At 46.9% G+C, this 566,599-nt stretch overlaps 7 protein-coding genes, 2 long non-coding RNA genes and 2 pseudogenes across 20 annotated transcripts; 7 read left to right on the forward strand and 4 right to left on the reverse strand.

The window, feature by feature from the left end:
• Positions 1 to 21,430: 21,430 nt before the first annotated feature.
• TRH (thyrotropin releasing hormone) lies at positions 21,431 to 24,611 on the forward strand. The gene is made up of 3 exons (XM_026501422.4): positions 21,431 to 21,548; positions 22,563 to 22,784; positions 23,450 to 24,611. Exons 2-3 carry the CDS (start codon positions 22,571 to 22,573, stop codon positions 23,962 to 23,964), a joined length of 729 nt encoding a protein of 242 aa, XP_026357207.1. The 5' UTR covers positions 21,431 to 21,548; positions 22,563 to 22,570; the 3' UTR covers positions 23,965 to 24,611.
• Positions 24,612 to 51,973: 27,362 nt separating this feature from the next.
• On the forward strand, positions 51,974 to 80,263 carry RBSN (rabenosyn, RAB effector). The gene is made up of 12 exons (XM_026501423.4): positions 51,974 to 52,107; positions 54,252 to 54,572; positions 58,928 to 59,068; positions 63,511 to 63,611; positions 64,561 to 64,606; positions 64,721 to 64,882; positions 66,892 to 67,133; positions 69,037 to 69,107; positions 73,309 to 73,395; positions 74,495 to 74,597; positions 75,615 to 75,719; positions 76,375 to 80,263. Exons 2-12 carry the CDS (start codon positions 54,425 to 54,427, stop codon positions 77,518 to 77,520), a joined length of 2,352 nt encoding a protein of 783 aa, XP_026357208.1. The 5' UTR covers positions 51,974 to 52,107; positions 54,252 to 54,424; the 3' UTR covers positions 77,521 to 80,263.
• A 3,494-nt stretch (positions 80,264 to 83,757) lies between these two features.
• On the forward strand, positions 83,758 to 93,973 carry MRPS25 (mitochondrial ribosomal protein S25). Its single transcript, XM_026501425.4, has 4 exons — positions 83,758 to 84,025; positions 86,389 to 86,495; positions 92,817 to 92,904; positions 93,614 to 93,973. Exons 1-4 carry the CDS (start codon positions 83,892 to 83,894, stop codon positions 93,804 to 93,806), a joined length of 522 nt encoding a protein of 173 aa, XP_026357210.1. The 5' UTR covers positions 83,758 to 83,891; the 3' UTR covers positions 93,807 to 93,973.
• A 2,074-nt stretch (positions 93,974 to 96,047) lies between these two features.
• NR2C2 (nuclear receptor subfamily 2 group C member 2) lies at positions 96,048 to 200,009 on the reverse strand. 3 transcript variants are annotated; one of them, XM_026501426.4, is made up of 15 exons: positions 199,666 to 200,009; positions 184,706 to 184,789; positions 142,260 to 142,370; positions 122,677 to 122,877; positions 120,851 to 120,953; positions 118,196 to 118,375; positions 117,149 to 117,296; positions 116,315 to 116,408; positions 112,895 to 113,028; positions 111,731 to 111,908; positions 110,413 to 110,534; positions 109,451 to 109,590; positions 106,641 to 106,778; positions 105,384 to 105,489; positions 96,048 to 102,544 (listed from the first exon to the last, which is right to left on the reverse strand). In XM_026501426.4, exons 2-15 carry the CDS (start codon positions 184,763 to 184,765, stop codon positions 102,370 to 102,372), a joined length of 1,890 nt encoding a protein of 629 aa, XP_026357211.1. In that variant the 5' UTR covers positions 184,766 to 184,789; positions 199,666 to 200,009; the 3' UTR covers positions 96,048 to 102,369. The 3 variants fall into 3 exon arrangements, with proteins under 3 accessions (XP_026357211.1, XP_026357212.1, XP_044241022.1); XM_026501427.4 differs by lacking the exon at positions 184,706 to 184,789; XM_044385087.3 differs by lacking the exon at positions 199,666 to 200,009 and having other exon boundaries at positions 184,706 to 186,441.
• On the forward strand, positions 168,600 to 168,912 carry LOC130543637 (cytochrome c oxidase subunit 7C, mitochondrial-like; annotated as a pseudogene).
• Positions 199,157 to 266,087, forward strand: LOC113257214 (uncharacterized). Of its 4 annotated transcripts, none has more exons than XR_008959135.1 (6): positions 199,566 to 201,244; positions 221,347 to 221,417; positions 223,330 to 223,452; positions 224,105 to 224,158; positions 257,482 to 259,649; positions 265,507 to 266,087. It is a non-coding gene; the product is annotated as an uncharacterized LOC113257214 (long non-coding RNA). The 4 variants fall into 4 exon arrangements; XR_007191784.2 differs by lacking the exons at positions 257,482 to 259,649; positions 265,507 to 266,087 and adding exons at positions 236,667 to 237,244; positions 238,190 to 241,182; XR_007191785.2 differs by lacking the exons at positions 257,482 to 259,649; positions 265,507 to 266,087 and adding an exon at positions 199,157 to 199,558 and having other exon boundaries at positions 201,120 to 201,244; positions 224,105 to 224,783.
• On the reverse strand, positions 210,588 to 331,269 carry FGD5 (FYVE, RhoGEF and PH domain containing 5). Of its 6 annotated transcripts, none has more exons than XM_026501429.4 (21): positions 331,139 to 331,269; positions 320,343 to 322,995; positions 280,267 to 280,399; positions 263,308 to 263,366; positions 263,165 to 263,195; positions 243,181 to 243,341; positions 242,759 to 242,915; positions 242,052 to 242,136; positions 240,280 to 240,330; positions 239,627 to 239,685; positions 234,114 to 234,185; positions 232,996 to 233,064; positions 228,685 to 228,768; positions 227,497 to 227,576; positions 225,224 to 225,323; positions 224,749 to 224,886; positions 224,202 to 224,331; positions 223,290 to 223,420; positions 217,194 to 217,322; positions 212,378 to 212,532; positions 210,588 to 212,010 (listed from the first exon to the last, which is right to left on the reverse strand). In XM_026501429.4, the coding sequence occupies exons 1-21, from the start codon at positions 331,149 to 331,151 to the stop codon at positions 211,974 to 211,976; spliced, it is 4,527 nt and encodes a 1,508-aa protein (XP_026357214.2). In that variant the 5' UTR covers positions 331,152 to 331,269; the 3' UTR covers positions 210,588 to 211,973. The 6 variants fall into 6 exon arrangements, with proteins under 6 accessions (XP_026357214.2, XP_048083113.1, XP_026357213.2 ...); XM_048227156.2 differs by having other exon boundaries at positions 239,627 to 239,718; XM_026501428.4 differs by having other exon boundaries at positions 242,052 to 242,139.
• An 8,876-nt stretch (positions 331,270 to 340,145) lies between these two features.
• Positions 340,146 to 345,870, forward strand: LOC130543638 (uncharacterized). Its single transcript, XR_008959136.1, has 2 exons — positions 340,146 to 340,711; positions 342,231 to 345,870. It is a non-coding gene; the product is annotated as an uncharacterized LOC130543638 (long non-coding RNA).
• Positions 345,871 to 378,640: 32,770 nt separating this feature from the next.
• On the reverse strand, positions 378,641 to 448,971 carry CUNH3orf20 (chromosome unknown C3orf20 homolog). Its single transcript, XM_026501430.4, has 14 exons — positions 447,885 to 448,971; positions 447,005 to 447,145; positions 440,529 to 440,648; positions 431,635 to 431,770; positions 430,337 to 430,621; positions 420,440 to 420,589; positions 419,549 to 419,669; positions 413,128 to 413,259; positions 408,711 to 408,825; positions 407,101 to 407,353; positions 391,627 to 391,930; positions 389,134 to 389,241; positions 387,569 to 387,711; positions 378,641 to 378,838 (listed from the first exon to the last, which is right to left on the reverse strand). The coding sequence occupies exons 1-14, from the start codon at positions 448,357 to 448,359 to the stop codon at positions 378,700 to 378,702; spliced, it is 2,622 nt and encodes an 873-aa protein (XP_026357215.3). The 5' UTR covers positions 448,360 to 448,971; the 3' UTR covers positions 378,641 to 378,699.
• On the forward strand, positions 424,349 to 425,154 carry LOC113257216 (pyridoxal phosphate phosphatase PHOSPHO2-like; annotated as a pseudogene).
• Positions 448,972 to 457,699: 8,728 nt separating the features above from the next.
• Positions 457,700 to 481,606, reverse strand: CCDC174 (coiled-coil domain containing 174). 2 transcript variants are annotated; one of them, XR_007191782.2, is made up of 12 exons: positions 481,476 to 481,606; positions 478,745 to 478,849; positions 477,989 to 478,089; positions 475,170 to 475,228; positions 473,062 to 473,239; positions 469,907 to 470,002; positions 468,764 to 468,906; positions 468,300 to 468,394; positions 464,148 to 464,280; positions 462,295 to 462,441; positions 460,337 to 461,206; positions 457,700 to 458,599 (listed from the first exon to the last, which is right to left on the reverse strand). XR_007191782.2 is itself a non-coding variant. In XM_026501431.4 (11 exons), exons 1-11 carry the CDS (start codon positions 481,515 to 481,517, stop codon positions 460,908 to 460,910), a joined length of 1,398 nt encoding a protein of 465 aa, XP_026357216.1. In that variant the 5' UTR covers positions 481,518 to 481,606; the 3' UTR covers positions 457,700 to 460,907. The 2 variants fall into 2 exon arrangements, 1 of the variants encoding a protein (XP_026357216.1); XM_026501431.4 differs by having other exon boundaries at positions 457,700 to 461,206.
• Positions 481,607 to 566,599: the final 84,993 nt, after the last annotated feature.

The following is a 566,599-nucleotide window of genomic DNA, read 5'->3' on the forward strand; positions in this document are numbered from 1 at the left end:
ACATGGAGCCCAACTCAGGGCTCGATCTCATGACCCTGAGATCAGGACCTGAGCCCAAACCAAGAGTCGGATGTTCAACTGCACGTGTCCCCCAGGTGCCCCGAGAACATGTTCTTTATCCAAAGCCTCAAGGATGTTTTAGTCACTCAACAACAACAAAAAAAATTAAACAAGTTTTTAAAATTGTAAGACCAATATGCGTTCACGTTAAAACATTCAAACAGTAGGGGAGGGTGGAGTACTAACTTTCAGCTTCTCTCCCTCCCTCTCATTCTCCGAAGAAAACTATTCTTCAGATGCCTATTGATCACCCATTTGGAGCTGAACGCTGTGTTACAGGGCGCTAGGGACAGGCGGGGAGCACACAGCCACCATCCCTGTGGGGCCAACAGCAATGACCTTGGCTTTATTGAGTGTTTAAGGTGGCCAGGCCTGATCCAGATCCTTATAATGGTACTGTGGGGTGGTACTGTGATTATTCCCCTTTATAAAAGGGGCATGGAGTTTATTGTCCAAATCATGATTTCCCAAAGTTTGTCTGAATTCAGCCTGTATTGGAAGCACCAGGACAAGCCATCGGAAAGGCAGATTCCTGGGCTTCCAACCCTTGCTTCCTGGAGCAGGACCAGGAGCCTGCATTTTGACACATACACTCAGGTGCCTCTGACCCCTGCTTAATTTGAGAACCAACTGTGCCAGCTGTCCTGGGAGATGGAGGGATGAAGAGACAGTGGAGGTGGTGGGAATTTGAAGAGGAAGGGGAGCAGCCCTCCAAGGGAACAGCCAGGGCAAATGTGCAGAAGTGGGTGGATTCACCCTGCTGGGGTCCTCCCAGGTGGTGCTGCTGAGCCCTGGTCCACATCTAACCCCCCACCCCCACCCCAAGGTATGCTAGCCCCTAAAGGCTCACCTCCTCCTTCCCAAGATGTGCAATTATCCCAGCCCCCAGCCTCTGGGTGGTCCCAGCTGCTTCTGTTATAGCTTATTAGTCAAATGGAACATTAATTAAATGTGAGGATAATAGGCCCAGAGATGAAAAAAAAATTGTAAAGCCCAAAGAAGAAAAGACCCTTCCCAGGGCTCCGCAGTAGCTGGAACGCTTAATTGTGTGACAGTAAGGAAGGCTGTCATCCTGATGCCTGCTAGGTGACTCAGGCAGCAGGCCTTCAGATGTGTGTATGTGTTTGGGGGGAGGGGGTCATAGAGATGGTGAACGCAAGGAGCCAGGACCAACCAGGGTCACCGGGCCACCATGGGGTCGGGGAGGCAGGGGCATGAGGCAGGCCATCATACTGAGATAAACCAGACCCTGTGGGAAAAGAAAGTCCAAATTGCCTCCCTCCACCTCTCCTCACCCTCTTGCCAACTTTGCCTGGCAAACTCCTATTCAGTCCTCGAGGCCCAGCCCCAAACCCTCCACTTCTGGGAAGCAGAGTTAATCCTTGCATTCCTCAGGCTGTGACAGCACTGTGACAGTGTTTAAGGTGTCTGTGTTTAAGGTGACAGTGTGTCAGAGTCTGCAAGTTCCTACTACCATGTCTGTTCCAAGCCACCCACAACCAGACTAGCACAGACTAGAGTCGTTTTGTCCACCTCAGGGTCCTCAGAATAAGGCGCAGTCCTGAGCAGGTGTTGATGAACGTTTATCTGAAGAACAAATGAGTTTTGCCAAATCAAACGCTGTGGCTGGTCAGCTCTGGCTTCAAACTCCTCCTTTCAAATTAAATCTTGCCCCCACTTCCAGCCAGTATAAAACAAGTAGACAAGAGCTGTTTGAGCTTCTTTAAGTGACATTCAAGGTCTTTTGTGACCTCACCCTAACCTACCTCTTCGGCAGGGTTTTTTTTAGTATATTCCTGGGAAACCTGCATCAGAATCACCTGGGGCCCATGCCAACCCACGGAGTCAGACTTTTGGGGAGTCTGAGGAGCCCCAGCCTGTAGACAGTGTGGAGGAGTGGGGGGAGGTAGTGATGGGCAGGGGCAGGGGGTGCACTGAGCCCAGATGATGGGACTCTGTTGGAACTCTAAATAGCCACACGTCTCACCAACCCTCAGGCCTACAGTTTTCACCTTTGGTTATCTAAATTAAACACAGTGCTCCTAATGAAACAATGAGAGTTATTACACGCTCTGCTACCTCCTGGCAAAGCCTCTAATTAACTCAGCTATCCTGGGAAGGCACTGAGCACATCCTGTGTGGCCTACCCCCACCCTGCCAGGAGGGAAGGGGCTTCGAAGCTGGAAGAGAGCCTGACTGCTTCATTTCACCAAGGTTCTAGAGCTGGGACTGCTGGGAGGTGGTCAGAGTGGACCTGTGCACAGAACGCCTTCTCCAGCCTGCCTTTCTACCGGCTTTGTGCTCACACATGCCACAATGGCTTGGCAGGTGGGGCCTTCCCAACCAGGCCTAGGCGGCACGTGTGGGCCCTGCTCTGGCCCAGTTTCACAGCCCGCGTGCTCTATCGACTCTCACACCCTGACACCCTCTGCACTTTTAGTCGTCTGTCCCTAGACTGGCCCTCCTCTCATTTCCGCAGCTGGTAAAACCCAGCCTATGTCACCTCCTCCGTAAGACCTGCCCTAACTATTCCCAGACCTCCAGCAGAAGGAGCTTCTCCCTCCCCTGTGCTCTCACAGTAACTTACGATAATCATAGGAACAGAAGTTAACATTCACTAAGCACTTCTATGTGCTGAGCCTTCTGTTTCCTGTCTGGATGCTCACTGCTCCAGGGCCCATGTCCCATTCTGTCCAGCCTGGTGAGCGAGTGGAAAAAATGGGGGGGATGGCTTCTGAGGTGGCGTCGTGTGGTCCCTGGGTGCTCTGGGTTAGTGTGAGAAGCAGCAAAACGGTCCCTGTCTTCCAAGAGACATGAATGAGACCGAAGAGGCCCAGGCAACGGGATCTTGCAGCGAGGGCCCAGGCGTCTCAGAGTGGACCAATGACTGCAGAGCAGGCAGGGGCCATACCAGCGCAGGGGAGAGATGGTGTGGCCGATTGTATTTTCAAGATGGCCGCAAGCCCTCCCATCCCACGGGCCCACACTACAAGGAGATGCTGACACGCCTTTCACGGAGACGTGGGACTGAGGTTCTTCCCCCTTGAATGTGCCGTGTAGCCGTAGCACAAGCATGCTCTGTAACTCCCGTGACACAACTTCCGCCTCATTTGCTGAGGTCACTTGCTCTTGGAACCCAGCCGTGATGCTGTGAGCGGGGCCCAGGTGCCTTGGACAGTCCCCGTGTAGGTGTTCCAGGCCACAGCCAGCTTTAGCTGCTGACCGAGGGAGCCTTCGACGTACCTCCAGCCTCAGCCGCTGCCTGAGGGCAAAGCACAGGAGACCCTGGGTGAGAACGACCTGGCTGGAGGCACCTGGGTGGCTCAGTGGGTTAAGCGTCTTCCTTCCGCTCAGGTCATGATCCCAGAGTCCTGGCATCGAGCCGTGCATTGGACTCCCTGCTCAGCGGGGAGTCTACACGCTCGCTCTCCCTCAAATAAATAAAATCTTTAAAAAAAAAGAAAGAGAGAGAGAATCTAGCTGAGCAACTCTTTCAGAATTATCCAAGAGAAAAACAGATTGGTATTATTTTAAGCCATTGAATTCTGGGGTGATTCCTTACGCAACAATAGAAAACCAACACAGATGGGGACCCCTGGGATTGAGTAGTAGGGGCAGGGAGACTCTGAAATGACCAAGATGAAGTTTCCACTTCTTGGCAGAAAAGGAGTTTGAGATAGAAATGAAGTTCTAATCTAGAAAGTCACAGTCTTTGTATATTTGGGTTTTAGACTAGAAGCCCTTTTTCCAGCTGTGTGAACTTGGGCAAGTCACCTGCGAGCTTCCATCTGGACAAGGGTAAGAACCCTCCAAAGCGGGATGGTCCTAAGGATTCAAGGAGAGGCGGAATGCCTGGAACTTGCCTGGTGCTCCTTGCATGCTAACCCTGCCTTTCCTCATACTGAACGCAGACGGTGGAAGCTCCTGGCCCTCTCCCTCGCTACCTCTCCATTTCCACTCCAGGGTCATGCTGACATCTGGACACTTGTATACAGCTCCTGGGAACACGTGCGCTCCCCACCCCTCCTCCCTTGCTGCTGGAGGGAGCCGGGAGCCAAGAGCCAGACGATCGATGGCCAGCCATGCCTGGATGAGCTCTCTGCTCATTATGAGTGCCTGCCATTTCCATCCCCTCCTCTCTAAGGACAGCTCAGCAGGTACCTGATTCAGAGAAGGTATGAAACAACCAGAAATCTGCTGCTCATCCCCACCCACAGTCTTCCCAGAGCCAGAGACCTGGCTGCTCATATGCCCCTTGGACAGGGCAGGGCATGGAGGAAGATCTAGACCTTCTCCCCAAGGAGGTTTTGAGGCTTCTGGCCAGTCATCCCTGCTGCTGGTCAGTTAGGCTAAATAGTTACTGTTAGTCCAAATAACAATGACCCATTTATTGAGCGCTGGGGTGATGACGAGGCATTTGACAGGTCTCTCTCAATCAATCCCCACCCAGTCCCCATGGTAGGCACTGCAGTAAGGCCAGTTTGATGGACAAGAAACTGAGGAACAAATGAATCACTTTTCCTGGGTGCTAGTTTGGCTAGAATCCCAGGCTCCCCATTCAGGGGCTCTCAAAATAGCCTCCAAATTCAAGCATCATGTTGTCCAGTGTTTGACAGAAGAAATGCGTGGTTCTGATGAAGAGATAGGGGAACAGACTTACTCATTCACTGAGCACCCATGACGTACCTGGCTCTGTTTCAGGTAAAGGGCTGGAGCAATATGCAAAAGGAAGTCCCTGCCCTCACAGAGTTTATCATCTAGTGGCCCAGGGAGGTGATGTCACTTGCTGTGGTCACACAGCCAATAAGTAGCCGTATCTGTGGGCCAACCAGAAGCAGAGGGGGGTGGTCATGGGGGAAGGTTCCATCTGATAACCCAGGCTCAGGCCAGCCAAGGCTGGGAGAGCAGGAACTACTTTGGCAACAGACTGGCCAGCATTCCAATCCCACCACTACCATCTCGTCACCTTGCAGCCCTGGGCAAGTAACTTTGCCCTGGACAAAGCCTCTGCTACCTTCAGGGTGAATGGGGATGGCGAGGCCCGTGGTGAGCTATTTGGGAGGCTAAATGAGATCTGGCAAGTGCTAGGTATTGGCTCTTCGTCTCCCCCTTCCAGTGAGGGTTTTGGGGCTTCTTCCACTTCCTCCGCATGGGCCACCTTGGCCAGGGTCAACCCTAATGAACTGGGAAGACATTTGGGCATACCTTAGCCAGATCAGTCACTTCTGCTTTCTGTACTCTCATCAGTTCATTCCTGAGTCCCCGGGACAGGAGCGGCAAGGCTTTGGTGGAGGTCGGCAGATTGATGGTAAAAGGTTACAGCACACACAGCACGAATTACAAAAGAAAAGATTAAAAGGCTAGCTCTGGCAGTGTGTGGAGCCATCAGAGGTGTGTCTCTCTGTCGTGTCAGCTGTTGCCACAATAATGCAGCATAACAACCCCCCCAAACTCAGTAGCTTACAATGATGATCACTTATTCTTATGGGTCTGCGGCTGGGGTGGCTGGGCTGCCCTTGCTTCTCCTCCTTCCTCTACCAGCAGTGCGGGAGTGGAGGCACTTTCTCACGGCAGTGGCCGAGGCAGAGGCCTAGAGAACAAGTCTCAGGCTTGAACTGGCCCACTTCTGCTCTCTTCCGTTGGCCAAAGCAAGCCAATGGCCAGACCGAAGTTAAAGACCAGGGAAATCCATTCTGGGCATGATGAGGCCTTGGCAAATATTTGGCTGCAGGAAGGGGTGAAGAATTGGGACCAATTGTCAATATACCACGAGGGGAAGTGGGGAGGCCTCTGTAGCCTTCCAGGTGAGCAATAATGATGGCATGGGCCAAAGTGGTAGCAGCGAAAGGGATGAGAAATACCTGTTGGGTGTCTGAACGCTCATACAAGCTGCTATGGATGTTTTTGTCCGCCGCCCCCCCCCCCCAAATTCATATGTTGGAACCCCAGTGCCCAAGCCTTTGGGAGGTGATTGGGCCATGAAGGTGGAGCCCTCATGAATGGGATTCCTGCTCTTATAAAAGAGACCCCACAGAGCAGCCTGTTCCCTTCCACAATGTGAGGACACAGGGAAGTCTGCAGTCTGGAAGAGGGCCCTCTCCTGACCAGGCCGGCACCCTGATCTCAGGCTTCCAGCCTCGGCTACTGTGAGAAATACATTTCTGTTGTTTCAAAACTACCCAGTCTGTGGTGTTTCGTTTTAGCAGCCCGACCAGACTAGGACACATTTGACCATTAATTGCACTCCTGAGAATTCACACTGAATACGTAACCTAAAACGTGCAAACGGACATTGCGATATTCCTTATACTAATGAAGGGCTGGAAACGACTTAAATGTGCATGAAATACAACCCCTGATCTCTAGGGCCTAGGGGAGTGTAGCAAAAAGAGACTAGGGCTTTGGATTTCAATAGGACTGAGTTCAAATCCCTCTACCGCTTGTGAGAAATGTGACCCTGGGCAAGTCACTTCACCTCTCTGAGTCTCAGCTGTGAATGAAGGAAAGGAAAAGTCATAATTATACAGAGCAGGACACAGGTCACTGGTGTCAGGAACGGCTTCTTAGTTAAGTAAGACTCAAGCAGGGGAAGGAGGGAAATGTTTTGCAGATGCAGAGGGAGAAATTAGATGGAAGGGATGGCATGGCTCAAGGCTTGGAGGCAGGGGAAACATGGCCCGTCGGGGTAAGTGGGGAAACTGTAGGGTTGGGGCTGGAATATTGGGAAGAGTGGTGGAGATGAGGAGGGGTAGGGTTGGGAGCTGGACCACAAAGTCTCTGAATTCTGGGTGTAGAGTCAGAGTAGTGGGGGTGGGGTCAGGAGTTGTAAGTGTGGCTCTCCTCTGGGCGTGGCCGTTGCTCTATGGGCCACAATCCAACAAGTGCATGCTCTAGGAGAGTCCTTTTTGGGCCAGCAGACTCTTTTTTGTTGTTGTTTAAAATATAGTCCATTTTCCAATGGATTTTCCTTCCTTTTTGGTTTTAGGGAATCAGCATACATTTGGTGCCCTGCTATTAAACGCCTTACTTGGCTCTTGGTGTCATTGTCCCATTCAGTCCTCACAGCAGCGGTGTGGTAGGGGTCATGACTCCCATTTTCTAGATGGGGTCACTGCAGCTCAGAGAGATTAACGAAGAGTCTTGTCTGAGGTTACACAGCTCCTACCCCTTCCAGCAGGGGCTCTCTGCTTTCTCTTAGAGCCCCTCCAGACGGGGCTGTATGTGTGTTACACCTGTGTCCGCGAGGCTATTATTCTGTATATTGGGGCATATCGGGGGTTTTTATGTGCCCCTCTGTGTGTCTTTGTGTATAAGTAACTCAGTGTGTGTCCCTATTGTGTGTTACTGTGGGTCTGTGTGTCTCTGTATCTTCATATAAGTCCCTGTGAGTGTCTGGGTCCCTGTGTGTGTCTCTGAATGTATTTATCTGTGTATCTAGGACTCTGTGTGTCCCTGTATCTTTGTTGTGTGTTCCTATATGTCTGTCTTATATCTCTGCATGTTCCCGTGTGTTCTCTGTGTGTCTTTGGTGTCCTTGTACGTATCCCTATGTGTGTATTTGTCTGGTTCTCTGACGTATGTGATGACTGTGTCTGCATGTGCTCCTGTTGAATGTCCCCGTGTATCTTTCTTTATGTCTCTGTGTGTCCTTCAGTGTGTCTGAGTCCCTTTATTAGCCTCCGTGTGTGTCTGTCCGTGTGTGCTGAGTGCGTGACATCTTCTCCATCCCCTTCCCTGCACCCTCCTTCCTCACTCATTCCATTCCATCCGAGGAGAGGCCGACCCTGGCCTCTGTGCCCAGCGTGGATTAGCCTGGTTGCTGCGACCTGGCCAAGGCAGCTAAGCACTCAGCCCTCCCTCCCCAGCCCAGAGCAGAAGTGTCAGGGGTGTGTAAAGGGCACTGGACACCCGAGCCCCCACCATCCTGACAGCTGCAGTGAATCCATTCCTGACTTCTCTGCCTACGAACTGAAAAATGACTGTCAGTAATAGCATGGGGAGGGTTTCTCTCTCTGCAGGAAGCCAGCCAGAATTTATTAAACTTTCTTTTTTTAATTTCTTTTAATTTCCCCACCCGTTGGACTTGAGTGGCTCATCAATCACGGGTCGTCTCCGGCGTGAAGCCCATCGTTAGTGCTGCTGCGCGACATCCGGCCATGCCCGTCCCCTCAGAGCGATCAGCGCTCCAGTGTCCTGTACCCACCCTCAGGCTGCGTCCCGGAAAGGGCCAAGCATATCCTTCATCAGAACGTTGTCATCGCTGCGTTCCTCTCCGCACCACAGGACACTGGCTGTCATTGCAAATGGCTATGCCTAGGTTGTGGAAGAGGGGAGCTTACGAATATGTTTATGAGGGGGTCTCCAAGTTCATTGTCAACAGGATGTTTAGAAACCCTCGTGCCGGATCTCTCTATTCGATCCTCCAGATCCACTCTGCAACCTTCCCCACCCTGCTCAAGGCCTGGGAGGCCAGCCTTTTCCAATGGCTCCCTGGGCCCCTGGTCTCCTTAGGTTTGGCCGATGGTAAGTCCCAGAGATCAGAAGGTGGGAGAAGAAAGAGGTTGCGGTATTTAATCCCTGGCTCCCCCTCTTGTGGGGTCCCTCAACTGAAGGTAATAGCTCCTGTCAAGACCCTCTCTCTCCAGTCCCCCCTTTCTCTGGACTCTGGCAACTGCTGCCTGCTCTTGCCCCTTTAAGCTTAGAAGTGCTAGTGGGTCTTCTCTCACCTTCCGTGGGGACTGCACTATCCCTTGTGCGCTCTGCCCATATAAATAAATAGTCCTTTCATTAAATTATCCTCAAACTAGCCAATGTGAGGATGCTACCTATTTCCTAACCAACACAGCCTGTCTTCCCAGACCATAAACAGACACACTTCTGTTCTTTTAAATTAAAAACAAATAAACTACAATGGTTTCTTTTTTAAAATTTATTTATTTATTTATTTATTTATTTATTTATTTGAGAGAAAGCAAGGGCAGGGGGAGGGGGAGGAGGGGGGGCAAGGGCAGAGGGGAAGGGAAAGGGAGAAGCCAACTCCCTGCTGAGTGCAGAGCCTGAGGGGCTCCATCCCAAGTCAGATGCTCAATGCTCAACCAACTAAGTCAGCCAGCTGGGTGCCCCACTGTATTTGTTTCTGATGGCAAAAGTGTCTGTGGCGGTTTGGGGGGGGTGGTGGAGGTTCAGTCAGTTGAGTGGCTGCCCCCTGCTCAGCAGGGAATGTGCTTTTCCCTCTGCCTCTGCTCCTCCCCCTGCTTGTGCTCTCTCTCTCTCTCTCTCTCTCTCAAATAAATAAAATCTTTTAAAAAGGCTATTGGGGAAAAAAGTCAGAAAAAATAAAGAACTGTCACTTACCAAGTTACCTGCTCTGGTTCAGGCAAGCATGATGCCAGGCACATTCCATGTTTCCTCAAAACATCCCAGGGAAGTACATTTTACTAGCCCTGCTGGATACAGATACGGAACGGGGGCTCAGAGCAGTGACGTTACTTGCGCACCCCCGCATAGCAAGGGAGGGTCAGCTTAGGAGTGACAACCAGGTCTATGAGATTCCAGAGGCCTTTCTGTGGCCCTGCCCCCTCCTCAGAAGCCCTTGCTTATCTGAGCATCCTTCGAGACTGTCCTGAATTGCTCTCTAACCCTAAACTCAATACAGGAAAATTAATTTGCTACAGCCGGCTGGGCCCTCAGAGTAGCCCCGGAGATGTACCCGGTCTCAGCCTTTGGCATGACCAGACCCAGGACGCTTGTGATGGATGGCGTTGGCCTACCTCCCACTGTAGCTGTGGGCTAGAGTTCGGAGCTGCCCTTCCTTGTGATTTTTCCCCTTAGAACCTGTGTCCTAGATCTATGCCCACCAAGTGACTCCCGGCTAAATGCGGATAAATGCATCAGAAACGGTGAGGGCTAGGGCCTGGTGGGTGTGCGGGAAGGGAGCAAGTTTCTTGCACTCGGCTGGCTCCACTCCTCCACTTGCATAAGGGGGCCCTACCCACTGAGTGCCTGCCCCTCTTCTCCAGCTTCTCTCATATAGCTCCAATCAGCCCCACTTTACACTTCAAATTTGGTGAGGCATCTCCAGGCCGTAGAGACATGTTCCCACGTGGCACATCATTGATGCTATGTGTCTTGGCACATAGTTGTTCTCCAGTTGTTTATACTGATTCTGTCTTGTCACTCAGCTACCCTGGGGGCACCATAGGCAGGAAACCAGTGCACTTCTATCTCACTCACTTACTCATTCACAGATTTACTAACTTACTTATCCACTCCTTGATTGATTGACTCATTCATTCACTCAATCACCTAAACCACTATTATCCTTAAAAGTTTTCCGGCCTCCCTCTGGCCACAGATGGATGAGACCAGGGGAAATGACCCATGCTTTGGAAGCTCAGGTCAGATGTCCACAGGGCCAGTCTCCATCCCATGACCCTGACCCTGTGAATGGCCTTGACCTTGCTTTGCCTTTTCAGAGACTCACGAGACTTTGGGTGATTTCCCTAAAGAAACACTGCTCAGGTAGAATTGGAGCCCCCTATGAGGTGCAGACTAGGCCAGAAAGCGGCTGGGTGCTTGGTGAACCAGCAGGCAGGACAAAGCTCCCTGCACACTGTCCCCTGCTGGCCAGCTACATTTTCAGCATCTGAGAGGTTGTGCAAGGGTTTGAGTCAAAGACTTGGTCTTCCACTTGGTGACCTTGAGCAAGTTCCCTAACCATTTGGGTCTCAGCTTTCTCATCTATAAAATGGGAATAACAATAATGCTTACATTATTCACCTTTTATGAGGATTTAATGTAATAATGCTGGAAAGCAACTTGCACAAAGACTAGCATGTAGTAACCAATTAGTTGGCTGAACGTTTTAGATTATTATTACCTTCACTGTATAGAAGAGAAAACTGAGTCCTCGAGATGTTAAGCGACACACCTAAGGCCCCCCTCTGAATTAGTAGCAGAATTGGCCCTTGCACACAGGCCTTCAGAGTTTGGGGCAGAGGCTAAGGCCAGGGAACTTGCTTTGGTGCCCTGGCCCTTCTCCCCTGCCCTAGCACGGGACAAACCATAGCCCAGCCCTGGGATACCTTTTCTTTGAGTTTTATCTATTAATCACTTAGGTTGCAAGTGACAGAAAGGGCAGCCCAAACTGACTTAAGCAAAAGAAGAATTCAGCCTGTCATGAACAACCAGTGACTTTCTACTTTCTGGTTCAACTAGCTTTATGGCGGCATCATTCACAAGTAGAATCTTCCTGCAAAGTGGCAAAAATGGACCCCAGCAGTGGTGGGCTTACATCCCACAACCCCAGCACAAAACACTTCTTTGCAAAATAATTTCAGTGAAAGTCTCAGGTTTGAATCTCATTGGCCTGGCTTGACCATACTGCTGTCCTTCCACCAATCCCTATGACTGGGTAGGCTCACGCCTTGACTGGCCAGTCCTTGGTCATGTGGGTCCCAGGGTGGTGTCAGCCCTACACAAACCAATAAGCGCCAGGGCAGAGGAGAGTGGTTCTCCTTTGTAAACCTGGGGTCCTGTCCTAAGAAGAAAGGGCACTGGAGGCTGACCAGACAAAAATAATAGCTGCCTACACAAATGGGAATAAGGAGACTTTCTTTCAAGTTTTTTGGTGAAAATTATTCATGATCACATAGAGAATATTTCTGGCACACCTTTGGGCCTCTGTGTGGGATTCCTTTTTTTCTTATTGTCCTTGATAACCATTTGACTCAGTTGTATCCCCTTTCCCTTCCCAGTTGTCAGCATTCCTCTCCCAACCCCTTCTCTCCCTCCACCTCTCCTTCCTGAAATCACAGCCAGGATTTGAATCTATGACTCTAGATTCTAGTGAGATCCCAGTACAGAGGAGGAGGCCTTATCAGTCAGGATTGCCAAGAATAGAGCCCAACTTTAGTTAAATTAGCTGTAAAGCGAGATTTCTTGCTCAACAGGAAGACCAAAGCATCAGGCTCGAAGCTAAAAGGGGTTCCTGCAAGGGTTCAGGCAGCAGAGACTTTTCCACCATCTTATTCTAGTGCCATTGTGGCAGCTGGCATGTCTCTCCCCCCGCCCCAACAACTCTGGTATCTCTCTACCCAAGAGTCTGAGTCTCAGGAGAGAGTTTCCATAGGCTGGGCCCTTGCCCTGGGAACGGGGCAGTGTGGCCGGTATCCCATCAAGGCTGCATTGGGTGAGGATCAGGCAATTGCCCAGAAGGAAAGGGGTCCTTTTGCTAACTGGAGGTCAAAGGATGGATACAGGTGGCCAAAGCACCCTGGAATCCACTCTAGACTCACAAGTGGGTCCACGGAACAACGAAAAGGAATACTCGGACTTTCAGGAGGGACAGCGGCATCTTGTTGGGCCAAACTGAAAGTCTCAGTCAGGACCCACTAGGCCTCTCCTCCTCCGCCTGTTGCCACCCTGACTCATGGCCACCGTTAATAGCTGGTTAATACCCACTCCCCCACTTGCAAAACTTGAGATGTAAACTCCATGTATTCCGAGGACAAACTCTAATTAGCCCGGAACACTGAGATAGCGCCTGCCGTGGCTGACAGCAAGATAAATATACCTAAATGATCTAGGTGATTTGGAGTTGGTTTTCATTTTTCTCTTATAATAAGAGAAGCGATGGCAGAAGTGGGGGCTTGTTATCTCTGGCGGGCCTGATGGATGACAAGGTGTCTGATCCTCCAGTGACTGTGGCTCTCGGGCAGCAAGCCATCTATCACCCGTCCCCACCCTGACCCACCCAAAGCACTTCCCTCCTCCTCAGAATTAGCATATATCTTCTTGAGATGATTTAAAGATAAGCTTGATATTACTTCAAAAGTCAGAGTCTCACTCTTTCTCTGTTATGGGCTTTGAGACATCAGATTCTGAATTGAAGGATGACTTTAGGTATTTCTTCCTTTAAAACACTTTCTATTAAAAATAAAATGTCCTTTAACTTAGTGAGAAGATGTAATCAAAACATTAAAGACAATGTAGCAAAAGGAAAAAAATCTTCATATTCATCCCCATCCGAACACATTAGCTATTTTCATCTGGGTATATTCCCTCCCAGTGGGGTAGAGTGGAAAAAGCTTTGGTATAACTCTGACCTGAGTTCAAATCCAAGCTCCTGGCTGTGTGACTCTGAACAAATCACTTCACTTTTCAGAGCCTTGGTTTCTTTTTTCTTTCTTTCTTTCTTTCTTTCTTTCTTTCTTTCTTTCTTTCTAAGATTTTACTCATTTGTTTGTTTCAGAGAGAGATTGAGAGCACAAGTAGGGGGAGCTGCAGGGGGAGGGAGAACCAGGTTCCCTGCTAAGCAAAGGAGCCCAATGCAGGACTTGATCCCAGGACTCTGGGATCACGACATGAGCCAAAGGCAGATGCTTAATAGACTGAGCCACCCCGGCGTCCCTGAGCCTTGGTTTCTTTGAACAGGCAGAGTGATTCTGATCTCCTAGAGCTGTGTGAATTGTGTGAATTAAACAAGAAAATGTATTCAGGGCACCCAGGAGTTGGTACCCATCCTCTCAATTCTTATCTGTCATCCTTCTCTGGCATTTACCTTTTCCTCAGCACCCACCTTACACCAAGCACACGGGAGATGATCACAGACTCTGTCCTCAAGGAGATTCTGTTCTATTAACTCATGGCAATTCACCAGACTGGCTAGCAGAGAACAGAGAATGGAAGAGGAAACAGACAAGTTTTGAAGAGGATTGTGAGGATGTCCTATTCACGGGGAGAACATTTGATCTAGGGCCATGGTCTCTTAGCAGCTGGGGTCACTGGTGACCCGCTGGGCCCTGGGATGACCACTAGGCCCCGCCCCAAACTGAGCCACAGATAGGTGTGCCACACGTGCACACACTGACCTGTACGCCCGGGCACAAGCACAGATGCCCATGTGCACACCACACAGACACGGACCCACACACTTGTGTACGTACATGTGCACATGCACCCCACACAAGGCGAAGGTGTACACCGTACACAGAACACTCATGCGTCTACACATACACAGAAGGCAAAAGTGTCCACGAATGTGTGCACACCATACAGACTGGGCCACATGTGTATATGTGCCCACGTGCTCACGGGGCCATGTGTAGCAGATGCAAAGACATGTGCACAAGCAGAGGCACCCACACATAGGTGCGCATGCTCTGTGTCAGCTAAGTGCATCAGACAACACTCCCCCGAAATCACACCTCTGCCTCGAGCTCCATGTCAGCCCTGCACATTCGCAGTGTTCCTGCAGCCCCTGGTGCCCTCCCGGAGCGCAGGCTCCACTCAGCAAACTCCAGCTGGGCAGAAAACAGCTCTTTGGAAACAATCTGGACCACACAGACCTGCAGCTGGCCTCTCGGCGTGGCTAGAAGACCTCACAGGGTGGCACAGGGCCCTGGATTGGTGAGGCCTCATGGCTTCAACTTGTCAACCTAGACTGTAAGTGTGGAAGCCTGGCCTGGCCCTGGGCCCAGACGGGGTAGACTCTGCCCAGTGTGTCACAGCGAGAGGTCAGCCTCAACAATCCCTGGACAGTATCCACCTCTGGACCATGCTGCTCTGGGGGAGGGGAGACAGGAGATGAAGAGTCTGTGCTCAAGAAGGGGAGAGGAAGCAGGTCCGCAAAGAACTTGTGCTCATCTGCTTCCGATTCTGCTTGTTCTGACTCTTCCTATCCTTCAGGGCCTGGCTTCTGCCCCTCTACCTCCAGGAAGCTTTCTCTGATTGCTCTGGCCTTTGGGTCTCTCCTTGTGCACTTCCAAGCCTGCTCCCCCTGTTGTCTGCTCTTTCTTCTGTTAAATATGCTGACTACGTCTTGTGTGGTGATGGAGGGAGGCTGCCCTTGTGCCCTCTCAGCCACAAAGACGTGGCCAGGGAGCTTGTGCTCATTCACTTGGGGATGAATGCATCCATTCTTGTAGTCATTCATGAAAACATGCTTTACTGAGTGCCAGCTATGTGCCAGGAACTTGAAAAACAGCGGGGAACAAGAAGCTGTCCTCGTGAACCTAGGGTTCTGGTGTGGAAGTCGAATAATAAACAAGGAATAAGGAAAGAAATACCAAGTGAACCCAGTGATAAAACCTGGGAAGGAAGAGAGAGCGTGAAGGGCACCTTTCAGCCAGGGTGATCAGAGAAAGCCTCCTGGCATGTCCTTTCATCCGATGTAACTCCAAGACTTGTCTAACAAGCCATCCCTGCCCCCACAGGCTGGATCTGTCCCCCCTCCAGGGCTTTTGAGCACACGGTACACTGTAATGCCACTTATGAGGACATGTTCTCCCCTCCCAGACTGCTAACATCTTCAGAAAAATGTTCCCATCTTGACCTTCTCAGTGACCCTAACACTCAACACATGACCTGCTCAGGGTCATGTTTATGTTCATTTAAGTTGATTAAATTAACAAAAGAACAGATGAATGAATGAATAAATGAATGGGCATTTGCAATAGGCTCTAAAGAATGAGTAAGTGGCTCACAGTGGCAGGTGGCAAGGAGAGGAGCAAAAACATGAAGGTGTGAGATGAGACAGCAGGTTTGTAAAATGGGTTGATGTTGGAGGGGACTGGACATGGAGTAAGGGGAGAGCTGGCAGTAGAGACACCTAGATGGTGCCCACATCATAAAGGGTCTTGAATGCCAGGCTAGGGATTTGATCCTATGAGCAACAGGGAACCATGCAAGGTTTACCGTCCTCTGTATTCCTTGGCACCTATCATATTGCCCAGGTGGAGCTGGCACTCCCTAAACGTGCATGGAACTGAAGGGTCCTGGAGGGAATGGACGGAGCTAGCACTTCTTTGCCAAGAGCTGGGCAGTGACCAAGGGTGGCTAAACGGAATCAGAGTAGTCAGCTGCTGGGAGTCCTCTTGGCACCCAAATTGCACTCTTCCCATCGGGGTCGGAGATCCCCGCGTTAGAGAGTCACTTATTAGGGGCTTGATGTTATTTAGAGGTAAGCCTCCCTAGACTTTCCAGAAAAGACATTACTCTCCTGATGGCAATTTACTGCCCAACAAGACCAGAACAAGGTCCTGGGGTGGGGATGGGGCATGGAGTGTAAGGCAGAGCCCAGCGTGCCAGCCAGAGTTTGGCCACTTCCAGTTTCTTTAGAGAAAACCCTGGCCCCGGCAGTGTGAAGGAAAGACGTGGGGTAGGGCAGTGGTCTTGAGGTTGTTGATGATTCAGTGAGGGACTCAGGCAACCCTTTCCCCTCTCTGAGTCTTGGTTTCCTTATCTGTGCAATGGGGATGTAGGGGACCTGTGTTGTTTTACCTGCTCATGATTCAGCTCTCCCTCTTTAGTAGGTGAACCCCAATATGCCTTTGGAAGACCCCCTCAGTCCATGCTGTCAGATGGGGCTGACCCCATTCCCTAGCCCCAAGGTTGGCCAATCTGAATCATAGTGATCTCTTCAGGAATGCGGATGTGACACAGCCTGGGCCAATGAGAACTGACCCTGGGACTTTGGGGAATGAGAAGGGCTTTTTTGCTTTTAGGGCATCTCAGCTGGGACAACGTGATCCCAGGGATGCCTATGACTACTTCTTCACCTTTGAGGACAGACAGCCTGAGAATGAAGCCATTTAGAGGAAAGTGGAGATAACAAATGGAAAAAAGGGACAGATTCCCAGTGACCTCATTTGAGCCTCTGGAATCTGCCATACCTGAAGCTCTTTCTAAGTCTTTGTGTTCTTGGTTACATCCACCAGTACTTTCCCTTTTCTTTTGCCTGAGCCAGTTGGGCTGTGTTGTCTCTTGCTTGCAGCAGCTAGTAAGGAGGACCACCCAGGAGAGGATCACCCCGGGAGGGGCTCCTTCTTCCTGATGCCTGCATTGTTTCCTGTGGACAAGCTGATTTGGGAGGTGCCAGCACGTGGCCAGGCGAAGCGAAGGAGATGAGGAAGACCAGGGACAGGATGGTGCATGGGGTGAGAGCACACACACCTGGGGCCCCGTGGAGCACACTCATTCCAGAGGCAAGCAGAGCAGAAGGAGAGCCCGAAAGGAGGAGTGAACAAATAGGATGAGAGAGGCAAAGAGTTTCATGAAGGTTCCTCCCTGGCTTGGCTGCTGCCCTCTCGCCCCCTCTGTACACTCATAATTCACCAAGCAGCCAGACTGATGGTTAGAGAATAAATCAGGTCACACCTCTCCCCTGCTTTAAACCCTCTATTTCCCCACTGCCTTGAGAATACATTCCAATCTCCTTACTCTCCACAGCCAACAGAGCCCCAGGAGATCTTACTGCTTCCCACCTTTCTCTTATCTCGTACATCCTCCATCCCCATCTGCACCCATCGTGTGCTCCGGGGCCTAGAACCATGCTTAACACCTGCGCACATACTGGGACTATTTGTTGAGTAAAGAAATAAATCAGTGATTGAAATGAGAACTGAAGAGTTACCAGGGGATTCATCGTTAAGGAATTGTTGCTCGGTTGGATCAAAAGTCTCCAGCGGAAAGGGTAAGGGGAAATCCGGATTAGAGAGATTTCTGGGGGTGCCTGGGTGGCACAGTCGTTAAGCATCTGCCTTCAGCTCAGGGTGTGATCCCAGTGTTCTGGGATCGAGCCCCACATCAGGCTCCTCCGCTAGGAGCCTGCTTCTTCCTCTCCCACTCCCCTGCTATGTTCCCTCTCACGCTGGCTGTCCGTCTGTCAAATAAATAAATAAAATCTTTAAAAAAAAAATAGAAAGATTTCTGGAATGAGTTTCTATGGAGAAAAAGCAGATACGAAATGGATTTTTCTTCCTGGAATTTTTATCATCTTGAGGAAAAGAAGTCCTTCATTATTTTGACAGCAGAAACAGAATATAAAGGAAAGAACCGAGTATATAAAGGTACCATTTTCTGTAATTAAAAAGCCACCGTATCATAGATTCTCAAACCTACGCATGTGATAAAAGTGCATAGAACTCTGTGCACACAAACACAAACGCCAACAAGTAAAACCAGGGAAATCTGAATAAGATCAGTGGATTTCATCAAAGTCAATATCCTGGTTGGGGTCTTGTACTATAGTTTACAGCATGTAACCATTAAGAGAAGCTGGGTCGAGGGTACCCACAACCTCTTTGTATTATTTCTTAGAACTGCATGTGAATCTACAATTATCTTGAAATAAAAAAGTCTAATTTAAAAAACCACCATGAAAAAAAATTAAAATGTAATTTGAGTGGGGTTACTTCAAGCCCTTCTGCAGCTCAGGGTTGAAAAAGACCCTAAAACATCCTGGAGACATCTCTGAACAGGGAGCAGAGAGACTTTGAGAAAGAAGACAGGGGAAATCAGGGAAGGCAGAGTCTGGAAAATTAGGATCCACCCTGAGCAGGAAGGGGTGTGTGTGTGTGTGTGTGTGTGTGTGTGTGTGTGTGTCTTGGGGTGGGGATGGGCAGGCACCGGGACTTAGAAATTAGTGTACAAACTCACCGTTAAATTATCCCATTATTCATTTTCAAAAGCACAGCTTTATTAAATCGATGAGCAACGACAGTATTGAGAAGCAAGCACATTTGTATCATCAGAGGAAAACATATGCGATATAATGACTCGACTCTCCGCTCCATGAGAGACCAGAGCAGGATCCTGACTTGTTTTGCTGGATCCCTGGTTTAAAACCTACATTTTGAATAATTTCAGTGGCTCTGGGGCTTAGGGACTGTCCCTAGCTGTCTGGTACCTGGCTTTGGGTGATGAGGGCGAGGAGACTGTAGCCCAGAGTGTTGTGGGGAAGTGGGCTCTGGATTGGTTAGTTGGCATATGAGAGGTGAGTCCTTTATGACCTCTAAGAATTGGCTAACCCTGGGAGAGGCAGTGTCTCCAGAGTCAGCCAGATCCCCAGAGATCAAAGCATCAGAAATTCAGGGCAACACAGCGCCCAAGGTCTAGAACAGGTCCTGGTACTTTCTAGGGGCTAAGTGAATATTTGCTGAGGGAAGGAAGGTAGAGAGGGAAGGAGGGAGAGAGAGAGCCTCAGATGCCTGTCCCATCCCCTCTGGGTCCTTGGGCAATGTGAGAACTCTCCTCTCCCCTCCCCAGCCCTCCAGGAATTGTCCTCCAAACCGGCAACTCAAATCCCTGATTATAGAAACTCATCCAATGGGCTCACCAGGGGGCGATGTTGCAGCCATCTCACCCCACCAGGCAGCTTTTCTCGCCATCCAGGCTCCTCACTCCTTTTCTGCCTCGGACTCCGATGAGATTTTATTATTACTTTGTTTTGTTGGTGCTGCTTGTTGGTTTGTAGATGGGTAATGCTGCAAAGAGGGAACATTCAAACGGCACTAAGGGCTGAGAGTGAACAGCAAGCCCCCCACCACTGGCCTCCCCTTCCCCAGCTGCCCAGTTCCCTCTCTGCGCTGGACTCCTGCATCCCTCTGGGGAAGTCTCTGCTGAAGAGTACAACCCAGCTCTCGTGCATACACATGGCGTACACACTGTTCTCCGCTCGGCTTCTTTCACGTAACAATACATCCTGGAGCTTTACTCCACATCCATACATAGGGAAACTCCTCATGCTTCAAAGTCAGAACAGTACCCATAGTTTTGGATGGGACCTCGTTGATTTAAGCAGACCCCTCATGCCAGACAGACATCCAGGCTGTTTCCAGTTCTGGCTTCTACAAACCACGCGGCACCAAATACCCTGTGTGGACATCCTCGCGCACAGAGCCGGCTACCTGCAGGAGGTCTTGCGGAAGGTATGCGTGTGTGTTGAATTTTCAGCTTGCCACCCACAGACAGTCTATCAATTTACAGCTTTTCCTTATATATGAAGGAAAACAGGTCTGACTGTCTGTCCGATTTAATGCCCAGTTAGGACGGCAATTCTTGAAATCCTGGAGTCCGGCTGGGAGATCAAGCCTGGGGCTTCAGGTCTGCAACCTACCCCAGCCAACTTTCTGACCCCCCGGGGGTGCCTGGGAGTCAGGAAGCAGATCAGGTCATCTCTATCGGCCTTAGCTTCCTCATCTAAAAATAAGGACAGGACTCTAGCTGGTGATCTGAAAGTTCCCTTCCATCTCCAACTTTCAAAGTCCTTCTGCTTCCCCAAGCCTCTGTGTCTCTATTTATGAAGTGGGACTAATAGTCTCTACCTTGTTTATTTTGCCAGGTGACGTGAAGATGCAGTGATATGGTAGAAAGGAGTGACAATTAAACACTTTTGGAATCCCTTGCTAGACCACTGCATGGCCTGGGGCATTCTGCTGAAACAGGAGGTTGAAGATGTACTGCATGGGGAGGTAGGCTACTGTTGAGACTATCCTCAGGTAGGAGATGCCTTCACGGATGTCCTTCCCTCTGCCTAAAATGTGGCTCCCTAAGTGGGCCTGGCTAACTTCTGTGTCTCTAGGACTGACCAAGGAGCCTGGCACACTGTGGGTGCCCCTTAAATGTTTCAGGGTGGAGGCTGTGCTCAGGACTAGATGTGGCCATGTTCTCTTCCAATGTGATTTTTGGGGACTGATTGAGGGACAAGCTCCTTATTTATGCTTTTCTCCTCCCTGCATCTCCTCTCCTCTGCCTGGATGGGGTAGGTCCCAACAGACTTCTGGCCACAAAATCCAATGTCCCCCCTTGGTGACTTGGGGCAACCACACTCAGCTCCAGCTGGCTGTCGTCAGGAGGAAATGCAGATCCACTCTTTTTCATGAGATATTCGAGAGAAGCCATAAATCCAAATTTTTCCTGAGTTCCCCTGATGTTTAAATGTTAAGCTATTCGATCTTTTTTTTTTTTTTTTCAAATCACCATGGAACTCAAACAGAACCATCTGTAACTTAGTGGTAGCCCTAGGCTACCAGTTTTGGAATTCTGAAAATTGTCCCTGTCTCCCACTGTACAGACGAGAAAATTGAGGCCCAGGGAGCAGGAGGCATTTGCTGGAGGTGACATGGTCAGGATCAGAGGTCTGGTCCCATTTGTCCCCTACTTTTCTCCTCTGTCCTCTCCCCCTCCTCTTTCTCCTTCTCTCTCTGTCTCTGGGTACCTCTTTCAGTCTTTGTCTCTATCTCCTATTCTTTCCTGTGTGTCTCTTTTAACTGTGTAATTCTCTCACTATCTCTCTGCTTCTCTCTGTCCCCTCCAGGAACGTTCTCCGACAACAAACCTTCGGAGCTGGGTGCAGAGGCGACCCGGCGTCAGCACTCGCCCCCACCCTCCCAGCCTCGGGCTCGCGCCCCGCCGCCCCCGCCACCCCCGCCCCAGATTTCCGGCGGAGCTGGCAGGCGGCGGGCGGGGTACCCACGGGGCTGGCTGCCGTCAGCGCCCCTTCCCGGCGGCCGCGACCCCTCCCCGCTGACCTCACCGGCGCCGCCGCCCCGCGCAGATATAAGCAGCGGCCCCGCGGAGAAGCGGGCAGCCGACGCCCGGGTCCTGCGAGCGCTCCCGGCCTCCTGACCCGCAGACTCTGGACTCCCAAACTCCGAACTCGGAACCCCAGCATCCCGGACCCGTCCCGCGGAGCTCTCGCCGGGCAGGTAACCACCTCCGTCCCCTCTCCCCACTCAGGGGGCGTCCTGGAGTCCTGGGAAGGGGGCCCTCCCCGCCCGCTACCGGGTGAGCCCCCTGGAGAAGCCGCGGCTTTTGTCCCCCGAGCGTCTCCCGGAGCGTGGCGTCCGCGCACAGGCGGGGCGCTGCGCTCGCCCCCCCGGGTCTTCCACGGCGCGGGCCGGGGACTCGACCGGGCAACTGGTGGCGCGGGCACATGGTGGCGTTCGCCCCTGTGCGCCCTAGCCCCGGCTTCTGGAGCTGCTCGGCGCCGAGCGTCGGTAGGATGGAGCCCTGCCTGGACGGCAGCTGTGGGTCCGCGCCGGGACGGTGGGGCAGAACTGGGCGGCGAGTGTGTCCGGCGTTATAGCCTGAGAGTTAGAATCCAAATCCAGATGTGAGAAACAGATTTTCGCGTCGGACTTGAATCTTAGCCTTAGAGTTTCAGGCTCACCTTAGAAACCATTTTACCGTTGAAATTGGGGATTTTAGAGGTAGAACTGGCTTCCTAGCTTGGCCATAGAATCTTAGCATTAGAAATGGAATCTTAGCTTTGGAATCGGAACATTGACATTAGAATTAGAACGTTGGAAAGGAGCGTTGGACCGAGAATGTGGTGCAGGGAAGAGTCTCAGCCTGCGACGGGGCAGTTAGCATTGTGACCCTCGGGCGCTCTGGGCGATTACACTCCTGGCGAGCCAGCCCTGCGCTCAGTGACACTGAGGAGTAGCGGTGACGATGGGGTTCCCACGGCTTCCAGGCTGGCGCGGCAGAACTGGGCCAGCGGCCTGTCACTCCAAACATCTCTATGGGTGAGGACAGTCAAAGCCCGAGGCTGCCGCCGCCCCACCCTAAGGTGGCAGGTGGTCCTGCCCACGGGAGGATGTTTGAATGGTTTGTTACCCAGCTTGGGGACCCGCTGGGACAGGAAAGGGGGGAAGATGGTGCTGGCTGGGAGAGGGGTGCCGCACGCTTATGCTCTCTCTCTGTCCTCCCAATTCCAGACGCCGAGATGCCCGGCCCTTGGCTGCTGCTCGCCATGGCCTTGACCTTGACCGTGGCTGGTATTCCGGGAGGTCGCGCACAGCCCGAGGTGGCCCAGCAGGAGGCAGCGATGGCCCCCGAGCACGCGGGTCCGGACGACCTCCTGCGCCAGGCCCAGCGCCTCCTATTCCTTCGCGAAGACCTCCAGCGGCTGCGAGGGAACCAGGGCGATCTGGAATCAGGTGAGGGGCGGGTGTGTCCCTCCCATCAGAGGCCCTGAAGACGGCTGGGGGAAACCAAGACACAGAAGTGGGGAGCGACTTGGTCATCCAAACGCATGCCTTCCAGAAGCTTAGAAGTTCTTGACCATAACCTTAGCAGGATCATGAGTTGACCCTTTCCTGAAACCAGATTTCTCTTCCATGTTGGTCCTGGGAATGTTTCACAGAGAGCAGACTTTCAGTGGGGAAGATTCTGTGCAAGGGAGAGAGAAAAGGTCTCTGCATGTGACAGTTCTAATTACTACTTACTAGGTGCATATATGCAGGGCACTGTTCTAAGCACTTCAAACACCTATCACACTATTTGATCTTCCTAACAAGCTCTTAGATCCATATTGTTATTACCCCTCATTTTGCACAGAAGAAAACTGAGGCTCAGAGAAATTAAGTGAGTTGCTTATGGTCACACAGCTAGGGAGTGGCAGGGCTGGGACTGGAACCAGAGGTCATGCCTTTGACCATCTGTGCATGTGTGCGTGTGTGTGGCTGCGATTTCTGAGAGGCTGTGATTTCTGCAAGGCTGTGACTCTGGATGAGTGCTGCAGGGAATGTACCTTAACTAGGAGCAAGGCTGGAGGGGGTGCTCAGGGGCAGAGGGTCCCTCACTGGTCTCTTTCCTTCCTCAGAGGCTCAGATCCTTCAAACCAACTGGCTCTCCAAGCGTCAACATCCAGGCAAAAGGGAGGGGGAGGCAGAAGAAGGGGTTGAAGAGGAGGAGGAAGAAGGTGGGGCTGTAGGCCCCCACAAACGGCAGCACCCTGGCCGGCGGGAGGATGTGGCTGCATGGTCCGATGTAACCCTGCAGAAGCGGCAGCATCCTGGCCGGCGCTCCCCCTTGCTGGGGTACACTTTCACCAAGAGGCAGCACCCAGGTAGACGGCTGGTGGATTCCAAGGCCCAGAGGAGCTGGGAGGCAGAAGAGGAGGACGAGGAGGAGGAGGGGGGGGAGCCCATGCCTGAGAAACGCCAGCATCCCGGCAAGAGGGCCCTGGGAAGCCCATGTGGGCCTGGGGCAGCTTGTGGTCAAGCCAGCCTCCTGCTGGGGCTCCTGGATGACCTGAGCAGGGGTCAGGGGGCCGAGGAGAAGCGGCAGCATCCTGGGCGGAGGGCAGCCTGGGCCAGGGAGCCACTGGAGGAGTGAACCCATTTTCCTATGAAGTTTAGGGTCTAAGAATGTCTTAAGCCCTTGTGGGCCCTATTCCTTTGTGAACCCCCTCTTTCCTTCCTCCTTAGATCCCTGACCATACACCTGAGCCTCACCCCTTATATACAACTCCCTGGCCTTGTCTCCCCTCCCCCTTCAGGGACATGAGAAAGCGAGCCTCTGAGTTAAAACCCCATATTACCCCACTTTCCACTGTTGGCAAGGGGGAGATCCCAGAGTCACTCTCCCTGCACCCCCTCAGGCTGATCCCCTTCCTTACCTCTGGCTAAAATGACCCTTCTGTGTCCTCTGAGGGATCCCTGGAGAGAAGCAGGGTAACTCTGGGTCCAGCAGCCAGTGAGGTCAGGGTGGGATTGAAGATGTGGTATCCAAATCCAATTTCGATCCTCCCCTTCTCGGGCATCCTTTTGTGGGTGGGCAGAGCCCTGTCCCATGGCTGTGCTCTGCTTGGGCGAAGCATTGCAGGGAGGGGCATCCTGTGCTGTGCTGTGTGGTGGCCGTGGGAATAAATATGTACAGGCATATGGAAACAGCCCTGAAAGCTGAACTTGTATATAACCCTCTAGAGTCTTCCCCTGTCCGTGATAATCATCCGAATGATAATAAAACATGAATCTGCATAATCCTGGAGCTCTGTGGTTGCAGTTTTCTCTCAGCTGGTGTGGGGTTTCTCTTTTTAACATTGAGTGGGACAGGATTAGAGCTCCCCAATTCTATTGAGAAAGGGCATCAGGGACTCTGGGTTTGTAATCGTCATGGTTCGACGGCAGGAATCAACAGCCTGTGTCATCCAGCAGCCACAATGAGAACAAAGGACCAGGCTGTAGCTGGGGACTCCAACCAGGGGCCTTCTAGGCCTGGGCAGGGAGGCAAGATGGGTGCAGGACAAGAGGGGGTGGTGGGGACTGGGGCAAAATGAAGAGGCCAGCTAAGTGAAGACACTTAAATCCAAAAACTTTAACATTGTGTGACTCGAATAATAACAACAACAACACATACACAATACTTATTATGTGTCAGGCACTGTCCTGAGCACTTTACACATAACCTTTTTATTTTTTTTTTTTAAAGATTTTATTTTTTTAAGTAATCTCTATACCCAACATGGGGCTCAAACTCACAACCCCAAGACCAAGAGTCACAAGCTCCACGGACAGCCAGCTGGGTGTCCCTATATTAATTCTTTTAATCCTCACAACAGTCCTTCTAGGTATGACTATTATGATGCCCATTTTCCTAATAAGGAAACCAACAGAAAGGTCAAGTAACTTGCCTGAGGCTGAATTTGGCCTACTCATTGCCAGTTTGCAACCTCTGATTAGACTGAACTTCCGAATTTCCTAGGCCTTACGCTGAATTAGACCACCATTTGTTTGGTGGATGGATGAGCTATTCGGTTTTTCTGCAGACAGCTTTTGGTCACCTTCTTGGGCAGTGGAAGGAGGGGCTAGAAGGGTGTCTGAACCCTAGCTCCTCTCCTTGGGGAGCTCACGGTTCAGGTGTGGTCAGGACAAAGGAAGACTTGGGCTTTGTAAGATGCGTTTACACCCATATTTTCAATATTATTCCCCCAAGCCCTCTGAAATATTAAGCATTTGATGGATTTGCTGGGTTTTCTCACTTTCAGATGAGAGAACCAACACAGAGACTAGGGCCTCGCCCCAGGGCGCATGAAGCATGTAGGGCTGGCCTTCCTCTACACCTGGCTTTCCACCCCACTTGGCTGCCTTAAGACACCCATTGTTGCCATCAGGGCAAGTGCAGCCCCAGTAACACTCCCTCTACTCACAGCTCCCCTCTGAAGGTGAGTGAGTGTCACTCCCCAGTGAGGCAGTTAGAGCCATGTCTCCCTTACCCCTTTCTTCCTGCCTTGGAAGCCTGGGAGGCCACATGTTGAGATGGCAGAACGCATGATGGAGGGATTCTGGACCCCAGAGTCACCAGATGGATGTTAGACACTGTGCACCCATCAGACTTCTCATGTGTATTGTCACTTGTTTTGAGTGTATTAATACAAGTAAACTTGTATTAAGTCACGAGATTTCAGGGTTTACTTGTTACCACAGCAAACTTAGCCAATTCTGACTAATACAGATGCCTTCTTCCAGGGTCTCTCTCCACTGAAATCCTTCCCATCTTTCCCTTCTCGTATGTATCTGCCTTCATCAAAGCTGCTTAGATCAGAGCCCAGCATGAAGTAGGTGTTCAATAAGTATTAATTGAGTAGATGTGGAAAGCTTTAGGTCACTTCTATTTTAGTTCCCCAGCCTGACTTCCTGGGGGTCCCTGCCCTTAAAGGGCTCCCTGTCCAGTGGGGAGACAGACAAGCAAACAGATGATGGTCAGTTAGTATGAGAAGTGTTGATTTTGGTGAGCAAGGCATGCAAGGAGAGTGCGGACAAGGGGTCCTTGGGTGAAGCAGCCTTCCCAGAGGGGAAGCATCCAAGCCGAGTCAAAGAATAAAGCAAAGGAAAGACATTTCAGGCAGAAGAGAAGAGCATTAGCAAAGGTCTAGTGGGAAGAAAGTGTTCTTGGAGTTGCTACCCTTCAAAATCCGAGGTATTTGGGGTCCTTCTTCTCCTCTCTCACCCTACCCTCTAGCCCTGAAGGGGATGTACCTGGGCCTTGTGCCTTATCCAGTCCTCCCTCTCTCCCCGCCCTGGTTCAGTCCAGTCCCCACATAGGGACTCACACTGCCATGGCTTAGATGTGTGAGAAAGCAGGGTGGTTTGGGGTGGAATCAGGGAAGCCTTCATGGGGGAAAGGGCACTTAAGCAGAGCTTTGAAGGATGAAAGAAAAAAAATTTCCTGAGCACTTCCTCTGGGGCCAGACATCAGGAAAAGCACTTTTATATCTACTGTTGGACACACAATAGGTGATCTGTAAATATCTGTTGAATGAATGAATTACCCATCATAGTCATACCCCGGTTTAGAGAAAAGGAAACCAAGAGAGAAGTAAAGTGACTTCTCTAAGTTCATGAGTCTGAAACTTGGGGGTTGTCTTTATGCTTCCCCTCCCCTATCACCCGCATAAAATTTTTACCATGTTCTGTAGATTTTATCTCTTAGACAAGTCTCAAATCCACCACTTCCTTCTAGGTCCTGGGCCATGGCCAGGCATGACCAGGCATACTCCGACCCTGGCCACCATCATCCTTGGCCATCATCATCTGGAGACTTCAGTGGCCTCCTCACTAGTCTTTGGCTTCCACTCTTGTCCCCCAAACCTACTCTCCCCACACAGCCAGAAGGACCTTCTCGAAGTGCAAATCTGATCTCGGCAACCACCTTGCTTAAGACCTATCAGTGGCTTCCATTTCACCTAGGATAAAATCCAAGTTCCTTAGCACAGCCAGGATGGCCTGCCCAGTTGGCCTCTATTGTGTTACCTGCACACAACTCAGGGCCTTTGTTCATGGTATTCCCTCTGTATAGAGCCCTCTTTTCTCCTACTCTTGATATTACCTGTGTTCCCTTCTGTGTGTCTTCCTGCATTGTGGAGGTTGGAAAGCAAAGACTACATTTCCCAGACTCCTTTGCGGCTAGAGTCTTGGCTGTGTAGTAAGTTCTCCACATGGATGCTCTCGTGTGAGATTTGGAAGGCTGCTTTAACCATCCCTGCCGAAAAGCAGGGCTATAGTGAGGTGTGATATTTCTGCAACAGCTTTCTGGTGTCCAGACTCCAGCTTTTGGAAGTATCTAGAGTCAGTTGTTGGTAGCAGCTTTCAGGCCAGCTGTTCTTTTCTTTTTAAACAATTTTATTAGGTGTATATTTTATGTATCATAGAATTTAACCATTGCAGGCATACAGTTCAATGATTTTTTGTAAATTTTTGTCCATTTTCAGACTCCCATGATAGTACCGCTTACAATGACTCTCTCTATACTGTCAGCCCCAGACAACCACGTAATCTACTTTTTCTCCATCAATCTGCCTTTTCTAGGCACTTTATACATATAGAATCATACAGTATGTGGTTTCTTGTCCCTGGCTTCTACCCATTAGCACCTTTTTGAAGTTCATCCATGATGCAGCGTGTTTGAGTAGCTTGTTCCTTTTTATTGCTGACTGGAGCTCCAAGTAATGAATTCTCGAACGCCGTAATCCCAGTGGTGGCCTCCGCATTTCCCACCTTCCTGACCGGAAACAGAGGAAACAGCTTCCCTGGCAGGTGGCTTCTGTGGTATCACTCTGCAAGCCTGCTCCTCCAGCTCTTGACAATTTCATAAACACCTAACTCCAAGAGTGAGCCTCAAAATGTTCAGCAACTAGGGGGCCGCCTGGGTGACTCAGTCAGCTGAGCATCTGCCTTGGACTCAAGTCATGATCCCAGGTTCTGGGATCGAGCCCCACATTGGGCTTCCTGCTCCACGGGGAGCCTGCTTCTCCCCTCCCTCTGCCTTCCGCTCCCCCTGCCTGTGCTCACGTGCTCGTTTGCACGCGCTCTCTCTCTCTGTCAAATGGATAAATAAAATCTTTTAAAAAAATATTCAACAACTGGTCCAAGACAGGCATCAGCCAATCAGGACACACATCCAATTGCAGTGGATGGATTCAGATACACCTGTGAGGCCACAGCAGTGCCAGGAGCTGAATGCCAGCCCTGCTGTGTTCACTCTTTCCGCTTAGCATTTCCAGAATGGTTTCTGTTTGTTCGGCTGAATCCTGATGATTCACGCTAGGTAACCGCTACTCCTCCTTAACTGTCACTTCTGACAACACTTTGTCGGGATGTGACACTGCATCCCTCCTGCCCCCCTCTTACAGTATCACAGTTTGTAATTATATCTGTCTTAGGCTGGGTGCCCCCAGCACAAGACCCCTAGACAAGGACTTGAGTCCAAGTGGTTTCCTTGGAGGGTGGTCCCAGGGGGGCAAGTGGTTTCCTTGGAGGATGATCCCAGGAAGCGGTCTGGGAGTTGGGGAGTGGTTGGGAAAAGGGAGGAAAGTGCATGTGGAATGCGGTGGTGAGCAGGTTTTCCTTGGGAAACTGTAGAACAGGCCTCAGAGTTGTCCCACTGGATGGGGTGAGGAAGGTGGAGATTTCCCGATGATTCCCTTTGATCAGGGGCTGAGGGCTGCTCCTGGGGATGTTAACTCCCTAGTGCTTCTAGCTTGCCCTATGTGCCGGCCCCAAGAAGGAGGCCATTGTGTAAAGACTCTCAGGAGGCCATTATGTGTCCTGCAAAGGTGAGAGCTGAGGGGACGAGGTGAGGTTCCAGGAGCATCTGATACAGTCTTCTTGATGATTTTTTTCGTAAGAGGCTCCTCCTCCCCCAAACTCTGTGCTCCGTGCTCTGTGAAGCAGGGACCACGGCAGCACCCCCAGCACCTGGGACAGTGCCTGGTGCAGAGCGAGCTCTCAGCAAACATTTGCTGGATATGAACGAAGGCCACACGTGCAAAGGCGGATCGGGTTTGAGACAGGTCTGCCTGATTCCCCAGCCCAAGAACAAGGTGGGGAGGCAAACCCAAATGTTGTAGGATGCTGTGCAGTCCCCACAAACCCGCGAACCCGGCCCCAAGGCGGGCCATGGAGCTGAGAGCCTATGTTGCAACCCGGTGTGACATCTACCCAATTACTCTACTTTTAAAGAATTTATTTATTTATTTGACAGAGAGAGACAGCTAGCAAGAGAGGGAACACAAGCGGGGGGGAGTGGGAGAGGAAGAAGCAGGCTCCCAGCGGAGAAGCCTGACGTGGGGCTCGATCCCAGAACTCCGGGATCACGCCCTGAGCCGAAGGCAGATGCTTAACGACTGTGCCACCCAGGCGCCCCAATTACCCTACCTTTTAAACCACTTTGGAGAACACAAAAGGGTCCTCTGTGCTGTGCCGCCAAGATCCTACTATGTGCAGGGCCCTGTGGAAGGCACATTGCACCCACCGTTTCTGCCCCCACTTTATGGATAAGAAACACCTGGCTCAGAGGGGCAGCGACTTGCCCAGGCTACACATCTTACGTGGATGGGACCGGGCTCACCCCCCGTTCTGTAAGCCTGCAGGTCCAGCAGTCCTTCCTCTCCCCCTGCTGTTGTTAGCTCAGGCAGCTTTGAAAAGCTGGGGAGTGTTTCTTCAAGGAGCTGCCTCATGAATTCAGCGAAGCTGCCGGTCCTGCTTTGCTGGGAAACATTTTAATATCATGACTTCCTCTAATATGTTCTTAAATTAATTCTTTCTTCGAACCTTATTTTGATTAATTAAATGCAATCAGAGGACTGGTTTGCCGAGAGACTCAGTTCCTGCTCGGGCCTCTTGGGTGGCAAGAGGACATGTGGAGCTTCTTACCTGAAGGATGTTGGCAATTAGAGCCCATTTTGATTGCCCGAGTGCGAGCTGACTGCCTTGGAGAACATCAATTAGCTCAGTGGCTAAATTGTGCTGAGTTACAGGTTACCAAGGGGACCCATGGTCAATGCCAGGATTTAAGTGGCTCTAGTCTTTGGGGATCATCTTTCCTGAATTGCAGCCGCGTTCTGGGCCTGGTAATTATCAGCAGGCTGATTAGGTCTTGTCCATTATGGAGAGTGACTTCCTAATTGCCAGCTGCTGGGGAGGAGAGCCTCCCGGCACCAACGCGGGTACAACCGGTCCAACGTGCCAGAGGCTGGCAGGCACACGTGGGGGAGGCTGCTTTGAGCCCGTGGCCAAAGAGATGGCAGAGGCACATGCTGGGCTTGGCGGGGTCTCCCAGGGGAGGGGCACAGCGTCTCAGAGTAGTCCTGGAGAACATGGAAGTCCAGGCCATTCTTGGGAGGTTGAACATGATCTTGGAGGGGATACCCAGCCTAGGCAAAAAGGGGAGCCCCTAGTAGTGCCAGGCTCTGAGCTAGAAATAACAGTTAGTGATTACTATGTGCCAAGCACTGCTCAAACCACTCCACAGGAAACAAGTTATTTAACCCTCTGTAGGAAGAAACTGAGTCACAGAGGTCAGGTGATTTGCCCACTTATCTGAGATTGACATGCAGACAGTCCGCTTCCAAGTTGAACGGCTATAGACTCTCATGCATCATATATAGAAGCTCGGAAGCCCCCTAGGGCCCGGAGACCCTTTCAGGGGATCTACGAGGCTGTCACTTTCCTAACTACATATCTGCGTGGGGCCAGGTTATCTTCTTATACTTCAACCAAAATTTAATCTGTTGATTAAATGCAGGAGCAGATAAGAGAATCTGGTTGTTGTCTCTTAAGTCAGACATTTAAAAATTTTATGCGTTTACGTGGTTTACATAAAAATGTAAACCAATGCCACTCTTTTCAGTAAATTGTTCTTTATTTGAAAACTGTATTTTCCATAAACATGTTTTATTTATGTTAACACATAATGGATTTTTAGGTATTTTTAAATGAGCAAATACACATTTAAAAATTCTTAATTTAATTTCTAATATGAGAAATATCAGTAGATATAAACCACGTAATCAAAAGTTCTTTGGGGGTCCTCGATACTTTTTTTCTTCTTTAGAGGGAGACAGAGAGCAAGCATGAGCCTTCCTTTCCCCCACCCTGCCTCCTGCCAGCTACTCCCCTGGGTCACTGCCCGGGTTAGAGAGGAATGCTGGGGACAGCTCCAATTCCCATCTCGTACAGTTTCTCTATCACCCCTTCCTTCAAAATCATAACCGTTCTTGTCAACATTCCCAACCAACATTTCAAGTCCTCATCTTGGCTTAGCAACTCACTAGCTACGTGATCCTTGGCAAGTGTCTTCTCTTCTCTGAATCTCAGTTTCCTCACCTGTGAAATGAGAATAATAGCAGAATTTACCTGATAAAATCATTGTGGGGATTCCACGTGACAGCCCACGATTCTGTAACCAGACTGGCTTCTGTCCCACCGTGGTACTAACACTGTGACCACCAGTAAGGCTGCATCCATCAGGGCCCTGGCAGGAAAGAGCCGCCCACGGCGAGAGAGAGAGATAGATGAGGGGACTGTTTATCACGGGGAGGGCAGGGTGAAACACACAAGATAGTGCAGCACCCCAAGGTGAGCGACAGCGGGGCGTCGTTACCACCCTGCGGCCTGCAGCGGCAAGGGGAGGACGGTGTAGCCAGAACCCCCGGAGAGCAGGAGCAGTCAGGGCGGGCTGCCCCACGGAAGCTGTGGCCACAGCAGGAATGAAGGCAAAACCGCAGCGGGAAAGAGAGGAGCAGAAGTACCCCAACCTCCCTCTGTCCCTCCTTCGGACCTCCTGGAACACACCAGAATCTGGAGGGAGAGGGAACCCCCATGCGGCAGTCTGCAGAGATCAGCCAGCTGGAGGGGCCGGGGCAGAGAAGGGGGGGGGGAGTGCAAACAGGTGATAACACAAAGGACAAGGGAGTTGGTATCTGGAGCTCACCAAGCGACAGCCAAGGGTAGAATAGGGCCCTACTGGGCCTTAAGAAATGTTGGTTGGGAATGTTGACAAGAACGGTTATGATTTTGAAGGAAGGTTGAGTTCCCCCTTTATCATCTCTCCCCCAAGGCCCTGGGTCTCTGTGACCTCTGGGCTCTCCAAACGCCTCATTAGCGTCTGCTGAGAGCAGAGCCAGCAAGTGGGGCCTGTGCAGTGTCGCCTGTGCGGAGAATGCTTTTCATTCGAGCAGAGCAGAGGGAAGTGGCACCTGGGGGGGTGGGGGGGCGTGGCACAGGGCTATTGCTCCTTTTTGTCTGAGCCTGATGACTCAGGGAACATCGCACTTCTGAGGATGTCATTGTCAGGGCAAAGCAGCGACTTCGGCCATGTAGGCTGACACCAACCCTCCCACCCACACTCATGATTCCCTAGCCCAGACCCCAGCCCTTTTCTTTAGCTGCCATTGTACCACCATTAAAGCTGTATTTACAATAAACTTGGTTTTTACCCATTGTTCCTCCTAGTGACCAAGAGAAGGTGGATTCGAACATGAGGTCCCAGTGAGCTGGGGGCAGAACCGGGATCAGTGCCCTCCCCCCCCGCCCGCCCGCTCTCCCTGCTCCAAACCCATGCTGGGTGGTAGGCAGAAGTGCCATTTGGTGTCAGGCACACCTCCAGCTTTGGAGCCAGGTGTCAGGCAAATAATTTTTACTCTCTGCACCCAGGTTCCTCATGATAAGAAGGAGGTAAATAATCATAGCTGACCCACCACTCCCCTACCTTGCAGAGAAATCATTTCAAAACTCAGCTTTGGTCACACCATTCTCTTGCTCACATCCATTAGTGATGTTCCCTGGCCCGTTGTGATCTGGAAGTGGCCCAGTGCTCCTGTCTTGGCTCCTTTCTCCTGCCCCCATCCAGTCACATTGTATGGACTTTTCTTTTCTTAGTCCACACAGCTCTTCCTGCCTGTCCTTTTGACTTGGAAAATCTCAGCATCAAACTCAACTCAGTACTTGCTCCTCCAGGAAGCCTTCTGTGATTTCCTTCCACACTGCATCAGGCAGCTCCTCTGAGCTCACACCCACCAGAGCTGGATGGTCCTGGTCCCAGAATCCTGGGGTTCTGTAGAGCAATGCATCTCAAAGTGTGGTCCAGCATCATCTGGAAACTTGTGAGAAACGTAGATTCTTGGACCCTACCTCCAAACCTACAAAATCAAAAACTCTGGGAGGGGGGCCCAGCACTTGCGTCACAGAAAGCCCTCCAGGGAATGCTGGCGCTCCCGTTTGAAAACCCCTAGTCTGATCCAGTCGTCTGACGCCATGTGAGGTTTCTGCACTTGAGGCACCTTATTACATTATTAACTGCCACATGGCCCCAACTCCAGCACGTGCTGCAGAAGGGAGAGGCCTGGGCCGAGTGGCTGGCGCCCCAGGGTGCTTCCAGCTAAGGGAGTTGTTACAGATGAGAATTTTCCCCATCACATCCCCTTCTCCCCCTTCCCGGAGACACTTGCCCAATTTCAAATTTCTTTTATTGGCAAAGAAGAAATCTCAGCACTTGTCTCATTTACTTCTCGTCAGCCTCTCTTCCATCCAGTCCTGCCAGCCTGGGGCCTGCTGAGCCGGGGGATCAAACTACTGGTCGTCTGCTTCTTCAGGAATATAACGTAAATTGCATGTGGCTTCTTGCAGACACACGAAATGTTGCCTGGAAAAATACTTCTTTTTTCTCGTCTCTTGGCCAACACCCCATCAGTGTGGCTCAGAAAGCCGCGTAGGTCTTAGGAGTCCAAATGTTTTCTGAATTAGTTTCTCCTCCTGCTAGAAAAGTGGTTTCCCTCAATCCTCCTCCCTCTACTTCTAGAATCCAGTCATCATTCATTCTGGGAAGTTCTTCTTGGTGTCTAACCCAACTCTTTCTTGGTGTCATTGGCTCCAAACCAGCCCGTGACATATAAAGGACAGGTATTTTTATCTCTATTTTACAGCTCTGGAAACTAGCACAGGGTCAGGCACACAGTAGGCACTCAATAAATGTTAGTTTAGAAAACGAATGAATGGGGAGATTAGTAATGACAAAATCTGATGACTGAAAATGAACATTCACTTTGAGGATTATGTTAAGGGTCTCAGATATATTCAAACACCAGACAACTTTATGAGACAGATACTACTTCATTCCCATTTTAAATATAAGGAAACCAAGGCTCAAGGAGATGTAGCAATTTGCCTAAGATCGCACAGCAATTCCGTGACAGAACCAGTAGGTGCACCCCGGATTTGAGCGAATTGTATGACTGGGGGCTCGCTTCCTGGATAGTCCCTTGCGTGCTGCTTTTCTGAGCAGGCAGCTGTCGGAGAAGCGTCTAGCCCCTGGAGGTTCTGACCGAGTGGGGCAGGGCGGGGGCAGAGACAAAGGAGCCCTGTGCTTGTCCTTCGATGAAAGGCTCCTGAAGACCGCTGGGGGGGAGGAGGAGGAGGAAGGCGTTGGGAGTTGAGTGCACTGGAAGAGGCGCTGGAATCAAAAACGAGTGCCCACATGTCTGTGAGTAAGAGGCCCTTTCCCCGCCACCGCCACCGCCACCGCCACCAGGCCGCCGCTTCTCTTAGAGCAAAGCTTCAAATCTCATGACAGGACAGCAAAAGACAGCACTTGCCTCCCCCTGCTGCCAACACACACAGTTGCTGACTTAACATGCCTCTTTCCCCCCACAAGCCTATCATTTTTAATATTTTATTTTTTTAAGTTCTTTGAAGATTTCATTTATTTATTTTTGCGAGAGAGAGAGAGAGCGCGAGATGCACAAGGGGGGGGCAGAGGGAGAAGCAGACACCCCGCTGAGCAGGGAGTCCCGCGCGGGACTCGATTCCAGGACCCCGGGATCAAGACCTGAGCCAAGTCAGACGGGCCTCACCGACGGAGCCACCCAGGCGCCCCATTTTTAATATTTGAGATTTACTGAAGTAATGCATTAATACGTCATTTAAGAAATCATGCGATATACAGATAAATAGAGCAAAAATCGGAGTCTCCTTTTATAACTCCGTACCCCTCAGCACCCCTCTGGGGAAGTGCCACGGTTCACAGTTTGGAGGGGGATGGCCCAGGGCATTGCCAGCGAGGATGAGGAAGGACGCAGGGGAGGTAATGAGAAGGTGTGTTGATGCAGTGTGGCCACGGCTTCACGAAAATCCTCGCGGGCTGCTCGTGGGGTACGTCCATTCCACACAGAAGCTCTCAGGATGGACCGCACCCAGGGAGGAAGCTGGACTTCCAGTTTCCCACACCCCATACATGAGAGGTGGTGTTTCCATACGGAAGTGAGGGAATGCTTTAAAGTGTAGATTGTAAGGGCGCCTGGGCGGCTCCGTCATTAAGCGTCTGCCTTTGGCTCGGGTCATGATCTCAGGGTCCTGGGATGGAGCCCCGCATCAGGCTCCCTGCGCAGTGGAGAGCCTGCTTCTCTCTCTCTCTGCTCCTTCTCCTGTTTGTGTGCGCTCACTCGCTCTCTCTGTGTCAAATAAATAAATCTTTTTTTAAAAAATAAAAAAATTAAAAATTAAAAAAATAAAATGTAGATTCAGGTATGGCGAGGCCAACAGAGAGAGAGAGGACTGCCATTGAAAAGATGGTTTGCGGGGCACCCGGGGGGCTCAGTTGGTTAAGCATCTGACTCTTGATCTCAGGTCTTGATCTCAGGGTAGTGAGTTCGAGCCCTGTGTTGGGCTCCACTGGGTGTGGCACCTACTTAAAAGAAAGAAAAAGCGTGTTACTCACAGCTCTCCCAAGAGGAAGGGGCTCGCAAAGCCTCACAGGGCTGTGCGGTAACCCACCTGAGTCTATCAGGAGGCAAGGAGCAGGAGAACGTGTGCAGGAGACTTTCTTGTGGTTTCTGTGGAAAGGAACTGGGGAAGGCAGGGTAAGCCCGGTTAGGATTGGCTGGTTTGAATAATTCCAGCAGGCTCTGGGACCGTAGGGGCTGTCTCCAGTTGTGCGGTACCCGCCCTGGGGGGATTAGGGCGGAGGGCTAGGCGTATAAGAGCCCAGAGACAAAGGAAGTGGTAGTGATGTGGGAAACAAAGACAAAAGAAAGAATTACATTTCCTTGAAACAGGCAGAGTGACCTTCCTCTAGGAACTCAGCGGCCTCCATGTGAATACTTTACTAAGGGCAAAAGGCAGTCTTAGCTTAACATTGTCCTGACCTCCAGGATCCTGTGAGTCTTCTCTAACATATAAAATTTCCTTTGGCGGGGCGCCTGGGTGGCTCGGTCGGTTAAGTGTTGGACTCTTGATTTTGGCTCAGGTCATGACCTCAGGGTTGTGAGACTGAGCCCAGCATTGGGCTCCGTGCTCCATGTGGAGTCAACTTCAGATTCTTTCTGTTCTCTCCCTCCCCCTCTGCCCCTCCCTGCTCTCTGTCTCTCTCTCTCTCTAAAATAAATACATGAAATCTGTAAAAAAAAATTCTTTGGAAACTTCCTTTATCTCTATCCCACCAAGATATATGTTGACAATCACCCCCCAAGCATATGGAGCACTGATATACATCTGAAGGGTCTCATGACTAAGGCTTTACTAGACAATCATAAGTGACCTTTTCTTTTTTTTTTTTTTAAAGATTTTATTTATTTAGTTGACAGAGACAGAGACAGCCAGCAAGAGAGGGAACACAAGCAGGGGGAGTGGGAGAGGAAGAAGCAGGCTCCCAGCGGAGGAGCCTGATGTGGGGCTCGATCCCATAACGCCGGGATCACGCCCTGAGCCGAAGGCAGACGCTAGGTGCCCCATAAGTGCCCTTCTCTTAACAACAGCGAGCAGGGGTCAGACCCGCATCATGGTCTGGTGACTCAGTTGCCGGCCGGTGAGGCACTGGATGACCAGTCACGTTTACACCATCTGGCAAACAAGAATGCTCTTTAAATCGAAGTATGCATCACATATATTGCATATGAAATACTTATTCTAGAAAAGTGTTCTTCGTTTATCTGACTTTCGAATTAGACTGAACTGGATGCCCTATATTTTTGTCTACTAAATCTGGTGATCTTATTCTAGTTCCTTCCCTGTTTTCCTTCACAGGTATTTTCCCCCCAAAATCTCTTTCATGCCTAAGGTCACATGGGTGCGTCTTTCTCAAAGAACCCCAACTAATACATGGTGAGAATTAAATGAGAGAAAAAACAGAAAGATCGCAGAACAGTGCCTGGTCCCCAGGAAGGAAACATCTGCTCTTAGCAGACAGGCACAGTCAAATACTACCGGCTGACTCGTGGACTCGGGCCCAACTCCCCTGTCTGTGCTCCCCCACCTCACAGCCCCCAGCCCTACACTTAGTTGGTGCTCAGACACGTCTCATGAGAGATGTGTGCCTTTGTTTGCATGTTTTTGACTAGTCGTAGAGGACGCCAGGGTTGGTGGCTGCTCCAGAGAGCAAGTATGAAAGGGAGATTCACTTTTCACTGTATGACCTTGCCTATTATTTTAAACCTATCAAAAAAACGAAAAAATTTTAAAAATTATTTTGAATTAAATTCACTGCAGTTTTGTATCTTGGAGGCCAAATTGGGCAGGAGGCCTGAGCTGGAGGCCACTGTCCCGCCTGAGGCCCCACATTGCTCTGAGAGGCACTAGCTTGGAGGTTGCTGGGGCTCTCACCATCTCCTCTGCTCCTGAAGATACTTTTCCAAGGCCCAAGTTCTTACGTCAGTGCCAAACAATGACCTTTGCTCCTGGAAGACCCCGAGGAACTCCCCAGTCATCCTATCACAGTGCTCCTGACCCACCTAAGTTCTTCTTGGGAGGCAGGAGGCAGCTCCTACCTTCTCTCACATTTTGCCTGCCAGCGATGAAGGAGGCAGGGCTCATGTCAGGGCGTTGGAATCCCGGAAGCTCAGCATTCAAAGAGCCTTAAAGATCAGGGAAGGTAGGAAAATTCTCCCCAACCTCCCTGACACATGTTTCTTCAGTCTGTGCTTGCATACCTCCAGTGATGGGAACCTCACTCCCTCAAGAGCAACTTCCCCAACCAGCATAACTCTGCCGGGAAGAAGAGTTTGCTCTCTTCACTGAGACCCGGTACTATGTGACTGCTCCCTGAAGCCTCTGTGGGTCCTTGCTCTGTCCTCTGGGCTCCCAGCCCCTGTGAGCTTCTGCAGGGGACCCCTCAGGGTGCTTCCTCCAGCTCGCTGAGTCTGGTGCCTTCTCAGCCTGCTACTTGCCCTGGGCACACTCAGCCTGGCTCTCTTGTACGGTCTGGCACCTAGGAATGGGATGGAGAGCCAACATGTCTTCAGAGAGCACCTGCTGAGCCAAAACTCAGAAAAAACTTGTTTTTTGGGCCCGCCTTGGATGAAGCCTGAGCAAACCGAAGTGTCCTACACAGAGGGCAGCAGGTCTCCAGGGACCAGAATACCAGGGGCCGCCGCCCCAACTCTGTGCCTCTCCTGCCTGGACAGCACTGGACATTCTCAGCCAAAGTCAGAGTCTGGCACTGGCATCTCTATCTGGGACACCTCCATCTGTTAACCCATTCTTTCTCTTAAAAAAAAAAGATGGGGGCTCCTGGGTGGCTCAGTCAGTTGAGCGTCTGCCATGGGCTCGGGTCGTGATCCCAGGGTCCTGAGATCAAGTCCTGCGTCAGGCTCCCTGCTTGGTGGGGAGTCTGTTTCTCCCTCTCCCTCTGCCCCTCCCCACTGCTTGTGCTCTCTCTCACTCTCAAATAAATAAATAAAATATTTTTAAAAGATAAAATAAAAAAATAAATAAAATGATTTATTTTTTAAGGTTAAAAAAAAAAAGTCCAGAAGATCCAGAGGTTACTACTTTTACCAGTTTCTCATAGGTTCCCCTGGAGATATTCTAAGCATCTTCGGCATACTTGTGCCGTCCTTGACTTGGGAGTTATCCCCTCGCCTTCCCTGGTGGGCAGCCCTGGAAGGCAGCCTCTATTCCCTGATCCCACATACCCTTGGGTGGCCCCTCCCTGCTCCCTCCTGGCCCTGGCTCTGCACAAAATGATTTGTGTGGCATATGGGTTTAAGTTTTAATAGTCTGACTCTTATTTAAGTGTGTATTAAAGAGACTAGGACATCCAATCCATTACTTCACATCTTCTTGGAATGGGGTTAAAATTTAAAAGCAAGTAGTATCCAGAGTAATTCACAGGCAGTTTGTAGACAGGGCAAAATCGCACAGAAGGATAAACCTCATTGGCTACGATACTGCCACTGCGCAAAGCTGTAGGCTGCTGATGGGTAGTAAGGAGGGCACGTATTGCATGGTGCACTGGGTGTTATACGCAACTAATGAATCATCGAACTTTTCATCAGAAACCAGGGATGTACTGTATGGCGACTAACATAATATAATAAAAAAAAACATTAAAATTAAAAAAAATTGCATAGACGGGAACGGCTACTCAGAAGCCTGGAAATGTTGCTGTCGCTTATAAAAAGGGGGTGGGGTTCAGCAAAGTGAGACCCCTGCTTAATGCCGGGAAAGACCCACCCAGTGGTTGGCAGAGGAAGGCAGAGGCTCTGGGGCTATGATCCCCAATCTTGCTGACCATCAGAATCACACGGAGAGCGTTAAAGATCCTGATGTCCAGGCTGCGTTCCAGATCAATCGGAGGATGCGAGACGAGCATCTGAATTCTTTAAGTACCACCAGGGACAGGTGAGCGGTTCCCAGAGCTCCCCGAGCCTCTGCCACCTCTCTCCCGAGAAGAACAATGTTTCAGGACCCTGCTGGCGGGAGAAGCCCACGTGCTTCTACTCTGGCAAGATTTGCAGATTCGGGGGCTCAGCTATGTTGGGGGGAGATGTTGGTCAGCTTACATAAGCTCTGCTCCAGCCTTTATATTAACAGTTAGCAAGGGGAAGCTATTTAAAGCAGGCGGCTGGGAGGCATGTGGGAGGCCACTGGGTCTGGCACATGGGCTCAGGACGCACGCAGAAGACGGTGCCCCAAATTCTGATCCTCAAAGTGCCACCCAGGCTGTACAAAAATAGGAGCGGAAAACAGTGGCCAGACAGCACGGGGGTGTGGAGGAGGCTCTAATTAAAATGCTTAAGGCGCTTGGTGATATTCTTACTTCTCTCTCATCCCTATGCACTCGCTTCTGCTCATGAAGTTGAAGGTCATTCATAATTCATTAATTCAGCAAATAACTGCTGGGCAGGTCCTAGTCAGGGCACCGGGGGATAATAACACAGATAATAATAGCTCACATTTACTGAATACCGACTTTGCGCCAGATTCTCTTCTATGTGCTTGGCATATAGGAACTCACTGGGTCCTCACACAATTGACAGGTGAACAAACTCATGCACAGAGGGGTTAAAGAACTTGCTCAAGTTCTCACAAGTAGGGTGTGGCTGGTACAGGAGTAAGACAGCTCTCCTTCCTTTGAGAAGCTCACAGTCCAGTGGAGCGGCAGGCTTGGGAACCGTGACTGGGGACTACAAGAGATGAAGTGTCACCTCTGTCTGGGGGGGAGAGGGGGGCAGAGCCTTGAAATGGGTTCTTTTTTCTTTTTTAAAATTTTATTTGGGACGCCTGGGTGGTTCAGTAGGTTAAGCATCTGCCTTCGGCTCAGGTCATGATCCCAGGGTGCTGGGATTGAGCCCCGCATTGGGCTCCCTGCTCAGCAGGGAGTCTGCTTCTCCCTGTCCGTCGACCCCTCCCTCCTGCTCGTGCTTGCTCTATATCAAATAAATAAATAAATAAATAAATAAATAGTCTTAATAATATTTTACTTATCTATTTGACTGAGAGAGACACAGAGAGAGGGAGAGAGAGCAAGAGCTGGGGTGGGGGGAGGAAGGGCAGAGGGAGAGGGTGAAGGAGAAGCAGACTCCCTGCTGAGCAGGGAGCCTGACACCAGGACTTAGAGATCATGACCTGAGCTGAAGGCAGATGCTTAACTGACTGAGCCACCCAGGCTCCCTGAAATGGGTTCCATAGGTTGACTAGGAGTTAGCCAGGCTTAGAAGGGGTAGGAGAAAAGGGAAGGGCACTTCAGGCAAGGGAATGGTATGTGCAAAGGTGACAAGACAAGAAAACAGCACAGCTTATGCCATTAGTAAAAAGCAGTCTGATAGGAACGTGGGAAAGATACTATTCACTGCTTTAAACCTATGTCTAGAACAGACCAGGAATGGCACCCCGCAGGAGGCTGGGAAGTGTGCCTGCTTGAGGTCCCAAATTCAAGGTTCTCGGTTTCAAGAAATAACCAGTGTGTTTTCAGGTCAAGGGAAGGGAGACCTGGGTGTTCTCTGTGTTTGCTCTGTCATGAGACAAGGTCCAGTAAAGGGGGGGGGGCGTCCCTGGAGCACCACAGGGTTGGCCTTTGTCCTGTTTCTCATGTCAGCTTATTCAAGAGGAAGAACTGGTTTTCCAGATGACCTGTCCCCAGCTTGGGCTCTGCCCCCAGAACACACCCACAGTGGGGAAAAGAGAATGTGAGAGAGCCTTTCAGTCGGGAGGACCCGGACTCCTGTGCTGACTCCACAAGCCACTTACTATCGGGGAGCCTCAGCTTCCTGGCAAGTGAATTGGTGACTAACGTCTATCTTGTAGGGTCATCATCAGTCACGGGATAAAGCTGGGTGTCTGCTAGACTGAGCACAGAGATGGCTACAATCTCTATCCTTGATGGACTGAGTTATGTAACTTTAAAATTCATTGCAGTCCTAAGGCCCCCCCCCATACCTTCAGAATGTGACTGTGTTTGGAGATAGGGTCTTTAAAGAGGTAATTACATTAAAATGAGGTCATTAGAGTGAACCTGATCCGATATAGTGTCTTTACGAGAAGAGGAAATTAGGACACGGACATGCACCGAGGGAAGACCATGTGAAGACACAGAGAGAAGGCGGCCACCTGCACACGAGGGACAGGGTCCTCAGAAGAAATCGTCCCTGCCAGCACCCTGATCTTGGATTCCAGCCTCCAGAACTGTGAGGAAACAAATTTCCATCGTTTAGGTCACCCGGTCTGTGGTACTTTGTTACGGAAGCCCTTGAACGGACACCTACCCTCTGTGGTTCCTCCCAGAAAGCGATGGGTCTATCTCTCCACTCTTGGATCTAGGCCGTTCTTGTGACTTGCTTCGGCCAACAGAAAGGCTAAAAGGCAGCAGAAGTGACAGTGTGACAGTTCTGAGCTTACGCTTCAGGAGACCCAGCCTACTTCTGCTCATTAGCTTTCTGGGAACAGCCTGGCCTGGCCTGCTGGAAGCTGAGAGACCCCATGGAGCAGAACTCATTTCTCTCGGTCACAGCTGTTCTAGACCAGCCAATCCCCAAACACGTGACAGAGGCCTGCTAAGATCAGCAGGCCTGCAGACCTGGGGCAGTGGCTGGTCTCGGACGTATGACCAGAAGTACTGCCTGGCTGATAGGCAGGCTGATAACAAAAATAAGTGCTCATGTCACTGAGTTAGTGGTGGTTTTCAGCCACTGAGTTCAGGAGTGTTTGTTACACAGCAATAGCTGAATGGCAGAGCTTCTGTCACAAGGGAGTTCTCTTTGCAGACCAGCCTCTCAGCTCTCAGTCCGTGTGGGCCAGAGGCAGCCTGTCTTTTTACAGAAGATCCTTTGTGCACCACTGGTTTTGGGGGGCTTCCCAGATGTCGACACAGGGCCTTTAGGGAAGGAAGACTCAGCTGAGGCGAGAGGCCAGTGGGAGTGTGAGAGGCTGTTCTGGCGGGGCAGGGGCGGGGGCTGGATCTTAAAGCTCATGTGAAAATCCTGGACTCATAGACTGAGGCAGGGGAGGATGGTTCCCCCAAGGAATGGAGATGTTACCAGCAGGAAGGGGGTGTATGCCAGCCAGGAAAGCACAGCGGGTGTCCGCTCTGCAGTGATAATGATGATGATGCCGAGAGGAGACAAAGGTGAGGAGCGGGGAGATTTGGCTACCCACAGAGTCAGGGGGAAAAGAGCCCTGAACATGTAGGGGAAGACTTGGCCTGTCCCAGACTCTTCTCTATTTTTTTTCCCCAATACTTTTGGGGTCTTCCGCTCCTCACAAGTTCACTGTGATTGGCCATGCTGGGTTGTCCAATCTGCTGGACCGAAGAGAGCCAGCCAGAAGACAGCTGGGACAAGTTGTGTCCTCACGATTCAGAGAGAGAGGGAGAGAGAGAGAGAGGCTGAGGCCATGAGATTCCCACTGCTATCTTTTCCAATCCAGGGAATCACTGTCCTGGCCTGGGGTGCACACAGTTGATACCTGGAGTGGTCTCTCACACCAGCCCAGCAAAGCTGGTGACTTGATAGCCTGGCAGAGGCTCAAGCCTGAGGCTTTCAGGGAGTGTAGACCTGGTCTGAGAAACTCTGAGGCAGAAAGGGCGAGCTGTCCACCAGAGACGGGTGCCTCTCTACCATGGTGGGCAGCTGCTGGCATGTAGCTACTTGGCCTGGCCCACAGTTCCCAGCCTTCCATGCAGCTGGGAGGGGCTGTGTGACTGGTCCTTGCTGACCTTTACTGACCGCCCACTGTACGTCAGAAACCACATGACGTGTGTTGGGTGCGCAATCTCAGTCCTCACCACAGCTTGGGGGGTGGGGGGGGTGGGCTCCTGTCATTTCTGTTTTACAGACACGCAAAGGGCGGCCGCGAGGGACTTAGCAACCTGCCCAAGATACACATTTGTTCACTGAGTCCTTCAACAAACATTTACTAGGGGCCTGTTACGGGCCAGCAGGGTTTGAGGCTGGGGATACAGCAGTAAATGAGACAAAATTCCTACCCTCCTGCAGGGCGCATCCCAGGAGGAGGAAGGCAATCAGTCCGCTCTCGCACAGATTCTTAAGTGAGAAAGAAAGCAAACGCAGAGTAGGGACACAGAGAGTAAAGGATAAGAACGCTGGTGAAGAGGCAGGAACAGGGGGAGGCGAGTAAGTCTCCCAGAGTACAAAAAGGCACGGTCCTGGGAGCGAGGGCCCCTTAAATTCTGCACCCTGGCGCTTTGCCTCTCCTGCTCCCAGCTCTGGCCTGGGATGTGCTGTTTTGATAGCGTGGTCAGGGAAGAGGTGCCATGTGTGTGGAGGTGAGGGAGAAAGGCATTCAAGAATCTGGGCGAGGCACCTGGGTGGCTCAGTCTGTTAAGCCTGACTCTTGGTTTCAGCTCAGGTTGTGATCTCAGGGTCATGGGATCGAGCCCCAAGTCAGTCTCTGAGCTGAGCGTGGTGTCTGCTTCAGATTCTCTCTCCCTCTCCCTCCCCCTCTGTTCCTCCCCCTGCTCACTGGTGCTTGCTCTCTCTCTCTCTCTTAAATAAATAAATAAATAAATAAATAAAATCTTAAAAAAACAAAAACAAAAACCTTGCTAAAGAATGTGGGAGAGGAGTGTTTCAGGCACAGGACCAGCAAGAGCACATGCCAAGGGGGGGGGCGGCCTCTGTCTGCGAGCAGGAGCACGAGGCGGTCCCAGGGAACGCACACCGCGGGCGGGGAGGGCGGCCAGCGAAGAGTCTGAGGGGCCCTGGGGCCCAGGTCGTGTGGGCCCTGTGGACCACTGTGAGGACTTCGGTGGGTGCCCCGGGAGGGTGCTGAGCAGAGGAGGGACGTGACTTTGGTCCAGTAGGACCCCCGCCGTCTGCATGGGGAGCAGAGGCTGCAGGGGCGGGCGGGGTGAGAGCAGGGGCGGGGCGTCGGGGAGGAGGCTTCTGCAGTCATCCAGGTGAGAAATGCTTGGGTGGTGGCAAAGTGGGCAGAGGGGGCATATGTTAGATCCATTGCAGAGCAAAAGCTGACAGGATTTGCTGATGGATTAGAAGTGAGAGAGAAAGAGGGGTCAGAGATGACCTCAAGGTTTTTGACCGGAGCACCTGGCTGATCCGAGGCACCGTTTACTGTAATGAAAAGATTGTGGAAAGAGCAAGAGAAAAGAACCCATGAGCTCTGTGGAAGGCCCAACGCCAGTCCAGAACACGGCTTTGTGCGGTGCCATCTGAGCTCCACGCTGTCGTCAGCTGCTTAGTCGTGCCCCTGCAAGAAAAAAGGGGCCTCAAATTCCGCAGTGCAGGAGCTTGACGGGGAAACTGACTCTCCCACCCCACAGTGCCGGGCAGGAGCGAGCCGCTGGAAAGCCTTGGGCGGGAACCAGAGGAACGACCTTGGCGGTGAAAACCTGGACCGTCCGCGGCTCTCACGCGGTCCTGTGGCGCCCCCTGGTGGCTGGCTCGGCTCCTCACAGCCCTCCGCCCCCGCCTGGGCAGAGCCCTCCACTTCCAGCTCGCCTTCCCAGAGGCAACTACTGTTGGAACTTGTGCTTCCTTTCCGAGACTTGGTATGAATGCTTGCAGCTGATCCTTGTCAAGAGTTCAATATGTGCCAAGCACACTTGGCATTTTGCCGTCTGCTTCTCTTCTCAGTACGGAAGCCAGAGGTCGGATCCTGTCCCTCCCCTACTCCAAACCTTGCTTGGCCCCCACCCCACTCAGAATAAAGGCCCTGCGATAGCTATGACCTGCCCTCTCCCCTTGAGCTCTCGGAACTAATTCTTCTAAGTCTCTGTTCCAGCCGTGTTGGCCTCATTAATTTTTTTAAATTGTGGTAAAATACACACAATATTTATCATTTTTAACCATTCATAAGTGTACAATTCAGTGGCATTAAATACATTCACAGTGTAGTGTAACTAGCACCACTATCTATACCCAAAACCTTTCCATCACCCCCAATAAGAGCTCCATACCCATGAATCAGCAACCCCCCACCCCCCAGCCCCTGGTAACCTCTGTCCAACTTTCCATCTCTACAAACTTGCTTATTCTAAGGATCTCGTATAAATGGAAGCATACAGTATTTGTCCTTCTGCATCTGGCTCATTTCACTAAGCGTAACGGAAAATGTCCATTCCTGTTGCATATACCAACATTTCATTCCTTCGGCTGAGTAATAGTCCATTGTACCGAGCACATTTTGTTGATCCATTCCTCTGTTCATGGGCACTTGGCTGTTGTGAATAGTGCTGCTGTGAACATGGGCGTTGGCCTTATTTCTTTTTCTTCAATCCGCCAGGCACGCCCCTGCCTTGAGGACTTGGCACTGGCCATCCCTTCTGCATGCAATGCTCTTCCTTAAGAGATCCACACGGCTCATTCTGCACTGCCCTCAGGTCTTTGTTCAAATGGTTCCTTCTTCACGAGACCCGCTCTGATTACCCTACCAAATACTCGGACCCGGCACTCCCCACCCTCTCTACTCTATGCTTTCTTTTTTCTATAGCACTTACTACTTTCTAACATACCATATAATGCAATTAGCTGGTATATCTATTGTGCAGTGCCTGTGTCTCTCCGCTAGGGTGGCAGCTCCGTGAGAGCAAGAATTACTGTGCGCTTGGTTTATCCCAGGCTTCCATGTAGGCAGGGGCTTAATACAGAGCTTGTTGAATGAACTTAAAATTGCAAGTGTAAGCCAACTGCTGAGTTACGCATTTTAAACTGGAGTCTCAAGTCTAATGTGTTAGATGTTCCACACGCCAGACTCTTAAATGCCCCAAATACTTAAAATACCACATATGCATGGATTATTTCAAATCTTGGTTGGAATTGGGATAACTCCTCAACCGGCCAAGCACACATATCTCTGGAGATTGAGGCCAGGAGAATGAGATTTGAAGCTGCAGATAAGCAGTGTGATTTTTCTCTTCACCGGAGGACCGTGCTGAGCCTTCCCCCTCGTCCCTGGGCCCGGGACTCCTGTGTGCGTTGTGGACAGGACAGTGGAGGGATCGAGTGGGAGCAGAGGTCTAGTCCCTGCCCCACTCACCAAGTGCAGGGCTTATCTGTTGAAGGGGGCCTCTCTCCCATTTACCAAAGGCCCCTATGGCTGGTGGTGGCCCTACTTTGTCAAAGGAGTTGCCAGCACGCAACCTATGGATTGGGTGGCCTTGCAGCTCACGTGCCCTCAAGCCAAGAGATCCACATGGATCCTACTTTTCAGGTCTGCGAGGGTGCCGCTGCCGATCCTCCACTTCCCTTGGATCGGTGAAAGTAGTTATTACTTGATTCTCTTCTGCGTTCCCATCTGGCAGGGCCGCGACTCTCAGAGATGTTTCCATGACACCAGACGGGCTCCTCACGCCTCCTATGACACTGCCTGACTGGGCGTGACACAACTGCCAAGGTATTTGAATGACGGCTCCCCTTTTTCTTTATTTAACAAACATTTACATGGTCCTGCCTATGTGCCAGGCACTGTTCTAGCACTTTCCAAATAGTAACCGATTCAATCCTCCAACCTAGGAGGGAGGCACTATTATCCCAGCTCACCGATGAGGAAACTAAAGCTCAGAGAATTTAAGCGGCCTGCCTGGGATCACTTCGCTACAGGACTGGGATTAAAACCTGGGGGCTGTGCTTATACCCACCATGCGGTGCTACCTCTGACTTTTTTCTTGTCCTTCTATTTCCCTACTTGCTTCCCTCTCTTCCTTCCTCTTCCTTCCCTCGGTCCCTCTTTTTGTTCCTCTGTTCTCCGCTTTCTCCCTCTCTGACCCTAAGCAGGAGCTACCGAGTCCCCTTGGACGCTGCCCAACATGGCACACCCTGCGCCAATTCTGCAGGCCAGGCCCTGCCTCCCACGGCCCTGCCAGTTCTTCCCTCGTTACCCTCGTCTCCCTGTGCCGGTGGACGGGGCGTGCCAGCCTGCCCCCTTCCACACGCCTGCTCACCACCGCAGCGCCAGTTGGCAGAGGCCAGCAGAACTGGGGCCTGGGCCAGCCTGGAGGGAAGCCAGATCCTTGGGGAGCTGCGTGACGTGCTGCACACGCTCCCCTGACGTATGCTTACGGCATCGTGAGTTCCTCTTCCTGCTCAGGGCTTTCAATGTGGTGCCAAGATGCCTGGTGCTGTTTGGGGTAGACTTCGATGATAAGGGGCCAGAAAGAGAGAGGCAGAGAGAGAGCTAGAGAGAGAGAGCCATAAGGTGGAAGGCAAAGGTGAAGAGTTCCAGATTTCTCCCTCAGAAGCATCTCCCTATGGTGTTGGGAACCACGCTCTAAGCATGAATGAACTTTTCTAAGCTGCTCAAAGGACACATGTTCTTCCCCATGTGATCATGCCTTTGCATACGCTGTTCCCCTAGCCTGGAAGGCTCTTCATGGTCATCTTTCCCTGGGGGCTCTGCTCGCGTGTTGCTGCCTCTGGGAACGTGCCCTGAATTCCCATGGGGGATTTCATCAGCCTCCCCTTTGATGCCAGAGCCTCTGAACACATGTGCACACTCCTCTCTCTCTCTCTCTCCCTCTCTCTCTCTATATATATATATATATTTGAAACTAACTGCTGTGTGAGTGTTTGTATTCTCTGCCAGCTACGGCCTCCTCCAAGACCGAGAGACCATCCTGCCTTATTCTCCTCACATCCTTTATCTCTATGCCTGGTACGTGGTTGGTGCCTGGAAGATGCTGAGAGACGCAGGAAGGCTCAGAGACCAGGCCTTCACAGAGGAAGAAAAAGTGGAGGTTGTCACCTAATTTCTCTGTGCCTCAGATCCCTCACTTTATTTTTTAAAAATATTTTATTTCTTTATTTGTCAGAGAGATAGAGACAGAGACAGAGTGAGCACGAGCAGGGGGAGTGGCAGGCAGAGGGAGAGGGAGAAGCAGACGCCCTGCTGAGCAGGGAACCCGATGTGGGGCTCGATCCCAGGACCCTGAGATCATGACTGAGCTGAAGGCAGACGTTTAACTGACGGAGCCACCCAGGCATGCCAGATTCCTCACTTTAAAAATGGGAATGATATTAGTTGGTACCACATAGAATTGTATGAGAATTAAACAAATCCCCGCACATAAAGTGCACGGAGCAATGACTGGCACCTGTGAATCACTCAGTAAATATTAGCCACTGTTGTTATTGAAATGGGATAAAGAGAGCACAGGCAGGGGGAGCAACAGGCAGAGGGAGAAGCAGGTTGAGCAGGGAGCCCGATGCGGGGCTCAACCCCAGGACCCTGGGATCATGACCTGAGCCAAAGGCAGACGCTTAACCGACTGAGCCACGCAGGCGCCCCTACTCAAAGGATATAAATAATGAAAATGGTTTTGATAAACTGTAAAGCATACAAGAAGTTCTTTACCATCATCACCCTTAAAAATAGCAACAGAACAGCAGTGGCTGATCCATCATGATTTCCAGAATTAATTCACAAGCTGCAGGCCACATTGCCACTGCTTTTTTGAGCAAGTGAAATGGTGAATGTAACACTGCCTTTCGTAAATGGTAGAATGACAGGCAAAATCATAATAGTTTAATAAAAGGTGCATCACCTGACCCCAAACATAGTCTTGCCTATAAGAGTGGCCGGTTCTGAGACTTATCTGGTCCCAGACTCTTCATCGGGTATTTTCACCCCCCAAGACAGAAGCTAGCAACAGAGAGGCAGAGCTTGGTCTCCTGTTTTACTTCTGAGAGGTTGGCAAGTTCTCTTCCTTGTCTGTGCCAGTGCCCAAAAGGAAACCACTGTCCATTCCTGCCAACCCTGTAAAGTTCAAAAAATTGGTCATCAGGTTGATAAAAGTAGAAGAGCTTGCAAGTCGGAACTCATTTTATCTATACAGGTGAAAAAACTGAGACCAAGAGAGGGGAAGGGAACTGTTCAAAGTCACAAAGTAAGGTGTGGCCAGGGCTAGAACCCAGGCCTCTGGACCCCTAGCTCCCTGCCTGTTCACTGGGCACTGCCTTCTACTCAATGCTCTCCCTACTGGGAGCCCTGTGTCCTTAAATGGAAGCTGTTGGAGGCCCAGTGCTAATTGCAGAAGCAGTGCTCTTGTCCAGAGCCAGAGCTAGTGTTAAAGGCATAAACACACACACACACACACACACACACACACACACACGCTCACTGCCACATACACATACCTCACTCAATATTCATAACCCCATGAAGTGGAAACTATGATTTTCATCCCACTTTACAGATGGTGCTACCAGGAGGCAAAGGAGGCAAGTAACACTTCTGAAACATGAACTGAGGTCACCTCCTGACCCCAAAGCTCAGAATCTTCCCATCATGCTCTGCAGCTCTTCTTCTGGAGCCCAGGACATTGCTGGATGCCAGCTCTCGCGCAGGGTACAAAGCAAAAAGCTTCCCAGGACTGGGATGAAGTTTTGTGCCTATATACCCCATGTTAACCAGCACAATGCAGCGCACAGAGTCAGTGGTGAGTGATCATCCTGTACTTTTTAAAAATTGAGGTATAATTGACATATGTCATTATATATACAATATGTATATATTATATACATTTCATGCACAACAAAATGATTTGAGTTTGCATATATTGTAAAATGATCATCACAATAAATCTATTTAACAAATGTCACCATATATAGTTATACCATTTTTTCTTGAGACGAGAACTGTTAAGATCTACTCTTTTCAGCAATTTCAAATATGCAATATAATATTATTAACTATAGACACCATGCTGTACATTACATGCCCATGATTTATTTTATATCTAGAAGTTCGTACCTTCTGACTCCCTTCACCCATTTCACACCCCCCCCCCCCACTTCTGGCAACCACCGATCTGTTCTCTTTATCTATGAGCTTGGTTTTTGTTTTTGTGATTTTAGATTCTACATATAAGTGAGGTCATACGGTATTTGTCTTTCTCTGACTTATTTCACTTAGCATAATGCCTTCAAGGTCTATCCATGCTGTTGCAAATGGCAAGCTTTTATTCTTTCTTATGGGTGAATAATATTCCATATAGCCTTTATTCATCCATCGATGGACACTTAGGTTGTTTCCATATCTTGGCTATTGTAAATAATGCTGCAAAAAACATGGTGGAAACAGTGATCGTGGTTCATATACCTGATTTCAAGTTAGTGTTTTCACTTTACTTGGCTAAACACCCAGAAGTGGACTTGCTGGATGGGGGGATAGTTCTATTTTTAATTTTTCAAGGACCCTCCATACTCTTTTCCATAGTGCCTGCATCAATTTACTTTCCTACCCACAGTGCACAAGCGCTCACTTTTCTCTATATCCTCACCAACACGTCATTTCTTGTCTTTTCAATAAGAGCTATTCTAACAGGTGTCAGGTAATAGCTCATTGCGGTTTGGATTTGCATTTGAAAATGCCACAGGTTTCCCACAGATTTGACCATTCTATATACCCTCGGGATGGATACTCCACTTCATTCCATGTCCCCAGTCTGATGTGATGCTATTCTGGCTCTTTCCACATCCTCCAAGTCTCCTGAATATTCCTGTTATCTCTAGCTCTCAGGAACTTTAATTGACCCAAATTAATTCAGAACCGTAGTTGGGAGTCGGCGAGTAAGTGTTAAACATCCCCCCCACCCCCGCCCCCTCACCCATCGCACACGTTGGCTAAAAGCTAAAGAAACTCAGGCTTTGGTTTTCCCACCGCTACAACGAGCTGGAGAGCAAGGGACTGACTCTTACGCGTTGCTCGTAAGCACCTAGGGCAGGAAAACCTTGCAAAATTACCGAGTCCCACCCCCTTGGTTCTTACAGCGCCTGCGCAGAAGCCACTGGCCGCCTTGCACTGTTGGAACCCACCTCGGCCCCTTCGCGCCCTCGGAGATTCGGCGCTCGACAGGCGTCTGTCAGCCTGTTTTCCGGTTTCGGTGCCGCGCAGGCGCGCCTGCCGAGCGTCGAGCAGCCGATGGAGATGGCGGTCGCTGCTGAGTGAGGGACCGCAAAGGCCCAGAGCCCGGGCCGGAGGACCCGACGGGCCTGCGTACCAGTGGGAGCGCGGCCGGGTACAGAGGACCGGGCAGGGCCTGAGGGGCCGGAGCTCGGCTCCCGTGAGGAGCAGAGACGGGCGGGCCATGCGGGTGTGGGATGTGTGTGGTTGTGGTGGGTGTGACGTGCTTGGTGGGAGAAGTGGCTTTCGGGCCGCGAGTTTCGCCTGTGTGTGCTTGCGAAGATTGGGCTCCGTTTGGTTGTGTGGTTAGGCGGGGCGTGCATAATTGTGTTTCGTTATGGGGCTGAGTCTGGGTGGGCGGTTGTCTCCTGAGTGTGAGTGTTTGGTTCCCTGGTTGTGTGAGGTTGAGGCGTTTGGGTTCCCAGTTTGTGTGGAGTGGTCTGCAGCGTTTGGTGTGGCGTCCGTACGATGTGTGAAGTGGTCATGTCTGCTCTGTGGGGTCGAGTCTTTCATGTTGTGTGTTTTTATGCGATGTGTGCATCATCCTGTTGAATTATGTGGCGGGTGTTGTGTGCGGTCGAGACGGTGATGAGTGCGACTGTGGCCTGTGTAGTGTATGCGGCATGTAGCCGGGTAGCATTCATGCTGGGTGTATAATTTCAGGATATGTAGGTTTTATGTTTATTTTTTACGTGGTGTAGGATGTGAGGGGCTTGCATATGTTATGGTTGTGGGGTCTCGCTTGGTGGTTTGTAGTAGATTTCTTTAGTTTGTGTTGTGTTTGGTTGTGTGGTTTTAGAGTTTGTTCATGCATTCATTCATTCTTGAGGCTTTATTGCGTTTCTTCGTGGTAGGTGCCAGGGACTGTGCTAGACCCTAGGGATAAGATGGTGGGGAAAACGCACATAGTCTCTGCCCTTACAGAGCTTAGAGTCTTATGTTCTTAGTTATTTTATGTATTTGTGATTATAAATTGATGTAAGTGCCTTCCTGGAGGAAGTGCGGAGCTGTCCCCAGGTAGAATGCTTCAAGTAAGAGGCATTTCCTTGAGGAAGTAAGGTTGGGTTGAGATGTGAAGGGGGTGTGTGTGTGTGTGTTTGATTTGTGTTTGTTAGGGTGAATGCATCGGAAGGAAGGGGGCTTTCAGAGTCAGGGCATCTGATGAACCAATGGCTGGGGTGGGAACTGGAGCTACTATTTCAGTGACTGTCTGGAAGAGGGACTGAGATCTGTGTTCTTGAAGGAAAAGAAAACAGGGTCCCGGTGTTTCATTTGTTTATTTTCTGGGTTGCAGCTACCCTTCAGCTTTGAGGAGCAGGCAGTCCCTCACAGGCCTGCTAAGCAGCTCCATCCAAAGCTGAGGGTCATGTATTTCCTCTTACTCTCTCCTGTGGTTTGTGACCTCAGGATCTTGGGGAGAGATTTCTCTGCTTTTTTGGAATGGTTTTGTCTGGATTCTCCCTATGACTGGGAGTTTTTCTGTGGTGACATTGGAAGTGACTTTGCCATGGCCCAATAAAAGTGAAGATGTAACTTACTAAGACCTGAGTTGTTTAAGCACCGAATCCTTTTATTTTTGAAGCAGTGAGAACGTTAGGCTTGCTGTTCAGCTGTCATTTATTGGCTTATAAAATCCAGTAAACTCATTTTAGAGAAAGTACTCTACAAATATACAACACAAAGTAGATTTTTCTTTTTACCACTGGGTTTCTAATGCTCTTCCTTAGACTAAGGTTGGGATTTTTGTTTGGTTTGGTTTTAGTTTTACTTTTGTTTGTTTTTTAGGGCAGACACTATCTCTTTTTCTGTTTGCATTTTTGACATAGGTGTAAGAGCTCAGTATGTGTGGTTGAATAAATGACCAAGGTAAAGAGTCAAAAATTTCTGTATGTTGGTAAGTACTTCAGACATTTCCCCAATGGCTAAAATGGCATACAAATTATGAAGTTGGACCAGTTGGAGTAAAGAGAACTGCCTTGCTATTAGTTGCTTTTGAGGTTGAATTTTCTTATCTTCAGGAATCTGTGCTCCCTATTTCACTGAGTTGCCATTGTCCATTGATGTTCTCAAATCTTTAAAGGTTTTGTGTTTTGATGTAAGGATTTGAGAAAGCAGTTTTGTGTTTTCAAGCCTGTACTGAACAAACATTAAATAATCTTGTTGACCTGTGAAAAGAACAAAGAAAATTCTCAGTTGCTGCTAATTTGCCTGAATTGGGTATTTTTTTTCTCCCCCCACCCTTCTTCTTTCCTGTTTCAGAGCTTCTCCTACTCCAAAGAGGAAACCTCATCCAGGGCCATGATACCACTTCCCCATCATCTGTGTGCTGCTTGGTTAAGCTAATGCTGTAAGAGCCCTGGTCCCTTGTGGAGAAATCAAGCTGACTCTTGGCATGAGGCCTCTGCCTTGCAGGGGCTGAGAGGGGCACTGCTATGGCTTCCCTGGATGACCCTGGGGAAGTGAGGGAGGGCTTCCTCTGCCCTTTGTGCCTGAAGAACCTGCAGTCTTTCTATCAGCTTCAGTCACATTATGAGGAAGAGCACTCTGGGGAAGACCGGGATGTCAAAGGGCAAATTAAAAGTAAGAGGCGAGAATTTTTTGCTTATCCTATTCTGTCAGTGGGAGCATTAACTCATGGGATGGTTTCATTAACTTCCATGATGCCGCCAGAACACGATAAACAATAGAAAATAATAATAGCAGTGACCATTTATCTTATGCTTACCTTGTGCCAGGCATTGTTCAAAGTCTTCCCATGAATGAACTTCATTTAATTCTCGCAATGACTATTGGACTGTGAGACCCATTTTACTCATGAGGGTACTAGTCATGGAGAAATTAGATAAGTTGCCTGAAGTCACACAGTGAGGCAGGGCCTGGCTTTGAACCGAGTAATTGTAATTCTTATGCTGTGCTATCTCATGCTACACTGAATTATCTAATCTCCAGCCTGTGAGGAATTTGGAGTGGAACTCCTTTCCTTTGCTCTGAAAGTGGAGGCACATTGTACACCCATTTCCCTGTCACAAATTCAAGCCTGCCTGCCATTCTTCCTTCTTCACTTATACCTTGTTCTCTGCAGCCCAGAAAAAGGAAGGTCATAGTTGAAGAGCAAGGAGAAACAACCCAAAAGGTTAAACTTGTTTTTGAGCTTCCCAGTCCTCATGTCGTAGAGAGTTGCAGAAAGAATTTTTTCTGCGCCATTTTAACTATACATAGTGTTCATTTCCAGAACTTCAGATTCTAACTCCTAAATAGGATGCCACTGCTCCGGAACTCACTGCCAGCTGCTTCTTTCAGCTGGCAGCATTTCTGAAGGCAGTGAGATTAAAAAGGTCTGGATGTATATTCACAATTCTGTGTTGGGTGAGAGAGAAGGGGACGATCATGTATTTCTAAGTGGAATTTGGCCTCCACACATGTGAGTCACATGCCCCCTGTAATCAAATAGTCCCACTCCATGTTTCACTTGTCAGTTCAGAAAAAATTGTTGAAATCATTAACATTTATAACCTCTGTCCAAAAACACAACAAAGTCAGATATTTTCAAAATCCTGAGGGCTGTGATAAATAAGGTGGCTTCTGTCTGTAGAGGCTCGAGGAGAGCCGTAACTATTAGAAGGCCCCCCAAAAGTGTTGTGCATTTTATAGTTTCCAGAGTTCTTTCATAAACATTATTTCTTTTGATTCTCATAGCGACTCTGCAAGAAGGTGGTTGGTTTCATTCTGCAGAGAAAAAGTGAAGCTCAGAGATGTTGAGTGACTTATCCAAGGTCACATAGGAATTGGCAGAGCTAGGCCTTGACCCCAGGTCTTCTGAGTCTACTGCTGCTCTTTCCACTTGGCGTCACTGATGATACCAGATTCTGTGTTCCAACCACAGCTTGTCCTGCAGCTAGAATGCAAACAAACTGATCATCTAGGTTTCCTTGGACAGCTGAAGGGCCTCCGTGATTTTTAATGAGTGTCCAGCCTGGGCGTCAGCTGACCTGAGTCACATACTGTGATGTCACGACGACGACTTTGATGCTAGTGGGTACAGAGGTTAGACAATGTCTTCAGCTTCCTGTGGTGACCTATTTATTAGAGGAAAAATGTTTAAGGTTACTTAGGGAATAATAGATGTGGGAATCCACTTAAAGAATAATAGAGTGGGGGGCGCCTGGGTAGCGCAGTCGTTAAAGCGTCTGCCTTCGGCTCAGGGCGTGATCCCGGCGTTCCGGGATCGAGTCCCACATCAGGCTCCTCTGCTGGGAGCCTGCTTCTTCCTCTCTCACTCGCCTGCTGTGTTCCCTCTCTCGCTGGCTGTCTCTCTGTCACATAAATAAATAAAATCTTAAAAAAAAAATAATAGAGTAGGAATTTTATGAGTTGTGAAAAAAATTTGATAGAATTCTCTTGTGTTTTTCCCTCGGTTTCCCCCACCTGTACCTCAGAAGAACTAAGAAATTAAGCATTCCTTTAGTCTAATGATCATTTGTTTAGTCAGGAAGGAAGTCTTGCTTGTGTGGGAGTTTTCTGTGTTTCAGAATCAGGAAAGTTTTGAAGACTGACATCAAAGATTTTTGAAAAGTCCTTTAAAAAGCAGGTCATGTCTTCATGTGGTCTTTTGCTTCTCACAAATTTTATGACATTGCTGGTTTTGTCAAGTGAAATGTTAAAGCCAGAAGAGCAAACCTTGGTATCAGGTTTTGGAGGCAGTTTAAGAAAGAAAATATAAATTTGTCATTACTAGAAGGTGGTCAGTGAGTTTGGGCTCCAGCCCTGATACAGCTTCGGTTTAGCACTCGTACAGTAAATATAAGAAAGGGTGGTTGAAAATTAACTGTGACTTTTGCTTTATGTTTTTTTTGTTGTTGTTGTTATTCTTTTTTTCCTGCTTTGTGTTTTTAAAAACATACGGGCTTGTTCTTAATTGGCCCCCTCTTGAAGTACTACACCTGGGAAGGTTGCCAGAGGGTTCTTCTGTCCTCATAAAGTGGTTAAATGGCACGGACTGCCTGTTTAATAACCCAACACAGTTTAGTCTTGTTTGCAGAAATAAATTAGTGAATGCTAACTCCAGTTTCCTGTTTGCTAACCCTTTGTTTACATCAGACAGTTTTCTCTCCCATGTTTTTAGGAGAGATTACTTGAATGCATTTTAGATGGTGTCCTTTAGTTCTGGTGGACCTTATTTTTTCCAGTGGGAGAAAACCATCTCAGAGTAGCCAGTAGCTTGACTGTCTCACAAAGACATATTGATAAGCTTAACAGTTTCCTGGGCCTGCCAGCCCCTCCATATCTGCATTTCCCTAGGTTTTTGAAAAGCTGTGGTAGTGTTTTTAATGTTATTCAGGTGACAGAGCACTTCAAAATTGTGGGAACTCCATGAAGTATTGATCTATTAAATCTAAAAGAATTGTATTTTGTATTAAATCTCATATTTTAGGGGTGCCTGGGTGGCTCAGTTGGTTAAGCATCTGCCATTGGGTCAGGTCATGATCCCAGGGTCCTGCAAGCGGGGAGCCTGCTTCTCCCTCTCCCTCTGCTGCTCCCCCTGCTTGTGCTCTCTTTCTGTCAAATAAATAAATAAAATCTTTTAAAAAGTAAATAAAAATAAATCTGTTATTTTCTACTAGATTTTAGGGGTAGAAAGGGCTAATTACCCAAGATTTAAGAACCTTAATGAGAGCAACATAGAATCAAGAATTTTTTTCTCACAAGTTGACTGTTGTTCCTTTTTAACAAACAGCAGGTCCTCTCACTTAGCAGAGGTGGCAAAAGCCCTGTTCTGCAGAGGCATAGTTTTTGAATCACGCTGGCTGGGGAGAGCTGGGGTTCTCGTTTCAAACAGATGAGGTTTCCACTTGCAGCTCTGCTGCCTTATAAGCTCTGTGATCTGGGGTGCAGCAGGTGTTCCCCCACTTTATGTCACGTCCTCATTTATAAGGAGGGATACCACCTGCCTCATAATGTTGTGAGCATGCATTGGCTTGATTTTTGGAAAGCACTTTGTTTTGTGCCTGGTACATGCAAAGAATCAATCCAGGAAGCATTCGTTTTCTCTTCTTACCAAGTCTGGTTCACTTTGTGTTATGTTATAGGTGTTACACTTGTTTCTTGAAGCTTTTTGTCAGTATCCTCACGCATGCATTCAGAAGTGAGTGGGGGAAGAAGAACTCTGTGTAGAGCTAAGCATTATGGGGAACACTAGCCCAGGAATGTTGGTTTGGTAAAATCCCATCCTGGGAGTAAACAAAAAGTGTTTACTCATGACTTCATAGAGTAAATAATATCATAGAATTTAATTTTTTTTCAAGATTTTATTTATTTATTTGACAGAGAGAGCCAGAGAGTACAAGCGGAGGGAATGGCAGAGGCAGAGGGAGAAGCAGGCTCCCCACTGAGGAGGGAGCCCAATGTAGGGCTCGATCCCAGGACCCTGGGATCATGACCTGAGCCAAAGGCAGATGCTTAACCGTCTGAGCCACCCAGGCACCCCCGTAGAATTTAATTTTTAAAAAACTTTATTTTAATTAAGATATAGTTTACACATAAGTTTTTAGGTGTACAATTCAGTGAGTTTTGAAAAATGTATATATCCGTATAACCACCTCCCCAGTTAAGATCTAGGAAAAAAACATTTCCATTGCCTTGGTCCCCTCATTGAATTTGATTTAAAAACTTTAACTGGGCTCTTAAATTTGGCTGTGAGTAGTAATTTAGCTGTATATTGGCTACGTAAGCCAACTTACTGCTAATACTAACTAATGAATGAATGAATGCTCTGTGGTATTTGTAATACAGTGGTTATGGGCTTATTATTCCAATTTATTTGGGATCCAGAATTTTTTAAAGTATAGTCATTTCATCAGTCTTGTGTTTTGAGATATCCCTTGACTTTTTACTAGATGTTTATGGATTCATTTATGGTGTTTGTTTCATTTTTCAAGGTCTTGTCCAGAAGGCTAAGAAAGCCAAGAACAGGCTGTTGAAACGAGATGGAGATGACCGAGCAGAATCAGGGACACAAGGATATGAGTCTTTCAGTTATGGAGGGGTCGACCCTTATATGTGGGAACCCCAGGAACTAGGTAAGAAATTCTGTTCATTCATTCAGCAAATGTTTAGACACCTATATCTTCTAGGTGCTGTTTTAAGAGTTAGCTGAGAAAAAAAAGGGGGGGGGACCTGGATGGTTTAGTCAGTTACTTGTCCAACTCTTGGTTTCGGCTCAGGTCATGATCTCACACAGGTTGTGAGATTGAGCCCTGTGTCTGGGCTCCGCGCTCAGTGGGTTCGCTTGAAGATCCTCTCTCTCTGCCTGTTCCCCCACTCGCATGCTCGCTCTGTTTCTCTAAATAAATAAATCTTTAAAAAAGAAAAAGTCAGCCGAGGAGGCATCAGTAAACCAGAATGGTCTAAACTCATGGACCTTATGTCCCAGAGGGGGGCAAAAATGGATCAGAATGAGCTGAGCATCTGCTTTGTGTTAGGCACTGCATTAAATGCTTTACGTGTGTACTCATTTAATCCTCACTGCACTGGGTGGGGACCTGCCCAGAGTCAAACAGCTAAGAAACTACAGAACTGAGGTAGGAATTCAGGTGTTTGACATCAGCCCAGGCAGAGACTCCATTGACTGGGCTGTCTCTTCTCACGTAGGATGTTACCTGCCTAGCAAGAGGCACTCACTGATTTATTTGTGCAGCTGAATTTTCTGAAACACATAATTATGGTACCATCTACTGACTTTCAAAATAATCACCCTAAGGCGCCTGGGTGGCTCAGTCAGTTGAGCATGTGCCCTTGGCTCAGGTCATAATCTCAGGGTCCTGGGATTGAGCCCCACGTTGGGCTCTCTGCTCAGCAGGGAGTCTGCTTCTTCGTCTCACTCTCCTTCTGTGCTTTCCCTCTCTCTCTCTCTCTCTCTCTCTCAAATAAATAAATAAAATCTTTAAAAAAAAATCATCGTCTTTTTTGGGTGGTGAAAATGTTCTAAAATTTATTTTGGTGATGTTTGTACGACTCTGTGCTAAAAACCATGGAATCTGTATGCTTAAATGGTGGGTTGTGTGAATAATATCTCAACGGAGCTGTTACCAAAAATGCGTATGAAGTTGAACTGGCTTATTTTACATGTCCTTTAACTGTTGTATGATAACAAAACAATATATTTTCTATCCATGCAATGGATAATGATTTCCTTCTAAGGCTTTATTATACTTTTCGTATTCACTATCTTTTGCATCTTTCACAAAAGCTTCATGAGGTGGAATGGCTTATGATGCTCATTCCTGTTTATAGATGAGGAAACAGACTCTAAGGAGGGAATTGATATTTACCCAGAGTCATCTACCATGTTCTTCTTATGGGGCCACAGTGGAATGTGTCTTTTTGGATGAGGAAAATCTTAGAACTGCACTCTCTGATAGGATAGCCACTAATTATATATGGCTATTTAAGTTTAAATAAATTAAAATTAAATAAAATTTAAAGTAATTTCCTCAGTCATATACTAGACACATTTCAAGGGCTCAGTCTACACTAGTGGCTACCATATTGGAGAGTGGAAACATTTTCATCATGGCAGAAGAAAATGGCTTTAAAAATAACACTATAGGGGGGGCGCCTGGGTGGTTCAGTCGTTAAGCGTCTGCCTTTGGCTCAGGGCGTGATCCCAGGGTCCTGGGATCGAGCCCCGCATGGGGCTCCCTGCTCCCCTGGGAGCCTGCTTTTTCCTCTCCCACTCCCCCTGCTTGTGTTCCCTCTCTCGCTGGCTGTCTCTCTCTCTGTCAAACAAATAAATAAAATCTTTAAAAATAATAATAATAGTAACACTATAGAGACGCCTGGGTGGCTCAGTCGGTGAAGCATCTGCCTTCGGCTCAGGTCATGATCTCAGGGTCGTGGGATCGAGCCCCGCGTCGGGGAGCCGGGAGCCTGCTTCTCCCTCTGCCTGCTGCTCCCCCTGCTTGTGTTCTCTCTCTCTGACAAATAAATAAATGAAATCTTAAAAAAAAAATAACCCTATATATGGAGTACCTGGGTGGCTTTTAGTCAGTTAAGCATCTGCCTTTGATTCAGGTCATGATTTCAGATCATGATTGGCTCAGGTCATGATCTCGGAGTCCTGGGATTGAGCCCTGCATCAGGCTCTCTGCTCAGTGGGGAGTCTGCTTCTCCCTCTCCCTCTGTGCTCTCCCCCGCCAGATAAATAAAGAAAATCTTTTTTTTTTTAATCATCCTTTTGGGGTGATGAAATGTTCTAAAATTTATTTTGGTGATGGTTGTTCAACTCTGAATATGCTAAAAACCATGGAATTTGTATGCTTTAAATGGTGAATTGTGTGAATAGTATCTCAAATATTATAAATCTTAAAAAATAATAAAAAAATAAAAATAACACTATATAATGTAACATTGTTAATTACACTTTAGTAAAAAAATAATAAAATAAAATCTAAGAAATATTCAAATCAGGGGCTCCTGGCTAGCTCAGTCGAAAGAGTGTGTGACTCATGATTTCAGGATTGTGAGTTCGAACCTTGTGATGGGGAGAGAGATTACTTAAAATCTAAAAAAAAGAATTAAAAGATTTTTCAAATCAATATGTTGTACACCTGAAACTAATAAAACGTGATAGTATACCTATAATAATAAGTTACATATGAAAGTCAATTTGAAACATGAAGGAGAAATTTCAGGCATGTGGATTCTTACTAGCTTTTTGATAGCCTGTTTCATGATGACCAGTGTTAAGTTATCAGAGCAATTTTCTGATTAACTTGCTGGTTTCAACAACTGGAGGAAGTCACAATTGTGGAAGGTCAAGTGAATGGCAAATTCTAAAAGTTAAGATCTGTGGTCATGCCGGGGCACCTGGGTGGCTCAGTCAGTTAAGCATCTGCCTTCAGCTCAGGTCATGATCCGGCGTCCTGGGATTGAGCCCCATGTCAGGCTCTCTGCTCAGCAGGGAGTCTGCTTCTCCCTCTGCTTGCCTCTCCTCCTGTTTGTGCGCTCGCATGCTCTGTCTCTGCCAAATAAATAAGTAAAATCTTAAAATAAAAGATTTCTGATCACAGCTAAGAATTTGAAACTAAAATTTAATTCGATGTTAGAGAGTATGGTTAGGGGAGAAAAGAGCAAGGATGGTGCAGAGTATAGTATGTAAGAAGCTCCAGGTGGGGCACAACTTATAAGTGAATAGGCCGTGGTTGGGAAGAGGAAGTGGACTGGGTGCTGGGGTGGGGGCAGCTGGGGTGAGTTGGTGTTTTGGAAGAGAAGATATTTCAGATATGCTAAAACAACAAACTACTTGGTTCCATTTATGTGAGAAGGTTTTCCTGGATCTTTGCCGCTGGACTGATCAAGGTATCAGTTTAACTAGCTCTTCCAGTGACATCTCTTAGCATTTACATTTTGGGGACTATTTTGAGAGGGACTGTTTTTATTCTGATGAAAACCCATAGTGTACCAACTTTGGAAAGCACAGAAAAGTATGAGGGATTTTTAAAAATCGCCCATAATGTTACTGTCCTTTTTACTTAACAAAAATTCGTGTGCCAGACAGTGTTCTAAGGACTTAATAAATTTTAACTTTTAATCCTCCTAACAGCCTTGCAGAGTAGGTACTACTGTTATCCCCATTTTATAGATGAGTACTCCCAGGTTACACAGACATCAAGGGACTTGTTGAAGGTCACTCTGTGCAGCTGGTGTGAGTTGTTGTTTTGGAAGAGAAGATATTTCAGATATGCTAAAACAACAAACTACTTGGTTCCATTTGTGTGAGAAGGTTTGAAATTGAAATTTGAGCACAGGCAGGCTCCAGTCTCCTCCACCATACTCTGAGGTCTCTTATACTGTGCTTTGTGGCCTCCAAGGTAACTGTGGTTAACAGTTTAGCAAATTTGTTCCCATTTGCTTGTCTTCGAATTTTTAGTAAGACTCTAAACTCCTTGAATTTCTGCTTGTGTTTAAAATTCATTGAAGGGGGGCGCCTGGGTGGCACAGCGGTTGAGCGTCTGCCTTCGGCTCAGGGCGTGATCTCAGGGTCCTGGGATCAAGCCCCATGTCAGGCTCCCTGCTTGGCGGGGAGCCTGCTTCTCCCTCTCCCCCCCACTTGTGCTCTCTCTCGCTAACTCTGTCTCTCTCTCCCTCTCTCTCTCTCTCTCTCTCTCAAATAAATGAAATCTTAAAAAAAAATGAAAATTCATTGAGGATAGGGGCACCTGGGTGGCTCAGTCGGTTAAGCGTCTGACTCTTATTTTCAGCTCAGGTCATGATCTCAGGGTCCTGGGATTGAGCTCTGTGTTGGGCTCTGTGCTCAGCACAAAGTCGGCTTGGGATTCTGTCTCCCTCTCCCTCTGCTCCTCCCCACACTCGTGCTCTCTGTCTCTTTCTCAAATAAATAAATAAATAAATACAGTCTTAATACCAAGTCATCTTTAAAAAAATAAAATAAAATTCATTGAGGATAAGCAGCTCTGTCAGAGAAGCGACATGTTATTTATCTCCCTATTTCCTGTCCTAGGTGCTGTGAGAAGCCATCTTTCTGACTTCAAAAAACACCGAGCTGCCAGAATTGACCACTATGTTGTTGAAGTTAATAAATTAATAATCAGGTTAGAGAAGGTAAATTTTATTGTTTTAAAACATTTTTTTTCTGCAAGTATAAGTTTTCTGGGAGGAAAAAAAAATATATTTCTGCAGTGTGTTATCATGTATGTTGTATATATTTGATGCTGGCAGAGAAATGCCCCACCTCGAACCCACCTAGAGAGGCACAGAGGACGTGGTAGACAGTTCTAGCCTGGGCCGGTTTTACTGTAGGAGATGGCCCAGGTTGACAGCCTTGCACGTATCCAGCTTTCCTTTTCCTTCCTCTGAAGCCCACTTGGCTGCTCGAAAACCTTTCTACCTTCTAATTATTTCCTCTTCTGGGTGTCCAAAGTACAATCATGCAGTGGGACATACTATGTGATACTCGATAACAGACAGAAGATGGTGACAAGGTCTGGGAGGAGTGCTCAGCCAGGGCCAGCGTTCAGTGTGGGAACATCGGGACTGGGCCTTCTCGTCCTATGGTACCAGAGTGTGTCTTCAGCACCCACAGTCACTCTGTTCTACTTTGACCCTAGAAATGCTTGTTGTGTATAATCTGGATTATATGGTGGGCATGGTAGCAACCGCAGGTATAGTTCTTGATGTGTACGTTGCAGGGCAGAAATGTGTGTACTTTGTAGGCCAGTTTCACTGTCCAGGAGGACTGTGGAGAATCAGGAGTTCCCCATTGCTTTCAGTAGCCACACCGACCATATCCTTGCCTACCCCTGGTTATTGCTTAAACAGAGAACTGACAATAAAGAGATTGGAATCTGGTCACGGGGAAGAGAGCTGTCTTCTAGATGCAAAGCTAATACTCTGTCCAATGTGAAGTTGCTGTTGTGACTTTGTGGGGTTGGGGTTGACAGATGAGACTTGAGAAATGAAGATGTGTGAATTCCTGCTTAATGCCTCTTGCCTGTGGAAAGTATGTACATCACCCGTTTAATTCCATTTGGCACTGTTTTCTTCTTGTCAGCTCACTGCATTTGACAGAACGAATACTGAGTCCGCTAAGATACGAGGTAACTCTAGAATTTTGCTCACATTCATTCTGTTTATCTTTCTCCCTGACCAAACCTCTTTTTAAAATGGCTAGCTTTTCTGTTTGTTTGATTTTTGTTTTGTTCTTCCCAAAGCAATAGAAAAGTCCGTGGTGCCTTGGGTCAACGACCAGGATGTCCCTTTCTGTCCAGACTGTGGGAATAAGTTCAGCATCCGTAACCGCCGCCACCACTGCCGCCTCTGCGGGTCTATTATGTGCAAGAAGTGTATGGAGCTCATCAGCCTCCCTTTTGCAAGTAGGTAACTTGGAGGCGGGGCCCTGGACCCTGATCTTCTTGTGACTAGTTTGTTTGCTGATCACTAGTGGGTGATTTTTTGAACGTTTTTAAGTGAATGTCCCATGGGGTCTTCATCCATTCATTTATTGATTCCATGAAACCTGCTATAGGCTAGGCACAATGCTAGGGTCCAGGGATACAGTGGTGAATAACAAGGGCTGGCAGACTTTTTCTGTAAAAGATCAGAGGGTAAATATTTTAAGCTTTGTGGACTACAGATGGTCTCTGTGACATTTCTTCTTTTTTTAAACAACCTTTTAAAAATGTTTTTTAAAAACCCTTTTTAAAACCTTTTAAAAAAGGTTTTAAACAACCTTTTAAAAAAGGTTTTAAACAACCTTTTAAAAAAGGTTTTAAACAACCTTTTAAAAAAGGTTTTAAACAACCTTTTAAAAAAGGTTTTAAACAACCTTTTAAAAAAGGTTTTAAACAACCTTTTAAAAAAGGTTTTAAACAACCTTTTAAAGACCATATTTAGCTCAAGGGCCATACAAAAGCAGGCTGGACTTGGTTTACAGGTCATGTTTGCCCACCTATGGTTTATAAGGCATTGTCCCTTCCCACAAAGGGTCTAGCATTTAGCAGAGGATACAGACTTACAAATAATTGCTTTATAAAGTGATAAGTACTATGAGGGAAGTTGCATCAGACACCAGGAGAGCTGACCAAATCATTGTCAGCTCTGCTTGGAAGTGGCAGCTGAGGCTTTGAGAGGAGACTGTAAGAGAGCATCTTTAAAAATGAGCAGCAGGCTAGTCCTTTCCTTTGAGATAAAAGTCACAGTTTATTGTCATATAGAACAGACTGTAGCATCATAATACGAGAGACGCTGAGTGCTGGAGGGATCAAGAGCATGGATGCGCAGGGTTGGGAGGTGATGTTTGAGAAGAGCTTAAAAGACAGCCAGGATTGCACAGAGATAGGGCATGAGGGCTCCTGGTAGAGTGCAGAGCAGGAGCAAAGCTGTGGAAGGGCCCCGGGGGAGGGTTAGTAGATGAACAAATAGACTAGTTGGGGGAGTGTGGAGGACGTGTTTGAGAATTATGGGGATGGTGGCTGCAAGGTTAGGTGGAACCAGAGGGTCTAGAACTTTGAGTCTTGGCTGGTTAAAAGTTGCTAAAGATGGTCTGGGCTTTGGGCCAATTCTGGAACATTTGGGGTGGTTTTGCAACCCTGGGGAGTTCCGCTAACTCTGCATGTGCTGTTGGCTACGGAGCATCTGGACAACGTGGAACAGAAGCAGATGCTTCCTCTGTCCAGTTCTGACATCCAGCAGGCACACATTACCTTGATACCTTCTCTTTCTCCCTGAGACTGACTTTCTTTCTCACCTGAGACTTCATAAGCTATGCTTTTGAGGCACTATTCACCTTTCTTGTCTTGTGCTAATTAACATTTACTGGGCAGCTGCTGTGGGGTATCCTTGTTGGATATATTGGGGTACAAGTATGAATAAGACAGTTCCTGCCCTCCCAGAGTCACAGATTCATAGAGCAGCTCTGGGTATACATAGAACTGTCATACAGGGAGAAAAGTGGAAAGTCCTCCAAGCGGGGTGACATGGTAGGACCTGATAAGAAGGGCATGTTGTTTTTTCCTCAAGGAATAGAGTAGGGCTTCCGGAAGGATGTACCATTTGAGCTGAGCTTTGGAAGCGGTAGGAGTGAGATGTTTGGGAGTGGTGAAGTCTGTCAGGACAGTCTGGGGAGAATGTGGATTGTGTTGGGTCAGGTTAAGAATGGGCCTCAGAGCCTCAAAGAGAGACCTTCCTAGGCTGGCTGGCTCTTTCCTGGCTAGCAGTGGGAGTCCCTCCACCACAGAGCCTGACCCCAGGAGGGCAAAGGTGTGGTGCTTCTTGCCCATAGACAGAGCCTGCATCAGCACCTGTGGCCTCCCCTCTGTTGTGAGCGGTGGGGTGATTGGAGGCTGCGGGCTCACTGCTGCCTGTCCTGTGCTGTGCTTTACAGACAAGCTCACCAGTGCCAGCAAAGATTCCCTGAGCACGCACACCAGCCCCAGCCAGTCACCCAACAGTGTCCATGGCTCGCGCCGGGGCAGTATCAGCAGCGTGAGCAGTGTAAGCTCCGTCCTGGATGAGAAGGATGACGACCGGATCCGCTGCTGCACGCACTGCAAGGACACGCTGCTCAAGAGAGAGCAGCAGATTGACGAGAAGGAGCACACCCCCGACATCGTAAAGCTCTATGAGGTGACTCAGCGTGTGTGGTCCCGGGTCTGACTCGAGATGCAGATCTGGCTGTTGATTATGTACACGCCTGCATATTTTGGAGAATGCTTTGGGAAGTTGGTCCTTTGAATCATTTTTAGTTTCTTCTAAAGGGCCATGGTATGGTTTCCCCGCTAGGGCCCTAGGTGATTCACAGAGTCATCCTGGGTGTGTTGCAACAACCTTGTTCCCTCACCCCTCCTTGCCCGCTTGAAAGCAGGAGGTTGGAGACTTTGGTGGCCCAGGGGCAAGAGGAGGAAGGATGGTTGCCATGCGGTGTGGACAGGATTTGCGGGTGAGGGGTAGTGAGGGTGGAGCAGGTATGAACAGTGGGCCAGAAAAGTCCTGGGAAACTCGGGAGCTTCAGGCTTTCCAGGTTTGAGTGACTGCCCGTGGCATAGAGCTTCCCTAAGTCCATTCAAATGCCTCAGCTGTCGTTACCACCCGCAGCCCCAGAGCGCATTCAGTAGATGCACACTTCGAGAGGAACATAGTGTCACGCAAAAATGGGATTCAGAGTCAGACGGGGAGTGAGTCAGCCTCAGTCTCCCAATGGCTGGGCCGGGGGTGGGGGGTACTTGCAGCCTGAGAAGCATTAGCCAGGTGGAGGTTTCATAGTCAGGGGATAGGAGATGGGAAGGGGAGATCAGCCTGGTGGAGGTAGTAGCCCGTGTAGAACCCTGAGCAGAAGAGCGCCCAGGCCTTCGTCCACTTACAGCGGGACTACGTCCTGATAAAGCCATCTCGAGTTGAAAATATTGTTAAATCAAAAGCGCCTTTAATACACCAAACATACCGAACACCATAGGGTCGTAGCCTGGCCTACCCTAACTGTGCTGGGAACACTGACGTGAGCCTGCAGTGGGGCAAAATCCTCTAACACAAATCTGTTTGATAATAAAGTGCTGAGTGTATCACGTAACTTACTGGATACTGTGCTGAAAGTGATAAACAGAAAGTTGTATGAGTACAGGATGGTTGTGAGGGGATCGGCGGCTGATCCTGTCATCACGTGGTTGGCCTGGAGCTGTCACTGCCCAGCATCACGGGAGAGTGTCGTACTGCATGTCGCTAGTCTGGGGAAAGATCCAAATTCAAAGTTCCAAGTACAGTTTCTACGGAATGCCTATCGCTTTTGCACCATTGTAAAAATCATGAAGTCTAACCATTGTAAGTTGGTGACTTACAATCTGTATATTTGCTGATCACTGAATGGTCACTGTTAGCAGATCTGTGGCTCATAATGGCTGCATTTCTGGAATCACCACAAGAATACTTAGACTACTAGAAATGGTGTTAATGAAACCCTGCCCTAAGCAGCAGCTGTAGCCATCAGCCATCCTATGTATGGAGTTCATGACCTGATAACTCATTTTTGTAAATAGCCACCATGCTTTTTCCTTCCTTCATTTTTGAAGTGAGCCCTGGCAATGCCTTTTGCGAGTAGCTTCCATCACCTGGCAGAGAAAGAATGTAGCCACCAATTCCTTTCCTCTGCCTTGGTAAACTCATTGGCTTGTGTCCTGGAAGGCCTTGCTCCCTGCAAAAACATCCTGTCAGAAGTTCTGCCCTCTCTTTCTTTCCTTCCTGCAAGATTTACTGCTTATAAGGCGGTCTGTAAACCAGGAAATTGATAACAACAATAAAAAGAAACAAAAAACCACTCTGCATATTTCCATCTGTGCATTAAAAAAAATTTTTTTTTAAGTAGGCTCCACACCCAGTGTGGGGCTTGAACTCACAACCCTGAGATTAAGGGTCGCATGCTCTACTGACTGAGCCAGCCAGGCACCCCGGAAAGTGTACATTTTAAATACATCACTGTTGATGCAGCATAACTCTTGTACCTTGAGAGCACCACTCACCTCTTTTGTTTTGTTCTTAGAAATTACGACTTTGCATGGAGAAGGTTGACCAGAAAGCTCCTGAATACATCAGGATGGCAGCATCATTAAAGTAAGCTGGTCCTCTGTTTTTCTAATTCAGTGATGACTGTTTGTTGGCACTTCAGCGCAGCTCCTCAGGGCTGAAAATGAAAATCTTAATTCTGGCTGTGCTTTTCTTCTGTGACCAGCTGTGGAGAATCTTTGTCATGTCTGTATTTCTGTGTGGCACGTGTTACAGTCCTCAGTAGCCATGTTCAAGGGAGCCCAGTTCTGATGGGGGAGGTTCGGGAAGGGCCTCAGACAGTAGGCACCGCTGCCGAGTGCGGCATCTGGAGGTGAGCAAGGACAGTGTGGCTCGTGTGCCTGCGGGGGGGCAGGGGGGTTGCTGCTTCAGGCCGGCACTGAGGCGTCAGGGCTTAGAGCAACCGTTTCCTTTAGAGTAGGGGTCGGCACACCTCAGCCCACGGGCCAAATCTAGTCTGCCATCTGTTTCTTTTTTTAACTAAGATATAATTTACACACCAAAAAATTAATAATTTACACACCCTTTTAATGTGTACAGGTCAGTGGTTCTTCACAGAGTCATACAACCGTCATCACTATCTTAATTCCAAACCATTTTTATCATCCAGGGAAACCCCACCCCCATTAGTAGTCACTGCGTATTTCCCCTCTCCCTGGCCACCACTGGGCTGCTTTCTGTCTATGGATTTGCCTGTTTGGGATATTTCATATAAATACATGATCCTTTGTGTCTGGCTTCTTTCACGCAGTGTAGTGTTTTCAAGATTCACCCTTGCGGCGGCACGTGTTAGCGTTCCGTTCCACTCGGGCAAACGCATTGTATGGGTAGACCACGTTTCGTGTACCCATTAGTCCGTTGATGAACATTTGGGTTTTTCCACTTCTATCTATTATGAATAATGCTTCAGGGAATATTCATGTAGAAGTTTTTTTGTGGACATATAATTTTTATTTCTTTTGGGTTATACCTCAGTGTGGAGTTGCTGGGTCATATGGTAACTCTAGGTTTTAAACTTTTTGAGGCACTGCCAGACTGTTTTCCAAAATGACTGCACCGCGTTGCATTTCCTCCAGCAGTGCGTGTGTTTCCGTTTCTCCCATCTCCTTGCCAATACTTATTATTGCCATTTTTTTAATGAATAAAATTGTATTGGTGCATAGCCATGCCCATTTGTTTGATTGTAACTGCAGACTACAACTGCAGCAGCAGAGTTGAATAGTTGTGACAGAGGCTGTCTGGCCTCTTTTTTATCTGGTCCTTTACTGAAAAAATATGCTGACACTCTCTTAAGAGCTGAGGGCTTGGGGGGGGCGATGGGATAGGCTGGTGATGGGTAGTAAGGAGGGCACGTATTGCATGGTGCACTGGGTGTTATATGCAACTAATGAATCATGCAACTTTACATCAAAAACTAGGGATGTACTGTATGGTGACTAACATAATATAATAAAAAAAATATTGAAAAAAAAAAAAGAGCAATGCTCCTCCTGCAGGTTAGTGATAGGTGAGCTCGAATTTGAAGTGCTACCACAGAATCAGATCGCAGCAAGTCTTTTCCCGACCTGCAGAAAAACAGTTATGGGATCCAGAGCTCTCTATGTGAGGGTTACCTACCTTTGTCTTAAGCCTGCATTGCCCACCTGCCCCCTTTGTAGTGATACATGCGGAATTAAATGTGCCTTGTTTAGAACAAACCTGTGTTTTTATTTGCCCATTTACCATGGTAGTGTGTTATATTGTCTCCACAAAACAAATCTTGGGGTGCCCGGCTGGCTCAGTCAGTAGAGCATGTGACTCTCAGTTTCAGGGCTGTGAGTTCAAGCCCCATGTTGGGCATGGAGCCTACTTAAAAACAAACAAAAAACACAAAGCTTGGCTTTTCCTTCATGGTGTCAGTGACCACATTCTAAGTCTGTCGTGTGAATCTCACATGAAAAGAAAATGAACTTTTTCATTTATATGATCCTTAAGGAGTTTTCTACTTACGAGCCTGTAAATGTCTGACTTACAAAATATGAACAGCTAAACCCAGTTGGTTTGTGGCTAAAACACTGCTTCTCTTGCATGTCTCCCTGCCTCTACTCTTGCTCTGGGGCTCTTCTTCCAGTTCCTGTTCCTTCCCCCAGTGTGTGCCAGCCCGTGGAGAGGGGAAGGAGGTGGGAAGAGAACAGAAAAGAGGTAGGGAAACCATTGTAGACCACCCCCATTTCCTCCAGGCCTAGCAACTGGGTGTCTGCAGCCCCTGGCAGCAGACAGTAGAAGGGGAGGATGCCCTGTTTCTCCAGCTCTCTCAGCCACCACGGTCCTAGGGCCTCTCTTCCCTTATATTTGCTCCTTCTGTACCCCATTCTTCCTCTTTTTCATTCCAAGAGCACTGGTTCTGAAGAACAGGAGGAAAGGACACATTTTCTTTTCTACCTGCAGTTCCCTGAGCAATAATTTCAATCAGTGGAGCATATAGCCTCCCTGTGAGTAGGTTGGGAGAAGCAGCTCAAGTGATTCTGATATCTACCTCCCCTAAATGGAGAATCCTTGGGTTGGAGCACCTGTCTCATGCCCTTTTCCTACCTGGAACTTACTGGAATCAACACCCCTCCTCCCACCTTTGCCCATTGGTTTGAAATTAGAGCAGGACTATCTTCTTCCTGGATGTCAGCAAGGAGAACTGTGTTCCTGGCAGTCTGAGCTGGCATTCAACTTTCCCTCATGACCTCGTTACCCAGGGGGCTCCTTCCCCGAGTCTGTTTTTGTTGCTTTGTGCCTCAGATGCAGCTGTGGGTCACGGGGCCTCCCCATCCAGCTGGGAAACTACCATTGCTGAGTACATTTCCAGATGCCTAACTCCGACTCGTTCTCCAAAGACTGGCTCTAAAGGGCTTTAAGCGCATTTTACTTCCTCATTCATTCAATGGGTATTTATTGAACACTAGTTATGTGCCAAGTACTATTTTAGGTCCTGGGGCTGTAGCTATGAGCGGTGAAGACTGTGTCTGCGGCCCTGGAGCTTCATTACCTGGGGGCACAGGCCATAACCAAGTGAACAAATCATGAGCAAGATAACTGCAGACGTGATAGGTGCTCTGTGGGAAATACATTTGGTTGACGTGACTGAGACCGGGAGGGCAGGGGAGGGGTGCTTTCAGATTTGAGCCAGCCTTGTTATTTTCCATGTGACTTGGAGATACCAAGACAAAGTGCAAGCATTCCCAGTTCTGGTCTGATGTTCTTGCCAACTATGCAGTTTGAGATGATGACACCACCTATTGGATCCTCCAGTTACAGCACACACCAAGGTTTTTCCAGCTAGGGCTGTCTTGCAGACAGGAAACCAGGTCAGCGCAGCAGTCCTTCCTGCTTATTTAACTTAAATTGCTGCTGCCTCAGGAAGGGAGCCGAGTGGCCGTTGCTGAGGCTGCATTAACAGCTGCAAGGTCTTCTGAAGTGGCTTTCTCTTCAGGGAGGACTGACGAGGCTTGGACATGCGCTGGTTACCGCGGATAGAAACGATAAGCCATCGTCAGTGCACTTGCATTGCAGGCCTGATGGGTGACACACTTGTAAAGGAACAGTTCTAAGATCACACAATAACTGCTGTTCCTCGGAGTTAAGTGGCGCAAAGCCGCCTCTGGCCTTCGCTGCAGTCCCCTGCTCCACCCCGGGGCAGTTATCCCCTGTCTCCTCCCTGCTTAATTTGGTGTCATAGTGCTTTTCTCATGGAGGGAGCAATTGTCCATGAGGCTTGGGAGCACGTGGCGATCGATATAATGCCGTGCTGGGGATCGCTAGGTGTTGGGGATTTCTTGGTCAGCGTTCTCGTTGTTCCTGTTCTCCCTGGGGTAGTCTTTGAGGGAGAAAAGCCAGCTGCTTTCTCCTCGGATGCAGGGTAACCAGCTTATTTCGTAAACCGCTTCATATGCCTTACTAGGTATAGTGAAATTGTTCAGGGAGAGTGAGCTGAAGTAGATTCATTTGCATTTATTTTGGTGATGAGCTAGTCCTTAAAGGCTGAGGCACAAATCTGTTCCTGTGGCATCTGCAAATTAAAAGCAGCTTCCAGTTAATTAGCACTTACGTTTAGAAAAGGAATGAGCCCTACATTATATACAAGAGTGTGAAATAATTCCACTTGGAGAGAATTAGCCGTGTCGCCCTTGGTAAGACCCTAAACCTTCAGAGCCCTTTTTCACACCACTCTCCAGTCAGCACGGTGAAACTTGAATCAAACATTTCCGTGATTTTTCCTTAGTGCTGGGGAGACAACCTATAGTCTGGAACATGCCGGTGACCTTCGAGTGGAAGTGCAGAAAGTGTACGAGCTTATAGATGCTTTAAGGTAAGGCCTGTGAGGTGATGTCTGACTTGCTGCCTTGTGTGGAGGAGGTGCTGTTTCAGTGAGGGGGTGGGCAGCTGGCAGGCCCGACTTTACCCAGAGTCCTAGTGACAGGGAGTTATGTGTGAGGAGCAGGCTGCGGTGGGTGCCGGCTCTGGCACTCAACACGTCTCAGTAACTTGGTTAAGATTTCTAAGGTTCGTTATTATTAAACAGTAGCTGATTATCGACACCATCTTTGTACCAGCCATTGGTTGTATCCCCATCTCATTTATCAACCAAAGTCAGCCAGTGCGGTCGGGATTAATACCCTTACTTTGCAGGTGAGAAGATGCAACACAGCTAGCGAAGTGGTGCGGCAGCGTAGAAACCCGACTCTTTCTTCAAGTCAGCAGCCGCATTTTAACCATGCACTGGCTGTTGGGGTTAAGTCAGCCCTTTGAGGAGTAGAAAGTGTAGTGATTCAGTGGGACAGCTGAGATGAGGAAGCCTTGTCCATCTGTCCATGCAGGACTGACTATGTAATTTGTGGGACCCAGTGCAAAATGAAAAGGCAAGTCCCTGGTCAGGATTACTAAGAATTTTAAGATACGGGTCTTGGAGTGACGACGGCCTCCTGCTGCCCAGTGTTGCCCCCAGCACTGTCCACAAACCCCCTGGCCCAGTTTCTGCTTGTGTACCAGCCTGGCAAAGCCAGTTTCTTCCTGCCTCCCCCACCTCAGCCCACTCCAGGAGCCCAGGAAGTCCCTCACTGGCCCCCTAGGCCCTGCTCCCATTAAAAAAAAAAAAAAAAAAAAAAGAATTTTAAGACAGTGACACCAGAATATTAAACCAGGCACAGGTCACTCACCCGTGAAGTTGGCCCTGCATATGTGGTCAGTTCCTCGATGGCAGAGTGTTGGTTAGACACCCTGTGCTGTGTCAGGGGCCTTGGATACAGCGAGAGGGTAAGGAATGGGCTTCGCCTTCAAGGACATTCTGTGGAGCTTTAACCCGCTTCTCCACGGATGGTCCTGGCACAAAAGCCTGGCAACTCGGAGATTTCAGCCTTGTTTCTGGGGCTGGCTGCACCTGTTACATTGCTGTGTTTGTTCCAATTCAGTAAGAAGATCTTAACCTTAGGCTTGAACCAGGACCCTCCACCACATCCAAACACCGTGCGGCTGCAGAGGATGGTGAGATACTCAGCTACACTGTTTGTGCAGGTAAAGCCATCCTGTGGTGGCCGAAATAGCTCACTTGCCTCCCCTGCTTTCCTGCCTCTCAGAAGGCAGACCATGCCAATAATTTGTTCTTTATTTGTACATCTGTTACTTTTTAAAATTGTGAATATAGTTATGCCACATTTAGAGAAAAATCTGGATTATAGAGAAAAGTAAAAACTTCTTAATCCTATGTCCCCAATACTATCACACATCATTCTAGTATATTTTCCTCTTTTTTTCATTTGTATTTGTTATACAAACTAGTTATGATTAGTGCATATTTGCAAATTTATATCTTTTCTTTTTAACGCTGAATTTTATATCATAAAGCACTTCTTACATAGTGTTTGTTTAACCAGTTTCTGTTTGAATGGCTGTAGAATACGACCATCCTTTAATTATTCCCCTTTCACTGGGCATCCGATAGATTCCTGCTTTTTGCTAGTGTGAGTACAGCCTGACGGACATGCTGTTACCTGCCATTTCTTCTTCAGTATAAGCTCCTAAGGGACTCTTCTTGGGCCACTGCTTGGGAACAGCTGATTGTTCACGGGTGGACTAACCCTGGCTGGTTAGAGCTGAGTTGCTTCTGCCTAGAACACCCCTTGGGAAAGCCACAGTGAACATCTGTGGGGCTTAATGACCGAGCCCTGTTGGGTTAGTTTTCCAACACCGTATTTCAGAGAATTAGGCCCCTTCTCCTTTTGACTAGTGCTGTATTCAGCAGTCACTCGGTGAGTGCCTACTGTGTACCAGGCAATGTGCTAGGTGCTGCGTGTCCTACTACAAGCAAAAAGACATTCCTGTTCTCATAAAGCTTTTTTTCTGGAGGGAGGTAGACGAGAAGCAAGTACAATAGATAGTTTATAAGTTGGTGAGAAGTGCTGTGGAGAAATGTAGAGCAGGGAAGGGGTAGCGGGGGCATGGGACTTGGACGGAATCTTACAAATGGATTTCATTGGGCTCATTTTCTTCCTGAAAGGATTTAAATACAAAATTGTCCGTGACTCCCTGCAGGAAAAGTTGCTGGGTTTGATGTCACTGCCAACCAGAGAACAGTTTGAGGAGCTAAAAAGGAAAAGGAAGCAGGAGATGGAGAAGAAGAGGATCCTGGAGAGACAGGTGAGTGAAACACAGGGATGCTGGTGGCCTCTGGAGCGCAGAGGCCGCCCCAGGCTCCCAAGCGGTCGTCTGTGAGGTCGTGTTAAATCAGAACTTCTCACTGCTGTCCAGTTTGCGTCTGTCTTCTGTTCTTTTCCGGCCTTTCCTCTGTAGACTCAGAATAGTTTTTCTTCCCAGGTCAGACCTCTTTGTCTTTCAGAGATTCTGCTGGTTTTCTTTCATCCAGAATACCATGGGGGCTGCCAGGTCTCCCTGTAGCGCAGGTTGCAGAGCACCCAGACGCCAGGGAGCTCTTCGTAGAATGCTTTGGAATCTGCGATACTAAACAAAAGAATGTGTGCGTTTGATATTGTGTGAGATTCTGGTGTAGATGAGTGACCCTAGACCTCAGAGATTTAGGCCTAGCATACGGCCAGTGAATCTAAGATGGAGAAAATCTTCTCTCTTAACTTACTGTCATTAATTTATTTTTGAAAATCAGGCTCTGTCCCTTCTCTGCCCTGAAAAACAAAATGTGGGATTTGACTTAGCAGTTGGAGGGCACCTTAGTCTTGAGGTGGCATTTGGATCTCATCAGCACAGGGACAGCGGGACTGCAGGGGTGGCTGATGGTGTGGCTGCTGTTGGCTTGGTGACTGTGTTTCTTCCTCCCCAGGTTGTTCTGGAATCCCAGCGACGGTCTGAGGAAAGGCGGAGTGACCTGGCGTCTCGTGCGGCCAACGGGGAGGTGATTCCCCTTCGAGGGGGCCCTGCCCCCCTGAGAAAGGCTGAGGGCTGGCTCCCGCTGTCAGGAAGCCAGGGGCAGAGCGAAGACTCGGACCCGCTCCTGCAGCAGATCCACAACATCACGTCATTTATCAGGCAGGCCAAGGCTGCCGGGCGGGCGGATGAAGTGCGCACGCTGCAGGAGAACCTGCGGCAGTTGCAGGACGAGTATGACCAGCAGCAGACGGAGAAGGCCATTGAGCTGTCCCGGAGGCAGGCCGAGGAGGAGGACCTGCAGCGGGAGCAGCTGCAGAGGCTTTGTGAACGGGAGTGGGAACGAGAGAGGGAGCAGTTCCGGGCCGCGTCCCTACATACACGGACTCGGTCCCTGGACTTCCGAGAAATCAGGCCTTTTCAGCTGGAGCCTAGCAGGGAGCCTCGTACCCACCTTGCTTATGCTTTGGATCTAGGCTCTTCCTCAGTTCAGAGCAGTGCGGCTGCGGAGACCCCTTCGCCCATCTCAGCTCTCGAGCCAGCCAGAGTGTGGTCCGGGCCCCCAGCCCTCAGCCAGGAATCTTTCCCCCAGAGCATCATGTCACAGCAAAATGAGCCGGCCTCCCTAAACCCCTTCGATGAAGAAGACCCCTCCAGCCCCACAGCAGAAGGCACTACCAGCCCTCCTGCTGCAGAGCCTTCCTTTGGCCCTTCAGCTTGCATCCTCAAAGAATACAATCCTTTTGAGGAAGAAGAAGAGGAGGCTGTAGCAGGGAATCCCTTCACTAACCCAGACACTCCAGCACCCAACCCCTTCGATGAGGAAGACGAGCATCCCCACCAGAGGCCCTCAAGCCCCCCTGTTCCTGGCAACCCCTTTGATGAAGCTACGTGTACCAACCCCTTTGAGATGGACAGTGACAGTGGGCCAGAGGGCGAGGAGCCCATAGAGGAGGAGCTCCTCCTCCAGCAGATTGATAACATCAAGGCATACATCTTTGATGCCAAGCAGTGTGGCCGCCTGGATGAGGTGGAAGTGCTGACAGAGAACCTGAGGGAGCTGAAGCGTACCCTGGCCAAACAGAAGGGGGGCACCGACTGACCCCACTGACTGTGGGCAGGGCGTCTGGGGGCCCAGGGCCTGGCAGGAGCCTGTGGAGCAGGACGGGGCTGGCGGGCCGGATGGGGAAGGAGGAAGGGGGGCAGCTAAGATGCACACAGGTTAGGGCAGGCAGTCTGCTGTTCCGTGCTGTGCACTTGGAAGTTTTTCCACTACAGTTGAGTAATAAAGTGGAAACCAGAACAGGAAGAATCAGCATTCATTTGCTGTATTCCCTGGGTTTTTAATTTTTTAATTTTTTTGGTTTTTTTGAATTGGGTTTTTCCCTTTAGAAGGGATTTTAAATTTTCATTATAGCTAAATGCAGTTCTGTTGGGCAGCCCTTGTGGGTCCATTTGCTCCTGCCTAGTCTTTGGTCTTTATGCAGTATTATAGGGCACTTTCTTTAGCCAAGACAGACAAGATGGGTATCTTTAAACCTTACTCTGGTCTGACGGAAGTCTCTCGCCCTTAAGCTGTGGGTTTTTCACCTGGGGCTTCCTCTGCCCTGCCGGGTACATCCCACCTGTGCAGCAGAAGGGGGAGGTATTGCCATGAAGGCAGTAGTTTAGACCGAGGAGAGCCCAGCACCTCTTTTTAAGAGGGGGTGACAGGGAGTAATGTTTTACCAGGGCATTTCCCTGTCAGTTTAATCCTCTTTTGTCTCTTTCAGGAAGTTAAACTTCAGTGCAGGGGTAGAAAATAGGAGTGGTGAACTTTTTGGTCGATGGAGGCAGTAGTATTTGGGAGAAGACTGTCTACCCAAATGTTGCTCTGAATGACTGATGGAACAATTGTCTGTCCCTGGAGAAACCTTCCTCTAGAACTTTGGTGAAATTACTCTGACTTGGGCTTTTTCAGAAGGCCCAGTCTGTAATTTAGGATTGGTAATCGGGAAGCTTTTGTGGAACATTGCCAGGACAGTGGAAGCTTCCCTGAGTCAGAAGATAAGTTAAAATGATTTTCAGGGCTAGTTGATCAGCCTTCTTCCCTTTTGGCTCATCCTGTCCTAACCTGGGGCATCAGTGAGGTATTTTCCTACCAATGTTTAGTATTAGGAAATGGAAGTGTTTGAAGAGGCACAACCCAGGATCATTCCAGTAGCACCACAGTACTTGAACTCTTCATCAATTAAGGGCAAAAAGGGAAATTGTTAATTTAGCTCTGGTGCTTTGGTTTACATAATCCTTAACTGGTGTCTGACATCATGATACTCAAGTGTGCTCAGCTCTAGGTAGAGTTCCTGCAATTATGCTTTTTGATTAAAGAACAATAACTGACCACTAGTCACTTTATACCCCTTAACTAACTAAATGGGTCGTACTTTCGCTGATCACCGGTGTGAGAGCTGAGATCCATTTGTTACCTTCTGGGAAGACCCCTGTTGGTCTTGAGAATGTTTGAAGAACTGTGGTGTAAAGGTAGTCTGTATTTGTGTTGACACTATTCACATTTCTTTGGCATCTGTTGGATCTTTGGGGTGGATGAAAAGATCCTGCGTAGGGGTGCGGGAATGGGTTGTGGGTGGAGGGTGTGTGGAGGACCCTTCATGTTGGGGTTCTGTTCACAAAGTAATATGAGTGGATTACTGATGTCAGCCAAGTTCCCAGCCTTGCTGATCGTTGTGGTTGGGAAGCTGGCAACCAGGTATCCAAAGTGTTGCCGGTACAGGATCTTTCTTCCTTCTCCTGCCCTTCCTGCTGTCGTTATGGCGGGTCTCATGGCTGGCTGGCATGCTTCCTACTGCTAGTCTGTCATTGCTCTCTGATTGGAGAGGACGACACTCTGCGCCAAAAAGCAGGTCGTTCCGGAAGCTAAATGCTGCTTTCCATCCTAATTACTTTTCTTATGAGAGTATATCTCTTTGTTAGCTAGTGATTTCAATTCAGACTAGTTGACTGAACATACCCTTTTCCTGAAATCAACCCAGGTAGCAATCTGTAAGTAACTAAGAGCATTAAGAACCACACATATAAGAAACATTATTTTTAAACTTAAGGGAAAAAAACACTGAATATACTAAACCAAACTAAAACCTTCTGATGTGATCGAATTCTTTGTGGGTGTATTCTTCCATGAATTCTTCCATTTAATTCTTCCATGGCTATATTCTACAATCATAGACCTGACCAAAATTAGAATTCTCTATCCCTAACGTTTCCCAGAATTCACACAGGCACAAAGTTGGATTTACAGAGATGGGTTTTCGTCAGGTAGGTAAAGATGGCCTATGAATTGCAACCACAGCGTCCAGTGCTTACCTCATGTGAATATTTCATCCTTCCTGCAGTCCTTCAAGGCAAACAGCTCCATCTCATGAGAAAACGAGCAAGTTCTTGATGCGGCGTTGGCAGAGCTCCCTAGATCTAGGTCATGTGTGGAAGAGACTCTGGGAATTCAGTAATCAAACGAAGTTGGCTTTTCTTTTTCACGCCTTGTTTGTATTTTTCCATGTCTAATACACTAAGGACACTTACTCATCGTACTTGCAGCTCAATGTGTCTTCGCTGTTCGGATACAGAGTGTACTTCTGAGTCGTCGTCAGCCAGGTGGGAGGTTGGACACGCGTTGGCATAATTGGGCCTTGGTACTCGAAGAGAGAAGCTGGTCTCTTCACCAGGTCACAGACTGTGGTAGCAGATTGTACTGGCCATCGACAATGGCGGCGTGAGGGTCATTGTTTGCATGCACTACTCTGGGGCCTTGTATTGGAACCTTTTTAAAAAAATAAACTAACAGATGTTAGTTGGGTGTATGTGTGTGTATGTGCACGTGTGTTGGAAGTGAGAATTGCCAGATAACCTCTCTGCCCCCGCCCCTTTCTTGATCATCACCTGAATATCCGAAGACAGCCCCAGCTCCTATGTTAACTGTGTGGTTAAGGCCTCTGGACAAAAGGTCAGTGGGCTCTTAATGGGGTAAATGTGGGCTCCACTTCCGCCCTTATCCCCAGTCATTCCTGCAGTGTTGATCAAATGAATCGTTTCACACAAGAATAGTGCAAGACCTTTTACAATCCTCTCAACCTCATTTCATGCTAGAAGAAACTGAGGCTCAGAGAGGTTGAGGAACCTTACGGCTGCCATGTGTGCCAGGTACTGTGCTACCTTTTCACATAGTTCCCCTTTAGCTCTACCAGCAGGCCTGTGCGGTAGTTACTCAGGTATTTATCTGGCAGATAAACAGGTTGAGAGAGGTTAGCCTGGCAGGGGGGTCACACAGCCAGTCAGTGGTAGAATAAGGATTTAAAGCCTGGGCTGCGTGAGTCACTTTGCCCTAAGTAGCAAGAAGGCTTCCACATGTGTCAGGCACAGTGGGCGTGCCCAAGCCCTGTGGCCTGTGTTGTATATGGACATTCATGTTTCTAATGTGGGAAGGGACATTTCATCCATAGGAAGTGCCTTCTGTGGACTTGAAGACCAAAACCTCTTCTTCCTGAAACTCTTCAGCAGCCCAGTAGAGTTTTTAAAATACTTCAGAAAAGGGGAAATAAACACTCCACTTCAGACAGGACTTCTGGTTTCAGCTCAGGCACACAAGGAGTTTTGAAGTTGTCACTCCTGCCCTTACAACGAGAGAAAGCTGGACAAACAAAATCAGTGACTCTCCTTGGACGCATCAGAGAGCTGAGTGCAGGGCAAACTGCTGCCCTGAAATCTGGAGAATCACCTGGAGCAGAAGCCACTGGAGCCACAGCTGGTAGGGACACTGATGCAATGTGGGAGGCTGAGCATGGACTAGCATGGGAGTAAGGAACTCTCGGGGGCCACAGCCAAAGGGACACCACCCACCTTTACAGTCTTACCTCCAGGAACCTCACCTGGTTTCCATAGCTAATTGCTGAGAAAGATTCCCTTGTGGCTCTGGCAGGGGAAGGGGAAGGGTAATCTTTGAAAAATAAACTCTTGAGCATTCCTCAGGGGAAAAGACTGTACCAGAGTCTAATCCTACCCAGGGAAGGGCACTTCTCCCACTCCCACCCCCTCTAGCCTTTCCATCTCATCTAAGTGGGGGAAAGGTAAAAGAAAATTTGTTTTTCTATGCATTCCATGACTCAACTTTTTAAAGATTTATTTATTTTAGGGGGGTGAGGGAGAGGAAGAGGGAGTCTTAAGCAGACTCTGCACTGAGCATGGAGCCCGATGTGGGGCTCGATCTCACAACCCTGAGATCACGACCTGAGCTGAAACCAAGAGTGGGGTGCTTAACTGCACCACCCAGGTGCCCCAACTCACACACATTGACACTAAATGTGTTTTTTTGGGGGGTTCCCACACCAACCAATCTTTTGACACCAGCTGGGTATCCTCCAAATTCAACTCTTTTCTGACACTATGTATCTGGAGTTAGCACCTGAACCCACACATTAAGGGCTCAGCCCCACAAGAGTGCCCCCTACTTCAGATACCAATGACAAGTGTAAGACTCTGGTACTTCTAGCTGACAGGCTATAAGTCAGGGTTCCCACAAGCCTCTCCTTGAGTTTGATAATTTGCAATAATGGCTTGCTAGATTACTGGTTAATTACAAAAGAATACGATTTAGGAACAACCAGATGGAAGAGATGCATAGGGCAAGATACGGAATAAGGGGCATAGAGCTTCCATGCCCTGTGGGCACACCACTCTCCCTGCACTATCACTGATGTGTTCATCCTCCTAGAAGCTCCCAACCCCTTTGTTTGGGGTATTTTTTAATGGAGGCTTCATTACATAGGCATGGTTGATTAAAACTATTGGCCATTAGTGATTAACTCAACTTCCAGCCCCTTTCCCCTCCCCAGAGGTCAGAGGTTAGGGGGCTGGGGCTGAAAATTCCAACTAACCATCTGTGGCAACCAATCCCCATCCTTAGGGGGTTTCCAAAAGCCCCCTCATTTGCATTAACTTTGTGGTTAAAAGGGGCTTATTATGATAACGAAAGATGCTCCTTTCATCTTTATCTCTCCAGAGCTATTTCAGGAACAGGGACAAAACCCAGATATTATGACAAAAGATGCTCCAGGGAGCACCTGGCTAGCTCAGTCAGTGGAGGATGTGACTCTTGGTCTTGGGGTTGGGAGTTTCAGCCCCACATTGGGTATAGAGATTACTCAAAAATAAAATCTTAAAAAAAAGGGGGGGTGCTCCTGGCTGGCTCAGTTGTTAAGTGTCTGCCTTTGGCTCAGGTCATGATCCCAGCGTCCTCCAATCCAGCCCCACATCCAGTTCCCTGCTCGGTGGGAAGCCTGCTTCTCCCGCTCCCACTCCCCCTGCTTGTGCTCCCTCTCTCACTGTCTCTCTCTCTGTCAAGTAAATAAATAAAATCTTTATTTAAAAAAAAAGATTTATTTATTTGAGAGAAAGTGTGGGGGTGAGGGGCAAGGGAAGAGGGAGAATCTCAAGCAGCCTCCCCGCTGAGCAGCAAGCCCCACTCAGGGCTGGATCTCAGGCCCCTGAGATCGTGACCTCAGCCGAAACCAAGAGGCTGAGGCTTAACCTTCCCCGCCACCCAGACACCCCGTCTGTATGTAGGTATATCTATTCAAACGGCACACACCAAAGACAAAATCTTGAAAGAAGCCGGAAGAAAACATCTTACAGAGAGAACAAAGAATTCTAGCTGACTACTCCTCAGGTACATGCAAGAAGAGTGGAGTAAAACGTCTAAAGTATTCAAAGAAAACCCCCATCCACCTAGAATTCTATATCTGGCAAAATTATCCTTCAAAAGTGAAGGAGAAGTAAAAACTTTCTCGGATCAGTAAGCCTACTTCAGAAATGCATCTCATCCTCCTTTTGCTTATGAACAAATTGTGGTCCAGAGCTGTTAAGTGGGTGAACAAGGAAGGGGTGTTTCCAAACTCGCCTTTTTTTTTTTTTTTCCCTTTTGCAAATCAGTTTTTGTAGTAAATGTTAGAAATTGAGCACCTGGGACACTTCATTTTGAGTTTGGAGAAGTTGAGAGAGAAAAGCTGACTTATTTGAGATTGAAGAGCAAGCATCTGAATGCAGCTCTCCTGATTTATTTCCAACTGTAATTCTGTTGTCTGACTGAGTTTGAGCCTGTTTAAGAATATTTTCCCTTGCGGGGTGGGGGTGGGGAGAGGCTAATTTACAGTGTGAAAAGCAAACATTCCAGGAGGGTGTTCTAAAGCGAAGAGATACAAGCCGGATCCCCGCCCCAAACCCTAAGCCAACTCTAGCCAGGACTACAAGTTCCAAGCTGCTCCGCGGCGTGTGCGCGCTGCCCGCCGGGAGGCGTCTCCGGTGCGTCTGCGCGGGAAGTGGAAACCAGCGAGGAGGCGAAGCTGTGTGAGGTCCGCGGGGCCGGTAGCGTATGCTGCCTTGGGTGTCTCCTCGCTGCGAAGCCCGCGGCCCGACCCCTCCGCCGCCATGCCCATGAAGGGCTGCTTCCCGATCCGCCGCACCCTCCAGTACTTGGGCCAGGGGGACGTGGTGTTTAAGGACTCAGTGAAGGTCATGACGGTGAACTACAACACGCACGGGGAGCTGGGCGAGGGCGCCAGGTCAGTCGGAGCCCTTCGAGGCCGCCCCCAGGCCGCGCGGACGTACCCTGCTCACTGTAATGACGCGCTAGTGACTCGGAGACCTGGAGCGGCTCTGGGTGCCACTTAATCCCGAGGCTGGCCTCCTGAGCTGGGTGCCGTTGGTCCCATTTTACAGACGAGGAGACTGAGGAGCAAGCAGCTTGCTCCAGGTTCCACAGCGAGAAGAGGACAGCAGGGCCACGCGTGCCAGCTGCAGTCGGGACTGAGGTCGGGGAGGGACGACAAGGGCCCCTACTCCCCACCCTGCCTCCCCGGTGGAGGACTAGGCTAACCCGGGGAGGCCGGAGCCTCCTTAACGCCTGTGCCTGGCAGGCGAGCGGTGCGGAGCAGCGGCGCACGTTCTGCTCCGAATGGAGCCGGGCCCAGAGGCCACAGACCCTGTTTAGGTCCCAGCTCTAACAGCTCGGTTTTGGGCGAGTTGCGCCTTCTCCTTGTCCCAGACTGGCAGGACACCTATGTCCAGAGCCGCTGTGGGGATGTACTGAAAGAAGTAACAGCTGCTAGCACTTACTGAGCCCTTCTGTGCGCAGCGTGGTTCTGAATGTTAGCCACGCATCGTCTCCTGTGATGTTTACGGAAGCCCCGTGGTTATCCCTGTTCTAGGGATGCAGAAACGCACAGAGATGTTAGGGAACTTGCTTGCCCACGCTGCCACGCTGGCTAGTGAGTGGTTGTGGGCCGTAGCTGCGAGCGGGCTTCTCGCCACCCTCATATTTGATTATGTCAGCTGTGTAGCCCCAGGCTCCATACCCCCCCCCCCCGCCTTTAAACTCCTTGAGGTGATTTTTCAGGCTGGAGCAGAGTGAGAACTCCTTAAATGGAAGCTTAGAAAAGAAATGTTTGACTTGAACCTTGAGGCAGTAGCGGTGCTTCGGGCTTTTTAGGTATTAAGTATAAATTTACTGAGTGCCTACTGAATGCTTGGCCCCATGCTGTGAGCTGGGAATTCAACAGTGCCCAAGAGGACAGTCTTGTCCTTCGGAAGCTTCGGGACTGGGTGTATGGGGTGGATCAAAATGGGACAGGGGAAGTGCTCCCAGTAGGGTATGGCCCCCCCATGGTGAGGGGCCTTTGCTGCACAGTTGTTCAGGATAGCCGGAAGCTACCTCCTAGCCATTTGTTGTCCACAGGTGAAGCCAAAAACTTGTACCTGCTTGCATGGGATCAGGTGGGCTGATGGCTTCCGGAATACCTGGTTCTAGGGGTGAACGGGCACCCAGATACTCCTTCGTGACTCACTGTGCATCCCATCCATCCATGCTAGGAGTCAGCAGGGGTGGGGCAGTACCAGGAAGGAGGGCAGCAGTCTGCAGGGGCCCCTCAGATTGGGAAAATGTGCCCTGTCACAAAGGGCCGTGCACTGCTTGGCTGCGGCTTAGCCATGTGGGCCCCATGGAGAGTTTCTGACTTGTCAGGAAGCCAGAAATGCAGATTTTTATAGAAATCTCTGGTTTTTTAAATGATCAGTCTATCAGAATAGGCCTTCAGGCCTTATACTTGCAGTTCAAGTATTTTAAATCTTTTCTTTTTAATTTAAAGATTTTATTTATTTATTTGACAGAGAGAGACAGCCAGCCAGAGAGGGAACACAAGCAGGGGGAGTGGGAGAGGAAGCAGGCTCCCAGCGGAGGAGCCCGACGTGGGGCTCGATCCCGGAACGTTGGGATCACGCCCTGAGCCGAAGGCAGCCGCTTAAGACTGCGCCACCCAGGCGCCCCGTGCAGTTCAAGTATTTTAATACTTGGCTCATTTGGTTAAACGTCTGACTCTTGTTTACAAACATTTTTCTTTTGGTTTGGCAAATGTTGATTTTGTTTCTGGTAAATTTGGCCATATAAAAGTTTTAAGGTGGTCCTATTTATCTGTGTTTTAAACCTAAGTTTAAAGGACTCCCTCTTAGATTGCGAACATATTTTCCATGTTTGCTTTCATTTATTTTTAAATTATGGTACAATTTACATGAAGTATACAGCTTGATGAGCTTCTGCTTAGCAATGAATATACGCGTCTAACCAGCACCCAAGATCTGGGACATTTCATAATTTTATGTTTACATTTATTCTTCTGCTCAGTGAGTTTTAGGTTAGTGTGCGGTGTAAGGTAGGGATGCAGATGTCTTCCCTCAAATAACAAGCCACAAGTCCTGACACCCACTGTTCAGAGAATATACTGATACATTCCTGCTTTTCTCAGCCTTTTTGTGGGGCAGGGTCTCCTGAGAATTGGATGAAAGTTCTGGACTGTCTCCCTCAAAAAATACACAGGTGCACAGCGTTTCAAGTTAACTCCGTTTCACAGGTTTCATTTCCTCCCTTTTGCAGGAAGTTTGTGTTTTTCAACATACCTCAGATCCAGTACAGGAACCCTTGGGTGCAGATCATGATGTTTAAGAACATGACGCCGTCCCCCTTCCTGCGGTTCTATCTGGGTGAGTGGGGCCGCTGCCGAGGCCGGGAGGGTCTTTCCTCCCACCCCTTTCTCCCACCAGAGCGCTTGGGGGATTTGAGATACGAGCTCTTGTAAATGTCCCTTCCGTCATGGGCTTTGGACCTTGGCACACAGTGGCCACTGAGGTCTGGACTCTTCCCCTGTTTCTCCAGCCTCATCTCCTATAGCCCCCATGTCTTTCTACGTGCCTCACAGCGAACGGCTGGTTTTTCCAAATTCCCTTGCCACACTCGCCTTTGCTCGTGTCGGTCCCTCTGCCAGAAAATGCCTTGCTGTTTTGCTTATTGATTTAGTTTTAGAATCTTTCTGAGACTCCACTTGGGCACCACTTCTTCCAGGAAGCTCTTCCTGCACCCTTATGTCGTCCTTCCCTCTGTCTCCCAGCTGTGTGCTCAGCGCTGGCCATGTCCTCCTGAGCGGGTCGTGGGTCTGTGTGTGTCCTCTCCAGACCGCACGCTTACACGATGCTCTCCTTTCCCACGAGGCACAGAGGGAGTGTTCGGTTCTACTGGGTTCAGTGCCTGGAAGTCAGACCGGATGCTTGGCCCGCTCTCTACTCAGTCAGACCCTGAGCGAGTTCTGTTCCCATTGCTTTGTTTCTCAGGCGAATGTCCAGCATCTGCCTCATGTGGTTACGAGACCCAACTGAAGTGTGCTTTGGGAAGTGCTTCAGGAAGCAGAATGATGCTGTTCTTAAATTTATTCAGCAAATACGGACGGAGTGGCCGCTGGGCCCCGGCACGTGCCTGGGGTGTCAGGGAGCCGCAGAGACAGAGGTCTCTGCCCTTGTAGAGACGATACCCTATTAGGAGCAGACAGAAAGGACAAGGAGCTTACCCGGACAGCCAGGGCGTAAGTGCCGTGACAGAGAACTAGGGCGAGGTCAGGTGAAGAGAATGGTGGTGTGGTAGCGGTTTTGTGTATGTATTTTGTGTTTGCGTTTTAAAAAATTAATTTCATTGAGATACAACTTACCTGTAATAAGACACACGGGTCTTCTGTGCATAAGTTGATGAGTTCTGACAATTGTTGCGTAGCTGTGTTCCCACTCTCCAAGAGATGACACGGAGCATCTCTGTGACTCCAGAAAGTCCCTGCGCGTGGCTTTCCAGGGACGTCCCCCTTCCTCCAGAGGCAGCCCCCGTTCGGACTTTTCCATAGACCAGTGTTGTTCCCGAAGGTCCTGTGAGTGTTTCGCGGTGCGTACTCTGCCGCGTCGGGCTCGCCCTCATCATGCTGAGATCGTCTGTCACGAGTTGTCAGTAGCTGATTCATTTTCAGTGTCAAGTGGTGACCCACCGCAGGAATATACCAGTTTATTTGTCCATCCCCCGTATGACATGGGGGTTTTTGTTGAATGCCGAGACAGAGTTAGATTTATTGGCGATGAGGGGAGGGAGAGGGCAGGGAAAGCCTTCGATGGCAGAGCAGGTCGGACATCTCTGGAAGGAGAGGAAGAGGAGGGGGGTCTGGCGGGAGGCGGCTCAGAGGGTGGCGCAGGCCTGAGCAGGTCGGGGCCACCCAGCAGGAAGTCCCCGCCCGCGCTGGGCCGGAGGGGCCAGGTCCCCGAGAGCCGGGCTGTGGGCCGGCTGCTCCTCCCGGGAGGCCCCGTGGCTGTCGAGGGCCGTTTCTAGTTTCCGGCTCCTCGGAGACGGCACGCCTCTGCACCTTCCCGCGCAGGCTGGCCTGTGGACGTCGGCGCTCTGTTCCCTAGGCAGGGCCTCGGGGTGGGGTTGCCGGGCCCCAGGATCCGTCTGTAACGTTCTTAGTGCTGAACTGCTTTCTCGGACGAGTGTGGGTCTCAGCCCGCCGTCAGCAGGGCGCGGGAGCCCGGTGGCTTCCCATCCTCACGTCCCGTTACCTGTGTCCCCTGTGGCTGCCGGAACAAGTCGCCGCAGACTTGGCGGCCTGCGGCAACACACACGTCCGCAGAAGGCCAACACGGACAACAGTCGGCGTGTCGGCAGAGCCTTCCTTTTTGGAGGCTAGGGGCAAATTCTTTTACATGGCTTTTCCAGCTCCTAGAGGCCACCCCCATTCTTTGGCTTGTGGCCCCTTCCTCCACCTTCAAGGACGGCAACGAGTCCTGCCTGGCCGTTCTTCCGTAGTCACGCGCCTGCATAGGTTCTCCAATTTTAAGGGCCGTGTGATTCATTTAGGCCATGATCCCGGAGAATGATCTGGGCGAATGGGCCCACCTTGAGGCCTTAACTTGACTCATGTCTGCACAGCCCCTTTTGCCACATAAAGTGACCTCTTCACACACTCTGGGGGAGTAAGACAGGGAAATGTTTTGGGGTCATTGTTTTTACCATGTTAAATTTTTTTTTTTTTTTAAGTGAGCGCGGGGTGGGGGACAGACGGAGGGAGAGGGAGAGAGAGAATCTTAAGCAGGCTCCATGCCCAGCGCAGAGCCTGACAAGGGGCTCGATCTCATGACCCCGAGATCATGACCTGAGCCGAGACCAAGAGTTGGACGCTTAACTGACTGAGCCACCCAGGCGCCCCATAAATATTTTAAATTTTAGTTTTTCAGGGTTCGTCAGAGTTTTAATTTGCATTTTCCCATATCTTTTCATGTGCTTATTGGTCGTTCATAGATTTCTTTCATGAAGAGTCTATTTGAATCTTTTGTCCATTAAACAAAACCCGGGCTCTTTGTTTTCTCACTGAATTCTCTCTCTTCTGGATGCAGTTGTTCGGTCAGGTCGGTGCACTCTGACTCTTCTCTCAGCCTTCGGCTTGCTGTTCGTAATGGGGTCTTCGGGAGAGCACGAGTTTCATCTGGAAGAACTCCAGCTCGTCAGTTGTTTTCTTTCATGGCTCGTGCTTTCTGTGTCCAGGAGTCTCCGTCTACTCCAGGGTGGTGACGATTTTGTCCTGTTTCCTTAGGAAGCGTTATAGTTCTAGGTTTCGTATTTGGGTCTCTGCTACAGGCTGAGTTCTTTGTGTATCAAGTGTGCCAGGGACTGAGGCTCGTTTTTCGTTTTAGGCTTGGGACACTCAGGTGTCCTAGCACCACGTGGTGAACGACCCGTCCTTTCCCTAATTTAGTTTCCTTGGCATTTTCATCAAAACTCAGTTGACTGAATGGATAAGCAAAACTTGATGTATCTCCATTCACTGGAATATTACTCAGCCATGAAGAGGCACAAAGTACTGACATGCTACAAGCCAGGTGCAACTTGAAAACATAAGCCAAGTGAGAGAGGCAGACACAGAAGGCCACAGATGATATAATTCCGTTTATAGATAAAATGTCTGGAACGGGCACATCCATAGGGACAGAAAGTGGTTGTCAGGGGCTGGGGTGGTGTGAATAGGAAGGGACGGCTTAATGGGTGCAGGGTTTCTATTTGGGGTGATGAGAAAGTTCTGGAACTAGATAATGGTGGTAGCTGCACAACATTGAAAGGAATAAAAACCACAGAATTACACACTTTAAAATGGTTAAAATGGTTAATTTTTGTTATGTGTATTTTACCACACAAAAATATCACTTGACTTTATATTTCTGACTTCATCCTCTCACTGTGTGTCTGTCCTTAGGCTCATACCACACTGTCCGGGTTTGTGGCTTTATCGTAAGCCTTTAAGATCAGGTAGTTTTTATATCTAACTTTGTTCTTTTTTTTTTTCCTTTTTTCCAAAATTACTTTGGCTATTATATGTTCTTTATATTAACTTTTTAACAAAGATCCGTTTATTTATTAGAGTGCGTGCGAGTGGGTGGGAGGGGCAGAGGGAGAGAGAGAGAATCCCAAGAAGACTCCGCTCTGAGCATGGAGCCCAGTGCAGGGCTCGATCTCATCACCCTGAGATCATGACCTGAGGTAAAATCAAGAATCGGACGCTTAACTGACTGAGGCAACCAGGCGTCCTGCATTTATATATGAACTTTAAAACCTGCCTGCCAGTTTCTAGAAAAAAGCTTGCTGGGACTTTATTTTTTTATTTTTAGTAGGCTCTATGCCCAGTATGGGGTTTGAACTCATGACCCTGCAGTCGAGGGTCACCTGCTCTACTGACTGAGCCAGCCAGGCGCCCCACTTGCTGGGATTTTGATTGGAGTTACATTATAGATCATTTTGAGGAGAAATAGACATTTTAACAATGTTGAGTATGTTTTGTGACTACTGTGAAAAGTATTTAAAGAACAATACATTTTCCAGTTGTTTGGTTACAACTTTATAGAAGCCCAGTCGATTTTTGTCTTGCAGCCTTGCTAATGAATTCACTTATTTCTAGTAGGTTTTCTTTTTCCCTTTTTTTTTTTTTTTTTTAAAGATTTTATTTATTTGACAGAGAATGAGAGCACAAGTAGGGGGAGTGGTAGGCAGAGGGAGAAGCAGGGAGAAGGGAGCCCGATGCTGGACTTGATCCCAGGACCCTGGGATCATGACCTGAGCTGAAGGCAGCTGCTTAACCGACTGAGCCCCCCAGGTGCCCCTAGTAGGTTTTATTTTCTAAGTTCCTTAGGATTTTCAACATACACGATCATTCCATCTGCAAATACAGTTTTACTTCCTTTCCAATCTTTTTCTTTCCTTTTTCTGTGTCTTCACTGGCTAAAGTGGCTGTAATAGTTTGCATTTCCACCAGCCATGTGGGGCAATTCCAGTCCCTCTGTATTCTCACTGACACTTGCGTTACCCATTTAAAAAATTCTGAGCCACTCCAGCATCTCCCTGTGGTTTTAATTTGCATTTTCTTAATGACTAATGATGGATGAAGGTTATCTTTTTATGTGCATATTATTAACTTTTGTTACTAATTTCTGTTGTCAAATGTTTATTTTGTATTTTTAGTTCGATAGTCAGTTGAGAGAATTCTTTATATAGTCGGGATACAAGTCCTTTATCAGGTGTATGTGTTATGAATAGTTTCTCCCAGTCTGTGGCTTTTAGTATTTTTTTTTTAAGTTTGTTTATTTATTTATTTTTTAAAAGATTTTATTTATTTATTTGACAGAGAGAGACAGCCAGAGAGAGAGAGAACACAAGCAGGGGGAGTGGGAGAGGAAGAAGCAGGCTCCCAGCGGAGGAGCCCGATGTGGGGCTCGATCCCACAACGCCGGGATCACGCCCTGAGCCGAAGGCAGACGCTTAACCGCTGTGCCACCCAGGCGCCCCTTAAGTTTGTTTATTTTTAAGTCATCTCTTCACCCAGTGTGGGGCCCAAACTCATCACTCTGAGATCCAGAGCCGCACATTCCACCGACTGAGCCAGCCAGGCGCCCCAGCTTTTAGTATCTTTTGAAACACAAGTTTTGAACTTTGATGAATTTTAATTTATCAGATTACTTCCTTAATGGACCATGTTTTTGATGTCGCGCCTAAAAGTCTTTGCCTAGAAGGCTATGAAGACTTCCTATGTTCTCTTCTAAAAGTTCTGTAGAAGTTTTAACTCATACATTTAGGTTGCTGATCCATTTTCAGGTTTTTTTCTTTCTTTTTTTCTTTAATGCTGTGAAGTGAAGGTATAAATTAATTTATTCCCTTGTTGAATTGTGTTGGCGTCTTTGCTGACAGTTGGCCAAAAATATGAGTTTACTTCTGCACTCGGTTTTGTTCCATTGCTCGGTAGTATGTTCTTATGCTAATGCCACACTGTCTTGGTTACTGTAGCTGATGGTAAATTTGAAACTGGAACATGAACATCCTCTCATTTTCTTGTTTTTCAAAATTGTTTTGGCTGCTTTGGGTCCTTTGCGTGAATCTGAGGCTCGACTTGTCAGTTTCTACAAAAACATCTGCTAGGATTTTGATGGACATTGCAATGAATCCATGACCTAGTTTGGGGAGAATTGCTATTTTAATGATATTGACTATTCTATCCATGAACATGGAAATGGAGAATTGCTTTCCATTTAAAATAGTGTGCTTTAGGGGGCACGTGGGTGGCTCAGTCGGTTAAGGGTCTTGCCTTCAGCTCAGGTCATGGTCTCGGAGTCCTGGGCTCCAGCCCAGTGGTGGGGTGGGAGAGATCCCTGCTCAGCAGGGAGTCTGCTTCTCCCTCTCCCTCTGCCCCTCCCTGCTTGTGCTCTCTCTCTGTCTGTTTCCCTTTCTGTCAAATAAATAAAAGTTAGTAACTGGTATGCTTTTGCACATACCTCAGATTTGCTCATGTTGAAAGAAATATGGAAAAAGAAGAGTAGCATTACGGGTTATGTAACAGCCATACTTATCTTACTGTTAAAGTGCTTCACCACTAAAAGCAGACCCGTCGCCGCGGCGACTTGAGGCTGAGGAGCGTGCTGCCCGGTCCTTAGCACTTTGTCCCCTTTGCTTCCCATTTCCAGACTCCGGGGAGCAGGTCCTTGTGGATGTGGAGACCAAGAGCAATAAGGAGATCATGGAGCACATCAAGAAAATCTTGGGGAAGAGCAAGTGAGTTGCTGGGGTTGATCTGGAGGGGAGCAAATGTCTCAGCATGGAGTGAGGGAGGAAAAGGGGCGTCAGGAGGGCGCACACCAGCCAGGGCGCGGGCTGCAGAGGCCGTTCCTTCGGGCTTTGCCGCTGCCTGGATCTCCAGCCCTGTGGCTGTAAGTCACCGAGCCTATGTGGGCTCCCCCTCCCTCCGCTGTGAGGTGGGGTCAGAGACCCCCCCCCCCACCTCTTCGGCTCCACGGGAAGCTGAGGTGCTGTGGAAACACTTGCCTGGGCCGTCGCAGCCACCTGTCCTTGAGAATCTCTCCTTGGAGCTGTGGGTGTCTAACCCCCGGATGTGTGCGCATCCGCCCTTTCTCTTTACATGCATGGAAAGAGGAAAGGGAGGGAAGCCAAGAAAGCACGTCTCGGAGGACGCACACAGAGGCCTTTGCAGACCCCTTCCTCCTGACCTCGTGCTGACTCAGAGCTGGGGCTGCTTCTAGGCCGGAGGGAGGCTGACCACTCTGTGTGGGCCTGGGCCTGTGGCCAGTGTGCTTCCCGGGTGGCCTGTGGGGGAGGGGTGACAGACTTCGGGGTCGAGAGGCACGGGAGAGCCAGGTCTCCCGGGCCGGCCGCTGGTGGGACGCACTTGGCCAACAAGTCCCACGCTGTCTCGAGGCTCAGAGCGCTGTTCCCACACCTCGTTGCTGTCTGTGCTCTTTGGCAGGGAAACCCTGGAGGAGGAGGAGCAGGAGAAAAAAGCGCTTTTTCACCCAGCCCACTTTGGGCCCCGAAAGTACTGCCTGCGGGAGTGTATCTGCGAGGTGGAAGGGCAGGTCCCCTGCCCGGGCCTGGTACCGTTACCCAAGGAGCTGACAGGGAAGTACAAAGCAATGCTGAAAGCCAGCACCCAGGACTGAGGCCCCAGGCCATACCCAGGGAAGCCCCTGGTTCTGTCCCTGCAGAGACTCTGAAAAATCTCTTTGCCGTAAGAGGGTCCCCTTCACACACTTGTGTGAAAGGACATGGGAGGGTCAGGGGAGTTAGCTCCACGCTCTCAGGTTAATAAAATGCTTCCTGGTCTCCAGCATGGTGTGTGTGTGGTCCCCTGGGCACAGGAGAGAGGCCTGCGTGGGGACAGGGAAGGTCGAAGGCCACAGCTGCTGACATCCCTGTGTTGGTCCTGCCACCCTTTCCTGGTCTCTCTTGGCTTCGATTCTTCTTCCGGGCCCTGCCCTGGAGAGTTAGGAGCTGCTGGGGTGGGATCTGGTAGCATCTAGCTGGAGCTAGGTGGTTGGCAGCGTGGAAGTCCCCTCTGCTCAGGCTCTTCGGGCTCTTTCAGAAATCCCAGGGCAAGCCTTGCGTAAGCGCTCACCTTTTAAACTGAAGCCAACCCGCTTTCCTCCGGAGAGGCCTGGCTGCAGGCGTGCCAGCGGTGCACGGGGCCCCGTGATGGGCACAGACCAGCCACCCTCCGGCATGTGCCCTGGCGAGGCGGCCTCTGGCAGCGCCTCTCCCCGGCGCTAGGGCTCGTTCACAGATAGGTTTGCAGACCACGAGGCAGGACAGGGGAGGGGCTGGCTGGCTGAGACTCTGGGGCCCTGCTCTGAGGGCTGGTGTTGGAGGCTGCCCTTCCGTCTGCCCTCTTGCTCATTCAGGCCTTACTTTGTAAGGTTTGGAAGAGAGGGTGAGGGCTTACCGAGGGTCCACCTAGTTCTTTCCTCACAGGACACGGGTACTGTGGTCACTGAGTGATGCCGGTTTCAGCCCTCAAGGGCCTCCTTAAGGTTTAGCTGGTCAGAAGTGAAGGACCAGCTGGCCCGAGGAGCGGTGGAGGCGGACAAGGAGACTCTGCCCTGCGGGAAGCAGCCAGCCAGCGGGGCTGAAAGGAGCAGGGGGAGGTCAGGACATAGACTGCCGTGGGAAAGGATGTGGAACCAGAATGATTCAGGTAAATGTGGGGGTCAGCCCGTTACATTGAGAGGGATTTAGCCTGTTTCACATTTGATGCTCGGGTTGTGGTTTAACTGATATTGCACGAGATCGGTGTTCAGGGGACTGGCTGGTGGGGCTGGGCAGGGTGGTGGCCGCAGGCTCACCAGGGTTGTGTCTAATCGCAGGTCCGCACCACAGGGCACTCTGTCCCCTTTGCCATTCTGGAGGGTGAGTAGAGAAATCTGCCCTCCATTCTAATCCTTGTCTTGTTTCTATAACTGCGCCCAGCCGACCGTGGCCGTGGTCCTCCCGCCAGCTGCGGGGGCTTTTCCGAAAGAGTCTGTTCCCTTTGGTCTGTCTGCACAGCAAGTGAGCCAGCATTAGGGAAGTGCCCCTTCCATCCACAGCCCACAGGGGGCCCAGAAAGGTTGCTGACCTGGAAACAAGATAGTGAGTCCTGTTTAGAGAGACGTGTCTGGTGCCAGTTGGGACAGTGCCGCCCTTTTCTTTAGAGACTTGAAATAAGCACCACTAGGGGGCACAGTTATCTCCTTAAACCTTTGTCTTCCATTTCCTCTTCAGTTTAGTAGTAAAAGATGGCTTTAAAGTTTATGTAAGTGGGAGGAAAAAATCGCTATGAGAAGCTGGTATCTGTTTCTTTCTTTGCACGAACGATGTTCATATGGTTTTAGACGTTGTTCTTCTGAAGTGACTGATTTTCATTTTGAGTACGACCTGGCAGGGCCATTTAAAGCTATCTGGCTGCCAGTGGAATCTGACTTTGGACCTCGGAATCCTCGTAAAATGAGAGGCCACATGACACACTGAGCAAGTTCTTTCCAACTTCTACAACTAGAAGAACACGCTTTTATTCGGGGTAGTCATTACCCTTACAGGGCGTGTGTGCTGGTTTGAGGCCTGTGTGGTCTGGCAGCCAGGGGTGCTCTGCTCCGGAACCAGCTGCCTGGTTTTTTGACCTCCACCCCGAGGAGCGGCCCCACTGGAAAAGGCCACACCTTGCCCAGTAAAGGTGTTTACAAGTGCAGGGGGCCAGCACGTGGACTCTGACAGCTAGGTCCCCGCTGGCTGAGGCCAAGGTGAGGTGAAAGCCGTAGGGCTCTGACCACAGGGTGCTTCCTCCCCACCTACCCGGGGTGAGACAGCGCGGCGCCTCTGGGCATCAGGCATTACTGCTATTACTATTAGAAGAAATGAGAAGATGCACATTTAGTCTTTAATTCACTTTTTTAATAGTATAAACCTCATTTAGGTAGTAGTATTAAGCCACAACAATAATGCCACATTGAAACAGCATTTAATAAAATGCATAAAGCTAATTCATGCACTGCAATACTCTATATACAAACACAACAATGCAAATTCTTCTTCAAGACTGAAGACATTGATTAGATATAAAATTCAGTTTAAAAAGAACATGCTATTTTTTAAATGCCATCACAGAAACAAAGCTGATTTCAAGCTACAGCTTTCAACAGGTTTTGAACCTGGAATTAAAATGTAATGGCATAAACAGTATTTTCTATATTGTGAAGGGCAGAAGTTACAGAAACGGTCCCAAGAAATCGAACACCCGAATTTTCCTTTAACAGATGTCTTTTAAAAGGGCTGGTAATGCAGCTACATTTTAACAGGTCCAAACTATAGGTAAAAACTATGGTTTGTACTATGAAAAATGTGCAGCTTTTCAGTTATAAAACTAGTTGAACACTGGTTTACAAGAGAATGGGGAGAACGGAGACTGTAGAGAACTACCCCAGCACTTGAGCTGTGTGCGGCGGCAGCACAGGAGTCCGTGGACGCTCTGGTCGGTAAAATGGTAGTTGAGTATATGGTCCTAAAGACAAGCCATCTGTAACATAAAAGTCTACTGTTCCAAACATTAAGCTTCTCATAGTCTGTCAGCTGATAAATGTTGCCGAACATTTTTTCCCCAATGTTTACAGCATTTTTTTCTATGCCGTACGTATAAATATTGAGACACTGGATTATTGGCTTCTAAACTGAAGGTCTAGTTGGGCCTTAAAAATATCTCAGGCATTCCCCACCCCTAAGATATTTTCTAAGTTCAAAGTTTAATTATTAGATTGCTGTTAAAATACCCTCCCCAAATGAAAATTTTTATTTTGAAGATTCATTTTGAGACTGTCAAGCTTCCTCCTGTATTTTAACTGGAAAGCCACCTTTAATAGTGTGATTGTCACGACAGGCAAGGACAGGGGCAAGGGTCAGATAAGCACTGTTGCATGAGGCCAGTGAAGTAGCAGGAGTTTGTTTGTTTTTGTTTTTTTTACATCCAATAGTGGGGAAGCTGAAGGCTAAATGACCCACCGTCTCACAAAAGGCACTGAGTACTATGGTCTCAATGAAGTGTTTTCAAACATTTCAGTAGCTTATTAAAAAAACAAAACAAAACCCAACAACAAAAAACCAGAAGACCTGTGGATTATGTGAGTTTTTGCAGTTCTCCAGGGACTCCCTTCAGCGGGCCAGCTTGCAGCCCTCGGCCAGGCAGGCCCCGCTTCCCAGGTCTGTAAGCTCTGCTGGACCGGGCCCTGGCTCCTGAGTGCCGTGTCTCAGTTTAAAGTCCAATTAAGGGGGAAAATTAATCAGAAGAGACCTGGACAAGGAAAATTTGGCATCTGCAGCTTTAAGGGCACAAATAGCCATATTAAAATGCCATTTTTATCTGAAAATTTTAAATCAATTTACAGAAAGGATTTATGTCAGTGGATTTTATTCACATGCTAGTTAGAGAAGTAATTTAAAATTTGTAACTTCTATGCTGTTAGTTATATTATTCATGCTTATTTTAAAAGACTACTTGGTTTTTTTCAACTGGCATCAGAGATGGTAATCTCCTGAGTCACAGGGCACTGCCTGCTGTCTGCTAAGTCCAGAGTGAGCCCAGACCTGGGAGGCAGCCCCAGCACACAGACCATTCTGAATTTCTGACCACGAAGCCCATCTCCGGACCACATGGCAGAGCGAGTACCCGGGAAGGCCGACAGCTCCAACAGCTAAGTTCCTTCCATCAGGCCGCGAACAGGCATGCGGCAGCCAGGTGAAAGATCCCCACCTAGTTTCTGACATTAGGATAAACTGTCTTCTAGCTTTCTGGCCGCTATCTGAATCCAGAGAATATACAATATACAGAAACGTCCTCCTGTCAGGACCTTTTCTGTCTGGAACTTTCCCTGGTATAGGGTGGAGATTCTGCCTGTATGGGCTTTCCCAGCCAGGCTCACCCAAAGGAAAATGGAGTTAAAATATCAGCAAATGCATCCTGCTGAGGGACCTTGGAACACCCACATCAATTTACTTTAGCAACTCTATCATAGACTCTCTTTAAAACATAAGGGAACTCTGGATACATGGCTACATGTCTGTATACATAATATACATCTATGTACACGTACGCACACTATATACACTGTACATATATAGAAGATATAAACACATGTACATTCAGTCAGTCATACAAGCCTATAAATCTGTACACGCACGATGCCGCTGAAGGGACCCCAGGGCTGGACATGCGCAGGTGTGCGCCGGCAGGAGGCACACGTGAGGATGTCCAGAACCCTGTGTACAAAAGACCCAAACCCAGTCTATCTCGATTAGGGCTTGGCTTTACAAATTTACATCAAAGTTAAGACATTTCAAAGAGCCGTACAATCTCGAGACTGGAAGTGGGACAGAGGAAGCGTGTGGGCATCTGCCCGGCCTGCTCCAACCTTTCCAGGATCTACAGGGCACTACCCCCACCACAGCCGGATAAAAGTGAGCGTCAGAAGATGACTTTTCATGGCCTAGACTCAGAGAGGGGTTGAAATGTCATCTACAGCCTCACTGCACGAGGCCCTTTCCACTGGCAAGTGGGTGACAAGCTTCTGGACTCCGATCTGATCAGGTCTTGGAACCTGGATCCCCAGCCCAGGGCTGTGCGTCAGGCAGAGGGCAGGTTGGGGGCAAGACTGCTCTACTGGAAATTCCCCCAGAGGATCAGGGAGGTGGTTTTTCCCCAGAATCCAAGCACTAGATATAGCCCTTCCGATTCTTAGCTCCCTGCCGCGGCTATCCCCAACACAAGCAAAACCGCCGAGCAAGTCTGTACTACGTCTGTACTACGGCTGCAGCCACGTCCTCCAGCGAGCGCGTGGCCCCTGCATCAGGGAGCCGAGAGTAGGCGCGTCCATCGCTCTCACCATGGCTGGTGGCGACTGCCTCAGAACAGAGTTCACATTTAATACTGACAAGCTAGAAAACAGTCCCTCTTGAGGGCATTTAGATAACATCTTACAACAAGTGACTACACCTGAAATTAAATATAAAACCCAAACAACAAAGAACCCCAACCACAGCCTCATGGCAGAAGTCAGATAATAAATAATGGTAGCCCCCCAACAGACACACATACAAATCTCAAAGGGTGAAATAACCTGGAAAGTATCATTTGCTTGCGTAATTTGGACTTTTTCTAGGTCTCTTCCTGTCCTGTTGTTTTATGATTCTGTGTAATGACCTCCACAATTTCAACACATAACTGCCTAGCATTATCGAGATACCACTGGAAAAGGGCCCATTTCACTAAGAAGTACCGATGTATATTGTCACCTCCTCTCGCCAGTGGACCTCTCCTCACAAGGGAGGAACGGCCAGGCCAGCAGAAGGGACACGTGGGCAGGCTGTGTGGTGAAGAATCTGTTCCTGGCTTATTTCACTCAGACTCAATGGGTAGAGGGCTGGCCTTACTTAACTAAATCTAGACTTTCACAGACTACTAACAAGGGGAAAAAAAAAAAAGCCTTGTGAAAGCTGAACCTCACTATTTGCTTGGGATCCCTTTAAGTTCTTGACTTTGGGCTTCTCTTAACCAATCTGACAAGATGGGACAAATGATTTGGGGCAGCAAGAAGTCAGCTTGTGTGAACATGATCTTTAGGGGAAAGGCTACTTCAAAGTAAGGCCAAGAGGATCTGGGAAACTAACGAGTGTTCAAGGCCCAAAATGGTCCACTGCAATCAGCCACCATCAGCGAAGGGACTCAAGGGGCACGACCAGGTCAGAATCAACAACCCTCTAAGCCAAACTGACTTTTCTCCAGGGCTGTCCTGCCAGGGTGCAGCACTCACTCGCCCAAATGTTTTTCTGCTAGTTATCACCTCTACCCCCAAATCCTCCAGCAGTGGCGTTGTCAGGACCTCAGTCAAGGTCTTGGCTAAGCCATCCCAATATCTGTAGGCAACCTGAGTCTACAAGCCGAATGGACACAGGACTCCCAGGGCCGCCCCCAGGAAGGGAAGTGGGCCTCTTCCCCAACATCGAGAATCAGATCTGGGAGATTTGACGTAGCATGTAATCCCAGAGAACTTCTATGTGACCAACGGACATGTTTACATTAAAAAAATCAGAAGAACAGAAAAGAGGCAACTTGCTGTGTAAGATGCATAAACACGGTTGAAAATACCCTCTGTTAAAAGTCCTTCATGAGCAGAAATGAAACAGACCTGCCCTAACTCCACTCTCTTGGCTAGTTTTTTTCCCCTTAATTTTGAAATTTAAATCACTTCAAAGTTAGAAAACCAAAACTTTAAGCTGGCGAAATTAAATTCCATCATTTTATAACGGGCACCCCTACTGTCTCCAAATTTGGTTCCAAGACATGAACTATAAATAATATACGTAAATCCAAACAGGAATTTAGAAGCTGGAGATACTGTCCCCACTTAATTCCCACCAGTGACTCACAAAGTGCTGCTAACGCTTCAGCAGAGAGCATTCTGTTCTGTCGTTAAGGCAGCGGCTGGCGGGCTGGGCACCTACACAGCACACGAGGCCCGACCTCGATGAGGGCCTGAGCCAGGCCGGGGAGTGCCTGTGGGGCAGGGGAAGGGCACTGGGATCTTTCTGGATACAATCTGATCAAAAGATCTGGGAGATGCAGATTTAACTTGAGCTGTTTTCTTAATCTGGGCTATACAGAAAGGAATGAAGAGTACCTGACCGGGTCTCGGACACGGCACTTTTCCCAAGCAGGAAATGCCCGCTGCTTGCATCCATGGGAATTTATGGGTGCTCCTCTCTAGATAGAACTTCCTTATAACTGCATTCTTTTCTTGTAAACGATGGTTGCTATAACTTAAGAGAAAGAAGATAACTTTGGGAGTTAAGGTTTTTTTTGTTTTTGTTTAAGAGCAGGTAGCTTGCTTCTGCATCCATCAGCTAAAATGCTCCAGGGTTCTCTGCTGGCACACACCTGGGGGGGTCAAAGTGCATGGTGTACCAGTACCATTCAAAGAACTGCCAACAGAAATGCTGAGTCTGGAGACACTTTGGAAAACCCTGATATTTAAGGTCAACAGACAAACCTTCCATTCAGCCGCACCACCACCACCACCCTGGCCAGGCAGCAAAATCCTCACCTCCCCCTCCCTGGCCCCGAATTCCCTCACAGTTCTGAGTGAACTGCAGGAGTACAGCCCTTCTCAAGGGGATGTTTGGAATGGAAACCCCGTGAGAAGGGAACCTTCGTACTCCTGTCTGAACAACGAGCAACCACCCCAGACTGCATCCAGGAATTACTGTCGGGTTCAAAATGCCCACCTTGCACTTTTTGGTCAGAAGGCTCTGTCTGCTGGGAGCGGTGGAGGTGATGTGGGGATGTTTTTAGTTGCTGCAGGAATTGGCAGTTAATGTCTGACTGGTTGTAATCCAATTCTGAGAACCAGTCATCAGAAGAGAGCCCCAGGTTTGGAGGAGCCTGCAGATGCCAGTCACAGACCAGAACCAGAGGTCAGGGAAGCTGACAACTCAACAGCTGAGGAAGTTTCCGGTCTGGGTCCCCACCGACTCTGCCTCCACACTCCCACTTACTGCAGGATACAGATGAGCCGCATTTTCATTCGTTCATAGGAATTTAGTTCAACACCACCAATGTGTGCATACAATTAGGAATGATGCCATCTTTTCTTAAACATAAATGATTGTCTCCTGTACCCTAGTGTGTTTTCACAGAAATTATTAGCATTTCGGCAAAAGACATGTACAGTTTTCCATTTGTCCTGCCCAAGGGCAAGATGTTGCTAACATTACGCATTGATAAGAAGTGCTTAGAAAGTGCTAATATTATTACCCTGGTAATTAGTAGCTATTAATTCCAAGGACATTTTTTTAATATATATACACACATACTGTTCTCTTAGGTTCTTTTAGTTTTAATACTAGTCTCTGACATTATAAAACTCTTTGTTTTTTGCCCTTTGAGAATTTCTAAATACAAATTGGGTTAAAAGATTGTTCCAAAATCTGCTTCATCAAAAGGCATTAAAACATGTCTTATGGCAGGAAAGGATCCTACTAGTCTTTTAGTTGCTACTGTCTGGGATTAACAGATAAGAAGAAACCAGGTAGGAAATGGCTAACATACTGGAAATATTTGCACATACCAAAATACCACTACTTTATTTTCTCTGTGTCTGAGCGGTCCTGGAAGGATCCTTTTGCTTCTCGGCAGGTGGGTGGCGCGCACTATAGGCTGGCCCCGGTGATCTGGCCGTTATATTCTGCTGTCTCCATCTTGAGGATGTAGGGGATTATGCTGTCTATCGACACATTGCCAATGAGACCAGTAAAAAAAAGTTCTTCTGTTATGTTGGAGCTCATCAGCCTGAGTGCCGGCAGGCGAACGAGAATCCGGGCCAATCTGTAAAAGGGAGGGTCCTTAGAGAAAGGGGATTCACTGCCCTTCAGACCTCTCCCTGGACAGGCTCCTGGGACCCTGTCTGCACTGTTTGGAATTAAACCAAACAAACAGACCTATGATCTATACCCCCTGTATTTCAAATTTCAACAGTTCCTCTTGTAGGAATTTACCATGAGGGGAAATAAAAAACCAAAACTCTGTACAAAGACGTCTGTACAATGTTTCCTTCATTTTTAACAATTCTCCCCACCCCGACCAAAAAAGAAAAATTTGGAAATCAATAAAGGATAGGTTAAAATAAAGTATGGTGTGTCTCCATATAAAAGATCACTATATACCCACTAAAAAGTATAAAAAAGATCCCTATCGCTGGTAAGGGAAGAGTCCATGATGCATAGCTAAATAAAAGCAGACGGGGAAGCAGCAAGTACAACTCACTGGTGTAGATTTATTTGTGTGACATGCATACAAAAGTATTCGGAAGGATGTTCACCAAGATGTGAATGGTTTGGGGATTTGGAGTTCTTTTTACTTATTAAAACTTCTTCTGTATTCCTGTATTTCCCTAATTCCCAGTGTTTGTATAGCATTATAATTAAAAATAAAGCAATAAAAGTGTCTTCATTCTGAAAACACCCTGGGTGGGAGGGCACACCGTGACCCTGTCAAAGCGGGTCTGAAGCGTGTGATTGGTGTTCCACGGCCACTGCACAGAGCCACGTGTGCAAGGATGCTCACTGCGGGGCCAGCCTGGTCTGGAAACAACCTAGATTTTCATCAGTGGGAAAGTGTCAAAGAAATTACAGCACTTCCTTAGCCACAAAAGATGAACTATGCTCATTTGAGCATTAAATGAAAAAAGAAGGGTTATAAAACCTTACTTTGTATTTTATGATTCCAAGTACACAAATATAAAAAATTTCTGAAAGGAAATGCATAAAACATTAACAGGTATCTACGAACGGTGATATTTATATGGACATTTTCATTTTACTTTCCAGAATGTTCAGTTTTTTCCTATAGTGAACACTGTTATTTTTAAAAAGAGAATATATATATTATGCAAGTGGCATTCCAGCACCATCCTCCATTTTGTCCAGCCACCATGAGTCCTGCAGGACACACAAAGGAGTAGGGGGACACCAGCACAGACCACGAGAGAATGACAGGCTGAAGGGTCTTGGAAAGTCAGCAAAGGTAAATCAGGGAGGACTTCTTTGGGGCGGGGCGGGGGGGCGCGGGGGAGGCGGGGCAGTGCGAGAGAGAGATCAGCTACGTAAACAGTGGGGAGGAATGCGAGAGTATTTCGGGAGGAGCAAACATTACGAGAAAAGGCATAAAGTGGGAAAAAGTAAAATAATGAATGCAGAAACAGATGTCAACCACCCTAGGGCCTTTTTTGGGGAACTGTCTTTGAGTGAGTTTCTGAGTCCCACGAGAAAGTCTCCCTTCTCTCATTTTTGGTCCCAAATCACATGGCTGGCCATCTCCTCTATCCCTGGGTCCCGGACTGGATTTTTTCAGAAGCACCTACTTTCAAAGGCCAGAGAGTCGCTGTTGACAAGAGAACTCTAGTGTGCTGTGGCTCTGGCAGCAGCCCCCCAGAGGGACATTTCCAGGCCCTTCTGACCATGGGCACTGGGTGGGAGTAGGCCCGCGGCTTCCTCGGGTGACAGCCTGCCTGCACAGCTGGCTGGGTGTATGAACTCTGGGTGTGGGTGCGTTACTGGGCAGTCCTATTCCCTATGTACTGAGGCTGCAATTACTCAAGAGTCATGGTGAGGTTTTCAGCGATTCCAGGAGAAAATGGATCCTGCTCTGGCAAAAGGTGTTTCTGGGTCATGGAGTTGTGTCTAAAGCGGAGGAGGTTCCCTGCCAGCAGGGCCAGCCACAGGCCCCCTCAGTCACACCACAGAAATGGTCTTCCTAGGGCCTGGGGCATATTCATTCCACAGGGCACCTATGGACTGAGGTCTTTGAAGGCGACACAAATTGAGGAAGGTGGGGCCATGTATCCTCCTGGTCAGTTTTGATCAAGTGTCTACTTTGAGGGGACAGGGCAGGGAAGGAAGTATTAGTTCGCCTGATGTGACCTCAGTAATTCATATAGCTTCTTGTGGGTTAGAAGTGGTCGTGATCAAAGAGCTCCTCCGCTCCTTCGCTGGAAAGCCAGCCAGGCCTTCTGCCGTAATTGAGAACAACTCTCCTGTTCAGATTTGCATGAGAAAGGCCTGTGTGTGTGTGTGTGTGTGTGTGTGTGTGTACCTATGTATGTATATACACACATATATTTGCTGCCCAACCATTACAAATAATACAAATTAACTTTTTTGCCCAAATAAAGGGACTAAAAATTTTTATCAGTTTATCTGATGGCAAAATCAGTATTTTCTATAACTCACTCCTTTGCAGAGGTCAGGTTTGGTTTTCGTCAATGAAAACTTTCCTATCAAGTATGCTGGCTCTCCCTCTTCAGCGGATGTGGGCCGAGGCGCAGGGTGCTCCTCCGGGTGAGGGGAGAACTGCCGCTTCATGCACCACATTAGCCCCAGAGGAAATCACAGAGCAATGATCCCAACCCCTCATTACGTTACAGAAGAGCAACCCAAGGTCTCGCTCACAGTTTACCCAGCAACACTGGAATGACCCAGGATTCCAGACCCTCCCACCTAGCACTTTCCACAGTTACCACCCATGAAAGGCAGGAATTAAAGGGGGCTCAAAAGGAGGCTCTACCAGGCTGCCAGGGGTGGGAAGGCTGACAATTTCTATCTGCGACTACGGCTGCAGCTGCGCTCCTTCCTGCCCCACAGCCAGAGCGTGTATCTGTGTGCCTCACCGGTACGTGTCTTCCGAGTAGGTTTTCTGAACATAATCCTGCAATTCCATCTGTGCCTTTTCCTGGAATTTTTCAATCTGGCTTGTGCTGGTCAAACCTGGATGATCTGCAAAGAGAACAGTGCCCCAAATTGCCCTGTGTATTTGGAAAGCCTCACTTGGCAGACTTCTTAGTACTTATTTTTAAACCTCTGACAAATTTCTCAAGTAGAAGATAGATTGAACCCTGAAGTTGGGTCTGGTTTGTATATTACTGCTAAAACATTGGCTTTTGCTGTAGTCTGCCAAGGCCTGAAGGTTCCCAGGAGGGGGCTGGGCTCCTGAGTGGTCACACCAGCCTCAGCAGCCCCACCTGGCTTGGTTCTTGACATCTGGCTTCCTACCGTTCTAGAAAACAGAGATTTTAGAACCATCACCTGAGATTAGAAATTATCATTTATCTCCTATGTATTTAATCACATAATTTCTCCCATTTATATCAGCTATTTTGTTGTTCATGAGTAGATGGCTGGGGAGGAAGGGAGGGTTAAGCTGTGTCCAAACCCTGCTATCGAGGACAGCAGTCAGGACAAGAGTCAGCCTGAGTGACCTCTGGAGGATCAGAGAGAGCAGCTGAGAGGGGAGCAGCGAGGTCAGCCGCACAGTCCTGCTGTCTCTTCTTCACGGGCTGCCCTACAGGGACAGGTAAGCTTGTGCACTTTCAGTCTGTACTGGAGCACATATGCTAACACAACCTGAAAACTGGCAAAAAGAAAAGCAAAAGAAATCAAAATTAAAAAAAAGACACTGAGGGGGTGCCTGGGTGGCTCAGACGGTTGGGCGTCTGCCTTTGGTTTAGGTCATGATCTCAGGGTTCTGGGATCAATCACATGGGGCTCCCTGCTCAGAGGGGAGCCTACTTTTCCCTCTCCCTCTGCCTCTCTCCCCTGCTCATATTCTCTGTTTCAAATTAATTAAAAAAAAAAAAAAAAGGGATATTGGATGGTAGTATACTCTATTTTGTATGCCCAAGTCTTATTTAGCCAATAGTTTAAATTAGGATACAGAATAAATCTTTTCAACATACGAAGTCACCAAGCACCATGACATATGTCTTTGGGACTGTAAAGGCAACAATTTAAAAGAATGTATGTGTTTACGTTAGCTAGCAAAGCACACCTATTAGGAGAACATTCGGTCACATACAAGAGGTTCATGTTCAGAAATATCCGTAGACACAGGTGGAAAACCGTTGTTGAGTCCCCACCACATATCTTACCAGGGCTAAAGAGGACTATAGCTTTAAGGTACGCGTACTCATAGCCGTCTATATCCAGCTTCGCCATACTGTTACAGAACTCCTGAAGCTTCCAGATGTGCTCCATGACTTGTTTTATCCGGTCTCCAGAAAGTTTATCTAGAAATGAACATCACGGATCACCTGAGAAAGGCTGGTAAGAACAGGAACGTGAGCTTCTTTGAAGAGCCACAGATTGAATGAGAAAATAATTTCACTTTTTAATGGAAACCAGTTACCTTAAAGTGGTTAAGAGCCTCATTTTCCAGGTGACGGTGAAGTGACAATAAGTACACCCAAATGCCACTCTGCTATATATTCTAAGTAACAAACCCCCAGACCATTGATTCTCTCTGGCCCTACCTTGGGTAGGGCCTGTAGGTGCAAACTGGTAATTCCTTTTATTCTGTGCTTAAGACCCATAAGTCAATTCTTACCAGTGGTCAGGCTCTCTCAGTCTCTGCAGGCATTTAATAGAAGTTTATGGACCTGATCATTAAACGCTGACATTTTTTAGTTGTGAAAACAATTTTATATGTTATGTTTTAATTTTCCTGACAGTATTTGCTGAAGGTATTAGTATTATCACATGCAATTAAAAATAAAGGATAGTTAAGAGGCACTTGGGTGGCTCAGTCAGTTAAGCGTCAGACTCTTGATTTTTGGCTCAGGTCATGATTTCAGGGGTGTGAGATCAAGCCCTGCGTCAGGCTCCTTGCTGGGCGTGGAGCCTGCTTAAGATTCTCTCTCTCTCCTCGGAAACAAACTGAGGGCTTTAGAGGGGAGGAGGGTGGGGGATTGGGATAGGCCAGTGATGGGTATTAAGGAGGGCACACATTGCATGATGCACTGGGTGTTAGATGCAAGTAATGAATCATGGAACTTTACATCAAAAACTGGGGACGTACTGTATGGTGACTAACGTAACATAATAAAAAATTATTAAAAAAAAAAAGATTCTCTCTCTGCCACCCCCCACTCTCACTTTCTATCAAAATAAATTAAATAAATAAATAAATAATAACTAATCCTCATCTGTGAACAAATCTAACTTAAATGCAACAAAATGCTATAGGGTTTAAAAAAAATCAGTTTTATATTACTATTCCGAAGGAGTAACTAGACAAAGTTGTAACTAGGTCACTCGATTCCTAGATAATCAAACATCTCGAATGCCTAATTAAAAGTGCAGCTCAACTGCAATTCAGCATCAAATGTAGATTTTCAGCATGCGTCCTAAATCCTGGGCCTGCTCCCTTGAGACCGTGTCTTCGGCGCACTCTGCACTCAGAGCGTGTGGAGACCGCACTGGCTATCTCCCGGTCCGGATGTGGCTGGGACGAGGCCACCAGACGTTAGATGGTTGCCACAAATCTTTCTACAAGACAGTCACTTGTTAACATTCACGAGAACAAGTAGGTGAGGCAACTGTGTCCTACGGGTCTACACGGCCCGGGTTTGTGCCCAGCTCTTCTACTTGCTATTTCACTTGGGGGAGACCAGGGACCTGACTGCAATCACAGTCCCTCTAGTGCTGTGAGAATTTGTTACACAGGAAAGGGTAACCCATTGTGAGAGAATAGAAAATATGTATGCTGGTCTCTGCCCCCCGGCTCCTGGCCCAGAGCTCTCGGAGCCCTTGTAATTTCTAAGTGATAAGAGCATCAGCAGCATCTGTTGGTCTAATATTTGTTTTTGAACCTATCCTTGACAAAGAGCTTCTAAAACCCTTGAAAATTCTTATGTGTTAAGAGCGCTAGGAGAATCTTTTGTTCCACTGAGGTGACTCTGGGTGGGACCCCTAACGGCCCCTGGAAAGACTAAAGCATGCTCAGAAGCTTGGAATTTCCAGCCGCATCCCTCATGCTCCAGAGAGGGGAGAGGGCTAGAAATGGAGTTAATAACTCATCACGCCTACATGAGGAAGTATCCATAAAAATCCCAAAAATATGGGGTTCAGAGAGGTTCCAGGTTGGTGAACACACGCACACTAGAAGGTGAAGCACCCCAAGTCACGGGGACAGAAGCTCCTGTACTTGACTCTCCTAACCCCAACCCCATATATCTCTTCCTCTGGCTGTTCATTTTTATCTTCCATCCTTGAGTTCAGTCAGCTACACTAGTGAATAAATCCAACCCGAGGGTTGCTACAACCTCCAATCTATACAGCAGGTTGGTCAGAAGCACAGATGATAGCCTGGACTTGTGCGTGTGTGCATATGTGCACTTGTGTACAGGTTGGGGGGGTGGGTCTTGTGGGACTGAACCCTTAACCTGTGGGATCTGACACTGTCTGTGTCAGAATTGAGTTAAATCGTAGGACACCCAGCTGGTGTCTCAGAGAATTGCCTGTTGTGGGGAAAACACCCCCCCAAATTGGTGACCGCACGTGTCAGAAGTGTTCTGTGTGAGGAGTAAAGGAGACACTCAGGAAAGAGAAACACAGTAGGGAAGAACCAGGTTTTTCTTTCACCCACACAAGTGAAAAACTACAGTTTCTTCCATTTATACCTGTCAATCGAGATGAAAGTGTAAGCTCTGATTATTCTGAAAACATCACTACCTATGTATCAGGAAGCTTGCAACTTTTTCAATTATCTTTTTTTTTCCTTTCATATTCCTTACATGAAAGGAAGACAGGTGGAAATTCAAATGTTCTCACTGGTAAAGGCCCCAGGACTTAAAAGTTAAGCAACTCTCTCAGCCTGTGGAAGCTGTGGGACACCGCAGCCGGCCAGTTTGCAAGGGGCCAGCCTGAACCGAGACACACTCTCCCACAGCCCCAGCCCTACCTTCCTGGATGCTGTTCTGCAGGTGGTTGACAATGGCTGCCAGGATAGTGGAGAGACTCATGACCTGGGCACACTGGGCCAGGCCGAGGGTGAAGAGCTCGTTCCAGCAGGCCCGCACCAGGCTGGTGTTGCAGTCCTGCCTGGGAACACAGAGGTTGGGGTGGGTGTGGGTACATGCCAATAGTCTCCAGGCCCCAGTCTGCCCCAAACAAGAAGATTCAACAAGTACTTCTTGAAGGTCTACGGTATGTCCAGGATCATTTTCCAAAACACCAGTTTGTGAATCTCTTAACTGAAGTCCCTCTGAGGATAAACTATTTTCTTAACAATGACACTTTAGACGTCGGTAATGAGAAATCGAAATGGGTGACTAAAGTGTCATCTCCTACAGCCTTCTAAACCCACAGCGGCCCGGGGGCAGCTGTCAGGAGACGCTGCAGTGGTCCAAAGGCTAGGGACGGAGTGTGCTGGGAGACTCACCCTGCACCTATGCTCGAGAACAGAGGGCCTGCAGACCCTACAGGGGAGGAGCGGCACTGGAGCACAGAGGAAGGGGCCAGTCGCGTCAGCTTTCAGCCCTGCCTTGGAGGATTCATACTCAGAATGGCATGGCTGGCGCACCGCAAACGGTATGACCTTATCTGAGAAGCCTCCAGGTGCAGCCTCACTCTACTTTCTCAAGATTTCAGATGACTCCTGCTTTCTATTCCACTCCATCCCTGGCTCTTAGCACCAAGTCCTCAGCATATGGAGAAGGCCTGAGAGAAGTCTGAGGAACACTGAAGCACCGGCAGCCATGATCCTCTGCTCCTAGTCCACGGAGTGTATTTAATAAGAAAATCAGGGTCCCTGGAGCAAGATCATAGGTACAAACTAGAAGGGCCCTGAGACATCTCCCAGGCCATTTCTAACGAGGGGAAGGCTCTTGCTGAAGGCCACACACAGAGAAAAAGGCCACTTACCCAAGTGCCTGAAAGGCTGGGATTGACCTGGCCCAGTGCATGGAGAGGAAAAGCAGGCGGGATGCTGACTCGCAGATGTAGTGCACATTGAGGTACTCCGGCATCGGGCTGGGCATCGTGAGCTAGAGAAGAGGAGGCACACAGCACAGGAGGTGACGGAGAGACAGGGCATGGCTTTGTCTGTCAGCATGAGCTGCTGTCACGTCTCAACAACTGCAAAAGCCTGAGTTGCGATGATCTCTGATGCTGAGTTCCTCTGCAGACCCATCCTTATGAAGCCTGTGTCCTCTGCGGCGGAGGGCTGGCACCGACACCCCCTGGTCTCTTGCCCAGTGAACTAGGCTCTGATGGCTCTTGGAATGTGGTCAATGATGGCCACCTCCCAGCTCACTCACACAAAGACATACGTTTCAACTCTTGCCTCAGCTAAACTGGTATTTCTTCTAAGGCAATTCCATTTTAAGCCATAGGTTAAAATCTAAATTAAATCAGGGAACAGGAGTCAACTTCATGGCTAGCAGGCATTTGGTAAGTGGCCTTAGCGTAGCAGTGAGTGACAGCTGAGCAGAAGCCTATGTGGTGGGAGGATGAGACCCCACCACCAGAATGTTCAGGACTGGGCTCCAGAGCTCCACTGTCCAGAAGGGAAATTAATGCCTTTGATGCCGGAATCCGACTGGTGACCTATATTCTTGGCACTGGTGGGCAACTATGAGCAGGGACCCAGTCTTCCTAAGCGACTGGTCAGGCCTCTCTAGTAAAGAACACGGGGGGAACAGGAAGACACGGTCTGTAGCCCTAGAAACTGAGAGGGCTTCAGGGAACCTGGGAGTGTCTTTCAGAAGTGAGGCCAGCGAAGAAGCATGTGGGGAAGACTAACAGCCTTCTTCAAGGAGATAGGAGGTCTATTTTCTGTGGCTCGAGACAGCAAGCAGCCATGACCAGCGGTTAGGAATGGAGGCTGGCTGCCTGCGTGCTCGAGCAGACAAAGGTGCCTGCCTGAGCCTATGCTGGAGCCAGGCCGTCCCAGAAAGCAGAAGAGGCAGAGCAGAACACTAAAAGCCCTCGCTGGGCAGCATCACGTCAGCTCCTCCTGGCAAGGACAGGCCACACCTGCTTCAGGGTGAGTTACCTTCAGAGCCAAAACACTGTGAGCAAAACACAAATGATAGTTCTTTCTTATGAGAATACTGTTCTGGAACACAAGGTCCAAATCCAAACAAAAGCCAACAATATGAAAATGAGCTCACCGCAAGATTTTAGCTTCAAACTGCAGGCTGGAGAGGCTGGGGCATGTGGTTAGGCTGAATGCACTCACCTTAAATGTGACATGAGTGTCTGAAAGGAGGGGCCCTTCGACCTCGATGATGGGTGTGGACTGGTCTCTGCTGATGACGTGGATACCCCCTCCTCCAGTGGCGTCTATCCCATCTGCTAGGCTTGGAGGTGAGGAGCTGTCTGTGGTATTAAGTGCTTTAGCTAAGGTATCGAATGCCCTGTGAGCAAAAATGAAGCAGGCAGTGTTGTGAATCCACAGCTTTTAGGTCTAGACCTAATCTAGAAAAACAATGTGATGGGGAAAAGATCATTCAAGTCTACCCGATGGGGGAAGGGATAAGGAGAGCTTCTGTGTACGGTCTACACATCATCATCGGCACTAAGCAACGCAATGTATTATTTACTTTCACACATAATTTCTACTTTTCATAACTACTCCCCAATGTAGAACCCTCTCCATTTTACAGATGTGAAAGCTGAGGCTTAGAGATGTTAAATAACTTTTCCAAGATCAACCACCCAGTGAACAGTGGAACCAGAACTCTACCCAACTCGATTCCCATTCTCTTTCCATTGGATCTAGATCTTAATTTTGCTATCAGACCGGAAGAGAACATGAGGACCAGGGTGCTCGTGTGGCCTCCAGCTGTGCATCTGCTCGGCCTGGCAAGGCGGGCAGGAGTGGCCAGTCCAACAGGGAAGAGGCAAACACGAGAGCTGGGCTGTGGGGAAGAAATGCCTTCCGCAGCCGGTTACGGGTGTCTGGGGCCAGCTAATGCTATCTGTCAGTAACACCCTGATGGACTGAATGAAGCTCTAGACTATTTGGAAAAAAATATACACGAGAAAAATGAGCTAAGACAGAAGTAGGAACGGGGATGAACTACTAATATTTAGTCAAAATAAAGACTGATACAAGTAACACCTGTCTACTGAAGGGTTTTCCCTGCTTCCACTGAGTCACTCCATTTCCTTTTTCATATTTGGAATGAAAAGCAGTTTTGACTATTTTATGTCATGTAATACACAAGGGTCCATGTTCCCATAGTTAGAATGTGAAAGAAGACAGACGTGCAGGAACACTGTGATGATTTTACAGGCCCTGACTGAACACAGGGTGGGTGTCAAAGTGCTCCCAGCGCCCTGACGCAGCAACAACTGAGTGTGCACATCACGGGGGGCCTCCACACTCATGGCATCATACCGAGTAATCTCGCTTGCAGACTGGTCCTCCGGCTGCATTTCTGAAGCGTCACCATTGTTCAGGGATTCACTTAAGTTGGCAAGGGAGGTTACTACATTTGCCAGTGTGCCCAGAGCTCCCTGGCTTGTTTCAGCCTATTAAACACAAAATAAGAACATTAAAGATGAACACAAACACACAAAAGGTTCTCAGGCCAATGAAGGTAAAATGTTAGTTTAAAAACAGCTTCTATGGGCTGTGACCTCAACAGGCCACAGGGTGGAGATCTTTTTGGTGACGGAAGAGTTCTACATCGTGATTGTGGTGGTAGTTACACAAATATACAAGTAATAAGGTAACGGAACAAAAACAAACTGGACACCACCAAAATTTAAACTTTTGTGCTTCAAAATATATTAAGAAAGTTAAATGGGGGCGCCTGGCTGGCTCAGTCGGTGAAACGTGCGACTCTTGATCTCGGGGTTGTGAGTTTGAGCCCCCTGTTGGGTGGAGAGATGGCTTAAAAATAAAATCTTAAAGAAAAAAAAAAAAGCTATTAAGAAAGTAAAAAGACAACCCCCCGCCCCCGCCACACAAAAGATAACCCACAGAATGGGAGGAAGTATTTGCAAATCATACATCTTAATACTGGTTTAGTAGCCAATAACTCTTATAGCTCAATAATAAAAAGACAAATGAGTTAAAAAAAAATGGGCCAAGTGATTTAAGCAGATATTTCTTCAAAGAGCATATACAAGTGGCCAATAAACACATGAAAGGATGTTGTTCAGCATCACCGGAAATGCACATCAAAACCACAACGAGCTACCACCTCACACCCAACAGGATGGTTATAATAAAAAAGACATAATAACAGGTGTTGGGAGGATATGGAGAAACTGGACCCTCACACACTGCTGGTGGGAATGTGGAATGGTGCAGCCACTATGGAAAACAGTCTGGCAGCTCCTCAAAAAGTTTAAACACAGAGTTACCACATGACCAGCCATTCCACTCCTAGGTACACATATAAGAGAAATCGAAACGTAGGTCTACAAAAAAAACCACCTTGTACCCAAATGTTGGTAGCAGCACTATTCATAATAAACAAAAAGTAGACACAACCCGAGTGCTCGTCAGCTGATGAACGGATAAATAAAATGTGGTCCAGCCATTCAACAGCTTAGTACCTGGCAATAAAAAGGAATGAAGTGCTGACACATGCCACAACACGGATGAACCTCAAAAACATTACGTCAGGAGAAAGACGCCAATCACGAAAAGCCATATACTGTAAGATTCCCTTAATGCGAAATGTCCAGGATTGAAAAACCATAGTCAGAAAGTAGAGTAACAGTTGGTGGGGGCTGGAGTAGGGGGAGGGGGAAGTGATGGCTTAGTGGGTGCAGGGCTTCTTTCTGGGGTGATGAAAATGTTCTGGGATCAGGTAGTGGTGATGGTCGTACAGCCTTGTGAATGTACTAAAACCACTGCACTGCACACTAAAAGTGTGAGTTTTCTGGTACATGAATTATAACTCAATTTAAAAAAAAAAGAGGAAAGCCAAAGACGTATGAAAACAAATAAACCAAGACAAATAAGCCCCAACAAATGTCTGTTGTGTCTGGATCATGAAAGTGAAAAACTAGAACACAGTGGAAAAGATCCTAAGCCGAGCACCGCTTCATAAATCACAGAACCACCACATAGCAGAATACTGTGCAGCCGCTGAAAGATGCGGGCCGCCATGACGGAGAGACATGTGGCGGGCACGGGAGTGCAGTGAGAGGACAGAGAGCCCAGCCGGCCGGGGGTGCCTGGGATCTCCGTAAGAGCTCTGTATTTAGTCAAAGTACACGGTTCTGAATTTTAATTATTTCAAAGTAGAAGGTTTAAAAAACAGCTTCTGAAAAGAGCTACCTTTAGGTGCTTTGTCTATCCCCTATTATTCATGGCCAACTCCTGGGGTATGGTCACTTCCATGGCACATAGGAAGGAACAGGTGGAAGCAGGAATAGGTGCGTCTGACTCTGCAGCTCTTTCTCTTCACTACTACTTACATACCACACAGTGTGTGTTGTCCCTTCTCTTCCATCCAGTGACCACGACTCACTCACTTACTGAGTGCTCACCGTATGCTGCAGGCTTTATAAAAGTAACTTACTCAAGTTGCCCAGCACCTGCCGTGTGGCGGTACTGAGGGAAGCAGAGATGTAGGAAAGAGGGCGCATGGCTACCAAGAGTGGCGGTGGGCTCTGGACCCAGGACCAGCCGACTCCAGAGCCTCTTGGTTCTTAGCCTCAGTCTCTGCGTGGACAGCACAACAGAAGAGTTGCTGTGAAATCCTTTGGTAATCGGGTCTTAAGGTTATACGGGCCTTACTTTCAGGCTCTGGTTTCTCTCCACCCCACTATGCATCCATCACTGTCCTGAGTGTCTACTTGACGGCAGCAAGCCAGGTGTGATGGCCATGCCTCACGCAGCACCAGGGCCCAAAGAGAGGAAGCTCAAGGGACAGCCTCAGGACCACAGGATGGAGGGCCACTTTTGGTGCCAGCCAATAGCTCTCACTGTTGCCTTTCTTTCCCAAGAGACGATGTTCCTCATGTACGGAGTGGGCACAGCAATGTGCACGTGAATGGACGAGAAGGAAGCCTGCAGGGAGCGCCACTCAGGCTCTCAGGGCAGTAGCTCCGCCAGCACTCTGTTACCAAGTTCCTCCTTTTGGAGAAGGAAAACTGGAACTCAGCCATGGCTTGCTGCTACTTCATCATTATTGGGTCACATCAGGAACGAGATGAGAAATATAATCAATTTTCTTGCCTGGATAAAACCCTTCAACTTAGTTATCTTCACGGGGGTTAGCCAGCTATCTCTCTCCTGGATTGACATACACCTCTGTTCACAACACGTTAAATTCCCTATGGCTGATTTGCTCTTAGTAGTTCTGCAATCGTCAGAATCCTGCCTGAACTTCCTCCTGCAGATCATCTAATTAAAAAGAATGGGGTGGTAGTGGATAATGTAACACTGTGTGTCAACCATACTTCAATTAAAAAAAAAAAGGAACTAGGGGCTTCTGCAAAAGGCCATCTGAGGATAAGCAGCCATTTCCCCAGCACACCGGTAGTTTGCCAATGTGTATACTGGGGTGTGGTGGAAGTGGTTATCGAGATGAGAGCCACTGAATTTTCACCCAACTGAACTCTAGACCCTGACATGTAATAACGACTAACCAGCCAGCTCCGAGTTTCTGGACAGCTGTCAACATCCCTAAAGCAAATCATAGGATGGCTGTATAAGAAGAAAGAAACTGAGATGCAGAAGGCCATGCTGTCAAGGTAGTCTCAGAAGGCCAAGAAGGTGGGTGCACACATTCAGAGAAGCAGACGGCACTGCAACATAAAGGTGGAGGAGAAGGCGTTAAGTAGAGAGCATCACCTTGGAATCCGTGGCCAGGAGAACTGTACCATCCTCACGTATCAAAGGCTGTTGGATGTTCACAAGCATCCCTGGATCAAGAAGACCTGTTTGTCTATTTAAGACATAAAGAAACCCAGAGTAGCTTCCAACATGTAACACACAGTACGATCATGCTGCAGTGCCCTGTCCCTCCTCCATCTGCAAAGCTGCCTGGACAGCAGAAACACTCTGACTAGACTCAGCCATGGAGTGACTGAACCACCCCCCTTCTCTCTAGAATGAGATGAGCACAAAGCTGGGCCTATAGCCTGAGACAGGATACCACACAGAAACACATCCCCTTGGCTTCCATGCTGACTGCAGACCATGGCTGCTTTGTTAAATAAAGTTAACTTGATCTTCAGAATATCACCAAGGAATTCTCAAACTCTAGTTCTCGTTAGGATACAGTTTGGATTTCTTGTTTTCCCTTTCTGTTCCTTTTAAATGAAGTTCAACAGATTACATGAAAAAAAAAAAAAGACATATAAGTTAACTTGTGTTAACTCTTCGCACTATTTGGGACTACCCTGGGACTTAAGCCTTTTGTCTATACTGCAGAAAAACCTCATCTTGAATTGCAGAGCAATGTATGACTAACTATAGGACATAACCTGAAACCCCAAGGCAGGAGAAAAACCCCATCTTAAATCAGCCATCCTCAGGTCTGTTCACGAGTGACCAGAGCAGCTCCAAAAAGGGTGGGATGAGGCAAGACAAGGCTGAAGGCTGTGGCAGCGGGGGAGCCACATAAGCTCCCTCTAAGGAACATCCATGCCTCCTCTAATCAGCTCAAAGACTGATGGGACTGACCTTGCTCCATCTTTATCTGCCACAAACGTAGGAGTGGCTATCAGGGGACTTCTCAGGTCCTTCCGGATATAGATTTTCTCAGTTGAAGCAGCACAATTGCTTGGTTTCTCCCGTTGCACATCAAAAGGCTTCCGTTCACTCTGCACAGCTTAAATCACAACATAAACATTCACGTTTAGATAAAGGAGTCACGACATTAAAAACTACATCCTTCATAGTAAAGTTAGGGGTCTTCCTCAGGAAGTCCGCTACTACAGGGATAAGCTCGGTGCTAGACACATCCAGCTCAATTTTCAGAGGACTTTTCAGCCAAAGGAAAGAAAAGCTCAAAGCCAAACAACGCCATCCTAAGTCTAAAGAGCTCAAGCTCACTGCCGGCTAAGAAACTTCAGCAGGGCATTTGGATGGCCTTGTGGGGGGCCCACACTGAGCCCTCTGGGTTATCACTTTTTGCTGCTCACAAAAGGCACGCTCCAGGAAGAGACACACCCATCTTAACAGAGAGCCTGTCCAACGCACGTGTCATAGAGAAACGTTCTGATGTCCGACTCAAGCCTGAATGACTTCTGCAAACTGCTTAATGGGGTGTCAGTTTTCTATAACACTAGCAGTCTCTCCCTTCAGGAATCTGGTCTGAGAGAGGTATACGGGCCAGAAACAACTGAAGGAAATAAAGATCTTCTTAAAAGAAAGAAAGGATGAATCCCAGATCCAATTTAGACGAGCACCCTGTGTCTGAGAGAGGTGCCATGTCTTCCCCAGGCCTCACAGCTCCAAAGTGGCAGAGCTGGGGTTTGATACTCCAAAGCGGTGTTCACCCCACTGCGCTGTGCTGCACGCCGAGTTATCTGGCGGGGGTTTTCACACACACCGCGGGGAATGACCGGTTGCAGTAGTGTGGGTGCTGCATCACTTAGCTGACCCAGAAGGGAAACAAAAGGAAGCCTCAGTGGATATTTTCCTCTTAGAGTACTTTAAAGCCAGGTACAGAAATCTCACTTTCTCCCAACTTGCTAACTCAAATGCCTTGTTCATACAGTTACTCACATTCCATTTTCATGCCCATCTCTAAACATTTTTTCAGCCGGCAAAACTGACAGCGGTTCCGGTGGTGCTTATTAATGATACAGTCTTGGTTGCTCCGGCAGCTGTAGGTCAGATTTTTCCTTACACTCCTTTTGAAGAAACCTTTGCAACCTTCACAACTGACAGCCCCATAGTGACGGCCTAAAAGGAGAAAGAGTGTGTGAAGCAAATCACCAAGAGAAGAGGTGATCCGTCCCAGGCCCTGTTTCTAAGGTTAGGCTATCAGAGTGACTGGTGCATGGTATCCGGTGCCGGCAGCCATGGGACTACCACAAGCCTGAGCATGAAGCCTGGCACTTGGGTTCTTCCCATAATTTTCCTATAATCTTTAAAGTAGCCCTGTGATGACATGATGGAAAAACAAGCTCAGAGAGGTTACGTGACAGCTGGTAAACGGCATGACCTTAACGCTTTTAGTACACAAAGGACCTAACATGCAGCAGGAGCTCACGGAGGATGGCTGAACCATGCTGCCCACGGTGGACACCGGCTCCTGGCTCTGCAGAGCCGGGCCTATGAAGCCACCCAGTGCTCCTGTCCTGCCAACGGTGGCACGTAGCAGAAGCATGCATGTGCTGTTTCAGCACACAGGGTCCTACTCCTCCCTTTACTACTCGGTGTGTGTCACGTCCTGGGCCCTACAGCTACCTTGGGGGAAGCGCAGGGGCTGTGGTTATGTAGGCCCAAGGTGAGGGAAGAGTGCATGCCGTGTGGCTTACTTGGGTTAGGTGTTCAGACTCTTTTGGAAACGCAGTTCTAGAAACACATTTACTACATACAGTTCTTTTTTTCTAATCTTGTTTACTTTGGTGTCTCTAACTGCTAATGACCAATAACATTAAAAAGAGCCCCCCACCTCAGTTTACCCTTTCAAATACACCAAGTGCTTCCACACGCATCACACCTCATTTGTTCCCAGCTGGCACAGACCATGGATAAGGTTTCCTGGTTTGATCTTCTGTAACCCAGTATCATAGCTACACTGCTGAGAAGAAATATTTCACAGGATCATCACTGATGGCAGCTAATGAGTGTCCCACTGTCGTGAGCTCGAGCATGCAGAGCCATTCCCCAAGTGTGTACTTGGAGGGTCTCAATTTTGTGCCTTAAAAAGTAGTACTACAATTGCTGCGTAGACATCATTTTTCCTTCCTTGCAGTGTATTTCCTTAGCCTCTCTAGGTCTTACAGTGACCTCTAATACCTGGAGACTGCAGCACTGCAAGCCTATGACTAGGCCATTCCTTTAAGCCCAGAAGGGGACTGACAAATGGGGAAACCAAGCAGATTCTGTGGTCTGTTTGTTATGTCCATGCTTCATTCATTTATTTAAAAGTCTGCAGAGTGCCTCTCCTGGCTGAGCAAGAAGACAGGATATAGAGATGGAGGGGTCAGACATGGTTCTTGCTCTAACAGAAAGAGCCCATTCTGGTGTGGAAGATAGGCTGGTAATAATCAATTATGAGAGAATGTAACAAATGCCAGAGCAGTCTATACAAAAGGATGACGAGGACACAGGCAGCACTGGCTTCAGAGAAGGGGTGGGATGGCTAGGTTTGGCCTTGTTCAAGATAAGGAGTGGGAACAGAGGCAGGGCACCCTGGCACAGCAAACAGTACCATGAGCTAGGAGGGGACTGGAGCTTCTGACCTCTGTGGATGTTTGTCTGGGCTGTCTTCCTAAGATGCTTGGTCCAACCTTTTTTTTTTGTTGTTGTTTGTTTGTTTGTTTGTTTTAACCAGGACCACAAAGCATCCAAAGTTCCTGGGAATTCTGTGACTACAGAATAAAGTGGAACCAATCACAAAACTCAGGCCTGTGCCCGTAGCACAGCTGGAAGAGTGTCTTATTAGATCATTCTCCATCCTGTGCTCACTTCAGTAGCACATATGCTAAATACCTCTCCATCCTTCCGGCCCACCTCATCTTCTACAGCTCCCCCACATTAGCAGGCTGAAGTCTGAACTTTTGGGCCAGATATCTTCTCCAGTCTCCTTTCACCCACATCCTAACCACAGAAGTCCAGGAGCTCTTCCCTAAAGACACCATGGGTGTGGACAGTAAATTCACTGGGCCCTGGCTCCACCAGCCAGAATGCCCTTCTGCTTTACCCAACACACACACACAATCAACCTCCAAGCCTCACAGAATCTGACTGCCACTGGGGGACCCTGCCTGACCCTGTGGCTCCAGTCAGAATCTCACGCTCCCTCCTCCTTTGTTACAGTAACTACCACACTGGGTTATAGTGAGGATGACAGAAAGAGTTAGGATGAAGAAGAAATAGATAACACATCTTGTGAAATAGCAAAGCACTGTGCTAATACTACCCAGAGTAAAGACATGACTCCTTTCTTGGTAGGGTAGTACGTAAATATGTGACACACAGCCAAGATTTGTCAGTCACAGAAACAGTGTCTTGACTCCTCCTTTTGATTCTAATAATCTGACAAATGGTTTGCTTATTTGTATCACTACCCCACTCAGAAAAGTGGAGTTCATGTTTTGAAACCTATAAACCTACAGAAAATGTTCTCTTTCCAATAATCTTCCAACCGCCATTTGGTTCATGATGTTGGACCATGATGTGTGCCCAGCATAACCTAGGGTTACTTACCAGAGGCTTTGTCGCCACAGACCACACAGTACTCTACCACCTGCGGCCGCTGGACGTCAGCCTTACCCAGCAAGCGCTCCACAGAAGCAGAGTCCGTGACGATCTAAGAAGAATCAGGAAACAAGCAAAGTGCTGATTAAAAACCAGATCGTTAAAACAAACTAATGTTTAACTATAAATTCCTAATCTTGGGTTTCTAAGCAGGAAAACCCTGGGTAGCACTGGGAAAATCCCACCTGACAACTTAGCCTGACATCAAGAATGGCCCTGTTGCTCACCTAGACTGCGCCCCTTCAGCAGGGATGGTAGCGGGGGCGGGGGGGGTTGTCCAAGGTCAGGCACTGGTTTTCACTCACACACTCTCCTATCTGGCTAGCATAACCGCCCAGGATGGGGGGCTGCGGGGAATCACATGCAGATGCTCTGACATGAATATACTGCAGGTCTTTCTGGCTCCTCTATTCCTACGAAACAGCCTGGAATGTAGGCACAGAGGTATATTTGGCAGAGAAATAATCAAGCTTTATTAATTAAATAACTAGGTCTCTACTTAAGGCAGCTGGGAGTAGGACTAGAACAGGCGACCTCTGAAACCTGTTATTTCTCCTTCACTTACAGGTGACTTTCTAGGTGACAGTATTACTCATCCGGAAGAATACTGTAACTGACACCAATATGAGGAAGTGAAAAATAGCTGTTATTAAATAATGTACCAACAATAACCCTTACAATTATTTCTATATGGTAGGAATATATATAGAAATTACTATGTGGAATGACTTCTTATAAAACACCCAACAAAATCAACAGCCACCTCCTCATGAACAAGGAGTAGTCTAAAAAAGCAGGGAGGAATTTTAATTTCAGTTGCTCAGAATGTACTCTGAGAAAGGAGGCAGTATTTACTAACCGCACTATGAGGAGTCTCAAATGTGCAGTTCTGAAAGCTAAACAATACTTGTGCTCTGAACCCAGTTCTATCAGAAGAAAAAAATCCTTTCTTTTCCTTATTTTTCTCCATAGTAGGAAGTCCCTCCCTACTCAAAACACATGGATTCTTAGCAGCATTATTCACAAGAGCCAAAAGGTAGAAGCAGCCCAAACATCCAACAACAGATGACTATATAAATAAAGTGTGGTCTGTACCTAGAGTGGAATATTATTCAGCCTTAAAAAGGAAATCCTGACATTGGCTACAACTTGGATGAAGCTTGAGGACATTATGCTCAGTGAAATAAACCAACTGCAAAAGAAAAAATACTATAGGATTCCACTTATGTGAAGTCCCTAGAACAGCCAAAATCATCAAGACGGAAAGTAGGATGACGGTTGCGAGGGCTGGGGGAGAGAAGAGATCAAGAGGCACCAGTTCACAGCAGCAAGTAAGGACCGAATCAAGAGCTGGACTAGGCCTAATGACCTGGAAAAGGATGAAGTGAGATTTAGGAACAAGCCAGTCCTTATCTGGCTATGGTCAGCCCTAAGTGGGGCCCCTAAAATATCAGGCCAAGAACTGCCACTGTGCGGCCTTAGGTTAGTTAGAACAATTCTCCACTGGCCTTAGTACCAGCTTGTTCATGCTAGTCTCTTGTGGGCCACTGACTGTCCTGGCTCAACTTCCGTCCCATCTGAGCACTGCAGCTGGCTGCCTCCTGGGCCTTGCCACTCGCTTGCTGTTTTTTTACTCTAGCCAAAGTAGCAACCTGCCATACTTGCAGGTCCTCAAAGGACCTTCTAGAGATGGATTTGGCCTTTAAGGCAGAGGAAGAGTCAGAAACAAGTTTGGTAGCAGAAGTGGTGAAACAAATGCCTGTCCACAGGCTTACCTGGATCCTGCCAGGGACGAGGTTGTCCGAGGTGGTGAATATGAGCTGCTTGGCACTGGATGTCTCCGGGGAAGCCAGGATCACCTTCCCAGTTCCAGCTCCATCTGGGCTGGTCAGGATGAACTGCTGCTTGGGGGATCCGGAGGCGTCCACTGCGGTGACTATCTGGATCTTCTGTCCTGTCTGCTGGTCTGTCACAATCTACAAGACACAACATGGAGGCTGCTCTCACGGAGTATCATGCGACTTGTGTACTTGCAGGTGGTGTTCAAAGCGCTGACTGCCCAATGCCGTCCTGGAGTCAATGCTGGTCCAAGATGCAGTTTCACCAGTACGTGGTGAAATGAGAAAAATAAAACACAACCGTGAGCTTTTCAGAAACCAGTTTTTGTGGAGCTTATTTTATTTTAGGATGATATCATTCCTACTATTTTTAATTAAAATGTCCTTTGGGGCGGTGGTCGGATACTAGATGAAGGTGGTCAAAAGGTACAAACTTCCAGATTAAAAAGTACTGGGATGTGATGTACGGCATGGTGACTGTAGCTCACGCTGCTGTATGGTGCATCTGAAAGTTAAGGAGGCAGATCCTAAGAGTTCTTCTCATCACAAGGAACAAGCCATTTTTTCTTTTTCTTTTTTTATATCTATATGAGATGATGGATGTTAACTAAACTTATAGCCATCATTTCATAATATAGATAAGTCAGGTAATTACACTGTATACCTTGAACTTATACAGTGCCGTGTGTCAATTATATCTCAATAAAATTGGAAAAAGAAAATCCCTTTCTTTTATGAAATGAAGATAATAATAGATGATAAGTTTAACTTAAAAAAAAAAAAAAAAGAGGCCTTGTCCTAGGCATAATAAAGTCCAGAGAAGTCCTGACCCTCACTCCTCCAGGGGCTCCCACCGTTCACCGTTCAGGGGGCCAGCTGTAGGAGTCCGTCTCTTTCCAGGGTCCCTGCCTAATGCATCAGTTACGACTGAAATAGTTGCTACAGCAAGAGGGACTTGTCATTCCTGCTCATGAAATTCTCTGAATCTGTTCTACTCCCTATCCTGCCTTCCTTGAGGCCGAGTGCCCAGCTTTGGAGCACTACCTGCTCTCTCCCTGGGGCACCAGCAGGCCCTTGGACAAGGGGAGAGGTACTACATCTCTGGCTGGAACCCCCTTCAATCTACCATACTTATGGGCAGGTCTGGCATCCATGCTACATCTTGATAGATGCTGACTTGTGAAACAGTGTTCCAAAGTTCAGACAGCAAACTCACAAAGAATCTAGCACAAGAGCTTTGCCAACTATTCAATATGGAAAATCAGACAGTGCTGGTTGGTTCAAAAGAAAATGACAAAGATCCAATCAATTATGTTTATTGACTGTCCACTATACATCAAGCTCTGTTCTTTGTACTAGGGATAGGGACATGAACACAACAGAGCTCCTACCTCGTGGAGTTAACCTTACATGGGTGAAATAGACCATGAACACTGATACTGTAGAATATTAGTCATGGTAGGTATCATAAAGAAAACTAAAAAGCAGAGTAAATGGACAAAGCATGTCAAGGGGAAGGAGGCGGGGGGCTGCTTTAAAAGAAAGATCTCTCTGATGGGGGCGATGTTGAGTAAAAACCTGAATGAAGCAAGAGAGGAAGCCACACAAATATGTGGCAAAGTATGTTATAGGCTGAGGGCACAGCAAGTTCAAGACCAGAAGAAGAGGAAACTAGGAAGAGAAGATGCACGAACAAATCCTTAGCTGACGGTAGGGCATGAATCCCAGCATACCAGCATTTGCTACTGAAAGGTCAAAAGATCTTGAAGGCTGAAGAAGAACAGATTTAGAAAATGAAAGGAAGTGCCTTTCATTGTTACAACCTGTGGCATACAAATTCTCTTAAACTTTCCTACCCAGTGCTGAACTGGGAGACTGCAGACAGAATGGATGACACACACTTCTCTCAGCTGCCACGGAAGGGACTCCTACCTTAGTTAAAAAGTAACAAAAACTGGCCTTTGGAAGGCCCTGATAACCTTGAGATCTGGGAGTAAAATGTTTGACTTCCTTTTCATGTCTATCAAAACTTACCTCCTTCCTAAATTACTATCCCTGTTAAGGAATGAAACAGTCATGTGATTGAGAGGGCTCTTCCATCACCAGCTATAACCAAGGCAAGGCTGGTAGAAGTCCTTCACGTGTTCAGAGGTGACACACTCTGCACCCGAGTCACATAGTCACTAGCATGTCACCACCTTTGATGCTATTCCCCAGGCCTCTTGGTTGAGGCACTGACAGGTATGGGGCTGGGGCAGGGGTGGGAGGTGGGCGTGACTGGGTCTAGACAGGGACAGCTACTTTTGATGGCTATATGTAACATATCCCAAAGCTCAGATTATTCTTTTCTTTTTTCCCTTAAAAATTCCGGCTCACAGAACCCCAGGGTGACAAATATCAGCAGGCAGATACCTGTTTAATGAGACCAAGGAAATTGAGGATGTATCCAGACTTATTAAATCTCCCATGGAGGGGTGGAGAAGAGGTGCTGTTGGTAGAATCATGTCCCCCCAAAAGAGATGGTTACATCCTAACCCCCAGGGCCTGTGAATATGACCTTGTTTGGAAATAGGACCTTTGCAAGTGTGATCAAGTTAAGATGAGTCCATACTGCATGAGGGTGGGCCCCATATTCAGTGACTGGTGTCCTTACTAGCAGGCCTGTGACAACAGAGGCAGAGACTGGAGTGCTGCAGTTGCAGGCAAGGAACACTGAGGACTTCCAGTCACTACCGGAAGCTAGGAAGGCACAGAGGGATGCTTCCCTAGAAACTTACAGAGAGCATGCCCCTAGCAAATACCTAGATTTTGGGCTTCTGGGCTCCAGAATTGCAGGAAAATAAATTTCTGTTGTTTTAAGGCACCAAGTTTGTCGTAATTTGTTATGGGAGCCCTAGGAAATGAACGTAAGAGGCAAACCATTTAATCTCTTCACTTGGGACAAATGTTCATACTCCCTGCTTGCAAACAGTAACAAATGGGGGAAGGGGAAGAACCTAAGGAGGAATGTCTTTTCTCTGTGACTTTTTTTTTTTTTTTTTTTGAGAGAGAGAGTGAGTGAGCAGGGAGGAGGAGCAGAAGGAGAGGCAGAGAGAGAACTTTAAGCAGGCTCCATGTTCAGCACAGAGCCCGACATAGGGCTTGATCCCACGACCCTGAGATCATGACCTGAGCTGAGAACTGGACGTTTAACTGACTGAGCCACCCAGATGCCCCTCTGTGACTCTTAAGGCCTTCCAAGCCTGGCTACACACTTAGTACTGCTACAACTCTTGTTTTGAAAAGGTACATTTGTTGCAATGTGACTGATGTATTAGGGAATATTCTGTGCATAATGTAAATCTTGTGTTTATGCATGATTTCTCCTGAGAAACAGTATACATACAGAAAGTGACCCCCAGGTGAAGTGAGCGGTATGGGAATAGCCAGCTCACTGCATGTGGTGTTGCAGCTTTCCCTGATTTCAGATCACCCCACTCACAACAACTCAGGAGCTACAATCCTCCCACATCCCCTCCATAAGCAAGTTTCAGGTCTCTTTCAAGGAAAAGTTTCATATTTATTGTCGTTATTATGTATTTCTTAACCATTTAATGTATGTCAAATTGCAATTTAAATCAAATTAAATTCATACCTGCTTCTTAACGTGTCACCAACAATTTCTGAATGTTATGTCACTAACCCCATAGACCCCCATAAGCCCTATGGTTTCCACTGCAGAATTTCGCACAGTATGGGAATTTTTAGGAACACATACATCACATCATGGCACAGATGACTACATAGTCTACTGGGCCAAGGCCCTCTCTACTTCTACCCCAAAAGGACCTCAATGTGACCTGACTTACTGCCATTCTCCTTTATGTTACCCATTCTCTGTTCCAGCCAAGCTGGGCTCATCATTCATGTTGTAAAGAAGAGTCTGCAAATGGACAGCCTGAAGGCAAACAGCCACTGGATAACTTCTGCTTGACCTCCCAGAGTTTAAAATTTAAAACACTGGTTGCCAATACCTGAGGACAGAGTATTTACCATAAAAATCAGATTTACAGTTCTTGTGACAAGCTGGAACCTGTCCCCATCCTGGCCCCAAGTTCCCCTGTGGTTATCAACTGGCCGTGGCTGCCCCTTTGGATGGGGCACAAGCTCTCTGTTTGGCCCTAATTCCCACCCTGCCCACCTTCTCCACTGCCACCTGGTCCTGTAAACACAGGTTTGTGATCCTGAAATAGGGCTTTGCAGCTAGAGCCACGAATGTCATGTTCATTCTACTGCTTCCTAACCAGGTCACTGTGGAACAGTTACATGAGCTTTCTGAGCCCCTGTTTACCTATCTACAAAAAAGGATTACTAGGAAAGTGAAACGATATGTCTGAAGGCAGTTGGTACGAGCCCCAGAACATAAGAGGACCTTGATAAAAATATTTCCTGCTCTAAGCTCTCACATACTTCTCTACTCATTGGGAAGCCTTGTCTTACCCCTTTCATCTCATTGAATCTCTCCCTCTGACTTCGGCTCACTCACTCACTCAATCATTCCTCAAATGCTTACAAAGGGTCTACTCGATGCTGGGCACTTTGCCAGATAACAGGCATTATGGAGATGGTTCCTGTTCTTGTGAAGCTTCTAGTTACGTGGAAAAGTGGCAAAAAAACAAGTAAATAGAACAGACAATGAACAGTTTGTGTTAAATGTTATGAGGGAAACGATCTGGCTAGAGTAGGAAAGAGTAACACAGGCACTTAACTTTTTAGAAGAGAGGTCAAGGAAGGCTTCTGTGTCAAAGTGGCATTTACCACAAATTCAAGGCTAAGAAGGGAGTCAGACAAAGGTTTAGCGAAAAGTGTGTTCCAAGTAATGGGAAATGTTCTGGCATATGGAAAGCCCTAAGAGGAAGGAACTCTTAGTACTGACATCAGGGCTATGGACAATGAAGAGTGGCCCAGAAGCCTAGGGAGGGAGGTGGGCTGGCCCTGGTGGAAGTCAGGATTTCATTCCAAGTACAACGGGAGCCCCGCAGGGGTTTTGGCCTCCCAAATCAGGGTCTTCAGGTTTCTTATGCTATTTTATATCTATCTTATATACTATTCTAGACAAATACACACATTTTTAAATATATAAATATATATAAAATTTGTCAGACTGTTACAAGTCAGGGTATATTAAAGCATAACAAAGGATAATAGAAAATTTAAAGTAAAGGCAAAGAAAATCTGTTAAAAAATTTCTTTTGGCCTATGCAAAAAGGCACACAAATCTTTTACTCAAATATAAATTTTAACTCATGAGTAGTTAGTGCTGCTCACAGGCAAAGATCAAACAAATACATTCTCCACAAATATATTCTCCATTCAGCCTCACTAACTCAATCCCTACAACATTTATGTAGATAAAATATTTAACAAAGCTTTCCTCCCCGAATAACACAAAACAGTGTTTTCTAAATACATTCAGGACTTGAAGTGAGGTAATGACGGACTTTGCATTTTAAACAGATATTTCTGGATGTTGGATGGAAAAAATATAGAACAAAAAAAGTACAAGCTGAGAAACTCTTTGGATGTCCCTGGAGGAGCCCAGGTGGGAGTTGAAGATAGGGGCTCTGGGTAGGAGAGCAGAGGACCACTGCAGGATGCATGCTGGAGGAAGAAGCAATAGCGCATGGAGGTGGGTAGAGATGTGAGGACTGGAGAACGAAGAGGCAGGAACGACTCTCGGGTTTCTAGCCTGAACAATGAATGGCATGGTGGAGGGAGCAAGGGTTGGTAGGAATTCACAAGTCTGTTTTTGGCCTGCCAAATATGAGATGCCTAAGTAGATACATCAAGTAAAATACCAGATAGGTGAGTCTGGATGGAGCTCAAAGTACATCTCTGGTTTCAACTTCAGTGTAAAGAGCTTAGAAGTCACCATTTCATCTTCATAACAAGAAAAAGCAAGATAAACTGAAAATCAATGACTTTCCTTGGACTTATCAGAGAATGTGAGTGTGCAAATCCATCCCTAATCTGGAGAGGTACATTCACAAAATCTGAGATCTGCTTAGGTGGAGAAGCCAACCTGGAGGAACATTTACAAGTTAATTACAATGAATTGCTGGAGACTTAGCACAGACTAGGATGGGAGTAAGAAACTCCTGGGGGCCACAGTTTTAGGAGGGTCAGGGGTTTTAGATCTAGGAATCCCACGTGGCTCTCAAGGTGAAGAGATGAGAAAGATTTCCTGGTGGCTCTGGTAGGGGAAGGGAAAGAATTTTTATAAAATGAACTCAAAGGTTTCTTCTGTAAAATAAACACAGGCTTATTCCCCAGGTGAAAACACTTTACTTAAGTCTTATCCCACCTGGGGAAAGGGCATTTCTCCAACTCCAGCCCCCTCGGACCTTTCTATCTTAGAGAAGGGAGTGGGCAGTAAGGGAAATTAATACACACTTGTGAAGGTTACAGCCTGCAATATGATTTATAAGAAATATATATTTGGTCACTCAGATGACAAAAATGTATTTTTCAGATATATTTGATCTTCACCCACAGTTCCTAAAAATGCTTTAGAGCCATAAAAGTGAAACGAGTGTCTTGTTACTAATGAAGGTGACTTTTGGGACCCCTACCAAGGGCAGGAACTGGTTGCCAGAAGGATCAACCGTGTGATTAAAAGGTTGGAACTTTCAGTACCCCCCACCCCAGGTGGTAGGGGTGTGGGGGAGGGGCTGGAGGTTGAATCAGCCAGTGGTCAATTACTTAATCAATCATGCCTATGTAATAAAGCCTCCATAAAAACCCAAGAGAACAGCTTTTTGGCCCTTTACAGAGAACTTCCATGCGTGGAGAACCAGAACACTTCCATGTGCCACCAAGCTGGCCCCAAGCTTCACGAGGACAGAAGCTCCCTTGTTTGGCACCTTGCCCAAGGTATCTTCATCTGGCTGGTGATCTGTATCCTTTAACAAACTGGTAAACATGAGTAAGTGCTTCCCTGAGTTCTGTGAGCTGCTCTAGCAAATTAATTGAACCTAAGAAGGTCACTGGAACCTCCAATCTGCAACTGGTTGGTCAGAAGCTCAGCTAATAGCCTGGGACTTGTGACTGGTGTCTGAGGTGAGAGTAGGGATCAGTCTTACAGGGCTGAATCATTAGTCTGTAGAATCTGATGCTATCTCTGCACTGATAGTGTCAGAACTGCTTGGTGTTGTGTATGCGGGACCCCTACAACCTGACCCCAAAGTTGGAACTGGGTCCTGGAACTCTTATACATAACCCAGGGACACAGGCCCACTAAATACTGAGATTTCATCATAAGATGACAGAATGCTTCCCCTTCCCGACACCTTACCACCCCACCAAGAGGGCTCTAGTGCACAGTGGATTACAGCTGGAAGAGCTTCAAGACACTCTCTGAGGAGGAGTATCCAAGGACGCCCAAAGTTAAGAGGAGAGACTAAGACAACGACACTAGAGGAATCTGAAGCCTCTGGACCTAGAGCCACAGCAAACATCACGCACAGTGAACATAAATCCTCATAGCAGGCTCAAATTTACCTCAGTTCTTACTACCTAACAGCAGATATTGTCTGGTTTTAAAAAGAATACATACAAGGCATGTCAAAAGGCAAGAAAAACACAACTGGAAGAGATAAAACAAGCATCAGAATCAGACTCCAAAAGGACAAAAATCTTGGAATGACCAAACAAGAAACTTAAAACAGAAAGATCATTATGTTAAGGTCTCTAGAGGAAAAAGTAGGCAACATGCAAGAACAGATGAGAAATATAAGAAGATGAAAATTCTCAGAAAGCAGGAAATGCTAGAAATCAAAAACAGTAACAGAAATGAAGAATGCCTTGATGGGCTCATCAGTACACTGGATACAACCAAGGAAAGAACCAGTAAGCTTAAAGACAGCTCAACAGAAACATCCCTAACTGAAATGCAAAGGGAAAAAACAATGAGGGAAAACAAAACAAAAAAACCAGAACAGAGTATCCAAGAACTATGGAACAATTTCAAGATATAACATATGCATAACTGGAATACCAGAGGGAGAATGAAGAAATATTTGAAGTAATAGTGGCTGAAAACTTTAAAAAAATTAATGACAAACACCAAAGCACAAATCTAGGAAGCTCAGAAAACATCAAGTGGATTAAATACTAAAATACTACATCTAGACATATCCTACTTGTAAGACCAAATACAAATTAAAGATATGAGGCTTAATTCTCCCTGTCAAAAATAAAGGAAGACTTCTTTCCCTCTCCCTTTCCTTTTAGAACTCTTTCTCTGTCTTCTTCATATGTATGTAAATCTTTATAATGGTTACATAAGCCTCTGGCCAGTCTCAAAACTCAGGAATGTTTTCTCAAGGATCTGAGAGCCATTATTTTGAAATGTAAACTTCAAGAGAGATAGCTCCCTTACCTCTTAGGCCTCTGGGAGAGTAAGGGCCTAACTCGGCACCCTGCCCCTATTTGCAAACTACCTCCCATCATAAGGATTTAAGAAAATCCCCCCCCCCCTCCATCCCCAATAAAGCCAACTAACTAGCACAGGTGGGTCTCCGCAATTTCCATGATTAAGTTAGGATCTTGAAAACATGTATGATGTAATGGGTTGTACCTGCTCCGCTATATAAACAAGTCAAATTCCTTTCTGTCTTTGCAATTTCTTAGAAGACTGCCTGTAATGCACATCACATTCTGATTTAATGCTTACTAAAAAAAGAAAAGAAAAGAAAGAGGTACTTGGCTGGCTCAGTCAGTGGAGCATGTAACTCTTGATCTTGGGGTTGTGAGTCTGAGCCTCCATTAGGTATAGAGATTACTTAAAAATTAAATCTTAAAACGAAGCAAAGCAAAGACAGAAGCCTGTTTTCTGTCTCTTCTACCTTTATGGAGAGGTTATCTGGGTTGGGGGAAGATTTTATTTTTTGAATTATATTTCATTAACATATTCAAACCATAGAAAACGAAAGACAAAGAGAAAATATATATATTTTTAAAGATTTTATTTATTTATTCGACGGAGATAGAGACAGCCAGCGAGAGAGGGAACACAAGCAGGGGGAGTGGGAGAGGAAGAAGCAGGCTAATAGCGGAGGAGCCTGATGTGGGGCTCGATCCCATTACGCCGGGATCACGCCCTGAGCCGAAGGCAGACGCTTAACCGCTGTGCCAGCCAGGCGCCCCAGACAAAGAGAAAATATTGAAAGAAGCTGGGGTGTGAACGTGGGGGAAAGAGAAAGACCTCACCTATAGAGAAACAAGGGTAAGATTCATAGCAGATTTCTTATCAGAAACCACATAAGCCAGAAGATAGCAGAATGAAACAGTTTAAATGTTGAAAGAAAGAAACCACCAAAGCAGAATTGTATATTTGACAAAAGTAGCCCTCAAAAGTGAAGCAGAGTCCATCAGTGGATGATGACTGGATAAACTGTGACATATCCATACAATGGGGTATTATTCAGCCATGAAAAGGAATGAAGTACTGATTCATGTGACATCATAGATAAATGAACATTATATGCTAAGTGAAAGAAGCTAGACACAAATGTCATACATATATGTATATGAAATGTCCAAAACTGATAAGTCCATAGAGACAGAATGTAGACTGGTGGTTGCCAGAGGCTAGGGGGAGGGGAAACAGGGAGAAGGAACAGGGAGAAACTGCTTAATGGATAAGGGGTTTTATGCTGGACTGATGGAAATAGATAAAGGTGGTGGTTGTACAACATTGTACATGTACTAAATGCCACTGAGCTGTTCACTTTAAAATGGTTAAATTTTTTTTAATAAAGATTTCATTTCTTTATTTGAGAGAGGGAGCAAGAAAGAGAGCATGAGTAGGGGGGAGGAGCAGAGGGAGAGGGACAAGCAGAATCCCCGCAGAGCAGGGAGCCCGATGTTGGGCTCAATCCCAGGACTCTGGGATCATGACCTGGGCCAAAGGCAGACACTTACCTGACTGAACCACCCAGGTGCCCCTAAAATGGTTAATTTTACATCCTATGAATTTCGCTGAAAATAATTTAAAAACAACAACAGAAAAGTCAAGGAGAAATACTTTCTCAGACAAACAAAAACTAAGAAAAGTCATCACCTGCAAACCTGCCCTGTAAAAAATGTTAAAGGCTTTTCTTCAGTTAGTAAATGATACAGGTTAAAGCTTGGATGTACATAAAGAATGGAAGAACATTGTAGGAATAAGTAAAAGTCAAATAAATTGTATTTTCTTATTCCTAACTGATCTAAAAAATAACTGTTTAAGTTAGTAATAGTAACAATATACTGGGTGATTACAGCATGTGGGTAAGTGAAATGAATGACAGCAATGTCACAAAGGATGGGAATTGGGAACACTGTTACAAGGAACCTGTATTACATGTGAAACAGTATAGTATCATTTGAAGGTGGGCTTATAAAATAATTACTGTAAACTTGAGCAACAACTGAAAACATTTGTAAAGATGTAGATTTGATACATTTTTTTTTAAGATTTTATTTATTTATTTGACAGAGAGAGACAGCCAGTGAGAGAGGGAACACAAGCAGGGGGAGTGGGAGAGGAAGAAGCAGGCTCATAGCGGAGGAGCCTGACGTGGGGCTCGATCCCATAACGCTGGGATCACGCCCTGAGCCGAAGGCAGACGCTTAACCGCTGTGCCACCCAGGCACCCCAGATTTGATACATTAAGAGAGAAAAGGGATCATATAAGTTGCTCAATCAGAACCAGATAAAGCAGAAAAAGGAGCCTCTGGCAACAAAGAGAAAACAGTTACGCACATGGTTGGTATTAATCCAAATATATCCACAACCACTTTAAATGCGGATGTTTACACATACCACTAAAAGACTAAGACTTGTTTGGTTAAAAAAAGAAGACCCAACTATAAATTGTCAACAGGAAACCCTAGACACAGACAGATCAAAAGTAAAGGCATGGAGTAAGACACCATGCTATCATTAATCAAAAGACAGCTGGAGTAACAGAATTGAATTTAAAGACAAAGAAGACTTCAGAACAAGGAAAATATCAGGCATAAAGAGAGGCATTACATGATGATAAATGGGTCGATTCCCCAAAATACATAACAATCCTAAACATGTATGCACCTAACAACCGAGCTTCAAAATACATGAGGCAAAAACTGGTAAAACTGCCAAGGAGAAATACAGAAATCAAATATTATAGTTGTAGATATCACTGTTTCCCTGTCAGCAAGGTAGATTAAGCAGGCAGAAAAATCAATAAGGATATAGTTCACTTGGACAGCACTATCAATCAACCTGATATAACTGACATTTATAAAATAATAGTTCTAACAACAGTAGGGTACACATTCTTCTCAAGCCTGCATGGAACATTCAGTAAGACAGATCACATTCTGGGCCACAGAATATACCTTAAGATAAAATAGGAATCCAAAAGTACATTCTTAGACCACAATGGAATTAAACTAGAAATCAATAATAGAAAAATAGTTTTTAAAAATCCCCACACATTTAGAAATTAAACAACACAGAAGAAGTCTCAAAAAAATTTAAAATATTTTGAACCAAATGGAGTCCACAGCAGAGGCCCGGGCCATAAATCTCTATTTGGGAATTACTAGTATAAAATGACATTTAAGCCACGGGCTCAGAGAAAATACAGAGAAGAGATAGCCTAGAATGGAGTCCTGAGGGATTTCGACATCTAGCAGTCTGGCAGAGAAGGTGCAGCAAAGAACTACAGCCAATACTATAACAGCCCAGAATCATTTCCTATTTTATATATTTCCTGTTTTATATATTTCCTATTTTTATAAGTTATTTCCTGTAAGCTTTCCAAATATTATTCCTCCTATTAAACAGACTTAGCTGGTTGACTGATCTTGGATATTTCAGTGCAGTGGGTCTAGAAAAGCCTAATATTTTAAGGTATGTATTTACACTTGGATCATAAAGTACATTTAATGTAAAAGATAATCATAATAAAATTAGATATAACTTTCAAAAAGCCTATTGGTTGAAAAGTAAAGGGGGTAGAGTTATGGCAAAAGATGGGGAAAAAAGTACTTTCTTATTTATGATTATATAAAATTTAAGTATCAGCTTGGATACTCAAAAACAGAGTAATTTTTATTACATATTTATGGATGAATAAGTAACAGAAATGCAAAACTTATACACCAGTGATATTTCACCTACAGAACTAAAAAAGACTAAACAGTATATACAGCCTAATACATAGTTAAGTGTGCAGGGAAATGGGCACCCTCAAATTGGGCTAGTGGGAATATAAATTGGCACAACCTCTTTGGAAGGCAGTCTGTCAGTGACTGTCAAAATTACACATGGACAACTCAGCTAACATCACAATGATGAAAAGCTAAAAGCTTTTCCTCCAATATCAGGAATAAGACAAAGATGCCTACTGTTGCTGCTTTTATTCAACATAGTACTAGAAGTCCCAGCCAGTGCAATTAGGCAAGAAAATAAGTAAAAGGCATCCAGATTGAAAAGGAAGAGGTAAAACTGTCAATATTTGCAGATGCCATGATATTATGCATAGAAAATCATAAAGACAAGGGGCCCTGGGTGGCACAGTTAAGCGCCTGACACTTGATCTCAGCTCAGGTCTTGATCTCAGGGTTGTGAAGAGTAGAGAAGGGGAGGGGAGGGGATCCTAAAGACTTCACCAAAAAACTGTTAGAACAGGCAAATTTGGCAAAGCTGCAGGATACAAAATCAAACTACAAAAATCTGTTGTGTAGGGGCTCCTGGGTGGCTCAGTTGGTTGGGCGTCTGTCTTCAGCTCAGGTCATGATCCCAGAGTACTAGGATCAAGCCCTGCATCAGGCTCTTTGCTTGGTAGGGAGCCTGCTTCTCCCTCTCCTTCTGCCTGTTGCTCCCCCTGCTTGTGCTCTCTCTCTGTCAAATAAATGGATAAAATCTTAAAAAAAAATTAAAAAATAAAAATTATTTAAAAAAATCTGTTGTGTTTCTATAATACACTAATATGAAACTATCACAAAGAGAAATTAAGAAAACAATCTTATGGGGCACCTGGGTGGCTCAGTCGTTAAGCATCTGCCTTCAGCTCAGGTCATGATCCCAGGGTCCTGGGATGGAGCCCCGAGTCAGGCTCCCTGCTCAGCGGGAAGCCTGCTTCTCCCTCTCCTTCTGCTTGTGTTCCCTCTCTTGCTGTGTCTCTGTCAAGTAAATAAAATCTTAAAAAAAAGAAAAAGAAAAGAAAACAATCTTATTTACAATTGCATCAAAAAGAATAAAATACCAGGAAAAAATTTAACCAAGAAGGTAAAAGAGCTGCACACTAAAAGCTGTAAGACATTAATAAAAGAAACCAAAAACACAAATAAATAGAAAAATATTCTGTGCTCAATAATTGGAAGAGTTAATACTGTCAAAATGTCTACACTACCCAAAGCAATTAGATTCAATGCAATTCCTATCAAAATTCCAATGGCATTTTTCACAGAAATAGAACAAAGCAATCCTAAAATTTACATGGAACCACAAAAGACCAATAGCCAAAGCAACCTTGAGAATAAAAGAACAAAGCTGGAGGCATCACGTTCCCTGATTTCAAAATTTCAAAATAGCTATATTAAAAGCTATAGTAATCAAAACAGTATAGTACTGGCATAAAAACAGACATGTAGATGAATGGCAAAGAAGAAAGAGCCCAGAAATAAACACACACATATATGGTCAGTTAAGTTATGACAAAGGAGTCAAGAATATACCACGGGGAAAGGACAGCCTCTTCAGTAAGTGAATAATATCGGGAAAACTGGACAGCCAAATGCAGAAGAATGAAACAGGACTACTATTCTACACCATAAACAAAGATCAACTCAAAATCAAAGGAAGACTCGGGGTGCCTGGGTGCTCAGTCGGTTGGTTAAGTGTCTGTCTCCTGATTTTGGCTCAGGTCATGATCTCAGGGTCATGAGACTGAGCCCCACGTGAGGCTCCCTGCTCAGCACAGAGTCTGTGTGGCATTCTCTCTCCCTCTCCCTCTGTACCCACACCCCAACTCACATTCTCTCTCTCTTTCTCAAATACAGTCTTAAAAAAAAAAATCAAGGGAAGATTTGACTTTAAGACCTGAAACCATAAAACTCCTAGAAGAAAACATAAAAGAAAGTAAACTTGACATCCGTTTTGGTGATTTGACACCAAAACCAAAAATAAACAAGTGAAACCTATATGAGACTTTAAAAAGCTTCTGCACAGCAGAGGAAACCATCAACAGAATGAAAAAACCTACTGAATGGGAGAAAATATCTGTAAATTATATATCTGTTTAGGGGTTAGTATCCAAATTATATAAAAAACTCAACTACCTCAACAGCAAAAAACAAACTGATTAAAAAATGGGCAGAGGATCTGAATAGATGCTTTCTAAAAGAAGACAAAGTTGGCCAACAGGGACTGAAAAGATGCTCAACATCATCAGGGAAATGCAAATCGAAACCACAATGAGATATCACTTCGCACCTGTCAGAATGGCTAGTATCAAATAATAATAATAAAAAAAAGGCAACACAGTGTTGGCAAGGATGTGGAGAAAAAGGGGCCCTCATGCACAGCTGGTAGGAATATAAATTGGTGCAGCCACTAAGGAAAACAGTGGCTTTAATTTTTTTAAAAATTAAAAATAGGACTATCATATAATTCAGCAATTCCACTTCTGGGTATTTATCCAAGGAAAACAAAAACACTAGCTCAAAAAGATATATGCACCTCCATGCTCATTGCAGCATTATTTACAATTGTCAACATATGGAAACAATCTAAGTGTCTATAGACGGAAGAGTAGATGAAGAAAATGTAGTATGTATGTGTGTGTGTATTTACTGATATACAATTGAGTATTATATTATACAGCCATAAAAAAGAATGTAATTTTGCCATCTGCGACAACATGGACAGCCCTTGAGAGCAGTATGCTAAGTGAAATAAGTCAAAGAAAGACAAAGACAAATACTATATGGTCTCACATGTGGAATATTTAAAAAAAAAAAAAAAAAAGAGCTCATAGATACAGAGCACAGATTGGTGGCTCCCTGAAATGGGGAGGTAAGGAGGGGGGTCAAAATGGGCAAAGGAGGTCAAAAGGTATGTATTTCCAGTTATAAAATAAATGTCATGGGGATGCAATATACAGCAAGTTAACTATAGTTAATAATACTGTGTTGCATACTTGAAAATTGCTAAGACAGCAGATCTTTAAAAAGTTTTTAGTATGAGAAAAAAAAATGTCTAACCGCGTATGGTGATGGATGGTAACCAGACTTACTGTTGGTGATCATTTCACAATATATACAAATATCAAACCATTACATTGGGATGCCTGGGTGGCTCAGTCTGTTGGGTGTCTGCCTTCTGCTCAGGTCATGATCCCAGGGTCCTGGGATCAAGTCCCACATTGGGCTCCCTGCTCAGCGGGGAGTCTGCTTCTCCCTCTCTCCCTCCCCCCTGCTCGAGCTCTCGTGCACACACACACACTCTCTCTCAAATAAATAAAATCTTAAAAAAAAATCATTATGTTGTATACCTGAAGCTAATATGATGTGATAGGTCAATTACACCTCAAAAAAAAAAAATTACACATGGTTACATCCTTTCTCCCAGCAATCCTAGTTTGAGGAACTGATTCTACAGATGTGCTAAATTAAACAGGTAAAAAGTATTCACTGCAGCATCCATGGGATATCACAATTGCCACTCAAGAGAATGAAGGAGCTATTTCTACTACACAGAACTACCTCTAAGAGATGTTAAAACAAAAGAGTAAGGTGTAGAACAGTACAGAAAAATGTCCACATGCATGAAAAATATGCTGTACATATTTACATGTATGCTTTTGGTCTCTATGTACAGCCTGTCTCTGAAAAAACAAATAAGCAATATGGTAATAGTGGCTACCTCCTGGGAGCAACCTGGGTGACTTGGGGAAGAGGAGGAAGGGAGATGCATCATTTACTCTGCACCCTGTTTGGTGCCGTGTGATTTTGTTACAACAATGAGTACCTGAGGGGGGCCAGGAGAACATCAGAGCAAGAAAGGAAACGTCAGATGGCTGAGGACATGGAAAGGACAGAGAACAAGTACTGGCATTCAAAAAGGGATGTGCCGGAATAAAGAGCTAGTAGAAGAGAGAAATAAGGAAGGAAGTGCTTTAAGAACCCAAGATTTCAAACTCTTAAAAAATACATAATGGCAGAAGTCCTTCCTAGTAAAATGTGAAACTTCAATATATAAAGTAGATAAAACAAGTATTTTATCACATATTTTATAAGTTCAAATTCAAACATTTCCTTAGGTCAAACACTGAATACGATGCTCTCAAAACACAAACTTGAAACGGGGAGTATAGGAGTATCTCAGGCAAACCTTAAAATACCCAGAAACAGCAAGAGAAGCTTTATACCAAGGTCTGCCCTCAACCATGAACATGGCAGTACAAGTGAGCACACCAGTGATCTCCAGCATGTCAAATTTGGTATATGACATGTTCAAGTATGTTTTCTTTTAATCTATCTTGATTACTTTAAAAGCCGGATTAAAAAAAAAAAATTGAACCTAATGTTTGTCATGTGGGGAGCAATAAAGACAAAATTTGCAAACCACTGGCCTGGAAACACTGCATTATGATGAAAACCTATGAGATTTATTGAGAAGCTACCTTGTGATTGGATGGGTTCAATTAAGCCTCATTCTCAGACAAGTGGGTGCTCTCCTATGGCTCTTTTTATCTCCCTATCTCCTTCCACAGCCCCCACCCTAGACCTCTGTATCCCCAAACAATGGCTCTCAACTCCAGCCACTAGAGGCTACTTCCCCCAGCCTTCCCGCTTGGCCCCAAAGCCCTTTGCAGCCATTAGGATGACAAGATACTGATAGATACAAGTCTATGTTCCAGATCACTATCCGCTGGCCTGTGTAACTAGATATGTTGGTCTTGTGTTGACTGTCACCTTATTATCATTATTAAAAACAATAACATGAATTCTGGAATGGGAGAAAACAGCTATAAAGGACTTAACTAGGACAACTGATGACATTTTAGAATATGACTATGGATTAGATAATGGCATGTTTCAATATTCAATTCCCTGATTTTGATAACTGTATTGTGATTACATAAGAAAACGTCATTGTTCTTAGAAAATACATACTGAAATATTTAGGGCAAAGAGGTGTGATACCTCTATTCTCAAATGATTCAGAAAAAATATACGTACATTCACTTCACACAACTGGTGAATCTGGATAGATATAAAGGATTTCCATGTACTATTTTCTGTAAGTTTGAAATTATATGAAAACAAAACTTAAAAAATTATAACTCAGTTGCTAACATTGGTATTTGCTTCCTATAAGTCTGCAAGCATTTAATCCTTTTAAAACCCTACTAAATAGGTACTATTATTGTTGTCATTTTATAGCTATAGAGGTTACAGAAACTTTCTCCAGAGTCACACAGCTGAGTGACGACAAGATTTGATCCTAAGTCTGTTCCATTCAGAGCCAAAGCTCTTAAATGTCACCTAGCCCTATCACCCTTACTGTATAATCTTTCCCTCCCAAGTTTATCACAGAAGTCACCATTTGGGTTCTAAGCATTGTTATTCATGAAAACACCATAGCATTTATTCTCTTCCCAGGCCTCAGGGCTTGGAGATTCATCACTGAAATCAGGGCTAGAAATGAAAACTTAACTGAAGCCATCACCACCAACATCAAGAACCAAAAAATCATCCTATAACCCTAATTTTTCTTAAAAACAAAAACCAAAACAAAACAGAAACAAACCAAACCTTGAAATATAGTCAGTTCAGCTGCACTTAGGATATGTCCAATTTTATTCACAATGAAAAGATTTCAACTATATTTACTATATACAGAACTCATGCCAAAGAGTTATCTTCCCCAGAGAGACTAGAAGCTCAAAACCAAGCATCTATTCTACAGGACTTCTGTTCAAGGGACCATACTGCATTCCAGCCAGGATGGCAGTGTCACCATGGGCCAAGCACCATGGCATGGGGATAGCCCACTGTAAGGAATGGGATACTAGAACCGCCCTAAGGAAAAGATACTCTTCTCATACCGATATGAGGGGAAAGGTGTACTCTCTTGATACATACATTAGCTACCGACAGTCTCCTAGGGAACTTTCTATGTTCTCATCTGCCCTCAAATGGTTGTGAGCCCGTGATGTATAGGCCATGATTAAATGCAGATAGCTCCTTTCCCAGAGTTAGGAGAGTTTGTAGGCGGAATCCTAACACGTACTCCACAAAACTATAAAGGACCCATTTTCAAGTCATAATGAGCAAATAAGAACAAAATAAAAGAGGAAAAATAATCTGGCTATAGAGTTTCTAATTCTGAGGAATAGTAAAACCTTGTTAATGCCGGGCCTATTATTTCTGAATTTCCAAACACTCAGATACGTGTTTCCTACTGGTGTGAAGTTAAAATGACTCATGTGAGCTTCCGTGTTTATGATAAAATGTTATGCAATACATACATAATGGGAATATAATCTTTAATGGCTTTCATTTTACTTATTAGAACTCTTCTATGTTTAGTTTATAATAGTCCATAAAATCACTTTAAAGAGTGGGTAAACGTTACAGAAATTATCTAGTTATGATACCATCCTGTTCACTTATACTGAACTTGGAATAAACTATGAATGAAGCAATCCTTTTACTTATTCACTCAAATTACCTGTCCACCCTGGTATTCTCTCAAACTCGTGTTATGTAACTAATATTTTTTCTGTCATTCATCTTTGTTTTTTGGTTTGGCCTTTTGATTCAGCTTGTTGAGGTAACTTTGAATCTTTAATCTGTGTGCCATCAACATATTATCCCTTCCTCCCAACTTGTTGACCATGATTTCAATACACACATCTTCTCTTTGTTCAATGGGCCAGAGGCAGGTTCAGAGCCCTGGGGAAGACTAAACCTATCATAAGTGAATGCCAATTAGTTAATAACAATAATACTAGCAATAATTATTGCACATAGATAATTAGTACATATTGAACATTAGTATGTGGCCAGTCACTGTTCTAAGCACTTTATAAGCAATATCCCATTGATTCCTCACACTAACCTTATGAAGTTTATGTACATTTTCTAAATGAAAAAAAGTGAGGCACTGAAAAGTTAATTTTCAAGATCAAAATAGCTAAAAAGTGGGGCACTACTAGGACATACTGCCTCTCAATTTGGAAGCACCTAAGTATGTAAATGGTACATTGATCCCAATAGTTTCAAACAAGAGTTTAGACTTTTACGTTAAAGGTAAGTTAGTTCAATCAATGTAAACTTTTTCTTTTTTAAAGAATAAATGAGGTTGTATTGTACTTGATGCCCAAGAAGCACAACTCCTTAGTGAATTCCCAAGGCAGGTTTGTTCTGGAAAGAATTCAGAAGGCAGGACTACCTTTGGGCAGGTGGCTGGAACCAAGTGGGATTGGTGCAGGTACCTGAATTCGCTGAGGTGAAGCTACCGCAGAGTCGGTGGAGATTATCTGGATGCGCGGGGAGGGGCTGGTCATCCCTGGAGATTCCGGCCGAGAGGTCTGTGTCCGCGGTACCTATAGGGGAGAAGTGGACTGGATCACAAGGGAGCTCAGAAAAACGCCCAGTGGTGTCTCGGGCATGCCTCTTGCTTTCACTGTGGTTTTGAGAAATAAAGTTGAGTAGTTCTGGTGTTGTACACAGAATGACAAATGACAAAACTAATGAGATATTGCCACAGATGGCTGTAAGAAAATACAATCTTAAAAGAGCTATTTCTAATGTTGAAAATGCAAAAACAAATAACCACCCCCACCATAAAACAAAAAAATTCCCACAAAAAACACAGAGGAATTTCAAATCTGCTCTATATAACTTTAATAAATAAATAGCTGCTAGAGTAACTTTTTAGAAATGACCTTTGAATGTTTTCATGGTCTCCAAAACCAACTGTAAAACACTCCTTTACGATGACAGTTTCCAGAAGAAAGGCTCTCATAACACCACAAAGGATGGCAAAAAGAAACAGCACTACACTGAAAAACTACTTGTGAAAGAGTCCTGGTAATCCTCCAGTCCCACTGGGATGGGGCTGGGAAAAGCCTATCAATTATACAAAGGTCTGGAATTTAGTTAATACCCACCAAAGATAAGGTTCAAGGTTCTGAGTGGTCATCTGGGCACCTGAAGTGGGCAGTTATTATTTTTCCTTGAATAAAAGTATACCATGGGGTGATTGGGTGGCTTAGGTGGTTAAGCGACTGACTCTTGATTTTGGCTCAGGTCATGATCTCAGGGTCATGAGATCAAGCCCCATGTCGGCTCCACACTGGGCATGGAGCCTGCTTAAGATTCTCTCTTAAGGGGTGCCTGGGTGGCTCAGTCGGTTAAGTGTCTGCCTTCGGCTAAGGTCATGATCCCAAGGTCCTGGGATCGAGCCCCACATAGGGCTCCCTGCTCAGCAGGGAGCCTGCTTCTCCCTCTCCTCCCCACTCATGCTCTCTCTCTCTCAAATAAATAAATAAATAAATAAAATCTTTAAAAAAAAAAAAATGGTTCCCTTTTAAGATTCTCCCTCTCCCCGGCCCCTCCACGTTCGCATATGCTTGCTCTTAAAAAAAAAAAAAAAAAAAGTATATCATGAACGAATGCTTTATAAACTTCCAAACAACAGGAGAGGGAACACTTCTCAATTCATTCTATGTAACCAAAACTAGGCAAAGACATCACAAGAAAAGAAAACCACAGACCAATATTCTTATGAATATAGGTGTAACAATCCTCAGTAAAACATCAGCAAACTGAATCCAGAGGCATATAAAAAATTATACACCATGAGGGCACTTGGGAGGCTCAGGTTAAGTTGGTTGGTTAAGCAGCTGCCTTTGGCTTAAGTCATGAACTTGGGGAGCCCTGCATTGGCCTCCCTGCTCAGTGGGGAGTCTGTTTCTCCCTCTCCCTCTGCCCCTCTCCCTTCTCCCTCTCTCTCTCTCTCTTGCTAATAAATAAAATCTTAAAAAAAAATTATATACCATGACCATGTAGGGATTTACCCCAGAAATACAAGCTTGGCTCACCATACGTATATAATGTAATAACACTGTATAATAGAGGATAAAAGCCTCAACATCTCAATTGACACAGAAAAACCATTTGACAAAACCCAACACCATTTCACAACAAAAGCATTCAACTAACTAGAAACAAAGTTCTCAATCTGGGGCCCCTGGGTGGCTCAGTTGGTTAAGCATCTGCCTTCAGCTCAGGTCTGATCTCAGGTCCTGGGAAGGAGCCCTGCGTTGGCCTCCCTGCTCAGTGGGGAGTGTATCCCCCTATCTCATTTTCTTTTTCTCTCTCAAGTAAATAAAATCTTTAAAAAAAAAGGAGAAAGTTCTCAATCTGATAAAAGAGTATCTATAAAATATAGCTAACACAATACTTAATGGTAAAAGACTGATAGCTTTCTTTAAAAAAAAAAAAGATTTATTTATTTATTTGAGAGAGAGAGAGCATGTGCAAGAGCGGGGGTGGGGTGAAGGGGGGTTGGGAGGAGGGGCAGAGTGAGAGAGAGAATCTTTTTTTTTTTTTTTTAATAATGATTTTTTATTATGTTAGTCACCATACAGTACATCCCCGGTTTCCGATGTAAGGCTCGATGATTCATTAGTTGTGTATAACACCCAGTGCACCATGCAATACGTGCCCTCCTTACTACCCGTCACCGGCCTATCCCATTCCCCCATCCCCCTCCCCTCTGTAGCCCTCAGTTTGTTACTCATAGTCCATAGTCGAGAGAGAGAATCTTAAGTAGGCTCCATGCCCGGCACAGAGCCTCACGGGGCTCGATCTCATGACCTGAGTTGACACCAAGAGTTAGTTGCTCAACCATTTGTGTCACCCAGGCACCCCGACACTACCAGGTTTCTTCCTAAGATCAGGAACCAGACAAAGATGTCTGCCTTTGCCACATGTGCTCAACACTGTATTGGAGGTTCTAGTGAGGGCAATTAGGGAAGAAAAAGAAAGAAAGAAAGAAAAGCATTCAGACTTGGAAAGGAAGAAGGAATACTCTCTATTTAGATGATAAAATCATGACATGACATGATCATACAGAAAATCCTATAAAAAAAACAACAAAACTATTAGAGCTAATACATAAGTCCCAAGGTTGGAGGATACAAGATCAACAGAAAAATCAACTGTATTTCTATACAGCTGCAAAGAAAAACCAGAAAATGAAATTAAAGAAATATTCCCATTTACCATAGCGTTGAAAATAGGAATAAATACATCAAAAGAAGTGTTAAGGCTTATACTCTGAAAACTATACATCATTGAAAGAAATTAAAGAAGGACTAAATAAATGTAAAGATGTCTGTGTTCATCGATCAGAACATTAATACTGTTAAGCTCTCAATACTACCCAATCTGCTCTACAGATTTAGCATAACTGCTATCAAAATTCCAGCTGCTTTTATTACATATATGGACAAGCTGATCCAAAATTTATATGAATATCCAAGGGATCCAAAAGAGCCAAAACAATCTCTAACTGTTTTGAGTTAGGGGACTCACACTTTCTGATGCAAAACTTATTATAAAGCTAGAGTAACCAAAATGGTGTGGTACTGGCATAAAAACAGATATTTAGACCAATAAAACAGAATAAAGAGCCCAAAAATAAACCCTCACATACATGGTCAAATGATTTTCCATAAAAGTGCCATGACAATTCAATGGAGAAAAGAGAGTCTTTTCAAAAAATGGTGATGAAGCATCTGAACACAACACACATAAGAATGACACTGGACCCCTCCCTCATACTATACAGGAAAAAATTAATTTGAGAGAGGACTCTGGGAAGATGGCAGAGCAGGAAGCACCAGGAATCTGCCTCCCCACCTAAACCTTAACTGCACTGGTGGACTCCGTCTGATGTAACTATTTTGGGACTTGGGAATCTATTTGATATTGAAGGCTTGCAACTTTAGGGGAAGGTTTGGACAATAAATTACAGTTAATTTCTGTCAATTTCAGCTCTTAGCACAGTAGCAGTTGCCCAGCCTCCACCTCTGCTCTGAAGCTAGCATCTGTGCACATGTTCTTGAAACAGCTTGACACAGATTATGCAAGCCTATGTGGGCAAAAAGGACCTTTGACCTCCAAATATTGGGGATGTATGCTCCAGTCGCTGGTAGTTCTGATCACAGAGGTACAGATAAAGAGGGGGCAGCCACTGTTGCTGTTCTTCCTCCTCCTGTTCCAAGCCCCTCCATCTCTAGCTTAAGCAATTCCAAGGGTTGGATTATTTCTCCCTACGCCCTCATTTTTCTTTTTCCTCTTTTGGGATCCCAACATTAAAGACAAGGACACTGGAAAGCAAATGCATATACAGGGAAAATTACAAAGTGACTGTACATGTCCAGGGAAAGGTACATGTCCAGAGAAAAGACTTTAAGTTTACACATCAGGATGATCCTTGGCACTGAGACAGACTACAACATTAAAAGCAAACAAAAAAAGAAAAACCCCATAACAAAACCCTGCAAATCCTAGGAAGGGGGGAGAATCTGATTTCCAGAGTTACCATGTTATTAGATTCAAATATCCAGTTTTCAACAACAACAAAAAATCACAAGGCATACAAAGAAACAGGAAGGTATGGGCCATTTAAAAGAAAAATAAATCAACAGAAATGATCCCTTAAAAAGGTCTGACATCAGGTCTACTGGACAAAGACTTTAAAACAACTGTCTAGGGGCGCCTGGATGGCACAGCGGTTAAGCGTCTGCCTTCGGCTCAGGGCGTGATCCCGGCGTTCTGGGATCGAGCCCCACGTCAGGCTCCTCCGCTAGGAGCCTGCTTCTTCCTCTCCCGCTCCCCTTGCTTGTGTTCCCTCTCTCGCTGGCTGTCTCTATCTCTGTCGAATAAATAAATAAAATCTTTAAAAAAAAAAAAATAAAATAAAACAACTGTCTAAAAGTTACTCAAAGAACTAAAGGAAAATGTGGCAGAAGTCAGAACCAATAAAGAGATGAAAAAACCTGACGAGAAACTAAAAACATTCTGGAGCTGAAAAGTACAATAACCTAAACGAAAAATTCACTAGTGGGATTCAAAGTTGGATTTGAGCAAGCAGAAGAATAAAAAACCTTGAAGATAGAACAATGGAAATTAGAATTAAAAACAAAACAAAACAAAACAAAACAGCAACAAAAACACTGAAGAAAAGTGACCAGAGTGTTAAGGGGCCTATGGACATCAACAAATAGACGAACATATGCACTGCAGGAGTCCATAAGGAGCAGAGAGAGAGAACGGGGCAGAGAGAATATTTGAAGAAATAATGGCCCAAAACTCCCCCAAATCTGAAGAAAGACATAAATATAAAAAAAGAAGCTCAATGAACTCTAAGAGGAACTCAAAGACATTATAATCAAACTTTCAAAAAACAAAGACAAAGAATCTTGAAAGCAGCAAGAGAGAAGCTAATTCCCACACACAAGGGAACCTGAATTATATTACTTGCAGATTTCTCATCAGAAACTGTAGAGGTCAGAAGACAACGGGGTGATATATTCAAAGTGCTCAAAACAACAACAACAACAACAACAACAACAACAAACTGTCAGCCAAGAATCTTATACTTGGCAAAACTGTCCATCAAAAGTAAGGAAGAAATTAAGATATTTCCAGATAAACAAAAACATGATCACTAGACCCACCCTGCAAGAAATGCCCAAGGGAGTTCTGCACAGTGAAATGAAAGGTCACTAGACAGCAATATGAAGCTAATTGGAGAAATAAAGATCTCAAAAAAGGTAAATATCTGGGTAATTATAAAAGCTTGTACTATTTTAACAATGGTTTGTAATGTGCTTTTTGTTTCCTACATGATTTAAGAGATTAGTACATTTAAAGAAAAAAAAAACCTATTAGTGCATTATCATAGCTAGTATTATCATAAGTTTGGTTGGAAACTCCAAATCTTGCTTTCAACATAATTTAGAAAACTAATGCATTTAGGGGCGCCTGGGTGGCACAGGGGTTAAGCGTCTGCCTTTGGCTCAGGGCGTGATCATGGCGTTCTGGGATCGAGCCCCACATCAGGCTTCTCTGCTATGAGCCTGCTTCTTCCTCTCCCACTCCCCCTGTTTGTGTTCCCTCTCTCGCTGGCTGTCTCTATCTCTGTTGAATAAATAAATAAAATCTTAAAAAAAAAAAAAAAAGAAAACTAATGCATTTAAAAGAATTATTAGCTTACATTTGGAGGCACACGATGTATAAAGATGTAATTTTGTGACATCAACAACCAAAAGGGATAAGAACAGAGCTTCAAGGAGGAAAGTTTTTGTATGTCACTGAAGTTAAGCTGGTACAAATTCAAACTGAAAATGAAGGGAAGGAAAAAGATATTCCATACAAATAGTAACCAAGAGAGCACACGTGGCTGCACTAGTATCAAACAAGATAGACCAAATTTTTAAAGGTTACAAGAGACAAAGGACACTATATATTAGCAAAAGGTTCAATATAGCAAGAAGGTGTAACTGTTTCCCTTCTTAAGGGAGAAACAGTTCTGCAACTGGAGACTTCAATAACCTAATCTCAATAATGGACAGAACAATCAGACAGAATATATGTAAGGATATAGAAGACTTAACACAATAAACCAACCGTATCTAACATACTGTACAGAACACTCTACCCAGGGACGCCTGGGGGGCTCAGTCAGTTAAGTGTCTGCCTTTGGCTCAGGTCCTGATCTCAGGGTCCTGGGATTGAGTCATTGGGTTCCTTGCTTAGCGGGGAGGCTGCTTCTCCCTCAGACTGCTGCTCTCCCTGCTCATGCTCTCTCTCTGTGCCCCTGCCAAAAATAAATACATAAAATCTTAAAAACAACACAAAACAAAAACACTCTTCCCAGAAAACAAGAAATACCCAGAAAAATCTCTCAGGTGCATATGGGACATTCTCTAGGACAGACCATGTGGGTCCTTAAGTTAAGCTTCAACGGATTTTAAAGAACAGATAACATACAAAGTATTTTCTCTGACTAGAGGGGAATGAAGTTAGAAATCATCAAGAGAGGGGCGCCTGGGTAGCGCAGTCGTTAAAGCGTCTGCCTTCGGCTCAGGGCGTGATCCTGGCGTTCTGGGATCGAGTCCCACATCGGGCTCCTCCGCTAGGAGCCTGCTTCTTCCTCTCACACTCCCTCTGCTGTGTTCCCTCTCTCGCTGGCTGTCTCTCTGTCACATAAATAAATAAAATCTTAAAAAAAAAAAAAAAAAAGAAATCATCAAGAGAGGGAACCAGGAAAAGTTTCAAATATGTGGAAATTAAACAACACATTCTGATCAAAGAGGAAATTATAAGGGAAATTTGAAAAAGCTTACAGGTAGATGAAAACAAAAAAACTTATGGGACAATGTGAAAGCAGTGTTAAGGGGTACATTTATAAGCTATAAATGCTTTGGTTAAAAAACAAGAAAGATCTCAAATGAACACCTAACTTTACAACTTAATGAACTAGAAAAAGAATAAAGTGAACCCAAAACTAGCGAGAGGAAATAATAAAAATTATAAAATATAAAAATTATAGCAGAGATAAAATACAGAAAAACAACAGAGAAAAATCAATTAAACCAGAAGCTGGTTCTTTGAAAAGATCAACAAAATTGATAAACCTATAGCTAGATGGGCTAAAGAAAAAAAAAAGAGAAAAGACGCCAATTACTAAAACCAGAAATGAAAGTGAGGACATTACTATCAATTCTACAGAACTGTAAGGATTAAAGAGAATGCTATTAACAACTGTATGCCAACAAATTGGATAACCTAGATGAGACGGACAAAGACCAAGAAACATAAAACCTACCGTGACTAAATCATGAAGAAGCAGAAAATACAAATAGATCTATAACAATGAAGGAGACTGAATCAATTGTCAAAAATTTCCCCACAAAGAGAACCCCTGGAGACCTGATGGCTTCGCTGGTGATTTCTACCAAACCTTTAAGGAAAAACTAACAGTAAGCCTTCTCAAACTTTACCAAAAAACTGAACAGGAACACTTACTTCCTAACTCATTCTATGAGGCTGGTAACAAAGCCAGACAAAGACACTACAAGAAAACTATAGACCAGTATCTCTTATGAGCCAATGTAAAAATCCTCAACAAAATATCAGCAAACAGAATTCAGCAACATACTAAAAGAATTATACACCATGACATCAAGTAGGATTTACTTCTATAACGCAAGGATGTTTCAAAATACAAAATCAATGTGATACACCACATTAACAGAATTAAGGGGGGAAAAAATCACACAATCACCTCAATAGCTGGAGAAAAAGCATTTGACAAAATTCAACACCCTTTCATGATAAAAACACTAGGAATAGAAGGAAAGTACCTCCACATTTTAAAAATCATGTATGAAAACCTTACAGTGAATATCACATTCAGTGGTGAAAGACTGGAAGTTTTTCCTCTAAGATCAGAACAAGGCAAGGATGCCTGCTTTCACCACTTCTACTCAATCTAGTACTGGAAGTTCTAGCCAGAGCAATTAGGGAAGAAAAGGAAAGAAAAGGCATCCAAATTTGAAAGGAAAAAGTAAAATGATCTGCTTGCAAATTATATGATTAAAGATCCCCCCTCCCTCCCAAAAAGTCTGTTAGAATAAATACATTCAGCAAAGCAGCAGGATACTAAGTCAACACAGAAAAATCAGTAGCATTTCTATACACAATGAACAATCTGAAAAGGAAATTACAAAAAAAAATTCCATCGTGATAGCATCAAAAAGAATCAATTACTTAGCAATTAAGTTAACCAAAGAGGTAAAAAAGACTTCTACAATAAAATCTACAAAACACTGCTAAAAGAAATTAAAGACATAAGTAAATGGAAACATATTCTGCGTTCATGGATTGAAAGACTTAATATTGCTAAGATGTCAATATTACAAAGTGATCTACAGATTTAATGCAACACCTGTCAAAATCCCAATGATGTTTTTTGCAGAAACAGAAAAACCCATTCCAAATTTCATATGGAATCTCAAGGGACTCTAAACAGGTAGCTAAAACTACCTTGAAAAAGAACAAAGCTGGAGAACTCACACTTCCTGGTTTTGCTACAAAGTGAAAATAATCAAAACAGTGTGATTTTGGTATAAAGACAGACATACAGACCAAAGGAATAGAATAGAGATCCCAGAAATAAACCCTGGCATACAATGGTTAAATGATTTTTGATAGGTGTGTCAAGATCACTTATTGGGGGAAAGGACAGTCTTTTCAAAAAATGGTGCTGGAAAAACTGTCTATCCACATGCAAAAGAATGAAGTTGTACCTTTATCTAACACCATATACAAAAATTTACTCAAAATGGATCAAAAATCTAAATTTAAGACCTAAAACTGCAATACCCAGAATATATAAAGAACTCCTAAAACTTGATGACATAAAAAACCTAACCCAAATAAAAAATGAGTACCTGAATAGACATTTCTCCACAGAAGATACACAAACAGCCACTAAGCACATGAAAAGCTACTCAACATCACTACTAATCATTATGGAAATAAAAATCAAAATTACATCGAAATGCCATCTCATACACACCAGGATGGTTACTATCCGAAAAACCAGAAAATAACAAATGTTATTCTGATGAGGATGTGAAGAAACTGGAACTCTCATACACTGCTAGCAGGAATACAGAATGGTACAGCCTCTTTGGAAAACAGTCTCACCAATCCTCAAAAGTTAAGTATGAACCAACCATTTCACTCCTAGGTATATACGCAAGAGAAAAGCAAACACATGGCCACACAAAAATTTGTATAGCAATGCTTAGCATTATCCGTAATAGCTCAAAAGTAGAAACCACCCAAATGACTATCAACTGATGAATGGGTTAAAAAAAAAAAAAGTGGGGGCGCCTGGGTAGCACAGTTGTTAAGTGTCCCCCTTCGGCTCAGGGCGTGATCCCAGCGTTCTGAAATCGAGCCCCGCATCAGGCTCCTCCACTGGGAGCCTGCTTCTTCCTCTCCCACTCCCCCTGCTTGTGTTCCCTCTCTCGCTGGCTGTCTCTCTGTCAAATAAATAAATAAAATCTTAAAAAAAAAAAAAAAAAGTGGTATATCCATGCTATGGAATATTATTTAGTAATAAGAAATAAACTACTGATACATGCTACAACATGGATGAAATCAGTCATAAAAAACCACGTATTACATGATTCCATTCATATAAAATGTTTGTAATAGGCAAATCCATAGCTAAAGAAAGTAGATTAGTGGTTCCCAGGACTGAGGGGATGAAGGAAGGGGTAATAACTGCTAATAGGTATGGAGTTTCTTTGGGAGATGATGAAAATGTTCTGGAATTAGTGGCGTTGGCTGTATAACATTGCAAATGTATCAAAAACCATTCAACTATATACTTTTTTTTTTTTTTTAAATAGGCTCTATGCCCAATGTGGAGCTTGAACTCACAACCCTGAGATCAAAAGTCACATGCTTTACCAACTCAGCCAGCCAGGTACCTCAAAACTATATACTTTTAAAGGGTGAATTTTATGGTAAGTGAAACAGATCTCAGTTTTATAAAGCATATCACAATTGATGAATTGCTGGGGGTAGTTATGAAAAGATATTTTCTTTTATAGCATTAATTTTACCAACCAAAAAGATCACATTATAAAGACAACAGAATACAATATTCTCATAATGATGTTTAGTTCACAAAATGCTTCATATAAATTACTTCTGAGCTCAGATATAGGCAGGATAGGCAAATCCTACAAAATACATCTCCCAGTATCCATGTACACATATTTGCTAGCTCTGTTTATTTGTAATTATGAAGAAAAGACTAGCCAGTCACTTTAACAGAGCACATTTATTAAATCCTTCTTTAGTAATGAACATTTAGAATTTTGGTTGAATCTATTATTACCCTGCAAGTTAATCTTACCAATTTCAGATATATGGAATTCTTAACTGATAGAATAATATGCTGACTTTCTGATTTAGATACTTTACCTGTAAGACATTTTAAAGCAATCAACATAATATGAGTACCACAGGCTATGGAATCACCAGACCTGGGCTCTGAAATATGTACTGTCACGCTGAGCAAGTGACTTAAACCCTCTAAACTTCAGTTTCCTCGAATTTAACATGGACATATTATGACTACTTTTTGAGACTGATGTGAAAGTTAATGAATAATATGTTAAGTATTAATTCCATTCAACACACAGTAACTATTACTATTATCACAAGCTTCCTGAAAATTTTTCTAAAGCCTGAGTTATAAACAGTGTATAAATACTGTTGTTACATATGATAAAACTGTAATAGTGAAGCTCTCCTTGGACAGAAAATTCTTTTTTTTTCTTATTATAAAAAAAATATAAGGGGCACCAGGATGGCTCAGCAGGTTAAGCATCCGACTTGTGATTTTGACTCAGGTCACCATCTCAGGGTCATGGGACTGGGCCACCAGGCTCTGTGCTTGGTGGGGAATCTGCTTGAGATTCTCTCCCTCTGCCCCTCCCCAACTCAGGCTCATGCTCTCTTTCAAATAAATCTTTAAAAAAAATTCAACCCTACATCATATACAAAAATTAGAAAACTTGGCGTAGAGCTTCTTAACCCTGAATTAGGCAATAATTTCTTACTATTACACATAAAGCACAATAAACAAAATAAATATACACAAAATGGACTTTGTCAAAATGAAAAAGTTTTGTCCTTCAAAGGGCACTATATAGAAAAGGAAAAGTAACCCACAGAATGGGAGAAAATATATGCAAATCACATATCTGATAAGGGATTTGTATCAAGAACATATAAAGGAGTCTTATAATCAGTAATAAGAATACCAAGAAAAATTTAGAAATGGGCAAAAGGAGCTGAACAAACATTTCTCCAAAGAAAATATTCAAATGACCAATAAGCCCACGAAAATTGCTTGACATCATTAGTCATTAGGGAAAGGCAAATCAAAACCACATGAAGATACCACTTTCCACCCATCAGGATGGTTACAATAAAAAAGAAAGATAATTAGAGTTGGCAAGGATGTGGAGAAACTGAAACTCTCATACACTGCTGGGGAGAATACAGAATGGTATGGACACTTTGGAAAAAGTTATCAGTTCTGCAAATGGTTAAACGTAAGAGCTGTCATACTATTTAGCAATTCTACTTCTAGGTATATACGCCAGAGAAATAAAAACATCTGCCTACACAAAAACTTGTACATAAATGTTCATTGCAGCATTATTCATAATAGTCAAAAAATGGAAACAACCCAATGTCTATCAAGTGATAAATAAAATGTGGTATCATACGATGAACATTATCCAGCCATAAAAAGGAATGAAGTGGGATGTGTGGGTGGCTCAGTTGGTTAAGCATCTGCCTTTGGCTCAGGTCCTGATCCCGGGATCCTGGGATCAAGTCCCACATCGGGCTCCTTGCTCATTGGGGAGTGGCTTCTCCCTCTGCCTGCCACTCCCCCTGCTTGTGCTCTCTTACTCTCCCGTACCCCCCCCCCCCACCGCCACCGCTGGCAAATAAATAAATAAAATCTTAAAAAAAAAAAAAAAAAGGAATGAAGTACTGAGTCAAACTACATTGTGGATGAATCTTGAAAACGTGCTGAGTGAGAGGTCAGACATAAAAGGCCACAGATTGTCTGATTTCATTTCTATGAAATGTCCAGAATAGGCAAGTTAAAAAAAACACCAAACAGCCCAGAAAGTAAATAGTGATTGCCTATGGCTGGGGAATAAGGAAATTGGGGGTAAGTGAGTGACACCTAAAGGGTTTAGTTTCTTGTTGTGATAATGAAAAATGTTCTGCAACTGGATAGTGGTGATGGCTACACAACCTTATGAATATAATAAAAGCCACAGAATTATACACTTTAGGTAAATTGTATGATACATGAATTATATCTTAACAGAGATCTTACTTTTTTTTTTAATGAATAAAATCAACAAATAGAAAATTATTTAAGGAGTCAGGATAATGCATCACCATTAGGGAGAAAGGAGGGGCAGTAATTGGAAGGAGGAAGGAAATTCTAGTCTGCTTTTTTTTTTTTTTTAAATAATCTGTATGCCCAACATGGGGCTCGACTCATGAGCCAGCCAGGCACCCCTCTATTCTGCTCTTAACCTGAGCAGTGTTTACATGGACATGTCCTCTGTGTGATAATTCATTGTGTTACACACTTATGAATTGTGAACTTATGTACACTACAATAAAGTTTATTTAAAAGAATAATAGTATTCAGAAGTATTTCATAAGGTCTCAAAGAAGCTTTCTATGTCAGTAAGCCAAAAGAGACTGTTGTCCATGCTTCAGCTGAAGCTGCTATGCAGTAACCCTCTGCTCCCCTAGAGCTTGCTGCATGCTGCGTGTGCAGAGCCATCAAAAGTGGTTCTGCCGTAAGAGTACGTGCCGGGGAAGAGGGACGGCTACAGTGGAAGCAGCACAGATTGGGTGCTAAGACTGATCTTTGCCAACTTCTGTGTGAGCTACAGTTTAACTCCTTAGACCCTGGTTCCCTCACCTCTTAAAGGATATGCTTATAAATTTTATAATTCCTTTTGTATGAGAAGCCCAAGGGCCTCTACAAATTTGCCTGGAAGGGGTTTGGGTCATGTTGGCAATGGGCTCCCAGTAGCTCAGTAACAAATTTAGATTAGATGAACAACCCAAAATATCCCTTGAATTTAGCAGAGGAATCCTTAACTCTGGAGGTGACAGGTTAATGGAAAAATATTTAGGATCCCCTGTGACCTTTAGAGAGGTGTGTTCTGGTGGCACCAGGCGCAGTCTGATATGATCTGGCTTGAAGGCGAAGTGATGCCACAATGGGACTGCTCAGAAATTCTTGCAGCTGTATGAATTCAGAGCCTGATATTTTAAGTACACATCTAGGTGAGGAATCTACTTTTTTCCAGAAGCATATTGCTGAATATCATTTAGCACGGCCAATTTAGAAATAGGACATAAAAATATTGATGCAAAATAACTAGTGGGAGCATCTCCTTTCCATCCTTTCCTGCCTACCTTTCCAGTACTGATGTCAGTCTTGGGCCCTCAGCCTTAGTCTACTTTCTCCTCCTTCAATCCACTCAAGTTGCAAAGGACAAGATCATTAGTCCATACTGAAGTATAAATGCCCGGCAACACCCAGGTGTGCCTTATACCCTGGCCAGAACACTTGCATTTTAACAGGAAAATGGCTATTCCTAAAGGACTCAAACCATGAGCAAGCAGGATGTGAAAGTATGTTTGGACATAGACCTTCCAGGGCATGGTCTCTGACTCACTCACACCTAATGGGTAAAATCAGCTGTTCTATTTTGCATCTTTTCTAAAGTAAACCATGCTAAGCATCTGCCTTCCAGCTCAGGTCATGATCCCAGGGTCCTGGGATAGAGTCCTGCATCGGGCTCCCTGCTCAGCGGGAAGCCTACTTCTCTCTCCCTCACCCTCTGCGGCTCCCCCTGCTTGTGCACATGCTCGCTTGCTCTTTCTGTCAAACAAACAAACAAACAAATAAAATCTTGAAAAAAGTTGTGTGCCCGACACACAAATGTTTACTGTCTAAAGAGTTTAATAAAAGCCTTGCTCCACAAGCCAGCCTCTCCTGATCCCCCAAGTTGATAATACAGGTCCTGTTCTGGGCGCCCAGAGCTCCTGCATCTTAGCACTCTCCACAAGGCACCTCCTGTAACTGCCTGGTTAAGTCTTACCTCAGAGGGCAGTACGAAACGTTTTCTATTTCTCCTTTTACTCCCAAGGTCAGGTTCATTTTAGGGCCACAATGACTGCTTAGTGAATGAACATTTATTAACTTCAGGAATGAGTAAGAAGTCTGTTTCATGGTCCTTGATCCTGGGACTCTGCCTAGACCTTCTCTTCTTTTATTCTACTCTCATGCCTGTCTGCTAATCAGACATCCTGCAGATACGGCACGACACCTGCTTTGGCAGTTTATTACATAAACCCAAGGAGCACAGGCTTTTACTGACACACCTGGGTTTATGAGGCTGCTAAGAAAGTTCATACATTTTTACCCTGGAGTGAGAACCTTCTCTATTCCATCATAAGATGACACTGCTTTGGTAGCATTTTTTAAAGGAAAAAGTTCTTAGGAAGAATTTCTGTGGTTTACATGCTAAAAGATGGACATCTAGGTTGAAGAGAATGCCCACAGCATTGAGCTAAGGAGCAAATATTTAGAATCCCTAAATTCATAATTTATTCTGAGTTTTGGCTGCAACATTCCCATGGGTTACTAATAGGGCAACCAAGTTCACACCCCGTGGAAAAAAAAAGATCATGCAGACCTAATACGTTACAAATCTCAACCACAAACTTCCGACTTCTAAACATTCCCAGCGAAATAATGAACAATGTAAATACCTAAGTAGGGTAAAGGGTTTCAGCCATGGGATACCTTCAGCCTGAACTAAAATGTACCACATCCTCCTTTTATTCTTATTTCAAAGGGCCATTAAGTAATAAGTGTAGTGAAGGGTCAATGGGCAAAGAGTTAAGTCCTCTTTGTGCTGCAACTGCGCATAGAGAGAGGAATCCACAGGAGGCTGCCGGTCTTGAAAGTGCTCATCCCTCCCCTCATACAAAGGATTAGGACCTTACAATGCCAGAGTGCTGTGTTCCTAACAAATAAATTTTCCTGATGACTGGTAAGTCAGACTCTTTTTTATACTGGAGTCAATGATGGATTTAAAACTGAACATGACAAGTCAGCCTCATTTATATCAGAACTGATTAATCAGTTTTAAATCTTCCAGTTGATAATATGTTTAAAAATATAAAATCACAGCCCTATATTTCTTGGCACGAAAACAAAGATCCAAACAGCCAACAATCACTAGCCACATTATGTAAAAACAATAAGATGTTTAAGAGCCACTCCCTGTTGACAAGAAGGTTAACCTGTTGAAAATAACAAATAAGCAAGCAGCTTTTGCCCCACCTGAATTTACCCAGCATACTCAAATACAAGTTCCTATGAAGACATAATTTGTTAGGTGCTAAGCACAGCAACATACACTAAATTGAATTCCTTCAAAATACATAATAGGTATCTAAATCCAGCCTCTCCTGATCCCCCTGCTATTTTACCAATTGCTCTAAAAACAAGTACCTATGAAATACACTGCATTACAAGGAGGCTTCTACCAGAAACAGAGAACGAAAACAAAATTGCAGTCTTTTTTTTTTAGGACACTTAGACTTACCATGCCAATGGCTCCCTGCAGCTTTATTTACATTTTCCCTCAGCAACCTCCCCGGCCAGAGAGCCCAACCAAAAGGGCCAAGGGTTGGCTGGGGGAAACTCAAGCATTTGCTTTCAAACTGCCAGTACAGGTTCCATTCACCCAAACCAGACAGAGCTGTTTAAAGATGCCCTCTCTATGACCCTGCTTGCTGAAGGTCAAGTACACTATCACTCCCTGTAACCAAGGAAGCAAAATTGACATGTTCCTGCCGTTTCCCCAGCTGCTGAGGCAGTTTGTCTAATAATATGATTAACTGCTTCTAAGGTAGGTGTACTTGGCTTTACAAAGTTCTCCCTTCACCTAGATTGTTGCCTTTGCTAAATGCACCATTCCCCCCCTCCCCCCCGCCATCCTCACTGGCTTCCCCTTAAAGACCACCTTTCCAGAGCTCCTGAGCATGTTACCATGGAATCCAACCAACTCAAAACAGTTTTAAAACTATAAAGAGTAGAGGGAAGATTTGGAGAATTCAGATACACCATATTCTGCATATAGCATTTTGAACTTCATAGTACATCAAGACATCATTTTTGAAGATACGGGGTCTTTGCAAGTTACTACTCTATTCAAAAGAAAAGCAACATAACAATCTACATTACATACAAAACAATTATAAGAAAAACAGCACCTGGCTCATTTAACAAATATTTTACTACACCCACCCAACGTGTGCCAGGCATGTGAATTCAGGTTAGAGTTCTTGCCTCTGCAGCCTCCCATTCTGGCAGGAAGGTGAGCACATATAGTCCTTGCAAATGAGGGCGCAATAATTGGCCACTCAAAAGGCTTCAAGACTCAGACTCAGCCCTCCCCCAAGGCTATAGAGGAAAGCGAGCTCCTGAGGTCACAGTTGAGGTGGGGCTATAACTAATACTCAGAGCACCTGCCTCTAAGCCTTCTGTTTGACAAGGGACTCACTACCTGTTTTAGTACCTGGACAAAGAAATAATTTGAAGTGAAGGCTGGCCAATCACCAAAACAAAACAAATGAAAGCCTGAGGGGGTGTGGTGGTAAGAAGAGGCTTTATGGATATTAACTTTAATACAGGATGAGAAGGGGGAACTGAGAAGAATGAAATTAAAAAAAAAATAAGTTCAGTGTTATAAATGAATTTCTACTCCACAAGTTTGTATATGTACTAACTTAAAACAATCTAAGTTAAAGGCTTATGCCACCTATTTTTCAGATTCTAGCATAAACCTAGGCACCCGAACCCAAAAGGGAAAAATTAATCCGGGGGCGGGGGGAGAGGACACTCCTTTATAAAAAGGGAGACTAAAAGTCCCTCCAACTCAACAAGTATTTAAAGCTCTAAGAAAGATAACATTTAGCAAAGCCAATAAATGATGTGTAAAAGGAAAGATTAATATAAGGAAGAAAAAACTCCAAGGCCCAACTGTTTAAGCCAAAAGGTCTACTCTTCTCATCATAAAAATCTGTTCATGCTCTCTGACCTGGTGATTCTACTTCTGGGAATCCACCTTATCCTAAATATAGAAATCCAAATTATCGTATATACAGAAATGGCTTTATCAGTGCATGCTCCTAAATTATTTTTCTAAGGAATACAGAAATTCCCTCTCTCAAAAGTCCTGATGAAGTCGAGCCCACCTTCAACTGTAGAAGCAGAAAATGCCAGATACCTGCAGGCCTAGCTTCCCCTAGTGGGCAGGGGTTCAATCAGATGTTGAAGCTGAAGACTCTGCACTGGCAACAGAAAAAGCCCCGTGGCCAACCTGGCAGTGTTGTGGTGTGCAGTCACAGCTTCACCAAACTGGCTCTTTAGTGAGATCTGTGTGCAGTTCCTAGCTGCAAAGCTACTTTTTCTAGCCTTCCTGGTAACTTTGTCAAGTTAATCCAATCCATCCATCCATCTATCCTCAGACATATATATTTTTTTAAAAGATTTTATTTATTTGAGAGAGAGAGACAACGAGAGAGGGAACACAAGCAGAGGGAGTGGGAGAGGAAGAAGCAGGCTCCCAGTGGAGGAGCCTCATGCGGGGCTCAATCCCAGAATGCCAGGATCATGCCCTGAGCCGAAGGCAGACGCTTAACGACTGAGCCACCCAGGCGCCCCTATCCTCAGACATATTTTAACTCAATGTTTTTCAAGAAGCCCATTTTTGTTTAAGTCCGCAATAGCTGTTTCATTTTGTTTTTTAAAGCTTATCTATTTGACAGAGCAAGTGAGAGAGCACAAGAAGGGGGAGCGGCAGACCCCCCACCCATCAGGGAGCCTGACCTGGGGCTCAATCCCAGGATCCTAGGATCACGACCCGAGCCTAAGGCAGACACCCAACTGACTGAGCCACCCAGGTGTCCCAGCAACAGCTGGTTTTTGTTCTTATTTGCTTTGGGCCCCTTGACTGGTAAAGAATGGATATATTTAACCCAAAGGTCAGAAGCAACTGAAATGTCTCAAACTAGGAGATGGGTTATACTATGCTCCCTTGATACAATATTATGTAGCTATGATACAATATTATGTAGCTATGAAAAATGTTCGTCATGCAGGCTATGTAGCAACCTGTGGAAAGGATATTTACATTTATTCTGTGAAATCACACTACGAAGTTGTGTGCACGCTGTGATTACAAATGATGACATGCATGAGAAAAAAAGACCAAAAAAATTTTATTCATTCAATAAAAGAAATTTTTAAAAAGATTATTTATTTATTTGAGAGAGAGAGAGAGCACGCACACACATGCATGCAAGGGGAGGGGCACAGGGAGAGAGAGAAACTCCCAAGCAGACTCCCTGCTAAGCGTGAAGCCTGACGCAGGGCTCGATCTCATGACCCTGAGATCATGACCTGAGTCAAAATTCAGAGTCAAGATGCTTAACTGACTGAGCCACCCAGGCACCCAATAAAGAAATCTTAGTACTAAGTGCTTACTGTGTTCTACACACTGGAAAGTGTTTTAAACACTGGGAAGACAACAGCAAATGAAACAAAGTTCCTGCCTTTCTGCACTTTACGTTCTATTGTGACAAAGAAGTTTCTATGTTTGTCAGATAATGATGAGCACTTTGGAGAAAAGTAACCGTAAGAAGGATAAAGAGTGACAGAGGTAGAATGGTTATACAAGGAAGCGATAAAGTAATAAAATGATAGTGAGAGATGTGTAAAATTGTAGAAATATGGCTTCCTTCTCTCTGTTTCAAATTTTCCAGACTGTTTTACCACTTTTATAATCAATTAAAAAAAAAACCCTATTTCCAAAAAAGTTACCTTTTAAAATCAGCAAATATTGTTAGAATTTGGTATTATGAACGATCTTATTTTTCCACCCCAAGGCTGAAATAATGAGTGTTCTCCATACTTTTCTTCATTTTAAAAAGAAAAACTCCTTTTCTACCCATTCAAGAAAATATTTTTTTCATAAGATGATATATAAAATTGTACTGTGAGAAGGAATTCTCCTTGCCTACTGAAGATATTTTAAAACTAGGCTGTATTTCTGCAATCACAAATCTAAACTGAATCATCCCGGTAGGCAGCTAGTTACAGGGAAACTCATTACACTTAGAACACTAGCTCCTGTCTGGGTGGCTTTGGACAAATCCCTTAATTGTTCAAAGCCTTTGTTTACTCATTTGTAAATGTGATGTTGATATCTCTTAATTCACAGGATAATGGGAGGATTAAAATGAGGCAATAAAGTACAATGCATTATATAAATACAGAGCTTTCCTATTATAATTTTGGAGGAAATCAAATGAGTAGAGCTGAACCTATCACCCTAAGATGTTATGTCCTCCTATAGCAGATGTTCATTGTTTGTTTATAGACAAAATGGTTTCATTTCTAATCCCCCATTTCCTGTGACCAATAAAAGGATACAATCTCCAGAGTCTTTCTAAGGTATCAGACACTAAAGGTACACATCTCAAATGCAGTGAGATTTTACGAAAAGAGATGTTTTCTAAGATAGAACGTTACTATTCTGTCCTAAGACATACATACCACAGGAAATTATTTTGGCACAATACTTCCACATAAGGTCCATCATACTTCTTCACTTTCTCGTTTTCGACAACTCCATTTGTCAACTCTTTTTCTCTTACCATACTACAAGTCAGTTTAGTCTTATTCATTGTAAAGCTAATTTTATTCTAAGTCCGCACAATCTGTATTTCATTTACAAAATAACTTCATCTTCTTACTACTCTTAAGTCATAATTTATTTAAGTATGTGGAACTATCAGAATCCTCCAATACATCTTCTATGATAGCTGTGACTGAGCATTTACATGAAATACATATTACTTTATAATAAATTGCTTCTTTTGAAAATAGTTATTGTACTAAACTGTCTTTTTGAAAAGTTATTTCTGTATGAATGGGTATATTTAATATGAGTATCATTTTGGCATAGTAAAAGGTCATTAAGAAATACTGCAATAAAAAGGGGGTACTGCGTCTGAAGGAAGTGAAAACCTCCAAGAGGAAGGGTCACAAAGTATGTACTCCATGAGTGCTTACTGAATTAACAACTGAGCTAATCAGTGGCCCAGCTACTTCTTGTATATAAGGTTATGTGATAGCTGTCAATAACAAAAACACACCTTAGAAGGTAACATTCCACCCAGAAAGATTTTGATTCAGTCATTCTACTTCTAGTCTAGAGAAATATACCCACGTGAGCTCAAGGAAACATCATACACAAAGATGTTTGTTGCAGCACTATTTAGGTCTGAGAAAATTTGGAAACAACTCAAAAATGTGCTTCTACAGTGGAGTGGCTAAATAAACAGAGCTTTAATTTATGTAATACTTATGATAGCAAAAAGAATTATATAGATTTGCACAATGGAACTCTTGTACACTGCTGGTAGGAATATAAAATGGTAAATCTGCTTTGGAAATCAATCACTACATTTGAGACAAAATGAAAAAGGCACCTTGCAGAACATCTTATCTAGTGTGATTCCATTTATGTTAAATTTAAAAACCTATATACAGTTGACCCTTGAAAACCATGGGTTTGAACTGCGTCAGTATACTTACATGTGAATTTTTTTCAATACCTGCAGTGTGGTACTGTAAATATATTTTCTTTTCCTTATGATTGTCTTTCTTTCCCCCCGCTTTTTTCCCCAAATAAGTTTTAATAAGATTCTCTACACATTTGCTACTGAAAATTTAAACAGCACATCAAAAAATTTTTATTATAATTTTTGAAAACCAGAAAATCTAGCATATGCATCCTGCCCTAATTATGCTCTAACCAAACCACCTGAAGTTTTCTGTGTAGTCCTTCTGCACAAGTTACTTGGCTTCCAATCTGACGTTAGGTTTTATCTTAATGACTTCAGGCTTCTCAAACACACAGGCAACACTCAAACCTGTTGTTTCCTTAGGTCAAATAAAAAAGTGAAAGTATACTGAAGTCATTCAAACGTAAACTACAGGATTCCTCACAAATTACTGGTATCAAGGTGGAAAAGATACAAAAAAGGCAGCTTATATCATACATTATCAAAATATTGGACAGTTTGTCCTAACATAGAGCTGCTTTCCCAAGCTGCTGCATAATGATCCTAAAATTACTAGCAAGAAGAAACAGTACAAGAATAAAGTATGTTTACATTGGCTGCATGTCATACTTATTCTCCATGCTGGTATCCTCAGAAAGATCTCTATGATACAGGCAATAATGACAGCTACATCTAAATCTTCCCACTCTTGATTCACCCTCAGTTTCCTTCTGTAAGATCTTTTTTGAAGCATGGACCGCTGGTTGAGGCAGCGCTGGTATTGAATCAATTGCATCATCCTTTCCATCCTTTCTTTCCAAGCAGTTAGGAAAGTCCATATTCCACCTCCCGTCCTGCTGCTGAGAATGCGGTCAAGAAGCCCCTGTGGTTTCTTCTCTCTATCCTGTTGCCGGGGAGGATATTCTGGTAAAGGGGAAGGAGTCTGGTACTAGGGTTGAGAGTCAATTTACTAAGGTTCTTTATTAACACTTTGGAGATAGTTTGAGAGGCAGCTGAGCCTTCCTGGGAATTCTCTTCACTGGGTATCTGAGATGATCCCGGGGCCCAAGTTGGGTAAACCCGCTTCAGCGAATCCACTGAAAGCCTCTCTTTCTTTCTCTCTTTTTTAAAAAAAGATTTATTTACTAGAGAGAGAGAGAGAGAGCACGAGCAGGGGGAAGATGAGAGGGAGAGAAACTGAAGCAGACTCCTCACTGAGCATGGAGCCCAACATGGGGTGTTCCCAAGATCCTGAAATCATGACCTAAGCAGAAAACAAAAGTTGGACGCTCTTTTGGCTGAGCCACCCAGGCAACCCCCAAACCCCCCTTATGATTTTCTTTTTTAAAGATTTTATTTATTTATGAGAGAGAGAGAGAGAGAGAGAGAGCGCGCACATATGCAGGGGCAGAGGGGCAGAGGAAGAAGCAAACTCCCTGCTGAGCAGGGAGCCTGGTGCCGGGCTTGATCCTCGAACTCTGGGATCATGACCTGGGCTGAGGGCAGACGCTTAACCAACTGAGCCACCCAGGCGCCCCTCCTTATGATTTTCTTAATAGCATTTTCTTTTCTCTACTTTCTTGTAAGAATATGATATATAATATATACAACATACAAAGTATGTATGAATGAACTATTTTATGTTACCAATAAGGCTTCCAGTCAATAGTAGGTTATTAGTAGTTGTTTTTGGGGAGTCAAAAATTATACATGGACTTTCAACTGTGTGGAGGTCAGTGCGGGACCCATAGCCCCCATGTTGTTTAAGAGCCAAATATATTTCTGTAGCTATATATACGTGAACATAAATACTTAGGAAAAAAGCCTGGAAGGTAACACACCAAGCTAAAACAAATTTTAAGAACTGCTATCATACAACTAGATTTTCTGGTTCTATTAAGTTAAAAAAAAAAGTTACAGGGGTGCCTGGGTGGCTCAGACGGTTAAGCTCAGGTCATGATCTCTGGGTCCTGGGATCAAGCCCCACATCAGGCTCCTGGCTCACTGGGGAGCCTGCTTCTCCCTCTCCCTCTGCCTCTCCCCTGACTCGTACTTGCTTACACTCTCTCGCGCGTGTGAATAAATAAGTCTTTTTAAAAAAATTACAAAAAGATAATTATAAAAGTAAAACCTAGAACTATAAAATTGCTAGAGAAAACACAGGAGAAAATCTTTGTGACCTTGAGTTAGGTAAAGATTTTGATACATCAAAAGCATAATTCATAAAATAAAAAAATTGATAAATTAGACTTCATCCAAATAAAAAATTTGTGTTCTTCAAAAGACACTGTTAAGAGAATGAAAAGATAAACCACAGACTATAAGAAAATATTTGGAAACCATGTATCTGATAAAGGACATACACCCAGAATACATAAAGAACTCTCAAAATTTAGTAAGAAAGTAAACAACTCAAAAAAATTGGCAGAAGATTTCGACAGATGAAAAATAATACATAGATGGAAAAATACACAGATGAAAGATACTTAACATTAATCATTAGAGAAATGCAAAGCAAAACCACAATGAGGAACCAGTAGACATCTACCAGAATGCCTAACAATAACAAGACTGACCATACCAAGTGTTGGCAAAGTTGTTGAGCAACTAGAACTCATATACAGCTGGGAGGAATATAAAATGGTACACCTGCTTTGGAAATCAATTGGGCAGTTTCTTAAAAATTACCAGATATGACCAGGCAAATACACTCCTAGCTATCTATCCAAGAGAAAAGAAAGTAAACAGCTCAAATGTCTCTCCAGTTAGGATAAAAGTGTTTATTGGGCGTGCCTGGGTGGCTCAGTTAAGTGTCCGCCTCTTGATTTTGGCTAAGGTCATGATCTCAGGGTTGTGAGACTGAACCCTGTGCCAGGCTTCACGCTCAGTGGGGAGTATGCTTGAGATTCTCTCCCTCTTCCTCTCCCTCTGTCCATCTGCCACTTGTGCAAACATGCATGTGTACAATTTCTCTCTCAAATAAATTAATAAATCTTAAAAAAAAAAGATGTTTATCCATTCAGGATAAAAAAAACACCTTGCAGTATTTCCATATAATGGATACACCATAAAAAGATGAATAAACTACTGATACATATAAAACATGGATGAGTCTGAAAATAATTATGCAGAATGAAAGAAGTCAGACAATAAAGGGTACATACTGTATGATTTTTTTCAGAGAAAATTCTAGAAAGTGCAAATCAATCTAAAAGAAGTAGAAGATAATCACTGGCTGCCTGAAAGTGGATATGGCTAGAGCTCTACTCAGAAGATAGCAGATAGCTCAATGCCTACATTAGAAAAGAAGAAAGGTTGAGAAATCGGTAAGCTAAGATCCATCCTAAGAATTTAGAAAAGAATATCAAAGTAAGTGTCAAAAAGCAGAAGGAAGAAAATAATAAAGACATACGTTAATTAGAGATAAAATAATTCTCTCGTGAAACCAATCAAGGAAAAAAGAGATGACACAAATAATGAAAAGGGACTATAACTAGAGTTGACTCAAATATTAAAATATAAAACAAAGTTATTTTGAATAATCGTATGCCAATAAACTTGAAAGCCTAAGAAAAAAACAAATTCTTAGAAAACGGTACAACTTATTAAAACTAAGTCAATTACAAATAACAAATCTGAACAGTCCTTTAATTCTTAAGAAATTAAGTAGTTAAAAATCTTTTCACGCCCTAATTATTTTACTGGTGCATTCTACAGGCATTCAAGATCCAAAAAAATTGCAATTTTACATAAATTATCACAAAAAGTAGAAAAGGAGGGGACTTACTCCCAATTCCCTTTAAAAGCCTATGCTAACCTTGATACCAAAATACAAGAAAAATTAAAAGTCAATCCTACTTATGAGCACAGTTGGAAAATTCCTAAACAGAATGTTAGCAAAATGAGTCTACAATGTGTGTATGTAAATCATGTTTGACATTAACCTCAGACTCAAGATGGGCTTAACATTACAAATCAATCTAATTCACTATAGTAACTGATCAAAAGAGAAATCATATGATCACCTTAGTAGGTGCCAAAAAAAAAAAAAAGGTGATAAAATCCAACATCTGCTGAGTATAACATTTCCTTCAACTGGGAACAGAAGAGAATGCCCTTAACTGATAAAGAGTAAAGGTTCATACAAACATCATATCTAATGATGAATTGTTGAAAGCATTCCTTTTAAGATGAGGAACAGGCAATGCCACCTGTTACTTCTATTCAACACTGTACTGGAGATCCCAGCCAGGATAATAAGGCAAGACAAAAACATAAGGATTAGGAAGAAAAAACAAAATCCAGTGAGCGTACAGAGAAATTATTAGAATAAGAGAAAGACTGCTCAAAGACTGCTCAATTAAAAAAATTATAAACAAAATCACTTGCATTTCTATATGCCAGCAAGAGTTGGAAAATAAAAAAGTTTAATATATTTGCAAATAGCATCATAGAACATAAAGTAGTAGGAAGCAAATAAAATAAAAAATGTGCTATACCTTTGTGAAAAAATAAAGAAAACAAGTAAATGGAAAGATTTGCCCTGTTCATGGAAGTAAGAGAGTAATCCAAGGTCAAGTTATAAGATCATAAAGGGTCAGGGCTTGATTTGATGCCATGTATAAGCCCAAATTGTTGGGGAACATAGAAAAAGCTAGTCCTTGAAGAACCGGTAGAAAATGACTAGACTCTCAGAACATACCAAAGAAGAGTGATCATGTGACCCCACAAGGAGCTGGAAAGAGATGCTACCTGACAGCTCTCCAGTTCCCATGTAGCCTGGTCGGACATCCTGAGATTCAATTCTGTGAGTATCCTTCCAACAAATCTTTTTTCACTTTCAGCAAGTTTGAGTGTCACTGGTGCCAAGCATGCTCCCCTCTTTCTTGCCTGGAATGCACCCCACACCCAGATAATCTCAAGGATCACTCTTACTTCATTTGGGTCTCCATTTAAATGTCACCTTCACTCTTCCTGGAAAAGTCTTCCCTGAATGTGCTTATTAGATAGTAACTCCTGTCACTTTCTATCTTTTCACTTTTCTTTATAGCACTTACTGCTCCCTTGACATTTTATTTTTGTTTAGGTTCATTTTCTGCTTCCAAGAGAAGCTTCATGTGAGCAGAATGTTTACCTCAAAAACCAGAACAATGCCTAGCACAGCACACTGTAATCACTCCTTAACTACTTGCTGAATGGATAAATGAATATTTTTGGAACACCTATCAATCAGTGAACAATTACAGTTTGCTTTACTAGTAGTACTTTCCCTGCTTTTTTAACTTCCAGTTAACTTTTTTTTAACTTCCAGTTAAATACAGCAAATACTCACATGCATTTATCATCTCTATTCCTTTACCAAGTCACATTTAAGTTACGAGTCAGGGATAAAAAATGTACAGACCCACAAGGACAAAAAGGATAGTCAAGAAGGTGACAGCGGATCACAAGTACTAACAAACTTCAGGAAGATGGAAAGCAGAAGGTGGAATGGAAACCAACTCAGTGGGAGCAGGACTTGGTGTGGTGCTGCCATTTCTTCCGTCCTGGGTCTCTGCACCTTTTGCAGAACTTCCAAAAGCACTATGTTGGGATAGAGTATTCGGAGGTTCACAACTTCTGTAGTCCGCAGGAGCCGCTATGAGGAGGGCCCTGGGAAGAATTTGCCATTTTCAGGGGAAAACATGTGGCGGTTACTAATTATGATGACTGTGTACTTTGGATCTGGATTTGTTGTACCTTTCTTTTTTTATAGTAAGACATCACCTACTTAAGAAATAAGGATGTTTTAAATTAATCCATTAAACAGATGTGAAAAGGAGCATTTTAAAAGGTGCAATTTCTTTGAAAAATGGATCAAACTCTCGAATTCAATATACTCAATATGTTTATAAATAAACTTACGGCACGAATCCTTAATGCCTCTTCTGTGAAACGTGGAATATAATAATTGTGCTTACATTTTCATTTGGGAAATATTCTAACATTTGTTTGGTCGAAATATGTGTGCGATTTAGCTTGTTTCTTGGTTTTAAATTTTGAGATTTTATTTAATTTTTGATTACTAGGTCAGGACCTTGTTGGTAATTTATGCTATAAAAAATGCAAACTTGACTTTTGTCCCATAGTAATTTTAATTGAAAAAGAGGAAGAAGGTGCTTTTAGTCTTTTTTACTTTGAAGCAGTAAAACTGTTACTCTTCATGAGTGATAATTAATCATGAAGAAAATCAATAGTGTATATAGAGTGAAGTCCAAGAGCTTTTTTTTCCCCTCCAGACCTGTAATCTAAAACTAAAATTTTTGCCTTGATAAATTTGCTATTATTGACCAAAACTAGTCTTGTTTAAACTGAATGGAAGTAGAACATTTGAAATGAAACATAATAGCATGTAAGATAGAATATAGGAAATATTCCAAGTTCATTCTGGAACTTTAGTAGAAATGGACTATAACACAGCTCTGATTAGTAATTGTATCAGTGAATCAGAGTGAAATGCTGCTAGACTACTTAAAATGTAATGACTTAGTCCCTAGGGCTTTGTATTGGGGCAGGAAAAAGGTAGTTGCTGAATGTTTTAGTCCTAGTTTGGTCACTTTTGGAATACCACAGGTGTTAGAAGAATGCTGTAAAGCAGAGGCTGTAAATGGGTGGTCCGTTTGAGCACTAGACTTTTGGGTAATTGGGGGAGCTGCAGTTTTTAAACCAATATTTAAAAACTAGAATAGTCACAAGAAAGTATTTATGGATTCTTGAAAAATTGCTCTGGGTGATTCTACATCCCTTCATGCAACAAAACAATAGCTGCCTAAATTCGTTCTCACCAGAACATTAGACTTCCTATGTACCCCTAATGTTAAACTACTGATTTGCTGGAATCGTAAAAAAAACTTTTTTCTCTCAGTTTATGTGACAGGGCCTATCTTTACACTCTTCAATAACCATGTAACAACTGCTTAAATATGGATACAGTTAAATCTGTGATTTTGCCCAGCTTAAAGAAAAAAAAAAAAGGAAGGAAGGAAGAAAGAAAGAGAAGCAACTGACTCAGCAGAATGAACAAAGGTGAATTCCAGGGACTACAGAGGGGCTAGAAACTAATTCTTACCCTGGAAAGGCTCAGTACTAGTCCCATAGAAAGCTGGGCTGAGAAACAGGCTAAAATCTAGGGGACTGGCTGTCTGTGGTGCAGCCAGGAACTCACCACCATAATGACCATCTCCTCATTCACCGCAGAATGAAGAAATAAAGTCTACGGGTAAGTTGAACCAAAGAGGCCCCAGACCCAGGGACATCAAACAGCGTTTCACAGCGAAGGAAGGAGCCCTGTCTTCTGTTTTCAAAGAGGTAGATTAAGTGAAAGTATTGAAAGGTAAACCTCCAAACCTCCTTCCTTGTGCCACGGCTTTAAAACAACCACCAGAACAACAACAAAAATATTGGCAATAGGCGTATATCCCTCAGACAGAAAACTGAAGAATTCTTTTTTATTTTTAAAACATTTTAATTTATTTATTTGCCAGAGAGAGAGCTTGAGAGCACAAGAAGGGGGAGCAGCAAGCAGAGGAAGAAGCAGGCTCCCTAATGAGCAGGGTGCCCAATGTGGGGCTCAATCCCAGGGAGCTGGGATCACGACCTGAGGTGAAGGCAGTCAGCTTAACCGACTGAGCCACCAAGGCATCCCTCTTTTTTTTTTTTTTTTTAAAGAGAGAGAGAGAGAAAGAGAGAGGGAGCACAAGCAGGGGCAGTGGCAGACAGAGGGGGAAGGAGGCTCCCCGCTGAGCCAGGAGCTCATGTGGGACTTGATCCCAGGACCCTGAGATCATGACCTGAGCCGAAGGCAGACACTTAACTGACTGAGCCCCCCAGGCATCCCCAAAATGAAGAATTCTTGACAAGAAAAAGTGAATGGCTTCAGTAAAGAAACCTACAGATAGTGATATCTGGGGCACCCTCCAAACAAAATGTGTGGGTGACTATCTAATCACCCCAAAGTAAAATCAAACCAAACTAGTTGACAAGCCGTACACACAAAACACTTTTTTTTGTTTTCAGTTTTAAGTGCTTCATTCTTAAATGTGAACCAAAAATAAGGATCATTAACCGTTTGAGGAAAGCTTTCATATGAAAGAAACTAAAAGAGACAAAAGAACTTAGATAGAACAGCAACCATGTAAGAAGCAAAGGAAAACTAAAAAGAGCAAAAAACTGCAATTAACACCCTCACAGAAACAGGACAACCTATTGCATCCATGAAACAACAAAAAGCTGCCATATAGTTCCATCGGTTCTACCCCCACCCCCGCGGTGGGTTACAGCCACTCTAGTGGCCCAGCCTAGCAAAGGCTCTGTGTGGCTTGCCCCTGCCCGCCAGGTAGCCCAAAGGAAGAAGGTCAGCTCCTCTGAATGGGTGGAGTCGGGAGCCCAGGAGATACAGGAGGTTGTCAGCTAAACCTGAAGTGGAAACCAAGCCAAAAGGGCAGGAAAGCATAAATCTTCAGAGGAAAAAAGTGCACAAAGGGGGAAAGGGGAGCAAAGAGAGTAGTTTACCAGGAAACTAAAGATGGTTTTCCCGTAGAAGACAGAGAAACTAAGAATGAGGAGAGTCCAGCCTCTGATGAAGCAGGAGAGAAAGAGGCCAAGTTTGATTACTATCCTATAACCCGTCTTATCAGGGGCTGTCTCCTTCTTGTACAACCCAGAGGAATATTTTTAGCAACTATTTTGTAGACACAAGTGTTTTCAGTAGCTCTAGTAATGCTTTTAAGAAAGGAATCCCACCTCGTCCCATTTTTAAGGTGTAAATGACTTTTTTTTCCAGGTAAAATCATTTGCTGGTTGGTTATTTATTTATTTTTTTGGTACAGCCAGAAAACAGTGAGATATTTAATGCGCAGCAACGCTTTATCTGAAGTGTCAGCTTCACGTTCCACAGATGGGAGGTAGTTTTTATATACTATTATACAAAACACAATAAATGGCAATTTGGAGTCACACCTGTACATTTACTATGCCTTGAACATTTTAACTTACTTCTGTTCCCATGTTGTTTTTAGTAGAATTGGTTTCTAAAGAACAGTTCTTGATCTTGGCTGTCCCTGTCAGAACTGCTTGCACTCTGAAACATCTTTGGGTAGTGCTAGTCCAGTTTTCCTGGTAACTTTGTTAATGCACTGTGAAAGACTGAAAATGTATCTAAAAGACATTAAACTGTGAATCAGTGGGACTTATGATGTAACAGCTTATCAACATTTGAAGATATTGGTAATTGATAACTTTTAAGGAAAATTTACTTTCAAATTTTAAGCTGGAATAACTACTCAGAAAAGAATCACACCTACCTGGCTTTTTAGATATTCAGTACATATCTTAAGAATTGTGTACAAATTGAAATGTCTGAGTACTGATGCTCAAAACAAAATGAAAAAAGAGCTGAAGGAACAGTACAACAGCAGCAGAAGCAGGAGTTGGGGTGTTTACTCTTTGCCACAATATCTTATTAGCAAATAATATATTTTAGCAAATAATTTTTAATTATTTAATTGCTACTTAATTAAAATATTTAGCAAATAATTTATTATAGCTACGTGCCATGCTTTATATGCATTAACTCATTTAATTCTCACAGTGATCCTCTATAAATATAAACATTAACCCCATTTGACAAGTGGAGAAATTGGCACAGCAAGATTAAATCATATAATCACGCAATTGGTAAATGCTGAAGACAGATATAAATCAGGAACTATCCCTGAAGTAGACAGAGTTGGAAACAGGAGAGAAAAGATGAGTAATTGAAAAGGTTAGTTCAAGAGATCCAAAATCCAATTAATTAGTTCTGGAAAGAGACTAGAAAAATACTGAGGGAAGAAATTATCAGAGAACTAATATAAACCAATTTCCTAGATTGAAAGGATTTTCTGAGTACCGGTACAATATATGAAAGAGTAACTATACCAAGAGATAATGCGAAATTTCGGAACAACGGGGATGAAGAAAAAATCTTTAACAATAGGGGTGGAGGGGAGTATAAAAGTAAGGGAGAATGAGAGAAAAGGAGGGAGAGAGAGAGGGAAGGTCACCTACAAGGATCAAGAGTACAAACAGCCTTCCCAAAACCAACACTGCAACACTGAAAGACAATAAAAAGATGTCTCAAATTCTGAGGTAAAATTATTTTCTAAAAACTTAGATTTCTGTTCTTAATCAAACTATCAAGCATGTGGGTGTAAATAAAGACATGTTTAGATAAACAGTTGACCCTTGCACACGTGGGAGTAAGGGGCATCAACTCCATGCATAGTTGAAAATCTACATATAACTTTGACTCTCCCAAAACTTAACTACTAATATAGCCTACGGCTGACCCAAAGCCTCACTGATAACATAAACAGTTGAATAACAAGTATTTTTAAAAAGATTTTTATTTGAGAAAAAGAGAAAGAGAGAGAGAGCAGGGGGAAGGGCAGAGGGAGAGGGAGAAGCAGACTCCCCACCGAGCAGGGAGCCCAATGAGGTGATCAACATGGGGATTGATCCCGGGGTGCCAAGATCATGACCTAAGCTGAAGGCAGATGCTTAACCAACTGAGCCACCTAGAAAAAAGAACATGTTATTAAGAAAATCATACAGAAGAGGGTGCCTGGCTGGTTCAGCTGGAAGAGCATGTGACTCTTCATTCCTGAGTAGGGAGTCTGAGCCCCATGCTGGATGTAGAGATTACTTAAAAAACAAAACAAAAACTTAAAAATAAAAAATCAATCAGAGAAAATACATTTACAATACTGTATTTACTGAAAAAAATCTGCATATAAGTGGACCTAAGGAGTTCAAAACCATGCTGTTCAAGGGTCAACTGTCTAAGATCTAAAAAGAATTCACCTCTGATGCACCCTATCCTAGGAAGCTATTGGAGCATGTTACTTCTTTTTTTTTTTTTTTTTTAAAGATTTTATTTATTTATGTGACAGAGAGACAGCCAGCGAGAGAGGGAACACAAGCAGGGGGAGAGGGAGAGGAAGAAGCAGGCTCCCAGCCGAGGAGCCCGATGTGGGACTCGATCCCAGTACACCAGGATCACGCCCTGAGCCGAAGGCAGACGCTTAACGACTGCGCTACCCAGGCGCCCCTGGAGCATGTTACTTCTTCTTTTTTTTTTTTTTTGGAAAGAAAAAAACATGGACTCAAGGAAACAAAGACTCCAAAACGAGAGAGAAGTCAAGAATGACAGCTGTGCAGCAGGCCCAAAAAGCAATCAGTAAGGACTGGAGCAGGAGGTCAGAAAGCTTTAGAAGGAAATGTTTTCCTGGGGGAAAAAAAAGAGGAAACTGAAAAATTCCTCTGATGTATTTGTATGGAAAACAGGGTTTTACAATTTATTGGAGACACTAGAAGTATTTGTATGAAGTGTCATAATTGGGTAACAGAACACTAATTAATGCAAAGAGGATATAATTTAATGAGAGAATGAAGGGAGAAGAGATGGGAATGGCAGATGCTGAAGGAAAACTAAAATTTCTTCATCTATAATAGTGAGTCAAAAAATATCTAATCCTGGAAATAAAATTGTAAATGAGTACTATGAATAAATGCATGCCAACAAACTGGGCAACCTGGATGAAATGGACAAATTCCTACAACCATATGCCTATCAACTTTGAATCATGAAGAAATAGAAAATCTGAACAGACCTATAACTAATTAGAAGAACGAATCATTAATCAACACCCCTCTCAAAAAATAAATAAATAAAATAAGTAAAATAAAAAAGCCCTGGACCAGTCCTGGTGAGTTCCAGCAAACATTAAAAGTAGAATTAACAACAATCCTTCTCAAAGTCTTCCAAAAAACTGAAGAGGAAAGAATACTCCCAAACTCATTCTATGAGGCTAGCATTAGACACTACAGGAGAAGAAAACTACAGCTCAGTATCCCTTATGCATACCAATGCAAAATTTCTCAACAAAACAGTAGCAAATGGATATCACCAGCATGGTAAAAATACTGCACATCATGACCAAATGGGATTTATTCCTGCAATGCAAGGATGGTCTGATACACAAAAATTAATCAATGCAATATACTACATTAACAGAATGAAAGGGAAAAACACAAGATAATCTCAATTAATGGAGAAAAAGCATTTAACAAAATTCAACACTCCTTCACAATAAAAACATTAAGCAAAGCAGGAATAGAAGGAAACTATCTTAACATAATAAAGGTCAAATGTGAAAAAAACCCGCAGCCAATATAATATTCTGTGATAAAAAGCTGAAAAATTTTCGTCTAAGGTCAGGAAGACAAGGATGCCCTCACTTCTAAATTATATTCGAAGTTCTGGCCAGAGCAGTTAGGCAAGAAAAACAAGCACAAGGCACTCACACTGGAAAAAAATAAGTAAAATTATCTCTAGTCACAGATGATATGATCTTCCATATAGAAAATCGTAAAGATTACACATACACACACCCACACCCACACAGTTAGAACTAATAAACAATTCATTAAAGTTGCAGGATACAAAATCAACACATAAAAATCAGCTGCATTTCTATACACTAACAATGAACATGATAAAAGGAAATTAAGAAGACAATTCCATTTACAATAGCACAAAAAGAATAAAATGCTTAAAAATAAACTTACCCAAAGGAAGTAAAAGACTTAAATACTGAAAACTACAAAATACAGCTGAAAGAAATTAAATACATAAATAAATGGAAGACACACTATGTTCATGTATTGGAAGATTTAATATTTTTAAGATGCCAATACTACCCCCAAAGCCATCTACAAATTCAACGTAATCCCTAGGGATTCAAATCCCAACAATGTTTTTTATAGAAATAGAAAAATTCAACTTAACTTTCATATGGAATGTCAAGGGACCCAAATAGCTAAAACAATCTTGAAAAATTAGAACAAAGTTTGATGTCTCACACTTCCTGATTTCAAAACTTACTGCACAGCTACAGCAATCAAATCTGTATCGTAGTGGGATAAAAACAAACATACAGACTAGTGGAATAGAATAGAGAGTTCAGAACCTTGAGGATATTATGCTAAAAGTCAGTCACAAAAAGATAAGTTCTTTATGATTTCACTCACATAAAGTATAAAAAGTAGTCAGATTCATAAAAGAATGGTGGTTGCCAGGGGCTGGGAAGAGGGGAAAATGGGTAGTTGTTGTTTAGTGGATATAGAGTTTAAGTTTTACAAAATAAAAAAGCTGTGGAGAGCCACTGCACAACAATGTGAATATACGTAACACTACTATGTATACTTAAAAATGGTTAAGATTGTAAATTTTATGTTATATAGTGTTTATCGTAATTAAATAAAAATAGAGAACCCAGAAAAAAATCCTTGCATATATGTCAAATGATTTTCAAAAAGGATGCTAAGACCTTCCCCCTCAATGGGGGAAAGGACAGGTTTTTCAATAAACGGCGCCAAGAAGACTAGGATATCCACCTGCAAAAGAATGAAGTTGGCCCCTTACGCTATTTCATATACAAATGGATCATAAGCCTAGACATAAGAGCCAAAACGATGAAACTCTTAGAAGAAAATATAGGGGAAAAGCATGACATTGAATTTGGCAATAATTTCATGGCTAGGACACCAAAGGCACAGGTAACAAAAGGAAAAAATGAATAAACTGAACTTCATCAAAACTAAAACTTTTTTTTGCATCAAAGGGCACTATCAAGAGAGTGAAAACACAACCCACAAAATGGGAGAAAATATTTGTAAAGCTTACCTCTCTGATGAGCTTTACTCTCCAGAACATGTAAAGAACCCCTACAACTTAATAAAACAACTCAATTAAAAAATGGGCAAAAGTCTTGAACAAAGAGGATCTCTAAAGTTGATATACAAATGGCCAATAAGCACATGAAAAACTGTTCAACATCACTGATTATTTGGGAAATGTAAATCAAAACCAAAATGAAATATCATTCCATACTCATTAGGGTAGCAATTATAAAAAAGAAAGCAGAAAATAGCAAGTGTTTGGGAGAAAGGAGACAAATTGGAACCCTTCTTTTTTTTTTTAAAAAGAGTTTATTTATTTATTTGACAGAGAGAGAGAGCCAGCGAGAGAGGGAACACAAGCAGGGGGAGTGGGAGAGGAAGAAGCAGGCTCCCAGCAGAGGAGCCTGATGTGGGGCTTGATCCCAGAACGCCGGGATCACACCCTGAGCCGAAGGCAGACACTTAAAGACTGAGCCACCCAGGCACCCCCAAACTGGAACCCTTGTGCACTGCTGATAGAAATACAAAATAGTACAGCTGCTAAGGAAAATAGTATGGTGGTTCTTCAACAAATTAAACAGAATTACCATATGATCCAGCAATTCCACTTCTGGGTATATACCCCCAAAAATGAAATCATGGAATTGAAGAGGTATTTGTACACCAATATTCGTAGCTGCATTATTCATAGTAACCTAGAGGTGGAAGCAAACCAAGTGTCCATGGATGGATGAACTGATAAACAAAATGTAACATATACACAATGGAATACTTTTTAGCCTTTTTTAAAAAAAAAGGAAGATAATTTTTTTTTTTTTTAAAGTAAGCTCTATGCCCAATATAGGGCTTGAACTCACAGCCCTGAAATTAAGAGATGCATGCTCTACCAACTGAGCCATTTAGGCATCCCTAAAAAGGAGAAAAATTTTAATATATGCTACAGCATGAATGAACCTTGAGGATATTATACTAAATGAAATAAGCCTATCAAAAAGGACAGATGTTATATGATTCCACTTATATGAGGTACCTAAAGTAGTCCAATTCATAGAGAAAAAATGGTGGTTGCTGGGGCAGAGGGGAGGACGAATGGCAGCTAATGTTAAGGAGTACAGAATCTCAGTTTGTAAAGATGAAAAAGTTCTGGAGACGGATGGTAGTGATAGCTGATGAATAATGTTAATGTGAACTTAATGCCACAGAACCAGACACTTAAAAATGGTTATAATGGTGAATTTGATATTTTAGTACAAAACACAACACTCCTTCCCCAAAAAAGGATAATGTTTAACACTGATTTAAGAAACAAAAGGGCAGGGGCGCCTGGGTAGCGCAGTCGTTAAGCGTCTGCCTTCGGCTCAGGGCATGATCCCGGCGTTCCGGGATTGAGTCCCACATCGGGTTCCTCCGCTGGGAGCCTGCTTCTTCCTCTCCCACTCCCTGCTGTGTTCCCTCTCTCGCTGGCTGTCTCTCTGTCACATAAATAAAGAAAATATTTAAAAAAAAAAAAAAAAGAAAAAAGAAACAAAAGGGCAGGGGAAGGTTATTTTTAGAAACAAGGAGTTAAATACCAGAAGAAATCAAATTTAGAGAGGGAGACTTGAGGATAAGGAAGGTGTAGGGGTGGTTCAGGAGCTTGCTGTTTCCTATTTCAAGCCAAACAAAGTACTGGCCAACTTTCAAATCCATGTATACATACTACACTTTGACAAGAACATTAAAACTTAAATGTCCAGTTTGTACGAGGGCAGAATAACAGAATTTACTGTAATGAGTTGGTCGTCTGAGGACACTGGAAACCTGAAACCTGAGCAATGACTTTGCTTTTTCCCACTTGAGGATGCAGCTTTGCCAATACAGAGTTTTGTTCAAGAACCGGGAGAGCTATGTTTGTAAACATTCCCTTACATGGAAGAGTAGTTTTCTTCAATGGTGATGCAAGCCCTGCTGATAAAAAGAATAATGGGGTCGTAAGAATTTGGCCATTTTCTCTGTGGTGACAAGACCTTCCTATTCAAAGAGCGTCTGATGGCTGAGAGCCCCTTAGACAGCCCAGGGCCCAAGAAAGGCCTTGCCAAGATCTGTGAAGCCACCTCCCTGCCACTGTGTAAATACACACTCAACTTACAGTTTGGGTGCATGAATGGTCTCTTTCTGCCAACCAGTAAGTAACTCAAAATGCTCCAACAAGTTAACTCCTAAATTTCTCTGACTCAAAACACTGAGTTAAAAAGTGTTTTTATTTCATGTAGGCAATACGAAGAAACACTAAGTCTGGGTGTTCGTGTCTTTTATTATTTCCAGCTACAGAGGGAAATCTTAAATGCTTAAAAAATACTGAAGCCCTTTCAAAAATCCATTTATTTCATAAATGAAAAGCAAAAGTATTGCTACTATCAGCTATGATTCAATCTTCTGCTGCTATAGTTACAAATTCTCAACTATCCCTTGGCGCCTGGATGGCTCAGGTGGTTGAGCATCTGACTCTTGATTTCAGCTCAGGTCTTAATCCCAGGGTTGTGGGATCAGGCCCCCAAGTCGGGCTCTGCGCTCAGTGCGGAATCTGCTTGTCCCTCTTCCTCTGCTTCATCCCCTCCACTTGCACTCTATCTCTAAGATAAATAAATAAAATATTAAAAAAACTAACCGTATTGTTCTTTATCAAGTTTCATAGTCAACTCCGTAGTGCAAAGATTTTGCAGAAGCTTGAATTTAGCCACGCTTCTGATACTCTGACCATGGAAAGAATCAATAATTTGCTGAATTGTTTAAGCGAGAGTGTTACAATTAAAACTTGGAAAATGAAGTATAAAGACAATCGTCCATAACCTGGAAAACTAAAAACACTGTTAGTATTTAGAATACTTTAAAAAATGAACTAACTGGATAGTGATTAAAGGCCTGCGTTCTGATGTCACTCACATATGAGTTTAAAACCTGGAAAAGTAATCTCATCTCTCTCTCAGTTTCCTCTTATTTAAAGTGGGGAAAGTAACACTTTCCTTGTAGTGTTAATGGAAGTATTAAATGAGATGATAAGCTTAGCATAATACCCAGCACACTGTATTACATAGTAGATGGTATATAGCTATAAATATTTGGTATAAATATTTACAAAACTGGAATCAAACTGTATATATGGTTGTTTTTTTGATGCATAGTTCATTGTATATATAAATCATCCTTTACTATTTTGGGAAGTATGTAATTCTAATTAGTAAGTGAAAGTTGTCACAAATCCCTTTAGGTTTCTGTCCCCCATTTCTTTTTATTCTTTTATCTTGGAAAATACTTTCTAATTTTGGCAGTGGCATCTGGCTGCTTATGTACTATTTTTTAAAAAACAGTTTTAGTATTATTATTATTTTTAAAAGATTTTATTTATTTATTTGAGAGACAGAGAGAGAGAGCAAGCATGAGCTCAGGTGAGGGGAGAGGAAGAAGGAAAAGCAGACTCCCTGCTGAGCAGGGAGCCCGATGTGGGGCTCGATTCTAGGACCCTGGGATCATAACCTGAGCTAAAGGCAGATGCTTAACTGACTAAGCCACCCAGGCACCTCTAAAAACAGTTTTATTGAGATATAGTTCACCTACCATATAATCTACACACATGAAGTATACAATTAAGTAGTTTTCAGTATATTCATAGAAATATGCAATCATCACCAGTCAATCTTATAACATTTCATCACCTCAAAAAGAAACCTCTTGGGGCGCCTGGGTGGCTCGGTCAGTGAAGCATCTGCCTTTGGCTCAGGTCACGATCCCAGGGTCCTGGGATTGAGCCCAGCTCGACAAGGAGTCTGCTTCTCCCTCTCCCTCTGTGTGTGCACGCATGCTCTCTCTCTCTCTCAAATAAATAAATCTTAAAAAAAAGAAACCTCTTTAGGTATCACCCCCGAATACATAGTCCTAACCAACCACTAATCTACTTTCTACCTCTGTAGATTTCCCTATTCTGGACAATTCATAAAAATGGAAAAATATAATATGTGGTCTTTCGTGAATTGCTTCTTCACTTAGTATAATATCCAGGTTCATCCATGCCCTAGCATGTAACAGTACCTCATTACTTTTTATGGTTGAATAATATTCTATCATATGTATATATCACACTTTGTTAACCATTTGTCAGTTGATGGACATTGGCTGTTTTTACCTTTTGGCTATTTTTAATAATGGTGCTATAAATACTCACCTAAAAGTTTTTGTGTGGACATGTTCTCATTTCTCTTGGGTATACAGTTGACCCTTGAACAACACAGGTTCGAACTGCATGGTTCACTAATGCACAGATTTTTTTCCATAAATGCTTTGGAAAATTTTTTGGATATTTGTGACAATTTGAAAAAACTCGCAGATGAAATGAAGTCTAGAAATACTGAAAAAAGAAAAAGTCAGGTACTGTTGTAAACATATGGTATATAATACATATAGCATAAAAAATATGTTAACTGACTGTGTTTTTGGTAAGGCTTCTGGTCAACAGTAGGCTATAAGTAGTTAAGTTCCGGAGAGTCAAAGTTATACATAGATTTTTGGTTGTAAGGTGGTTGGCACCCCAACCCCGGTGTTGCTCAAGGGTCAACAGTATACCTAAGAATCGAATTGCTGGGTCATGTGGTAACTCTATGCTTAACTTTTTGAGGAACTGCCAGACTGTTTTCCAAAGTGGCTAACCATTTCACATTCCCATCAATAATGTAAGAAGTTTCCAATTTTTCCACATCCTCGCCCGCAGTTGTTATCTGACTTTTTATTTCTAGTCATTCTAGTGGATGCAAAATGGTATCTCATTAGGGGGGTTTACTTGGAGTGGAAATTAGTAAATGGACAATACAAAAACAATTGAGAAAATCAATGAAACCAAAAGATGGTTCTTCAAAAAGATCATCAAAATTGACATACCTTAAGGTAGACTGACCAAGAAAAAGAAAGATTAAAAATTACTAGAATCAGAAATGAATGAAAAGAAATTGCTACTGAACTTAGAGAAATAAAAAGGATTATAAAGGAATACTGTAAACAATTGTATGCCAACATATTAGATAACTTAAATAAAATGATTAAAATTCTCAAAAAGACACAAACTACTGAAATTGAATTGAGAAGAAAGAAACAGATAATAATGAAGAGACCTACAACAAATGAGAAAGGCTGAATTAGTAATCAAAAAACTACCTGCAAAGTAAAGCCCAAGCCCGTAAGGCTTCACTGCTGAATTCTACCAGACATTTTTTTAAAACACTAACACTAATTCTTCATAAACAATTCCAAAAAGCAGAGAGGTCACACAGTTTTCAGGCAAATCTAGACCATCTGACTCTACAGTCTAGTCTTGACCACTATATTAAACTGTCTCTCTGAATAACTGAATGAATTTGAGAACATCATAAGCCATCAAACTGTTACTTTGTATTATCCAACTTTTGTAGTTTACCTTGGTATTTATAACTTATCTGGTCTAGAGAGAAAAAGGTTGATCTGGGGACCTGAGAGAAAATCATTTACATGATTGACAATGTTGCTGTATCATTCATGGAGCAAAAGCATGGCACCTACTAAAGCTCTTCATACATTTTTATTTCAATGACTTCTCACAACAATGCCATGAGATAGGTACTATTATTACTCCCATTTTCTAGATGAGGAAACTGAGAAGCAAGGTGGTCACCCAGATAGCAAATGGCAGGGCCTGAATTTAAATCCCAATTTGTCTGGTCCCTGCAGATCTTCTTTTCTATTCACTCCTCTAGCATGGCCCGGCTCATGCTTGACCCCACCTTGATAGAAAGCTCTTGGTAAGCAGACACCCCAGCCTATTATTTACCTGTGTACCCTTGCTGGCCAACAGGCAGAGAAGGGGTGTGTTCCTGTCTGCTGACTGAATAAAACAACTATCCAAAAGTGACTGTGAATAACTCCTCAATTTAGATACTTCATTCCCACTCGATTACTACTTAGCATCGAAATGATGAACTGTAGGCTCTCCTACTCCTTTAGCTCATCTAATATTATATAGTTATTACATGCAGTTTAAAGTTATTAAACTCAAAATTTCAAAAAACAAACACACTTCAAAGACACATGCATACTTATCCCTTGAACTAAAAGCAAGGAAGTCTAGAGAATATTTTAAATAAGATTGCTTTTGCACTCCAAATTAAGAATGCCCTCCATTAATTTAGAAGTCTCCTAAAAATGCACTTTTTTTTGTCATGGGAAACAAGAGCTGCACTAAGTTACTATATGAAATTCCATTTCCTGAAGGAAATAAGACATCTGACAGCAAATTTTAGCTAGCAAATTTTCTGACTGCATACATAAAACTTAGATTAGCCTGTAAGTTGCTACAGGTTACTATTTTAAGTTCCTATACTAATCTCTTCCCCTAAAGAATTAATGACCTCTTTGGCAGTGATCCATACATCAGTCTCCAAGTCAGCTTCAACTGGACACTGTATCAATGCAAAATAACCTTAACTCTTTGAAAAACCAACAATGATTTCCAATGTAATTATTCCTACCACAAGCTAAAGCAACAAAGAAACACAAGGACTTTAAACTTAATACTTTCACAGCTCTGACAACCTTTTCAAAAATGCAATATTAAAAATTTATGAAATCTACCTGCTTTCATCTTCAGTTAATATTAATATATGCTGGGGGAAGGAGGTGATTAAACTATTGCCTTAAAGTTAATGGTTGATCCAAAATTTGGAAAATCTGCTCACCATTTTTATTGGTTTAAACTGGCATGTGTGTTCTTACTTATCTTTTAAAATTCTTTCTTTAAATGATTTTTTTTGGGGGGTAAATTTGCATCTTTCCCTTAGAAATATGGGTAGTATTGGTTCAAAAGTGCGAATGTGAACACTTCTTATGGTCCCTGGTTACAGTATGATGCATGTTACTGGGGGAAATTTGGAAGAAGTGGAACAGAACTAGGTCAGTGTACCCTTGGCCAATTACTTCTGTCTTTGAGCCTTGGTTTCCTCACCTATAAAATGGGAATAATGATCATACCAACTTCAAATTGTTGTGAGGACTAAAGCCCTTGCATAGGCCTGGTACAGAGTGAAAAGATCTAGCCCTACTACTTCCCTCCTTTACACCTGAAGGTGCCTGAACATACTAGCTATTTCATGCCTCTGTCCTGACCTTACATAGGTTTCTGACTTAGGGTGCCCTCGCCAGCATCAGCTGCAGAATTCCTTACTCAACTTCTTTGGGTCTGTCTGACAAATGCTTACTGGTTATTCAAAACCCTCTCCAGGATCATGTTCCTTACATGGAGCTACCCTTCTCATCCTGATTTATAATTACACCTTAACCAGGCTCTGAGGCCACTAAAGGAGGTCCAACGGCTCATTTACCTCTAGATTTCGCAGTACTATCCAAATCCCTAGGCACATGGTAGTTGGTCAATGACTGCAAAATGTACAGAACTGCACTTTCCACCATACGACAGTATCAACAAAGTAGCAAATGTGCAAGAAACTAAGACAGAGCCTTGGAGTTAAAATTATAACCACCAGTTTGATAAGCATTGGACTCTTTTAGTTTTAGGTTTAAGGTGAACTTTTTAAAAGTCACCTTGCTGTAATGCAGCTAGGCCACCCTACTCATGCAAGGAAACATGAGGAGTAAATGTTCTTGTCATTTTTATTTTTTCTTCCATGGCAGCATCCTGCTTTGGATGTGGATCACATGGTGACTTCATTGGGACTATTTTCAAACAACAGAGCACACTGATGTACTTTTCCTTTCAAAAGCAAGGGTGCCAGCTATTGTGCTAGCCCCTGTCACTCACCTCAGCCACCTGCTGGGTCCCCACTCTGTGCTGAACCAGCCCCTCCATATTTGTAGCCATGGTGAAGCAAGATCATTAGAGAACCTGTTTGGAAAGATGCAGCAACTTCTATCAGGTGGGGAGAAACCAGGCTACTTGAAAAATATCAGAAATCAAAATTCATCTTTGGTACTATCCTGTGCAGCTTCTGCCCTCTATAGAAGACACAGCTACAAAGCCAAGCATATCTGGATATGCTGCACCAGCTTCTTCAATTACAGGTACCAAAATTAATTAGCAGAAACATTTCAACTTGGACACAAGTCTTCCCCTAGTAAACAGACAAAGATGAATTCAGAACTTTAATTATCAGGTCTCTTGGGTTGTAACAGCTTGGTTCACCTCTCAGGGAGGTGGGAATCACACTTTTTTGGATAGCTCCCTGTCACAGTATGCTGAAAAAGAAGGTGGCTATCTGAGAAAGGTGTGAGATCAACGTTAGATACAGAGCACTAGATTGCTATCAACAACTATACTTCTGTTACCAGTGGCAGTGTGAGAAGCAAAACCCTGTCCAGGTGCTAACACACCTCACTCATAGTTTGAAAGGCAAACACCAGCACTAACCAAGAAAAGTAAGGAGACTGCATTACTAAAGTACTAAAACGTGGGCTAAAAATGTGGTACCCATAAATTCATCAATTTGTACTTTAAAGTCCTCATTAAATTAGAAAACCAGATAATTCAGCTTTCTATTAATAGAAAAAATAGTGCCATCATTTGTAAAAATTAAGAAAAATCATCTAAAAACCAAAAAGTGTGCTAATCCCCTGGGGAGGACCCCTTGAATGCAAGCACTGTTAATGCAACAGACCCCATCTCTTCAGGTCTAAAGATACAGCTCCACTGAATGAATAGTCCCTAACCCCCTTCCAATAACTCTTCCACAAAAAATCCAGGAAAAAGAGATTCTACTTTGGATCCAATTCCTGGACAAATCAGAAAGACTACATTACTGATGACACTGGTCCCACGGTGAATATGAGGAAAAAAGCTCTGGTATAATTTATTTCCAGCAATACATATAAAAATTATATAGTACTACCAACTACACAGTACTACACACATGCATACACAGTTCATTTGCTTGGCCCTCCCTCAACCATAAACTAGACAATGCAATTTTACAAAACACTTTCCTGTAGTTCTTACTTCAAGTACTATACTTGTAAGCACTGATCTCTATGAAATTTTTTCACTCTCTGGTAACTTTCCAATGATTCTATCTACTATTAAATAGCCATATCTAGTAACATAATTCCCCTTCAGATTATTTTACTGCCAAAATAGCAATGAGAGAGAAATGGTGGAATGAAACTGTGACTGCCAAATATAAAAAAAACTGGCCCCTTCCTCCAAGGAGTGAAAATCCTGTAAGAGCGGTACTGTACCACCTGCTACGATGAAACCAGATCCCCAGTGTCAGTGATTCAGAAAAACACTATGGTCTTTTTTCCCAGTTGAGGTTTGGTTCCAACTAACAGAAATGGAAGAAAAAAGCATCACTTCACGGGTACCAGGAAAGTCTACTGACAGTTATTAAAAACATAATTATCGGGGCACCTGGGTGGCACAGCGGTTAAGCGTCTGCCTTCGGCTCAGGGCGTGATCCTGGCGTTATGGGATCGAGCCCCACATCAGGCTCATTTGCTATGAGCCTGCTTCTTCCTATCCCACTCCCCCTGCTTGTGTTCCCTCTCTCGCTGGCTGTCTCTATCTCTGTCAAATAAATAAATAAAATCTTTAAAAAAAAAACATAATTATCGGGGTGCCTGGGTGGCTCAGTTGTTAAGCGTCTGCCTTTGGCTCAGGTCATGATCCCAGCGTTCTGGGATCGAGCCCCACATCAGGCTCCCTGCTCAGCGGGAAGCCTGCTTCTCCCTCTCCCACTCCCCCTGCTTGTGTTCCCTCTCTCACTGCCTCTCTGCCAAATAAATACATAAAATCTTAAAAAACAAAACGAAACAAAACATAATTATCGCATGTTAAAAGTCTAGAGTTCCAATCTTTTTTCTCAAAATAGTAAATAAGAAGTCTCTAAGAAATCAAATGGGTAGATAGCTAATAGGTATTTTATATTAAGAAATAAAATCCAAACATTCGGCTGCAACTATTAATTGTTAGTATTTCTGTTGCTGTTATTAACTGCAGTTTGCTGCAAGAAATGTATGAATTTTAATATTACAGAAATATTCTTAGGGAAATATTACTGAGTAGTAGAGAAATAACTAGAAAGGTATATCTTTATATTGGGTTTCCCTAAGAACAGGTGGCTTGATTCCTTCAACTTTTGAGCTGAAGCAGATTTTACAGATGAATGTCTGACAGAGACTTTTTAACTCAGAAAACTTTCTGTAATGACTCCTTTAACATTAAATTTGCAGGACCAATCAGCCTCAGATAAGGCTGAGGGGAGGGCTGTCCCAAGATACTGCTAATGACCAGTGATTATAGATACTAGGTCATAGAGAAGTAGTAGTTAACTTGTTTAGCTTAGAAAAGCTAAATATTCTGGATATTCTAAATATTAAGCTAAATATCTTCTCCTACCCTGTGGTTCACTTGTTTACTTTCTTTATGGTGTCTTTTGATGAATAGAAGTTCTTAAATTTACTAAGGCTGTATTTATCAACATATATTTTATAGGCTGTACTTTTTTGTTTTATTTATGAAAATTCTGTCCTACCCCAGGGTCATAAGTATAATTTAATGTATTTCTTATAAATGTTTAAGAGCTCTGTCTCTGTCCCTCACATTTAAGGCCTCAATCTATGTGCAAATTGATTCTTGAGTTTGACGAGGAGTAAGGATCCAATTAATTTTCTTCCTGTGTGGATAATCAATTTTCCAGCACCATTTTTGCACAATCTATCCTTTTCCTTACTAATCCGTAATGCCACTTCTGTCCTATTTCAGGCTTCCCTGTATGTGTGGCTATAATTCTAAGTTCTCTATTCTGTTCCACTACTGTTCTACTTATCTTTCTCCACGCCACTAGCATTATCTTATTACTGCAACTTTATAAGAAGCGGTGCTCTCTGTTAGGGCAAGCCCCCCCCCCCTCCCCCCCCCCCCCCCCCCCCCCCCCGCTTTGCTCTCATCTCCACACACCAACTTCCTGGACCATCTCAAGCACTCAAAACCAGAATGGCAACCTTTCTTTATCTATTTGAATAATTCCTGATCTCACTGTTGGTTTTCTTCCTCCAAAGCAACTTCAGGCATCATCAACAGCAACTTTAAAAGCTGCTTAAAAATGAATGGGGAGGAATGTGAACCTTCTGGAAAAATAAGCAGAGACAGAGTGAGAATAAGAGTGGGAGAGAGAAAATGAAAGAGAAACTATGAAAAGCAAGTGCTTTCAATAAAGATTTAAATTCAGTGAGAGCAGGTGAGAGGGTTATTTCAGAAAATTATTTTCCATTTCATCATTTTTGAAAATATGTTGTCACAAACCATACCCTATCCTCACATATAAATAAGAAAGACAGAGGCTTCTTCTAGGATATCACAATATAAGAAGCAAAACAAAATCCTCAGGCAACGTCAAGAAGTGAGGGAAAACATTTAACTCAAGTGCACCCAAGAAAAAGAAAGATAATGTCAGAGGGTAAGACTCTCACCTGAGAGTTTCTTACTGCTACTGCAGCCAGAGGCAGTCCTAGAGACAGCAAGATCACAGTGAGAAGGAAGGGTAGAGAGTTTTGGAAAGGGTACTGGGCAATGGTTGTCAATTAGGGGGTGCTTCCCTAGAATGAGAAGCTCCAGGGGACAGTTGGTTGTGCCTACATGTAGTTTGAAAAACCATATTCACTAGCACAATGTAATTTTGCATTTGATCTGAAAAAAGAGAATAATCTACAAATTAGACAAAGCATTAACGATTCTTGGCTGGTGGAACTAATAGTAAGCATAATACTCACAGTAACACTTACTGAGTGGTTACTATAATCCAGGCACTGTAGGAATAACCACTGTGGACAAAACACTAAAGTAGCCTTGGTACAGAAACCTGAGGTCTTCAAAGGCTGGTGGATGACCCACTTAGCTCCTTAACCCTTGAAGATCGAACACATGCACAATAATGCTTCTGAGAAAGAGCCTGACTAGCTGCCAAAAGAGCTGTAAGACCAAGTATTTTAAGTAAAAAAAGCTACTACAGAATATTTTCCTATGGTGGTTTTAAACTAATCAAATTCAAGACCACCAAGCCTTGTAAAGCAACTCTTGTGAACTAGGCAGTGAGAGGAGGAGGAGACGACAACGACAACAACGAAGAGAAGAAAGTCCTTGTCCCTGAAGAACTTAAGAAGGAACCTATAACAGCTACGCAATGTAAATGCTACAATGAGTATCCAAAGGAAAAAGCTTCTCCCTCTGCCTGTGGGAGCCAATGACAGTTTCATAGGAGAAGAGCCATTTAAACTGGGTCTTGAAGGAAGAATGGAACTTTAGCAAGCGAAGAATGGGATGACAGGGAGAGAGTCCGAGGCAAAGGGGACAGCTCATACAAACTGGCAGGTATGAAGGAGAATGGCATATTCGAAGAACAGCAGACAGCAGCAGGTGGGAAACTGCTGGAGAGGTCGGGGGATAGAGAGGCTGACACTGTTGACAATAGAGAACTACCAGAGAAATGAAGCGATCACATCTGAATCTTCAAAAAAACAAAAAAAAAACAAAAAAAAACAAAAAAAAACAAAACAAAACAAACAACAACAACAACAAAAAACCCTTTGGGTAACAGTGTGGAGAGATGGAAAAGGGGAGACTCATGTGGGAAGGCAGTTAGAAAGTGGTGGCTCGAAAGACTAGAAATGCCGGCAGAGTCTTAAACTTAACCTGAACTAGTGAGTTTTTCTTGTACAGCACACAAATAACAGCAGGGCACAGCATGTAAAACTGTGATACAGACCACAGAGTGATGGAAAAACTATTATCGCTTGGCCTTACGTGGTGGTAGGTTTTGTAGTATAAATGCTTTCAAATACAAGTACAGCAATATCACTCTTCTAACAACAAAAAAGCAGAGAATACAAAGGTGACTCTGAATCAACTTTTCTAGGCTCACAAAAAGTGTACAGCTGACCAAATTTTGCAACCAGGGTTTTTTAGTCAAGAAGGGCTACAGACCCCACTGTAGTGAAAACTGGGCTCCGACTGGGAACACCTGAATCCCCAGGTCAGTCGCCAGGATAGACAAGCTATGCTTTCCACAGGGGCAGGTTTAGGGGCCAGTGTCTCAAATAACAATAAACAAGTCCTCGGACAAGGAAACTCTGTCTTCACTGACAGGAATGAGCGAGCTTGCCTTGCCCTTCACAATAACTGATTCGCATCATCCATATTTATGTAATGCGTGGCCCATGATTATATAACATTGAAAATATCTAGCCTTAATATTTTCCCACATAAACAAATATATTGGGTTTTTGAGGTTCTGACACTAAGCTGATCTGATACCATATTGCATGAGGTTATTGTGAAGGTTGAAGATTAGATCTTAAATATGTATGTCAAGAGCCTAACACTGTGCCTGGCACATAGCAGACATGCAATACATGGTAGCTACTATTGGTATAAGGATATGCTGACACTTATTTTCTCAAAGAAATTTGAAAGCAAAAATTCAAACTGTATAATGTGTATTATAACTAGGAAGAGGTCTCTCATTTTGACATAAGATTCACATGAAATAAAAAAATATATGCTCACATAGCATTTGTAATTCATGGTTAAATTATTCAACTGGGCAAAATGAAAGGACTGAATTAGGATAAATCTCACAAATATTTAAAAATAAGGTAATAACTATTTGCAAACTACTACTGGGTATAGAACTTCTTGACAGGTACGAGGTATCTGGTTTCAGTTTTATCATGCTGTGAGTGTCAGAAGTCTTTTTATACTCATGGAAAAATAAAAATTGAAAAATCTGAGAGAGAATTAAACAAGAAATACATAGGTGAAAACTTGAAATCCTAGATCAAGACTTGAAATCAGGAAAAGGAAATCAAGTGGCATATTGAGTGTATAATATAAATGTTCATCAATAGAAAACATGTTCACTGGGATGCCTCAAGTTCAGATATGCATACTTTTTTTTTTTTTAAAGATTTTATTTATTTATTTGACAGAGATAGAGACAGCCAGCGAGAGAGGGAACAGAAGCAGGGGGAGTGGGAGAGGAAGAAGCAGGCTCATAGCGGAAGAGCCTGATGTGGGGCTCGATCCCATAACGCCGGGATCACGCCCTGAGCCGAAGGCAGACGCTTAACCGCTGTGCCACCCAGGTGCCCCGCATACTTTTTTTTTTTAAGACATATTTATTTGAAATCGAGAGTGTGAGTGGCCGTGGGGAGGGAGGAGGGAAGAGGTAGAGAGAAAGAGAGTCTTAAGCAGACTCCGTGCTGAGCGAGGATCCCAAACCTGGCTGGATCTCACGACCCTGAGATCAGGACCTGAGCTGAAACCAAGAGTCGGACGCCTAACCACTTCGCCACCCAGAAGCCCCTATATATATATGGATATATATATATCCTTTAACCAGAAACCCCGACGTTATTTGGACTCAAAGATTATTTAGCTTCTAGGTCGATGATTTCCTGCCCTTCACAGGAAACCTATTTCTTCCATATTACAAGTCTGGACTATAAGGGAGGGGCATCAATGGTATATGTGTGATGCGGAGAGGAGGGGAGGGGAAGAATGAATGGATAGTGGGGAAGAGAAAGGACTCTCATCTACATGGAGTTCCTACTCTATGGGAGCATCGCTACAATTTTGTGTATGTGACTGCCCCTAAAAAACCATGTACACTGTGGGTGATTTCCTCCCTTACCAAGGGCCCAAGTGTAAAGGTTACATGCACCCTCTTTGTTTCTATTAGTCTGAACCATGGATAGAAGGATGGAAGGAAAGCAGGATAGATTTCCTGAGCATCTACTATGTGCCTTACATCAAACTAGGCATCATTTAATCCTTAACATATCTTCTAAGTATTAGTAGCTCCACCATTACAGACAGAAGAAACAGACCCAGAATTTTAATCAGCTTGTTTCAAGTCATCCAGTTATTAAGAGATGGACTTAGGATTCTAAGGCCTCTTTGCCTCTAAAATCACAACATTCCCTCTATACCACAGTGCCCTTCAAAATAGTTTCCCAGAAAACAGAAGAGGAGGGACTTTTAAAAAGTGACAGGAGACCAGTTAATTATCTAAGGGAACAAATTGCTTGTATCAATAAGCTAGATCACTTAATAACTCATTTATACCACTGATTCCAAAATATGTGATTTATGTTCATTATTGCTCACAGAAATTTCTTTCTTTCTTTTTTTAAGATTTTATTTATTTATTTGACAGAGAGAGAGACAGCCAGCGAGAGAGGGAACACAAGCAGGGGGAGTGGGAGAGGGAGAAGCAGGCTCATAGCGGAGGAGCCTGATGGGGAGCTCGATCCCAGAACGCTGGGATCACGCCCTGAGCCAAAGGCAGACGCTTAACTGCTGTGCCACCCAGGGGCCCCATGCTCACAGCAATTTCTGATCTAGCTCCACTCAGACAGTAAGTAACAGGACAGTTCTTTTGGAACTTGAACAGACTTTTCCCTTAAAATTTTACCTATCTAATAATCACACTGATGAAAATAATGAGGATAATTTAATCATCTCTTTTTAAAACAAAAATTTTTACTAAAGTACAATATGCAAATAAAAAGTGCACAACTCATAAACGAAACCACTCAGTGAATCTTCACCAAGTGAACACACATGTACGCACCGCTCAGATCTGAAAACAAAACATTGCCAGCACCCCCCAAAAGTTTCCTTTGTACCCTCTCATCGTCATTTAGTTCCCTTCTCTATCCTGGCTTCTAATAGCATGGATTCATTTTGCTTTTGAGCTGTAATACATTTTTGTGTCTGGCTTCTTTACTCATTATGTTTGTGATAAACATCAACAGTTAATCCATTCTCATTGTTGTATAGTCTTCCAACATATGACTATACCATAATTTATGTATCCATTGTATAGCTGATGAACATTCAGACTGTTTCTAGTTTGGAGCTCTTACAACTAGTGTTCCTATGAATATTCTTGTACACACCTTTTGATACAATACTATCTTTTCTTCATTTGAAAATTTTCCTATTTTAAAAAATTGACTATCTTTTCCTTCTTCAGAGAAGAAACATATTATAAATTTAAAATTTCAAGAATCTGTATTATATTAAATAAGTCAACAAATACATTCTACCTTTTTTTTTTTTTTAAAAGTAGGCTTCATGGGGCCCCTGGGTGGCGCAGTCGTTAAGCGTCTGCCTTCGGCTCAGGGCGTGATCCCGGTGTTCTGGGATCGAGCCCCACGTCGGGCTCCTCCACTAGGAGCCTGCTACTTCCTCTCCCACTCCCCCTGCTTGTGTTCCCTCTCTCGCTGGCTGTCTCTGTCAAATAAATAAATAAAAAATCTTTAAAAAAAAATTATAAAGTAGGCTTCATGCCCAGGTTGGAGCCCAACATGGGGCTTGAACTCACAACCCTAAGATCAAGATCTGAATTGAAGCCAAGAGTCGGATGCTTAACTGATTGAGCTACCCAGGCACACCAACACATTTTTTTTTTAAGATTTTATTTACTTATTTGACAGAGACAGTGAGAGATGGAATACAAGCAGGGGGGGCCTGGAAAGGGAGAAGCAGGCTTCCTGCTGAGCAGGGAGCCCGATGTGGAGCTTGATTCCAAGACACTGGGATCATGGAGCCCGAGGCAGATGCTTTACAACTGAGCCACCCAGGTGCCCCCCAACAAATATATTCTAATTTACCAGTCTTTTCAGGCAAGGGCTGGCACATACTTTGCAATATGTGCTTTTAACCTTGCTGAAAGGTGATTTTTCAATAATTCTAGGCTACTCACATAATCAACCTAGTAAAAAGATGCATTATTACAGAAGCAATGGAGTAGGGGGAAAGAAAAAGAATGAGGACAATACAAATGGCATTTCTGAAATGTTTCAAAAATAATACAATAATTAAAGTTCCATAAATACTACCAGGGCAAATGCATCATGAAGCTACTAGCACTGTGTGACTTCCCAAGAGCCATCCAATCTTTGTTGTGTATCTTTCTCAGCGAAGACCTGCTTGCCACACCGAGGCAGGCAGTTATTAGAGTTCTTGAGGTTGCATGTGTGAGCAGCCAGGTAAGAAACTATTATCATTTTTCTCTTTTTTTTTTTTTGCATAGCTTCTAATAATACATGATCAAAAAAGGCAAATAAAGTGGGATGCATGTGTGGCTCAGTTGGCTGAATGTGCGACTCTTGGTTTCAGTTCAGGTCATGATCTCAGGGTCCTGGGATGGAGTCCCATGTTGGGCTCTGGGCTCAGCACAGTCTGCTTGTCCCTCTCCCTCTGCTCCTCCCTGTTCCCCTGGGTCACTCATGCCTGTGCACATGGGCAGTCTCTCTAAAATAAATAAATAAATAAATAATAAATAAATAAAAAAAATCTTTAAAAAATAATAATAATAGGGTGCTTGGGTGGCTCAGTCAGTTAAGTATCTGCCTTCGGCCCTCTTGGGATAGAGTCCCGCATCTGGCTCCCTGCTCAGAGAGGAGTCTGCTTCTCCCTCTCCCTCTGCCCTTCCCCTCTGCTGGTGATCCCCCCCCCCAAATAAGTAAAATCCTCAAAAAAATAAATAAATAAATAAAAGCAAATAAGGTGGCTCCAGTAAAACCATGAAGCCTTCAAGTTTGAGTCTGCTCCCACAAGCCTCTCATTTCTCCCACTCACTTTAATTTTTAGGCCCCAACACCTCTTTTACCTCCTACTACTACTCCAAACAGGAGAGAGTGATATCCTTGTTTATTCTTGGAATGAAACTTCTCTCTACAACAATATTAACATTTCCAGAAATTAGAATCTTTGGAGTTACTGTCAATAGTTAAGGAATGAAAGGTTTAACCTATTAAGACTTCAGGCCTCTTATTATAGTGGAGGAGGTAATTTTTACTGTCTCTAAACATCACACTGTGCACCTGAGGCTGGCTTTCATCCTTATGGGCTACCTGGAGTCTAGGGGTAAATCAGAAAGGACAGCTGAGTGTCTGAGCTAGCCTATTCCTTTCCCATCTTAAACAGTTCACCTCCCATCCTTCTACTCTAGGATTCCCAGATGCCAGGGGCATGAATGAATCTGCTCATACTGTTCTCCTAACAATGCCCCATGCCAGTGCCTTGATATGGGCTTTCACCTTCTCTGTTCAGTCCCCCCATCATCACTATAAGCCATGCTAGCTGAATTGTTCCCAGGCAGTCCTGCCTTTTGGCACAGAGCTCCTGCTGTTCAAAACTCTCTAGCACTCAGGGCACTGAAGAGAGCATGGGAAGCAGGTGGCAGCAGTGTGACAAGTGATATGCGGAAGAAATGGCAGGATGGAGGGAATTATAAAATGAATCTCAGCCACCAGTCATGTCAGGTTGAAGGCAAGTCAAACTCCAACATATAAGGAAGAACATATTTACTATGTGTGACAGGAGCACAAATGTGTCTACCAAATTAAAGGTGGTAATCATACGTGAAGGGAAAAAGTCAACACTATTTAAGCTCCTCACAACCAGCAGTGAAGTAAAAAGAGATGAACTAACTCTGGCTGGGGAGCTTTGCATCAGGTGTGAGGCTGGACTTGATGAGTTGTAAGATGGATTTCTTCATAGATTCTCCCTAAGTGGTCCTGATTAAAGGGGACCAGTGTCTGCTTTAGGAGGTGCTTTGGACTAAAGGAGCATTTGGCACATAGGTAAGAGAAGTCAAAAATAAAAATTCCAAATGATAGCCCTCAATAGGTCACACTCAGACAGCTAGATGCATGAGGCCAGTGGTTCAGTGCTATGACTGAGTGGGGTGCTATTCTACACAGGCCCACCTACCTTGTTCTCAAAGTCATTTGGACAGCTAGCCCCTACTCCTGGCCCCTATCTCAGTGTGGGCTCACCCCTCCCTATATGACAAGTGGGGAATGTATAAGCCTCTAAGAGGCTACCCACTCAAGGTTCCAGACACAGATGCTGCACTGTCACTTAACTCCTTGGAAACAAATCTTAAAATTTCCCACAAGTCCTCATCAAGTAAGGTTATTACACAGTGTTTTTCTTCTTTCTATAAAGGCATGTTCCAAAAAAACTTCAAAATCACCATAAATACAACTGTTGAAGGCAATAAATAATTTAATGATCTAAAACAACATATAGCTTTTTCATTAAACTATCAGTTCTTTGCTTACCCTAAGTAATTAGTTCAAGGAATCAAAAGTGTTGAACTGAATAAGTGATACCAAAAAATCCTTGAACAGGACAGAAAAGAAACATCCAAAAATAAAGAATTAAATAAAAATGTTACCAAATGTCCTATTTACCAGACTTTCCAGTAGAAGGTTGACATGTACTTCGCAAAAATATGCTTTTAAACTCAGTAAAGCAATTAAAAGGTGATTTTCAGTAACTCCACTGCATGAATCAAATTATTGTTGGAAAGATAAATATTTGAAATTAATGGTTACAGAGACTTTCAACTCCCAACTTCCTGCAAACCCACCAAAGTCTTCTTTTCTGTTCTTTGATCCTCTGTGATAGAGAAACAAAGACCATCATTTTTAATTTCAAGAAAATCACACAGATGCTTTGCTTCTTCACTTAAAATAAATGACGTGATTATACTTGGGCTATTTATTAATGAGCTCCATGTGAACTAAATTCAACTTATAATTCAATCAATTATTAAAGTATCTATTTCTTGTCTTAACAAAACCACAAATCAACATGTAAGTGGGTAAAGAGAGATTAATCTGGGTTCTTCTATTCATATGTATGCCTCCAGGCAGAGCCATATCTGTGAGGGACCAATTCCTAAATTCAACCAAATCTTGGAAAAGACATTTTATTGCAGGCACGGTTATCTGAATGGCCAAGGAAGCCCGCATAAAACGGCACCATTAAAGAGTATCAACGTAGTGATCAGTGATATCCTAAATTATCAACAATTAATTCACTTAACAAATAGTACCAGACACTCTAAGTACTGGAAATATAATGGTGAGTGAAATGATTCCTGCTCTCACAAAGCTTACAGTAATGATAAGGGGAACAGATATCAATCATATAATGGAGTGTAATTAAAAAGTGAAATAAAGCTTACAAGGAAAAAGAACACAACATAAAGTAAAAGAATCTGATCTGGACAAACACTGGGCATCGAAGAGGGCTTCCCTGAGGAAGTGATGCTTGAGCTGAGAGCTGCAGGACTGGAGTATGTGGGGAGTTCTGTGGGGGAAAGGGCAGGCATATGAGGACTTCAGGCCAAGGAAAGAGCATGTGAAAGGGCCTGGGGTAAAGGTAAGCGGCACCCTCAAGGAAGTCAAAGGCAGGCCACCGTGTTTAGAGCACAGGGAAGTAGGGGTACAGGGATAAGAAAATGGTAAGTTTTACAAAAGTCTTAAAATAGGAAGCAGGCAAATGGCCTCTACTATAACATGGGCTCTAGTGGGGCTTGAACAAAATAATGCCTGTAAAAGAATTTTGTAAATTGTAAAGCACCCTTATTTTCTTTAGTATTATTTATTTCCACTACTTTGTTTTCTAAATAAACTTTTGGCCTGGATGCCAAGTGAAAGCCAAAAGCAGAAGAGCTAAAACTAGAACGCCAGTGTTCTAATCCAGTCTTTTGCCCCTATACCACACTGCCTAAAAATTTCACCGTATATATCACTTAACTAGTCCAATGTCTTTACCAGACAGCTAGTGCTTCATAATGACAACTCCAATTATGAGTACGTGTAAGGCAACTTTCTAAGCTCCTTATTTACATTAACTCATTTAATCCTCAATTCTAGAAAAAAAGGTTCTCTTATTGTCCAGATGAAAACACTGAGGCTCAAAAAAGTTAAGAAAATTATTCAAAGTCACACAGCTGGTAAATGTTGACATTGTTAACCACAACACCATTTAGCTTCTGCTCAAAACATTTTGTGTGTGTGTATATACATATGAAGGGGTGGAGAACAGAATTCACCTGTATAAAACCACATTCACATAATTGAGGACACCGATCAGTGTCTTAGTCACCTAGTGCCTGGGGTATTAGTGGGGCTTGGCAAATACTTTATGAACTGAAGGCGGATATAAGGGACTAACAAAAGACTTGAATCTAGAAGTAAAGTGATTTCTGAGGCTTTCCCCCTCAGTCACGTATCCATCAGCAATTCATCTGATAGCTGTATTTTCCTTGTCTCTCTACTTTCTCATCATTAAATTGAAGATTTATTCTCTGCTACCTTTGTCACCTTCACAGACTTTAGCCTGGAGGTAGAGTGGGATTATGGGAAAAGAACAATGAACTAGTTCCAACCACTCTCCAGCCACAACTGGCCTGTTCTCAATCACTCCAGACACTCTCCCTCCTAGGCCTTTACACTTGCTGTTCTCTCTCCAGAACACTATTCCTTCCTTGGGTTCGTTCCTCCGTTCAAACATCACCACCACATGGAGACCTTCCCCGAACATCCAATCTAAATTAGTCTCCTCAGGCCTTCTTTCATGAAACTGACCACGCTTTAATCATCTCTTTAATATCTATTCACCCCAACTCCCAATTCTAGGAGAGCAGAGGCTTTGTCTAGGTGGTTCTCTGGATGTATCCCCCAGTTACCCCCAACTAGGCAAATATGTATTTAATCAACGAACGGGAATTACCTCAGATTTACCTCTGTTTTGTCAAGCCTTCAATACCCTTAAGCTTTCCACTCCTGGTGGCTCTACACCCCATTTTCAACAAGAACACCATTTCTACATTACTTCGAGGTTCACAGAGTAGCCTGGACTCCATTTTCTGAGCAGAGCCCCTAAAACGATCTTGAGAAAGGAGGTCCGGCCTGGCAAGAACCACCACTCTCCCCATTTTACAGTCCAGGAAATTGAGCCTCGGAAGGGATTCGCCCGCAGCCATGCCGAAAACGGGCAGGAGCCCCAAAGGATGTCCAGGTTCCGAAAAGCCCTTCCCACGAGCAGGCGCCGTGGATTCAAGATGCTTCATCACCTTTATTACTATTGTTCTACCGTACTCATTCTGGACGCGTTCCAGGACAAGGGAAACCGCTCGGCCCCTCGCCGCGTCCCGGCGAGCCCCAGACTCTTAACCCCGGCCGCGCCCCCACGCGCCCCGCCCCCGGCCCCGCCCCCACCGCCCCGGCCTCACGCCGCGCCGCGGCCTCTGCTCCCGCCCCGCCAGGGCTCCCGCGCCCCGCGGGAACCGCCCCCTCCCGCCCAAGCCAATCAACAGAGCCTCGGGGGGCGGAGCCAGAGGGCCCAGTCCTCCTATCTGGGCACCAATTGGTCGGGTCGCCGTCGCTCACGAAGTCGCGCCCCGCACCCGCCTCCCTCCTTTTCCTCCACCCTCCCTTCAGAAAAAACGGCGGTTGGGCCGCGACTGTCTCCAACGGCGGGCGGGAAGCGGAGGGGCGAGGAGCCGGGGAACTAGGGAAGGAGGGACTGCAGGGAGGAGGAGGATGAAAGGGAGGAGGAGGGAAGCCCGGCCCAGCCGGAGCCATCTCCATCGAGAACAAAATGGCGGCGCTGGCGGAGGGCCAACTGTGAGGCGGGGCCGCGGCCATTCCCCCTCCGCCCCCACCCTCGCGCCGGCCGGGCCGGTCAGGGGGAGCCCGCTCGCTTCGCCCGGCCGCGGGCGGGGAGGGGAGGGGAGCGGCCCGGCCCACTATGCAAAGCGTCCGGCGCCGCCGCCGCCGCCCCGTGGCAAAGGTAAAAGGGTCGGGTTCAGCCGCCGTCGCGGCGGCTCCATGTCCGCGCGCCAGGCCCGCCCCCTCCGCCGCCGGCCCGAGCCCGCCCCGGCCCCTTTTCAATTTTACCTCAGGATTTGGCGCCAAAGCGGCCTCGAAGCAGGTCCCGTGTCTGCGGCGGGCGGCCCCCGACGCGGAGGGCAGGGCGCGGGGAGGCCGGGCTCCCGGCGTTGGCGGATGGCGGGAGCCCCGGGGCCGCGGGCTCGCGGGGCAGCAGGCGAGAGACAAGACGCCGAGGTGGGAGCGGGGGCGACGGGGGCGGGCCCGGGGGCGCCGCCGGGGTCGCGGGGAAGGGGGGGTTTGTTATTGTTTTTGTCAGTGAAAGGTCAGAGTTCGTGACCCCGGTGCCGCCGCCGCCGCCGCCCGCGCGCTGGTAGGAGGAGGGCGAATGTTCTTCTTCCTCTTCCCAGCGCCAGCCTCGCCGCGGCCGCGGGGGGCGGGCGAGCACGCGATTGGCTGAGGCGCGCGCGCGCACCGGAACGCCGCGGCCGGCGCTGGTCCATCCGGCCCCTCGGCGGCTCGCGGGCCCGGCGGCGAGCGGGCGGGAGCTGGTGTCTGCGCTGCAGGCCGGGGAGCCTCCGCCCCGGACTGGGCTGGCACAGCCGCTAGGCGAAAATGAAATTTCAATGGCGCGGACGCCTCTGTTTTCAGGGCAGAGGGCCGGTTGGTCGTCTTAAAAACCTGGGAACGCGGGGCACCGTTATTCGGGTGCAAGCCCGCGCCTCCTGGGGGACGGGGAGCTCCTCGAGGCTAGGTAGTTACTGTATTTTCCCTGTGATATTCTCCATCCCAGCCTCCCGCTGAGCGGAAGCCTCTGTGTTTGTTGATTGAAGAAGCAGTCTCACAGCAGAGAACCTGTAGGTTAAGTGGGTGGTTTATTGGTGGGTATTGAATTGTTTGTGCCCTACTCTTTACGGATGGTTTTTATTTAGGTGTTAAAGGTCGCCAGCTTCTGGCAGTATTAGGTGAAGTATTGAAATCGTCCAGAACCTGTTATTTATGGTCTTTTAGTGAACACGTGATCCAAATCTTAAGTCCTTTCCTCTCTCCCAGCTATTTGGAACTGGCGAACAGTGTGATACGTTTGTGTAACACAACTGCAAAATTGCTTAAATATATAAAGAAAATTGCTTCTCTTGGTCTTAGGAATTTTGAATTGTAGGTTTTCTTTAGATATTTTTCTCTTTTTAAGTCGTGGTTTTGACTTGCTTTGGGAGGTGTGGACCACTTATTTATCCTAGATGCCCTGAAATGTTTTGGCTAGACTCTCCTTGATCATCATGCTTTGTAGGATGAAGATTCTTTGCTAATTGATTTTTTTCTTGCATTTTTCTTGTTTGTTATGAATAAATACTGATCCCAAGATGGATGGGTTAACATTTTTTCTTAAACAATTGTGCTTTGATCAGGCTGACCCCAACTTCGAGTATTTTGTCTTGTATCTTACAGTATTTCTATATGATAGGAAATGCTTTAAACACACCTTTTTTTTTTTTCTTTTCCCATGTTCTCAACTCGAGAAGAAGTAAGTGGGGAAAAGAATTAAATTTGTAATGTCTTGGTGAATCACACAGATCCTGAAGCTGGAAGGGGCCGCAAGAAATGATATGGTCCAGTCCTCTTCTGCCAGGAAGATCTTACAGGAGAGGTGGGTGAGAATCAGAAAGGTCAAGTGATGTGCCTATGGTTACACAGTGTTTTCGTGGTAAATCCTTGTAAACATGGACAATTTTACAGTTGTGCTCTTTTTTCAAAAATTAGTTTTTTAACGTTAAATAGTGCTTCCAGATATAGTGTAAAAATGTATACATCAGTGAGTTTTGGGTTTTTCTTTTTTGCAAACACATTATGATTGCACTAATTTTGAGGCAAATACTAAACAATCATTAATGTTTCTCTGATGTATCAGTTTGGCCTGTTGGTAATAGCATTCAGTAGTTGTTCACTTAAAAGTTAGTTGTTCGATATTAAAAGTAGTGCAGAGAGGTACCTGGGTGGCTCAGTTGTTTAAGCCTCTACCTTCAGCTCAAGGGGTCCTGGGAATTCCTGCTCAGCGGGGAGTCTGCTTCTTCCTCTCCCTCTGCCCTCCCCCTCTTGTGTTCTCTCATGCTCTCTCTCAAATAAATAAAATCTTAAAAAAAAAAAAAGTAAGGTGGAAAGGGTTCATAATCTTGAGCAGTTTTTTTTCCCTTGAAAACAGAACACATACAGAGACAGATTGCAAACCATATCAGCAGGTAACAGGCCTCTGCAAGCTGAGATCAGTGCTGCCATAGTGCCATTTTTTTTTTTTTTTTTTTGCTCTGCTGTGTTTTTGCTAGAAGTCTTTTTAAAAAAATTTATTTATTTATTTATCTATTTGTTTTAGAGAGTGCACATGCGAGGTGGGGGGTGCAGAGAGAGAGAGTCTTAAGCAGGCTCCACTCTTCAGCGTGGAGCCCATCTCGGAGCTCAGTCCCACGACCCTGAGGTCATGACCTGAACCGAAATCAAGAGTCAGATGCTTAATGGACTGAGCTACCCAAGTTCCCCTCGCTAGAAGTCTTTTTAGTGAGAGTGTTTTAGTGGCTTTAATCACAAAAAATAATTCAAGTTGTATTATACTAGCTATACTTTTTTTTTTTTTTTTGGACTGTTAATAAGTATCCACATTTGTATCAACAGTGCTTTTAACGTTGTTTTATCTGCCTTTAAATAAAGGGTTCTTGACTGGGGGGTATAGTAAAGAACTACCAGGCCCCAGTGGTTGTGAAGCAGTAAGCTTTGGGTGGGGCCTGGCATCCGCACTTCTGAGCATCACAGAGAATTCTGATGTACACTACCGCCTGAACCACTGATCTAATTCCAGAAATGCATGGCAAAAGACAAACAAGACAAAACATTTTGTTTTGCTTTTTGAAATGCAGTTGTTGTTTTTCCAAACTGACCATTACTGAAGATTATTCATTCACAGGGACGGGGGCTTGAGAGGAGTGACAATGATCTACCTGGCGGTACCCAGCTGTTGTGTGTGCATGTTCTTGGCACCTAGCCAGACTGCGAGTTCTGTGTCAAAATGTGCCTTATCCCTCTCTATCTCAGCCCTTACCACGGTACCTAGTAAAGGTGGGTATTTACTGAATCAGTGCTTTCCCCAGCAATAGTATATGGTGAATAATATTCACATTATCCCACTTTTAAGATGAACGCAGTGAAAACAAAGTTTGATGACTTCCTTGAGCTGGGATGTGAGCATGGGGCTGTTCGCTCCTTGCACTGTGCTCTGTGGCTGAGACCTAGGTGTTCCTTTCTCTTCCCTCTCTGTTCTCTGGGCAGGTTGTTTTTTTTCATAACACTTAACTAGTCTGCTCATTCAGTCATTGAGTAACTTGTCTGTGAGCTCCTTGAGAGCAGGAAAAATATCATGCAGTTTCATCTTGTACATGGCACAGAGTAAACATGTCTTTTGCCATCCAGGGTTATTTAAATAATGTCAATGAAAACCAAATTTTGGTTAAGTAATAGTTGTAGATGTGCTAAAATTTTGAAGTTACTATTATTAAGCAAAGTTTTTTTTTTTAAACTTATAAAGATATTGCTTCTGTGGTAGCAGAAATGATGGTTTTCCTTATTTTTGTTGACTAGGAAGGCTTAATAATTACCTTCATAAGTATTTATGTATATCTTTGTATCTTTTCTGTAATAGTTTATGCTTTATTGCTATGTAATTTATGAAACTTCTGGATCATTTATATAATTATGACATGTTTATAAAATAAACTGTTAAACCTCATATAATTCTTTTCAGCCTTAATTTTTAAGAATGTGGAATCTAAACAGATGTAATCAGTGAGTACCAGATTGCATGTTCTTATACTCACATTATCCTGTTTAATCTTCATAATAACTTTTTGAAGTGGATGGTATTATCTTGTTTTTATAGCTGAAGAGACTGAGGCCTTAAACAGGGGAGCATGACTTCTCCAAAGTCACATGGCTGGCAGGTGGTGGAACATTTATTCATAGTTATTTCTGCTTATTTCTCCTCTTGAGGACTTTGAAAAGAAAACCCTCTTCCCACCTCTATGGGGTCACAGTAGAAGGCTACTTGGAGAAGTCTCAGATTCTGTGTACTTGGCCCTTGCTTTTCCCAGGAAGAGAAAAGAGACAGAGCCTGTAGCCTGTGGTAGACTGGTTGGAATAGAACGCAGGGACACTGAGAGAGAGAGTTTCTAAGTCCCCTCGAGAATGGCTTTCTCTGGGAGTTTCTGACCTGAGGCTTCCTGGGCCTTGAAAAGGTATTATTTCAAAGTTGTATTTGGCTCAAGTATCTTGGAATACGTGGAAAATTAGATTATCTTCTCAGAAAAATGTACCTGCCCTTGGTCCCTTGTTTTAGAATGCAGGTTGCCTAATTAGGAACTCTGTCTTGAAGTTGGGAGTCCACTAGCCCAGCGCCACCACAGTAATCACTCGGGCCTGCTGGCCTTTTACTCGCGAAGTCTAAATAGTGGCACTCCTTGAGTTTCTTAAAGAAGAGATTATTTCAGCCCCACAGCCTATTCACTACAAGCCAGGAAATGCACCTCAAAGCCAAAAGTCTCTTGGAAAAGCCTTTCCCTCCTGTGCTTTGCTTTGGGTCCTGTGCTTCACCTTGGGGAGAGCTAGGATGCTGCCCTGAGGCTTCTGGCCTTGGGGAGGCTTCTGGATATGTTGTCAGGACTGGGTCTACCCAACAAATCCTCTTGGTTCTGCCCTCACGTTTGGCCCCTCCTCCACTGTTCTCTAGTTTAGGTCTTCTCTCTGTCCTTCCAGCATGGTTCCTAACCTTTCAAACCAGTCTCTACCAGCTGCCCCCTCCCCACCCACCATCCTCCCCTTCTCCCTCCCACTGCCTCATTGTTCTGAAACAGCCATTTTTAGCTGTCTTCTGTTAATAAAATTCTTTAATGGCTCTGCATTGCTTAGGGCTGAAGTGAAAACTCAGATGCCTGAAGGGGGGAGAGTAGGGGTTGGGTCTGGCAAGTATTCTAAAGGAGGTCAGTAAGTTGAGATAAACACTATTAGTATGTTAAATGGTGATAGAGACACCTGGAGAGCTCACTAGACTTATAAGGGGCAGCCCCTCATCAGCATCTGGAATGCAGCCAGAAATCCAGATTTGTAAATGAAATCTCTTGACTTTGAAATGTTGGCAGTTTACAAGTGGTTTTTTTTAAAACTATGCAGGCCAAGCATCATCTCTTAAACACGTTCTGGGTCTCAGAACTAGTTTGGGACCTTTGACCAATCAGATAAAATCTAAACTGAGCCAGGGCCACTGAAAGTCCTTCACAGTGGGTCTTTTCAGCCCCTTCCAGATTAGAGCATCATTCAATGGTAGTAGTAAAATAAAAACACTTGAACTCTGAATTTTGATTCCTCCTATTGAACATACATTTTAATCTGTCTTGGAAAGGGAACTTGGCAGGCAGGAGATAGGAGCCCATGTCTGCAAGTTGTATGCGGGGGGGGGGGGGGGGGGCGCACATGTGCACGCCTTGGAGGTAGAAGCATGTTCCTCTTGTAGTTCTCATTTTTCCAGAGCATAAATTTACTGTCTCCTGCCAGGATGGGGAAGGACAGTCAATTGTGCCTATAAAGTGGCATCAAGGGATCTGAGGGTCTCATAACTACTTACAGCGACTCTCAGCTGATCCTCTTATTAGTCCTATTCTAGCCTTCCCAGACACCTGTACCTCCAAATCTCCAAGCCTCTTGAGAGCAAGGGCTGGTCCTTGTGTCTCACTGGAGTCCCTGCCAGTGGGCACTGTGGTATTAGTTTTCTGTGCTAAGTCAGCTGCCACTGTCCATGTGTGTATTCTCCAAAAATGAGTTGACCATTTTGATACCCTGTGCCTTTTCTTGCATTTTCTTTGTCCTTTAGGTTATATCTTTTTATTCATTTACTGTCCTTTTAGGTTTTGGAAAGGAGCCAAGAAATGCATGTTTCCTGGTTATCACTGCGAAACTAATCACATCCAAACTCAGCAGCTTAAAAAACACTTTTTAAAATTACCATCTTGCAGTTCTAGGGGGCTCAGATAGGAGGCTCTCTCTGGAGGTCTCTTGTGGTTTCAGTTAGAAAGTGGCCAGAGCTAGAGTCTTCCTTGTCTGTCTAGTGACTGATGCTGTTTGGCAGTGTGAATCCTGACATGTGACCTCTCCATGTGGCCTGGGCTTCCTCACAGCATGCTGGACACATTCCAGGAGGACGCAAGAGAACAAAGTGGCATTTTACATAAGCCGCTTCCTCTGCTACTGCTTGAGCCATCACACAGATCTGTCCAGGTTCGAGGGGAAGGGGATGCGTCCTCCACTGCTTGATGGACAGAGTATCCAAGTAAAACTGTCAGGAGGGTGTACAGGAGGGCGTCTATTGTGGCAGCCATCTCTGACAGAGTAGACTCCATCTCACGTGTGTTCAATTTGTCTTCTTTAAATGGAAGATCTGAGTGGTCTTTCTAAAACATGTTTTGTTCCCTATTTTAAAGCATCTATAGGACCCCCCCCCCCAATCTCGTTGCCCCACATCCCCTAGAAACTATAGGATAAGGGCAGTGGCCCTGAATGACCTGGCCACAAACAGCCCTTCTTATCTCATCTGTTTTTGTGACTTCTTCCCTCCACTCTGGTAATTCTGAACTCCCCATTTCCTGAATATGCCACATGGTATCCTACTCTTTCTCACACCTTACTACTCCTGCTCTCTTCCTCCAGGGGCCTCTCCAACCCCTTTTCTGTGTAAGGCAAGCCCTCAGATGTCAAGTCACACCCTGACCCAGTGATTTCCTAATCTGCCTCAGGCACAATCCATTCACTGTTATCCATTTTCCCACAGCCCTTGCTCAACGTCTACCACAGTGTACCTGACTTCTCCGGGGGTGAGCTCCTGGAGGTAAATAACCATGTCTCTAGTGCTCAGTACTGTGCCAAGTCTGCTGTCACTGTTAAAATAGCACCTGAGTGTTGCAGTGTTCCCAGCCCCTTAGCGTTCTCCTAGACTTACGTGCACAACATTCAGCCCTCGCTCTCCCTCTTCTTCCAGCAGTCAACCGAAAATTTCTAGCACCAGGAAACACAACTCTGATCGTATTAACCTTTCTTTCCAGCTAATTAATCCCGGAAGGAAATAACATGTATTCTTGAGGCTCCAGGTTTGTTGAACAAATTTGATTTGTTCATAGATGTTTCAGTTATGACTTAGGTAATCATTTCTCTGTATTAGGAAAGTCAGTATCAGTCAACTGTGTATCAGAGTTTCAATCAGCGGAGTGAGTCAGTTTCCAGAATAACTGACAATTAATCCTCTTCCAACTGAGGATGGTGGCGGTGGCAGGGTACAGAGTAAACCCTGGATGTCTCAGCATGTTCCAGATTTGCCATTAATGGATTGTGGGGCTTTAGAGGAGATCCAACTCGTGAGTCTGTTGGCTCTGAGGTCAGTTGAGGCCCCACCACCTATGGGGGGTGGGGGGAGTGTGGAAGGAAGAACGTAGAAGCACTCTTCCAAGTAGTAAACTGAGGGGTTCATGAAGGCCGCTGAACCTCAAAGCTCAAAACTCTTGACCGAAGCCCTGAACTAAACACCTAAATTATGTAGACAAGAAACTTTGAATGTTTAATGCATGTTGTTAAATTATTTAAAGTTTTGAGATATGGTATTTAGCAAATGTATTTATTGTGACCCCCACCCACCCGCCAAAAAGAGAGCTTGTCAAGGAACACTATGTTGTACCCTCTATTAGAAGTTTCATCCCTATAGCTTTCCTAAACAAAGAAGAAAAAGACTGTTCCTTTAAAAATTTTCACAAAGAAGGCTGAATAATGTCAAGGGACATATCTGGAAAAAGGAAAGCTTTCTAAGAAATGTTATTTAAAAGGCCATTTTTGGGGCGCCTGGGTGGCTCGGTTGGTTGAGTGTCCGACTCTTGATTTTAGGTTATGGTCTCAGGGTCATAGGATGACCACTGAGTTAGGCTCCATGCTCAGCAGGGATTCTGCCTGGAAGTCTCTCTCCCTCCCCCTCTGCCCCTCCTCCCGCTCAGGCACATGCTCCAATAAACCTAAAAAAATTAAGTAAATAAAAGGCCATTTTCTTCCCATCGTTTTGTTAGGAGGATGTTTCTGATCCTATATAGTAAGGGATGGACTCATAGGATAAGACAGATATCTTCATAATTGTAAAAATGGAAAATCTTTGTTGAGGAGGTGAAAGGTTGAGATTTAAGAGAAATTAGTTAAATTGCTACAGTGAAAACTAATGGTCATTTTCCACCCTGCCCCATAAAATAAGATTCAGGGTCACACTGTATGGTATTATAGCTGTATTTTAAAAAGAGCTGTCTAATTTTATGCCTATAATAACTTCCATAATTATACATGTTGGAATAATCAAGTCTCATGCTTTGGGGTATAGCCAATTATTGTAGTGATCAAGAGGTAATTTATTTTCTCATGTACATTGCTCACAGCGGGGCAGCTCCATTACACATTCATGAATTCAAGAGAATGAGGCCTGTTGTCATTCTGTTCTGTCAACGCAGGATGCCCTTTCCTGTACAGCATCACCAGATTTATCTGTGCAAGGAAGACACTGAGGCCACCTAGGGAAATTCCTCCATGGCCCTGCATAGCCCTTGCATTATGCTAATCCAAACCATAGTCTTCTTTCCAAAAGATGTGGTCCGAAGAGTGGTCTTAGTGGGTGGATCCTCAGCAGCTGTCCTCCCCTCAGCCCCCAGCTGACAGGTCTGTCCCTGTAAGTAGCTTAAGAAAGGGCAGGCATAAGTAAGTGTGGACCTGGAGCACCATGGAAGGCCTGCTGGGTGCTTCTAAGAAAAAGCTAACACAGGAAGATGAGTTGCCCTTCCCTGATGCCTGGGAACAGGGAAACTTATAGCCCAGCCACCTTGGCAGTCACTCATCAATCTCTGGAGAACCAGCCCTGGAATCAAGCTGACACTGGACAACAGATTAAAGAAGCCCGAAGAGCTTGGTTCTTCGGGATTCTGTTGAAGTCTGAAACTGCCCTGCTTTTGGACCTCCTCTTCTAAAGCTAATTTCCTGTTTAAACCAATTTAATGTTTCCTCTTACTTGCTGTTGAAAACAGACTTCTTAGCATGGACACCTCTGTCCTTTCAACTGACCATTCATGTGTGGAAGCCCCAAAACTCACGATTATAGAAGCCACAAAACACGGTGGAATCAATTAACAGAATATTCTAGCATGTTGTTGACTCTGCCTTGTAGCAGATCTTGGACTCTGGTTTAGTCCCCATTTAGGGCTTCAGTGTTCCGCGATGACATTTATACTGTCAAACAAAAGGCTGGGCTGATGAAGAAAAGACTCTGACCTCATTACCCTTCAGTGCTGGTTAGCAGGGCTGTCAGTGTCCTGGGCACTGGCCCGCATGGCATATGCCCAGGGATCTGCCCTCAGTCCACACCCACACATGGGACCAGGCTGCATCCAAGGGAGAATGTGTGGTCAGCTTGTCTGACCACAACAACTCAAAGCCTACTTTTGATATGTGCAAAAATTATTACCAGGAGCCAGGAACTCAACCAATGTCCCTGGACAACTTGTTTCTAGTGTGCTTTGTATTAGTAATCATGAACAGAATTCTTCCTACTTACTAAGACCAGTCCAGGCTGGAAATACATTGTCTGCAGATCAGGTGTGAAGCCACTAAGAAGTGCTTGCTTTCCGTGCAACTCCAGTTTCTTAAAATTTTACTGATTCTGAGAAACAGGCAGAGGCCAACCCTGCAAAGGTCTGTGTTTTCTTGACCCATATGTGAAGAGCTCAAGGAGAGGTCATTTAAACCAAAGGTGGGGGGAGACCTGAAGACCAAAGGAGCTCAGCCTGCCCCTGCCAGGCCCTCTTCAGGCCTAGTTTCTTTCTTGCCACTTCCATGGATAAGAAGGAAGTTCTTTTTTGCATATTGTCTTCGTCTTGTATTGTCACAGAGCAGGGCTCGTTATTTATTTTCACTTTGTACAATGCATGCCCTTCCCCATGGGGTTATGGTTTCCAGTCCCCTTTCTTGAATGTTTGGTTTGTGCTTTACCCCTGAACACTTTGGGAAGCTGGAATGTCTCCATGTGACTGGTGAAAACACCAAGGCTTGGAGCTACTGAAGTGAGTGACTTTGCCCAGGGCCTGCGTGCTCTCATTTCTGGGCTACAATTTGGCACAGAACTGCTTTCTCCCTAGAAACACAGCCTTTGCTGAAGGCACACAGCAGAGGGGCTGCTCTGTGCCCAGGGAGCAGGTAGGCAAAGCAGATACCAGAGGGTCTCGGGGAACATGGTCGTGGCATCAAAGCTGGCCATTTCTCCAGCCCCTGGGTGCAGCGGAAAGGGGCACCCTTAGGCCAGGTGGGTGGCTTCACCTGAGTTATTCCAAGCAGGCCCCATGAACCTGTAAAATGGGCTGGATGAAGAGAAGGTCAGGGAAAGAACAGCAAGTGAAATCGGCTAGTAGAAACTGGCTGAAATTGAAGAACTGTGGGAAGGACAGGTAAGAATGAGTTACAGGTAAGCTGATGGGTCCCTGTCCAGTCACACAGGAACTGTGGAGTTCTTAGTGGCCTCTGCCACTTCCTTTTATAAAACCGATCTAGTAGGTTTTATCTATAACCCAGGTGGTTTTTATTAGGGTAACTACTCACTGAGAAATAAAAGCCCCATTACCTCTTCTTTTCAGAGCATCAGAAATAGGATGTCATATGGTACAAGAGGCCTTCAGATGACTTCCAGATGCGTAATTCTATCTGGATCCTAGAAACAATGGCCAGTGGCACAGAGCAGATTGGGGAAAATCCCACCACCTGGTGCCAAAGTCTTGCGGTGCATTTGGAAGGCTCAGAGGCTCTAGAAGGCTCACTTAAGTATGTCTGATGGTAAAAGTGGTTGCATTGGAATTGATCCCTCAAAAATCACTATAAAGATCTGTCTGATCACTTAGTTTGAATCATTAATTAAATGTTTAATGCAAACATTTTAAAAGAAATTGCAAACTAGAAAAAAAAATTCCCCTGAAAATATTTAATGTAAATAACTCCTTGAGATGGTGCTTTTTACAAAAGGTTTGTCAGCAAATGCTGATTTGTTTAGGGGACAGGACATCAGGAAATGATACGATTGTTTTCTATTTCAATGACAGTAACAAGGAATCCCACCTGCCCCACCCGCACTCTGCTTTATATAGAAATCTGTCCCGCATGGTGAGCAGCGGCCATCAGCAGGTGGCTGAGCCCCCGGTGCCCAGAGAGTATCTTCAAGCCACTACTTCTGTGCTCCCTCGCTGTGTCCAGAGCCACTGGCCAAGACCACTAATTCACTTCCGACTGTATCTTTTCTCTCCTTGTATCTCTTTCAAGGCTTTGGTAGTACAGCCGAAGGATAACCACGTTGAAAACAAGCACCGGTTCTTTGACACAGAACACTGTCAGCTCATGCTGGGGAAACACAGGAAGGCACACAATAAATTAAAGCAGGCCCTATCTCTTCAGAGGGTTGGCGGTGACCTCCAGGGTGGGGGCTGGGTCTGCCAGCAGCCGAGCTTCCAGCACTGGTGTGTGAGGACCACCCTGGGAAGGAGGGCGTCCTTCCTTAGTTAAGTCATGTCAGTATACAGGTTTCATCATCGAGTGGAGGAAAACTTCCTTGCCTTCTTTATCCAGTGCAGTGCGGCCTCCGCAGTCAGGAGGACCCTCCCCTCCGAGCGCCACTCACTTGCCCACTCGGCAAGGCCTAGCCATGTTTGCACAAATCAATTGTACGTACACCCTTGTTGAGAACTGGCGGCAAATTAGTCCACAGGACTCCGTCTGCTCCTTACTTCAGTAAATCACTTGGAAAACATAAAACTGGAGGTTGTAGCTCAGTAAAACAATAAAGTGCTTTCGATGAGAGTAGCTGTTATTTACCAGTTGTTTCTTGTTTCACCTGAGGCACCGACATCAATGCTATGAAAGGTGATAATGTTTACCACTAGTAAAAATTGTAAAAGCTTGTTTCCACTAAAAAGCCTGCATTTCTAAAATGTACTTTTTTTCTATTGTTTCCATGTCTTCACGTTACTAAACGTGATCTCACTACTGGGTAAGGAAATAGTTTATGCTGGGGTAGGGTGGGGTCGGGTGGGTGGAAGACACAAGAACAGAAAAGGAGCGGTTCATAAATATTCCTTAAGGGTTCCACTTGTGATGATGAGAGAGGGGGTTATAGCAAAAAAGATGAGGCCCCATGCTGAATCCAGATGTGAGTCCCGATGAGTGGAGACACAGTGGCTTCTGGAAGGGTCCACATTCAACCTAAGACTATTCTGAGTCCACATGCTTGATAACTGCTATAACACACTTGCATCTTCCATGGCCTCGATCCACCTGTACAACAGAGGAGAAGGGACACGCAGGTGTCACAGCTCTGGGACTCTGGTCAGAGAACCTAGAAGTGACCAGAAGCCTGACATCGGGGACCATGTCATTTTCATATTTATTTCCCTAGCATTTAGCAAAAGGTCTGGCACACGGTGCAAAGGTTTTCTGAATGAAAGCATGCCTGTATGAATGAATCATGATAATCTTTAAAAAATCTTACAGCCAGGAACAGGTAGTCCCACTGTTCTACTGTGGCCCAAAGGGATATGATGGCACAGGATGGCTGGAGCAGAGAGAAGCCAAAGCCCTGGGTAGCAACTTGTTTCCTTCTAGAGGGAGAGGCAAGGAGATACAGGCCTAGTTATTTGGGTACCTTTGAGCTGAATTGGTATCCTCTGCTTTGAAGGTATAAAATAGGGTTTTCTTGTGGTAGAGGTGAAAAATAGGTCCTATTTCACTGCTGCCCTCTTCCTTCTCTGGGGCAATGGTGAAACCGAGCAGGGGCATGCTCTCCATGGCCACTGTGTCCTGCAGAGGGCAAAGGGGAAAATGATATTAAACATGGCACTACACACAGTCAACTGCTCAGCATTTACTATTCCCTCAGATTTAAGATGCATGACGAGCCCTTCTGTGTGAGGCGGGCTTTGGCAAAAATGGAGTAACCACACACATACTCTTCGCCCTCTCTTCCCACCTGGACCAGTCATGAGGAGAGAAAGAAACTTAACATCTTGTCACAGCCTATTAGGGTCTAGGCATTTTCATCTTTATATTATCTTGTTGAATCTTCACAACAATCATAGAAGGTGTCACTCCTGTTCTAAGAAGACACTGAAGCTCAGAGAAAGTAAATAACTCCCTAAGATCGCACAGTTTAGTAGGGGGCAGAACCAGAATTTGGACTCATGACCACCTTCTAACACTGCATTCTTTCTGCTGACTTGATTAGTTAGAGACTCTGTTTTCCAGAGTTACTCAGATAATATACCCTATATTTAGTCCCCCACACCCTCATCCACAACATCTCAATATGGAGCACTTAGGGTGTCTGTGCTATAAAGTTGCTAATAATGTGAGGAGACATACACAGAGAACATAAATGGATCTTAAAATCACAGTATTTAGTGGAAACAGATTTCTGTATATAAAGATATATTTACACATACATATTTATGTGAAAATACATGCTTATTAAAATACAACTTTATGAAACCACACATGCACAAAGAGATATAATTAGTTAGTAATTAGTTAAGATATAATTAGTTAAGAAGGCTGTGGGAGGAGAAGGAGGAGGAGTTGAGGTTGTATATAACATGCAATCAATTTTCAAAGACTGCTGGATCAGGAAAAGCATCTGACAAAACTCAGTATGGATTCATGATTAAAAAAAAAAACCCGCAGCAAACTAGAAGGGAACTTCCTTACTCTGAGGGCATCTATAAAATACCTACAGCTAACATCCTACTTAATAGTGAAATACTGAATGCTTTTCCTTTAAGATTGGGAACAAGGCAAGAGGCTGCTTGAGTTAAACTCAAAATTGTCCTAGTCATTGCATTAAGGCAAGAAGAAGAAAAACAAAGTTCAGAAAAAGAAGAAGTTAAACTATCTGTGCTTGCAAAGGACTTTTTTGATTATAAAACAATTACTAGAACCAATAATCAATTTAGCAAGATTATGGGATAATAAATTTTTTAATATCTTTACAGCAAACAACCAGAAAATAAACCCCATTCAAAATAGTATGCAAAAAATAGAACAGGAATAAAGTTAACAGAAATGCAAGAACAGAAGTATGAGGCCTCTCTCCTAAAACTATAAAACATTAAAAGAAAAACTAAAGAACTAAATAAATGAAGATTTATGCCATATTCATAGATTTGAAGATTCAATATTGTTAAGATGCAATGCTCCCCGAATTCATTCAACAATCCCTGTTATAATCTCAGGCTTTTGGGTAGAAATTGACAAGTTTATATGGAAACACAAAAGACCTAGAATACCCCAAACGATCTTTAAAAAGAACAAAGTTGGAGGGGCACCTGGGTGGTTCAGTCGATTAAGCATCAGACTGGTGGCTTTGGCTCAGGTTATGATCTCATGGGTCATGGGATTGAGCCCTGTGTCAGTGGAAAGTCTGCTTGAGATTCTCTCCCTCTGACCCTCCCGCCACTCCTGCGTGCACACGCTCTCAAAGAAAAAAAGAAAGAGAAAGAAAGAAAGAAAGAAAGAAAGAAAGAAAGAAAGAAAGAAAGAAAGAACGATGTTGGAGGCTTACACAATCTGACTTCAAGATTTATTATAGAGTTCTAGTGATTAAGGCAGTAAGGTAGTGGCATAAGAATTGGTGAATATATCAGTGAAACAGAACACTCAGAGATAGCCCCAAATGTATTTAGTCATTTGATATTTAACAAAGGCACCAAAATAATCCTATAGGGAAAGGAAAGTCTTTTTTTTTTTTAAACAAGTGGTGGTGGAATTACTGGATATCCATAAGGAAAAAAGTGAACCCCAACCTGTCTCACACCATACCCAAAATTAATTTCAGACAGATGTGAATATAAAAGCTAAAACATTCAAGTTTTCAGAAGCAAATACAGGGAACAACTTTGTGACTTGCAGTAGACAAGTTTCTTATGATATGAAAATCAACAGCCATAAAGGAAAACACTAATAAATAAGGTTTCATTTAGGTTAAAAACTTCTGTTCACCATAAGAACAGAACAAATTCATTTATTAAGAAAATGCACAGGCAAGCCACAGACAGGGAGAGAATATTCACAAACATTTATCTGACAACAGACTGGTATCCAAGATATGTAAAGAATTCCTGTAACTCAATAATAAGACAACTTACTTAAAAAATGTGCAAGAGATCTGAACAGACACTTCTCAAAGGGAAATACAGAAATAGCCAATAAGCACATCAAAAACATCATTAGTTAGAGACTCTGTAACTCATTAGTTACTAGGGAAATCTAAATTAAAACCACACTGAGCTACTAGTAAATTAATGACTGACAATACCAAATGTTAACTAAGATGGGGAGCAACCATAACTCTCACACTTACATACACAGTGGAGGGGAGAATAAAATGGTAGACCACTTTGCAAACAGTCTGTAATTTCTGATAAACCAAACATATACCTTCCTATGATCTAGAAATTCCAATCCTAGGTGTCTACCCAAGTGAAATAAAAACCTATTTTCATGAAAAAACCCACATACAAAAGGTTAAAGGGGCTTTATTCATAATCACCAAAAATCAGAAACAACCCAAATGTCCTGCAACTGATGAATGGGATAAACACAGGCTGGTATGTTCACAACATGGAATACTACTCAGTCATGAAATGTAATGACCTACTGCCGTATTCAAAAACATGGATGACTCAAACACCTCATGCTGAGTGGAAGAAGTCACATTTATCCGTGATTCTATTTACATGAAGATTCTAGAAGAGGTAAAACAAAACAAAACAAGGTAAAACTAATCCATGGTAGAAAAAATTCAGAACAGTGTGCTGCCTCCGGGGATAGAAATGAGGTGAACAACTGGGGTTCATGGTAGTACACAGTGAAAACTGGCTATCCATTTTATCAAATCTTTTTTCTTTGATGGAATTGGAAAGCTTAGTCCTATCACTGGCATGGTCTTACTAAGAAATTGTACTAGTTCTTTATGGAAAAAAACTACTTTGGAAGCATACTTAAAATCCACCTTTTAAAATCAACTTAGGGTGTCGCTTCCAATGACAACCGTTGCTCAGGACCTAGAGAATGGACACTGCACTGAGGATGGGTTTTCCACTCTCAGACAGGATTTACCTCTTTGGTGGTTATTTAACTATCACCAGCCTTCGTTCACCTGTCTAAGCCAGAATTTCTTCCCAAAGACTGGTCCATGAAATGGGATAGTTCCATGAGATACTCCATGAGGAAGGGCCTGTGGTCAGGCCAGCTTGGCCAATCTCCTCAGATTTCCAGAGATCCTCAACACACCTGGGTACATTACAGAGTCTGAGAAGTACTCCCACTAACTGCCTACTCATGGTCCCCTCAGAACCCAGTGTTCACAGAACCCCTGTGAGCATCCCGTATAAGACCTACTTTGGAAGATGTTGCCCTGGGCTGCAGGTGGGCATTACATCACATTTCAGTTTGTTCTGGAAAGATCGAAATTCTCCTCAGGTCCTCTGTGGGCTATGTCAGCGAGGGCTCGGCTCACACAGCACCAGAGTCACTCAGCCCACTGTGGGTCCCCCTGTCTGTGTCCCTGCTGGCCTCTGGGATTCCCTGAGGAAAGGGCAGGCTGCAACCATCACAGCCGCAGGTCTTTTGTAAGAGAAGGTTTATGCCCCAAAAAAGAAAGTGTCTTGCACGTTCGCCAGCATCTGCAGTCAGGGTAGAAGGGCCAGCCCTGCGCTGATGTGAATATCCTCCTGGGGTAAAGCACATGCCCTCTGCATCTGGGCACTTGAATCCCGTTTTCAAGGTGGTTTTAGTCCATGGAAGCCACCAGATGGTGGGGCCTAGGCATGGAAATCTTTCAAACTATCCTCCGGGTTCAGCCTGGGTCAAGACCAGACAGCACCGTGCTAAATAACCACAGCCCACACCTGGCTACTCTGGAAGCAGGCTTGACGTCCAAGGCCCTTCTACATTTTATATGTAAAGGGAGGATGCTCTGTAAAAAGTTATCAACTGCAGTTTTATTTAGTAGAAACATTACCATGAAACAATGTAGTTCCCTGATAAAAGAAATACACAGAGCAAAAAAGTGTGGTAGCTTCCTCCAAGCTGTTGAATTCTGTCCCAAACAACTGAGGTGGAGAGCAAAAAGCAGCCTGCTCTTACGGAGTGCCTGGCTGGTGCTAGACGCTGGGCCTGCAACCTTCAAACACTTGCACAGGTCTGCATGCTGTCCTTCCTTATCTCCACAGAGACATGGTAAATTCTTTCAACTTGGAACCCACACATGGTTGTATAGTCACAGCAGCATCAGCCCACGGTACTGCTCGACACAGACTTGAGTGACATGGGAACTGGAGCCAGCACCCAGCACACTGCCTCGCAGGTGATGGGGTGTTATGCAGACCCAGATGGACATTCTGAGACATGAGCTTAACCTGAGGGCCTTCCCAGGGGAGAGGAGAGAAAGCACGAACCACCACTACCTCACTGGCCATGTACGTGTAGAGCACTTTGCCTTTGATGACAAACCAGAGCTTCTTCCAGTGTCTCTTCCCTTTCTTGCACCGGCTGAGATAGCCACTGATGGCAGAGCCCTCTCCGGAGGCGGCCACCTGGCAGAAGAGAAGCAGGGCGGTCAGGGCACCAGGTGGTAGGCATGGTTCAGACAGGACTAAAATGACATTGCGAGCCAGCTGGCAGAATGTTCATGCTGCTTTGAAATCTGAAACTTGGATAAGGTCTCAGGATATGTCCAGCACCTCAAAAGCATCAAAACAGTACCAGGGATTAAGACAGGACTTACTGAGTGTACCCAGGAGACACAAGAGTCAAAAACCACCTTTAGGAGTGCTGCCCCGAGTGGTGTTTCACATTCTTGGCTCCCTCTCCCCAACCCCCAAGGCCCCATAATACGAAACTGCAGATATCTGGGAGAAAGGTTCTTCCTTCTCAAATTGATTCTTATAAGAGTTAATACCTATTCTTCTCAAACTATTGAAAAAAAATAGAAAAGGAAGGGAATATTCCAAATTCATTCTATGAAGCCACCATTACCCTGATACCAAAACCAGATAAAGAAACCACTGAAAAAGAGAACCACAGGCCAAATATCTCTGATGAACATAGATGCAAAAATCCTCAACAAAACACTGGTAAACCATATAAAACAATACATCAAAAAGTCATTCACCACAATCAAATGGGATTTATTCCTGCGATGCAAGGGTGGTTCAATATTTGCAAATCAATCAATGTGATACATCACATCAACAAAAGAAAGAATAAGAACCGTATGGTCATTTCAATAGATGCAGAAAAAGCATTTGACAAAGTACAATATCCATTCATGATAAAAACAGTCAATAAAGTAGGTTTAGAGGGAGCACACCTCAACATAATAAAGGCCATATATGAAAAATGCATAGCTAATATTATCCTAATTGCGGAAAAACTGAGAGCATAGCTAATATTATCCTGATTGCAGAAAAACTTAGAGCTCTACAGTCTGGAATCAGACAGGGATGTCCACTCTCGCCACTTTTATTCAACATAGTACTGGAAGTCCCGGCAACAGCAGTCAGACAATGAAAAGAAATAAGAGGCATCCAAATCGTGGCGCCTGGCTGCCTTAGTCAGTGGGGCATGCGACTCTTGACCTCGGGGTCATGAGTTTGAGCCCCATGTTGGGTGTAGAGATTACCTTAGAAAAAGGCATCTAAATTGGGAAGGAAGAACTAAAATTTTCACTATTTGCAAATGACATGCTACTATATACAGAAAACCTAAAAGACCACCAATAAACTGCTAGAATTGATAAATTAATTCAGTAAAGTCACAGGATACAAAATCAATGTACAGAAATCTGTTGCATTTCTATACACCAATAATGAAGCAGCAGGAGAAATTAAGGAATCAATCCCATTTACAACTGCACCAAAAACAATAAGATCCCTAGGAATAAACCAAACCAAAGAGGTGAAAGACCTATACTCTGAAAACTATAAAACACCGATGAAAGAAACTGAAGATGGCATGAAAAGATGGAAACATCCCATGCTCATGGACTGGAAAAACAAGTACTGTTACAATATTTATATTACCTAAAGCAACCAACATATTGAATGCAGTCCCTATTAAATACCACTAGCATTTTTCACAGAGCTAGAACAAAACAGTCCTAAAATTTGTGTGGAACCACAGAAGTCCCCAAGTAGCCAAAGCAACCTTGAAAAGGAAAAGCAAAGCTGGAGGCATCACAATTCTGGACGTCAAGTTATATAACAAAGCTGTAGTCATTAAAACAGTATGGTACTGGCACAAAACAGATACAGAGCTCAATGGAACAGAACAGAAAACCCAGAAATGGACCCACAACTATATGGTCAAGTAATCTTGGACAAAGCAGGAAAGAATATCCAATAGGAAAAGACTGTCTCTTCAACAAATGGTATTGGGAGAGATGGAAAACAACATGCAAAAGAATGAAACTGGACCACTTTCTTACACCATACAGAAAAATAAATTCAAAATGGATGAAAGACCTAAATGCGACACCTGAAACCATAAAAATCCCAGAGGAGAACACAGGCAGTCGCCTCTCTGACATCAGCTGTAGCAACTTCTTTCTAGATACGTCTCCTGAGGCAAGGGAAACAAATGCAAAAAATAAACTACTGGGACTTCATCAAAATAAAAAGCTTCTGAACAGCAAAGGAAACAATCAACAAAACTAAAAAGCAACCTTTGGAATGAAAAAAACAATTGCCAATGACATATCTGATGAGCGGTTAGTATACAAAATACATAAAGCACTTATAAAACTCAACACCCAAAGCCCAAATCATCTAATTAAAAAGTGGGCAGAAAACTTGAACAGATATTTCTCCAAAGAAGACACGCAGATGGCCAACAGACACATGAACAGATGCTCAGCATCACTGATCATCAGGGAAATGAAAATCAAAACTACAATGAGATATTACCTCACACCTGTCAGAACGGCGAAAATCAACAACACAAGAAAAAATAGGTGTTGGTGAGGATGTGGAGAAAGGGGAACCCTTTTGTACTGTTGTTGGGAATGCAAACTGGTGCAGCCACTCTGGAGAACAGTATGGAGGTTTCCTCAAAAAGTTAAAATAACTATCTAGGGGCGCCTGGGTGGCACAGCGGTTGGGCGTCTGCCTTCGGCTCAGGGCGTGATCCCGGCGTTATGGGATCCAGCCCCACATCAGGCTCCTCCACTGGGAGCCTGCTTCTTCCTCTCCCACTCCCCCTGCTTGTGTTCCCTCTCTCGCTGGCTGTCTCTATCTCTGTCGAATAAATAAATAAAATCTTAAAAAAAAAAAAAAGTTAAAATAACTATCTAGATCTAGCAATCACAATACTGGGTACTTACCCAAAGAATACTAAAACACTAATTCACAGGGATACACACACCCCGATGTTTATAGCAGCATTACCGACAACAGCCAAGATATGGAAGCAGCCCAGGTGTCCACCAATCGATGAATGGATATAGAAGTAGTAAATACATATGGTGGAATTTTACTCAGCCATGAAAAAGAATGAAATCTTGTCACTTGCAATGACATGGATGGAGCTGGAGAGAACTATGCTAAGTGAAATAAGTCGGTCAGAGAAAGAAAAACACCATATTATTTCACTCATATGTGGAGTTTAAGAAACAAAACAAATGAGCAAAGGGAAGAAAAAAAAGAGATGGAGCAAACCAAGAAACAGACTCTTAACTACAGAGAACACACCGATGGTTAGCAGAGGGGAGGGGTGGGGGGACGGGTGGAATAGGTGATGGGGATTAAGGAGGGCACTTGTTGCTATGAGCACCAGGTGGTGTATGGAAGTGCTGAATCACTATATTGTACACCTGAAACTAATAAACACTGTTAACTAACTGGAATTTAAACAAAACCTTGAAAAATTAAAAAACCCACACATACACACTCAAAAAAATAAATTAGATTCTTACATTTTTAAAAAATTTTTTAAAGATCTTATTTATTTTGGAGAGAGAGAACATGCATAAACACAAGTGGGGGGGAGGGGCAGAGGGAGACAGAATCTCAAGCAGACTCTGCACTGAGTGTGGAGCCTGATGGGGGCTCGATGTGGGACTCGATCTCATGACCCTGAGATTGTGACCTGAGCCGAAACCACGAGTGAGACGCTCAGCTGACTGAGCTACCTAGGCGTCCCTGATTCTTACACTTTTAAGCTCATCTCTTGTAGTTAAGGACGGATCCTCTTTGTAATATTTACTTAAAAGGTTTTATAATCTTCTTCCTAATGGGGAGTTTTAATTTCCGTTGTTACTAGAAGTAGTATTTGTCTGTTGCACAGTCTTTATGTGGGGGTTCAGAACCCAACACATGTTTAGAGCAATACCAGTCTGTGGTTCCAGCCCAGGTTCTCCCAGTTATTTGATGGGCAATATGGGCAATTTACTTCTTCTAAGTCTTAGTTTCCCTACTAGCAAAATTGGAATTAAATGACATAAGACAGGTGCCTGACAGGTATGGTGCCTGACCCGCGGAACCGGTCATAAATTCTAATCTTACTATCAGAGCAAGAAGGCCAGGTTTGGAAATAATTTTATCTGACTTTCCCATTTTACAGATGGGGAAACTGAGGCCTGGAGGCATGGCGCTATCTACTGAAGGTCAAATCCCTACTTAGTTGGAGAGAGGGTAAGAACTTGGATCTCTTGGCAAATACTCCTAATGTCAATGAACTTCTTTGCAGGGAAAGGAGGCCACCACCAGCCTGGGATTTTTTTTTAAAAGATTTTATTTATTCATGAGAGAGAGCGAGAATGAGTGGGGGAAGGGGCAGAGGGAGAAGGAGAAGTAGATTCCCCACCGAGCAGGGACTGACGTGGGGCTTGATCCCAGGACCCCAAGACCATGACCTGAGCAGAAGGCAGACGCTCAACCGACTGAGCCACCCTGGTGCCCAGCCTGGGCTGTTTTAAGAAGTACCAGGAAAGGAGCCTGCCTCCGCCACAGGTTCCAGGACTCCCAGCACCAGACACTGGCTTTCTCTCCCTGCACTTGCCCTGCCAGGGCAGCTCGCAGAGTGAGAAAGGCAGAGTGGACAGAGTATGTTGGGGGAAACCAATTCTGACCTCCCTTTCTGGCAGATGCTGAGGGAGGCAGCATTTCTGCAGACTTCCTCATGGGGGAGCAGGGCTTACCGCTAAGGTGGAGCTCCTGGGGAAAGGAGACAGGGCAGTGGGTGACAGGGTGGGGCACATTTCTCCTGGGGCTGCTGCAAATCCCACTAAGGGCAGTCTTTGCTGGCTAATAAAAAGGTTGTCACTTTGAGCAAGAATTACCAAAGGGCTAGCTAGGACACCAGCATCAGAGACAGCTGGATTCTAGAAGGCTAAGAGCAGCGGTTCTCAAACTCTGTGCCCATGGAACATTCAGGTTCTGTAAGCGACCACCCCAGCAAAAGTGAAAAGGTGCTCTTTTCTCCATTGGTGCGAAGGGACTAATTAAATAAATGGCGCTGCAACCATACAACGTAAAAAGCATGAGATTTGTGTGTCTGAGGAAATGTGGAAGGATAGCTAAGAGAAATTTCGTGTGAAAAGTGTACAGAAGAGTCAGCACAACTTGTTGTCTTTTCAGCACACACACACACACACAAAAGGATCCATAAGAAACTTGATGGTGGCTACCTCTGGGGGTAGGTGGGGCTGGAGGAGTTTGGGGAGGGAGAGAAACTCATGTTTTATCAGTATTCTTTTGTGCTGTTTTGAAAAAAAATTTTTTTACCATATATCTGTTATTCCCAAGATTTTTAATATGCAACGGAATTAAGTGAATGAGAACTGCACCCCTTTAAAGTTTCCATACGCTAACTCTCTTTTAAACCCTTGCCACCTGCTACTCAATAACGAATATTAATGCAAAAACTTGGAAACAGCTGGTCACACTTCTTTTGACAGCTTGTATATTCACGGGCACATATTTGTTTGTGGTTGTGACCAGAATACAGACATATCATCTGGCCCTCCTTCCAGGATGGACTTGAGTTTAAGCAATTCTGAGGCTTCCTGCAGACAGTCCTACACCCTCCAGGAGGCTCAGGACCTGAGGCCATTTGGGGCCCGCAGGCTGAGCGGACAGCGCAGCTCCGAGGGCCTGCTAAGGGGGGGTGAGCCAGGACCGTGGCTATTTCAGTCAGAAGAACCCCCGTGATCGCTGCACTACCCTTGGGGACCAGGTCTAGGCCATGGGACAGGAGAGAAAGTAAGGAGACAAAAAGAAAGACTTGGAGGGGAGAGAGGGATGGGAAAGACTTCTAACACCACCTACATTTCAGGTCCTGCCTTCTGCCACCAAGTAGGTATCGTATCAGTCATGCCCAAGAGACAGGCCCTTGTTAGTGGTGAGTCAGTCCTTGTCACTAGACTGTCTCCCACTGGGAATTCTCTTTGTCCTGAAGAGCTCAGCCAGGCTGGGGAGGGAGGGGTGGTCTGAGCCTGCCCACCATGGAGGACCATGAAACTTCTAAAACCCTTGCCTCCTACACAGGCAGTCCACCTGCCTTACCTCAGTCAGGGCTGAAGGGACTTTCTTCTGTTTCTTGAAGGTCGAGGGGTTGATGCTGTGGAAGACGGATGAGAAGGCACTGCTCGAGAAGCGGGGGGAGGACAGGGGGAAGCTCATGCTCACGGGCCGCTCTGTAACCAAGACAAGCCACAGGGGAAAGGAGGTGAGTGTCCACATGGACAGGCACGCGTCTTGCTTTGGAATGCCAATTCCTGTAAAATTAGAGCTCTGGGTCCTTCCCAAGATGGGAATCAGCCTCATGATGGGGATTAGGTGTGACCAGAAAGACAGGCACACTCCCTCTAGTGACACAAAGGCCACAGGGGCCAAGAAGGAAGGCTTTTCCTGGGTGCTGGCTATCCCTTCTTCACCTCAGGTGGCCCCAGGGAGGAGAAATCTTCGGTTTTAGACCCAGGATACACTTGTTGTCCCTCTGACCCAAGCAGCTTGTACCCTGAGCACAGTCTCTCAGGGACCAGCTTGGCTTCCTCAGGCTCCTTTATCACTCAAGGAGCCCTCAGCCCTCCCCTGATCCACAACTCCCCTGCTATCTGTCTCAAAATCCTTATCCTGTAAAGGTCCCACAGAACAGAAGTCTACAGAACATTTTCAAAAAGAGAGAGGGTCACTATGGCAAAGTAAACCTGAAGCACCATGCCTGCCGCCCCCTTCACAGAGAGGCACTGACCCAGCATTTCCCAAGCTTAGCTGCCCACAGGCCCTTCTTCTGGGATTGTCTATCCATTTCCCATGGAGCTAACATTTTGGGAAATGGTGCCCCAGATATGAGTTTAAACCCCTATTTCTTCCTCTAGGGCTGCTTTTGTTCTGAGCCTCCCCAGGAAAGTGATTCCAGGCACCAACCACAGGTCAGTGAAAAGCCACCCAGAAGAACAGTGGTCCCCAGGTTACCTCTCATCAGGCCTGGGACATCCCCGCCCCTCTTCTTCAGCTCCCCATAGCAGCCATCACAGACCTTGGCCATCCGGTCCTTGAGGTACTTCAGAGGGTATTTGTTTCTTGAACAGTTCCGGCACACAATCTGCAAGCCCAGTCGGGGACACACGTTGGAATGGCTGTCGTCCTCTGCATGTGCATGTGCAGAGGGCCAGCACCCTCTCCCCTCTGCTGACTCACCCCCCACTTCTCCAAGGACTGTTCTGTGCCAAGTCCCCCTGCTTTTCTATCACGGAGACAGAGAATTTCTGTGCAAGTGTCTATCAGTTCTTCTGACGAGCCCTTAACCAGGACACGATACTTTTTCTCCAAAGGCAGTAACTGCATGTGCTATGATTTTCTTTTGGTTTGAGGCTATCAGTAAAATGGGGCTTGACAATCCCTACCTCACAGGGTTAGTGTGAAAACACTCTGCCCTGGGCCCAATAGCAACTGCTGGGTGCCCCTGACTCCCCACCCCACATGACTCTATGTTCACACTCACCCAGATGAGGTGACTCACCTTGCCACAGGCATGGCAGTGATGACGTCTCAGAGTGAGGGAGAAGTCGCAGCCACAGTTCATGCACATCATAACATGTGTGACAGGCACCAGAGTGGGGGGCCTCTCCCCCAGGCTGACCCCCAGCCTCTCCCGTATCTGGAGCAACGGGGTGGGGTGAGCAGTGTGGTCAGGAGATAGCTAGATGGGTGCCCTCTTTCCTGTACAGGGTGTGTACGTGTGGGTGGGTTCTAATTCCACAACACCCTCCACCCCACTGCATCCTCCAGGATGCTAACCTTGGGTCAGAAACAGAGCCGTCCGGAGGTGCTGTACTTGGGCTGCACAGTGACTGCCCCGCCATGGGGGAGGTGGTGGAAGGGGTGGGAGGAGGAGCCCGAAAGGAGGAGCTGAGAGTCCTTCTGGGTGTGTGGGTGCCCTGGGAAACCCCGGGCTGTGAGGCTGATGTCAGGTGGGTCTCAGGGCCCCCACTCACCTCCACACTGTGGTGAAAGGCAGCCAGAGCCTGGGCCTTGTAATCCTCAGGGAGGGCTCTGCTCAGACAGCTGTGCCACTCGTCCCGCTCCGCACAGGAGCTGTGGGCACGAAGTGGCGTGAGCAAGGCATGCAGCATGCACGGCAGCTCGGCCTCTGCTCCTCAGTGTAGATCAAGTCCCCCACCTTTCCCCTGGCTGTGCCTCTCCCCTGGTGGTGTCTCAGATCCCACCAAGCACCGGCTGTCTGCCAGACCAGCCTAGGATTGTACCTCGGCACCTCCATCTACTAGCAGGGCAGCCAGGGCAAGGTAGCTGTCCTCTGGGCCTGCTTCTTTCCCTGCAACACGGGACTGTCAACACTATCCCTCTAACTCCCAGAGCTGCTGTGGGGAAGAAATGACACGTGGGTTTGTTAATGTCAAAGCACTGTGCAGAAGCACAGGGCATTAGGGAGATGCAGAGGGTCCCACCCTTAGGAGGGACAGGGGGGCAGGGTGCAGAGGGCTGCGTACGAGGGGAGGAGAGGGGTAGGCAAAGATGGAAAAGTGCAACAAGCCTGTCTCCCCATCTTCCTCCTCATTTTCCCACATAGTTTCCCAGACACTCCCTCACCCAATGAGTTGACTTCCCAAATCCCCATTCTGCACCCTGCCCTGCAGGGGTTTCTGAGTGGTGAGCACAGTCCCAAGAGGCAGCAGGGTGAAAATTCTCCTAGGGCCCACTAGGTGTCGCTCCCACCCTGCATAAGAGTGTGGCCTGCCCCAGGAAAGTCAGGAGAAGGGACCAGGTCGGCCTGGGAGGGAGGTGGGGGTGGGAGAGAATGGTCAACCAGATGCCATGTCCCTGAAGGGAAATGTATGGGTCCCCCTGTCTCCTGGAAGCTTCAGCATGAAGTATCTGGGCATGTAGGAAGGTGACCAGCCCGTCAGTGACAGTGGCTCCTTGAGGCCTCTGGCCAGAGGGCATCTCTGCCTAGCAGAGATGGGCAGCCTCACCTGAAGGGTTGCATGTGGCCTGTCACCACCCACACCTCACAGCTGGACAAATAGAAACCATACCCTGGGCCTTCTCAGGCCCCTGACTGTACCTAGAGATGAGGAGAAAAGATGCCATGGAACCCCATCCAGGCATCACCTCCTCCATGAAACCTTCCCTCACTTCCCCAGTGGATGGTCACTCCTTGGAATTTTTTCTTCTACCCACTTGGGCAGTAGATAGTAGTGGATAAGAGCTCCGGGTCACACAGTCCTACATTTGAGCCCTATCCCTCCACACATGGCCATGTGACTCCTCTCTAGGCCTCAACTCCCCATGATGGGAGAAGTCTCAAGCCTCACATCCAAGGGTGGCAATGGGGTCAGAGGAGGTGCCTGAGACCCAGCAGATGTCCAATGCATATTACTGTTGTCATCAACACTTTTAACTATCACAGCAGTTATGCTGTGTATCATGACCAATACATAACTCTCCTGCGCTTAATGCAGGCTTCCCCTGAGCACAGCGAGGTTTAACTCTTGTGTCCGAGGCACAGGACCTGGCCCTGAGGAGTGGCTAATAAACGCTGGATGAGAAAATACAATGGCATGAGAATGTGAGTATCAGTGTGTGTGCACCCTGTGCCGCACCTGGCACCACCCCCCCCACACACACACACAGAGGGCACTGCTGCCACCCCCAGGGTCATGCACTAGCTGAGAGGGGAGACACCCATGCCTTGCGGACCCTGTCCCGGCCCCCACGTGCCCACAGTGGCCCCAGCAGGGGCCACATCTCCCTGGTTTTGAGCCCTGAGAGCTCGAGCTGGCCTTGCCCTGAAAGAGGGAGAAGGGGAAGCTCTTTTGCTGCCTAGAGTGAGTGAGGTGGGATCCCCGGGTAGCCAAAGGCCTGGAGAAAACACAGACGCTTCTGATAGAGAGGCCACACCCCCATACCAGGGAAAGGCAAATGATGAATGCTCACTCTTTATGTTTTTCTCTCACTCTCCGGATGTAAAAGCCTAAAAGGAGACCACTTTATGAACTAAAGTGCACAATGCATTTTTACTCGCCTTAACTTCTTGCATTGCTGTAAAGACCCAATAATCTGTAGACTTTTACAAACATGAGATATTGTTATTGTTATATTTAAATGACAGGCTCTAGAAAATAAGTCCCTTGACTCAAAATAACACCAAAATAGAAATGACACAACCAGCTGGTTATTCCAACCTTTAACACCTGTAAAATCCTGCCCCTCTATCCCCCAGACCCTCCCTCTGCCCACCTCCCCATACCTCGCAGACAGAGTCAGGCAGGACTGGGAAGTCTCGAGCTTTAGAGCATAGGGCACTTTCTCCATCACAGGGCGACTGACCTGGAAAACCAACAGCAGACTGTCAGGGTGGGGGCAGGGAGGGGTAACCACAGACCCGACTCTTCTTCTGGTCCTCACACCGTCCCTCTCTGAGCCTGAGTTTCCTCATCTGCAAAGGGTAAACCTTCATTTGGTGGTAGCTGCTCTCTCTCTCTCTCTCTCTCTCTGTGTGTGTGTGTGTGTGTGTGTGTGTGTGTGTATGGGGGAGTACAGCCTCCAACTCGGTGAGCACCTGCCCACCCCTAGGAGGGTGGGTATGTACCCTAAAGGACTGAAAGCAGGCTCTCTAAGAGATACTTGTACACCATGTTCATAGCAGCATTATTCATAGTAGCCAAAAGCTGAAAGGAACTCAAGTGTCCATCCATGAACGAATGGAAAAACAAAATGTGGTCTATGTGTACAATGGAATATCATTAAGCCATAAAAAGGAAGGACATTCTGACACAGGTTGCAACATGGATGTACCCTGGGGACATCCTGCTAACTGAAATAGGCCAGTCACAAAAAGACAAATACTGTATGTTTCTACTTACATGAACTATCTAGAACAAATTCCTAGAGACAAAAAGTAGAATGGTAGATGCCAGGGGCTGGAGGAATGGGGAGTTAGGAACAGGGCTGTAGTTTCATCTGGGGATGATAAAAGAGTTCTAGAAATGAATGGTGGTGATGGTTGCACAACAGTGTGAATATATGTAATGTCGCTGAACTGTATACTTAAAAATGGTTAAAATGGTAAATTTATGTTATGTATATTTTACCACAGTTTAAAAAACTTTACTGAACACCCACTTATTTCCTCCTTCCAAATGTTTCCTTATGTGTTTTCCTCTTTTTAGGATGCCCTTCCCTTTCCCCTTCCCCATCTGTCCAAGTATTATCTACTTTAAATGATTCAGCTCCCCTCCTCCAGGAAGTCCTCCTTCCCTCTCCCCTCTCCCTGGACTACTACAGCACAATCCTGCTATAACCCACATGTAACACTGTTTCCTTGGGGCTGCCTCTTTCTGCTGGTCTCTGAGCTCCTACAAGTGGTAATACTATCTTTCTTCCCCTGAGGTCCCTCTACGCCCCCCCCCCCAGGTGCCTGGCACCAGGCATTTACCTTCATGCTGGCCACGGGCAATGTGTTCTTCAGCCGGTATTTCCCATCCTTCTGGGGATACGTGTACAGGAGCACATCGCTCATCTGGGGAGAAGGAAACCCCATCAGACGTGCAGGCTGTGTCGGTGTCTGTCCTGGAGGGTCACTGAGCTCTAGAGAGTAGAGGCACCTTGCATTCCTCAGTGACCCTCACAGGAGAGCAAAACTGCTCTGGGCAAACACATGAGTCCCTTCCCTGAAATTTCACTCCAGTTCGATAGTTAAGAGGAATAAATGAAGATGTCCACAAAAAGTCAAGTACAGGAATGTTCACGGAGGCTTTATTCATAACAGCCAAACAGTGGAAACACCCCAAATGTCTCATCAAGAGGTGGATGGATAAATGAACTATGGTACATCCATACTGTGGAGAACTACAGAGCAACCGAAAGGAACTGATGGTCCACATCTTAGCATGGATGAACCTCAGAAACATGCTAAGTGAAAGAAGTCAGACACACGGGTACACACTGCTTCATAACATGTATATGAAGCTCCAGATCAGGCAAAACTAATCTGCAGTGATGGAAATTAGGCCAGGGGTTGCTGGGGGCAGGGGATGGGGAAGTGAGTGCTAAGGGGCACAGAGAAACTTTTGCGCGGGTGATCTAGAAATATTCTCTATCTTGACCCAGATGGCGGTTACACAACGACACACACTAGTCAATATGCAGATACGTACACTTAAAATTGATATATTTTACTCTACAAATGAAGCTGTCATAAAGTATAGTTAAGGGAGGGGGAGGGAAGAAGCTCCTTGAGGACAGGGAGCTGGTGGGTCCTGGTCACTGGTGTATCTCCAATGACCATGGGAGGTACTCAATATTTGTTGAATGAACAACTGAAGCTCTTTGCCCCCATCCAGGGCAGACTGGAGGAAATATAGTGAAAGTCACCTCACCTCCATAGGGGAGCGTGTTTCTGTTTGGCTAAAAGGTTTACAGTTTGAAAAGACAATGGCAATCCTCACCCTGCTCCGTAGCAGCTGTGCAACTGTGGACAAGCTGGCTCCCTCTCTGAGCCTCAGCTTCCTCCCTGCAAAGCAGGGGGGCACTGCCACCCCTACCTCATTATGGATGCTGAGAAAGAATGGTCCCCACTGAGCCCACCATACGTGGGAGCCAGTATAAACTAGAGGTGCTGTGAGGACTGAACAGGACAAGGCATCTAAGGGGCTGAAACAGAGCAAGAACTCAGGATTAGTGTTTCTTCCCCCCACAGAGAGTCTGCTGAGGGAAGAGAATAGACAGACGAGGCTTCCTGCCACCAGCTCGTAGGATCCCAACATCGCAACCAGAGCAGTGCGGGAGACCTGGCCTAGACCCAGAGCTGCTGGGTGAGCTCCAGCAAACCCTGCCTCTCTCTGGACATCACTGTCTCTAACCAGAGTTGGAGGAGACCAGGGGCCAGCAAACTTTTTAAGAAAGGGCTAGATAGTAAATATTCAAGTCTTTATGGGTCATAGAGTCTCTGTCACAACTATTCAACTCAGTCATTGTGGTACAAAAGCATTCACAGACCAACCATGAACAAATGCATGAGACTGTGTTCCAACAGACCTTTATTAACAAAAACAGGTGGCAGGCTGACCCCCAGGTCAGAGGAACTTTCAAAGCCCCTTCCAGCTCTGTCCTTCTAATAATGACAAGACTCACTCTGTGCCAGGTGCTGAGCTAAGTGCCCTGATCTCAATTCAGCCCCCAACCACCCCAGGCTCTACCATTATCCTCATTTCACAGAGGGAGAAACTGAGGCACAGAGAGCCTTGACAACCTGCCCAAGGCTACAAAGCTTGTAAATGGCAGAGGCACTGTCATAAGTAAATGAATGTGCCTCCACTGTGTTCAGGTGTGGTGTGTTGGGGGTGGCCACACAGTGAGTCCGGGCCCCATCTGGGGACAGTAGCCAAACCTGGGCACAGAGCCTTGCTCATAAGCCCGCCCCCCCGGGGAACTGGCTTATGTCACTCATCAGAGCAGTCCCAGCCTTTGTGTGGCTGCCCCTCAAGTACCTGCTGCCATGGCAACTGCCATTAGCACCCTGGGGTTTTATGAGTGGTCAGGACTAGGCTGCCTCCCACTGCCCATAGTTCTCCTTTCCTCTTCAAAGCGCGTGTTTTACAGCCTGATTTGGAGGAAGACAGAGGAGTAAAGGGGAATCTCTCACAATAATGAGCCACCAGTGGGGAGCCCCACCTACTGCCTGGGGCCATGGTGGGAACCTCTCTGTAGCATTACCAAAACCTCTGTGCATTGGTGGGCAGATGTCCTGACTTTGTTCTACAGTTAGAATTATTTTATGAAACTGGCACCTTATGAGGAAGAAAAATTCTTAAGTGAGTTCATCATGGCTCTTCCTGGCTCAAGAACCTGTCTATCATCCTCCCATCTATTTATGAAGGTGCTAAGACAGCAAAGACTGGGACCCAGGTTCAGCCTGCAGGGACCTATGGCCTAACAATAACAAGGGAATAAGACAGACCGAGGCCTAGCATCGAGATGCATGAGGGGGAGGCTATGATGAAGGGCCAGTTAGATGCTAGAAGACATGTGAGGGAGGGAAGAGGGAGAGAAGGAGCAGGAAAGGGGTAGGAGGAGAGGGAGGGGAGAAGGACAGACTCGGAAGATCCTGACACTGTGTCTTCCCTGACAGTCAAAGTCCCTGTGAGAGGCATAAGCACAGGTGGAGCCTGGCCAGAGGAGGTGGCCAGAGGGGGAATGGCTAGGGGACCAGCACGGAGCTCCGTCTATTCCAGCTGCTGCTTCACTCCCCTCCTTCATTGGCAGGAGGGACTATTACCCCGGTGTAAAGAGAAGGGCAGTGACAGGGGTCCCATGGGCCTAGAGCCAGTAAGTGTCAGAACTGGGATATGAATCTAGTCTATCTGACTCCAAAGTTCATGCTCCTTTATCACCATCCCGGACCTCCCTTTCTCATCCTGAGAAGAAAAGACTCAGAGGACACGGTCGTGGGCTCCAACTGTCCCCAGGGCTGTGCTGGTGCAGAGGGAGGACCTGTGTCCCATGGGGCAATTGTCAGAGGGAAGGGAAGACACCAAATTTTGGTAACCGAAGTTACCAAATAAGCTGCTTCTATGAACTCATTTAATTCCCCAAACCACCCGGTATTTCTACTTTCCTCCCAGGAAGCCGGGGGCTCAAACATGTCTGTGACTTGTCTATGGGTTACAGAGGGGCTAAGTGTTGGGTTCGGATCTAACCTGCTCACTCTGACTCATGACCACACAGATATCCCTAAAGTCAAGGGTATGATTTCTTCTCAATACAAAGAGTTCTCAAATTTTTAGACTAACATGGAATAAAGGACTGTCTCCCCCCGACTCTCTTTGCTCTTCCTCTTTGCTCCCGTGGCCCTGAGATTCCGTCCACACCATTCTCATAACTCAATATTTACATTAGACACTGAAGGTTGAGTGTACAGCATGAGGCTTTTATCCCTTTGTTTCCAGTGCTCAGCACACCAGAGGCGCTCACTAAATATCGGAAACAGGTTCCTAGACAGTTGGAGCCTGTTTACTGTGACTTTGCACACAATTCTAACAAAGTGCAAGGAGGCTGTTGGGGCAGCCATGACTGACAGTAATAAAAAAAAATGAAAGTTAAAATAGTGAAGAACAGAGAGAAAATTATATACAGCAGGTAGGAGAACTTAATCAGCAAAACAACTTGGAGTCGTGGGACTGGGGCAATTGCTGCTTGTAGCTCAACAGCCACAGAGGTTGATGTTACCAAGCGACAGGCCTGGACATTCCCTGGTACTCTAGAATGTGGCTGTAAAGCATCAGAAATGTTACACTGTATTCTGTCTTGTGCACAGTGGAGAAAGCGCTAGACTGGGGTCACAACCCTGGTTCCCTTCTGGGCCTCTGCCACCAACCTGCTGGGAGATGCAGCCAAGGACACTCCCTTTCTGGATCTCAGTTTTCTCATGCATTAGGTAAGGCAGTCGAACAGTTATTTCCAGGGTAACAACTTCCCAGTGTTAGGATGTTTCAGATGGGGACACGGGTAGTTCAATTTTGGCAAAATTCCATTCAAAATCACTCAAATAATGCAAGAAGTGTTGTGGTTGGTAAGGGTGAAGCTCTTGGCTCTCTGGAGAGCTCAGCTCTGTAGAATGACCCTCACCCTAAATATTCGGCTCTGTTCCAGCACCCACCTCTCCCTTCCAGTTGTCTCTGAATAATGACCCCAGAAACTGGCACAGAATTTGACAGTCCTGGGGCTGGGCTGGGGGCCAGGTACTTACCAGGAACAGGTGCCGGGGGCGTCTGCTTTTCCCTGTTACCTTCATCAGTGTCCCCTCCTTCAGAAACTCCTGTGGGGGGAGAAGCAGACCTGGGGAGTCAGGCTGATGCCTGCTGCCATCCTAAGGAAGGGAGGAGCAAAGGCCCTGAGTGGGAACCCTAAGTTCTGATGCCTCTCAAAGTGCCGGGGAAGAGCTCACGGGTGAATTCCCAGCTTTAGGGAGATGCCCATGTTTGCCAAAACAGCCCTGCGGACAGACAGGTGGCTCTGCTTCTTAGGAGCACTCCACCTTGACTTTTTCGAAGCCCCAGACACTGTTCTGGCAAGTGATCCAGACGGGGACTCTTTCCCTGGTCGGCCGCCATGACGAGACCTTCAGAACGGAGCTTCTGAAGGTTTGCTTAAACAGCTGAAGACCTGGGAACAGTTGCTACAGGCTCTGTAATTCTGGAGGATGTTTAAAATAGATGTCTAAAGGTACTTAAAAATAAATAAAATCGATGTTCAATAAATATTTCCTAACCTGATGACCCAGGGCCAAAACGCTAAGTATGATTTTATAGAATCTCAGACCAGTGAGATCCCTGCTAATTTTGAGTAAATTATCCTGAGCTCAACCTCTCATTTCTTTGTCTCTTGTCCCTCATAGACCATAGCAGGTAACAAACACATTTTTGACTATTTTTGAGCTGAGTTTTATGTTTTCCATTTGGAAGCTTAAAAGTGGGTAAATCTGTCTCTTGAAAAATGTTATTTTTAAGATGCTTTGTTGGGGCTCTTGAGAGACAGTTTTCCTGATTTCCCAGCAGTGCTGGGCTAAACTAAAAATACTCGGCGTCTCTTCTTCTCCGAGGTGAAAAGGACCACAGGGGACACTGAACCCAAATGGCACTGTTTCTTTAAAGGTCCTTAAAGTGGAAAACCCCAGGGGAGGCAGCCCATGGGCCTTGTGAGCCCAGTAGAGCCCATACCCTGCCCTCCCTCCCTCCGCGGGTAAACAGCACCTGCAGCCAGGCCTGTCTGGGACCAGCCCAGCTGAACAATGGGTCTTATCAGAGCCTCACCCGCCTGCCTACCAGGCCGCCCTCTGTCCCTGCCCATGGCGGCGGTGGCACTCACCCTTCCTGGCTGGAGGAGATCCCCCTGGCCCCGAACGCTGTGCTCAATGTGGACCAGCTTCTGCAGGTTTTCCTATGGGTGGGAGCAGAGCGAGGGGGAGATGGTCAGGACCCCTTCAAGGGGTCTTATCCCCTCTGTTAGGAGTGGCATTGCTTCTACTTCAGAGAAGGAAAACAGAACCCAGAAGGGCCTTGCCCAAAATCTGACCTCCCGTCAGTGGCAGGATTGGGACCTGAGCCTGGGTCTGCAGGATGCCAGACATGTGGGCTGCCTATACTCAGGCTAGTCCCTCTGGGCCTGGGATCTGGCATCACCATCTTCTGTGTGTGATGGGGAAAGTCCCTTCCCCTTGCTGTGCTATCCAATATGCATATATATCTCCAGGCCATGGATGCTAGTCTAAATCTGTATGCCCCATAAGGCCTGGAGCATCTAGACGTCACTAACCCAGAGGAGACATGCCCAAGACCAGACTGTCTCTCTGGGCTTGAAGCCCAGGGTGGGCCCTCTGAGGGAGGGTAATCAAGAAAATGTTCCACCTGGGGAAGAAACAGATCTGTGCTGCCTCAAGAAAAATAAGTGTACCTGGGAACTCCTGTTGGCCCTCGCTCGGTTACCCATACTGTGCAGTGACACGCCTCCCTTCTAGCACCCCATTATGCTAGAAATGGCAAGTGCCTAACCCATGGGGTGGGTGCCCCCTGAACCTTATGGAGGGTCAGGTTCTCAAGTCAATTGACAAGGTGAAAATTTTGTGTAGGGAAATTGGCTTGAAAAAGCTTTTACCCTGTCCATAGCTTTGGGCATAAAATCCTGCACATTAGAAATGTGTAATAGTTCCATTTTCACTCGTGATGTAGAATTCTGCAAGAAAACAGTGTCCCTAGCCTAATAGTGAGAAAAGGATAATCTACAGAGCCCTGACTCTCCTACATCTAGTGGAGAGCTGACGTCCCAAGGCAACCAACGGACCCGAATCCCAAAGACTGACAAGCCCGTTCACAGCGACGTGAGACACATGCACTGTTGCAACACATGGGAGGAAGAGGCGGCCAGCATAGAGGATGAGAAGCAAGCCTCTAAAATGTTAATGGATTCTGAAAGGTCAGGTGTGGGCTGGTGGGACGGTTCAGAATAACAGAGAGCCCCAGACGTGAGGCACATCTGCAGTCGCTTGCAAGGTCTTTTCTAGCAGTTCCCAGCAGGTGCTCACAAGGAAGACTAAGGGCAGGGCAGGGGGCCAGAAAGAACCCCCTTGGTGGTGAAGGCATGCAGGCTGCCACTGAGGGGCTGGCATAAAATCCTGCCCCCTTCCCGAGCCCCCTTCCCGAGCCCCCTCTCTTATACAAAACCCTCAGCCCCTGGGAGAGGCCAAGAAATCCACTCCCAGAGGACAGGCAGAGTGCCACTCACTGCTCCCGGGGAAAGGGCAGAGGCAAGAGCTGTCTTCCCTGAGGAGAGGGGAGGTACCCCCTTGGGCCCAGGATTGTGCACTAATACTAAGCAGAAACCTGACCGAAACCTGCCACAGCTAAAAGGCAGTGTTTGGCTACCATGCAGAGGAGGGGCAGGAAAGCAGAGAAAGCCTGGCTCGAAGGCCCTGCTTAAGACTGAGGCTTGTCCCGGAGAGCAGAGACTTAGGAGCATAGCACTGCATAACAGGAAACAGCAGTCTACCTCTAGAAGGGACAAGCGTGTGGAAAGAGGCCCCTTCGGTGCTGCAGGGATTGCTAAAAGCTGAGGGTGGAGAAGGAAAATGAGAAAAACTCTCTGGTATCTCAGGCTCCACAAACAGTACCAGATAATAGCAGCCCCCTTCTGGACGAGTGTGAAGTCTGTGGGGCTCTGAAGGTGACACAGCAATAACAAAACCAAACCCAACTCAGCTACGGACTGGACTGACCCAACTCCCACCCCTTACGTGAATGGCCTGATCAAAGAGCAGGCACTCCCACTTCTGGGGTAGGTCCTACCCTAGTCTCCACAGTCTCTCTCTCTGTCTCCACAATTCTTCCAACACAAAAAGCAAGAAAGAACCCCAACTCATCTTCAAGAAATAAAGCATTCAACAAAACCAGAAGGAGAGGTGACACAAATATTAGAACCACCAGACAGGGACTCTAGAGTAACTATGATTGTTCTAAAAAATGAAATCTGTTCAGAAAGTAGGATGGTGGCTGCCAGGGGCTGGGGGGAGGGGCACTTAATAAGGACAGTTTCAGTTGGAGACAGTGAGAAGGTTCTAAAGTGGATGGTGGTGATGGTCACACAATAATGTCAATGTACTTAATGCTGATGAACTGTGCACTTAAAACTGGTTCAGACGGTCAATTTTATGTTACGTGTATTGTACCTCAATAAAATTTTTTTTTTTAAGTCTATTAAAAAAAAGACAGTGAAAATCGGAGAGCCCAGACTTACACCTGTCCCCTCACTCTGTTCTGGAGGGAGACAGTTTACTTTCATGCTATGGGAAGAGGACAGTCAATGGCTAATTTCATCAAAAGCCTCGAAAGCCTGACCTTGCAACCCAACGTGGGATCTTTCTTCTAGGGAACCTGAGCTCGGTCTGAGTAAGTGCAGTTAGAAGCGAGGCGCATCCACGCTCTGACGCAGCCTGAGACCAGTCCCTGAGGGAGTTCCCAGAGCTCACAAACCTGGGAGCCAAGTCTGAACCTCCACGCGGGCATCTCACGGCATTCCTCACAGCGGGGTGAAGGAAAAACAAGACCCAAATGTGGGAAAGAGAAAATGGTCCCTATGTACATCTGTGTGTGTCACGCGAGAGAGGAGCAGGTGCCACGCGACGGGCACGTGGACGTGTTTTCACGCAAGAATGTGTGTGAGGCTGCAGGTCTGGACCTGTGAGTGGTGTGTGCAGGCATGTCCGGCCTGGTGGCTAAAAAAGGCTCAAGTTCAAACCCGGCTCCCACGCTGAGAGCTGAGTGATCCTGGGCAAAGCGACTTGTCTCTCCAGGCCCCAGGTTCCTTGCCTGTGACACTGGCTGATAATAGTTCCCCTGAGGATTAGAGGAGACCACCGGGCACGATCCCCTGCTCAACAGAGGCGGCTTGGTCACCGTGAACAGGATGCTACACAGGAATCTGCCGCAGCCTTTCCTGAAAAGCTGGTGAGGATGACTTCTCCCACTTCTAAGGCTTTCCCATCCTGTCTTCCACGATGCTCCCACTTATTCCTTGTCCTCCATCAAAATGTGAGGGTCACGGCAGGGGAGAGGTTACCTGGGCCTCAGCTCTTAGAGTCACACTTCTCAAAGCTTCTCCCATCACCTAACAGTTTTCTGTTAACAGGCTGCTCAATGGTTTTATAGTTTGGCTTGGCTGTCAGTACTTTATCCTAGTGAGCTTATTAGTGGCATTTCAGACAAGGTGGGCCCCATTTCAGGGTGGTGGGATCTGGCTCCTCCTAGAAATCATATCTCTAGCTTAGCTACCTTTGTGGGGAGTTATGGCAATGGTTTGATGTGAGCATAAAACCCACGTGAATACTGCCGCCTCCAGGAAGACCGCCCTGGTTCTCACAACCAATAAGTACTTCCTAGATTGTACTGCATGCAATGTAGAGACATAGAAGGCTTTGTAAAATGGGGGGAATAGCACCATCAGACACATTTTAACAGGATCACTCTGAATGGAATGGCAGGCTTGGGAAGTGATGGGGCCTGAGGTGGGTAGTGGCCATGGGGAGGGAGAGGCAGAGCCCCAGCCTGCCCTGTAGCCACTCAAGCCACTGAGTTCTGCCCTGGTATAGGGTTTATCTGGACCCGCCCGTCCATGGCCCAGGCAGAGTCCTAGCCCATTGCCAGCAAGCGTGCAGTAGGGGCTGCTACTGCAGAGCAGGCCCAGTGTGGTGTCCCCAGGCAGCTAGAGAGACAAGAGCCAGCCTGTGCCAGGCACAGCATCTAACCCCAGTCTTCGAGAAAGCTGGGGGAGAAGGGTGGGGGGGTCTGGCTGCAGCTTCTCCAGTAACTCCTGCAGGAGATTGCCCCACATGAGCTCACCTACGGGAGGGAAGACACAGCCCTTCCTGACCTAGTTTTCCTTTTTGGAAACAGAGGCATCCCTGGCTAAAGCGAGGTGCAGAGAAGCCAGCCCACCTGCTGCTCTGTCATGATGGGGCATGGAATGCCAAAGCATCTCTGTCTTTGGCTATACTGAAGGAAATCTTACTGTACGCACAGGATGCCAAACAACAAAGAGCAAGGAGCTCATGGACCTCAGAGCAGGACGGGAGACAACCTGATGATGATATGCCTGGTGTACTGATTTTCACACCCAGAACACGATCTCTTCAGAACTCTTGTCCTACCTCACCTACCCTGCTCCCACTTCTGGCCATGCTGGGTGGCTCTTGGAACTCTGACGTGACCTACGCTTCTCCATCTCCATGCCTCTGCCCAGGCCAGCCCCTCCTCCTGGCACAGCTTTCCTCTCTTTGCTTTTGAGGCATGTATCCTCCCTGTGGGGGCACCTCCCACGTCATCTCTTCTCACAGCCCCAGTTGGGAGGGACGCCTCCCTTCTCTGAACCACGTGGCATCTTCTCTCTCCCTCATGATGCTTATCATGTCCACATGTTTACTCCTCCATGAGCTGTGATTTCCTCTGTGCTGGGATTCATGCCTTAACTCTGTATCTCTAGTCCCCAACACAAGACTGACATACAGTAGGTGTCCACTCGATGTGACTCCCCTCTCCTTCTACAAGTGGATAACTCGCTGAAAGGACGTTCTGTGTATCTGCCACAGCAGAGTTGAGCAAGTACTAGGCATGCATAGTACCATCACTCCCACCTCTGCCCATGGAATACATCACTAATTGATCACCAAACTCTTCCCCCTGGGCTAGGACTCAGCCTCAGAATCCTTCTCAACACAAAGCTCCAGCCACATTTTAGTGGAGCAGAAAATACGGGACCCAAGTAATCAAGGTAGCCACTTGAACAGAGTTGGGATGTCGGATAAAGTTGGCCATCCTTGGCAGAAAACTAGTAAATACTGGATCAGTGTCCAACAAACAGAGTCATACTCCAGAACCAGGTGCGCATTTAGAGCTCACATATTCTTGTGGACAAGTGATTTCAAACTTTTGTGAGCAAAACATTTACCTGGGGTGCTTGTTAAAATGTGTATCCCAGGACCTGACCCCCAGATATTCTGGCTGAGAAGATCTAAGGTGTGCCTAGGAATTTGTAGCTTCCAAGGCATTCCAGATGCTGATGCAGAGGGTCTCAGACCACAGTCAGGACATTACTTACCAGATCTGTACAAGTCTGTAGCCCCCCTCACTATTCTAATGGTGAACCAGAGACCCGGACAGGAGCACACAGTACCTGAGGTCACACAGCTAGGTGTCAGGGCCAGAACCCAAGGGCCTTTGCAAGATGGTTGCCTGTAGCACCCCCAGAAGTGGAGTATCACAAGGAAGACCTGGGCAGGCTACAGGGTGTCCTAGGCCTGAACCCCAGAGAAGGAGTCCAGGAAACGGACTTACCCCTTGCTCCATGCTGTCATTGGCGCGGCCGGTGACTTTGGAGATGAGGGTCAGTGCACCTGTGGAGGGAAGCAGAGAAGACAGCAGGCCTCCTGGGGAGGAGGGCCAGTCCAGGATCTACCATCCTCGCGTCTTTCCTATCCTCCCCTCTCTCCCACCCGCTCCCCAGGATCACCGCAGTTGCAGGGGCTTGTCTGTGGGTGGCACCAAGTTTTCCCACAGCTGGGTCAGGTCACAGGCCCAATCCTCGTTTTGCTACTACCGCCTAAGTGTCCTTGACAATGATTTGACCACTTTGTGCCTTAGTTCCCTTGGCTGTAAATTGAATATAATAGGGACTGTCCTGGTAGGTCATATCCAGGGACAGTCACATAGAATTGGGAGGAAACGGACGCTGCAGTGACTTTTTGAGACCAGGCACCACCTCCTATCACCAAATTCTGATTACTGCCCTCTCCTTTGACTGGATGACAGCCCATCCCGGGGAGTCCTGTGCTTGAGGTGAGGGGGGAATCATCTCAGAAGCCCCAGAGGTTTCCTATCCACTGCACATCCAGCTGCCAGGGAGGGGGCTATGTCTTGCGCCAGAGCTGGGGGGACAGGGACTAAAAAGAGGAACATGTCCCCATCCTCCGGGTTCATGCTGCACTTACCCTGTGTGTTATCGTACTCAGCTGAGTCCGGACAAAGGTTGTTTAAATAGTCTGCAGGGAGAACAAGAGCCAGGGGTCAGTTTGCCCCTGGGAGGCCAGGCCTTACTGTCCACAGCAAGAGCCCCCCCCTCTCCAGACTTGGAAGAAAAGTGCCAGAAGAATGGGGTATCCACCTTCTCATGCCTGTTAGCCTGCCACACCACCGCACTAGAACAAAACAGGCCCCTGAACCCTCACCAGCATCACTGCCACCACTGCTAGTCACTCACTCATTCAACAAGTATCTATTGAGCACTTGCTGTGTGCCTGGCGCTGTGCTATGCCTTCAGGATATGGACACAGACAAGGTGAACCCTGTCTCTGAGAAGCACACTGCCTACTGGGGGAACACATGTGACCATCAACACAGCGGAGTGTGATATATTAAACCTTTCACACATTTATACCCACAAGCTCTACATGGGCTGGCCCTCTCTAGCTACCTCTCCATGTCGCTCTTTCATTCTGGCAATACCGGCCTTCTTACAAGTGCTTGAACATGCCAAGCCTGTTACTACCCCCGGGCCTTTGCACTCGCTACCTCCTCTGCCTGATATTCTCCTCTTCCAGATCTTCATAGGGTTCCTGTCCTCACTTGGCTGAGATCTCTATGTAGTGTTACCTCCTCAGAGGTCCTTCCTGAGGGCTGTATCTAATTCGGAGCCCTTTGACCTCCATCCCCTTAACCTGCTTTATTTTCTTCAGAGTTCTTATCACTGACATATTTTTATTTACTTGTTAGTTTTTTAAAGTATACACTCCACAGTGTCACAGAGTTCTGGCTGTTTAATTTACTGCTCTATCTCTAGCATCTAGCACAGGGCGTGGTACACAGTAGATGCTCAATAAACATTTGTTGAATTAGATGAAGAAATCCTCTGTCCCTTGGCTCTAATATACTTTCCTTATGGCCCTGGTCACTACGTGGAATTACATGTATATCTTGACGTGTGGTGTCTGTCTCCCTTACTGGAACAGCCGTTCCCCAGGCCTGGGGTCTGTCCATTTGGAAGGCAGCTGGGTAAATGAGTCTGGAGCTCAGGACAGAGGTGTGGTGTTTCTGGCAGGTGGAGATAGGGGAGGGGATGACTTTCCCTGGGGAGAGTTTGTAAAGTGGGAAGGAAGGAAAGAGGACCTAGGACTGAGCCCCAAGAAACACTGACATTTATGACATTTATGGAAGAGTGGACGAAGGGAGGTTGTCAACACAGGTGGAGAAGGATAGTAGAGAGGTCTGAGGGAGGCAGGGAGAGAGAGTATATCACAGAAGCCTCAGGATGAGAGGGTTTCGAGAAGCAGGAAGTGGTCAGTGGCAAAGCCACAGAGATGGCCAGAGCAGGTTTGAGGTGGAAAATGTCCACTGATTTGACCTCAGGGCTTGGTGATAAGAACAGCTTTAGGGAAGTGAGACACCCACTGAGGAAGTGCAGAAGGGGGGAAGGTATGAGTTTCTGTGCTTTAGGATGGGAGAGGCTGAAGGTGGCCAGTGAAGTGAGGTTTCCAAGGTGGCAGCAGGGGGTCCAAAGCTCAGCTGGAGGGAAGGTGGTGGCAGAGTCTAGCATGTCTGGAGGAGCAGGTGCCAGGAACTGAGAGCAATCCTCCCCCTCCCCATTCCCGCCACGGCGGGAGGGGAGGTTGTCACCACACAGCTTGCCACCGTCACCGGCACCCCTCCTCAGGTATCTTCCCTCCCCGCATCACCTCAGTGCACCCTGATCTCCTGTGGAGCCCACCTGTGAGGAGCACTTGGTACTGGAAGAGGCGCTGAACCACCCGCAGCAGCCGGTGCTTCACGTTCTGGCCACCTCCCTGCTGACTCTGCTGCTCCCAAGAGACAGGGAGGACAAAACTCCATCAGACACCCCTGTCTCAAGGCACCCCTCATACACTGTCCCATCCACACCTCATCCTGGCCACGCTTCTCCCCCACCTCTAAAACCAGGTTCCCCTTCTCCAGGAAGGCCTCCCAGATTAGCACCACCCTGCTGTGACAGTTCTTTCCTCCAGGCTCACAGTCAGGGCTACATTTAGTGACATGCATCGACTAATCCTTGTTTTGCATCTAATGTTAGTAAAAGAAAAAAAGAGCCCCCGTTTTTCTGTCTAGTAACTGGATACCCAGTTTGTTGGTCCATTTGTTGGTCACTTCAATGGCTAGGTCCCAGCTTGCTTTGTGCTTTTCTCCTGGGACAGGAGAATGTCACTAAAACCCCCACCATGGTGGGGGCTCATAGAGTTGTCATCAATCACCCATCGGGGAATGCTCTCCGTTCTAGGTCTACTCTCCTGCTGAGTCACCCTCTTCTCCCCTAGCCAGGTCTTCCCCTCTGACCCTCAGCCTCAGACCTACCACGAAGCCCCACTGATTTGCAATAAGCCATTCCATGCCCACCCCACCCCCGTTCCTTAGAGCAGGTTCTCAGAGGACCACAGGACCCACCTCGAACTCACGGACAGCAGCTGCCAGCCGGGGAGAATGCAGGCAGTTCTCACTGAGCAGACTCAGATACCTGTCGAACTGCAGGATGTGAGCGGCATGGTGGTCAAACTCCTGCTCCCGGGCCAGGAAGACGTCAGCCACCTTCTGCTGGCCCTCCCTGCAGCCGGGGAGGGGGATGGGACAGCAAGAACTCAGCCTTGTGACCAGCACCGTGTTCATTGGTGAGCGCTGGAGTCACATGACTGGGTGGCAACCCCTGCTTGACCCTCCCGTGCTTGTTTTACTTTGGGCAAATGACCTAACACCTGTGTCTTGGCTTCTGCATTGGTCAAATGGAGACACTATTTCACGTGCTGGGGCTTTAAGCGCCCCCACCCCCCAATGCAAAGGAAGTAGGGGGCAGGAGAACATGGACGGCTCACCAGTGCAACAGCCTCTCCCCCAGCTCCTCCAGGATCCCCTGGTGAAGGTCTCGGATGGCTGGGAGTTCGCTCAGGCCGCGCCTCAGCTCCTCCCTGGCCAACGTGTCCTTGCCCTCCTGGTCTATTTCATCCAAGGCCCTCATGACAGCTCCGTGGAAATCCTGAAACCCCAAAGGCCTGTTACCCACAGCTGACAGGACTGAATGCAAGTCCTCCCTGGCAGCTCCCCTGCGGCTTTAAAGCCCTGACCGACACACAGACAGCATAGGACCTTAGGCCAGCATTTCATACCCCAGCGTTCTCGCCTGTAAAACAGGGGCGATAACACACACCCGGTGATCACAGATAACTGATGGCCAGAAGGCACCCAAACACCTCCTGTTACAGCAGAGGGCGTTAAAGCATGTTCATTCCTGAACGTGGGTCATGCTCTTCTTCTGAAAAGTGGGGTCGTTCCCTCTCTGAAGAAATATAAAGTGCTCTACCATTATCCATCTTTGAAAAGGTTCATGCACTGTGTTGTTTTAAAGCAAAGTTTAAAGAAATCATAGGCAACCCCACCATGGTGTATTAAGCAGTCATTGAAAATGATGCAGATGGAGGCTATGTATAAATATTCATGTCCTAGAGCTAGGAATCAAGAAGGGATACAAAGTTGTCTTTCTACCCTAACACAGTACTGTAAAACAGAAACAAAGGAAAACGCTAAAAGGAAATGGATCGAAATGTAAAGAGTGGTTGCGTCAGGGGGCTAAGATTAGGAATGATTTTTTTCTTCTTTGTTTTCTAAAATTCTGTATTGTGATTACTTTAAAAAATTCAACTAAATTTAATGAACATTAAAATCGTAACAAATGCAAAATCTTTTTCTCACAACAACAAAAAACTGATCTTCAAATACACGTCGTGAGCCACATGTCTGTAGTTCTAAATATATGGGACATACTGGAACAACCTCAAACTGTGCAGTGGTGTGCATCAGGAAAAACCTCAGCATCAGAGGACACGTGGGCCAGCCCAAATAAAGGTCAAATCACCTTTATAATATTTAGGAAAGATGACTCTACTGCCTTGTTTGATTGCCTCCCTGATGGAGAACTCATTACTGACAAGATAGTTAATTCCACTGCTGAATGGTTTTCATTGTTAGAATGGTCTCTTTGAGATCTGAAAGGGGAAAATGCCTGAGAGGATGAGCAGCCCCTCCTCCAGGAAGTCTTCCTGCTGTTCTCCCCACAGTAAAGGAATGCAGGAGAAGGGGAGAGCTAGGGAAAAAAGGCAGGGAGGTAGGACAGGGCCAGAGAGAGGGACAAGGGGAGAGAGGAAGAAAAATGAGAAAGCAGAGAGAAAGAGAGAGGAAGAAAGACAGAGGAGAGAGAGGGAGGGAAGGAGGGACTGACGGAGAGAGCAGGACACAGAATGTGAGAGGCAGCACACTTTCCTGCACCCTGCCCCTCCAGTATCTGTAAAGAGGCTGCCTGTGTCGTCAGACAGAGGACAGCAGATGTGGGGGTTACAAAGGTCTCTGTTTCCTGAACACCTCATCCTGTCCGGAGCTGACCTCCTGCTGCTGCAACTTGCTCTGCCGGGAACTGGGGGGAAGGACAAGGAGAGGGCGGCTCACCCTGGCCTGTGGTCCCAAGGAGGGGGAAGAGCTGGTTCTTCCTGAGGCCAGCCCTCATTAGCCCCAGTCTGGTGCAATTTGAAGGTCTCAGGACACCTCTAGCCCCATCACTGAGGTCAGAAGCTTGGGGCTGAGTCTTGAACTAATGAACAGACTCTCTGGCTGAAGGCATGTGTGTCCTTAAGTGGAGGCCACAGGCTAGAGCTATAATTAGAAACTAAATCCCATTGTACCGTTGTCAGAGCCTTTCCTGAAAGCATGTTTCAGAGGGTGGAGAAAGTGTGAACTACAAGTGAGAGGCAACTAGGGGGAGGTGGTGTTTAATTCTTATTTCTGCCCACAGCTGGCTCTGGGACACTGGGGTTGTTCTGAACCTGCAGGAGGACCCTTCCACTCTTCCTTATGAGTCTCCATGTTTAGGACCCAGCCCCCAGCCTTGCAGGGTCTTCTTAGCCCCGGCATCCCAGAGAAAGAAAGAAAAAACATCCTGATGAGGACAGTAATCCCTCTTCTTCAGGCAGCTGGTTGACAGAGGCCTTTCAACACATTGTCATCGGCTCTGCACCAGGTTCAAGCTCAGATACACCAGAAGAGTAGTTGATGACTGTGGACAAGCTGTCACCTATCTGAGCCTCTGTTTCCTCATCTGTAAAATGGGGATAACCGTACCACTAAGTACAGCATGAGGCTGCTGAGAGGCTCATACAGATGTTTAAAACTGCTTTGTAAACTGTAAAGTGTTATCTCCATGGCAGTTGTAATTATATTTTAGTTATGATATCTTCAGAGCAGGATCACGTCTGTTTTGTTTCTTGCTATATTTCTAAAGTCCAACGGAGCATGTGACACAGAGGAGTTTTACAGTACTTGCTGACTACTGACTGACTGAAAGACCTTTATTTAACAGAAAAGGAGAGTGAGCCGTAGGGGAGCCAAGATCATAATTCAGTCACCCTGCCACCCAGACCACAACAAAGAGGGGAGGAGGGCAAGGGGGAGAAGGAAGGACGAGCAAAGGCATACTGCTGGCTGCATGTGCATCTCACCCCAGGGAACTGAAATATTAACTGCTCTGCAAGCTAGTTTCCCGTCTGTAATTAATTCTCACTAAACTGACTCAGTCCCAATGGGCAGGATGGCCATCATCAACATGACTCATTTCAAAAACTGGAGCATAATTGGACTCACCACAAACATGCATTCTTAAAAATCATGCATTGGCTGGCAGCACCAAATGCCAGCCACACCATCCATCACTCCCTGAAAGGCTTCTGCTATCTCAATAGTTCAGGCCATCACTGCACCCGGGGTCTCTCAGACAGAGGAAGGAGGTAGGAGATACCTGGCCCTTATCCCCATATTCATTCAACAAATACTCAGAGTGCCTGCTCTGCACCAACCCCTGAGGAGAGTGAGAGCAGGAAATGCTATTCTGCCCTCAAGAGTTTGCAGTCTAGAGAAAAAGAGGAGTAAAATCACAATTTCAACACAGAGGGATAAGTGCTGTGATGGGGAAAAGCACAGGAGCCACAGCTGGCCATAAGGGAGACGTGGCTTACCTCTCGGAAAGCATGACAGGAAGGCAGTACCTCCATTGGATAAGAGGGGAGTGTTTCAGGCAGAGGGGCAGCATGTGCAAAGGCCCTGAGGTGGAGGAGGAACTAAGTTGAGTCTGTCTTGGGTGCAGTGTGTGTGTGTGCACCTTGCAGGAAATGTACAGATTAGGATATGATGGCACTGGAGGATCAGACAGAAAACCCATCCCACAAGGCCGTGCAGGCTTTTAAAGGCACTTGGGTTTCATTCTGGGGTGACAGGGAATCTCTGGATCAAATATCTACCTTAGAAAATTTACTTTGTTGGGAGAACAAACTGGAGGTGGTGAGAATGAGAGCAAGATCGGTGAGAAGGCTGTTCCAGTCATCCAGGAGAGAGGCCCAGACCCAGTGGTGGCCACGGGGATGGAGAGAGGGGATAGACTAGAGATACTAAGGAAGAAGAACTGAATGGTCCCAATGCCTGCAGGGTCCAGTCTAAACTCCTCTGGGCACCAGAGGCCTTCCTCACCTAGTCCACCTTCTCGCCATGCTCACTTCCCAGCTTTCTCTGTGGAGCTCTGTTCTGGCCTTAGAGCCTCTAGGCCCCAAGCCAAGGCCTAGAGAACACAAATGAGTCCTTGTCTACCTGGAGAGCTGTGTATGTGAGACCTTGGGCAAGTCACAACATCTCTATGGATCTCAATTTCCCCCTTTGCTAAATGAGGATACAAATACTTTCTTCATAGAGTTTGAGCACATTGTCTTCTGTTATTTTTTAGGATGACTCATTTTTGTGCCTTCCTTCTCCCCTGGACTGAGTTTTACTTATCTCTGTATCCCCAGCACCCAGCCAAGGAAACGTGAGCAAGGAAACACACGACAACAGCCAACATGTACTGAACACTTGCGCCATCTGAGCTCAACACTGTACAGTCACTTTGCCATCTAGTCCTCAGAATGACCCTCTCACTTTGGCATTATTATTATTTCCATTTTGCCAATAAAATAATCAGGCCCAGAGGGGTTAAGTAAATTGCCCAAAGCCACCAAGATGGCAAGATTCAAGCCAAAGTCAGCCTGACTCCAAAGTCCCAGCTCTTTCCATTGCCCCATGCCAATTCCACATTTACAGATGGGCCCAGACAGGGGAGTGACCTGCTCAGGTCAAGGAGGCAGACTAGAAACCGGTTCTCCAGAATGCTGGCCAGGGCTCCTACCTAACCTCAGAGACCCTGAGACAGCCTGGTGGAAAGGCCTAGTGTGAGGACCGCCTCTCTGCTTCTGGAGCATGGAAAGTTTGCTGGAGTTCATATGTTCTCGAACCCTGTCCTGGGCTTGTGGGTGGTGGAAGTGGAGACCTCACATGCAGGGGCCTGGTCCCTTAGTCCCTTTTTCTCTTTTCCAAACCCACTACTGAGTTTTCTGGGCAGCATAGCATCTCCATTCTCTGGGCTAAACAATTGGTGGGTAGCCAGAATGTCAAGCCACTGATGTCACTGCCAAAAGTCAAGTGAATTCACGGGGTGGCAGGCCATGAGCTGTGCAGCAGACATGGCTTCACCTGGCCTGGTCAGTCACTGGAGGGTACTTTGGAACCCTGAAAACAATTCTGTGTGGGGGGACACAAAGACTTCTTCTTCTTCTTCTTCTTTTTTTTTTTTTTGAGAAAGGGTGAGAGAGGAAAGGGCTTAAGAGGCAAAGGGAGAGGGAGAGGGAGAGAGAGAATCTTAAGCAGGCTCCACGCCCAGCTCAGAGCCCAATGTGGAGCTCAATCTCACAACCCTGAGGTCATGACCTGAGCTGAAATCAAGAGACGGAGGCTTAAACGACTGAGCCACCTAGGTGCCCCTAGACTTAAGCTGTATACAAAAAGTATGAGCCATACAGAAAAAGAAATAAATTTGACTTCATGTTAGCAGATGAATATGGAAAAAGGGAATTTGGTTGTTCTATGTACTACTCCTATTCTTGTCACTTTTCTGTAAAATTGAATTTATTTTTAAATAGAAGTTTAGGGGCACCTGGGTGTACAGTCAGTTGAGGGACTAACTCTCAAGTCATCATCTCAGGGTCGTGAGATTGAGCCCTGTGCTGGGCTCCATGCTCCACACTCAGCATGGGGTCTGTTTAAGATTCTCACTCCTTCTCCCTCTGCCCCTCCCAACTGTGCTTGCTCTCTCTCTCTAAAATAAACAAATAAACCTTTAAAATAGATAGATATATAGAAGTTTAAAATCATTGAAAAAGTAAGAAGAAAAAGAATAAAATGCTTAGGAATAAATTTAACAAAAGCATACAACCTATACTCTGAAAACAACAAAACATCACTGAAAGAAATTAAAGAAGGGGCACCTGGGTGGCTCAGTCAGTTAAGTGTCTGACTCTAGATTTTGGCTCAGGTCATGATCTCGGGGTTGTGAGATCAAGCCCTGCATAGGCCTCCACACTGGGTGTGGAACCTGTTTAAGATTCTCTCTCCCTCTGCCCCTTCCCCCCTCTAAAAAAAAGAAATTAAAGAAGACCTATGCAAATGGAAAGATGTCCCATATTCACAACTTAATATTATTAAGAGGGCAATATTCCCCAAAGTGATATAGAGATTCATCTCATCTCCCCCATCAAAATCCCAGTGGTGTTTTTTTTAGAGAAACTGACAAGCTGATTCTAAAATTCACATGGAAATGCAAGGGACCCAGAATAGCCAAAACGATCTTGAAAAAGAAGAACAAAGTTGGAAGACTCACACTTCCTGATTTTAAAACTTACTAGAGGACTACAGGAATCAAAACTGTATGGTATCAGGTGCCTCGGTATCTCAGTCGGTTAAGTGTCCAGCTCTTGGGTTCAGCTCAGGTCATTATCTCATGGGTCATAAGACTGAGTCCCATGCTCAGTGGGGAGTCTGCTTGAAGATTCTCTCTCTCTCCCCTCCCCCTGCTCACTCTCTCTCAAATAAATAAATAAATAAATAAATCTTAAAAAAAAAAAGGACTGTGTGGTATTGGCAGAAGACAGAGATAAAGATCAATGGAATGGAATAGAATTAAGAACCCAGAAATATGGGCACCTGGGTGGCTCAGTCATTAAGCGTCTGACTTCAGCTCAGGGCGTGATCCCAGGGTCCTAGGATCGAGCCCCACATTGGGCTCCCTTCTCCACTGGGAGCCTGCGTCTTCCTCTCCCACTCTCCCTGCTTGTGTTCCCTCTCTCGCTGGCTGTCTCTCTCTCTCTGTCAAATAAATAAATAAAATCTTAAAAAAAAAAAAACAGAAATAAATGTTCATGGTCAAGTGATTTTTAACAAGGGTGCCCAGAAAATTCAGTGGGGGAAAAAAACCCTTTTCAACAAATGGTGCTGAGATAGTTGGATATCCTTATTCAAAAGGATGACTTTGGACTCCTTCTTTATACCATATACAACAATTAACCCAGAATCAAACACATATAAGAGCTATAACTATAAAACTCTTTAAAGAAAATATAGGATAAATCTTTGTGACTTGGGACTAGAAAAGCTTTCTTAGATATGACACCAAAAGCACAAACAACAAAAGAAAACAAATTAGATTACATCAAAATTAAAAATTTTATGCTTCAAAGGACAATCTCGAGAGAGTGAAAAGACAACCCACAGACTGAGGAAATATTTGCAAATCACAGATCTGATAAGGAACTTGTATACAGAATTACAATGAAAAGATAACCCATTAAAAATGGGCAATGGATTTGAAGACATTTCTCCAGAAAAAATATACAAATGACCAAGAAGCACATGAAAAGATGCCTGACATCATTAGTCATTAGGGAAATGCAAAATCAAAACCACAATGAGATCCCACTTTGTACCCACCAGGATGGCTATAATAAAAAAGACAGATAATAACAAGTCCTGCAAGGAGATGGGAGAAATTGGAATGCTCACACACTACTGGTGGGAATCTAAAATGGTGCAGTCACTTTGGAAAACAGCTGGTGGTTCCTCAAAAGGTTAAAAAGACTTGATCAAGATAAAAAGCTTCTGCACAGACAAGGAAACAGTCAAAAAAACTAAGAGGCAGCCCACGGAATGGGAGAATATATTTGGAAATGACACTACAGATAAAAGACTGGTATCCAAGATCTACAAAGAACTTCTCAAACTCAATACACGAGAAACAAATAATCAAATCAAAAAATGGGCAGAAGATATGAACAGACACTTTTCCAATGAAGACATACAAATGGCTAACAGACACATGAAAAAATGTTCAAAATCATTAGCCATCAGGGAAATTCAAATCAAAACCACACTGAGATACCACCTTATGCCAGTTAGAATGGCAAAAACAGACAAGGCAAGAACAATAATTGTTGGAGAGGATGTGGAGAAAGGGGATCCCTTCTACATTGTTGGTGGGAATGCAAGTTGGTACAGCCACTCTGGAAAACAGTGTGGAGGTCCCTTAAAAAGTTAAAAATTGAGCTAACCTATGACCCAGCCATTGCACTACTGGGTGTTTACCCCAAAGATACAGACGTAGTGAAGAGAAGGGCCGTATGCACCCCAATATTCATAGCAGCTCTGTCCACAATAGCTAAATCGTGGAAGGAACTGAGATGCCCTTCAACAGATGACTGGATTAAGAAGTTGTGGTCCATATATACAATGGAATATTACTCAGCTATCAGAAAGAACGAATTCTCAACATTTGCTGCAACATGGACAGCACTGGAGGAGATAATGCTAAGTGAAATAAGTCAAGCAGAGAAAGACAAATATATGATTTCTCTCATCTATGGAACATAAGAAATAGGATGATCGGTAGGGGAAGAAAGGGATAAAGAAAGGGGGGTAATCAGAAGGGGGAATGAAGCATGAGAGACTATGGACTATGAGAAACAAACTGAGGGCCTCAGAGGGGAGGGGGTGGGGGAATAGGATAGACCGGTGATGGGTAGTAAGGAGGGCACGTATTGCATGGTGCACTGGGTGTTATACGCAACTAATGAATCATCGAACTTTACATCAGAAACCAGGGATGTACTGTATGGTGACTAACATAATATAATAAAAAATCATTAAAAAAAAAGTTACCTACTGTATGATTCAGCAATTGCACTCCTAGGTATATTCCAAAGAGAATGGAAAACATATGTTCATACAAGAATTTGTCCATGAATGATCACAGAAGCATTTTCAGAATAGTCCAGAAGTGGAAAGCACTCAAATGTCCATCAACTGATGAATGGATACATAAAACGTGGTCTATCCACACAATGGAATGTTAGCCATGGAAAGGGATGAAGTGCTGACACACACTGCAGTGTGGATGACTTTGAATACACTATACTGGGTGAGAGACACCAATGACAGAAGAGTACGCTTCATGTGAAATGTCAAGAACAGGAAAATCGACAGAGACAGAACTAGATAGCTGGGTGCCTAGGGCTGAGGCAGGGGGATGGGGAGTGACAGCTTAGGGGGTTGCAATTTCTTTTTGGGGTGATGAGAATGTGCCAAAATTGATTGTCATGATGATTACACAACTCTGAACATAGTAAAAACCATTGCATTTTACCCTTTAAATGGCTGAATTGTATGGTACGAGATTTATATCTCAACAAAGCTGTTAAAAAAATCGAACAGGGGGGCGCCTGGGTGGCACAGTGGTTAAGCGTCTGCCTTCGGCTCAGGGCGTGATTCCGACGTTATGGGATCGAGCCGCACATCAGGCTCCTCCGCTATGAGCCTGCTTCTTCCTCTCCCACTCCCCCTGCTTGTGTTCCCTCTCTCACTGGCTGTCTCTCTCTCTGTCAAATAAATAAATAAAATCTATAAAAAAAAATTTAACAGGGAAGCCACAGATTGGGAGAATATTCACAGTATGCATATCTGAAAATAGACTTGTGTCCAGAATATTTAAGGAATTCCTACAGATCAGTAAGAAAAAGACCGACAACCCAATTAAAAAATAAGCAAAAGACTTCAAATGAAGATTTCCAAATGGCTAATAACAGAAAGATACTCAACTTCCTCAACCATCAGGGAAATGCAAGCTGAACCCACAATGAGAAACCACCGTGTGATCACCAGAATGGCCACGAGTAAGAAGACCGACGATACCAATGCGCTGGCAGCATGAGGAATGTTATCCCCAGATGCTGGGGGTGGAAGTACGTATTACTTCAACCGCTCTGAAAACCTATGCAGCAGTTCCTAATAAAGCTGAACCTGTGCTTACTCTATGACCAACAATTCCAGTCTGGGTAGATACTGAGGAGAAGTAAGTGCTCATGTTCCCTAAAGATACGTATGAGAACATTCGTAGCAGCTTAATAATAGCCTGAGCTGGAAACAAGCTAAATGATCATTAACAGGCACACAAAAGAATACTGCTATGCATGAAAACTTGGATGAATCTCACATATTGTGTTGCGTTAAAGGAGCCAAACACAAAAGAATACATAATTCATGATTCCGTTCATATGAGGTCCAACGACAAGCTGAACCAATCGAATGTGATGGAAAGCAAAATAGTGGTAACCTCTGGACGGTGACACGGACTGGGGAGGGGCACAGAGGCGTCTTCTGGGATGATGACAATGTTCCACCTGAGTGGTAGTTACAAGCACACGCACACACATGCACACGCACATTAAAAATTTAAGCCCTGCCGTTAAGATTTGTGTACTTAACTGTATGTAAATTACAAAACATTTTTTAAAAAAGAAAGCAGGAGGCATCTGGGTGGCTCAGCAGTTAAGCGTCTGCCTTCAGCTCAGGGCGTGATCCCGGCGTTCTGGGATCGAGCCCCGCATGAGGCTCCTCTGCTGGGAGCCTGCTTCTTCCTCTCCCACTCCCCCTGCTTGTGTTCCCTCTCTCGCTGGCTGTCTCTCTCTCTGTCAAATAAATAAATAAAATCTTTAAAAAAATAAGTAAAAAATAATAAAAAAGAAAGCAGCTCTCTGAGGTCCCTGCGTGAGGGAAGGCAAGCACTGCTTCCCCCACTGCTTCGTGTCTCCTCCAAGCCCTTCATTTAAAGTCAGACTCCTGGGCCTGGAGTTCATGGTCTAGCCTACCTCCACACCTGACTACTCACTCTGTATACCAGGGCTTCTCCAGGATGAGCATGCATCATCTGTGGGACTTACTCAAGCCTAGATCGCTGGGCCCGCCTACAGAGCTTCCATTTGGGAGGCTGGGGATGGGGCTGGATAATTTTCATTTCTCCCATGTTCCGAGGTAATGCTGCTGCCCTGGAACCACACTTTGAGCACCTGCTTTACAGGAATCCTCTTTTCAGCCTCTGTGTCTGTGTTCTGTGCTTCTGGGATCTAATCCATATCTTGTTCATCTTTTAAAGCTGCTTCAAATGCCACCTCCATCATGAAGCCCTCCTGGGTTACTTTAGCAATCAGTCTAGGGGTCTTTCAAGTATCCTACACCCTCCAGAACTCTGGGGTCACAGCCTGAAGGGAACCACCTTGATCTCAGAAAGTCTCTGAAGTTTCATATTTTAGCTTAAGAATTAAGGCATATTTTGCCTTACTCTCTAAAATATATCTATGTGTGATTTAATTTACTTAAAAATAATGGGGCACCTAGGTGGCTCAGTTGGTTAAGCAGCTGCCTATGGTTCAGATCATGATCCCAGGGTCCTGGGATTGAGCCCCGACTCGGGCTCTCTGCTCAGCGGGGAGCCTGCTTCTCCCTCTGCCTGCTGCTCCCCCTCCTTGTGCTCTCTGTCAAATAATAAATAAAATCTTAAAAATATATATATATAATATATTAATATATATATTATATATAATATATTAATATATATATTATATATAATATATTAATATATATAATATATATATATATCTAAAGCAAAGCAGAAGCTCTTAGAAAATGTGTCCTGTTGGACACCTACTACATACCTCCGGCAGGGTTATGTGTATCCCAGACTGAAAAGCAATGACTGCAAAATTTTGCATTGTTATGCTATGTACTTACTCCATGTGTTTCTGTTACCTTCTCTCCAATTACGCAGAGAGCAGACTCTGTCTCATTCACTTAAGTTTTACCCTTAGATTGTCCCAGCTTTGTTCATAACTATGCTGAATGAATGTTTTTAAACCATATATTTTTTAAGCTTCTGGGTATCTGTGCACAGCCAGGGTTGGGGACCAGTGTTCTGCTTGTCTTGAAGGGGCAGGGAATCACAAAGAACTCATGCTGAAGGGACCTTATGGGGTCATCTGTGGGTCTCAAATGTTACTGCCATCAGCATCACCTGGAGGGTTCATTAAAACACAGATGGCCAGGCCCTACCCCAGAGTTTCTGATTTCACAGTTGTGGGGTGGGGCCCAAGAATATGCATTTCTTACAAGTTCCCAGGTAATGCTGGTGCCACTGGTTTGGGGACCACACTGAGAGAACTACTCATTTAGTTGATTATTTCTCACACTGTGCTCCATGGAGCCCCACGGTTAAGGGAGGTAGAGGCAGAGCCCAAACTTTGACCTCCACCCACCTTTGAACCAAAGCATCTCTGCTTTCAGCTAGTCTTCATATTGGGGTTCCAGGTAAAATTCCATTTGAAGACAAGCTTCTATGGCTAAAAATGTCTGAGTCCCACTGGCCATCTCAGGGTGAGGGATTAAAAGCAGAAGAGACTTTCCAGGGGTACACAGCAAATTTTTTTTCCCTGAACTGAATGAGAACGCAGGGAAGAGCCACAAACCTGGGGTAGGAACCCCTCTCCTGAGAACTCCCCAATATAGCTACTACAGTCATACTTCCCAATATGGACAGCTCACCTCCTCCCTGGCAGTTCAAGTAGAAAGAAAGCACATTTTCTCACACCGAACTGATATCTGTCTCTCCCCGGGTCCACAAAGATCAATGATCTCACTCTGCCCTGGAAGAGCCAGCAACGACTTAGAAACAGAGCCCTCTCCACTCAATTAAAGCTTACTTCTTAATGTTGTCTGCGGACAGGGGCTCAAAGATAAAAGTTAAGAGACTGATACAAAATCTTCCTAGCTTCATACAACGTCCCCAGCATGAGGCTACCTAGGAGTTTGGTCTGGGTTAACCTCCTGGTTGCCCAGCATCATCCCCTCCCAAAAACCCACCAGACCAACCTTACTCAAAACTCCTTCACTGCATCTGCCCTGCTCAAGTCCTCAAGGCTCCCAAATTCCTCCACCTCCCTTTTAAAAGGCCTTGGGGCATGGTATTCAGGCTCTCCCTGAAGACCAGCTCTCCAGCTACTTCTGGTACACCCACACCCCCAAGCCCTCCACTCTATTCACCTGTTCCTGCCGCTCCTATCCATCAGAAGGCCTGTTCCTACTTTCTGTCCACCAATGCCATCTCAATGTCCTCTCTTCCAGGAAGCCTTCCCTGACTTCATTTCTCCTGCTCACACTGATTTTCCCCTCCTAAGGCTCCTTACACCCAAACTGACTGTTCTACTTCAATTTATTTCCTCCCCTTCTCAGGGCTCTGGAGTCAGATGGCCCTGTCCCTACTTCCTACTGGCTGTGTGACCTTGGGCAAGTCACTCATCTCTCTGAGACTCAGTTTTGGACTCATTCAACGGTCTGAGAAATATTTACTGAGCACAGAGTGTGTGTAATTAAATGACATAACGTATGTAAATTGTCAACCACACAACAGGTCAGCAGATGCTCACTGCCACCCCTCCTTTACAGCATCAGGTACACTGGACACCAGCTATAACAAGAAGCCAGAGCTGTCTGGGGGAGGAAAGATGGCACTGTGATGGGGGGCAAACTGATAGCACCCAATTCAGATAAATTCATAAATTCGACACTGAGTCCCTCTAGTTCCCGCACTTGCCCCAGTCCTGTCAGTGCTAAGGCCACAATTCAATCACACGTGCATGCAGTGGTAAGGGAGGGCTGTCCTGTTCCTCTGGGCGGTCTGAGAAATCTGGCTCTGTCCTGGGCACTCCTGATGCCCTTTCAGGTGGCTACCACCACTGAGCAAGGTGGGTGAGGGAGGTGCTATCTGTGGGACAGATTCAGGGAGGATCTGCGAAGCTGCTCGTCTGCCTTTCTGCGCTGCATTCTCCTAATAACTCCTCCCTTAGTCCCTCTGACCCTTTCACAAAAACCTACCAGGCGGGGCACCTGGGTGGCTGGTTGGTTAAGGGTCCGACTTCAGCTCAGGTCATGATCTCAGGGTCCTGGGATCAAGCCCCGGGGCCTGGGATTGAACCCTGCCTCGTTGTTGTTATCATCATCCTTGTGGTTGTTGTTGGGCTCCCTGCTCAGTGGGGAGCCTGCCTGCCCCTCTCCCTCTGTCCCTCCTCCCATTCTTGCATGCTTTTCTCTCTCCTTCTCAAATAAATTAAAAACAAAACAAAAACCAAAAACCTGCCAGGCCCCAGGCACCTGAGGGCCCTCTCCCCACGCCACACAGTCCCTCGGGGAAATCCAGGCCACTCCAGGGGCTTCAGTTAATATCGCCACACTAATCACTTCTGGTGCACATCCTGTGCCCAGCTCATCACTGGGATGTCCTTCCCCCACCCCTCACACCTCACAAGACCCACACTAAACTCCTCATCACCCCTGTGCCTAGCCTGACCCCCTCCAGCCCTTGCTGCTCTGGTGAGTCACCAAGCCAGAAATCTGAGGTCAGTCTGGACCGTTCCCTGCCTCTCCTGCACCCCACAGCCAGCCGATCACCAAGCACATGGTCCTCCACTCTGCCTGCAGCACTCCAGTCCAGTGTCACCTCCTGCTGGAATCACCCAATGGCCTCCCCACAGACCTTCAGCGGATCAAACCCATTCCTCAACACGCCTCATGGGGCTCTGCCCGCTCTGCCCCTCACCTCTCACCACTCCGTCACTCACGCACATGCTCCAGCTATGCGGCATTTCTTGAAGCTCCCAAACGCACCAATCTCTACCTAGACTCCAGACCTCTGCACATGCTGATCCCCTTGCCAAGCACAAGCCTTCTTCACCTGGCCAACTGCTCCCCATCCTTCAGGTCTCCGCTTAGACACACTGCCTTTGGGAATCCTTCTCCAACCCCCAGAAGCCTGGGGCGGGGGCCTCCTCGGAAGCTCTCAGGCTCAGTATGCCCCTATCGTTGTACTAATATTGTCCCTTTTGTGCCTCTCTCCTTCCTAGACTGTCGGTTCCTGAAGGACAAGGACCCAGCACATAAGAGGTGCTCAGGAAATAGTTCTGACCGAAGAAGTGGTAAGACTGCTGGAAGTTTGACCTGCCATCACTCATTCATCAGATATTTACTGAGCCCTGATGGTGTACCAGGCCTCACAAGACACTGGAATGGGACCAGTCAAGTTCTTTGTCCTCAAAGAGCTCTGAGTTTAGTGAGGGAGATAAGACGGTAAATAAGCCTCTGAGAACAGCCCCAAAATAAATGAAGCAAAGTGGACAGAATGGAAGAGAGATAGACACCTCAGTAATCAAGACTCCACTCCCAGGAGGGGACAGAGGGGTGAGACAGAAAAACAGCAAGGGCGTAGAAGCCTCAAACAGCACCGTCGATCAGCCTGACCTAAGTGACATCTATAGGACACCCACCAGCTAGAGCAGAAAACACAAGCACACATGGAACATTCTCCAGGATATACTATAAGCCAGGCCATAAAACAAATCTCAATAAATTTAAAACCACACAAGTACATTCTCCAACCACGACAGAATTAAAAATCAGCAGCAGGCGGAAATTTGGGAAATTCACAAATAGTTGGAAATGGAACAACATAATTTTAAATAACTCATGGGTCAAAGAAGAAATCACAAGGGGAATTAGAAAGTATTTGGAGCTGAACAAAAATGAAAATACAACATAAGTAAATAAATACATAAATTAGATGATTTTAGATATGAAAGTTTCTGTGAAGAAAATAAAATGGAGTATGAGATGGTGCAGACGAGGAGGCACAGCTGTGGTTCCTTACCCTCCGCCAGCATCCACTCCAGCATCCACATGCTTGCCATGGCCTCACTATGGGGGAGAGCAGACCCCTGTCCCTTGTCTTTGGGCCAGGCCTTGACACTTGCTCTGGCCAGTGGGATGTGGGGCAGAAGTGATGATGTGCCAGTCATGAGACTGAATCTCAGCAGCCCTCTGGTGTTTCTGCTTGCTCCCTGCCATCACCATGGGGAGAGCCTTCCCTGATTGCCTGCTGTCCCGTCAACCTGGGTCCCAGAATGAACACATAAGAACTACAGCCACTGAGTTGAACCCAGCTTCGACCAGTTGACTCCCAGTTGACCCAGACTGTATTTTCCCCAAACGGCTCATAACAATATCTCCTATCTCATATGGTCATTATGCAATGTAAGCTTGATATTTCTCCCACTGATGCTGGAAACTATATCCCCTCCCCTTGAACTTGGGTAGACCTTTGTGACTGTCTCCACTAATAGAATATGGTGAAAGTGGTGCTACGTGACTTAAGGCTGGATCATACAAATGCCACGCACTTCCTCCCAGTTCTCTCTCGGGACACTGACTCTTGGAAAGCAGCCACCATGCTGTGAGGAAGCCCAAACCTGCCCATGCAGAGGGACCACATGGAGAGGCCAGGAGTAAGTGCTCTGGCCAACAGCCCAAATGAGGTCTCAGACAATAGCCAGCAATAACCACCAGCCATGAATGATGACACTTAGGGTGATTCTAACCTTTGGTCATCAAGTTGCCCTTAGTCTTGAAGTCCTGCCCAGACACTGGGGATCAGAGACACACTCTCCCTACCTTGCCCTGTCCAAACTCCTGGCCCAAAGAATTTACAAGCATAATAACATGGTTGTTCTATGCCACTAAATTTTGGGCACCACTGCTTTGAGCTGACACCAGAATGAGAAGGAGGAACTGGCTATGAGAAGATCGGGAGTAGGACATTCCAGTGGCAAGAAAAGCACGTGCAAAGCCATGCAATGGAAATGCATTTGCATTATGTTAAGAAGAGCGGGAAGGCCCAGAGTGGCTGAAGAGAACAACGAAAGTGGTAGGAGGCAGTGCCAGAGAGGTAGATGGGGATCAGATCATGTTGGGCCTCTTAGGGGAGGGAGCTTCTCTTGGCAAAACAGATGGTGATAACTTCCAGGGTTACCTCTCCCAGTCGGCAGACTGGCTTCTGAAAAGGCCTTCAATGCCTTAGCCCAAAGGAGGAACCCATGCTAGGAATTTTCAACTTTTGCTAGGAAGGGATTTTTTTTTTTTTTTTTAGACGAGAAAACAGACCATTGAAGATGTCCACAGGATATAACTATTCAAGATCTATAACGAATCACTACATATAAGAAAAAGCCTGGCATTTTAGGTACTTGGTTTTTGGACCAATCATTTGACCCCCAATTCCACTTCCAACCTGCCTTTTCAAACTTATCCATGTTATAACCATGTGTGACGGTGCACCGTTCTCCAGACATATCATGTACCTTCAGGCCTGTGAGCATTTCCATGCTGACCACCTGCCTTATGTGCCCTCCTCCATCAGGCTCCTTCAAAATCCACCTTAGGGGCACCTCTTCTGTCAGTCTTCTTAGATACCCACAAGGGGAATCTCCCTTCCCCATGCTCCCGCAGATTTTGCACAAAACTATAATTGTGCAAATTATACTTACCATGGAGTAGCATAACTGACTGTTTACCTATCTATTTCTCTTCCCTACTCCAGGCTTTTACCACCACAAATAAGAGATACCTATTCAAGGGCAGATTCTGGGCCTTATTTATCTTTGGGGGCACTCGAAGGCCCATTTCAGTGCCACAGGCACTGTAAAAATCCTGTGATGTCCCCTCCAAAAGGAATAAGCCAGGTGGATAGATGGTTGGATGGATGGATGGATGGATGGATGGATGGACGGATGGACGGACGGACGGACGGTTGGATGGATGGATGGACGGACGGACGGACGGACGGACGGTTGGATGGATGGATGGACGGACGGATGGGTGGATGGGTGGGTGGATGGGAGGATGGGTGGATGAGTGGGTGGGTGGATGGTTGGAAGGATGGGTAGACCTCTGAATAGTGGATGAATTGAGAGGGGGTATAAATGGGAGCACAGATGTGCCATAAGGGGGCACAGATAGATTAAAGGACAGATGAGTGATTGAGAAGCTGACTACATGAGTGGGTGAGAATTTGATTATACAGATAATTGGGCAGGGGGATGAATTTATGACTGGGTTCCTGGAAGGATGGAAGGGAGTCTTTAAACCAGAAGTCAGCAAACCTTTTCTGTAAAGGGCCACACAATAAATATTTAAGGCTTTGCGGACTGCATACAGTCCCAGTTATATATTCTTTACCTCTTTTTTTTTTCAAATTATATATTTGACAAGGTCTATATCAAGAATATATGGAAAACTCTTACATCTATTTTTCTCAAGTACAGTTGATGCATCTTCTTTACCTTTTTTCACAAACATTTAAAACATATAGGGGTGCCTGGATGGCTTAATTGGTTAAGTGGCTAACCTCAGCTCAGGTCATGATCTCAGGGTCCTGGGAAGGAGCCCCATGAGTCAGGCTCCATGCTCAGCAGGGAGTCTGCTTCTCCCTCTCCCTCTGCCCCTCCCCCTACTCAACCTCCTCCCCAAATAAATAGTCTTTAAAAAAATAAGTAAAATAAATAAAACATATAAAATCCATTCTTAGTTAATAGGCTATGTATGCAAAACAGGATCTTGACCATTAGGATTCAATTTTGGATGACCAGAACTTTTAGTCATCACTGAGTTAGCTCTGCCTACCAGTTCACAAGTATAGGGTTGAATCCCAAACATAGAAGGCCAGAGGCCACCCTATTCCCCCCTCAAAACAGCATAATGGAACTAGGGACCTTTCTAACTGGGGAGGTTCACAATGCACGGTCAGCCTTTCCCATCACTGGGCAGCCTTGGGATTTCAATAGCAACAAATCTATAAAGAGGAATTCTGAGAGATAACCTGCCAATCTTAGCACTCAGAGATGGATCCAGACTGGGAGTGGTGGAGAACGTCACGGAGTTTATGGGTCTCCTTTAGACTCATGTCCCTGGCCAGGACTTGGAGTCACACTGGGGCTTTTCTGCCTCTTCTGTCCCCATACACACTGATGTCATAAATGTAGCTCTGGACCACAATTTCCCGAAACTAACTTATGAGTTGTGACTTTTATGGGCTCTTTTTTTTCCCTCCTCAGGATATTATTATGGATTACCAGCGGTTTCAGCATCTTTCCAACTGGCAGGAAGCAGTGCAAACACAGATGGAAGTTTCCCAGTTAAAACCCTCTTAACAAAGTCATAAAACAAAAAGCCCAGCCTCTCTGTCATGCTGCCAGCTCAGAGGCAAGTGAGAGAGCAGAAAAAAACAGAAGAGTGACTCTTCCTGCCCTTCCTAAAGAGACCTATTAGGTGTAAGAGGGTGGTACATTTCATACCTGAGGGCTTTTGGGTTTAATAATGAACACAAAGCTCTCATCCTAAAGGGAAAAAATGAGGGGCTGGGCACACAGACCAGAGTAGTGCTCTGTCCTGCTTCTGGGGACCTGGGTGTCCCTGCTCACATAGCAGTGTGACACTAGGGTGATGTCACTGACAGGGGACCTCAGCTGCATTCAGCAGGAGGCCTGGCTTGGTGCTGGGTGCTCTGCTGCATCCAAAGGGGCCCTTGCCACAAAGAACTCCAAAGGCAGTTGGAAGACACAGGATTAACACATGACAATGCACTGGGAGAACAGGGTGTTCACCCTGGCTCAGTCACTCTCTCTGGGCCTCTGTATCACCACAGACAAAATGTCCAGGGTGGACATTCCCAGCTCTCATGTTCTTGGATAGATGTGGTGAACGATGCAAAACAGTGTAGAATCAGATGCTAAACTACCAGGGGACTGGAAATGGCTTAGAGACCTCAAGGAGCAGGTGCCCTTGATGTTCCTTCACTTCCCACATCTCTGCTGTACCCTCTTCCCTCATCCCCCCTTATGACTCATCTCAAAAGTCACCTCCTCAGAGAAGTCTGCCTAGATTCCCCCAGGTTGTCAGTCCTTCCCCCCGTGCTCCAGATGATTTCTCATTTACTAATCTGTCTCCTTCGCTGGCCAGAGAGCTCCTGGGAAAGGGCCTGTCTGATCTGACTTTCTATTTCCCAGCTCTCATCACACATCAAGTGCTCAAAAAATGTTTGTTGAACTGAACTGAACTGACTGCAAAGGAAGACCTTCCAGGCAGTTTTGTGGGTTGGAAAGGGTGGCAGCTCCTGATACCCAGGCAGTCTCCAAGTCTGGCCTCCTGTCCTCTGAAAGTCCAGAGGATTTCCTCTCTACTAGCTCAGATGTTATTGCCCCAGTGCTGGGATGACTGAAAAAGCTTCTCCTTACCCCAGCTGCTCTGTCATTGTGCTAACATATCTTCTTCTCCATACGGACCTAAACATACATATACATGTATACACCCCCCCACACATGCATGCACCCACACACGTATACTCACACACACACCTAACCTCGCACACACAGCAATGACTCAGAACTACACCTGTCCTCCTTCTGCCTTCTTCAACAAGAGGGCTGAGGAAACTGCAAACATCCTTCCAGAGCCTTAGGATATCCCCCCATACACCCGGTCCAGGCAGAGCGATATACCTATGGAAAGCACAGTGCTATTCACTCCCTGAAGCACATGAATCAGGAGACAGACGTCCACAAAAACGCTTGGTGGACATCTGTCTGCTGCCAAGCCTCTGTTCATCGAAATCACCTCTGTCTCCTCACTGCTTTTCTGCCTCTTGTATCACAGCCTTGTAAAGGGGCAATTAGTTTTAGACAATGGAAATGATTAACTCACCAGATGTAAGTGCTGGAGCATCTCCACGTATCTACAGAGGGAAAGAGGGTTGAGTTTGCGTTAATTCCCATCCTGCTTAAGCCAGGGAGGGGTGATGTTCTGTTAACAGGCTCAAGGCCACAGGCAGCTGCTTGGGGACTCACGCTTTCTCCGAAGACAGCAGTTCCTGTGCGATGACATGGGCTCTAGACTGTCCTTCCATCTGCAAGAGGGAACAGAGTGATCAGGCGGGACAGCCCCAAATCAGAGACCCCACCTCCACAAGCATGGAGTTTACAGACGGAACTGCAAACTGCTGGAGGCAAAGTCCATGTACTTTTCAGCCCACTCCCTGGTGCTCACTACCTGTTGAGATCTTCAACCTCAATGCACCTTGGTTTCCTTATCTGTAAATGTGGACACTGAAAGCATCTAACTCAGAAGGTTGTTGAGCTAATGCTCAGAACACTGCCAAACACACAGTAAGTGCTCACTAGGTGGCCACTCTCATGACTGTGTGATCTTGGCATCCACCCACAGGCTTAGCAACCTTGAACCACGTGCAGTTCTCTGCATACAGAGAGGGCTCTTACTTCTTGCTTTTGCATGTGCTGTCCCCTTGGTGTCCTTTTCCCCTTTTCTGCCTGGCTAATTCCTAGTTATCCTTTAAGACTTAGCCATGGTATCCATCACCTCTTCCAAGGAGCCTTTTTTGATCACCTGCCTGAACCAGCTGGATTAGGTATCCTTTCTGGGACATCCTCCTCTAAGGATACCAAGTATGTCTCTCCTGGAGGGCAGGAACCATAAATTTCACCCCTGCACGACCAGTGCCTTGCTTTTGTTGACTGAAAGAATGAATGAGTGAATAAAAGAATGAATAAATGTTCATTCCACCTGGGAAGTACTAACTGTCCTGGCTGACCTCAGGAGGTGAGCCCTTTAACCCATTGAGGCCCAACTTCTGCACCTGTAAGATTTGGGAATAACTGAGATGATGTCTATAAACAGGAAGGATGGGCGGGGGCTGAGGCAGATGCCTGGGCCTTCTGCCACAAGCAGGCCCCTCCTCTGTGGCCCTGAACCTGCCAGATATCAGACACAGCTGCTGGCTGGGATCCAGAAGAGCAAAGACACTATGGGGCAGCCTGACAGAACAGACGGCAGACGCCGGGAATGTGTAGGCAAGACTGGGGGTGGGGTGGCCCCCAGTGGAGCAGAGGGCACTTGGATGGGACACCTGGCTTCTGATTCCAGCTCTACCAGTACCTCCCGGTACAACTTGCAAAAGTCACTTTCTAAGGCTGGGCCTCAGTGTCCCCATGTGTGAATAAAGTGACCTCTAAATTCTGTTCTATGCAGAACTTATATGTGACTAAATTCGAGGAGCCACTGGTCAAGTGAATGATCTACTCTAATGACCAGAAACTCACTACCTGTTGAGAGAGCAACTACACAGTGTTTTGCTTAAGAGCACAGACTCTGGAACTAGGTAGTATGGGCTCAATTCCTGTTTCTGCCTTTTACTAGTTGAATTAGCCTTTCTATACTTCAGTTTTCCTATCTGTAAAATGGGCACAACAGAATAAGGGTACTTAACACCTGCACATTGTGCAAACTAAATGAGTGTATTACAGAGAGGTATCTCTCTATCTCTTGTCTATGCGTCTATTTAGATATCTCTCACACGGAATAGTGTCTAGTGCACAGTAAGCCATACAGAAGTAATGGCGATCATTATCTTTGTGGTTTTCGTTATTGAGGTAGGAACCAGGGACTGAACCAAATGCTCAGGGATGGAATAAGAAAAAAATAATTTACAGGGTCAAGTAGGGGACAGGTCTCAACAGCAAAATGAAGGCTGAGCCACTCCTCTGAGAGTAGCAGTTGAGGCAGTGGAAAGAAAGCAAAGAGATTCTGGGACGAAGCATATCCAAGTTCAAATTCTGGCTCCTTCGTTGTGTGATTGTATGGCGGCTGGCAGGCTGTTTCCTTTGAGCTTCAGTTGTTTCATCCGAAATACGGTGGAGAACAATCAGCCCAATTTCGTGCACTGGTCTTTTTCTTTTTTAAAGATTTTACTTATTTATTTGAGAGAAAGAGATATAGCACGAATGGGGGTGAGGGGAGAGGGAGAAAGCAGCCTCCTTGATGAGCAGGGAGCCCACGCAGGGCTTGATTCCAGGATCCCGGGACCATGACCTGAGCTGAGGGCAGACGTCCAACTGACTGAGTCACCCAGGTGCCCCTCATGCACTGGTCTTTCTGATGATACATTCCTGACTCAAGGCCTTTATACTTGCTGCTCCCTCTGCATGTGACGCTCCTTCCCAGATCTAATTCTTACTTTCTGACTTTTTCAGATCAAACGTCACATCCTCAGTGTGGCCATCCCTGACCACCTGACCTGAAGATCACCCAAAGTCATTCTCTATTCCAGGGTTTCTCAGCTTTGGCACTACTGACATTTTAGGCCAGGCAGCTTTGGTTGCAAAGTCGGTCCTATATACTGTAGGATCATTAATTAGTATCCATGGCTTCTACCCACTGGATGACAGGAGCAACCCCCACCCCAAGTTGTGACAACTGAAAATGTTTCCAGACATTGCCAAATGTCCTCGGGGGAAGCAAAACCTCACCCCTTGGCAAGAGCCACTTGTTATAACCGTTCATCTTGCGTGCTCTTCTTCACAGCAGCCACACTACCTGATGCCGTCCTTGCACACGGGAGATGTTCAATCAACAACTGAACAAATCAATGAAATGAGATACAGTGCCTGGCACACAGTAGGTATTCAATAAATGAGTTCCCGTCTCTAGCTGTTTCATCCCGAATAGTTGCTTGGCTAAGAAGGAAAGTGTTTTTGGAGATTTCATTCTCTCCAAGGCCACCCAAGTAGGGCAGAACTTGGGCCCTCGGTCAGTCTCCCTCCTGCATCTCACTGCTGCTTCTTGGTGGGCTGTCACAGCATCCATGGAGCAGGAGGGGAAATAGCGAGGCCTGCAGAGACCTCCAGTCTCACCTGGCCTCCGGCCCTCCCACAGGCGCCGAATCGTGACTCACCATCTGCCTTCTGCATCTGCAGGGCTAGTGTGGGGCTCTGTGGACAAGAGAAGCTCACTCCTCCCAAGCAGGGGCTCCTGCAGAGTCCCACATGTGAAAAGGCTTTGTAAACAAAACTCTTGCAATGGAAAAAATATTCTGCCAGGACGAGCCTTAACAGCTAAGAAACCCTGTGGTCAAGCTTCCATCAAAAGAATGACTTTGTGGAGAAAGGACAGAGGTCAGGAGATCTCAAGCTTGGGTTCTTCCCCTATAAAATGAAGACAAGATGACCTCCTATCTCCCAGGGGCCTGTGACTCAATGCTCACTTGTCATCCAGCATGACGCTGAGAGCTTGTGCTCTGATGTCAGAAGACCTGGGTTCAAATCTCCACCCCTTCCTACACCTATGCCCTTGAACAGGTGATTTCTGAGTCCCATCTGTAACACAGAGACAGTAGTAGTAGTAATAATAATAATAATAATACCCACTTAATAACAGCTAGCATTCATTGAACACTTAGTATGTGCTAAGAATGGCTCTAGCTTTTTACGTGTGTTCTCACTGAATCCTCCCAACAACGTATGAGCAAGGTATTATTCTTATTATCTCCATTTTGCAGATGAGGAAACTGAGGCACAGATAAGTTCTAACCTTTGCCCAAAGTCACTGCTAGTAAGTGGGAGAGCCAAAATTCAAAACCGGGTAGTCCAGCTTCAGAAACCAAGCACTTAGCAGTGCATCTGGCACGTAAGCACTTGGTGATAAATGGCATCTCTGCTCATTATAGATGGCAGGGGTTTTCAAGTTGGAAACACTTATCCTTCACTGTACTGGAAAGGTGGTAGCAGGAGTCTGGCACTCCAGGGGGAGCCCAGGCTAGTCCTCTGACTAGGTTCTCTCTAATCTCTGACCCTTGGAGCAGTGCCTACCATGCTACACAGGAAAGAGAACTAGGCTGGAAGTCAGGATGCCTGGACCCACATCCCAGCCAGGCCACGAGTGGCTATGCGGCTGAGGGCAAGCCCTCCTCAGATGCCTCCATGTCCTCATCCTGAAGATGGGGTCAGCACTCCCACCTGCCAGGACGAGACGATGAGATGATGGATGGGAGTGGTCGGGCCCACCCCAACTTTTGGAGTTGCCACCATTACCATTGTTTCAATCTCAAAGCTGTCAAGGGCAGACTTCTGGTAGGGCTAGGGCACGGGCCACTCTGCACGTCCTTCCCAACCCCTCCTGCCAGACGGGCAGACTCCGGGCGGGACGCATGGGGCCGTACTGCTTTAGTGACTCTGCTGATGATGGATGTGTCTTCACCAGCCGGACAAGAAGGGGGCCTGGCAGGCCATGTGCCCGAGGCTCTCCTCAGAAGCTGCTACTGGGCGTTGCCCACCCGGGCCATTTAATATAGATGTTTGTTTAACCAGGAAATGAACTCCGAGGTTGACGGCAGTGTCCAGGGACAGACTTCTGGGAACAGGGTTCCTCCCAGGAGTGTGGGGGCTGGGGGCGCCAGGGCCTGCGCTATCATGTTTCTCAGGCTGACGCTGTGGGTGTTATATCAGGCCACCACTGGCCCCTCTGCCCAAGGCCGAGGCAGCTTATCTTCCCAGTTCCCCAGGGCCGCCCAGTCCTGCACTTCCTCCCCAGGCCCCAGGCAAACCAGCCAGTCAACCCTGGCTATTCTGGGACCAACCTGGGAGGGCTAGTCCTCCTTTAGGGACCCTTCTGGTAGCAGTCACAGAAAGAGCTAGAAGTCCTAGTCCTCTGTCTCCATGCCTCAGTTTTCCAGCTATTACATGCAGGTGCTTAGCTTCCTTCTAGAAGCGCAGTTCCCCAACCGTGACCTGAGAACCTCTGGGGTTCTGTCTCCCTTTTCTGACTACTTCTCTGGGAAGCTGGCCCAAACAACAATTCCAACAGCCTGAGCACAGAGGCAGCCGGGAGAATCCAGCTGTCTTCTAGGAAGCTAGATGTTATGAATATTGGCAAAAATGGAAAAACAATGTTATGCTCCTAAGTTTTTCTGAAAAGTTATTTTTCATAAAAAATGCCATTTATTTTAACATGCAATGGACCTATTACTGTTATTCTTAAATGAATTAAAAGATGTTTAAAAGTTTTCTCAGTGTTACCCTTTCATGTGGCAAATACTGACTGATGAAACTCACAGAAACAAAAACTCTATGGGGTCCTCAATCATTTTTAAGAGGAGAGAGAGGTGTGAGACCAAAAGGTTTTGACAACTGCTGTTTTAGAGGCTGTTGCAAAGCTCATACAGGATTGTAAGTGGAAAAGCTCATCTCAGTGAGGAGCCACAGAGGAGGGAGGCATCGTTATCACTGTGTAATAGTCATAGTAATAATTATTATTATTGTGAAAAGCAGGCCAACAAACCCCCGGCTTTATGGCCTGGCCCTCAGGAGGGTCCCAAGTAGGCCCAGGAGCCACACGTTCCTTCTCCACAATGTCCTACTTGGCAAAAGTCGAAGAAATCGTCTCGAAAGCTCCTGGTTTCTCACCACCTTTCCTACTTACAGGACTCCTGGGTTCACATCTGCTCTGCCTTTAAACAGCCACCTCCTTCCTTCCACGCTTGTCTCTGTCAGCCTCTGGTCAAGCCCCATGTCCTGGGTCTTGGTGCTTGGCTCGGTTCTCCCTATCTGTGGTTACCAGGGCACTCCACTCTCCACACCAGGACCCTCTGCCTCTCAGCTCCTTGACACCTCCTTCTCCAATGACTTTTGCCACATGTACATCTACTCCACTTAGCCTGGCCCTTCTCCACACTCAGAACTTCCCTACCTTGGAAGTGATGAGCTTTCTGGTCACCATCTTGGACCAGAGCTCCTAGCATACCTCTACCCTCAACTGAACTTGTCTCTTAGCTCTTTGGGAGCTCCAGTCTTTCACCTACTCCAATCCATCCTAGGTCATGGTGGCCACCTTTTGCTGTCACTTACAGTCCCGAGTGCCTCTTATGGTTCCCTAGCATTTGCAGAAAGGACTCATCATCCAGAATGATGCTGAGAGCCCCTACTCTGGTGTCGGAAGACCTGGGTTCAAATCCTAGACTCTACCCCTTCCTACACCTATGCCCTTGAACAGATGACTTCTCTTCTCTGAGCCTCATCTGTAACGCAGCTGTAATAATAATAATAATAATAATAATAATAATAATAATAATACCTACGTCATAATAGAATAGCTAGCATTCATTGAACACTTATTATGTGCTAAGAATGGCTCTAGTTTTTTACATGTATTCTCACTGAATCCTTCCAACAACCTATGAGCAAGGTACTATTCTTATTATCTCCATTTTGCAGATGAGGGAAATGAGGCACAGGTAAGTCCTACCCTTTGCCTGTGATTCAGCCTAGAGACCCTTTCCGGACACCTCTCCTGCATTCCTCCATGCCCCACGGAACACAATTTTACACCTTGTTTTTCCCTACCTCTGGGCCTTTTCGGTTCCTGCAGGTCCCTGTGCCGGAACTTCCCTACGATCTCTGGAAGTGTCTCTAAGTCACACACTAACCTTGAGAGGTTGCAGAGCCCCAAGGCAGGCATCCTGATGCTCTGGATTTGCCAGCCTCCTCAGCCACACAGCCCATTGAAAGAAAAATCCACCCAGAACTGGGGAGGGACTGCCTTCTCTGGCTGTGTCAAGCCCTGGGGAAATCCTGAGAGGGTCCCAGTGAGGGGGCTTGCTGGAGTGTTCCGAGGCCACATCTGGAGAAGGGAGAGTGCTCAGGACTCACAAGTGTCACCAGACTCTTGGAGAGTGCTGTCTCCAAAGTCCCTCCAGGCACCACCATCACACACATTGTCTTTCCCCTGGGAATTCAGGTCAGGGTGTCCAGCACAGCCTTCAGCGGCCACTGGGAAACTCAGAGACAGGGGCTCAGGGAGGCATGGCTCATTTTTATCCCACCTGTCACCTGTGCTCCCACAGGAGGCAGAGAAGGGATAAAGATGGTGAAAGAGAGGCGACACAAGCGAGGAGGAGGGTAGGGAGAAGGTGGGACCATACAGAAGTCTCCTGGCTCCCCAGGACCAAGTGGCTGCCTCCAGCTCATGCTGACACCTGCCTTATTCTAGTTCCTGAAGCCAGGCTGCTTGAGTCTGGCTTTGGCCTATATGCTTTAAGAAACTTTTAGTTTTGGAGGGAATCTTTGCTTCTGATGCAGTTTGTAATATATTCACAGAAGCATCTGGGAAGGCCCCGAATGAGAGACCAGGAAACCTGAATCTACTGTGGACTTTGCCTCAAACCTGCTGAATAACCCCCAGCAGGCAATGGCTTCTCTGTGAGCTGTAGTTTTCCTTCCTGTAAGACAAAGCAATCTCTTGCATAACTGGGACACTATACCCCCTGAATAGCAACTCTCAATTTCCCTCTCCCCCAGCCCCTGGCAACCATTATTCTACTCTCTGCTTCAACTGTTTTAGATCCCTCATGTAAATGGAATCATGCAGCATTTGTCCTTCTGTGACTGGCTTACTTCACTTAGCACAATGTGCTCCAGGTTCATCCATGCTGTATCATGTGACGGGATTTCCTTCCTTTTTAAGGCCGAATAATATTCCATTGTATGAACAGACCACACTTTGTTTACCCATTCATCCGTCAATGGACATTAAGAGGGTAGAATTAATGTGAAGTGTTCTTACCGCAGTAAAAACAAAACCAAGTGATATCAAAATGCCCGTCAGCTCTCTCAGCTTCTAGAATCCTAAGAGAGTGGTTGTAACTGTGATTGGCAAGTTCTCACTGTTTGAAAAGGCTCATATGATATTTGGTCTTCCTGTCCTCACCATCTCACGTCAGGTCAAGAAAGGACCAGCCATGACCTCAAGAAGCCAGTCAATGGCTGTATTTCAAACTGTCTGTTTGTGCCTCCTATGTACGTTCCTTCTCCTTTTCACTTAACTACACCCTACTCTCCTTTGTGAAGCACTAAGACCTCACCTCCTCCTGGAAGCCTCCCTGATTGTCCTGACTTTTAAGACTTGAGCCACTTATCCTATTTGGAGCTTAGTTCACATAGCTGAGGACACTGGGGCTGCCCCACAACTGTTCTATCTCACAGGCAGCCGTTGATTTTAACTCATGAGATATAATATTCAGAAAAGAGCAAAAAACATAAATATAAGGTTTAGAGACTATCATGTCAGCAGCTTTTTCACTCTCCACCTTGGCTGTGAGTGCCTCATGGTTGGGCACCACACTGGCTTCTTTCCTGGCACCTGGAGGGCTGAGGGCCCTGTGGGGGCTCCATACAGACTGGCTGGCTGATGTACACAGGCCAGGGTTCAAACTTCAGTGAGCAGACACACACTGCTGGGGATCTGGTGAACATATGGATCCTGGTGCCGTGAGTCTGGGGGGGTTCCTGGGGGGCTGCAGGTCTCCAAGTCCAACTCTGGGCTGCAGGGCTGCAGACTAGGTACACAGAGCAGCTGCCATAAGGCCAGGAAGGAGAAAGGGAGGGTGAATGTGATGGTGGCCCCAATCCCACGCTGGGGCCACGGGCATATCTAGACATAGCAGAGAGGAAAATCAGCCACAGAACAAGCTCTCTTAGGGTCAGGGCATCCTAATTGTCTCCACACCCAGCCCTCCAGGACCCTGAACAAGGGGTATGGGACATGCAGGTGTCCTAGCCGCCTCTAGACCTCTGAGCCCCTAGTCTCTGAGAGTCTGTGTCCCTCATGCTCCACCGCTCACACTGTCTTGAAATGTCTCTTGTTTACTCTGCTGAACAGTCACACCCTCTGCCTCATTACTGGGGAGCTGGTGAGAAGCCAGGCAGGCTCCCAGCTCTGCCCCTCACTGTGCAAAGTAAATTATACAGGACCAAACAAAGGTTTTCATTTATCAAACTGTCATGCATCTAGGTTTGTTTTCCTTACTTGACTGCAGGAACTGAGTCTAATGTATTCATTTATTTATTAGTTTTTTTGAGAATATTTACTGAGTACTATTTTATGTGCCAGGCCATAAAGACATAAACGTGAAAAGAAGTGTGGCACCAGGGGCGCCTGGGTGACTCAGCCGGTGACACGTCTGCCTTTGGCTCAGGTCATGATCTCAGGGTCCTGGGATCGAGCCCTGCATCGGGTTCCCTGCTCAGTGGGGAGTCTACCTCTCCCTCTGCCCCTCCCCCCACCACTCGTGAACGCACTCTCTCCCTCTTTCAAACAAATAAATAAAATCTTAAAAAAAAAAAAAAAAGTGGTCCTGCCCTCTTGGAGCTATGCTTACAGGGAAAGGCAAATGGCATGCAAGTAAGCAGAAGAAGAAACACATGATCACAGCTTGAGATAAACATGAGGAAGGAAGTAGACAGGAATGCTGCAACTGAGCACTGCAGAGTGAGCAGGGGAGACCTCTCTGAGGAGGTGACATTTCATTTGAAACCCTTAGCCAGCTGTGCGAAGGGTGGGATGAGTGCTTCAGGTGGAGCTGACTGCAAGTCCAAAGACCCTGAGGTGGGTTTGAAGAATGGACAGACTTGTTTTTGAATCCTTCATGATGCCTGGCCAAAGACCTTGGAGTTTGCTGAATTTCATTTGATCTGTGATTAACACATGACAATAGAAGATGAAATGCCAGGGAGTTCAAATCTTTAGCATCTGGTGCCAACACCCAGAATGGCAGGCACAAGAGGGGAAGCAGGCCGAGGGGATGGGAAGATGCCAAGTTCAGTCTGCGATGTGCTGAGTCAGAGGTACAGGAGACCCTCCTTATCTTTGGGGGATAGGTCTAAAGACTCCAGAGAATGCCGGAGACCACAGATAGTGCCAAACGCCACAGGAGCATGCCTTGCAGATATTGTGGGTCCTTCCAGACCATTATAATAAATATCGCAGTAAAGTGAGTCAAATAAATTTTTTGGTTTCCTGATGCATAAAAATTATGTTTATACCATACTGTATTCTATTAAGTATGAAACAACGTATGTACCATAATTAAAAATACTTTTTTGCTACAAAATGCTGAGTTGTAATCACTGATCACACATCACCATAACAAATATGATAATGATGAAAAGTTTGAAACACTGTGAGAATTACCAAAATGTGACACAGAGATGCGAAGTGAGTAAATGCTGGAAAAATGGTGCCAACAGACTTGCTTGGTGCAGAGTTGTCACAAACTTTCGATTTGTGAAGAATGCAGTATCTGTGAAGTACAACAGAGTGGGCGCAATAAAATGCAGTATGCCTACATACAGTATGTTTCTTCCTAGACATACACGCCTATGATCAAGTTTAATTTATAAAGTAGGCACGGGGGCGCCTAGGTGGCTCAGTCTGTTAAGCAGCTGCCTTTGGCTCAGGTCATGATTCTGGGGTCCTGGGATCGAGCCCCACATGGGGCTCCTTGCTCAGCGGGGAGCCTGCTTCTTCCTCTGCCCCTCCCCCTGCTCATGTGCACGTGCACTCTCTCTCTCAAATAAATAAATAAACAAAATCTTAAAAAAAAAAATAAAGTGGCAAAGTACTTAGTAATAAAATAGGACAATTATAATAATATATTACAATAAAAGTTACGTGAATGTGGTCTCTCTAAAAATATCTTATACAGTACCTCATAGTACCGCACACACCCTGATTCTTCTTATGATGATACGAGATGATAAAATGCCTACATGATGACATCAAGAGATATAAGTGATGTGGGTGCTGTGACATGGTGTTAGGTGACTCCTGGCTTTCTGAATATATGTCAGAAGGAGGATCACTTGCTTCTAGATCAAGCTCATCACAGGTAACTGAAACTACGGAAAGCAAAACTGTGAATAAGAGGAGACGACAGTATATGTGGGGCTTCCAAGAAGCGACCAAAAGTTTAGCTGGAGGCTGGAGCATTGGGCTGCAGAGAGGGGTCAGACCAGGAGGTCAGCTCTAGTAACTCCGCCCTAGGCTGCTGGCCTGGAATGGGCTGCCTGAGCAGAACACAGGATGACTGATGGATGGGGATGGAAGAGCTCAGGAGCCTTGGGAAATAAATGCCTGGTGTGGGGGCACAGAGTTGGACAGCCACAGAAGTAGGGAGAGAACCAGAACAAAGGCAGCCAGTAAAAAACAAGAGAAGAGGGAACTTCCAAGGCGAGAGACCACCAGAGCTGAGGCTCAGGGTCTGGGGTGGACAGCATGGAGACCCTGGCTCATGGAGGTCAGGGAGGGCTGTGCAGGGTGGATGACGGCAGTAAGGGAGGTAGGGGCGTGGGGAAGACTTGAATATGTCTGTGGGTGAGGGAAGTCCTAAAGAATCTCTGCAGCCCATCTCCCTCTCCTGTGCTCCAGTCTGCTGAGCTGGTCTCGCTCTCGAGGCTCATTCTCACCGTCCTGCCTCTGTGCTGCTGTCCTCTGCCCAGAATGCTCTGTCCCTAGACCCCGCCAGTTCTTGCTGGCTCACACTATTCAGCTCCCTGTTGAAAGGTTTCCTCCCCATCATAAAGGCCTTCTCTAAGGAACTGGAACCCTTCCCCACTGCTGGTGGAATGTAAAATGGGGCAGCCACTGTGGAAAATGATATGGCGGTTCCTCAAAAAATTAAAAATAGAATTATATGATTTAGCAACTCCGCTTCTGGGGACATACACAAACGAACTGGAAGCAATGTCTCGAAGAGACATCTGTGTACCACGTTCATAGCAGTATTACTCACAACAGCCAAAAAGTGGAAGCAACCCCAGTCCCCATTGGTGGATGAATGACAAACAAAATGTGATGTGTACATACAAGTGGAATATTCTTCAGCCTTAAAAAGGAAGGAAACTCTGACACAGGCTACAACATGGATGTGCCTTGAGGGTATTATGCTGTGAAATAAACTAGTCACAGAAGGACAAATTCCATATAACCCCAACTCACTTACATGAGGTCCCCAGAGCAGTCAAAATCGTAGACGTGGAAAGTAGCATGGTGGCAGCCAGGGGCTGGGGAAGAGGGTGGGCAGTTAGTGTTTCATGGGGACGAAGTTTCAGTTTGGGGAGATAAAGAGTTCTGTGGATGGATGGTAGCGGTGGTGTACGACAGGGTGAGTGTACTTAATGCCACTGAACTATACACTTAAAAATAGTTACGATGGTGGGTTTTTATGTTATGTGTATTTTAATACATTTTTTAATTGCAAAAAAAAGCCTTCTCTACCCTCTCCGCTTAAATTTCCCCCCTCATCCCACCCCTGCAGCCCTGCTCCCACCACCAGGGTTTGTTCTGTGTGTTTGATGTGATAGCCCTTCCACAGCCTAAGCCCACCTTAGGAGCCTTCTAACTGACTGCTCATCTCCTTCACTGGAGTAGAAACTCCACCAGGGCAGGGAGGCACCTGGTCTGTCTTGTAGCTGCTGGATCTTAAGCCCTTGGAAGGGTGCCTGGCATAGGAGGTGCTCAGTGGCTACTTAGTAAATAAATTTCTGCTGAAGGGGAGGGACGGGGAGAAACTGAGTGAGGATACAAGAGAAGATGCAGACGGGAGGGAGTTCATGTTCACCCGGGGGCGAGGTTGTTTTCTGGGAAGGAGAACAGGCTGCAGCCTGAGGAAGCTTCTGCAGGTTTAGGAGGGCCTCCCAGGGACTAGGAGGAGTGAGCACATGCCATGGAGCCAATGTTCAGGGCTGCACAACCGGTTGTAAGACTGGCATGAAGAAAGCATATGTCGGCATTTAAGCCAGGTGGGAGACTGGCCTAATGGAAATAACTGGGGTTCAAGCAGATGGTCAGGGCGAGGTGGCAGGTGCAAGGTCTGGGGGCACGAGGCCAGCAGAAGGCCCAGACCAGGCCGCCTGGACCGTGGGTGCAGCCAGCGAAAAGATGACCTGTCTGGGCAGGGCTGGGGAGGGCATCACGGCAGGACAGGCCTGTTCCAGAGGACAGGGCAAATTTCTGCCTGGGCTCGAGGGTGGACCCATCAGGGAAATGTGGTGACAACAGGACTCACACAAAGGGAGGAGGAGGTGGAGGGAGGAGGTGGCTCGGAGAGGCCACCAACTCCTGGGCTGGTCTCCGGAGAGCTGGTATTTAGCTTGAACAGTCTCAGTTAGTCTGAAAACAAGGCTTGCTGTCAGGGAGGAGTGACATGCCAGGCAGCCTTTGTCTCCTTTCACAGCTGGATCTATTTTTATGTCCTTTTTGCTTTTCCTTTTTTGCCCTCTCTTTCCTTTAACCCATACCCCCTGAATATCTCTGAGTGGAAGAGAGGGAGAAGTCAGACAGGTGGGTGGGTGGACAGCTGGGTTCAGCTTCCCATCCTGATCCAAATCTCTCTCCTTCTGACATGGCCACCTCAAAACATCTGGAAGAGTGGAGCTCATCACCTTACATTTATTTTTACATCAAACTCTAGGAAGGGTGGGGCTCACCGCAAACATGCCTCCCGAGGCCCCAGGGGAAGCAATTCCACTATCATTCACACTTTCCTTAGGTCTGCTCCTAGGAGGTGGCTGGAGATGGGAAATCTGGCTCCTTTTCCCTCCTTGATGTAATGGAGGCACAGAAGGGGAGAGGTCTTTGCCTTCTGAGGAAGTAGAATTTTCAGACACAGTGGAAGATGAAAGAATGAGGAGTAAATGCTCCTTCTCCCCACCTCCCATGCCACCAAAACTTCTACAGCAAGAACGAGCCAGGAAAGATTGCTCCCTCCAGAAACCTCCCTTCATATTTACACCACAGCCCAGCAGTTTGCGAACTCTTCTGCACTGAGGGCTGCCAGGAGGGAGTGCGCTGTCATGGCCTCTTGGGGGTCACCGTAGTGGCAGGTACGGAGATCGAAAGTGCACCTCTCTGGCCCACCAATCCCTTTCTGAGATCTACCCTAGAGAAAAGCATGTGCATAAGGAGGTGTGTGAGCAAGTGCACTGTGATTCTGTTGGTAGAGCACACAAATTAGAAACCCCGTAAGTTCCCTCAGCAGGGGGAGAGCAAAATAAAGGGCAGCGTATCCATAAATTGGAACACCATACAGCAGTAAAAATAAAAGGACGCTGTGTAGCAATGTGCAACAGTCTCTACGATACCAGCGAGTGACTGCAACCCAGTTACACCAGGTTTCTTATAGTTTGATATATTCAACATATGAAAACAACAACTCCACAAACAGTACCCTCCATTTTCCACTCATAATGAATGATACACACAGATGAATGCAGGGAAAAGGTTCTGGAAAGATACACACCAAACTGTGTACCACAGCTACCTCCATGGGGACACAGGAACTAGGAATGAGTACCCCAGAGCATCTAACCCTCACCTGTAATGACTTCACACTTTATGAGGAGAACCCAGTGGAGCATGCCTCATGCAACGAAAACTTGATTTTTAAAGGTGATTGCCACTGTGGTTCATTACGAAAGCCTCGAGGGCAGAAGGGAAGGGATGCTCGGTACATTTGGTAGGTGAGAAGGCTGGGCTCCCAAGGGTGAACTGACCTGCCTTGAGGAGTCTAGACCCACGCTTCTCCCTCTGTGCTCTCAGAATGACAGGATGCTAGTGTCTCCAAGCCCAGCTCCTGATGTGGGCCCCGCCTTTGGCTGGCCATTGGTTCTACGTGGCTCTGACTCCAGGACACAGAAGAAGTCCCTGTGCCTGGCAGGAGCTGCCTCAGTTCTGCAACCCTGTCGTTATCACTGAGCTCTACTGGACCTTGCATAGGTTGCTTCCCTATCCTACCCACGGTCCCACCCACTCTGACCTTCATGTGTTCTTTTACTGTGTGCCAGGCATTTGTCTCCTCAGATTTATTCACTCTCAAAACTACTGTGAAGTAGGCACCACTATTGTCTTCCCAGTTTTACAGAAGGGGAAACGGAGGGGCAGAGTGGTTAAGGAATTGCCCATTTGCTAGTTACTCAGCTAGCGAGCATCGAAGCTGAGTTTGAACTTCTCATTCCCTATACCACCCCACCTCCTGCAAGCTCCTGGGGGTGTCCATGCAATGGCCTGGAGACCACAAGGCTGGGAAGCTGACCCAGATGACCACCAATGTCCAGGACCCTAGGACTTCATGTCTTTACAATGGTCCTGAGCAAATAGGACCCTCCCTTCTCCCTCTCCCCCTCTGCTTCCCAGACAGGAACAACAGATGGTTATCATGCCCCTACTACGTAGCTGGCACTTTTACATCTGTGCCCTCATTCAACCCTCCTACAGCCCAGTTACTATTAATGTTCTCATTTTGCAGATGGGGAAGCTGAGGTCCTATAATGGGAAGTGACTGGCCAGTGGTAACACAGCTGGAGGAGGAGATGCAGGTGGTCCCAGAGGAAGGTTTAACAGAGAACCCGGTGCTATGGTGGGGAACCATCACTAGGTGGGGGACCCTGAGGTACAGAAAGTTGCATAGGGGACGCCCCACTGCTCCGTCAGCCCTTCGACTCTTCCTGGCCTGGTACCCAACTCCCAGCTTCAGAGTGGGGACCAAATCCCAAATAGCAACTATCTTTCTGCTCCCAGGCTCCACGACCCCGCGGGATGCCTAGAAAAGCCACAATCATCTCTAACTGGCACCACTAACTCAAAGCTCCTCTCCCTTGCCCTCAAACAGGCAACAGTTCTTTTTGGGGAGAGGGGAAGAAGTGGAGAGGTAAGAGAAGGCTTCCAGGGCTACAGGGGGGAAAACAAACAAACAAGCAAACAAAGAGCAGGCTTGGAGCCAGCCAGACCTGGTTTTGAGTCCAACCCCTTTAATCACTAGCAGAGTGGCCTTGGGCAAGTTACTTAATTTCTGTGTCCTCCACTACACCCAAGTGGTGGTGGTATTAACCTTGAACTTGTAAGGAACCAAAGAGGCATGGATTGCGGAAGACAGCACACTCTATCCAGAGAGGGAGAGGAAGGGTCAGGAGCCACAGGGGGAAGGACTGAAGAGGAGCCAGGTGGGAAAACCCCCTTCAGCATTCCCATAGCCCTAGGGAGGCCACGTTATGAAGACCCTGACCAGAGAGATAAATGAAATGAAATCAAGGGTATGAAAACAAAATGAAAGACATGACCATTTATACAAAGCTAGGTTAAGTGCCAGGCACTTCTGCTGAGCGCTTCCACAGACACAGTCTTTAATCAACGTGATCCACCTACTAGCCCAGCCTTGGAAGGACAGAATGACAAAGAATGGGAGACGGACACCATATAAGGTACCTGAACGAGGCTAGTCAGGTAGGAGGTGATGCTCCTTGACCTCCCCAGCTACTCCTCTGCAGACAACTGGGGCCCAGGGGATGGTATGGGGGAAATGTCAAGCTGGTCTCAACCTTCCTAGTCTGTCTCCCTGCATCGGGGGTGTCCCTCTTGGTCTAAACTCCTGGCCCCCAGCACCTCATGGTGTTTCCTGGATGACATGGACTAACAGCCGTGCGGTCCTGGGCAAGTTCTTCACTTCTCTGTTTCGAGACAAACCCGAGCCCCAAGAAGCAGTGTGTGGAAGGACTATAATCAGCCAGGCTCCCAGGCACCCTGAGGCAGCACATATAATTACCACCGTGCCCTGATGCCCGCTAAGAGGTCTGGACCACCAATGTGACTTGGTCCCTGTATCAGGCAGGGACCCAACTCTCTGTCTGCCTCCAGACAAGCGACATCCCATCTAAGCGCTGACACAGGGTATGGGAAACCAACTTTCATTCCAAAACTGTCTTCAGTTAATGAAACTCACACACTTCCCTTAACTCATCCTCATGATTCCCACTTCACAGATGAAGAAACTGAGCCCAGAAGCCTAAGGTCATTAGAATTCAGGCCTATCTTGATTCAAATCATGCAGCTCTATTTCACTTCATCCACAAGGGCTCTGGGAAGCCCCAAACTTCCTCAGACCCAAGAAGTCGGTAGGAGCTGTCACCTGGCCTCACCAACACAGGATCCTGTGTCTCCCCATGTGTGTTAAGATGCAGCCCCAGCTGTGCAGTGACTCAGCCTCTGTATCCAACTTGGGGCGAGCTATTTACAAACAGCTCCCTCCTCACCAAAAGGGGGTACAGTGGATCCTTCACCATCCTTTTCGGCCTTTACATCTCTGACTCCCCACAACCCACTGGCCCCTTGCCCAGGACGGGGCACCCTACCTTGTGGCCGAGGCTGGGGTCTCTTGGAGCACTGTCCTCCTCCTCCGAACTTCCCTGCTCTTCATCCGATGACAGGTCTTCTTTGGGGGCTGCCGCCGAGATAGGACAGACCTTATAGGGTTCTGTGTAGGCGCTGAGGTCAGAGCAGAAGAAAGAGAGGGTTAGAGCTCCCTGTACAGGAAAGGCAAAGTGAATACACCAGGGGCCCTATTAATGCCACAAGTCATTAACGAGCGCTTCATGTGCAAAGCCCCATGCCTGCCCTCCGTGGGGACCCAGAACTGCATAAGACACAAGCCCAAACTTCCCTATATGCTCCCACTGCAGCCATCCTGGCCTCCTCGTAGTCCCTGAATGTGCCGCGCTCTCTGCTGCCTAAGTGTATTCACACATGCTAGGAGTACAGGAGGCAGGCTGTGATGCTGGAGGGTACAAATAATTACTGGGAGGGCGAGAGATGTTCATTCTGATTGGTCTGGCAGTCTGGGCTGGCCCGGCTATGCAGCAGGGTCCGTTCCCAAGGTGGCCATGTCCTCCGGGCCTGAGTAAGGGATGTAGTGATGCCGTACAGTTCAGGATGTGCATTCTGGACCCTGCTTCCTGCCTTGTCATCAGCTAGATCATGGATAATACACAATCAGGGTATCCGTTTCTCCCTAGGGGAATAATGATTCCTATATCATTCGTGCTTAGAAAACTTACACAGGTAAGATAGCAAACTCATACGTATATGACTATGACATAGGCATTGCCATTAATTAATTAAACACATTTATCCAATAAATGTTTATTGATTGCCTGCTTTATGCAGGCACGTAGCTAGGCAGAGGGTAACGCCGTGGCAAATAAAGCAGATATGGTCCCTGTTTCAAAAAAGGAACCACAAATATATGATTATAAACTGTTTGGACAGGTCAGGGACTGGCTGCTCTGAGGCTGAGAGCAGGAGGAGAAGGAGCTCTGTGATAGCACAGGGAAGTTTCCAGGAGAAGCAGCATGTGACAAAACAACCTGGGGCAGAAGAACCCTCCTTTTTCTGACTTCAAAACTATCCCCACAGAGGAGACTCTAACCTCATTACAACCACCTCCTTGCTCTGTTCCCTGCTCCAGGCCTCCCTCTCCACCCAGCAGAGTGGTTGCTCTACAACAGGGATTAGGCCATGTCCCTCTCCTACTTGAAAACTTTCAATAGCTCTCTCCTGCCATGGCCAACGTGGTCCCAGACAACTTCTCACAAAACTTCTTCTCATACTCAAAATCCAGGCATTTGGTCTTACTGAACTCTTCTATTTTTTTTAAAGATCTATTTATTTATCTGAAAGAGAGTGAGAGCAAGCACAAGAAAGAGGCGCATGGGGAGAGGGAAAGAGAATCTCAAGCAGACTCTGTGCTAAGCGTGGAGCCCAATGCAGGGCTCAATCTCATGACTCTGAGATCATGATCTGAGCTGAAACCAAGAGTTAGATATTCAACCAACTGCACCACCCAGACACCCCTGGTCTTACTAAATTCTAATCAAGTATTTATTTCTGCCCTCTGGGAATGCCACAACGAGATACCAGAATAATGGATGGATGGATGGATGGACGGACTGACTGTAGGAGAGGAGGGAGCATCCAATTGCTGGAATGGCTGGGCTAATGCTAGCCCAGGCCTCATGTGGGCAGGGACACTGTTCTTACTGTAGGCCCTGGGCCAGTCAGGGAGAAGCATGGCCAGGGTAGGGGATATCAGGACAAGAGAAACTGAGCCTTAGGCTACAGTGGCACTAGGGGCCACCTTGGAGCTCTTTCTCAACTACTGCAGGAGCCACAACCGGGAATATCTATCTCCAGAACACCTGGAACCCAAGAAGCAAGGAGTGCAGGAGGCTCTGTCAAGAGCAGGACAGGCGTCCCCTGGTCCACATCGGGGCCATAAGGTCAGACAGATCAGGGACAGGTGGCCTATTCCTGCCTGGGCTTCCGTGGACAAAACGTGTGTGTGGCAGCGATTATAGCTCTGCTCTTGGGTGCGGATACACAAACTAAGTCCTGACCCAGGCTGAGCCATAATTCACTCTACTATCCAACTGGCTACCCTGCTGATCAGACCTCTTTCTTCATTTTTCAGAATTGACTTTGTCGTCCTTTTCTTTCAAACTACGAGAGCAAACAGTGGATTCTGCAGCAAGCCCTATACCACTGAGATGTAAAAAGGGATGTGAGCATCTCCCTTCCTAGGAACACCCTATACCTCCTTCACTGCCCCTGCCCACACCGCTAGGGGCCACCCGGGGTCAGAGGAACACTATACTTGCTTTAGCGAGCGCAGAACCTCCTTCAGGAAAGTGACTGAATGGACCAGTCTGCTGGAGGAACCCCAGCTCCCTTCCCTCTAGAGCCTCCTGCACCAATTTGCACCTTGTGTATCCTCAGACCGTGAGTGGAGCCCTTCTTCCCCTGCAAGAGCAATGGCCACATTAGGCCCCAGCAGGGGCTATTGTGCTCTGCGGAGGATAACCGGTAGTGGTGAGGGATGGAGCAGTTAACTGTGCCCTTGCACTGTTCTTCCTCTGTATCAAGGAAAAGAAGGTAGATGGCACGCCTTTCCTAAAATGCACTGTGGGGAGGGGGGTGGGGGATGGTCTAACCTGGTGAAGGGTATTAAGGAGGGCATGTATTGCATGGAGCACTGGGTGTTATACGCAAACAATGAATCATGGAACACTACATCAAAAGTTAATGATGTGCTGTATGGTGACTAACATATCATTAAAAAAAAAAAAAAAGCACTGTGAAGGAGGAAAGGATTCTCAGCCAAGCCTCCCACGGGTGAAGGGTGTCACCATCGTTTCAGGCAGCAGGCTGGAAATCTCAGGCATTTCCTCACATAGCCAGGCACTACTTGAACACAAAACCTCTCCCGAATTTACCTTTAAATCTTCTCTGACTCCACTGGCATCTCTGTCATAGCTCTGTGGCCCAAGCCATCTCTTGCCTGGACGTCTGTGACCGTTGCTTTCCTGTTCTCTCCCATTCCACCCTGGCTGGCCTCCAATCTGATCCCCCACCCAGCAGCCAGAGGGAACCTCCTCAAACCCAATCTGACTGTGTGACCCTCTTGCTTGAATTGTTCAGGGATATTCTGGTGCCAATGGGATTCAGCCCCAATAGCTCAGGCTGTCGGGCAAGGCTCTGCTCAACTTGGGATGTAAAAAAGTGGGTGCCCTTGGGCCTCGAGGCTGCTATGAAGTCTCCCCAGCACTGGAACCTACCTCAGGCCAAGCAGAGGACTGGATTCTACAAAACAGAGCTATGGGTGACACTAGGGAGACAGCAATGGAAGCCAAACACACAGAGGGGGACGGGCTGGCTCAAGGTCACATGACAAGTCTAGAGATGTGAAAACAGAGGTCCAGTCAGGATCCCACAGTGCACGGATGTGTGGAGCGGGGTCCCAGGTGGCCAGGGCAAAAGGGGGCTTTGTTTTTATTGCCTGTGCTATTATTTTATTTTCTGTTTGAGAGGTGGTAGTGTGCAGAGATTAGAGCTCACACTCTGGAGTCCGACTGCCTGCATTCAAATTCTGTCTCAGCTCAGTACTGGCCATGTTTAACTTTGCCTAGCTTCAGGGGTGCCTAATTCACTGAGCTGTTGGGAGGATTCAATGAGTTCATGATGTCAAACACTTAGAACGGTGCCCAGCACATAACTCACTAAATGGGAGCTCTCTCCATTACCAGCTCAACTCTAGCTGCATACAGCTGTTCTACTACTTACCTACTGTTGTCTTTAAGTCAACTCATTTTTAACATTTGCTAATACTATGACCTCATCCCAAGTGATAATCCCCATGAAGTCACAGTGTGTGACTTCACATAATTATTAATCTACAACAGTTTGACTAACATTACGTTGCTCACCATCGGAGACCCACAGACCTCACAGAGAAACACGGTTAGCTCTGACCCACGGACCATCCATCCGCAACCAACCTCAGCTATGGCCAGAAATGTGGCTCACGATCTTTTATTCTACTTCTTCCTCTGACTTCTGTTTTCAAGAAAGATCTAGAATGGAAGTCAGGAGACAAAGGTTTGGGTGTTATGAGGATATTTCTGATTCATTTATTTCACTGTCCTATTTAGGGACTGTGAGCACAACAAATGGAGATTAACTGCCATTAAAAAGATGCTTTCACAATATAAAAGAGCAAGTATAATCCAGTGCCTTTGCAGATTCAATGGAAGTTGTAGCGACAGACCTAATTTTGGACAGAAGTCATTCATTTAACAAACAAAGAAAATATTCTAAGACCCCAAGGGTCAACATGGCTCCCCCTACAGACCCTTCATATTTGCTACTAGGCTGTCTTCAAATACAGGGAGGAAAACCAGCTCTGAGAAATGTTCTTGACAACTTCCACCCAAATGCTCCAATAGGCTCTAGCAGAACTTGTGTCCTGTGTAACCACTTCTTCCCTTGGGGAGACGGACTCGGAATGGTGACATATCCCATCCATCTCACCAGTCCGTCAACGTAAACCTCTCAGACCGGTCCTTTGCAAAGGCTCTGTATTTTAGCTGCATGGTTCCTGTCTTGTTTGGTTTTTCATTCATTAAAAAAAAAAAGTGCCTATTAAGAATTCTTCATGTTTTAGATTCTGAAGTATAGGTACTGGTAGTCCAGTGGTAAACAAACAGACATTATGGATAATGCCCATTATAATCATAACTGAGACACTGTCTCCAGATAGCTTATTTGACCATAACAATATATTACATATGAGAAAGCCTTCTAACCCACCCACCTACCCATCCACCTATTCCTTCATCCACTCACCCATTCATGCATCCATCCCTCCACCCACCCATTCATCTATCCAACCACCCATCTACTTAGCCATCCACCCGTGCATCCATTTGTCCACCTGCCCATCTGGCCATCCTTCTATCCCCATCCAATCATCCCTCACTCACTTATTCAACACATAGGGATTAGCATGTACTTCAAGGAGCTAACACATGGAGAAGTTAAAGATGACTAAAGTACTCCCTGGTCTCAAAAAAAGTACAGTGCAAGGTACTGGTTAAGAGGGTGGGCTCAGAAGTCAGGCTGATTGGTTTGAATCCCAGCTCTATCACTTCAAGCAAGTTACTTAACCTTTCCATGCCTTAGTTTTTTTGTGTGTTTGTTTTTAAATCTGTATATTAAGGGAGATGACACATGCCAGGAAAAATCAGCAAAAGGGTTAGGCAGTCAGGACTGTAAGTTTAGAGACCAAGTGGCCTGGAACTCTGGCCTCAGATCAGAGGAGAGTCACTGTGTGACTTTAGGCAAGTCACCTAATCTCTCTGTTTCCCATCTGTAAAGTGGGGATAACTATGTAGGTTCATTGTGGGATTAAATGAGAACATGATGGGGAAAGCAGCCACCGCCTGGCACGCAGTAGGTCCTTTCTGGCCAGCCCACAAAAGGGCCAAGTTCTAAACCCCCAGACTAGTCTCCACAGAGCTGTATCCTCCCTCTGAGTCGATTTGTGTTTTAAAAGGAACATAAATTAAAGCTGCCCAGAGCTCATTACCTTAAATGACCCTCCAAATGAGCAGTCCTTTCCAGCAGCCTGGAGTCGTAAAAGGACATGTGCGTCCACGTGGGGGGACGAACTGTTTGTAACCCAGCCCAGGGCTGTCCAGCTCTGCCCGTTAAATCCCGTCCTAGTGACACTCGTTGGGAGCCATAACCCTAAGCACAGCCAAAATGGCTTAATAACTCATAAAAAAGGAACGCTTGCCTCACTGAGAATCTGTCGGCGGGCACCCTGGCCCCAAACTCCATCCTTGCTGGTACAAGGAAATGTGTGAAGGAGGCCAGATTGCAGATGTAACATCCTTTGGCTCCTCTGACATAGGCTGGGACCCTTCTGAAGTTTGCCAGCTCAGCGAGGAGGGGCAGGGGGCTCCAGGGCTGCTCTCTGGAAGCTGGAAAGTTGGAGATGGAGGAGACAAGATGACTACACTAATTAGCAGAGCAGCTGGAAGAGCTTGGAAGTGGATGGAGGGAAGAGCTGGCTGCACAATCAGGGATTTCCAAACCCTCAGACATTCAATCCTACCCCCTGCCTGCTCCCTATACCCCCTCAACCCCAGGCACCTTCATAGTTCACTTGATCCCTCCAGACCTTCCCCAGGTGAGATCTTCTGCTCTGAGACTTCCTTGTCACTCAGAATTGACCCCTCCCATGTCCCCCTTCCTCAAAGAGACATTGAGACTTTCACAGATACAGATATCATCTGCACTGTAACTTGAACCTTCCATCTGATACAGTGGAAACTGCTTAAGATGGGGGTCAGAGACCTGGGAGTCCTGGATTCTCCACTAACCCAATGCATGATCTGGGTTACATGACTGTCAAGGTGGGCCTCAGTGTCCACACCTGTAAAATGTAGGTGGAGAACAAAACCCCCAGGCATGTGAAACCACGTGCTGAGACCAGACTGCATGCATCCCACAGCCTAAAAGCAGCTGCCTGTCTGTCTCCTCACCACTGGAGTGAATCTCTGCTTTGTTCCCTCTTGGAGGGAATGCGTCCTGCACCCAGGGTCAGCCAAGGGATAGCTCTTGTAATGGTTCCCAGAAACACGATTGAAGGAGAGGCTTTTTTAAAAATTCAATTTCCATTTTTTGCTAAGTAAAAACAGAAGTACATCCTTGCTCTCCGTCCTATGACATCCCCACCCCTCTTCTTGAAATACAGCATCAATGGTTTCGTAAGAATTTGTTTTCTTGTTACAATAGTTTTATTGAGATATAATTCACATATCATAAAATTTTGCCCTTTTAAAGTGTACAATTTGGTGCTTTTTAGTGCATCCACAGAATTGGGCAACCATCATCACTACTTAATTTTAGAACATTTTCATCAACCCCAAAAGAAACCCCATATCATTCAGCAGTCAATCACTTGGACTGGCCCCTAATTCCAGGCAAACACTAATTTACTGTCTGTCTCTATGGATTTGCCTTATTCTGGACATTTTGTATAAACGGAATCCTACAATCCTTCTGTGTGTGGCTGCTTTCACTCTGCATGAGGTTTTCAAGGTGCATCCATCTTGTAGCACGTATCAGTACTTCATTCCATTTTATGGCCAAATAATATTGCACTGTGAGTCTGTACCACATTTTGTTTTTCTATTCCCCTGTGGATAGACATTTCGATTGCTTCCACTTTTTGGCTATTATGAACGGCGCTTCTATGAACATTCATGCGAAAGTTTTTTTACGTGGACGTGTTCTCATTTCTCTTGAGTATATATATATAGGAGTAGAACTGCTAGGTCATATGGTAACTCTATGTTTAAGATTCTGATGAACTACCAGACTGTATTTGGCCATACCATTCGACATTCCCACTGGCAATGCTGAGGGTTTCAATTTCTCAACATCCTCATCAATACTTTTTATTGTCTGTCTTTTTAATTTCAGCCTTCCCAGTGGATTTGAAGTGGTTTTATAGGGATTTTCAAGGAATTTTGTCCTCCTTGATTCCAGTTCAGGCTCCTCCTGCCCCAAACAAACATTTCTTTTTTCTAGCCGAAGGGAAACATAACTGTAACTATGAAGGCTTTCTTTTCAGATAATCCATGCAAGTTCTGAGGTCCAGGGGAAAGAATTAATACTTTTGGAAGATCTGCAGAAGCTTCATAAAATGATAGATTAATATAAAGAGGTAACATACTAGAGAAAAATCATCAGTCAGAGCCCCAAACTCTCCGGAGTGATCATCTCTCAGGTTCCGGCTTTAGGAAGCAGTCACTACCCTCCTGCAACTTGGGCGGGTAAAGACAGCAGAGGAAGAGTCCTGCTTTTCTGGCCCTTATCAGCAGCCACACTGCTGGCACATGGGCCTGGCTCTGCCACTGACCCCCTAGCATTGCAGCCATCTCTGGGGCCCCGGCAAAGGCTAATGTTAAAGGACACATTTCACATCCTGAGGGCAGGACCCAGTTCTGCCACTTGTTAGCCCAATGACCCTAGGTCAGTCGCTTAACCTGCCCAGCTTTGTCCTTTGTAAAAGGGAGGTGGTAACAGTATTTACCTTGCCAGGGTCTAGGAGATAATGTCTGTGAATGAGGCGGGGGAACTGCTCAGCACAGTGCCTGGCGGTTTTATCTGCTACAATCATCTGAGTTAAAGGCCAGGGCTGAATTAATCAGGCAGAGTTCCTCAAGGTCATACAGACCCAGGTTCTAGTCCTACCTCTGCGACCAGCTTGCTGTGTGACACTGGGTGGACCCTTTCCTCTCTCTGGACCTCAGCTTCCTCATCTATAAATAAAGGGAGTTAAAGGACCTCTGCAGGCCCTTCCCACCACAATGTTCTGTGACTTTATGTCCAAAGGGGTCCTCCACGAAGCTGCAGAACTTTGTCCTAGTGATTCCTGCACATGTCTGCCTTCCTCAGCCATTACATGCAGCCAAACCTCCGGCTCACTGGGCCATGCACACCTTTGTACCTTTCCAACACTGTGCCTCTTCCAAGGCTATTCCAGAATTCCTGCCCACCTCCTCCTCCACTTGCCGCACTCCCCACCCACCCCAGCCCCAAAGTCTACACACACACACACACGCGAGCTCTTCCAGGAAGCCTTCTGCATCTCTCCTGCTGGAAGGGGCTCCCATCACAGTTTACATTCTGTGACCACAGTTATTTATGTTCCCATATTAGCTCCCCTATCAGCCACAGTTTTTTGAGGGAGGGGAATCACCTGGTTGCTATGCACTTTGTGTCTTCCACGGATGGTACACAGTAGGTGCACAACAAACATGTATTGAACAACTTGTCCTACCCCAGCTAATTTACCTGACTTCCCATTAGCCTATCAGTGAAGGCCTCCCTATTTCTCCCTATTCATCAGGTGCTCAACACCTTTGATAGAAATGGTACCAGCAGGCACTGCTGCCACTTGAGAATGCTGTGGCTAGCAAAGTCTTAATAGATAAACAGGCTTTTTTACTAATTAGGCCATCATTTTATATTACTTCAAAAATGGCTGTGGGTAGGGGTTGCGAGAGGCACCCTGTGGGGTGGCTCTCGTTCAGCCATAGGTTCAGTGGATGCTGAAAGACTGGTGGCTGGGATTGCTTCAGTTTCCTTATCTGTAAGATGGGCTCCACAGTTGCCAGTCCTAAGCACCCAACCCAGAGCAGTAAGAGACTTGGACACATCGTCCTCCTATCACCTCTGCTCTGGGATTCAGAGTGAGGCCACAGGGGAGGCGGAAGGGAGGGGAGCCACTGCTGCCACCCCAGACAGCTGGAGAGGATGCGGTGGCTGGAGATTCACGAAGAACACTGTAATTTTATAACCACACACCACATCTGAAGCTGCCAGGAGCTAGGACAGGGGTCATTTGTGGTTTCTTTGTGTGGTGGTCTGAAAAACAATCCCCTTTTCCCACCCCTCCCTTCCACAAGGACACAGCCAGCCAATACTAACAGAGCAGCCGCAATAGTGGCAGAAGTAGAGTCAGCGATGTGGGGAGCTTCCTATGTGCCAGGTACTTTACGACTTCTTCCCAACCACTGTATCCTGTAGGTTATTACCATGCCCATTTGATAGATGGAGAAGCAAGCACAGACAGGATAAGTGCAAACCTGGGATCTAAGCACAGGGAATCTGGTTCCTTCGAACTACTCCAGTAGCAGCAGCTGAGGGTGACCGAGTGCTGTGCTGCACACACTCACACATCGCCCCACCGAGCCTCTCAACCACTTGGCGAGGCCAGCACCGTTATGACCCTCACTTTTCATCTGCACAAACTGAGGCTCTGTGAGGTTAAATGACTCCCCAACGCCCACTCTGCTATTCCCCTTCCACCAACCTAGACAGAACCACAGGTAGAACCTCAGCTGAAGCCACCTGTTAGACACGTTCATTCTGGTTCACTGCTGCCTCCTCTGTGCTGACAGGTATGAGAATGTACAAGAAGTGCCAGGACACAGGGGTGTCCACAGTGCAACAAGACAAGGAGGGCAGAGGGCGAGGGCCTTTCTGACACACATAAACACATGAGTCACGTGTGGCCAGAGTGGGACATCTGGATGGGGGACACAAAGGGAATCAATCACACAAAGCCAGACAGAATCAAACACACTAAGGCTCAGACCAGCAGGGAAGGTGACACAGGCAAGGGAAACACTCCTGGACCCAGACAGACAGACAGACAGACACACACACACACACACACACACACACACACACTCGTCACATGACTCATCTTGTGGCCTTGCTGAACTATATCTCCTTCTTTTGCCCCAAACAGGGAAGAAGCATTTTCAGAGAAATGCCACCTTTCACCAAAGGCTTTAAGATCCTATAAATCCATCTTGCTTCTCTAGGGCAGGGACTGCCTTCCAAGAACAGATGCCTGGGAGATGTCTGCTAACCTGACTCCCTCACACTGATCAGGGCCTAGGGTCAGTGGCTGATGGGTTCTCCTCTCTAGATACAGGTCCAGCCTCACCTCCTACTCCAGAAAGCCTTCCCTGACCACTGAGACAGGTCAACTGGGAAACTAAAGAGGCTTAAGCTTCAGGCCCCATACTTGCGTGGGTCCCTTTCAAGGCTCTGTAGATTATTTAATATTCTTCATTGCACATTCTTTTTCTTAAAGAGACTCCAAAGATTGCATAAGCTTCACAGCCTGCCCCTGCCTGGCCACACCTGCTTATGGAAGAGGCCCTGCCTGCTCCCCTTGACATGCCCCTGTACCCACGGACACCCCTCATCTGGCTTCGGCCTTAGCTTTTCACATGTTTTCTCTCCCTCCCAAACTGTGAGCTCCTTCCTGCCAGCCAAGAGTACTGAACTCTGCATAGAACAGGTGCTCAATTAACACCTGCCGGCTTTCACTGGCTCATGGGGATGGGGGAGAGCACTTCCAGCCAGGTTCCTCCTGGCATCCCTGAACGGGTGTGGATTTGGAGCACTCTAAAATCAGAGCTGCTCTACCCAGTACAGGCCTAGCCGTGCACAGTGGATGGAACACCCAGTGCTTGCACTGCCTCACCTGACACAATCCGCTTTGTTGAAGGTCTACCCCATGCCTGGCACTGGGGACACAGAGGTAAAAGAGAGGCTTCTTATTTGCCTCAGGCACTTACAGCCTAGTGGGAAAGCGGACAGATCAACAGGAGACAAGGTGGTGAGTGCTATGAGGAAGCAGCGCAGATAAAGGACCCCTAAACCTGTGTGTGTGGTGAAGAGGGAATCACAGGAGGGCTCCAGACCAGGGTGAAACCTGAGCTGAGTCTGAAGGCCGAGCAGGACACAAAGAAAAGACAGTGGTAGGGGAGAACATTCCAGGGAAGTTTATGCAAAGGCACATGGGGGAGAAATGTTGGGTCCTGTGTGTAGGGAACCAGAACCACCCACTACTTGGTAAGGAGAGCTGGGAGAAGAGGCTGGCAATGCAGCAGAGCTCTCAAATGCAGGGCTAAGGCACCTCAACTGTATGTTCCAGGGGTAATGGGGAGCCAGAGAAAGGTTTTAGCCAGGGTTAAGGATCTGCCCAGTTTTGTTCCCTGGAGAATTCGCCCTGGCCACTTGTAAACAGCAGTGGGAGACATGCTGGAGGCTGGGAGCCCAGAGAAGGCTAGCCGGGAGCCTGGGGTGGGGAAGATGCTGAGACTCCGGCTCAGGCAAGCCTGTGGGACACAGTATACGATTATCCTCATTTCACAGATGAGAAGACGGAGACTCTAAGGTACTGAGAGATTTGCTCAGGGAGACACCGCTAGCAAGTGGCAGTTCCGAGATTAAATTCAGGTCTCCCACCCCTAAATATAATCCTTGTTTCTTAAAGTGTGAAATCAGGTACGTGAAAGCTACACAGTGCCTGACACCTGCATGGACTCAATGAATGTTAGTTCCCTTTCCAATTCTTATTCAGGCTTAAAAGAAATAGCTTGTACTGCCAGTATAATCAATACAGGGAGTATTTTTACAAAATTTCAATTTACACACACTTCTTAAGGAACACTTCTGTGGCATAAGTGAAGCCACTCTGTAGGTTACAGGGCTGAAGGGGGCTGGCTCCTCACAGCTGGGCTGTGGGCTACACAAAGGCAGTGAGCTTGCTATAGGTATGTTAGGGCTGCAGCAAGTGCCCATTTAACAGGTGGGGAAATTGAGGTCCAGGGTGGGAAGGACTAAAGGCAGATCTCCTGTTACCCAGCTTAATGCTCTTTCCACTGCTCCCAGGAGCCTCCCCCAGGAGGAGGGGGTCAGCTGGCCTGGCGTTTTGTAGGCAGGCAGGGTGTGGCAGCCTTGGAGGGAAGAGGCCAGGGGAGGGGCAGGGCTGCCTGGGAAGTGGGACCTTTCCCTTCAACAACAACAAAAAGTCTCGTCCTTGGGGTGGCAAGAGGGGCACCCGCCCTCAGCCCTCCCACCAGCGCCCAGACACATCTTCTGGGCTCCCAGAGGCTGGCTGCCCCTCCTCCACCCACCTCCCAGGCCTTGTCCTGCATTTCCTGTAAATACCGACACTTCCTCCCCTGGGAGGGCCTGGCAGTGCTTGCGCCACACCCGGCTAGCCTGCCACACAATGCCTGGGCCACTCCACACCCCAGGCCCTCCCTGGGACCCAGAGAAATGCCACCCTTTGCTAAGAGCTGGCCAATCCAATGCTGCCATGACAAAGGTGGGCAAAGTCAGGTTTGGGCAGGGGGAGAAGTCTGCCTCGGGCTGCACAGCAAGTCTGCAGCAGAATGCAGGGTCACACCTCACTAATCTCTATACCCCAACACCGTCTACACTGCCTGCCACAGGTTAAGTCCTGGAAGTGAAAATGCTGGTTCGGAACAGACGCTGGAGCCAGCCCCACCTGGGTTTCCAAAACCTGGTTCTCTGCCACTCACCAGCTATGTGACCTTGGGCAAGTTTTCTATGCCTCATTGTCCTCAAGTGTAAAATGGGGAAAATAATAATACCAATCTCGCTGGGGTTTTTTGAGGATTTAGTGAGTTGACATACGTAGAAAGCACGCACTAGGGCAGTGCCTGGAACACAGCTCTATGTTATCTTTGCAGTTTTTAAATGTCCACTGAAAACTCCATCCAGGACAGAGCCATGTCTCCAGGCCACAGCCCACCGGGGATGCATGTCGGGTTCGGATTTCCAACCTCAAAACAGTCCAGGACTAGAAAGGTTGTTTGGGGAGTCAGGAGACTTTTGTTCTGCCAGTGGTTCACCCTGTGACCTTGAGCAAAATCACTTCCCTCCTCTGTGTCTCAGTGTCCTCAGCTATTAAACAGTGATCGAAATCCCTGCTCTGCCTACCTCATGGGTTGTTGGGGGATCAAAGGAGACAACAGGCAGGAAAGCAAATCGACATGTTAGGTGTTTAAGATCAGAGCTGGCATCCCAAACAAAACATCCCAAAACCCAGTCTCCAACAATCAACTCTGAAAGTCTTTCTTGGTAGTTTGATATTACGCCTACACCGAGGCCTCCTGTGTGCTGGCCCCTGGGCAAACACCTACCTGCAATCTCTCATTTACTCCTCAAGACCAGTCCACGAGTGTGTGTTAGCAGCCATGTCGTGGATGACGAAACAGGCTGTGAGGTGCTGGAGTCAGGACTCAAACAGATTTCTCTGACTCCACAGAGACTACGTACGCTGCCTCTAGGACAGTGGTTCCTTCCATGTAATACCCTCGGCTCTGAGAGCCGGCTGTGCCGGATTTCCCTACCCCCGTGCTAAGATCTGCACCAGATCTACAGTCTACACCCTGCATATTCCATCTCAGGTGACTCTCCCCACGAACCGGTAAAGGCAGGCACCAGCACCTTGAACAGAGAGGAGTAAATGAGGCTGGGAGAGGTGAAGCAGCCTGCCCAGGGTCAAGCATTAGGAGAGTAGAAATGGAGGGCCAGAACCTGGGTGTCCGGCCCCATGCCTAGCCCTCTCCCCCTTGCAGGACGATACCTCTTTGTTCCCTGCGTGGACCTCAGAGGATGTCAAACAGGGGTTCCTGACTCTAGACCCAGCCTGGGGGCATGTCAGGACCCAGGGTGCCGTGTGAGCACATTCTGGGGCCTGTGGCCGTGTATCTGGAAGTAGTTAGGAGCTGTGCAGCAAAGCCTGCTTTCTTCTTCTTCTTTTGGCCAGTAACTGCTTTGAAATATGGGTTCTGAGGGCTGGGCTGCAGCGCCAGCTGGCACAGCCTTCTTTCCACACGCCCAGGACAGAGACTACAACAATGGAAGGCTGGAAAACTGCACATCGTGCAGGTCATTCTGCAAACATTTCCATCTCTGAAAAAAAGTGTTGGAAAAGAGGCAATGAACTGGAAAACAGAACCCCTGAGGACAGCGTGGCCCCATCCTCACAAATTCCATCCTTTAGCTCCCCCACCCCAGCCCCCCAGGAGGAGCCCGAGCCCCTAAACTGGTTGGAACATTTTCCTCCACATGAACATCAGACTGTGCACCCAGGTTCAACTTAAATGAGTTTGTTCACAGTTAGTGATTCAGGAGAAAAGTCTTATGGGAAACAAGCTGGAAGGAAGGATCATCGACTAGGTAAGCATTTCGTAAGAGCAAGTCATCTTCACAGAAATAAACCACAAGGCCGGCTCTCACCCAGTCCCAAATCTGGCCTCCAAGCAGCTCAGCTCCTCTTTCCTTCAGCCTTCCCCTCTACCCACTGGGCCACCTGGCCCCCAACTTCAGTCTTAACCCCTCTCCACATTCTGGGGTTCATTCTGCCACTTGTCAGAGGGGATGGGGGGACTTTGCTCAGTTCCACAGGATCCGAACATAAAGTATATTAAGGCCGTTCTCAACTGTAACGTCTACAAGACAAGGCATGCTGGGATGCTCACAGCTCCAGAGCCCACCTGGACTATGCTGTTTCTGATACAAAGCCACCTTGTAACACTGGTCCAGGTCTGGGTCCCTATCCTGATAACCCCTCTCACATCCAGCTACATTAATGCTACCTGCATCACCTGCCCCCAGACTTCCTGGCTCAGAGAAACTTCCCAAACCTCCCGGAGCAGGAAGAAAAACTAACAGAGAAAACTACAACAATGTCATAGCTTTGCATGGGGAGATGAGAACCCCACCCCTGCAGGTACTCAAGCTCTGGCTTGTTGAGAACTGAAAGGTCCAGTGAGGGGCAGGGTGTCCCCATCTCAAAAGTCCCTTCTCAACCCAAATTGACTACCCTCATTAGTTTTAATTCAAACTTCCCAGAGCAAAGTAAGTTATGAGTTGGTAAGGCCAGCAAGTTGAGGATGACTTCAGAGTGCGGCTGGGTGAAACCTTCCCCGCAGTTCACCTCGATCCATACGATAGAGCAAGAGAGCCCCCACCTGCCTTCAGAACCCCCACAAAGGAAATCACCTGGGGTGGAGTGGCACCAGGAGGATTTTGTTGGCATGAGTTACAGAAAAGGAAAAAACCAAGACCAACCAGCCAGCCAAACAAAAATCTAGAAACTTTAGGTATCTTCTGAGTGAGCTAAGGCAGAATTTCAGAAAACTCTCAAATTCCAGGAGGCACGGAAGTTAGAACCTGAGATGAGGAAGACACCTGTCCGAAACCCAGGGTAGGGACTTCCCTGAGCACCTTAGAAGATAACGAGACACCAGTCACAGGCTATTGCAACTAAACAGACAGACCAGCAGTATTTAGTTCTCCAGAGGAGAGATAAGGGAAAGACTTTCCAGGAGAGAATAACAACATGAGCAAAGCCACAAAGACAAGTATGTGTACGGCCTATTTAGGAGAAACTGGAGTTTCTTTTTTATTCAAGCGTGACATGATGCCAGCTCTTTATATGTATTGCCTAATTTAGTTCTCCCAAGAAGTCTATGAGATAGGAATTATTAGCCCCATTTCACAGATGAGAAAACTGAGGCACAGTGATATGACACAACTAAGCCCAAACCACACAGCTGTTAAACTATGCAGCCAGGGTTTTTGTGGTTTTTTAAAAGATCTTATTTATTTATTTGTCGGGCGGGGGGGCACAAGCAGGGGGAGCAGCAGGCAGAAGGAGAAGCAGACTCCCCGCTGTGCAGGAAGCCCGATGCGGGACTTGATCCCAGGATGCTGGGATCATGACCTGAGCCAAAGTCAGATGCTTAACTGACTGAGCCACCCAGGCATCCCTATAGCCAGGGTTTTAAACCAAGTCTGTGAGACTGAAAAGCAAGATGCTTTATATCTACCTGTCCAAGCTGGTTGTCCCTAAAGGGACACCTTCCACATCTCTTCCTCTACACACATACAGGAATGTCTGCAAGGTCCCAACGCTGCCCCCCCCCCCCGCCAATGGACCTGATCCAGGGGGAGGTGATTTCCCCACACAACTAGTTAAGAAGCCACGCCTGCCTTCAGAATGGTCAGGGGAGTGTTCCTCTAAGGATGAACTGGGGATACCTGGGGGAGTTTGTTACAAATGCAAATTTCTGGGCCACATCCCAGATCCTATGGATTAAAATCTCTGGGTGAAGAGCCTGGAAGCCTGAATTTTTAATAGTTTTTTTCTTAAGGCATATTAAGATTTGAGAAATGTAGCTAAAAGAGTCAAGAGACTGGGGTTCAAATCCCAGCTGCCCTAGCTATACAACTCTGGACAAGCTACTTCTCTTTTCTAAGCCTCAGTTTCTCCATCTATTAGGTGAGAATTCCCTCCCTCCAACCCTCAGAGCTGCTGCGAGGATCAAAGGAAGTTAGAAAATATCTTATTAGTGTTTTCATTTTCTTTGGGTAAATACCCTGTAGTGGAATTACTGAACCACATGGTATTTCTATTTTTACTTATTTGAGGACTCTCCACGCTGTTTTCCCCAGTGGCCATACCAGTTTAGTCAAGATATGGAAGCAACCTAAGTGTCTATCAACAGATGAATAGATAAAGCAGATGCGGTGTGTGTATACCCAATAGAGTATTACACAGCCATGAAAAAGGATGAAATCTTGCCATTTGTGGTGACATGGATGGGCCTAGAGGGTATTATGCTAAGTAAAATAAGTCAGACTGAGAAATATAAATACCATATGACCACATTCACATGTGGGGTCTAAAAAATAAAACAAATGAATAAACAAACAAAAAGCAGAAGTAGACCTATTAATACAGAGAACAACTGATGGTCGCCAGAGGCAAGGGGACAGGGATGGGCAACTTGGGTGAAGGGGAGTGGGAGGGATGGGCTTCCCATTCTGGAATGAATAAGTCACAGCAATAGAAGGCACAGCATAGAGAATATAGTTGACAATATGTGTTAACTTGTGCAGTGACAGATGATAGCTACATATGTGGTGAGCATAGCAAAATATATAGAAATGCTGAATCATTATGTGGTACACCTGAAACTAACATAACATTGTGTGTCAACCATACTTAAATTTATTTATTATTTTTTAAAGATTTTATGTATTTATTCAACAGGATAGAGACAGCCAGTGAGAAAGGGAACACAAGCAGGGGGAGTGGGAGAGGAAGAAGCAGGCTCATAGCAGAGGAGCCTGATGTGGGGCTCGATCCCATAACACCGGGATCACGCCGAGCCGAAGGCAGACGCTTAACCGCTGTGCCACCCAGGTGCCCCAACCATACTTAAATTTAAAAAGTTTTGATGTTTTCTTGTTTTGTTTTGTTTGTTTTTTAAAGAATGAAGTTAGAAAAATTTGTTTGTTTGTTTGTTTGTTTGTTTTTTAAAGAATGAAGTTAGAAAAGCTCTCTGGGGGCGCCTGGGTGGCACAGCGGTTAAGCGTCTGCCTTCGGCTCAGGGCGTGATCCCGGCGTTCTGGGATCGAGCCCCACATCAGGCTCCTCCGCTATGAGCCTGCTTCTTCCTCTCCCACTCCCCCTGCTTGTGTTCCCTCTCTCACTGGCTGTCTCTATCTCTGTCGAATAAATAAATAAAATCTTAAAAAAAAAAAAAAAAAAGAAAAGCTCTCTGGGTATGCACAGGTGTAGATCCCAAGAGTTCTAAGTTCCTTCCAGCCATGAGACTGGTGCTTTGTCCATGGAAACTGCTCTCTGATGGGGAGTGGCTAGCTGTGACTTCAACAGTGGCAGTGGGATGGGGAGGGGTGCAGGGGGGACTTCCCACATCCCCCATCAAGGCAGGGTGCGCTGCATGGCATCCAGATGGCGCTCTGCATGCAACTTACTAAGACTTACTACAGTGCCCTGGGGCGGAGGATTATCTGCAACCAGGTCTGGCTCTTTGTCCGCCCCCAAGAGAGCCTCTACAGAGGGAAGGGGGAACCCCCATTTCAAGGCTACAAGGGAAAGACCACAGCAGGGAGGGCATCTGGCGCAGCCATCAGCCCCACTCTCCACCCAAGCTAAAAACTCACTTTCAGCACACGTAGAGAACACTCTCCAAGCCGCAGAGACCCCGAGGGTTCCTAGGGGGTTGAGCATAGTACAATTCAGTTCAGTATTTACAGAGACACTGCCTTGTGCCAGGTACTGTGCTAAGTCCAGCATGAGGACCCTTCCTTTCATGGGGGGCCAGAGTCTAAAAAGGAAAAAAGTAAATCAAGCAAAATGTCAAACATGAGGAAAAAGAACTCAATTTAGATTCTTTTTCTTGAAGAAATATCAAGTATTCAACTCTCAGGATTTTTAAATTAAGAACAAGAAACATAAGACTTCATTTGAGAAATGTAACAAACTCTTAAAAATATAATTCTGTTTTCTATTTTCACCGTGGGGAGGAAGATCACAGTGAGGAAGCACAGCACGGATGTGTCCCTGAGGCAGTCTGTCTTGGGCAAGATGACACCACGGACAATGGGACCACTCTCCTGTCCAACTACCTACCCATCTGTCTGCCCACCCACCACCCACCCGTCTTCACATCCGCACACAGTACTGAACATGTAAGACTCCTGTTGGACACCGAAGGAGAGGGGCTGAGTGATGCCTGCTCCCTTGGAGTTTGTGGTCTAGTGAGGAGTGACAACACGGTAACAGGCACACAGCTACAAAACAGGGAAGGCAGGAGTCCCAGGAGCCTCAGAGACATCAGAGATACCATTAATTGCCAAAAGATATAACAGAGGCTTCAACGAGAAGGTGGTACTTAAAAGGGGCCAAGCTGTGCCCCCTGGGAAGGATCTGAACCAGCAAAGAGTGAGAGAGCAGCTGGACAGAAAGCACCACACAGGCAAAGGCACAGAAGTCGGACTGCTCAGGATGTGTAAGAGGACAAGACAGAATTCCACTTGGGCGATGGAAAGAGGAGCAGAGAGATGCTGGGGTCCCGACAAGTGTGCACGGCTAGAGGTGGGCCCTGGGGCCCTGCCAGTAAGAGCCAGAGGCGGGGAAGAAAGGGAGCACGGGCTTCACAAGCCTCGCAGCCGGGTGGGTTTGCCGTGGGCTGGCCTCTGTGGCCTGCGTACCTGCTCTGGTGATCAGGGGGGAGTCCACTCCCAGAGGTGCTATTTCCAGCCCCCAGGCAGCAGCTGGTCGCAGGCGCGGACTGATGGGGCAAGGGATGGTTGTGGTCCTGTGGTCTGAGGTTGATGGAAAAGCTCCCCTCACACTCCTTGTAGGGAAATGGTGGAGAGGCCTGGCTGGGAACACTGCTAGTTGGTTTGAGGACAGCTTGGCGTTTTCAACATAGGGACGTGTAGTTCTGTTTCTCTGGGTCCCAGAAAACTGCAGTTGCCCAAGCTGGGATGCCTTTCCAGGAAAAAAGCACACCCAACTTAACTGTCAAGCTGAGCACCGTGCCAAGCAGAAATGGTAGCCAAAACGCCCTGATTTTGGCAACTGCGTGAGTCCTCTTTGGGGAAAAAGGACTGCAGAAAGCCAAGGTCTGGAACCCTGACACACTGTGGGGGTAGGCGTGTGTGTGTGTGGGGGGGGTGCATCTAAAGCCCCAGAACAAGCACTCTCAACTCTCAAGCACTGGTAACTGTGGGAAGCAAGCATTTGGGGGGCAGGAACCCCTCAACCATACCAGTAAGGTCAGCACTACTTGGTAACGGTGCTTCCTTTCCACAGGAGACAGCTTGGGACCCCGCCCCCCTACCTGTGTCCTCTCTAGATAAGTGAGAAAGGACAATCGTCAGTTATACCCATGCCCTCTGGCGTCTGACTTTTTCTGTATCTTTTCTAAAATCTTATCCTTAAAAAAAACTCTTCTCTTTAAGCCTATTCATCTCCTTCCTCCCTCCAGTAATCCTTTTTGTGTCTGAGAATCTTGAATTATTCACACCAACCCAACTCCGCTAGTCAGCCCTCCATAATTTGATACCAACCAGGGCAGAGGAGTGTTTAACCCAGCGTGCTCCCGGCTCTGCAAGTGCATGCACACGCTTGCGCGAACAGAGGCAACCATGCACCCTGCATATGGCAGTACTTTGCCACTGTGACTCCCACTGCCTTTGCTTTTATCAGCAGTCTCCTTAATTACCCCTCACGGTCCCTTCGCCATACCACAGTTCCCATCTTAACAGGACCCACGGAGCAGGCCCAGGTGAGGGCTGGTACAACTCCTGTGGGGAATCCTTTTGGCAACACGGAACCCCCCTTTCCCCTGCCGTCTCTCCTATGGAAATAAACTCAAATGATGAAAAACCTCTAATTACAAGTATGTTCACCTAAGCATTCTTTACAATGCTGCAAGATATTACCAATACCCTAAATACACAATGCAAGGGAATGAGTATATTAATTTGGGGCACAATCACTCAAATGGAATATGCAGTCACTTGGTACTGCTCTATCTGCAGAGCCTGGCGGACAGTTTCAGAGTAATTTTTATTAATTTAGTAAGTTATTTAATAATACAAATACAACATGCAGTTAAAATAAGCAAAATAAGAGATTTTATGCACAATATAATTACATCCACATTAAACACACCCTAGATACATTTACACCAGACAAGAACAAAATATAACCCAATGCTAGTAATGATTATGTTGGCATGGTGGGACTTTTTTTTTTAAATCTTCAGATATATCCATAAATGTGTGCAAATGTGTATATAAGTTATTCACTGCAGCATTTTCAGAGGAGCATTAAGACTGGAAACAACCTAGATATCCATCAACAGGTGCCTAGATACTGGAATTCCTTGCAGTCACTAAAAAGAGTGGTGCAGACCTATATGCCTCGATAGGGACCAACACTAAAGTGACAGGAGCAAGGTCCAGAAGAGCATGTTCAATATGCTTCCATTTATGTTTAGAAAAAGTCAAGGATCAGGGGAGGGGTGTGTGTGTGTGTGTGTGTGTGTGTGTGTGTGTGTGTATCCCCACATGTTTGCACACATGTAAAACATCTGGGGCAGGGCTAGAGAACAGAAACTCAGTGGTGCATGATTTGATTTTTCCCTGCAGATAGCATTTTTGGAGTTTGTGTTATCTTTTACAAAACATTTTAAAAAGGGTTTCTGAACCAAAATGGACTGGTCAAATTTCTCTGCCACTGGACTATCCCAACAGCATGATTTCCTCCTCTGTGGCCAGAATTCTGGCCATGGTAGTGACCTCTGTGATCCTGCACCTCTTGTCCTCTAAACACTCATCCGTTAATCAAATTAGTTGGGGGGGGGCAGTATTCCAAAGGAAGAAGAGAAGGTGCCATGGCAGTCAAACCTCCTGGGACCTCCCCAGGTGGGCATGGCAGGGCTCAGACCACAAAAACGGTCACTCTCTGCAGAGGTGAGGAGGGGGCTAAGGGGCTGGTTCTGTCGTGTTTTGTTTTTTTTTTTAAGATTTTTTTTTTTTTTTTATTTGACAGACAGCCAGTGAGAGAGGGAACACAAGCAGGGGGAGTGGGAGAGGAAGAAGCAGGCTCCCAGCGGAGGAGCCCGATGTGGGACTCGATCCCAGAACACCGGGATCACGCCCTGAGCCGAAGGCAGATGCTTAACGACTGCGCTACCCAGGCGCTCCAGTGTCGTGTTTTTCCTCACAGTTTTGGGAGACGGGTATGAGGACCCCAAAAAGCCACCTGACTCCATATTCCATCTTCTCCCTGTTTGAACCTGAATGCCTATAACTGCTTCCATCACTGTATTTTGGGAGCAGATAAATTGTTTCTTTAGTTTCCCAGGTTCACAGAAGGAGAGGAATTATACCCAAGGATAGATGACAGCCACAGCCTCACCTATACCCGCTTAGATAACTTAGACGATGAGATTTGGGACTTCTGAGCTGATGAGATTCAGATGAAACTTGTTGAGCTGATGTTCTCAAGGGATGAGATCTTTGGGGACCTTGGGATGCAGTGAATTTTGCATTTGGGATGATCATGAATCTTTGGGTGTCAGAGGGGGAACTGTCATAGGCAGAAAAATGGCCCTCAAACATGTCCATACCCTATGGATCCTGAGACCTATGGATATTTTGCATTACAGGGCAAAAGAGACTTTGCAAATGTATTTAAGATTAACAGATGTTAAAACACAGAGATTATCCTGGATTATCTGGGTGAGCCAATCTAATCACACTGGTCCTTGAAAAAGAAAATCTTCTTTGTCTGGAGTCAGAAATGCAAAGTCTGAGGACTCTTTTTCTCCATTGCTGCAGGGGGCTCCGTGGAAAGCGCGAGAAAGAATGCAGGCAGCCTCTAGGTGCAAAGACCAGTCCCCCAGCAGGGAAACAGAGATATATCCTATATCCTATTATATCAGTCCTACATGCAACTGAGGTCAGACAACCACCTGAATGCACGTGGAAGTGGATCCTCCCCCACATCCTCCAGATAAAAGCCTAGGCCAGAGGATACCATAGCTGTGGCCTTGTGTGACCCTAAGCAGAGCCCCCAGCCCACTGGACTTCTGACCTATAGAACTGTCAAATAAAAAAATGGATGTTTTAAGCCAATAAGTGTGTAGTATACTGTTAGACAGCAACAGAAAACTAAAATGTCAGCTCAGAAATCACTTCCCTGAACCCTTCATTTTGCAAATGGGGAAAATGAGGCCCAGAAACTAGAACACGACAAAAAGGTTACACAGCAAGAGACACAGAGCCAAAGAGACCAGATGTTCTGGGCCAGTTCTTGCTCTCAGAGGGAGACTCAGAGCTCTAACCCGAAAACCAAACTGTGGAACACAATGAAAACCTTTGTGAATGACCATAACCAATCACTTTAGACAAGGTGATTTATAGAGAGCCCTCAAGTAATTCTCAGCCTGCTTCCATCCCCGACAGGAGAGTCTACCCAGGCTGGACTTCATTTATATAAAACCCAGCTGTTCCTCAGGCCAAACAGATAGGGATGGGATGGGGTACATGCCAACTCAGAGACCAGGATTCTGAAAAGCCACGTCTAGAGAAGGCTAGTCCTCGAGCTAAAGCCACCTAAATACATTTTCCCCCAGCGATTACATCTAAATGGCCTATTAAAAGGAAATTAATTTATGCCTGTCACCAGGGTATCATCGATTAGAAGCAACTTGAGAATGAAGCCCCCATGAGCTGAGTAGTCTCTCCAGGGATAATTGGGAGGCAGACCAGACCCCAGCCTCAAAGACATTGTTATATTCACACCTTCCCTTTCTCCTGCTGGCGGAGGGGAGTCTCATATAATCCCAGACAATTTTGATGGAGGCTGAAAAAGGCGGCGGGGGGGGGGGGGGAGTCCACTGAAGGCAGCAGAGACAGGCAGAGCCCCAAGCTGGGAGTCTCCACCCCACTGCAGAACTGCACTCTCAGCCACTGTGTCTACCCGCTGTATTTCAGAACCTCAAACTGGTGACTTTAAACTCTCACTTTTGGTCACTCCCTGTACCTGTCCACGGTCTTTGTATACTGCGTGCCTTCGTGAATGCCATCCCTTCTGTTTAGAAATCCCTACCCATACTTCTTTACCTTGAAAACTTACTCACCCTTCAAGTCCAGTTCAAATGTCCAATACAAGCCCTGCCAACTTCTCAGGGAAGCCTTTTCTTCAATGGACTTGGCCACTCCTTCTGTGCTTGCTACCAGAATACTGTTAATTTTCCTATTGTACTTATAATTGTACCCAGTCAGTTGCTTATAGATCTGCCTTCCCCTAAGACCTGAAGTCTGAGCTGCATCTGTGGTCCCGGCTTCTTCTTTTTTTTTTTTTTAATTATATTATGTTAGTCACCATACAGTACATCCCCGGTTTCCGATGTAAGGCTCGATGATTCATTAGTTGCGTATAACACCCAGTGCACCATGCAATACGCGCCCTCCTTACTACCCATCACCGGTCTATCCCATTCCCCCACCTCCCTCCCCTCTGAGGCCCTCAGTTTGTTTCTCAGAGTCCATAGTCTCTCATGCTTCATTCCCCCTTCTGATTACCCCCCCTTTCTTTATCCCTTTCTTCCCCTACTGATCATCCTAGTTCTTATGTTCCATAGATGAGAGAAATCATATGATAGTTGTTTTTCTCTGCTTGACTTACTTCACTTAGCATTATCTCCTCCAGTGCCGTCCATGTTGCAGCAAATGTTGAGAATTCGTTCTTTCTGATAGCTGAGTAATATTCCATTGTATATATTGTGGTCCCCGGCTTCTGATCCTATAGGGACTGGCACCATCAGATGCCCACTGAATGTTCCTTAAATTGATTTGCATATTTCCCTCTAGCTGTCAGGCTCATAAATGTTTCCCAAGGTCAGAACTGTATGGAGTAAAGTCCCAGACTGTCAGGAGCCTGAGAAAGTCTGTTGCCTGATCCCTTCATTGTACAGCTGAGAAAAGAGAGGCCTGGGTCACATGCGATGCCAAAACAGAGGTGAGTTTGAAAAGGAAGGAGCTGGGAATGGGGGAGCCCCCAGGTACGGGGAGGGAGTGAAGCAGTGAGCGTGTGGAGTCCAACCTTCCCAGTGGGAAGTAAGGGCTTTGACGTCATACTGTGATGTCACCATGGCCAGCTTGGGCTTCCTGTGTCATCCAGGGCAGGGTCAGTAGAAGAGGAACAGGCTCGGAAGAACTGAATGCAAACCCCAGCTTCTCCTCTTGATACCAGTGTGGCCTCAGGCAAGTCCTCCCTGCGCTGGGCCTCAATTTCCTCATCTGGAAAGATGACTGTGCTTTTCTCACAGGGTCCGTCCTGACCCTCTCCCTCTATCCAGTTGACTCCTCATTGTATTTCAAGACCATGCTGGGGTCTCATTTTCTCAGAGGTCTATCCAGCCACAAATGGTCAGAGCACCTGTTAGAAGCTCTTAGAACTGCACTTTTTTGGATCACTCAGCACAGCTGAATTTAAATAATTAACAGTGCGATTACACATTTCATGTCAACCTGCCTTGTTTTTCCTGTTGTCCCAGCACCCAGAACATTGATGGGGCTTGGGGAGAATCTGTGCAAAGTCCTACTTGGTTGGGGTGGGCCCCTGAGATAACACAGTGCCCTTCAGCCTCCAGAATACATCCACTTATTTAACAAACTTTTATTGAGCTCATCTGGGTACCAGGCCCTGTGCCAGGGACACACGGATGAGTTTAGGTGTGGAGTCCCAGAGGGGCTCACAGTCGGGTAAGGGGGGCGTCACACAAACAACACAGGTGAACCGATTCTACACAGAGGGTATGAAGGAGAAAGTGATCAATCCTGGGGTGAGGTCAGCAAAGTGATGCTTTCCTGCTGGGGTCTAACAAACACAAAGAAGACTTTCTGTTCCAGAATATTTTTCCAAATATCTAACTTAGTGCCTGAACTTCCCTGGTCAGTGCCATGCCCTTCCTCCTTTGCCCTCACTGTCCTCTCCACCGTTTCCCTATGCATATATGAGGGTGGCAGCTTATCTAATGGAAAGAGGAACTGAGGAACCAAGTCCCCTTTCTGGTCCCAGTTTTCTCCTCTGTAAGGTGAGGGAGTTCGGATAGGCTCAGTGGTAACTTAAAGACTTTACTTATTTATTTGAGAGAGAGTGTGCGTGCGAGTCGGGGGAGGGGCTAAGGCGGAGGGAGAGAGTCTTAAGCAGACTCCATAATGAGCATGGGGCTCAATCTCACGATCCTGAGATCACGACCTGAGCCAAAACCGAGAGTCAGGTACTTAACTGACTATGCCACCTAGGTGCCCCTGGGCTGAGTGATATCTCGAAGCTCCCTCCTCAACACCGGGTACCGGGGGGGGGGGCATCAAAGAAAGACCAGAAGTCGGCAGAGGCTATAACACACAAACATCTCTGGCTGGCCTTGGATGGAGACTTCAGGGCCCCCCAGAATCTGAGACTGGATCTGGGAAGGATGGAGGTGGGGAGGGAGTATAAAGGTGAAAAGGGAAGGGCCTCCTCATCCCAGAGACTGAGCAGCACCCCAAACTCTGAATCCCACTAAGCCACTGGCTCACTTCATGGCTCTGAAGCCAGCCTTGACCTCTGGCCTCAGGCCAGCAAGGCAACTTGAGTTTGGACCAGGGACCTCCCTAGAAACCAGATGCAGCATCTACAAGGAGTGTCCTGGGAAGGGAACAAGAGCCCAGAACAATCCCTAGCTAATGACATCACCCTCCTTTCTTCTGTTATCACCAAGAGCAGATCCAGGTGTGGACTGGGACCTGCCACACCCTAATTCCGGGTCAGTCCTGGGACCCAGTTTCGCTCACCTCAATTCCTCATGGAACACAGGGCTCTGAGGCAGCTCTGCCACTAGCTGGCTATGCGAGCTTGGACAAATCTCTTCAAGCTTCTAGTTGCTTTTCTGCTCTTTATCACCCTTCCTTGGTATTTTCTAAGCCCTCAGTCTTAGAGCTTCTCCTGCCATTCTTCAGATCCCTTCCTCATAGTAGGTACAATCATAATAATATCCATAATTACACGCACTTAGAACCTACTTAATGCCAGGCCCTGCATCAAGGCACCAGGCCCTTGGGTTGGCATGGGTTACCCTTAATCCGTCATTATCTATCATCCCCATTTTAGAGTTGAGGAAACTGAGACACAACCCAGGAAAATGGCTTATCCAAGGCACCACAGAGAAAGTAGCTGCCTATCTCCTAGTCTCGTTCAGGTCTTTGCTTGCCTACTCCAAATGGTGGTTGTTGGGAGAATCACTGGAGCTAACAGGCATATGGAAAAGCTTTGTAAACTGTAAAGCGCAGTGCACAACTATGTGCCTGCCACATCAAGGTTTCATAACTTTCTGGGTTTTCTATCCCAGCTTTCTGGCCCACAAAAGGAATCTCCAGGACAACCTCTCTGGCAGGAGTTCGGCCAGCCCCTTTGCACATACCCATTGCTTCCGAAGGTGGGGCAACTCTTGCCAGGAACAAGAGACCAGTGGAGCTGGGACCTGCCTCCTTGTGCCCCACTGTGGGTTCTGACTCTGTGCTCTAGGCTCTCAAACCCTGTCCGTTTGCCTCCTCTGCCTCCTGATGTCTTGGAGCCTCAGTTTTCTCACCTATAGGATCGGGCTCATAATCAGTGAGATAACATATATAAAGGACTGGAGTGCACTTATGTATATAAAATACTGGCAGACCCTGGAATCTGCTGAGTGTTGCCTCCTTTTCCCATTCACATCCTTAATTTCACTTCCATCCTTGTACACTGTGAGTGTGAGGGGGTTATTATAATCCATGAGTTTAAGATCCAATAGTTACATATCCCTAAACTATTTCTTAACCTGACAGACCTTCTCCCCCTCAACCAAACAAAAGGCCTGTTTTTGAAAGATGGGCAGAAACCCTTTCTTCACTTCCCCTAATGTGTCTGGCATAGGGTTCTGTAAATCACTGATGAAATCATTGGTGAAAAAGACTTATAAATATGTATACCCAACAGATCACACTTATTAAAAGAAAACTGCCCAGATCACATGAGATGAGGTGGGGTTTCCGAGTGTTCCTTAGAAACCCTAGACTCCCGTGGGTGAGGATTCACCAATGTTTGCTTCCGTTTCATGGACAAGGACACTGCTATGGTGTTAACAACAACAGCTAACGTGTATTGGGCACCTAACAGGCACGCAGGCCCCAGCCACCTTCTGTGCAAGTGTTAACTCATTCAAACCTCACGACAATCTCTTGAAGCAGATGGTATCATCTTCCCTGTTTTTACAGATGAGGTGGCTAAAGCACAGAGTGGTTAAGTAATCTGTCCAAGAACATACAGCTAGAAACTGGCAGAGCTGAGATCTGAACCCAGCCATCTGCTCTAGAACACAGGCTCTCAACCCCCATAATATACCCCTTTGTATAATCATCATCCCTCATTAGGCTATAAGAGCAGCGGTGCAATCTGTAACTCCCAATTTCCAAGATGTCTATTCATCATGATGGTCTCATTAACTGACTTCCTATAAAGTATTAAAAATTAGAACTTATGAAAGAGAATCATAATAACAAACCCTTGCCTTCTTTGTTGGAGTTCCAAGTAAGATTTCATTTGAAAAAGGATCCTGCTACAACATAAAGTTTGAAAACCACTGAGATTAAGTGTGTGAGGGAATCCCCAAGGAGCACCCAATAACCAGTCTTCCCATTCACTTCACTGCAGCTGGGCCCTTGACTCCAAGAGGAGGACTTCCGTCCTCTCCCAAGGCAGCCGGAGCACAGGAGCTACCACATCTCCAAGCACGGCCTTTTCAGCAGGTGAGCTTTTCAGTACTTCAGAGGATTCAGAGGCAGTGGCAAGGGGCATGAAAAACATGTTTCGCTGTACCAGGAGACATCTTCTGGAATTGGTTCCAGAGTTGATACGAGTCTTCCTATGGTCTTCTGGGGCCTCTCCAACCTTGGGACCTGGACACTTTTCATCAGGGGCTGCTGAAGCAGTACCTACAACAGCCCCCTGCTTCCTTAGGTCTCTAACCTATCCAGCCAAAAACAATCCCAAGAGCTCAGATTTCCTGGCCTGTGCAAGTTACAACAGCCTCATGACAGATTCTGGTATCCTTTCCAATTGTGCTTAATTACTGATCACGAACGAGAGCTCACTACCTCTTGAATTCCCGCTGGACCTATCTCTCGGCGTAAGAAAGTCTCACCATGACAGAGTACAGAGCTTAAGATCTCTGTAAGGCAGGATTTGTGCGTGTGGTGTCTTATTTTCTTAATTAAAATCATGCAAACAAGCCTGAATGTCAAGTTCTTGGGTCATGCCTTGACCTGGAGAAACTTCTCTTGGGCTCCAGACCAAACTCATGCACAAAGAGAATGGGTCTGTTTACATAGAGACCAGCCACATCATCCCAAAACACAATCCCAACCCTGAGACATTCATCTTGCAGGAAAGCAGCCAAAGATGCAGGCTTCTCCAAGACGGGGAAACACTACAGTCCTCAGGGGCAAGCTCAGAATTCCCCAGCACATGGCTCAGCGGCTGCCTTCATCTCTGGGAGGCTGGACAGTCTTGGGGCATACTCAAGGTGCCAGATGAAACACATTAATTCATCACTCAGAAATTATTATGAGCTTTTTGTCCTGTTGACCTGGAGTGCTGTGAGCACGGATGATAAATTCCCCAAGGGCCCTTCCTGAGCCTAGCCAGGCGATCTAAGGAAGCGTTAACCTCCTGCATTATATTATGCCTTTGATTATTACTGCACTGGTGTGTGCTGTTCTCTCTATATATAGTTTTTACATCATCCCCTGGCCATGTGGATCTAAGCAAGTGGACAGTCATTATAAGCTGTCCATTCTGAATGCCTATAATAAGGACATTTCCGTTCTGAAGATTCATACTCCGTTGTGTGTCCTCACCTTTGACAGCTGGAGGGTCAATTCCAGTTGGGAAGTTTCAAAGGGGGTAAACCAGAAAGAGGGAAGAAGCCATACCTAGAGCTACCTTCCTTCCTGTCCTAGCTCCGTCACTTAACTGGCTTACAAATCATGGCACCACCCTGAACCTTAGTTTCCTCTTCTATTAAAAAAGTAAAACTGGGTAACTACTGCCAAAGGGACATTCAGCAGATTAAATGAGGTGATGCACATAAAGTGAGAAAGAACCTCACAGCTGAGGTGACAGCGCGGCTGTTGGAAACTGCCTCGGTTAAAATTCTGGCTCTGCTGTGACCTTGAGCCCTTTACTTACTGTACCTAAGCTGCCTCATCTGCTGGGTATAGATCTTCTTAAAAAGGATCTATGTGGCAGGGCAGTGTTTTGGATTAACTGAATTAATGCATTTAAAGGGTCTAAGACAGTGCCTGGCATATAGTGAACATGCACTCAAGTCTCACGTGCTGTGGGCACAGCAGCGTATGTTCACCTCGGCTCCCAGCAGCAAAGTATGAGACTGACAGTATCATCTTTTAATACCCAACAAAGCCCTTGTACACACACCATCTCTGACTCCTCAGGAGAGCTCAGTGCGGAAGGGACCATCATACCACGTGAACAGGTGAGGAAACGGAGGCTCAGAGCAGATGACAAGGTAAGGGACGAAGGCAGACCCCAGCTCATCCTTTCTTCCTGCCATGCCACACTGCTTCTGTGGTTCTGTCATCTGTGCTGCCTACCTGCCATCAACCACCCTAAGAAGCCCTATGCCGGGGAGTTGCAGAGTGGCGGGAACTCTGGTTTATTCTGTTCCCAGTGACTGCAGTAGCTGTGGCTTAGAGACCTTCACACTACAGAGGCTAGGTCCTTTTGCCATGCCTCAATCTCTAGGCATTGAGACACCTTCCTGTGGCAGCTTCTTTTCCTCCATTTTACCCCACATCTGACAATCACTGTGCTAGAGTGCCAGCTAATCCTGTCACTCTCTTGCTCTAAAACCTTCAATAGCTCCCCACGGCTCACAGATTAAATCAATTCACATAGGAAGGACAAGTGCAAATGCAGCATATTCATTTTCAAGAACCTCCCAGGCTTATCACCACACACACTTCCTCTTGCATGGCTGGGCCAGTCCTCTCTCAGTTCTCTGGGCTACCACAGTCCTTTGTAAAGAGCACTCAGATGGGGAACTCAGAACTCCTGGCCCTGAGCAGTTTCAGAGCAGTCACAGGTGGGAGAGACACCTGAAACCCAGATGCTCAAAATTCACACAGTCAGGGGCAGAGCCAGGATCTAAATTCCAACCTGTTTATACTCCCAGAACCATTCCGAAAAGCAAATAAATACTCCTCACTACAATTTTCAAATTATTTGCTGGTCTGACCCTAAATGTCCAAGTCCTATGAAATGGTCTGAAGAGTTCAAATAATTTAAACATTTTTGGATCTTAACATTTCTCTGCAATGGCATCTCATTAAAGTAAAATCTAAATCTTTTACAAAGGCCCCTGCCCACCCCACCCCTATCACTCCCCGTTTTGTTCTGCACTGCGGTCATGTTGGCTTCCTGGCCAACAGGGTCCTCCAGCCTCAGGGTCATTGTCTCTGCTCTTCCCTCTGCCTGGAATGCCCTTCCCCCGATGACGGTTTGATCATCATTCAGGTTTCACTCAAATATCACTTCCTCAGAGAAGCCTTCCTTGACTATCCTGTCTAAAACGTCCCGTCCCTTCCATCGGTCACTTTCTATCACATTGTTCTCCCCCCTCCCAAAATAATCTCATCACAAGAGAATGATTTTGTTATCTGTGATTATCTTGTTTACTTCTTAGCCTGTTGGCTGTCTTCCTCTCCCTAGCAGAATACCACACCTACCAGCAAGGACCTTATCTGTCTGCTGCCTACTGTATCGGAAGCTCACCGAGCACGGCCCCGCACATGGTAGGCACCTGAACTAGACAGGTGACTTTTCTCTTCGGCTGCATCCTATACATGACACGCTCACCCTGCATCCGCAGGCAGAGGACAGTAAGGCCCAATACCTCAAGCACCACCCAAACTCAGGCTGGAACAAAGACTTCACTCCTCCTCTGGGGCTCAGCTGGTCAAGAAGGCCTGCTGCTGACATTTCACCAAAGAACTTATGCAACAAGACCGTCTTCTATTAGTGAGAATTATTTTCACACCTCCCACAGGGGGAAACCCTGATTTTATGAAGGTAAAATCACATTGTGATTAACACTTAATCAAGATTCCGTCTGTATTATAGCTCTGCAAGGAAAAAAAAGAGTTGGGGGCCTTAATATCATGCTAGTAAATGTTACAATAAGTGTGTTTCTGACACGATTTTCTTATTAGGGTCCTTTCTTGTAAATTTTATTGCATTTAATTAAAAATTATTGCTAAAAGAAACAGCTGCAGATGGTCTTATTTTAAGTCAGAAAATTAAAAACTGAATATTCTCATCAGTCAATTTCAACAAGAAGCACAGCCGCGTGCATTAGGAATGTGATGGTTTTGAGATTATAATAATTTTTATGGCATTTCCAGGTCCTTTCAATGAAACTTAATGAAAGCTCTGCATGAGTTCATTTGTCAAAAACATAATAATAATAGGAAGGCTCCCAGCTTACAGGCAGATATAAAGATACCCATGAATACCATGGCTGGGATGTGCCAAAAATCCAGGCATGCAGCTCTCAGCACCAATGGAATCAGTCAGCGGGAGGTTTGGTTGCAGCTCTGCCATGGACCCACCCAAGGATTTATAGCTGAGGCTGTAAATCACCTTTGTATTACAATGATGCGTGTATTCGTTGTGGCAGCACCGGCTACAGTCGTAAAAAATAAAAATCAGGTTTCACTCTCTCAAGGAATCGCTTCAACAAAATATTTACTGCATTCTGAGGATGGTAAATGTGTGCTAGGGACTGGGGAAGTAAGAGGGAGGGCTCTTAATGCTAGATTTTGTGCTGGATTTAGTAATTCTAGCCACGGTCGCTGTCCTTGGTCTGGACTGCCTGTACAATTATCTCTCCCAGCTTTATTACTTGGCTTGTATCCTTTAACTATTACTTCTTGCTTGTCTTTTACTGGAAACTAACTCAAATCTTTTATTTATGTGGACCCTGACAGGCTGTAACAAATAAATAAAAGGATGAGGAAAGCAAAGGCAGCCCCAAGCTAGCTCTGGAGTCAATGCCGGAGAAGTGGGTGGCTGTGTTCACTGTGGAACCCCACTCCTCCCCTTCCTGCTGCTATGGCTCTGCCCCGTCTTCATGTTCTCCAGAAGGGACCACTGCAATGGCCTCTTGACTAGTCTCCCTGCCTCCCTCTTCTTCATCCCTGCACTTCACCTTGCCAACAGACTGTCTGTGCCAATGCGCCATCTCCATTCTGCGCCTGCCCTGCTGAAAACCACCACGGTCCCCTCACTGTCCAGGGGCAATGCACTCATTCATCAAGCTGATGTTCAAAGGACTTTTCGGCTGGGTCCTGTCTTCCCAACTTTATCTCACAGATGAGTACAGAGGTCCATCTAAGCACTTCATGGTCCTTTCTGACCCCCAGACTCATGCACGGGCTTGTGTTCCTCCTGGACTATTTGTCTCCATCATGAAGTTCTGCTCCTCTGCCAAAACCCACCTCAAGTGTCTCCCAGATAGTCCAGGCTCCCCACGGCCTCTCCTCTAGAACACAAGGGGCTTCTAGCAAAACCTTTATCACATGGGTTCTAATGACCTCTCTTAGTCTCTCTCCCCATCTGCGCTGTAATGCCTCGGGGGTGGAGACCTCTCGCACCTAGAACAGTAGCTGATGTTTGGTAGATGCCAGACAAATGTTAGCAGAGTGAGTGACGAACTGGCTGAGCCGCGGCAACACACTACTCTGAGCACTGGAAATCAGAAAAATGTGGTGTTTGAGTTTAGTCCTTGGTCTTTCAACCCAGCCTTTTCCACATATTCTCCATGCCTGCTGATGATGTGAGCCATTTTCCAGAAAAAAGATCTCAAAGCACCTCCTGACCAAGATTAAATGTTTACTGCAGCTTCACCTGCTAAAACCACAGATCTGTGTTTTCCACATGTCCTTGCATCTCTTTCCTACCTCCACGTGTCAAGAGCCTACTTCTCCTTCAGTGCCCATGAAGCCATCCTACCCTCCTCTGAACACCTACCTTTTGGATCCTGAGCTTGCTTGCTTTCTTTTTCTTTCTTTCTTCCTTTCTTTCTTTCTTTTTTTAAGATTTAATTCTTTATTTCAGACAGAGAGAGAGTGAGAGAAAGACAGAGCACAAGTGAGGCGGGGGGGCAGAGGGAGAAGCAGATTCCTCATTGAGCAGGGAGCCTAACACAGGGCTTGATCCCAGGACCCTGGGATCATGACCTGAGCCCAAGGCATACGCTTAACCAACTGAGCCCCCCAGGCGCCCAGAGACACTGAGCATTTTCTGCCTTGCATTCTAAGCGCCTGGGTAGAAGTCCGCTTGCTACTCTCCATCTATAAGTCCACTGAGGCCAGTGATGGTACCTGGTCTACCTCTCTCTGTCCATACACATTTCACTGGGCACAGTTCCTCAAGAATCAATCATTTCTCAAAAGGTCATCATCAGCCAAAACACTCAATTCCCAAGATGTTCCCACTCCTTATCCTCATACGAACGCTGTATAATATGGCCAATCCGCAAACTCTTGAACATGTAATTCAAGCTGCATTCTAACAATGAACAGCTCTGTAAGAACCCCGGGCTGGGAGAAAAGAGTCCTGAAATGCTGGACCTCAGACCTTTCACAGCTCTCCCTGGAAGGCATGAGCACTCATGAGCTGTTGCTCCTGGGTGGGCTGAATCATCTGAAGCTCCCCTAACAAGCAGTGCAACCCAAACAGATGGCCTGCTCCAAACCCGGAGCTCCTGGCTGCTCTGAGGGCACAGCTGGCCACAGGAGGGTAAGCATCCCCCACTGTGGCCCTGAGGGAGGGTAAGATGTCTGAGTAGCTCATTAGCAAATTCCAGGAAAGCTTGTCAGCCTTTTTTTTTTTTTTTAAGATTTTATTTATTTATTTATTTGACAGAGAGAGAGAGAGAGCGATAGAAGGAACACAAGCAGGGGAAGTGGGAGAGGGAGAAGCAGTCTTCCCGCTGAGCAGGGAGCCCAATGTGGGGCTCGATCCCAGGACCCCAGGATCATGACCTGAGCTGAAGGCAGATGGTTAACGACTGAGCCACCCAGGCGCCCCGCTTGTCACCCTCTTGATGAGCTGCCAACAGAGCAGCAAACCTTAACACCCCTCAGAAAAGAAAGGAAAGCGTCCCTCTACTCTTCCTTGAGCCCTCTGGACCAATAAACAAGCCAACATTCTGGTGGTAGCTATGCTACCTTGTCTTCTGCAAGGGAGACACTACAGCTGTTGGATGAAGACCACCAGAAAACATGGCATTTTTTCAACCACAGGAAACAGGAGATAGGGGAAAGAGTACTGGATTGAGAGTCAGAAAGACCAGGATTCTTGGTTTGGCCACTTAATACCTGTGCAAAAGAGGACAGTTTATAGCACTTGAAACTAATGTGCCTAACTAATCGTGAATTACAAGTGAAATACCAGCTAGGGTCAGAGTCGCAGAGACAGGCATATCTACTATGATTATGGAATGATAAAAACGTTGGTCCTGCTGTCCTTGGTGTAAGAGGCTGCTGATGACTCCAAATCACTATCGCTCGGGCTGTTGTCTGCAGCCCTGACCCCACCCCAGGAGGAAGTGAGAGGTAATGCTGATACACACCCCACAGCTGAAGCCTGCAAGTTCAAGTTCATGGTCCCAGTTTTATTGATGTGGTGTCCTTAACATGGAGTCAAACTCATGCAGAAGAACCATCATATGGGAGAGAAAGGGAGAGACAGAGAGAGACATCCCCACCGTCAAAGGGACCAAATTCTCAACCCACACCTCTGGAATCAAATTCAAATCCTGCATCCACCACTATATGACCTTACCATATCATGGAATAGTAGCTAGTATTTATTATCATTTCACTATGTGCAATATCAACTCCTTCCATCTTAACAACGTATGAGGCAGGAACTATTATGATTGCCTGTAACAGATAAACCAAGGAGCAGGTCTTGTTCCAGGTCACACAGATAGTAAGGGGAGGGGGAGTACGGACTCAAATCCCAGGTAGCCTGGATAAAGCCCACAGGCTTGGCCCCTGTGCTCTCAAAGGCTCTCCCTGGGCTTCGCTGTCCTCATCTGTATACATAAAAAGCTACCATAAATGCATCAAGAACAATATGGGGACTGATCATAACAGCTGGAGAGAACAGAGACAGAAAGATGAGAAAAAGCCAGTGTGGCAGTATGTAAATGGTAAATCTAGGTGGTGGGCAAATGAATATTCACTATAAAAGCTCTTTCAAGTTTTCTGTAAGTTTGAATATTTTCATAATGAAATGGAGAAAAGCAGCTTCAGGGATCCATGTTGGTGTATAATGCTGAGTGATTAAAGTAGACTCATCATCGTGCAAAAAATAAATACACAATTATGGGGATTTAAATAAGACACTTAGGACAAGCCAGTTTATGTAGTGTTTTGCATCAAATGGGTATTTATTAAGTGTATACAAAGCACTGTGTTGCTGAAGACAAGGGCTTAATAAATGATAATTCTTTGACCCTTGTGAAGCTCAAAACCACCAATTTGCATGGAATCATAAAACTCCTGGTCATCAACACACATTTATTAAGCTCCTAGCACATAACCAACATACTAAGGGGCCATGGGATACTCAGAAGTAAAGACTAGGTCACCCCAACCCAGAGTCCTGAAGACATTAAACAGTCTATTTGAAAACTAAATGTTAGACTAGATCTCTGCTCCATTTTTTTCTTTTTCGAGAGGGCCAATTCAGGCAGAAAAAAAAGAATGTTCTGGGGATATGCTTTAAACTAAAAGATGATGAAACTTTTTGTATAGCATGGGGAAAATGTACATAAGGAACAACGTATACAATTTTATTTTACAAGACAGAAAATTGTTAATAAGCCTATTGCAGCTCCTAAAATGTTATTATCTGGGTATATAAATCTCAAAGGAAGTAACCACATAGAAGAAACTTTACAATCATCCATTAGAGCCTGAGCTGCTACTCTGATTTAGAGGTCTCTAAGGGCTCTCTGAGTTCTATTCTATACTCTACATGTTTCTTGAAGGGAGGTACTTTTAGTGGAAAAAGGGCTTGGATTTAAATAACAGTGAATCACACCAGAGAGAGAGAGTTATTCCCTTTCCAGTCCTTTTGAATCCTCTGATTATGCCAAGGAGAAAGTCTCTGTGTGGTGCCAGGACGTCTTTAACACCTCTCCCTGTTTAACAAAGGGACCAGGCTTCCAGCTCCAGCCTTGGCAAGGAATAACCTCAAGTTAGAATTTAGCCGTTATTTTCTTTCCTTTGTATCTTATTTGTATAACTGCCTTCTATTTATGGCAACCAATAGTGTTTTTCCATTTCCCAACAGTGACATAAAATTTCCTTTCTAAATATTTTTGAAGTAAAAAAGAGAGACTGATTGAAAGAAAAACAAAAAGTAAGTGATAGTATAGGTGGTAGAACAGAAATGGTAGAAGTGGTACAGGAAAGGCGAATGGTTGAGAAATACAGATCTGCTCCAATCTTACCATTTTGCAGATGAGCAGACTGTGGCCTAGCTAGCATTTGCAAGAACCCACAGAAAGTCAGTGACTGAGATGGGTTTGAACCCACATCTCCCGATACACTGTCCTGCACACTTTCAGGGCTGTTGATATTTATTTTGGCTTCTCTCCCTGATCTTCACACTGAAGCAAGGTGTGGGACAGGACAAGGAGCGGAAGGAGAGGAATTGCCTCCCCACCCTCTGGCCCCATCTTGTCCCGCCCAACCTGAAGCACCCCCTGGGCACCCCTAGGCACGTGTCTCAGATCGGCAGCACCCTGGCCACTAAGGTCTCAAAGCCCCTGCTCAGGAGAAGAAGCACTAGGACCCCACCCCCACAGCAGTCCCTCGGGCCTCTCAACTTGATGTGTCTGAAACCTCCCTTGCCCAGACCTGTTTCTGCCCAAAGCGAGGCTTTTTCTCCCCCTTTGCTTCCATCTGTTTCATGCAGGAAAACGGAAGAAAGCTTTGCTCACTCATTGATGTCCAAGCGGATGTGGTTCCTGCATGGGAGATTTATCCTGGTCAGTCTGGCCTTCCGTGAAATAGCATCAGAGTAGGGCAACAGCGCTCTGAGACTGACAGTCCAGGATACTCAAGCACGGCCCCAGGCTGTAGCATCAAATGTGAGACAACGCAGGGAAAGCACCCAGCACAAAGCCTGGCACACAGGAAGCAGTCAAGATACAATAGCACTGACATTTTCTTGGGTATTTTTCCCTTATTATCAGGTTAATTTGGATGAAGGGACATTTTTTGGGTTTGGGGCAAAGTACAGATCAAGGCAACAGCGACTTTGCAAACAGCCGAGCATCCTGTGCACTGTATAACCCGGGGCAGGGGGGTTGAAAGTGAACGTGGCCCTGGAGCAGTGCAGTGCACAGCCTGCACGGTCAGGTCTGGCATCCCTCAGTGTAAGTCACTAAGGAGGCCTGAACCAGGTATCAGGAAATCTTGAGTCCTAGCGCTGATTTCTCCACCAAGTTGCTGAGCTACCTTAGGTAAGTCCCTTTCCCTCTCTGTGTCTCAGTTTCCTCTTCTGTAAGAGGACCAAATGTTGTCCAAAGTCCCCTTCCAGTTCTAAAAATCAGTGATTCTATAGAAGCAGGCTTTGATTTCTGAAGGGCTGTCATACAAAAGAAGAAATGAGCTCACGTGCCTGGCTTGAGGGGGCAGAGCCAGCCTGAGTTGGGTAGGGATGTTAGGAGACAGCTTTTGCCTCAGTCAGAAAGGAAAATTTAATCAGGATACCTAGCAACAGATGAGGCAGCTCTGGGAGGTTGTGAGTTCCCTGTGGCTTGAGGAATTCAAGTACAGACTGGGTTAGAGAAAGGCCTGTTAGAGTGGGAGCCTTGACCATATGCCCTTTGAGATCCTTTCTAGCAGGGTGATTCTGGTTTCAGAGCTTGGTTCCATTTTCCTTAATGCTAGGAGGCACTCAGCTAGGTATGGATCTTGTCAAACCCTGCTGATAACTATTACTGCAATGAACTGGTCGGCTGTGCAGCTTTCACCCTTGTAGAGTTTGCACACGTCTACACTCTCCAAATTAAACTCAGTCCCTCCAACAGTGTTAGTGTTTACCCTTGCCCCAGCAAACCCTTTCATTCTGGAAAGAACTAATTAACAGCCTCACCCAGATTTGGGGGAGGGAGAAGATGGAGCCAGGGTGGGGAACCATGTAAAAAAACTCAGGAGAATAAACCACATAAACACTTCTAGCATCTACACTCCAGCAACAGCTCCTGATAATTGCAAATCATCTTATCTATTCATTACTGCAGGCGCCCCGGGAACTCCTAGCAGCAGCAGCAGCTGTGTGGGACTGGGTGAAGTCACTGCACACAAGGGGTCAGAATCAGGATATCCTTTAAAATCACCACCATTTTCACTTGTATTAATTCCAGTTAATTCCATTCGTTCCAAAGAGAGTAAATGGTTGAGGCTGAATTGCATTGCCTTTAAGTTGCATCTACAAGGTACAAGGAACACAAGATTTGGCGGTTATCTACTTGGGATGATCAATAAGGGCATTCAGTCTGTCTTGGGAAGGTGGGGTCAGAAAATCCCAACTGTTGTCAATAATTTCAGTGTTTCACTCTTATTTCCAAGGTGAATGAGTCCAAAAAAAAAAAAAAAAAATCAGGTTGGATGTACTTCTTAAAGGCCTCTATTCAGAAATTTAGCTCAGGGCACCCTTAGCTCTTTAAACAATTTAAATAGATTGTCTTTCCTAGTTCCCTTGAATAGAGTGTATATTTACACAGTAAAAGGGTATCAATCTCAATTTAGGGTATTTTCCGGATGGTGAAAGATATTTAGTTTGGCAACATACGAGGACCTTCTCTCTTGGTGACTTTCCTGGAGGGGACTAGCAAACCCACCTACCTAGATGAGAAATGTCTCTCAAATAATGGAAATACAAACGCTCACATTCACACTGTATTTGACATTTTAGACAATACTTTCACACAGATGATCATCTCTGATCTCTTCAAACACTCTGCCGTGAGGCAGCAGGAATCCCATTTCACAGATCAGGTAACTGGGCTCAGAGAGGTAAAGCCACTCGCCCCGAGTCACACAGCTAGAACTGAATGGAGCCTGAGGCTAAAAAGCAAGTCCATTCTGTCCCCTACACCTAAGCTTCCCCCTCGGATGATCACACTTGCCCAAGAACAAAGAAAATATGATTTCACAGTACCTTTCTGCTTCTTGGTCTGCGCTCTGCTGTTTGCTCTCAAAGGCGCTGAAGCTGCTCATGTCCACGTAGCCGTCGTTCTCATTTGCTGTGGACAGGGCTCTGCTCTGATCTTCAAACAGCTTTGTAAACGTCCCAGCCCTCGCAGGCCTCCGAGGCGGAATCTGAATATTTTCATAGTCTGAGTTCATGGCTGGGATGTTCTCATAGTCTGAAGTGTCAGCATTGGGGAATGAGATGGACCGTGGCTTGGTCAGGGGCAAGGGCAGAAAGGGGGGCCGGGAGCGGTCTTCGAAGGACTCCACTCTGGACACCGTCCTGCTGAAGGGGACACCTTTCCTCTTGCCATCCCTGTAGAAGATGAGTGAGGAAGGGGAATCGGAAGCCCGGAGCTTGCCAGTCCGAGCCTTAAGCTGTGGGGAGTTGCTGAGGCTCCTGCGGTCAATTTCCAGAACCCTCGCAGGCCCATGGTAGCTGGATTCTGAAGACGACCTAGAAGACGACACATTGACATCCACGTGCACTTTGTTCTCCGACTTCTTTTTAAACGTCAGCGCCAAGAACCTCTTGAAGGATGACTTCTTCTTCTTGGTGTACTTGTCTGGGGGCTCACTCTCGATCAGCAAGGAGGGAGAGCTCTTGGTGATGGGCTTTTTGGTGATGCAGGCCAGGTCGAAAGGGGGCGGGATGTCGACCACAGAAGATGGTGTTGAGGTGCCGCTGGACGGAAGGTGGTTCCTCTGGGAGAAACTCCCAGAGGAGCCAATCATACACGGCAGAGAAAGGTTGTCATCTTTCCTTTTGATCCTATGGTCATCCAAGCCCGATGCCTCCGACTCCCGATACAAGGAGACTGGAATCTCTCGGCCTTCCACAGAGAATGATCGGGGGTATAAAGTGAAGGCTCTGGGCTTTGCTGGCAAGGCTCTGCTGGCTTCCAGTGGCTTCCCCTCCAATGATAGAACGGTCTTTCTTGCCTCCTTGGTGGCACCTCTAATGCCTATGGCTGATGAGCCAGCTTCTGATCCAGTTTCTTCGGGGACAGTTTCTGGGACATAGCCAGCCACCTTCCCGGAGTGGGGCCGGGCCCTCGTGATGATGTTCTTCCTGTCGATGGAGACCGGGCCACCCTCAGCATCAGAGCTCGTTTCTTCTTTCGTGCCATAACCACTCAGCATGTCAAATGCAGCCTGTGTCTCAGGCTTCTCTCCTTCCCCAGGGTCAGCCCCTTGCTCCAGGTCAACTCCCATCTCGTAGGGGTTGGTGAGCACATCATCTACGGCGTCCTCCTCCTCCGGCATGACCACCACGTCAGGGACAGAGGGGCCCTCCCCAGAGCCACAGGAAGCTCCAACAATGGGGTCCTGCTCCCCACATTCTCCAGACTGTGGTTCCTGCTGTGACTCTAAGTCTTTTGCTGACTTGGAAAAAAAGGAGTAGCTCTCGCTACAGAAAGAGGTGCTCTCAGTCGGAAAGAACTCATAGGGACTTCCTGAGAGTGAAGTCACAAGGTCGTCCATGCCATCGTTCTCAAAAGGGATGATCTGGCAGCTCTCCTCAGCAGGTTCATCCTGTACCAGGTCTTCACCTGCTCGAGGGTCTTCTGCTGCCTCCGGGGTAGCTGCTGCCATTTCTTCTAGGTCCGTTTTCTCATTTTGGTCATGTGGTTCATCCTGGTCACCAGTGGCTGTGGCATCTTCACCCCCCTCCTCTGAGACTTCAGGGCTGTCTGAGGCCATCTCTGTCTCCTGGACACCCGTGGCCAAGCCCTCATTCTCTGTAGGTTCCTTGCTGTCTTCTTCAGCATCCCCCTCGGGGGGCCTGTCAGAATCCACACATTCATCCGGGGCCCCTGTTTCCATGTTGGTGGAGCCTTCCTCACCACCCTCCTCTGCCTCCCTGGGTGTCCCAGGGGGTCCAGCCTCATCACTGGGAGTTGCTGGACCCTCTAAATCAACTTGAGTTAGCATGATATCACTTGGAAGGACTGCCTCTCCATCCCAAGGGCCCCTGTCCTCCAGGTTGTACACGTTGTGCTCTTCCACTAGCTTCTCTTCCTCCTTGCTTGTAAAGGTCTGCTCCTCTGCCCCCGGGTCACAGGCACCATCCTCCACCCCCACATTCTCAGGAATAGGGGCTATGCCTCCATCAGCCTCTTCACTCAGCACCACTTCAGCTGGGGCTGCCAAGTCCTCAGCAGCTCCCATCCCCTCCGGGTCACTCTCCTTGCCTCCCTCCTGGCACTCCTCCTCCCCAGCAGCATCCGGAGGCACCAATACTGCATTCTCTGCAGAGTTGCCATCCCTGGGTTCATCCTCTTTCGGTGGAGCTTTGGGGACCACGATGTAATCCTCATCAGCCTCAGACTCGGAGCACTCCAAGTTGGACCGGTGCTCTTCGTAAAGCCCCCTGTCAACGCAGAGCAGTTTCCCGTTGCTGCATTTGTTCAAGCTGTTGATCACGTACACGCTGGCTCTCCACTCACTGGGGGTCGCCAGCCTGGGCTTAGGGGCAATGGGGGGTTTCGGCCCCCTAGACATGGAGTTGGGACTGTGAAGACTATCAGGCCGGGGTGATGACGGAAATTTGGGTGCTGTCACTGGCGTGAGAGGACTGGCAGTCTTTGGCTTGGGAGCAACTGGTGGTTTTGGTGAATCTAAAGGATGAAAATAGAGAAAACAAGAATACAAAGTACAGTTACTCTTATTTCCATTCAGTCTCCCACTTAGCATTTTCAAGAAAATACTAAGATAGTTTCCCAACCTACGTGAGCCCAATCTACTATGTTCTGTCTTCGTTTTATGTCCTCCACCACCATCTTGAAAATCCCTTCACCTCTACTAACGAGTCATTTTGTAGACAAAATGAATAGATCTTCCTTCTGTACATAGTCCAGCTAACAAAACTCAACTCAATGACATACTCAAATAAAGGTGTGCAGATCATTGTAATCATTGATCCAACAACCATGTATTAATTGCTTTCTAGGTGCCGTACCCATGAGACAATGCTGAACTTGACAGTCACCATCCCTGCCACCCTCATGCAGCTTACATTCATTCTACAGTTAATTCATTGTATACCTACTATCTATATGCATAGCGCTGTTGACGGGAAGATCTTCTAGAATCGAGAAGAGAAGAATACCTCTGCTGAGTACTTGGAGCTGAGTCAGGGAGGCAAGACTAACAGAACAATTGGAGGATAGAGCTGTAGACCCTTGGAATATTATGATTAAATAGCCATTATCTCATTTCTTCAAGAACGATACACCAAAGGTCTGTGACAGTGATGCATGACTCTTCTGAGGGTCACCTCTGAATTCTACATGCTTTAAGACTGGTGTCTAGCTAACTGCCTTGCATCCAAATTTCATGGGCATCCAGATTTCATGGGAGAAACCATATGGTATTTTCCAACATTGATATTCGCAAAAAGTCTCTTGCCTTATGGATGCTGAGAATCTATTTGACCATTATCAGAATAAAGGATGTGGTACAAATGTACACGCACCAGGAGTCAGAGAAGCAAGAGTTACCGTGACTAAGAAGACCTCCTGGAGAAGGTGAAATTTCAGCTGTATTTTGCAGAATGGGAGGGATCTGGACAAGTGCAAGGGTCAAGGGAGTAGCTGCCTACTTCCAAGTTCATCTGTTCTGCTACAAGCACACCTCCATGCCTCCAAGCCCCTGGCCACACTGTGGGCAGAGTACGGAATGAAGCTTTCCAGGAAGGCAACTCCAGCCTGACATCTTGGCTTCAAATGCACTGCTTGGCTCCCCACTGCCCGTAGATGATGATATGCAAGTCTCCCCTTGAGCCAGCCCCATCTCCCAGTGCCATCCCCACCAAAGCCTGGGTTTGACACAGAGCAGCTGCAGAATGCCAGCCTGGCTCATGACAGAAGGGAGATGGAGCAGAGGTCCTAGAGGTCAGCAAACTCTTCTCCTCCCTGTGCATCTGACTCCCAGGTAAACCCTTGCAGCACCTAATCCCAGTCATCTGTAGTTCAGGACTCTCTGACAGAGATACAGTGTGAGCCACATTTATTATCACATATGCAATTTTTAATTTTCTCATAGCCACATTAAAAAAGTAAAAAACAGGTGAAATTAATTTTAACAATACTTCTTTTTTAATTCAATGTATCCAAAATACCATCGTTTTGATATCATCACATAATCAATGATCATGACTGGATCAGCATGTCATCAATACACAAAATTTATTAAGGAAATATTTGACATTCTTTTTTGTACTAAGTCCTTCAAATCTAATGTGTATTTTATACTCTCAGCACATCACAATTCAGATTAGCCCCATTTCAACTATTCAGTGGCCACATTTGGGTGGTGGCTATGGTTCTGGCCAGCACAGTGCTAACTGGTCTTGACCTATCTCCATGGTACTGTTCCACTGGCACCTCAATTTCAATGCGTCTGAAGCCAAAGTAAGTACTTCCCCTAAACTGGCAGAACTATGTAAAATTTAGCTGAGAAGGCCCCAAAGGAAATTAAAAAGGCCTGGAATAGCAAGAATATAGGTGCCCACGCACCCTGTTCCTGAATGGGCCTGATTTCAGAGCCTCTTGAGTTGCACTTTGCACATAAATCTAATAATGAACTTAGTGGTCTGGTTTTCCAGTGTACAGCTAATTAGGAGGGTAGGGATTGGCAGTCAGAACAGGAACACTGCCAGGTGTAAACTGTGGTAGCTGCCAGTAAGAGAGGGAGAGAAGAGACACAGATGCCAAGACTCTAAAGGCTAAAGCACCCACCGCACCAACCCCGTAACCCACACCTATGTTCATCTACATTAACACCCAGGCCAGCCACTGACATCCAGATAATAACACAGAGTCTTCAAAATACTAGTGGCCTTCCAACTCCTTGCTTCCATAGGCAAATATGTTCTAATTTAGAAAAATATCTGTCCAAATTAGTAAAACACAAAACAAAACAAAACCAAAAAAACCGCCACACACAACAACTACCACCACCACCACCCACCCAACTATGGGGAGTTTAAACAGCTAACCATTAACTACTCTGTTATTGTAGAGTAACAGAGTGAGCCTTTGGAGCCTGGCTGACCTGGGTTCAAATCCTGGCTTGCCACTTATAAGCAATGACACCAAACTTCAGTTTCTTCATCTGTAAAATGTGTACAATAGGAACACCTACTCTCAAGAGGTTATGAAGATTAAAAGATATATATTTTAAAAAGTGCCCAGCAGTAGGCCTTCAAGTAGAAGTACTCAATAAAGAGAAGCTATTATTATTCTAATAATGTCACTCTTCACCTACTCCACATCTTCCCCTGGTGTAAGTATTACTTTACACTGATATATAATATTAGCTTCAAGCTCCCAATCAGGTGTCAGGCACTAGCATGAAATTATTCTTTGAGGGTGGGGACTCTCATTTCTCATACTTAGCAGGTGGTATTTCACATGAGCACCATGAGACCTGACAAAGGGACAGGCGGGCCATGAAAAACGACCATCACCTTGGCTGCATCACCCCCACCCCCTCCTTCATCCAATCAAGCTATTGATCTGTGGGCGCTGTCTCCTCCAGAAAGGTTATAGTGGGCGTCTGAGGCGTGATCCTGCAAGAAAATGCCTTCCTCACAGGATCCCCTAGGAATGACAATATCTGGTGTCCATGTCCTGCTTCCGGCTCTGAGGTTCAGGGTGTTTCACCTGCATCCCCTCTGCGATCAAAGGATGCCAGAATCAGAAAGGCTTTGTCTGACCCCTCAGGAAAGATGAGGAGACTGAGGCACATAGAGGCGAGGCATACGGCTCTCAGCAAGTCTGGAGCAGGCCCCAGGTAGAACGTGGGTTTCCTGTTTCCTGGTCTAGTCACCTGAACCTCTGCCTTCACCCTTTTGCCCTTGAGCTTTCTTCTACAGTGGAGACGCAGGGCTCCCAGCTTCCAGTGAGGCAGAGAAGGGTAAAATTCAAGGAAATTGAGGCCAGATAGACCAGACACAGCTAGCCAGGTGTGAAATTTACATAAGGCTGAGTCCAGGGTTCAGAAGTACTAACTGACCATAAGGTGAATGACTGGCTTTCATTTGCTCCCGTCTAATTTCCATTAATCCGATTCCATTAAACAAATATTTACTGAGCCCCTACTATGTGCAGGGCACCCACCTAGAATCTTTGGACAAATCAATAAACAAAAACAAACACCTTGTCCCTGGTGAACCTTATATCCTAGCAGAGGAAGATAAGCAATAAGAAGGAGAAGCATATTACATTATTGTATGTTAGATGATCATAAAGTCTATGAAAAAAGAGTAGGAGTTGTTTGTTTGTTTGTTTGTTTTCCAGTTTTAAATTGGGATAGGCCTCACTGCGAGGACATTAGAGCAAAGATTAGAAAGATGTGAGGAAAGCCAGGACTCAGGTGATGTGTTCAAGGAGGGCCAGAGTGGCTGGAAGGGAGGGATGAGTGAACAAGCAAGAGGGAGAAGCAGGAGATGAGGTCAGAGAGGTCACAGGGAGGGTGTAGATTATGCAGGGCCCCCAGCAGAAGACAGACATGCATACTCTGGCTAATGTGCTGAAATAAGTGGAAGTGGTGTGGATGGACGCAGGGACACCCATGAGGAGGCTCTTAACAATAATCCAGGCGAGAGATGAGACAGTGGAGGCTTGGACCAGGTTGGCAGCAGTGGAAGTGGTAAAGAAGAGTCAGACTCCAAATCTGAAGGCAGAATTTGCTGACAGTCTGAACATGGGGTATGAAAGAAGGAGAAGTCAAGGACAACACCAAGGTTTTGAGTCATAGGAACCGGGAGTGAAGTTGCCGCTAACTGAATTGGGGAATTCAGTTGGTGCTGGGGTGAGAAAGCCAGAATTTCAGTTTGCACATGTTAAATCTGAGTTCCCTACTACACACCTAGGTGGAGACAGATATCAAGTGGGCTCCTGGATATAGGAGTCTGGATTCTCGGGGGAGAGGTCTGGCTGGAGCTATCCATCACTCGGATGGAATTTAAGGCCTGGGCCTGGTGAGATCACCAAGTGAATGAGTGTGAACAAAGAAAAGAGCAGAGCCCAGAAGGGAGCCCCAGTGGCCCTGAGGTTATAAGGAATCAGGGAAAGACACTGGGGAGGAAGGAAAGAAAATGAAGGTTATGTGAGAGCTTCAGCTCTGTTCCCTCCCTGCCTCCCTCACAAAAAGGAAACCAATAGAGCCCCTATCCTTGGTACAAGGTTATCTGGGTCCCAGACCAATTCTGCCTAGAGAAGACCCACTGGAAGAGATAGCATTGGGGGTGCATGTGGAAGGACAAGGAGGATTTTCATAATCAAAAAAGAGGCTGGGTATCCCAGATAGAGGGAATAGAATGTGCAGAGGCCCAAAGGCAGTTAGATGCAAGCCTTTTGGGAGTATAGTAAAGAGTTCAGTATGGCAGGGATTGGGGGATTACAGGATAAATCTGGGCTGGGGCTTCCTCCTCTGGGTGAAGTTTAACTTTCTGACTATCCAAAACCCAGCATGGGTGGAGCTGGTGGACCCTCTGCTGTGTCCTATTAGGTTCCTTTGGCTGTGGTGTGAACCTTCCATCTCCCAGTATCAAAGAGCCGCGGGGGTCGTACCCTCTCTGCCCAGACCTCTGGGCAATTTGCTATGCGTAAGGATAACTCAAATGCAGAATATCCTTTCACTGACTTAACTGACAATGAAGGAACCACAATGGCAGCAGGAAGAGATTTTTAACAGCTTCTGGTGACTGAAATCATCCCCAGCCAGCCCCCCTTACTAGTTTATATTTTCCCTATTTTAATTAAGTATCTGTCACTCACTCACACACACATTGCTGCTCCCTTGTCAGTTATGTAGAGGTTAGATGAGAAGGAATTGGGAAGAGCACTGGACTGGGAGTCAAGAGCTCTGATCTCCACTCCTGGCTCTGCCATTAATTGGAGGTGTAACCTTGGGCAAGTCCCCTCCCCTCACTGAGCCTCAGCTTCCCTATCTGTAGAGAAGGGCGCTGCACTAAATGGTCACGAAGGGTCTTCTGCTCCGGCCAACTACACCATATTTAAACTCATGGCTCTTCTAGTGTCCCCTGATATCCCCTTGTTCAGCCCCTGAGTCTGTTTCAACTGCGGTTCACTATATTCCCCCTGGAACTCCCATAGCCATATGTTCCAAGAGTAATTATCTTCCAATTTCACCTTCCAATTGCATCTTAATTTAACTTTCATTCCTGGGTGCCTGCTGGAATGTCCAAGCCAAGCCTGATGATTTCTAATTAGGCTGCTGTTAAGCTAGTCCAGTGATCCACGACAGGGCACACACTGGGAAGACCGCAGGGACAAAGTGGGGAAGGCATGGGCCCCAGGCTCAGACAGACCTGGGCTCTAATTCCAGCTCTGGCACACATTGTCTGTGTCATCCTGTGACACTCCACCGCTCTGAGCCTGTTTCTTTCCTGGTAAAATGAAATAAATACCTCCTTCTTCTATAAGGATATTGAAAAGTTCAAAGGAAATAACAGACGTAAGACACCTAAAAAACTCAGTTGGCTATAATTTCTTGGGCACCTACTTATGTCTTCAGCACTGGATAAAAAAGCAGGCTCTCAAGCTGGACAGTGTGTGTTTCAATCCTATTTTGGCAAAGTGACCATAAGATCCCTGCAGCTATTTTCCCATCTAGAAAATGGGGACAGCAAGAGAACTTATCTCATAAGGTTACTGTGAAAACTGAATTGATTGAAGTAAAACACTTAAAAGCAGCACCTAGTTCATAGTAAGTGACCAATAAATATTAGCCAGTATTCATTGGTAGCTTATGACACTGTTCCAGACGCCTTAAAGCTTTATTTAATCATGAGAACTCAATGACAAATATCATCCTATCCCCATTTTTCAGATGAAGAAACTGAGGCATGGAGGTGAAGAAACCTCTTTGAGGTCACATAACTAAGTATATGGTGGTTCTGAAATTCAGTCCCATGGAGTCTGTGAACCAGTGTGTTACATGATCAGGAAATTCAGAGCGTGGCACACAGAAATCATTAATGTGAGGTTCCCATCATTGCCATCACACTGAAAAAGTAACCAGGTTTATGCTGGAGGCAAGTTCCAGGATGGCTAAACCCAAGAGTAGCAACTGCTAAGATTTCCTGGGATCAAACCTGCCTCTCAGTTTATTCCGGCTCATTCCATCCCCCAGATTCTCAGAAAAGGGAGGGCTTGCCCAAGCCTCAAGCAGGGAAACGTGGGAAAACTGGAACCGCTCTCACCATTGTTTTAAAGTGAGTTTTATTAGGAGCGTAGGAAAAAGCTAGCCTGGCTCTGTTCAGGCTGTGCCAGAAACAGGCAGGAGGCGACCTTCTTCCTCCAAGGAGTGGCTGGCTGGGCACTGGGACTCTGTTCCAGCCTCTCCCGAAGGGGTACCCCTGCTCCCACCCACCCCCAAGCTGTGACCCACACTCCCTCACTGCCCAGGTATCCACATGCCCAGCAACAACAGGGCCTGGACACAGGACGGCTGCTTCCACACTCCCAAGTCCCCGAGTGTCTCCTTCGTCAAATCAGTCCAGCCAAATGTCTCCCATCTGCACTTCACTCCTAAGACAATGACTTTTTTCATTAAAAAGACTTTAAAGAGAAAAAATCCACAACACACACACACACACACAGGCAGCAGGATATGGTTCTAAGACAGCCAAAATGGTGGCTTCCTGTTTCTTTAGGGATGTGTGTTTTGGAGTATGGCTTCGGACAAGGGTGTTGGTCGGGGAGGGGGCTGCCTTCTGCTCACTTTTAAAAGAAAAAGAAAGAGTGAACATCGCTGCGAGGCAGGGAAATTAAGTTAGCTGAGCCTGTTGCCTTGCAAACTCGCCTCTTGGAGAGAACTTTCTGCCCTCGGGGCGGATGGAGTCAGGAATTCCGAAAAAACGATTCCAGGCATGGCCCATCTGAGTCTCAGTTACTAAATCTGTTAAATGGCCCTCCTCTGATGGGACCGCTAGTATTCACTATCAAACGCACTGTGGATTTCCCGGAATCCCTGAACCGGCGGAGTCAGATTCACTAGGCAGACTCGAGGGATGGGAGGGAACGAACGTCTGGAGTGCGGCTCAGCCTCGGTGAGGAGTGTCCCCCTTGGCGTTTGGTCCCCCGGGGGAGGCACAAAGAGGGCCCCGGGCCAGGGCGCTGCGAGGGAGGGGTGAGCTGCGGGGGGGGGCAGTAATTTAGGGCTTTCTAGTCTCCTCCGGGGAGTGAGCTCCAAAGTCTCGAGGTCTAGGAGAGAGGAAGGAGCAAGAATCGTCTTAAAGAGTGCGCCGCCCGGGTACTGAGGAGGCCAGGAATAGACCCCGGTGTGGGGAAGAGCTCCGGAAGGACCCCCGGGGCCCCGGAGGGGGCCAGCGAGGGCCTGGCGGGAACCCCGAGGACCCGGGGTGAGGATTCGGGGGCGCGACCAAGCCGCCTTCGCGAAAGGAGCGTTTCTCGGTTGCGGAGCGGCGCCCCACACCGGGGTCGCGGTGGGAGCCGGCGGAGGGCGTACGCGGCCAGGGTGCGGCCTCGCCGAGACTGAGGGGGCGTCCCTCAGGCGGGGCGTCTTGGACAGGGGCTCTGGATGATTCTCAGCCTCCTCGGCGGGGGGACTCCGGACCCGCCCATATCTCGGCCGCAGCCGAGCGGAGTGGGAAGGTCGGGGGATTTTCGGCGGCTCGCCCCAGGCGCCCCGTGGGCTCCAACTTGGAGCGCCTGGCGCGGTCCCCTCGAGCGCGTCCCTCTGCGCCAGGGGTCGAGCGGAGCCTCCTACCTGCTCTGTTCATCTTCCAGCACGCGCAGCCCGGGGCCGCCCGTCGGTCAGTCAGTGGGTCCGTCCCAGCGCGAGTCCGCGCGCCGCCTCACTCCATGGCCGCCCCGCGGGGCCCGCACGCCCTGGCGCCCGCCCCGCCCCCCGGCGCGCGCCGGACTCCGCGCGGCGCGCAGGGCAAGTGGGGGCGCGGGGCGCGAGCCTCCGGGCTGGGCTGGGCGGGGCGGAGCGGGGAGGGGAGGGGGCGCGAACGCGGGGCGCGCGGGGCGGCGGCCGGGGCAGCGCGCGGCGTCGCGTTCGCTCGAGATTCCGTGCGGAGCGCGGGGCAAGTGGGGGCGCGGGGCGCGAGCCTCCGGGGCGGGGCCGCGCTGGCCGGGGGCGGGAGAGGGGAGGGGGCGCGAGTGCGCCGCGCGTGGGGCGGCGGCCAGGGCAGCGCGCGGCGTCGCGTCCGCTCCGGGTCCCGGCTCCGTACCGGGCGCGCAGCGCTCTGGGCGCCGCGCCTCTGCCGCCGCCGCGCCTCCGCCCCCTCCTAGACGTTTCCTCCCGCTCTGAGGAAGGCTTTTTTTTTTTTTTTTTTTCCTTCCCCTTTCTGCTCTGTCAGGGATCGCAGAAGACGAGGGGCGAGGCGTCCCCGCGCACATTTAAAGGGGCCGTGGTGACTCGGGGAGCCGCGCGAGGTTCAAGGGACTAGGATCAGTTGAGGGGAAGGAGGCAGCCGGCAAGTGGGCTTCTGGGGACCTCCTAGTCCCCTCGTCCGAGGGACCATCCATCTCTTTTCAACCTGGGGTATGCATTCGGTCCTGTATCAAGCGCTGTGCTGAGAGCAGGCTAAGACCGCTCCCAGTTCTTACCCTCATGCAGCTTAGATGAGAAGTCAGTGGAGACACAAGACAAGTAAGCAATATCATTTCAGAGAGAGTGATAAATGCCTTGAGAGAGATAAACCAGGGTAATGGGGCAGAGCACTGTCTCTCAAAGGGTGCAGATCAGCTTTGGAATTGTTAGAAACGCAAATTCTCAGGACCCCCCCCCCCCCCCACTCATCAGACTTAACTGAATCAGAAATCCTGTGTCTAACAAACCCTTCAGGTCTTTCTAATGTAAGCCGAAGTTTGAGAACCACTTGTGTAAAGAATGGGTGATCAAGGAAGGTCTCCCTGAGGAGGTGACATTTAAAGGGAGACCTGGTTGATAAGCCCTTTCTTTGTTCACTCAGTGCACCCTGGTCAGCACCTCCTTGAGCCCAGGCCCGTGCTAGAGGATATGGATGACTCTGACCAATCCTTCGCCCTTGAGGTCCTGGTCTGATTGGCCATGCAAACATAGGCAGATAGCTGTGCTTCCCAGCACTTGTGCTGGGATTGGGACAAGAGTGCAGAAGAGCTTATGGGAACTCAGAGATGCCCCCCCTTCCCCGAGTGGAGAGGGTTCAAGCAAAGGAAAGGCCTTTCAAGTTGAGGAAATAGATTGAGCAAAGACTTAGAGGTGTGAAAAGGCATAGCCTGTTGGAGGAGCCCTAAGGGTTGGCTTGGCAGGGAAATAGCTGGTGGAAGCATCGCAATAGGAGGAACAAAATGGCTAGGATGAGACGTGCTTTTTTTTTTTTTTAAGTAATCTCTTTGCCCACTGTGGGACTCGAACTCACGACCCTGAGACCAAGAGTCCCATGCCCCACAGGTTGAGCCAGCCAGGCACTCTAGAGGTGCTTTGAATACTATACTAAGGGCTTCCTTCCATCAGACATTGAAAGCTGAGGGCAAGGACTATGTCTTCCATATATAACTGGCTGCTAATATTTATGGAGGACCTAATGTGTGGCTGGCACAGCTCTGTACATGCGTATTTACTCATTTAAGCTTCATTACAACCTTGTGAAGCAGGTATCAAAATTCTTCCCATTTTAGGGGAGCCTGGGTAGCTCAGTCGGTTAAACATCTGACTCTTGACTTCAGCTCAGGTCATGATCTCATGGTTCACAAGACCGAGCCCATGAGATCACTCTCCCTGTGTCAGGGTCCACGCTCAGCAGGGAGTCTGCTTGAGATTCTCTCCCTCTGCCCCTCCCCCCACTCACATGGGCTTGCCCACTCTGTCTCTGAAATAAATAAATAAATCTTTTAAAAAAAATTCTTCCCACTTAGCATTTGAGGAAACTGAGTAAATTGCTAAAATGCAATTTCCTGATTCTGTTCTTGCCCTTGCTGCTCCATGTCTGCATCTCCAGAACCCACCTCAGGGTGTGGCTTGGTCATTTAGTAGTTGGTTGTTGAGTCTACTATGTACCAGGGTGTGGGCATTCAGCAATTCCAGCACTCTGTGGGAAGGGTGGCAGGAGGTGTATGTTTTGGGGGGGGGTGTCTCAATTCATGTGGAAATTAGGGGAGGAACATGGAGCATACCCCCATCCCACTAGCACCAGCATTCGCTCCTGTCCATCAAATGGGGAAGAAAAGCCCAGAAATGACCCCTTGCCAAGGGGTTTGCTCCAGGGCCGGGGCTGTGTCTGCCCCACTCACCTCTGCAACCCTGGCATCTAACATAGAACACACCACTTAGTAGGTCTTCAAAAAAATATGTATTGTCCACAAGAATAGGGCCCAGGACAGAGGTTCATACTACTATTCAGGATCAGTTTGGTCTTCTGGGATTGAAAGTGGTGGCTAGAATTTTTGTGATTTTGACCAGCTGTGTCGGGATCAAGAAGGCAGAATTCCAAATGGACACAAGGCATTTTACAGCCTTGGCTTTGTGTCCCTGAACCTAGATACCTTGGTCCAGCCTGTGGTCCGGGTGGTCCCAGATAACCAGATGTTTTCATTGCACAGAGGAAACACCTTACTGCCGTAAGCATGGCCCATGGAGCAGCAGCAACAGCAGCACGAGAGTGCTTCTTAGAAAGGCAGAACCTCCGTTCCACCCCAGACCTGCTGAACCAGACTCTGCATTTTTAACAAGATCGCCAGATGGTCTGTATACACAGTACAGTCGGAGAAACATGCCTTACATAACCCACACCGTTTGTTTTTGGCCAGATGCACTGCCAGAGCACACAGGAGTAGAGAAAAGACATCACGGTTTCCCAGGTTTTCACTGAGGTGAAAACTTAATCCCCTAACCTCTGTCTCCTTATGAATACAATTTTGGAAAGTTGGTAGATTTCTGGATATCTGGGGGCCTGCACCCAGCAGAACTCCTGGTGCATATTAGGTGTTCACTAAAAGTATATGAAAAATACAGGCACGAAGGTCTGATTGGAATTGTTACATGAGTTAGTTGGTGCCCGGCACACAGAAGGTGTTCGATGCACACATACTGAAGACAGGAATGAATAAATTTCCGTTAGGTAATGTGGAAAAGCTCTGAAGCGGTCACACTCTTTTTTTTTCCCCCAGCATTATGAAAAATCTTATATAGTGTTTTCGCACTCACCAAGCACTTTCATACACCTAACTAGGTTTGTAGGTTTTGTTTCCATTTATTTTTGTTGTTTAATGACCGCAGGATAGAATTAGATTATGCATACTTTCAGACAAGGGCGTAAGGTGTACCACAGTTTCTCTAAATTAGGAATGGAATTTGATCCTTTCAAGAAAAGGACCGTTTCATCTCTGAACTGCCATGGAGTCCTTAAGCCTTTTGTAGAGAAACACTTGTGCCTCTGGAATAGAATATCTACAGCAGAATTTTTGTTAGGTGGACAGGCTTTTAATAAACTCTATGGATCCCTGCATGGAAGTGGTGGAGAAGGGGACGGAGATGGTGATGGGGGAGGTGGGAGAAGTGATGTTTGAAGCAAAGCAGGTGGAGGTGGTGAGGTGGAAGTCAGGTGAATGTGATGTAGTTGGTGATGGGGGGGAGGCAGAGGTAATCGAACGAGTAGCTGTGGAGGTGGTAGACTGGGAGGAGGTGATGAAGGTGGCGGTGGAGTTGGTCAGGATAGTGGAGGTGGTGGAGTTGAGTGAAGTGATGAAATTGGTAGTAGAGCGGAAAGAGGTGATTGACATGGTAGAGTTGAGTGAGAGGATGGACGTGGTGGTGGAGTCAAGTGAAATGATGGATACGGTGGTGGAGTTGAGTGAGCTGATGGACACGGAGGTGGAGTTGAGGAAGTGATGGACGTGATGGTGGAGTTGGTCAAGGTGATGGAGGTGGAGTTGAGTGAAGTGATGAAGGTGGTGATGGAGCGGAAAGAGGTGATGGACATGATGGAGTTGAGTGAGAATGGACGTGGAGGTGGAGTTGAGTGAGCTGATGGAGGTGGTGGTGGAGTTGAGTGGCCTGATGGAGATGATGGTGGAGTTGGTCAAGGTGATAGAGTGAGGGGATGGACATGGTGGAGCAGATAGTAGAGAAGGTTGGGGCGGTGTCTGTCTGAATATGGGTACAGATGAATGAGTGGATATAGCACTTTAATATTTGATGCAAAAAGAAATGTGCTTAAAAGTTAAGCTTGTTCCTGGGAATTAGCAATAAAACCCAAATAACCTAGGACCCCAGGGCAGGAGCAGGAGTGGGAGGCTCAGATAATTCAATCAACAGCCAACGTCACCCTCTGCTGTAGGGCCTGTGCAAAGAAGGAGGGCAGGAAGAGACCTCATGCTTTGCTAAGCCCTTTCCACGACTGTTGAATTTGGGATTTGAGGCTAAGCCAAGTCTACTTAAAAAGATCATAGCACCAATGACAGTTGGGGAAAAAAACAGGTCGAAACTTGTTTAGCTGAAGCCACACGTCGGTGCGGAGTGATGGGCTATGAAGTGGAAACGCTTATTCCTGTGCTCTGAAAGATCGTAAGGTTTTACAGACATCCGGTGCTAATGCTAGTGGTTGGACTTGCCTCGTCCTTATGCAGTTGAGCCATGACCACTCCCTGAGCTCGGGGGATGACTACAAATAGCCACAAAGGGCACTGTCGTGGGGGGTAAGGAGCCCTTCACTCAGGGATTCTTCCCAAGAGTCCTATCAAGGGATTATTATATTCCCATTTCACACAAGGGAAAACTGAGGCCCAACTGGGGGAAGTGACCCGCCCTCCAGCCCAGCCAGGACTCAACCATTCGCTTCAAGAACATAGTCTGAGTTCTTAACCAGCAGACTACACCATTCTCTCTGTGATGGGCCAGAAGTCTGCCAAGATTTCCATGTTTTCCAAATCACTCCTACCGTCTCAGTTCCTCTCAGGAGACCATGAGCCACCTATGGCAGGCATTATGCCCACTCGGCAGACTGGGAAACTGAGGCCCAAAGGGGAAAACTCATGGCCTGGAATCATACAGCAAGTTAGGGGAACAGCCAGTGCAGGAATCCAAACCCCCTGTCATCCAGGCCCAAGCCAGCACCGCATGGAGCCTGAAACCATGCACCTTTGCCTCCAATGCTACAGTCTCTGGCTTTGCCTTTCGAGGGCAGCCCCTCTTCGCTTTTCTGCAGGAGCCTGACTGGACAGGGCATGACACACATGACCCACAGCAGGAGTCAGGCCTCCCTGAGCAGGCCTTCCTTCTCTCTCCCTCTTTCTTTTCCTCCCTCCTGTCTTTCTCTATGCCCTGGATGGTCAGAGTGGCCAGTGGCGACCAGCTTCACAGTGATGGCCCAGCCCATGTCTGCAGAAGCATTGGAAGGGGCATTCAAGGGCACCAACTGTGTGGTTCTGATATGCCCAAGGAACAGCTAGGTGGGAGTCTCAGAGCCGGAGGAACTGGGGGTGCAAGGAACATGGCCTTCCTCCCTTCCCTCCCTCCATCCTTCCTTCCTTCCTTCCTTCCTTCCTTCCTTCCTTCCTTCCTTCCTTCCTTCCTCCCTCCCTCCCTCCCTCCCTCCCTCCCTCCCTCCCTCCCTCCCTTCCTTCCTTCCACAAAAATGCACCAAGTGCATACTGTATGCCAGGCACTGGGCTGGGTCCCAGATAAACAGGCCAGAGCTCCCAGGCCAGCTGAGGGAACAGGACACCCAGTGGCAAATTATCACCAGTTTGATGGCAGCACTAATGGGGGAGACACCAACCTCCAGACTCTCCTCAGATGCCTTTAGATCCCTGGTGGAGGGCTGACCAGTTCCCCGGGGCCTCTGAAATTAAAGTCATCCCTCATTGGGCCCTTTAAGTCCCCCAGGTCCCACCGCTCGAAGCCTCCCTCACACCGCCCCACACACACGTGACACAGCATAAAAGATCAAGATCCTCCAAGTAGCAAATGTCTCCCATCTTTTTTTTTCCTTGGACCATCTGGGGCCAATTACCTGCCTGCACACAGCTTAGGTCACCTCAGATCAAAACCAGTGAAAACCAGCGCCCTGTCCCCGCCTGCCCGAAGGCCCTGCAAAGGGCACAGCCAGCCCCGAAGCTGGACGTGGCCGTGTTCTCGGAAGCACAGAGCACCCAGGCCCGGCGAGCTCATGCGGAGGCGGCCAAACCACACTGGCCTACAGGCAAAGTCCCAGCCTCAGTTTCCCCATTGGTAAATCCTAATAAGTCGCATTTGCTGAGTCTTACTTTGTGTACTCCATGAATGTTCTGTATCCATCATGAACTCATTTAATCCTCTCAACAAACCTATACAGTTGGCAGTGTCGTTATTACACCTTCATTACAGATGGGGTTATGGTGGCGCAACGAGTCTGGGGCACTTGCCCAGGGATACTCAGCTAGTAAGTGGCGGGGATCCCACCCTGGCTCCGGAGCTGGCTTTCTTACCCACATCAGCATATGGTCCCGCTATCAAGTGGACATGAGAACAGCATCTGCTCATTAAATGGGACAATTCATCGAAAGCATTCAGGAGTGGGGAGTGAGACATAGGAAATGCTCAATAAAGGATCATTATCATTCAAATCGCTAGTACACAGTTGATGCTTAATAAATGTTTACAAAGTACACCAGGAAGTGGGCATGAAACCCCCACCATTGGAGCAGGAGAGAGACAGGAGAGGGCAAGTATCGAGCAGCCGCTGTATACTGGGATTGGTGAGGGGGCAATGTGGGAGCCCGTTGGGAAGCATGAGGAGGCAGGCCTGGCTTCTGCTTCCTGCAGCAGCCCAGAGAGGGTGACAGGGTTTTGTTTCCATAAAGCTGGGAGCCAGTTCCAGCCCCCTTCTCCCTCTTCTAAGGCCGAGTCCCCCCTGGGTTTCCCTGTTTTCCACCAGCAGTAGGTAGGCCTTTTGTCTACAGGGACAAAATGCACGTTATTAAAATGAAAATGCGCCTGGCCCTGCAGCCCGCCCCCCCCCCCCCCCCCCCCCCCCCGGCTGCGGCTGCTGACCCCAGGTCCCCGCAGCCTTGGACCGCTCACCTCACAACACCACAGCTGCGACCTCATCAGCTTCCAGGGCTTATCTTCCCTGGAAAGTCGTTGAGTTGTCTTCCTGGCTCCAGGGGCGGCAGATCGGGGCCAGGCACCTGCTGGGGTGGACGAGTTTTCACAAGGCCGTCCTGCCCTGCCCTTCCCGTGCCCCGAAGATTGGTGGGGGGAATGTCAGATTAGTTTGGCTCAGGCCTTTCCCACCCCTACCCCCACTGCACACACCCAGGCCAGGCGTGAGGAGGGAGGGGAGCGGGGCACCTGAAGACCCGAACTCTACCAGTCACGGACTCTGTGGCCATAGGCAAGATACCTCACCTCTCCATACCTCAATTTTCTCCTCTGTAAAATGGGAAGGAGACCTTTCTCTTGAATCAGGGCGAGGATCAAAGGAATGCTAGTTCCCCTCTCACTTTCCTGTCCTTGACAAGCTCAAAATCCAGTCCAGGAGAAGGGCTGGAGATCAGCTAACTGTGACACAGTGGAACTGGGGGTGACAGCAGAGGACTGAGCCAGGCTGAGGGGCTAGGGGAGAGGAGGCGACATGGGGCTGAGCTTTAAAGGTCAAGTGCCATTTTCCAGGTGGAAAAATAGGGTTGCCATTCCAGGTAGGGGAACAGCCTGAGCAGATGCCTGTGGGGATGGAAGAGGAAGGCAAATTGGGGCCAGGTAGGAAGTGGTCACAGCACAGGATGGTGCAGGGAGGTGAGGGGAGTGGCAGGGGAAAGCTCTCCAGTGGTGGGCCAAAGAGTTTGGACTTTCCTCTCTGCAGGTGATGGGAGCCACAGAGTGTTTCTTTTTTTTTTAAAGATTTTATTTATTTATGCGACAGAGATAGAGACAGCCAGCGAGAGAGGGAACACAAGCAGGGGGAGTGGGAGAGGAAAAAGTAGGCTCACAGCGGAGGAGCCCGATGTGGGGCTCGATCCCACAACGCCAGGATCACGCCCTGAGCCGAAGGCAGATGCTTAACCGCTGTGCCACCCAGGCGCCCCCACAGAGTGTTTCTGAGGGAGGGAATGACATGGTCAGACCTGGGTGGCAGGAAAGCTGGTAGCCAGAGTGGTAAAGGAATCAAGGGGCAAGCCAAGAGGTTGGATGACCCAAGGAAACTGGGGAAGGGGTCCAAGAGAGATTAGGCCTGAATTCATGAATGTTCCTGACCCACAGTTGCGAGGGCTCAAATGCATGCTGGGAAGACTTCCAGGAGGAGGGTGGCTTTACTCGGCACCCTGAAGGAGTCATACAAGCAAAAAGGAGCAGGGCAGGGCAGGGAATGGCAGGCAGTGGCTGGAGGTGGGAACTGGGGACCAATAGCCCAGTTAGGCTGAAGTGTCTAGTGTGCAGTGTAGGGAGTACATTTAGGTGACAGGGACAGGCAGGGGCCTCAAAGGCCATTGTCCAGCAGACCTTTGGCTCCTTAAGAAGGGCTGATCTCTGGGGGAGGGGAGTCGGGCTGGGCAGGGCCAGCTCGGAGTTTTTATCACCACTGGGTGGGATCCAAGGTCTGTGGAGGAAGTGACCACCCTCTTCCGGCCAGCCATTTTTTTTCCCCTTCTGCTGGCCTGTTTGGCTTTTTCCCCGAGGCCGCATTTCCACAACGGCCCCTCCTGGCTGGCTGGGTGTGGGTATGGCTCCACCACACACCCATCAGCAGGGGCAGCCCGGCCCTAGGCTTCCTGCCCCTCTTTGGGCAGGCTGATTGGAGGAAAACAGCCCTCAAGCCTTCTTCAAAACAGGAAACTGCTCTCCCTGCTTCCTGAAGGACAGGAACTGTCCCCATGGCAACCATGGGACAAAGAGGCCATGTTAACCCTTCCGAGGGCAGGCCTGGCTACAAGCCCCTTCTTAACCAATCCTTGGTGGGTGTGGCAGCATACAGGTGACGGGGAGGGTCTGCTTCGGGGACACTCTCAGCGTTGTCCTGAGGAAATGGCATGGCTGGGATTTTATACCCATTAGACGGATGACAATGTTGAGGTTCACTCAGAGGGTGAAGGCCTGGCCTCGCAGTAAGTCAGGTGCAGCAGGACACAGGTGTGGGGCTGAAGTTGGTCTGTCTGCATCGAAGCCTTCGCTCCTTGTTAGTAGCTTAACATTCTCCAGCCTCATTTTCTCTGCCTGTGAAATGGGACAATTAGGGCGCCTGCCTCATGGGGCTGTTGTGAGCATCTCCTGAGGTCATTCACTCGTCCAACACATACTCACTTGTGTCGGGCCAGCTGCTGCAGGCGCTGTGGCTACGGCAGTGACAACGCTAACGAGAACCCCCTGCCTCGTGAGGTGAGTATCGTAGTTGGGGACGCAGGCGGTAAAGAAGTCCACAAACCAGGGCAAGTGAGAGACTTTCAGCGAGTGATTAGTGCTGTGAGCGAGCGGTAAGTGGGGAGCAGAGTATGGAGAGGTCTCTCGCTGGTCCAGGAATGGCGAGGCCACTGGGAGAGGGAGAGGGGCCTGTTGTGCCAGTCCCTGGGGGACGGCGTTCTGGCAGAGGGGCCCGCAGGAGGACGGCCCAGAGGTGGGAAGGCCTGTGCCATCCGAGGAACAGCGGGGTGGGGGGGAGGGAGAAGGTGGAGGAGGCTGGCCATCTCGGCCCTTGGGCTGTGTTCTCAGAGCAAGGCAGCAGCGCTGCCGAGCGGCGGCCAGGCGGGCAGGAGCGCGCTCCAAGCTGCATCCGCCCATTTCATTTCCCTCTGGCTGGTGGTGCCCGCGGGATGCAGCCCAGAGACAGGGTCTCAGGACTCTGAAAGGCATGTTTTCTAGGGGACCTTGGGCTGTGACCCTTGAGAAACCTGAGTCCTGGGGAGAGACAAGCAGTCAGTTGTTGTTGGGGGGGGGGCGGGGCAGGGCGGGGACCCTGTGGCCTGTATCCAGTGCTGCCATCATTCAGGAGCCCGGCCTTTTCCTTGGCCGCCCACCAGGACACACCCCTCCGTGCCTCTCTCTGGATGCCCAAAGGCCGCTCTGAGGAGGCCATGGAAGTAGCTCCTAGCATCGTGGCGCAGGCAGCAGCTGCTCTGGGAATCATATATACTCTCTCTGCCATGGCCTCCAATACCTGGCACCTCCCCACCTCATCACGCCCCCTCATCGCCTGCTGCCCCCCCCTTCCCCCTCAGCTCCAGCCATGCTGGCCTTCCTCTCCATCCCTGACCCTGCCAGCTCTCTGCAGCCCCAGGGACTTTGCACCTGCCATTTCTGCTCTCTAAAAAACTTCTTCCCAAAATGTCACATGGCGGGCCTGGCTTCCCTCGTCAGTCAGGTCTCAACTGTCACCTCTTCTCAGAGGTGTCCCCAACCGCCGCCCACCCCGGTCCCTCACCATCCCAGCCCTCAGAGTGTCTTCCTCGCTTGCACTTACCCGTATCTGAGATCCTCCTGTTTATGTGTCTGCCTACCTGTGTGGCGTCTGTCTCCCCACCTAGAAGGCCAGCTCCTAGAGGGCAGGGCTGTGTCTCTCCGGTGGGCGGCTCTCTCCCAGCATCTGGAGCAGAGCCTGGCACACAGTGTGTGCTTACTGTTACACACCGAATGAGCGCATAGCAACAGAGACCCCCATTCCTGGACTTAGGAGCAAACTCCCACTCACCTGCACAGTCTGAAGAGACCGACGGTCCCTCTGCCGGGAAGGTGGCTCTCAAGGGAAGTTCGCTGGGGAGGAGGAGAGCAAGGTCAGGATGTTTGCCCCATGGAGGAACTAACGTGTAAAGTTTACCGACACAGATTCACTAAGTCACAGCCACCAAGAACTGTGTTGGCACTAGTGCACTGGAAGGTATGTATCATTATTCCTGTTTTCCAGATGAGGAAACTGAGGCTCAGAGAAGTCCAGTCTCCTGCCCGGGACCACACGCTGGAAAGTGATGGAGTTGAGGGGAGACAGGACTGCCTACTCGGAGCCTGCACTTTCTCCTTACCCTCCCGCCAGCCAAAAGGGGCCTCGTGCACAGACAGTTGAGAAAAGGTAATTGACTTGCTGAGGGTTTGTCAAGGCCAATGCCACCAGCGACGTCTTTTGGTTGACCGAAACTCCTTATCTGAAGAATCCTCCGGGCTCTTGATGAACCCCTTGAAGACAGAACCCCATCACAAGCCCCATGAGTTGATTCCGTGGGGTTGGAGTGAGAGTCTTCATTTTGGCTAACATGGGCTTAGGCTTTGGAACCCCATCAGATGGCACGTGGAGCCTGGGGTGTGAGGAAGACAGGGACTCCTTTCTAGCTAAAGGGCCCGAGGTCTCAAACGGATCATCAAACAAGAACCTGACCACTAATAATTCCCCAAATGTGTAGTAATGTCCAAAGGGCAGGGGCGTGTTCAGCCTGTCCTGCTGAGCTGGGGAGTAGGGCAGCCCCAGGAAGGCCCCGCCAAGCAATCGATTCCAACTTCCTACCTTTGAAAGCCACCTGTGCTTGAGTTCCCCCAGGGACAGGGAGCTCATGCCCTCACAGGGCCATCCTTCCTTCGTGGGATAGCTTTGCAGAATGGGGGTGGCCCTGTCACCTTCCCTGATGTACCAGGAATGGTGGCAGTTTACAAAGAGGCATTTTGATAAGCTGCAAGGCCCGCCTCCTGATTTGTTTTCCCCGTGGAGCTCTAGAGCGGAGACTGCTTCTCTCTGCCAGCTCTGGCAGAGGGTGAGGGAGATAGCGGCTCTGGAAAGACCACATTAATTAGCTGAATAGCGCGTGTGCACCCGTGCGACTGTGCTCGGAGAGGGACCCAGGAGGCAATGTGACCCCCTGTCACGGGCACCATCAATTACTGGGGTGAGCCTCCCCCCACCTGAAACCCAGACACTTAAGAGAAATTAATCAGGCCCACTCTGGAACACCATTAAAATGCAGGGTTCCTGCAGGAGCTGCTTCCATGATGTCTTCTGGCAGGGGGGCTGCGGGCTGGAGCCTGACCCTCCCCCGCTCGGGGGAGTCCCTAGTGAGGGGACAGGAGGGCATGAGAAGGGAGGAGGAGAGCACCTTCCACGTATTGCCTGCAGGAGCCCTGCGTGAATCCTGACGATCCCACAGTGAGCTGGGGACAGAGCTTTAACAGCTCAGAGTTTGGGATGATAGTGTGGACAGCATGCTGGGGTTTGAGCCTCAACCCCACCACTTCCCAGCTCTGAGCCCCCAGCAAGTCCCTTTCCCTTCTGGGTATAACTCCCCTCGTCTGTCAAATGGGCTGTTTTTAGCCCGACCGCACATGCCCATTAGGAAAGTGCTTCGTGGGTACCTGACATAGTAACTGCTCAGTAAATAGCAGGTATCATTACTAAGTAGTAATGAGGTAGCTGGCGCATAGGAGGCAATCAAATAGATTTGATGTCTTTTAGCAGGTGGACGTTTGCTAGTGTTTTGTGAAGGTCTCATCCTTGTGCCATTTCTCACTGACTTGACGGTTTGGTTAACTAATTGTTAACTATTCATAAATACAATTTGTTTGCATTTCACTTATGAACAGCCTGCAGCATCTGGCCCTTGCTCTCCAGGGACAGTGTCCTCTGGTCTAGTCAAACTCTTAATTTTAAAGCCTGGGGACAATTTGCCTCTAGATGTAAACCCACACCTCGGGACCCAGATACCTGCCACCTCCATAGATGTGGGCTTGGCACCTCCTCCGAGTAGAGCTATGGTGCTTTAAACATTCTCTGTTTAATTCCACAAGCACTCTATACGGCAGGCATGATTATACCCATTGTACGGACGATGAAACTGAGGCTCAGAGACCTGCCCAAAGATACACAGCTGGCAAGCAGTGGAAGGTTGGGATCTCAGGTCTGTTTTAACCACACAGCTGGCACTCTTCCCATTGCACTCAACGCAGGACCTTTCCAACCGAAATGGAGATAATTCCCCCCAAAACAGTGGCAGTCGCCGCACCTATGAGGGCTTGAGGGGTCCCTTGTGTCCACCCAGCGCCAGCAGTAGCACAGTATCCGTAACTGATGGCTTCTGCTCTCACGTCCATTTCAACCCCACTGACTGGCCCCTTCTTTGTGCCAAGTCTCCCAGACCCCCCAGAAGGGTCCACAGACTCAGTGAGCAATCGAAAAGCATCACTAATTCTTGAGTCACACCCAGGACCAGCTACATAATTTGTGGGGCCTAGTGCAAAATGAAAATGCAGTGCCTGTTGTTCAAAACTTGAGGATTTCATGACGGTAACAACAGAGCACGGGGGTCTAAATCAAGCAAGGGGCTGTCCTCAGTGGGAGTTCCTGTGTGACTGCGCTGGTCGCACACCCATGAAGCTGACCCTGCACACAGCGGTGCTAGGAAAGCCGCAAGTGTCTCGGGGTGTCTAGTCCCCAGCTCATAGCCTGGCACGGAATCGGAGCTGAGTACGTATTTATTAAATAAGTGAAATGGCGCGTTCACCTCGAGGTCTGTGTGACGGACACGGGATTGTGAATTCGCAGATGGGTAAACTGAGGCTCAGGAAGGCTTTGCCTCACCCAGTCTCACCCAAAGCCCAGGTCCCTGCCTTTGACCTGGCATGCTTGCTTTCTGTTCCCGCTGACCCCAATCCTGGCCTTTGTTTTCCTGATTCCAGAAAGAAGGGGTAATGTTTACCACCGGCTGGAGTTTATTTTATTTTTGTGTTTTCCAATAATTGATTCCAACGGTTCATACAGACGTCCTGCCGAAGGAAAACATGTTTTGCTCACTCAACCTTCCACTTCCTCATGGCGCCGCAGTGGTGGGGGCCCACGGCCGCGAGGAAAGCGTGGGGTGACTTTTCCCTTGGTTATTTTCTTTTTTCCATCTCACTGTCTGAGGACAACAAAACATGTTTTCCTTTTTCTCCGAAGGAAATCGGAACTTTCTTATTGACTACTTGTTGCCTAAAATTCATCTTCCTTCTCCTGTGATTATCTTGGATTGTGTGAGTTGTGTGACTGAACTTCAAAATAAAGGAATGTCCTTCATTTTACTGAAAGGCCAACCACCAAACCAAAATTTTCATTCACGTGAAGCCATTGACGCCCCTGAAATTCACCATGGCTTCCTTGTCAGAGTCTGTGCCCACATTTGAAGTGGACTTAAGACAAGTTCACCTTTTTCAAAGTGCAGGACTCGGTAAACAAACACATAGCCAATATCCCGGTCAAGGTGAATGGCTGCTTAGAGTTCATGGAAACAGATATGGGTGTATGGTGTGAGGTGGGGGTCAGGACTCTTTTCTCCCCCATGTGCTTATCCACTGATCCAGCACCATTTATTGAAAGTGTCATCCTTGAGGGACGCCTGGGTGGCTCAGTTGGTTAAGCGTCTGCCTTCGGCTCAGGTTATGATCCCAGGGTCCTGGGATCGAGTCCCGAATTGGGCTCCCTGCTCAGCGGGGGGACTGCCCCTCCCTCTGCCTGCCCCTCCCCCTGCTTGTGCTCTCTCTCTCTCTCTCTCTCACAAATAAATAAATAAAATCTTTCTAAAAAAAATAAATGTTTAAGAAAGCATCATCCTTAAGGTGCCAGGTGGCTCTGTCGGTTGAGCGTCCAACTCTTTTTTTTTTTTTAAAGATTATTTATTTATTTATTTGACAGAGATAGAGACAGCCAGCGAGAGAGGGAACACAAGCAGGGGGAGTGGGAGAGGTAGAAGCAGGCTCCCAGCAGAGGAGCCTGATGTGGGGCTCGATCCCGGAACTCCAGGATCACGCCCTGAGCCGAAGGCAGACGCCTAACGACTGCGCTACCCAGGCGTCCCGAGCGTCCAACTCTTGATTTCAGCTCAGGTCATGATCTCAGGGTCATGAAATAGAGCCCCATGTTGAGCCCGGCATTGGGCTCTGTGCTCGGCAGAGAGTCTGCTGGAGATTCTCTCTCTCCTTCTCCCTCTGACCCTCCTCCTTCCCCCACCCCGTGCGTGCTCTCTCTCTCAAATAAATAAATCTTTTAAAGAAAGAAAGAAAGAAAGAAAGAAAGAAAGAAAGAAAGAAAGAAAGAAAGAAAGCATCATCCTTTTCCACTGGACTGCAGCACCTCAGTTCTCATAAATCTAATGATTCTACACATGTTGGTCTAGTTCTGGACTTTCTATCCTGTTCCCTTTGTCTGTCCATCTTTGTGCCAAGACCACCCGTCTTAATTACTGTTGTATCCACGGAAATCGATAAATCATGGCCATTTAATAATGCCCCTACTGCTGAACATTCGGGTTGTTTCCAATGTTGTATTATCATGACGTGCATTGTACTGAGCCATAGTAATAAAACAAGCTGTAACAGCTGAGATGATGTGCCAGGCTCTGTTGTAAGCACTTTCCATATATTCGCCCGTCTAATCCTCCCAACAACCCTTGGAGGAGGTGCTACTGTGATCTCCCCTTTGAGAGATGAGGCACTCAGGGCACAGAAAGGGTAAATCATTTCCCTTAGGTCCCCCAGCTTCTGTGCGGTGGAGCTGGGGCCTGAACCCAGGCGGGGTAGCTCTAGAACCCGAGCTTCCATTCAGTCTCCTCTGTAAGTGAGTGCGGCTAAAAGGGGAGTGCACAAAGCAAACGGAGGTGACGATGCCTTCCTTACCTCCTTGAATTAATGAATGGTTCAGTGGCTGTGGGGCCTGAGAGCACTGGGATCCCTCTCCGGCTCCACCACTCACCAGCTGTGGGACTCTGGGCAAGTCAGTGCTCCTCTTTTAAGCCTCAGTTTCCTTGTCTGTAAAATGGAGATGATAGGCCTACTTGTCTGGGTCGTCATGGGGCTTCAGAGCCTAGCACAGTGCCTGCTGGCTCAGGGGAGGTTCCCTGTCCTGTCTTAACCATCCAGACTGATGGCCCAGGGACCTCAGCAGCCTCAGATGGCTCTTCCCAAAGGGATCTTTACTTTGCAAACATTCTCATCTTCCTGCTGAAGCTGGAGGGACCTTCTCATATGGGGAAACTGAGGCCTGCAGCAGTTGAAGGCATGGATGATGGACTCCAGAAACTACTTCTCATGGGCTCTCTCTGCATTTGTAGATCTGAAGGTCAGGGCCTTCCTGATCAGCTCACCAGGGTGGGTGCTCTGCCCTAAACACCCCTCCCCCCACCATTCACTGGTCAGCAACTTCTCCTTCAGGGGCAGCCCCCACCTCACCACCCAGGATGGCTCTCCTGATTTCACAGGCCCAAGCAAGCATCTGATGATTTTGCTTGCCTCCTGTGAGCTCTGAGCATGGGACCTTGTCGTGGCTTTGCTGACAGAGCCTGGCACAGAGAGACACCCGGAGGTATTTGATGAATGAATGAATGAATGAATGAATGAATGAATGAATGAATCTTACCAGCAGTCACCTCTGGTGAATTACCAACTGTCCCGGTTTGCCCAGGACTGAGGGGTTGCCTGGGATGCAGGACCTTCAGTGCTAAAGCCATGAATGTCTTGGGCAAACCAGGAGAAGTTGGTCACCCGAAGTCACCACTGTGTGGCAGGCACTGTGTTCAGCCTTTATAGTCACCGTCTGATCTGATGCTCGTCTCAGGTTAGGCCCCTAGCAGCAGAGCCTGAGTCTGGGGGCCAGGTGCATAAGAATTATATCCACGCTCTCAGCAGGGAGTGAGGGATGCAAGGAGGACAGGAGCAAAGCACCAGGCAAGGCTGGAGACTCTGGCCCCGGCTGGAGACGGGCCTTAGCCTGGTCTTGCCACGACACCGGGGAGCTCTGGCATGCAGAGCACCCCACAGATTTGGCGTCAGCTCCAGGCCAGGGGGCCCAGGTTGGAGAAGAGTGGCAGCCAAGGGCAATGCTCAGGAGAAGGGGACAGCTGTTGGCCGTTAGCAGCCAAGATCCCTGCAGCTGGGGGCCAGGAGCACTGTCCCGTGATGCAGAGCGGAGCAGGGACCCCGTGTCCACTACATGTCATTATAGCTATGGGTGGAGGTCAAGTACAATTATATTCCTAATGGCCTTTTGCACCTAAAACCACCGAGCAGCTCCCCACTGCACCAAGAACAAAAGCTGAAGTCTTTACAATAATTGCTGGCCTCCTGTTTCTCTCCTCCCTCATCTCACTTAACTCAGCTGCCCTGGCTCCTCTCCGGTCACCCTGCAGCCAAGCTCTGCCTGGCCCACAGTCTTCCTTTGTCCTTGCTGTTTGCTCCCTCTGCCTGGACTCCCCTTGGCCCGGATCTCCTTCCGGTGGCTCTTTCCCATCATTCAGGTCTCAGCTCAAATGCCACATCTTTGGAGAGGCTCCCCCCGGGCACCCCCAGTAACTCCCCCAGTGCCCCTAGTCACTCTCTTCCATGTGACTCAGGATTCCGTGCCACATCACACTCACCACTATCTGAAATTACTCTCCGTGTCTTCTTCAGCTGCCTCCTGTCTGTCTCCGTCTCCAGAATTCCAGGAGGGCAGGGAGCTTTTCTGTTCTTTACTGTGGGGGCTCAGTATATATTTGTCAAATGAATGAATGCATCCCCACTTTACAGATGGCAAAATGGAGTCTCTGAAAATCAGGGGCTTATCTGCTGCTGAGTGCAGAGCCGGCAATCAAACCCCAGAGCCCCCGAGGCTGTGCTCCTACCCACCGGGTTGCCCTACTCCCCTCACCTCATGGCCACCTCCTGGGGGTTTGGAGGTGGTGTCTGTGCACCCAGGGCTCCCCAGCTCTTGGCTCAGGGCTTGGCCCAGAACAGGGGCTGGCAGATATGTAGGGAGCGCATGAGTGACAGGGTCACGGGAGAAGAGAAGGGGCAGCTGGGGCCGGCGGTGCCTTGCCCGCATTCCCTGGGGACTCTGGATTCGGGAGCCCCTTCAGCCCACTAGCCGTCCTGCGATCTGGAATGCGCTGGCTGGCTCCGGAGGGTGGGGTGGCGGGTGCTGTCTGCGAGGTGATCAATGTGAATAATAAGCGTTTAGAGTTAATAAGCTGGAGTTAACTTCTCTCGCTTCGGTGACTAATGGGCTTCCAGGAGCCCATAACTCACGCTGTCGGAGAGCCTCCCTTCCCTCCACGGCTGCCCCAGACCCGGCCTGCTGTGAGATGTGGCCCACGGAGGAGGGGGGCCGGGCGCCCAGGCCTGATTTATGGCAGTGAACACAGCACTCTGGGGGGAGCGGCAGGGTCTTTCTGGATGATTTCCGGCTCCAGAGAAGAGATGGTTGGGGGTGAGGGAGGTCGGCGATGGATCTGTCGTCCAGGTGGACCTCTGCCACCTGCAGCTGGGGGGCTGCAGGCCAATCCTTTCCCCTCGGACCTCCAGTTCCTCACCTGTCAAGGAAGAAAATCGTAACTTGGGTTGTTTCAAGAACCACATGATGTGATGGGTATAGAAAGTGCTGGGCAGTGGGGAAGGGCCGATTAGTTCTGCCTGCAAGTGTGTGACATGTTACGGAAGAACAGAGGTAGAGGTGAATGGAGATCTCAAGAATCCTTGCCCCATGCTCCTCAAAGGGCAGCATTGACATCCCCCCGGCGATTGCTAGAAAGGCAGAGTCTTCAGCCCCGCCCCTGTTTGTGGGTCCTGAATCTGCCTGTTAATAAGATCCCCAGGGATTTTTCTGCAGATTTCAGACTGGGAATCTCTGGTCCAGAGCAAGCATGGCTGTAATGGAATGTGATGCTCCCAGTCACCTCCCTTGCTGAGAGCGGATGTCCCCAGGCAATGCAACCTTCTCACTCCAGGAGCCTAGAAGCCGCCTCTGGATCCCTTTCTGCTTAGCAGCGTCTGCCACGGTTCAGAGCTGGCATGAAAGATGGAAACTATGTCCTGGGCTTAGACTCGGGTACCCCCCCACCAAATCTTTGACCAAGATTAAGAAACTCAGCCCCGTCCTTTCTGCAGTTTCTGGAACCAGTGCCACTCACAGGACAGCGAAAGTAGGATAGGCTATGAGACAGGCAGTTATGGGAAACTGAGGCAGGGGGAAACCATGAGGCTTAGTAAGCAATGCCATTGTTGCTAGTGTGAGGTGAGAAGGGAAGGAGACACGTGACTATCCCTTGGAAGGCCCAAGAAGGGGGACCACGGTAAGCTGGACCCCACCCCCACCCCCAGCTCAACAGGCAGAGGATCACCGGCCACCCTACTGCCCATGTTCATGACGATATGACAGGCAGATCTCCCGTAAGGACCACTTAGCAATGACTTCGCAGAAAAAGTATCTGCCACTTAAATTATTACAAAAAAATAATAAAAAACAAATTATTACAGCTATGAAAACTTACCGTTAAAGTCGAACAATACGGAAACGACATAAAAAATATAATCATCCTGCCCGTAGCAATCCTCTTGCCCTGTGCTAACCGACATTAGCAGTGTGGTAAATCTTTCTTTCTGGCTTACTTTTTCAGACATGTTTACAAAAACAAGATCACGCCCTATACCTGACGTTGCAACTTGGTTTTTGTCTAATAAATCCTAAAGACAGTTCCAGATTCATCCACATCGACGGACACACACAGAGACCTGATGATTTTTATCAGCTGCCTAATATTTTATAGAATGGATGTCTCTAAATTCATTCAGTCATTGTCCTGGTGATCAACATTTAGTACGCTCCTTTTTTCTTCTTTTTTTCTTTTTGCAACAAACACCCTTGTATGTATCACCTTATGTGTCTATATGGTTTTGCAGGATAAATTCTCCACAGTGCATTTGTCGGATCAAAGGGCATACACATTTTAAACTTTAATAGAAACTGCAGATCACTGTCCCAAAAGATTGTGGCGGCTCACCCCCCCCCCCAGCAGTGTCAAAACTGCGTGACTGCCCCTCTCCTCGCTGGCACTGGATGTCATCAATATTTAATATTTTTTTCCAATCTGATGGGAGAAAAATAGCATCTCCTTGTTCTTTTCGTTTGTATTTCCACAACTGCCCGAGAGGCCGAGCGTCTTTTCATATGCTTATTGGCCGTTTGCGTCTCTGCAGTGAATTGCCTGATCATATTTTTTGCCCACATTTCTCTTTTTTTATTCTGTATTTTTCTTAGAGATTCTTAGGCACTCGTTAGACATTAATATTAACTCTTTGTCTATCTCATATGTGGTCCATTTCTGTGCCAAGCTCTCTGCCAGCTGCCTGGACAGAATTCCACAAGATGCAACAGCAGGTGTAAATGCAAATTCTTGTTCTTGGGTCTGCAAGCCCACCTTACCCTTAGAGGGGGGGCGCGGGGCTGGGCGACCACATGGGGCACAGGGCACGGAGCACGGGGCACGGAGGTCGGTGAGCCCAGCAGGAGGTGACAGTGGGCTACAGCTGCTAAAATAGCTAAATTGGGACCTTAGGAGCCTTCACAGAGACGGAGAGTTTAAAATGCTCTGTCTGCTTCTGGGAAAGGCGTTCAGCTCTGAGCGGCTAGAGAAACATGAGGAGGGGGCTGGGGTCCCTTTCCCATGAGTAGCTGGCCCTGCTCAGCCTGGAACAGCAGTACTATTCCAGGACAGAGGAAGAAGATGAGCTATGGGCCCTGGAGGCAGAGCAAGGCCCTACGAGAGATCCCAGAGAGCTGGGTCCCAGCTGACAGTGAAGAGAAGTTTTCTCCTTAGCTCCTTATTTTTAGAATTGTTTCCCAACCACTTCCTACTCCTTTCCCTGCTTTATCTTCTCATAGTGCTTGCAATTTCTAACACACTGTGTTATTAATTATGTGCCCTGTCTGGGTCTCCACACCTGAATGTCAGCTCCTGAGCACAGGACATTCTGGTTTGTTCACGAATTTGTCCCCTTCGGAGGCATGGTTATTATTTTTCCCAGTCCAAGGTGCAGAAATGGGATGGGCTGACCAATAGGTAGTGATCTCCCCATTGGGAGAGGTGAACAAGCAGGCTTTCTGTGCAGGGGATCCCTATTCATCTGCGGTCCTCTCATCAAGGTGAGGTCTGGAAGGGCCTTTGGATCAACAGGAGACCCCCCCCCTGGGCCTTCCAGGGCTTTGAGGGGCCTGTAAGTCAGCCAGCTGGGACACCAGAGCTCTCCAACTGGGTCAGCTTCTGTTTATGTCCTCGTCCTGGCCCATCCTGAGCCCCAGCCCCACCTCCGGTCAGCCCTGTCCAACCTCAGCTCTCCCCTCAGCATGAGGCCCTCATGTTTTGGAAAATCAACCGGCATCACATCAGACTGAAAATATCTCAAAATATCACTTGCAACTTCCTCCCGCTCCCTGAGGCCCCCTGCCTGGGCGGGCAGCAACCTTTCCCTTGCTGTTGATTTTCAAGAAGGGCTCTTCCATTGCTGGGACACAGGGAATTTCCAGTATTTTTCTTCCTCTGCCTATTTTTTTTTTTTTTTTTTTTTTTTTGGCCTTCAGACGCCCACATTGTGTTGTCCTGACGCAGCTCCAGGCAATGTTTGGCCCCAAAGGCCTGGGCTGGGTCAGTGAGGCTGGACCAGCAGCAGCCCCGGCTCCTTGGGCGCAGGAACAATGCCTCCATAATTCATTGAAAACTCCCCTCGGATGACTTTTTCCTGTTGCTGATTGTCTCTGCGTTCCAGGCCTGCACAAACTGCTTTTTCCTGCAGCTAAATTTAAAAGGGCCAGACCCTGGAAACAGTGTACTGGGCTGGCCTCACTATGAGGGCAAAGGTGGGGAGTCTGAGTGGAAGCAGAGCCCTGAAGCCACCACTTCCCACCAGCCCTCACATACACACACACAGGTGGCGGTAGCCTGGTCTTCATTTTAACTTCCCCAACCACCCTCAGAGCCCCTTGGGCCCACAGTCACAGACTTTGGAGTTCAGAAAAGCCTACTGGGTCTGTAGAGGTCAGAGGGGCCTTGGTGCTGTCCCCAAGCAGGAGGAAGAGGCAGGTCTGGGGTCCACAGGGCAGTTCCAGACCCCATGGGTGTCGGATTCATAGGGTGAAGAAGAGGCTTCTCTTGGGAAGAACAGAGCAGAGAGGGCACCCTTGGCCAGGAAGGAGTGAGCCCCCTGTTACTGGGGGTGTGCAAGCAGAGTTGGCATGCCCACATACTAGGGAAGCTGTCAAGGGCTGACCTGTCAGGTGGGAGGTAGGTGCCAAGGGCCATTCCAGGCTTCTGTGGCTCTAGTCGTGACCCAGGCCAGTGAGGAGGAGCTGGCCCTGCTGCACTGGGGGCCCTGGAGGCTCCAGCAGGAATAGGCTCCAGAGCCTTGCCCCTCCGCTCACTTTTGACAAACGTGGGACCAAATTCTCTGGTCTGCCTCTGATCTGCTGTGTGACCTTACACAGGTCTCTTCACTCTCTGTGCCTCAGTGTCCCCATCTGCAAAATGGGCACAATAAAAGCAACTACATCATAGGGCTTTTCAGAGAAGGAAGCAAGTTAATACCTGTAAAGTGTTGACAATAAATATGATAAAAGTTATTTTTTTTTAAGATTTTATTTACTTGACAGAGACAGAGAGAGAAAGAGCACAAGCAGGGGGAGCAGCAGGCAGAGGGAGAAGGAGAAGCAGGATCCCCGCCGAGCAGGGAGCCGGATGTGGGGCTCGATCTCAGGACCCTGGGATCACGACCTGAGCCGAAGGCAGACACTCAACCGACTGAGCCACCCAGGCGCCCCAATAAAAGTTATTACAGTTATTGAGGGATTTGGAGGAGCCTTCACCTTCCACACGTCAGAGATGGCAGTCTTTGTGGTACGCATTGTCCTCTCTGAGGGTCGCATTTCAGCTTCTCCGAGGGAGTCATGAATGCCCAGCGTCTGGGGGACTTGGCTTTGTGGCTAGCGGGCTGGATGTGTGGCAGGGCAGCCCCTGGGCTCTGGCTGAGCTCACGTGCCAGGAAGAGGCACAGAGCTGAGGCCCCTCGCTCCCTCCGCTCATTCCCAGGCGGCTCTGTCGCGGAGTGCGGGGGCCCAGCCCAGCAGCCACGACCGTGTGTCATCCTGGATCAGGTGGCCTCACCAGCCTCGCTGCCTCTCCGAGTTGGCCCTCATGTCACAAGAGCTGTAGGGAGGATGCGGGGAGGGGGGCAGATGAGAACGTACGCAGAGAGCAGGGCATGGTGTGGAAAACCCTGGACAGAAAGCGAAACTCGGTCCTGCTCCTAGGCCCTGAGGACGCGGGGCGGAAGGTGTGAGGTCAGTGCGTCCACACAGCTCAAGCGTGGGCAGATCCGGCCAGTGGTCAGTGTGGGGACGCCCCCCAGTGGACTGGGCACCCACAGGGATGCTGACCTGGCTGTGGCTCTGCAGAAAGAGGTTCTCAGGCATTCCAGAGCCTGGGCAGGGTGGGTGGGGCAAAGGTTGGATCCCATCCGGTCCTATTTCCCAGAGGAAAAGGCCAGGGGACAAGAAGGAAGAGGGGAACAAATATCACAGAGAGGGGACAGACGCAGCATGTACCTCAAACAAAAGGACTGACACAAGGCCAGCCTCACTGCAACCCTACAAACATGGTCCTTTTTTAAAAATTTTTATAAAGATTGTATTTCTTTATTTTTGAGAGAGAGAGAGAGAATGAGAGAGAGAGCACGATCGGGGGAGAGGGGCAGAGGGAGAAGCAGACTGCCATTAAGCAGGGAGCCCAACACGAGGACTTGATCCCAGGACCCTGGGATCATGACCTGAGCCAAAGGCAGCCGCCTAACCGACTGAGCCCCCAGGCGCCCTACAAACATGGGTCTTAAGGGAGTGCCTCCCAACTGACTGCCGGTATTCGGGCGTTTACACATCATCTCCACGATGTTCGCCACATTTATTTATGGAATATCTTTCATTAAATCCATTCACATTTTCAACTTAGATCTATTTAAAATAAATTTCTACCGCTGTCATAATTTGCCATAAATGAAAGTTCACTCTGAAATAGACGGGACAGAAAGCTACATCGTTCAATTCGTGCTAAACACAGTTGCCTGCAGGAGCTCCAAGCTTGAGACCTGCTTGCTCCTCCATTGGTTAAGGGAGATTAGGGAGGGTCAAAGAGGCGTTAGGTATGGGGTGGCGCCCACCCGAGACTCTCCTTGAGGGAGAGGGAGGATGAGAAGAGAATGGGAAGGATGCTTCCACCTGAAAGAAATTGCTTACAGCTAGTGACACAGATGAGAAGAGTCCCTAGAAAGTGCTAACACGGAGAGAATTCCAGCCATCCTTGGGGATCCCGTCCTGCCTTTCCCCAACAAGGGACGTCCACGCCAGCTGGGGAACGGGGCCAGGAACTCAGGGTGGGGAAGCCAAGGCTCTGGGTCACAACCCACTTTTGGGATGTGTGGTCCTTTCTGGCACCTCCTTTATAGCTTGTGTCCCCTCCAGGGTCTTCCCTTCCCCCAGAAACCACCTCCCTGAGTTGAGAGGTCCCTTCCCTTCCTCTTCCACCTGCAGAGGAGACACGTTGGATGGACCTGGGGAAAGTGGCATCCTCCCTCTCCCCCTAGGTGCCTAGTAGGCAACCCTAAGGAACACAAACAAAACCCAGTTCCTAGTGCCCCTCCGCAAGCCACTCCTCTCTCAGCCTCTTAACTCAGAAACAGCATCTCCATCCTTCCAGAACATTGGACTCATTCCTGCTAGCCTCTCTTCACTCCCACCCCAAATCTGATCTGTTAGGAAATCCCACTGGCTTGATCTTTAGACCATATCCACATTCTCCCTGCTTCCGCCTTGTCCCCAGACAGACTGTTAGTCCCCAGCAGCCAGAGGGACCCTGCTAAAAACAAACCAGGTCCCATCCGTCCTCTGCTCCATACTCCCTGTGGCACCCATGTCACTCAGGGTAAAGCCAAAGCCCTTCCAGTGGTCCAACAAATCCCCCCCAAGCCCGCACCACCAGCCCACCGTGGCTGTTCCTCCCTGTCTTCACCCCCTTCCCCACCATCCCCCAGCTCGTCCGCTCCGGCCCACCCGGCCATTACTGTTCCTTCAACACGCCAAGCATGCTCTGCCCTAGGACCTTTGCATGGAAGATTCTTCCTTCAGACGTCATACCTCATCCCTCACCTCCTCCAGGGCTTGGTTCAAAAGCCACCTTCTCCATGAGGCTCTCCCTGCTTTACTTCCCTGAACACTCAGCCCCACGGGACACACTGAACACTGTACTCACCAGGTGTGTGTCTGTCTCTCCCCTCACTGAAGAGAAAGGAATTTTGCCTATTTTGTTCACCACCATGGGCCTGTAGGTGTCCTGCCAGGAGTCAAGACACACTTGTTGTGTTGAATAGATGACTCACAGGTGGGGAGAGACTCCTGCTGCCCCGGGCGCATTCACTGGCGCTAACATGGCCAGCCCAGCACCTGTCCCCACTCAGCTCCAGCAACAGACTCCTGGGGACAGAGCAGAGCCTGCCGTGTCTGTCTTGGGGCTAGTTGCTATCAAGGGCCCATCGAGCTAGGGGAGGCTGGGTAGCCTCTGGGCTGGACCCAGCCCCCAGTAGAACAATCCTGGCCTACCAGTCCAGTGGGCAGCAGGAGTAGTCCGTGGCGGCTCCAGTGGTTGGGCTGCTGAGCCCAGTTGTGTCCTTAGGCAAATTTGTCACTGATGCAATACTGGGGCACGTCTGCTGACTCCCAGGCTTCTTGCACCAGGTAAAGGAGTTCCTCAGTCTGCACGGCACGGACACTCCCCTCTGCGAAATGGTCTCATAGGAGTGCCTACCCCCCCCCCCGCCCCGAGGTCTTCTGGAAGTTTCAGTGAGATGGCCCACGAGGGGCGATCCACACACTGTCCGTCCCTGAGTCAGTCGGATAAACCGTGCCAGCGGACGGGAGCCTCTCGTCAGGAGGGCTGTCACGAGGGATTTCAGGCACGGTGCAGTCCAGGAGGAAGACCTGTTGGGAGAAGGGGCGCCTTGGGCTGCCTCTAAATTGAGGTGAGAGATGACCCAGGCAGTGAACGCACTGGCGCTCTTGTGGGGTTACCGGGGAGAGAAGGGAGCCTTGCGGGGTATATTGGGGTCCTCTCTGGGGCATGCAGATGTGGTTCTAGGTCACGGCTGATCAAAACCAAAGCCCTGTGGCTGTTGCCCTCTCCCACCCTCCCTCCCAGCCCGCCTCCTTTCTTCCAATACTCTCTCGGTCACACAGTCATTCAGCAAACACTCCCTGGCAGGAGCAGGGGCATCGGTGAGAGATGAGATTTGGGTGCTGCCCAGAGGAGTGCAGAGTCCATGGGGGAGGTTGATGCCTATGGGATGTGGGAGGAGGGAGCTGCAGAAGCCCAGGAGAGACATGGAGCCCCACCAGGCTTAGAGAGGGCTTCCTAGAAGAGGTGATATCTGAGACCTGAACTGTGAGAAGGGGTAAAGTAGGTGAAGGCACAGGGAGAAAGAAGATGAGAAGGAGCATTTGCAAAGGCAAAGGGGAGCAAGGAGTTTTGAACAGGGCCTGCCAGGGCCGGACTGTGCCATAACCCGAGGGTGGGTGACTAGGGTCGTCCAGAGAAGCCCTGACGGGAGTCTGGGCCACCACAGCGGCAGCAGGGAAGGTAGGAGGGACTGCCCTGGAGCCTGGGGGAGGAGACCTTATTCTTTCCCCTGCTCAGGGCCATGCCGGGTTCCCAAGTCCACACTGTGGCCAAGTGTCCGAGGCCCCGGGAATCTTCCTGGCTTGAGTGTTCACAGTTGGGGCACACAGGTGGTGAGGGCACTGTGATGCCAGCTGGAAGCCTGGGCACAGGAGGGAGGGGTTCTGGGGTGCCACCCCTCCTGAGCCCCCCGCCCCATCTCTGCCCCAGGCATCTTAGCACAGGTTTGCTCTGGAAAGTTGGGAACTGGGTCCTGGGAGTCAGAGGTCTTACTTTGGTATCATTTGAGGCCCTTTCGCTCCAATCCACTTTCCCACCATGCCTTCTACTGCTCCCTTCCAGAGTCCTTCCCTTCCAGCAAAAACTCCAGTGTGCCAAGGCTGTGCATGCCTGCAGTGCCCTCCCTCCGCTCCGCCTCTGTCTCGCCACCTCCTCCCTGACGCCCTCTCTTCGCCACCCCCCTCCTCCGAGCTTTCACAGGAGAGACCCATGTCTGCGTTCCTGGGGGAAAATCATTGCTTTTGCTTTTTCTGACATTCTCTTCTCCTCCTCCCACCTTCTTTTCTCTTCCTCCTTCCTTCTCTCTTTTCCCATTTCCTGTGCTTTAATCTCTGTCTGAAGCCCAAGCTTTATCATCAAAAGACTCGAGTTCAAATCCTACCCTGCTATTGACTGTGTGACTTCGGGCAAGTTCCTTAACTTCTTGATGTCTCAATTTACACTTCTAAGAAATGGAGAGACTGGAAGAACAGTCGGAGGACTGACACTACCCGCTTCAAGACTTGCGATGAAGCTCCAGTAATGAAGACGTTGTGGTGTGGGTCAAAGACTAGGCAAAAAGACCTTTGGGAGAGAAGAGAGCCCAGAAATAGATCCCCCAAAATATCTACTGATCTTTGGCGAAAGGGCAAAAGCAATACAATGGAGAAAAGACGATCTTTCCTGCAATCAGTTCTGGAATGACTGGACATCCACATGCAAAAAAGTGAGTCTAGACACAGACCTTCCACCCTACGTCAGAATTAACTCAGAATGGATCACAGACCCGAGTGTAACCTGCCAAACTATAAAAGTCCTTAAAGATAACATAGGAGGAAATACAGATGCCCTTGAGTCTGGAGGTGCCTTTTTAGATACAACACCAATGAAATAAATGAAAGAAATCATTGATTATCTAGACTTCCTTAAAATTAAAAGCTTCTGGGGCACCTGGGTGGCTCAGTCGGTTAAGTGTCTGCCTTTGGCTCAGGTCATGATCTCAGGGTCCTGGGATCGAGCCCCGTGTTGGGCTCCCTGCTCAGCGGGGAGCCTGCTTCTTCCTCTCCTGCTCTCCCTGCTTGTGTGCACTCTCCCGGCCCCAATAAATAAATAAATAAATAAATAAATAAATAAATAAATAAAATCTTTAAAAAATAAAATTAAATAAAGTTAAAAACTTCTGCTCTGTGAATGACAATATCAAGAGAATGAGAAGACAAGCCACAGGTTGGGAAATAATATTTGCAAAAGACACATCTGATAAAGGACTGTTATCCAAAAAATGTAAATAACTCCTAAAATCCAGCAACAAAGTGAACAAGCCAACTAAAAAATAGACAAAAGACCTGAACAGATACCTGACCAAAGAGGATACACAGATGGTAGGTATGCATATGAAAAGACGCTCAAACTCGCATGCCATTGTGAAGGGGTCAACTACAGCAACAGTGAGGTAACACCACGCACATATTAGAACGGCCAAAATGCAAAACACTGACAACACCAGATGCCGACAAGGCTGTGGAGCAACATGAACTTTCTTTTTCCTTTTTTTTTTTTTAAAGTCTTCAGAATTTCACTTTTTTTTTTAAAAGATATTATCCATCCATTTGACAGAGAGAGAGAGCGAGAGAGAGCACAAGCAGGGAGAGTAGCAGAGGGAGAAGGAGAAGCAGGCTTCCCTGCTGAGCAGGGAGCCCGATGCAGGGCTCGATCCCAAGACCCCGGGATCATGACCCGAGCCAACACTTCACCGACTGAACCACCCAGATGCGCCACAACGTGAACTTTCATTCAGTGCTTGTGGGAATGCACAATGGTGCAGGCACTTCGTAAGACCGCTTGGTGGTTTCTTACAAAAATAAACATACTTTCACCATATGATCCAGCAATCGAGCTCCTTGGTATTTACACAAAAGAGTTGAAAACTTACGTCTGTACTAAACCTGCCCATGGATATTTATAGCAGCTTTATTCATAATTGCCAAAACCTGGAAGCAACCAAGATGTCCTTCAGTAGTGAACGACTAAATAAACCATGGCACATCCCCACGGAATATTATTCAGTGCTTAAAAAAAAGAGCTACAAAGCCATGAAAAGACAGGGAGGAACATTAAATACACATTATTAAGTGGAAGAAGCCGAAGGGGAGGGAGGGATGAGTAGAAGGAGTGCAGAGGATTTTTAGGGCAGGGAGACTACTCCGTGTGATACGTTAACGGTGGGCACACAGCATCACACACTTGTCCAAACCCGCAGAATGTACAGCACCGAGAGTGAGCCCCAATGTCAACTGTGGAGTCAGGAGATAATGACGTGTCAGGGGAGGCTCATCAGCGATGACAAATGTATGACTCGGTGGGAGATGTTGATAGAGAGAGAAGCTGTGCTTGACCAGGTGTGTGGGGTGGGCGGCAGGTAGTGTGTGGGAACTCTCCACCCTTTACGCTCAATTTTGCTGTAAATGTAAAACTGCTCTGAAAAATAAAGTCTATTTTTAAAATATTGGAAACAATGAGAGTCCCTTCCTCCAGGGTAATATCAGGCCTGAACAAGAGCACACAAGGACAGCTCTTAGTGCAGAGTGTGAAAGAAGAACTCATTGGTTTGGAAACCAAAGGAAACACAGGGCAGGGCCTTCTGACAGGTCAAAGTCATCCTCAAAATATGCACATTTGCAGACTCTGTAGGTTTAGGGAGGAGGGAGTCATTAGAGACTCTTCCCTTCCCTTTACTCCTGATCTCCTTTGTTACAGATGAGGAAACTCCCCCAGCTTAGCCTCTGCAATGAAAGGAGTGATTGCTCCCAGCATCTGTAAATCAATCTCAGGGAAGGACTCTGATTGGCTCTTCCTTGGCCCTGTCACTGTTGCTACAGATGGAGAATTGTGATTGGCCAGGCTGAGCCATATGCCCACCACCATGTGGGGGAGTCCGCATTTGTTACTAGGACAAAGGGGAATAGGAAAACTTGCAGGAAAGAGAAACACAATAGTTGCCACGGTCTCTTTCCTGTGCTGACTATGTGCCTTGCAGACATGACCCAGCTCACTGTTGGTCCCAGGGAATGAGGAGATCTGTGGGGCTTCCTAGGCCCCTGCCCAGCTGACTGCTATCCCCAGCCACAGAGACCTTCCCGCTTTCAGGAGTGAAGGGACATGGGGTGGGATGGGGTAGCTTGTCTAAAAGGAAATTCTGTCCTAGAGGAGACCACAGGAGGGAGGGAGCTAAAAAGGTAGTGGAAATGCAGAGAAAGAGACAGAGAGACAGACATAGAGAAGACTGAGAGATGTCTGTGTCCTTCACCCCCTCCCTCCCTTCCAGCTCAGCCCCCCCAGCTGCAGGTGAGTAAACACCTTGTGATGGAGGTGGGTGCCCAGGGAAGGAGCTCCATCTGCCCCCACATTGGCCCAGCCCCCGTCATGCTCCCCGGCCATACCTGGGACATGGTTCCCGCCAACTTGGGTACTTGTCTCTGCCTTTTGTCTTCGAGGTCACCCTGGCCTCAGTTTCCCCATCTGTGAAAGGGAGACCTAACAGCACATATTTTAAGGATTAAAAAAGGAAGTGGCTCCAAATATCCCTGCTCTGGGTCCCAAAGCTTAGTAGGTGCTCAAGATGGGCTGGCCCAAGTATGCTGAAATCACTCTCCTTCCTTCCTCCTCCCACTCCGAGAGAAGCCGTTTGGCCCAACTGGTCTGAGAAGAATTCACTTAGAAGCTTTGCCCACTGCCCCGGAGCACCCCTTATATCACTTCTGTCCTGTGGTCTGTTGTCTCCTGCTTTGCTATTGTAACTGGCCGTTCCCATGATACCCACAGACAGAAAACCAAAGCATGGCTTAATTTCTTTTCTCTTTTTTAACAAGTCTTGTTTCCTGGGGGGAAAACATTGAGAATGAAAGAGTCAAAACCCACCCAATTCAGAACCACTCAATCTTGGAAAGAGGAAGAAGGAATTGGGAACATACGCTCACCTCACTTCCCCTCCCCTCCACTCTCCCAGAAAATCGGAAGCCCCAGGGCTGCCAGGCCGTGGGTGGGCACCTGCTGGCTCTGAGCCTCACTTTCCCCACCTGTAAAGCAAGTGCCAGTTTCCACGGCCCCTTCCTGCGCTTTCCAGGAGGTGGCTGGAAGGCGTAGACAGAGCAAAGGGGTGTCTGTCAGATGGGAGAATTCACATGCGAGCCTAGATGTCAGCTGGCTGCGGGGAAGTTGCTGGAGGCTCCCTGACCCTATTCCCCTCTCTGACAAATGGGGGTGAGAAAATGGGCTAATGTCAGAGGAAGAACTTGGCCCAGCGCCTGACGAGGCAGGTGTCTGTCTATTAATAAAGAGTGGCTCTTCATACTTGTTAGAGATTACAAGGGCATGTACTCTAGAAATTCTAATATTGGCCTAGGTGTCAGATACAAAAGTAGCTAAGAACATGGTTCTGTCACCTGAAACTACTGTAACATTGTGTGTCAACTATCCCCGAATACAACAGCAACCACAATAACAAAGGGCCTGGGCCTTGGGGCCGACGGCCTGGGTTCTAATCTCAGCCTTTTCATAACTAACTGTGTGATTTGGGGCCACTTAACTCATCTCTCTGTGCCTGATTGTCTGTAAAAGGCCGCTAACAAGAGAGCTTACCTTGTGGGGCTGTTTTATTTTTAAAATATCACACACCATATACCCATGTAAAGCGTACAGTTTGGTGGTTATCAGTAGAGCCACAGAGTTGGGCAACCATTGCCACAAATTTGGAACATTTCCATCACCCCCCAAAGAAACGCTGTACTTACTAGCAGTCCCGCTCCACACCCTCCCCCCACCACCTCCCCAGCCCCGGGCGACCCCTCATCGACATTCTGTCCCTGTAGACTTGCCTGTTCTGGGCAGTTCGTACAGATGGAATCACATAGTGGGTGGCCTTTTGTGTCTGACTTCTCTCACTTCGCATAGTGTTTTCGAGGCCCATCCGTGTTGTAGCGCGTGTTGGCACTTTGCTCCTTTTATGGCTGAGTATGATTCCAGCGTATGAGCCAATCACGCTTTGTTTCACCGGTTGGCGTGCTTCCGAGTTCTCTGTGCGTTTTGACTATTATCCGTTATTACGAATCCTGCCGCTCGAACATTCGTGTGCAGCTTTTCGTGTGGACGTACACTTCCCTTTCTCTTGGGTCTCGACCTAGGAGCAGAGGTGCTGGGTCACGTGGTAACTCTCGGTTTAACTGTTGGGGGAACTGCCAGCCCGTATTCCACGGATCGTATGCCCCCCGGCAGCTCCGATTTCTGCACACCCCCACCAACACAACACTTGTCTGTCTTGTCTATGCCAGCCGTTCTGGTGGGTGTGCAGTGGGATCTCATTGTGGTTTTGATTCGTGTTTCCCCCTGGCTAATGATATTGAGCACCTTTTCATGTGTTTCGTTTAGAGAGATGTCTGTTCAGCTCCTTTGCCCGGCGCTTACTACGCCACCAACTGTGCGGTCCCCACCTACTGTGCACCCGACATCGCGCCGTGTCACACTGCACCCTTGCCAACGTGCCGAGGGGTAGGTGTTGTGTGTCCCTTTTACAGATGAGGAAACTGAGGTTGATAGAAGAGAAGTGACTTACCCGAGGCCACTCCGCATCGTAGGGATAGCACTAGAACCTGAACCCTGCCCGTGAGCCTGCATCCCTGTAGGGAGACAGACAATACACAACTGAACAAAAACCAGGTAGTAACAGGCACCAAGAGGGAAATAAAAGAGGCCGGCAAGGGCTGGGGCGGTGGAGGTGGGGGACGACGTGCGTGGGGAGGGCAGGGGCTTCCCTGAGGAGCTGAGACTCACCTTACTCAGTTGCTGACTACGTGAAGGTCCAGGCAACGAGCCTTCCAGGCAGAGGGAAGGGCGTGCAAAGGCCCTGAGGTGAAACGGACAGTGGCATGCTTGAAGCACAGAGAGGAGGGCGCTGCCACGGCGAGAGAAGAGAGGCTGTGCCGTGGAGGAGAGAGGGAGCAGCGTGGGCTCCCGGACACTCGGCTGGCCAGACGGCGGCCAGGGCTTCGGCAGCTCAGGGAGGATGTCTGAGGGCAGTGGGGCAGTCGCCAGGGCATGGACTCCTGGATCCGATCCTGCTCCCCCACAGACCGGCTGTGGGGTCGCGGGCCTGGGCTTCTCCCACCCCCAACTTTCAGCTTCCCATTTGGAAGCCGGGGGACAGATGAGAGTGGGAGGCACTGAGGTGAGCATCCGATGCGCTAACACCGCGAAGTGTCATGCCTGACACACACAGCAGGACAAGAACGGATTGTTCCCTCGTTTGTAAGTTCAGGGAGGGTCGGTCCCTGCCTGTGCTTTCACCATTACATCACCAAGGCCTGGCGTATAATAGCTGCTCATTAAACATCCGCTGACCGGCTGGCCAGGAGCGGGTTAGAACACCTACCTCCCAGGATTCCTGTGAGGATCAACCGTGTGCACGAGGCCGTGGAGCCCAGTTCTTACACCCACAGGCTCTGGAGACTGTGTCCTGGTGCTGCCTCTAGGCCTCAGCTTACCCACCTGTAAAACGGGCATGACGGAGCTGTGTGCAGGGTTAGATGCAAGGGCGCAGACCAAGCACAAAGCGGGGCCCGTCACCGGCACGCGAGAGATTTGAGTGTCATCCCCGGGATCTGGGGACAAGCTGAGCCGCAGCGCGGGTCTGCTCTTGCCCGTGCTGTCATCCCGGCCATAGCAGAGGCCCGGTTAGGGGAATCTGTGGGCCAGCACTGCTCCTGGTAAAGGCCAGTGCTAGCTGAAATGTGGGACCCTGGCGGGCTCCGGGCGGGCTCCGGGCAGACTCGGATGCCGTGTGGGAACTACCTTCGTGGGATGCTTTACTCTCCTAGACCCGGGGCCAGAGGGTGGATGGCTACAAGGGAGGCCAAGTTTATTTCCTCCCTTTGGGTGCCAAGTTGCTGGGAAATTGGGGGAATTTCTATCATTTCCATATACCGCCCCCCCCCCAAAAAGAGCCCTGTTGGGGTGGGCCTGAGAAACCAGTGCAGTTCAGTGTCCACAATCAGGCCTGCAGCCACCAGCGACCACGCAAAGAACGCCCTCCACCCTGAGCCTCTACTCTCATCTGCAAAATGGGCGCAATGATCCCAGCGGCCATAGCAACTTGTCCACACTGGGGCAAGGGAGGCCAGCGGGTGGCATACACTGTGGAGGGCTGTGCACACACAGACCTGCCTCTGGGGACTCCGGCTTGTCCTTTTTTCCTCAGGAATTCTCTTTCCTAATTTGCTAAGAGCAGCAACCCCCTCCCCAAGGCTGCACCCCAAATTCTCTGTGTCAGCAGATATGGTACCCAATCCTCAAATCTTTTCAAGGAAGCTTTTGTGACTATTCTCCCAGAGAGGAAACGTATGTTACCCTGTGAGGACGAGAAAAGAGCCAGCACTCAGGGTGGTTCCCGGAGCTCTTCTGTACCCCTCCTTCGGGTCTTAATAACAGCCCAGGACCTGGGTGCTGATCTTGTCCCCATGCACAGATAAGGAGACTGAGGCCCTGAAGGTCAATGTGTCCACGCTCACATGCTGGGCAGGTGGGCTCTGGGGTCTGTGTTTTTAGCCACTACACGCACGGTGAGGGAAATAAAGCTTGTCAATTTATTATATGCAATGCACTCTATTTTCTATTCCAGTTCTCTTTTTTAAAATGCAGATCACGACCCACGCAGTGGATTTCACAGCTCACTAATGGGTAGTAATCTGCAGACCCAGGGCAGGATGGATCCTTCTCTGAGCCCCAGAACTGTGCCTGGTCACACTCCCCAAACTGGCAGCACTCCCGGCTCCAGGACCCCCTCCTAGCGCTCCTCCACCCCATTTCTCTTTCCTCCACCCCACAGGGCCCGGAGCTGGAATAACCCAATCTCTCTCCCACGTGCAAGCTGACGGCTCCAGGGCAGCTCCGGGGGTTCCTGTAGCCCCAAGACTCAGGGAAGCAAGAGAAAGCTGCAGGGTGGGGGAGGGGTGGGGGGATGGAGGGCCCTCCTCCTCCCTGGGGAAAGTCATTATGATGCAGCCCGTGGTGGAGCTTCAGCCTGGAGGGGCTTTCATTTCCTAAGGCCTGAGCAGGAGGAGATCGCTCACAGATAGGGAGAAGCTGCTGGGGCTGCTTCATTCCCGCTCCCAGGCAAGCAGCCAAACTCCTTAACTCTTGATGGAACTGGAGGCTGGGAGGCAGCCAGCAGGCTGCTGTGGCGGTGGCTCGGTGGGGGCTCTCTAACGGCCTTATTCATAAATACTTATTCTCATCCCTGTTCGCCAAGCACCAGCTAAGTCCTTCCTCTGCCTTATCCTATTTAATCCACCCGTGGCCCTGGAGGTTTTTATTGTCATCATACCCGCTTTACAGATGAGGAAGTGGAGACCCAGAGACCAAAGTCGCTTGCCCACAGTCTCAAGGCATGAGCCGGAGGGGACCGCAGGAGAAGCCAGCTTTGATTTTTGAAGGGGGAGATGCTTGAGGGTTCTGGGTGAGGGGTGTCGGCTCAGCAACTGCTGGCCTCGAATTTATTCTGCATCTTCCTGGCCTTGGGCAGAGCTCCTGGGCTCTCAGCAGACAGGCCCCATCCTCTCTGGGGCAAGCACTCTTGCTTTGTCTGCCTCGGTTCTCTCCCGTCACCGATGCCACGGTTAGAGGTTTCGTTCTGTTTCTCAGACCCACAAGCTGCGTGCCTGTAACCTGGCCCACTGCGTCTCTGAGAACTCACCAGATGCGTCATTCTTGCGTCCAGCACCTCAGTGAATCCATAGGAGTTTTACCACCTTGTCTATTGATTCTTGGACGGCTTTTCTTCGTAAATGATTAATCCACTTGCCAACAGTGACAACATTATAATTTCCTTTCACATCCTTCTAGCTCTTTGCTTGGACTGAACACTTGTGTGTTCGTATCCCCACCCCCCAAATGTATATGTTGAAACCCTAATCCCCAGTGGGATGGCATTTGGAGGTGGGGCCTCTGGGAGGCAATCAGGTTTAGGTGGGGTCCTGAGGGTGGAGCCCCCCTGCTGGGATTAGTGTCCTTAAAGAAGAGGAAGAGACAGGAGATCATTCTCTGTGAGCACATCCCAGGAAAGGCCATGCCCAGGAAGAGGGCCCTCACCAGGAACCCCAGCATGCTGGCACCCCGGCTTTCCACTTCCAGGCTCCATATGGTGAGAAATGAATGTTTGTTGCTCAAGCCACCCAGTGTCTCCTATTTTGCATAGCAGCCTGAACTATTTCTATTTCTTTCCATAGAGTGCTCAGGATTTCCAATATCTTTTGGAAGGTGGTGTTGACAGTAGTACCCTTGTCTTGTTACTAACTTTACAGAGAATGCATTTAAAGTGTTTTCATTAAGAAAAATGTTTGCTGCAGGTTTTTAAAAACATTTTTTAAGGTAAAATACACATGACATTTGCTATCTTAAGCGTCTTCAAGTGTCCAGTGCAGTGGTATTAAATACAGTCACGCTGTTGCGCAATCGTCACCACCATCGGTCCCTAGAATTCTTTTCATCTTGTAAAATTAAAACTCTTCCCCATTGAACAGTAACTGCCATGCTCCACTCCCCCCAGCCTCTGGCTACCACCGCTCTTACTTTGTCTCTGTGATTTTAACTTCTCTGGGGATCTCATACAAGTGGAATCATACAGTATTTGTCCTTCTGTGACTGGCTCATTTCACTCAGCTGCATGTCCTCAAGGTGTACCCACACTGCGGCATATGGCTGAGCCTTCTTCCTTCTGAAGGCTGAATAATAGTCCGTTGTACGTATAGACCTCATTTTGATTCCACTCATCTGTCGATGGATACTTGGGGTTTGCTTTCACATTTTAGCTATTGTGAATAATACTGTTATGAACATGAATGTAGAAGTGTTTTTTCGGAGACTCTCAATTCTTTTAGGTGCATACCTAGAAGAAATGGCTGGGTCATCTAGTAATTCTATTTTTAATTTTTTGAGGACCCACCATACTGTTTTCCATAGCAGCTGCACAATTTTGCATTTCCACCATGAGTACATGAGGGTCCCAATTTCTTCCCATCCTCACCAACTCCTGCTGTTTTCTAAGTTCCTTTTTTTTGGTTTGTTTTGTTGATAGCAGCGGTCCTAATGGGTGTGAGGTGGTATCTCATTAGAGTCTTGATTTGCATTTCCCTGGTGATCAGTGGTGTTGATCGACTTTTCATGGGAGCACTGGCTCTTTGTATATATCTTTAAAAATTTTTTTTCCTTCGTAAATCTTCTTTTGAAAAATGACTATTTAAATCCTTTGTCCAATTCTGAATCAGGTTCAGAATTTTTCTATAGATTTTCAGATATATGATTTTCAAACATTTTCTCCCATTCCTCGCTTGCCTTTTTACTCTGTGGATAGTGTCTTTTGATGCACAAAATTTAAAAATTTTCACGAAGTCCAATTTGTCTGCTTTTTCTTTTGTAGCTGTGCCTTTGGTTTCATATCCAAGAAATCACTGCTGAATCCAATGTTGACATGATTTTCTCCTATGTTTTCTTCTAGGAGTTTTATCGTTGTAGGTCTTACATTTGGGTCCTTGATCCACTTTGGGTTAATTTTTGGATAAGGTATTAGGTAAGGATCCAAGTTCATTTCTTTGCATGTGGGAATCCAGTTTTCTCAGCACAATTTGTTGAAAAGACTGTCCTTCTCCATTGAATGGTCTTGGCACCCTTGTCAAAATTCACTTGATTATATGTGCAAGGGTTTATTTCTGGGATTTCTATTCTATTCCATTGATCTGTATGCCTGTCTTTATGCCAATACCACACTGTTTTGATTACTGTAGGTTTGTCATAAGTTTTGAAATCAAGACGTGTGAGTCCTTCAGTGTTGTTCTTTTTTCAAGATTGTTTTGGCTATTCAGGAGTCCCTTGAGATTCCATATGAATTTTAGGATGGATTCTTCTATTTTTTTTTTGGATTCTTCTATTTTTGAAAAAAAAAGTCATTGGACTTTTGATAGGGATTGCATTGAATCTTAGATTGCTTTGGGTACTATTGGCAACTTAGCAATGTTAAATCTTCCAATCCATAAATGTGAAATTTATTTTCATGTATTTATGTCTTTAATTTCTTTCAGTGATATTTTGTAGTTTTCATTGTACAAGTCTTTCACCCCCTTGGTTAATTCCTAAGTATTTTGCTCTTTTTGCTGCTATTATAAATGCGATTGTTTTTGTAATTTCCTTTTCAGATTGCTTATTGTTTGTGTATGGAAATGCAGCTGATTTTTGTGTGTTCACTGTATCCTGATACTTTGATGAATTCATATTTTTTTAAAGATTTTATTTATTTATTTGTCAGAGAGCGTGAGAGAGAGCAAGAGAGAGAGAGAGAGCGCAAGCAGGGGGGAGCAGCAGGCAGAGGGAGAAGTAGGCTCCCTGCCAAGCAAGGAGCCTGATGTGGGACTTGATCCCAGGACACGGGACCATGACCTGAGCTGAAGGCAGATGTTTAACCGACTGAGCCACCCAGGCATCCTGCTGAATTAATTTATTAATTCTAAAAGCTTTTTGTGGAATCTTTAGGGTTTTCTACATATAAGATCATATCATCTGCCAACAGAGATAATTTTATTTTTTCCTTTCCAATTTAGATGCTTCTTATTTATATTTTTCTTGCCTAATTACCTTGGCTAGAACTTCCAGTACTATGTTGGATTGAACTGGTGAGAGCAGGCGTCCTTGCCTTGTTTCTGATCTTAGAGGAAAAGCTTTTAATCTTTCACTATGGAATATGTTTGCTGTAGGTTTTTCATATGTGACTTTTATTATGTGGAAGTATTTTCCTTCTATTCCTAGTTTGGTGAGTGTTTTTATCATGAAAGGGTGTTGAATTTTGTCAAATGCTTTTTCTACCTTGAGATGATCATAGTTTTTTTTCCTCTTCATTCTATGGTGTATTACATTGATTGAGTTTTGTATTTTTTTTTAAAGATTTTATTTATTCACTTGAGAGAGAGAGAGCACAAGCTGGGGGTGGGGAGGGGCAGAAGGAGAGGAAGAAGCAGACCCCCAACTCAGCAGGGAGCTTGACACAGGGCTCGATCCTAGGACCCCAAGACTATAACCAATGCAAAGGGAGATGCTTCACCGACCGAGCCACCCGGGTGCCCCAATTGAGTTTTGTATTTTGAGCCATCCTTGCTTTCCAGGAATAAATCCCATTTGGCGTCATGTGCGTGATTCTTTTAATATGCTGCCGAATTCTGTTTGCTAGTATTTTGTTGAGGGAGGATAGGTATTAATGTTCATAAGGAATATTAGTCTGCAGATTCCTTATAGTATCTTTGTCTGGTTTCAGTATTTGGGTCATGCTGGCCTTATAGAATGTGTTAAGAAATTTGAGAAAGATTGGCATTAGCTCTTTAAATATTTGATAGAATTCACCACAGATGTCATTAGGTCCAGGGGGCAAGACAGATTCATGTGCTTCCTACTCTGCCTTCTTCCACCTGTTGCTTCCTGTTAATTCATAACCATAGCAATGTCTACTCTACCTTCTAGCTAAATATTCTACCACACTATCATGTCCCTTTAGTTTCTCCACCCCCACTCTTACAGTATTTTACCTTTGATTCTTTAAAAAAGATTATTTCATTCTTCTTGCATCCGGTGTTACTGTGAAAAATCTGATGTTAGCCTAGTCCTTACTCCTTTTAGGTGGTCTATCTGGTCTTTTTTTTTTTTTTTTTTTTAGAATTTTCTGTTTGATTTCTCATAGACTCTACTATGTCTGTGTGTGGGTTTTTCCTTATCTCTTCTGTTTGGCACTCCAATTTCTTTCATTCTAAAGTCTTTCATTTTTCTTAGTTATGTCATATTAATCTTTATTATTTCTTCAGGTAGTTCCCCTTCTCCACTTCTATTTTCTGTCCTTTCTGGGACTCCTATAATCTGGGTTTAGCCACACTTCTTTCCATCCTCCACACATTTCAGTGTTTCTTTTCTATTTTATATACTGTCAGCTTTTCCTGATGTATTCTCAGAGAGCTCCACAGTCTGATCTTCCAACCCATTAATTGGTTCTTCAGCTTTTATCTCATATGCGTGATGTTCTTTAACTATTTCCTTGTCTCCTTAGGTATATTGACTGTGCTTACTTTTTTTGATCTTACCAGCAGTTCTGCTTCAGATGGTATTTCTTGTTCAGTGTCTCTCCTTCTTTTGCAGTAAATGATTAGTAATTTTGGCCTGTGAGATCATATTTTCTTGATCATGTCAGCTACTGTTTCTCCAGGGTTGATTTGCAGGGAAGGAGCCAGTAAGTCCATACCAGTTTGCTATGTTGGCAGAAACTAGAATTACTTTCAGTGGATATTTCTTTTTTTTTTTTTTAAGATTTTATTTATTTATTTGACAGAGATAGAGACAGCCAGCGAGAGAGGGAACACAAGCAGGGGGAGTGGGAGAGGAAGAAGCAGGCTCATAGCGGAGGAGCCTGATGTGGGGCTGGATCCCATAACGCCGGGATCACGCCCTGAGCTGAAGGCAGACGCTTAACCACTGTGCCACCCAGGTGCCCATCTTAGTGGATGTTTCTATCCTAGGGAGCAGATATGTAGATGGCTCTAGCTCTGGCCCCACTGATCTTTGGACAAAGGGGTCCTTGTGGAGATTTCTTACTACGGTTTTTGGGTTTCAGCCTAAGAGACTTCATCTTATTTCAATGAAAAAATGCTGAAACCTGTCTACAACATCTCTTTACAGTCGAGCCCTGGGATAGCCCTGCAGAGATGGAGACAGTGACTGAGACTTCTTGAGGCTTTGGGTTCAGGCTGAACCATCCCAATCTCACTAGGCACTTCTCACAGAATGGGGTCTGCAGCCTGCTCCTCAACCTGGCTCCCTCCTCTGGTCATCTAATAAGTGTGACTTTATGACAAATCACTAAATTGTCTTCCAAAGTACTTGTACCATTTTACATTCCCACCAGCAATGTATGAGAGTTCTAGTTGATCCATATACTTGCCAGTAGCTGTTAAATCTTCAGTTAAATTTTTTTAACCATTCTGATGTCTAGTAGTATCTCATTTGTGGTTTTAATTTACATTTCTTTAAAAGACTGATGATAGACATCTTGTCAGGTAGGTTTTTTTGTTTTGTTTTTGTTGGGTTGGTTTTGGTCATATATCTTCTTTCACAAAATGTCTATTCAAATATTTTGCTTAGAGAAAAAGAGGGTCGTTTGTCCTCTAATTGAATTGTAAGAGTTCTTCAACTATTCTAGAAATTTGTATTTTTCTCCCAGTTTGTGGTGCATCATTTCTTTTTGAAAAGTGTTGTTTTTGCTTTTATTTTTGTTTTTAGGAGCAAAAGTATTTGACTTAGGTGAAGTCCAGTGCATTATTTTTCTTTTCATTACTTTTTACTATTGTTGTAGGAAATCTTTGTCTGCCTTAAAATCACAAATATTTTCCTCCAGAAGTTTTATAATTTTAGCTATTTATAATTTTAGCTCTTCATATAAAAATATGAAGTTTTTTGTCTTTTTTTAAATAATTTTTATTTTGTTATATTAGTCACCACACAGTACATCCCCAGTCTTTGATGCAATGTTCCATGATTCACCACTTGCATATAACTCCCAGTGCACCATGCAATATGTGCCCTTAAAAATATGAAGTTTTATACTTGATCAGCTTGATTCTTTGAAGCCTTCCTATAATTTTAAAATTAAGGTATAACTGACATATAGTAAAATTCAGTCTTTTTGGTGTACAGTTTTGTGAGTTTTGACAAATGTATGGAGTCAGGTATCTACTGCCATAATCAAGACATAAAATAATCCCATCACACCCCTGCCAAATGCCCTTATGTCCTTTGTAGTCATCCCCACCCCAGGCAAGCCCTCATCTATTTTTTTCTGTCCCTATAGTTTTGTCAAGAATTGTTTTTTAATTTTACTAGGGAGGGTCTAGATTAGCCTTTACTCCAAAACTAGCTTATCCCTATTCATATGGACTGGCTTTTCTGGGGTTTTCACTGAAAGGCCCAGGTCTCTACATTTTTGGGGGTGGGGGACTTTTTAAGTTTTTAATTTCAGTTATTTAACATTAGTTATATTAATTTCAGGTGTACAATCTAGTGATTCAACGATTCCATACATTACATGGTGCTCATAATGACAAATGTACTCCTTAATCCCCATATGTATTTAAACCATCCCCCCACCCACCTACCCTCTGGTAACCATCAGTTTGTTCTCTATAATTAAGAGTTTGTTCCTTGTCTCTTTCTCTCTCTCTCTCTCTTCCTCCCCCTCCCCGCCCTTGTTTTATTTCTTAAATTCCACAGGAGTGAAATCATGGTATTTGTCTTTCTCTGGTGATTTATTTTGCTTAGCATTATACTAGCTCCATCCATGTCATTGCAAATGGCAAGATTTCATTTTTTATGGCTGAATAATATTCCGGTGAATATATATATCTTCTTTATCTGTCGATTGATGGATACTTCGGGGGCTTCCATATCTTGGCTATTGTGCATAATGCTGCTATAAACCTAGTGGTGCATGAATCCCTTTGAATTAGTGTTTTTGTTTCTTTGGGTAAATAGTAGTGCAATTGCTGGATCATAGGGTAGTTCTATTTTTAACTCTTTGAGGAACCTCCATACTGTTTCCCACAGTGGCTGCACTAGTTTGCATTCCCACCAGCACTGCAAGAGGGTTCCTTTTTCTCCATATCCTTGCCTACACCGTTGTTTCTTGTGTTGTTGGTTTTAGCCATTCTGACAGGCATGAGGTGATATCTCACTGCGGTTTTGATTTGCATTTCCCTGATGGTAAGTGACAATGAACATCTTTTCATGTGTCTGTTGGCCAACTTTTTATCTTCTTTGTAGAAATGTCTGTTCATGTCTTCTGCCCATTTTGATTAGATTGTTTTTTGGGTGTTGAGTTTTGTAAGTTCTTTATATATTTTGGATACCGACCTTTTGTCAGATATGTTGTTTGCAAATATTTTCTCCCATTCTGTAGGTTGCCTTTTAGTTTTGTTGATTGTTTCCTTTGCTTTGTGGAAGTTTTTTATTTTGATATAGTTCTAATGGTTTTTTGCTTTTGATTCCCTTGCCTCAAGAGACATATCTAGAAAGAAGTTGCTATGGCTGATGTCAAAGAAGTTACTGGCCCATGTGTCTACTTCTGACTGGTTGGACTTGAACGTCTCCCAACCATCTGTGAGCTGTCAGTTCATAGCTCCCCTGTAATTCTTTACCTGGCCTCATGAAGACACGCCCTAAACATGTGCAGTTTAGCATTCAGCTGAAGACTCAAGGAGACCCTTAGGCAGACTTCTAGAGTTCTCTCTGTGTAACTTCCTCTTCTCTGATACCCTGCTCCACAACTTCCAATCACCATTGTCTCCCCAAATTCTGATCTCTCTCCTCAGTTCAGCAATACTGTCATACTCTGCTTGAATTCTCCTTCTCTGTACCATGATCCAGAAAGTGTCTCTGACAGGAAGCTGGGGATTTGTAGAACTTTGTTTCTCTTGCCTTATTATTTTTCAAGAGACCCACTCCAGTACCAGTTACTCCGACATGTTTGGAAGCAAAATTCAGGCCATTTCTTTTTCTTTTAGTTATATCTTGCTCTTGGTTTATGTTTTAATTCCCTTCTTTTGCGTATTTAAACATTAAAAACATTCATTTTATATTGTCTGACAAGTCCAATATCCAAAATCTTGGATGTCTAATTTAATGTTTGATATTTATTTTCCTTTGCTTTGGCTTATACTTGTAAATTTTGGATTGTGAGCTCATGCTCAACTGGATTCTCTCTGTGGGAATCCTGTGAAGTCTAGGTTGAGAGTGAACATCTTCAGAGAGGATTTGTTTGCTGTCACCAAGCATTCTGAGGGCTTCCTAGACCTCGTAGACAGTGTGTATATACATGTAAACCCAAAATCTCTCTGAAAGCAGACCTGGGTTATACATTCACAGGAGGCTCCTTAACCAAAACATTTTTTCTCTAAGGCTAAGACATTCAAATTCCCTTGTCATTTTGTGTGTCTCAAGGGTCCCAGATTTATATCTGGGAGCTTTATTTAAAGTTTGGTGTCTTGTTCAGGCCCAAGGTTTTGTCTCATGTCTCTCTACAACCATTAAAGCCCAGGTGCTGGGTCAACAGCCTTAGGACAGCTGTGGTTTTATGCTTGCTTACTGCTTGGTTTCCTGAGTCCTCTTTTCAGCACCTATAGATTTTCCTTACTACCTTGTGAGCTCCAACATGCATTAAAAGGGTATTTGATCTAGGTTATTCAGTAGTTCTCTGTGTTTTGCAATGTGATTTTTTCCAGGCCATTTAATCCATACTATTGTTGGAAATGGAAGTCTGATCTTTGTCTTGCCTGGTTCCCTCTTCCTCTGGCCCTGGGTGGAGGAGAAAGAATGGATTCAACACCAGGGACTTTGCCTAATGCAACCATATGCTGATTGTATGGCCTCTGGCAGTCCCTTCCTTTCTCAGGGCCTCAGTCTCCCTCTTTATAAAGTGAGAGATGCCTTAATCCCTGGTTTTCCTTCTGGTTTTAATTTTATTTGAGTCTATTCACGATAGTCTTCCTCTTTCCTGGGCCTTCTATTGGGTCAACTTGAACAAGAATTGGGGAAAGAGTGCTCAGTGATAAGGGCATCCTGCTCCCATTTCCTAGAGGCCCTGGGGCTACTGACCATTAAATGTCCCCCTGATTGACGGAGTATCTAGGTGGTGAGTAATTGGGTGACTCCTTACATTCCTGCTGGCACACAGCAAGGCCTCCTAACAAAACCTACCCTCTAGGCTCCGGCTCTAATTCCACCCTCACCTCCCCCAGGAAGTCTTTCTAAAAACTGAGGCCCAGGTAGAGGAGAGCACTACTTCATGGATGGCAAAGATTGGTAGTTAATTGGCAGTGGCTGCCTGGATCTTTGTGCTAAAGATGTTTTCTGAAGCATCACTTGAGTTCAAAGTGTTGTGATTGATTAATGATGCCTGCAAGGACCTGGGGGGAACAGCAGTAGTACGTATGTCATGTGTTTGCTATCTCCGGAGTGTCCACTTGAGTCATGCTACACCTTTTGGCTTTAGAAAGCCTTGGACCTCCCTAATCCAAGGAAGATGATGCCAGGAGGGAGCCTGAAGGCAAAGTCTAGCTGCTCTAGTCAGACGAGAGTTTATGACTCTTTCAGATAATTTCACATCTTCCCATCATACCTGGTTTGTTGGGGGCATTGTCAGGGGGTAAAGCCTTATCCCCCTCTCCTGGTGTTTCTGTGGAGAAAGGGGCTCCCCCTTTTCTCCCTCCTCCTCAAGGGACAGTTTGATTATGTAGCACTGGACATTCACTGGGCCCTATTTCACCAGTGGGAGACGTCCCTGTTCAAGTCTGCTCATTTTTGGCCCATTTTCAGTGTGGCAAGCACCCTGAGTTGGGCTGGGGCCTGCCCTTTAGAGACAGTTCTGTGGTCCCTGTACATGCAGCTTCTGAAGTACACAACTTAGCATGCAGGCCCAAGGGTTCGATTCAGGGAGGAAGGTAGGGGGGCCAGTATCTCCATTCCAATCTTTACCAGAGTCCTGCCTGAGGGGCTGGAGGGTGCCTGCATGCCAAGACAGAGGTGGAACTTGCTTCCCCTTGCCTTCTAATCCTTGTATGCCCTTGTGCACTGAAGAGGGGTATGGAGGGGAGAGTAGTTAGATGCCCAGGGCCCCTAGCAAATATTGAGCCCTTACGTATCAAGGGATGCAGGCTTAAGAACATAGCATGTCATTTCAAATCCATTTCTAGGGGAATAAATGTATAATTCAAAACAAGCCTTTGAATGATACAAAGGATAAAAATTAAACCTCAAAAAATTCAGATTAAAAAAGCATCTATTCCAAAGAGGCACACGTAGTTAAGTGTAGAGCACATCACCAAACACTGCCCACAGATCGGGGCCTGAAGTCTTTTCCAAGTTTGGAGAATCAGGCAGACCCTCTAGGATCCAGGCCCTGCTTTGGGAAGTGGCTCTCAGGAGCCTCAGACAAACAGACCCAGAGCTGGTGACTACCACCAGTGGGTAGTCAGCACAAGAGGCGGAGAGGGGGCTGCCATCTCTGGGCCCTGATACTGGCAAGGACTCTTCAGGCCTGTCAGCTTGGGAAGGGGTGCCTAATCCACCAAAGAGTACTGAGGCTGGACTAAATGGGGACATTAACACACGGGGGGCCACAGGTGCTCTGGCTTTCGGGGTGCCACTAAAGGACCCCTGGGCATGGCCCGTCACCATCTTTTCCATCCCATTCCATGCCCCTTTCCCTTATTCTCCTTCTTCTCTAGTTTCCTCCTCCCTCAGTCCTCCCCCTGCTCACTTCTCAGCGGCTCTCATCTCTCGCTCTGTCTCTCTTCCATCTGTTCCTCCTCTCCTTCTCTGTCTCTCTCCTCCCTTTTCTCTCTCACCCCCTCGTATCCATCTGGGCCAGAAGTGGAGCCTTTTTCCACCCTGTTAAGGGTAGGAGGGCACAATTTAGTCCCATCCACGACCCCCCCCCCCAGGGTTAATATACCCTTTGGGTTGGCCCCCTTGGAGTGAGACATCTGTTTCCTTGGGAATGTGGGATTCTCTGGCTGATTTAACTGGTCACAGAGGAAGCTCTGGGTCAGAGGAACCAAGTTTCTATGGAATCAGCCTAGAATAGGGCTCTGGGGGGCCTTGCAGGAGTCAGCCTATCCCATGGCCTCACCCAGATGCTGGAGGCACGCTTATTTATTATGCAGAGGCTCAGAGAAAGGGGGTGGGAGGCTTGGGAGGCAGGGCTGGGGTGCATGTGAGAGGAGCTGTGTCCAGGCTTGGAGCTCTGGGTAGCCGTAGGGAGAGCATCATCTCTTGGAGGCCTGTTTTTTCCAGGGGACTGCCTTCTTACTGCCCCTCCTGGCTTTGCTGAGAACAGGCAGATCCACTTCAGGTGGTTTCATTCTAAAAATCAAAATAGAGAGAAGCAAATGCTGGGAAATGGGTGGAGAGAACTGGTGGGGACAGCTCTCAGAGCCCTGCCCTGGCCTGAGCAGAAGTGGGCCTTGCCCTCCGCCTTGCACAGCTGAAGCCTCTGGGTGTTGCTCCAACCTGGCGGTCCCAGAGGCACCTGTGACCTTTCTAGATGCCCACAATTTTGCTTGTGTATCTTCATAAGAATTGTGTGATCTTCACGTTCTTGCAGAATACCTAATTCTCTTCAGTTAACATGGTCAAGTTAGTGGACTTTTGACAGATCTAGAAAGTTTCTTGCAGGGAGACAGCAGGCAGTCTCCACCTTTCTCAGACTGATGGTCTGGGTTGTAGGGTTTCACTGCAAAGTCTACAAAAGGCCTCAATCTCCACCACCCAGACCACTGCCTGCAGCTCCAGGGAGCGGGCTTGATGCCCAGCTGGACATGGTGTTGATTAAATGGGCCACATAGCAGGGATGGCTGGAGATGACCCACGCCCGGGGGTGGGGGGTGGGGAAGTGACTTTCCCAAAGCCACTTAGCCCCACATGAACTCCGTAGCCTGTGGCAGAGCTAGGGGCCCTGCTGTGAGCCATGCCCATTCTGCTGACCTCAGGAGGGCCCCTCAGCCCCGGGGCCGGGGTGGCCACCTACTTCTTCTCAGCTTCAGGAGGGGACTCCTCCATCTTGTCCCCCACGGCCAACGAGGAGAAGCTTTCTTGGATATCTTCCGATACTGCTTTCTTGGCTGAGTTGGGGTCTTCCAGGACTGGGATGTAGGTTGGAATACTGCAGGGGAGGCAGGGAATGGAGGGCCAGGCTCAGCAGAGGCACAGCCAGAGGGGGCCCCAAGTAAGTAGCCCTCGCTTGGCACTGCCATTTAGTGTTCCAGCTCCAATAGAGAAAAGGGTGCAGGCCTTCTCTTCCCCAAGGTGGGTAAAGGGAGAGCCTGACCCCTGGGGACCCAGAGATTCCCTGGAGCTTGTTCGTTCTGGCCTCTGTTTAAGGCTGGAATCCCCCTAACTCTATGTCAGCGACACCTGTGCACCCAGCACTGACCCCCTGTGGGGCAGGAGGGCTCCACAAGGTGAGCAAAGGAGAGAGCACAGGAGGCCAAGGAAATAAGCCATCATGTACAGTCTTATGGGCTGCTTGTGTCCCCCTCCCCAAACTCACAGGTTGGTGGAGTCCTAACCCCCAGTACCCCAGAATGTGACCTTATTTGGCAATAGGGTCATTGCAGATGTAATGAGTCAAGAGGAAGTTATACCGGGGTAGGGTGGACCTCTAATTCAATATACCTGGTGTCCTTATGAGCAAAGGGGGCAATGTGGACACAGATACACAGACAGGAGAGCACCACGTGAAGCCTGGAGTAATATGCTGCCACAAGCCACGCAACTACCAGAAGCCAGGAGACCAGCCTGCAGCAAGGCCTTCCCCAGCACCCTAGCACTTCCCTGCCTATGCCTCTGTCTCTGGCCTCCAGAACCATGACATAAGACATTTCAGTTTAAGCTACTCAGTCTGTGGACCACTGTTACAGGAGTCTTAGGAAACTAATGAATACAGAGACAGGACAGGCCCTTTCATTCATTGTTTCTTCGTATTTATTAAGCCTCTGCTATGCTACTTGCTTGAGGGCAGGGCATTTCAGGGACAAGAGGCAAGCAGGGGAGGGGAGAAGAAGGCATCTTTCATCATTTTGAAAACCCTAGAAAAAGTAAAAATGAAGGTATGGACTGAGCTGTCTCCCCTGTCCCCTTTGATCCTGGGCAGGAAAGCAGATTCTGGGAGTGGGTCCCTTGAGACTTCCTGAACACCATGGTGATGCTAAGGGTCCCCACCCCCCTGTGCCCGCCCCTCTGGATGGGTCACAGCTCAGCATTTCCTAGGAACTCAAAGCACAGGTAAACGGAAAAATGGGAGTCCAGCCGAGTGGGGCACCAGAAAAGGACCCCTCGGTGAGAGCTGCCAATAGCAGGTTACGTGATGAGTGTGTCAGGGGAACCAGGATGCAGGGAGCGTCAGCGTGAGACCCTCCATCAGGCCTGGGGCTGTGTTGGCAAAAGAAACTTACTGGCAGCCGGGGAGAGGGTCTCCTCTGCCTGGCCCTGGGCCGGTGGAGAATGGGACCTGGTGTTACCAGAGCAGGGAGGGTGGGCTTTGGAGACCGAATCAACCCTTGCACTGGGAGCTCGCTAACTGGGGAAAACAGCCCCTTTCCTTCCCCCTCCCTCGGCTGCAACCACAAAGCATCTTCCCTAACCCCCCACTTTTAAGTTGTGCTTAAAAGTACATTACCTAAAATTTACCCATTTTCCACCGCATACTTTAGCGGCGTTAGGTGCATTCACACTGTTGTGGAGCCAACACCACTCTCTACCTCCAGACTTTCATCTTCCCAAACTGAAACTCTGTCCTCATTAACCACGAACTCCTCGTTCCCCTCCCCCAGCCCCTGGCAGCCACCGTCCTACTTTCTGTCTGTGCATGTGACTCCCCCAGGGACCTCATGTGAGTGGGATCATGCAGGGTTTGTCTTCTTGTGACTGGCTCGTTTCACTGAGCATAATGTCCCTGAGGTGCATCCGAGCTGCGGCCTGTGACAGGATTTCCTTCCTTTTTAAGGCTGAGCAATATTCCACAGTCTGCGCAGACCACATTTCCTTCATCCGTTCATCCACTGATGGACGCTTGGGTTGCTTCCACTTCTTAGATATTATGAATAATGCTGCTATGAACACAGGCGTACAAATATCTCTTCGAAACCCCACTTTCAAGTCTTTTAGGTATCTACCCACAGGTGAAACTGTTGGATCATAATTCTATGTGTAACTTTTTGAGCAAGCGCCATACTGTTGTCCACAGTGGCTGCGGCGTGTCCCATTCCCACCGCAGCGCACATGCGCTCCAGTGTCTCCGCAGCGTCGCCAATACTTGCTTTTGTTTTTTTGATAGTGGACATCCTAAAGGGTATGAGGTGGCATTTCACTGTGGTTTGACTTGCATTCCTGTAATGATCCGTGCCCTTCCTTGTTTTCTTACCGATTTCTGCATCTTTGGATCGGCGAAGGTAAAGCAGGTAGAGATCGTGTTCACTTCCAAATCCCTGGTGCAAAGCACAAGGCTGGGCAGGCAGTAGGGGTGGTGTGACTTTTAGGTTAAAAGCGGGGGCTGCTTCCGGGGAGAGGAGCCTCCCATCACTGAAGGTATATGACGGGCGGCCGGATGACCATGGCAGCTGGTTATCAGCGGACACTCTGTCAACCAGCCCTTCCTCAGTCTGACCTGACCTCTGCCTTCTGGGGATGAAATCAGCTCTAGATCCTCATTCAGCGAATATGTCCCCACGGGGTTCTACGTGCCGGGCCCTGGGGCTGAGCAAAGGACCCAGAGAGAAGGGAGGTGGGCCATGTGATGCAGGACCCCCGGCCCTCTGGGGGCTTAACAGGTGCAGAGAGACCCGCAGCCCCTTGCCAACCCACTGCCTGCTCCTCAGGGCAGAGCTGGCTCGTCAGGCCTGCATGAATGTTCCCGAAGCTGTTTGTGGCCTGGCCTGCCTCCACCCTTCTGCTCTGCCACAACCAGTCTACTGCCCAGCAGGGACCCACCCCATTCTCTGCTGGGGCTTGGGAGGCCTCAGTGGGGAACCCTGCCTCCCTAGGCAGCCAAGCTCCCTTTTTGGCCACAGACAGACCCAACTCTTCTTCCTGCTCACAGCCCTTGCTTCTCCATGGTGGCCTCACAGACCCCAAGCCGAGACAGAGGGCTGTCTCTGTGGCTGACTCCACTGAGTGCCCAGTGAGCAGCCCAGGCCTTCTGGGTCCGTCCTCCAGCTCTGCCCACTCCCTGCATTTACTCTGCAGACCTGTCTCCTCTCCCTCTCACCTCCCTGCCTCGAATCCTCCCACTAGAGCTGTCCGAAACCAAACAGACTGAAAGTCTACTCCGGCAATGAAGAAATGATTCCCTCCCAGGGACAGCGAGGGCCCTCGCCACCACCCTGCCAGCGCTCTGGATGTGAGGCTGTCTGCCAGCCCCCTCTTGTAACAGAGGACCCAGAAATGAAAGCACTAGCACCCCAGCAACCACATCTCCCCTGTGCTACACTGCTAGCTCTGACTTCTGAGACTTTTTGCAGCATAGCGGTCTATCATGCTGGCCCCTCCGCATCCACTGACCATAAACCTCCCAAACCTAAAAGTGAACGTGTGTCCTTCTTCCTCCCAAACCACTGCTTGGTGGCTGAGCCCACTGCCAACCTCCATTCCGTCATCCTTCCCCATCTAGGGCACAGCTGACCGGTCCGCCTTCCACGAACACATCCAAGTCGCATACTGAGGGAAGAGTGGACAGGCCAAACACGAGAGGTCCGCCCTGCAGGCTGACCACCACTTGCTGGGTGTGGCCGACCAAGCAGCTGCCTCAGCCGCATCGAGCCATCTTGTTGGCAAGCATATCAAGAGATCTCACCCAGTTTCTTCCTTGAAGCTAGATATTCTAGGCCAACGGCGTGTCTCACTAGTATTCTAGTTACCCTGCTGGAAGAGGAATCGGACCAGTGGCTGATTATAGAACATGTCCAAAAGTTCTTTGACACTCCCCCATCGAGAGGTGTGGCCTCATTCCCCTCCTCTGAGTGTGGGCTGGCCCTAGGGACTCACATGCAGTGCAAGGGGACGCTACCTGACTTAGGAGCCCAAGTCATAAAAGGCAACACAACTCCCACCTGGCTGCGTCTCAGGACACTCGCGTTGGAACCCAGCCGCCGTGTCTGAGGAAGTCCGGAAAAGGAAGTCGGAAAAGCCAGGTCTAAGCGTTCTGGCTGAAAGTCTGCAGGGACGGCCAGGCATGGGAAGGAGCAAGTCTTCGAGATGACTCCGGCCACCACCGTCATCTTCTGACGCGACCGCATGAGAGACCCCAGGCAAGCAGCACCCAGCTGCGGCCCGTCAGCCCCAGGCCCTCAGAGACAATGATGGGAAGCGGCTGCGTGCTCGCACACCGCTGAGCTGGAGGTGCTTGTTTCACAGACGTAGATAAAAGAACTGTTGTTATGGCAACGTTTTCTCCGCGAATTCCATTCCCTTTTTTCTCTAAGTGCTTTCAAACTGCCAACCTAATAGGCCATTCTAGAACTAAGAGGAGTCCTACTGGTTTATAGTCTCAGGAATCCTCCCCTTTCCACTTTCAAAAACCTGGATCATGCATGCGTGTGTGTGTCTGTGGGTGCGTCTGTGTGTTTGTGTCTGTGTCTCACTGTGTCTGTGTGCGTGTCTGTGTGTGTGTCTGTGTGTGCATCTGTGTGTGTATCTGTGTGCGTGTCTGTGTGTTTGTGTCTGTGTCTCACTGTGTCTGTGTGCGTGTCTGTGTGTGCGTCTGTGTGCGCGTCTGTGTGCGTATCTGTGTGTGCGTCTGTGTGTGTGTCTGTGTGTGTGTGTCTGTGTGTGCGTCTGTGTGCATCTGTGCATGTGTGTGCGTCTGTGTGTGCATCTGTGTGTGCGTCTGTGTGTGTGTGTCTGTGTGTGCGTCTGTGTGTGTCTGTGTGTGTGTCTGTGTGTGCATCTGTGTATCTGTGTGTGTCTGTGTGTGTCTGTGTGCGTCTGTGTGCGCGTCTATGTGTGTCTGTGTGCGTATCTGTGTGTGTCTGTGTGTGCGTCTGTGTGCGCGTCTATGTGTGTGTGTGTGTGTGTGTGTCTGTATGTCTGTGTGTGCATCTGTGTATCTGTGTGTGTCTGTGTGTGTGCATCTGTGTGCGTATCTGTGTGTGTCTGTGTGCATCTGTGTGCGCGTCTATGTGTGTCTGTGTGCGTATCTGTGTGTGTCTGTGTGTGCGTCTGTGTGCGCGTCTATGTGTGTCATGTGTGCATCTGTGTGTGCGTCTGTGTATCTGTGTGCGTGTCTGTGTGCATGTCTGTGTGTATCTGTGTGTGTCTGTGTGCGTGTCTGTGAGCGTGTCTGTGTGCGCGTCTGTGTGTGCGTCTGTGTGTGTCTGTGTGTGTGTCTGTGTGTGTCTGTGTGTGCGTCTGTGTGCGTATCTGTGTGCGTGTCTGTGTCTCACTGTGTCTGTGTGTGCATCTGTGTATCTGTGTGTGTGTGTGTCTGTGTGCGTATCTGTGTGTGTGTGCGTGTCTGTGTGTATCTGTGTGCGTGTCTCTGTGCGCGTCTGTGTGTATCTGTGTGTCTGTGTGCGTATCTGTGTGTGTCTGTGTGTGTCTGTGTGCGTATCTGTGTGCGTGTCTGTGTCTCACTGTGTGTGTGCGTCTGTGTGTGTCTGTGTGTGCGTCTGTGTGTGTCTGTGTGCATGTCTGTGTGTACCTGTGTGTGTCTGTGTGCGTATCTGTGTGTGTGTCTGTGTGTGTCTGTGTGCGTATCTGTGTGCGTGTCTGTGTCTCACTGCGTCTGTGTGTGCGTCTGTGTGTGCGTCTGTGTGTGCATCTGTGTGTGCGTCTGTGTGTGCGTCTGTGTGTGTCTGTGTGTGCATCTGTGTGTGTATCTGTGTGTGTGTCTGTGTGTGCGTCTGTGTGTTTGTGTCTGTGTCTCACTGTGTCTGTGTGCATCTGTGTGTGCGTCTGTGTGTGCGTCTGTGTGTGCGTCTGTGTGTGTCTGTGTGTGTCTGTGTGTGCGTCTGTGTGCGTATCTGTGTCTGTGTGTGCGTATGTGTGCGCGTCTGTGTGTGTCGTGTGTGCATCTGTGTGTGCGTCTGTGTATCTGTGTGCGTGTCTGTGTGCGTGTCTGTGTGTATCTGTGTGTGTCTGTGTGCGTGTCTGTGAGCGCGTCTGTGTGCGCGTCTGTGTGTGTCTGTGTGTGCGTCTGTGTGCGTATCTGTGTGCGTGTCTGTGTCTCACTGTGTCTGTGTGTGCATCTGTGTGTGTGTCTGTGTGCGTGTCTGTGTGTGTGTCTGTGTGCGTGTCTGTGTGCGTGTCTGTGTGTGTCTGTGTGCGTATCTGTGTGCGTGTCTGAGTCTCACTGTGTCTGTGTGTGCATCTGTGTGTGTATCTGTGTGTCTGTGTGCGTGTCTGTGTGTATCTGTGTGCGCGTCTGTGTGCGTCTGTGTGCGCGTCTGTGTGTGTCTGTGTGCGTGTCTGTGTGTATCTGTGTGCGTCTGTGTGCGTGTCTGTGTGCGCGTCTGTGTGTGTCTGTGTGTGTATCTGTGTGTCTGTGTGTGTGTCTGTGTGTGTATCTGTGTGTCTGTGTGCATCTGTGTGTGTCTGTGTGTGCATCTGTGTGCACGTCTGTGTGTGTGTGTCTGTGTGTGCATCTGTGTGTGTCTGTGTGTGCGTGTCTGTGTGCATCTGTGGGTGCGTCTGTGTGTGTGTCTGTGTGTGTATCTGTGTGCGTGTCTGTGTGCGTGTCTGTGTGTGTGTCTGTGTGTATATCTGTGTGTGTGTCTGTGTGTGTGCGTGTCTGTGTGCGTGTCTGTGTATCTGCGTATCTGTGTGTGTGTCTGTGTGCATCTGTGTGTGTCTGTGTGTGCATCTGTGTGCATGTCTGTGTGTGTGTGTCTGTGTGTGCATCTGTGTGTGTCTGTGTGTGCGTGTCTGTGTGCGTGTCTGTGTGCATCTGTGGGTGCGTCTGTGTGCGTGTCTGTGTGCGTATCAGTGTGCGTGCCTGTGTGCGAGTCTGTGTGTCTGTGTGTATATCTGTGTGTGTGTGTGTCTGTGTGCGTGTCTGTGTGCATCTGTGGGTGCGTCTGTGTGCGTGTCTGTGTGCGTGTCTGTGTGTGTGTCTGTGTGCGTGTCTGTGTGCGTGTCTGTGTGCGTGTCTCTGTGCATCTGTGGGTGCGTCTGTGTGTGTGTAGTTTGTTGATTCTCTCTCCACCATTCCTCAAAAACTTACTGAAATCTGTGGTAAGCATGAAGTCCTTTCAGAACCCTTGCATAAAACAAATTAGAAGCCCAGAATTCATTCTAGTAATACCAACAGCGCTAACAACCGTAACTTGTAAGCTCTCAGTAAATGTTCGTGATGTGCCAGAATTCCACACTCACCTGACTCATCTAACCCGCACAACCCCGGGCAGTGAACACTTAGTCCTGCTTGACAGACAAAGGAGCTGAGGCAGGGAGGGTAAGGGACAGTGGAAGCAATGAAGAGCTACATCTCCTTGTAACTAGTTTCGGCCTCTCTCACTCCCCATCTACCATACCCCCAAGCACCCTGTCTGTTACTCTGAAAATGCCTTTGCTTGCTGTCTTTGGCACCTGTCAGTGGCCTCCGCTCATCTTCTGTTTGGGCCTTCCGGATGGCATCCTCCCCACCCCTTCTGTTTTTATATAGTTCTTTCTGGAACCTGAGCAGACCCAGAGCCTCTGTTTCCCTTTTTCCCTGGGACTGTCGATGAGCTAGCCAAGTCCTCCTTGAGTCTCAGGCGGTGGGGTCTCAGTGACTTTCTTCTCTGCCCCTCGCAGCATCTGTCCTTCCTGCTGTCCCCGGGCTCCTTGGGATCCTGCCTTCTCTACTAAGTGGTCCAGGATGCTGGGGTCACGGTGTGACCTCTACGGTTCCTCCTAGAGGAACCTGTTTAGGGTCAGGCAGACATTCTGGCATGGCTCAAACTCAGTGCGCTGGGGACAAATCGGCACCGGGACTCCTAGAAAGCTGAAGGGCCTGCTGGGAGTGGGCTGGGGTTGCTGTCCGGACTCATCGTGCTGGGGGCGCAGGCACAGGGAGCCCCTGTGCGCAGGCAGCCAATGCTTTGTGCGTGGGTTTGCTCCCCACTTTATGGTTTATACGGCACTTCAGCAAACACACTTTCATAAGAGGTGGGAATTATCATCCTCATTTTAAAGGTGAGGACAATGAGGATTAGGGAGGCGAATGGTCCCCCGGCCTATAAAGACCAGAGTTGGGATTCCCGCATTGTCTTGGGACGCCTGACCCAATAAGATTTTCGCTGCACTGTACAGCCCAGGCATTTCAGAATCCACTCCTAACATAGCCTCCAGCAATGTCATAAATGGTGGGTTCCTTCCCTGGACCAGGCTGCACGCTTCTTGAGCCAAAAGACCGACCTTTGTTAATTTCATCCAAGCTGGGCCTGAGAGGCACTCAACAGATGGGCATCACCTGGTTGAAAAGCCTGCCCTCAGTAGCCAAGAGGCAGCCTTAAGCCAGTACCACCCCACTTCCCTTCACAAGGGCCTGAGCTCACTTCATGAAGGACCCTTGTCTACGTGGACCTGCTGTAAAGAGACAAGCAGGACTGGGATTACACACAGGATGGGGTAGGGTATGATGGAGCAAAAGGTGGAGGTGTCCCTAGGACCCCTACCCAAACCTGTCTTCATGATTTCCCCCCTGCTGGAAACCAGCACTGTGCAAACCATCCCATGTCCCCCTTTCTCCAAGAGGGACCTTTCCCCCAACTTGTGTCCCAGAGAAACCAATAGCACAGCCTCATTTGTCCCTGCCACCTGAGAAGTCTTCTGCTTGCTGCCAGCTTCTGTCCCCACCAGTGCCCCTCCCAGAGCAAGGCCTCCTCCCACCCTGTATCCCGAGTTTTTCTTGTTTTACCTAAATTTGTAGTTGTCTGGCAAGAAGTAGCCCATCTTGCAGTTGTGTCGAGCCTGGAAGATCTGTTTCAGCAGATTCTGCCTGCTGAAGCCATATCCATTCAAAACGCAGCCACCAAAGAGAAGCTTCCCCCCAGCGAACATCTGTGGACACACAGGAAGCACACAGTGGGAGAGGCCCTTAGCACGCCAGCACTGAATCTCAGGCCAGGGCCCTGGGCTCTCAGAGCTTGTGCCAGAAGCCAAAACTTTCTTTGATGGTTTCGGTGGTGGGAGGGACGGGTGTTGCCCTCCCCAAGCCGCCCAGTGAGGTGTGCTGAGCCTGTTCCCCATCGAGGCCTCCCAAGTCAGACAGTAGCCCCACCATCCCAACCTTTGCCCTGTGATGGCCCACCTGCTCGGATGCCACTTCACACACCAGCGCTCCAGAGCCCTGGGGCCAGAAGGATTTCTTCCTGCTCAGAGGGCCCCACCACACCCACCTACAGCCAGCTGGCCAGCTTATCCCTATGCACGGATCAGCTGGTCCCATGGGATGGGAGTAGGAATCTTGTCCTACTGCTTTCTGAACCCCCACCCTCTAATGTCAGTCTCCATCAAGTAGACACCTGTCCAAAGATTTCTGTGCGAAGATATCCATTAGAGTATTATTTGTTATGTTCCCCACCCAGCCAACATGGAAATAACCTAAATGTCCAACAAAAGGCTCACAGGTAGAGAAATCAAATGACAAATTCTTATGCAGTGGTTAAAATCACAATTAAAAAAGCAGGACCCCAAGGTCAGAAAAAAGACTGAAAAAGTCAGAGGCCAAAATGTTAGCACAGGTGTGCCCCAGGGCTTCCAGTTGGGCTGGATCTAGCAAGGGCCCGGTACACACTTGCTGCGTGAACAAATGAGGCAATCTGGGTAATATGGGGAAGTCATTATTTTCTAAAGTGTATAGTCTAAGTTCTCTACAATGAATACACACACACACACACACACACACATTTTTTTTTTACAATGCCCTGTTTTTGGTAAAAAGTTACTTAAAAACAGATGAAGAGGGGAGTGCCTGGGTGGCTCAGTCAGTTAAATGTCTGACGCTTGATTTCGGCTCAGGTCATGATCTCAGGGTCCTCAGATCGAGTCCTGCATGAGGCTCCACACTCAGTGGGGAGTCTGCTTAAGGAGTCTCTCTCTCCCTTTCCCTCTGCCCCTCCCCGTGCTCACACTCTTTCTCTTTATATAATAAACAAACAAACAAATAAATAAATCTCTAAAACAAAACAAAGCAAAAACAGATGAAGAGAATTTGGTTCTCTGGGTTAGGTGTGTCCTGCTCCCTTAAGTCTTCCAGGATGAGGGACGCATGGGGTCAGGCTGGGAATAGGAAACTGGACTCCAGCCCTGGCTCTATGTGCTGGGTAACTCTCCGTCAGGCCTTCTGCTCTCTGGGCCTCAGACCTCACAGACCCTCTCTCCTTCCCCCTCGCATATCCGTGATTCCACGAGGGTAGGGGCTGTGGGAGACGGGCGCTGTGGCAGGCAGTTGGTGGTGAGCCCCCCTCGGCCGCAGCTCACCAGCACCATCCCCTGCACCACGGCATACTTCTTCACCAGCAGGGGTGGGTCCTTCTGCAGGGAGCTGTCCAGGTCATACCGCAGCAGGCGGTAGGGGTCATGCCGGCACTGCCAAGACAGACGTAAGTGCCCATCAATCCTACGCCAAGAGGATGCACTCAGATTCCTGCATTCTCAGGCTGGCTAGGTTTCCGTGGAGTCCTGGAGCCCCATTCAACACCTCCCAACTCCTGCTCAATGGGCTGTTCGCCCCCCCCCCCCCCCACAGCTCCCATGACCACTGCCATGACCATCGAGGCATCTGGGTCCATCTAGGGCCTTCTGCTGGTGAAGGTTGTCATGGAGATGACTGCCCCCCACCACATGACAGCCTCTAGCCCCAGCGTCTAGGGTCTGTAGGACTTGACTGTTCCCTCTGCCTGGGACAGGCCCTGCTGGAGATTTGAAGGTATACCACACTCATGGGTATACCCATTTTCAGGATGCCTCTACCCTCTACCACTGCTGGCTGCCCCTCTGGAAACCTCCCTGTCATTAAATCCAGTGCTGGGACCTGAATCAAACCTACATCTCAAGGTGGGGCCTGGTCAATCCAGAGTAAAGCTGGTCTCTTTCCTCTCCTTCTTTCTGGATGCTACAAATCCATTAAAATGGCTAATGTATAATGTTTTCTGTCTTTCTCTGCCTTTTATTCCAGGAGCCTCCAGCTGTCCTGCCTGATGTTTCAATTTAAAATGTAAAATCCAGGGGCAACTGGGTGGCTTAGTTGGTTAATCATCTGCCTTCGGCTCAGGTCGTGATCTCAGGGTCTTGAGATGGAGCCCCACAATGGGTTCCCTGCTCAGCTGGGAGTCTGCTTCTCCCTCTCCCTCTGCTGCTCCCCCTGCTTTTACTCTCTCACTCACATTCTCTCTTTCTCAAATGAATAAATAAAACATTAAAAATAAAATAAATTGTGAAATCCAGAACTCTATCTGGTGTTCTAGCGTTCAGAGCAAGACAATGTTAAGGAACATTTCTGCCTTAATCACACACACTGAAATGGTGAAACCAGGGTCACTGTGAAGCCTGACACCTCCCTCTGGATCTGTCTTCTGCACCCCTCAAATCCCACTGCCTACTCCTCCCTCAGATTCAACCACCTCAGGTCAGGTCTTGTCCCCATTCATGGTGCTCACGGCTAGGCTGGACCGCCATGCATCCTATGTTTACGGTGACTATTAATGAACAATTAATAGCCTTGAGGTAAACTAAAGGCTCCTCTAGGTTCCCATGTGGGCAGGGATCCTATCTGTCTATACATCCATGAGCACAGGGCAGGACTCAATAAGTGTTCACTAAGTCTATGTAAATTGGGGTTGACTCCAGAAAACATACACAGCTTGGATGTACAAGACCAGTAAAAAGGCTTTTGGTGTACAGTCAGAAGGGCTCCAATGCCAAGCTCCTGGCACTGGCTGGAGTGCAGGCACAAGGGTGGGCACATGGGGTCAGGGAGGCCATGCTCCTGGGAGGAGAGCTGGAGAGGGTATCCCGAGGGCAAACACAAAAACTTGGCACTCAAGACTGTAGTAAAGGGAGAAGGGGCAGACAATAGATCAGAGAGGACATAGGGCCAAGAGGATTTGAAGGAAGTCGCCAGGTGGACGCAAAGCTGACATGCTCATGTGGCATCCTCTGCCCCAGTCGGGCTGGGATGGGGTTACCCCTGAACTGTGCTAACCCTGCCAGGGATGGCGACTGAGGGAGGATGATGATAAGACTCAGGAACAACCTGCAGCCAGGACAGGACTAGCCCTGACAGATCTTTGAGACTTCAACCACAATGAACAGGGACCTCAAGTGCCTCTTTCCCTGACCACCTTTGCACAGGCTGCTGCCCCTGGAGGGAACATTCACCCACCTGCCCAAACCCTCTCATCCTGGAGAACCTCCCTGACTCTCTGGAGGTGGCGGATCCTGCTCCCAGCTCCCGAACCCCCCGGAACTGACCTTTCATGGCCCTTCTCAGGGCTGCTATAGCTACTGCCCCACCATGCTGGGAGCCCCTCTGGGGCCTGGCACAGGGCCGGCACACAGTAGGTACTCGGCCACAGTCTGTGAACGTTCTTGTGTCCTCAGTATCCACTGGTGAGCCCACCTCTGCTCAAGTACTCACGGCAATCCATAACCACAAGCTATGGGGAGTGCTCTGGATGAAAGTGGCAGGAAAGTTCTGGGTCAGAAAGAGCACCCACTTCGATGTGGTGACATTCGTCTCAGGACAAGAGGATGAGCCAGAGAGAGAAGAGAGGCGAAACATGGCAGCCTGTGTTGAAGAGTGTGTGCAAAGGCCCACGGATAAAAGGAAGTGAAAGGGGGCCCGTGTGCTGAGGCCGAAGGGCAGCCTCTCGCCCAGATGCTCAGTCAGTCCTAGCGCCCCTGTGGGGGTCTTCCCCATGGGGGTCCTGGTGCCTGGACCCTGGGGCCTCCTCAGCTGGGCCCAGGACCAACCTGGATGCAGGGCGAGGCGCGGCCCTGCTGCCGGTGACTGTAGAGTGTGTCGAGCAGCCACTGGAGCTGTGCGGTGCTGGTGGGGCTCTGGCTTGAGACTATCCCGAACACCAGTACCTGGCTGGGGTCGCGGGGTGCGGACAGGAAGCGCTCCAGCTCCACATCGGTTACCAGGGGTGCCTTCACCACGCACTTGCAGCCGGCCCGAAGGTCTTCCTTGCGGATGAGCTTCCGCAGCACCAGCGGGCAGTCGGAGGGTGAGGCTGCCCACCTGGTGGGGCTGCGCACCTCTCCAGCCCTTCCTCTGCAACGAGGAACAAGGGGGCCGGTGCTCAGTGGGCTGGTGCTCAGGCCTGGGATGGGGTCCCCTAACCTCTGTGTGCCCCAGTTTCCTCAGGCGCAAAACTGGTGACTCCTTCATCGATCCAACAAAAACTTTGGAGTCATCCTGAACCCCTTTCTTTCCCTGACACCCCACATCCCATCCAATCTACCACTAAGCCTTCTGCTCTACATTCAAGAATGATCTAGAGTCCACCCACTTTCCTGCTCTCCCACTCCTACTGACATGGCCCAAGCCACCATCATTTCTTGCTTGGATGCCTGCAAGGGCCTCCTTGTGGCACTCGGCTTTCTTCCCTGGCCCTGCTTCAATCTGTTCTGCACACACCAGACTGAGGGATCCTGGCTCCTGTTAGAACCCAAGTCATGCCATGTTACTATTCTCTTTGAAACCCTCCAGTGGCATTCCACCTTTCACAGAATAAAAGCCTGACTCCCTATGATGCCCTTCCAGGCTGTACATGATCAGGCCTCCTTCCTCAGCTCCTTGCCTTCTCTTACTCTCCAACATTCTCCGCTTTGCTTATTGTGCTCAGCTGCTCTAGCCTCTGCTGATCCTCCAACCTCAGGGCCTTTGCTCTTGCTGTTCCTTCTGCCTGCCTGGCTTTTCCTCCGGGCAGCCACACAACTCACTTTCCTTCCCACCTCCTTTATGTCTCTGTGCAAATGTCACCTTCTCAGAGTGACTTTCTCTGACTCTCCGATTTGGAATTGCATCTCTCAACCCTTCTTTCCTTCTCCCTGACTATTTTTTCTCCTTAGCAATTCACTAGCTAACATACCATACATTTTACTTATTTTGATTATTGTACTTCTCAATCCCAACAGAACATAAATTCCATGAGTTCATGAGTTTGGCGTGTTTTGCTCAGTGAAGTAAATAGTAGTTCTTGGCAAATAGTAAGAATTCAATAGAGATTCAATAAATATGCAAACAAATACTAATCAGGTACCTACTATGTGCCAGACACTGCACTGGGTTGTCTCTAGGTTGTTGTATTTAGATAGGAATGAGCACCATTCAAATATAAAGTGCTGCCATGACTTTATTCTTATCATTATTACTGCCTTACATTGGGGTTAGCACTGTATGCTCCCACAGCCCCTGGCATAGACATTGTCTTGGCTAATTTTGTAATAGCCCCATGTGATAGCCTGGGCAGAAACTATTATCCTTGCGTACAGATTGGAAAACAGAAGATTCCTACTGGGTGAATGAGTTGCCCAAGTTCATACAGTGATTAAGTGACAAGGGCTAGGATTAAAAACCAGGTCATCCTAAAACAAGAGCAATGCCAGTAATTTAACTACTCATATTTTCACAGAAGCTACCTGATATTAATAAACACTTGTTAAACTTAAGAATGTCTTTCTTCAAGAATATGAACATCTTGGGGGAAAAGGTTAGATCTATTAATCACAACTTACACTAAGATAAATCCAAAATGGATCAAGAATTTAAATGTGAGAAAATTAAGCCATAAACATTCTAGTAGAAAATAGGGATGAATCATTTTATAATTTTAGAGTAGGGAAAACCTCTCGTAATTAGGATTCCAAAGTCCAGAAGTCATGATAGAAAAAGACTGGAAATTTAACTACACAAAAGAAAAATGAAAAAACCTGAGTGGCAAAACCATCACAAAGACAAATGACAAATGACAAACTGAGAAATATGTATATGGAACTCCCATCATAGACAAGTGGTTAGTTTCCCTACTACGTTAAAAACTGAACGAATTAGAAAATGTTGGGGCGCCTGGGTGGCACAGCGGTTAAGCGTCTGCCTTCGGCTCAGGGCGTGATCCCAGCGTTGTGGGATCAAGCCCCACATCAGGCTCCTCTGCTATGAGCCTGCTTCTCCCTCTCCCACTCCCCCTGCTTGTGTTCCCTCTCTCACTGGCTGTCTCTATCTCTGTTGAATAAATAAATAAAATCTTAAAAAAAAAAAGAAAAAGAAAATGTTAATAACCCAACAAAATATGAACAAAGTAAGTGAATACACAATTCACAGAAAATTATATAAAAATGATTTTTAAAAAGATTCATCCATTTATTTGAGAGAGAGAGAGAGTGTGAGCAGGCGGAGGGGGAGAGGGAGAGGGAAAGGATCCTCAAGCAGACTCACTGCTGCACACAGAGCCCTATGTGGGGCCTGATCCCATGACCCTGAGATCATGACCCAAGTGAAATCAAGAGTTGGATGCCCAACCAACCGAGCCACCCAGGTGCCCCAAAAATGATTTTTAAAATTATACAAATATAAGAGTGACATTGCCGAAATGACAAAGTAGAGAACTCCAAACCTATGTCCCTTCACTAAAGTAACAATTAAGCTGGCCAAAACTGTCAGAATCAACTTTATCAGAGCTCTAGAAACTAATTTACAAATTTACCACAGTCAGGGGAATGCTTAATGAAGAAAGAAACTGCTATATTTTGGTAAGAGAGTACTGTGGTGTTTTAACTTACTCACTTCCTATCCCCCACTCCCCAGGTTGGTGGCATCTATGGGGATGGAAGTCCATGTTCCTGGTGTGGTTTCCTGATACCAGAGCGGGTAGTATGGACTTTGCTCTCATGGAACTGTGATTACGTGGTTTGACATGTCTGGAGATTCCCTGAAGGACTGACTAAGGGGCTTGCCTTTGTTTTGCCCACTTTGGAACCTTCTCCTGGACAGCGTCTGCCAAAATCATTTAAAAGGAAATATAAGAGACACGACTTCCTGGTGCAAGGGATAACAGACAGGAACACAGTACACAATGAAAAAAATCTGGGAAGGAAATGCTGGGAGAAAAATACATGGGGTAATAAAGACTTTGAAAGGTTCCACATATACTAGGGAATCTAAAGGGGCACATACATGCCCAGGGTTGGAACCATGTTTAGAAAAAGCTAGAGAACACCCTAGTCTTTCACATCTGGCTGACCTTTGGGCTCTGCACATGTGGGACATGAAGGACAAAGCAGAGAAGTAAATAGCCTGGCTAAAAGCACTAAAGGAGTGTACCTCCACACAGCTAATCTGCAAAGCCTGGGAGAGTGTTTTTTGTTTGTTTGCTTGCTTTTGGCTCCAGGTATTTAAGAAGTCTGTCAAATTTCACTAGTTGTCCACTAAGCTAACCAGAGGCTTTATGACCACACATGACAAAGAATGTAGTCTTTACAAAAGTAGTCTAGAAAAGTTACTAAACTACAAACTATGAGCAACAAAAACAAACCCTGGAAAGAGGGAAGAATTTGATTTCCAGAGTTACCACATTATAATATTAAAAATGTTCAGTTTTCAACAAAAAGTTATGAAGCATTCAAAGAAACAAGAAAAACAAAATAAGAAAAACTACCCCTGAGGAACTCCAGCTATTGGACTTACTCCAAAAGTGACTCTTGCCCCAGGGAAAGGGGAAGATAACCATACACACTTGTCCAACTGTGGCCCAGCAGTGGGCTGGGAGTAGATATCTGGTCTGACTACAGGCCCTGCCTACCAATAAAAGCTTCTCAGGGGACAACACAGGGAAAACATCCTGTATATTGATGCTACTGCATCTCTGGAAAATGCTTGGTCTGACTTAACTCAAGCTAAGGAGGCCCCAGACTAACCCATTAACAACAAAGGAACCAAACTCTGCACATAAGAGGTAAAGAGAGCCATTGCAGATGACTGGACTGAAGGTAAAAGTGACTCAGTCACAACAGCAGGGTACACAGAACACATATACAAGACAGTCCTAAAGCACCAGTTCTGGTTAATAGGGAACACTGAACAGCAGGGCACTATAGGACCTCTTCATAAGACCACTACTTTTGAGAGTAGGAGATGTAGCTGGCTTTCCTAACACATTGTAACAGACAAAGAGTTAGACAGAATGAAGAGACAGAGGAATATGTCCCAAATGAAAGAATAGGACAAAATCACAGCAAGAGACCTAAACAAAATGGAGATAAGTAATACACCTGATCAAAAATTTAAAGATCAAAAATGGTCTACAAGAGTCTCATTTCAGACCTAAAGACACACGCAGGTTAAAAATGAAGGAATGGGGAAGCATTTATTGTGCAAACGGAAGTGAAAAGAAACCCAGGGTAGCAATACTTATACAAGACAAAGTAGGCTTTAAAACAAAGACTGTAACAAGAGACGAATAAGAACACTATATAAGTAATCATAAAGGGAACAATACAACAAGAAAATATAACTATATATTTATTTACCCAACATGGGAACACCCAAATACATAAAGCAGTTTATAAAAAACATAAAGGAAGTTATTATTAGTAATGCAATAAGAGTAGGAGACTTTAACACCCCATTTACATCAACAGATAGATTGTCCAAACAGAAAATCAACAGGAAATAGTGGCTTTGAATGACACATTGGACCAGATGGATCTAACAGATATATTTGGAACATTCCAACCTAAAACAGCAGAATATGCATTCTTTTCAATTGCACATGGAACATTATCCAGAACAGATCACATATTAGGCCACAAAAAAGTCTCAACAAATTGAAAAAGATTGAAGTCATACTATGCACCTTTTCTGACTACAATACTATGAAACTAGGAATCGACCACAACAAAAAATCTGGAAAGACTACAAATACATGGAGGTTAAACAATATGCTACTAAACAATGAATGGGTCAACTAAGAAATCAAAAAGGAAATAAAAAAATACATGGGAACAAATGAATATGAAAACATAATGGTCCAAAACCTTTGGGATGCAGCAAAAGCAGTTCTAAGAAGGAAGTATATAGTGATATAAGCCTAACTCAAGAAACAAGAAAAATATCAAATAAACAACCTAAACTTATACTTAAAGGAGCTAGAAAAAGAACAAAGAAAACCCAAAGCCAGTAGAAAGAAATAATAAAGATTAGAGCAGAAATAAACAAAATAGAAACTAAAAAAACAATAAATAGATCAATGAAACCAGGACCTGGTTTTTTGAAAAGATAAACAAAATTTATAAACCTTCATCAAACAAACAAACAAACAAACAAACAAACAAAAACAAAGAGAGAGAGAAAGGACTCAAATAGACAAAATCAGAAATGAAAGAGGAGAAATAACCAACACCACAGAAATACAAAAGATTAAAAGAGAATATTATGAAAAACTATATGCTGACAAACTGGACAACCTAGAAGAAATGGATAAATTCCTAGAAACATATAATCTATCAAAACTGGATCAGAAAGAAATAGAAAATTTGAATAGACCAATTATGGAATAAAATTGAATCAGTAATCAGTAATCAGTAATCAAAAAGCTCCCAGCAAACAGAAGTCCAGGATCACATGGTTTCACAGGTGAATTCTACCAAACATTCAAAGAGTTAATACCTATTCTTGTCAAACTATTCCAAAAAATAGAAGAGGAAGGAAAGCTGTTCTGAATTTATTCTGAGGCCACCATAACCCTGATACCAAAGACACTACAAAAAAGAGAACTATAGGCCAGTATCTCTGATGAACATAGTTGCAAAATCCTCAGCAAAATATTAGCAAACCAAACCCAACAATACATTTAAAAAATCATTCACCACAATCAAGTGGGATTTATTGCTGGAATGCAAGGGTGGTTCAATATTCACAAATCAATCAACACGCTACATCACATCAGCAAGAGAAAGGATAAAAACCATATGATCTTTTCAATAGATACAGAAAATGCATTTGACAAAGCACAACATCCATTCATGATAAACATCCTCAACAAAGTAGGTTTAGAGGAACATACCTCAACATAACAAAGACCATATATGAAAAACCCACAGCAAACATCATACTCAATGGGAAAAACTGAGAGCTTTTCCCCTAAGTTCAGAAACAAGACAAGGATGTCCACTCTCACCACTTCTAGTCAATATAGTACTGGAAGTCCTAGCCACAGCAATCAGACAACAAAAAGAAAAGGCATCTAAATTGGTAAGGAAGAAGGAAAATTTCCACTATTTGCAGATGACATGATACTAGATATAGAAAACCCTAAAGACTCCATCAAAAAACTACTAGAATTGATAAATGAATTCAGTAAGGTTGCAGGATACAAAATCAACATACAGAAATCCATTGCATTACTATGCACTAATAATGAAGTAGTAGAAAGAGGAATTAAGAAAACAGACACATGAAAAAATGTTCAAAATCATTAGCCATCAATTCAAAGCAAAATTCAAATCAAAACCACACTGAGATATCACCTTACACCAGTCAGAATGGCAAAAATTGACAAGGAAAGAAACAACAAATGTTGGAGAGGATGTGGAGAAAGGGGATCCCTCTTACACTGTTGGTGGGAATGCAAGTTGGTACAGCCACTTTGGAAAACAGTGTGGAGGTCCCTTAAAAAGTTAAAAATTGAGCTACCCTATGATCCAGCAATTGCACTACTGGGTATTTACCCCAATGATACAGACATAGTAAAGAGAAGGGCCATATGCACCCCAATGTTCATAGCAGCATTGTCCACAATAAGTAAATCATGGAAGGAGCCAAGATGCCCTTCAACAGATGACTGGATTAAGAAGATGTGGTCCATATATACAATGGAATATTACTCAGCCATCAGAAAGAACGATTACACAACATTTGTAGCAACATGGATGGAACTAGAGGAGATTTTGCTAAGTGAAATAAGTCAAGCAGAGAAAGTCAATTATCATATGGTTTCACTCATTTGTGGAACATAAGGAAGAGCAGGGAGATAGGTAGGAGAAGGAAGGGAAGAATGAAGGGGGGTAAACAGAAGGGGGAATGAACCACAAGAGACTATGGACTCTGGGAAACAAACTGAGGGTTTCAGAGGAGAGGGGGGTGGGGGAATGGACTAGCCCAGTGATGGGTATTAAGGAGGGCACATATTGCACGGAGCACTGGGTGCTATACGCAAACAATGAATCATGGAACACTACATCAAAAACTAAGGATGTACTGTATGGTGACTAACATAACACAATCGAAAATTTAAATAAATAAATAAATAAATAAATAAATAAATAAATAAATAAATAAGAAAGGAGAGTGTGAAATATAGGACAGCTTTATTCCTCAAGGCAAATTCTGATTCTGAAAGTGAAACCTGAGGATGACAGGCTGAGAAGGTGAGAAGAGCTCCTGATGTGTTCATGGGTTGTAGGGGGGAAAATGGAAGTTCAGGGCCTGCCAAAGAAGATGTCCCTGATAAACAATCCTGGCTTTTATTTGAGGACCTAAAGAACTATACCTGAAGAGTAAAAGTGAAACAGAAATAGACAAACCCTCACAAAGACTGAAACACAGCTTCAATTCTATCTGTGTGAGGGTGATCTGGTCCTAGCCAAGTTGACAGTTGAAAGCAAAAGTAAATCTTCTCTGAAGGAACATTACATTATCCAGAGCCTCAAATTCTCTCTATATTTTTTTTACATACAATATCTGGCATGCACAAAAAAATCAGATCTATAAAAGTCAAGGTTTGACTGAAAACTCTAAGAAACAAATCCATAGGGACAGAGACATTGCAGATACCTGACGTAGATGTTAAAGCTGCCCATGATTAATATGTGTAAGAAAATAGGAGATAAGATGAAGAATTTCATCAGAGATTAAAACTCTAGGGGGCGCCTGGGTGGCACAGCGGTTAAGCGTCTGCCTTCGGCTCAAGGCGTGATCCCGGCGTTATGGGATCGAGCCCCACATCAGGCTCCTCCGCTATGAGCCTGCTTCTTCCTCTCCCACTCTCCCTGCTTGTGTTCCCTCTCTCACTGGCTGTCTCTATCTCTGTCAAATAAATAAATAAAATCTTTAAAAAAAAATAAATAAAACTCTAAAAGAATTAATTGGAAATTCTAGAACTTGAAAATATAATAAATGAAATCAAGAATTCGAGAGATAAGTTTTATCAGCAGTTTAGATACATTTAAAGAGAGAATTATTAAAGTGGAAGATAGGTCAGTAGAAAATACCTAGACTAAAGTACAGAAGGAGGAAAAGGATTTAAAATATAGAATAGGAAAAAAATGCATGGAACTCAGTGAAAAGGTGTAACATGAATATACTTGGAGTCCCAGGCTGAGAGGAGAGGGAAAGGAAGAAAAAGAGGGAGAAAGAAGGAAGGGAGGGAGGGATGAAAGGAAATGAAAAGGAAAATGAAATATGACTGAGAATTTTCCAAAACTGTTGAAAACCACAGATCAAGCAGCACTACAAACAAGATGAATGCAATAAAAATCACATCTTGGCACATCATGGAAAAGCTGCTAACTAAAGAAAAGCCACTAACAAAAGGGGGAGAGAAAAAAAAAATTCAGAGAAAAAAGACACATGACCTTCAACAATGAGCAACAATAAGACTGGGAGCTGACTCCCTAATAGAAACGCAGAAGTCATAGAAGTCAGAAAACCACAGTGAGGCATCTTTAAAATGCTAACAGAAAATAATTGCCAATCACAAGAATACCATTCAAAACTGAAAGTGAAATAAAGACATATTAAAAAAAAAAAAGTAAGAGCAGACATACTAAAGGAATACTAAAGACAGTTCTTTGGGCAGAAGGAAAATAATCCTAAACGAATACTTGGAGGAAAAAAGAAAAAAAGGCACAAATAAATGTAAAAGGAGGTATCACTATATATTCTATAGTCATTTAAAACACCACAAGAGGATATTTTGAAAAACTTTATTTCAACATATCTAAACATTTAGATGAAATGGGTAAATTTCTAGGAAAATCTAACTTACCAAAATAAACACACACAAAAATAGAAAATCTGAATTCTCTTATATCTATTAAAAATAAGTTTTAATTAAAACGTCCACTGAAAGAAAATTCCATGGCAGGTGGCTTTACTGGGTAAACTCTATTAAATATTTAAGGAAGAAATTACTCACTTATACAAATAGCAGCTAATACAAAAATAAGAAATTCTTCCTAGATTGTTTTTTTTTAAGATTTTATTTATTTATTTATTTATTTATTTATTTACTTATTTATTTTAGAGAGAGAGAGAGAGCATGGGTGGATGTGAGCAGAGTGAGGGGGAAAGAGGGAGGGAGAGGGACAAGCAGACTCCACACTGAGAGTGGAGCCTGATGTGGGGCTCACTCTCATGGCCCTGAGATCACGACCTGAGCTGATATCAAGAGTTGGACACTTAACCAACTGAGCCATTCAGATGCTCCCTTCCCAGATTGTTTTAAGAGGTCAGCCTGACCAGAACATCACAAGAAAGGAGAAATTATTGGCCAATCTCTCTCATAAACACAAGTACCAAAATCTTAGATAAAATACTAGCAAACCAAATCTAGCAATACATAAAAAGGGGATATATCAAAACCAAGTTAGATTTATGTTGGGACTACAAAATTGGTTGAATATTTGGAATGCAATCAATAAAACTGACTACAATAATAGAATAAAGGGAAAGAGCTCATGTTCATTTAACAGATGCAGAAAAGGTATCTGATAAAATTTAATATTGATTCATGATAAAAATTCTCAGCACTGCACTACTATAGCAATGGCAGCAATGGTACGGGCACAGTATACATGGAGGAAAAACAATTTAAATGATTGTGGATTTCTCATCATAAACTATGGAGATTATGAAACAGTAGAACATCTTTAAGGTACCGAAAGAAGAAAATTATAAATATTTGAGTAAATAGAATACTGTTGAATCAGAATTTTATATCTGGTGAAAATATTCTTCAGGAATTAAGGCAAAATGAGGACATGATCAAGTGAAGGAAAATAAAAAAAGAATAATCACCAACAGATCTGCTCTAAAAGAAATGCTAGAAGAAATTCGTCAGGCTGAAAGGGAATGATCTCAGAGGGAAACTCAGAACTTCATAAATTAAAGAGGGTCAACAGAAATTATAAATATCTGAGTAAATATAATAAACTATTTTTCTTAAGTTCTTTGAAATTCATGACTGTTGAAAGCAAAGATTATAACATTATTAAGGGGTTTCAATATATGTAGATGTAATACATTTGACAACCATACTATAATGGGGGGAGAAGAGACATAATATATGGTTGTAAGATTACTACATTTCCTTTAAAGTGGCAATATTAAACCTAAATAGGCTGTTTAAGGTAAGGCATATAGAATGTAAATCCTAAAGCAAATACTAAAAGAAAAATTAAAAACAAAGAGATATACTAAAAAGCCAACAGACAAATTAAAATGGAACACTAAAAATATTCAAGCAATTCAAAAGAAGGCAGGAGAGAAGAGAGGAATAAAAACAAAACAAAACAGGGGCGCCTGGGTGGCTCAGTTGTTAAGTATCTGCCTTTGGCTCAGGGTGTGATCCCAGGGTCCTGGGATCAAGCCCTGCATCGGGCTCCCTGCTCCACTGGGAGCCTGCTTCTTCCTCTCCCACTCCCCCTGCTTGTGTTCCCTCTCTCACTGGCTTTCTCTCTCTCTGTCAAATAGAGCTAACTATATCAATAATTATATTAAATGTAATTGGTCTAAATACACCAATTAAAAGTGTCATATTGGATAAAAATATAAGACCTAACTATATGCTATTTACAAGAAACGTACTTTAAATATAATGATACAGATAGATTAAAAGTAACAGAATGGAAAAGCTATGCCAAGCAAATACTAATCAAAAGAAATCTGAAGTGAGTATATTATTATTATACAGAGTGGACGTCAGAACAAGAAAAATTACCAGGTATCAAGAGGACATTACATAATGATAAAAGAGGCAAATGTGTTATACCTAACAGCATAGCTCCAAGATTTATGAAGCAAAAATATGATAAAATCTGAAGATATTGAAGACATGTATCGAAACACCTCAAAAATGTTATAACTTCTGCTTTCAACAGTCATACATATTTTAAGAAACTTAGGTAAAATAAACAAACCCACGATCATACTTGGAGACATCAACACTCTATTCTCAGTAACCAACAGAACGAGAAGACAGAAAATCAGCAAGAATACAGATGAACTAAACAACACTATCACTGGACCTCACTGACACTTGTCAATGATCCCCTATTGAAAGGTTTGCTGAAGATTCCACGCACCGAGACCGGAATACAATTCTTTTCAAGTGCGCATGTAGCATTTACGAAGAGAGACCACGTTCTGAGGTCATAAAACAAACCTTAACAAATTTAGAAGAACAGAAATCATACAAAATATGTTCTCAGACTATATCAGAAATAAACTAAAAATCAATAACAAAAATATATCTAGAAAATCCTCAAACATTTGGAAATTAGAGATTGGATTTCTAAATTACTCATGGGCCAAAGATGAACTTACAGGGAAATTAGGAAATATTTTAAGTGGAATAAAAATTAAAATCCATCATTTCAAAATTTACGGAATGCAGGCAAAATATGCTTAGAAGGAAGTTTGCAGAATGAAATACGTATTAGAAAATAAGGCCCCACTAATAACCCAAGCTTACAATCTAGAAACTAGTAAAAAGCAGTTTATACACAAAACAAGGAAAAGGAAAATAAAAATGAATGGCAGAAAAAAATGGAATTGAAAACAGAATAACAATAGAGAAAAATCAATGAAACCAAAAGCTAACTCTTTGGGAAGATTAATAAAACTGATGAAACTATAGCCAGACTGACCAACATAAAAGAGAAGACCCAAATTACCACCAGACATAAAAGACGGGCTATCACATATCATTTCACTACAATAAACCTCATCCATTCATGCGACTGTATGCTGAATCCCATGAGTTCTGGTAAATCTCTGAATGTGGGGATAGTGTGGGGCCCTCTGAAAGAGACTACTACTCAGCAATAAAAATAAATGAACTGTTGATACGTGCCACAACATGGATAAAACTTGCATCCATTATGCTAAGTGAAAGAAGCCTGACTCAAAAGTCTATATAGTATAATTCCATTTATATGACATTTTAAAAAATGCAACACTATAGCTACAAAGAACGGACCAGCAGTTGCTAGAGATTAAGGGTGAGTGAAGAGTTTGACTACAGAGGGGCCACATGAAGAAATTTGGGGAGGAAGAGTGGGAGGTGATAAAACCGTTCTGTGTCTTTGCTATGCTGGTGGTTACACAACTCTATGCGTTTACCGAAACTCATAGACTTTTACACCAAAAAGAGTAAAGTTTACTGCAAGTAAATTAAAAATAAATTCAAATTGAGATATAATCAACTGCCTTTCTAAAACCAGCAACAAATCAAAAAATTAAATTAAAAACATAATTTATAGGGGTGTCTGGGAGGCTCAGTCGGTGAGTATCCAACTCTTGATTTCAGCTCAGGTCATGATCTTGGGGTCCTGGGATTGAGCCCTGCACCAGGTTCCACGCTTGGCGGGGAATCTGCTTGAGGATTTCTGTCCCTCTCCCTCTGTCCCTCCCCTGGCTCGTGCTCTCTTCCTCTCTCTCAAAATAGATAAATAAATCTTTAAAAATTAAAAAATACCATAACTTATAATAGCAACAAAAATTATTAAATACCCTAAAATAAACCTAATGAAAGACACATAAGACCTCTATGTTGAAAACTACAAACTATAGAGAGATTAGAGAAGACATTAAATAAACAAAAAGATAAACCACGTTCATGGATTGAAATATTCCAATATTATAAGACATTAACAATCCAGTTGAAATCCCAAGATATATTTTTTAAACTGACAAGGTGATTCTAAAATTATATGGAAATGTAAAGGGCAAAAAAACAGCAAAAAGATTTAGAACAACAATGTTTGAGTAGTCTGCTATATATCAATACTTATTATAAAGCTATAATAATTAATTGGATAGTTTGGTATTGGTAAAAGACTGGACAAATAGGAAACAAAATAGGAATCCAGAAAATGTCCCCTGATTAATACACATAGAGCCCCTTAACTTGTGACAGAGCTTGCACCAAAGAGTCATGGGGAAGTTACAATCTTTTATATATATTGGAATACTTGTATATTTTATATATATGGAAAAAAATTAAAACTTGGTTCCTATTTCACATCGCCACAGAAATTTCCAGGTGGAGGAAAAATATAATGTAAAAGTTAAAATTAAAAAGTTACTAGAAAAGTTACTTTGTTGAATATTGTCATCTTCTCTGAACAGGGAAAGTTCCTGAATAGGATATAAAAAGCTAATTATAAAGAAAAATATTGAAAATTGGACGTTAAATTTGCCAGCTTCTGTTCCTCAATAGGCATCCTTATCAGAGTAAGTGTAAGATCATTTGCAACATGTAAAACTGAGAAAAGTCTTGTACCCACAACATACAAAGAACACCAAAATATAAATCAAGAAAAGGCAAATGACCAGTAGAAAAATGGATGAAAGAGCTAAACAGGCCCTTTACAAAAGAGAATATCCAAAATGGTCAAAAAGTGACCGAAGAGGTACTCAACCTCTACAGTCACCAGGGAAATACAAATGAAAACCGTTATCATCATTACAGAATGGCTATAATTGAAATCATTGGCAATTTCAAGCATTAGTGAGGATGTGGAGTAACCGAAGGTCTCACTGCCGCTGGCGGGAGCAGAACTTGATACCAGCACTCCAGAAAATGGCCAGTCCCTACTACGAGTGAGACATATACCTACTCAGCACAGCCATCTCACCCCCCGGCGTATGCCAACCATCAACAAGGACATGTGCTCACGCCAGCACAGTTGGTCATTAACCACAACTGTAAACAACCCAAATACCCACTAACATCAGAATGCATAATTCATAGTGTACTCAAATAATAGATTACCATCCAGCAATGAGAATGAGCAAACTACTGCGACACAGAACTCACGATTATAGTGTTGAGCAAAAGAGCCTAGATGTCAAAGAATACATCCTGAATAGCTCCATTGCAATAACGTTAAAAAAAAAAAAACCTTCTAATGTATGAAGTTAGAACTCTTCCCTTCGAGGAGGAAGGCCTGGGAGGGCAAGGACAAGAGGGCATTTCTAAGGAGCTGGTAATACTCTATTCCTTGGTTTGGTTATAAGGTGTGCTCACTTTGCGATATGCATTGAGCTATACACTTAGGATTTGTTCATTTTTCTATATTTTTATATAGAAATATTATACTAATATTATATTAAAATACTTTAATGAGCCCCTCAAAATGCTTTTCCCCTAAGCATTTTAATATTATATTACAATTTATGTAATTAATATGATATAAAATTAAAATAGAAAAACATAAAAGATACGTATTTTTTTTTTTAAGTTAAAAAACCCCATGGATCGGATGATACCACTTCCTGTCTTAAAGTGACGGGATGGCTTCCTACAGCACTAACAAGGCCACCTGATCTGGTTCCTGCCTACCTCTCTGTGCTCAATGCACAGCCATGTGCCCTCTTCATCACCATGCTCGGCACTGGTCTTGCTTTCCCTCACACATACCGGCATGGTGGGATGTTCTTGTCGCAGGTCTCTGCTTGCTCTACCCTCTGCTGCTGTTCCTTCCCCGTCCTTCTCTGTGGCTGCCTATTTCTCATCTCTCATCCTGGATCCCCGTTTAAATATCACCTCCCCAGAAGTGCCTTCCCTGACCGGCTATCTCATTTAACACTACCCACCCCACTTCCCAGCCACTCTCTACCCCCTGGCGTTAGTCAACATTTTCTACACAGGGCCAGATAGTAAATATTCTAGTTTTTGCAGACCGGATGGTCTCAGTCATAATTACTCAACATTTTGTCTTGGCAGGAAAGCAGCTATGGACAACATGTAAATGAGTGGGTGTGGCTGTTCCAATAAAACGTGACATTTGAATTTTATATCATTGCACATGTCATAAAATATTCTTCTTTTGATCTTTTCCCCCCAAGCATTTCAAAAGGTAAAAACTCTTCTTCCTTAGCTCACTCATCAAAAGGCAGGCAGTGGGGCCAGATTTGGTGAATGGCCCCAGTTTGCCAACTTCTGCTCTAACCCGTGACCCTGATTTACTTTCTTCCTAGACCTTATCACTACTGAAAACGACGTCATTCCTTCATGTGTTTATTGTCTTTCTTCTCCTGCCCCTAACGTTTCAGCTCTAAGAGGAAGGGCCTCATCTGTTCCGTTCTCCGCCGTGAGCCTGCGGCCCATCCCTGTGTCTGACACAGGGAGGCCAGAAGAAACGAAGGCCCAAGCCCACCTGGGTGCGACCATGGCTTTGGCTTGGATCTTGATGCTCTTCTTCCGAGTGGGGCTTACAGAAGCAGACGCATGCTCTTCCTTTGAAGACTCTCCAATTGAGGATTCAGGTCGGGCTGACTGAGATCGTAGTAAAAGGGCTTCTCCTGAGTATAAACTTGGCTTGGTGCTCCGCTCGAAATAGGGACTCGATTTTACCTTGGCTCGACTGATTTCCGCCTCTTCCTTAACCGGGTATTCTATGGTAAACAGGCCTGTTAACAGAAGACACAGCTGTCACTCGCCCTCGTGGCCCAGCCTTCCCTGCCCTGTTGTGGGGCTCTGCGTATCAGCAGCCCTTCAGCTCATCCTCCATGCCACTCCTCCACTCTTGCACATCCTCCTGCCAGGCTGTCTCCCCTCTGCTGTCCAGCGCAGAGCTCCAACACTAGTACAATTAGTGGATCGGCAAATGCTGGCTGAATGTAAGAACAAATCAATCTCGTTTCTATTCATTCGTCAAAACCCAGCTGAGATGCCTCTTCCTCCAAGAAGCCTGTGTTTCATTTAGCTCTGTGTCCTCCATTGCTCTCATAGAGGCTGGGTACACAACGCAGCCATATTGTTCTCTTCCCTGAGAATGCCGGTCCCTATATTTCTGGATTTAAGTAATTTCCATCTACTTTCTTTGTTGTGCTTATTTGTATTCTTGTTTTAGTTTCCCTACTAGACTTGAAAACTTCTAAGGCCCGGGACCTTCATTCCTTCATTCACCTACCAAACATTTCTTGGATGCTGGGAATATACAGATGACCCAAACAGGGTTCCCCGCCTCTGAGAACTCCAAGCTGGGGTATGGGGCCGGGGGGTGGGCAAACAAAGAAATAGTCACTATGCTAGGTAGTAAGATTTATAATTAGAGTACATTTTGTATGTGTTGTGGGAACCCAGAGGAGTATGAGACTCATTCTGCTGGGGAAATCAGGGAAGGCTTTCTGGAGGAGGGATACAGCTGAACTGAGTATTTAGGGATGAGGAGAAACTCCTTGGAGCACAGCCCCCCAGTAACCAGCCAGGGGTGGCACAGAATGGAAGTCACTGTTCCTTTGTCCCCAGGCCCATCAGCAGGAAAGCCTAGATGTGGGAGGGGTCCTGAGGTCACCATGCTGGCCCTGGGGGAGCCCTGTGGCCTAACAGGGACAGCCTGGTGAGCTGGCTGCTTTCTTCTCTTCTATTGAGATTGTCCACAAGGAGAGGAACAGGGTCTACAAACGGATGATGGACAATATGGGAGACAGAGCTGAAAGGTGAACCAGATGGAGGAGTGGGTCAGAAAGAGTTACAGAACGATGGGACGCTCAGGAAAATAAAACCACCACAGGAGACACTGAGGACACGCGGGACGGCGCTCAGAAACTGAAGGTGGTGAAGGCCGCCATTACTCGTGACATGGCCCTGAGCAAGTACCTTTGCTTCAGCGGCCCAAGCCTCGTCACCCCATCTACCAACGAGGAAGTCACCCTGCCCGCCCGCCTCCCTGGGTGGTAAAAAGCTGTCCTCAGAGATGCCTTGCAGGTGATCCAAGACTTAGGAAGTTATCAGCTAGGCATCCCCCACCTTTCTGCCCCTTACCTGCCGCCAGCAAGACAGAATTCATAAACTGTGACACTGTCTTTTGAAACCGCTTCTTGATCTCTGCCAGAGCTCGGTTCATCTTGAATATTTTGTCGTCCATGCGGGTTAGCAGCTGGGGAAAGGCCAAGGAGGAGAGAGCATTGTTGCCTCCCCGCCAGGAGCCATTAGCCCAGCCCACCAACGACTAGGCCTTGCTCTGGTTTGGGGGAGGTGCCGTCACCTCTGCTGGGACACACCTCTGTCCCCCCTCTGCTCAGTGAATTCCTGCACATCCGTCCAATTTCTGTGGAAGTGAAGCCTCAGGTAGAGAGAATGGGATGGATAGCGGACAGATTTTCTAAAGAATGAAGGTCACTCTACGTGTCCTTATCTACCCTGCAGGCAGGGCTTCTGTAAAGGATGCCCCCAAATAATAGCAAAGCCTCAACCATCCTTCTGGGTTTTGGCCCTAGCTGCTGCTTCTAGGCTAATTTTATTTATTTATTTGTAATTTATACCCAGCCTGCTTCCAAAAAGGATTTGAGGTGGCGCTCTGGCCCAATAAAGCATTTAAATTGAGGTGTTGCCTCAGTTTCAAAGTGCTGCCTTGATAGAAATATTTAGTGAGGAGCCTGGCTGCAGGGCCATAAAAGCTGGGACTGCTGTTCTGCCTGTCACTCTGATAGGTGGCTCCTTCCAAGGTGATGCGTGTCTGGGGAAGCCATTTAACAAGCTTCTCAGTGATGGGAACTTAGCGGAGGGAGCCACCCTACCTCCCACCCTCAGCTTTTCTAGACTGCCATGGATTTTGCTGATGACAGATAACTAACCCCAAACACACAGACATAGGAAGAAGTTGAACGGACTTTAAAAGTCCCAAGTGGGAGAGTGTGGAAGCTGGGAAGGCCCTTACATATCACTATACAGATGGGGACACTGAGGCCCAGAAATGGAAGGGACCAGCCCAAGGCTCCATGGCCTCTTCCTTTTTTTTTTTTTTTAAGTTTTTATTTATTTATTTGACAGAGAGAGAGACAGCCAACGAGAGAGGGAACACAAGCAGGGGGAGTGGGAGAGGAAGAAGCAGGCTCTCAGCGAAGGAGCCTGATGTGGGGCTCGATCCCAGAACGCTGGGATCACGCCCTGAGCCGAAGGCAGACACTTAACGACTGAGCCAGCCAGGCGCCCCTCCATGGCCTCTTCCTAACCTAGGCTAGCCTGCACAATCAGCAAGTTTTCTCAGGGGCCCCTTGCAGCTCTGACAGTCCAAGAATCGAACATAAGCCAATTTTCTGGGCATTATCCGTATTTCGTGTAAAAGTATTCCAAGATGCTTAACCTGGCAACTCAACACAACATTTGGAAATTGTGTTCCCTACAATAAATCCGATATTTCCTCATTTGCTGCTGTTTATCTAGTCTGAAATTTGTACTCCGTATTAAACAGAAGGGGTTTTGACCTTGCTGCTTCTATGGCAAGTCAGTCTTCTGGGTCAACATCAATGACTACTGACTAGAATCCAGCACTGTTTCCAGAAGCTGTTTTAATGTACTGGTCTGCTTAGCCCTATGCTAAATGTCCCCAAGACAGTTATACTTTTTGAGTTATGATGTCCCTTTAAATAACTTTCCAGCTTTCCACCACATTGTCAAACTGCCTCCATGAGCTTCCCTGATGAAGACGCCACCTTCTTAGCCCTGCACGGTCCACTGGAACTAAAATGCAAGCTACATATGTGGTTGTAAATGTTCCTGTAGCCACATAAAAAAGCTCTTAAAGGTGAAGTTAATTCTAGCCACATATTTATCTAACCCAATATATTAAAAAAAAAATGTTTAGTTTAACATGGAATCAAACAATTCATGAGAAATTTTACATTTTCTTTTCATGTTATGTTTTTGAAATGCAATGTATATTTTCTCTTATGGCTGATCTCCATCTGGACTTGTCACAGCGCAAGTGCTCAGTAGCCACTTGTGACTTGTGGCTACCATATTGGACAGCACAGCTCTGGACTTCCAGTTCTCGCTTCTAAGATTGCATTCAGGTAAGATAAAATAAACCTTGAATTATTAAGGGCTTTCCTAGGCCCAGAGGGCATGTTTGGTACATGGACAGAGTGACCTCTCTTGGCTCTTCACGGGGGTCTTTAATTGCTTGCATCCTAGTTCTTAGCTGTGATCCAGACTCCAGTGATTACCAGACAAGAAGTTGTTAGGAAAACAAAGCATTGCTACCATTTTATGGGCAAGAACAATTCTCTAGTATCTATTGCCTTTGCTAAGAAAAGTAAGCTCACATTTTTAAAACACAGCCTAAAAAGGTTTTTAAGAAATATAGACATAGGACCTCATACACCATGTGTGCTTAGTCATGTAACAGCAATTCTTAGAGTAATAGCATGGAACCAAATGGGCAGGGTGGGCCCATCAATAAGCATGATCATCTTAGCCTAAATGGAGTCGAAACCTGGGGTTCTTTTGCTCTCTGAAGTAATCAGTGCATCCTGAAGTCACGGGCATCTGAGTTTCCTGGGTGCTCCTATGGGGCCCCTTTAACGAATACTGGTACCCCAGCAGCTCCCATGGTGCCCCTTTCCCTGGCACACTGCACCAATCCAGCTGGATTACAACTGGTGTTGATGCTTTCGCCCCCTTCCATTAGACAGAAGGTTATCTTAGAGAATTTCTTCCATTTCTACATCCCCAGCAGCCAAGTTGGCACACTAATGCCAATAAATGTTAATTGAATTACTTAATGAATTAATGAAGTTGAAATGCTGCTTTAATGAAAAGGTGGTGGGAAAACAGGTGCAATGCTCTCCTCCGAGAGAAACACAGGTGTTCTCTGTGTCTTGTTCATATAGCACGGGTCCCTAACAAATGCCTACCTCCACGTCCCCATGTAAAGTGAGAACGTTGGGCTGGCTGCTCCTAATGGGCTCTGTCAGCTCTGTGAGTCTATGAGCCTATGGCATGTTGGTGGCAAATGCCCCTGCAGCACAAGAGCCTTGCTCAACCCCAGACAGGAACGTGGGGAGGGTGAACTGCCCTCTGGGTGATCATTTAAGCGAGCATCCAAACCAGGACACTTTTAAGAGTGAAAGAGGATGCTATTAATAATTCCTCCAGGCTGGCAGGTATAAACCGGGACTGGTCCCGCAGAAACTAGGAGGTGTGGTCCTTCTGTTGCTGTTCCAAGGAGGCTTCCCCAGTGAATTAATCTTAGCAAAGCACCCTGTTTGTAATGTAAGTGACCTGCTCCATCAATGAACCCTTGGTTACCCCTGTCTCACAGTGTATATCAAGTGTTCTCAAATAGACCAGAAACCCCTCAGGGATTGGGGACTGTGTGCCCTCCATCCTCTCCATCTCTCTCCACGATGTTGACTTGGGATCAGGCACATAGTAGGATCTATAAAGACCCAGGGAATAGAAGACCTGGGCTTCCAGTCTCCACTGTTTTCTTACCCATCCAACAAACATTTAGTAAGTACTTAATTTGAAGCGGTCCTGTGCTGGAGCCCTGGGGAAACAGACATTGGTAGGAATCACAGGGAATTCTCAATCTGGTAGAGAAGATAGGTTTATAAAAAAAAAGGAGTGCTAGAATAGAGCTGAGTCATGGCAGGGAGGGCTGAGCAGAGGGAGAGGTGGACTCTCTTTGGGATGGGAAAGGGGGTGGTGGAGAGAGACATCAACACACATTGGTAGTTATTCTTTCCAATATCATCTCTCCCTCTTCTGGTAACAGCACCATGATATTTCTGCCTCATCCTTCACCCAGGTGGCATACCTGGGGCTGATCATGCCCTTTGGCTCTCAGGACGGACATGATACCCGAGCCTGGCCTGTGAGAGCAACGTGTGGTCCTGGCCTTGGGGGCCCCTTCGGACGGAGGTAGCAGTGTTGGTATTGGCACTTCTATTTGAGCGCTTAGGAAAGAGAAGCCCCTCTTCTCCTAGGAAGAGCAAAGCTGGTGGAATAATGAGCCCAGAGATGCTCATGACCATCTTGTCACCATAAGGAGAGAAACTCCTGGAGAATGAAGCCAACAAAGAGGAAAGTGGAGCCAAGAGATGGGAAAATCTGATGGAATCATCTGAGGGTCTGGATCCAGCCATGCCTAAAGCTGCCTCCTGATAGACTTTTCAGTTTTACTGAGCCAATATCGTTTCTCTCCACGCTTAGCTAACCTGCTTTGGATACTATCACAGCTGTAAGACTCCTAACAGATAAAAGTTTCGCAGACAAGCTGGTGCTAACATCAGACAGTGATGATGAATAAGAGTCCATTAGTCAGAGAAAGAGGTAGGGCCCTGCATGGGGCAGGGGGAAGGGGGATAGGAGGAGCACAGGCATTGAGATATGGACTGGCAACCCACAATGAGACACCCTGGGGTCAGGCGTGGGAACCTGGTCTGCTTTGGCTTACCCGTTTATCATGTGCTACCCCGTGGGGACAGTTGTTGGCTGATACAGAGAGTGTTATTGTTTCATTCAGGGAGGTGAAGGAGACCATGATGGAGTCCTGGCTCAGCACCGTCAGCTTCATTTGCTCATTCACCTGCAGATGAAGAAACAATACTTAGAGAATCTCTGCTTCTATTATCCACCCTTCCTCCCACCCCTCCACAAGGCACAAAACTCCTCTTGGCTTGGGGCCGAGAAAGCTGTAATATCCTTCCAGTTCTTATGTTGGAATTTAGCTTTCATGGAGAAGAAAGAATTCCAGTCTTTCTCTGGGGGACTGGCAGAAAAACTAACTGATGTCTTTCTATCCCTGCCCCTTCCCTTTCTAGCCCAAGCTTAGACCCAACTGTGAAAGAGACATCGAGTCTGGAGGCACACCGACTTTGGTTCTAGTAGAGCTGGATGGAGATGCAGCTTGGGTCATAAGCCTACACTGTCTATGAATCAGACATGCCCACCCAGGCACCAGGTCTGACTATGAGCCTTCGTCTAGAGATGCAGAGCCGCCTGGGGAAGCTGACAACGCAGGAGACACCAGTACGTGCTCCTCTGTGGGTGAGTAGGTAGATGACAAAAGGGAACCCAGAAGGGGCTGAGCCACACATGCTCAGTCCCCACCCCAAATCACCAAATATGTAACTACTTGTCCCCTGAGGAGGAGCCAAAGGAGCTTTTTAAAAAAATCACTTCTAAAAGGGTGGGATTTCCTAAGTAGCAGTCCCAGAGAGAAAGAGGGAGAATGAGCTGCCTTTACAGCAACTCACTCCTTACTGAGAATTTTGTACAAGTAGGTAATTTTGTAGAAGTAAGTTCCAGTTTGGCCACTGTTAGCGAGCCAGCTTCTCTGAAGCTCAAATTCCTCAACAGGAATAGTTGAAAGGCTAGTATTAGGTTCAAATGAGATAAAGATTATGGAAGTGGCTTCACAAGCCACAAAGGCCCATAACGCACATGAGCAGATATTGTTAGGATGTGGCAGCACAATCCTCTGAGGTCCCTGTACGGTTCACATGTGCAGAGAGTTACCGATGCACAGTGGCCCTACCCAAGGGCCTAGGAGTCTACAGCCCCACCTGCTGTGTGGTGATGCTTTTTTCCATCTTCGATGTCCCTGACCTACGTGTACCCTAGGACTCCTCTGAACTAAGGAAATACTCTTCATTTCACTCCTTTCATTTCCTTCTGCTATTCCACTTACTGGCCCCCAAGGTCTACATTCAATTTCCTCACCATTGGTTCCCTTCCTCATTCTGCATGCTAGTGCTCTCCAGCACCCAGAAAACATTTGATCCATGGCTGTCTTCTTGTCAAGTCTTTTGACATCTTCAAACTTGTTATCACTCCCACTTAAAAAAAAAAAACAACCTATCTTTCCCTGTTCTTCTTCTAGAGAGTGTAGTTCAGAGCTGTGGCTGAGAGCTCAAGTGCTACAGGCTGACAAGGTCAAATCCCAGTATTGCTACTTACCAGTGCAGCAATTTTAGGCAAGTTGGTTAGCTTCTCTGAGCCTGGGGACAGTAACAGAAGTTTTTTCCTAGGGCACTGAGCAGATTTCGTGGGGTAAAGCATGTATAGGGCTTAGCATAGTATAACTATTTTGTTTATTATCCCTGTTCCCTGGGTGGTTTCTCTTCCTCTCACCAGTGCCCCAAATATGGGTGCTCTACAAGCTCATTCACTTCTCATCCTCTTGGGAATTCATGAGCCAACCCAGCACATATATCCATCATCCCCACTCTCTCAACCTAAGAGAGGATTATGTCACAAAAGCCGCTGAGCCCAATCAACACATCTAAAACTACACTGATCTTTGACCCTCTCAGAAACTTCTATTTCCACCCAGATACATATGCCATTGCGGAGTCATCTATACTCCTCTCTTCTCTCATGCAGCTGATGCTTGAATGCCACTGAATCCTTCTATTGAAATGGCTCCCTTAAAAAATGTTGCTGCTACCCTTCATCATGTCAGGTCTGGCTAGTAACTCCATAACTAGTCTGTGTACTAGCCCATCCACTGAACTTTCCCTTTCTAGTCAACTTTCTACACACTGCTGGACTGAGTATGCCAGTCCTCAACTTAGAAACTAACCAGCTGGTTATACCTCCAATTTAGCTGAGTCAGTTCCTACCAGGCTGACCCTCTCACAGAACTTGAACACAAATACAATAAAACAATAACCCGAAGGCTCTGAAGAATAAACAGAAGTGGTCAAATTTTGAAGAATCAAAACTTAAAAGAAAGGGCTGGCACGGGATGAATTTCTACTTTATGGCTTTAGCCTGAAAGCAAGCCACAGTCATGGTCAAAACACCACCATCTTCCTGGCACAGAGAACCAAAGGACTGAACCTGTGGCAACTTCAATCACAGAAAAGTAAGGATAAAATTCCAGAAGGGACAATACCAAAGAAATAGAGGCTCAAATTCAATGAATAAACCATCCATATCCCTGGCTAATCCCTGAACCATGCGTGAGCAGGGAAGACTCAAGACAGCTTATTGCCAGGGAAACAGAAAAACTGAACTGAGACGTGAGCTCCTGCCTACTGCAGGTAAGACAAAATTTGAGGTGTGAGTCTGGCCAAGTTCACTGCCTGCTAAAACAAAAATGTTAACACTCTTCAGAGAAATATATCGAAATTCAGACTCCACAATCCACAGATCCTCAGACAACATACACAATGTCAGTGATCTAAAATTACTTAACATGTAAAGAACCAGTGAAGTGTGAACCATTCTCAGGGTAACAGATAACCAATCCTATGTGGTATGTCCCAGATGTTGAAATTATTAGACAAGAACTTTAAAGCAGCTAATTTAACTGTACTCAATGAAGCCAAGGAAAATATATTTGTAATAAGTGAAAAAAGAGAAAATCTCAGCACAGAAATAGAAAATATTAAAAAAGAACTAAATGGAAATTCCTGACTTGAAAATATATATGTGAAATTTAAAAAATTCACAGGATTAGCATAATAGCAGAATGAAGATATCAGAATAAAGTTAGTGAACTTGAGAGTTAGACCCATGGAAATTATCTAATCTAAGAACAGAAGAAACTGTTCTGAACAAGAAAGAACAAAGTCAGGGTGCCTGGGTGGCTAAGTCAGTTAAGAACTGACTCTTGGTTTCTGCTCTCATGATCTCAAGGTTGTGAGATCGAGCCCTGTGATAGGCTCCACACTTGGTGGGAAGTCTGCTTGAGATTCTCTCTCTCTCTCTCTCTTTGGCCACCCCCCCACCACTCATGCTCTCTTTCTCTCTCTCTCTCAAGTAAATAAATCTTTTTTTTTTGTAAAGAGGCAGTGTCAACTTGAATGTCACGCAAAGTATCCTTAAAAAAAAAAATTCTTTCTCTCTCTCCCTCTGTCCCTCCCCCTGGTCATGCTCTTTCACTCAAAAATTACAAGAAGAAAAGACAGAGTCTCAGAGACCTTTGGGACAATATTAAAAGCTCTAAAATACATGTAATTGGAGTCCCGGGGGGAAAGGGGAGAGATTGAGCACATTTCCCCCTAAAACAATGACAGAAGACATTCCAAATTTGGTGAAGGACAGGAATTTACAAATTCAAGCAGCTCAGGAAACCCCAACAGAACAAAGACAACCATACCCAAATGCATCATAGTCAAACTTAGAAAATCAGATTAGGGGCGCCTGGGTGGCACAGCGGTTAAGCCTCTGCCTTCGGCTCAGGGCGTGATCCCGGCGATCTGGGATCGAGCCCCACATCAGGCTCTTCTGCTATGAGCCTGCTTCTTCCTCTCCCACTCCCCCTGCTTGTGTTCCCTCTCTCACTGGCTGTCTCTATCTCTGTCGAATAAATAAATAAAATCTTAAAAAAAAAAAAAAGAAAATCAGATTAAAGAGGAAATCCTGAAAACAACTAGAAAAATGAACAATGATTTGAATAACGACAGACTTCTCATTGTAAACTTTGGAGGACATACACAGTGGAATAGTATCTTTAAATTGCTGGAAGGAAAAAAAAAAACCCAGTCAACCCAGAATTCCACACCCAGCAAAGATATCCTTTCATAAAGACATTTTTAACATGAGAGCAAACAGAATTTGTTGTCAGCAGATCTGCACTTCAAGAAATGCTAAAGGACCTTCTTCAGACTGAAGAGAAATGATACTGGAGGGAAACTTGGATTTTCAGAGAGGAATGAAAACACTGGGAATATAAATATCTGGGTGACAACAAACTGGCCACTGCAGCCTACAAAACAACAAGCAAGTTCCTCAGCCTGACGTCCAATGCCCCTCACCCACAACCTACAGCATATACACCTCCTGGCCCTCTTTCTTTCATAAAAAGAACTGTGAACTTTTAAAGATGCCACACTAAGTCCCAACTCCAAGCCTTTACAGATACTATTCCTTCTACCCAGAATGCTCTCCCCTCCCTCTTCTATCTGCATGAAACCTATGCACACATGCTCCTGAGGCAACGCAAGGGTCACTTTGTCTTCCAGGCCCCTCCTGACTGCACCAGCCCCTGTTGTGAATTTCTGTATGCAGTTCCAGGAGATAGAACAATGAACTGAACTACATTGCCAAAACACTTTAGCGATGTCAAAGCAACTTCCCTGCCATTATTTTATTTAGTTCTCACAAAAGCAGTGTGAGACAGGGCTGGTCTGGCGACCCATTCTGTATTGATTAGATAACCAAGACTAAGGGGAGCTGAGTGGTTTTCACAAAGCTTCATAGCCAGAGTCTGGGTGCTGGCACTATACAAGGTTTCTCAGGCTCTCATTCCAGTTCTCTGTCCACTTGGTCACACTGATACATAATATATGGTGCCTATCTGCAACCAATTTATACTCTTCATGGACTGTAAACTTTTCATACAGCTACAAAAAGCTTAATACTAAGACAACAACTCAGTACACTCCTAGATTGATGACCTCTGACCTGGCCAAGCATCAGAAGTACTTGTGAAAACTACAGAAATGTAGCACTTATAACAGACCACCTGAATCAGAATCTCTCTGAGGCTGTGCCTGGAGATCTGCATTTTTTAAGGTTCCATAAGATTCTGATATGCAACCAAAGCATGACTAATTATCAAATGACTAACCCAGACTGTGCATACTGTGAAAAGAGAGAAATGGATGTAGACTGCAGTGCCATGATGGAGAAGTATGAGCAGGGCTGTGAAGGAGGGGAAATCTGGATTGGCAGAGAGTGGGGGGGGGGCACATTTCAGGCCAAGGGGATAGGAAGGGTGAGATATGTTCAAGGGATTGAATGTTTCTAATCAGAGGCGAGATCTATAAGAACTGGGATATAAAGATAAAAATCCAGTGGCCAAACTCATAGGATGAACAGGACGGATATGAGACAGATGATCAGGGATAGGGTACCCGAGCCCTGCCACACACTCCAAGAGTACTTCCATCCGTAACCCTTCCCCTGGGGCTCTTAATATCAGGCCACCTTGAGCGGATTCTGTGTTCTGCGATCTTTCTCTGAATTCCAGCCCTCTGAATTTGTCCCTCTCTCATTTCCCTTATTCTTCTCTATCTCTATTCTTATCACTCTCCTGGACTTTGGGGTTCCCTGAGGGCCTTTGATTATCTTTCTACCCCCTAAATCAGTGATTCTCAATCAAGGGCAACTATTCCCCCCAGGGACATCTGACAATGTCTGCGGGTATTTTCAGTTGTCACAGCTTGGGGAGGAGGTACTACTGGCATCTGGCGGGATGCTGCTAAGTATCCTTCAGTGCATAGTTATATCAAAGAATTATCCATCCCAAAATGCCCTTTCTGCCAAGGATGAGAAACTCTGCCTTAAATAAAGTAACAAGCACAATTAGTTACTTTATTAATAAATTTATCATTATTTAATATTAGTAATTCCACAGTAATTTATTATTTAATAAATCAGAGTGGCTGTCTGAACAATCAAATGAATAATAAAAAAGGGTTTGTCTGTCAGCCACCTTTGACTTGCAGGTTTTTAATTTCATGACATAATAAAAACAGACCCTGGGGAGACCAACAAAGAGTTACTAACTATTCTTATTACCATGTATAGGCATTAAAAATAAAGCTATCAACTACTATAATGGTTCCTTTGTAAAGTGAGGGGTATTTAAACCATCAAAATGTAGTAATATTAACAGTAAAAATAAAATAGGACAGATATTACTAGGAAAGGTCAGTACAGCAGCCAACAGTTGCTGCAGGCTGGTGAAAAGTTTACCTCAGCCAGCTCCCGACCACTGCTCACCAACTGGGGAACCTCTGAAAGAGACTATAAAGCTCCTGAGGGCAAGGCACTTGTCTTACAGGTAGCTTCTGACTCTGAATGCTGGGCAGCCCAAGGAAGGTTGCTGAAGCCACCCCACCTATTCTGTCCATGCCCACCTTATATTCCAGGGAGAGCAAAGTCTCCGTCTTGGAAGTCCAGCTCCATTTGTGGACTACATAGCCCTTGTAGTCATTGGCAGTCCCACCTTCCTCATCCAACACCAGGACATACGGACAACTAGGAGAAATACAGAGGTGAGAAGTTCATGCCAAGCCCTTGAAGGAAGCCTTCATCACTAAAGGCTATAGGCAGGCAGGGCTCTGCGACTCTGTCCTAGGCTAGAGGAACCATGAAGTCCAGGGGCACCCTTACTTGCTCTGCCTAATACGGTCTGATGCCTTTTCATCTGTTGATGCTACAGGACTGTCAGTCAGAAAGGGCAGGTTTGAGAGAGATAATAGAGGCTCAGGCCAAACCCAAGAGGGAAGAAATGGAATGTGTGCCCGAAAGCCTGGGCATACAAGATCTCAAGCAGCAAAACGGGAGTGGGAACATCTATAACACAAGAGTCATTCATTCCTTCTGAAAACAGTTCCTTATGAAATCGACTTTTGGCTGACAAGAATATGTGCCTCTCTTAAAAACCCACATGGAAGTGGTACCCATGCCCTCTCCTTCACTTACCTCTGGTATAAAACACTCTTCTCCACTAAGTAATTCTTCCATGAATCCAGCCCACAATCCAGATCTTAGTGCTCTGGGGGTACAAGTGGAGCAGGACTTGGGGAGTTTCCCTTCTCTTTTGTTATGACAGGGATCTAGCAAGCAGAGGTCAGGCCTCAAAATACCTATGTCCCTGCAGGCCTCACTTTAGCCCTGTCTCACTGCCTTCCCAACCTCTGGACACTGATAGCCCCTCCTTTTCCCATGGACCCCCACCTCAGTGCCTCCCTTTGTCACCACCAGAAACACTTCTATGAGGCCAGGATTCCCCCCAAATCACTCACCGGGCCTTCATGTTGTAGTGAACACAGCCCTGTCCTTCAGCATTTAACAGAGCCAGGAAGAAGCTGGGTGTGTCATTAAAGAGGCAGGTGATGGTTCTCCCTCTGCAGCATGTGGGGATCTGACACATGGCGATGTTTCCAGAGGGATAGCGGCAGAAGTGGTCAAGGAGAACTAACAGAACTCTTCAGGTTCTGCTTTCAGGTGCTCCATGGAAAGTAAGTCTCATGTCAAAATGATAGCTATTTGGTGCATCATTCCCAGTCTTCAAAAGCCCTCCCTGCACTTTGCATAAGTAACAACTAAATAATTATGGAACACAACCATGCCCTGGGTGCCTTCCTGTATCTTCTTTCTATTCCTCACAACCACCCTGTAGTAGGTAGTATTATTTCCATCTCACAGATAAGTAGGGTTTCCTGGGATGTGGGATTTTCAGTGCTACAGCCAGGAAAGTCTCAGGCAAACCAGGGTAAGTTGGATCTATAGGATGAGGAATCCCAGGTGCAGAGAAAGGATCATCCCACATGACACCACAAGGAAGAGGCAGAACCAGGACCTGAACTGTGAAGTATATTTCTAATGCTATCGGGTTGCCTCCCCTTATGATCAGTCTAGAAAGCAGGCAATATCTCCCTGCTCATTTCCTACTAAGGTGACCCCAAGAAGCACGGGTCTCAGCTTAAAGGAACATGTTGTGTGCAGCTACTGCAGGAATTTCAGGGTTCCCCTGATAGAATTTCAGTGGTTGGAACTGGGCCTCAACTGCTTTCAAATGCTTTCCCACCAAGGCAGGAAAAAGAAATAAAAAGATAGGAATCATAAATAGTAACAAATTGAAATTCTAGGGCTGACTAGTACAATAACTGGAATGAAAAAAAAAATCACTAGATGGGTTTAGCAGCAGATTGGAACAGAAGAGTCAGTGAACTTAAGGTAGAGCAATAAAGTTATCCAGCCTGAGGAGCACAAAGAAAAAAGAATGAAGAAAAATTAATGGAGCCTAAGAGACCTATGGCAGATCATCAAGCATACAAGCATATCCACAGCAGGAGTCTCAGAAGGACAGGAGAGAGAGAAGAGGGGAAGAAAGAACATTTGAAGAAATAATGACTAAAAGTGCCACAAATTTGATGAAAGACATGACTATACACACTTAAGAAGCTTAATAAACTCGAAGGAGAATAAAGGCAAAGAGAGCCATGCTGAGACACATTATTATCAAACTGCCAAAAGACAAAGAGAGACTTGAAAGCAGCAAGAGAAAAGAGACTCATCATGTACATAGGGTCCTTAATAAGGATAAAGACAATTTCTTTTTTTTTTTATAAGATTTTATTTATTTATTTGACAGAGATAGAGACAGCCAGCGAGAGAGGGAACACAAGCAGGGGGAGTGGGAGAGGAAGAAGCAGGCTCATAGCGGAGGAGCCTGATGTGGGGCTCAATCCCATAACGCCGGGATCACGCCCTGAGCCAAAGGCAGACGCTTAACCGCTTGTGCCACCCAGGCGCCCCAAGACAATTTCTTATCAGAAACCATGGAGGCCAGAAGGCACTGGAATGAAATATTTAAAGAGACAAAAAAAAAAAAAAAAAAAGCTATCAACCAAGAATTCTATATTGAGCAAAACTATCCTTCAAAAATGAAGAAGAAATTAAGACTTTCTAGATAAACAAAAGTTGAGGGAGTTCACCACTAGTAGACCTGCCCTACAGGAAATGCTAGGAGTTCTTCAGGCTGACATGAAAGGATACTAGATAGTAACTCAAAGCAATACAAGGAAAAAAAGAACACCAGTAAAGGTACCTATTTAAGTAAATATAAAACCAGTATTATTGTATTTTTGGTTCATAATTTCTCTTTTTTCCCCCACCTAAGTTGAAAGACAAGGCATAAAACAATAATTGTTAATCTATGTTAATGGCACACAGTGCATATATAAAGATGTAATTTCTGATAACAACAACATAAAGGAAGAAGCATGAACTGTTTAGCAGCAGAGTTTTGCATACTATTAAGCCTAATTAGTATTAGTTCAAACTAATTTGTTGTCAATTGTAATAATCAAACGTATTTGTTTCTTGGGGCTTCCAATAATATCCAGGACACAAACTTGATAACCTGAACAATAGAAATTTATTCTCTCACTGTTCTGGAGGTTAGAAGTCCAAAATCAAGGTGTTGACAGGACCCAGCTCTTGGAGGTTCTAGAGAAGAATCCTTCCTTGCCTCCCCCTAGTTTCTGGTGGCTGCTAGGAATCTTTGGCATTACTTGGTTTATAGATGCATCATTCTAATCTCTGCCTCAGTCATCACATGGCATTCTTCCCTCTTTGTGTGTGTCTATTTTCTCTTCATTGGATTGGGCTCCACCCTAAGACAATATGACTTAATCTTAATTGTATCTACAAAGACCCTACTTCCAAATATGATCACACTCTGAGGTTCTAGGAACATAAATTTTGAGGAGACACTATTCAACCCATTATACCAGGGTAACCACTAAAAAATAACTAAAAAATATGGAGTAAAGAAAACAAAAGGCGAAAAAATGGCATGCCACCAAAAAAAAAAAAAAAATCAGTTCAACACAAAAGAAGGTAATAATATAGGAACTCAAGAACAAAAAAAAGATATGACATATAGAAAATGAATAGTAAAATGACAGAATTCAGTCCTTCCCTGCCAGCAATTACATTAAATAAAAATGGATTAAATCTCCAACAAAACGGCAGAGATTGACAGAACGGATTAAAAAAAAAAAGATCCAACTATATGCTGTCTACAAGAAGCTTACTTTAGATCCAAAGACATAGCTAGGTTGAAAGTCAGGTAATGGAAAAAAGATATTCCATGCAAATAGTAACCAAAAGACAGCAGAGGTGGTTATACTGATATCAGAGATAAGAGACTTTAAAAATTTTTACTAAAGACAAAGAACATTATACATTGAGAAAAAGGTCAATACCTCAAGAAGATACAACAATTAAAGACATACACACACCTAACAACAAGAGCCCCAAAACATAAAAAGCAAAAACTTATAGGATTAAAAAAAGAAATAGTTCTACAATAGAAGTTGGGAGACTTCACTACCTTACTTTTAATCATGGATAGAACAACTACACAGAAGATCAATAAAGAAAATAGAGAATTTGAGTAACACTGTAAACCAACTAGACCTAACAGAATACTCCACCCAACAACAGCAGAATACACATTCTTTTCAAGTCCATAGAACCATTCTCTGGTAGAGACAATATGTTAGGCCACAAATCAAGTCTCAATAAATTTTAAAAGACTGGAATCTTAGAAAGTACCTTCTCTGACAACAGACTGAAACTAGAAATCAATGGCAGAGGAAATTTGGAAAATTCTCAGATAGGTGCAAATTAAATGATACACCTTTAAACAACCAATGGATAGAGAAGCAATCATAAGGGAAATTAGAAAATAGTTGAAGGTGTGAAAACAAAAATACAATATATCAAAACTTATGGGATAAGGCACGGGAATGAGGTCAGAGGGCAGAGTCCAAAGGAGCAGCCACAGAGGCCAGGATGGCTGCGGACATCTGGCCTGGGTCAGTGAGGAGCCCTGGGGATCTGGCCCAGTCTGGTGCTCCCATCCTCATCCAAAGTGCTTCTCAAAGGGGATGACCCCCAACTAGGTGCCTGCACCTACATTCAGGGCAGACCTGGCAGGTATTCTATCAGGTGTTCCACTGTAATGATGCTGGAGTTGGGAAGTCTCCATTTCTTGGCTCCAAACCGGAAGACTTTGTTCCCTGCATACAGAGTAGGAGTAATGTTGGTTAGAAACTGGCTGGTGTTTAAAACTGAAGATTGTCATGACTGTTTAACATAATCTCTATTCTGAAGTAAAACTAATTGTTTTGGAAATACTAAGTCGGTTTCATTCTGAGTGCTCAAAGAATCATCCCCACAGGAACACCATATACTGGTAACTCAAATGTGCTTTTGGAACCATGAAAACGTTGCTCATTTTTGACTTTGACAAGACAATCATAGATGACAATGGTGACACCTGGATTCTACAGTGCACTCCAGAGAAAAAGCTTCTACAAAATTCTTATGAAAAAGGATTTGGAGCAAAATTTATGTGCAGAATCTTTAAATATTTGGAAGATGCAGGTGTAAGAGAAGATGAAGTGAAAAAAGCAGGGACATCAATACCTTTCACTCTAGGGTTTGTGGAACTTTTGAACTTTATAAGAAAGAACATAAAGAAAGAAGGATAAATTTGACTGCAGCATTATTTCAGATTCAAATTCAGTCTTCATAGATTAGGTTTTAGGAGCTACCAGTTTTCATGATGTTTGATAAAGGGTTTACAAATCCAGCATCTTTTGATAGCAATGATCATCTCACTGTGAAAAATATTCATGCTCATTCTTGCAAGAGGTACGCCAAGAATCTTTGCAAAAATGTAGTTTCGGTAGAATTTGTAGATTCAGTTACAACCTGTGAATCATACACAAATTATTTATATAGGTGATGGTGGAAATGATGTCTGTCCAGTAACTTTTTTAAAGAAGAATGATGTTGTCATGCCATGGAAAGGATATACTTTACAGAAAACTCTTTTTCCAGAATGTCTCAAAATCTTGAACCTAAGGAATAATCTTCTGTTGCAGTTTGGCCTTCAGGTGTTGAAATAATTTCTCACCTATAATTTCTAATAAAGGAATAATATGCCAACAACAACAACAAAAAAAAATTAAGGAATAATGTGAAAGCAGCTTAGGAATTAATTTATAGCTATAAATACCCACATTAAAAGAGAAGAAAGATCTCAAATCAATAACTATAATTTCCACCTTAGGAACTAGAAAAAGAAGAGCAAACTAAAGTTAAAGCTAGCAGAAGGGAGGAAATAATAAAGATTAAGAGAGATAAACAGAATAGTGAACAGAAAAACAAGAGAAAGAACCAACAAAACCAAAAGTTGGTTCCTTGAAAAGACCAACAAAATCAAGAAACCTTTAGCTAGACTGACTCAGAAAAAAAGGAAAATTCAAATTCCTAAAGTCAGAAAGTGAGACTTTACTACTGAGTTTACAGAAATTAAAAATATATATATAAGAGATGTATGCGAACAACTGTATATCTAGTTGAAAAAAAATTCCTAAACATGTAAAGGGAAGTTGCAGGATACAAGATCGACACCCATGAACATGGGATATCTTTCCATTTATCTCAGTCTTCTTTAATTTATCTCAATAGTATTTTGTAGTTTTCAGTGTACAAGTCTGATATCTCCTTGGTTAAATTTTTTCCAAAGTATTTTATTCTTTTTGATGCTATTGTAAATGACATCATTTCCTTTTGTTCATTACTTTTTTATTGTTGCTGTTGTTCATACAGCATTTCAGATCATTTGTTGCTAGTATTCATGGGTTGGAAGACTTAATCTTGTTCATGGCAAAATTCCCCACAGTGACCTATAGAGTCCATTTCAAAATTTCATCAGCCCTTTTGCAAAAACAGAAAATTTGATTTTAAAAATCATACAGACTTGCATGGGACCCCAAATAACCAAAATAATCTTAAAAAAAGAACAAAGTTGAAAGAGTCAAACTTCCTAATTTCAACACTTCACTACAAAACTACAATAATCGTAACACTGCGGTACTGGCATAACAAAAGACATACAGATCAATGGGATAGAATTGAGAGTCCAAAAAGAAACCCATATATCAATGGTTAACTGATCTTCAACAAGGGAGCCAAGACAATTCAATGGCAAAAGCATAGTCTCCTCAAGAAAGAGAGGTGGGACAACTGGGAATCACATAAGAAAGGATGGAGTTGGATCCTGATCTCACACCATATGCAAAAATCAACTGAGAATGGATCAAAGACCTAAATGTAAGCTCTATAACTATATCACTCTTAGAAGACAATATAGGCATAAGAATGTTTTCTTAGATATGAAACCTAAAACAAAAGAAAGAAAGAAAGAAAGAAAGAAAGAAAGAAAGAAAGAAAGAAAGAAAGAAAGAAAGAAAGAAAAGTTGGACTTCATAAAAATTTAACTTCCATACTATCAAAAAAGTGAAAAAACACCCCACAGGATAGGGGGAAAAGTTGCAAATCATTTTTCTGATAAGGATCTAGTATCTATAATATATAAACAACTCTTGCAATTCAATAAGTAATAGACAATCAAAAAATGGACAAATGACTTGAATACACATTTCTACAAAGAAAATATACCAAGAAGGCATATGAAGATGATTGAGATCATTAGTTATTTGGAAAACCATTCAAAACCACAATGAGATATTACTTTACATCTACTAGAATGGCTGGAATTTAAAAATTGGAAAATATCAAGGGTAGTCAAGAATGTGGGGAACCTGGAACTCTCACACATTGTGGGTGAGACTATTAAATGGTAGAGCTACTGGGGAAAACATTTCGGAGGACCCTCAATAATTTAAACATAGAGTTACCGTATGACCCAGTAATTCCAATCCTACATATAGACCAAAAGAATTGAAAATAGGTATGCAAACCAAAATTTCTGTAAGAATGTTCATAGCAGCATTATTCACAATAGCCAAATGGTGGGAAAAACTTAATGTCCATAAACAAATGAATGGATTAGTAAAAAGTGGAACATCCATAAAATAGATTATTCAGCCACAAAAAGGAAATTCTGAGATGTGCTATAATATGTACGACCCTTGAAAACATGAAGCTAAGTGAAAGAAGCCAGACACAAAAGGCCACACACTGCATGATCCCATTTATAAGAACTATCTGGACTAGGCAAATGTAAAGAGGCAAAGAGCAGGTTAGTGGTTGCCGGGAACTGCAGGCGAGGGGAAATGGGGAGTGTCTGCTTAACAGACATGGGGTTTGCCTGCGGGGTGATGGAAAAGCCCTGGAACTAAATTGTGGAGATGGCTGTACAGCGTTGTGAATGTACTTAATGCTGTTCAATTATACACTTTAAAATGGTTAAATGAGAAATTTTATGTGATGTACATTTTTCCATATTAAAAAAAATGTGTACCTCACCAAGTATTTCTGAGTGCTCCACCAATTCCCAAAGGAACAGTGCTGAGCACAGTGATTAAGGTTTGTTTTTACCCATTTTTTTTGTTCATATCTTCTACCCATTTTTTGATTTATTTGTTTCTTGTGTATTGAGTTTGAGAAGTTCTTTGTAGATCTTGTATACTAGTCTTTTATCTGTAGTGTCATTTGCAAATATCTTCTCGCATTCCGTGGGCTGCCTCTTAGTTTTTTTGACTGTTTCCTTGGCTGTGCAGAAGCCTTTTATCTTGATGAAGCAGAAGATATGAACAGACACTTTTCCAATGAAGACATACAAATGGCTAAAAGACACATGAAAAATGTTCAAAATCATTAGCCACCAGGGAAATTCAAATCAAAACCACCCTGAGATACCACCTTACACCAGTCAGAATGGCAAAAATTGACAAAGAAAGAAACAACAAATGTTGGAGAGGATGTGGAGAAAGGGGATCCCTCTTACACTGTTGGTGGGAATGCAAGTTGGTACAGCCACTTTGGAAAACAGTGTGGAGGTCCCTTAAAAAGTTAAAAATTGAGCTACCCTATGATCCAGCAATCGCACTACTGGGTATTTACCCCAAAGATACAGACGTAGTAAAGAGAAGGGCTATATGCACCCCAATGTTCATAGCAGCATTGTCCACAATAGCTAAATTGTGGAAGGAGCCGAGATGCCCTTCAACAGATGACTGGATTAAGAAGATGTGGTCTATATATACAATGGAATATTACTCAGCCATCAGAAAGAACGATTACACAACATTTGCAGCAACATGGGCAGGACTGGAGGAGATTATGCTAAGTGAAATAAGTCAAGCAGAGAAAGACAATTATCATATGGTTTCACTCATTTATGGAACATAAGAAATAGGAAGATCAGTAGGAGAAGGAATGGAAGAATGAAGGGGGTGTAAACAGAAGGGGGCATGAACCATGAGAGACTATGCACTCTGGGAAACAAACTGAGGGCTTCAGAGGGGAGGAGGGTGGGGGATTGGGATAGACTGGTGATGGGTAGTAAGGAGGGCACATATTGCATGGTGCACTGGGTGTTATATGCAAATAATGAATCATGGAACATTGCATCAAAAACTGGGGATGTACTGTATGTTGACTAATATAACAAAATAAAAAATAATAAAAAATTAAAAAAAATAAAAACAAAGTGAACAACAAAAAAAAGGTTTGTTTTTAATGTGATGAGCCTGTACATAGGAAAAAAGGCTCTGAGGGAAGTTTGATGGGAGAATCAGCAGTTGTGGGATGACATCCGAGAGATGCTTGACAATGAAGGGAATGAAACCCAAATGAAATGAATACTGGATGGTTCTGGGGTCTGGTGTGGACAAAGAGCAAACCAATCAGAGCTGGCAGCTTTCTGGCATCTCAGGGGCAGATAGACCGTATCTACCTGAGAGCTTTGCCCAGCAATCTCCATGAGACCGGAATTAACTGCTGAGCCCAGAAAAGGTCTTCCAAACATTTTTCTCAGCTTACAATAAGGGATCCCACAGCTACCTGTGTGCTTTGGCCACTGGAACACAGTAACACAGAATTTCTCCTTCAAGATCACTGGGTCCAACTTCCTCCGCTTATAATGAAGGCAAGTGAGGTCCAGAGAGATGAAGTGACCTGTGCAGGGTTACCAAGAAGAACTGGGCCTCAAACCCAGCCTCTTGGGACTCCCAGAGAAGAAATACATTGATGGCCAGGATGTGGTCACTGCTTATGAGTCAAGCATGCCAGTAGCAGGGCCTGTGGGTTTGGGGTGGTCCCACCCAGGGGGACCTTGGGATTCTGGGACAGGGGAGAGAACAAAGGCTATGCTCCAGCCCACCCACTCAGGTCCTGCTGATAGCAAGAGAATTCACAGACACACATCAAGCTCAGGGAGATGATCCTACTCAAGGCAATGAAGAAACGGGAAAGGGGGAAGGGAGAGCCCATGATCCACGGCAAGCAGCAGTTACCCTGGAAGGAGTTTGCTGTGTTCAATATCACAGGGCTCCCTGGAAGCAGGGCCAAGCGGAGTGTGATGAATGGATTCATTTACGGCCAGACAAACAATAGGACTCCTTTGACAAGGCGCTTAAATTCTGAATTCCCAGTTCAGTTGGAGAGGAGGCCAAATGAAGTGAGGGGGGCTACTGCTGGGCAGGCCTGGCTGGGCAGCCTGTTTGACAGTTCAAAGAGCTCCCTCTCCTCCAGAGGTATGGGACACTGAATACCCAGTGGTTTTATTATTAAACAAGGCTGGAAGGATCCAGCCCCCCTTTCCAGCTCTCTGCTGCAGGAAACAATCCTGGAAGGCATAAAAATTGTGCCAGAAGGAGGGCCCTAAATAGAAGTGAAGTGGTGCTGAATCCAGGCCTGGCTCTGCCACCAAATTTCTTTTGTGACCCTAAAGTGAGTGACACCATCCATTCCTACAATGAAGGGACAGGGATGTCTGACTTGTGGCTCCTCTCTTTGACATCTCATCCAACTCAGACTGTAGAACCTGGAATAGGTGCTTCACCCTCTCTGGCCTCAGGGCCTTGCTGCAAAATCTGGTCCAGCCCCACTGCCTGTTGGGGAGCGGGCGACAGGACCCCTGCAAGGAGCACAGGGGTCCAAGGTGACTTCTCGATGCATTGCTTCCCACCCAGACATTCTCTAAAGGGAGCCCTCTCTGACCCGGACAGATGCCTAATATCCCGGAGAACCTGTCGCCAGGCTTCTCGGTCAGTTGAAAAGCCAAAGTAAATACTCAGGCTTATTCAAGCCCAGGACTTTCCTGGGGCTGAGTGGCTGGGGAGAAGGGGCAGCAGCAAATAAAAGGATACTACACAAAGGAGGACCCGTCACAGAAGGCGTAATGGAGCTTGATGATCTTCTTGGATACCTTCCACTCCTGAGAATGCCGGCCGAAGTGAGGATGGTGGTGGGCGGGAGGCTGGTGAAGGGTGGAAGTGGAAGTCTGAGCACCTGGAGGGTGAGGGTGGTGGGAGCTCGGGGTCTGAGCGTCCCCCTTCGGGGCTGACATTAGATGGGGCACCTTTGCCCTGTAGTTGCGAAAGATCAGGGGGCAGGAGAAATTCCTCCCTTTCCACGAGGCCCTTTCGGCTTCTCTGCAGGGAAGGAGACCAACATATCCTCTAGCCACTTGGCTCTTACTCACCAGGGACACTCTCTCTACAGCCCCTGCCCAGTTCCCAAGACTCCCCTCCCATTTCCCTGTCTCCAAAGTACCTCTTCCCACCCCATTTACCCTTGTCCTCTAAGGCAGGAGTTTTAGGAAGAACTAGGGAAGGTCCCAGTACCCTTCTGAAACCAGTCCTTGCCTGACCCACCTTCAGCAATGGGGTGAGGACACACGGAGTGGGACTGAGTACCGAAGGGGGACCTGGTGGGGGGAGCTGGAGGCTCTGCTCACTCCCTGCTCCTGAGGTTACAAGGAAAGAGCTTCCTTCCAGAATATCACAGTAAGGGGGCAAGCTGGGTAGTTTCCCTCCTCCCGTGTTCTGTAGCTGCATTAATGGCCCAGGGGAGCCCAAGACATATGCCTTAAATGGGGCTAGGTTTTAAATCCTTTATGGCCCATGGTCTGAGTCTTTGGAGAAATATAGACTAACTTACTAGGACTCGTGGGATCCAGAATCATAGATAGCATGAATCACCCATGTCAATGGTTTTCGTTTGTTTGTTTGTTTTTGCTCTCAAAGGATTTTTGCTGCCGTTTTTGTTATAGGAAAACACCTGACAAATTATGTTAAAAAATGAACATTCAGGGCACAAAGCCTTAAAAGTGTAAGGAGCCCTGCAAAGGGTGAGGAGGCAAAGATCAATGCCCTGGTGTCAGGTCTACCAAACTGTGGGATCTGTGGCAATGGCTTACCTACCTGCTTGGGCATACCCATCAGGTTGTAGTAAGGAATGAAAAGGACTGTGAGTGGGGAGAGACCGGGGATGGGAGTGCATGAGATGGATGGCCACCACCCCTGTCACTGTCGTTGGGGGCACTGGGTAGCTAGCACTTCCCGGCACCACTCAGACACTTCTGCAAATTCCCCTTCATGCACACACAGGTAGCTGGCGGACATATCCAACTCTCGCATCTGCCCCCAACCACTGAGGCACTCACATATGGCGACACATCTCCTGAAGCTTCTCCCGGGCCTCTGGGCAGGGGTCACTGAACTCCACACTGTCGGAGGCAGAGATTCCGGCTCCTCGTTGGAAGGACAGCATGGTTATGTCTTCTAAGTTTTTTGATTTGCCTGTGGTTGGAGAGAGGAAGAGGTTAGAGAAGGGTTTTAGAGAATTGTTTCTTAAGACGTCATGCTCATGTGGGGATGAGGTGGCAGGGAAAGCAGGAGAGCAGCATCTTCTGACGGTCAAAGTAATTGGGGGCATTATTCATGGTTCCCAGGGACAGGAATCCCTGGCAGGTCACTTGTAACACAGTGCAAGTCAACTAAGCAAGCATAAGAACAGACGTGTGCAGAATGAAGAACCGAGGCATGTTTCCCCAGGATGGCCTGTGCACGTGACTGCCACGGATGCCGAAGTGTCCCTTCTGACACTTCCGATTAAACAAAGTCTCGGGAGCACCTGGGTGGCTCAATTGGTTAAATGTCGGACTCTTGATTTTGGCTCAGGTCATGATTTCAGGGTCCTAAGATCGAGGCCCACATCAAGCTCCATGCTGCGTGTAGGGCCTGCTTGATTCTCTCTCTCTCCCAGGGCACCTGGGTGGTGCAATCGGTTAAGCATCCGACTCCTGATTTTGGCTGAGGTCATGATCTCAGGGTTGTGGGATTGAGCCCCATGTGGAGCCCTATGTGGAGCCCCGCATCAGACTCTGTGCTCAATGGGGAGTCTGCTTCTTTCCCTCTGCTCATCCCCCATCTTCCCCACACACACTCTCTCTCCCTCTCAAAAAAAAAAAAAAAAAAAAAAAAAAGAATATCTCAGTTCCAACTCAATCAGCCGTAACACTTCTCTGATGTTGGCTAATCTTGGGCCTTCTGTGGAGGGTAGTGTATATCGACTGAGACTTGGACTGAAATTTTTTTTTTACATATTGTGGTAAAATACTCATCACAAAAATTTACCATCCTTACCATTTTTACCATGGACAGTTCCATGGTCTTAAATACATTCACACTGTTGTGCAACCATCACCACCATCCATCTCTATAAACTCTTTTTCATCTTGTAAAATTAAAACTCTTACCCGTTAAACAATAACTCCCCAGTGTCCACTCCCCCCAGCCTCTGGCAACAACCACTCTACTTTCTGTCTTTATGAGTCCAACTACTCTGAGTACCTCATATAAGTGAGGCATTTAGTATTTGTCTTTTTGTGACTGGCTTAGTTCACTTAGCATAATGTCCTCAAGATTCCTCCATATTATACCAAGTGTCAGAACTTCCTTCCTTTTTAGGGCTGAGCAATATTCCATCGTGTGGATAGATCACATTTTCTTTACCCATTCATCCACTGGTGGACACTTTGGTTGCTTCCATGGTTTTAACTATTGTGAGTAATGCTGCTATGAACGTGGGTATGCACTTATCTCATTGAGACCCTGCTTTCAATTCTTTGAGTATATACCCAAAAGTAGAATTACTGGATTATATGGTAATTCCCTTTTTAATTTTTTGAGGACATGCCATGCAGTTTTCCAGAGCAGCGACACCATTTTGCATTCCTCCAGCAGTGCACAAGAGTTCCTGTATCTCCATATCCTCTCCAACTCTTGTTTTCTGGTGTTTTGGTGGTTGTTGTTGTTGCTGTTTTTATATAGTATACATCCTGCTGGGGATGAGGGAGTATCTCACTGTAGTTTTTGATTTAATTTCCCTAATGATGAGTGATATTGAACATTTTTTCATATGCTTGTTGACCATCTCTATATCTCCCCTGGAAAAAAGTCCATTCAAGTCCTATGCCCATTTTTGAGTCAGGTTGTTTGTCTTTTCTGTTGTTGGGTCTTTAGAAGTTCTCTATATAGTCTGAATTATAATGATCAGATATATGATTTGCAAATATTTTCTCCCATCCTGCATTTTTACTCTATGGATAGTGTCTTTTGATGTACAAAATTTAACATTTTTCACAAAGTCCAATTTGTCTATTTTGTTGTTGTTGTTGCCGTACCATATCCAAGGAATCATTGCCAAATCCAGTGTCATGAAGCCTGTCTATATTTTCTTCTAAGAATTTTATTGTTGTAGGTCTTGTATTTAGTTCTTTGATCCATTTTGAGTTAATTTTTATATATGGTATTAGGTAAGGATCCAACTTCATTCATTTGCATGTGGAAATGCAGTTTTCCCAGTGTTATTTGTCGAAAAGACTGAATGCGCCAATGAATGGTCTCGGCATCCTTGTCAAAAGTCATTTGACCATATATACAAAGATTTATCCCTGGGGTCTCTCTTCTATTCTGTTGGTCTATCTGTCTATCTTTATGCCAATACCATACCGTTTTGATTACTGTATCTTTGTAGTAAGTTATGAAATCAGGAAATGTGAGTCCTCCACTTTTGTTCTTCTTTTTCAAGATTTTTTTGGTTCTTTAGGGGTCCCTCAGGATTCCATATGAATTTTAAGATGAATTTTTCTATTTCTGCAAAAAACATCATTGGGATTTTGATAGGGATTGCTTTGAATCTGTAGCTCACTCTGGATGGTATTAACATTTTAACAATTTTAACTCTTCTAATTCATAAACATAGGATATGTATCCATTTATTTGTTTCTTCTTTAATTACTTCCAGCAGTGCTTTGTAGTTTTCACTATACAAGTCTTTCATTTCCTTGGTTAAGTTAATTCTTAAATATTTTGCTCTTTTTTCTGCTATTGTAAATGGAATTTTGTAATTTCCTTTTCAGTGTGTTCATTGTTTGCATATGGAAATGAACTGATTTGTGCGTTGTTGTATCCTGCTACTTTGATGAATTCATTTACTCTAACAGGTTTTCTGTGTGTGGAATCTGTATGGTTTTCTGTATAGAAGATCATATTATCTGCAAAGATAATTTTAATTCTTCCTTTTCAATTTGAAAGTCTTTTATTCCTTTTCTTGTCAATCTTGCTTTGGCTAGGACTTCCAGTTCTATATCGAATAGAAGGGGTGAAAATGGGCAGCTTTGCCTTGTTCCTAATCTTAGAAGAAAATCTTTCAGTCTTCCACTATTGAGTGTGATGTTTACTTTATGTTTTTCATATATGACTTTTACCATGTGAAGTTTACTTCTATTCCTACTTCATCGAGTGTTTTTTATCATGAAAGGGTGTTGAATTGTCAAACGCTTCTTCTGCGTCAATTGAGATGATCATGTCGGTTTTTTCCCCCTTCATTCTGTGATTGAGTTTTGTGTGTTGAACCACCCTTGCATTCCAAGAATAAATCCTGCTTGGGGTCATGGTGTATAATCCCTAATGTGCTGCTGAATTCTGTTGTTAGTATTTTGTTGAAGATTTTTGCATCAGTGTTGATAAAGGGTATTGTCCGTGGTTTTCTTTTGTTGTAATGTCTTTGTCTGGTGCTGGCCTCACAGAATGAGTTGGGAAGCGTTCCCTCTTCTTTTTTTGGAGAAGTTTGAGTATGATTGTAATTAGTTCTTTAAATGTTTGGTAGAATTCACCATTGAAGCCGTCAAATCTAGGGCTCTTCTTTGTTGATTTTTTTTAAAGATTTATTTATTTTTTAGAGAGAGTGAGTGGGGGAGTGACAGAGAGAGAGGGAGACAAGCAGACTCCTGGCCAAACAGGGAGCCTGATGTGGGACTCACCCGCAGGACCCTGAGATCATGACCTGAGCTGAAACCAAGCGTCAGATGCTCAACTGACTGAGCCACCCAGGTGCCCCTTTGTTGGGAGATTTTTGATTACTGATTTAATCTCCTTAGTAGCTATAGGTCTATCAAAATTTTCTACTTCTTCCTGATTTAGTTTAGGTAGGTTTTCTGTTTCTAGGAATCTGTCCATTTTATGCAAGTCATCCAATTTGTTGGTGTACAATTGTTCATTGTACTCTATCATAATCCTTTTATTTTTGTAGAATCAGTGATAGAGTACCCACTTTCAATTCATTTTACTAATCTGAGTCTTCTCTTTTTTTCTTAATTGCTCTAGCTAAAAGTTTATCTTTTAGCTTTTCTCTCTGTTCTAATCTTTATTCTTTCCTTTTCTAGCTTTGGTTTTAATTTCTTCTTCTTTTTCTAGTTCCTAAAATTATAAATTTAAATTTTTTAATATGATATCTTTCTTATCTTTTAATGTAATAAGTTGTGACTATAAAATCCCCCCCTTAGTACTACTAATGCTGCATTTTGTAAGTTTTGGTATATGATGTTCTCATTTTCATTCATCTCTAAATATTTTCTAATTTCTTCTTTAATGTGTTGGTTGCTTAAGAATGTTATTTACAGGGCATCTGGGGGCCTCAGTCAGTTAAGCGTCTGACTCTAGATTTTGGCTCAGGTCATGATCTCAGGGCCATGAGATTGAGCCCTGTGACAGGCTCTGCACTCAACGCAAGTCTGCTTGAAAGTCCCTCTCCCTCTCCCTCCTCCTCTCCCCCTGCTCTCTCTAAAAATAAAGAAAATATTTAAAGAATATGTTATTTACTTTCCACAATTTTGTGATTTTTTTTCTAATTTTCCTTCTGTTATTGCCTTCTAACTTCATCCCATTGTGGTCAGAAAAGATACTTTGTATGATATCTATCTTTTTTGATTGATTGAGACAATCTGTGGCCTAACATATGGCCTATCCTGAAAAATGTCCCATGTGCACTTGAGAAGAATGTGTATTGTTTTTGTTGTTTTCTAATTGATTTATTTTGTTATTTAAGTCTCTATTTCTTATCTTCTGCCTGGTTGTTTTTCCATTATTGTGAGGAGCATGTTGAAATTTCCAAATATTATTGTAGAACTGTCTGTTTTTAATCTGTAGGTTTTTGCTTCAGATATTCTTATGGTCTGTCATTCAGTGCATAAACATTTACATTATCTCCTTGTTGTACTGAAACTTTTATTAATACGCAGTGCCCTTTGTCTCCTGTAACTTTTTTTTATTTAAAATCTATTTTGTCTGATACTAGTATTGCTACCCCTGCTCTCTTTGGCTACTCTCTGCATAGAATATCTTTCTCCATCCTTTCTTTTTTTTTTTCCTATTTAAAAAAATTAAAATTAGCCAACATATAGAACTTCATCAGTTTCAGACTTTTTTCCATCCTTTCACCTTCAACCTGTTTGAGTCTTTGGATTTCAATAAATCTCTTATAGACAGCATATTGTTGGATCATGTGTTCTTATTCATTCTGTCAATCTCTGTCTTTTGACTGGAGAATTTAATCCATTCAAATTTAAAGTAATTACTAATAGGGACTTCTGTCATTGTACTTTTTGTTTACTATATGCCTTATGGCTTTTGTCCCTCATATTCTTCAGTATGGTTTTCTTTATATTGATTGTCATAAAAGGTTTAAATTCCTTTCTCATTTGTTTTTTTGTATATTCTATAGCTATTTTCTTTGTGGTTCCATTGGGGATACAATGGGGATTATGTTTAATATCCTAAAGTTCTAACACTCTACTTTGAATTTTTACCAGCTTAACTTTAGTAACACACAAAAACTCTCCTCCTCTATAGCTTCATCCCCAACACTTTCAGTCGTCACAAGATAACATCTTTATATATTATGTGCACCAAAACATAAAATAGCAATTCTCTTAAATGTATTAGTCTTTTAAATTATAGAAAATAAGATTTGTACTTACCAACCAAAGTTACAGTAATACTAGTTTTTACACTAATAATTTTTTCTTTAAATGTGTTAGTCTCTTAAATCGTGTAAGAAACAAAAAGTGCAGTTACAAACCAGTTACAATAATACTAGTTTTTATAATTGCCCATATCTTTACTTTTATTGAGATCTTTATTTCTCCATACGTCTTCAAGGTACTGTCTAGCATCCTTTCATTTCACTTTGCAGGACTCCCTTGAGCATTTCTTGAAGGGTAGGTCTAGTGGTCATGAACTCCCTTGGGTTTTGTCAATCTGGGAAAGTTTTAACAGCTCCCTCACTTTTGAAGGACAATTTTGCTGAACATAGGATTCTTGATTGACAGGCTTGTTTCTCTCTTTTTTTTCTCCCCCTTTTAAAACTCTGAATATACAGGTCCAGGGCCTTGTGGCCTCCAAAGTTTCTGGTGAGAAATCTGCTGATAATGTTATTGAGAATTCCCTGGACGTAATGATTTGCTTTTCTCTTGCTGCTTTCCAGGTTCTCTGTCATTGTCTTTTGACAGTTATGTGTCTTGGTGTGGGTCTCTTTGAGTTCATGTTACTTGGAGTCTGTCGAGCTTCTCTGATGTTTATACTCACCTCTTTCATCGAGTTTGGGAAGTTTTCAGCCAACATTTCTTCAAATGTTCTCACTGTCCCTTTCTCTCTTCTTCTGACACACCTACAATGCACATGTATTCTCCTTGACAGTATCCCACAGGTCCCTTAGGCTCCATTCATTTTTTAAAAAGATTTTCTTTCTGTTCTTCAGAATCAATAATTTCAATTGTTCTATCTTCAACTTTGCTTATTCTTTCTTCTGCTTGCTCAGATCTGTGGGTGGCAATATTTTGTGCCTATTCCACTTATTTTCAGTTATCCCCTTATGGCAAGTATTAGTTGGTATAAGGATATGGTGACGTGAAATTGTGGAGGTGGTCCTCCATGACTGAAGTTCCAGAGGCATCTATTGAGGTCCACATGTTTCTGAGCCTCTGCTGCCCACCCAACTGGAGCCACAGGCTCTCCCTTAATATAAGTAGGCTCAGCTTCATGAATGAAAACTGGTTCCAAGCCAAAGCCACTGCTCAGGCTCCAGCTGAGCCCTGAGCACCTCAGAATGAAGTCTTCCTCCCTGTCAGCAAGCCTTCAGGTTTCTGGCTGGTGCTTGGATACCATCTCTGGTATCTGTCACTATGAGTGGTTTCTGGTCCCTTCCACGACTCCACCTGCCACCAAAGACCAGAGACTTGGCCCTGAGGCCCAGCTAGCAGCTGGCTGACCTCCTGGAACATCTAGTCTGACCATTCATGTCTGGCTTGGCCCTAGGTTCCCTGAGTCCTTGAGGATGATAGCCTCTTGCTCCAACCAAGAACCATTGTTGACAGACTTCTTTCAGTTCTCCTTCTATAATGTTTGGCTACTTTCCAGAAATAGCTTTTGTCCCATCAGGGAGTAGGCTCAATCCCTGAAGCCTGTCTGCTCCAAGTCTGCCTGGCCCTAGAACTGCAAAGGGGGCAGTTGGTAAGGTGTCATAGCACATGTGCATGAACAGATAGCAGAGGTCCAAAATTCAAAGTGGCCTAAAACCAGAATAACTCTACAATATGTCTAAACTGGGAAAGTTTTTAAGTGAAAATGGGCATCATTAATTGTTATGTCAGGAAAATAAGCATAAATTGGGACATTCCTGGGCAAGATAAGTTATATGGCTACTTATAAACTATTCAGAAAATTTAACCATCCATTCTAGCATGCATGTGTGAGATGAATTTCTAAACACATCAAGAACCTATAAGAAATACAGCACCATAAACACACATTTAGTAAGAACAATGCAACGTCACAATGAACAATCACATCTTGTTGGGGTAGCAGAGGAAAACAGTCAGACAGACAAAGAGACCAACAGAAGGCATCACCCTCAAGGTCATTAGGAAGAAAAATCATGAAATCACTGTGTATCTTGAAAATACTTTGTTTTCTCTCAAAGGGATTGTGTTTAATTATGGCCAGTTCAGGAGTGGATATAATAAAAGCAGGAGCACATAAAGTGGGATGCTAGAAATGATGCTGTGGGTTACTGAACCGCAGTGAGAGAAAGCACATCAACAGAAGTAAAAGAACTGGGGAAACGAGATGGGGCAGCTGAATCAACTCCAAGCAAGGAAGCTGAAGAAGTGAGCTCCATTTGGGCAGGTATCCTTTGTCTTGGGAGTCCATATATGTACCCCCAGAATTTAGAACAGTGAATGACAACTAACAATTGTTCACTAAACATTTGTTCACAAACTGAAAGGATATAGGATCAGCTTGACATGGAGATGAGGCCTGACAGAAGGCAGATCACACAGCCATCCGGGGCGGGATCAGAAATAATATCCAAACTTCTCAATTTCCGGCCTTACCTCCAGTGTCTGTGGGAATCAATTGGACAGCCTTTGAGCACTCCCACCTTACGATGATCCTCCCACCACCTCCTTGCAAATACAGTACTTCCTTGCCTACCCCATTCCTCCATCTGCCATCACAGCTGGTTGTGTAGAGGGGTGGGGAGATAACCAGAAATTCCGTGAGACCCTGCCCTGTCCTCTCCAGCCCCAACGTCTTTCTCCTCTGAGCTTCTGGCTTCCCGGGTGCTGCTATACTCTTTGGTCTCATCTGCCACCTGTTCTTTCACTTAAGTCTTTCTTTCTGTTGTGTTTCTTCCTTGGTGGAAATAGCAGGGCCCTCTATGTCTTTCTCTTCTTCCTGCATGAACTGGCCCAATTGGGATATTCTATTAGGTCTAGTATCCAAATGCCTCTCTTCAGATACTGGTTACCCCACTTGCTGTGTCAGTTGGAGCAACACAGATCTCTCTCTGAGTAGAGGGGATGAGTTTAGGATACTGAGGGAGTGGGAGATGTGGATTTGTTAGGGATATTGTCCCAGGTGAATCAGGGACATGTTTAAATGATGCGATGTGAATCACATTAACAGGAATGGAGGGCATGTAAACATTCAAATGATGAGACTGCATTGTGGAGTGACTAGGTTGAGATGTGTCAAATTTCATGGGACAGAATCTGTGTCAATAGCTTCTGCCAGTAGCCAAGATGGCCATTAATCCTTCCTATCAGAAAACGAAATCAAGCCATCTCATCAACCTACACTGGGAATCCTCTATCCAGCTCTCCAGCTCCACCCCAAAGATGGGCTAAGAGGTCTTGATGGGATCCTCTATTACCTGTTTTCTTCTTGACTTCCTTTCCAGTTGAGAGGGAAAAGCTCAGACAGCCAGTAGAGGACTCATAGACAAGCTGGTAAGGCGTGTTCACTCCCATGGCTGGAGTGTTCATGAAGGAATCTGGAGAGGAAGACAGAGGGATTCTTTCTTCAATTTTTCAGTTTTTATTTTTTTAACCAAAAATGTAATATGGACTTTTTGTTCTTGTAGTATGGTACAGTAGATATTCTAAAGTGCCCTGGTTGTTACAAAACAAACAGATCTTGGAAGAAAAAAACTTGTTAATGCATGAGCAGGCTCAGAGTAATTAAGGGAGATCTTTGCGATTCCTTTCTACAATACCCCCCACCTCCCTACAATATTCCTTAAGAGAGAAATGACACAAGTGCAGGGAGCAGGAAGCAGCAAGCACAAAAGGTGACAGGATAACTGTGAGGGCAAATGCAGATATAAGTGCTGCACTAGGTGGAGAGAGTAACATTGGGCCAGCTATTCCCTTACCCAAGGCACAGAAATCGGATGCTTCTTCAACAGATCAGTCTCTTGCAGAATCACACTGTCTCATGTAGAATCATTTGATATCTGACCACTTGAGAATGAAAATTTAGTACCTGTGGGGCTCCTGAGTGGCTCAGTTAAACATCTGACTCTTGATCTCAGCTCAGGTCTTGATCTCAGGGTCATGAGTTCAAGCCCTGTGTTGGGCTCCATGCTGGACATGGAGCTTAGTTTTTAAAAAAAAATTGGCACCCCCATCACTAGTAGAAAATCTTGATGACACTTACATAAACCTCATCCCATAAACCTCATCAAATCATTTGCTCATTCTTCCCCAAAATATGGTCATTTCATTGGTTAGGCATGAAATTGTTAGGAAATGTTAAGCAATTTATTACAGTTCTTTCAAATTCATAAAGAAAATGGCAAACCTGACCTCTTAAATAGACAAAGACTATAACCAGAGACTGCACACTGGATGATGCACACATGCAAACAGTACCCTTTGCTAGTGATCCAAAAGTTGAGATCAGGACAACTTTCAGTACCTTCTAACTTAGCAGAAATTAACAAAAGCTAATACTGATAAAGATAGGATAAAACTGGTCAACCATGCTGGTGTAGGCAAAATTCATCTAGAAAATAGTATTTAGCAAGAGCTGTACACACACTGAGACTTTCTGCTCCAATAATCCCTCTCCTAGGAAATCAATCTTGATAACCAATAGAAACTAAAGTTGCATATTACAATGCATATTATACTAATAGTAAGGAACCTGAAAACAGAAGCATTTGGTTAATTATAGAACATGAACATTAAAAGTCTACATCCACTTAAAATGACAATTATGAAAAGTATATAACCATGTTGGCAAACATCTGTGTCTCAGTAAAGGAAAATGACAAACAGGAAAATGGCAGTATTGTTAAAATATATATGGAGAGAAAGAGAGACAGAGACAGGGAGAGACAGACGGAAGAACCACAAAGGAGATTGCAAAAATGAAAAATAGCTTTATGTAAAGATGGCAAGATTATTTGTTTTCTTTTTTTTTTTGTATATGTTTTACTTAATAATATTGCCATCAACTAAAAATCAAGGAGCAGTCTAGTTTTCTTTCATGACACAGCAGGACTAGTATGTACTGGAAAGGAGAAAAGGCAGAAAGCAGGCTTACCACTAAGGAAATGCTACCTTAGCAAGGGGACTATTCTGACTATAGCTTCAAGGGAAGACTACTCCAGACCCAGTTACGGCTTTGGTCTACCTCATGCAATAAGATGGTCCAGAAAAGCAAAAGTCATGCAATATAAGTCAACAGGGTTTAAATCTTCTTTTTAATGCCCTGTGAGGGGTAATTCAAGCCCTTCCAGGATCAATACTTTTCCAAGAGAAATGGATCACTCCTTCGTTTATATTTTATTGGTTAGATTCTTTTTTTTTTTTCAAACTCTAGTCTTGTTTAAAGAGGAGCAACTGGAACACACATGCCAAAAAGTGAGAGATTTCCTAGTGAGTGTGGTGGAATACTCTCCTAATGCAGCAGGATGCAGAAATCACCAAAGCCTGTCCAGAATTCAGCTCAGATCTCTGCAAATTCTCCTCCACTAGATTAACCACAACCCACAAGGAATGCAGGAAGCCACTGTATCACAGGTGAAAGTCTGTGATCCTACAAGGATGCTTATGAGGTAGAATGTTAATGGTTTCCATTTCCTCTTCAAGGCGAGGGAACACTATATTCAGGTAGGAGAGCACCATGGGCAGGTCTGAGGGGAGTAGTTGGGCCAGGTGAGACTTTCCTCCCCATGCCACAAACCATCAGGCAGTATCCCCCACCCCCAAATGAAATGGATCTCTAAGCTCTACATAGAACATGAGGTGCAGGAATCCATGTATGCTAGTAACCATCTGTATAAATAGTTACAGCATAGTTAGAGGGCCTGTGTTACCAGGGCATAGCTGACCCTGAGCAGAACCAGCACAGAGTAAATTCCCTTAAAACAAAGACCTCCAGTTCATGGTAAATAGTGTGGGAAGGGGGAGTCCAATTGGAACTTTATCTTAGAAAAGGAAAATAAACTCAATGCCCAAAAAACAAACAACCCAATTTAAAAATGGGCAGAAGACATGAACAGGCATTTCTCCAAAGAAGACATCCAGATGGCTAACAGACACAGGAAAAGATATTCAACAGCACTCATCATCACGGGAATGCAAATCAAAACTATAATGAGATACCACCTCACACCTGTCAGAATGGCCAAAATCAACAACACAACACAGGAAACAACAGGTGTTGGCAAGGATGTGGAGAAAAAGGATCCCTCATGCACTGTTAGTGGGAATGCAAACTGGTGCAGCTTCTGTGGAAAACAGTACGGATGTTCCTCAAAAACTTAAAAATAGAATTACTGTATGATCCAGTAATTCCACTACTGAGCATTTACCCAAAGAACAAGACAACACTATTTCAAAGGGATACACCCCTCCTGAAGTTTATAGCAGCATTATGTACAATAGCCAAATTACAAAAGCAGCCATCAATAGATGAATGGATAAAGAAGACATGGTACATACATACAACGGAATATTATTTAGCCATAAAAAAGAATGAAATCTTGCCATTTGCAACAACATGGATGGAGCTAGAGAGTATTATACTAAGCAAAATAAGTTAGAGAAAGACAAATACCATATGATTTCACTCATGTGGAATTTAAGAAATAAAACAAATGAACAAAAGGAAAAGAGAGAAACAAACCAAGAAACAGAATCTTTTTTAAAAAGATTTGTTTATTTATTTAAGAGAGAAAGAGAGAGCACACAAGCAGGGGGAGGGGCAGGGGAAGAGAGAGAGAGAACCCCAAGCAGGCTCCATTCTCAGCACCGAGCCCAACACAGGGCTCAATCCCATGACCCTGAGCTGAAATTGAGAGTCAGATGCTTAAATGACTGAGCCACCCAGGCACCCCAAGAAACAGACTCTTAAATACAGAGAACACACTGATGGTCACCAGAGGGGAATGAAACAGGTGAAGGGGGTTAACAGTACACTTATCATGATGAGCACTGAGTAATGTATACAATTACTGAATCACTATATTGTACACCTGAAGCTAATACAACACTTTGTTAACTACACTGGAATTAAAATTAAAAACTTAAAGGGCACCTGGGTGGCTCAGTTGGTTAAACGGGTGCCTTTTGCTCAGGTCATGATCTCAGGGTCCTGGGACTGAGCCCCCAGTTTGGCTCTCTGCTTAGCAAGGAGTCTGCTTCTCCCCCTCTCTGCCCCTCCCCTTGTTTGTGTGCTCTCTCTCTCAAATAAAAAAATAAAATATTTTTAAAAAATTAAAAACAATGAAATTTAATAAAAGGAAAAAGAAAAAAAAGCATACTTAGATTGAGGCTAAAAAAAAAAAAGAAAACAAAAGTTATCAAAATAGGGACATTGAATGGCTCAGTCAGTTTAGTGTCTGACTCTTGATTCATGATCTCATGGTCATGACATCGAGCCCTGAGTCTGGCTCTGCGCTAGGCATGGAGCCTGCTTGGGATTCTCTCTCCCTCTCCCTCTCCCTCTCCACCCTCCTCCCACACTCACACACGCCCTCTCTCTCTCAAAAAAAAAAGTTATCAAAATAACTTTCTTTTACCTTGCATTTAACAAAATCTGTTGGTATTGTAAGCACACACTAATTCTTAAAAGCAATAAAAATGATTGCATCATTTTTTTTGAAGTGGGGTGATTTTCTTTTTTCCTGAATGGTTGTACGAGAGCAATAAAACATGAGTCCCTCAATGTTTGCCCTTGCAAAAATATCCAAGGGCTTTATCAGCTTTTATTTTTAACCCTTTGATACCGAAATCATCCTTTCTCCATGGAGTCACTGCCCCGGACGATCTTCCTGTCTCCGGTAATTGACTAGTTTTGCTCCACTGCGCCAGCATCAGAGGCTCTGTGTGGGAATTGAGCAGCTTCCCAACATCACTTCCACTGACTTCATGAAGTTCATTTTTTCCCCAAGGACGGCAATTTTACCCTGCAATTTATTTGTACTGCACATGTATATTATCAGATGTTGAACCTCTGACCATCAAGGGAATCCTGACAAACAGGTCTGGGTGAATGGTTATGAGATAAAAGGTTTTACGCTTCCCCACAAAACCTCCTAACAGTGAGGATGACTTTCAGGCATTCAAAATGAACCTTTGAGGGACGCTTAACGACTGCCTTCGGCTCAGGGCGTGATCCCAGGGTTCTGGGATCGAGCCCCATATCAGGCTCCTCCGCTAGGAGCCTGCTTCTTCCTCTCCCACTCCCCCTGCTTGTGTTCCCTCTCTCACTGGCTGTCTCTCTCTGTCAAATAAATAAATAAAATCTTTAAAAAAAAATTTTAAAAAATGAACCTTTGAACAACACGGGTTTGAGCTATGTGGGTCCACTTAGACGCAAATTTTTTCTGATAAATACAGTTAAGTACTGCAAGTGTATTTTCTCTTCCTTAAGATTTTCTTAGTAACATCCTCTATTCTCTAGCTAACTTTATTGTAAGAATACAGTGTATGCTACATACACATACAAAGTATGTGCTAATCAACTGTTGATGTTATTAGTAAGGCTTCTGGTCAACAGCAGGCTCTTAGTAGTTGAGTTTTGGGGGAGTCGGAAGTTACATGTGGATTTTCAACTGCTTGGGCAGTCAACACATGTTGTGCTTGTGTATCCATCACACTTCAGAGATTCATTAGATGCGCCTGAATTGCTGTGTCTTCCAGATCCCGTTCCCTTCCACCCCTCTCTCCAGAGTGCACTTCCTCCAACTTCGCACCTAGCGTTCCCCTTCACGCTTTTATACTTGTACTTTGCATAATGTACTCATATGCAATATACTACTTACTTTTAAAAAATTTTACTTAAATAGTATTACACCAAATGTGTCCTTCTAAAACTTGCTTTCTTTTACTTGCTTTACACTATTCGTCGAGATTTATCTATACTGATATGTGTGTTTTAGTGCTTGTTTCGTTTTTAATTTTTTTTCTTTTTAATTGAAGTACAGTTCGCATACAATATTATATTAGTTGCAGGTGTACAGTACAGTGATTCGATATTTGTGTACATTAAAAATGCTCCAGGGAATGCCCTGCTGGCTTAGTTGGTGGAGTGTGTGACTCTTATCTTGGGGTCATGAGTTCGAGCCCCACATCAAGTGTAAATATTACTTTAAAAAATATATTTAAAAATGCTCATCACAATAAGTGTAGTCAACATTGGTCATCATACAGAGCTATTACAATATTATTGTCTATAGTCCCTCTGCTGTACAAGTACTTGATTTTTACTTCTCACTATGTTCCATTGTCTAAACGGGCTATCATTTGCATTTCTCTTATTGAGGGACAATTAGGTTGCTTCCAATTTTATTTTCCTTTGCCATTCTAAACAGTTTTGCAATAAACATTCAGTACAACTTCCACATGTGTGCCAAGTGTGACTCTCAAGTGTGGCCAGTGGATTCCTGTGAATCCACCCCAGGCCATGACCAGATTGAGCGTGAGAATTAAGAGTAAACATTTAGAAAACTTCGTGGCAATTTGACATTGCTGTGACATCGTATTTTTGAAAAGGTCAATCCACAAGACATTGGCAATTTTACAAATTGGTCCCTCACAACAGACAGTTTGAAAAGCACAGCTCTAGGAATGACCTAGAAGAGAAATTGCTGGGCTGTAAGATGCTAGAGCATTCCCACCTTGCAGATACCCTTAGACTGCTCTCCAGGGGCACTGTACCACTTCATAACACTCACCCGCAACATTTGAGAATCTCTGTTGCTCTAGAATCTCTCTGAGACTCCACCTCAACTCTCGGAGATGTCAAATGTTTAAACTGGGGATTTGACCTTTCTATCTTGCATTCTTATTGGAACTATTTGAACTTCCACCTAAGGGCTGAAGCTCGGGTACCCACCTTTCCCTATCTGTCCGACACCCTGGCTGCTTCTCCCCATTGTGCCGATCAGGTAGTCAAAAGCCATCTCCTTGGCATTGAGGTGGAGGAGCTGGCTGGCCTCCACGAAGCGCCTTGTGATGTCCAGGGGATTGGCACCTACTAAAAGAATCATTGAAGCAACTCATTTTCCTCCCAGCATGGGGCGGGCTAATACTTCCAGGAAAGGACCTCTGTAAATGGCCCAGGAAATAAGGGTAGAGGGAAGGTCTACCCCTAAGGTAAGCAAGTATGAGGATCTTCCTAATGCAAGCGTCTTGAGTTCTCAAGACCTATCAGGTGGCATTTTGCTCTCTGCCCCCCTTACCCTTCTCTCTTCCTACCCATAGGCCAGGGTACTGATGCCATTAGTATGTAAAATAACATCTAGAAGGCTCTAGAAGCATCTAGAAGGCTCAATTACTGGTATGGCTTTATCTACCCTCCTTAATCTTGGGGTTACACCCTTACCATGAATGGTCTTGCTAACCACTAATCAGTCCTCTCAGTTTATCCCCTCCTCCTGGGTGGTGCCTCTCTCCCATCTCTGCATCACTTTTTCAAACTCCACCCTTCAGTACCTCTGGCCTCACACTGTTCTCCACAGCCTACCTTCCAGTCTGGACTCAGCAACATTGGGAAAATGGAAGGAAAAACTGGAGAACAGAGAGGGGTGAGAGGATGACTCTTGTGGGGGTTGTGGGAAGGGGTTCAATTCCTACAGCAGACCCATGGCTGCCTCCTATCCCCAGCATATCCTTATATACCTGTCTGGGGTGGCTGTGGTGCACACACACATCAGTCTGGGCAGATCCTTCTGGGCTCAGAAAAAATGGAGAAGAATCTGGCGAGCCAGCCTTACCAGACACGGACTCCACCATGGCCTTCATCTTCAGGGTGAGCAGCTCTGTCAGCAGGTGGATGGACTGCCGCTGGAATCTGTGCAGGGTCTCCTGGCCAGGGTGTGCTAGATAGCCACGGGTGGAAGACTGGGTGAACTTGGCTGACCCAGTGGATGTGGGCAGCAACTGTGGTGGTGGTACTGGTGGTGGTGGTGGCTTCTTCTGGACAGGGGCCTGTGCAGGGGCTAATTCCATGAGCACCACAGGTGGGGGTCCAATGCTGATCTCCAGGCCCATGATGTCAGACGGGGTAGGCAACATGGGGTCAGCAGTGAGCTCCTCCCAAGTGAACTCAAAGATGTTCCTGATGCCCTTAGGTACAGGAATGCCTGCGGTCCGGCAACTGATGAGCAGTTTGGAGATGCGGGCCAGCAGCCTGGGCGCCGAGGCTGTGTACTGCTGGTACAATTCTCGGTTGCTCTTGATGTCGGTCATGTTGCTGCAGTAGGCATCCTGCTACGTAATACTGTCCATCTCAGATCAGATGGACCTGTAGCTGCAGAAAGTCAGAGCCCCCTGAGAGGTGAACGAGAGTGACAGATCGTACCTAACGTGAAGCCTTGGAGACAGACAGAATGGAAGTGCTGAAATGGCCTTTACAGGTCATTGAGCCAGTGGGTCCTATCCAGGAAGCATAAGGAAATAATTGATCACTCCCCACACAGGAGGGCAAAGGGACGTCCCTCCTCCCTTTTCTTCCCAGAGACAGCATCAGATGAACCCACATTGGGTTACTTTGGGAAGGGCCTTGGGGATGACCAGATTCCAGAAATGGTTCCAGGGACCCAGTCATACAAACTGAGTACCTCTTGGAGGAACCCTGGGGTGTTGGAGGAACGGAAAGGATGGGGAAGGGAGAAAGGTTCCACTGTACCTTTTATAGTTAGAGACCTGGGGGTGGAAGATCTGCTTGTGGTCTATGAATAAAAACCTGCAAACACAAAAAGATGTTACTGGCTCTCTGGAGGAAGGTGACGTGGCAGTTCCTGGTGGCGATGAAGGATGGGCATGCAATTATTCAGCATGTACATCCAAGGGCAGACAGAAAAGAATGAGGAGAATAAATTTTCTCAACTCAATGACTAATATTTGCCACATTTCATCAAATCGAGGTTTGATGTAATTGATTGTAAGATGCAGCAACTTACAAGAAAGAAACAATCAATGCAAGATGCCACTGACTATAAGACGTGTCACAATTTAAGAGATGTTAAAATGGAAAAAAAAACTATACCTTAAAATCAATGAACTATACAATAAATATATTCCCACTTTGATAGAACTTCTGGAGGGCTCCGAGTGCTCATCAGATAGACATATGTGGGTTAGCAGATAAGCATACTCCTGTCTGGGTCAGCTGAACACCATTGGGTGCTATGGTGGTTTTTACCCTGACATGTTTCTAAACTGTGTTTTATTCTTGTCTTCTTAATATATACCAAAAATAGACCACTGCTTGAAGAGAGGGAGTGTGAAGAACAATTTGATAAGCATAAAAATGGCTGGAAAAATCCACGAATAGACGTCTAGGGTTTTGTAATCAGACCTGAAGTTTCATTTATCGGATGAAAATGAACCCCATAAGGACATTCTTCAGTAATATATCAATCTAAAATACACCGACAAAAATGCAAGGTCACTTCTTGATCTTGCGTTACCCAAAAATGATGACTTCTTTCTTTTAATTCCTGAAGGGCTTTGTGAGAACACGACCCTCTGCAAAGATGCTCAAGGATCCAGAACACAGGGGTGCCTGGCTGGCTCAGTCCGTTAAGTGTCCAACTCAGTTTCAACTCAGGTCGTGATCTCAGGGTTCTGGGATTGAGCCCTGTGTCGGGCTCCACTCTCAGAGCAAAGTCTGCTTGTCCCTCTGCCTCTGCTCCTCCTTCACTCATGCCTGTGTGCACATTCTCTCTCTCTCTCAAATAAATAAAATCTTAAAAAAAAAAAGAATCCAGAACATGTAGGAAAGGTAGACCCAAGAGAATCACCTTTGCTGGTATTTCCATGCACTGTAGGCCAGTTGCCCATTGTCTGACTTAAATGGCCCCCAAAACAAACTAGGAATGTGCTAGAGGGCCTAGTAGTGTCGGCCTTTAGAGCAGAGGAAAGACAGCTGGCCAGGGCCTCTGAAATCCTTGTTACCACAGCCTTCCGACCGTCAATTCTCCCTTCCATCCTGACAATCGCTCCCCACCATGTCCGTGGTGCTCTTCTCCAGCCAGACAATCCTCATTCTTTCACCTTTCAAACTGTGTCCTCGGGAGCCACCATGGGGTGTACCACCCCCATTTACAGAGCACGTTCACAGGCACGATCCGGTGTGACCACCATGGGTGAGATTATCATCTCTCCCATTTCCCTGATGAGGAGACAGAGCTCCTGGTCAGGGGGGTTCAGTCTGTGTGCAGACTCCCGGCACAGCAGCTTTCCAAACACAGTCTGATTTCCTTACAGGCCTTGAGCTGCCTCTGCCCATCTATCAGCAACAAAATCTCCAAGGAACAAGAGTTCCACAGAGCAAACCCTCTGACATCCTGGTTTCCAGATAAGTGGCTTCCTATGTCTATTTGCTGACCCCCTGGCTTCTCTATTCCTCAGCTTTGGAGACTCAGAAAAATACTTCGTTTTTTAAATGATAAGTGTGCAGAACAAAGAAACCACTCAGAATCTCAGTCATCTGGGCGACCAGCCAGAGGGATCTGACCCTGACCAAGAAGGGCAGTTTTTTTTTTTTTTTTTTAAAGCCAGGGCTCAAACGAAGAGAAGACAAATACAGTCCTTGAAATCTTAACTGGTCTGTGGAAATTCTCCCCATCCCACCCCCTACCAGCTCATTTCTTTTGAGGTTAATTTTGAAGATATGTCTTACAAACAGATAAAAGCTTTTTAAAGCAGGTTTATTGAGATATAATTCACATATCACACAATATGCCCCTTTTAAAGGGTACAATGGTTTTTAGTATATTCAAAGTTGTGCAACTGACACCACTATCTAATTTTAGAACATTTTTATCACCCCCAAAAGAAATTCATTAGCAGTCTCTCCACTTTCCCCCTCACTCCTAGGCACCCACTAATCTAGTTTCTGTCTCTATAGATTTGCCTGTTCTGGGCATTCCACATAAATGAAATCATACACTATGTTGTCTTTTGTGACTGGCTTCTTTCACACAGCATATTTCCAAGGTTCATCCACGCTGAGCATGTATCAGTTACATCATTCATTTTTATGGCAGAATAATATCTCATTATGTGGATATACCACAATTTGTTGATCCATTCATTATTTGATGGACATTTTGGTTGCTCCCACTTTGGGGCTATTATGAATAGTAATACTGTGAACATTCATGTCCAAGTTCTCATGTGGACAGACGTCTTCACCACGATTCTCTTGGGTGTACGCCTAGGAGTGGAATGGCTGAGTCATGTGGTAGCCCTGTGTTTAACATTTTGAGGGACTGTTAGACTGGTTTCCAAAGTGGCTGCACCATTTCATAGTCCCACCAGCAATGTAGGAGGCTTCTAATTCCTCGATGTCCTTGTGAACACTTGTTATGTCTTTTTGATTCTAGAGTCATTCTAGAGGGTGTGAAGTGGTACCTCATTGTGATTTTGATTTGCATTTCCCCAGTGACTAATGATGGTGAGCATCGTTTCACATGATTATGGACCAGTTTATACCTTCTTTGGAGAAGAGTCTATTTGGATCTAAAAACTGTTTTTTTTTTTTTAAAGAAATGTCATTTAAAGTTAAATAGTTATTATCATATATTTATATTTACATTAATTATATAAGTAGTATAATAATCAACATAAATATTTGTTATATTTATAATTAATATTTACCTGTATTTTTAAAGGTTTATTTATTTTAGAGAGTGGGGGGGAGTGGGGCAGAGGGAAAGGGAGAGAGAAACTCAAGCTGACTCCACACTGGGCACAGAGCTGGATGCGGGGCTTGATCCCATGATCCTGAGATCGTGACCCGAGCCAAAACCAAGAGTTGGACACTTAACCAACTGCACCACCGATGGGCCCCGACATGTATTTACTGCCATATAGTTCTCTCTCCAAAATTCAGCTAGAGGTGCCCGTGTGACTAAATCCTGGCCCGTGAGATGAAAGTGGAGCTGCTAGGTGCGGCCCTGAGACATGTTTTTAAAGGAAGCCATCTTCACCGACAGAACACTTGTTCTTTCCTCACAGCCCTGGTCTTTCCTCTTGTTTGTAATGGATGAGATGGCTGTAGCTCCAGCAGCCATTTAGAGCCATGAAGTTATCTTGGAGAAGGAAGCCATGCATTGAAGGTGGCTGAGCAGAGTGACAGAGCCTGGGCTCCTGATAACACAGTGGCACCCCCACACCAGCACTTGGCCACCTACCTCTAAACTTGTTTCACAGGAGAGAATGAGCCCCTTTGTTTAGATCTCCATCCTTGCATCAAGTGTGATTCCTGATTGACCACCAGCCATGTTGGAACATCATCCTACCTTTTCTATTTATCCAAGTCTAATTCTGTCATTCATTTATCCATCACTGAGACATGGGCCTTGCTCTCAAGCAGCTCAACATTTAACAGGCAGATCAGACTTGTAAAACTTACTTATAGACAATATGATAAGGGTCACACTACAGAAAAATGTACTAGGGCCATGAAAACCCAGAGAAAAAGGTCTAACAGAAGCAGCACTGAAGATGGTTATGAAAGATGAGCAGAAGGAGCACGATGTAAAAGAAAGTAGAGGCACTTAAAGCGTGGTGGGCTCAGAGAACTGCAAAAACATCAGTATGACTGGGGTCTCTGGGAGAGTAGTAGATAAAGTTGGAAAAGTGGTCTCAAATCAGGTCGCAAAGGCCCTGTATGTCATGCCAAAGAATCTGCATGTGTGTATGATCAAATATTCAAATGCATTGTCTTTAATCACTGTTGTGTCCCATGTGGTAAATCTCATCTCTGCAATTGGATGGCTGGGGCCATATCTTCTCTCCCTTTTATAATGTCCATATTATTAAATACAGTGCTACTACATTCTAGAAACTGAAAAACATTTGCGGCATCAAAGTCCCATGAATAGCCTAACAGACCCATGCAGATGGCCATACGTGAAGTTTCAAGAAACACCTCCCACAAAGAAATGAAGAGATTGTGTGAGTTTATAAAGCATACAGAAGATGACCACAGGCCCAGTGCCTTCTTCATTTGATTTGCTGCCTGGCTGCTCTGACCCAGAGGACAGATCCAAGGGGAGAAACACACACACAAAGCTACAATGACAAGTCAGAGTGCTCTCTGCAAGGCAGAATGGAAGCCCAGAGAAGGCAGCGCAGCTGGGCAGCTAAGAGCCCAGGCACCGTGACCTTGAGCTTGGCACTCGATCTGTGTGATGATCTCAAATTTCATGACCCTGAGCCCGGCACTTGATCTGCATGATGACCTCAAGGGCTCTAGTCCCCACCTCCCCGGACTGTGAGGATTAAGAGATGTTGCATGTACACGGTTGGCACAATGCCTAGCACAGTGCTCAGTGACTGTTAAATAGAAAAAGGAAATTATTTGGAGTGGTCGAAGAATGTTTGCAATGGAAATGACAGAAGCTGCCCCAGAAACAAGTTAGACTAGCGAACAAGGAGAGGAAGAGCATTCCAGGTGGCAGGCACCTGCTCAGGGTGGAGGCTCTGAACTGCCTGGCAAGTCTGGGGAACGAGAAGCAAGCAGAGCATGCTGTGGGTTAGTGTGGCGCAGGAGGGGCAGAAAGGGCCCAGCTATGAAACAATCATCCTGGACTTCCTCCTGCAGGTGACGGGAAGCCACGGGAGGACCGTAAGCAGAGGTAGCATCTGTATTCTAGGGTGCTCCTCCCAGGGAGCACTGGCAGTGCGGTGGAAGGAGTGTGAGCAACCCAGCTGCTGTAGGGATTAGTCAAGGAGAGGAGCTGCACCCACAGCACCCTGATTTCTGCCTACAGGGAAAAGGAACTCCTAGTCTTTGGTGCACCTAGAAGGGTACTTAAAAAGCACAGACACAGCAAACCGCCAGGGGTGCGGTGTAGCACAAGCAGAACAGGGGTGAAAAGTGGGGAAATTCTGAACAGGCTTTGGGAAAAGCAAGTACCTGTAGTCAGAAGGAAGCTGAGGGATGAAATGGGGCATAAATTTAGAAGAGAAAAGGGCATCCTTCCTCCCCATTACTGGCACTGACCCAAGAATATATTTTTTTTAAATACATACAGCTGGGGGCGTCTGGGTGGCTCAGTCGGGGAAGTGTCAGCCTTCGGCTCAGGTTATGATCCCAGGGTCCCAGGAACGAGCCCCAAGTCAAGCTCCCTGCTCAGCAGGGAGCCTGCTTCTCCCCCCCGCCCCTCCCCCGCGCCCACCCCAGTTGTGCATGTTGTCTTTCAAATAAATAAAATCTTAAAAAAAAAAATACATACAGCTATATACTTAAAAACAAAATTAAACGTAGCTCTCTCAGGTCATCTGGTCCTGGCTTTCTCTGCTATTGTCTCTAGTTTCTGGCTCTCTGTAGTTTTAATCAGAAATGCTTTGCTAAAGACGGAAAGCAGTGCAGATGTAAGTGCGTGCCTGTGGCCTGTGAGCAAGCCCAGCTGTCGGCTAGGACAGGCATGAGAAGGAGCCCTCGCTCAGTGCGCCGAAGCAGAGATGAGACTAGGAAAATTAAGACACTGTGCTTTCTGTTGTTCAGTACGTAAAGCATGTTCTGGACAGATGCTTGAATTCTCTAAGCAGGTGAGAGGAAGAGAGAAGGGCTGAGCTGGAGAGAGAAGTGATCTGAGAGGAAGCAGAGTGGGGGCCACTGCACACGAGGAAGCTTCACTGCCTGCCACCAAGGAGGGCCACACAGGAGACTGAAACCTCATGGTAGCTCTTCATCCTGGAGCGGCATCGCTTGCAAACCACCTGCGGCCGCCACCAGGGGGTTTAGCATGACCTCCAGGGCCCACATTAAGATGGGTTTCCTGGCAAGACCCGTCAAGAAACATAAAAATGATCATCCCTTTGACCCAGTGATCTGACTTCTGAAAGTAATGCCCAGGGGGACAGTTTAAAAGAGGGAGAGAAGCTACTTGGGTACAGATCAAGGCTGACTGAGCTAAACAAAAAGATGCTTATAGCCTCTTCATTCCTAATAGTGAAATAATGCAGCCAGCCAACAACTGAGGAAGTGTTTAACAACGACGTAGATTAATGTGATGAACTGTTAGGTAGCAATTACAAATATCTGAGCAGCCCAGTTTAAAAAAATTTTTTAAAGATGGTATGTTTACGTGGTTCACACATCCCTTTAAACTTCTGTAGATTATAATTGGAAGCAGAGATAAAAAGCCTCTTCTTTCCAAGGTAAAGATGATTTTTATAAATTATGAAAAAAAAAAGCTCAACATCCTCATCATCAAGGAAATGCAAATCAAAACCACGATGGGATATCATCTCACACCTGTTAGAATGACTGTCATCAAAAGGACAGGAAATAACAAGTATTGGAGAGAACGTGGAGAACTTGGAACCCCCGTACACTGTTAGTGGTAATGTAAATTGGTGCAGCCACTATGGAAACCAATATAGAGGTTCCTCAAAAAATTAAAAATAGAATTACTATATGATCCAGGAATTCCACTTCTGGGTATTTATCCAAAGAAAACAAAAACACCAGCTGAACTGGAGGAGATAATGCTAAGTGAAATAAGTCAAGCAGAGAAAGACAACTATCATATGATTTCTCTCATCTATGGAACATAAGAACTAGGATGATCGGTAGGGGAAGAAAGGGATAAAGAAAGGGGGGGTAATCAGAAGGGGGAATGAAACATGAGAGACTATGGACTATGAGAAACAAACTGAGGACTTCAGAGGGGAGGGGGGTGGGGGAATGGGATAGACCGGTGATGGGTAGTAAGGAGGGCACGTATTGCATGGTGCACTGGGTGTTATACACAACTAATGAATCATCGAGCCTTACATCGGAAACCGGGGATGTACTGTATGGTGACTAACATAATACAATAAAAAATCATTTAAAAAAAAAAAAAAAAAACACCAGCTGGAAAAGGTATCTGCACCCCCATGTTCATTGCAGCATTACTTACAAGAGCCAAGATATGGAAGCAGCCTAAGTGTCCATCGATGGAAGAATGGATAAAGAAAATGTGATTCATATATATAATGGAATATGACACAGCCACAAAAAGAAGGAAATCTTGCCATTTTCAACATGGATGGACCCTGAGGGCATTATGCTAAGTGAAATAAGTCAGACAAAGACAAATACCATAGATCTCTCTTAAAAGTGGAATCTAAAAAAACCCAAAAAACCAAAAAGCCAAGCTCACGGAAACAGAGAACAGACTGGTGGTTGCTGGAGGCAGAGGATGGGGGTGAAAGAAATGGCTAAAGGGAGTCAGAAACTGCAAATTTCCAGTTATAAAACAAATAAGCCATGGGGGTGTAACGTACAGCATGGTGACTATAGTTAATACTGTACTGCATATTTGAAAGTTGCTAAGAGAGTAGATCTTAAAAGTTCTCATCACAAGAAAAAGAATTCTGTATGTATGGTGATGGATGGTAACTAGACTTACTACGGTGATCACTTTGTAGGATACACAAATGTCATTAGGTTGTACAACTGAAACTAATGTTATATGTAAATTAAACCTCAATAAAAAAAAAATCAACTCATTTTTGGAAAGAAGACAGTAAATCCTGGGTCCCCTGTAAAGACAGCAGTGCCGTTCTCAGACATACTTGTGACCTGGGAGAAGTGGGCTGGGAACAGGGCCTACTTTTGTGTTTCTTCTTTTCACAAACCCTGAACAATATGTACAGAGAGGTGTGGGGCAGAGTGAGAGGCACTGAGGGGTCAAGTGTCTAAAACTACCCCCCATGTTCAAGTTCATGGAAGCTTCATTGCTGATAATGATCAGAAAGAGAAACAGAAAACGTGAAAATGCTTACCACCAGGCAAAACTGCCACCGAACAGGCAAGCTTTCAGTTCAGAAGAACGTGGCAGTTAGAAATGTGGTGGAGAAAGAAGCTGTTTAAATTGAGGTTAACAAAGAAGTAATATTTCTGGCCATTCCCATCACTGGACAGACATGCACTTAATCTGCATGTGTATATCAATGCATCCCAGGATTTATTAAGAAACACAGGAACAGATCAATATTGGGCTTGAGTGCCAGGTTTTCACTAAAACACCTGGCTTCGTTTCACTAATTTTCCAGTTTTCCTAGACAATAATGTACACCTATTACATCATTCTCTCCCCCCCACCCCGACCCCAAATGTTAAACATTAAGCTAGATGTCCATCACCTACACTAGCGAAATGCCTCACAAAGGCAGCTCACAAGGGTTGGGTGGGAGGGCCAGGGGGTTTCATTTTCTCTCACGGTTTTCAGCGGGTCAAAAAATTCTAATTATCATCACTTACCTTAGCCATATAGGTTTTTACAGGAACTGCTTGACATATAACTGACTTAGTTCAATTCACTGGCTGAAAAAGAAACTAAACACATATGGCGTGGCTACTCTAAGTTGTATTAACTGTAAAGACCAGTACCCACCCCTGTTCCAAATTCTAAATTCTACTGCCTCATCTCGATGTCACAACAAGGTTAGCTGAAAACCATCCTGCAGGCTGCACTGTGGCTTTAAGAGGAAATAAATGATCCCACAAGTCTCTGAAAAATGTATGGCGAAACATAGCAGGAATCTCATGTATATGGATTTAAAGTTTCTCCTTTGGGAATTTTGCAAGCAAACAAAATGATTTATTTAGCCAATTCAAAGGAACTGTATCAAAACACACAAGGGCCTAGAGGAAAGATTACAATGAAAACAAATAATTCAAAGCAATTTCTGATCCAAAGCATTTTGCTTAGCTCTACAAAGATATGAATAAGGTGTGGTCATGTTTTCTGATGGGAGAGTTCATGACTCCTTGCCTCAGAGTTAAACACTGCTGGAAGAATAGCCTGAATGCTTAAGGCAGGCCTGGAAGAAATGTTCATCAATCCTTTAGTTACTAATGGGAGGATTATGTGTAGTCAGACCATAAAGCATATAAAAACAGATCATTCAGAGTTGTGCTATGCAGGACAGCAGCACTAGCCTCGTGTCTTCTGAGCATCTGAGATGTGGTTCGTATGACTAAGAAACTAAGATTGAATTAAGAATTGATATTTGATTCAGTTACTGGCAAACTTAGAAATGTATGTTTGGAACAACTTGGGTTTGAGAATCCACTTTTGCACTGTATATTCTAAGAAGTATAAATACAGACCAAGTATTCCTGATGAAAATTTAGCATCTGCATTGAGATGTACTATCAGTAGATATACAGATTTTTTTAACACTTGGTGTGAAACGAAATATAAAATATATAGATATTTTTAAATATAATTAAATGTTGAAATATTTTGGATATACTGGATTAAATAAAGTATTCATAAAATTAATTTCACTTTTTTAATGTGGTCCCCAGAAAACTGAAAACAGAGAGCTTACATCATCTTTCTATTGGGCGGTGCTGTTTCAGAGTGAATCTGAAGTCTTGAGAATGCTGGCGCCATCTGCTGGATACACACGTACAAAACAGGCCAGTGAGAAATGGTAAAACCGGAATTGTGTCAACACTTGAACTCTGGGTCTGAAAGGCAAGAGGATGTAACAACTAGGCTCCCGAAACACTGAACTACCTGTATGCTAAGAGAGGATGAGAAATATTTATATAGTCTTGAAATCCTATAAAATCGGACTTAACAGTTACTAGTCAACAGTGACCATTGAGCCAACGTGCAGACTGCTTTGCCATCCACCCTAGGTTGGGTCATCCTGGGCAGTAAAATGTTATTTGGGGATCCCTCTCATGACCACCGGCTCCCACAGGGCTTACTGCTGCCTGACCAGCCTTCCCATCCCTCTTCCACAAACACCCTGTCAAGTCCTCCTGCTCTGCCTTACAGCCATACCCTCTCTCCATCTTTCTCATTTTTCTTCCTTCCCATTTTTCCATTTTTTCATGATTCCAGTATAACTAATAATTCCATTTTCTCTACTGTTCCAATTTTTCTTTTTCTGTCTCCTCTCCCTTTGTCCTACAAGCTGTTTCAGTTGGTTTTGTAGTTTTAGTTCCTATGTTTAGGTCTTCAATCCATTTTGACATTGGGTTGGTTTTATTTATGGCCGAGTTACAGGTCCAAATTCATTCTTTTGCATGTGGAGGGTCAGCTGTCCCAAAATCATCTGCTATTCTTTCCCCATCGGACGGCCTTGGCACCACTGTCAAATACCAACTGACCGCAGAAATACAGCTTTCTTTTTGGGCTCTCAATGCTAGCGGATCTAGGTGCTTAGCCAGGCAGTACAACACCGCTTTGATTCCTGTAGCTTGGTAATAAGTCTTGAAATAGGAAGTATGAGTCCTCCAACTTTGTTCAAGATTGTTTTGGATATTCTGGGTCTCTTCAATTCCATATGAATTTAGGATCAGCTTACCAATTTCTGCAAAAACGGTGGCTAGGTCAGTTGATTTTAATGTGTATTTTTAAAGAGGTATTTGCCTGATCAGACTGACAGAATGACCCTTAGGACAGACAACTTTGCCCTTGACATGAAGTTCAGAGGTTAAGTTTTCAAGAATTTGGGATTTTCGTCTAGTACTACTTGATATCAGAGTGACAACACTGAGAGCAGAGGGCACTGGAGAAATCAAATTTGGAGCAAACATGAGCCTGAACAAGCTACGTTTAAGTCCCAGAACTGCCACTTGGATACCGCATGACCTCGAACAAGTCGTTGACCCTTTCTGGGCTCCAGTTTGCAATCCGTAATGAGCACTCCCACCAATACCACTGAGACAACGTGGATCAGAGCCTGCAGGAGTGCAGGCTCCTTCTGGCACTTGGAAGATCTGCTCTAGCTTGTTCTTACAGGATTTGCTGGCCTGGGAGCCTGCCACAGGAGCCCTGTGGGCCTGTGGCCAACTCCCACCGCGTGTCTAGAGCTGTGAAGACACTGAGGTTCAGCAGGCAGAGGACAGGATGTATTCAGGCACAGGAAATGCTTCCAGAGCTCTGCTCACTAACTCACTGTCAGTATAGATGAAGGGACTTCCCTGCCTCTCACCCCAGCCCAGGTCTATTTCGATTAGCCTTCTGAGGTGATGTGGCTCCTGAGAGTGATGAGAGCCTACAGTGGGCACAGCACAGAGAGGCCCAGCTGAAAAACTAACCCTTAAGCTAAGGAGCATCTCACGCTCTGACTCAGCCCAACAGCCTCCAAGTGGGCCCCTGGCACTTCACACAGCCTTAATGAATGCCCACCAGGCAAGTGTGGTGACAATCATTGAGGATGGCATGACAATAAGAGTGACTGCACCTTCTACCTTTCTGGATTATGAGGTTCTCCTCCCTGGTCTTCCTTATCATTTCAAATGTTATTGCTTAATAGTCCACCGGCTTCAGGGTCCTCTTGGAGACTAGACTACTTTGCCCCGCACAGTGTTCCCTCATTTGCCACTTTGACAGGCAAACATGCCTCCTGACAGATGCTCCATCAACTGATGTGGAAGCAGAATCCCTGGAACAAAGAGAGCCGCATGCTAGTATCTGCAAAAGGAAAGGAATGGAATCCTTAAATCAAATAAGCCAAGGGAGTGGGTAGGAAACAGGATTACAAGCTCCTCGGGGCCATATTATGACAGCTTACACATAAATCCAAATGGACAGGTCTCCATATCAATCAGAAAGAAATGAACAGCCAAGCGGCCACAGAATTCCCACAGGACCGTTCACTTTCTTCCTTGCTGACAAATCCAACCTCAAGTCTGTATCTTCTAGGGAAAGGACAGGAGGAGAAAGATACAATTCAGTCTCTACTCTAAAGTTGTGTTTTCCCCAGTTTGGGAGAAGAAGGCACCATCACAGTACAGACCCAAGTGAGAACGGTTTTGAAGTTCATGTCACTTGTTTATAATATGATATCATATCATCCAGAGTTTCGAAAGTGACTGTGGGGGCTTGTGGTGGGCTGCTGGGGGCAGGAGTGGATGATGTATGTGAACAGCTGGGGTCACGGCTCTGCCCAGAGTGCTGTCCTGGGTCACTCTGTGCAGGTGCAGGTCTGTTCCACGTCTGGCTACCGAAGGACCCAGTTCTCTTTTGACCCACAAAGTAATCTGATGGTGGAGCAAACTCAGGATCTCTCTCGGCCCGGAGATCTGACTGCCTCTTCGACCAGTACCCAAAGGAAAATTCTAGTAAAAATAAGAAAGAGTACTATTAGAACTGATGACTGAAACAGTTGAATTTTTACATTACTTTTCAATTATTATTATATATTAAAAGCCAACTCCCATTCTCTGGAGAACAACGGTAGTAATAACGTAATACAAGGTCTATGTAATGTCTACTAAAATATAAGGAACCAGGCTAAGAAAAGGGAGGGCCTACTTCCAGATGGGGAAAGATTCAAAGAAGGCTCTCTGGAGAAGGCTGGTAGGTTCTGGAAGTATTGCCAAAAAGGCACTAAAATTATATTTGAGAGAGAAATCTAGAAAAATCAAACCCTCAAATCATTTGCTTGCCACGATGTAGGTACTTCAAAACAAAACACAAATTTTGGCCTTTATTGAGTTTTAAAAGACACAAAAAGACACTTGTCCAAATCTCATTTGGTATTTCAGCTCTACTTCTACCAGCAGCACTAACCTAAGGCACTCGCCTATTTGCCTATCTTTTACTTGAGTCTTGGATCTCATCAGCTCAAACAGCACGAGCTAATGTACCATGCTAACAATCTCATCTGAAGAGACATAAATCATAGCCTCCTCCAACAAGAAGCCGCTGTGGGCACCACGGTGTACCTACAGAAAATTCTGCATGACCCAACACAACCACATGCAAATCCAAGTTAATACTGTGGCACGTAGACTATTTTCAACTGAACGTAAAGGAGACTGCTAAAAACACAGAGGACATTAAAATACCAAACCTTGTAAGATTTTTAAAAGTGGCTCCTGAGAAAGGGCATTCCAAAGCTGTAAAGCCACATGAGGGTAGCATGAATTTTAAAAAACTTCACCCAGTGCTTCTAAAAAATTGTCCTTTTGAAATGATGTATTGTAGACGCTGGTCTTTTATGATCATGCTTTCTAGTGACCCTGTTTATAAACAGCCAGTGTCTGGGTACTAAGAAGAAACCAGCTGAAAGATCTGGAGAATTCCTTAAACCTCAAGGGACCACTAAGACTCACGAGATTCATACTGAGATGAACCAGAACAATTTCCTGTGCAGGGCCCCTCACTGGGAAGGATTTATACCTTGAAGCCCATGCCTCATTACCTTTTCCTCTGTCCCACTCTCGGACATGGGGCACTCCAGGCCTGGTATCCCTCCTCTCCTGGACAATGACTTCTACTTTGCTACTCTGGGAAGCAGTACGTGGAGTTGGCACAGCCTCTGGTTCTGGCGGCAAAGGTCCAACGACATCTATTTTTTGCAAGAGAATAAGACATCATTACAATAAAGCTTAAAGCTATTTAAAAAATAAACATTAAATAGAACATGCTAATCTTGAGAGTAAAAGTAGTAACCAGTATTTAATGAGCACCTATCAGAGCCCAGGCAGTGGACTCAATACCTTGTATGCAACAGTTCACGTAATTCCTGTAACAACCCTTACAAAGTCAGTATTAGTATTCCTATTTTACAAATGAGGAAAATTAAGCTCAGAAATGCTACACAAGGAGAAAGTGACAAGAGCCAGGATCCAAACCCAGGCTGGATGGATTTCAAAGTCTATGTTTCCCACTATGCCACCCCGCTTCCCCAGACCAACAACCGAAGGACCAGGAACCCCCAATTACTCAACTAAAGTAAGAGTCCCAGACAACACAAGCAGACTTCGGGTGATGAAGAGCTGAAGCATGGCAACAGGCTACAGGCTATTCACCTCTGGCCAGATTTTTAAAGAAAATGGGTTTTTAAAAACCACTGTGGTGGCACTTCACATGTTGTGGAAATGACAGATGTTCAGGAATAGAGCAAAAACAGAGAAACAGTATGCAGAGCTTAACATGTTTCAGGGACCTAGCATCATATAAAACGGCACAGGTGACTTCCCAAGTCCGCAGTGTTTCTGGTTTCCTTTCAGAGCTAACCTGAAGCTGTGCTGAGAATCAGAAGATGGCCAGGGCTTGGCACAGGCTTCTGTGAGGGCTGGAGGCGCTGGCATATGCCCGACACCCACACCCCCTTCTTCCTTTTGGGAACAGAACACCCCCAGTTTCAGCGGGAGGTGCGGCTGCCTCACTAGACAGGCTGTTCCCCAGCCCCCTGCAGCTACACTCAGGCCAGTGGGATATAAATGCATGGGTTGTGCGTGCCTTCCGAATTACATTCCAAAAGAAGAAGCCGGTTCCTCTCCCCCTTCCCCCTTCCCTAGGGCTGGACCTCGAAGAGGTGCTAGGGAGTAAGCTTCCGCCCGGCAGGTAGAGCAACACTCTAGGGATGGCAGAAGCAGGAAGACCGGAGGAAGCCGGGACTGGATGCCTGTCTGGGGCAGAGCTACTACCTGCCTGCAAACCCACCCCCTCTAAAGCATTACAACAGAAACCGGACTTCCGTCTTGTGGGAGCCAGTCCATGCAGGGGTCTCGGTCCGGACAGCTGAGCCCAGACTACGGTAACTCATGCTGCAAGCCAGCAGGGACACACGCGTACGGTGCTTCCACACGCTGTGACCTTTCATGAGTCGTCCAGACTCATACTTGTAAATTCTTTCTTTCATCTGATTTTGTGACTATATTTCTTCTTTAAAATAAATTAATGTATAATAAATAAAAACATTTAGCTATAGCAACAGAAATTCGGTCCAAAATGTGTGTGCACAACTACACTTTATCTTAAAATATCTCTTCTCTAAGTTAAGTCTCAGTTACTAAACCATGCCGCTCTATGAAGTAACACGACGTCCTGCTTGTTAATATTCTTGTCTACAGAGAAAGATTCTTTGGAGTGTCACTCTGCACCACTCTGGTAATAAACACCTGCTCCCGGCAGTACCTCAGGGGTACTCTGCTTACTTAGAGAATAAAACGAAATGGCTCATTTCCACATTGCCAGTCCTATTCGTTGAGACATCAATGGAACTAAAATTTTTCCTTTTGAAGGTCAGACACATGCGCCACGATGTACCTCTATTTTCTTCCTCTGCTCCATCTTCTTTCGACTTTTTCATCTTTTTTTGTCGGAGTTTAGCAAGTCTTGCTTCTAACATAGCCTTTCGTTTTTCCTTTATGTTCTCTCGTTTTGTTCTCTGATCTGTTGTCTGAATACAACAGAAAATTAAAAATTATTTACTGTAAGCCAAGTTCACAGTATTTCTGTTTAAAGGGATGAAATAATTCGTTTTAAAAACAGACGAATTAATTGATCTTCATGCCACCTCTAGGAAGCCAGCCTTGAGATCTTCAAAATGCAGACCTATGAGGTCCTCTTATACAAGCCCTCTGGAGTGTTTTCTAAGTTTAGCACGTGTTCACAGAGCATCCTGGAATCTTCACTTTCAACGAAACCAACCAATTCTGTTCTACTCCTTAATCCCTTAAATAAATCCCTTAAATAACTCTCTATTTGCTTACCCAGGCCACTCCAAAAGCACCATATTTAAAACCAAATTTAAAACATCAAAATTACATAAGTTACTTTTGAGCAGCTATAATTTTAAAGTCTGAAACATCAAAACAGAACAGCAGTTACCTTCATGAAACTATAATCGCATTCTGATACTGATAAATAATAGTGATAAAACTGTCACGATTTGCAGAAGACATAATATTATATATAGAAAACCCTAAGACACCACCCAAAAACTGTTAGAATAAATGGCTTCAGTAAAGTTGAAGGGTACGGGGGCGCCTGGGTAGCTCAGGTGGTTAGGCATCTGCCTTGAGGTCAGGTCAGGATCTCAGGGTCCTGGGATCAAGCCCATGTCGGGCTCCCTACTCAGCGGGGAGTCTGCTTCTCCCCCTCCCTCTGCCCCTCAGCCTGCTTCTCCTCTCTCTCAAATAAATAAATAAATAAAATATTTTTTTAAAAAGTTCCAGGGTACAAAATCAACATACCCAAATCTGTTGTGCTTCTACAGGCTGCTAATAAGCTATCAGAAAGAGAAATTAAGAAAACATTCCCATTATATCAAAAAGGGTAAAATGCTTAGGAATAAATTTAACCAAGGAAAAGTATAAGGCAATGATGAAAGAAACTGAAGACATAAAGGAATGGAAAAATACAGCATGCTCATAGATTGGAAGAATTCACATTGATAAAATGTCCATATTACCCAAAGCAATCTGAAGATTCAATGCAATCTCTATCAAAATTGAAACAAATATTTTTCACAATAGAACAAACAACCCTAAAATTTATATGGAACTACAAAAGACCTTGAAGAGCCAAAGCATTCTTTTTTTTTTTTTTTAAGATTTTATTTATTTGTTCGACAGAGACAGAGACAGCCAGCGAGAGAGGGAACACAAGCAGGGGGAGTGGGAGAGGAAGAAGCAGGCTCATAGCAGAGAAGCCTGATGTGGGGCTTGATCCCACAACGCTGGGATCACATCCTGAGCCAAAGGCAGATGCTTAATGACTGCGCCACCCAGGCGCCCCCAAGCCAAAGCATTCTTGAGAAAGAAGAACCAAACTGGAAGCATCAGGCTCCCTGATTTTGAACTATATTACAAAGCTATAGTAATCAAAACAGTATGATAGGGGCATAAAAACTTTCACAGAGATCAGTGGAACAAAAAAGGGAGGCCAGAAATAAACCCAAGCATATATGGCCAATTAATTTATGACAAAAGAGCCAATAATATATAATGGGAAAAGGACAATCTCTTTAAAAAAGGGTGGGGAAAACAGGCCAGCCACATGCAAAAGAATGAAACTGGACCACTATCTTATGCCATACACAAAAATCAACTCAAAATGGACTAAAGGCTTTCATGTAAGACCTGAAAATATAAAACTTCTTAAAGAAAACACAGGCAGTAAGCTCCTTAACATCAGTCTTGGCCATGATTTTTTGGATGTGACACCAAAAGCAAAGGCAACAAAAGGAAAAATTAACACGTGGGGTTATATCTAACTAAAAAGCTTCTGCTCGGCAAAGGAAACCATCAATAAAACGAAGACAACTTACCGAATGGGAGAAAATATCTGCAAATCATATTATCTGATAAGAGACTAATACCCAAAATATACAGAAAACTCATACAATGCAGTACAAAAAAAAAAAAAGTAAGAAAGAAAGAAAAAACCCACAAAAACCAATCAAATTAAAAAACAGGCAGATAAAAAGAAACAAAACAAAACAAAACAAACTCCGGCAGATGACCTGAACAGACATTTTTCCAAACAATACATCCAGATGGCCAACAGACATATAAACAGAGCACCATGAATCATCAAGGGAGAGCAAGTCAAAGCCACAGCGAGATCATCACTCACACCTGTCAGAGTCACTATTATCACACAGACAGAAAATAACAACTACTGACAAAGACGTAGAAAAAAGGGAACCCTCCTGCACTGTTGGTGGGAATGCAAACTGGTGCAGTCACAATAGAAAACAGAACAAGTTTCCTCAAAAAATTAAAAATAGAGCTATGTATATGATCCAGCAATTCCACTTCTGCATATTTATTTGAAGAAAATGTAAACACTAACTTGAAAGATATCTGCACCCTCATGTTCACTGTAGAATTATAGCCAAAATATGAAAACAACCTCCGTGTCCATCAGTGAATGAATGGATAAAAGGCGTGTGTGCGCGTGTATGTGTGGGTGTGTTTGTATGTAGAACGGAGTATCATTCGGCTATAAAAAAGAAGGAAATTTTGCCATTTGAACAACATGGACGGACCCTGAGAGCATTATGTTAAGTGAGATAAGCCAGACAGGAAAAGACAAATACTGTATGATCTCACTTATATGTGGAATCTAATCTCCACCCTCCAAAAAATCCCAAAGTACAAGCTTACAGATACAGAGAACAGATTGGTGGTTGACAGAAGTGAGGGGGGTGTGGGAAAGTGAGTGAAGGGAATCAAAAGGTATCTAAGCTTCCAGTTATAAAATAAACGAGTCACGGGGATGTAACGTAGAGCACGACAACCACAGTTAATACTGTACTGCATACTTGAAAGCTGCTAAGAGAGTGGACCCACAAGTTCTCGTCACAAGAAAAAAAAAATTTTGTAACTATGTGGTAATGGATGTTAACTAGACTTAATGTGGTGATCATGTCCCAATAGAAACAAATATTGAATAATTATGTTGTACACCTGAAACTAATGTTAGGTGTCAATTTCACTTCAATCAAAAAGTAATAATAAAATATCTGGTTTATGGCTATAACAGTATTTATTAAATATCAAAAATATCAATCTTTAATAAAACTGAAAGTTTATTTGATGCACTTTGGTCCATCACTGCTCTGAATATTAACTATTAAATAAATATAACATTTCTTTTTTTTTTAAGATTTTATTTATTTGTCGGAGGGAGAGATACAGAGCATAAGCAGGAGGAGCGGCATAAGAGGGAGAAGCAGACTCCCAGCTGAGCAGGAAGCCTAATGCAGGACTCGATCCCAGGACCCTGGGATCATGACCTGAGCTGAAGGAAGACGCTTAACCCACCGAGCCACCCAGGTGTCCCTAAATATAACATTTCTCAGGGAAAAAAAGGAAAGGAAAGGAAAGGGAAGGGAAGGAAGGAAGGAAGGAAGAAAGAAAGAAAAGCCATTCTGAATACTAATTTAAAAAATAGATTGTGGGGGGGCGCCTGGGTGGCGCAGCGGTTAAGTGTCTGCCTTCGGCTCAGGGCGTGATCCCGGCGTTGTGGGATCGAGCCCCACATCAGGCTCCTCCGCTATGAGCCTGCTTCTTCCTCTCCCACTCCCCCTGCTTGTGTTCCCTCTCTCGCTGGCTGTCTCTATCTTTGTCAAATAAATAAATAAAATCTTTAAAAAAAAAAAAAAATAGATTGTGGGGTGCCTGGGTGGCTCAGTTAAGCATCTGCCTTTGGCTCAGATCACAATCTGAGATTGAGCCCCACACCGGGCTCCCTGCTCAGCAGAGTCTACTTCTCCATCTCCATTTGCCCTTCCCCCTACTTGTTCTCATCCTCTCTCTCTCTCTCTCTGACTCAAATAAATAAGATCTTTAAAAATTAACTAATTAATTTAAATAAATAAATAAAGATTAGATTGTTTTTGTAGTACGGTCCAACAAGAAACCAGCTGCTCAAATACTTCCTAACAACAATTCTGAATTTAATTTTTACCTGTTCACGCAGCATCTCTAACGTTTTCATCTGCTTGTTTCTCAACTCTTTATCTCGAGCAAAAGCAAAATATCCAACACCAAGTTGCCGGGCCTCTGAAATAAGTCAAATTATTCAAAAGATCAGAGTTCCCCGATTAATGAATTAGACTCAGGCTAACTTTCCTACCAAAGCAAAAAGAAAGACAGTGATATTTGGCACAAGTTAAAAAAAAAAAAAAAAAAAAAAAAGGCAGCTAAGCCAAAAAAATCTCCTCCTTGTGATTAATAGACCCTCTGTTAGAAAGATACTCCCAATATGAGTATTCTTTAGGCTATGAAGTGAACAAAGGGGATATTTTCAATTTCAAAATCAGAATCTTTTATTTCTACATATGAGCTGCTTCATGAATATTTCCCTTTATGCCATTAGTTCAAGCTTTAAAAACAAAAAAAAAGATTTAAAAAGCTGCAAGATGATCATACCATTTTCACGAATGTCTTCATAATGTATGGGCCCCATTGGCCTTTTCAAGGCCTCTCTTTCTTCTTCTTCCCATTGCTGGCGCTGAAGTTCTTTTCTCATATCTTCAGATAATAAAGTTTTCTCATTAGCAGGACTAACGAAACTAGTAGGGGAACAGAGCAAAACTCTTTAGATAAGAACCGTTGAGACAGCAATGCTTCAGTTCAGTAAGCTGCGTCATGGACAAGCAACTCTAGTGGATAAAGAACACAGTTCCTTACAGAAGTTTCTGACCGAATACCACTGGGAAATTGCAAAAACGTCTTCCTTTCTTTAATCAAGCAGCCGCCTTGTTACCATAGCACACCAGAGTCTTGCCTCGGCACCTGAGACAAGCCCCTTTCCTCCCCAGCCTGGTTCCGGGCTAAAGTGGAGGCAGAACCAGAGCCTCTAGGCACGGTCACCTGCACAGGGCCGAGGAAGCTGCGTAACGCCGCAGTCCAGGCGGTGCCTCCTGGCCTGTCAGACGGCTCAGGGTTCTGCATTTCCTTCCTTGCGCTGAGCCCCGGCCTATCTGAACCTGAAGGACTTGGGACAAGGTGGACCTTCTCCCACCATTTTCCTCACAAGAACTGCGCTCAGTGAGGGGGAATTTTATTCCCTGGAGCACAGGAGCAAGTTATCTCTTCAATGTGTCTTAGGCCCTGTAGAAAAAAATCTGGCTACAAGACCCTTACTTCAAAATGCAAAAATGTATAAAGAAAAAGTTAATAAGCTAACTACCTCTCTGCTCCCACTTGCTACGGGGTAACCAAGTCCATATTCCTGAGCACCTCTCTCCACAGAGGTTTGTTTGCTGGACTGGGCTCACTCTGTATTTTTTACTCTGGTCTCAGGCACCTTCCAAGTAAACAGATGTAGCTGCAACTCACTCCTTCTAGCAGCTGCACAGTACAGACGATCGACCACTCAGGTGGTCCCAAGTGTGGATTATGTGTGTATGCGAGCCACAAAAGAGTACTTCCGCAAATATTTTTATACGTTAAGGAAAAACCTCCTTACTGGACTATCAAAGATAATGAACTAAAAGCAGCCTCACTCACAAAACAATCCCTGTGTCTGCATTTCAGACCCGGGCAGAGCTTTGCATATCACACACTTACAGCCTCCCTTGAAGATTTTTATCCATCTCCAGCAAATCTGGCAAATCCTTTTTCATACAGCGCCGAGAACGCCCTAAAGAATCGACATAATCCACCCTGAAATAAAAGTGAAAACATGTGAAGGCGGCTTTCTACATGACATATGGTTCCCTAAGTTAGAGAGCTGGTGCACTGTAAGAAAATTAATGTAAGCCTCACTATCAAGAAAAAGCCTCCCCCCGAGAGACCATTACCACTGGTAAGAGCATGCTTTTTAAAGTTTCAAGTTGACACACAATAAGCTCATTATGCCCTTTATTAAACCTTAGGTTTAGAAACTGCAGAAAATGATTGATCATGTACGTCTCTGATTTCAAAAATAAATACCCCATGAAGACCCTTGCTGCAACATCTCAGAACTGACTTCAATCTGGTTTAGACAATTCCACATATTTTATCAGTATCAGAATAGCTGTGTTCTGTACCATTCTCAAGTTGTTCATTTTCTCAGTCTTCCCAAATCTGACTTTTGATTCTTTTCTTTATTTCTTCTAATTGGTACAGTTCTTGCCAATTAGAAATTTCTCAAGCCATGATATTTTGAGGACTCATTAATTAGGAGGAAGCCAAGCCACACGCATTTTGTACTGCAAAGGCATCTTGGCAGTGGGCCAGTCTATTATCTTTCACTGTTCGTTCCTCTTTCCTCATCTTTGCCCAAACTAGACAGCCAAGGGAACCAGGCAGACGGCAAGGCAAAATGAAAGACCAACTTCCCACAACAGGAAATATGGACAGATTTTCATGGAAAACATTTCAATTGCATTATGATGCAACAGATTTTTTTATTGTTTAATTATGGGCAAGGAATTTCCCAGGCTTTAGCAGGGTGCTAAAAACACAGAAAGGGGTCAGTACTGCTTGTGCAGCTCAAGGTCACAGTACTGCTTGTGCAGCTCAAGGTCACAGTACTGCTTGTGCAGCTCAAGGTTTGCTAGCAGTTTCTTTCCTCTTACACATGCTGATTCCAATCATTAGCCCATGATTTGAAAACGGAACGTTTGAGAATCTATTACTATAGTCCTAACGCTGCTTACCACAAGAAATAAAACCTCCAACTACACAAAGTAGTTTCTTTCTTCCTCCCCCCCCCACCTTTTTCTAATGAGTAGAAAAAGAAAATCATCTAGCCAGATGGTCTGAGTAATTATTTACAGTATTTTTGTGGAAAGACTTTCCACCACCTGGGACTTAACTACCAAAAGGATTTTACAAGTAGTTACAATTCTGAAGCTTAATTTAAAAACAAAAAAAGAGTTAGAACTGCTTGCAGTGCGTCTTCCTTCACCATATGGTGGCATGTGACACCTTCAATTGCCCTCCAAACCCTTCAAATCACTGACAAATTGCTTGTAATCATACAGGCATTAGTAAGGAAGAAAAAAAAGACATTAAACCTTTCAAAGGAGATGAGATTTCTGCTATGAAAAGCAATCATAGGCTATTCTGTTTCTGGAGAAGGTCTCTAAAATGTACAGATCCCATCAAAACAGAAGTGGCAAGACAGTAGTCAGCAAGTGCTCCGTGTAATCAGCAATCACTGAGCAAGCCCCAGGGAAACAATTACTTGAGGTACAAGAGTAATAAAGGAGGACTCAGAGTCATGTCATCTTCAACGAGCTCCAGGGGGAAGTTAAGGCACGTGCCCATGAAACACTTCCTAACAACAGCAGGGAGGATATAAAAAGGATCCAAAGTTTGTCTCAAATCTTTTTCTGGTAATGAGGCCAGTTGTGTGTCGATACTAAAGAAAAGGTAAGACCCAAAGGAGCTGGAAGCGTATCTAAGTGCTACCAGAGTCCGGGTGAGGCAGAAATCACTCACGCTAAAACGATGAGGAAAAGCATCAATGGAAGAGACTGCATTATATGTACTTCTCTTTGGGTTGCTCGTAGCAAGTACGCAGCCAAAACACCTCGCCCAAAGATAAATTTTTAGAAAGCAGCTAAGCGAACACCTGTTCTATCCCAATGTGAATGTTCTTTCTGGACCACTGGGAACAGCCTCAGTAGTAAGAGGATGTGGGGTCCCTGTGATCCTCAGCAGCTGGCACTGCTCTCTCACGCTCGTAACTGACTCCTGCCAGCGGGGCCCACAGCTGCCAAAAGGTCAAGTGCTGCAAACCATCCTAAGCAGTTCCTAACAAAGACCCCCATGATGAGAATATCTGAGCCGGAAGGGAAGATGGGCACGCTCTGCACAGGCAGGGCAGTGGGCAGGCACGGTCATTCCCAGTCTTATATTAAGTAGAGAAAATCATCAGAAGGGAGTTTTTATTTTGGTCTCTTGACTTATTGATGTATTGGTCTCATAAAAAAAAGACAAGTTTGGCTTCCCCATCATTCACCTACACGTAGATAAAATTCAGGATAATTTCAGTAAAAGTTTACCAAATGTCTGTTTATGCTCCACAGACAACAGTTTTCTCGGGTAGCTTAGAATACTCTGATTTCCTGAGGGAGTTCAAGGCAGAACAACCCCGTTTTACATGTGAGGAAACAGCCTCACATGTGAGGAAACAGCCTCAGCAAGGATGGAACTCCATCGAGGTCATACTGCCAGTGAAACGTGGAGCTAGTGCTACGCAGGTGCAAGGTCCGCAGCGCCTACGCCACACTTCCGGAAAATGGCCCAGCCAGGGGAAGGCTACGGGACCGGCTCTGCCTGCCCCTTTGCTATGGGGATGAACATCACCACCGGCTAGACAGTGACTCTCCATGGGCAGCAGCCTGGGTAACAAAGGAACATGCTTCTGTCTAAACAATTCTTCCACACCAATGAAACAGGTGTATCAATGCCTTTTGTACTTGGCTCAGTCTTGTAATTACTACTTCTTTGAAGTTACTATTTCTGCATCTGTAAATCCAATCTTAAAAGAAAGAAAACGGAGGAAGAATAAGGAGAAATGGTTTGATAACCCCCAAACAAATACACTTTTGGAAAATAAGTGCATGTCGGGACGCCTGGCGGGCTCAGTCAATAGAGCAAGGGATTCATGATCTCAGGGTCATGAGTTTGAGCCCCATGTTGGGTGTAGCGATTACTTAAAAAAAAAAAAAGAAGTGAACACAAGTCCGAGAATGTTAACATGACCAAATTGTGTCATTATCACCAACCATTCTTCGCTAGGGTCCTGGGGAGGGGGTATATCTTTTTCAGAAAGATTTTCTTCATCATCATCTCTTTCTGCTGCCTTTCTAGAATCTCTATTGGCACCAAACATCTCCATTTCTTTGTGTTTGTCTATGATCTTCTGCGTGAAATCCACAAGGTACATATCCTCCACTTCTTCATCTAGGACAGAAAAATCAATTTTCAGATTTTGGACATTGTTTTCAAAGAAGTAAAGCACAGATGGAATTGATATGAAGCAGTCACACTCACTGCTGGGCAGCTACACTAGTCGATGTATTACCACCGCCTGAATACTTCAAAGACACAGAGCCACCACGGACCTGACGGAGAAGCTGCAAATAGGCCGTGAGAAACACGTACCACACAAAAAAGTCTTAAAAGTGCTTAAAGTCTTCTGTTGCCTCGTCAACAGAATGAGTGAGTAATTCGGTCTCAGAATGCAATTTTAAGATCAAACCATTTGATTTCAAGAGACTCAACCACCCAAGGACATGATGCCGAAGCAGAACTACAGTGCTCCTGTCGCCGGACCGGAGCAACAGACCTTTGTTGCTATGTATTCCTTCCTAACCAAGGGGCTACATTACTTAACCCTAATTATACTGCTGTGGTATGGTGTTTTAAGGGTCATTGTATAGGGTAAAAGAAGTCATCTGAATTCGTTTCGACCCAAGGAACACCACTTTCAGGCAAGGCATGGTGCCAGGATCTGCAGGGCACACAGGTGCCAGGATCTGCAGTGGCCTGTGATCTGCCCGAGCTAAAACACACTGAAAATCAAATGACACGCCATGACTTTAATTTAACCCAGGACAGTTGATATACTCACAATAAGTTTTACGTGAAGTTTCACTATGCTGGATTCTATACAGTCGTTTCAGTTTTTCTCTGAGGACAGTATTAACCTGTAAGGAGCAGATACTGGGCTCCACGTCGCCCGGTACTGGTGTTAAAGCATACAGGGGAGAATAACCGAGGCTCCAAAACCCAACTTGCCCAAACACACAGGGCCGCTATGCCCATCAGGAGGTGGGCCTGCTGTTTTGGACAGAACCAAATCCCCACGTCCACAGGCCTTTGGACCTGATTTCTAGATTAACAAAACAAATCAAGTTTGAATCAAAAGTAAAAGACTTTATTTTTTTTAAAAGCCACAAAGTAACTCACATGAGAAAGAGATGTACTCTCCCAGAGCAGGGTTATAAGACCACATAACAGTGAGGCCTCCTGGTTAACGGACACCCTGCTGCTTCATCAGGAAGAAGACATGGCCTCTCCCCATGTCCCCTAGCTTTGAGAGTGCCTGACTTTCCCACACAGAGCTCCCTGCCACACAGGGAACATGTCTCTGCCATCTGGGAAGAGGGAGTTTGGCTGTCTGGGCAGCCAATGACCAGGGTTCCAGCCCTGCCTCTCTCCTGCTGCCCCACTGCCCAGCCATGCTAGTCTGTCCTGCCAACACTGGCCCTCTCCTCCCTCTATCAGAGCCCACCTTCTCCCTAAAGACTTCCCCACATGCCTTTTGGTAATGAAATACACACTGCCTTGTAAAATCTCTTCTACTGCTATCTAACTGTAGGCTGGGTTTTATTTTTCTGGAGGGTATGAGGAAAGGGGGATCTTCTTATTCTTTTAGAAGCAATTACAGGCACATCACAGAAAAGACAGAAAATGAGGAAAAGGAAACATAACTCCGACACCCTGATATACCCAGAACTCCTCCCAGTCTTTTCTTAACATAGCTATAATGGTTTATAATGGTAGTCTATTTAGACCTCATTTCCTACCTTTGCTTTGTTCTGCACCATTGGCCTCCATTGACGACGACCCCCTTGAGGGCAGAGGCAGAGAATCTGGCTTATACTGCCCTTGCTTGTTCCCTCGGAGCACCTAACACGTGGCCTGGCACACACTAGGCAATCAACAATTACTGTGGATTTTCTTGTCTCCGTGCCGGCAGAGAAAGTAAATCTGTATTATTCCTTAAATTTCCTCCCCATTCTTACGGTTATTCTAACAAATAACATAATACTACAGGGCTGTATGAGTTACAGAAAATAAAGAAGTATAAATAAATTACTGTATTTACCTATAAAGTCTCCTTTAGTCATTTTTTCATATAATTTGGCTTTTTCTTCCAATTTCTCCCTAGGAGAAAAAAGAGAAGTATTAGAAATGGTCCAACACCTGCCACTCCTGCTAAGGCTGCCTGACTGCCACGCCCTGCACAAGAGGCCCAGTGTGATGATGCGGTGGCTGTAACTCGAGCTGACCACCCCGCCCTAAGGGGACGCTCAGACCCAGCGATGCCCACTTTGCCAACTAAATGTCAGTTCCGTGAGAACGGGCCCATATTTCTCTTATTCATGACTGTATCCCAGGGCCTAAAACAAAACCTGGTACAAATTCTCAATCAGTATCTGAAAATACAAAATGAAGTAAGATTCCAGATGCAAATGCCAAGTACAACTAAGTTAAATACCAAAAAAAGGAGAGAGATGTCTAAACAAAAACATTTTCTATACACAACCTTCCAAACAGATCACCAAATTCAACGTAAACTCTTTGCATTATTGTTTGCAGACAAGGGTCCCTGGTCATCCATGGCTTATTAGGTTTCTCTAAGGGAGTTAAAGACCAACTTCTTACAAGTCTCTTAAAAATACAGTATCTGACAAATGTAGTGACCCGAAGGGGCACCTGCACCCCAATGTTTATAGCAGCAATGTCCACAACTGCCAAACTATGGAGAGTCCAGATGTCCATCGACAGATGAGTAAAGAAGATGTGACACACTGACACACACACACAGAGGAATATTACACAGCCATCAAACAATGAAATCTTGCCATTTGCAATGACGTGGATGAACTAGAGGGTATTATGCTAAGTGAAATAAGTCAATCAGAGAAAGACAATTACATGATCTCATTCATACGTGGAATTTAAGAAACAAAACTGAGGATTGTCAGGGAAGAGAGGAAAAAATAAAACAAGGTGAAATCAGAGAGGGAGACAAACCATAAACCACCTCACTTCATAGATAAGAAGTCTCCATGGAGAAGCAACTTGCCTAAGGCCTTAAACCCTCATGGAACTGCCCCTGCCTGTTCTGAGCTCCGGGGAGACGCAGAAGTCCTGCAGACCAAGGGAAGACTTGACTCCTCACAAGCAAGTGAAGCCAAAGTATTACGTTAACAGGTCACTGGACAGAAAAAATCAGCAAAGTACCTGGGAAAACATTTTTAAATGTATAAATGAAACTTCACCTTTCAACAAATTAGAATTCTGAGAATATGTCCAGCAGGTGAGAAAGAGGTCTCAAAAATTAACATAACCCATGTCTCCTGGGAACAGGTCAAACGCCAAGAAAACCAATCCCCCAAATGTGCTAATATTCTGCCTCTTTTTTTCTAACCCAGAAGAGCGACCTTAGTGACCACTGTTTGTAACTGCAGTTTTTATTATGCAATAGATCCAAAAGCACGAGTCTTGACCGACATTAAAACTCGGGATTCTGATTCTAGGGTGACGCTGCAAATAAGGGAGAGTTCTTTACAGAAGAATGCCAGCTAATAAATGGAATGAAAAATCCAGATAAAAAGGGAATGGAAGAATTAGAAAAATCCTCACTTTGAAATCACCAATGTAATAACTCTGTGGAAATATGTTGGTGAACAAGATATTCATAGTCTCAGGGTTTCCCTCCTTAGATTATTAATTACAAATGGTGAAGAGTACCTTTACAGTGGAAAAATCTAGCAGGCCCATCTTAGCCACGATCAAACTTCATCACCAATAACACCTCAAACCGACACTGTGAACCTTCAGGCGTGATCCAACAGGAAGGACACATCCCGTACGCCATATTCGTAACCAAAAGCAGTTAATGGGACTGTAATCAGATTGTCGGGCCGGGCCTCTTCAAGAACGGCGATGGTGTAACAGACCACAAAAAGGCACGGGAATTAGTCTAAAGAGACTAAAGAAATACGCCATCCGGGGCGCCTGGCTGGCTTAGTCAGAGGAGTGTACAATTCTTGATCTCAGGGCTGTGAGTTTGAGCCCCACGTTGGGTGTGGAGATTACTTAAAAAAATAAATAAACTTTTAAAAAAAGAAGAAAAGTCATGCTATAAACAAAATTTCTCCCTCTTAAAGAGAAAAAAAGAAAAATATGAAAACTAAATGCAATGTGCAATCTTTGAATTCTGGATTAAATTAAAAAAAAAAAACACAAAACTGTAAAGGGCTTAATTGTACCAGGATAATTGGTGCCCTCTGCCTATAGACTATGTAACAGGTAATACTATTTTATTAGTGTTCAATGTCTTGGGTACGATAGCATTACTGTAGTGATGTAGGAGAATGTCCTTGTTCTTAGGAGATACATCCTGAAATATTTTGAGGCAAAGTATCAAGATTTTAACAAAGCTTCTCTACACACACACAAAGAGGAGAGAGAGAGAGAAAGAGAGAAGCAAAAGCAAACGTGGAAAAACATTAATTGGTGAACTAAGGTAAAGAGTATTAGCAGATTCATTGTACTCTTCTTTCAACTATTCTGTTGTTTTCAAGTTTTTCAAAATAAAAAGCTACGGGGCAAATTTCGTTTCTAAATGCTACTGTCATATTACCCAGTAGCCCAGAGCCACACCACCATGGGGACAGTTCTTAAACACCTGCTGATAATCTTAGTGCCTAACAAAGGCTCAAAGTGGGACTCTGCTTCATCTTTCAGACCGAGGTTATGTCCTCTCTTCTTAGAAGACTACAAATACATCTGCAAATTATATTATTTTTAGAGTCTATTTTATATTCATAGATTATATGACCGAAAAGATGACAAAATTAAAATTGTAAATCTGTAGCCTCAGAGGCAACCACAGCTAGCAGAGCTTAACTTTACCTTGCTTTGTCTAAAGTCTTCTGTTCCTCGATCTTCTGTTCTGCGTCCTTCTCAGCTCGATTTGAAACTCCTGCATTCTGTTTGCTCCAGATACTTGGTTTCTGCAGCGTATTTATTTAAAACGACAAAACAGAACCAAGTGATTGCAAAAAAAAATCTCTACTTCCACATCAGAAGGAAAAAAACGGATTAGATCTTATGAATCAATGGAGAAAACTAGCTCTGACAGCCAGCCTGTGTTGTGCAAAGAGACTCTACAAGGGAAAGCTGAAGTTGAAAAAAAAAAAAAAGCCCTAAATTATATAAAGAATCCTTTACACGACTACAGAGTTACTTATCTATTATCTCCTGAATGATTACAACTTAATTCAAGAGGTTTAGTAATAGAAATAATAAATACCACAACCTATTCACAACTACCAAGACCCTGATATTTTCTGCTGTATTACTATATCATCTAATTGTTTATCTGTTTGGATTAATAATACCTATACAGCTGATCTTCCATGAGAATGTACAAAAACCACTCATTAAAACATGCACTCTTCCAAAAGAAGTGCTAAGTAATTACAGTATGTGCTTTTAAATGCTCTAATTTCTATTTTAATATAAAACATTTTATGCAGATGTTTAGCTACAAGGGATTTTCCCTTTATTTCTACATGTAGCAGAGACCAGGACATTTTCAAAAAATCTAGGTATGGTATAATTCCTCCGTGCTTGGAATTAATGGAGATAACTAGATCTTATTTTTACCTTATTAGTTGTTTTTGGTTTTCCCAAAACTCCAGAATCTTTTAGAAGTTTTTCTTGTTTGAATTCTTCTTGTTTTCGGAAGAGTTCAGCCTTAAGGTCTACCAACTAGGATAAAAACAATAAGCAAACAAAAACATTTAATTAATTCTAATGAGTGACTAGATTTCCAAGTTATTGTAATTCTCAAAACAAGATTTAAAGTTCCTATAAATGGACAAAAATGGATACAAAATGAAATGTCTGAATGTACAATCCAGTGGAAAATAAAACCAAGTCACACTGCGTTCGCGCTCTGTTGGTAATGTATTTCTACCCTAACCTTCAATACTGGGCTAAGGGGAGAGTGATTAAGCAAAGTAAATGAAGTCTGCATCTGTTAGATTCAGATTGAACTAACAACTTTAAATACCTTCTCTTTGCCTGACACTGTACTTGGCTTTTTTTATATTGTAATCTCATTTAATCATCACAATTTATTATTTCTGCAGAAAAATGTCTTTGTTCAGCAACTATCTGAGCACTGAAGAACAGGATACAAACATGAATAGACATTCTCCTGTCTCAAACAGTTACAACCTGATTTTAAAAAAAAGGTAACTTATAGTACCAGTAAAATGTAATAAATGACTTTACGAGTGGAAGAAACAGGGGCACCTCACTGGCTCAGTGGATGAAGCATGAGACCCCTTGATCTTGGGGTTGTGAGTTCCAGCCTCACATTGCGTGTAGAAATTACTTAAAAATAAAATCTTTAAAACCGAGGGCGGGAGCGCCTGGGTAGCTCAGCTATTAAGCATCTGCCTTTGGCTCAGGTCATGATCCCAGGGTCCTGGGATCGAGTCCCGCATCGGGCTCCCTGCTCCTCGGGAAGCCTGCTTCTCCCTCTCACACTCCCCTTGCTTGTGTTCCCTCTCTTGCTGTCTCTGTCAAATAAATAAATAAATAAAATCTTCTAAATAAATAAATAAATAAGGGGGGATGGCAGAAGAAAACAGCATAAAAGTTCAGCTACAGGAGCATTTCCTTCTATCCACAGTGATCAGAGATAGCTTTGAGCTGAGCTTTAAAAGACAGGCAAGGGGCGTCTGGCTGGCTCAGTCAGAGGAGCGAGCGACTCTTGATCTCAGGGTCATGAGATCGGGTGTAGAGATTACTTAAATAAATAAAACTTAAAAAAAAAAAGACAGGCAAGATTTCAACAGTTAGAAATAAAGTAGACTGAGTGAATGAGAAGAGCTCCAAGTTTATGTATGTTCTAGAAACTGTAAATTTAGCTGAATCATAGGGTTCAAAAACAGGAAAGCCAGGGCAAAGGAAACAGGGCAGTTCGGTGAATATCCATGTCTACCTCTCACTTATACCAATCACCACTGTCTACTCTGCAAAGAAAGATAAAATGACAGTTCCCTTTTTAAAGGTCCAGATACAGCTTCCTATAAATCAGATACTTATAAAGCCCAGCATCACGGACTGACTTTTAAGGGAAATCAAAATGAGTTCAATAATTTCTATTTTGGAAGACATCAATTTAAAAGCAGCCTTGGCAGGGATTTAATAATGCTAAGGGCAGTTTCATCCCAGGACCGAATACTCTGTTTCTAAACACAAAAACTTTAGAAGAAGGGTCTTCTGAGCCTTCTTAACTTTAACAATTTGTTAGCCACACATTTTCCTCTTCTATGACTACTTTTGAGTTTTAAAAAGGAAGGTGCTCCGAGAACTGTCCATTTCCAGATGGCATTTCTACTATGGTTATTGCTAATTTTAACCTGTCACAATAGAATATCTTTAAAATTTATAGTTTTGGGTCCTTATGCTCAACCATAATAACTTGTACTAATTTTCAAGATTAGACAAGGAAAAGAGACTCAAATATTGGGACACATAGTTTTCTTTTGCACTCCTTTTGCATCCTAATACTTTGCAGTAAATTGAAGATTAAATAAAGATTAGGCAACTTGCTCTGGTGTAACAGAAAAGGCAATAACTATGAAGACAAACAGCCTGAGTGCGCCAGTTCTATCACTAAGAATTCTGTATGTAAGCTGGGGAAGCCACTTTCCCTTACTGGGCCTCAAGTTTATCAGCTATAAAACACGGATATTAATAGCACCTACTCTCTAAAGCAGCTGGGAGGATTCAATGAGATAGTGCACAGAAACGTACTCAGAGCAGGTTTTCTTCCTAGAAGTAGCTGGTTTAACAAAACTGCTTACATGCTGCTAGACCTCACAACCCGCAGGCACCGCAGCCTACAGGTGCATTCACAGCTGTTTAGTTCCTGGTCGGGACGCTCTCGGATCCCGGGGAATAAGTCACCCTCTCTCATGTTCTCATGGTTTGAGGCTGGTCTCTGGACTGGCAAGGAAACGAGAAAGGGGAATGTGTCTGCACAACAAGCACAGAGGGAGACAGGACTGGCAAGGAGGCCTAGCCCGGTTGTCGCAGAGGGGAGGCAGGGGCACTCTTAATCGGGAAAAGACACCAGGTTCAGGTCCATATCTATGGAAGGAATACTGGTCCGGGTGTACGTCCGAGGGGAGAAGCCAAGAAAGGGGTCCTGTAAGTAAGAAAGTTAGCCCGGGTCCCCCAGATGAGAAAAGCCAGGTCCGGGTTCCTGTTTGCAGGAAGGCCAGGTCTGGGTCTCCCGAGTGAAGAAACAAGGTAGAAATTCTGGTCTAGTGGAGATGAGAATTCGGAGCCCCGTATTATCATCTGTACGCGCACTCACCGAGGAGGCCGTAACATCCAAAGGCTTTTTCCTTCGGTCCATTCCGGCGCCAGAGTGTCTCAGCGCAAAGCTGAACCCGGCACGAGTCTCCCGCAGGCCTCAAATGTCTGCGTTCGGCACAACCGGAAGTGTCTATAATAATAGCGACGATAAGTATGCGACGCCACGGCGCCATCTTGGAAAGGTCCGATGTTGTGCGTATTGCGCCTGCCACCATTTTGAGAGAGTCAAGAATGCCCAACGTTAAGGCCATCTTGAAGAGAGAGGAGGGATAACAAGGCTAGTGTTGGCGCCATCTTAAGAAGGGCGGAATGTGGCTTTCAGAGCAATGGACGCCATCTTGAGTGGGGCGACTGGGTGCTGGGGTGGCGCCATCTTGGGGAGGGCGTAGTGACCCCAAACGTTCTTCGGGTGAAAAGAAAGGTTTCTTTTGTTAAGACTGGAAAGTTCTAAATGCCACTTGAAGTACCTTTGGTATGACTGGCACTGTCTGGTGCTTTTCACACATTAACTTAATTAATTCTCACAAGAGTCACATGTGATATTATATAGGATTATTATATTCATCTTGGTAGAAATAATAGCTAACATTAATATAGTGCATACTATGTGCCACTTACATATTTCAGCTGGTAAGAACATGAACTCCAGAGGCCAATTTCCTGGCTTCCAATCCCACTTACTGGCTATGTGACTTTGGGAAAGTTACTTAACTTCTCTGTGCCTCAATTTCCAAATGGGAATAAAATAATACCTACTTCATGGGATTTCATGAGAACGAAATGAGTTAAATGAGCTAGTATTGACAAAAATATTAATAATTGTGTTAGACTAATGACCCTCCTGCCAGAGATGTCCATCTTTTAATCCCCAGAACCTCTGAATGTGTTACCTCATATGGCAAAAGGGACTTTGCAGAAATGATTAAATTAAAGATCTTGAGTTGGGGAGATTATCTGGATGGGCCCAATGTAATCAAAGGAGCCTTATAAGGGAGGCAGAAGGATCAAAGACCATGTGCTAGGGAATGCAGGCAGCCTCTAGAAGAAAGAGACAAAACCTCCTCTAGAACCTCTAGCAGATCTGAGAAAGGATCCAGATAGATAGGAAACAAAAAACAAACAAAACAAAGCAAAAAAACAGAACCTCTAGGAGTGTAGCACCATGACACCTAGACTTTAGCCTTGTAGTGATTCTGCACCCAGTTCAACGTGTGTGGGGTTTCCCCACACCAGCAAGCAATTCTCCAATGGCAGCTGTGTCCTACGATTTAACTCAATTCTGACATTAGCTAACTGGAGATAGCCTCAGATCCCATAGTTTAAGGGCTCAGTCCTACAAGACTGCCCTCACTTCATATACTAATTCCAAGTCCAGGCTGTCACCTGTGCTTCTAAATTGGAGGTTCCAATGAACCCCTCCTTGGGTTTGATTAATTTATTAGAGCAGCTCACAGGACTCAGACAGACATATTACTTACTAGATTACCGGTTTATATTATAAAAGGATGTAACTCAAGATCACCAGATGGAAGAGATGCACTAAGGAAAGGTATGCGGGAAGGGGGATGGAGATCCCTTGCCCTCTTTGAGCGAGCCACAAATCTCCACAAACGTCTACATGTTCACAAACCGGGAAGCTCTCCGAACTGTCTTTTTTAGTGGGTTTATGGAGGCTTCATTACACAGGCATAATTAAATCATTGGCCATTAGTGATTGACTCCAGCCCCTTTCTCCTCTATGGAGGTCAGAGGGTAGGACTGAAACTTCCAACCCTCTAATCACAGGGTGAGTTCTGGTTCTCCCAGCAACCAGCCCCTATAAGTGCCTTCCAAAGTCACTTATCAACATAACAAAAGACACCTTTATTGCTGTCTTCCCTTAGGAAATTCTAAGGGTTTTAGGAGTTCTGTACCCAGAACTTGGCTGAAGAGCAAATATATACTTATTAGAAATCACAATATCACACCTTGTGAGGCTCATTTCAGACTTCCGACCTCCAGAACATAGGAGAATTTGTGTTGTTTTAAGCCACTAAATCTGTGGTAATTAATTATGAAATGGCTTAAAAGCACGAAGTTGAACAAAAATCAAAATGGCTGCACTAATGCTTCAGCGAAGCTCAATTCTAAACTATGCAACTTTTTCTTCTCTTCCCCAAACCTCCCCGCCTCCCTTCTTAGCTTTTTTTTTCAGGAACCCCGGATCACCCCAAAGACATGACAAATGAGGCCAGCAGCACGTACACAATTCCTGTCAAAGCCAGCTAGATCCTGATTTCCCAAGAAAACACCCCAGCCCTGACCTTCGGGAGGGCTTACAGTTTTGAAGGCCTTAGCCTGCTGCAGCCTCCTTTGCCTGGCAAAGCAATAAAGCTGTTGTTCCTCTTTACCCCAAACTTCTGTCTTCGTGCGTTATATTTTGGCTCTGAGGCACAGAGGTCAGTTTTCGACAACAGTTACCCTAGGAAACTAATAGAAATGGTGAGTTTAGCAGCAGCTCTAGTAAATGTCAGGCATGTGTGTACCTCTTTTCATGGGTTATCTATCTGGCCTAATCCTTGGAATAATCCCAGAGGTGGGAGCTATTATCCCCATTTTACAGAGGAGAAAAACAAGGCCCAAGAGGTTAAGTGACGCGCCAAAGGGCCTTTCCCAGCTACCTAGGGCTGGAGCCTGGAGTCAAAGAATAACTCAAAGACGATGAGTTAATTTTCTGCACACTACTTCCTTGTAAAGAGGGGAACCATCTGAAAATGGCTCGAGAGGAATTACATAAAAGAAAGAGGGGAGAAGGAGAAGACAAAGACAGACTGGAAACCATGAACTTCAGGTTCCTTGCCCAGTTGGCTGCTGGCGACGATGTCATTCAGAGGGTTCTGATCCTGGGCAGCTAGAAAGAAACTTAACTGTTTATGGATGGCCAGAAGCCCTCAAGAGTCGAGCTTTCTCTGTGTAATGCCTGTCGTGGTGCTTTGCTGTCATCTTCAGGCTCATTAGGCTGGTTTATACCATCACCTGTACCAGAAGTGCTCACCCGAGTGGCATCCAGCTGATTTTAATTACCTTCCAAGCCATTGAAATTACTAAGAAAAAAACAAGGAATCTCCTTTAATCCCCCCAGCCTCACACACCTCAAGGTCTGGAGAAGCAGGGAAGGCTTCATCTTGGATGGACCAGAATGCCCTCCAAGCACACCCGTGATTTTTCACATATCCTATTTCCTCAAATTCTTCCTTTGATGCTTTCCAAATGTTTGGGTCCATCTGGAATTGCCTTCTGCTACCAAATACAAAAATTGAGGCCATAGCCCTCATGTTCTTTACCAGGCCATTCTCCTCCTAGAGTGCCATCTTTTCAACCGGATCTCAGACCACAGACCTGGGTTCGTTCTGGAAGAAAGAGGTGGACTGGGGTACTCTAGGCTGGTGAAAGAGCGCACAGGTTTTCCTCCAAGGAGCCTGGGATTGGTCCCAGCTGCACCCCTTCAGCTGCCTCGAGAACGTCGCCTCACCCCTCTGTGCTCAGCTCTTACCCAGCTGGGCCCACAGGATGTCTGAGACCCAGAGCACAGGAATGGTTGCCGGCTGATAGGCGCTGTGCACGCATCACTTGCAGGATGCAGAAGTTTTGCTCAGCGCCCGTTTTCTCACAGCGGAAGGCACACGCTTGAAGACAGTCTGTGTTATGACGCTGCATATTTTGCAGTGTTCTGAGGTCCATTTTGTCCCCCTGCTGGGTCCGCAGGGGGTAGAACTGGGTGGGAGAACAATTATCTTCTTCCAGCTCATCTCTTAGTGGATTGTGTCAAATCTCTTAGGTGTTTTAAAGAAGGGGGAGCGGGGAGAAGAGAGCTTCTGAAACACACAGCAGCTATTTCTCTGTGGACTCGGCCACCCAGCCATGCTCTTATTTTTCAAGGGGGCCCTGGAGTCATTTTTTCCAACATGAGGTCTCAGAGCAGCTTACTTGCAGGCTGCAGCCTGTGTTGCTGCTGAAATGCTTTAATCGGCAGTTAAGAGGTTTAATTTCATCCAGGCCCCCTTTTGGCATGCGTACCATTTTCCCACATATCCTGTTTCCTCAAACTAAAAATGTGTCTCTCCCCCATGCGTCCAGCCCATAGCATCTTAACCTTTGTTCTGTCTCCAGAGCACTGCCTGTGATAATAAATTACTCAGCACTGGATGAACTAGCCAAACCCAGTGGGCGAAAAAAGATCAGGTTGGACCCAAGGAAATTAGGTTCTAAGCACAGACACAGGATGAGGCAGAAAGATACCGAGACTTGGACCCTGGATGACAGAGAAGCTAACCTTTAGTGGCATCAGGCACAAAATCAGTTGTTGGCAATATCACACTGAATCCTCACAATGACCTCAAGAGTATGTGTTGTTATTATCCTAATTTTGTAGATGAGGAAACTGAGACACAGAGAAGTTAAGTAACTTGACCAAGGTCACACAGCTCGTCTTGGTCCCAGGATTCAAACCCAGGCAGCCTAGTTCCAGAACCTCACACTGTCCTCCCCCAGTGGATTTCCATTCATTCATTTATTCATTCATTCATTTAACTCTATTGAGGAAGGGAGAAAATGTTATATTAAGAGCTGACCCCAGAATATTTCTGCAGGAGGCACCTGTCTTTAGGTCACCGTAAGTGGAAGGGGCCGAGATAGTGAATGCCAGGAAAGGACTGAGGGTACAGGCTGGGGTGGGACAAGGATTATTCGGTGGCCTGGAGAACCTACCTGAGCTTGCAAGTCTGGAGTAATGGGATGGTGAGTGGGGCTTGTCCTGCCGCCTGGGAAACTGGTGCTTGAGGCCACAGCTGAACACAAGAGGTACGAAGAATTCTACAGCCTGGAGAAAACCACCCATCACGGGGGCTGAGTGTTGCCCCCAACCTCAACCAGTGGCTTTGAGGAGGACAGCAGGGGAAGATCCCTTACCACGTTCAACCCTACCCCACACCAGCCCCACTGCTGGGAGGGAGCAGGGGAGCCTGAAGCCAAGTGAGGGCTCCAGGGAAGGGGGCACAGAAGGTAAGTCAGGGACCTGGCAATGCTTGGGTGGGGATACCCTCAGAGGATGGTGAAGGCCATGAAGTGGGGAAAAGCAGACCCTTCCTTCTGGCCTTGTGTTAGTTTCCCAGGAATGACTGGGGAGTCATTCCTTACCTCTTCTTAGCTTCTGGTGGTTTGCTGGCAAACCTCTTCTTAGCTTCTGGTGGTTTGCTGGCAATCTTTGGTGTCCCTTGGCTTGTGGATGCATCACTCCAATCCTCTGTCTTTGCTTGGCTTTCTCCCCATGTCTCTGTCTTCACATGGCTGACTTGTAAGGCTGCTGGGCATATTGGATTAGGGGCCCAGCCTCCTCCGTATGACCTCATCTTAACTAATTACATGTGTTAATGACCACATTTACAAATAAGGCCACATTTGGGGATAGTGGGGTTAAGACTTCAATACATCATTTGATGGCAGGGACACACTTCAACCCAGAACAGGCTCCACGGCCAGTCTGGAAAAGGGTGGCTGGTGGATCCACAGTGCTGGATGAGACGAGAGAACCTAAAATCCCGCCCCAGAGAGCCCGGGGCTGTAAACTGGCTGGGGCGTTGTTAAGAAGTGCCAAAGGAGGGTGGCCAGAGAGACTGGCTGCAGAGTCGGGACAAGAGAAAGCTGGTTTGCGTGCACGCCCGCATCCAGCTCAGGCTGCTGGGAGGCCAGCCCGCGAAGCTGCTCAGTGACTCTGCTGAAGCCCCTGGTAACTGACATTAACTGGCTTGCGGCCGGATTTGCAGGTTTCTCTACTAGTAAGGCCTCTTGAAGCCTTTGCATACCTACTCTTTGGATGCAAGTCACCGGGGACAGCCCACTGTCAAGTGGGGCCGTACGAGTTTTACCTCATTTGATTTTCAGTCACCTTCCCTGGCAGGGCCTGTTGCTGTCTCATCTTACAGCTGAGGGCAGTGAGGCTCAGGGAGTTCAGTGTCTGCACTGAGACCATGCGGGAGCTCCCAATCTCATACTCCTGCCTCTCCTACGAGATGGGGCTCCTGCACCCACCTCTCCCCTAGTTCACCCCCTTCTCTGCGTCCTGCCTCCCATCCCCACTCTTCACGCATCTGGAGATAGAAACAATCCAAGTTCCGTTATGGCCCCAAGTTTGCTATGAGATTGTACTTGAAAGAAAGAGGCCCCGCGTCGCATTCTTTTTTGCAGACATCACAGGGTATCACGGAGCTCTTTATTGCAAACGACCTGCTGCCTACTTTCATTTCCTGCATGGTCTAGATGGACACAGATAGAGGCAGGGAGTGGGAGGCACCCGCAGGGAGGGGCTGTGAATCTCACAGACTCCCTCTCTAGAGGCACCCTAGTGATGGCTGCATTGCTCCTAGATCTTGGGGCAAGGGAGAGGCAGACCGAAGGGAAACTGGGCATCAGCCTGGGTCCTATGACTTTGGGCAGAGGGAACTAGGGTCATGGTCTTAAAGGAGGGGGTGGGGTACAGAAGAGGATCATTGAGAAAGAGAGAGAAGTAGAAGCTGCTGGATAAACTGGGCTCTGGCATCCCAACTCCACCTTCCTTCCTACCTTCCTTCCTTCCCAGTGTTCATCCTCAAAATGACAGCACGCCGGCAAGTGTGTTTATCCATGCATCTGATATTACCGCACACCTTACAAGTGCCTGTTCTGTGCTGGGAATCATGCTGGCGGCTCTGCATATGCTGTCCTCCTTCATCCTCATAGCAGCCTGGGAGATGGGATTCTTATGTCCATTTTACAGATGAGCAGATGGAGGCTTGGAGAGGGAAGATGACTCACAGCCGGTGGTGGAGCCAGAATTCAGTCCAGGGATGGCTGACTGCAAAGACTCTGCTCTTTCTACCCATTACTCATCTACTCATTCATTCAACACATTTATTTTTTACCTTTGCATGTGCGCTAGCTGTTGTGCCAGGTGCCGGAGAGACAGAAATAAATGACAGGCGTGGGGCTCTCCTCATGTCCTCACGTTCCACGGGGAAAACCGATCCCTCCCCTCCCGGGTAACCAGCACATTACTGCGTTGTAGATCGGGCTTGTCGTGGTCACCGGTAATGGCGATGTGGTGCGGTGATGGAGAACCATGAGGTGGTGGAAGGGGATCTAATACTGACTGTGTGATCAGGGAAGATGTCTCTGAGCAGGCGACATGTAACTTGTACCAGGATAATTAGAAGATCAGGGGAAATGCACTTAAGATAGAGGGAACAGCAGGTACAAAGGCCCTGAGGTCTAAAAGAGGTCAGATGAAGGCAAAGGTGCTTGGCATCGAGTGGAGGGAGGGGGAGAGGACAGGATGTGAGGTCGGAGAGGTGGGCAGGATCCTGGTCCTGCAGGGCCTTGTGGATCAAGGGGAGGGGTCCAGAACTGATCCTGGGTGTGATGGAAGCTGTTGGAGGGTTCTAAACAGGGCCGTAACAAATCTTTTCTCTCAAGGTCCTCACATTTTAGAGCAGGGCTTCTTAACCCTGGTGCTGTTGACTTTTGGGCCAAGTAATTCTCTGCTGTGCGCTGCCCTGGCCATTACAGGATGTTTAGTGCCCTCCCTGACCTCCACCCACTAGATGCCGTTTCCTCACCCCAGCCCACCTCTCCCCGCGACAACCAAAATGTCTCCATTCTATGAAATGCCCCCCTTTGAGAACCACTGACTTAACATATCAAAGGTTTAGCTGTTGCTTTCACGAAGTCCGGTGTACCTGGGTCCAGCTGACTTCCTGGGCGGCTTGTCTCCACACAGTGACCGAGGCGTTAGGGCCCGGGTGGCTCCAGTTTCTCAGAGCGCTCTGCCTCCACCTGCCAGGGAAGAGAGACGGTGTGGAAAGTAGCCAGGCCTGGATGTGTGTATGTATGCCATTCCCACCCACAGTCCGCTGGCCAGAACTCAGTCTACCTGCAGGGAGGCAGAAACGTTCTTTCTTCGTGCATCCAGGAGATGGAAATGACCTTGGCATAAAGCACTGCCTCCACACAATGAGCTAAGCATTTACTTTTGTGACCCACTGATTGCTCACAACACCCAAGCAGGTGGTTTAATTCCATTCTCCCAACACTTATCTGAGTCATGGGCCTGTGGTCAGAGCAGGGACACTGGGTCCCAGGGGAGCACACCACTGAGAAGGCTCAAAGCTGGGCTCCTTGGACCACAGCTTTAGGCTGACCCAGGCAGTAGAAGCTTTTTGTAGAAGCAGTTTGTCTTGCCAGCATCCCATGCTCCTTTGCAAGCAAGAACCCTGCATTTTATTGGGGAGGTAGCTTTGCACGCTGAGTCTCCCTGCCCAGTGTCAGTCAGTCAGTGTGATGCATTCCTTGGGCCACGGTGCCTGGTTCATGGTCTCCTCACCCTGCTGGGTCAAAGTAAGTCTCAAGATTTTGCTAAGAATGCTGGGACAGAGACTCACCTTTTTCAGGCTGGGTGTGAACCGAAGTTGCTGGCAACCATCTTGTGGCCATGAAGAAAATCCTGAGAATGGAGCCAACCTGGAGAAAGTGGAGAAGAAAGACAGAGTAAAATCAAGTTCAGATGGCCTGTTTGTGCCTTGTGTCTAACCTCAGGAAGTCAGATAGACCCTTGAACTTTCTCATTACGCAAATCAGTAAGTTCTCCTTTTCCATCACTTGCAACCAGCAAAGTACTGAGCAACATAATACATTTTCCCCTCAATCCCTGGGAACGGGCTGGCTCTGCAGGAGAGAGTATTAGTGGAACCACCCCCACAATGCACAGGACTGTGAGAGTTGGGGACAAGAAGCTGAGAACCAGGGCCAACTAGAAAAGGTTCATAATATCTCTAATATCAGGACAAAGTTGCCCTGACATGCCACCCTTAACTTAGAAGCTCAAATAAAGAAAACATATCCAACATTGCTTCCAGCTTATGAATCACTAACCTAGCAGGCCTTGACCACAGTCCTGAGAAGCAAATACCTCTAAGATATCCGGTGAGGAGGCTCAGAGAGGCTAAGCAACTGGCCTAAGCTTACCCAGCAAGTTAAATGGTAGAGTTGGGACTCAAAATCAGGTTTCTCTGACTCCACAGTCCATGTGTCGTTTGGGTTTTTTTTCTATATAATAAACTCTAACATCTCCCTAAGCTTATTTTAAAAAAATAAAGCCAGAATAGCCTTTTGTTTTTACCAAGGCTGGGATTTAACAGGCTACCCACCCAGGTCACCCAGACATAGACTTGGGGAAGCCGGAGCAATGCCCCCCCACCAGCTCCTCCTCCCTCGGGTCCTGTGTTTGGGTAACAAACGCCTTCGTTAGAGTACATATTTAAGCATTCCCAGGGCACACAACATCTGCTACAAGCCCGCTGGCGTCCCCTTCTGCAGGTGCATGGTTCAGCGTGGGCGACACCAAGCGCAGAGAAGACGCGCTAGAAATGTCAGACGATATTCACACCCCGCCATCTAAGAATTAACAAGCCTTTGCAGAACGGCTTCTGTCGGCAGCCCCAGGCGTGGGGGACACGCCCCCTTCAAGCATGGTGTTTGTGCCCCTGGCAGGTGTGTGTGTGCCCATGGTTTGTGGGTGTGCACACTCATGCGCACACAGCCCCTAGCCAGAACTGAGCGGCAGTGCCTCCTGGAGCTGAGCAAGGGAGTCAGCCATCCAGGAATGGGAGACATCATGATGATGATTTTTTTTCAGATGGAATGATGCTTCCTGGCACTTAAAGGAAAAAAAAAATGCCTTCCTGGTAATTTAGAGGAAACAAAAAACCAAATCAATTCCCAACTTTTACAGGCTCTAGGGAGACTCATTAGTGTGAGAGGTCTTTATCATAAAGAAATTGGGTTTCTCTTCATGTAACGAGTCAACACAGAAGCCTGTTTATTTTTTCACAACCAGTTCTGGACAATAAGCCAACGTGAGCTGTAGGAAGGCTTCTGTTTGTTCTTCCCCTGGACCAACAGGAAGGCCAACTCTTCACTTCTGTTGACTGCCCTCACCTGAGGCACCTTGCCAATGATACATGACCCTAACTGGCCAATCCTGACTGGTAGCATCTCATGACTGATTAGTAACGGCTGCCGTGGGTGATGAGCGGTGAGCAGAGATTCCATGTCAGATACTTCCCATTCCTGCTTAAGAGTTTGAGACACTGAACGTGTCTCGTGACTAATACTCTTTTTTTTAAAGATTTTATTTATTTATTTGAGAGAGAGCATGAGCACCTGGGGGGAGGGGCAGAGGGAGAAGCAGACTTCCTGCTGAGCAAGGAGCCAGACGTGGGACTCGATCCCAGGACCCTGGGATCATGACCTGAGCCGAATGCAGACACTTAACCAACTGAGCCACCCAGGTGCCCCTCATGACTAATATTCTTAAAGCAATGAGACTATTACGTATCAATCCATTAATAAATACTTATTGAGCCCATACACAGGCCCAGTCCTGTGCTAGGTGCCGGGGAGCCATAACACGAGAAGGGTGAACAGAATTAGCATGGAGCATCTTGTACATGCTGGTTGCTTTCTGTCCATGTTCTCAAATTTCATTTCACCATCAAACACCAAGCCTGAAAGGTTTTAGTATTCCCACTTTAGAGATGTTGAATTGAGGACCAGAGCTAGATAGGGGCACATCCTGGACTCAAATCCAAGCCTTAGATCTCTGATCTGAGCCTGTTCCTACCACACCACTCACTCATTCTGCGTATGTTGAGTCTGATTAATTACAGCATGACAACATGACCATAACAGTGGCTAACTCTTACATAGTCTTTACTACATGTCAGGCAGGGCTTTGGATAGTTAATTCACTTTCCAGTTCCTATGTTAAATACAAGGGCAGAAAAATGGATAAAATGTGTTTCCTGACCACAAGGAGCTCGGTAGTTCAGCTAACGAGACAAAGATTTAGGTGGGTAATTAATAATTTCACGTTTGTGTCCACACTCTCGACCTAATAAAGGTCAAGACTCAGCTCAAACATCATCTGCTCCGGGACGCCTCCCCTGGGCACCCCCGGCCTCTAGGTGTTGGGGAGCCCATCTGGTCCATCTCTGACATCTGGTTCCCAGCACAAGGCCTTTCCTAGGGTATGCGCTGGGGAGTATTTGCTTCGTGCACGTGCACGTGGAAGTGTCCGGGGATGGGCGGATGGGGGGAGGAGATGCTGCTTCTTCTGGGTCAACGAAAGTAAATCTCTGGGGCCTCTCAGAGCCAAGAGACTCAGCCATTTCCATGTTCGGGGGTCCTGATAGCCCCAATAATGAAGGACTGGTGTTACAAAGTGGTATATTTTAAATGGTACAAATCAACAAATGAAGGCTTTGAATAACGCAACAAGGAGTGTGTGAGGGAAGTGTTGCTGCAGACCTTGCAAAATTCAGCTCTCAGAATTCAAGACCAAGGAGGGCAGGACAGAGGCCACTTCAGTCCGTGGCTGGTGTGGCGCCATCGTGTGGCAGCAGCGCAGTACAACTTACAATTCTTTTGGCCTGCATAAATGTGAGGATGGGATGGATTGCCACTCCCCAACCTGTGACATGTCCCATGAGTCACGACGTTCACTTGTTCACACCCCTCTCTCACTGGGTCCCGTCCTGGGGACATGGAGGCATGAAGCCAGGGTAGCTGCGTTTGGCCATTCAAGCAGTGTGCTCCCCATCCCCAGGGGGTGCCATTCACACTGTAGCAATGAGTTCCTGCAGAGGCAAGCCCTTTGCTTCCACGCTCTCAGTGGCCCATCACCCGTCTTTAGTCTGGGATCCAAGACATCTCAGACCATCTAATCACACAACCAGTGAATATTTAGTGAGCATTTAGGACATGCCAGCTGCTAGATGGCGCATGGAGCTCCCTCCCTCCCACTATCCAGGGGGCTGCTTTCCCACCTGACCCCTTTTTTGACATGTCGCATCTCACGTTGGGTACTCATACAGCCCATTTGGGCAGTATTAAGGCAATTCTAGGTTTTGCACTTTCTAGGGGGTGAAGAGAAAGCATTCAACGTAGAACAATATTGCGCGAGCAACTCCCATGTGCCAGGCAGCGTCCTGTGTGCCAAGAACCCAGCACTGAACAAAACAGGCAAAGATCCCGTCCTCTGGGGCTGCCATTCAGTGGGGAGAACAGAAAAGAAACCACATAAATAAGTAAAATACATCATATTTCATCGATTCTCTGGTGTGGATTTTTTCCTCACGTTTAACATGTCTGAAATCAGGGTGTATCCTACCTTCAACGGTGTCTTCGTGTCGTTCTACAGTTTAACTGGTGATATTTTTTTCTCCTTTGTGGTACAAAACTAATGGCTCCTCTTGCTTTTGACGACGTGTGAATATGATGAACTATGGAGTAAATTATACAGTGCTAAGTAATGAGGAGAAAAATCAAGCAGGGAAGCAGGCTGGAGAGTGCCGCAGAGTGGGGGCTGCATTCTCTAGACAGACCTGGCAGATAGGGAGAAGGTGAGTTTCAGCAAAGACAGGAAGGAGGTGAGGGAGAGCGCCATGTGGCTGTCTTGGGGGAGAGCACTTCCGGTTGAGGGAATGGCATATGCAAGAGCCCCGAGGAAACAGCTCGCCTGGAAGAGCAAGGAGGCCCACGAAGTTAGAGGAAAATGAGCGAGAGGGTGCTGATAGAGGGAACGGGGGCCAGATTATCCAACCTTTGCCATCTTTGTAAGAGCTTTGATTTTTACTCCGAGTGAACCTCAACAGCGATCTTGGTCATCTGATGCCCATTTTGCAGATGAGAAAGCTGAGTTTCAGTGAGGTTTTCAAAAATGTCCCAAAGCAACTCAGGAGAGCAGTGGAGCCCAGATTTGGAGCCAAGTCTGACTCCCAGGGCTGCTGTCACCCGAAGAAGGCAGACAAGTGATCGGGGTGGGGGATGATGGTTGAGTACCCAGCCAGGGACAAGGCAGAAGCTGGAGGGGGGGGCTGGCATGGAGGCTCTGAAGTCCAGAGGGAGGTCAGCAAGACTGGAGGGATACCTCCTTTAACTCCCTCTGATGGAGTCCCCTAAAGCTCAGGTACTCCGAATTCACACAAGGAACACCCCTTAACATAAAGTTCTTGGAAGAGGGATTAAATAAGCATGATTAGTGTGGCAGCAATGACAGTGGAACAGATTTCGTGTGTTTATCTCATTGCTCAAAGACGTGGGTAAATATGCTAAACAATTAGCTGCTAGTTTATGCACCAGTAATGCCCTATTAAACCAACTTATAGAACTGTCTCAGGGATTCACTAAATATTGGGAGCTCCAAGTTGGATGCCTGGAACACGCAGGGCCAGCGCGAATCCCTCCCAGACCCTTGGCTGTTGGCGAGGACAGGGAGGGAACACAGTGTTACCAAGATCCCAGTCCTCTCTTCCTTCTTCCCTCTCTCCCTCCCTTCCTCTCTGGAGCAAGGCTGAACCTGCCAATTTGAAGATCCACATGCCTCAACTGTGGGTAGTGGCAGAGGAGATAGGCTGACTGTTCCAGAATGCTTCCCTTTTGTAGTAGATTCATTGTATTAACAGCCTCCCTGTCCTCCTGTCCCTTTGCAATGTGACTCTGCAGCTCCTCTCACTGAGAGATGAGTCTAATTCTCCACCATTTTGAACCTGAGCTGAAGCCATGACTTGCTCTTGCCAGAATGTGGCAGAAGTGATGGTGTGCCGGTTGTGAGTACTTGCACACTTCCTCTCTCTCTCATACCATGTGAACAAAGGAGGTTAGGCTGCTGGATGTAAAACCACTTGGAGGGAGAGCTCCGTTGTCCCGGCTTACATCCTGGACCAGATTCCAGCCATCTGACCCCCAAAAGTACAAGAGGGCCCAGAGCAGATCAGAAAGCTCCTTACATGACTCTCAGCTGACCTCAGACATGTGAGTGAGCCCAGCTGAGACCAGAAGTATCCCCCAGCTGACCTGCAATCTCAGGAGTAATAACGTTCATTGTTTCAAGCCATTGAGACTGTAGTGTTTGTTACACAGCAGTAGCTAACTGACGCCCCTCTGTTCCGAGTTGTTCCTGATGGGGCTGGGCAGTGTGACTTAGGATGTAAGGTCTTTTTGTCTTTTTTTTTCTTGGTAGTAAGGAGAAAATAGAAACTGGAGGATTTCTGAAGGAATGTCAGGATATTTGGATATTATCATAACAGGATAAAAATGACCAAAAATTACCATGATATGAAAAAATTGTAACCAGATAAAAGTGTGTCAGGGGACAGTATCCACTGACACGAAGTTCATGCACATGTTTGCCCCCTCCACACACCCGCGTAAGCAAATAAATATTTCCACTGGAGCAGACCCATACTTGCTCATGAGCTAACCTACACGACCCTTCCTGGAATAGCAGGAAGTATGTGTCCTTGTACTTGCTTGCTGACAAGTCTTGTGAAATGGCCAGCCTTGCCTATACTCATTTTTCACTAAGAACTCTATTGTGCTAGAAACATCATGACTGAAGATTAAAGCCATTGAAAAAGGAAAAAAGATGGAGACTTTTCAGGCTTATCAAGAAACAGTGAAGGGGCGCCTGGGTGGCACAGCGGTTAAGCGTCTGCCTTCGGCTCAGGGCGTGATCCCGGCATTATGGGATCGAGCCCCACATCAGGCTCCTCTGCTGTGAGGCTGCTTCTTCCTCTCCCACTCCCCCTGCTTGTGTTCCCTCTCTCGCTGGCTGTCTCTATCTCTGTCAAATAAATAAATAAAATCTTTAAAAAAAAAAAGAAAAGAAACACAGTGAAACATATTGCCAAAAAACAAAAAAAAAGGGGCACCCACCACCTATTTTCCCCATCAGCTCACTTTCCCTCTAAGGTAAGTACTGCCATGATCCCCATTTCACAGATAAGGAAACTGAGGCTCAATGACTGTGCAAGACCACAGCTGAGAAGGGCAGAGTGGAGCCTGGAAGCTCGGGCTCCTGTGTCCACATCTCTAATGGGATGGTGGTTCTTGAAAAAATGGGATCAGCTTGAAACGGTCTGGCTCTAAAGCTTGGGGGTGGACACATGGGCCTTTGTGACATTACTGTTCCTCCACTGTGTATGTCTGAAATATTTTATCATACTTTTCTTAGAAGAAATGAAAAAGAATCAACCCGTGTTGTTCACCCAACCGCAGGCAAGGCTTTTCAAATCCTCAGGATGCCCTTCAGGAGCCTCATTGTGCGACACTCATTAAAACTTGAGGGGAACAGCAAGACCAGCGAAGGGAGAGCAGGAAGAAGAGACAGCCTGGGGAAACACTGGCTCAGCCGGCCACCTGCCCCTCAGGCCTTCCCAGGCTCTGGGGATGAGCGGGCCCCTGATGCGCTCCACCGTTAAGGGTCTGGAATGGCCCCAATTTCAAAGAGTTTGGCCTGTTTTTCTGTTGAAGAGCGGTTTCCACCTTGGGAGGCCGAGGGTCGCAGCAGGCTCTGTCAGTGCCCCCCGTGAGGCCCCTGGGCCGTCCATCTGGCAGGGCCTGAGGCCTTTTTCTAGCTGTTGGACAGGCTGGCAAAGCGTTGCCCCAGGGAGCGGCCCCCACCACTGGCTGGAGAGACGCAGGGTGAACACATGCCAGCTCCCTCGGCCCTCGGCTGGGACCACTCTGAGCTCCGATCCTCCCGGAGCCTCAGCCGGGCTCCACGGCATTCCGCCCCAGTTGCCCACAGTAGGGTCCACCCCTGACGCTCGCTTCAGCGGCCGCCTCGACCTCGCCGACTCACCCCGACACTCTCTCAGCGGCGCACCCGGGATCGCCTCCCAAGGAAAACGCTCGCACCTGGACGAGGTCTCGGGGTTTGCCCCCGAGGGAGCCCGAACGAAGGCAAATAGTTTCAAAAAGCCCCAGAAGGGGCTTCCGAGTCCTTCTCCCTCTGCCCCCCAAAACTGAGAACCCCTTCAGCAAACCATCCGCCAGTCCTGGAAATTCTGCCTGCGCAGGATTAACTCCCAGCAATTCCACGTGCCAATCGTGCTACCGCGGATAATCGACTTACAGCAGCATTTGAGCCTCTCTGTTTCCTCGCCTGTCAAGGAGGCGGCATTGTGAGGATTCCACAAGAGACCCGCGGAATCTCACCCTGTATGGACACGGACCCCGAGCAAAAACTCAATTTAGGATTTAAAAATGTCAGGAAGCATTACCTTAATATACATGTCACAAAACTTTTTGTCAGACCCTGTTCTGATTTATTAGCTATGTAGGTCACAGAGCAAGGTAATGCCCCAAATGTACAATTTAATGGCCATTTATCAAGCTCCTTTTCCCTTAGGCTGGAATGGTGTTCTGGAATTATAAATTAGAAAGACCCTCTTTCCCTACTAGCTGGAGGACAGAGATATAAACAAAATAATACAATGTGAAAAGTGCTCTAAGAGACGTCTAAGGTGGGCACTTACGGGTTTGGGCTGCCTGGCCCCCACTTGGCCTCTGGTTCCAGAGCTCTGATTGCCCTCCAGAAGCCGCCGCTCCCTATTCTAGTATCTCTAGCTCCGGGGGTGGCCATGTGACTCAGGCTGGGCCAATGAGAGCTCTTGATCTCCTGGCCACAGTGATTGGTTCAAAGATCAGCATGTGACCAAGCCGAACCAATGAGACTCGATTCTGGCTTTTGCAGGGCTCCCGGGAGAGTGAAGTCTTTCCCTGAACTTAAAGCTAGGAGGGTCTGGTGTGGGGCTTTTAGGGGTCTCTGGGGAGGCTGGGTGTGAGAGAAGCCCACACAAAGGAAGCCAATCCACAGCTAGAATCAGGGTCCCAGTGGCACAGTGTAACCCTTTGTCTCAGCTGTGTCTGAATCCAGCTCTACCACTTGGACGTTGCCATTACACAAACCAATGAATCCTCCCCCTGGCTTTTTCCGAAGCCACCTGCTACCAAGAGTCACGCCCTGTGTCAGGTCTGTGCAAGACACGAAGGAGGCTCGGGGAAGAGGTCAGCCAGGGCATGAGAGGGTCTGGAAGGCTTCTAAAGAAAGAGTCCTGTGATTTAGGTTTTGAGGGATAAATTGAAGCTTGTTCTTTGATGATCAAGGCAGGGAAGGGCATTTGAGACAGAGAAAGTAACATGGCAGTGGCATAGAAGTGGGACCTGGGAGGCCTTCAGGGAGGCTAGAGTGTGGGACAGAAGAAAATGAGGCAGGGAAGTTAAAGTGGTCAGATTATTGACTGTTGAGCACCAGGCTATGAGGGGGCGCTTTTCCGCTGCGGGGTGCTGGGGAGAGGAGCAGATGCTCTGTGTGGTAGGCAGAAGGGAGAAGATCAGCCCTCACTAGAGCTGTGGAGACAATGCACATCACGTGTTCAAAGTACCCCCCTCCCAAGCAGACACCTTAAGGGTTTAATAGGCTATGATTTCAGCTGGGAACACAGCCAGTGGACAGGGGCAAGGCTGAGGTCTGAAATCATCTGCCCCACCTCCGCAGCCAAGATTAATGAAATGCGTGAGTAGCGTTCACATGGCCGGGGGGCGGGCATGACAGAAGGAAGGGGAACAGGAGATGTGGGTGGCAGCTTCGGTGTCTGCTCCCACCCTGAGAAGTTCCATTCTGGCCCCGGTAAGACAGAGCCCTGAAGTTACTGGGCCACCCTCCTTAGAAGGTACCAGGGCCTACCCTCCTTAGAGCCTTCCTCTGGAGCAGGCTTCTCAGCAATCTCACCCCTACCTCAGTGACTTCTCAAACCCACACGGTCCTCCCAGTGACATTTTAGCAGTGCTTAGACAGGGGTGCCTTGGACACCTCTTACTGTCAATGGGAGACCCCATAAGAACCAGAACTTATGAACTGGAGCAGAAAGGCTGAGTGGGTTGCCCAAAGCCACACAGCCTGGAGTTGATCCCAGCTCCGTGTGTTGCAGTGTGTGGTCCAGAGCCAGCATTGGCATCATCTGTGAGCTTATTAAAAATCCCTGGCCCTGCCTCTGACCTACTGAGTCAGAATCTGCATTTTAACAAATCCCTAGGTGATTTGTCGGTACATCAGAGTTTGAAAAGTGCTGGGCTACACACTGCATGGAACTAGCCAAACAAAAAGAAGAAAAATACCCACTAACTTTGGTTGGGTGGAAATGAGGCAATTACAAAGAGGGTTTTTTTTTTTTCTCTTCTGCATATCCCAAAATGTGAGTATATTACTTTCATAACAAAAAAAACCCCAAAACCCAACACTTAAAAATTAAGAAAATCTGAAACACAAAATTACACAATGTTATAAAACTGTTAAATTAAGAAATGGTTATTTGCATTTGAAACAGGCCCCATTTTCGGTCTGTTATTACTTTTTGTGTTAATTCCCCCCTCCCTTTAAAAAAACAAAAAATACTTCGACCTCCAAAGCCAGAAGCAGAGGTGCTTCAAAGGCAGGCTTGGGCCTTGCCCTCTTGGGAATGGCCAGTGCAGGGAAGGGCATCTTTCTGTCTGCAGAAGGAGCTCATTGTTATAATGTAGGTAGGTCTTATCAAAAGTGAATAGAGATGAGCATGTCTGTCTCTGTTGAAATGAAAGACAATGAGTTATTGAAGCATTAGGTGTGATTTGTGATTTGCCTCTTCCCCACGATGATCTCGCTTCGTGAATGCCCTTTCTGCACACGAGATGAGAGCCCTCCCCTTTCCTGAATATCTCAAGGTTTTCAAGGCCCAAAACAGCTGATTTCAGACTTGGCCTCTTTGCCTAGTTTACTCTTACTCATCCTTCAGCACTCAGCGTGAATGTCGCTTCTCAGGGAAGGCTTCCAAGACCCTTTGGTCCTGTACTAGGCAGAGCTCTCGATTGCAAGTAGTGGAAAAACAAACTTAAACTGACTTAAGCCAAAAACGGTGACTGTTGGTTCAGATAACAGAAAAGCCTAGGGATAATGGCTTCAGATAGAGCTGGACCTCAAGTCTCAAATGACACCTCTGGGAAGCTGCCTAATGACAAATCTCTTAACTTTCTTCTGTGAGACTCCATGCTTAGGTAGGTCTGCCCCTTGCAGACCCAGATTTTTTATCTTTCTGGTTTAGAAACCCCAATGCAGAGAGAACTTACTTTCCCTAATTGTCCTTACAAAAGTCCCAGAGTTGAATCTCATTGGCCAGACTTAGGTCACATGCAAATCTTTGACCAATCACTGAAGTGGTCAGGAAGTAGAATGCTCTGATTGGCCAGGGTCATTGCCTTCCCTCAGCTCATCCCCACCTGAATCTCATGGGCTGATGAGAGAAATATGGGTTCTCAAATGAGAACTGGAAAAATGAAGGCATGAGGCTGGGTGGGCAATAGCAACAGCAGTTTACAACGGATGTCCTATTACACATTTTCGTAGTACCCTGCAATTTGCCTTAGCAACATTTGCTAGATTTAAAAAACTACACATTAATTTGAGTGGTTACTTGATCAATGTCTGTCTCCATAACTAGACTGAAACTCTAAGGGCAAGGATTCTGCACGCTCGCGTAAAATGGTATTCACAATGACGGACATGTGGCAGGTGTTCATCAAATATTTATTGAACAAATGGACTCTCTCTAACTGCTTTAATGACAGCTATGTTTACTCACATTTGCCAGAGGTGATTCTGGAATGCCAGCAATCAGGGTCCCCATTTTAAATCAGATTTGGCTATTGACACAGCCAGAACCTCTGTTCTAGCTGTGCTCTGGGATAATCTGTGCCATGGAAATGCTGTTCTGAAGACTTGGGGACATCTGCCATGCGGCCAATGGCAACTAGAGACTGTTGCTAGATAGTACAGCCCTGGGGTGGGTTGGCAGCAGACAGGATGGGGATAGAGGGGGGAAATTTTAAATTCTGCTGCATTTAGCACCTGACATCTGAAAGTGGACTATCTCAAGCCTCACAGCCTCCTCGTGTGGTAATATAATTATATCCACTTATTTCAAGGGAGAGACTGAGGTTCAGAATAGCCCACAAGACCTGCCAGCTCACACCCAACAGACCAGTACTTAAATCTGAGTCTTCCAGACGTTAGCTCTGCCATTGGCTTTCTGCATGAACTTTGGCAAGTCTGTCTACCTCTGGGAGTCTCACTCTCCTCTTCTGTAAAATAGGCATGGTTATCCTCACCTGGAGGCAGTGGTGCGAGGTAATATGAACCCTTGTACAGTACGTGGAAGTCCTGGGCAAGTAGTGGGCATTGCCTTCCTCTCCCTTTAGAGGTCGCTCTAGCTAAGTTGAATATTCCAAGTGCTTCCCTAGCTGTAACTGAAGAAGAGACATGAGCTAATGGAAGAAGACCACGGGACGGGGGGTGGGGGGTCTTCTTTGGATTTATCAAGACAATGAAATTCACACCTGACTATGGGACATGCTTATCACTCAGGGCACAGTCCAAGAAATAGCTTGTCTAAGGGTAGCTCCAGGACTTTCCTAACCCTAGGAGTCTCTACAGCAGTCCAAGAGCTAGTCATGTTTGGTTCCCAGGTGACAACTTAGGCAAAGGAAATGAGATGTACATTGGGCAGGTGTGGGCCTCAAGACTCATGCCATACCAGCCAATGTCTCTTGTAACAACAGCTCCTTATACAAAGCTTCCAGATTGCCTGAAAGGACACACCCTGTTCTAGGAGTCTTTGTACGGAAGGAAGCTCAACATTATGGCATCCCCACCAGGCACTTATAATTCAACCGTGGTCCTTCTAGTCTACATGTAATCCACTGGTCAAGAGCCATTTTTAACATAAGCAATGTTGCCTGGCAACACAGCCAACATTCCACCTTTTTTCTGGTTTCTAAGGTTAACAGAGCTAGTACATTAACCCAAGGTCAAATCCGTTCTTAAGAGAAGGAAAGAATTTTGTTAACATTTTATCCACAAATATTTACTGATGTTTTCCCCCATTCATGTGAACACACACGCACACACACACACCCCTGCCCTATACCTGAATCCTTTGTCCTCTCCCCATCTTCCAGCGCCATTCATTCAATTTTTAAAGTCTAGACTTCGGGGTTTCAAATGCCAAGAATTTCAGAAGTTGAGACTTCTGAGTTTCAAATGCCAGGAACTCTAAATTCCAAGGCCAAGATTGTTTCAAATGCCCATTTTGATTTTTCTGAGTCTGGCCTTTTGGGTTTCAAAAAATTGAAACCCTGAGTCAGAGCACAGGTTCATGTTCTAATCAATAGGTTTGGGAAGAACAGTTGAAGAGCCAGGTGACTTGGGCCTCAGAATCCTGAACGGTTTTCTGAATTGAGGAAGAGGGGAGGTGAGCCCATGATGAGGGATGAGGTCAGCAGGGTCCACACAAGGGGCCTAAGGATGAGGGGGTGGCTGTCCTCACTGGTACCCTATGAGGACCCTTGCTTGAGAGAGCAGCAGGAAGGACACTGTCTGAGCCCTGAGGCATCTGTCGGCTCTGTCTGACTTACCTGGGTACACAGCCCACTACTTGCCCACTCTATCTGAGGTGGCGAAAGTGCCTGAGGCCTGGAAAGCTGCTCGTGGCCTGAAGGGAAGCCGGTGACCTTGCACTTGGGTGTTTCTGAGCAGAGCCCACCTGTGGTCTCCCTGTCAGGGGGAGCAGTGGGGAAACCCAGCCCCCCTCCCCTGGAAGTCCACACCCCACAAAGATGAGAGCAGATGAAGCCCGCTGCTATTGCATGAGGGAGGGGGATGGGAGGTCATAGTGAGGAACACAATTTTTCTGTGTGACAGGAGCAAGGTCGTTGATTCAGTCAACAAATTGTCTTACTGCTCTGAGCCCGGGTTCTGGAGCCAAACTTCCTGGGACTGCTCCTTCCTGAGCGGGGTAATTCATCTCTTCGTGCTCAGTTTCCTCACCTATAAAACAAGGGACAAAACAATACCCACTTCCTGGGGTCAATGTTGAAGTCTGAAAGAATTAGGACATGCAAAGAATTCACCAACGTGCCAGGCAGCTAGGAACGACCCCACAAATGTTAAGTGCTATTCTCACTCCACGTCAGACGTTTCTCGATGCACCAGGGGCGCAGGAGTGAACAAAGAATCAGCTTCATGGAGCTTATGTTCTAGTGAGGAGATGGAGGATACCAGATGCAAAACCAGTATCTTTCTTTGAAAGAAAGATAAAGCTCAGATGCCTCTTTTTCTCTCTGAGTGCTGGTCCTCTGGGTAAATGATGACTCCCACACAATCGTGTCTCAGCACGGGCCTGGCACCCAGTCAGTGCTCACTGAGAGGGACTCTGTTCCCCTCTGCTGGCTCTCTTCTCTGCTGCCCGGGGGACTGGCCATGATCGTGACCACCACCCCTTCCTTGGTGGAGAACCCTGGAGCACCCAGAGAATCAGTAGAATCCCAGATACAAAGGGAATTCCCAGAAGCTCTGTTCCCACCAACCAGATGTCCCCACGCCTTTCTCAAACAGATTAGTGTCCTAGCAACTGGAAAAGGGGGGATGCGGTCTGTTTCTCTCCAGGAACAGAATGGACAAAAGACATTTGTTTAAGTTCAACCTTCTGGGAAAGTCCCATAGCACAGAAAGCATTTAGCAAAGAGAGCATTCGGTTCAAGACGATCCCCTTCGTCACCGTCACCAGGTCACTGTCCTGCTTGGAGAGCTCTCAGTGACTCCCTGCGGTCGGAGCAAATAGAATGGGACATTTGATCTCCACCAGACCTGTGCTCTTGCTAGCCTCCTGGACACTCTCTTCCTTGTCTAGATTGAGGGGACCCTGGGTACCCAGAAACCTGGGGGTCCTCCTTGACCTCTCCCCAACCCTCACTCTCACATACAAACCGTCAGCACCTTCTGTTGGCTCTCCCTCCAGTGCACTCCCATCTGTTTCCTTCTGTATCAGCTGCCTAGTATGATACTGCTGTGTAACAAACAGCCATGGACCTTAGTGTCTACAATAAACATTCTGTGTCTAGGATAAGCTGGGAATGGGCTAGGCAGTTCTGCTAACCTTAGCTGGGCGCACTCATGTGTCTGGAGGTTGCTGGGTGGCTGGGGGTGGGGGGTTGGCCCTGGCCTGGGGCAACTCCGTACGTCTCTCATCCTCCACCAGGCCGGCCCAGTGGATGGTGACGGCAGAGGCACAGGACTAGCAAAACCCAAGTACATGGGCCTGTTCTAGCCTCTGCTGGTGCCACATCTGCTGACATCCCATCGGTCCGAGCAAGTCACGTGGCCAAACCCTGCACGCAGGAGCAGGCTGCCACAAAAGGTGAGACTACAGGAGGGGTGAAGAATTAGGACCAGACGGGGCTGACCCCCCACCGTCTCTGTGTCCTTAATGCCACTGCTTTGCCCCAGGCCACTAGCTCAGTTCTAGACCCCAACTCAGACCCCAACTGCCACCCCACTTTCATCCCTCTTGAAGTCTACTCCCTTGCAGAATGGACCCCACCTAGAATCCCAAAGGAACTTGTAGAAATATAAATCTGACCATGTCTCTCCCCTGCTTAAAACCCCTCTGTGGTTTCCTGTTGCCCTTAGAGTGAAATCCACATGCCTCACGGGGCATCCAGAGCCTGTGGGATAAGGCTTTGCCATTTTTTCTGGCCTCATTGCTGACCGCCATCTCTTGTCCCCTGATCTTCCTGCTGCGGGGGTCGTCACTCAGTGCTCCATGTGTCTCATGACGGCCTTCTCCTCACCACTCAAATCTTAGCTTAAATGCTAGCCCTTCATCGTCTCCCCAATTTATGTTCTCATCACTCATTGTATCTCATACATAGTTTAACTTTTCTCCCATTTTCTTCTGCCCTTCCTGCTAGAATGTAAACTCTACAAGGGCAAGGACAATGTCCCTCTTGTTGACTTTTTATGCCCTGAGCCAACACATAGTAGATGGCGGCTATGGACTAAATTGCGCACACCCCCCCATTCTTAAGTTGAAGCCCTAAGCCCAATGCAATGGTATTTGGAGGTGGGGACTTGGGGAGGTAATTAGGGTTGGATGAGGTCATGAGGATAGGTCCGCATGAGGAGAAGAGGTAGGACCCCAGAGCACTCTCTCTCCATGGGAGCCACGAAGGATGGCCATTAAGGGGAGAGGCCCTCGAGGATGCAGTGAGAAGGTAGCCATCTGCACCCCAGTAAGAGAGCCCTCATCAGACACTGACCCTGGTGGCGCTTTCATCTTGGGCTTCCGGTCTCCAGAACTGTGGCATTCTGTTGTGGCAGCCCTGGCTGACAAAGATAATAATCACAGTGGATGAAGGACCAAAGTAATATTTTTTTATTCCAGTGCTCAAGGCTCTTAATATCCTGTTCCTGCAAAGGCCTGAGGAAGAGGGTGGGAGAGGGGTGGGGAGCAGCTGGGGTCTGGCATCAGGCCTGTCCGCTGGGGTGGGGGATGCAGACAGGTTGGCAGCTCTGGGGTCGGAATAAGACACATTCAGCTCCACATCCAGCTTGGCCAGGGTGGATGAGTGACCCGAAAGCACAGTAATTTCTGAGCCCAAATCCAGCTGCAGGGAGATCCGTTCCACAAATTTCTCTTGAGCAGCCTACTCTGTGCCAGGGACCGAGCTAGGCCTCGGGGACCTCTTCTCCTTCATTCAGTGAACACCTAACATCTGTTCTGCACAAGCACGGGGCCAAGTGCACGGAACACTCTTGGGGGCATTTCTCCGCCAGTCTTGTCTTGTGGTGGCCCATTTACCTAGCTGTCTGTGTCCCTCACTGGTCCCCCAGCACCTTGGGGGCAGGGAACTTGTCTGAGAGATTCTGGCATCTGTGGGCCTGGCGTACAGCGTGGAGCTGGAGAAAGGGGAATTGCGCGAAAGTGAAATGGACCCAAACTTGCCCTCAAAAGGTCACAGTCGAGACAGTGAGAGTCTGATCATTCACAGACAATATGACAAGGTTGTCCTGGGGGCAAAACGAGCTCAGATGTGAGGAGAGAGCTTATCTCGTGGTAGGTATCAATACTGGGAAGTCCCCACTCTTGGAAAACTCCGCCTTGTCTTTCATGACCCTGGTGCCGTGCTCTCTGCCACAGAAGCTTTCCTCTCTCTCCTGTTGCCGCAGACACCGCTGGTGCCTCGCCCAGATCCCCATCACCAAAGTGGCGCACCGCCTCCCGGCTTCTGTGAGTGGTGGCTGCCAACAGCTCCCAGCTGCACCTTTCCACTGAGAATGGCTTTCAGCCAACAGGAGCCTCCCCGGGGAATTTCTGGGATGTTACACTCTTCCCGTGGGACGGCGGGACATCCCCTCAGTATTGCTCATGCTCCAGAGCAACTCGTGGGATCAGGCTAGACTTTTCCTGAAACCACACATCCTTGTGTGATTTCTTTCCTGCCTCATCCTGCTGCCCCCCCCCCCACTCTTTCTAGTTACAGTTGAGCTCTCCCTAAATAAATGCATATGCAAGAGTCTAGCTAAGGCTTTGCCTTCAGGAAACCTAACCTAAGACAATGCATTCTCTCTCTACATATATACATTTCATGTGATGGAAGCCTCTTCCAGGCCTGGGCTCCAAAGCCTTCTCAAACCTTCCTGCCTCCTGTTTCCCTTTTCACATAATGTAGATGACCACGTGGGAATGGTGGGGTCACAGCATGGAAGAAACTCCATCTCCAGATCACTGCTTGGAGGAGGTGGTTTTGGACTTCACACGAGTGAGAAATAAACTGAGATCATATCTGGGCTATAATGCATTTGGGGGTCTGTCTGGTACAGCAGACAATGTTCCTGTAACTAACACATGTGGGTTTCAGTCATGCGTGTGCCCTGGCTGACACTGTGGAAGGAATGTGAGCTTTGGAGTGAGACAAACTTTGAGTTCCAGCTCTGCCACCCTTTACCTCTCTGAGACTCGGTTCCCTCATCTCTAAAGGAAAAAAAATGCAGACCCTCATCTGAGGATGATTTACGAGCATTAAATAAGACCAGGCTTTAGCCTTGGTGCTTAGCCTGGCGCAAACTTGCCAGGGATTGATAAATGCTAGTTCCTTTCCCCAAAAGGTTCACAAGGTCATCACCCCAAGCTCTAGGGGATGCGTTCACACTGTGTGTTCTAGGTCTAGGCTGGGGCCTCTCCCTGAGCATTCTGGCTAGAAGGACCCATGGCTAACATGGCTTGATGGCTACTTTCATACATCAGCACGACTGGCCATGGGGTGTCTGCATATTTAGTCAACCATTACTCTAGGTGTGTCTCTGAGGGTGTTTCTGAATGAGATTAACATTTGAATCAGTAGACTGAGTAAAGCAGGTTGTCCTGCCAAAGGTGGGTGGGCCTCATCTAATCCGTTGAAGGTCTAAATAGAATAATAGACTGAGTAAGAAAGAATTCTTTTTCTCTGCCGGACTGTTTTTGAGCTGGGACATCGTTCTTCTCCTGCCTTTGGGCTCAGACTGTAATTCACATCATTGGCTCATCTTGGTCTGGACTTCTCAGCCTCCATAATCACATGAGCCAATTTCTTATTCATATGTATATATAATCTTCATATACGTACACACACATCCTTCTGGTTCTGTTTCTCTGGACAACCCTGACTCATACACATGGGGTTTTTCAGCCAGCCTGCATTGCTGGAACATGGCCACATCACACAATGTCACCCATATGAGTCTCTTGCCCTACAGCTCTCTCTGTGGTCATTGCCCAGGACAGGCCTCCTTACGTTCACTTGGATCGTCATACGAACCCCCTCACTGGTCTCCCTATTTCTGATCTTGCCTCTCTAATCCGTCCTCACCAAAGGCCGCAAGAATGCAGTTTCTAAAACCCACATCAGTCCATGTTATGCTTGTACTAAAAAAGTTTCTCTTTGCTTACAAGTCCCAATTTTCTCATCTGTAAAATGGGAGGGTTGAGAAGATGAACTCTGTGACTCCTTCTAGACATTTGTTTCCATGATATGGAATGTGGTCCTCACCCCTTGGATTAGCAGCAAAGGGACGCTCCTCATCTGGCCCCACAGGGCTGCATTATTCTTCTCCCATGACCCGTGTGTGCCGATTCCACTCCATTCAAACCGCTGTGCTCTCCTGACTGCCCCTGGCCATCTGGCCATGTTGCCCGTGCCCTCCTAGCAGGCCAGCTCCACCTCCTGTGAAAATCTTTCCCATTCATAAGGGCCCGACTCAGATACCACCTCCCTCGTAATGCCTCGCCTGAATTTAAACTGGATACGACGAGATTTCCCCCTCGCTTTCAAATCCCCACTAGAGGATACGGTGCAAGGGACTGTGACTCCCTTCGCTGTGCATTGTTAAGCACACTCTCTGCACTTAGTAAGGACTTTAAAAATACTTATTGAATTGATTCCATTTTATATTTACAACCCTATTCTTTGTTTCCCATCTGTACCATGGGTTGTATGTTCTGTTTCCTGTTTTCTTTCCTTATCTTAGACTGATTAAAAAGCAATTTTTATTATTTCATTTCACCCTCTGCCAGTTTATTAGTTTTACTCTTTTTGATAATTTAGTGGTTACTCTCAATATTATGACATGCTTTTATCACATGACAGACAATGCTAGAATGCTAGGACCTTTTGCCACTTTAACTCTTTGTTTATACTCCCCCTGTTGTGCATTTTAATGATATATACTTTTTAACCCCCAGAAGACATCACTGTAGCCTTTTGTACAGTCAAAGTTCATTTCAATTTACTCCAAATGTACCCTTCATTCCTTCCTGCATGCTCATATTTCCGTCTGGGGTTATTGACCTTCTGCTGGGGAGCTCTCTATAGGATGTCTTTTCATGTGGTCTGTTGGCAATGTGTCTCTAAGTGGTCTGTAAACATCTTTATTTTACCTTCACTGTTGGAGGATTTTTTCCCCTGGGTACAGAATTTGGGGTTGGCAGTTGTTTTCTTTCAGTACTTTAAAGATGCTATTGTTTTTCACCTTACAATGTTTCTGTTGAGAAGTTCACAGTCAATATGACTGTTGTTCCTTTGAAGGTCAAGTGTCTTTTCTCCTCTGACTGCTTTTAAGTTATTTATTTATTTATTTATTTATTTATTTACTTACTTACTTACTTATTTAATTATTTGCCTTTGGATTTTAGCAATTTTACTCTTGCGGGAATATGGGTGTGGTTTTCCTTATATTTCTCCTGCTTTGGGTTTATAGCATTTATTGGAACTGTGGTTCGATGTGTTTTTACCAGTTTTGGAAGATTCTTGGTCATTACCAGAACTATTGCCTCTGCTCCATGCTACCTCTTCACTACGTCCTATGCGTCCCTTTCCTGAATTTTCCATTATTTTTCCTCTTTATTTTGAAGATGTTTTTCTGCATAGATTTTACTGACTTATCTTCCAGCTCACAGATCCTCTCTTCAGAAGTGCAAAATCATCTGTAAACCCATTGATTGAGCTCTTGATTTCGGTGATGGTGTTTTTCAGCTCTTGAATTTCCAATCGGTTATTTCTGACAGATCCCAGGTCTCTATAAAATTATTCATTTGTTGCATCTTCTCGAACATATCAGTCACAGTTGTTTTAAAGTCCCCATGTGATAACACTCATATTGGGGTCATCTTTGAGTCTATTTCTACCAGATATATGTTTTTTTCCATTTTGGTTCTGTTTATTTATGTGTCTGGTTAAAACTTTTTTTTTTTTTTCTAAAATGAATACCAGATATTGGGCATGGGAAATAGAAAAGGATCTTCGTGTTGTTACCTTCCTCCAGATAAGACTTTGCCCTTTCCCGTGACATAGCTAGAGTTGGCGCATATCATCTTAATCCGATCAGAGACTGAGTTGATTCAAGTCTAGGTTGCAAATTTTGTTAAGTCTTGGTCTACCTGTGGTTCCCCCCTTACTCCTGGGCTATAACCCGCAGTCATCAGAACTAAAAGCTTGGGATATATGCTTAGACTTTTGGGAGTAGGCATCCCAGCATGCCTACTAACTGGTCTCTTAACAAAAGGGTGGGGCATGGATCAGGCTTTTGCTTTGCCGAGTAAGCTGTTCAGGCTTGTGGCTGGAGACGAGCATTAGGGGATGAGAAAAGGAAGGCTGATTCTGACCCCTGCATGCTCCGCCTTGCCTTTCCCCACGCTGTGCCGGGCCTTGCCCTGAATGTCTGTGACCCAACTGGGTAGGTATTTAAAGAATAGTCATCTACAGGACTCAGACGTTGGGCTGCCTGGGGCTTCCAAGTCATTGTTCTGGCCCAGACACTAGACGCTGCTGCTTCTCAAAGGGAGCTGGGGAGATGTCTCCCCCGCAATGACCACCTGGTGGTGAAGTAGGGGGAGAAGGTGGTTTCTGGTTTTGGGGGCTGGCACAAGCTGAAGGTAGACTCTGGAGTCAGAGTGCTTTCTTTCCACGCAAGAATATGATGTCCCCCTCAGTCCCAGCTGGACCACGTAGAGAGCTTTAGGCTTGAGGAAAGAGAAACAAGAAAAGATCTCTGGACTCCAGCTCTTGGTCTGCCCCACCTTGGACGAGTGGCTTTGGATGAGTCGTTGCCCCTCTCTTGACTGCATTTGTCAAGAGCTGTAGAATAAGGGGGTTGGGCTGAGGTTCCTTCCAGGTCTAGGCACCTGGGATGCCTTCCATCGAATGCCCCAGGGCCTAGACCTCCTCTTATTACAGCTGTCCTGCAAGGTGAGGGTTATGAGCCCCTCTTCACAGATAGGTAAATGACACTCAGAGAGGTACAGGGACCCTCCTGAGGTCATACAGCAAATAAGCTGACCCTTTAGGATAAAAGCTGCGTAAGAGCAAGGATTTTGTGTCATGCCTTGCACGTAGTAGGTGCTCAACAAATAACCATTGAGTGAATGAATGCAACAGTGGAGTTGAGATTTGAAGCTAGGACTGAGTGACTCTGAAGCCGTTGTTGTTTCCAGGGCTCAGTGCCACTTCCAGGCAATCCTTTTGGAATTATCGGGATAATGTTCCTGGAGGGGCAAGGATGTATAAAAATGCAAATTACGATTGTTTGAGAGCAATAATCAGGGGAGGAGTGAAATAGAAGCTCGGGGTGATGTGGAGGCCAATCCCAGACTCGAGCTTGAAAAGAGAAGCGAAGTGTGAGGTCCTGTTCAGGAGCTGGGGCCAGAACACAGAGGCCTTTCTGGAGCCTAGGGGGGTCCTGCAGTAATTGCAGAACAATTGCTGGCGGTGATTGCATGGAACCTCCTGAAGGGCTGGCTTGCATGGTGTGATTATCTTTGCACAGGGTTCTCTGAACCTTTGTGATCTCACAAGCTATTGGTAAAACAATTGGGGAGCATGTACCCCCAAATGTGTACATATTTATAAGTTACATATATTTACTACACTCAGTCCATATATTAAATACCAGTGAAGCTCGCCTTCTTTGTTAATAAGGAGAAAGAGAAGTAGTATTAGTCCCTTCCGCACCCCGGTGGTTTGCTCAGCTCCCACACATCATCGGGCCGGCTTGTGCTTGCTGCCCTTGCAACCAAAGGCTGTTAGGTTCCCATGAAATACAGTCAGAGTTGGGAGTCCAGAAGGTTCTAGTGTCCCAGCCCTGACCACCTGGAACCAAGCATACATGCGCCCCTCCTCCCCTGAGAGCCCTGGGAGCAGGGGAGCCTGGAAGCCTGGGGGCAGCCCGGGTCCTGCCGCTCCTTGGTGAGTAACCTTGGCTGAGTTCAGTCCCTGCTTTGGTTCTCGGTTCCTGCCTGTGGCAGGGCTTACAGTCCTCACCCTACGTCCTGCCCAGAAGGGCACCATGAACCAAGCGTGCTGGGTGGCGGGCTAGGCCCTTGAGGAGGGGCCGTGCCCTGGTCACCAGCGAGGCAGCAACAGGCCAGGCAGGCCTTTGAGTCAGCAGGACCTACTTCCCTGACAGACAACCCCTGCTGCTTCTGTCGCTCAGGGGACCTCTCCATTTCTAGGGTATTAATAGAACTAGGAATGGTAGCTAACGCTTACAGCGGCCCCACTATGAGCCAGGCACTAAATGCTTCAATGTATTAACTCATTGACCCTCATGACAACCTTATCAGGGAGATGTGATTGGGATCAGCATCCCCATTTTACAGATATGAAGACTGAGGCACAGTTCCAAAACTCACCAGAGGTGTAGTTTGGAGGTGGATTTGAAAGCAGGTACCTGGTTCTGGACTGTTCCGGGTCCTAAAACACTCTGCCACAGCCCCTCCTGTTACTCCTGCTCCCGCCCTCATTCATTAATTCACATGTCCCCCGTTCTTGCTGCTTTTCTTTTTTCTATTCCTCTGATTACATCCCCCTGCTGTGTCTCCCATTACTGCTAGCTACATCTCCCCTGTCCTATTTCATTGCAAGGTTGCTCACTTGCTGCCATTCTTCTTACTATTTCCTTCCTGTTACTCCCCAAATACTTGCTCTTCTGTTTGCACACTGTCTCTCTCTCCTCTTCCTACGTAGAAGGGCCTCTCCCACTCCTACCGCTGTTCTTCCTGGTCGGGGTGCTACTACGTTTCATGCTACCATTCTTAATGTTACCTCTCCACCCTTCACTTCTCCTCTCCTCTCCTCTCCTCTCCTCTCCTCTCCTCTCCTCTCCTCTCCTCTCCTCTCACTTCTATGACTCCTTTCATCTCTCCTCCCAGTAAGGGATTTCTTCTCTGGCTCTTCCACGTTACTATTTTTTTCTTACTTCTCCTCCAGTGAATAGGACTTGCTCTGTTACCCTCCCTCCTCTTCTTTCTTCTCACATCTCCCTTCTGTGGGTTTCAAAAATACTTGGATCCTTGGACATTCCTCCCACAAGAGGTGGTCTGTGCCGCCTCCCTAGAATTTGGGAGGCTTGTGACTGCTTCAGGGAGAGCAGGCAGGGATGCCCCGTGATTTCCGAGGCTAGCTCATGAACAGGGCTGAGGATTCCCCCTTGTGCTGTGGCACACCTGCCTTGCTGTGAGCCCCACGTAGAGGCTCTGCTGCCCCGAGGTTGCCATGCTGTGAGGAAGCCCGGGCCACACGGAGAGGCCATTGGCAGACACTTGGGGCGAGGGTCTCTGCGGAGCCCAGCCTTTGAGTCATTCCAGCTCAGGCACCAGTGAATGAAGAAGACTCCAGATGATTCCAGCCCCAGCCTTCAGGTCTTCCCGCTGAGGCCCTGATATCACAGAGCTGAGACAGCCCCTCTGCCCTGCCCAAATTCCTGACGCATAGAGTTCGCGACCGTAATACGATGGTTGTTTTATGCCCCCGAAGTTTAGAGTGGCCTGATTTGCAACAATGGTTAAACGGAACACCCTCCTCTCAAGCACGCTGTCCATCCTCCTCCATGTCCCTTCTCTTTCTCTCCTGCCTCCGCCACTCCTCTCCTGTGCCCTGCCCTCCTCACTGCCCTCCTCTCCCGGCGCCTCTTGACCTTGGAGCCGGTGTGTTTGCCTCTCTCCCTTCAGCCATCCCGGCCCTGTCATCCTCTAAGCAGCGGGCGGCCTGGCTGTGGAGCTCATCAATCTGGGTGCAGACAGCAGTGATTCACAGTTCTCCTGCCGGGGAGACTCACTCCCTTGTCAGAAGCTCACAGCCATTAAGACAAGTTCTGGAGTCAGCACTCTGCAGACTGGGGCCTGAGTGCAGGTCTGCCCCTCCCTTGCCCTAACCCCCTGGGCCTGCGCCCTACTTGCTGAAGTGATTAATAATTCAGAATTAATATAGGGCTGGGATATGACCCATCTGAGGGTCTTAGGAGCACGAACAGGGGATAAATATATCACATGGTCTGTGTGGGCAGCGCTGTCGCCAGGTGCTTGGAGCTGGGCAGATCTGGGTTTAAATGCCAGTTCTGACAATTCCTGGCTGTGTGACCTTGGGTAAGACAGTTAACCTCTCTGAACTCCAGTACCCTCCTTTGTAAAATGGGGCTCATTATATCAACCTTGCTGAAGTATTGGGGATCTAAGATCACATATAAAGCTTACCTTCTGGGGCACCTGGGTGGCTCAGTTGGTTAAGCATCTGCCTTCCACGCAGGTCATGATCCCAGGGTCCTAGGACCGAGCCTACATCAGGCTCCCTGCTCAGTGGGGAGTCTGCGTCTCCCTTTCCCTCTGCTCCTGCTCTCTCACTCACTCTCTCTCAAATAAATAAATAAAATACTTTTTTTAAAAAAAGCTTACCCTCACTTTGCAAAAGGAGTACTTCTGAAGGCCAGAGTTTAGGTGGCTTTACTGATAGGGTCAAGGTGCCTGGGATTCCACCAATGGACTATCTTTGGGAATACAAGTAACTGGCTCCAGCCTTACTGGACCGTTCAGACAATATGATGATCTCTGTTTGGCAGGTGGGGAATGTGAGACTCAAAAATGTGAGGTAATTTTCCCAAAGACAAACAGCTAAAAACTGACAAACCCGGATCGAAGCAGGGGATGCTTATTTTCCTCCCAACGTGCACAAAGGGTCGAACGTGCTCTGCACTGACCTCCACATTCATACTTGGCTCTGCTGATGACTCCCAACGCCCTCCCCCTCTCTGAGCTAGATGAGCAAGAAAAGGTGTTCAGGAAAATAGGCTGACTTGTTTGGTCAGCGAGGAAACAGCTTTTACTGAGGTATAGCTGTTTCTTTAAATATTGTTGTAAAAATTTATTTAAAAACTTTAGCTTATTTTTTGGATAGGTAATGCATTTCCAGCGTCCAAAATTTCAAGAGGCACAAATGGGGATTCAATGAAAAGTGAGTCTCTCCCACCTGCCCCTGGTCACACTGGAAGGAACCAATGTTTCCACTAGAGATAATTTTCCACATACTTGAGCAAATATGAATGTAGAGCCTTCCCTCCTGTTTTCTGCACATATTATAAACATTGTTCTTCATTTAGTCTTCTTCCAGAGAATGTTCTCCTCCTTTTTTATGGCAGTGTAGTACTCCTTTGTCTGGATTGCCCACCCACCTTCCCCTTTCCCCCACCCATCTGCATGGAGGAAGCAAATCTGACTTCTGAGGATAGGACCCTCCTGTGCCCCTTCCCTGGCTGTTCTTCCCAGACTCTCTGCGACCTGGTGAACTCAACGGCTGCCAGGCAGATGGAGGGCAACTGTGATTGTGTGCACTAGACAAAGCCTGCATACAGACCGACCTCCTTCCTGCTGGCCTCCAGCCTTCGCTGTGTTTCCATGGACAGGCCCCACACTCCCTGGGCCTCCCCTGTCTCCTCTGCAAGATGCCACCCAAAGGCCTCCCTCCCGGGGCGGGGGTGAGGCCTTCTGTGGGGGGTCCTACCCCGCTTACAGGCTAGAGGCCGGGGTGCACTCATTCATTGATTCCCTGGTTCAGTCATTGATTCCCTGGTTCATTCATTTATTCCCTCGGTCACTTATTTACATATTCCTTCACCCATTTATTCAGCCATTAATTTTCTCATTCGTCAATTCACTAACTCATTCATTCATTCAGTCACTCATTTTCTCACTCGTCTATAACCCGATCATTCACTCATCCACTCACTCCTTCACCACTTATTTAACGCATTCATTGTTTCACTCATTCATTCATTGACTAATTGGCTGTGATTAGCATTATTAGGCTGTGACTTGGAGAGCGCAGGGCTGCGGAGCCTGGAAATGCTGGCGGTGGGGGCCGTGGGAGGGGAGCGGCGGGGGCGAGAGCTCGCGGGCTGCGCGGGGTCCCCCTCCAGCCCTGCTCTCCGTGCCCGCCCCCGCCCTCCGCCCGCCGCCCCGCCCCCCGCGCCGGGGAAAGCGCGCGCTCTCGGGGAGCGTCGCTGCTCAGCCGCGGGCTCGCGAGCCGAGCCGAGCGCCTGGCGGGCGCCCAGGCACCCCCGGCCCTCGGCGGCCGCCCATGCCCGTCGCGCCCCGGGCCCGCGGGCCTCCCCAGCGCTGCGCTGCGCCGCCCGGCCCGGCGGGGGCGGGGCCGGGGCCGGGGCCGGGGCCGGGGCTGGCGAGGCCGGGCCGGGCCGCAGAGCGGCCGCCGGGATGCGGGGCTGGCGGAGGAACCTCGCGCTCTGCCTGCAGCGGCTACCGGACGAAGGTAGGAAGCGGCCGCTGCCCGGGCCGGCGAGCACCGGCGCGGCGCGGGGCGCGGAGGGCGGACCAAGCGCCAAGCTGGCCGGGGGCACCGGCCGAGGGTCTCCGCGGGAGGCGAAGGGCGGGCGGCCGCGTCCGAGGACCGGAGCTTGCGGGGTCACAGCAGGACGCGCGGCGCGGAGCGGAGCCTGGCCGGGGAAACCTGCGGGAGCGCTCCGCAGGGCGCGCGGAGGTGGGACCTGGGGCTTGGCGGCCGCTAGAGGCTGGAGCGCAGCCTCTGAACCCTCGAGGGCGCAGCCCCGGACCCGCTCGCGAGTCCGGTTCCCGGAGCGAGCCCTGGCCGGCGCGGCCACCACGTGCCTCCCCTCTCCCGGCGAGTTTGCCGGGGGTCGGAATGTGCAGGTGCTCTCGGCGGGGGACTTCGGCTCCCGACGCTGCAGTCACCGGGACCCAACTTTTCTTCGCACGCCCGGCAGTACCCCTGCGCCGACCCCACGGTCTGCGGTTCGTCAAAGTTGCAAAGAGGCCGGAGGCGGGAGGGAATGCAGGGGTGGGGGGTAGATTCGGCCGCACTGCCCCCAGCCCTGGCCTGGCCCTGCCGCAGCGCTGCGGCGCAGCCCCCTCCGCCGGGGCGCCTCTAGGGCTGCTCCACCCCTATACCTGTTGTCGGAACCGCGGTGGCGGAGGGAGGAGGAAGGACCCGCGCCCAGGCCCTGCCACTGCTGAGGAAAGTTCGGATTCGGTGCTAGTTAGGAATTGAGAGAGCTGTGAGTCAGGGTTAGAGTGAGGTGGGACTGGCAGCCGCCCACCCTCTGCTCACTTAGGAGGGCATTATGGCGGACTTACTGGCACTCTGAAGCACATCTGCACCTGTCTTTAACCTTCACAGCCACCCCCTTGGGAGGGCGCTGTCATTCTTTCCACTTTACAGGTGAGGACACTGAGCCTCAGAGAGAGGAAGCCTCCTGCCCAAGGTCACACGGCCAGTAGGTGGTAAAGCTGGGGTATGAACCTAAGTCTTTGTGACCAACAAGATCTTGGTGGTGTCCAGCCCCCCCCCCTTGCTGTCTGACCCCCAAGTTGGGCCCGGCTCAGTTCATAGGGAAGGATCCATTTCCAGCCCAGGCCAGAAGCTCCTGTGTGGGTCATGGGGGAGGGGAAGAGGAAGGTGACCGTGAGAGCTCATCCCTGCTTCTCCTGCCCTGTCCCCAGGGTTAAGTCAAGTCTGTAACCTCTACCCCACTGTGGCCCTAGGTTCTGAGGACCTGGCAGCAGGGCCTGTGGAGAGTCTTGGTTAGACCCTCATCAGGCCTTAGCTGGTGCCACAGCACCCTGGCAGGCTAATAGCTCTGCCCAGCAGAGAGGGTGGACCTTCCTCCCCTCCTCCAACCTGAGTTGGTACTGATGGCACAGCTATAGGTCACAGAGGGTGCCCGGGTTTCCTTCTCTGGGGTTGAGGGAGGAGGAAGGTGGATAAGCCTACCAACAAGAAGATCTTGGAGGAGTGCCCCTAAGAAGAGCCAGGTACCCATGGCCAACGTTCAGTCTGAGCTTGGCCCTTCAGAAAACGGGGCAACTCGACCACAGGCATGCTCTGTGCTCTTAGACAAGTCATTCCCACTCTCTGAGGCTCACTTTCTGTATCTCTAACGGGAGGGCCTAATGATTGTCCCGTAAGGTTCCTAGGGAGATGAAATGAGGTCTTGGCCCTGGGATAGCACGTAGCCCAGAGCAGGCTCTGAAGTGAGAGCTGTGATGTCCTGGGACAGAGGGGGTTGCTCTTTTGCTCCTGATTCGCACTCCCCGCCCTGTGTGTGTATGTGTGTGGGGGGCATGGTTGAGGCATGTGGGCAGGGTATGTGTCTGTTGTGTGTGTGTGTGAGGTGTGCATGGAGGCACGTGGGTGTCATGTTTGAGATGCATGCGGGTATCAATGAGGCTCACATGCGACATGCATGAGGCATGTGGGTCTTGGGATACCTACATTCATTTTGCCTGCCACTGGCCACTTCTTTTGAGAGGAGGCCACTTCTCCGCTCGTCAGTGCCAGGAGGTACCCAGGATTTGAGTTTTCCTTGGAAAATCTTACTTGAGATTGATCCTTGAGCTCAGCACTAAATCAGAGGGTGGCTGGTGCGTCCACCCGTGCTGGCAGGAAATTACTATTTTAAAAAGACAAAATCCCTGGCTTTCTCTGGGCCACGGGAACATTGGTTCCTGTGGGCTGGATCTCAAATGAGAGGCTTTGATATATGTGTCCAGCTTGATAAGAGGCTCATGGGAGGAGGTCAGTTAAGCCCAAGAGTGACAGAGAGAGACGCAGAGACAGGGATATGGGCCTGGCATCCTCAGTGAAAAGTCAGCGGGAGGCATATTTTGAATAAAACCAGCTTACCTGCCTATTCTGTGGTATAATTTAAGGCGCTGGGGAAAGAAGACCAGACTCATGAGCTGGACTTAGGCCTCTCCACTTGCCAGCTCTGTGACATACTCAGTTCTTCTGGGCTTCAGTTTTTCCCCCCCAATCCATGAAGTGGGAAGCGTAACCTTGCAGGGTGGTCTTGAGGAGTCAGTGTTCACGTACTCTTGTATAAAGCCAAGCACATAGTAGGTGCTCGAGAAATGCTAACCCTGCTCTTCCTTTCTTGATCCTTACAGCTGCTTTAACTTCACATTTGGGGAAATGAGCTGGTGCGTTGGTCAGTGGAGTAACTCAGGACTCAGGGTGGATTTCCGGGTTGTGAGGAGCCACGTCGAGGCTCTCCAGTGCTAGGGTTTGGGGGATCCAATCGGGTTGTGTCTACCATGTGGCTACTTGAGTCCACCATCTGGCCTTCCCCAAGGAGGTTGGCCAAAAGCGTGGTTATGCTCCCCGTTATGCTCCCCACACACTTGCACAGCACATGTGTCCAGGTCGCTCTGCCGTTTTGGGAGCCTGAAGTCGTAGTCATGTCCGTTGAAGAGAGACACAGCCACTGGGATGGGGAAACTGATTCTAGCTTCATGATGCTTCTGAGTTTGTGCGTGCGTGCGTGTGTGTGCGTGTGTGTGTGTGACTTGTGTTCTTTTTTTTTTTTTTTAAAGATTTTATTTATTTATTTGACAGAGATAGAGACAGCCAGTGAGAGAGGGAACACAAGCAGGGGGAGTGGGAGAGGAAGAAGCAGACTCATAGCGGAGGAGCCTGATGTGGGGCTCGATCCCACAACGCTGGGATCACGCCCTGAGCCGAAGGCAGACGCTCAACCGCTGTGCCACCCGGGCGCCCCGTGACTTGTGTTCTAATGACATTCCAGTTTGATGTTTGTGATCCCCTAGACAATGACACATTTTTTTTTCTCTTCACTGCAGAACATGCTTCCAGAGGACTCCCCCGCACCCCCCACCACCCCCAAGTTCTTGCTGGTTCCTGTGTGGGATCCAAAAAATGAAAGCCAGTCCTCAGCTTTGAGTTGCCCCCAGTCCCTCAGATAACAAAAGTTCAAGGTGCCCAGTGCTTGGGGAACGTGGAGTTGAAGGCTGCAGCAATTCTGAGTGGGCAGGCTGCTCGGAGGAGGGGGCGCTGCGGCCCGGGGCGGGTCAGCTTCTACTGGCAGATCCTTCCCGTGGTGTGGCCTGATTAATTTTCCTCCTTATGCCAGTCCTTTCTGCTCTCTAATGGACTCTTGGAATGTGAGCCAGGAGGGTTAATAGAAGTCATCTCTTCTTATTAGAGAGATGGGGAAATACAGGAGCAGTGAGGAGGAAATGACTTTTTATTCATTCAACAAATATTTATTGGGCTTGTTCTGGGGGCTGGGGATATGGCCATGAACGAGACAAAGACCCTGCTGGAGGAGACTTCACATGCTAGGGAGGGGAGACAGGGGGCAAGGAAATATAAATAGGAGTGGGACAGTTCTAGAATCACGAATGAGATGAGGGCAACAGAAGAGCAGAGGGCAATGTTGTGGGGAGTCCCAGCGGAGGGAACTTCTCCAGACAGGGTAGCCGGGGGTGGTCAGGGAAAGCCTCTCTGAAAGGTGACTTTTGAGCTGAGACTAAAGAGCAGGAAGGCTCAGGCCTGCCAAGAGCAGAAGGCAGAGCTAGTAGGCGAGGGAACAGCAAGTACCAAGAAAAGGCCTGGTCTGCAGGGCGTAGTGTGGAGAGGACCAGTTTGACCTGTTGGAGGAAGAACAAGGAGTGAGGGAGAGGGAGAGTGATGAGCAGTGAGGCTGGAGGAGGCAGACCATGAGAGGCCAGATCACCGTAGGGGAAGGAGCGTGGATTTTATTCCGTGTTGGGAGCCTTTGGAAGTCTTGACCAAGCACTTGGGCTGGCTCCGAAGATGAGCAAGGTTTTGAGTGATGGAGAAGGCAGTGGGGAGAGGCACGCCAGGCAGAGGAATGGCATGAGTAAAGGAGCGGAGGTGGGAAAGCTGTAGGGGGTGAGGCTGCCAGACAGGCAGGGACCAAAGGCATTGAATGCCGCTCGGGGGAGCTGTCTAGGGTTCTGACGGGCACATCCGGTGTCCCTGCAATTATGGACTTGTGTGTGTGTGTGTGTGTATCCGTGGTACCCAGCTAGCTGATGTGTCCCTGTGCCGGTTACCTAGGAGACAGCGGGAAGACGATGGGGCGGGATCTGATTGGCTACTCACTCCTGCTGCTCATCTCTCTGTCAGAACTGCAGGCAGAGGTTACAAATGGTCCATGCGGGCATGCCAAGTGCTGGAAGGGGAGCTTGCGAATGTTCGTTGCCCTGAGTCCTGTGTGTATGTGTGTGTGTGCGCGTGTGCGCGTGCACGCGTGTGTGTGTGTGTGTGTGTGGTTGCCAGTGCATGTGTGTGCCCATCTTGAACAGAGCGGCGGCATCTGGAGCTAATGTGCTTCCTGCTGTGAAACATCTGCTCACTGCCTTAAATCAGGTAGTGGGGGCCCAGATAAATTTAAGAAGAACCAGCCAGACTTGGGGAAGGCTCTGTCGTTTGGTTTTAATAACTGCAGTGTCAACTTTGGAGCTGATTTTCAACATTTCCCCTATCTCTAAAAATGCAAATAAAGCTTTGAGTGGCGGAAGTTATGTCCCGTGACACGGACTGTGATGTCAGTTGGCAGAATTGCCTCCCCCACCCCAGCCCAAAAGGTTGGTAGAAGACCATAGGTCTGTTTTTTTCCTCCCCTCTCCTTCTTTAGAACAATGATGCCCTCTTTTTCTTCTGCTTTGTGGGTGAAGGGAAAGGCATCCACAGTTTAATTTTGCTTAGGAAGGGGACAAACAAGCAAAACCCACCGGAGTGTTTCCTTTGCAGTTGACTTTCTAATGCAGCAGGCCAGGTCGACTTGGGGAAAAACAAAACAAAACGGGAAAAACAAAACGTGGCAACAACAACACCACCCAGCTCCAGGGCTGCAGAAGCTTTAGCATTCTTAGTCTCTCTTCCCCCACTCCTGCCTCCCACTGTGCAGGGCTTGGTAGATGAGGCAGCTGGTGAGGAAGGAAATGAGGATTTCCCTGCTCCCACCCTTGGTTTCTCTGTCCTGTGCTCGAGTTTTAATGTTCCATGTGTGATGAGCCTCCTCTGCCTCTCTGTCATTGGAAAAAAATATCATCCTGTTTCCTATTGGAGACAAATCATACCATGTCTTCCATTCATTGTCTCTATTTCCGGTGTCTCTCTCACCACTGGTCAGAGGTATTTTATCTGAAACATACATCAGGGCGTGGTTTCCGTCTGTTTATACATTCCTCATGTGCTCCGTTACTTACAGGAGGGGTCCTACACTTACATGCCTAAAGGGGCAAGGCAAGTGACCCAAAAGATGAGTGAAGAAGGCCCCAGGGCCTTTGCACTTGCTGTTCCCTCTGCTGGATTGATCTTACAGGTGCACGATTCACTCATTTCATTTAGGTCTATGCAACTGTTTCGTCCTCAGAGAGGCCTTCCCTGACCCTCCCATCTAAAATGGCAGCTTTTTAGCTGTATAACTTTCTTTTTCTTTCCAGCATTTTGCACTGCCTGACCTTATGTTATATCCTTGTTTGTTGCCCTTCTCTCACTAGTATGCAAGTGTCATGAGGGCTGTGGCTGTGTCTTTCTTATTCTCTATCTTATTCCCCGGTAACCAGTAATTGCCTGACACGTAGTAGTTGCTCAGTAAATATTTGTGGATGAAGGGAGTGAAATGGGTCTGGGGGACAGAGAATATAGACTTTATGGGAGCTCTTGCTCAGCATCCCAGATCCGATTTTTCTGGAGAAGCTAAAGACCCAGAGTTTTGCATGCCACCTCGCAACTCCAGAATGTTAAACACTGATTCAAACGAAGATCCTGGGGGTCGAGCAGCCTTCGTTTTGGAGTTGGAGGCCTCTCGTATTCAAGGCCCTTTGCCATCTGGCTGCAGTAACCTCTCTTCCCTCCTTAGTCATGCACAGACCTTGTTCTGCCCCACCTCTGAGCCTTTGCTCAGGCTGCCACCCTGCCTGGAGTGCCTTTCCTCCTCCCTCTTCTCCACCCGGCAAAATATTGTTTCTTCTGGTTCCAACCACAGGCCAGGCCAAGGGGCAGCTTCCTGTTGTCGCCCTCCTCTGACGTCGCAGAATTAGTCCCTCCCACCACGTTTGTCCTGGCCCCTTTCCTTTTGGAGCATAACTATGTCTACTCACCTGTCTCCTCTACTACACACGGAGCTCCAGGGGCAGGAGCCCTGTCTAGGCCATCTGTGGGTCTGCAGCACCCAGCATAGGGTCCGACATACAGTAGGTGCCCACTAAGTGAGTGGTGCATGACATAGAAAGGAAGGGGAAGAACACACCTTTCTGAGCATCTCCTGTGAACAGGGCCCTGGGCTGACCGTATATACATCCTTCACTCGCAGTGCCCTAGTGACGAGGATGTTGGGGCTCAGAGGGGCTATGACTTGGCCTGAGTTCCTGGTGTGCACAGGGCTCCCCATTGAGTGGAATAGCCTCTCCCTGCCTGCTGTGCAGTCCCCACCTCATTCCATTCTTTTTTTTTTTTTAAGATTTTATTTATTTATTTATTTATTTATCGAGAGAAAGGCTGAGCAAGGAGTTTCTGATGTGGGACTTGATCCCAGGACCCCGAGATCATGACCTAAGCCAAAGGCAGATGCTGAGCCGACTGAGCCACCCAGGTGCCCCTCATTCCATTCTCTAAACAGACCTCTACGCTTTGCCTTTCTGAGCTTCACTTTTCTTCTCTGTAAAATGGGAGCATGACCAGCCTCCAAGAGAGCTGTCGTGAGGCTCCAGAGATGACAGATGGGGGAGGGCTTTGCCAGCTACGGAGTGGGGTGTGCTCGTGGGACGGCGACTGGCACGGTGAGGGCAGTGCCCAGTTACTCACTGAGCAGGACCGTGCCTCGCCTGTGTGTCCGAGCGTTCGAGGAAATATTTATTCTTCTTTCCATTCATTCTTTCATTCTGCAATGTCATTATTAAGCCCCTACTACCTGCCAGCTACTTCTCTTATACCCTTTCACTTTATATTCCCGGAAACCTGACCTCGTGTAGGTCTTGCTATCTCCGTCTCACAGTCGGGAACCTGAGGCACAGAGAGGTTACGTCTCTTGCCCAAGGATGGAGGCACTGCTAGGAAGTGGCAAAGCAGGATTTTTTACCCCAGGAATGTCTTCCTCCCAAACCAGGGCTCTTTCTGTGACCCCTGGCTGCTTTCTTTGGAATTCTGGTTCCAGGAGTCACAAGCAATGGGGCACTCAGGGAAGGGGCATGGAATTCTGCCTGGCGTTTGGGAATTGGCACTGACCTCGGACCAGGGTTTTAAAGAGCAAGGGGGAGTGGCCAGGAAGAGAAGGGCACTTGAGGCCAAGAGATCAGTGTGTGCAAAAGCACAGAGTTGAGAAGAACCTGGTGTGACCACAGTTGTGCAGCGTGGCTGGCATGTCAGCTGCGTGTGCTATGTGTGTGTGCGTTGGGGGGGGTGGGATTTGGCACTAAAAAAAGAAATGGATCTAGAGCTTTCTTCAGAGGATCTGGTTACCCAGGCTTACATTTCTGCTGTCCCTTGTGGGCTGGGGGTGTGCTTGCCACGCTCCCCGTCTGGCCACTGATGCATTCACTCCCTTGCTCACCCTTAGCGGTGTTTGTGTTTGAGACCTTGAACTCAGCCACTCAAGGAGTTTGAACTTCGTCATCTTCAGGCGGCTGAAGGAAGGGTTTTTAAGCAGGAGGGTGATGTGTTCAGGGAGCTCCTGCTGGCGGCTGGGGCATGAGAGGCAAGGCAAGTCAGGGAGACCCCCAAAATGACCATGTTAGGAGGGTCTGCTCAGCACTGCAGGTGCCTTATTCCAACTGTCTCTACTCCCCCTAATGACCCTGCAAGGTCGGGTTATCAGCCTTATCGGAGGAAACAGAAGCTACGAAAGTAGATGCCGTAAAAGAAAGGATTGAAAAATGGGACCACATAAAAATGTAGAAGTTATCTCTGACCAAAGGCGCTATTCACGAGGTTCCAAGACAAGCCACGGTCAGGAGGGAAAGTACTTACAACCTACATCACAGGTAAAGACTAATATCCAGTGTATATCAGGGTCTCCTGCAAATCAATAAGAAAAGATACACAGTCTAGGAGGGGTGTCATGGATTCAACCAGGAAGTTCCTAGAAGACACCCAAATGGCCAGAAAGTGAATGAAAAGACAGCCGACCTCAACATTTTAGGGGATTATTCTGTTAGCATGAGGAAAATGCTCAGAGAAACAGCAGCACAGTATCAATTTTAAGGGGAAGTTAAAAAATCCATAGCGTCTAGTGTTGGTGAGATCACGGGGGACGCAGAAGTGACATGCAGGAAGGGGAGGCATGTAGGAGGGCAGTTTGACAAGTTAGCTGGCAATTTGGAAAGCACTTACACCCTTTGACCCGGCTATTCCTTTTCTAAGTATGGTAAGTATTTTCTAGTCTAGAGAAGAAAATCTAGCATAGATGCATAAGGCATCGTGGACAGAGACATTCGTGGCGGTATTCACGGAGGGGGAGAAAGGAGATTAACCAACTGTCCATCGGGGGCAGACTGGCATGAGAACACAAGGGTCACGTGGCTCAGATGAAAAACTTCCGACCACGTTAGTGGTCTTTCTCGAACCCCTGCTCCCGCTTGCCGAGCCCCCACCCCTTCTGCCAAAGGGAAGCGGTCACCGATTCCTAGCACTATGCATACACACACTTTCCCTTCCTTTTACACAAATAGTGGCATACCATCATGCACTTCTGTACCTTGCTCATTTGTCATGAGATCTGTGGTCCCTGAAGAGCAACATAAGCCTCCGGGTTGAGAAAGAGATGGTTCTCAGCACCCAGCACTACACGGCTCTCCAAAATGGCCATTCAGATTTGTAGTTCCCTTTGGGATTCATGTAATTTTACAAAAGAGGAAAAAAGATTTGAGGGTCAATCAAAAAGATTGACCTTGCTTGTTCAAGGTCCCAGGGCTAGATGGTAGCTTTGGTTTGGCCTGTGGCCTGTCTGCTCCACAGGGTGGAGACTGCCAGCCCAGAGCAGAGGGACATAGGTGGCAGAAGGGGCCAGACGTGGCAGTGGACCGATGTGGAGGGCCGGGCCTGGATGACACTCAGAGTTTCCTGCCTGGGATTCCTCCTGGCCTGGGGGGTCATGCTGGTGCCTTTCACTGAGCTAGGGGGCAGGCAGGGGTGGATTGTAGGGGGCTGAGGGTGAGAGATCTGCCTAGAAGCGTCTGTCCTGGAGGCCCCTGGATGGGTAGCCCTGGGCGCTGGCAGCCCGGCTGGGGAACCCCATGGAGGGGTGCCCTTCGAACAACCATTTTTCAACTCTATGAACAAATGCTTCCCCTCTTTAGTCCACAAGGATAATTTATCCTAGGGTGAAAGATGAACTCTCCCAGGGAGCCAGAGACCCGAGAGCCTCAAATTTACTGCTTGCCTTCTGTGCTGACGGAATGGGCCTCAAGATTTATGTCTGGGGGTTTGTGGGCAGTTGGCTATGCTTGGCAGGAGTCCTAGGGGACAGGCAGGGTGGGGACAGCTGTACTTTATAGTGAGGCTGGGCTCCAGGAGGGTGTAAATCACTGGGCCTCCCGGCCTCCCAGGAGAGCTGCTTCCCTCAAGTGGGCGGGAAGGGGCTCAAGGGGATGATGCCTGAGGACAGCAGAGAACACCCTCCCTCAGAAGCCACTTGGTCCAGCTCCCTCAGGTCCTAGGCGAGGGGACTGTGTCCAGAGAGAGCAGCGCGCAGGTCCCGTGGGAGGTCAGGGTTCCTCAGACCTGAGGGATTAGACTCTGGTTTGAATGCTTTTCTTTTGGCTGTTGTTTCTTTCAGCGATAAGCCAGCCCAAACCACGGGCGTCCCTCTGAACTACTCTCAACCGCCGGCTGTTTGCTGGCACTCTGTGCTGACGGGGACCTCGGGGGTCTCTGCCGTCCAGGAGCCCACAGACTCACAGGGGGGCAGGGGGGCCTCACTCAGGACAGTCTCCGGAGGAAAGAGATGGGAAAAAATATTAAGAGCTTCAGTTTTCATTTGTTTTCTAACACATTTTCGTGTTTTCTAGTTTTGTGTATGTTTATAATGTGAGCGCTACGCAGACATGGTAACACGGGGCTAAGTCATAACTAACGTGTGTGTTATGGCGGAGGAACGCACGGACATTTTTGTGCACATGGGGCGCAAGATCAAAAGGGTTCGAGGACCAGTTCCTGCCCACCTTAGTTGGCAGGACCCTGGGGTCCTGGGCTGGGATCTCCCTTGCCCGGAGGGCAGAGAGCGGCATTTACTGAGCATCTGCTACGTGCTGGGCATGGGCGCACCCTTTTCTATCGAGGCTTGGATTCTACAACGACGATGGGCGTGGTTAAGGCCATTTTGCAGACTGGGAGACTGAGGCCCAGAGAGAAGAGATGTGCCCCATTTCATGCCGAGCTAGGACTCATGTCTCAGCCCTCTTGTTGACTGGTTTCGCGGTTCATCCTTTTTCTGTCTCCAGTTAAAAAGGATAACACTTAAAAAATGTTCGTGGTGTGTTTAAACTACTTTAAATAATTAAACACAGCAATATCAGTAAAAAAAAAAAAATCGCAATGTCCCTCCTCCTCCATACAGCACTAATATGTACACGTTTCTCTGGCCTCTTGCCATCATTAAAAAAAGTATCCTTTTTTTTTTAAATAAAAAGCTTTCATTTTATTTATTTGAGAGAGAGAGAGCTAGCACAAGCAGGGGGAGGGGCAGAGGGAGAGGGAGAGAGAATCTCGAGGAGACTCCACATCCAGCACGGAGCCTGATATGGGACTACATCTCACGGCCCTGAAATCGTGGCCTGAGCCGAAATCAAGATTCTGTCACCTAACCGGCTTGAGCCACCCAGGCGCCCCAAGAATATCCTTTTATATTAAGTTACTTTCTCTCTGATTAAGTATGCAGTTATTGCTAAACGTAGACCATTTTGGAAGGAAAAACCAAGAAGACAATTAAAATCATCCCCCATCAACCCACCATCCACAGACAACTTGGGTGCATTTCCTTCCAGTCTTTTTTCCCGTCTACTTTTGTTAAGATCATATGACATATACCATTTTATGGTTTTTTTTTCTTTGCTTAGTTTTATAGGATTAGCTACAGAATGCCCCCTGGGGTGTCTGTACCAGGCAGAGTTTATTTACCTGCTCCCCTACGGTTGGATAGCAAGGTTGTTGCCAGCATTTTGCTGTTATAAATGAGGCCACAGTAAGTCTCAGCTTTCCTGTGGCCGTCATCAGCCTTGATGTAATTCTGCGTGGGTTTTCTCCCCCTGCAGATGTTATTTCTTACACTTGTCATTCTTAATGGCTGTGTAATCTCCTGGAGTGTGCTGTTCCTCACGTTCCAGGCCATTTCGCCCTCTCCGTATCCCACCAGACTTCCCCACTCCCTCTGGGAAGCCACCCCCTCCCCAATCCCTCCCCCCAGCACCTTCCATGCAGGAAACCAACCTCCAGTGGGGAGGGGAGGGCTGGCATCATCTTGCCCAAACCCCAGGCGTTTGCTGCCTCCCTCCTGCCCTTGTCGTGGTCCTGGCATTCGGACCCTGTGCAGCTGGACTCCTTCCTTTTTCCTTTCATTCTGTGGTTTTAACTAGGACCTATCGTGTGCCTAGCCAGTGTTCTAAGTGCTGGGATACAGTAGTTAACCAGACAGTCTTTGTCCTTATGGAACAGGGGAGACGAGCCATAAACTGGTGGAGAAAGAAATAAGAGTTCACAGAGGAAAGTGCTGCTCGGACAACAAGAAAGGGATGAGATGAAAGAGGGTGATGGGTGGTCAGGGAGGGCCTTCTGGAGGAGGTGACATGTGTGCTGGGACCAGTTAAGGCAGGAGCTGGGAGAGGAGGATTCCAGGCGGAGGGAATGGCCCTGGGCACATTGTGTATGTTTGAGGACTGGAGGCCAGTGTGGCCACAGTGCGGTGGGGGAGCGGGGGAGCAGAATGGGGTGAGGCTGGCAGGCCTGGCAGGTAGAGGGGAGGTGTAGGGGTTTCTTTGGAGAGTCATGGAAGACTGTCGCAGTGCCCGGCACACAGTAGGGGCCTGGTTGAACTAGCTGCTGTTACTGTTGCTCCCTCTTCATGAAGAAAGTCCAGAGGCGAGACTTGCTTGCTCCAGAATGCCCCCAGGCCGCTGCCTGGCCTCCTTGAGGTCTGACCTGTCTCCTCACTGCGGCTCACACTTGTTCTGTCTGACAGTGGCCCTAGAACAGGCTGGCTCTGCACATCAGCAGTTCCCCCGACCTCACTGGGCCCCAGAATTGGGGGTCTGATGGGCCCGTGTTTGCTCTGAACCATCCTTCTATGTGAAATGGGCTGATTCTGCCTCCTGGGGCTTTTGCCGGCTCCTAGTAGGGGCTTACTAACATCAGCTCCGAAGATATGAAATCAAACATCTTAAAAAATAATATTTTATCTAGAAAGCTCTATGATGTTTGTATGAGGGGGTGTGTGAGCGCCCTGTAGCAGCTCTGGCCCCGGCAAGCTCCCTGGAGGGAGGTGGCCGGTGGCCCCTCAGGGAAAATCAAAAGCAATTGCATCGGATTCTGCACTTAATTTAATGAAAAGTCCCTGCAGGGAGGCAAAGGCAGTGAGGCAGGGCTTGTGGGCTTGGGCAGGAGCGATTCCGGGGAGATTTATGATACTTCATAAAAGATTCAGATCTAGGCTGAGCTTGGGAGGTGCTGGACTCAGCGCTCTGGGCTCTGTCTCCCAGACCCGGGGGTCAGATGGTCTGAGGCTCCTGATGGCCATGACAGCTGTGTGACCCTGGGCAAGTGATGGCCCCTCTCTGCGCTTTGTAGCACCATTTGGCATTCTGAGTTCCTTCCTCCCCCAAGGTCCTTGACTCTAGCCCGCCTCCTGCCTCCCACCAGACCTGCATTTTACAAGCCTTTCTACACCCTTGAGGTCCTTTTCCTCACAGCCTATGCCCTTCCCTGCCCAGTTGTTTCTCCATTTTACAGAGGAGAAAACAGAGGCTCTGAGAGGTTCCCTGGTGCTCCCAGAGTCACACAGCAGGACTGGAGCAGGGATGGGGTTCCCCTTCAGCAGGGGCGGGGTTCCCCTTCAGCATGGGGTCCGGAGCCTCCGTGGTGGGCTTGAAGGCCACTTGGGATGTGTGGCAATTTGATTCTCCACACAGCCCCGTGTGGAGTCTGTCCCGTTGTGTTTTACTTTCCTGTCCAACAGAGAGGGGTCAGGAGAGTTACGGGATCAGCACCAGAGCCGGGAATATAAGTCACCTCCTGGTCTGTCCTTTCTCCCCTGCACTGTGTGACCCTAGGCAAGTGACCTAATGTCTCTGAGCCTCCAAGTCTTCATCTATATAATGAGGATCACAGTATGCTCACCTCCCGGGCTCGCTGGGGGGTCTGTGTGGGGACCAGCTATTGGTAAGTGGCCTACAACAGTACCCCATGTCCATTTTCTCAAAAAATTGTAATTCCTGGGCTGCCCCAACCCTGGAGAAAATCACACTAAAAAAGGAGCCCATTCGTTGCCAGGACCAGGGCTTTGCTGGTATGGCCCCTCCCGAGGCGGCAGAGGAGGGAAGAAACTTACCGTAGGCTCGTGGTTGCAGATGGCAGGCCGCTGATTTCTTTACCTCTTCCTAATCAATATGCACGACACATAAATAAAATACCGCACTTGTCCTGCTCCACCCGGATCCAGGCCGGCAGTGACCGTCGGTGGCATAGCTCTGAAGCAGGCTCTGTGCGCGTGTGGAGTCTGGCGAGCGGGTTAACGAGCTGACGATTCCTTCCTTAACCTAATTCCTTGTCACATATCCAGCAGCACTGAGTTCCGTGTTCTGGACGTGCTGGGCTTCCCCCTCCAGACCTCCCAGCCAGGCCCCAGCACCTTTGGTTTCCCTTGGAGCTGGGCAAGGCTGGACTGCCCCAGGAGGTAGTGAGCTCCCCATCAAGGCTGCTGTCAAAAGGGTTCCTGTTCTGCGGGGGTGTTTGGACTTGGGGATTCTCAGGACATCTCTGGAGATGGGTTGACCACGGTGGTGGGCCTAGTTTTTCCGGTTTGTGCACGGGCTTGCGCCTTGGCAAGAGTCCCAGCCTCCACGCTGTCCCTGCCGCAGTCTGTTTTCCCCGGAGCCTCTGACCCAGCTCATCTGAGGGCCAGGAAATCCAGGTGTAAGACAGAGTCCCGATTCATGGAACTGCCACCCCCAGAGCTCCAAGAAAACCTAGAGTGGGGAAGGAGGCCAGGGCCAGCCTGTGCAGTCGGAAGGACCGGGTTCCGCTTCCACTCTGCCATGTTTTCAGAGTCCTTGGACAAGTTACCTTGCTTCTCTGAGTCTCATCTGTGAAATGGGCACAGTGTTGATGTTTACCTGACGGGGTTGTTGTGAGGCTCGTTCATTCATTCACTTGACAAATGTTTACTGAGCAGCCACTAGGTGCCTGGCACTGCCTCAGGCCCTGGGGTTATAGTGGTGAATACGACGGACTAGTGCCTCGTCCCGACGGCTCTTACATTCTGTGTGCAAGCCAGCCAGGCACCGTGTGAGCGGATAGATGCTACCAACGGTCGTGGAATGGAAATCAGTGAAGCAGAGTCGGGTCACAGAGATGGTGGAGACGCTTTCTCAGTCACAGTGCTCAGGAAGGCTTCTCTGGGGAGGTGACATTTGAGCATGCACTTGAATGATGAGAAGGAGCCAGCTCTGCAAATAACTGCATAGGCAGAGGGAATGGCACATGCAATGGCCCTGAGGTGCAGACAAGTCGGGCATGTTCGGGGAAGTCCAGGGCGGCAGGAGGAGTGAGATGAAGCAGGTGACACATCGGGCAGAGGTATTGGCACAGGGCGAATACTTGTTGGCTGTCCTGCTCCTTCCCACTGCCCTCCTGCTTTCTTGCTCTCCCTGGCCTGTGCTTGAATACTCCATGTAATCTAGATGTGAGGGGCAGAGATTCCTATAACGTCCAAGCTGGAACAGCTTCATGACTTGTCCAAAGACCTCTTTTGACCCATCCCAAATAAACCTACGTCCAATGAGTAGCCTATGGTCTCTGTGCCCAACCTGTAGCCATATGTAGCATATGTAGTCAAAAAAGGGCTCATATCCTGAATATATAAAGAGCTCCCATAAATCAACAAGAAAAAAACCCCCAGCAACCCAATAGCAAATTGGACAAGAGATTTGAGTAGGGGCTTCACAAAGGAGATCCCAGTGACCAGTAAACATATGAAAAGGTACCCAACAGCATCTCACAAAGGGAAATGGAAAGTAAAACCACAGGGAGATACCCACCAGAAGGGCTGACATTAAAAAGACTGACAATACTGAGTGTTCGCGTGGAGGTGGAATAGCAGGACTTTCATGCACTGAGAGTGGGAGTGTAAATGTCACTTTACTAAAGATTCCCTGGAGGGACAAGGAGCAGCTTACATCACACCCCACAGAGCAACATGGCGTCACATTCACCCGGCCATCCTCTCTTTTCTCTTCCAGCCTGTCCCCTGGCAGCCCTGGTGCTGGGTCCCCTCTCCCACTCTTTCTCCCTCCCCTTCACAGCCTTCCCTCTGTTGCCCTGCTCATCAGCTTTGCTTCCAGGCTTGCACACCAGTGTCCAAAACAGAAGCCAGGCTCTTTCTCAAGCCTGCTGCAGGAGGTGGTACCAGTTATAAAGTACAGAAACCCAACCCCAACTGGCCTGAGCCAGGAAGAAACCTTAAATGCTCACATTAGCTTCAGGAAGGGCTGAATCCAGGGGCTCAAAGGATGATATCACAGCTCGATCTTTCCATTTCTTGCCTCTTTTTCTCTGTTCTGCCGGCTTTCCTCCAGACTCCTATCATTTTACATTCTGATGGGGAAAGAATGCACAGAGAGCTCCAGCAAAAGCCCTGGGACTGTGTCCCAGGACAGTATTGGGTCACGTGTTCTGTCCCTTAGCCAGTCACTGTGGCCTAGAGAGTAGACTGCTGTGATTGGCTGAACCTGGCTGTGTCTACCTTGGAAGCAAGGTCAGCCCCATGAAGTACATGGACAGAGGGTGGAGGAGGGCATCTCCCCACCCAGAGCAAAATCAGGGTGTTGCTACCAGAAGAGGGAAGTCTGGATGTTGGATGGGTAGAAACGACTGATGTCCACTACGGGCCCCTTCATTCACTTGGGTGAGGAGAGTGGGCTCAGAGTTTATCCGTCAGGGTTCTCCAGAGAAACAGAACCAGTAGGAGATCTGTATATCTATGTATCTAGCTATTGAAAGAGAGAGATTTTATTTTAAAGAATTGGTTCATGTGATTGTGGGGCTGGCATGAGAAATCTGCGGTGCAGCTTGGGTAGGCTGGAAACTCAAGCAGGGTTTCTATGCTGAAGTCTTGAGGCAGAATGCTCTTTCTTCTTGGGGAAACCTCTGTCTTTGCTCGTAAGACCTTCAACTGATGGGATGAGGCCCACCCACAATATGGAGAGTAATCTGCTTCACTCAAACTCAGCTGATAGTCAATGTTAATCAATATCTACAAAAATACCTTTACAGCAACTTCTAGACTGGTGTTTGAAACAACTGGATACCATAGCCTAACGAGCTTGACACATAAAATGAATAAACACAGAGCAACAAAGGTGTGCATTTAAATAAGTATTATATGATAATATAAAAGTATGTTTGTCCCCTTCCTCGCTAAGGCTGGGAGAATGACTCAGGGAAGGACAGGAGAGGCCACATGGCCTCAGCACAGGGAGAGGGAAGGAGAACCTTCGGGGGCCACCGGGACCCGGGTGTGGTTTTCACTCGCTGCCATAGAGTGTTGGCTCAGCATCTGCTCTTGGAGGTGGAGCTGAGCGGTGGCCAGACCAAGCTTCTGTCCTGCAGGGTCTCCAGGCTGGTGGGCAGGTAGCTCTGGCATCCAGCAGGAAGTTTCATGGTGGGGTCGGCAGCTCTCCCCGTGCCCTGGCATGAGGTGATTCAGCCATCGGCCGCTGTGCTGAATGCAGGGGCCCTGCTGGTCCCTGATGGAAGGATCACCGTAATTAGTGACAGACAAATGTTACACGTGCAAAGGACAGGCCTGCCCCACTCCCTGGTCTGGCACTGTCCACAGCCCAGAGGAATGGCATGGAGGAGCATGGGGTCCGGGCCACCTCCGCCACGGCACAGTTGTGAGTCGTGGGAGCTGCTCCCTTCTTGGCACTGCTCTCCCCATCAGCGGGATCCCGAAGTCCACGTTTGATGAGAGCCGATTGCCTGCCCGGTGTTCAGCCCAGAGCCAGGAGTTTTGCTGACTTTGAATCAGAGGAGTATTCCGGAACCTGAGACTTCGGAAGGGAAACCAGTCCTTTGCCCCAGGTTGCACAGCAAGTTGGGGAAGGTGGGAGGCTGAATTCCAGCCCCGGTCAGGCTGGCTTCAGAGCCGTGGCATTCTTCCCTTCGTGGGGGAAGGAATCCCAACAGAACGTGCACTGCTCGGCTCTTTTTCTCAGCACCACCCATAGCAATAACCACAATTTCGGTACAACCCATAGAAATAAGCACTTGTAAAGTACTCTGCAGTCTGACAGAGTTCCTGCATGTCCATTGCTATGTGAGATCTCATCGCAGACCTGGAAACTTTGCAAGAAGGTTGTCTGGGGAACATTAAAAAAAACTAAGCAAACAAACAAAAACCCCAAAACTATCGAAGTATAACCTATGCACAACAAAATGCATGTGTTTTCGGCGTATAGTCTGATCTGTTTTGATCAGACATGCAGCTGTTTAACCACCACCATAATCCATGTATAATTAGAACATTTCCATCACCCCCAAAAGCTCTTGTACCTTTCTCAAATAGTTCCTGCCACCCTCTATTCCTGCCAGACGCAGGCAACCACTGCTCTGCCTTTTCTCCATATATCTTAGATTTGTCGTCTTTGGAGTTTCAGATAAACGGAATCATACAGTATACAGTTTTGGTCTCTGCCATGTTCAGCACACTCAACATGTTTTAAGATCGATCTAGGCTGTTGTGTGTGTCAGCACCTTGTTCTTTTTCTTGCTGAGTGTATCCAGGGAGCAGGTAGAGCTCAGTGTCTTTATCTAGTCTCTCGTTCATGGGCGTTTGGGTGGACTCTAGTCTGGGGCCGCTGTGAGGGAAGCTGCTGTGAGCACCTGTGTGCAAGTGTTTATGTGAACACGTTTCCATTTCTCTGGGCTAATTCCCTGGGAGTCGGAACTGTGTTGCATGCTAAATGTATGTTCAACGTTTTGTAAGATACAGGCCCATTTTATGGATAAGGAAAATCGAGGGTCAGAGAAAGCAGCTGGCCTGGGTCACCCAGTACAAAAACAATCCAGCCCAGAGCTCATTTACCTTGCTATTGACTCACCTAATAAATAAGAAAGGAAAAAAACCTCATTCAATCATAAAATTTTATTAATGCCTACAAATACAGCATTTCACTTAATCCTCACAACAGTCCTATGAGATTAATCACAATATTCTCCCCATTTCTCAGGGGAAAGACTGAGGCTCAGGGAGTTAACAGGACTTGTCCACGGTCACCAGCATGCAGTGGTTGTAGCTGAATCTCGAACCCAGTTGTCTGTGCTCTGGGTCTTTGCTCTGCACCAACTAAAGATGCAGAAAACAAAAAGACAGGCTCTTCAGCCCAAGGCCAGGGCAGATATTGCTAATTGATTGCCATGCTCTTTCCTGCTGACTCAGCCTCAGAGGCATTTTTAACACCTAACCTCTCGCAAGCGACCGCTCGTGATGGACTGGAGACAGCAGGCAAGAGAAGAGCAGTCAAAACCAGCACAGGGTCCAGCTCTGCCCTACAGCAGGGCCGCTCACCAGCCTGACGGTGAGCCAGGAGGGACCCCAAGCTCAGATCCTCTTCACCCCACAGGCCCCGGGGTGAGGATGCGGCCATTGCTCTGTTGCAAGTAGTCAGCGCTGAGAGCCACTGCACCATCCTTAGCCAGCGTGGGGGCCACCGATGCCATCGGGGCAGAGGGACCTGTTAGGTGCTTCCCACGTGGAGCCCCAGCCTCTCACACGCACCCTTGCAAGCTGGGTGTTTATCTGCGGTTCTCGGATGAGGCAGCTGAGATCTGAGGTGGAGAAACTGACAAGAGCTAGAACTTGAACCCAGGCTGCCTCGTCCCAGTGCCCACGCTCCCTCTGCCACGTCGGCTGTTCTCCTTTCCCTGGGATTTCCCTGGCTCCAGGCTGAGGGCTGGGACTGGTCCTACTTGGGCCTGGGGTGGTGTTAGCTGGTCAGTATCTGTCCGGAGGCCCTGTCTACTGGGACACAATCTGAGTGACTTTTTTTCTTATTTTGATGAAGCTTTCCTGAGTAACAGCATGAGCAATCTCCAAGCTGAATGTCAAGAAGGGAGGGGCCTTCTGGGCTGGGACAACGGCCAGGAGGTGGGACTGTCCAGACTTCGACTGGAGAGTAGGCAGGGCCCACCAGTTTGGACATTGCCCTTTGACTGTTGAGTGGTTGGAAGTTCACGGTCCCCCCCACCCCCCGCCCCGGTCCGTATCTCTCTGTCTTTGTCCCTGTGTCTTTCTGTCTCTCCCTTTCAGCCTGTCTCTGGATCTCACTGTTTATCTTTAGTCTTTTTTAATTTTCCTGCTCACAAACATGTTTTACTTTTTCATGGATTTCCTAAGAAAGAAACACAAACCGTTTGTCTCTGATCTGATCCGTCATGAACATCACTGGTAGAAATAACACAAAATAAAACTGACATCGGCTAAAACTGTGCACAGTAAGAACAGTTATTGACCTAAAAATTGACAGGAGAATCAAATCTCCGTGCTGACATGAAGATCTGCAAAAATCTGACCCGAGAGAATTGGGGTTGACAGAAGTTGGGGCCAGAATGGGACATCCCTGGTGGCGGTTACCCACAATCGGTAGTACGTACTATGTGAGAAGAAAGTGATTGATGGGTGCAATCTTCATTACAAATTTTAATTAAGAAAGACTTGATCTCAGTGAAATCGACCTCAATAAAGCAAAAATGGCAATGGAACAACGCGGAAGTGGTTTAATGGTGTTTTGCAGGGAATTAATCAAAGGTTTAAGTGGGGTCTTTGGGGCTCATGCCGGAAAGCGCTTTCTCATGTTCATCAAAGCCCGTAGAGTTCGTGTGTTTGCATTTGAGCTGTCCTGGCCATCTACTGGGGAGTCAAAATGGACCACGCTATCGGGAGAGAATATCGTGGTGCGTGAGGTGCCCAGTAATGCTGAGTAACTGAGGGGGTGTTTTTTGATAGTCCTGTGTTGCTCGACTCTTCAGCTGTACCCTGGCTGGACAGCATCTTTAAAACACCTGTCTGATGATATCACTTCCTCCTACCTTCCGTGGCTCCCCACTGCTGCCAGGACCAAGTTCATTGTCCTCCCGGGTGGCCCGGTGCTGCTGCCCCTCCACCCCCATCCCTCACGGTTCTCCCCCGTGCTCTCTGGGGTCCAGCCACACTGGCCTCTTTTCCTTCCTTGGGGGAAAACAAGCTGAGTGAGAGGCAGTGTAGCGCCGTGGGTTCACATCCAGTCTCTACTACTTATAAGCTGTGTGACCTTGTGCAGGTTACTTAACCTCTCTGAGGCTTGGTTTCTTCATCTGTAAAATGGGAATAATAGCACCCACGTCATCTGAGGATGAGCTGAGTTAGTGCAGGAAAACCTGCTGTGTGGGAACGCTCAGGGCTGTTCACTCTTATTCCCACCTCGGGACCCTTGCCCATGCTGCTCTCTCAGCCTGCGGGGAGAGGGGGCCTTGGCTAGTTAACTTCCACTCATCCGGCAGACCTCACTCCTAGCATCTTTCCTCCAGGAAAGCCTCTTGGATCTCCCTGTTATACAAATCAGGGGCTGCTGGGGGGTAGCGCCCTCCCTCCCGTGATGACTGGTGGGTTCGAGACACCGCGCCAGCCTGTCCTGGCCAATAAGGAGACATGACGGCCACAGCTCCCTGTCTTCTATAGTTCCCCAATCCCGTCCCCCAGCCTCGGCTCTGGGGAGACAGAACAGTCTTGGCAGATGCCAGAGCAGATGCCCAGCTGCCTCCCTGATGACAGATCCTTAATTGCTTCCTCCCCTCTTTTTTGTTTTCCTTAAGGGGCTGTCGGCCTGGCCTGGCATCCAGAGTGGGCACACTGAGCTCCCAGGCCCTCTGCAATGGGATTTCAGTGACCGATGAACTCCAGCCCACCCTCCCTTCCAGTTTCCCCTGCATCCAAGGTAGCATCTTTAGAAACTCCCTCCTGGAGCCCACGACTGCTCCTGATATGGCAAGCAGCCCATAGGGCCATTCTTTCGGGCACCGGACCTACTGTGGCCTGGCCCCTGTTCTGGTGGCCCGCTCGGCTCTTAACGCAGGTGCTACTCACCGCTCAACACCAGCACTGGCCAGCTTGCTTTGAGACGCAGGACCTGTCAGTTGGGGGCTGGCTGTCTGGGCTCCTCATCCCAACACGTGCTCGGCTCATGTGGCCCCAGAACCTTGGAAATCAGAATCACCTGGGAGTGGAAATGGGGCAGGTTTAAGATGTTCATCCCAAGGCCCCAACACAGCCTGTGGAACGAGCTTCGCTGGGAGTGTCAGAGACCCCACTTTTCCCCTTTAATTTAAAATCATTAAATATACACGTAGGTATACCATGGGGGTGTAGCGTAACGAATGATGAAAAGCGAACACCCTTTAACCACCCAGGTTTGGAAATAGAACATAGTCAGCCTCTTGAACGTTCCCCTCGGGTTCATCTCAGATTGTGTCCTCCTCCTTCCTCCACTCAGAGGTACCACCATCTTGGCTTCTTGATCGTTCTCTTGGTTGTCTTTATGGTGTTACCACCTTGTACATAACATTACACAATGAAGTCTGTTTTCGCCTGTTCTTGAACTTGATATAAATGAAATCTTAGAGTGTGTACCCTTCTCTGCCCAGCTTTTGTCCGTCGATAGCAAGTTTCTGAGGCCCGTGCGTTCCGTGTGTAGCGATGGTGTATCCTTTTTCATGGCTGTGTGGTATTCCACCACATGACTATGCCACCATCTTTACTCCTCTCTTCTACTGTCCGTGGACTTCTAGGTTGTTTCCAATTTTTGGCCCTTAGGGAGAATGCGTCTATGAATATTCTTGAACATGGCTTTTGGTAACGAGGTGCATGCATTCCTGTTTGGGTACATACCTTCAAGTGCAGTGGCTGGGCCATAGCATGTGTGTGTGTGTGTGTGTGTGTGTGTGTGTTTAAACATTTTATTGATTTATTTAGAGAGAACATGAGCGGGGGCAGGGACAGAGGGCGAGGAAGAGAATCTGGAGCAGACTCCATGCCAAGGGGGGAGCCCAACACGGGGCTCAGTCCCATGACCCTGAGATCATGACCTGAGTTGAAATCAAGCGTCAGATGCTTGACTGAACCACCCAGGCGCCCCAGCATGTGCATTTTTTAAAAACAGTTTTATTGAGGTGTACCTTAGGGTATGTATACTTAAAATTTTCAGTAGATACTGCCAGACTCCTTTCCAAAGTAGTTGTACCACTTTCCATTTTCACAAGCAGCGTGTGAGAGTTCCAGTTACTCCACATCCTTACCAACACTTGGTGTTGTCAGACCTTCAGTTTGTTTGTTTGTTTGTTTGGTTTGTTTGTTTTTGGCCACGAATCTGTGTTTTTCTCCAGCTTCCCAGGGGATTCTGAGCCACTCAGGGGAGGTCTCAACTCTTCTGTGCATCAAAACCATCTGATGAGCTTTAAAAGTCCAGACGCTGAGGCCCTGCCAGGTCATTCAGAATCAGTATCCTCCCGGAGTTGGGGTGCAGGCACCTGTGGTTTGAACAAGCGGGGTGCTCCCTGATGTCTCCTATTAGGAGCTTTTGCTCCACCAGCCTCCGTGCCAGCCGCGTGGACCAGAGGCTCTCCAAGACCACTTGCTCAAGCTCAGCCTGATGTGCTTCCGGCACTGAGCCGCTTCCTTCTGGCTGGACGCCGTGGTTTCTGTCCATCTGCTGATCTTGTCTACTGCCCTGTGCTGTGGGAGTTGGGGGCTGGGGTAGGAGGCATTGAAGGCAGCTTCAGCCCTGCATGGACTCCAGCTCTGAGAGCCCTGGTTCCCATGGCAACCTCCTCAGACCCATCCTCAGTGATAGCTTTGCCTCTTCTGTTGGCCAGCTTTAGGGAGGGGAGCTCCAACAGGCACCCCTTGAGAGTCATGACTGACATCAGAGGTTGCAAACTAGAGATGTCTGGCCATGTGGGTGAGGAAGGTGAGCCAGGGATAACACACACACACACACGCACGCACGCATGCACGCACGCACGCACCCCCACAGAGAGGCAGACCATCTAAGCCAGCAGTTCTCAACTGGGGGTGATTTTGCCCCCTAGAGGCAAATGGGGACACTTTTGGTTGTCACGACTGGGGACGGGGGGCGCACTGGCGTCCAGTGGTAGAGTCCAGGGGTCCTGCTAAAGATCCCCCCCCAGCCAAGTACTCCACAGTCCGGAATGTCAGTCGCGCGAGAGGCCGAGAAACGGTGATCTGAAAAAGAGACTTCCGCTTCGGCACGCATAAAAATTTCGTGTCCTTTCGAAAGCTAAACTTTTATGTTACAGCTGTATTTTGTGTTGAATTGCATATTCGGCGTCTTGTCACGGGTCAGCTCCTCTAAAGCAGGGCTCCTCAGACTTTCTGGGAAAGGCCAGTATTTTCTGTTTCGTTTCAGCCTCTTGGAGACTCATACATGTGGAAACTACACCAGAAACACTGAAAAATGAACTAAAACAACAAAGGCATGACAAACAGAAGCCCCTGGCCAGACGCTTGGATGCTGTGGCAATGTCACATTGCTGTAACAGTCTCTAACCGCTGATGCTGGGTCCGAGCTTACCTGTGCTGTCCATTGAGAAATAGTTCCAGAAAGGCCCAGGTCTCCAGACGACACTTTGCGTAGCTCTGCTCTTCACATGGCTGAGGCCGTAATTGCCTCAGACTCCCTAATCCAGGCTCCAAGCAGCTCAAACACCTTCCAGCATTGCTTTGTACCCCGGGGCAGCCCCCCACACTCTCTGACTTTCTCAGGCAGCCACGTCCTCTGTGGCCTTGGCTGTCGGCCCCGCTGACCATCACATGCTCTCTGCCGGGGATGTCCCCAGATACGTCTCCTCCCTGAGGGGAGGTCCGGAGCCAACGGTTAGGCAGGACTGATTTTGCTCCCCAAACGTGCGGAGGCAGAGCCTGGCCACCAGTGCCTGGTGGGGCAAGCGGGAGGCAGAGACCCCGGGGAGGTGGTGCTCCAGAGAGGGAGCCCTAAGGTAGAGACTCGAGCAGCAAGAGGTCAGGCTTTGCTGTCAGGCCGGCCTGGGCTCAGCCCCCGGCTCTGCTGCTTACCGGCTCTGGACCTTGGGCAGGTCTTCTCCTCTGTGAGGGATGGTCATTTCATTCATACCGCCCTCCTGCACCCTCACAGGGTGGTCGCGGATCTGGAGGGAACATGCATATAAAAGTCGCACCTTGGAGCCAGATCCCAGGAAGGAACTCCACACGTGGAGGAGGACGGGGGAGAGGAAACCCTCAGCCTTGCCGGAGTATGGCCGGTGGTGTGAAAATGGTGAAGTATTTCCACATCGATGGGGAACAGCTGCTTCCCCATCCCCCCTTCCCCGGCGTGGCTCCAGGCCTCTCCCCTAAGATCCCTGCATCTCCCATGATCCCGCAACCAGATGGTGACGGCGTGGCCCGTGTCTATCACCCTGTCTATCCTGACCGGCCACCACCATCACCCTGCCTGGATCCCCTGGGTGTCTGGGAGTCGGGTGGCTCAGGAAACATCCCCTCCCCCCTAGGCCTCAGTCTCCCATGTGTAAAACGGGTGGGGCGCAGTCTGGACCAGGAGCTCGCTCCAGCACAAGATGATTCCAGGAATGCAGCCTTCAACTATGTTGTGTAGTCAATCTCCCGGTTTCAGAAGGGGCGCTAATCTTTTTCTTCTCCTGAAGTCATAGTCCCAGGCAGGCAGGCACGACTTGGTCATGGCTGTCACTCCTGAATTAGTGGCAGGGAGAAGGCCCTGAGTCAATGTAAAGGATGCAGAAAGGTGTGAGGTAAAGCTCCAAAGGAGGGGACAGTGGGGACAGCCAGCAGTGTGCCAAGGAGACTCTTGCTGTGTCCCCTGCCCAGGAGCCCGATGGCCTTGTTGCTGCCTGGCCAGAGCGCTTTTCGGGTGCTTCCCCCCACAGCAGCCCCATTTAGTAGGTGAGGAGCTGAGGCACAGAGAGGCCGTGATAGGCTGCGGGTCCCACAGCCGGTGAAGGCAGATTGGGATGGGAACCCGGGTCATGTGACTGGGCACTGCCTCTCCTTGGGAGGGGTTTCTGGAGTGCTCCCTATCTGTCCTGGGCTGTGCTCACCTTGCCCTTCACAAACAGACCTGGGGAGCTGGAGATGCGTCCCTGGCCACCTCCTCTCTCACTCACCTGTCCGCTCTGCCCCTCCCTCCCTCCCACACGAGCGTCCCTCTGATCCTCTTCCCAGCTTTGCTTTGCAGTGAACCCAGGAGCTAGTGATGGGATAGGGATGCTTCTCCTCTGATCTCAGACCTTGGGCCTCCTGCCGCGAGAGTCAAGCATGGGCCTTGAGGAGACTCGTGACAGTCACAACGAAAAAGCACAGGCTTTGGAGCCCGATGGCTGAGTTATAATCCCAGCTCAGACACTTCCTCACTGTGTGACGTTGGGCAAGTGACCTAACCTCTCTGAGCCTCAGTTTACTTTCCTATAAAGAGGATGTCCATCTCCTGGCCTCACAGGACTATGTGTGTCTGTAATGAGTTACCAGTCTTCTTTAAAACATGCCCTGGGTCCCCCTCATCTCACCCCCTGGCCCAAGCCTCCAGCATCTCTTACTTGCGTGGTTGCAGTAAGGTCCCTGCCTCCATCCTCACCACTCACCGTCTATTCTTCCCCAGCAGCCAGAGGGATCCTGTTAAAACCTGAGTCAGATCACATCCCTCTGCTCAGCATCGTTCCATAGTTCCCACCTCCCTCAGAGGGAAAGCCCAGGTCCTCACTGCACCCAGCCTGATCATCTGTCATCTGCCCCTGTGACCCCCTTGACATCCTCCCACTCAGTTCCAGCCACACTGGCTTCCTTGATAGTCCTCAAATATGCCAGGCATAGTCCTGCCTCAGGGCCTTTGCACTGGCTGCATCCTCTGCCTGGCTTGGAGCTCTGCAGGGCTTGGAGCTCCTCCAGTTCTATTTGTCTAACGATTTGCTGAGCGAAGTCTCCTCCCCCCCCCCCACAGTTCTCTCAGCCCACTTTATTTTTCTTCAGTGTGCTTATTTCCACCTCTACTTTGTTGCGTATTCTGTTGTCTGTCTCCCCTAGTAGAATGTAAGTATTACGTGTTTTATTCTCTGCTGGAGCATAAGAGCTGCTCAGCAACTATTTGGTGGGGGAGTGAATGAATGATGGGGTACAGTTGAATGCATGGGGTCTGGGAATAAATGGTACCAGATTGTCACTGCTGTCGTCATCATTATCTTTCTCTTGATGCCTCGTTGCCCAAGCCCCAGGCAGACCCTGGTTTGGGGACAAGAAGATCCTCTTCCCCCCAACAAGAGTAGTGACCCCACTCTGACCACAGGTTTTCTTTATCTCTGGAGTGGCGTCAGCCTGAAACTCTTGCGGTCTCTCAATTCCCTGGATGCCACGTGACACAGCAGCCCGGAGGCCTGTAGTGTCCCCAGGGAAGGCCGTGGCACTTAATAAACTCATTTAATCTAGCCATGATGGAAGGTTGGCCTCACTCAACAGGAACCCACGTGGTGGCCAGGACTTTGAATGACTTGTGGTCAAGATTCCTTGTGGGGCCTGCCCCCTTCTTCCCTGTAAATATTTTGTCAGTGTCCCAGAACAGATCAAAAGGGTACTTGGAACCAGAGGTCCTGGGTTCGAATCCCAGCCTTGTGTCATTGCTGTGTGACCTCAAGCAACTATCTGCCCCATGTGGAGGGGGCATCGAGAGGAATGAATTGTGTCTCCTGGCCTGAAGCGTGCAGCTGGCCTCAGGCAGGCCCAACAGCCAGCAAAGAGCAGGAAAAAGCCTCACTGAGCAAATCATTGTTGACCACCTACTCTGTGCTGGGATGGGCCCACGATGGAAGTAGTCTCTGCCGTGACGGGCTGACACTCCAGTGGGGGAGACAGACAATAAATAAACACAAGGGAAAAGTGGTTTGGCACATGAGAAATGCTAAGGAAAAAAATAAAGCAGGGAAGGGGGTAGGGGTGCTGAGGAGTGGGGTCTGCACCTTTCCATAGTCACAGAGAAGGAACTCTCTGGGGCCTCTTTGATAAGGACACTAACTGGGGGCTCCACCCTCCTGACCTAATCACTGCCAGGAGGCCCCATCTCCTAATACCATCCCCTTGGGCCTTAGGTTTTCAACATGGGAATTTTGGGAGGACCCAGACATTCCATCTATAGTTGCCGCTAACAGCCAGCCGTGTGACCTCAGGTCCCCTCCTTTCTCTCTCTCTGCTTGAGGTTGGGCTTTTGAGGGTGAAGTGCACGGCACGATAAGGCGGTGCTGAGGACGAGGTGGAGGGGGACAAACCCTGGTGCCCCGTCGTGTGCGCTCCTCGTCTTCCACACGCCAGGATGGGGGACACATGCCTGCTGACCACCGCAGACATCGCTCCCTCCCGGGGCCTCAGACCCACCTGCTCCCTCTCCCAGCGCGGTGCTGTGATGGCTCCACTTGCAGCCCAGGGTGGGAGGCCCAGAGCAGCTAAGTGTTTCACGGCCCCTTCCGTGTGGGCGCTGCTCTCCTGCCCCTCCGGTCTGTGGGACTTGGGGCATAGGGTCCACCCCATTAGGAGGGGAAGGAGCAGGAGGTCCTCAGGCCAGGCCCTCAGCGCACGTTCCGTTGCCGTGTGGAGGCAGAGGCCTTTTCTGTCTGTTGTGAGGACCCGAGGAGCCTCCATCAGTAAGGAGTCCAGGTGTCTCCTGAGTCACCAGCCCCGATGGGCACATCTGCTCAGTGGGAACAGCCCTGCTGCGAGCCCAGCACCTTGGGTTTGCATTCTGACTGCTTTCCACGGACTCCGTGACCTTGAAGTTGTTCCTTCCCCTCTCTGGGCCTCAATTTCCTCACCCGCCAAAGGGAGACAGGAGCCCCTCCGTGGTACTGTGTCTTCCAAGGATGGACCCAATCTTTGCCCCCTTCCTTCGATTCTTGCCTCAGTTTCCCAGAGGTGGGTCTCACTGGCTGGTGCCGAGGGGAGAGAGTGGGTGTGATACCAGCTCCCACATCTGACCTGGGTGAACCTTTGCAACGCCCTGATATCCCAGGTGGATGTCCCGACAGTGTGGACGGGGAGAGGAGCCCAGGGTCAGGGAGGGGTCCCGTCCTGTCTGCCTGTAAGTCCAGGCACCTCGGCTGCTTGGCCCGCGGGTAGGAAATAAGGTGGAAGGGCCCAGAGGCCAGCGTTGCCGGGAGCTTGCCGGAGCCGGGCCGTGGGCGGCACCGTGCCCCCCGGTGCTCATTTCGCCACATTTGCTGTATTTAATCACACCCACCCACGCGCTCGCGTGGAGACCGTAACAGAGGCGTCTGTGTTTGGAAAGAACAGCAGAGTGGGTATGAGGGTGGGCTTGGGGCCAGCCTGCCCGGGTTCAGGCTCTGAGCCGTGTGACCTTGGCCCTTTGCCCTGCTCTGTGCGCCTCGGTCTTCACGTTTGTAACATGAGGCTAATCACAGTCCCTACCTCATGGGGTGACAGAGAGGGTTATTGTGTGCAAAAGCTGGAACAGTGTCTACTGCAGAGTAATACTTAATAAATGCTGGTTATTTTTATCCCCATTTTTCAGACAGGAAACTGCAATCTGAAAGCAAACGCCTGGCGCATAATTAGAAGATAGGTTTTGTTCACAGAGCCCTCAGAGGCCTCAGACTCGCATTATTTCAGGAAGCTGGCACAACCACCTGGTACCTGGGCGAGGTCGTACCCCTTTCTGGACGCACAAGCACCGGGGCCAAGCAGCGCCGGATTTGAACCCGGCACTGTCGGACTTAAACCTCCCCACCAGGTCGTCCTCTCGCCAGGACCGGGTGGGCGGGTGTGGGGAGCAAGGCCCAGGGATCAGGGTGGGGAAGGGCAGCGGGCGCTGGCGCGGCCTGGCAGGAGGAGCCCCTCCAGGGCCATTCCTGCGGCATTTCTGTGACTTCTGCCCGGGGCCGCACGCCTTGGTCTGCAGCCCCATTAATGGTGCCTGGCCAAGCACTTGCTCCTAATGATTGCGCTGCGAAGGCAGAGCCAGGAATATTAACAGGCATGCCACCTGTTTCCTGGCAGGTGGCCCTGTTGGTGCACCTGTCAGACAGCCGCCCTGGCCCATGCCGAAAGTGCTTGGTGGCGTTTTATTTCTTGGCTCAGAAATGTCTCAGAAGTATCAGACAGATGAGCTGCTTCCCCTGGCAGGGTTTGAGCCTCCTGGGGGGTTGCATTCTGGCTCTTGGCCTTGGAGGGGCGTCTGGTGAAAATGAGGGGTTCTGGAGAAGGTGAGAGGGGCTGGGCTCTGTTGGAAATCCCTCCTCTGCTGCTTGGAAGCTGTGCGACGCTGGAGCAGTCACTTTACCTCTCTGAACATTGGGGCCCCATCTATGTTACAAGGCAGCAAGGAAGCGGTGATTCTCCACCTTCGTATCCAAGAAGTTTCTGATTCAGCCATAGTTGTTTAAGCTCCCCAGGTGATATCACCTGTGATCCGGTGAGGCTTGATGCCTGTAGAGCCCTGAGCTCTGTGCCTGGCTTGTAGTAGGCACCCAATAAAAGCTGTTTCTCTCTTGTGACGCAAGCCCAGCCCTTAGCAGTTTGTAGAACATGCTTACCTCTGTTGTCTCCATAGAATAGCCTAATGATTGTTTGAGTTCTTAATCATTATCCTCATTTTACCAATGGGGAAACTGAGGCCCAGAGTGGGGAAGGGACACATAGAGAGCAGGGGCTGGCATCTTAGCTAGCCTAGGCTTTCTTGACCCCAAGGCTCTGTTCCTGACCCAAAGAAAAGACTGTCTGCCATTCTGCCAATGTTTAACCCTGGCAGAGGAAGGCCAGAGGAAGGGGGCTGGACCTTCAGAAGAAACCAGATTCTGCCCATGTCATCACTGCTTCTGTCCCCCTCCTCAACCCCGGTCCAGTGGCCATGGGTGCTCCCCGGCCTCCCAACAGTGGCTTCCTCCCTGTCTCCCTGCCTCCACCCTCCCCCGCCAGCAGCCAGAGGATGGTGCTAAATCATAGTCAGAGCATGTCCCTCCTCTGCTGCCAATGCTGCAATGGCTCCCGCCTCCCTCAGAGGAAAACCAGAGGCCTTAGGAGGTCCTGCCTTACACCCCTCTCCCACCCCTCGGATACCATACCCCCTCCTACTCCAGGCCTGTTCTGCCCTCTCCCTCTTGGAGCAGCGCCTCCCCCCCCCCATGACTCCTTCCTTCTTTTCAGACTTTTTTCAAATGTCACCTCAATGAACCCTTTTATGCCCCCCCATTTATTTTTATTTTATTTGAAATCTTTATTTACTTCTAAATGGCACCTATAACACCTGAATACCCCTGGGGCATTTTAAAGGCGCAATCTCAGACTTTTTTTGTTCCATTTGTATCTTCAACAGATAGACTTTTCCCTAAATGTAATTACAAGAACAGCATCAGCCCAGCAGAATTAAGCAGGATTCGCCCTATCAGCTGACACTCCATCCTTGTGCAGTTTCCTCTGTTGGCGCCTGAACGTCTCGTCACACTTGGTTTATTCAGATCAGGGTCCAGCTAAGCTCCCTGGATGGTATTTGGCTGATGGCTCTCTTAATTCTCCCTTAATCTGTAACAACCGCTTCCACCCATCCCGCCTGCTTTTTTTTTTTTTTTAACCCTAATTATTTGTGGAGGAAATGGGGTGGTTTGTCCTGTAGAAATGCCTCGTGGTGTCATTTCCTACATTCTTCTGTCCCCTGTACTCGCTTGTCAGCTGGTATTTGAGTCTAAAGCTGGATTTGATTCAGTCTAATTTTGTAGGCAGGAATATGTCACGGGTGGTGCTGTGGGCTTCCTTCCACATCCCATCAGGAGGCACATAATGCCAGAATGTTCCACTTTTGGTGATGCTAAGATTGGTCCAGGGGTTCGAGGGCTGTCTGCTTGTCTCTCCGTCATAGGAGCTCTTGCAACCTTCCACTGACGATCAGTGCTGGGTCCTTTATCCCCTTAGGCCTGCAAAAAGGTGGTTTTCCAATTCTCTTATTTCCTCTACACTTATTTGCTGTGGTTTTTCTGCAAAGAATGACTTTCCCTTATTAGGTTCCCCCAAATACTCTTCATACAGGAGGACAGGATAAATACTTCATTTTTTCTTCATTTACTGTTTATAGAATAAGGAGCTGGTGCCGTAACTACTTCCAAGGGGGCAGGTGACGTTTTTTTTTTTTTCTTCCGAGAATCCCAACCACATGGATTTTTACATTTTTGCAGTCATTATTCTTTCTGATGCTCAAAGTGACTCAGGGTCTGCCAGTGGGAGCCCCCTCAAGCTGGCTTCTCTGTCCTGTTAACCTTTCCCCGTCCGACTTTGAGCATTTCCTTGCTTTCTGGTGCCACAAAGGTGTTCCAGGATCATCGTGGAACTTTCCCCTCCCCAGTCCTGGAATCAACCACTTCTCTGAGGCGCCCTGGGGGCCCTTTTAGTGGGACAAGGTGTTTAGAGACCACAGTCTGGGCTCTGGGGTGACCACCCCTTTATAATCAGCAGCATCTCCCTCTGTACCCCGACACCCCTCACCTTCTCTATTTATTTCTAGCATGTTTCAGCTCTAACATATTGCAACATTTAACTAATTATTACATTTGTCATTTTTTCTCTGCCTCCCCCACTAGAATATCCACGAAGGCTTGATTTTGTTCATGGCTGTGCCTCTAGGCCTGACACACAGAAGGTGCTTAATAAATGCTTGTTGAATAAGCGAATGGATGGCCCTCATCCTCTCCCTCCCCCAGCCTGGAGAGGTGGTGAAGAGGTGTCTGCCCCCCCACACCCCTCGCCTGCCTGCATGCAGAGCCTGGGGGCCTCTGTCTTCTTTCGATCCGCAGAGCTGGGCGGCAGAAATGTCACCATTTGGCCCAGGGGGAAGAAAGGGCCGCCGGAGAAGATTAAAGGCATGTCTGATGAGATGCTAATTTGTTTCTGGAAGCAGGTGGGGGTGGCAGCAACCCCAGCCTCTGGGGTTTTGTGAGGCTGAGGCAGGAATGGAAACAGCAGAACCTGAGGACTAGAGGCTGGTCTGCATCCCTTTGTGATTGGTGTCCTCCTCTTAGCCCGTCCTTGGGTTCTGTCAGCTCATTTTTGAGAGGAGTCCGGTGACTCTGTGTTTGAATCCCAGCCTGGCTGGCTCAGTGGCAGCAATGGGAGGAAGCCTCTGGGCCTTGGGACAGAGGAAGCGAGATGGCACCTGGAGGGTGAGCACAGCGGAGATCTTGGAGTGTAACCCCGGGAGCGCTGGAGGACAGTGGAGACTTGCCCAGGGCCACACTGTGGTCCAGGGCTGGCCTGGCCCTAAACTCCGGGCTTCTGGCTCCCCCTCTGGGCTGATCTGTTCACCCTTGGTCGCATCTCCTTTAAGAGGTCCTGTGCTCTCCCACCCTCTCCCTGGGGCTGCCATTTCTGTAAAAGGAGCCCTGTGAAAATCTGGGGGCCACAGAAGGGGGGGTGTGTGTGGCAGTTTGTGGCCGAGATAACAGACAAGCGATAAGTGCCTGCAAACCGGAACCCCAGATCTCCATTCCTGACTGCTGACTCTGCCGCCTGCTGGGCCTGCCAGGCAAACTGCTCAGGGGAGGCTGGGAATCCATCATCACGCTGTGGCCTCCTTTGACTGAGGTGCAGGCCCCAGGGGCCACCGCTGAAGGCAGCTTGGGGAGCGCATCAAGCAAGCCATGTTCTGTTCATTCATTCATTCATTCATTTGTTCGGCATTTGCTGAACCCCTGGTCTGTGCTGGAATCTGGGACTCTTGAGATGAGGAAGGCACTGGATTAGCCAGGACTTTTTTGGGTCCAAGTTACCAAAAACCCAACCCAAACTGGCTTAAGCAGAGAAAGGAATTTATTGGTTAAAGCAGCTGGGAAGGGGTACTACTGACTTCTGGTGTGGTGGGTTCCAGGTGCCAGGGGGACCCCATCCTCGGGATGCCTGACGACGAGGGCCTCAGTCCTCTCTCTCCTCTCCCTCCACCACCAACAGCTCCAGACTCACAGGGCTTCTCTGCACCCCCGCCCCCCCAGGAAGGAATTTCCCTGAGTCCCAGAATAGCCTCTCATTGGATTGACTTCGGTCATGTGCTCATCCCTGAGCCAGTCACCATGGGGAGGATGGGAGGGTGCTGTCAGCAGGCTCTGGGTCAAGGGCTCTTCTTGGAGCTGGGGGGCAAGTTCTACCCAGACTGAGTGCAGGAGTGGAGCAGCTTCCCAGGGAAAACGGGAGGGAAGAGGATCAGAAGGTAGGACAACAGGGGTCTGTGCGGACAGCAGCTGTCAGAGAGCTCGCCACCTGGAGAAGTTGGCCTGCACATGGGGAAAGGAGGTGTGTATTGAGCACCTACTGCATACAGATGCTCTGCTTTGTGGGATCATCTTTTCCTCCCTGTGGCCCCGTGAGCTGCAGATTCCCGTCCCCTGCGTTCACATGGGGAAAGAGACTCAGGGAGAAGCAGCGTCTTCCGTTGGGAGCTCTTAGAGCGCAGGGATCGTGTCCTCCTCCGCTCTGCTCTTGGGGAGGCGCCCAGCACAGCGCCAGGGAGCTTCTCAGTAGGACCTGGGTCTTCTGGGCACCATGGAGCCACCTCCCAAATCAGCTCCGAGGGGCTGGGCCTGCGTGACTTCTGGGTGTCTCCTGTGCCCTCTAGACGGGGGTCAACCCATGACGCCTTGAACTTGGGAAGAGATGGGGAAGTAAACCTACCCCTTTCCACAGTCCTCCCTCTAGAGCCCCCACAATGTGCAGGGGCCCCCTCGTAGGGACTCTTGGGTTGCGCTCATCTCCCTTGGCTCCTTTTTAAGATCAGTTCTTTCCCAGGCCCCCGCGGCGGCTCCGCTGCCCGGCTCGTTCGCCCGAGGCACCGAGGTCTACCTGATTGCCGCTAACCTGAAGTGGGAGCCCTGCCACACCTCACAACAGCCCTCTTCCTAACCATGCTTACACGTACTACTTACTGCTCAGTGTGGGCTGGTACTGTTCTAGGAGCTTCGTTCTCACAACACGTAAGGTACGCACTGAAATTATCTCCATCTTACAGGTGAGGAAACTGAGGCTCAGGGAGGTTAAGTGACCTGCCCAGTCATGCAGCCTGAAAGCAGTGGAGCTGGGATTCGAACCCAGGTGGGCTGGTTTCCACGGCCCACGGCCTTCAGCACTCCTGTGACTGTGCTCCACGGCATTTAACGCCCTCAGGCCCTCCGTCTGTGCCAGGTGTCGTGGACAGCCCCCCACTGCCCTCGGAGCTTCCTTTCTTCATTTGACCCAGGACAGTCCTGGGGATGGGTGAGGCAAGTTACTGTGTCCACGTCACTGCTGAGGAAACCAAGGGAAACTTCCCTAAGGCCACACAGTGGGACGTGTCCAATCTGGGTTCCAACCCTATGTGTGTGTGTGTGTGTGTGTGTGTGTGAGAGAGAGAGAGAGAGAGAGAGAGAGACCCCAGTCTCAAGGCTCTGGCTGTGGGCCCTTCAGCCTGTGGGGGCTCTGGGGTGGGCAGAGTGGGACCTCCAGCTGGGCCGACCCACCTCTCTACCCATGTGTGGGTCTGGCCCCAGGGACGTCCTCCCCCGTGCGACACTTGCAGGACATCGTCCAGGAGATACTGTGACGGGAACCCCTCCCGGGCCAGGCGCCTGGGTCTCTCCCCACCCTGGTGCCCAGTGCCCCTCTGTGCGCACCCTTATTTATTGCTCTACTTTCCACGTGTCCGTCGCAGCTGGTCCCAGAGACTGCGAGGACCCTTTGTCTTCTCAGCCAAGGCGGTGACGGAGGTGGGGAGCAGCCTTGTTCTTGGCCAGGGTTGTTGTTCTGGGGTCGGACCGTGTGGGCTCCCGCCCCAGCTGCTGCTCAACAGTGTTCATGCTGCTGGGCGGGCGGCCTCCCCTCCCTGGGCGGAGCCGACAGGGTGCTCCGCACAGAGCCTGGTACACAGTAGGGGTTTAACAAGAGCTTCGTTACTGCCTGGATGTGGCAGTGGCATAGTCTGGTGTCTGGTATCAGACCCTGCTTTGCCACTTGCACGCTGGATGAGCCTGGGGCTATCTTGTACCTCTCTCAGCCTCAGTTTCCTCGTTTGGAAAATGAGGATGACCCTGGGACCACCCTGGTGCACTGTGATGTTCGTGGAAAGCATTGGATTCCTGACTTTCTTGTCTGACTTCCGCCGGGCTGCCACCTTAATGGAAATCCCATCCCCACTCACACGCAGGGGTTGGGCTCCATGCGGAATAATCACAATATTATTGGCTGCTACTTATTATTTATTAAGTACCTACTGTGTGCCAGACTCAACTAAGTGTTCTTTGCACAGGATTTCATACAGGTCCCACCACATCAGAGACAGGGAGTAACTGTTAGCCCCATCAGTCAGATGAGCGAACAGGCTTCGTGGGGCGCACCGAGTCAGGATTCAAACTCGGGTCTGCCATCTCCAAAGACTTGTGTTCTGTGAGGCTTCCCCTCCCTCTCTGTTTGCTAGGTCGGAGCTTTTCTGTCCAGCAAGAGGAAGGGATGCCAGACGCATTTATTGAGTTCTTGCTGAATGCCCGGAGCCCTCACGGGTACTCCCGTCCACTCCATGCAGTCAGGCAGCTGGGTGGATTCTCTTGTTATCTCACGTTCCCAACAAGGGTCGTTGGAGAGATAAGGAGCGAAGAGGCAGGACCTAGGTCTCATCGTTGTACACCAATGACCCCAGCGAATGTCTGTGCTGACTATAGGGGAGTGGGGACAAGTGGACCCTATCCTTGTTTCTGGGAGCCCCAGGTTTTGGGGGTGGATGGACAGTCTCCACCTGGTCTGAAAAGCATTATCGAGACCTAGCAGGCGAGGACTTCCAGCAAGGAGGGATCTCTGAACGCTGAGCAAACATTCCCAGGCAGAGAAGTCCAACGGAGCCAAGCCAGACAGGACAGGCATCCCAGGCGGAGGGCCCTGCAAGTGCAAAGGCCTAGGGGCCTCAAACAACACAGCCTGGGGACCGGGGTGGGGCGGGGGGTGGGGATTGGCAGATTTGGGCAGAAGAAGGGGTGGACACGGTGAGTGCTTTGGGAGGAAGAGGGCTGCTGCGGGTGGGGGGCGAGCACCCTTGAAGATTTGCTGCAGTGATCGGAGCACCCTGGTGCTTCACTCCCCAGGCGGGGGCTGTGGTTGGAGGAAGGGACTCGCTGCCACAGATGCCACTGCCGATGCCACCGCTGCTGGCTCTGGGGAGGATTATCTATTTTAGCAACTCGGGAGGGTGGAGGCTGGGAGCGCCCAGCCTTTGCCAGTTAGCACAGGCGGCTCGGAAGCGCACAGAGGAGCGCCGGGCTCCAGGAGCGCAGGAGGCTTGGGCGGGTCGTGTCCCTGGCCCTGGGCCCCAAGGGCCCGAGGGGGCGATGCTGGCTGTGTCGCTCAAGTGGCGGCTGGGCGTGGTGAGGCGGCGTCCCAAAGGTACCGATGGGGGGGCCGGGCACGGGGCAGCGCTGCTGCCTGCCCAGGGGCTGGGCTGCTGGACCTGGATCTGGTTGGAAGGCAGAGGCTGGGGGCCCCCAGGGACTTGGGGCCTCCCTCCCTGGCCTGTCTCTGCCTCCGCCCCATCTCTCCTGGTGCTGTTTGGGTTTCGCTTCGGTTCTGGGTCTCTTTTTGAATCTGTACATGTGTCTGGCTTCTCCGCCCAGCTGGCTCTGTCACCTTCCGCATCTCTCCATCTCTCTCTGCCTTGTGCCCCGCCACCGCCCCCACCCCCATCTCTTTGTCTCGCCGAGTCTCTCTAAGTCTCTGTCCGTCTTTTTCGTGTCTGATTGTTAATCTAATTTGATGGGCTATATTGTTTTCTGAGTGTTGCTCTCTGTCTCCCTGTCTTTCTCTCTGCCTCGGTCTCTTTCTTTCTCTGTCTCTCTTTGTCTGGTTCTCTCGCGTGTGCTCTTTCTCTTTCTCTCTCTCATATCTGGTTCTCTCTGCCCCAGCCTGTTTTTTCCTGTCTTCTTCTCCCCCTCTGTCTTGCTCTCGTCTGTCCCTCTCCCTCTGTGTCTCTGTCATGGTCCCTCTCTGCATCTGAGTGTCCCTCTCCCTCTCTGCCTTCCTGTGCCACAGTCCTCTTCGTTGCCGCCCGCCCGTGGCATGTCCCTGACAGCCTTTCCTTTCCCCTCTGTTTGGGGCATGAGGTTGTCCTGGTCGAGCTGGGCCGGCAGGGATGCTGTGTCTGTGTGTTTAGGGCCAGCGGCTGTGGGCAGGCATTTGGGGTAGGGGGTCATGGGTAAAGGCAGGACTTGACCCTGGGTGAGATGGAGTGTATGCTGAGCCGCTTGTATGCAAGATCCCATCCTGCACAGGCAGCCCCGGGAGAAGACTCAGGATGGGGGAAAGGCTGGGGTGGGAGTCGGGGTAGGAGGAGTGTCGAGCTGGGAGTCAGGCTGCCCAAGCTGTGTAACCCTAGGTTTCGTCTGTGGCTTCCCTGTGCTGCCATTGCTCCATCTACAACACGGAGGGGAGGTGGGAGACGGTGGGTTCACAGCTTCTATGCTGCAGGCCTCAGAACTAAGAATAATCATGCCTTTAATATGAACAACAGTCACTGACATGAATTCAGCGCCACTGTGTGCCAGGCAATACGGTCACTGATTAATGCCTCACAACAACCCTGCAAAGTTGGTCCTGTCCTTACCCTGATTGTGCTGATGGGGAAACAGGCACACAGAGGTTAAGTAACTTGCCCAAGGCCACACGGGTGACATACAGAGGCGCTCTCAAGCCAGCTCTCATAACTGCCCCGAACATTTTCTAGACTCTGAGGAGCCTGCATAGGGAGGGGCTGCCCCAGGAGTGGTCAAGGGGTAGCAGGGCTCTTGGGGCCACAGAAGGACTCTGGGCTCTGCACTGGCCCATGGGCCACTGGTGGTCTGACACCCTAGAGGTCTTTGGAAGCCCTTTCCACACAACGGAGCAGTCGAAGCTTGGAGAATACCAGGAACAGAGTTTCCCTTGGGGCTTTCCAGGGACTCCTGTGTTAGGACCACCTCCCAGGGAGACCCTCCCCCTTTGAGGCTTTTGTCCTCTTCAGGTCCCTAGACCCTGAGCACCTGGTGGGACCCTCCCAGGCTGGAGGGACGGACAGATACACCGAGGAATGCTCCAGATTTGAGCTTCCCCGGTACGATTATTTAGCCAACTAAATACTGCGCCTTTGGAGACGCAGGAAGTACTTGTATTGTCCCCAACAGACCTGGATTCACATCCTACCCTGGCTCTTACCTCCTGTGTGGCCCACTCAGAACCTCCGTTTCCTCATCTGTAAGATGGACCCAAGAAAAGCCACCTTCCTAACATTGCAGTGATGATTGGGAAAGACTGGGGCGGGACCTGGCACGCAGGAGACACCTGGTAGTTTTGAATTCCATCTTCTCATCAGAGGCTCAGCCTCTTGCTTCCTCCCTGCTCCCCCCGTATACACACCACCGATCCAGGGTGGTGGTGTCTGGGACCAGCGAACCCCTAACAAAACAGAGGGGAGCGTGGCCTGACTGGGGGCACACCGTGCACTGGTGCGTTCCAGGCTCCTGTCTGGCATCTCCACTTCTTTGTGGGGGGTGCTCTGATGGCGGTACAGGGAACTCGCTTGCTCTTACGGGGAGCCTTTGCATCCCTTCGTGGAAATCTAGAAGCTCGAGGGAGAAGGAGTTAAGGGGTTGGGGGAAGGGGAGGTGTTTCTTCAGTCTTCATTTCCAAAAGATTGTTTATTTGTTTTTCTTTTTTTAAAGATTTATTCATTTATTTCAGAGAGAGAGCGAGCGCGCAAGCAGAGGGGGAGGGGCAGAGGGAGAGGGAGAGGGAGAGCGAGTCTCAAGCAGACTCCCCTGCTGGACCCAGAGCCCAACATGGCGCTGGATCCCAGGACCCTGAGCTCGTGACCTGAGCGGAAACCAGGAGTTGGCCGCTCAACCAACTGAGCCACCCAGGCGCCCAAAATACTGCTTTGGATGACACAGCTTCCATTTCCAACCCATATTTTCTACTAGGTCTTTCTGTTTCCCATCTTTTCTGGGTAAGACCCTTAAGTTCCTTACCCTGTAATTGCTTGAGAGGGAGTCCCGGGGCCCTCTGGCCAGATGAGACCCCTCCTGTGTCCCTGTGACTGGGATTTGAGGCTTTGCTCCAACTTGGGGGCTGTAGTCTGCACCCAGGCCGGGACTGGGGGAAGGGGGTGTTCAGTCCTGACTCAGCTGCCCCGATTTCAGTCAGGGGTCCGAGAGGAGGGGACCACCTACTGCGCATGCACGGTTGGGGGCACACCCTTTTGTGTGCTCCCAGTCTCGATAGTGTCATGCCCCCATCTGGACAGTGAGGAAATGGAGGCCTGGGGAGGGGAGGGAGAGGCCTGCGTTGCTGGTCTGACTCGCACGTGCATGTGCTGGACCCCAGGGCCCACAGAGAGCACAGACATTCCCAGGCCACTGTGCCTTCCTCACTAGCCTGGCTGTAAAGACAGCAGCACCCCCGCAAGAGGATTCTGGGAGATCAGATCAGCGAGCTTTCTTTCCGGGCTATGCTTGGACCTCTAGGGGCATAAACTGGTCACGTTAAATTCAAAGAGTGAGGGATTTAATTTGATGTGTTTAGATGTGAGGGAGGCCGGATATACAGAGCACAGGCTTTGGGGCCAACTGCCAGGTGTAAATCCAGCTGTGCAGCTGGGGCAAGTGCCTTCATCTCTCTGAGCCTCAGTTTCCCCATCTGTAAAGTAGAGTTACTATTAGAATCTTCCTTGCTGGGTGGCTGCAAGGACAACCGAGGTGAAACTTTCAAAGTGCTAGGTGTCAGGGCCCCAGAAGGGGATTACTTGCAGTTCCTGACCCAGAGGGCTTGGGGGGGAGGGGGAAATGACATGTAGATGATGTCAGCACTTCAGTGGGGTGGGGATGGTTGGGTCCACTTGGTACCTGGAGAAGAAAGCAATGCTTTTGCTTGAGGGAGGTCAAGGAAATCTCCCAGAGTGGGGTTATTAAGGATGAGTAGGAGTTTGCTAGGCAAAGAGACTAGCTTGAACAAATACCTCAAAACTTCAAAGATCTGCCTCAGGGAACTGAGAACTTAGTCGGTGTGAAAGGTATAAGGAGAGAGGGGAGCCAGGGTGGGGGAGGCAGGAGATTGTGGAGCTTGGACTCTGTCCTGAGGTCAGTAGGAGCCATGGAAGGTCCCCGAGTAGGAGAGAGGGGAGGACAGCTTTGAGTGTCAGCCCAGGCTGTGGCTACTGTGCAGACTACAGGGGAGGATGCAGGGAGGAGGCTGGGCTGGGGTCCGGGTGAGAGGTGAGGTTAGGGCTATAGGGGCAGGATCAGTGGATGTTGAGGCACAGAATATCCTTTGCCATTCACTCATTCCACAGCTATCTCTTAGCACCTACAACGTGCCAGGTACTGTTCTAGGCCCTGGGGGCTCTGTAGGGAGCAAGACTAACCTAGATCCCTACCCTCATGGAGCTAACATGCTAGCAGTGACAGCAGGGGAACAAGGAAAATGTATGGCCGTGGTGCATGCTGTGGAGAAGAACAGAGCAGAAAGAGGGGACACGCTGTGTGGGTAGTGGCACGCAGTTTTAAGTGAGGTGTTCAGAGAGGGCCACACTGAGAAAGTGACAGTAGAGCAAAGCCCATATGGAGGTGAGGGAGATCGCGTGGCTATCCAGGGGAAGAATGTGGCTGGCAGAGGCCACAGCCAGTGCAAAGGTCCTGAGGTATGAACATGTTGGGTGTTCCCAGGCTGGCAAGGCTAGCGCAGAGGGGCTGAAGGGGCAGGATGGAGGAGATGGGCTCAGTGAGGTTCTGGGCAAGGGTGTGTCATCTGGCTCCCAGGCCAGTGGATGTATTGAAGGAGCAATGGGCCATTTTAGGGATAACGAGGTTATCCCAAGGTTAAGGATAGTAACCCTCCTGCTGACCGCAGGGCAGCTCCTGGGCACCGGCAGGGGCTGTGCCATGGCCTCCTGAGCTTTGTCTGCCTGTGCCCCCTCCATGGTTCACATCTGTGATGAATTATTTACTCCTTCCTTCCCCTCTGTAATGAGGCTCTCCAGCTCGCCTCCACATCCGGCTCCTGGCATCTCTCACGGTGCAGCAGCTGCACCGGGGTCTCACATCTGACTCCCAAGGTGGAAACCAGCCCCTCCCTCAGGGCCCAAACAGCACCCGGCTCCTAGGCCTCTGCCCTCTTGATTCCGCGGTGGGGGACGCCCCAGACGTTCAGATCAACTGCGGTGTCTCAGAGACCACGGGATTTCTCTTTTTATCAAGAAGGCAGAGATAAGGCGCAAACTTCTGGACCTATTCTTTGTTCCCCAAGCATTTCTTGAGCACTTACTGTATGTCAGTACTGTATGCTAAGTACTTCATGTGTATTTTCTCATCCTCACAACAGTCCTGTGAATTGTGAATTAATTACCCCATTTTGCAGATGAGGAAACTGAGCCACAAAGAAACGGCGTTCCAAGGTCGCTCAGCCAGGAAGGAAATGCGATCTGTGCCCTCCCCTCTCCCCTTGCAGTCTGACTTCCAAGCCCAAGTGTCTCACCACAGGAGCATTTCTCAGTGGTCAGTTATCTGGCTGCCCTGCCAGCAACAGGGTCCCCTCTGTTGCGTCCGCAGCGTGTGGCTGCTGGTGTGTCTTCCCCAGTCTCCCTCAAGATTCTCCATCCTCCTTCTGCTCTCCCCGCCCTGAGACAGCCCTGCAGAGACAGCAGCGGAGCCCCCCAAGATTGCCTCTCCTGGTTGAGCAGCCCCCTTTCTCAGGGTGTCCCCCCTTCCCCACCTTGTCACCAACTCTGTCCATGCCCCAGCCTGTCCAGGTCGCTGTCACAGGGCAGAGCCCAGAGTTGAGCCCAGGTCTGGGGAAGTCTGAGCAGGCAGAGAGTAGCCGGGCCCCTTCCCGATTCCAGGCCCTGGACAGTCCTGATGGCACATCCGCCTTGCCCGTGTCACCCACCCGCCGGAACTAGTGGTGATCTTGTCAGCTAACGTCCCAGACTGTCTCCATTTGTCAGCTTGAATGTTCAGTCCAGCAGGACCATCTGCCTGTCTTAATTGCCCGGATAATTGTGAAAGCCGTGGGCCCTGTCTCCTTCCCTGAGGACATGGCCCGATGGAGCGGAAAGAACGTCCATTAGACAGGAGACTGGGACCGACCCCACTTTCTGTGGTCCTTGAGCGCGTGGCTGCTCCTCCTGGCCTCAGTTTCCCTTCTGTGCCCCCTGCTGTGCTCTCCAGCGGCTGGAAGCCCCCTCGCTACCTCCCCCCATCTACTCGTTTGCTCTCCTTGGGCTGACTTTCTCTCTCCAGCCCCCGCATTTTGCTGTCTTGGCCGAGGTGACGGTGACTCATAAGCAGATGTGTGGGCAGGTGGGCGGGCCAGGGGGGCCACATCCTCAGCAACCTCTCACAGCCACACAACTGGGGCAGCTAGGGTCCCTGTGGGTGACCTTGGGGAAGGTCCCTGCCACCCTGAGTTTTGGTGCCCTGTTTGCAGAATGGATTTGTCGAAGAAGGTTTTTGGAAAAGGCTGAGGATCGTTTAGAGCCTCAGCCGGAGACTGAGGTGAGGGGGATCCAGGCTAGCTGAGGTTGGAGCTGAAAACCCCCCGGGACCACAGGTCCGACTCTGGCTCCAGCCCACACGTGTACCACTGTTTTACACATGAGAAGGTTGAGGCCACTTTTGCTCAAGGTCACCCAACCAGTCAGAGGTGGAGTCAGGACTTGAACCCAGGGCTCCGCTGAGGCTCCCATGGCACTACTGCTGGAGGAGGCAGTGCTAACAGGCTGGGAGGGGACAGTCTAGAATGTTCCTCACCACTTTGGTGTCAGGCTCATCTGGGGGTAGATGGGCAAAGAAGAGGGTGGGATGTCTGGTGAATGACAGAAGTGGGACTGTGAGGTGCTCGAGGGCGTTGGGGACCCAGATGAGGCATCAGCCAGCTGGAGGATTAGGGAAGGCTTCCTGGGGGAAGAGACAGTGGGGACTTGCAGCATTTGGCCACGCAGGCAAGGGATGAGGGAGGGGGCATTCCTGGGGGACCATTAGGAGGTAGAAATGGCTCAGGGTACATGGTGCTGGGAATGGGGGGAGACGCTGGAGAAGGGGGTAGCCAGTTCTGGACATGGGTTGGCAACCTCCCAGTGATTCTTCCTAAACAATGCTGAGGGGCTGTGGGACATGGGAGGCCTCAGCTGGCAGGCAGCAGGCACTGGCCCAGAAATCTCAGGGTCAAGCCTTGTCCTCAAACAAGTGGCCTCTGCCAGGTCCCACCCCCAACCCTGCAGGCCCCTCCCCACCCCACAGCTGCACCAGTGGGAGACCTGCTGCCTGGCTCTCGGTATATTCATGAGCCGGGCGGGACCCTTGGGTGGATCTTCCCCGGTTATCACCCTTCCTGAGGTTCCACATCGGCCCCTAACTCTAGGGTTCTCTTTGAATATTCAGGTCCACCAGGAGGGTACGGAGAAAATGAGGCTCTCACACAAAGCTCTTTTGAGAATATGTGTCTACTGGACTGTGGTTAAGGCTTTGGAGCCAGACACCTGAGTTCCTCGGTCTCTTGGCCCTCTGGACTCCAGGTTCCCCATCTGTAGAAAGACGTGATCATCCCAGCTACATGGGCCTGGTACAGATGCGCTGGAGGTGAAAGCATGCCGAAAGCCATTGGGATTAAAGACACACACGTGAGCATGGCCCCAGACCGCTGGGGCCGTGGCCACCCACTCGTTCCAGCCCCACACACCCGAGTGACACTCAGGGCAGGAGGGGAGCTGGCGGGACCCATGGTGGAAGCCACATCCAGACTCTGGGCTTTTCTGCCAGGGCTCAGAGGCCATCACCGGGGTCTGGACCGTCTTGGGACAAGGGTCCTGGGGTCCTGGGGGGCCACAGGGCCACAGGCAGTCTCCAGCTCAGGATAATGGAGGGACTCATCCCTCAACTATTCAGGAATAGGGTAGGCTGCTTATGAGGTGATGAGCTCCCCATTTGTGGAGGTATACTGGCTGCATCAGACAGCAGAAAGGGTTTCTATGTTGGATTGAAGAGTCAGAGGGGATGAATTATTGGTTTCTTCCCAACATAGCAATCTAGAGATTATGTATAATCATCATTTATCTCTCATTCATTCATTCATTCATTCATTCATTCATTCTAGCACTTACTGCATGCAAGGCCCTCTCCTGGATCTGGGGTTGAAATCAATGAGCAAGATAGTCAAGGGTCGTCCCCTATTTAGTGGAAAAGAACAGGTGAGCAAATGCATTGAAGGAAAAACAGGAAGGAGGTCAGGGTGGGCTTCTGGGTGGAGGCAGCATTTAGGCTGGGCTCTAAGGATTTTCATCCTTAGGTGGGGGGAGAGAGTTCCAGAAGGAGGGAAAGGCCCATCTAAAGGATCCGAGGAAGGAGCACGTGAATCTGAAATCTGACCCTGGCGCCGTACTGGCTAGAGGGCTTGGCCAAGTCTCTTCTCCTCTCTGGATCTTCCGTTTCCCCTCATAAAATGGGAGCATGCTCGCAGGGCTTTTGAAAGATTCCATGAGGCACTAAACATCAAATGCTAGGTACCCAGTGGGCACTTTGTACATGTTAGCCCCTTCTCTTTCTCTGGGGCATATGCATTTGGACAAGGGCAATTCTTGACCCAGAGGATGGAAGGTGGGACTCCAGGCATAGTGTTTGCCACAAGGCTGGGCCCAAGGCCAGTCTCCCGCTCCCCTGAGTCACTCGAGGGCACAGGTGGAGGGCTGTGCCTGGCCCTCCCAAAGCCTCATCGATTGCCATCTGCAAGGAGGTATCGCTGTAATCAAACTCTACTGCGCAGAGGGTCCAGCCACTGCTACTCACAGCTTGGTCCCGGGCGGCTGCCCTCTCCGTCCGTGCCCCGAAGCATCTCAGTGGAGCACGCTCAGGAGAGCTCACTCTTCCCTAAATGTCATGTGCACGGCGGCCACAGTGCCAGGAGTGCCCCCTTCAGTGCATTCCCTCCTCCAGAGCAGGTCCCTGCATCTTCGGGACCCAGCCCCACCTGCCTGCCCAGCCCCCCTGCTCTCTGGGGCCTTCTGACCCCAGCCATGCTGGTGGGTGCCTTTCCCTAACATACTGTGCACCTTTCCACCTCCCACCCTTTGCCTAGGCTGGCTGGTCCCTCTGTCTGGAATGCCTTTCCCACCCCATCTTTGAGTGGTTTGTTGCTTTGTCCCTCAAGACGTAGGCCAGATACCACCTCTACCAGGCAGCTTTCCCTGACTCCTTCAAGCAGCCCTGACTCTTTGGTCCCCTTTGTTATGTTTGGGCTTATAGCAGATCCTCTTTGGGTAGAGTTCCTTCTGCAGGAGATGCTGATGTTCTGACATCACATGTGATGTTCTTGGCATGGAGGAGGTCCTGTGTGAGCAGTTGTCGTGCCTTGAACCTGGTCTTTTGACGCCCAGCCAAGGGTTCTCTCCAGGGCAGGACAGGGAGGGGCTGCTGCCAGGGTGGCATTGACATCCGGAGATTGGAACGCACAACGCTGCTCTTTCCCAGGGCTGAGCCCTGAGAACTTGCCCATTTATTTTCATGTTATGCTCCTTTTGTCTGAAAGGCAGCAAGAGGGCAGGTGGGCAGACCCTGAGCCGCTCCCCTGGAGCAGCATGGCTGAGGGTTGCCTGAGGTCGGCTGAGGCCGTCGCCCTCACGCACGGACTCTCTTAGCACCCACTCAAGTTAGTTTTCTAAAGCACTTATCCCTTTCTCCCTCTAAACTCTTCCATGGCTCCCCAGTGGCATCGGGCCCCTATTAATGTTCTGTTTTTAACCCCAGGCTCCAAGGGTTGAGCTGAAGTCCTCGGTTCATGGTACCCGGGGTCCTGTGCCAATTCAGCACCCACTCTGGCTCTGTTTTATCTGATTTTTTCCTCCTTCGTGCCCTGTCCCCATGCCCAGTTACATCCCTGGAAACTGTCCCTCTGTGAAACAGCTCTTACACATGTGTGCACCCTTGCGTGCTTTCTGTGTGTTTTTCAGCTATAGAAACGAAGTGACAGGGCAGGTCTCATTCTCTTTTCGCCCCCTCCCTCCCCTCTTCTCCCCTTCTCTGCCCTTCCTCCCTTCTCCTTCTTCCTCTCCTTTTTCTGCCTTCCTTTCTTCCTTTCTTTAACGGGACCCTTTGTTTCCTAAATCCATCCGCTGTGCTTCTGACTGCTGTGTCGTACTCCATAGGGAGTGGCCCCCACATGTTACCTGTCCCCTCCCCCGGGATGGAGACCAAGGTCAGCTTCACTAACAGCATTCCCATTCCTGCCCTTTTGGGAGCTGGGGGGGGGGGGGGGGGGTTTCCCTTGGATAACCGCCAGGAGTGAGGGTGCTGGGTGACAGCATGCACTGACACCTCATCACTCTAGGGCTGCCTCAGTTTACCCCCCACCAGGAGTGCCCGTGACTCTCCACCTACCCCCCCCCATGCTCACCAACATTTACTTTGTCTGCATTTCTAATGTCCACCATTCTGATGAGGGTCAAGTGGGAGTTCACCGTTCTGTTTACACTTCTCTGATGCCAGTGAGTTGGAACGGCTCTGCGTGACCTTGGGGCTGTTTCCCTTCATGCTTGGTGCCTTGCCTATTCAGTCAGTGGCCGTTCATCTTTTCTTTTTTTTCAATTTTCAATTTTATTTTTTTGCTTTTATTATTATTTTTTTAATCAAAGTCTCATTGACACAAAATGTCCCCTTTTTCTATTTCTTCTCATTTTGCATCAAGATGCATCTGGACTCTGCTTTCTGACCTCTCCCCCCTGGTGGGTCCCCAAACTCGCACAGCTGGCTGTCCCTATCAGAAGGGCTTTAATGTGTGGTGGAAGGGGAAACTGAGGCTCAGAGCAGGCAGGGACTAACCTGGAGAGTAGAGAAAATTGGGTTCTGGGTTTCCTGCCTCTCAGGTGCCTTTCCTCTTTCCTCCCCTCTTGTCCACCCGCCACCACCAGCCATGCATCCTGACCCCACAGCCCATTCTGCTGGGCACCATTTGGAGGAAAGTCAGATCGCACATGGCCCTGCTCAGAACCCATCGGCAGCTCCGCTCGTGCCCAAAGCAGAATCCTGACTCCTCTCCCGCCCGGTGACCTCAGCCACACTGGCCCCCTGACGGCTCCCCTTTCCATGCTTCTCTGCCTGAGCGCCGTCTCCCCGTTCCCCCGAGAGCCTCCCTGGCCCCCCTGCCTGTGCTGTCCCGACTCCCCTCCGCACCGTCTCGTCATGGATCTAGATTTGCACGTTTTTCTCCCTGAACTAAGAGCCAGAGAGGCAGGCTCTACAGCTGTTTTGTTCATTGCAGAAAACTCGGGCCAAGCTCAGTTTCTAGCAGGTAGTGGGTGCTTACTAAATATTCTTTGAATGAATGAGTGGCCAGAGAGATGGGGCAGGGCTGTGATCACGCTGGCTACTTTTGCGTGCCCTGTACTGGACAGTTTTCTAGGTGTTTTGCTTATTCACTGAGTTTCTCAACAGTAGTCCTTTGAGTGGACAATTTCATCATCAGTACTTTAGAGGACGAACCTGAGGCTCAGAGAGGCCCTCTGTGGCCTCATGTCCTCTTTTCCAGGAGGGAAGCCATTGCAGGCATCAAGGGAATTACAGAGGCCAAGAAGGAGCCGTAGGGAGCTGCCCTACCATAGACAGGCCCGGGCTGGTGCCTCTCGCCCCTCTCCAGTCAGAAGATTCCCAGAGACGCCCCAGGGGCATCAGCTTGGCCCTCCTGCCTCCCCCCTAGTCCTTTTGTCCTTCCTGAATCTGCATGGACTGGTGAGAGGGCTTCTGAGTGTGCCTTTCTCAGGGGGCTAGGGGTTGGGGTGTTAGTGAGGATGGTATCAGGAGGACCTGGGTTCAAATCCCAGTTCACCCCTCACTCCCTGTGTGACTAAGAGCAAGTGGCTTCACCTCTCTGGGCTCCTGTTTTGTCATCTCTGAAATGGGGATGTTGTGGCATGAAATGAGGAAATACATGTAAAATGTTGAAAGTCAGGCCTGGCACACAAGGGGTCTTCTCCTGGTTCTGAAGAACGGTCAGCTGTGGTTCCTCTGGCATCCCAGAGCCTCCCCCTTCCTTGGTCCGAGCACACAGCCTGCCACCTGAGTCCCTTTGGCCGGCATGCCCATGCCCTCCAGCGCTGGGGGAAGGCTGCAGTGCAGGGCTCTGGGAACCGGCAGGTGTCTGGGGCCGCAGCCTGGGAGCAGCCCGCTGATGTGGCACTGCCCCTGGAGTCAGGTGAGGGACAATGGGGGGGGGAGTGTTTGGAACAGCTTGGCTGGAGTGGGAGCTGCAGCCAAATAGCACCCCCTAAGAGGGGGTCTGCTAGTGCCTCCCCTGTGGCTGTTGGAATCACAGACTGGGTCTCAGTTTCCCTCTCTGTAAAATGGGGACCCACCTTGTGGAAATGTTTACCAACCAGTCGGGGGGCAGCAGTTGTCCTGGCCTGGCCTCTGGGGTGGTGTGAGGAGAGAGGGAGGAAGAAGCAGCAGAACAGCAGGAAAGGGTTTATCTGTCTTGCCTTCAGATCGCCATCTCTGCCTCCTTCCCACCCAGACTTCATTTCCGGCTGTCAGTCAGGGGTGGAGGGGGGCAGGGTGCAGCGGGCTCGCACAGCTCCCCTGTGGTTATGGTGGACTCAGCCCCGGGGTCTGAGAGAAAAGGCGGAGGCTGAGGTCCAGCCCCCGTCCCCGCGCATTGTCAGGGGTCCCCAGACGCGGCCCCACCTGGACCTCGGTTTTCCCATCTGTGTGGCGTGGGGTCAGTTGGTTCCCAGTTGCGGCCATCATGCCCCTGAGGGGGCAGCCGGCGGGGGGGGGCAGCGATGCCAGGAGTCCTGCGGCGAGTCCTGCAGGGACAGCCTGGCACAGCAGGCAGCATGATGCCCGTGGAGCCCCATTCAGAGACACCAAGAAGGGCCCCACAGGCCCGGCTTCGTGTAGGGGGGAGGTCAGGAGTATGTGTTCCACAGTCACGGTCCGCAAAGCCCTTCGGGTCTCTGCCCCTCATTCCTCATGGGTGGGAAGCGGAGGCTCGTGCAGAAGTGACTTGCCCAGAGTCACATAGTTCAAGGGTGGCAGAGCTGGGATTTGAACCTGGGTGCCCCTGGCCTGTGCACTCAGCCACCTTAGAGCTCTGCCTCGCTGGTCTGTTTCATGGTGTTGGCATGACAGTCTTGACAGGAAGGTGATGGATAAGTGCTTTCTGACTCATGAGTCCGCAGTCTCCCCAGGCCTAGCGGGTGGGTGCTTTTGATTATCCCGTTGCACAGTGAGGAAGCTGAGGTCCAGAGAGGGTTGGACGCATGCCCCAGGTCACACAGCAGTCGTCCTCCAGGTGTCTCACAAAACCTGAGGACGTGCGGGCGTCAGGGCCTCTGCTGAACATGGAGGGCGTGCCTGCCAGCTCAGGGGCCCTGCCACCTACCGTACGTCCTCCAGTCCCCTCTTGGCCCATTCACAGCGTTGGAAACACGGAAC

This window comes from Ursus arctos, unplaced genomic scaffold, assembly GCF_023065955.2.
Source record: "Ursus arctos isolate Adak ecotype North America unplaced genomic scaffold, UrsArc2.0 scaffold_14, whole genome shotgun sequence".
Classification (NCBI taxonomy): Eukaryota; Metazoa; Chordata; class Mammalia; order Carnivora; family Ursidae; genus Ursus; species Ursus arctos.

Coding starts and splice junctions, on each gene's coding strand:
- NR2C2 (XM_026501426.4), bottom strand. CDS start 184,765: ATGGCTACAAATATGGAGGGGCTGGTTCAGCACAGAGTGGGGACCCAG. Junction 116,409..117,148: donor GCAGATAAAGATGGAGCAAG/GTCAGTCCCATC, acceptor TGTCTTAAATAG/ACAAACAGGTCTTCTTGATC. Junction 102,545..105,383: donor TACTCGGAAGACACGTACCG/GTGAGGCACACA, acceptor TCCCTTTTACAG/ATTGGCCCGGATTCTCGTTC.
- RBSN (XM_026501423.4), top strand. CDS start 54,425: ATGGCTTCCCTGGATGACCCTGGGGAAGTGAGGGAGGGCTTCCTCTGC. Junction 64,607..64,720: donor TGAGTCCGCTAAGATACGAG/GTAACTCTAGAA, acceptor TTCTTCCCAAAG/CAATAGAAAAGTCCGTGGTG. Junction 74,598..75,614: donor CAGCTACACTGTTTGTGCAG/GTAAAGCCATCC, acceptor GACTCCCTGCAG/GAAAAGTTGCTGGGTTTGAT.
- CUNH3orf20 (XM_026501430.4), bottom strand. CDS start 448,359: ATGACCGACATCAAGAGCAACCGAGAATTGTACCAGCAGTACACAGCC. Junction 440,649..447,004: donor TGTCGGACAGATAGGGAAAG/GTGGGTACCCGA, acceptor CTTCCTCTCCAG/ATTCCTTCATGAACACTCCA. Junction 408,826..413,127: donor GGGTAGCACATGATAAACGG/GTAAGCCAAAGC, acceptor GCCTTTCCCCAG/CTGCTAACCCGCATGGACGA.
- MRPS25 (XM_026501425.4), top strand. CDS start 83,892: ATGCCCATGAAGGGCTGCTTCCCGATCCGCCGCACCCTCCAGTACTTG. Junction 86,496..92,816: donor CTTCCTGCGGTTCTATCTGG/GTGAGTGGGGCC, acceptor TCCCATTTCCAG/ACTCCGGGGAGCAGGTCCTT. Junction 92,905..93,613: donor AAAATCTTGGGGAAGAGCAA/GTGAGTTGCTGG, acceptor GCTCTTTGGCAG/GGAAACCCTGGAGGAGGAGG.
- CCDC174 (XM_026501431.4), bottom strand. CDS start 481,517: ATGGACCGAAGGAAAAAGCCTTTGGATGTTACGGCCTCCTCG. Junction 470,003..473,061: donor CAGGACCCTAGCGAAGAATG/GTTGGTGATAAT, acceptor CTTTTATTTCAG/GGTGGATTATGTCGATTCTT. Junction 468,395..468,763: donor TGAAGACATTCGTGAAAATG/GTATGATCATCT, acceptor GACTTATTTCAG/AGGCCCGGCAACTTGGTGTT.
- TRH (XM_026501422.4), top strand. CDS start 22,571: ATGCCCGGCCCTTGGCTGCTGCTCGCCATGGCCTTGACCTTGACCGTG. Junction 22,785..23,449: donor CCAGGGCGATCTGGAATCAG/GTGAGGGGCGGG, acceptor TTCCTTCCTCAG/AGGCTCAGATCCTTCAAACC.
- FGD5 (XM_057311958.1), bottom strand. Junction 233,065..234,113: donor ATCTCCTCCAGCCAGGAAGG/GTGAGTGCCACC, acceptor CTCCCCCCACAG/GAGTTTCTGAAGGAGGGGAC. Junction 228,769..232,995: donor GCCCCCGGCACCTGTTCCTG/GTAAGTACCTGG, acceptor CCTTCTCCCCAG/ATGAGCGATGTGCTCCTGTA.